The sequence below is a fragment of the Pinus tabuliformis genome, chromosome 6, assembly GCF_031772625.1.
Source record: "Pinus tabuliformis cultivar Carrire ecotype Pingquan chromosome 6, CPIR1, whole genome shotgun sequence".
Taxonomy (NCBI): Eukaryota; Viridiplantae; Streptophyta; class Pinopsida; order Pinales; family Pinaceae; genus Pinus; species Pinus tabuliformis.
Window position 1 is genome coordinate 1,614,601,342 of NC_142292.1, and position 576,716 is coordinate 1,615,178,057.

The 576,716-nt window shown below is 39.1% G+C and overlaps 2 protein-coding genes and 1 pseudogene across 5 annotated transcripts; 1 reads left to right on the forward strand and 2 right to left on the reverse strand.

Annotated features, from left to right (window-relative positions):
• The first annotated feature begins 57,354 nt into the window (after nucleotides 1–57,354).
• On the forward strand, nucleotides 57,355–412,256 carry LOC149265076 (vacuolar protein sorting-associated protein 52 A-like). 3 transcript variants are annotated; one of them, XM_089429125.1, is made up of 21 exons: nucleotides 57,355–58,586; nucleotides 107,470–107,533; nucleotides 120,472–120,566; nucleotides 139,644–139,701; nucleotides 140,818–140,913; nucleotides 165,549–165,650; nucleotides 226,250–226,333; nucleotides 235,652–235,732; nucleotides 236,056–236,199; nucleotides 236,432–236,523; nucleotides 263,134–263,215; nucleotides 263,569–263,751; nucleotides 264,471–264,586; nucleotides 264,706–264,764; nucleotides 286,703–286,803; nucleotides 310,393–310,443; nucleotides 310,642–310,821; nucleotides 361,261–361,395; nucleotides 361,599–361,673; nucleotides 411,714–411,771; nucleotides 411,862–412,256. In XM_089429125.1, exons 2-21 carry the CDS (start codon nucleotides 107,531–107,533, stop codon nucleotides 412,164–412,166), a joined length of 2,100 nt encoding a protein of 699 aa, XP_089285251.1. In that variant the 5' UTR covers nucleotides 57,355–58,586; nucleotides 107,470–107,530; the 3' UTR covers nucleotides 412,167–412,256. The 3 variants fall into 3 exon arrangements, with proteins under 3 accessions (XP_089285251.1, XP_089285256.1, XP_089285259.1); XM_089429130.1 differs by lacking the exon at nucleotides 120,472–120,566; XM_089429133.1 differs by lacking the exon at nucleotides 120,472–120,566 and having other exon boundaries at nucleotides 57,355–58,563.
• Nucleotides 412,257–428,129: 15,873 nt separating this feature from the next.
• LOC149265077 (uncharacterized) lies at nucleotides 428,130–428,777 on the reverse strand (annotated as a pseudogene).
• A 131,367-nt stretch (nucleotides 428,778–560,144) lies between these two features.
• LOC149265078 (alpha carbonic anhydrase 7-like) lies at nucleotides 560,145–562,866 on the reverse strand. Of its 2 annotated transcripts, none has more exons than XM_089391418.1 (7): nucleotides 562,676–562,866; nucleotides 561,977–562,188; nucleotides 561,768–561,874; nucleotides 560,870–560,972; nucleotides 560,593–560,766; nucleotides 560,452–560,514; nucleotides 560,145–560,356 (listed from the first exon to the last, which is right to left on the reverse strand). In XM_089391418.1, exons 1-7 carry the CDS (start codon nucleotides 562,857–562,859, stop codon nucleotides 560,267–560,269), a joined length of 933 nt encoding a protein of 310 aa, XP_089247544.1. In that variant the 5' UTR covers nucleotides 562,860–562,866; the 3' UTR covers nucleotides 560,145–560,266. The 2 variants fall into 2 exon arrangements, with proteins under 2 accessions (XP_089247544.1, XP_089247553.1); XM_089391427.1 differs by having other exon boundaries at nucleotides 560,461–560,514; nucleotides 562,676–562,863.
• Nucleotides 562,867–576,716: the final 13,850 nt, after the last annotated feature.

Sequence of the window (576,716 nt, forward strand, 5' to 3'; positions counted from 1 at the left end):
TCGACATACTTCTTCTAGTTTAACCAGAGCTTTCTCCTTGCCCACTCTCGTTTAATTTCCATGCCCAAAATATAGTTTGCAGCACCAAGATATTTCATGTCGAATTTGGAGGACAATTGGATCTTCAAATACTGGATAATTTCTTTTTCATTTCCATCCAACAACATATCATCCACATATAAGACCAGATAAATAACAAGGTCACCAATTAATTTAAAATACACACAGTGATTTTCTTTGCTTCTGGTGAAGCCAAGTCCTTGTATAAATGTATAAAATTTCTGATACCACTTCCTTGGTGATTTTTTTAACCCATACAGAAACTTTTTTAACTTGCATACCAGTTCTTTCTTACCCTTCACCGCAAAGCCTTCAAGTTTCTTCACTTATATCTCTTCTTCCAGATCCACGTGAAGAAATGTTGTCTTCACATCCATCTGTTCTACCTCAGAATCAAAAGCAGCGACAACAAATAAAAGTAATCTAATATAAGCTACCTTGGCAATAGGAGAAAAAATATCACCAAAATCAATTCCCAGCACCTGGGAATAACCTTTTGTTACCAATCAAGCTTTCTATTTCTCCACCTTGACTTTTGCATTCATCTTCATCTTAAACACCCATTTTCTTCCAATATGTTTCCTCCAGCTGGCAACTCCACTAGATCCCAAGCCTCATTTTTGTGCAAATATGCCATTTCATCAACCATGACCTCTTTCCAGAGTTTGCCATCCTCTGAATCTACTACTTCCCTCACAGTTTTGGGATCATCATCAATAATAGATAAAGCAAAATTTGAATAGAAAGCAAATGGACTATACCTTTCTAGTTGCCTTCTTTCTCAAACTAATATTCTCACAGTTGGAGTTTGTGGCTCTTCATCTTCTGATTCTAGAGTCTGATTCTTTCTCCTTTAGCTCAAACTCTATCTTCTCAAGTTCCTTCGGTAGGAATTCATGTTTAATAACATCTTTCACCTCCCTAAAAACCACATCTTGGTTGTACACAACCTTCCTTGTTTATGGTTTCCAAAGCTTATAACCTTTTAAACCATCCTTATACCCAATAAAGATGCACCTTTCAGATTTACTATCAAACTTTGTTCTTTTCTCCTTTAGAACATGTACATATGCATCACATCCAAATACCGTCAAATGTGAAACAAAAGGTTACTTACCAATCCATACCTCTTGTGAAGTCTTATCCTCCAACACTGATGAAGGTGATATCTTAACCAGGTAACATGCAGTCTCCACCGCCTCTGCCCAGAAATCTTATCCTAACCCAGCACCACTGAGCATGCTTCTTACCTTTTCCATCAACGTCCTGTTCATTCTTTCAACAACTCCATTTTTCTGAGGTGTGTAAGGAGTAGCCTTCTGTCATGCTATACCACACTTCTTACAGAACTCTTTAAATTCCTTCTTGCAAAACTCTCCACTGTTATCTGTCTTCAACACCTTTATCTTCTTCTCTGTCTGATTTTCCACGTGAGCCTTAAATTCTTTAAACCTCACAAAGAATTTAGATTTATTCCTAAGGAAATATATCCATGTATTCCTTGAGAAGTCATCTATAAATGATACATATTACACAGACTTACCCAGTGATGGAATCGACACAGGTCCAAACACATCACTATGCACAAGCTCTAATATTTGTTTCACCCTCTTAGCACCAGAGGGGAAACTCACCCGATTCTTCTTCCCATATACACAATTTTCACAGAAATCAAAATCCAGAGAGAAATTAGACATACCTTCTACCATACCATTACCATGAAGTATTTGAAGGCCCTTATCTCCAATATGTCCAAGCCTTTGATGCCATAGCATGGTCTTTTCTCCAAAGACCACTAGATTTTATTCTCCACGTTCAGGAACCACAGAACTGTTGCACCCATCAATAACAGTGCTATCGTGAAGCTTGTATAGATTTCCAATATGAACTCCCTGCATCAATACCAGTGCTCCCCGAACCATCTTGCAGGTATCTTTCTCAAACATTGTTTTTAAACCCTGCATCATCCAGCTTGCTTACAAAAATCAGATTTTTGGCCAATGCAGGAATATGAAGAATAGCTGGAAGTGTTCTAATCCTTCTACCTTGCAACTTCAACTTGACTCTTCTGTGACCGATGATTATAGCCTTCCTATCATCCCCTAAGAAGACATCACCACCATCATATTTCTCATACTCGTAGAACCACTCCCTATGGTGAGTGAAGTGAAAGGATGCACCTGATTCAATCAACCATGCCTCGTGATCTACATGTCTACTTGAAGAAGAAGCCAAGTACACATCCCCACCTTCATCTGAGGTGGTTTTTGCCTCTATAGAAGGAGCATCATCAGATCCCTTTCCTTTCTCAAGAGCTTTAGATTTACAGTCCCTTTTGAAGTGTCTTTCATTTCCACATTTCTAGCACACCTTTACAGGTTTTCCTGGATATTTAGATCTCCCTCTAGATTTAGATCTCCCACTTAAGGACTTATTTTTGTTTCTATTCTAGGACCATCCTGGTACAAACAAGACATCACGATTTTAGCCCTCCATCTTTTTTTTCTCATCTCCTCTGACAGTAAGGATGAGAATATTTCATCAAACTGTAAAGCAGTTGCATTGCTACCTATTGCAACAACCAGACTATCCCACGAATCTAGTAGAGAACACAATAAACTGATGCACTTATCTTCATCTAAAATTTTAATATCAACAGATAATAACTAGCTTACCACAGTATTAAAGGCATTCAAATGCTCTGTCACCGAGTATCCATCTTTCATCCTTAGGTTATACAGCTTTTCTGTAGGAACAGTTTATTCACCAAAGACTTAGATTGGTACAAAGTCCCTAACTTGTCCCACAAAGCCTTCACCGAAGCCTCCCCTGATACATTCAGCAATACTGAATCTGAGACACACAATCGTATTGTGCTCTTTGCCTTCTAATCCAACTTCACCTAGTCTTCAGCTGACATTGTTGTTGGTTTAGTACCCGGATCTACCATGATCCACTGAAATTTATCCAACAGCAAATCCTCCATCTTGAGTTTCCACAACTCAAAACTCTGACTATTAGATTTTTCTATCTCTATCTTTCCACTACTTGTCACATTCTTTCACCACAAGAATTGATCCCGTATATCTCACATTGAACAGGGTCTACCACAGGCCCGAGCAAAACCCCTCAGCAGCAAAGGCATCCCCTTGAAGCCAAAAGCAACTTCGATAGAAAATGTACGTTTTAACCCCATACAGAAATTACCTGCATATGAATTCTAAAAGAAAAAAACTTAAAATAAACAATGGCGAGAGCATAAAACATAAAACATATATACACAAAGATTTTCCCTTGGATTCCAAAATCGGGACTACTAGATTGTTTTTTTATTATATTTCTTTCAATGTTACAATACATATATATACATGTTGAAGCATCCATAAACCCCAATCCATTAACCCTGGATTAGAACATAATTGTATTTCCCTTGACCGGATCTACAAAATATTATGGACAGAAAACCAGCATGCCCAAAACCATGTGCGAAATCCATGCACAAAAACATAGGTAGGTTTGCCCACCTAATATAGGGTCCAAAAAAAAGATTTCCCAGGGCGCTACCCCAGACCCTGTGCAGGGGGGCTTCTGCCCCTCGGCAACGCCCTGTGACCCCACTACACATGGGGTAGTCGTGGAAAGAATATAACACAACCCAACAATATATTCGTGGATTAGGTTGATCTCTGACTACAAAGGCATACACACTTATCCACGTAGGTTTTCTAGCTAGAATAACAATCATGTGGGAAACACATGGGATGTCATGTTGGAACCACATGGAAAGTCAGAAAGCATGGCATGACCTAATATGATTTTTTTTAATAGACCATATATTTTGATCTTGAATTTAGAATGGGGAAAATTGTATGTCGTTGGAAAGGTACTGACGAGACAAACACAAGGATATCACCCATTCAAATTTTTAAGAAAGTTGAAAAAAGGGTTCAAAAATTAGACCTAATTTCCATAAAGAGACATTAGAGATCGATTCATCCAGGTAACGACTTCCTTCTACCCCTAGTAGGGACTAGGGATAGGATGGGGTGTGTTATAGAGTGGTCTCAAAGCTTCCGGGTTCAATACTTGAACTGGATGGGCTCTATCACAGTGGAAATGAAGGCATGGGGTTTGTGACTCTATTGGAGAATCAAGTGATTGATAATTACTTGTTGTATGGGCTAGTTATATCACTATGGTCATGACTTGTATAGTAATTACTTACATGTGAAATCAATGTTGGGTGTAATACTGTAATAAATGATTATATGTTAACTTGGGATCACATGCAGGTCTTATGAGGTATTTTGTAAATCTAAAAAATTATGAATATGATAGATGCATGTGGTTTCCTAACTGACCCCCTTGAGATTGTAGATACCATGATTGTTTTCCTTGGAAAAAAATTCTTACCTTGATTATTATTTCTCACCTTAGTAAGAAGGTTGATCTCTAAAATTGGTAATGATGGTTAAAATTTTAAAAGGGTTTATTTTTCTTCAAGATTTTAGAAATGGTGGTCTTAGTAAAGAGGTTGATTTTAATTAATGTCTATGATCTTGTTAAAGAGATGATTTTGAAATTATATGATGCAATGATAGTAAAATTATTGATATATACATGTGTGTATATTTTTATTTTTGAAACCATGTTGATGTATATGTTTAAATTGTATCCTGGTTGAGATATGTGTCCGATAAAAAGTTTGTACATGTGTTAACAACCACAAGGTAATGTGCTTGGAATAGCTTGGAAATGGGATAGTTGGTATATTATTTATTATATTTCATTAATTCATCAACATCGAGGTGTGTGTGACAACACAACTCAAGATTGAATGGCAATAAAAGGAAGCATGTATTGTGGCATGGTGTAGTAGGATATGGAGCAAGCCCATCAAGAATGAGAAAGAAGGAAATCCAACTAGAGGAATCTCACTAGGAAATAGGAATCTCACTAGGAAATAACAAGAAATGGCCAAGTGGAATTCTTAACTGCAAAAGTAATTGCAAGAATTTCCATCTCAAAATAAATTCCCCAAATATGGAAAAGCATATTATCAGGAAGAGGCCTTGTGAGGTTGAAAAGGAAAAGAAGATATTTTCCTATTGGCATTGTAAAGGGGAACATATAAGAAAGGATTGTTCCCACAAAAATAAAAAGGAGGTGGACAACCCCTACAAACCAGAGGGACATGTAACAGTAATGCAAGATGCCAAGAAAGAGAAGGTCGCATTATCTCAAGCTCCTTAAAATATGCAAACATACATTGGAAAAGATTCCCCTACATAGAATTTTAGGTAATGTAAGACTGCATGGTTGTTGTAAGCCTTATAAATAAGTCTTGAATTTATTTTGGTATATAAATATACATATACATACATGCATGCATACATACATATCCACACTTAGTGGGGTCTCAGACAAGGTTTCCCATTATCCCCGCTTCTGTTTTTATTGGTAGTAGAAGCACTCATAAAATTACTTTTGGAAACAAAAATAAGGGGGGAGTTTAGGGGAATTGAGGTTGTTGATTACCAAGTGTCGTATTATTCTATTTACTAATGATTCAAGGGAGGATCTAGTAGTCATCAAAGAAGCCCAATCTCTTTCGCATAAGGCTACAAGAATGTTAATAAAGGTGTCAAAGTCTACCCTTTACTATTATGGGTTGTCTCATGGAGAAGTTCATAGGGTGCGAGCTCAATTTCCTTTTCAAGTTAAAAACCTTAAAGATGGCCTAAAATATCTCAGTTTTCATCTCAATTTAAATGCATATCTAAAAGAAGATTCTATCTAGTTGTTGGCTAAGATGGAAAATGGACTAAAACTATTTAGTTTCAAGTGGCTTTCTAATGCAGGGAGGATGGTACTTGTAAAATCAATACTAGAAGTGATTCCAGTGTGTTAAATGGCTCTTACCTGGGTGCCCAAAGCAATTACCAAATAAATCAAGAAGTTGTGTTGTCGGTTCTTATGGGCTAGATCCAAGGAGTATTTATTCCTCCCATGGGTGAAGTGGGTAAGGATTGTCTTACCAAAATCTTGGGGAAGCTAGGGCATTAAATACTTTCCTACTTTTGCAAAAGCACTAGCAGCCAATGTTGGTTGGAGGTTATTGTCAACAAAAACTTTTAGACCTTGATAGCCTACCGAAAATATATCTTCTCTCTTTCTTTTGAGGAATGGGTTAGGCCACGAAACAAAAAGTTTGTAAACTCCTAAGTTAGTTGGAAGGTTGCCTTATCATCTTTCTCAGTGGTAGAAGGCGGTTTTGCTTGGAAGATTGGAAATGGTGAGAAGATGAGGATAGGCATTAACCCATGGATTGGATGTGGGGATAATTTTATACTCCCTTGAGATTTAGTTTCCTTCCTAAATGAGCATGGAAAGACTTTTTTGAATTAGATTGTCAACGAATCTCACTCCTCGATTGGGAACAAGGATGGGAAAATGTTGATCAACTTAATCTGCTAGAGTTCTTAGACACTTGGGAAAATTACACAAATGAGTATAAATCCTCACATGTCAGAATTAGAGAAAGAGAGGGGACCCTCTATTGGGTTCACTCTCTATTTTGGGTGTACACACCAAAGATAGAATATCCATGTCATATTTCAACCAGAAGACATGTTGACCCTGGCTAGTGGTGGAAGAAGATCTAGAAGCTTAACTACCTAGCTAAGGCTAGGGTCTTTCTTTAGTGTTTAATTGAAAATCAAGTCCCAAATTATCACAATCTACAAAATTTACATAAAGAGGGTCCCAACTAGTGTATTTTATGTAAGAATTCTAGGGAGTCTATGATACATTTTTTCCTCCACTGTCTTTTCACTTTATTATTTTGGACCAAATTAAAAAAAACTTGTGTTGTAACTTGGTGTATAGGGGAAAATCATTTTATGATTCCTAGAAGATGCAGTGGGACTCGTCCAAATATGTTTCTCTTAGAAATTTTCCACCTCTCATATGTTGGGGGGTGTGGTTGTCAAGGGATAAGGTAGCCCTTTAGGACCTAACCTTTGTTTCCAATATTGTTGCTGCACAAATATGTGCAAACTTTGTTCCTTTTTAATCTTCAGATACTTCTCAGGCTCCATGGTTTATCATTGAAGAGACTATTAATCCACTAGTTCCCTGGCCATAATTTTATGGCCCTTCCAATGAAAATCATTTCTTCAAATCTCAAATTGGTTTAGGCAAGGTCACTAACAAATATGCAAAGTTGTTATCTCGTAAAATTCTTCTTTCTTTGGCTATTTAAAAAGGATGTCGTACCCTTCAGGTTTTCAGTTATTCAATGAATGTTATAAACTATTTCAATGTTTCTCAAAGATGCCACAACCACACACTACTTCTGATCTTAGAGGAGATCTTACAATTAAAGCAATTTTTTAATACTATAACTTCCTACCATATTTACATGGAAAGGAACACAGTTGCAGATAGTTTGTCTAAGGTAGCCATTCAATAGGCCAAGGGAATTTGGAAGATCTCAAAGCATCTAGGAGAAGATATTCAAGAATACTATCATCAACCCTTCACAAAAGGATAGGCAGCTTATACAGGATCTTCAACTGCTCTTTTTGTTATTTATACAGTGATATCTATAGTGCTATTTTTGTCCGGACTTCAACACTTTTAGTGCACACTTTCTATGTTTTTATCATAGGGCCAATTTTTGTTGGGCCTTTGACTCTAGTTTGTTTTTGGATAGCCTTTGAGAATGCATGAAATGCATCTACAACATGTAACTTTTTTCATTTTAATGAAATTTTACAATTTTCTTTGAGGAAAAACAATATATCTAAATATATACTTTCATCATTGTGTAAGGAAAATTTCATAGTTTTATCCTCTTTAAAAAATTATGATTATGATTTATAATTAATTAATACATATTTATTACTTTTAATATTTTTTCAACAAAACCGTTATGATTTGTATTTATTGAAAGTTGGTTTCAAGGCCAGAGCCTTTTACATATTCAACTGATTCTTGCCTTTTACATATTCAACTGATTCTTGCCTTTTACATATTCAATTGATTCTTCGTATTCTAGCTTTTGTTCAATCCAAAAAAGACCATAGCTTCTGCTACACTTCCTGCCTACTTGTTTCCTGAGTTGACTACACTTTTAAAGCTTCATAAATACTCCTAAAACTATTACATACTTGCAAAACATATTCAAACAAATAAAGGAGAAATTAACTAGCCTACAAGGGTCAACTTGTCTTTATCATTTTTTCCTACAACTTCTTCTTCTGTGCATTCCAATTGGACAAGAAAAATGAGCTTAGGATAGCCCACTTATTCTCAATGTTCCAAGTCCACCTTATCCTCCTTAGATCATGTTTGAGCTACAGCTTCAAGTTTTTCCAAATGAAGGTCTAGCATGTCCACCTTTGCCAAGAAACAGTTTATCTTGACCTATAAAATTCAAATATTTTTATTGATAAGAATCATATGATCTTGATTGACAGAGGCCAACATTTCTCCTTGGTTGTTCAATAATGATAAAATATTCTCCATGGTGGTTGTAATATATTTGAGTTAGGTTGATATGTCAATGTTCTCCTAAACGACCAGATTCTGCATCGTAATATCCATCTTCACTACTTCCTATCATCGAGGAGGAAAACTAGAAGAATGGTTAATGTAGACATGAACCACAACCCCAAGCAAAGAAACACGACATGCCTTAGGAGGTTTGCTTCCTATAAGAGCCTCTTCAATCACCCTTTTCTTCCTCTCACAATCATTGATAAACGTGCATTGTGAAGTCATTGTATACAATTAGGTCATCGTGATGATATTGGTCTGTTATGATGGTGATATGTTGGCTAAGATAGAGTAGGAGACGCAAATCATTAAATTGAAGTTGCAGCATTGGACCTTGAGGTAAGAGCATGTCGTCATACAGGTTTTTATGTTGGGCATGCAGGTATGTAGGTTAAGGATTGTTATGTACATTGTGGTTATGTGTATGTCTTTCATTCTATTGATGTTATGGTTACATACATGATATATGCTAGTTGATTAGTATAGTCACATGCATATGTGTCGAATAGTCATAAATGACAGGAACATGTGGTTGTATGCATTGCTATTGTTGTTTCATGTTACATAACTTGATGATTATGTTATATGTTGTTGATGAGTTTGTTATAGGTTAACTTGTTGTTGTTATATGATAGTTAGCTTGATGCTTAGGTTGTATGTTGTTGATGAGCATGATATATAACTTGTTGTCATTATATGATAGCTTGATGATTGGGTTATTACATTAAGATCTTGATGTTATATGTATCATACTAAGTTGGATTGGTCTATGTGAATGGTTAGGGTTATGACATTCAGGTATGAGTTAATATGTTGTGATATTATGTCATACTAATCTAGACTGACTGTGCAAATGTGATTATTATGTATGAATGATAAATGTTTATGAGTTTATGATGTGGACATGTTATCTAGTGATTATTATGGATATCATGACTTATTTGTGGTTGAGTTGATATGTTATGAAGTTATATCGTGCTAATCTGGATTGGTTGTGCAGACAAGATTGCCTCCCATGAGATACATCAAGGTATGAACTTTCTTATGTCATCTACTTTGTGCTTCACTATTTGATTATGACGTCTATTTGGTGTTTGAGTGTTTGGTGTCTATTATGTCGTCTAGTTGATTTATTTAACATGGTATGTTTTCAAGTTGGTTGAATGTTTGATGAATTTCATAATATGAGTATGTGTTCCAATGATCTTGTTTTAAGATGATTGTACTAATACATTCGTTGAGACAGTTGATATGTACTTGAGTGTAATAGGTGACAGTTGTAGCATTATGTCTAATGAATATGAGTTCACTATGGATTATGACATGGTTGTTAGACTTGGTAAAGGTTTTCAAATTGATAGATATGTTTGTCTTTATATTTGGAACATGTGGTTGACATGTGTGAGCAGCTGCAAGGAAACATGCTAGATACTAGCTTGACAAGGTAATAATTGATGTGTTTATATAACTAATAGTTGGGTGATGTGACAATGCATATTAAGACTCAATTGCAACAAATTAAAAAGGTAGAAGAAATGAGTTGGGAAAGAATTCCTTTGGCTATGTTTGGGAACCTAATTCCAAACGAATGAGTGTTTTGCATACAGGAAATCTTCTTAACCTTGATTTTGTCTGACATTATGTGGATATGTGTTATAGTCATGAACATGTATTTGACAGGTATATCAACTAGTTTCTAGTTAAGGATGGATTCGTCAAGGGAATTGTAGTCCTTGAGAGATGGCATGGATGTATTTAGTTACAAGGCAATGTGCTTGGCACAACAAGGTAAGGTAACTAGTATGTTGTTATGTTTATTTATGCACTGAAAGTTATGCGTTCATGGATATATGATGCATGAGATTGCATGGCAAAGAGACTGCCATGAAATATTGAAGAAGGCTTAGGTTGAGTTTTCCTCTGGAAGCACTAGGAATCATGGGGATTCAATCATGGTGTCTGTTGATAGTCTTGTGTTGTTGGTCTTTTGTAATTTTCTTGTGCTTGAATTGCAGTTTTGTTATGTCTAGTGCATCATCATGCCACTTTTTTTGTGGTGTCGTATTTTATTGGTTTTCATGCTTTTCTTCTTGTTTGTTTCTTGGGCTTGCATTTTAAGTTTTGAGTCCTGCGAATCGGTTGGGAAAGAGGAAAGTTAGTGGAGATCGGAGAGAGCTGAATAAAATCCAATAGGCAATGTAAGACTTAGATGAAGTCGGTGCATGTATAAACGAAGTTGAAGGAAAGAGTATGACAACCAATTGGATTGGTCGGGTCCATTGGTGTAAATAGATGATGACGGGATAGTCATGGGAAAGGTAATCAAGAAAGGTAAGGTGAATGGATTTTAGGCATCATATGCCTTGGCTATGTTGAGAATTGATGTTCTCAATGTTGCGCATGTATTCCGCGCATAAAGGGAGTTCTCTTAACCTTGACCTTATGATATCTAGTAATTATGTTGTGATCATGATTATGTTGATGTCTATATGTGTATACATGTATGTATGTATGTATGTATGTCATGTCTAACAAAGTCATCATGGATCATGATTATTTTATGCTAATGTTTTATTTATCTATGTATGTATGTCATTGAATGACTAGATCATTATTATTTTTTGTTGATGTTTATATGTATGTATGTGTATGTATGCATATCATTGTCTGACAGGAACATGATTTTTTATGTTAATGTTTATGTATATGTAAATATGTTTGCATGTATATATGTCACTGTCAGACAGGGTCATGAGGGATCATTCTTGTGGAAGAATGATTGCTTATGTAGGTGAATGGCATGAAGAGGTTCCTGGTCTTACAAGGAATCAATTTGGAGGAGTAGCCCTGACAAATCTATGAGTTCAGTATCATGTGGTTATGAGTTGATATTATATGATTATATTATGTCTATGTTATGGACAGGCTATACCGAGGGATACATCAATGAAATGAAAGCATTGTGGCTTGCGGCATGCTGGGATAAGGATGGATGGCGGAGAGACACTAGAAGAAAGGTTGCTTGGTAGAGATAGTGTGGTTTTGGATGTGTGGTACTATTGTTGTGCATATGTTGTATATGTTTTACATGTTTCATATGTGATGTTGTGCACATGCGGTGTCATGTATATATAGTGTGTGTACATGTTGTTTATGCAATGTTATGTACTGGGTGGTACAGATAGTGTTGTGTGAATATTTCATATGTAGTGCTATGTACATGTTGGATATGTGGTGTTGTGTACATATTGTATTGTGTGCATGATGGATATGCGTTGTTGTGTGCATGTTGGATATGCAGTATTGTGTACATAGGGTGTTATGTACATGTTGTATATGTAGTGCTATGTATATGTGGTGTTGTGTGCATGTTGTACATTTGGTACTATGTACATATGGCGTGGTGTACATGTTGTGCATATGGTGTTGTGTACATGTGGCGTCGTGTACATGTCATTCATGTGGTGTTGTGTACGTTTGGTGTTGTGTACACGTTGTGCAAGTGGTACAATGTACATGTGGTGTTGTGTACAAGTTGTGCAGGTGGTGTCGTGTACATGTGATGATGTGCACACGTTGTGCAAGTGGTGCTTTGTACAGGTGGTACTTTGTACATATTGTACATATGGTATTGTTATACATGTGGTATTGTGTGCATGTCGTACATGTGTTGCAGGCATGCGGTACTATGTATGTGCATTGTGTGGTTGTGGTATCGTGACATGTGTACTCATTGTGTCGTACTCTTTGTAGTACAAGTATTGCGTTGTGTTGTACGCTAGGTGTAGGTACATGTATTGTGTGGTGTTGTACATCAGGTGTAGGTGTACATATGTGTTGTGTTGTACCCTGGGTATAGGTGTATGTATGCATTGTGTTGTACCCTAGGTGTAAGCGTATGAGTTGTAGGTCAGGTGTAGGTGCTTGTATTTCATGGTGTTGTGTGTTGTGTGTGGTTGTTTGTGTGTGATTCACACTATGTATATATGCACATGGTTGAAGAGAAAGCATTGGGTGTTTGTCAGGTGTGGCAACCGACCCGGAGTGCATACGGAATAAGGACAATGGTAGAAGCCAAGGATTGATTAAAGGATAAGTATCAGTATTTTATTTCAGTTTTATTATGCATGTGATCTATGATTCCAGTCTATGATGATTACATGTGATCTATGATTCTGGTTTATGATGGTTACATGTGATTTATGATTTTGATTTATGATGGTTGTGTTTTGAGCTAACATGATGTGATGTGTTTATACATGATGATTCGGTCAAAGATGTTAGTTTGACTTGTTGTGACAGGAAATGAATAGGATTGTCAGTGTACCTTATTGACGAGATACCAATGAGGTATGGTTTGAAGTTATTTCAATTTATTTTGAATCTAATGGCAGTTATGTGCTTGGTACAAGAAAGCATGAAATGCCTAGTTGGGTGGTTGAAATTGACTGCAAGAATTAGCAACGTCAGTGAAAAGAATTGAAACAGGTAGTAGTATGCTAGTAAAGTATTCAGGAGCAGGGCCATTGTGGGACATTGGTACCCAATAGGTCCATTTATTGTCATGAGCATGCTATGACAGGTATGATGATTTTAAGGTAGGGATATGCCTTAGTTGTTGTATCTTCTGATGCGAGGAAGTCTTTGCCAAGGGATGGACTGCCCAAGATGGGGGTTCCAGCGGAACTTGGAAGGTGAGTGACTGCACGGAAGGGGATGACCGGATTGCTCGAGGGACTATGTAGCAGAGAAGGGAAGGTCGGGGATGGATTTGTTTTGGTCATTAGCATTGCAAAATGGAAGCAAATGCACATTGGGAGTATGCCCTGGAACAATGAGTTGGTAATTATTCACTGAGAGGACAAGTGGTGCATGATTATAGCACTAGACATTGGATGTAGGTTTGACTTTGACAGTGGATTCTAAACTTCCTAGGAAGGAGGTGAATCTTGGCATTACATTGAGGGTGGAGGTGTGAGCCTCTGGATTCCTTTGTTGTGGATGCAGGCATTATATCCTTTTATTTTTTGGTTGAGCAAATGTGTATGTGTATATGTGGTTATTCTAAATACCATAATGCATTATGTTATAAAGCTCCCGTAAACAGTATGATTGTTATGTTTCAGCAATGGTCATTGTAAATACTACAACGAGCTTTATTATAAAGCTCCATGGGTAGTATGTTTTATTTTCGGCAATCTTGTTGGTTATAGGTGTCATTTAACACTTAGGACGGTGTTCCCCCAAGGGGGAGGGTTTTGTAATAGCCCTAGTTAAAAACTCATGTAAAATATATATAAGGTCGCGGTCACGGGACATGTATTCCAAGTTGAATGGTGGTCAAAACATCCTAGTGGGTGTTCATTTTGGTTATTATAGCTAAGAAAATTGGAAAAGGAAATGGAAAAGGCTTTGGAAAGGCATGAGGCATTATTTGGCATGTATTTATGAAAAAGATGGAAATTAGGAGAAAAGGGAGGTTGCATGTGAGGAGGAAAATGAAGGAAAATAATGGAAATTGAAGAAAATAGAGGCTTCATTAATAAAAAGTCTTATGAGGATCAGTGGGTAGGCTTGGTCAGTGTAAAGTTGGTCAGTTCAGTTTTGGAGCTCTCTTTTATTCTCTCTCTCATACCCTTGGATACTTAGAGCTCCCTTGGAGCACACTTGGAGAGTATGGCATACTTGCAGTTTTGGAGCAAGAAGGCAAAGGAAGAGCAAGAAAGTGAAAGAGGACATCGGGACCAATAGCTACAGTGGGTTTTGACTGCAGATACCGAGTTGCATGTATGTTTTCCTCACTATTTTTGGCATGCATGGCACATGCATGCAGTTTCTTGGTCATGATTTGTCATTGGCATGGAGGATTGCCTGGATTGATAGTGGAATTGCATAGCCTTGCCATTTCCTAGATAGCCATGGTGTTGTGGGTTCATTTCTTTGTTATTCTAGTTGGTTCTCATGTTTCCTTTAGATTGGGTTGAGTTATTAGTTCCTGGAGCCTTGGTTGGACAACACTTTGGAAGCTTTGTAATAGCTTGGGTTGAGTTACTAGTCCTGGAATCCTTGGTTGGACAAACACTCTGAAAGCCTAGTAACAGTTTGGGATGAGTTACTAGTCCTGGAAGAATTGGTTAGAAAAACACTCTAGAAGCCCTTGGTGGGTTGAGTTACCAATCCTGGAAGCCTTGGTTGGACAAATTCTTTGGAAGCCTAGCAGCAGTTGTGGGTTGAGTTACTAGTCCTAGAAACCTTCGTTGGAAAAACGCTTTGGAAGATCGATGGCAGTTGTGGGTTGAGTTACTAGTCCTGGAATTCGGGTTGGAACAAGCGCTCTTGAGCCCTAGAAGGCTTGGGTAGAGACCAATTTGATGATGGTTTTGTGATGTCCGACTATGAGGTGGACCATTGTTTGATGGGTTTAGGTGGTTTGGCCTCTAGAAGCCCTGGATGGTTTTGATTGATGTGTTTTATGAGATCCCACATTCATGCTTGGAATATGGCACGGGGGTGAATGGTTGAAGAGAGATTGGCTCAGCCATTCTATGGTCGAGAACGTGGTAGTCCCATACTAGGTTGCCTTTTGCATCATTAATATGAGGTCATTTCTCCTTTTTATCACATGAGTATTATATTGGTTTATATGTGGATTCTATGGCTATAGTATCCTTAGTATTTCTGTTATTATTATGTTGGTTATGAATATGTATCATGACAATGGCTATGTATGGAGCCCATCATGTTTTCACTTGTATATGAATTAACAATGTATATGTGGCCTAATGGATGAACTGTACCTAAAGGGATAAGGAAACAATGCCTCCTAGTGAATCTCAGATAAATATGAGGTCCCTATGCTTAGATATGTTATTTAAACCTATAGATTTCATTCATGCCAAGTGTTTAACAGAATGTCAGTTCCAGTTGGGGAAGGTCAGGCCTAGTCCTAGAGTTAGTTTTTGGTTTACTAGTTTTGTCATCATGTGTTTAATGGATTCCGGAAGCTACAACAAGTTCTTGGTAGTGGCCGGAATTATAGGCTTGAAAAGTGCCTTAAATTCCATAGACTCTCACACGGGTCTACTAGAAATAGTCCCTAGACGAAGCCATGCAGGCTTGTGGGAGCGTCCAGAGTTCTCTGGACACTTACATGGCCATAGCATGGGAGAGTCCAGAGATTTAATATTTTAAAGACTCAGTGGGACCTAGGGGTTGGTTAGCAGAAAGGTTGGGATGGTTCCTAGGGATCTTATTGTTGATATTGAAGGTTTGTATGGTGTGTTCCCATCGGTTCCACTTCCTTAACGTGAATTAGGATGTTGAATCATATAATAGTAACTTCACGTCACATGTTTACCCCGGTTGGTTGGTTGCTTAGGTAGATGTGCAAGGAAGGTGTTACACACCCCATAGTTGCTCCCTATCTAGAAGATTCTTTCTGCCACTCATTGTGTCTTAGAAGTTGTCCCACTATTTGTGAAGCAATAATAGTGCAAGGTTCGCCAAATATATTTTGGGTACTGTCTTCTCCACACTGGCTAATTCGTCCTTCACCTAAGTGAATTTGGTGAGATAAGAAATTATGGCCTCATACTTGTCCATTGGGATGTTTCTCAACTTGTCCTTGAGCACGAATTTTTTGGCTTCACTTGTGCCTTGGTAAAGGTTCATAATTTTTTGTTCACATTTCCTTAGCATTCTTCTTGCCAGAAATATTTGGAACTATGTGGTCATTGACTCCCTCAAGTATGAGCCTTCTTGCTTTGGCATCATTCTTGTTGCCTTGAGCCAATTGTTGGGGGTTAGTTGGTGTAGTTGGTGGGTTCTCAGCAAAATAATTCACACCTTGCTCCTTAATCGCCAAAAAAATTATCTCCTTCCTCGAGCAAAAATTGTTGCTCCCTCCACACGGTGCTCTTGTCTCAAACCCTGCTATGACATCCTACTGGTCAAACTTGTCCATAAACCTAGCACACTGATTTACTACCAAAAATTTCACTTTGTGGGTTAAAACTCGTAGCCACACTGTTATAAACCCTAGTGCAACCCTCCAGCTTTGCTATGCCTTCACTTTGCGCCTTAACTTGTTCTTGAGGTTGAAAACATTGTGTTGGACTTAGACACAAGGATTGGATACCATGTTAGTTTTCTAAAACCTAGCTAACTAATCTATGAATTTTAACCAAGAAAAGAATGAAAAATCTAAACTTTCACTTTTAGCTCACAAATATGTTGAGTTTTCTAACTTTAATGTAGCAAAAAACAAAAGGAATAGATGAAGACAAGCACACCATAAAAACAATACACAATAAATTTACCCAAGAAAACCCGACTGAGAAAAACTTGTAAACTATGTGTTCTCCTTATTTTCTTCAGCAACAATGAATTACATGAGGGATAAAACTTCCTATCACTCAAAAAATGCCTAGCAACCTTTTACGAACTAGCCAAACTCTGTCAATATAAATCAGTCTCCCTCTTCTACGTGATGTGAGCTCCATATGGTCTCATACAACCTTCTTTGCAGCTGCTCTACACAAGCCTACTTGCTCAGCTGGTGGAAACACAAATTCAAAGATGATGACGATTATGTGGCTTGTTTTCTCTTGTTGGAGTGCATTGAGTAGAAAATCCTAGTGTTGGAATTTTCTTTGCTCTTTGTTGAAGTGAGAACACACTGATCTAATGCTCAAATGACCAATTCTACACCTCTTTTCCTCCTAGAATTCGACCCTCGCCCACCAGTCCCTCGAAGGTCTGAGATTAAGTCTCCTGGGATGGCTGAGATCGCTCCATCTCTTGACTATAGGAAAAAATCATTTTTAAGTCAAGGAATAATAAAAAAATGATTTATGTGCCTTGGCCCCACTTGTGGGCTCCTCTGCCAAATATGGTTGAACCTTTCCTCCTCTAATTTTACTTAATATTTTTTCATTCTACTTTCATCTTTGAGGCTATTTTGGGGGTCAACATAATGACTTGTCGACCTTGTATCATGGATTTGATGATTTTTGCAATATTTAGCCTAATTTAGGGTAAAATGCTTTGTTTGCCTAGTATAAAGAGGGAAGCATTCACCTCACTTTGGATCATTGCACACTTGAGATATATCACTTATCTCATACTTGTATTTTCACTCTAAATTCACTATAGAACACTAGTTGACTGACTTTTCTCTTGGGAGATATTGTGATGTAGATTGTTCTCTTTTCATGAATGATTATTGGTGAACTTTGATGATATGTGTTACATAATGTGAGTTATCTTCTTCCAATCGTGTTATTGTTGATGGATAAGGTTTAGTAAATATTCACCATAGCTTTGATGGTGTTTTTATCTCTTAATTCTCCTAGAACAAGGTTTTTCATTAAGTTTTCTCGAGGTGACCTAGGTTTATCTCCCTGCCTTATTTGTTCAAGAAAATAGGACACTAGGGTTAGAGGATTATGGGACACAAGTTAGTCTGCCTTAGTATTTTTGAACCCACACTCATATTTTTTCTTCCCATGATTGTTTCTCCTAGACTCTATTAGCCCTAGATTGAGAAAGGCACTAGTCTTATCTCTTGTGTCAATGATTTAACTCTCTAAAAACTCACTTTTTCTTTAGTTATAGGGTAAATGAAAGATTAATCACAACAAAATCATATTTTTCAGCATTTATTTCTTTAGATGTTACTATCCTAGGGTTACAAGTTGTTTGACATATATTGGAAAACCAAAAAGTGTCAATTTAAGTGTAGTTTTCAGTCCTAAATTAGGGTTGACGTCTAAGGTTTTGATTTTTATTATATGCCTTTTAACCCTGAAAATTGTTGTAATTAATTCTCTTATTTAGTCTTATATTTAGACCTCATTTTTCATTTTATTATCATGGTTCTTGAGGCTAGATTTTCATTGCTTTTATAAACTAGTAGATTGCTGCAATTTCTTATTTTATATGTTAGTTTACTTTAGCTAAAGGTGATGTTATAGGTCATTTTTTCACATCTGCTCAAATGGCCTGCATAAATCATCATCATTGACACCTTGTGATCATCCCTTTGCAAAGCCTTAAGCATTATCTCTCCAAAAAGTCCAAGAATTATGGGTTAATCAACTTATAAACCTAGTTTTGGTCCCAGTGCACCCTGCCTTCTAGCCACTTGCACTGGTTGCATGTTGCATAAGCGAGCACCTGCTCTGACTAACACATGTTTCCTTTGCTGCAGGCGCAATAGTTCTAGAATTCTGGGGAAAATAAAAAAAAATACGAATCTTCTCTTTTCTATTTCCAGAAGCTTCTAAGGTGGTTTTAACCATTTACTATTGATTGAGACCTCAAATTCCTATCCTAGGGGTCTTATCTCTTATACCTAGAGCTTATCCTCCCTCATATGTGGATATAAGTCCTAGATTGGCAAAACCCAAATTACCCTATTTACCCTATAAATTCATTGTTTGCCATAGAGTCTAGGTTGGCTTTTGGACATTCTTAGCTATGCATTAATGTTGTTGGTTTTTGCCTAAGTATCCATTATCATCCTTGAGTTGTGATTGAAGATTCTTTGTGGCTAAGGAAGGACAAGTTAGGTGGGCGAACTCTACATGGTCAATATCTGTAAAAGGGTTGTAATCTTCTCCTACCTTTCATTAATACAAAATGCTTTGTTTTCCTATACTTGTGTCTATTTGATGCATATATATTTCAATATCTTCTTGACCCATTGATTATACATATTAATCTATAATATTTGTATCTTGCAGTTCTCATGCTTGTTATAATTGTTTAGTGGGTTCCATTTATAGCTTTTGGAGCTAGAGCTAAAGTTTACAAGCAAGGAGAAAAGGATAACTTACGTTGGACTCAAGGTAAGTCTTTCCTCCATATTCTAACCTCTCTAAGGAAAGAACAAGCCTTTTGTTTCTATTGTTTCTAGATCAACGCACTAGATCTAGGGAGTTCACTTATATTCGCAGAAGAAAATTTTCCATCAAATAACTTGGCGACCATACTCGGGAATGAGATGTTCCTATAGTGGTTTCCTTTGCCTATTCATTTTAGACCTTTAAATCCAACTTAAATTGACTTGTTTACAGAGTAATTAGTCTTGGGAAAACATAATTTTGAGCTTGGTAGGGTTTTTGTTTCACTTTTTGAACAAAATCAGCCCTAACGCACTTTCTAGTCTGAGACAGAGCGACCCAACACTTGTCTCGCTCTGTTTGTGCGATGCATTGCACTGGTTTCTTCACCCAAATTGCGATGGTTCTTGTAGGATGCAAAAACTGCATTTTTATGCATTGCTCTAAGTTTTGATTTGATCCATTGAATTTTCCCGAGTCTCTAAACTACTCATTGTCTCTGTAAAGCCATCAATGTGTTTACATTTGAGTTTGTTTGCCTTTTGATGAGAGTTTATTAGATTTTTCTCTCTTCTTGTCAATTAGAGTTTGTGAACACTTGGTTTGATTATTGATTGAATAAACATAATTTTTTGTGTGATTTATTTTGATCAATAATCTAGCTTCATTTTTCATTTTCATTGCATTTGAAAAGAAAAAATAAAAATCTCCCTTTTTGCATTGCATATAGGGTTTTTCGAATTGCATTGGAACAATACATTGAAAGATCTGCTTAGGAAGCTCTTATTTGTTGCATTTTTTACTATTGCATCATTGTTTCTTTCTTTCTTTCCGTAGAGAGATCTTCATCGAAACAAAAGAGTTATTTTCATCATGGTAGTTGCATCATAGGAAGTTCAGGTGAATTCGTACCGTGAGCCTTAAAATTGAAACTTAATTGAATATCAACGTTAAAATGTATTCAATTAACCTAAGGAGAATTTGGAACATTAATGACACACATAGAGGTCAGAAGACGTGTTCTGACGTCATTAAACGTATGAGTTGTCATTATTTGTTTGTGTTACATTCTTGGGGTAGTTGATATTCCACGTATGTAAGTATATTCGATCTTTCTCCACATACCTTCGGGTATATCGGATGGCGCTCCCCATATGAAAAGTACGGAATGCTTCCTATCGTATAGGAAGCATTAGACAACAATACGAGGGACTACACTTCCATCTGCCTCCAGGTATATTTTAGGAATCCCCATTAGGTTGTTATCCTACCATAAGTAACTAAGTCGGTCACCTTGTTTACTATGATACATTGAACACAACATTTGGGGAGATTGTCTGCACGTATTGGAAATGGTATATTCCAGTTCACAATAAGTCGGTAAACCCTTTTGCCTAGTTACCCCTTGTTGTTTTATTTGTGTTGTTAATTTCTAAAATTGATTAATCCATCATGGAAGAACATCTCCAACAACCTCTTCGTTTGCATAGAATGCAAAGATTGCCTCCTTTACCTCCAGAGGAAACACCTCGTTGTTGTGATAATAAGAAAACACAAACTACCAAACCTGGTGCTTCGAAAGCTACCCCTTCTGGAACCACACATGAAATTAATCAGCCAAAATCATCAATTCCCATAAGTACTGAACCCGAAATTACATCTTTACCAACTGGTGACTCTGACGCAATCGAAACTGAAGCCCTTGAAACATTAGAACCTGAGGTCATTGAACCTGAATTTCTAGATTCATAAAATTTACAACTTGAGGTTATACAGTCTCGGGAACCTCAGATACCTAAATCGAATACTTATGAGACTTCTTCTTCTCCTCCTCTACCTTTATCTCAACCACAATCGGTATATTTCGGTCATGAAGGAGGAAAAATTCCACCCAGTATTTTGAGTATTGAGGAAATTACTGAAAAAGAGTCTTGACCTTCATCTCTCAGCCATTTAAGAGGGACTCCTCTTTATCAAACTCATCATTTTCTTACTAATCCAGTGCTCAAAATATGCTCAAAAAAATGAAAGTTATTAGATTGGATCAGAACCTAAACAACTGTGTAGATCTCGTCTTCCTGAATCCGGCGCAACTCGTTTCACGGAAGACAGACGTCGTATGCTCCTAAAAATGAGTTCTCATCGATTTGGCAAACAGGTAAAATTTTGTGCAGGACTGCCCAGTCAGCAATATGTACTGCTGACTGCGCCTGCTGATTTGGCAAAATGACTAGGTTCAAAGGGCCAATGACATCACACCACTCGTTAGTTTGTTGTTGGTGATGTAGACCAACAGGAGGTCGCCAATGAACCCACCAGAGGCAGTCATGTGGCACCTCCATGGCCACTAAAAATTTGTCTGCATGTCAGATTAGCCTTCGTGGGATTTGATTGCAAAACCTACCTCGAACTAATCTCCACCATAACCAGCGTGTTATGGGTGGGCCTTGTTAAAAGGACCCACTGAATATGTATTTAAAACATTAATGTGGGCGGAGGTTTGGTTAAGGGTCGAGGGCTAACCCTAGCCCTTGTCACTGCGCCCATATGGACCAGGGGTGGGATGAGGGTCCAAGGATTAGCCCCGACCCCCCCAACCTTAAACATTGGCCATGCGACCATAGTGTTGAGACCAAGGGCCGATACGGAGCGGAGTTAGACCGCGGGGGCCAGCCCCAGGTCACGCGGAGCACCCATGTGACCATCGACGCGCATAGGAGTTAATGAAGAAATTAGCGGTCCCACAATTTCCGTAGTTTGCCAATTTGTCACCCCAGTTAGCAGAAAAAGGGGCAGATTTGTAGGATGGTTAGCTAGACTTAGCAAATTTGTAGGTCAACTAGCAACAAAACTTGGGGAGCTCATAATTTTCTTAGTTCTTGGTCTTTTTGGGAGTAGAAAGAGGCTAGACAAGAGTTTTTGATAGCTCTGAAGCCATTGGAACTATTATTGAATCCATTTGAGCAATGTAAATTGTTGTAATCACTATTTTTATGAGCATAATGATATAGGCCCAAGCATTGGAAGCTGGACCAAGAGACGTAGCCTAGGAGGGGTGAACTCCTTCATCACTTGTTGTTTTGTGTTTACTATTATGGTGGTATTGTCTACAATATTCTGCAATTTCTGAAGTTTAAATTCATGTTTATGTGTTTATGAATTTGACATAAGAGCCTTAAAAACTCAAATTTAATCACTTGCAATTTTACATAAACCTCAAGCAGTTTCATATACAGATCAAGTTTGGTATCAGAGCATAGGTTTTCTTTGTTGCTGTGAGGATTTAATTGTTTGCAAGTGTTTCTAATGCTTACAAGGTTGAAGCTCAAGAGAGGAGAATGAAAGCTTGTGGGCACAGGTTCTCAATTTTGGACAAGGACAAGGAGAGCACATTTGCCACAAGTTTCACCTCAAGTTGTTCCTGAAGCTTCAGTAAGAATGTATAGGAGATGATAATATGTCAAAGGATGAGAAGGCTTTCAGAAAAGCATTCTTTGACATGACTGAGATGGTGAAAGTTCTCTATGAAGAGAGAAATTCAAGATTGCAGGGTGAGAGTTCCAAGCCTTCAAAAAGAGAGGGTTCTTCTGGAGGAAAAGGAGGAGATGATGACATACCTTCAAAAGGAGATGTTTACAAGCCTTCAAAAGGAGAGGGTTCTTCTGGAGGAAAAGGAGGAGATGATGACAAACCTTCAAAAGGAGATTTTGACAAGCCTTCAAAAGGAAATGGTGACAAACCACCATCATCCTCACCTCCCTCCTCGCCTTCATCTTCTTCCTCTTCCACAACAGCCTTTATTCAAACACCTCCACATACACCAAAGGGACATGGTAAAACTCCCTTATTGAAACTTGATATTAAATTTTATTTGCCTATGTATGATGGTGAAGTGAATGCTAAAAGACTTGATAATTGGGTTCATCAATTTGAAGTATATTGTAGGATTCAAAACATCAAGGATGATGGAACAAAGATTCAGTTGGCTTCATTAAGGTTGGAAAGTGCTACTTTGATTTGGTGGGAAGCCAAAACACAAGAGGATATGAAAAATTATGGTAAGGTCTCAACCTCTTAGATATATTTTATTGTTGCACTTAGAAGACAATTTTATCCATTAGCTTATACGCAGAAAGTAATTATGGACTGGAAGAATTTTAGGCAAGGAAAAGGACAAAGTGTTCAAAATTATACTCAAGAGTTTAGAAGAAGAGCACTAGTATTGGGTGTAAATTTGTCATCTCAAGACACTTTGTTAAAATATATTGGAGGTTTACATAGCTATCTTAGGCACACTATTCTCATGTTCAATCCCACAAACTTAGATGAGGTTTGTGTTCAAGCCACACATCTACAAGTAAGAGGGAAACACAGTTTAGATGAGAAAAGTGAAAGTTCCCTTGAGTATGGAGAAAAAGGAAAGGGTAAGTTTGATGGAAAAGGGAAGAAGATTGCTTCTATTAAAATGGAAAAAGAAAAACTCACATGCAAACACTATTTGAAAAATGGCCATGATGAAGATCACTGCTGGAAACTCCATCCAAAAATGAGACCCAAAAAACTTAAAAACAAAGAGAAGGAGAAAACAAGTGCAATTGTAGAACATGACTTACGTTCTGATTCAGGAGATGAAAACAAGATTATAGTGATGGGTTTGAAAGGTAAGAACATAGCAAGCACTAGTTCTTCAAGTTGTTCTAATGATACTTAAGATGATGAAACAAGAATTGAACTTTTCCATATTAGAGTTGTTTCAAAGCATACCAAAACTGACACACTATTTGATAGTAGGTCACAAGCAAATCTGATTTCTGAGGACTTAGTCAAGAAGTTAAATCTAGAAACCATTCCACATCCAATACCTTATCCTTTAGGATGGATATGTAAGAATGCGAATTTGCTAGTGACAAGGAAGTGCATCATTAGATTTGCAATCACTCCAAACTTTCTTGTTGAAGTTGAACTTGATGTAGTTCCGCTTGAGATTTCTGGTATTGTTTTGGGAAGCCCATAGTTTTATGGCAGGAGAGCAATCTTTCATCTCCATGTAAATAAGTATCACTTGTTCAAGAATGGAATTGAGTACATAGTTAGAGCGCATAGTAAGAAGATGAGTTTGTCTCTTATGCATGTTGGACAAATGAAGAGAATTGTGAATGCAAGTCAAAATTTTGCTTTGTTAATGTTCAAGCATAAAGATATTGTGAATGAGGCCTTTCAAGGAAATGCATCAAATGAAAAATATGATTTCATTAAGGTTGTTAATGGTTGTAATAAGTTGTTTCAGGGTTCTAACATGTTGCCTCCTAAAAGAGGTAAACAAGATGAGGAAAAATTGCAGCAGCATACATCATTGTTGAATAGTGATGGGAACAAGATGTCGGTGCTAAAGAGTAAAAAGGTCAAAGAGCAAGTTCAAAAGAAATTTAACAAAGAAGGCATATGTTCCACAAGTTCTTCTTGGGGTTTCAAAATGGTGCATGGTGATAGTGAAAACACTTGGTCAAGACTCGAGCCAAGTACAAGGCAAGACAAGCTAAACATCGTCATGTCAACATTGTTTGAGGTGAGAAATATTTCAAGTTGATTACGTTTCCTTTGATTGACAACCAAGGATGGAATATGTTTGTTCCTTCAAGGACAATTTCTTATTCTGCAAATTCTGGGAAATTTCTGCAAGATGGTATCTACAACAGGAAGACAAGGTCTCCAAAATCAAGGAAAAAGATCAATTTTCATGAAAAGCTGAACTTATTGAATTCAGGAAAATTCCAGTGGATTGAGACTTGAAGGTGAGGGGTTTGTACCCTCATCTAATTGTTCAGTAATGAAATAGATTTTGGGGTCCAAAAGCTTCTAGTGGGGAGGAGTGATCTGGTGCTCAAAACTGAAAGTTGTCGGATTGGAGTGAAACTTGAATGAACGCTTAGATATCGTCTTCCTGAATCCGTTGCAATTCATTTCACGAAAAATGGATGTTGTATGCTCCTGGAAATGAGTTCTGATCGATTTGGAAAACAGGGAAAATTTTGTGCACGACTACCTAGTCAGCAATTTGTACTGCTGACGTGGCATGATGATTGGGCCTGCTGATTTGGCAAAATGACTGGGTTCAAAGGGCCAATGACATCACGTTACTTGTCAAAATCTTATTGGTGTTGAGTTGGTGATTTCTTATTGGTCAGTTTGTTGTTGGTGATGTGGACCAACGGGAGGCTGCCATGTGGCCCAGCCAGAGGCTGCCACGTGGCACCTCTGTGGCCACTAAAAATTTGTGTGTAGGTCGGATTAGCCTCCATGGGATTCGAACATAGAACCTGCCTACAACTAATCTCCACCATAACCAACATGTTATGGGTGGGCCTTGTTAAAAGGACCCACTAAATATGTATTTAAACATTAATGTGGGCAGAGGTTTGGTTAAGGGTCGAGGCCTAGCCCCAGCCCTAGTCACCATGCCCCTACAGACCAGGGGCGGTATCAGGGGCCAGGGCTTAGCCCCGACCCCCCAACATTGGTCATGCAACCATAGTGCCGAGACCAAGGGTTGATACGAAGGGGAGCTCGACCATGAGGGCCATCCCTAGGTCACGTGGAGCACCCATGTGACAACCGATGCGCACATGAGTTACTGGAGAAATTAACAGCCCACAATTTGTGCTGCCGGTTTGCCAATTTTTTGCCCAATTAGTAGAAAGGGGGTGGATTTGTAGGGTGATTAGCCAAACTTAACAAATTTCTAGGTCGACTAGCAGAAAAACTTGGGGAGCTCATAACTTTCTCAATTTTTGGCCTTTTTTGGAGAAGAAAGAGGCTAGACAGGGTTTTGATAGCTATGAAGCCATTGGAGTTGTTACTGAAGCCATTTTAGCACTGTAACTTGATGTAATCACTATTTTCATGAGCATAATGATATAGGCCCAAGCATTGGAAGCTGGACCAGGAGACATAGCCCAAGAGGGGTGAACTCCTTCATCACTTGTTGTTTTATGTTTACTGTTATGGTGGTATTGTCTGCAATATTCTACAATTTCTGAAGTTTAATTTCATGTTTTTGTGTTTATGAATTTGACATAAGAGCCTTAAAAACTCAAATTTAATCACTTGCAATTTTACATAAACCTCAAGCAGTTTCATATACATATCACTTACCCCTCATACTCAAATACAAGATCCTTCACTTAGGATTCCTCATTTTAATTCACCTTTGAATTTACCTTGACAATCTTTTGATAAGTTTAACCATGACTAAATCAACGACGGTCTCTCAACCCGTGTCTATTATCATGAGCAAGTCAACTGAGTTGTAGCAACTTCTATGTTTGTAACTTCACCAGAAACTCATTTGTATGGTGGTCCATTAGTACCACATAGCTACTAATCATTGTTTGGAACCTTTTTTGGTGCATTGAATAGTCCATGGACTTCTCCTTTATCATCTTCATCTGGAATACCATCTGGTCCCTCTTTGACAAGTACCTCACAATCTATTCCACCTATTGCGCCCCAACCTCCTTTGGAGCAACAATATGGTCCATTTATCAGTGGATTGGGACACCTACAACATCCTACTCCATCCTACACTAGGTACCCTCTTCCTGGGGGAGAATTTCTTCCATACACTCCTTATCCTCCAGTTGGGGTGGGGGGGTGGGGGGGGGAGAACTTGTCACTTGAAGGTTCCCATCTGTCGACCAAATGTTACAAGTTGGTTCTCCACCCTATTTGAGTCCTCTTCCTACGGGTCCTCCATTTCTAGGAATGGGTGCTAGTCCTTGGCATCTTACGTTGCCTGTTTAGCCTAGTCTGGCTACCCCTTAGGTTCTTACTTGTCAATTTGTTCAAACTATATTTCAACCTGCCCAAGTTACACCTCAAATGAGTCAACTTGTTCAGGTTGTGTCTCAAATACAAACTACTTCAACGGTATCTAGTTTCTCAAATCCCATCTACCCAGCCTCTTCAAGGCACATTACAAACTCCACCTCTTCGTCAGTTCATACCTTAGGTGCAAGTAAGCCAACCTGTGCATGGAATGCCACAGGTGCCAACCAATCAACCCAATATTGGAATGATACAAAATCCATCTGGTAAACCATTCCAAGGCATTCCGCAAATTCTTGTTGGTCAAACTACTATACCACAAATGCCTTATCAAGGCCAACAAATAAAAACTCAGACATTCCAACCTTACCAAGGTTTTCATGGAACTGGACAACTTGGTTATGGTTATCCTAGTTATCGAAATCCTCCTTATCCTGGAATGCAAATATTGATTGCTCAACCCATTTCGTCATACCTAGGATATCCTCCACCCCCGGTTAACCTTTATCCACAAGGTAAACCTCCGCGGATAGACTTTAATAGTCAGTTGTCATTTGTTGCAACACTTGAATTACCAGATTTATCTCGGCTAACAAATGATCCAATTTGTCAATCTCCTTGGTGGTAAGTTATTCCTACCAAATTACCGAGAGACATTCTGAAATTTAACGAAACTCCTAGAGAAGATTTTACCACTCATTTTATGACCTATCATTTATGGTGTTCCTCTAACTCCTTAAATGATGACTCAATTCGCTTACAACTTTTCCAAATAACTCTTACTAGTACGACAACTAACTGGTATATTGAATTACTAGGAACTTCATTCAACAACTTTAATGCCTTGGCAACCACGTTTCTTACCCATTTTCAATTTCCTATTCGTTATGAAACTGAATCTAGGCTTTTGACCTCATTGAAATAGTCTGACTCCACCCACATATTAAATCATATACATGAATGGAGGCATTGATGTCAATTGGTCAAAGCTTACATTCCTGATTAGTTATTGGTAGAATGGTTTATCAAATCTTTGTTGCCATCTATAACTGAGGATGTTTCTAAAGGCGGGGTTGTTACTGAAGATCAATTCATTGCTCGTGCTCAATATCTAGATTTGATTTATACCCAATCTGGCATGCTCTATAACAATATACCCAATGTTCTGTGACCCCTACATACTATTCCACCTGCTCTTTCGAAGGAATCACATGATGCTGATGGCATGATTAGCTATGTTGGTCAACAGTCAGTGATCAAACATTATAATCAAACTAATTCGATTTTTTCTCCCACTGTGACCAATCAAAACCCTCCCAATCTTACTCCTGTGAGTACTTCCACGATAAAAATTGTTCAATCCAATAATAGCAAATTGCAACAACCTAGAGATAAGAAAAAGGGTAAAGGAAAAAATAAGCAAGAGAACCCTCCATAAGAAAAGCAAAAGACTTAGTCTCCTGACGAGAAGCGAAAGCTTCGCTAAACATGTCTTATTTGTAATGACGAACATTTCAAGAAAGATTGTCCACTTCATGTAGAGATCAATAGGCTTTTGAAAGTTACATCCACTACACTTGCTGTTTTGACAAACCCTTTCCCAAACTAGGAGACAAATACAGTTGCATAAAATCCATCTTCCTCTTCCCAGGTGATGATGTTAACTATTATTAGCAATAAGAATGGTGTCTTGGTGGCTACAATGAATAAGGACTATGGAAATTTGAATCCTTCGGATGGAAATAATGATGAACAACCTGCCATCTCTACTCAACCAACCTTTGGTCCTCTCTAGATAGAGAAACCGATTTTTGAATTGATTATCAAACCTCCTAAAGGGATTAGTCATAAGTCAGCTTTTAACCCTCATGCAATAGTTACAAAAAATTACAACATATTTGGGGATTTAGATCATACTCCTTCTGCCATGTCAGCTCTCGACGTGTTGCAGAGTTTTCTTGCCCAAAAGAAATCTTTACTAGCAACGTTAGAGGAGTAGATCCTTCAGATTTGAATATTGTTGTATTTAACCATTAGAACCATACTCCTAAACTTTCGCCCCAGTGATATTTCATGATTCAAGTTGTCGTTATAAGTAAAACTACTTGTAATAACCCTGGTTAAAAATCCATGTAAAAATATATAAGGCCATGGTCATAGGACATGTATTCCAAGTTGAATGGTGGGAAAAACATCATAGTGGGGTGGCAATTCAGTTTATTATGGCTAAGGAAATTGGCAAAGGCAATGGCAAAGGATTTGAAAAGGCAACAAGCATTTATTTGGCATTTTATTTATGAAAATAATGAAATTAGGAGAAAAGGAAGGTGAAAGGTCACAGGTTGCATGTGAGGAGGAGATTGAAGGAAAATAATGTAAATTGAAGAAAATAGAGGATTAGTTGTAAAGCTTTGACGAGTTTTGGTTAAGCTCTCTTCTATTCTCTCTCTCTCATACTCTTGGGCACTTAGAGTTTCTTGGAGCACTCTTGGAGGAGTGTGGCATACATGGAGCTTTTTAGAAAGAAGGCAAATGAAGAGCAGGAAAACAAAAGAGGACATCAGGATCAATTTCTACAACGAGTTTGGCTTGCAAGTACCGAGTTGCATGTATGTTTTCCTCACAAGTTTTGGCATGCATGTGGTTTATTGGTCATGATCTGCCATTGGAATGAAGGAATGCCTAGATTGACAGTGGATTTGCCTAGCCTTTCGATTTCCTAGATAGACATGGTATTGTGGGTTTAATTCTTTATTTTTTTGGTTGGTTCTCATGTTTCCTTTAGCTTGGGTTGAGTTACTAGTTCCTGGAGCCTTGGTTGGACAAATGCTCTAGAGCCCAACGGTAGTTGTTGGTTGAGTTACTAGACCTGGAGCCTTGGTTGGAACAAACACTCTCGAGCCCTGAAAGGCTTGGAATCATTGTTTGATGGATTGAGGTGGTTGGCCTCTGGAAGCCCTGGATGGTTTTGATTAACGTGTTTTATGAGATCCCACATTCATGCTTGGAATATGGCACAAATATGACTGGCTAAAGAGAGATTTAGCTCATCCATGTCTACGGTTGGGTGGAACATGGTAGTCCCATACCAGGTTGGCTTTTGCATCATTATTAGAAGTTTATTTCTCCTTGTTATCTCCTGAATATTATATTGGTTTATATGTGGATTATATGGTTGTTGTTTCCTTGGTATTTCTGTTGTTATTATGCTAGTTATTAATATGTATTATAACAATGGCTATGTATGGGTCTCATCATGTTTCTACTTGTAAATGAATGAACAATGTGTCAATGGCCTAATGGATGAAACTGCAGCTAATGTGTTGAGGCATCAATTCTTCTCAGTGATTCTCAGATAAGTATGAGACCCATATGCTTAGATTTGTTGTCTACACCTATAGATTACATATTTGTGATATGTTTGATGAAATGCCTGCCATGGCTAGTAGGGGTCCAATCAAGGGATTGTTTAAGTAATTTCATTCGTATCATCATTCCCTTGTTATCTTTATGTTTTGAAGGTGTCATTCAATTATGGGAAATGACCTGGGCTCTAGGCCTAAAAAAGTGGCTCAAATCTCAGGGATGTTGGCAACACACTGAGCAAAATGGTCCTTGGATGCTAACATGCAATGTTGTGGGAGCGTGCAGAGCCCTTTGGACACTAGCATACCCATATCATGGGAAAGTCTGTGGGTTAATTGGTCAAAAAACTCAGTGGGACTCAGGGACTAGTTACCTGAGAGGTAGGGATGGTTCCTGAGAGTCTTGTTGTTGTTGTGGAAGGTTTGTATGGTGTATTTTTGTCGTTTCCACTTCCTTAACGTGACTTGGGAGGTCGAATCATATCATAGTAACTTCTCGTCACATGTTTACCCCGGTTGGTCGGTTACTTGGGTAGATGAGGGAGGAGGTTGTTACACTATCCATCGCACCATCATGGACGAAGGTGCTTCAACTTGCATCATGTCGCTTCCATGTTGGAAAGCCATTGGTTCTCCATAACTTAATCAATCACCATACACCCTCGAAGCTTTTGATGGGAGAGGATTTAAACCTTACTGGATCCTTAATTTATTACAGGTATAATTAGTTGGAAAACAGTCTCAGTAGAGGTCGAAGTCATTGACTGACCTTTAGATTATAACCTCTTGTTGGGATTAATATGGGTTTATATCATGGAAGTCGTGGTCTCAACCTATTTTAGGATGACTGATTTCCCTAACCAGGGGGTCATTATGGCCATAGATAAGCTTGCCTTTTTCGCCACTAATTCCCAAATCACTAGGAGAATCCCACTTGTAGGTGAATCTCCACACCCTTATTAGCATGTTGGGATAGGATTTCTCAAAGATTCATCCTTAATGTGAACTTTCATGCTCCCTCCTCCTGACATTCCCAATCCAATTGCCTCTATTAATATGATTTCGTCTTTTACTATTCCATTTGATCCCTGGATAGTACATGACAACTCTAACATTGACTTGTTTGGCGACCATATGTCGCTTAGACCCATTGAGCTAGAATATGAATCCATTTACTCGACATGTTCGAAAAATCCTAATATTGATGCCTTAGTAAATTGGGTTGATCATTCCCAAGATTCAGGTTTGCATTTTGACCCTTTCGACCGGCGAAAGCATCATGGAGATCATGATACCAGATGAAACTCCATGGGACGATAATCATCATCGATCCTCTTTGCCTGAAATCCTTGAGAATAATATTGAATATTTTTATTCACCCAATGTTACTGAGTCACTTCGGGGTTCTATCTCTATTCATGAGGTAAATTTCGAGAAGAATTTGGCAAATATTAAGGAGACCATACCCCTCGATATTTCTATCAAACCTAGAGTTGTTGAAAATGTCCATATTGTTACATCTTGTTCTCCCGATGAGATTAAGATTTATAAGGACATTTTTCAAGAATTTTGTGATGTATTTGCTTGGACATATGAAGAGATGTCAAGCATAGATCCAAATATTGTGATGCACGAGATTAAAACCTGTGAGGATGTTAATACTTGTTCGACAATGTTTACGTTTGGTTCACCAAAAGAAATTTGTTGCCATAAAAGTAGAATTTGGAAAACTTTTGCGTGATAGTTTTATCTATGTTGTTCCTCTAATTGATTAGTTTTTGAATATTGTTCTTGTTATGAAGAAATAGTGTACAATTCGAGTATGCATCGAATATAAGGATATTAACCATGCTTGTCCCAAGGACAACGACCCAACACCTTTCATCGACCAAATAGTTGACGATTGTGTCGAAAGTGAAAGTTTTTCATTTATGGATGGCTTCTCGAGTTACAACCAGATCAACATACTACCGTTGAACCAACATAATACTGCCTTAATTTGCACATGGGATATGTTTTCCTGTCGTAAACTTCCTTTTGGTTTGAAGAACGTTGGCGTAACTTTCCAGAGGGCAGTGAACTATGCTTTTCATGATATCAAGCATATAGTGCAACCTTATTTCGATGAATTTCCTGCCCATTCTAAACATCATGAAGATCATTTGATGCATCTCAGAGTCATCTTCTTGTGCTCCCAACATTATAACATAAGGTTAAATCCACACAAATGTGTGTTTTGTGTCCAATCTGGTCGACTTCTAGGATTCATAGTTTCCAAACATGGGATCCATGTCAACCCTATGAAAGTCCAGGCAATTGTTGATTTGCCTACTCCCTTATCGCTCATTCAATTACAATGCCTTCAAGGGAAGCCTAACTTTCTACAAAGATTCATTCCTAACTACACAGAAATTACAAAAGGATTTACTCACTTACTGAAAAAGGGGTTCCCTTCAATTGGGATCACATTGCTCAAAAAGATTTTGATGTTTTAAAAGAAGTATTAGTGTGCACATCTTTGTTATATCCCTCTAAATATCAATGATACTATTTCCTTTATTTAGTTGCGACAGTTACCCAAATCACAATGGTTTTGGTACAAGAAGATGGCATAGGAGACGAACACCCCATATATTACTTGAGCCAAAACTTGACTGAGATTGAAGACAAGTATTCACACGTCAAAAAGTTAGCTTTGGCATCTATATAATTTGTTCAAAGATTTCACCATTATAACCTACTTCGAAAGACTATTGTACGTTTTTATTGCAACCCGATGACTTACATTCTATTGCGTCAATTACTGGGGGGAAAGTACTCGAAAGGGATAGTTATCCTCCATGAATTCAATTTATTCATCAAGTCCAAATCAAAGAAATTTTTAGTCTTCGTTTAACTGATTTGGGACCTTCCCTTCTCTAAGTTAAAACCAATAGTTGATGATTCTATTCCAGATAAAACGTTGTTTCTGATTGATTCTTCTTATCCTTGGTATGGATATATCATCATTTATCTCCAGATCCAGACTTTTTGGCATGATACTACTCATTTTGATCATCCTTGAATCTAATACCAAGCACACCAATACATCATAATTGGTGACACCCTTTACCGCCGAGGTGTTGATTCAATTTCTTGACATTGTTTTACTCCTGACGAGGACGAGAAAGCTTTGAATGATTGTCATGTTGGAGCATGCGGTGGACACATGTCTGGCTATGCGATCACCCAAAATATTTTACATGTTGGTTATGTATGGTTGACCATGTTTCAAGATTGTATTCTAGAAATCCAGAAATGTCATGCATGTTAGATTTTTAATAAAAAAAGCTCGTGCTCCACTTGTTCCTATGCATCTAGTTATTGTCGTTTAACCTTTTTCCAAATGGGGTATTGAATTCATGACCTGTAACCCTCGTTCAACTAGGGGGCATGGCTACATTATCATTATTGTAGATTATTTTACCAAATGGGTCGAAGTGATGCCTACCTTTGACAACAACATAAAAAAAATTGCATTATTCCTTTTCAACCATGTTATTGCTAGATTTGGTGTGCCCCAAGCCATCGTTACAGACCCTGGCAAACATTTTCGAAATTACATAATGTCTGAACTTACTGCCAAGTTGGGTTTTCAACATGATCGCTCAACTCCATATTATCCACAAGCTAATGAGCAAGTATAAGCCATTAATAAGATTTTGAAAACGATGCTCCAATGCATGGTAGGGATTCACAAGCTGAATTGGCCCACCATTATTTTTTCTTCTTTATGGGCATACTGAACATTTGTCCAAACAAAAACTGGATTCACACCCTTTTAGTTGGTGTATGGTCTAGAAGCAGTTCTCTCAATCAAATTTGAGATTCCATCCTTAAAACTATCCATAAAGCTTCTTCTCACAACTTCCGCAAAATAAGAATGTTTTGTGCAACTAGCTTGCCTAGATGAGACCCAACACGATGCGACAATGGCCAATGAGGCTCACAAAAAACATGTCAGAGCATAATTTGACTAGAATGTTAAATATCATGCCTTCTCGGAAGGTGACCTAATCCTTTTATATGATCAAGAAGTTGATAAATTAGGAGCTAGGAGATTCGAACCATTATGGTTAGGTTTGTATATACTTAAGTGTGTGCTAGAAAAAGGGGCCTATGAACTGGTTGACTTTGATGGAATTCCCTTAGTGCAACCCCAAAATGGGTTGTATCTAAAAAATACTATGCTTAGATTTCTTCTGCATAGTTACTACGTACATACTGTACAAGTTTGTTAGTGTGTTTACATTGTGGCTTTCTAGAGTTTTCTACTGCCTCTACTCATCTTGAATTTCATTTGATTTGTAGATGTCAGTGTTCCCTCAATTATTTGTTGGTTATGTTGATGGTGTTAGTCATAGTACTCAAAACCTTTCTTCTGCAACATGGGAAATCTATGCTCCTGATGATGAGTTAGTGAGTCTACAAGGGATTCGTATCGGTCGCAAGGCTAATAACATTATTCGAACTAAGACTTTTATGATCCATATTGTAGAATGAATGTCTTTCGGATTACTCACATCATTAGTATTTGGTGAGTATTCCGAAAGACATCCATTCTACTAATAACATTGTTGAATATAGCATGATTATTGAATTTATATTTGATGTTATTTCACATGGAATTCACCATTTAGTTGTCATAATTGGTTCACAACTTGTAGTATAACATTTAAATAATGTTTATTGAGTACGAAGTCCAACTTTGCTACATATGTTTTTAAGGGTTCGCCTCTTAGTATGACATTTTGATTACATCCAATATCAACATGTGTTGAGAAAGGGCAACAAGAAATTCCAGTTTAATTTGTCCTTGAATTACACTGAGAGTTAAAATTGAATTATATTCTCATAGCAACTTATAAATAGTTAATTAAGTTTAATTAACTTAATTAGCTTAGGAATTTCGAGTTGGAAGTATTTCTAAAATCATGTATATGTTCTCCCTAAGTTTTAGGGGTCCAGGATGAGTTTAACTGTGAGTTGTAATTAGATAACTCAATTTACTAAGTTATGTTCAATTAAATTAGTTCCAAACTGTTTGTGGAGCTAATAAAGTGTTATTAGTCAGTTGGTGCACTAGTGCATCCACAAGTGTCACTCTAGTTAACTGAAGATTCCCTCATCAGAAACTCATGCATGTCGATTCTGAGAAAGACCCAGTTGAGACTAGAGTGCAGGGACAGTGTACTATCAGTTGTGTGATTTACTGAGTTGTAAATATCATGCATGCAATCATAGAAGAACCTATGTTTGGATTGTGCAGTTTTGGAAGCATGAATTCCCTTTAAATACAGGTTATTCATCCTAGGAATTACGCAAGAGATTAGGGGCTTGGAGAGTTGCTGAATAGGCTAAGGATTTGGCTTGAGCTAGCTTGTGAGCTAAGAGAGTTGAGCATACTTGTGCGGAATTGTTCTAGTGATAACAATCTTTGTATCTTCACTAATATTTTGATACATGCAATATAGATAGCAGGGTTTTGAGTAGTGGATTTCCCTATATACATCTTGTGTTATGTGCCATTGATTTATCTTCTTCTTGTTCATATTATTTTCATTGATTGATTGCCTTCCGTTGGTTGAAAGTAGAAGTAGATTCTTGTCTTGTGCTTCAGTACATTACATGAGCTTGTGAATCTACAAGATTTTCTACAACATGTTCCTAAGAGTCTTAATACATTAACATAGGTGTTAACCAATTATTTGTTGGATAGAAATTTGTATCACATGTAAATACACAAACCATCATCATATATTATGCAAGAGAGTAGAATAAAAACATGTGGAAAAACAAATATGAGAAAAATCAGGTTAAAGCTACTATTTAAAAGGAAGAACACAACAAGGGCATAGATTATCTTGTAGAGGCAACACAGCAGGAAGCATCAGGGTCAGGCACAAGATTCACAATAGAGGTCAGAAGATCCAAGAGGAAGAAACAAGCATGAGGACATGCTTGTGAATTAGCAAGAGGGAGATGTTGACCCTCATTTTTGGTCCAGTTTTGCTTAAGAAAACATACTTAATTTCTATATTTTCCATCCATTACCATCACATCCACCTCATTTTGATGTATTTATGCATATTCAAGTATTTAAATTTAATTTTTCAATTTTTAGAAGTTTTTATGAAAATTGAATTTCAAGTGCATTTTTGGACAAAATCAAAAATTCCCATAATAGCTATATGGATGTCATATTTGCAGGACACTTGGGCACGAGATGGATACATTTATGGAAATCTTGGGAACTAGGACTGAACTAACTCCTATTGGTTTGGTCAAACCAAGCTTAATCAGGCTCGGTCAAAGCTGGTCAAACAGGACCAGTCATTCAGAAAATCCCTAGGAAATAGGGCAGTTTTATGATTTCATGGGATTTTCCATATTTTTAGTGATAGGTTGGATGAGTTCGACTTGGATAGGTGGATATGGATAGATATAGTTGTTAGAGATACTTTAGATCAGTTTGTTTCATAATCTTCTATTTAAGCCAAAACTTTGAAGGCTTATGTATGTAGAATTTGTATAATTTTATGTTGAGACATCTGAATATTTGAAGTTAATTTGAGGAACATGTTCTACCTTCATTTTTTTGTTCAATGGTGTGGATGATTGACTGAAGTTGCAGTAGTTGATAATCTCTTCAAGTGTGCAAAGCAAGGGTGGAGGGCCCCCACTCCAAGCTAAGTACACTTCATTGTTAAACTAGCTTTATTTTCATAAACTAGTTGCTTCAGATTTGTTTACTTGTTTTGCTTCAGATTTTCTTACTTGATTTGATGTATGATGATTTATGTTTGCTGATGAATCTTGGTTTATTTATCATCTTTATATGAAGGGACAATCCAGTGTTCAAGTTGAACCCTCCTTCTATTGGATTAATGAATAAAAACTAGAGTTCATCTTTCTTGCTTTCAAGTAGTTTTATGCAATTCCAATTTTCTAACAATAGCATTATGATGAATGAATTTGTGATGAGGAATATCAAGGATCTCCTAAGTTAGGAGCCTCTTTCATTATTTATTTGTGCATCTTAAGTTGTTGTCAATTAATGGTTTTTTATTTCTATTCATCAAGTAATATTGTAGAAGAAGGACACAAATGGATCTCCTAAGTTAGGAGCCACTTCATCTCACATATATTGCATCAGTGAATTAGAAATTATTTAATTAGATTTATATTTATAAAATGTATTTCCTTAGTTCATTATATTTTATTTTCTAATCTTGACTACATCTGATATCCATATTTTGGACATGCCTCCAAGTTTTACAAACATGGATTGATAATGAAATACTTGTGTTAATTTGTGGTAATAAATTAGCCCAATAGTCTCTATGGAAATCAACTCCAGCATATGTGTAGTCCTCGATCATAATTAGTTCCTTTTGCAGTTGTATGAAGAAAGTAGGGTTAAAACTCATCGTAGATATTCCCCCACGACGAGACATCAGATATACCCATTGCCTCATACGAGGCACTCTAAGTCCTGGAAACTCATAAGATATCCGCTAAGGATAAAGTAATGGTATCCTCTCTAAGGAAAAGGATATAATGATAGAACCATATCTTAAGTTCTTTAGTCATCCTGTCTTTGCCTGATTGAATTTTTCATTTAGGTTGAATAGAACCCCTTCACACTAGTTAAATACAGTGGGCTCCAAGCACTCTAAGGCATACTACATATGGGTCTTGGTGGCTAAGTATAAAGCAGCACTGTCAGCCAGCCGAGTAATAGTGAAAAGTATTGTCCTAAGGGGAATCCGTACAACATCCTTGATCTCAAGTTTCCAATCCTTAGTTATTTCTCCACAAGGTTGACAATGAAAAACAATGTAATCCTTCACTGTCTCCCCACCTCTCCTAAATCTAGATAGCAAAATGGGAGCTACTCTCCATGATAACCTTGTCATGAAGTAGATGTCCTCAACATCTATTGTTACAATATGTACCCCAAACCTGAAGTATTGTCCCTGTGTGTCCCAGCATCTGACTAAATACTCCAGTAACTCTAACTAGGCCCTCGTGCCCGGAATCATGAAAAACTTGAGAAGCCCACAATTTCTTAAATCCTAAATTGTTGTTAGGTCATTGGCAGCAACCATGTCTTAGGCCTCATGCTCTCTTTCTCTCCAGGTCAAAGCCATTTCTCTCTAGTGAATATCTACAAAATAACATGAAAATACACATAAGATCAACAATTTGAAATTTTTGGGAGAAAATTCATTCAAAAATCAAATATTTTAAAACCCTTTGCGCCCATCGCACTGTCACTTCTTAGACAAAGCGATCCATTGCACTCACCCTTTGGTGAGTGCGTTGGGTCGCCTTTCCCAGTCTTATTTTTATTTACCCATCACACCTTGCGATATAGGAGGGGTGTGATGGGCTGAGGGTGATTTTCTAAACCTAAAAACTCAAAAATTCTCTTAAAAAATGTATGAAATGAGAATTGGAAACCGTAAAATGAAGAGAAAAGATAGATCTCTTACTTGGTATTGACGATATTGAAAATGGTCCATCAGATTAACCACAATCAACTATTGAATATTGAAGGTAAATACCCACTCATACCTCACTCAACTTGGTACAAATGAAAATGGTAAGAAATGAATTAAATTTTCACTTTTTATGGTCAAATTGGTTATTATTTTAATATATTTTAATATTTTGACCTATTTTTTACCATGTATCATGTATTTTTAATCTTTTTGTGGTATTTTGGGCGGGTTAAATGGTAATTGGAGAATGTAATGCATATTATAAATTAATACAAGTCATTTTGATGAATGAGTACACTTTTATCACTTTTCCGGGCTTGTTAAATCTATGAAAAATGAACCCCCTCAAGTCCTCTTTCAGCTCTTTTTAGACTCCCAAAACATGAAAAGATTATCAAGCACTTGTCTCTCCAAACTCGTTAAAGTAAATGAAATAATGTCTACCCAATATAAGTTTAACCTTTTTCCAAAATGGGATAGACTATTTATGAAAAAGGAATACTCTAGTTGAACATGACTAGAAGGTTCTCCTAGGTGTTGTTTTATGCCTTTTCAAGCCCAAAGGACTAAATTTGCGAAAAGGAACATCTTGGAGTTTTCTTTTTCGCCTCTTTTTCAAACTCCCTAAATATGAAAAAGGAGTCGAGTTATGCCTTCTTTAGACTTGTAAAATTACTAAACAACGATGGACTCTTTAAGCATGATGAGACTGAAGCACTCCTTCTCAGGGTTAGTTAAAAGTACTCAGAAGGATTCATCCAAAATATGAACTTATAAATCAAGCATATGTTATCCTCCTAAATATTGTCAAAAATAAAGAGGTATTGGCCAGGCTTGGGAAATTGGGAAAGCAAGTTATTTTACCTATTAATGGAAGTGAGTCACTCTTGAACATGACACTCTTTCACTTCATCTCCATGATTGCTTTGGGTTGGGGAATCTGCTTGTCTCTTTATTGATTACACCTTAATGAAAACCTTCATCATGGGACTTTGAGTCAATGTTGCTGAATCCATTCAGTGTTGCTAATATGCTCATGAGAAAATCCACCTTAGTTGGCATCTGCTACAATACGTTAAGCCTTATTTCATCTCTTCCTCTCCTGATCCAGTTTGACATCACTACATTTTGTCTCAAATTTTGATACCCATTTCTTGTCGTTGATGGGGCATACATCAAGACCCTCTTGCAACGAGTCGCTTCCTATTGACATCAACACATTATCCATGAAGTTTACTTAGAAACTCCCTTAATAACCTTAGAAATTGCATACCTCAATGGAAAGTTTCCTCGCTTTCAGCGATAGGCTCCCATCATTGGTCTTTGAGCGGAAGATTATGTATGGTCTTTGACTTCAACTCATATATTCACACTACATAAATTGTATTGTAATACCTTGAGGGCCTTTATCATTATCAGTGGTTCCTCTCACATATGTTAATGGCTTACATCATTGGCTGATAATCAGATGGTTTCTACCATGTTCGACTCCAACTCATTTATTCACATGGCTAGACTCGTACTATCAAGTGACAAGGTAGAAGACCCTAGATCTAGTTTCATCCATCTGGGCTATGATCATTCAAAAAGTCATCCAAGCATGGATCCACCATTCTTCATCAGTGGATGAGATTTTTTTATCATTGTGCATGTAATATTAGCTTATAGGCTGAGTATGGGTATGATTGCCTCAACAATGATATCATGATGATTATGTATTGTAACAAATGATGATCTCAACCAACCTTTTCTTGATCCAGACTTGTCACAAAGTAAAGCACTTTAGTCCTCAGCCACTGCTTCTGACTTTGTACTTTAGGGGGAAATATGTTACAGGTCATTTTGTCACATCTGCTCAAATGCCCTTGAAACCAAATCAATCAACACCCTTGACACCTTGTGATCATCTTCTTGCAAAGCCTTAAGCATTATCTCTTTAATCAAATTAAAAAACTAGTTTTGGCCCCAACACACCCTGCCCTCTAGCCACCTGCACTAGTTACATGTAACTAGGCACTTGCACTAACTAGTGCATGTTGTCCGTGTTGTAGGTGCGATGGTTATAGAATTTCGGGAAAATTAAAAAATGATTACAAATCTTCTCTTTCTGAATCATCTCTTTCCAAAAGCTTATAAGGTGGTTTTAACCATTTGATATTGATTAAGATATCGAATTCCTATCCTAGAGGTCTTATCTCTTATCCCTGGAGCTTATCCTCCCTCATATGTGGATCTAGGTCCTAGATTGGTAAAACCTAAACTACCCTATTTACCCTATAAATTCACTACCTCCTATAGAGTTTGGGTTGGCTTTTGGAGACTCTTAGATATGCCCTAATGCTTCTACTTTTACCTAAGGATCCATTACCATCCTTGAGTTGTGATTGAAGGCTTGCTTTGTGGCTAAGGAAGGACATGTTAGGTGGGATACATATAGCTGCTCAAGATTTGTAAAAGGGTTGTAATCTTCTCCTACATTTCATTAATACAAAATGATTTGTTTTCATATACTTGTATCTATTGATGGATATGTATTTCGATGCCTTCTTGACCCATTGATTAGATATATTAATCTATGTTATTTGTATCTTGTAGTTCTCATGCTTCTTATAATTGTTTTGCGGGTTCCATTTATAGCGTTTGGTGCTAGAGCTAAAGTTCACAAGCAGCGCGAAGAGGAGAAATTTCGTTGGACTCAAGGTAAGTCTTTCCTCCCTATTCTAATTTATCTAAGGAAAGCATAAGTATTTTGTTTATGTTGTTTCTAGATCAAGCCACCAGATCTAGGAGTTCACTTCTATCCGCAAAAGAGAATTTTTCGTCAAACATGTGATTTCTTGATTATGTGTATTTGGGGACCTTCTCTTAGCCTTTATTGGTTGGCCTAAACCTCTAGAAGAGTCATAGGACCCTTTGAACTAAAATATGTAAATTACTTGTAAATCCACCTTGAATCTTAATATTGACTTTATTTGTTGGTGGTGAACCATTATAGAACCCTTAGGGGGCGATTGGCTTAATTTGATTGGGTTATTTGATCATCGAGATCTACCTGGGAATCCTCGCTTACATTGGATTGTTTCCATCACTAAGATGAGGGTAGTATTTGCTAAGGTGACAGTGGTGACACTCCCATTGTTGCACATTGTTTAGATCACCTAGTGAGGCTTTGCACTAGTGTGCTAGATTTGTTGTAATAAGAACTTTGGGTTCCATAACGATTTCCACCACAAAATTGGTTCAATTACTCTTTCAGTTGAATGGATCATTTTATACTCTAATCTTGGTGTATATAGACCTCTACCAGTTTTTTTGACTGAATCAATTCATTTTCTATATCCTTTAGACATGCATGACTAGATTTTAGTATTCTAAAATCTCTTTTAACTTATTAGTGTCCCTTCTAGATCCATCACAAAATAACAAAATGTCATGAACAAACTAAGTGTTAAAGATTCAAAGTATCCCCCATCCTGATACCTTTAATATTTCCTGAAACTTTTGCCTTAGTCATTGCCCTACCTAGCCCTTTGCCACAATGAGAAAAAACAAGGGTGACAAAGGGCACTCCCGCCTCAAATCTCATTGTGGGTTGAAGATTCTTGTAATAACACCATTAATTAGGAGAGAAAAAGATATAATAATGACACAACTAATCACCCAATTGACAAAGGGCAACCAAAATCCCAAATGGTTTGTGTCCATCACTAAGATGAGGGTAGTAGTTGCTAAGGTGACAATGATGACACTCCCATTGTTGCAATTATTTAGGTCACCTAGTGATGCTTTGCACTAGTGTGCTAGATTTTGTTGTAATAGGCACTTCGTGTTCCACAACAATTTCCACTACCAAATTGGTTCAATTACTCTATCAATTGAATGGATCATTTTGTACTCTAATCTTGGTGTATATATACCCATACGAGTTTTTTTGACTGAATCAACTCATCTTCTATATCCTTTAAACATACAAAGTAAGTGTGAAAGATTCAAAGTATCCCACATCCTAATACCTTTAATATTTCTTGAAACTTTTGCCTTAGTCATTGCCCTACTTAGCCCTTTGCCAAATGAGAAAAATCAAGGGTGAAAAGGGCACTTCTGCCTCAATTCTCATCATGGGCTGAATATTCTTATAGCAACACCATTAATTAGGAGAGAAAAATATACAATAGTGATACAACTGATCACCCAAGTGATAAAGAGAAAACAAAAGCCCAAATGGATTGTATCCATCACTAAGATGAGGGTAGTAGTTGCTAAGGTGACAATGGTAACACTCCCATTGTTGCCCATTGTTTAGGTCACCTAGTGAGGCTTTGCACTAGTGTGCTAGATTTTGTTGTAATAGAAACTTTGGGTTCGACAACAATTTCCACCGTCAAACTGGTTTAGTTACTCTATCATCTGAATTGATCATTTTATACTATAATCTTGGTGTATATAGACATCTATCAATTATTTTAACAGAAATAACTCATCTGTTATATCCTTCAAACATACATGGATAACTTTTAATCTTCTAAAATACTCACCCCAAATATCAGACTTACTACCTACAACCCTAGCTATGCAACAATTTTCCATTCTCAACTTTAAATGCATGAAAAAATTGGATCAACAACCCTAGAAAAATAGAAATAACCTCTCCCGCTCAATAACATTACCAATGTTTTTGGAACTCTATGACCTCTTGACTCTCAACCCAAGAGTATTCCCCCAATATGACAATGTGATCATCCCCTACCTTCCAAACAAGCCACCTACAAATAATTAGAAGGGCTAATACTTTAACATTCCATATAATAGTTGCATTCCTATGAGATATTTGGCTAGATCACAAATCCATTCCTCCATTGCAGGATGCTTCATATATTTATGCTTTATTACTTCACTCCAAACATTTTTGGTTGGCATAGATCTAGCAAAATGATGAAGGTTTTTCAATCCCCAACGTCATACCTTCTTTGGAACAACATGTCTATCTCATCTCACTTGAGGAGTACCTTCTCATTCCTAATGCCAAACTACAAAATTTTGAAGCTTATTTTTGTAGGCTTGTCTAAAAATCTGTTTGGGATGAATGTTATGAACAACCAACACACTAGGATTGCTCCTAACATACTATTTACCATTGCAAGTATGGCCCCCATGGATATCCAACCAAACCACCAAATAGAAAATGTATTTTCAAGTTTTGTAGTGAGCCCAATCCAAATCCCTCTTCCCATAATCATTTGGATTAATAAAAAGGCCAAGATACTTCAACCACTTTGAGGATCAACATCTTATAAAGGAAACAACTGAGAATATGTCTCTTCTCTACCTCAAATATGCCCTAGAAAGAAGTAGTTTACTTGGTAGAATTTATCATCAAACTAGTAGCTAAGCAATGTAGCTCCATAATCGATTTTAACTTACAAGTACCCCTTCTAGAACCATCATAAAATAACAAAATGTCATCAACAAACTAAGTGTAAAATATTCACACTATCCCCCATCCAAATACCTTAATATTTCTTGAAACTTTTACCTCGATCATTTCCCTACTTAACACGTTGCCACAATGAGAACAAGCAAGGGTGACAAAGGGAAATTCTGCCTCAAATCTCATCGTGGATTGAAGATTTTTATAGCAATGCCATTAATTATGAGAGCAAAAGATACAATAGTGACACAACTGATCACTTAATTGACAAAGGGAAAATAAAAACCCAAATGGATCAACATCAACTAAATATACAACTAATTAGTCATATCATAAGCCTTGGAGAGGTCAATTCTAACAACCATGGTTGAAAACCTCTCATACTTAATAGAATGAAGAACTTCTCAAGCCACTCAAATACCCTCATGTATTTTTTTATATGATAAGAAGCCAAAATATTCTTGGGAGATGGTCTTATACAACAGAACCTTTACCCTCCTAGAAATTATCTTAGCAATTATTTTATGGATACAAGTGCATAAAGAAATAGGCTTGAACTCCTTAAGAGAACCTAGAGTTGTAGTTTTTGGGATGAATGCAATGAAAGTTTAGTTAAAGGCTGCAAGGATTCTACCATGAACTTTGGGACCTTCAATGACTCTAAGTAATCTATCCATAATCATATCATAAAATCCCAAGGAAATTTCTACACACTAATCATTTGGCCTTGGGATTTTATATTTTTGTAATGTGGAGAACTTCTTCTATCTCATCCATAGAGAATTATTCGATCAAACTCTCATTTTCCCTTTCATTAACAATGCTAAGGAAAAATGATGTCATTTTAACCACCTCAACAATAATATCCCTTATTTCCTGCTTGTACACTCTCCAAAAGTGTTCCAACCCCATCTTTCCTATATCTTCAAAGCTTGTGACTTCTTCACCATCCTTGTTTTGCATCTTCCATTTAATATTGACATTTTTAAGTGATTGTCCTACTTCTATGTCTCTTGCAAGAAGTGTGCAATCGAAGGTTGATTTGGGAGCATACACCTTGGAATAAGATGAATGTTATGTTGGATGAACATCATATGAGGAAGCTGTTAGTGTACTTCAAATATATATGTGGATCCATCTTTATACTTTTCATTTGGTTTAGGTGGAAGATAGGTGCAAAGTTGTTCTTCTACCTAGTGAATGATATAATGCAATTTTGTTTAGTTCCATTATCCAATTTGAGAGAAAAGTTGCATAAGAATAGGCAGGTGGAATATGTTAATTGTATGTTTTGTTGGCCTTGTGCAACCTATAGGTGTTCTTGAACCCATCATTGATATCTCTTCGTATGTTGATAAGGGCAACCTGAAAGATGGTTGCATACAATGTTATCAAAACCCGACTAGAACTGGTGGAACCAGCTAGTATGACCGGTTTAGGGATCAAACTAGTTTGGTTTGAGGTCTAGAATCGGAAATGGTCAGTTCAGTGCCAAACTGGCCCTTTTTCATTGAATCGACCGGTTCCGTATAAATTGATCAAATATGTTTGAAGCAATTTTTTTTAAGAAAAAACAATAATTTTTCAGTTGGGAAACCTAATATTCAAGCCTATGTCCCTCGTATTGTTATGCAATTCATGGTAATGTTAAATTCTAAAAGTACTTAATTTTTTAACATTACCATGAAATGAATCAAGATGTTTGAGAATGGTTCCGACCTCATTAGATTTCATACAGAGAAACTAGAATTTTATAACTCACTCAAAATCCAGTAGACTTAATAAATTTTAAGGATTTTAGGATTGGGGGGATTGTAACGTTTCCACCGAATTTGGTCATGTATGAGGGCATGGATATTTGATCAAGGGCACTAAAATCTCTATGTACACTGATGTTAGTGGCATTGGTTATTGAACTCCTCTATCATGACCCTACTAAAAATGTACCCATTGCTCAAACAGAATCTTTACTTGACATGTTACATTTTTTTCTATATTATTTTAATGCTTAGAGGGTGATATTGATGACGAAAATAACCAATATAGACAATGATTTTGATGATAGGTAGATATTTTTTGTAGCGTGATATTTTTAGGACGTTAGAGGCCATCTAGAGCCTCTTTGTTGATGTATTTTCGGTTAAGAGACGTATTGCACTTGATGCTATTTTGGTCATTTGCACCCTTACATGCTATGTAAATGAGAACTTTTGTTTATTTGTGCATGAATGACTTGGATTCATATGGATGCCCATGAATATATATGTTTTTCTTTAAAATTTGAATATTGTATGTCAGGTCCCTATAATACTAGTTTATCCCCTTATTGTTATTGTTCGTGTAGCTCCATTATTGTTATTGTTATGCCCATGTATTCCCCGTATTTTTATTGTTGCACCCCATATAAGCCCACTATTTTTATGGTTGTGCCCCTACATTTTTATTGTTTTTGTAGGCTCTCATTATACTGTGACCCCCTATACTCCTATATATAGAAAGGAGGCCTTGTCATTTGTATCATCCAAGAATAGTTCATTTATGTGATGTAATGGAGGTTGCTCCCTTGAAAAGACTAATTCTCAAGTCATTTCTTTATCTTTTCTTCTATTTTATGAGTTGGTTGCATAACATTTGGTATTAGAGCTTTGGATTTTAGGGTTTTACTACTTCAAACAGGTCATCTTGGTGTTTTCACTATAATTTTTTTCTGCAAAGATTTAGAAGCTGAAATTTCGACCACGTGGAGCTGAAATCATGGTTAAATTTCTATAAAAATTTCAAAGTTTGGTTGGCTATATTTTTGGAGATATGATCTGAGGAAGTTAGGGTTTTTGTAGGCTTCAGAATTCAATCTCAAAGAGATGACCTAGGGAAAATCGTCATAACTTTCTCTCTGAGCATCATATTTGAATTTCATAAAAAATTACTGGAAGTGCACGAACTCTAGTTTCTTTTGTATCATTTTCAAGGCTGAAGGTCGAAATAGTGACAATTGACACTCCATACAAGTTCTCTTTACTGGACTAGTCTATAATCAGGTTATCATGGGAGATCGGGAATAACACTTTCTTGAAGAATCCAATCTCGGTCTGACTTGTTAGGTTGGAAAGAAGACTCACAGGGTTACTACGTGACAAAATTTCAAACCTTGGAGATATGAAATTACAAATATACAACAACTTCAATATCGAGCTCCTAAAATGTAAGAAAAGGGTGTGTATTTTTTAAAATTTTACATAAATTTTGTTTGAAAATTCAGTTTGAAGTGATTCCAATGGCATAATGAAGCATAGATATCAATATTAGGCTCTAAAATTCCTCCCAAACAAAATAAATCTACACCCATTAAGTCCTCAGAAAGTTATACTATGACGCATGAAGAGGAAGAATTGCAACATGATATATCAAAATTATGGGACCAAGTGCAACAAATTTCACTCTCACAAAGAGCAACCAAAGATGAACTAAAAGGGGACATGGATGGCTTAAAAGGGGACATGGAGGGTTTAAAATCAGACATGGAAGGTTTGAAGGATGGATTAAAAACATACATGAAAGTTTTGAAGGATGGATTAAAAGCATACATGGATGATAATAGGAAGGTTTGAAGAAAGGTTTGACAAAGTTGCTACAATAAATGCTTCCTAATGGTGAAAAGGTATTTGATGAAACTCATGATGAGAAAAAAATGAATGTTAATCATGATTTCAGAGAATCTAACTTTGGATTGAAGACCCGCCATATTCCAAATATTGGTATGAGGAATTTTGATGACAAGGATCATGGAAATGGATAATACAGATGGAGAAATATTTTGATCTCCATAATGTGCAACACACACAAAAGGTATGCATTTCATCTTTATATTTAGAACCCAATAAATTTGTATGGTATCGATTAATTTTTTCTCATAAAACACTTGTCACTTGGTCAATTTTTACAAAGGAAATGACAACACATTATGAGGAAACAAAGATCAACACCTTCTTTAGCCAATTGATAAATCTCAAACAAAAGGGTTCAATGGCAGAGCACATTAAGGAATTCCAAAAATTGAATATAAAGGTAAATGATATTCCAGAGGAGCATATGATTGATGTCTTCATAGGGAATTTAAAGGATAACATCCAACATGAGGTTCGCCTTTGGGAACCTGATTCATTAGATAAGGCATTCAAGGTGGCAAGAAAAGTTGAAAACAAAATTATGGCAACAAGGAATTCTACCACTCACAAATACAAAGATGAAAGTGTTGTTGCTCCTAGCCTTCCACAACCTACAAGGTTGACACCGCAACAATTGGAAGAAAAAAGAGCAAAAGGGATTTGTTACAGTTGTTATAGAAAATAAACTAAAGGTCATAAGTGTGCTGAGAAGAAATGATTTTACATAGATTGTGAAGAGGAGCAAGAAAAGGAACAAGAAACATCAAAAGAAGAGGATATACACCGAGAACTAACCCCAAAGAAAGAAGAAATGAATCCGACCATATCTTGTAATGCATTAGCAGGAATTACCACTCCTTAGACTCTAAAGATAGAAGGATGTATCAAAAAGAAAAAGGTAATAGTGTTGGCTGATTCGGCTAGTACCCATAATTTTATTCATTGTAAGATAGCCAAGGAATTGAATTGCTTTCTATATCCAACATCAGAGTGTCAAGTGATGGTTGCAAATGGAGGAACTATAAATTGATCTAGAAAGTGCCATAATATCAAGCTAACCATGGGGGAATATGTATTGAATAGTCCAATGATTTCCATTCCAATGGGTGGTGTTGATGTTGTACTAGGAGTCCAATGGTTACAATCTTTGGGTACGATAGCTTTTAATTTCAAGAACTTTTCTTGAATTTTGTTTTTGTGAAGGAAAGGAAGTTGAAATAAGGGGTATCACAGGGAACCCAGGAAAGATAATCAACTCTACTAGCATGAAAAAGCTTCAAACAAAAGAACAATGAGGAGTAATTGCATAATTATGCTCACTACAGGTTAAAACATCAAAATCATCTATTTATCTAGATCTCCAAAAGGTCTTGGACAATCATTCCAAGGTATTTGAGACTCCCAAAGGCCTCCCACCTATTCGTGGTCATGATCACGCTATTCATTTGATTCCAGGAAGTGTTCCTCCAAACATCAGGCCTTACAGATATCCCTATGCCCAAAACAGTGAGTGAACGTATGGTTGCATAAATGCTAGAGACCGATATAATTCAATCTAGACAAAGTTCTTTCTCTGCTCCAGTAGTATTGGTGCATGAGAAGGATGGATCATGGCACATGTGTCCAGATTTTAGGGAGATCAACAAACTCACTATTAAATACAAAGGCCTTACAGATAAATTTCTGAAAACAACATTTAGAACTCATGAGGATCATTATGATTTTTTGGTCATGCCTTTTGGCCTTACCAATGCACCTTCCACATTTCAAGGTTTGATGAAGTCCATTTTCAAACCCTTCCTTAGAAAATTTGTGTTAGTATTTTTTGATGATATACTAATCTATACCAAGTCTTGAAAGCATCATGTTCAACATGTTGATAGGGTGCTCAAACTATTGGAGGAGAAACAATTATATGCAAAAACCTCCAAATGTTTCTTTGGAGTACAAGAGGTGGTATATCTGGGTCAGATTGTATCTCATGAGGGTGTTAAGGTAGACCCTAATAAAATTAAAGTTATCAAGGAATGGAAAATCCCCACAACCATAAAGCATCTTCGAGGATTTATTAGGTTGACAGGGTATTATCACAAGTTTGTTAAGAATTATGGGAGAATAGCAATGTGCCAATGTTCCAAGCACCGGTCTTAGCTATGTGAGATTTCATAAAAAAAATTATTGTGGAATGTGATGCCCCAGGAAATGGAATTAGTGTTGTTTTAAGCAGGAAGGAAGACCCCTTGCTTTTGAAAGTACTTACACAAACCTATTTATGAGAAGAAAATGTTGGCAATACTACATGCACTGACCTTACCTAATGGGAAGACACTTCAAGGTAAAAACAAATCACAATAGCCTTAAATACTTTTTGGAACAAATATTTTCTTCAAAAGAGTAACAAAAGTGGGTCAAAAAGATGTTGGGTTATGACTTTGAAATCATCTACAAAAAAGGGAAGCAAAATGTTATTGCAAATGCACTCTCAAGAAAGGATGAGGATGTGGAAGCATTGCTTTGTGTCATTTCTATTATCCAACCAGATTGGATAACTGAAGTAAGGGATGAATGGAAGAATGACGAAGAAGTGTGGACACTCATTCAAAAGTTGCAACAATATCCTATTACATCTTATACATTTAGCTGGAAAAATGATTCGTTATGGTACAAAGATCGCTTATATCTTTGTAAGAATTCCCAAATCAAACAAAATATTCTTCCGAAATTGCACACCTCTCCCTTAGGAGGACACTCAGGATTTTTAAAAACTTACCACAGGGTCAAGAAGGAATTTTTGTGGGATGGCCTTAAATCTAATATTCAAAAGTTTGTGGCGGAATGTTTGGTTTGCCAACAAAATAGAGTTGAGACAATTAAGACCCCGGGTCTATTACAACCTTTAGCCATTCCAAGTCAACGTTAGGAGGTCTCAATGGATTTTATCATAGGTTTACCCAAGTTCGAAGGAAAGAGTTTCATCATGGTGGTAGTTGATAGACTTAACAAGTATGCACACTTTTGTGCATTATCTCATCCATTTAAAGCCAATACTATTGCTATTGAATTTATGTAAACAATTCAAAAGCTACATGGAAACCCGAAGATTACTGTAAAAGACAAAGATCCCATTTTAATTGGAAAATTTTGGACAAAATTATTTCTTGTTTGGGTACTCAATTAGCTCATAGCTCATCTTATCATCCTCAATTTGATGGGCAAACTGAGATAGTGAACAAATGTTTGGAAGGATATTTTTGTTGCTTTGTATCTGATAAACAAACACAATAGGTCAAGTGGTTACTTCTCGCTGAATGGTGGTATAACACTTCCTTCCATACTGCAACAAAAATGACCCCATTTATGGCACTTTATGGATATCATCCACCGTCCATCACATCATCTTTAAGAGAAAATTCTAAGGTTCAAGCACTAGAAGATCACATTGAGCATCAACAACAAGTTCTCCAAATCTTAAAGGATAACCTCACTTTGGCGCATAATCGAATGAAACAACAGGTAGATCAGCATCACAGTGAAATAAGATTTGATGTAGGCAACTGGGTATTTTTATGGCTACAACCATACAAACACATGTCCCTCAAGCAAGTTAAGAAGGATAATAAATTATCAATAAAGTATTATCGTCCTTACAAATTAGAGTTTCCTGCACCTTCCTGAGTGCACCCAATTTTCCATGTTTCATGCTTAAATAAGGTTATAGGTGACAAGCTCCCAGTTCAAACAATATTTCTAGAACTTGACGAGGAAGGAAAAATCATATTGGAACCTAAAGCAGTCACGGAAACTAGAACCCGATAGCTACAAAATCGATCAATTGCAGAGTATCTCATCACAAAATCGATCAATCGCAGAGTATCTCATCAAGTGGAGGAACTTACCCGTGAAGGTTCCACATGGGAGGATGAGAATTTTATACAGAAGCATCTAGAACTACTCAAGCATTGATGACAACACTTTTTTGAAGGGGAGGGGCATGTTAGGTCCCTATAATACTATTGTAGCCCCTTATTGTTATTGTTAGTGTATCCCTCTTATTGCTATTGTTGTGCCCATGTAGTCCCCATATTGTTATTATTATGCCCCATAGAAGCCCACTATTGTTATTGTTATGCCCTTACATTATTATTATTATTGTAGGCTTTGATTATATTGTGACCCCTTATACTCTTATATATAGAAAGGAGGCCTTGTCAATTGTATCATCCAAGGATTGTTCATTTATGTGATGTAAAGGTGGTTTCCCCCTCGAAGAGGCTAATTCTCAAGTCATTGATCTATCTTTACTTCTATTTTATGAGCTGGTTGGATAAATTTGTATGTGTTTTTGGTCGACCAATTTTTTTACTCGTTATGGTCTGGTTCCAACGGTTCTCAATTTAAAGGGTTTTTCGATTCAGTCACCGATTCAGTTTTGATAACATTGGTTGTAACATCCTGTGGGTGTAATATCACTAACACCATTGTGAAAAAAATGTTCAATGGGAAATATGATGTTGTAAGCACGCTCTACTTGATTGGGAAACTTGTTAAAGACATGTCCCAAGTTGTAGTTTTGCAGCTATGGTTGAGTGGGAAAATTCAATGTTTTAACTAGGGTTTGTAAGACCAATTTTTTCACAGTGCTAATAGCGATTATTATTTAAACCAGTAGATCCATGACTTGATAATTTTGTGTAAATGGAGATTCTTTATTTGTTGCAAAATATTTAGTATTCTTTAAGACCAAGAGTGAGCTTGTAGATTGTCAACTTCAATAGTGTGAGCGTTGTCATTGTTATGTTGTTTTCCATGAATGCTTGAGCCATGAGCTCTCTCCATTTAAAACATTATTCATTTTGGAGTAGGTGTATGTTTTGTAATGAATGGTATATTTGTGGGGATTTTTCCCATCATTGTCATGGATCTCTTTTGGAGGATGTTAACATAATGACAATAGCGCTAGTTTAAGTTCAACTTGGTATAATGTGCTTTTAAGTCATGTGTGATTTTAACATGTTTCATTACTAAGCTTTTGTAATTTATTAATTCAAGAGTTATAATAATGTCTTACATGAGTGCTTTGATGGTTCAAGTTCTCCTTAATATTAATGATACTTGATTCATGATTTCTATTTAAAGAGAGAATATAGGATCATTTGTCGATGACATATTTGAGAGATGTTCATGTAAAATTTTCTTTGCATTAATAAATTCCCTTTAGTGCCATGCACTTTTTCCCCTCTTCGAGGATTTTTAACCATGTAAATTGGCATTACTATCTTTGATCTATGTATGATTCGTATTTCTTCTTTTATGAATCAATTTTATTTTTGTAATGATGACAATGAGGTTAAAAAACTCAACACCACCTCCTCCTCTAGATGGTCTATTGAAATTGAACTTGAACTAGCTCCAAATCTTCGTAGGCAGGTCCACACAATCATGGAACCAACTAATCTTTTAGTTAGTGATCCTTCTATTTGGTGTAGAGCACATTCATAATTTGAGCAAGCCTATTCCCTTTTTGGTTCATGTTCTTGAGAATCATGAGCTAGAAACATCATAGAAACACCTAACCAACCAAAGTGGTATAAAGCATGAAAGAAGATTTTTGTTCTTGATTGGTGCACAATACTTCAAATACTTGGGATTTAGTGTAACTTATCGAAGGAGGATTTTTTTTAGATGTAAATGGGTTTATAGATTAAGTATGCAACAAAAGGTAGTGTTTGCAAACACAAATCCTAGTTTGTTGATGATTGTTTTTCATTGGTAGAAGGCATTGACTATATAGAAATCTTCCCCTTGTTGCCATAAATAAACTGTATTTTCCAAGTTCTTTCCCTTGCAACTTCATATTGATGGGAGGTCGATTGAGTGGATGGAAAATTCACCTTCTTGCATGGGGATATACAAGAAGAAATTTACTTGGAATGACATGGGTTTGTTTAGGGTGACTCCAATCTAGTCTGTCTACTTAAGAAATCATTGTTTGGCTTTAAGAAGCTCCTCATGCTTTATACGAAAAAAATGACCAATTTTCGCTTGACTCCAAGTTTTATAGATGCCAATTTGACTTGAATGTCTATACCAAAAGAGTAGATAACCAACTTCTCATGCTTGTATTTTATGTAGTGATCCCAAATTTCTCAACGATGCGAAGTCCAATTTTAGGAAGCAATTTGAAATGATATACTCACAAGTGAGGACCCGCATTTTTTTCATCTCTTCCTTTTGCAAACAAGGAAAGGAGTCAACGAATTTATCATTCTCAACCTAAGTATCCTCATTATTTACTTTATCACTTTCATGTGGATAAATGTAAACTATCCCATCCCCCTTTTGATCTAGATTTAGATTTATACCTCCTAAACTTCACCCAAATTGGATACAACTTTAGCCTCTTGTATCTAACTCCCAGGTTCCTTGACGTTTCCTTTGCTATTGGTCTTGTTGCTTGATGTATGCAAACCCTACATGAAATCCATTGGAAAGCAACAAAGATGATGCTTTCATATACCCAGGGTACAATTAAGTTTTGTAGACAATATTATTCGAGGGGATTTCCTATTTTGGTTGCTTTTAATAATTCAAACTAGGTTGATGACTTTGATGATTGAAAATCTACTTAGGTTATGTTTTCAACCTTGGTCCAAAATCCCTTTTTCATAAGACAAATCCTTTTTGAGTTTATATTCCAAAAGTTGCATTTGACCACCTTATGATGCAATAGTTAAAGTGCCATTCTTCTTGCTTAACATCTAGTTTAACATTGATGCAACAAACACATTGAGCTACACATGCACTTCATTTAAAAACCTCTTTGTGATCAAATCCTTGAGGTTCTATTATGTTGAATAGAAGATCAAGTTGTTGAAATTTTCACAAAGTCCCTAACAGAGTCAAGTTCTTAAAGCTTTGATCTACCTTAAGAGTTAAGGGAGTTGTCATAAAGTGGGGATAGGCTTTGTTGCATCATTCCTTATCCTTTTGTCACTTTTGTGAATCTTACGATCCTTCCAAGTTGTTCTAAAGGGGAGATGTTAGCATATTTTGATACTAAGATCTAGTTTATGTTCAAGTTGGCCCAATGTGCTTTGATGTTAAATGTGCTTTTATACTTTATTGATCCAGTTCTCTTAATTATGTCTTACACATGAGTAATCTGCTGGTTCAACATCTCCTTAATATTAATGATATTTGATTCATGACTTAACACTTGTTTGATCCATGATCTCTATCTGAAGAGCACGAAGGATCATTTCTTGATAGTTGATCTGATAGAGGTTCATATAAATTATTCCTTGCATCAATAATTGCCTTTAGAGTTATGGACTATTTTCCCTCTTTGAGGATTTTAAGGATGTAAATACCAGTGTCACTATCTTTGATTTGTCTATGAGTAAATGTCTTCAAGGTGTTCAACCTTATGTGACTAAACTTGTTTTTCTAACAATAGGGATGTAGTGGGTCGTGGTACTCCACGCGAGGAGTTATGTACTCGAAGCCATGGAGACGATGTTTATATTATAGTTTGTACTTGTGGATTCTATTTGAAAGCTATTTGAAAATCCGGTTTAAGGTAGGGAATATGAAACAATTCCATTTCCATTTAGTTACGACAAGAAAGGTGTCATTTTCCTTTTTTGGTTTCCCTTATGGCATGGTCAGGATGGACTTTTGGGATTGGAGGCAACTAGGTCACAGGAGCAGGGTTACTCTATCAATAGGCCTAGGGGCTTCTAGAGGGGCTTATGGAGTTTTGATGAGGTTCTTTGGGATCTGATGGAATTTTCTTGGTATATTCCGTCATCCACACAATTTGCCTTTTGTTCCATTGCATTCCAACAACTTTCGGAAAATGAGGTTATTATTGAGCCTAACTCAATTAATTATGCTTTAGGTGGTATTCCAAGAGGAGTAATTGATGAAACACCTTAGTGTAATAACTCATCGGAACCGGAACGAGAAGATCTATAAGATGATATGGTGGGAAGTGACTTTCAGTGGACTAATGAGGGATCGTGCCCAATTTTCCATTTTCTTGAATTAAAAGGATATTTTAAATAAAATAAAATGAGTATTTTTTTTGTAAGCTTGGCAAGACTACATCTTCATTATGTCCAATATATCACCCCGATCAGGGCAGAGAATTGAACCAATGACTTCACATCAAGGAGTGCCTTAACAGAGCACCCGATCACCATATATCAAAGACCTTGTGGACAAAATAAAAACAATATCTTAAATAAAATAAAAAGAGTATTTTAATTAAAATAAAAAGAGGAAAAAAGGTACTAAGTGATTAAAATAATAATAAAATAAGACTTCTAGAGGGGTCCATGATATCTCTAAAAAAGGAGGAGGAGACCATTTGAGGACATCTTGGATTTGAACATTTGTCTTTGTTGTTGAGTATGTTGGACTAAAACCCAATGCTCCTTCAAGAGACTTCATCTAGGAGATTCATAGAGCTTCAATGATATTGGGGTGAGGACCACTCAGATCCTTAGCTTGAGCATCATCTTCAATTATTTTTGTCGAGGCTAGGTTCAACTATGCAGAAAACTATTTTGTAGCCATCTTATCGCCGTTAACTCTAGCTATTGCACTGACATATTATATATTTATTAATAAAACTGAGTTTGCAGTGTTTCTTATGAGTTTCCAGCATTTATAGGTTCCATAATGTAAATTTGTTTCTCTACTCGTAAATTCATGGTGCATGTTTTGCTATTGTTTGGAGAAATTTAAGGTAAGCAATTTTGCAAATTTTAAAATTTGGAACATTACACTGGTTTCAGACCTGTGCATTTTGTTAACATATTGTTAAAATTCAGAAAAATCGAAAATTTAAGAAAAAACCATCATGCCAACCATTTTGCATGAAAAATATCCTTTTGTTAAAGATGGCAATTAAGCCAAATTGTTTCCCCAAAAAAACTACATTTTTATAAAAAGGGCTAACTTCGCCTAATTATTTTGATTAAAAGGCCGATATTAAAAGACTGTGAGCATATGTGAAGATTGCTGTGCATAATTTTTTTTAATCAAAATCGAAGGGATTAAAAGGCCGATTTTTATATTAAAAGACTGTGAGCATATGTGAAGATTGCTGTGCATAATTTTTTTTAATCAAAATCGAAGGGTGGCATATTATTTTGGGGTGTGAATATATTTGAAAAGGCCCGATCTAAAAGAGTCATTCATTTTTCTGGGTTTAGTTGACGAAGATCATTGAAGGCCGAATATGTTTCTGAAGCGCGTGAGCTTGTTAGTTTCTTAATTTGGTTGCTCGATTATTGCAGAAGCCGATTAACTAAACTGTAGGGATCGAAAGCATTATTTAATGAAGGCAGATTTCTATTGTGTTGCAATAATCACTACCTCAACACAATAATCACTACCTGAAGTCGAAATTGTGCCAGAAGCCAGACGTATTGTACATAAATTCGTATGAGCTGATATCGAATCATCCAAGTTTGTTAGCAGCCAAGGGTCGAGCTTCTAAGAAAAAATTGCAGAGATCGAATCATAGTTGGTGCCAAGATCAGACTGAGAAAATCGTTCTGCTCCAGGAGGATCGAATTATTGCACGGGGCCGACTTGCTTGCATTTTCTTGAAGGCGAGCAGATCTGTGGCAGGGTTTATCTCTGTCATTTTTTCTTAAGAGGCCGAATTTTGCAAGGATCGAATTCATTTGAATAACTGGCAAACTCGCTCCAAAAATCGCATCTCTTGGCTGCTTGGTATTGCTGTAGCAGAATCATCGCTTCAAGGGTACATCGAGCCACTTATTCCTATCACTGTCTACAAGGAAGGACTGTATAATCAGAGTTCTGGGCCTCTAATGACCGATTTTCTCTGCTGGAAGAGGGGTGAAATAGCATTCTTATACCCTGGACGAGTTCTGTTGGCAAGAGAGACGGGTTTGCTTTGGTTGGTGGGCCGAAATCACTCATAAAAATTGCTCGGCGTGCACTCTGTGGATAGCTGTGTTAATAGGCTGAAATGTTCGAGCTCCTTAGCTTCATATAGGCCGTGACTTACCCCTGCACTTGCTGGACACAATACTCGTTGGTGATTGAAGATACAAGCTGAATAGGGCCGAGTTTGCAAGTTCAGAAATCCGGGTACTTTCTCTGGGGGTGTTGACTGATATAAACAAGGAAGGGTTCGAGTTCTTTGACTTCAGTGTGGCTGAGCATAGATCTTGAGCACAAAACAAATTGTGGGCACTGCTCTGGACGTGGAAAGACTGTCTTGCATCAGCTAAGTCGACCTATCAGTCCAGGTTCTACGGTGTATCTATTCATGAGTTTTATTTCTGCTATCTACCATATGATGTACTGAATGTATAGGAAATCTATATTTATGGGTTGTTGTTGAATAGCAGGAATACAATTTATGCTCAGATTTGTGTTATTCATCATTGTGAAACTATCTTCTGAAGTTATAAATTACATTGGAGACGATAATCCATTGAAAATTACAGTTGAGAAATTTAAACTACCCAGAAACACCTACAGCAGTGTATCCATGAAATGTTTGACAGAATACCACACAGAAAAATGCATTAAACTTAGAAAACTTCTTGGAAAATAAGGAAGGGTATGTCACCAATGTACATTATCATAATGAGACTATGTGCTGTGTTTTTGTTGAGTCAGAGTATTTTTGTATACTGTTCGTGAATTTGATAGTCGGAGTATGTGTGGCTGAGTTGGGTTAAGTTTATTTGGGGTCCATAGAATGTAGTATGTATGTATTGTCATAAGAGATTTACAGGAAGAATGGGTATTGAAAAGACCTTAGAAGACCTCAAAAATGCCCTTAATAACTTAGAGAGAAGATGGGAGCAACAATAGTTTAAGACATTACTTGGTTCTTCTTTGGACCAAGAAATAAAGCAAAACAACAGACCTTTTTCCAGAAAGGTCCATAATATGCTAATGCAGAAGCAACAGAGGGATTTACAGAAGGAAAAAGAAGTGGGAAATTGGCTTTATGCACTTGGGATGGACTTAAAGACTGGAAGATCAGAAAATGACCTTCTCACATTGGAAAAGCTGGAATCCTGTCTTTCCAAGGTGGAGCAATCTGATTGGAGTTTAAATTGGGCTCTGGAGCCAGCTATGCTTGCATTGGTACAAACCAGATTCTTGGAGCATCCGGGTGAGAGAGTCAAGCTTATAATTGCCTCCTGTTTTAGCGATATTTTGAGGATAGTAGCACCCTTTCCTCCCTACAATGATGACATCATGAAGAGGATCTTTCAATTGATTTTAGAGTGCTAGTTAGGGCTGCATGACACCCAGGGCTCAAACTTTGATAGAAAGCTTGTGATCCTAGAGACCATGGCCAAAATCATATCCTACGAAGTCATGCTTGATCTAGAGCAGGATCACCTGATCTTTTAGATTTGTCAATTCCTCTTCACCAACATCAGAGAGTATCACCCTGAGGAGGTAAAAGCCAACATGCAAGATATCTTATCTTCATTACTAGTTGAAGGTGATGTCATTCACAAACAACTGCAGACAAAATTGTTAGCCATTTGGAGGAAGACACAGGTTGCCTCACCAGCTGCCTATGAGCTAGCCAAAGGGGTGGTTGAGCAAAACATGAGATTTTTCAGAAGGCAACTAACACAGGAGGAGTTGACGACGATGCAGGATACAAAGATCCAAACATGTAGCAAGAATGAGATGAGAAGGAAGGGTCTTTGCTTCATTTGCAAGGAAACTTGGGGGCCTAACCACTCATGCTTGAGTAGCACAGAGGAGATGACAAAGGGAGATCAGGTGGAGATTCCTTCTGACTTTCTAGATGAGGATTCTCCATCTATAGTAGAGTCCATGGGTTTTTACGAGGATATCTCTAAGGGGTAGGAGCAGACATGTGGTGGTGTTGGTAGCAACCCAGATGTGCAATCATGTTTGACAGAGTTGTATGATGAGCAGTCGATAGACCCATGGGAGACATTCAGGGAGATAAGTCACCGTGGTGATTCAACATGGACAACGTATGGTGGGGTATGAGTTAGATGAGGAGGATGATGTGCACAATTTGTGTGATGGGCTTAGCTAGTGGCTCATGTTGAGCCCATGATGGAGGAGGATGAGCAGCCGTTGTTTGGGCCACAACCATTGGCAAGGAGCAAACATATTTACAGGCAACTAGCGGGGTTGTCGACACTTGTCATTGTTGAGAAATCTAGGGCATCAATATTAGGTGATTTCTCTTCTTTAGATAATTGCTTGTGAATGCTTTTTACTTTCTTAGTTTAGGATCTTCCTTTACTTAGATTATTATTGTTCTTTTTCATCAAACAACTACCAATGCATAAACCATAAAGAGACAAGAGACACAAAATAGAGGCTATTAGCCAGGGATAAAACCTCTTCTTCTTGAGAGGAAAACCCAAACAAATTCTTCTTCTTATAGAGATTCCAATTGACGAATACCAAGACCAAGACCCTAGACCTTTTTGCCACTCCAAGACCAAGTCACAAACCTTCCTTGATGAAATCCTTCTTGAAACAAACTTGGTGCTCTTTCCTTCTCCTATGGTCAATGTAAGTCAAACTGCCTACACTACTGCAATTTCGGTTTCACCCACAGATCTACAACCTCGACTTATCTTATACCCTTGCAATTCTCATGTGTGAGTTGTTTGGAGGTATCTTCCTTCTTCGCTTGACCTCGGTTGTGATATATGCTGATATAAAGATCTTCTTCTAGGCTTCTTCGCTAACTGAGAAACCCTATTGTAGAACCCTTAAAATATGCCACACATGCGAGGAAAAGGTAATCAAAATAGTGCTTAAATAGCTCGGATTCTCCTCCTTTTTCTTGCGCTGAATGAGAGGCTTCCATTTCTCTTTTTCGCACTTTCTGTTGTACTTTAGATGCATGACCGAATTCTGTGTCTAGAATGAAAGTTGAGCTGCCTATAAATAGTAGTTTTCCCATGCTAATAAGTCGACATGATTTGAAGACAAGACCGACATGCCTTTTGGAGATTATCTTACTCTCATCTTGAGCCGACTTGAAGGAGAGGTCTTGTGGTTGTCTTGGAGGGCTTTCATATTTATTTTAATACTCATGCAAAATGTAACATGCCCAAGAAGGGTCCTTCATACATGACATTGACTCAATTTAACTCTTATGACTATATGACAAAACCTAAAGCTCGCAATGGGAGCCATTACTAAAAATAAAATTCCTTGTTCATGAAACCCATGAGACAAGCATTATAGTAATTAATTTATTTTTCTTCTTTTCATCAATTACACATGTCATTATGAAGAACGAACCTAGTTACACTTTTCAACAGTCATCAGGAGGTGTTAGAGCCTAATAGGGTAGCTTTATAGGAGATTGGTAGATTGGAGGGGCACAAAGTTTCCAATCAAATGGGTGGGGATATTCTAGAGATGGTGGTGCATCCATCTATGGGTCTACCTATTGATGAGGTGCAAATAAGTGTAGCGACAACTAGCAAGGTTGCGGTATTTATTGTAGGCTGCCCTCTCGAGGAGTACATAGATAGGGCTTGCAACACCATTTGCCCACCTTTATCCTTCCGAGAGAGAGGGGTAAAGTTTTCCTTGTTGGTTGATCGGTCGGAGCGACAGGAGTTGAGCATGGACCAACATCTGCCTAGTAGACTTGTTCTATACACAGGTGTCCATGCATTAGATTCTTTCCATGAGCTGGATTGGCGGGAGATCATGAGTTGGTACCCTATTGATGGAGCGATATTTTTAGTCAGGGACATAGTGCAGCAGGAGCCCTTAGATGTGAGGGATATTGCATGTTTTAGTTGGTAGTGGGATGTAGGTCGGCAACTCTTCAACATTCCAGCCCAACATCAACAGAGTAGGATTGGCATTGGTTTGTGTCAGGGGTTGGATTGGAGAGAAGTGATGAGTTGGTATTCAATTGATGGAGCAACATCTAAAGCCGAAGACGGAGCGTAGTTAGAGAAATGGGATACGGGTGTTGATGGTTGGCCATGGTGGCATTGGGATCCAGGGGGATTTGTTGATGGCGGGACCAGTCAGAGTTTAGTCTAGGATCTGGGCATTAAGGGATTGGTTCTTGGTTGGGTAGCACACAGGCATGGTATCACCCATCGGTTTGTATGGGATCTAGGTATTGGTTCTTAGTTGCACAAGACCACCAGATTGGTCGACAGATATGGATTGCTTGAGGGCAAACAATTTTGGGGTGGGAGGATTTGTCATGTTCCTTTTTCTGGTTTCCCTTATGGCGTGGTTAGGATGGACTTCCAGGATTAGAGGCAACTAGGTCATAGGAGCAGGGTTACTCCATCAACAGGCCCAGGGGCTTTTGGAGGGGCTTTATGGGGTTTTGAGGAGTTTCTTTGGGATCCAATGGCATTCGCTTGGTATATTCCATCATCAACACAACTTGCCTTTTGTTCTGTTGCATTTCGACAACTTTAGGAAAACAGGGTTATTATTGAGCCTAACTCGATTAATTACGCTTAAGGTGACATTCTGGGAGGAATACTTAATGGAACACGTTAGTGTAATAGCTCGTTGGAACCGAACGAGAAGATCTATAGGATGAGATGGTGGGAAGTGACTTTCAGTGGCTTGAGGAAGGATGGTGGTTGATGTTGGAAATTGTCGCTAGGTTTGGTCTTCATTAATATATTTGAGTCATCATGAAATGTGCTTGTCAAAATAATAAAGAAAAGAATTTTTATTATTGTATAAATGACTTATTAAAGCATGGGTTTCATGCTTGGGTTATCATTATATTAGTCAAAGTCCCCATTGTGGATTCTTAGGATTAATATTGAGTATATAGAGTCATTGTACATTTAAAGAGACCCTTCTTGGGCTTTTGAATCATGTAAAAAGGTTTACTATTGAGTCAAATATAATTTATCTAACCTCCACACCAAGTTGGCTTAAGGACACCAATTCGACCTCACTTGGAGCCTATAAATAGAAGGAAGTCGAATTCATTTGGAACATCTCTTCTCAAACTAGTTTGATGTCTCTAAGGAAGTTGGACAAGTGCAAAGTGGGTAAAAGGAAGCAAAAGGAAGTGCGAGTTGGGTCAAGTCTAAGGAGAAGAAGAAAATCGAAATTTTGGAGCTACTCTCTCTCTGTTTCGTGCCCTAGTTTGGGAGATCGAAGTCTTCCAAGTATTGCTGTTGCCAGTTGTTGCCTGATGTCGTAAGTTGTTGCATAGTCGAAGTTGCTGGGAAGGAAGTGCTACTGCAAAGGGGTCGAAGATTTGGAAGGCTGACTTGGTGTGGAGGGAAGGTTTGGTCTTTGTCTAGGTTGAAGAGTCTCAAAGAATACTATTGAAGGAAGAGAATTTTTGACTGGGTTTTCCCCTCGAGGGGGGTTTTGCCCTGGCATAGTGCCTACATCTTGTGTCTCTTGTTTTGTGATCTTCATACACACATAATATGGTAATTGCTTGATGAAAGATAAGATAATAAATAAGTAAAAGAAACTAACATAACTCACAAGTAATTATCCAGAAAGAGGAATCAAAGCCTAATCTACTTGCATTGATTTCTCAACATGGTTTCAGAGCTAAGGTTAGGAAAAGTTGAAAATCAATTTGTTGGCATGGATTCTCCCTCTTTGATAAACTACATGAAGATGGGTATCAACAATGCAGGAAGTTGGATCAAGAAGGTCATCCACTACTTATTCAACAAAGTCAAAAGTCAAGGATTCTTCGCTGCTCTTATAGGTTCTCTTAGTGATGACAATGCGTGGATCATTGGTAGTGGAGCATCAAGACACATGACAAGAGAAAGTAAACAACTCCATACACTATCAAAGGAGCCATCTTCTCGTGCAATGGCATTGGGTGACAACAAAAGCTATGCTGTTAGAGTCTTGGGATCAACACCGTTGAAGTTGGAAAATGGATCGAAGCTGCACCTCAACAACATTCTATATGTTCGAGGTTTGAAAAATAATTTGCTTTCTATTTCTTGTTTAGAAGATAAACGGGATAGAGTTTCTTTTGTTGATGGAAAAGTATTGATTTGGGGAAAGGCTCTAGCATTGATAAAGCTAGGGTTATTGGAGTTCGTGAAGGAAGCCTTTATGGGGTTATTACACCACCTCCTCAAGCTTTGGTTCACATGGAAATCAATCCCATTGAGCTATGACATAGGAGGTATGGTCACCTACATTATAAGGTCATCCCTACTCTTAATCAATTGGTTCATGGCATCCTCAATATGAAGTTAGATCATGAAGGTGTGTGCAAGGGATGCTCTTTGGGAAAACATATAAGAAAGCCATTTCCGAATAATGAAACTATGTCCAAAGAGATATTAGACCTCATCCATTCTGATGTATGTGGGCCCATGTCTGACAAATCATTTGGAGGGCATCTCTACTATGTAACATTCATTGATGACCATTCTAGAAAGACATGGATCTACCTTCTCAAAACAAAAGATGAAGTATTTGAAAAGTTCAAGGAGTTTAGGTCCAAATTGGAAACCCTAACCGAAAGAAAGATAAAAACTCTAAGGTCTGACAATGGTGGGGAATATACTTCTAAGGAATGGATTGCATATTGTAAAGAAGCAGGAATTAAGAGGGAGCTCATTTTTCCCTATTATCGCGAACAAAATGGAGTGGCTGAAAGAAAGAATAGGTCAATTGAAGAAGGTATTCGAACAATGCTCCTTGATTAAGACCTACCAAAATTCTTATGGGGAGAAGAAGCAATGACAACTGTGTACATTCAAAATAGAAGTCCTCATAGAAAACTTAATAATATAACACCCGAAGAAGTATTCACAAGAAAGAAGCCAAGTGTGGATCACCTTCGAATCTTTGGAAATCCAGCATACATCCATGTTCCAAAGGATAAGCGAAAGAAGTTGGATTCTACAAGTATCAAAGGAATATTTGTTGGATATAATCTTTCCTCAAAAGCATATAGAATCTACATTAAGGAAGGAAGACATATCGAAGTAAGCAGGGATGTCATATTCGATGAAAATCAAGCCTACAAGAAATCAAAAGATATTCCTATTGATTCTAATGACAAAGAAATTCCAATATTTGAAGAAGAAGAAGAAGATCATCATGAAAACCCTACTACAAATCAAAAAGAAGAAGAAGGACCAAGTGAGCCTATTCAATCGGTGGTCATCCCAACCACAAGGAAAAGGTCAAATTGGTTAAAAGCTACATTAGAAGATGCTGAAGGACATGAAGTTGCGAAAGGAACCTTCAGGGAAAGTAAGAGACCGAAAATATATTCTAGTTATGCTGCATACATGACAAAGTTAATTGAAGCCGAACCATCTACATTCAAGGAAGTTGCTCATCAAGAGGTTTGGAAGAAAGCGATGCAGGAAGAATATCAATCCATCATGAAGAATGGGGTTTGGGAAATCATCCCTAGACCTAGTGACAAATTGGTTGTCCCCTGCAAATGGATCTATAAGATCAAACATGCTGTTGATGGATGTATAGTCAAGTACAAAGCTAGATTCGTTGCAAGGGGTTTCTTTCAAAAGGAAGGCATTGATTATGAAGAAACCTTTGCATCCACAACAAGGTACACTACCATTAGATCTTTGGTTTCATTGGCTGCTATCATGGGTTGGAATATCCATCAAATGGATGTGAAGACCACATTTCTGAATGGGACCATTGATGAGGAAGTTTATATTGAACAACCCGAAGGCTTTGAAGTTAATAGCAGGGACTCTCATGTTTGCAAACTTAAGAAGACCCTCTATGGTTTGAAGCAAGCACCTAGGGCATGGTATGCAAGGATGGATGCATATCTACTTAGAATTGGGTTCGTAAAGAGTTTTGCTGATCCGAATCTCTACATCAAGGTTTTAAATAATGAGCCCATCATTATTCTACTATATGTGGATGATCTATTCATCACAGGTGTGGAGCGAAGAATTGAAGAAGATGTTGGCAGTTGAATTTGAAATGAAGGATCTAACACTGATGCACTATTACGTGGGTCTAGAAGTATGGCAGAGAACTGAGGAGATATATTTGCGGGAAGGAAAGTACATCATCAAGTTGTTGCAGAAATTCGAGATGATGGATTCTAAGCCAGTGACTACTCCTATGATCACCACTCTCAAGAAGTTGAGGGGCTCTAACTCTAGTCTCGTGGATCCTACGGTCTACCTCCTATCGACAGTTGGTTGGTTCCCTAATGTATCTGGTAAATACTAGGCCAGATATATGTTTTGAAGTAAACATTCTAAGTCAGTTTCAGTTGGAGCCTCTTCATGATCACCGGGTAGTTGCCAAACACATATTGAGGTATCTTCGTGGAACCATACATCATTGCCTAAAGTATGATAGTGAGGAAGTCAAGCTAATTGGCTTCATAGATTTTGATTGGGGTGGCAGTGAGACCGATGGAAGGAGCACTACTGGAGGATGTTTTAGTCTGGGAGCTGCTATGATCTCATGGATGAGCAGGAAGCAAGATCTCGTTGCTTGAAGTAGTGCTAAGGCAGAATATGTGGCTGCATGTGAAGTAGGAAAAGAGGCTGTTTGGTTAAGGAAACTTTTGACAGATTTGTTTGAGAAGTCTTTGGATCCTACTGTGATTAATTGTGACAATCAAAGTTGTATCAAGATGTCTAGAGATCTCGTGTTTCATGCTAGAACGAAGCATATCAACAATAAGTTCCACTTTATTAGGAACCTGGTGCAAGATGGGATCATGAAGTTGGAGTATGTCTCGACAGATGAACAGGTACCAAACATGCTTACAAAGGCTCTTCCTAATAAGAAGTTTGAATATCTAAGAAACATGCTTGGTTTAGTAGATATTGCTGATTGTATTGATGATAAGAGATTGGAAGAGATTTGTTGAGGCTTTGCGAGTGAAGCATTGCCTGGGAGGACATATGGCCGACACTTTGTGTTGATGTCTAGGTCCCAAAGTAGGGAGGGTGGCGTGGGTCGTAGAGCTCTGACCATGGATACGCACCTAGGTCCCTGGGTTGGTGGTTAGCAAGTAAGCCTAATGGTACCTAGAGAGGCTGAAAGCTTGAGTCCACCTTATTCCCATTTGGATAGATTGCCTTGATCAGGAATCTTGTTCGTGGCATTGTGGTGCCTAAATTGATGAGAGACCAATGGATAGATTGCCCTGGTCAGGAATCTAGTCCATGGCATTGCGGTGCCTAAACTCTTCATTGTTCATATAGTTTGAGATCTTCCATTGTATTTGTATATTATGAATACCTCCCTAGTTAAGAGGGAGTGTTGGAAAATGTAACTAGGTTCAGTCTTCATTAATGTATTTGAGTCATCATGAAATGTACTTGTCAAAAGAATAAAGAAAAGAATTTTTATTATTATATCAATGACTTATTAAAGCATGGGTTTCATGCTTGGGTCATCATTATATTAGTCAAAGTCCCCATTTTGGACTCCTAGGATTAATATTGAGTCTATAGAGTCATTGTACATTTAAAGAGACCCTTCTTGGGCTTTTGAATAATGTAAAACAATTTATTATTGAGTCAAATATAATTTATGTAACCTCCACACCAAGTTAGCCTAGAAGAGATCAAGTTAACCTAAGGACACGAATTCGACCTCACTTGGATCCTATAAATAGAAGTAAGTTGAATTCATTTGGAGCATCTCATCTCAAGCTAGTTCGATATCTCTAAGGAAGCTGAAGAAGTGTGAAGTGGGTAAAAGGAAGCAAAAGGAAGTGCGAGTTGGGTCAAGTCTAAGGAGAAGAAGAAAATTGAAATTTTGGAGCTACTCTCTCTCTTTTTCGTGCCCGAGTTTGGGAGATCGAAGTCTTCCAAGTATTGCTGCTACCAGTTGTTGTCTGATACCGTAAGTTGTTGCATAGTTGAAGTTGCTGGAAAGGAAGTGCTGCTGCAAAAGGGTTGAAGATTTGGAAGGCTGATTTGGTGTGGAGGGAAGGTTTGGTCTTTGTCTAGGTTGAAGAGTCTCAAAGAATACTATTGAAGGAAGATAATTTTTGACTGGGTTTTCCCCTTGAGGGGGGTTTTTCCCTGGCATAGTGCCTACATCTTGTATCTCTTGTTTTGTGATCTTCATACACACATAATATGGTAATTGCTTGATGAAAGAGAAGGAGGCATAGCGAAGGCAAAGGAAGATAGATCTCTCCATTATCTTCTCTCTCATGTGATCTAGGGTTTCTAAAGCTAGGGCCGAAAAGTTGCAGAAATTGCAGGTAAGCCGAAGTTGCAGTAAGGAAGGACGATGTTGCAGTAAGAGTGTTGTTGAGGTCGAAGTTGAAGTCAAGGAAGAAGCTGCTTTGACTTAAGGATTGACTTGGTCTTGGAGGATTCTTGGTCAAGGGTCTAGGTCTTGGAATTCGTCAATTGAAGATTCTATAAGAAGAAGAATTCGTTTGGGTTTTCCTCTCAAGATTGGAGAGGTTTTGGCCCTGGCTGATCGCCTACATCTTGTGTCCTTTGTCTCATTGTTCTTTATGATTTTGGTAGCTGTTTGATGAAGAAGAACACATAATAATAATCAAGTTAAGAAGAACATAATTAAGAAAAGTAAAAAGACTTCACAAGCACTCATTACTAGAGAAATCACCTCTTGTCTATACCCTAGATTTCTCAACATGGTATCAGAGCTAAGGTGACAAGTTAAGGAAGGGTAGCTCCATAAGGGACAGTCAAGCATCAAGGACTGAAGTTCTATGAGGGCATCAAGGCATCTGAAAGATCATCTCATCCTCAAGGCATTTTGAATTCAAGGTCTACATCATCTTCTTGAAGGAAGTGTCAAAACCCTAGATCGATCAAAGAAGAAGTTTGCACTTGAAGCATTCTTGGGATCCTCGCTCAAGCTCTGAAACCAGATTTGTCGAAAATAGGCCACGTGTTCGAATCCCACGAATCTGACACGATTCGATGGGAATTCGAATCCAAAAATGGGACACGATGTGTCCTAATGGGACATGATTGAACCCTGGTCATGTCCCGATTTTGGGATTTGAATCCCAAAAAAGTGAAACCCGCGGCATAAAAACAACGCTGTTCTTTTCATTATTTACCATTTCTCTCATTCGTTTTTGCAAATAGTGAGCTGTGGGCAAGGAGCTAAGGGTTTGGAGTGTTCGGCAAGGAGATTCAAGCACCAGGTAAGTGCATTTCATCTCTATTTTTTTGCATTTCTATTACAACAGTTTGTATATGAATTTTTTTTACAAATTTGTGCATGTTTTGTTTATTTTTTTTTACAGTATTCATGGCTCAATCAAGGGCAGCAAGTAGGGGGCAAAGGAAGGGGAAGAATGTCTCCATTGGAGATGCCCCTCCTCCCCCAATATCATCAGAGTCTGCTGCAAGTAATGTTGAGGGAAGACTTCCTCCTAAAGACAACATTGAGAAATATCCCTTGTGGAAATATGTCACAAGAGAGGATGGGACAAGCACCAAGGGGAAGGGAGGAGGCAATGTGAATTGGAGATGCAACTTTTGCCACAATTCTTTCAAAAGTACATATTACTGTGTGAAAGGGCATTTATTAGCTTTACCAGGTTGTGGAGTTGGAGCTTGTAAAGCTGTTCCTTTACAAAAGAGGAAAGAAATGGAAAAAGAGTTCACTGTTGGTATGGCAAATGTGGCTGCAAAATCAAGAAAAACCAAGAATGAAGACCCCCTTCCATTTTTGAGGAAAGGCACCACCAAATTTCCATTTGAGAGTTCTATTGGGGACAAGCAGCAAAAAGAAAAGCAATTTCACTTGGTTCAATGGACAAGATTTTTCAAAAAGAGAAACGGGAAGAGCTTGATCTCACCATTGCTTTATTTTTCTATCAAAACTTCATATCATTTAATGTTGCACACTCACCTCTATTATTGAGATGTTTCGAGCTCTAACTCACGGGTCTCCATCATGGTATGTGCCTCCTGGTTTAGAGAAGCTTAGAACCACATTGTTGACGAAGGCAAAAAAAGAGGTGCAAAAAATGCTTGAACCTATTAAAGCATCATGGCCAACATCTGGGGTTAACATTGTTTCTAATGGATGGACAGATCCAACACGACACCCACTCATCAACTTCATGGTGTCTTCCTTGAATGGTTCAGTTTTCTTGAAAGCAGTGGATACACTTGGAGAATACAAGGATGCACAATTTATGGGTGAGTTATTTATTAAAGTTATTGAAGATGTAGGTGTTGATTCTTGTGTATCATTAATGAGAATTTGTGTAAGAAATATCTAATTTTTAATATATATATATATATATATATATATATATATATATATATTTTAATAAAATAATTTATAACGAATCCTACGTGTCCTGTTCCGGGGGGTCGACATGTCCGAATCCGACACTCGAATCCCTGTATCCTACGAATCCTGAATCCATGTGTCAGGTTACTTAGCGCTCAAGTCATCATGAAGGAAAGTGTTAAAATTGGCAACTAGGTCGAAACTCCATTTTGAACAGCTCATATGATGAAGATGATATTTTTATTGGAATCCTCTTTCCGAGAGGTGCAGGATTGATCTAAAGATCATCTCATTTTGATAAGTAGAAATGGAATTATGAATCTATTTCTTTTATGGAAAAATGGTCAAGGTCGGCCATAAGTCTAATGTAGGCTCATGAAGCCCAACTTACGTGTCTCTTCACCCTCAATGTTGTGTATAAATAGAAGAGGCCTTTTCCTCATTTGAACATTCACAACTCAACATTCCATTCTCTCTCTTCATTTGATTGGGTCATACAAATCACAGGTAGCCTGTTTTTCTCCACACATGCGAAGGTTTGATTGGGCATTTCTGTTCTCTGCATTGACTGAGTTGCAGCTAGCTTTGACCAGCGTTGACTGGGCTTTGTTTGACTTCTTTTTACTGTGATTTTTGCGGAAGAATCTCTGTTTGGGCAGGCAACATATTCTAGCATAGATATTGAGATTTTTTGGGTAGGTTGACCAACATTGATTGCAACAACTTTGACCACAGCGTTGACTGAGAATTTCAGGACTGTTTTGGGTTGATTTGGACTGTCTTTGGAGGTCGAGTTGACTGGGTTTGACTGAGCTGATTTGGAGGAGTCTTTCTATTGGTTTGACCAACGTTGACTTTCTGGTTAGGGCATCTTGTTGACTGCAATTTGACTGCACTGTTTTAGAGTGATTGGGAAAGTAAATTTTGTATATTGTACTCTCTCTCTTTGTTGAACTTTTGAAGAATAAAAAGAAGATTTGATCAAAGGGTTTTCCCCACATTGGGGTTTTTCCCTGGCATCCGCCAAATATTGTGTCCTCTTGTCTTGGCTTGTTTGCTGCTTATTGTTTATGTTCTATCTGCGTTTACTATCAATGTTTATGTGATTGCTAATATGGAAAAATTGAAGTAAATTGCTCTAAAGCATAGAACATACCATTGTTATTTAAAATTAACATGGTATCAAAGCTGAGGTGAAGACAAAGCCCAAGCAAGAGTGAGAAAAGCAGTAACTGAGATTTGTTGGACAAGGACAAGATTCAATGGCCTCCTCTTCTTACTTCAAATCTAATGACAAACTCAATGATAAGTTTGATTATCATGCATGGAAGATGTCTCTTGACTTGACTTTGGAAGAGCATGATGCTATGGACTATGTGTAGGGAAAGATTACTGAACCTCCTTCAAATGCACTGGCTGTTGCTAAGACAAAGTACAAGAAAGGTGAAGTCAAAGCTAAGAAGATCATCAGGGATTCTATTCATAAGCATTTAGTTGCTTACATCTCTGATTTGGGCACATCTAAGGAGATGTATGACAAGTTGGTTAGCATGTTTAAAGCTAGCAATGCAAACCAAGTCCTCTTTCTCAAGAACAAGTTGAAGGACATAAAGAAGGGAAGAGGAGAAGATATCCAATCCTACTTCATGAGGATCACCGAAATCAAAAATGATCTTCTATCAATTGGAGAAGTTATAGTTGACAGGGAGCTCACTCTCATTGCCCTTGGAGGTCTCCCTCGTGAATGGGATGTGTTCAACACTACTATCCTCAACAATGATTGGATTCCAGGTTTTGATGAATTGTTGACTAGATGTACTCAAGAAGAAACAAGGATGATAGAGAGAGACATGCCTTCAAATAGGAATGATCTTACTACATTCTCCGCTCATGCTAAAAAGAAGAACAATGCAGGTTCAAAGAAGCAATGTCAAGGAAGACCGAGATTCAAAGATGGAAGAAAGGGTAGATGCTTCATTTGTAACAGGTTTGGCCACTATGTTAGGGAGTGTCCTAATAAAAGGGATACACCTCGGGATGATGACAACAACAACCACAACAATTTTAGGGGCAACAACAATCAAAGGAATGGCAGGTTCAAAGGAAAAAGGAATGCTCCCGCTACTCATCATGGAAATGGTCGACCTCCTAAAAGATCAAGAAACTCTAGGTATGATGAATCTAATGTTGTAGATAACAAGCAAAAATAATTTCATCTTATATCTGCCCTCTCTACTGCCTCTTCTCCGGATACCTTGGGAAATTGGTTGATTGATAGTGGTGCCTCAAGGCACTTCATTGGGTATAAGGAAGCTCTCTCAAATTTGGTAGAAAATGATTCAAATTTGGAAATCATTCTTGGAGACAATGCCACCTATCCCGTGAAAGGAGTTGGGAATGTTACTCTTCAATTGAATCAAGGTAACACCATTCATCTACAAGAAGTACTCTATGTACTCAATCTAAAGAAGAAACTGGTATCTATCTCGGCGATGGAGGACAAAGGATTCAAGGTGGCATTCATTGATGGAAAGGTACGTGTTTGGAAAAGAAATTTCAAAGAAGCATTTACTCTTGGATTCAGGGTTGATAGCCTATATCAAGTTGGAGGAAGTCCATTGGGAGCTATGTCTTGCGACACATCTCTTCAATCCGAATTATGGCACCGGAGGTTTGCTCATCTACATTATAAGGCTCTACTCGATGCAAGGAAGATGGTGACAGGTATGCCTGAATTTAAAGTAGAACATGAAGGTGTTTTTTAGGGATGTGCCGAAGGAAAACATACAAGGGGACCATTCCCCTCAAGTGATAGCAAGACTACCGACATTTTGCAATTGGTTCATTCTGATCTATCTGGTATGTTGCCTGTGACATCTTTGGGAGGATATTATATTATGCTATCTTTGTGGATGACTTCTCTCACAAAACTTGGATTTATTTCTTGAAGAAGAAGGATGAAGTGTTTTCATGTTTCCGCTCTTTCAAAGCCTTGGTCGAAAATCAAACAGGGAAGAAGATCAAAATATTGAGGATCGATAATGGAACCGAATATGAATCAAATGAGTTCAATGACTATTGTAGAGAAGCTGACATTAAGAGGGAGACTACTACCACATATACTCCTGAGAAAAATGGTGTTGTTGAAAGGAAGAATCGTTCTATTATAGAAGCCACTCGTGCCATGCTTCATGATCAAGGCCTTTCAAAGTTCCTATGGGGAGAAGCTGCCAACATTGCCGTGTATGTTCAAAATAGATGCCCACATCAAGCATTGGACTCCAAAACTCCCGAAGAAGTTTTCACTGGTAAGAAGCAAATTGGATGCATCTGGGAAGAAAGGAATATTTGTGGGCTACAGTGAAACTTCAAAGGCATATAGAATCTATGTGCTTGGTCAAAGAGAAGTGGAGATAAGTCATGATGTCACTTTCGATGAAGACGCTGCCCTTGGGAAAATTAGGAACCTTCCTATTCCAAGGAAGGACAAAGACGCTGATATAGGAAAGTAGGGAGAAATGTAGGATGAGATGATGCCCGATGCTAAAGGATTGATGGATCCCATTGATCCACCTCCCCATGAACCCTCCTCCTAAAAAAGGAGACCCTCATGGCTTAGGGACACTCTCGAAGATGCCGAGAGACATATTGCACCAAGGGGGACATTTTGTGAAAGTAAGAAGCCGAATAGGTACCAAGGGTACTTAGCTACCATGAGCACCATTGTTCAAACTAAGCCTTGCACATTCGAAGAAGCTGTGAAGCACAAAGTTTGGAAGGATTCTATGAACGAAGAGTATGAGTTGATTATGAAGAATGATGTCCGGGATGTGGAACCTAGACCCAAGGACAAATTTGTTGTCACCTCGAAATGGCTCTACAAGATCAGGCATGGCGCTGATGGAAGTGCAAAAAAGTTCAAGGTCAGGTTTGTTGCTCGAGGCTTCTCTTAAAAGGAAGGTGTGGACTACGATGAGATATTTGTACTAGTTGCCTGATATACCATCATCCATTCGATCATTGCCCTTGCTGCCTCTCAAGGATGGAATTTACATCAAATGGATGTCAAGACCGCCTTCTTGCATGGTTCACTTAAGGAGGAAGTCTATGTAGAACAACCCGAGGGGTTCGAAGTTCAAGATCGAAAGACACATGTATGCAGGTTGAAGAAAGCCCTCTATGGGTTGAAGCAAGCTCCTCGGGCTTGGTATGAGAGGATCGACAACTATCTGATGAAGCTAGGATTTACAAGAAGTGAAGCTAATACGAACCTTTACTTTAAGGTTGAAAATGATAGACCTCTCATCTTGGTACTTTATGTGGACGATCTCTTTTTGACAGGTGCAAACCCTCTTATTTATCAATGCAAGAGGGAGTTGGCTTCCGAATTCGAGATGAAGGACCTAGGATTGATGCACTACTTCTTAGGCTTGGAGGTTTGGCAAAAGCCAGGTGAGATTTTCCTTTCCCAAGGAAAATACATTGTGAAGCTACTTGAAAGATTTGGGATGGTGGATTGTAAGTCTGTGACTACTCCGATGGAACTTAACTTCAAGAAGTTATGCAGAAGTGCTGCTGGGCCCGATTTGGGAAATCATTTTGAGTATTGTCAACTCGTGGGGGCCCTGATGTTCTTGGTGAACTCCCGTCTGGACATATGCTCTGCAGTGAATACATTAAGTCAATTTATGGTCGAGCCTCATCACATACATTGGATTGCTGCCAAGAATCTCTTGAGATATCTCCGGGGCACAATCACCTATGGATTGAGATACACTGCCGGGAATTTGAGGCTCCATGGTTATTCTGATGCTGACTGGGCTGGCAGTGTGGTGGATCGTAAGAGCACATCTGGATGTTGCTTCTCACTAGGTTCTGCTTCGATATCCTGGATGAGTAGGAAGCAGAAATCGGTTGCTTTGAGCACCGCTGAGGCCAAATATATTGTTGCTAGTATGGCCTCTTGTGAAGCTATTTGGTTGAGGAAGCTCTTTAGTGAGCTGTTTGGGCATGTGCTGGATACCATCGTGATCTATTGCGACAACTAAAGTGGGATTCGTCTTTCTGAGAATCCCATGTTTCATGATCGCTCCAAGCATATTGATATCAGGTACCACTTTATCCGGGATATGGTACAACGGGGAGCAATAAGGCTCCATCACATTGGGACTGATGAACAGGTCACAGATATTCTTACGAAGCCCTTGGGGAAGGTCAAATTCTTAACCTTCCGTGAACGACTTGGAGTCGTGGAGAGACCCTCTTATGAGGGTCACGTTTGAGTTGGATATTGAGCTCTACGAGCTCCGGGGGGCTTGGGGTACTTCATGGAGCTATGAGCGACCATAGGGTCAGTGGTTCACCTTCCCCTAGTGGTACACTGTGTACAGGGTGAGTGGTTAACCTTCCCTTGTGATATCGCATGATGGTTGATATATGCATAGGATGAGTGATTCACCTTCTCCTATGGCATATGAGTAGGATGAGTGGTTCACCTTCTCCTGCCGATACATCCTACCCATGCAGTGTGAGACTCATGGGAAGTACCTCTCATCTGGCCAATGAGTTAAGAACTGAGGATAGGGACCATAGTACTACCGATGGTCGCATCGTGTACTACCATACTCCCTATATGCTAAGATGTTTGATATTGATTTGGGATCAATGGAGATTGACTTCGGGTGAGTGGAGAGTGGTATGATACACTCTCGATCATTTCTTCTTCATTATCTCTTCATGGTTCAGCAAAGTAGAGCAGAACAGGGATGACAGAGATGGTACAGATTGACAGATGGTCCGGTAGGTGGAGTTCTCCCTAGTTGAGAGGGAGTGTTAAAATTGGAAACTAGGGGCAAACTCTATCTTGGACAACTCATATGATGGCGATGATATTTTTATTGGATTCCTCTTTCCGAGAGGTGCAGAATTGATCTAAAGATCATCTCATTTTGACAAGTAGAAATGGAATTATGAATTTAGTTCTTCATGAAGCCCAACTGACGTGTCTCTTCACCCTCAACGTTGTGTATAAATAGAAGAGGCCTTTTCCTCATTTGGACATTCACAACTCAACATTCCATTCTCTCTCTTCATCTGATTGGGTTGTACAAATCACAGGTAACTTGTTCTTCTCCACACGTGCGAAGGTTTGACTGGGCATTTCTGTTCTTTGCGTTGACCGAGTTGCAGCCAGCTTTGACCAACGTTGACTAGGCATTGTTTGACTTCATTTGACTGTGATTTTTGTGGGAGAATCTCTGTTTGGGCAGGCCACATATTCTGGCACAGATACCGAGATTTTTTGGGCAGGTTGACCAATGTTGACTGCAACAACTTTGATCGACTTTGACTGAGAATTTCAGGATTGTTTTGGGCTGATTTGGACTGTCTTTGGAGGCCGAGTTGACTGGGTTTGACCAAGCTGATTTGGAGGAGACTTTCTGCTGGTTTGACCAGCGTTGACTTTCTGGTTAGGGCATCCTGTTGACTGCAGTTTGACTGGACTGTTTTACAGTGATTGGGCAAGTAAATTTTGTATATTGTACTCTCTCTCTTTGCTGAACTTTTGAAGAATAATAAGAAGATTTGATCAAAGGGTTTTCCCCACATTGGGGTTTTTCCTTGGCATTCGCCAAATATTGTGTCCTCTTGTCTTGGCTTGTCTTCTGCTTATTGTTTATGTTCTATCTGCATTTACTATCAATGTTTATGTGATTGCTAATCTGGAAATTGATATTGGGCTAATAAGAAAAATTGAAGTAAATTGCTCTAAAGAACATACCATTGTTATCTAAAATTAACAGGAAGAGACCACAAAACCCTACCTCTACTCAAGTTGAAGAGTCTCGAAGTCTACTCGTCCAAGAGAAGCAAGATCAAGAAGGTTGTCATCTTCATCAAAAGATCTAAGGTGATTTCTCTCTCTTTGGAGTCAAGGATCACTTTTGAAGAAAAAGCATCTTCATCAAGAAGAAGTTTTTCTATTACCTATATCATCATCATCTTCGAGAAGGTAGTAGGTCGAAGTTGCATCTTCACAAGTAAGTACATTTTTGTCTACATCTGAATTTGTCAAAACGTCTTTTTGCAAGGAAAGCAACAAGCTGGTTGGGGCTTCAAACTTTCTAGCATGGAAGAAGAGGACAAATCTGAACCTCATAGAAAATGAGGTCATGGAACATGTTAAGGGCTCAATCACCAAACCTCCAAAAGAAGATGCTCAAGCACTTGCAAGATATATGAAAGGGGAAGTAAGGGCTCAAAGGATTCTCATAGAATCCATCAAGGATCCCCTCATTCCCTATGTATCTAAACTTGAAACTTCAAAAGAAATATATGACAAACTTGTAGAGTTGTTTTCTGTAAGCACTACAGGAGAAGTTATCTCATTAAGGAAAGAACTCTACAAGCTAAGGATATCAAAATAAGAAGGAATAGCCTCATACTTTATGAGGATATCTGAAATAAGGGATCAACTTCAAGATCTGGGAGAAATAATGTCTGACAAAGAGATGACTACCATAGTACTAAATGCACTACTAGAGGAATGGGGTAACTTTACATCAAGCATTTATGGGAAGAAGGAAGCTACTCCATTCAAAGATCTATGGTCACTATGCAAAATTGAAGAAACCAGGTTAAAAGCAAAATTTGATGTAGGATCAAATGAGCAAACTCAAGCATATGTTGCTATGGCAAAGAGAAAAGGGAAGTTTGGGAAATTTGGTCCTCAGAAAAGAAAGAAGAATATGGCAAAGGTTCAATGCTATGGATGTCAAGAATATGGGCACTACAAGAGAGATTGTCCTAAGCTCAAGAAGGACAACAACAAAAGAGGAAGAGAAGAAGCCCATATCACTGAAGAAGTGGAGGAAGCTGAAAAGAAGAAATCCAAGAAAGAGGAAGTAAAAGATCTCTACTATGATTGAGATAGTCTTCCTCACCTAGTTCTTTTCAAGTTTTCTATTGTATAGCTATCATGGTAGGAATCACTAAGAAGCATGATAGGATGCATCATGGCATCATAGAAGCATATGATTGAAAGCAAGAGCTCGTGACATCATCATAGAGAAGCATGAAAGATAGCTGAAATAGAAGTCTATGGCAGTCACCTATAGAAGGATGTAGCTCTTGGTAACCTCATTAGAAGCATAAGTAGTACTTATGAGAAGAAGAAAGTCATCTAGTATAAAACTCATCATACATCATTCAAGAGGAGCATTTGTTGGATAAGGATGTTCAAGATCCTTTGTTGGAATATTCATTGAAAGGTTCACCTACTGGAAGAAGCAAGTGTTTTGCCGATAATTCCACCTTTTATGGGATTCATGGGATGAAGGTATGATGTCATAAGAAGTAAAGCAAGTCAAGGTGATTGAAGTTCTTTCAATCAAGGAAGCTGCTGAAGGAAGTCTAGATGACCTAAAGGAAGAGATGAGGTATGTATGCATATATTTAATTGAGTCATGTCATATGGTTGCAGATATCATGGATGAATGCTCTACCTCAAGAGCATGATCAAAAGAAAGGATCTCCTCCTTTGAAAGGATACATGAAGGCAGATGAAATCAACATAATATGTCCTCATATGAAATATGAGTTGGTTGATAAAATTGAAGGAACTATGATTGGAAGTTCTTGGGAGGAAATGTGTGAATAAAGAAAAGAAGAGATAATGAAAAATGCAACTATGGAGAAGGCAATCAACATCCAAGGACTAAAAGATTTGACTATGATATCTCCATGGGAAAGATATGAAGATCCTGATAAAGTCTGAAAAAGAAAGAGACCCTTGACGTTGTATATCTTTTTGGAGATGTGTCAATATATATGCAGGATGTTGATGCAAACAAGGAGATGTCATGATGAAAGACCATCACAAAGGTATTTTTGATTTAATGTTCATTTTCTATTTTTGAACAATATCTGGATGGGCTAATGTAGGGCTACCAAAGGAAGAGCTGTAGATGTCATCTACAACTGACACTCATGTGGTAGGATGAAAGATCTTGAAGGAAACATGATGCGAAGAAGGTAGCAAGGTATGAAGGAAAGGCCAAATATGGACTAATGGATCACTTTCCAATGAAAAGAAAGGATGACATGACTGACATGATTCATGAATGAAAGTGATGGATGGTCGATGCCCTACGAAGAAGTCTCAAAAGCATGAAGACTCCTGAATAAAGAAAAAAAGTTCAAGACATCGAAAGGAGGAGCTCTTCAAGCAGTTGGTTGCCCCATGATCTCCACCTAAAGAGCTGCTGGAAGCAAGTCCTTGGTCAAGAGGGAGCTTGGGTACATTCCTTTTTATGGAATGGGTTGGTTATCCTTGGTTAAGAGGGACTGACAAATATGGTTCTCTACTTCATGTGTCATGCAATAGACCAGGACTAACAACCGTAAGTCTGTTAAATTTTGGTATGTTCTATGCTTAGAGCAATTTACTTCAATTTTCTTATTAGCTCAATATCAATATCCAAATTAGCAATCACATCAACATGATAGTAAAATGCAAATAGAACATAAATATAAACAATAGAAGACAAGCCAAGACAAGAGGACACAAGATGTGGCACTAGCCAGGGACAAACCCCAATGTGGGGAAACCCTTGATCAAATCTTCTTTAGTCTTCAATAATTCAACAGAGAGATAGATATAGAGTGCAATGAATTAAAGTCATTACTGACTTGCCAAATAGGAGATCTAACATCAAAGACCTTCACCATGAAGATGATACAAGGAAGTTGCAAATCTGATACCAAGGACTGTAGTTCTGAACTCAGGTGAGGGCATACTTATTAGTCCTTATTCTTCAACTGGTTCTCCAAGATGATTACACCACCATGCTGCTCCTTACTAGCTGACTAATCCTCAACGCAATACTAATAACCCTTGACAATGGCTCTGTCCATCTCTTATTACAACATCATACAACCCTCCAACAATCATTAAAATAGCCTTTGATTTCAGCAGTATTATCTCGCAAGACAACTCCTAGATTATGCTGATGATCTAGGCATATATAAGCCCTCAAACAACCATACGAAATACTTCACTGTGGTGTTATGGCTTGTGGCCTAACACACAGTTTTCTTGTAGCTTCCAGGCAGCATAAACATTATTCTTTGTTACCCCAACAGATTTGTTCCACTGCTCCTTTAACTTGGCCTTCTTACAAGAAGAAACCAGCCTCACACAGTCACAAAAGGGATGCCCAAACAGTCCCTTAATTTGTGCCTTTTTCACGCTGTTAGCAGGATTCCTTTATGCTACGGCTAGGGCTCTTTTCTTGCTGCATCTAGGGCCTCATTAGACCCCCGGCTAAGGCTTCTTCACTGCTGATTTAGGCCTCGTAGAACAACGGATTAAGGCTCCTCTTCACAGCGAGTTGGACCACCGAATTGGAGCCTCCTTTGACTGTGAATAGCAGCCTCTTTGACTGTGGCTAGCTACAGATAGGAGCCTATATGAACAGTGGATCAGGGCTCCTCTTTGGACTGCAGCTAGGGCTTCTCCTTCAGCTGCGTAATAGACCTCCTTTACTGCGGCTAGGGCAGCATTAGACCTTCCTTGACTGCGTATGGGAGCCTTCTCTTTGACTGCGTCTAGGGCTAGGGTCAGATCTCCTTTAGGACATCGTATAGGGCATCTCCTCTAGACCTCTCTTTCCACCAAAAGCCAAACAAGTGGAGAGAGATCACAAGAGATGAGTGTGTCAAATGACTTGAAGACCTCTTCTATTTATAATGCAATGTTGAGGATAAGTTGGGGTAATTTGCTTGTTGGCCGACCTTGACAAATTGTCAAATAATACAAATAAATTCATATCTCCATAAATACATGTCGGAATCGGATGATCTTTAGATCAATCCTACACCTCTCGAAGAGAGGAATCCAAGAAAAATATTAGCTGCCATAAATAAGATGACCCACATGGAGTTTGGCCCTAGTTGCCAATTTTAACACTCCCTCTCAACTAGGGAGAACTCCATCTGCTAATCCATTTGCCAGTTCGTACTATCTCTGCCATCAATGCAGTGCCCTACACTGCTCTGCTGAACTATGAAGAAGAAGAAGTGATCGAGAATGTATCATACCATTCTCTACTGACCCAAAGTCAGTCCCATATAAAGAGAGTGTCTCATACCACTCTTACTGATCCGAAATCAGTTCCAAATAAAGAGAGTGTCTCATACCACTCTTACTGACCTAAAGTCAGTTCCAATTGATCCCAGATCAATATCATCCTAGCATAGGGAGTACGGTAGTACACGATGCGTCCATCAGTAGTACTATGGTCCCTATCCTCATTTCCCTACTCATTGGCCAGATGAGAGGTACTTCCCATGAGTCCCAGACTGCATGGGTAGGATGTCTCAGCAGGAGAAGGATGAACCACTCATCCTGTCTACATGTCGCCATGGGTATCCCAGGGGAAGGCTGAACCACTTACCTTGTACACAACAAATCACTAGGGAAGGCTGGACCACTCACCCTATGATTGTGTCTCAGCAAGAGAAGGATGAACCACTCATCCTGCCTACATAGCAAACCACTAGGGGAAGGCTGAACCACTCACCCTATGGTTGCTCATCGCTCCAAGAAGTACCCCAAGCCCCCCAGAGCTCCCAGAGCTCAATATCCATATCATACAAGACCCTCAGGAGAGGGTCTCTCCACGACTCCTAGTCGTTCTCGGAAAGTCAAGAATTTGACCTTTCCCAGGGGCTTCGTCAGAATATTGGCGACCTGCTCATCAGTCCTAATGTGATGGAGCCTTATTGCTCCTCGCTGTACCATATCCCGGATAAGTGGGTACCTGATGTCTATAAGCTTGGAGCGATCATGAAACATGAGATTCTCCGACAATCGAATCCCAACTCTGGTTGTCACAGAGGATCACGGTTGTATCCAACATGTGACCAAACAACGCACTGAAGAGCTTCCCCAACCAGACAGCTTCACACGAGGCCATACTTGCAGCTATGTATTCAGCCTCAGCGGTGCTCAAAGCAACCGACTTCTGCTTCCTGCTCATCCAGGATATCGAAGCAGAACTTAAAGAGAAACAACACCCAGAAGTGCTTTTGCGATCCACGACAATGTCTGCCCAATCAGCATCAGAATAACCATGCAGCCTCACTTCTCCGGTAGTGAATCTCAATCCATTAGAGATTGTGCCCCGAAGACATCTCAGAAGATTCCTGACACCAATCCAATGTGCGTGATGACGCTCAGCCATATGTTGGCTTAACATGTTAACTGCAAAACATATATTTGGACGGGAGTTCACCAAGAACATCAATGCTACTATGAGTTGACGAAACTCAGAGGCATTTCCTAATTCAGGTCTGGCAGCACTACCACATAACTTCTTAAAGTTAAGCTCCATCGGGGTAGTCTCAGTTTTGCAGTCCACCATTTCAAATTCGGAATCCAACTCCCTCTTAATTTTGTAAATGAGAGGGTCTGTACTTGTCAGAAAGAGGTCATCCAGATAAAGTAACAGTATGAGAGGTCTATCATCCACAACCTTAAAGCAAAGGTTTGGATTGACTTCATTCCTAGTGAATCTCAACTTCCTCAGATAGCTATCAATCCTCTCATACCAAGCCTGGGGTGCTTGCTTTAAATCATAGAGAGCTTTCTTCAACCTGCATACATGAGATTCCCGATCATGAATCTCAAACCCCTCGGGTTGTTCCACATCTGTGGTCTTGCTATTACATGAGGGGAATGTTCCCTTTGTAAGTTTTCCTTCCGTACATCTCGGACATGTACCTTCATGCTCTTTTTTGAATTTAGGCATCCCTGTCATCATCTGTCTCACATAGGGTAGGGCCTTACAATGAAGATGGGCAAACCTCCGGTGCCATTGAAGAGATGTGTCACATGACATGGTCCCCAATGGACTTCCTGCAACTTGATACAAAGTGCCAACCCTAAACCCAAGTGTAAAAGCATTTTCAAAATTCCTTTTCCAAGCACGTACTTTTCCATTGATGAATGCCACCTTGTAACCTTTGTCTTCTATTGCCAAAATGGACACTAGGTTCTTCTTGAGATCGGTACATAAAGAACTTCGTGTAAATGAATCGAGTTATCTTGATCTAATTGAAGGGTAACATTCCCTACACCCTTTACGGGATAGGTGGCATCATCTCCAAGAATAATCTCCAAGTTTGTTTCCTTCTCTATCAAATTAGAGAGAGCTTCCTTGTATACGGTGAAGTGCCTTGAAGCACCACTATCAAAGAGCCAATTTGCCAAAGTGTCCGGAGGAGAGGAAGTGGAGAGGGCTAATACAAGATAATACTCCTTTTGCTTATCAGAAACAACATTTGATTCTTCATAGTTGGAGTTCCTCGCTTTCTTGGAGGGTCGACCATTTCCTGGATGTCCTGCATTTCTTTTTCCTTTGCCAATGTACTTGTCATTCCTTCGATCATTGTTGTTGAAGTTGCCCTTGGAATGATTTTGATCATCATCATTTGATGTGTCCCTTCTATTTGGACACTCCCTCGCATAATGGCCAAACTTATTGCAAGCAAAGCATCTGCCCTTCCTTCCACCCTTAGATCTGGGATTTCCATTGAAATGACCTTTAGACCCTACATGATTTCTCCTTTTGGCATGAGTGGAGAAAGCAGTACGGTTGCCTCTATTAGAAGGCATTTCTTGCTCCACCATCTGGTTTCTTCTTGAATGCATCTCGACATCATTTCTTCAAACCCTGGAATTCGATCATTATTGAGAATAATGGTTCTAAATATATACCACCCAGGGGGGAGTCCTCCAAGGGTAGTGATAGTAAGTTCCCTGTCAGATATGATTTCTCTAATCGATAGAAGATCATTCTTGATCTCGGTGATCCTAAAGAAGTAGGATTGAATACCCTCGTCCTTGCCCTTCTTAATATCCTTCAACTTATTCTTGAGGAACAAAATTTGATTTGTATCACTAACCTTGAACATGCTTACCAATCTGTTGTAGATCTCCTTGGAGGTGTTTAGATCGAAGATGTAAGCCACCAAACGCTTGTTAATGGAATCTCTAATAATCTTCTTCGCTTTGACTTCAACCTTGGTGTATTTGTTCTTTGTAGCAGCTGATGCATTTAATGGAGGCTCAAGGATTTTACCCTTTACGAAATCCAACACTTCTTGTTCTTCCAATGTTAGATCAAGAGACATCTTCCATCCGTGATAGTCAGACTTTTCACGGAGCTTATCTTCAGCCGGGAAGTGGGATGAGGAACCCATTGAGCTTTTGACCTTGTCCAACTATCTTCGGTGATTGCTCTTTCACTCTTGCTTGGGCTTTGTCTTCACCTCAACTCTGATACCATGTTAAATTTTGGTATGTTCTATGCTTAGAGCAATTTACTTCAATTTTATTATTAGCTCAATATCAATATCCAGATTAGCAATCACATCAGCATGATAGTAAAAGGTAGATAGAACATAAACATAAATAGTAGAAGACAAGCCAAGACAAGAGGACACAAGATGTGGCACCAACCAAGGACAAACCCCAATGTGGGGAAACCCTTGATCAAATATTCGTTAGTCTTCAATAGTTCAACAGAGAGATAGAGATAGAATACAATAAATTAAAGTCAATATTGACTTGCCAAATAGGAGATCTAACATCAAAGATCTTCACCATAAAGATGATACAATGAAGTTGCAAATCCAATACCAAGGATTACAGTTCTGAACTCAGGTGAGGGCATACTTATCAGTCCTCTTTCTTCAACTAGTTTTCCAAGGTGATTACTCCACCATGCTGCTTCTTGCTAGCTGACTAATCCTCGACGCAATACTACTAACCCTTGACAATGGCTCTGTCCATCTCTTATTACAGCAACATCATACAACCCTCCAATTATCATTAAAATATCCTTTGATTTCAGCAATATTATCTCGCAAGACAACTAGATTATGATGATGATCTGGGCATATATAAGCCCTCAAACAACCATACGAAATACTTGACTGTGGTGTTATGGCCTGCGGCCTAACACACAGTTTTCTTGTAGCTTCCAGGCAGCATAAACATTATTCTTTGTTACCCCAACAGATCTGTTCCACTGCTCCTTTAACTCGGCCTTCTTACAAGAAGAAACCAGCCTCACACAGTCACAAAAGGGATGCCCAAACAGTCCCTTAATTTGTGCCTCTTTCACGCTGTTAGCAGGGTTCCTTTATGCTGTGGCTAGGGCTCTTTTCTTGCTGCAGCTAGGGTCTCCTTAGACCTGCGGCTAGGGCTTCTTGACTACGGATTTAGACCTCTTAGAACAACGGATTAAGGCTCCTCTTGACAGCGAGTTGGAACACCGAATTGGAGCCTCCTTTGACTGTGAATAGCAGCCTCTCTTTGACTGCGGCTAGCTGCAGATAGGAGCCTATTTGAACAGTGGATCAGGGCTCCTCTTTACCAACGAAATAGGGCCTCCTTATTACTGCATATAGGGCTTCTAAAGCACCTTCACAACTGCGACTAAGACTTCTTTTAGACCTGCGGCTAAAGCACCTTTGGATTGTAGCTAGGGCTTCTCCTTCAGTTGCGTAATAGACCTCCTTTACTGTGGCTATGTCTCCTTCCTTTAGGACTGCGACTAGGGCAGCATTAGACCTTCCTTGACTGCGTATGGGAGCCTTCTCTTTGACTGCATCTAGGGCTAGGGTTAGATCTCCTTTAGGACAGCGTATAGGGCATCTCCTCTAGACCTCTCTTTCCACCAAAAGCCAAACAAGTGGAGAGAGATCACAAGAGATGAGTGTGTCAAATGACTTGAAGACCTCTTCTATTTATAATGCAACGTTGACGATAAGTTGGGGTAATTTGCTTGTTGGCCGACCTTGACAAATTGTCAAATAATACAAATAAACTCATATCTCCATAAATACATGTCAGAATCGGATGATGTTTAGATCAATCCTACACCTCTTGAAGAGTGGAATCCAAGAAAAATATCTGTTGCGATAAATAAGATGACCCACATGGAGTTTGGCCCTAGTTGCCAATTTTAACAAAGTCTTAGTGTAGGCTATGAGGAGAGATAAACACATCATTTTTGTCTTTAGCCGGGAAGATAGAATGGAGGATTGGGTAAGCATTTGGCATTCGATACTCTTTGAGGATGTGGTAGGGCATCATATATAAGAGTAGTCATAGAGGACCGATATTCTTTGAGGACTGAGAATCCAAGATAAGAATAGTCCTGGTGGAACATACTCTAAGAGAACTTGGGTGGGGTATGTTCCGAGAGAGACAATGATGAGGGTGTCTATAAATCATTGGTCTCGCCAACATTGTGCTCTGATCTTGTGGAGAGATAGAGTTGTTAGTCAAGGCCTTGCTATGTGACAATGTTGGATGATATGATGCTATACAAATGGGTTACCAATCCGACTCTTCTTATGAGAATTCTTCAGATTGAGAATGTCCAAGTACCTTGTATGGATTATGAATACCTCCCTAGTTAAGAGGGAGTGTTGAAATATGTAACTAGGTTCGGTCTTCATAATGACATGTGTAATCATGATTTTATGTAATTAATGAAAAGAAGAAAAATAAAATTATTTTGTTATGCTTGAGGCATGGGTTTCATGCTCAAGGAATTTTATTTTGTAGATCAAGCTCCCATTGTGAGCTATTAGGTTTTAAGTCATAAAGTCAAATGAGTCAATGTCATGTATTAAAGACCATTTGGGCATGTTACATATGTATTTGAGTCATTGTAAAAAGTCTAAAGATCCTCCAAGACCAAGCCAAAGCACCTCCAACAAGTCGGCCTTCAATAAAGCAATCAACCATCACTAAGAACAAGTCGGCCTAGAAGCAATATCAAGTCAGCCTTAAGTCATGGTCAAGAAGCCTATATAAGGAGGCACTCGGCCTCTCTCAAGGACACAATTAGTCACTTGTCATTCGATCACAAGTAAGAGGAAAAGGTGCGAGATAAAGGAGGATGAAAGAAGACAAGAAGATCGAAGTTTTGGGATCAGTTTTGGGTTACTTCTCTCCACACGTGCAAAGAGATCTAGGGTTTCAATTTGCTGCAGAAAGGTTGAGTTGCAGTCACATCAAAGTGTCAAAGATTGGTGTCAACAAGGTCTAGTTTGAAGGCCGAATTCACTAGGAAAGAGAAGGAGGCATAGCGAAGGCAAAGGAAGATAGATCTCTCCATTATCTTCTCTCTCATGTGATCTAGGGTTTCTGAAGCTAGGGTCGAAAAGTTGCAGAAATTGCAGGTAAGCCGAAGTTGCAGTAAGGAAGGACGAAGTTGCAGTAAGAGTGTTGCTGAGGTTGAAGTTGAAGTCAAGGAAGAAGCTGCTTTGACTTAAGGATTGACTTGGTCTTGGAGGATTCTTGGTGAAGGGTCTAGGTCTTGGAATTTGTCAGTTGAAGATTCTTAAGAAGAAGATTTCGTTTGGGTTTTGCTCAGAGGATTGGAGAGGTTTTGGCCTTGGCTGATTGCCTACATCTTGTCCTTTGTCTCATTGTTCTTTATGATTTTGGTAGCTGTTTAATGAAGAAGAACACATAATAATAATCAATTTAAGAACATAATTAAGAAAAGTAAAAAGACTTCACAAGTAGTTATCATTACTAGAGAAATTACCTCTTGTCTCTGCCCTAGATTTCTCAACAGGAGTTTCATAGAGCTTTAGTGATATTGGAGTGAGGACCACTCAGATCCTCAGCTTGGGCATCATCTTTAGTTATTTTTGTGGAGGCTAGGTTCAGCGTGCAGAAAACTATTTTGTGGCCATCTTATCTCAGCTAACTATAGCTATTGTATTGGCATACTATATTTTTAATAAAGCCAAGTTTCCGGTATTTTTTGAGTTTGCAACATTTCTGTGTTCCATAATGTAAATCTGTTTTTGTTGCTGTAATCTCATGGTGCATGTTCTACTACTGTTTGGAGAAATTTAGGGTAAAATCTTGGTTAAGCAATTTTTTGGCAAATTTTTAATTTTGGAACATTACAAAAGGCCACCCACGAATTTGGTTTTCGAGACTTCATTTAATTCATTCACTTCCATTTGGATTGATTATTTATAAAACTAATTGATACATTGTTGGACTATTTGCACAAATGTTTCACAAAGTTAAGGGTACTTGTTTAGAATGTCTCCATAATCCTTGAAAATGGAAAAGTTACTGTGAAAAGTTGCCTTAACTTGGTCCCATCTTTAGATAAGAGCTTGCTCTCTATTCACAAGGGTGCGTGTGAGTACTTGGGACCATGTGAGGGCTTGACCTTTTAGTTGTACATCCATGACTGGGATTTTTTGAGCATTCATAAGTGAATTTAGTGATTGGAAATATGCTTGGAAATTGTAGAGCCATGCAGCTAATTTGTTTGTGTTCATGGTGTTGTCAAAAGGTGTAGTGCTAATCTTAGTGTCCAACTTGAATATGGGCTAAGAAATAGAATTGCTTTGTGGAAGGGTTGACTTTGCTTGAGATGAAATGCCATCATGATGTTTTTTTAATGAAATCGATAATGATTTGTATTAAAAGCATAGTCTGGTTTCAAAATCAGTACCTTTACATAGTTCAACTATTTATGTTTCTTCATAGAGCTTACATATCCACAAAAATTATTTCTTGTGCCTATGCTTCCTATTGACTACAATTCTAGATTGATATCTGCTATATATCTTCCAAAAAAATCCTAGTAACAAAATGTATTTGCAGCATTAACAAAAAACATGGTATCTAGCTTGAGACTGATGGGCCAACTTCAGATGCTTCCTTGACTTTTTTTGACTTTTTGCCCTATTCCATTCGTGCTTTCTCTACTGCGCCACGCTGGTCTTTTCCTAGCAGATTCCCGCTGCAATCCATGCCTTCATGGGATCCTTTTACACCAATGTGCCAACCTTGCTTTTTCGCTCCCCCCTTTTGAAGCTGCCATTTAATGGAGTTCAAATCTTGTCCTGCCTTATTCATGACATCGCTAGAACATTCCACCTCTAAAAAAATCCTTGAAATCGATCAAGATTTTTGCCATTAAGTCGTCCTAGTGCTTGCGTGCAATCTCTGTCAAAACAACGACATTTATATTCTGGATTTTCCAGTCATCTTCTTGAGATGGATTAACAAACCTCTAGGTGCCCTTCTTGGAGGTGTCGTGTAATATTCCAGGACAATTGCCGCTTGTTTTGAGGTACTCTGATCCATTAATCCCTTTAATGGAGGGCCTCCACTTCGCTCACTCATTAATAGAGTGATTGAATGTCATTGTTAAATGGGTGTGAAAGGGAGTTTTGAGGTGCTTACCATCTATTCGGCGAGATCTCACACTGTCTTTAACGCCATTGTGCTCAAATTGATTTACCTGTGGATTGATACCACTTATCATGGCAGGGGTTTGTAGATTGTTGAACCTTGACCTTGATCCATATTAGCTCCGTTATTGGCCAACACGTCCGTCATAGTACTTAGATGCTGTTTAACATGATAGAACTCAATTACCTCAAAGTGCCTCAGTTGCAAATATTATTGAAGAATCTAGGGAAATTAGGTTTAGTATGATTCTTCTTGACTTGATAACAATTTGTGAAGTCTTTTTACAATTTGTCTTGTTAGCTTAATCTTCTTGTTCTTCTTATTAATGCATGTGTGTGTGCTTCATCAAACTGCTACCAAAACATAAGAACAAGAACACAAGATGTTGGCTCTCTGCCAGGGCCAAAACCTCTCTTCTCTTGAGAGGAAAACCCTTCGGTAAGTTTTCTCTTATTGAAGCTTCTTATTGATCAATGCCAAACCCTAGACCCTTGACTAGAATATCCTCCAAGCACAAGTCAAGTCCTTCCTCCTCTCTGCACTTGGTTTCCCTGGCACTTTGTCTTCCTCCTTCCGACACTTCATTCCCCAACACTTCGTCCTCCTTCTTCCAGCACTTTGTTCTTCCTTCAACTATTGATGTACCTTGTTGCACTTGCTCTAGAAGAGACACTTGTGATGAGTCCCTTCCCTTGTGATGATCCCTACCTCCTCCTTGACCAAATGAGCTCTTCCTTGAGGTGTAGATGCAGACTTGGTAGGACTGTTCTACAGCCCTAATTCTTGCACGTGTGGGAGGTTTGCTTGATGTAATATGGTTCCTCTCTCCTTTGCTTGAGGACCCTCCTTCTTCGCTTGGATAGGAGGCCTTGTAGGCCTAGATTCAAGCCCAAACAATGAGATATGCTTGACTATAAGTTGCTGCTGTCATAACCGCAGGCAGCCCTCTTTTTCCTTCGCATGTGTGACTGGTATTGGCCCTAGAACAATCCCAAAACCTTCGCTGTCCCTTCTATCTTCTTCGCTGCACTTGGAGGCTCCTTCTTTGTCCTTTGCTCACCTTTTCTCGGCTTCTTTACTTGCTGATTTCAGAGGTAGATGAATGGGACATTGGAGGATTGGACGACCTCTATATATAGAGGACTGTCCCTCCTTTAGGCCTACTTGTAGGCCACTGGCTGACTTGTCTTCTTTGCTTCAATTTACTTCATTTAATGGTGCCATTACTAGGAGGAGGCTTGACTTTGCTTTGAGGTGTATTCTTTGACTCTCATACATAAATATACATGGTGTAACATCCCTTAAGGTCTTTAACATCATTCTTTTGACTCTTTGACTCACCTATAACACTTTAACATGTGCTAGACCTACTTCAATGAGCAAGAAACTCATTGAAATATATTATAAAATAATATTTCTTTTCTTGAATAAATATAAATATCAAAAGTACATTTATGAAGACCGAACCTAGTTACATTTCCTTCAACAGTCCCTCTTAACTAGGAGGTTATTCATTCAACATTACAAGGTGTTTGACTATTATCAATCTTGAAGAATTCACATAAGAGAAACCAGAATGGCAATCCATTTGTTATAGCATCATAGTAACCAACATTGTTTCCACAACAAGGCCTTGACTAACAGCGCTATCTCTCAATAGATTAGAGCACAATGTTGGCGAGACCAATGACTTATAGACACCTTAGTCATTGTCTCTCAAGGTACATACCTACCCGGGAATTCACTGAGTATGACCTTGTAGGACTATTTTTATCTTGGGTTCCCAGCCCTCAAAGAATATCGGTCCTCTTGCCTACTCTTGTCTTGGATGCCCTACACATCCTCAAAGAGTGTTGGATGCCAGATGATTACTCAATCCTCCCATTCTTTCTTCCCAAGTGAAGACAATAATGTTGTGTCTTTCACTTCCTCTTAATTGAGGAAGACATGTCCAAGTATCCTCTGACAAGGTACTTGTCCAAGTTCCTTTGTAATTCGGAACTTGTTATAACTACCTCTTAGCTAGGGACTTGTCCATTCGTCAACAACTTCTTCTACGTGCATCCTTCAGCTGCTTGATTTCCTTCCTTTGATGTCATGAAGTCTTTGTTTGAACTTCTTCTTGGTAGGGCACCATCCATCGATCACTTTCCTTCCTAGTTAGTCATGTCATTGCTTCCTTCGTGGAAAGTGGCCTTCTTGTCATATATCAGGTTCTCTTGTCATCTTGTTATTCCTTGTCATCTTGTCTATGCTTCGGACTATTCCTCACATGGATACTTGCTTGTTCCCATGCTTTGATCTAATAGCCCTTCATGACTTCATCTTGATATTGCTTTAACATTAAATGGTGCTTTTGTTGGGGATGTCTTTAATGGATTTTTGTCAGATAGTGATTCTTTGTGATCATGGTGTTCTTCACATGTTTGATCTCTTTCTTCATTTGCTTCTTTATTGTTAAATTTTGGTATGTTCTATGCTTAGAGCAATTTACTTCAATTTTCTTATTAGCTCTATATCAATATCCATATTAGCAATCACATCAGCATGATAGTAAAATACAGATAGAATATAAACATAAATAGTAGAAGACAAGCCAAGACAAGAGGACACAAGATGTGGCACCAGCTAGGGAAAAACCCCAATGTGGGGAAACCCTTGATCAATTCTTCTTATATTCTTCAATAGTTCAGCAGATAGAGAGATAGTACAAATATACAAATATGAGATTTTATGACAGTAGTAGAAAGTTCATCATTCTGCTAATGATGACAGTTCAAAGATGCAAGCCTGAATTCTCATGACGGTCTTCAATCAATCATTAAGAGTGTAGTAGCATATCCTTTGAGTTTATCAATCTAGTAGCCCTTGCTGCAACATGTTAGCACTGAGGTTCATTGCATTATAGGTTATGGCAAGTCCTGTAGCAGTAGTTCCACCACACAGTCAAGAGACAAGTCCTTTTAGGACTGGGTTGAAGATCCTTCTCTCATGCTACACTGCCTTCTAAAGGTGTTGTCGACCCTTGACAGCCCTTAACTCAACCTCTAGCTATGTGCTATGGCCTGTGGCCTAGCACAACAACTAGCTGTAGCTTTCTCCCTGCCCAAATGATATTCAGATGGCAACATTTTCTTCTTGAAGATCTTAGCCTAGTTGTCTACTCTTAACAACACCCAAACACATGACCTATTCTTCCCTATGCTGACTTGAAGGCAAACTTCTCCAATGCAATGCCTCTCCGTATGACTGTGCTTCCAGCCTTGCTAACAACCCTTTAATTCAAGCCTTAAGGCTACCTTATTTGCCACACTATCACCTACAAAACACAAAGATTTCCACGCTATCCATCTAGTCCTCCTCACGCTGTCAACATGCTTCAATTAGCTGCGTTAGGGTCTCTCCTTGGCTGCGGATTAAATGTTTCCCTTGACTACGTATTAGGCCTTCTTAACTACAGTTAAGGCCTTCTTTAGTCAGCAGATTAGGGCCACCTTTGTACAGTAGATTAAGGGCTTCTTCATACTGCGTATTGGTGCTCCTCTTGACAGCTACAAGTCTCCTTTTTAACTGCGGGCAAACCTTCTCACAAGACATGACTGCGGCTAGGCTTCATTGACTGCGTCTAGGGCTTCATGACTGTGCCTAGGCTTCATTGATTGTGTCTAGGGCTTCATGACTGCGGCTAGGCTTCATTATGACAGTGGCTAGGTCCTTAGATGATTGCGGCTAGATCCTTCCCTTGGACTGCGTATAAGTCTCCTCCATGACTGTGGCTTGATCTCCTTTAAGACAGCGGCTAGGGCACCTTCTTCAACTGCAGCTAGGTCTCCCACTTGACCTCTCTTGCCACCAAACCCAAATGAGTGGAGAGAGATCATGAGAGATGTAATGTAACAAATGACTTGAGGTCACCTCTATTTATAATGCAACGTTGAGGATAAGTTGGGGTAATTTGCTTGCTGGCCGACCTTGACAAATTGTCAATAATATGAATAAATTCATATCTCCATATATACATGTTAGAATCGGATGATCTTTAGATCAATCCTAGACCTCTCGGAGAGAGGAATCTAAGAAAAATATCAGCAACCATAAATAAAATGACCCACATGGAGTTTGGCCCTAGTTTCCAATTTCAACACTCCCTCTCAACTAGGGAGAACTCCATCTGTTAATCCATCTGCGAATCTGTACTATCTTTGCCATCAATGCACTGTTTTGCACTGCTTTGCTGAACTATGAAGAAGAAGAAGAGATCGAGAATGTATCATACCATTCTCCACTGACTCGAAGTCAGTCCCAAAAGGAGAGTGTCTCATACCACTCTCACTGATTCGAAATCAGTTCCAAATAAAGAGAGTGCCTCATACCACTCTTACTAATCCGAAATCAGTTCCAAATAAAGAGTGCCTCATACCATTCTTACTGATCCGAAATCAATTCCAAATAAAGAGATTGTCTCATAACACTCTTACTGATCCGAAATTAGTTCCAAATAAAGAGAGTGTCTCATACCACTCTTACTGACCCGAAGTTAGTTCCAATTGATCCCAGATCAATATCATCCTAGCATAGGGAGTACGGTAGTACACGATGCGTCCATCAGTAGTACTATGGTCCCTATCCTCATTTCCCTACTCATTGGCCAAATGAGAGGTACTTCCCATGAGTCCCAGACTGCATGGGTAGGATGTCTCAGCAGGAGAAGGATGAACCACTCATCCTGCCTACATGTCGCCATGGGGTATCCCAAGGGAAGGCTGAACCACTCACCCTGTACACAACAAATCACTAGGGGAAGGCTGGACCACTCACCCTATGATTGTGTCTTAGTAGGAGAAGGATGAACCACTCATCCTGCCTACATAGCAAACCACTAGGGGAAGGCTGAACCACTCACCCTATGTTTTCTCATCGCTCCAGGAAGTACCCCAAGCCCCCCGAAGCTCCCAAAGCTCAAAGTCTATCTCATACAGGACCCTCAGGAGAGGGTCTCTCCACGACTCCTAGTTGTTCTCGGAAAGTCAAGAATTTGACCTTTCCCAGGGGCTTCGTCAGAATGTCGACGACCTGCACATCACTCCCAATGTGATGGAGCCTTATTGCTCCTCGTTGTACCAAATCCCGGATAAAGTAGTACCTGATGTCTATGTTTTGGAGTGATCATGAAATACGAGATTCTCCAACAATCGAATCCCACTCTGGTTGTCGCAGAGGATCACGGTTGTATCTAGCACGTGTCCAAACAGCTCATTGAAGGGCTTCTCCAACCAGTCAGCTTCACACGAGGCTATACTCGCAGATATGAATCCAACCTCAGTGGTACTCAAAGTAACCGACTTCTGCTTCCTGCTCATCTAGGATATCGAACCAGAACCCAAAGAGAACCAACACTCAGAAGTGGTTTTGCGATCCACCATACTGCCTGCCCAATCAGTATCAGAATAACCATGCACCTTCACAACTATGACAATGTATCTCAGTCCATGAGTGATTGTGCCTCGAAGATGTCTCAGAAGATTCTTGGCACCAATCCAATTTGAGTATGTTGGCTCAACATGCTAACTGCAAAACATTTATCTGGATGGGAGTTCACCAAGAACATCAATGCTACTATAAGCTGACGAAACTCAGAGGCATTTCCCAATTCAGGTTCGACAGCACTACCGCATAACTTCTTAAAGTTAAGCTCCATCGGGGTAGTCACAGGCTTGCAATCCACCATTCCAAATTCGGAATCCAACTCCCTCTTACGTTTGTAAATGAGAGGGTCTGCACCTATCAGAAAGAGGTCATCCATATAAAGCACTAGTATGAGAGATCTATCACCTTCAACCTTAAAGTAAAGGTTCGGATCGACTTCACTCCTAGTGAATCCCAACTTCATCAGATAGCTATCGATCCTCTCATACCAAGTCCGAGGTGCTTGCTTCAAACTATAGAGAGCTTTCTTCATCCTACTTATATGAGATTCCTGATCATGAACCTCAAGCCCCTTGGGTTGTTCCACATCTGTGGTCTTGCTATTACTTGTAAGTTTTCCCTCGGTACATCCCAAACATATACCTTCATGCTCTTCTTTGAACTCAGGCATCCCTGTCACCATCTGTCTCACATCAGGTAGGGCCTTACAATGAAGATGGGCGGACCTTCGGTGCCATTGACTAGATGAGTCACACGACATGGTCCCTAATGGACTTCCTGCAACTTGATTCAAAGTGCCAACCCTGAACCCAAGAGTAAAAGCATCTTTAAAATTCCTTTTCCAAGCACATACCTTTCCATTGATGAATGCCACCTTGTAACCTTTGTCTTCCATTGCCGAAATGGACACCAGGTTCTTCTTGAGATCAGGTACATAAAGAACTTCTTGTAAATGAATCGATTTACCCTGATCCAGTTGAAGCGTAACATTCCTTGCACCCTTTACAGGATAGGTGGCATCGTCTCGAAGAATAATCTCCAAGTTTGTCTCCTTCTCTATCAAATTAGAGAGAGGTTCCTTGTATCTAGTGAAGTGCCTTGAAGCACCACTATCAATAAGCCAATTTCCAAAAGTGTCTGGAGGAGAGGTAGTAGAGAGGGCCGATATAAGATAATACTCCTTTTGCTTATCAGAAACAACATTTGATTCTTCGTACCTGGAGTTCCTGGCTTTCTTGGAGGGTCGAACATTTCCCTTGGTGTCCTGCATTCCTTTTTCCTTTGCCATTGTACCGGTCATTCCTTCGATCATTGTTGAGAATAGTGGTTCTAAATATATACCACTCGGGTGGGAGCCCTCCAAGGGTAGTAATAGTAAGTTCCCTGTCATAAATGACTTCTCCAATATAGAAGATCATTCTTGATCTCAATGATCTTTAAGAAGTAGGATTGAATATCCTCGACTTTGCCCTTCTTAATATCCTTCAACTTATTTTTGAGGAACAAAATTTGATTTGCATCACTAGACTTGAACATGCATACCAATCTGTTGTAGATTTCCTTGGAGGTGTTTAGATCGGAGATGTAGACCACCAGACGCTCATTTGATGGAGGCTCAGGGATTTTACCCTTCACATAATCCAACACTTCTTGTTCTTCCAATGTTAGATCAAGAGACATCTTCCATCCGTGATAGTCAGACTTTTCACGGAGCTTGTCTTCAGCCGAGAAGAGGGATGAGGAACCATTGAACTTTTGACCTTGTTCAACTGTCTTCGGTGATTGATCTTTCACTCTTGCTTGGGCTTTGTCTTCACCTCAAGAGGACACAAGATGTGGCACGAGCCAGGGACAAACCCTAATGTGGGGAAACCCTTGATCAATTTTTCTTATATTCTTCAATAGTTCAGCAGATAGAGAGATAGTACAAATATACAAATCTGAGATTTTATGACAATAGTAGAAAGTCCATCATTCTGCTAATGATGACAGTTCAAAGATGCAGCCCTGAATTCTCATGACAATCTTCAATCAGTCATTAAGAGTGCTGTAGCATATCCTTTGAGTTCATCAATCTAGTAGCCCTTGCTGCAACATGTTAGCACTGAGGTTTGCTGCATTATAGGTTATGGCAAGTCCTGTAGCAGTAGTTCCACCACACAGTCAAGAGACAAGTCCTTTTAGGACTGTAGTATACCTTGAAGATCCTTCTCTCATGCTACACTGCCTTCTAAAGGTGTTGTCCACCCTTGACAGCCCTTAACTCAACCTCTAGCTGTGTGCTATGGCCTGTGGCCTAGCACAATAGCTAGCTGTAGCTTTCTGCCTGCCCAAATGATATTCAAATGGCAGCATTTTCCTCCTGAAGATCTCAGCCTAGCTATCTACGTTTAGCAGCACCTGAACACATGACCTATTCTTCCCTATGCTGGCTTGAAGGCAGACTTCTCCAATGCAATGCTTCTCCTTATGATTGTAACTTCCAGCCTTGCTAACAACCCTTTAATTCAAGCCTTAAGGCTGCCTTATTTGCCACGCTGTTAGCTACAACACAAAGATTTCCACGCTGTCCATCTAGTCTTCCTCACGCTGTCCATCTAGTCTTCTTCACGTTGTCAACAGGTTTCAATTAGATGCGTTAGGGTCTCTCCTTGGCTGCGGATTAGATGTCTCCCTTGATTGCATATTAGGCCTTTCTTAACTGCAGTTAAGGCCTCCTTTAGTCAGCGGATTAGGGCCACCTTTGGACAGTAGATTAAGGGCTTCTTCATACTGCGTATTGGTGCTTCTCTTGATAGCTACAGGTCTCCTTTTTAACTGCGGCCAAACCTCCTCACAAGACATGACTACGGCTAGGCTTCATTGACTGCGTCTAGGGCTTCATGACTGTGGCTAAGGCTTCATGACTGCGGCTAGGCTTCATTATGACAGCCGCTAGGTCCTTAGATGACTGCGGCTAGATCCTTAGATGACTGCGGCTAGATCCTTCCCTTGGGACAACAGATTAAGGGCTTCTTCATACTGCGTATTGGTGCTTCTCTTGATAGCTACAGGTCTCCTTTTTAACTGTGGCCAAACCTCCTCACAAGGCATGACTGCGGCTAGGCTTCATTGACTACGTCTAGGGCTTCATGACTACGGCTAGGCTTCATTATGACTGCGGCTAGATCTTTAGATGACTGCTGCTAGATCCTTAGATGACTGCGGCTAGATCCTTCCCTTAGACTGCGTATAAGTCTCCTCCATGATTGTGGCTTGATCTCCTTTAGGACAGCGGCTAGGGCACCTTCTTCAACTGCAGCTAGGTCTCCCACTTGACCTCTCTTGCCACCAAACCCAAACGAGTGGAGAGAGATCATGAGAGATGTGTGTAACAAATGACTTGAGGTCACCGCTATTTATGCAACGTTGAGGATACGTTGGGGTAATTTGCTTGTTGGCCGACCTTGACAAATTGTCAATAATATGAATAAATTCATATCTCCATAAATACATGCCGGAATCGGATGATCTTTAGATCAATCCTACACCTCTTGGAGAGAGGAATCCAAGAAAATTATCAGCTGCCATAAATAAGATGACCCGCATGGAGTTTGGCCCTAGTTTCCAATTTCAACATTCATGGATAAATTGATCAATCACCTTATGCTCCTTGTGGGAGCACTTCTTCATTGCTTGCTTTTAGGACTAGTCAACATTCCTTCTTCACTTGCTTTTTAGTAAGCAATCTTATACTCCTTATGTGAGTATTTCCTTTTGTTGACCTTCATTGCATTGTAGTACATGCCTTTGAGCATGTTATTGGTGAAAGAGATTCTTTCCTACTTGATCATGTCATAGAACTATTCCCCTGACTCAATAATATACATATAATAACATGACTAAACTTTGATGCATACATGCCTCATCTTGATTCTCCTTTGATCATCTTCATTTGGTTCTCCTTGGTGTGGCTCTTCTTGCTTCATGTTAGCTTGCCTGTATATTATCCTTTTCTTGAATCCCATGAATGGGATTCCCAATGAGATATCTGCCTTTGTTTATGAATCTTCTTTTGAAGATTCCTTTATAGGATCTTAAAAACCCTTACCCTGCAAATGTTTCTTTCTTTTTGGTGATGGAGGTCTTCCAAGATTCTTAATCACGATCAATTTTCTTTCATTGTGGATGATTTCCTATTCTAGGTATGCTCTTTCTACCTGAATATCTTGAGCTATATCTACCATGCTCCTATATTCTAGAAGATATTTCTTACCATGCATTTTGTTCTATTTATAAATGCTCTTTCTACATGAGTATTTAGAACTCTATGCACATCATGCTTCTAGATTCTAGATGTTTCTAGCCATGCAATTTTATTCTATTCCTACATGCTCCTATACTACTCAAAACTTTGAAAGATAACTTTAAGTAAAGAAGTAGACTTACTCATAGTAGAGATCCGGAGGATCTTCCTTCTTTTGCTTCTTTTCTTCTTCTTTCACCTCTTGAGTCATGTGAGATTCTTCCCTTTTTTGTTGTTGTCCTTCTTCAATTTAGGACAATTCCTTTTGTAGTGTCCATATTCTTGGCTTCCATAGCATTGGATTTTGGACATATCTTTGTTGTTTGTTCTTCGTGGACCAAATTTGCCAAATTTTTCCCTTCTCTTGGCCTTGGTAGCAAATGCTTGGTCCTTTGATCCCACATCTTCCTTTGCTTTAAGTCTTGTTTCCTCTATCTTGCATAGAGACCATATTTCACTTAGTGGGGTGGCTTCCTTCTTGGCATATATGCTTGGGGTGGCTTCCTACTTGAATGAGCAAGAAACTCATTGACATATATTATAAAAATAATATTTATTTTCTTGAATAAATACAAATATTAAAAGTACATTTATGAAGACTGAAACTAGTTACATTTCCTTTAACAGATATAGCCTTTGTAAGATGGAGGAGATGGGGGGCTACAATTTTCTTTGGTTTTCTCCACTTGTTTAATTGAGTCCAAAAAACCATCAACCGCCATATTCTTCCAGTAATCGCTAATTCCAGCACCTGCCATAGGGCCAAATATTTAACTTGGTTATTGGTAGAAATTCCCAATCCGTAGGTGAATTGAAGCTCTCTTTGATCACTTGAGCGAAAGATAGCCCCTCCCGTTCCTCCCAACCCGTGAAATGCCATCACAACGTTAATAACTAGATGTTGCTGGAATTATTAGCTCTACTTTTTCAACACCCATGATTTTGGGCCAAGAGGTGGATCATGTTAGGGTTTCTATGATGGGGGTGTGTTAGTAGGTTGCATTTAAAGATGAATTATCTTCATGGGCTATTTCCACTTCGTTTTCATTTTTTTTTGTTTTGTTCAACACGAGGTTGTTTTTATGGGTCCTATAAGAACTTGTGCAAGGTGTGAAAACATTGTGTTCTTGAAGCAAAATGATCATCATTTGAGGGTAGTCTTGATGTTGATAATCACGAAGGAGGACTCTTGGTGGGTGGTGAGGCTGAAAGAAAACCAAAATTTGGATATTTGACATTGTTTGATTTTGAGTGCAGTTAATGCGAAAAGTTAGGGGGGAATAATTCTATAGTAGGGTTGATCATCAGGCTTTGGTATCAACTTATATGAAAATATTGAAGGACAAGATTGCAAAGAAGATCAAGACAAATATCAGGAACAAGTGATCACTTGTTTTACATCCTTGTATCACGTGGGACTTGATGTGCATTTTTATATAAAAGGTTTGGTCATCTCAACTATAAACGAAATATTAAGATAATAACAAGATCGTTCTTATTGACTTTGTGTGGCCTCAAATATTAATTACTTCAAACTGAAATCCCATAGAGTGCCAAATTTATGTTACATTTAATGTTACACATATTAGAGTGTTTTTGGGTCTTGAGGAAAGGTATGATTGAAGCCTCCCTCCTTAAAACTAGAGTCTCTTGGAAACACTAGTAAGCATGTTATATAAGCTTTATCCATTGCTAAATTTCTTCATCCACATTTGTAGTCCACCTCTTACATTGAAGGTTAGCACCTTCTTTGTTGAGTCTCCTCCTAATTGGTTTGCTTCTATCTCTCTTTTGCTTTCTTTGCCTTCCATCGATTATAAAGCATTGTAGCAATTTCTCCCATAGGGTTTGATTCTCAACCCCTCAAACCCCTTAAAAAAGATTCTATATTGGCTCATTGCTTTGTTGAAAAAATAATTCTAACCTTCGTTAATATAAAGAGAGCCATGGGGATGAGATATTTTGTCTCTCTTTGTCAGGGAAGATAATCCTCTACACCCCTTCTTATTGATCTGCTACCTCTTCTAATCAATGCCCTACTAGAGTGATCCCATCCATCCTTTCCTTGTGTGTTTAAGTCGTATTGGAGTCATGTGTGTAACCAACTTTTTTAATGATGGCTATATGTTTTCAGTGGATATTTTGTTGATGCCTTGTCTCATATATCTCTTTGCTTTTTTCTTCCAACACCTTTCTTTTCATATTCATTCATTAGCTTTGTCATCATTATTTATATCCTTGGAGATCAAAGACATCATATGGATCGTTAATACTTGAGGCCACATAACCATGTTGGCCATGGGATATTTGGTTGGTGCGCTGCAATTGTTAAGTAAACTTAAATTCTTCGCTGGAATTTCTAAGTCTGACACATTAGAAACCCTTCATGTACTTTACTGATTTATTCCTACCTACTTGTTCTGTTAATTAACAAGTTATTTACCATGTAAATACTGGAAATAAATACAAGTACATGCTCAACACATTACAGATCAACTGAAGGAAATAGAAACAAGCACACAAGTGACACCGTTGTTTTTGGACTAATGTCCCCGGAAAAACCCAATGCGGGAAAACCGATGTAGCGATCTGAGGGTTTGATTTATTAAGCAGTTTCAAAATACAATCTGGGTGCCAAATCTGGCTCACCCAACAGAGAAAAATCTCGGCAGTAGTACCTCTCTACTCGGAAGCAAATATTCTGGCTGAAACCCCGGATAAACACTCCGACAGCTCCACAACTCTAATCTGCCCCACGAAACCCCAGCATCAGCCTCTAGGGACTGCGTCAGCCTCTCTCTGGCCCAGCGTTAGCCCATCGTCACTCTAGCTTGGCATGCGTCAGCCTCTAGAGGCACTCTGTCAGTGCTCTGGCCCTCTGCGTCACCCACACTGGCCCTCTGAGGCACTGCGTCAGTCCTCTGGTCCTTTGCGTCACCCACGCTGGCCCTCTTAGGCACTGTGCAGCTCCTGGTTGGCTCTGCGTGAACCTTGGCTGGCTCTGCGTGAACCCTTGGCTGCTTCTGCATCCCTCTCTCCGGCTACTATGCCGATCCTCTCGGTGCTATCTCTGCCTCTTTGCTTTTGTATTCACTGCCCCTCAGCTGCAGCTCTGATCACTCTCTCAACTTTCTCAGCAAACCCAACCCCGAAAAGTCGAAATCTTGATCTCTTGGTGTGTTCTCCAAGTGACCCTCAAGCCTCCTCTTATACTTTTCTCGTTGACAAATCAACGGCTGAGATTAAGTCCCTAATCAACGACTAAGATTAGATCTGGCTTGATCCATGACTTTTGGACCATTTTAACACAGTTTTATATTAATTCACATTAATATTTTATTTTCCCTAAGTTTAGACTTAGGGACTCCATTAAAAATATTAATTATTTTAATATCTCCCAAACTGTTTAGAATTTGCCCAAACCCTTTCTGGGTATTGGAGATCTCATGTGCCTTAGCCTCTCCACCAATTTTCGTGGCTAGAGCACATCCGATGCTACCTCAAATCAACACTCCCTCTTAGCGAGGACTGTGCTCTAGTAATACTCCTCATTGAGTGTGACCCTGATCATCCGGCATCGGTCCCTGTGCTGATGCCAAGCCTGTTGCCTATCATCTGCACTGCTGCATCTTGTATTGCTACCCATGGCCTTGCCACTGCCACTGCTGCATCCGTACTACAACTCCCCATGCATCCGTGTTGCTGCTCATGGCCCTGCCATTGCCACTGCTGCATCTGCACTACAACCCCTCTCATTATGCTGCATCGTGCTGCCCATAGCACTACCATTGCTAACTACTGCACTGCAACTCAGTTATTGAGAAGTAAGTAACTGATCTCCCAACTCTGACATCTTTGTCAGGCTAGAGACACCCTCGATGCTGAAACTCCCTCTGTCGCTGACAAGTGCTCCCTTTCTGACCTCTGCGCTGCTGCAACAACTCCCTGCATCTCGCACCGTTGCACACCTCTCTGTGCCATCCTGCACTGGTGCAACACTCCCGTGCCTCTCGCACTGTTGCAGCCTGCTAGCCTCGTGCTGTCTCGGGAATCCTGCACTGTAGCTCCCTCTGTTGCTCCATCCGCATCCGTCTCTACTGACATTGCCAGTACTGCTACTCCTCTTCGGGGCTCCCGTAGCAAGGTATAATCCAAGAGGCTGGGTACCTCGAGGATCCTGCCCCTCATTGCCTGTAGTCCGCCTGACTACAACTCGATGTCTCCCCACTTCCGCTCAAGTGGTGTGTGTGCACTCATGGCACAATCATCGTCTGTCTCCACTTCCTTCTCTGCCCTTGTTGGCGTTGCTTGGTCTCGGAGGCCTCTCCCTTACTCTTCTTCCTTGGACACTGGGTCGCATAATGACCCAACTCCCCACAGTGGAAGCATTTGACCTTGGAGAGGTCCTTCTTCTTCTGTTTCTCCTGCTTTCCCTCAGATGCTAGGGCAGCATCCTCCTCCTCCTCCTTGATTCTGATCCCCTTGCCGCTGCTTCCCGCCTTGCTCAACCTTCTGATCTCTTCTTGGCGAAGAGCAGCCCACATTTCCTCCCAATCTGGAAGGGTCACCTTGCCCAGTATGCTCTGGACAAACACCTCTCAGTCTTCTGAGACTGCGTTCAGGGCTGTTCTCACCATAATTTTTGGATCTGGCGTTGCCCCTATGGAAGTTAGCTGATCCCAGATCTCCTTCGATCAATTGAGGAATGGGTCAATCTGTTCTCCCTTCTCCATCTGGTATGATCACAGCTGATTTTCTAGTAGCATCTTCCTCTTCTCGGAAGTATGTTGATACAACTTGGTCAGGGCCTCCCACATCTCCTATGGCGTGTTCTTCTCGACAATATGTGGTAGTATATGATCCTTTACCCCGTCAAGGATGATACTCTTACCCCTCACCATTGCATCCTCGTACCTGTTGTTATCATCCGAGTCAACTGGGATAGATATCGTCCTTAAGGCGAAGTGCTTGAAACGATTCCTGTCTAGTACGGATAAGATTCTGGCCTTCCAGACTACGAAGTTTGAGGCTCCGTCCAGTCTATCCTGGTCTCTTACTCCGTGTAGTGCCATTTTGCTGCTCCTCTAGTTCCCTCTTGGAAGTTCTCGGTGTGACTCTCTCTGAGCCTCAATTTCCATCCTGGAAACCCTTTTGCCAATGTTGAGATGCCCCCACTCTGATCGTTTGTGCAGCTGCACCACTAACCTGGATTTCTTGGCTAGAAACCCTTGGTAGCAACTCCCTCCTCCGCCTTGCCTTGTTAGGTACTGTTCTGACTACAATACCCCACCAGCGCCACTCCGCAACTTATCCACAACCTCCTAAACCCAACAAACTGAAGGTTAGAGCTCCTAGGCTCTGCGCAATCCCGACACCAGCAAATCAGCTTACTCAGCCAACTGCGTCAGCCCTCCTGGCCTCTGCGTGGCTCTACGTGAGCTTGTCTTTGCCTCCCTCAGCCTCTGCGCAATCCCGGCACCAGCAAATCAGCTTACTCAGCCAACTGCGTTAGCCCTCCTGGCCTCTGCGTGGCTCTACATGAGCCTGTCTTTGCCTCCCTCAGCCTTTGCGCAACCTCTTTTTGGCCCAATCTTGACGACACAGGCACTGCGTCACCCCTTCCTTGTTGCTACTCTGTTAGGAACAACTTCTGTCACTCGGGACAATTGTTTTCTGCTGTTACTGCTTTGCTCGGCTGATGTCCTCAATTCTCCTGTGATCTGCAACCACGCTCTGATACCATGTTGGAATTTCTAAGTCTGACATGTTAGAAACCCTTCATGTACTTTACTGATTTATTCCTACCTACTTGTTTTGTTAATTAACAAGTTATTTACCATGTAAATACTGGAAATAAATACAAGTACATGCTCAACACATTACAGATCATCAACTGAAGGAAATAGAAACAAGCACACAAGTGACACTGTTGTTTTTGGACTAATGTCTCTGGAAAATCCCAATGCGGGAAAACCGGTGCAACTATTTGAGGGTTTGATTTATTAAGCAGTTTCAGAATATAATATGGGTTCCAAATCTGGCTCGCCCAACAGAGAAAAATATCGGCAGTAGTACCTCTCTACTCGGAAGCAGATATTCTGGCTGAAAACCTGGATAAGCACTCCGGCAGCTCCACAGCTCCAATCTGCCCCACAAAATGCCAACGTGAGCCTCTAGGGACTGCGTCAGCCTCTCTTTGGCCCAGCGTTAGCCCAACGTCACTCCGGATTGGCATGCGTCAACCTCTGGAGGCACTGCGTCACCCACGTTGGCCCTTTGAGGCACTGCTCTTGGCTGACTCTGCGTGAGCCCTGGCTAGCTCTGTGTGAACCCTTGGCTGCTTCTGCGTCCCTCTCTCCGGCTACTGCGCTGATCCTCCCGGTGCTATCTTTGCCTCTCTGCTTCTGTATTCACTACCCCTCAGCTGCAACTTTGATCACTCTCTCAACTTTCTTAGCGAACCCAGCCCCAGAAAGTCGAAATCTTGATCTCTTGGTATGTTCTCCAAGTGACCCTCAAGCTGCCTCTTATACTTTTCTCGTTGACAAATCAACGGCTGAGATTAAGTCCCTAATCAACGGCTAAGTTTTGATCTGGCTGGATCCATGACTTTTGGACCATTTTAACATAGTTTTATATTAATTCACATTAATATTTTATTTTCCCTAAGTTTAGACTTAGGGACTCCATTAAAAATATTAATTATTTTAATATCTTCCAAACTGTTTAGAATTTGGCCAAACCCTTTCTGGGTATTGGCGATCTCATGCGCCTTAGCCTCTCCACCAATTTTCGTGGCTAGAGCACATCCGATGCTACCCCAAATCAACATTCTTAAACCAACTTAGAGTGATAGATGTGTAATAAGTCGACGTGGTTAAAGGAATAACCTCATATGAACAAGTGAGTAAACATGTAATCTCATGTTTTAGGTAGAATGAACATCAAGGGAGGAGAGCTCGTAGATATAGTAATCAAAAGCACTTAGATGGCATGCACTTCTGAAAGTTGGTGTTGTTGTATATGTCAAGTTACTCTTAGAAATTATTGTTCATATTAGGTCACTCTTCTATTCCTTTATATATATTAAATTTGGAGGAACTTTGACCTTAAGGGTGACCTTATTATATAGCATTTGCAAGGATAACTTGGTGTAGGCATCAATAAAGGGAGCAACTTTGGACCTGCTGTTTTTGTTCTTAAGTTCCGTGTTAACTCTATCAAAGGAGTTACGTAGTGTCTTGAACATGCCATTTCTCTATTTACTAGCATAATGGGTCCATGAATCCTCAGAGCATCTGATCGTGTTTAAGTGGTGCTATAGTCCAATTGAAAAATTTCCGCTTCCTTGAAGGGATTCTTCTTTTCTTTTGTGCTATAACATTTTATGGTTATCTTTAGTTAATTGGACTAGTTATTTGGCTTTGGATCCAGTTATTTCGTATGGTAGCAATCATTGTAGAAGTCAACCCATTGATTTTGTATGCCTTAGTTGATCCCCTACGCTTGGTTACAATGCAAACACTAAGTAGCGATTATTGTATGGTTCTCAATTGTTCTTTTAGAGCAACGATGATCATATAGTGTCATGAACCTTGCTTAGTGTAGATATTATGATTCCTTAGATTAAGTTTTCTGTGCGTTAAGGTTTCACATGTTACGACTACCTGTTTTGCAAATATATGTCTTTAGTTTATAGTTGAAGTATTGAGTCGTTGATTCTACTTAGTAAAGGTCGGTATCATCATTTAACCAAACAAGTTGAATTCTATTTAATGATGACAGTGCATCATTTTGTCATTTGGTTATTTATGATAGCATAAGAGTTATGCACTGTAGGTGTTGCTAATGGGACTGTTTATTAACTTGGTTGTAATTGAATTGAAAACAGGAAACACGTATAGTGTGCGAAGGTAACGCACTGCAAGTGGATCAATAACCTTCAATTTGCAATGGTAGGCATTTCTTATTTTGTATTCCTTTTTCCCAAAAAATTAAATTTTAATTGCTGTATGAGTCCAATTTATTTTTTCTTAGTTTAACTAATGCTCAATAAAATGTATTATGATGTCTCATACTAATGTGTAAAGGTGAAATGTTATAGAGGGTTTCCATCGATTTTGTAAGAGTTGATATGCTTATAGAATTATCAAATATGAATGAGATAAGAGTTTAGGGTGTAAACTTCTTGTATTTCAATACACAATTGAAATGCATATAAATTTTACCTTTATTGAGTTTGGAATATGAATTGCGTTTGGGAATTACTTAGCAATCAGTTTGCCTAGAACCTTATATGAATATTTAGGATATTCCTAGTTAGAAGTAAGACTATATAAAGTCAAAATTTCTTCCAAAGTACTAGCTTAGGACATTATCATGCATATAGGTTTTATGCTATACTCAAACTAGAACCTTATATGAATATTTAGGATATTCCTAGTTGGAAGTAAGACTATATAAAGTCAAATTTTTTTCCAAAGTACTAGCTTAGGACATTATCATGCATATAGGTTTTATGCTATACTCAAAATATCATTTCATAGGATGGCGATAGAAACATGTATATAGATGTTTTTTATAGAAATGTATGAAACATAAAGCTTATTTGGGTGAAATAATATATTTTGACTCTAAGAGAATGTCAGTATGCTTAGTAGATGTTATTTGATCATTGGAAGGTTTAGTTAAGGCACCCGTTATCTGTAATTAGTTATTTATGTTTAAAATATTCCTAGAGTGATGGCTACAAAACAAGGTATAATGGTTATATATCCTTTTTAATGAAATAATAATGTAGAAACAAAACGTAATGCAAAAATCCTACATAGAGGCATTGGAAATAAAATATTGGTAACACAATATACTTGCTAAGGTTTGGATTAACAAGTACAAATGAGGGTTTGTGGACATGCATTGACTCTTCCCTTTCTCTTTTTCAAGAATTGTGTGTAGTCCCATGCAATCCTAAAGTGGCCCCTAATGTGAAGAGTCCTCTATGTGATAGGGAAAAAAGTTGAACAACCGCCAAGATGGATTAATACTTTCCTTGAATAAAGAATCACAATTTCTTTTTCTACTTGATTTTTTAATTGCTAGTTTGTGAAATATATGTAGAAAGTGCAAGAACACACTAGATATGCTAGAACACTTGTCATGATGAGAGAACGTGGACAACCGATTTGAAACAAATGTATTTGCTACTTTTATAGCCTTAGATTACAGGATCGTGCTTTGTTTTTTTTTTTTTTTTAATTATATTATAAATGCAACATATGTTACATAATAGATTAATACGTGTGTACATCAGATTGTCTCATCTAGGAGCCAAAGAGTGGTCATATGATATCCCCTTTCTAACATATGCGTCATACTTGTTGCTTGCTAGTACTTGTTACAGATGTAATGCCTATTTTTAGCTGGGTGCCCCACACTGCGAAAATGTTAAGGTAAGGTCAACTTTAGAGGGTCACAAATTTAGATGTGGAAATCCAATTTTGCTTTGGGCTCTTCTTGGTTGGACAATAATTCTTATCCTCAGTTATCGAACTTTGTGACAAATTTTGTACTATAAATATGTGTACATATGCAATACGAATTGAGCAAGTTTTGGTGTGGAATTTCTTTTGTTTTCTTTTAAACATTCTATAGGATTGGCTGCGAGCATGTGGGATGAAAATTTGGGTGAGAGAGGGTGCAGTCTGTTGTAGAATGTAACTAGGTTCGGTCTTCATAATGACATGATCTTTGTAAAGGATGTAATAAAGAGAACAAAATTATTTTTGTATACCTTGCTGCATGGGTTTCATAAGCAAGAGGTTATCAGTGGCTCCCATTGAGAACCTTAGGATTTATTGATATGTCAAAGAGTCAAGTCATGTATGAAGCAGCTCTTCTTGAGCATAAGAAAAATATATGTGTGTCATAAACAATGTCAAGTAGCCCTCCAAATGACAAGCACCATCCTCTCTGTCATGTCGGCTTGGAAATTGAATTAAAAGGCAGCCATGTCGACTCAAATAATAGACACATCGGTTCAGCAATACAAGTTGGCTTATTTATGGAGACAGAACCACTATATATACCCCATTAGGGTCTGCGCAGAAGCAGAGACAGAACTCAGATACATCTGAGATTTTCGGATAAGATTACAGGGTTTCAGAACTTCGCATAAACCTCTGCTACTTCGGATATATCTGAAATTTTGCTAATAATCTCAGTGATATCTCAGACAAGTAATGGAACAGAAATCTTGGATGAAGACTATATTGCAGTGTTACAGTTGAAGGAGGAGACTATAAGTTTTTGGATGGATATGATAGTCTCGGCATAATGAGAAGGAGCAGTGATGACAGTGACAAAGACAATCACGGTTTCAACTATTATAGTCTTGGCATAATGAGAAGGAGCAGTGACGGCAGTGACAAGGATGATCACAGTCTCAACCTAATGATGATGGAAGGATCTCATAGTGACACACTTTATCTCGACTTATATTAAGAGTCATGATCCTATCATAGTCATGATCTTGTTCTTGAAGGTTATGATCTCGATGAAGGTGCAAAGATAATCTTAGTGGTGATCTCAAGGAGCAGTCATGGTGCAGCAATGATGATCTCGGTGAAGCAGTAATGATGATGATGATCTCAGTAGTAAGAAGAGGATTGGTGTCTTGGTCTTGGAGTGGCCTGATAGGTCAAGGGTCATGGTCTTGGTATTCGTCAATTGGAATCTCTATAAGAAGAATTTTGAATGGGTTTTCCTCTCCAAGAAGGAGAGGTTTTGGCCCTGGCAGAAAGCCAACATCGTGTGTTCTTGTCTCTTTTGTTTTGGTAGCTATTTGATGAACTAAGAAGACACATTCTAATAATAACAAGTGAAGACTATGCTAAGAAGAAAAGTTAAAACTCCTCACAAATAGTTATCAAGCTAAGAAGAATCACATTAACTATAAGTGCCCTAGATTCTTCAACATGGTATCAGAGCTAAGGTGCTAAAGTCAAGGAAAGGGCAGCAAAAAGAGACACTTAAGGATCAGATTCAAGAAGGGCATCAAAACAAGTTGAAGGAATTGAAAGATCAGTCTTCAACAAGCAGTATACAACAACAAGACAATTCAAGATCAAGTAATCTCAGATAAAGTGAAGTCCCAATACCATTGCTCAGAATTCGGATCACAGTCAAAAGAAGTACCTCTCACAGTTTCAGTGCTAGCCCCAAATTGGGTGTCATTACAATCTATGTCATACCACAGAGATATCAATAACTTAAGTCTGAAGCAGTTTCGATGCTTGGTATTGAACAATGCTCAAAGGCCTCAAAAATCTTTGCTCATGCTAGTCAACTCAAGCAAGGTTCTACTCCAGCAAGGAGCACTACAACAAGGTTACAAGGACATACAATCACATCATACATTACAACAATAACACTTCAGCAGAATAACACAATGCCACATCTCGGATGGGCATCATGACAGTGCTCTAAAATTCTTGATTTCGATTTCATACCCTCACAAGGAATCAAGTAATCTCAACATTTTATAAAAGAAGTAGTGCTTGGTGCTAAACAAGGCAAGGAAGTCTCAAGAAAAGTCTTGGAACTCAATTGTACCAGGCAGCTCAAGAAAGAATCTCGTTGAAGGAGATCATTCAAGAAAGCATCAAGGTGAACATTTCATCTTCACATGACAAGTAAGTATCTTTTCATTCTATATTCAAGTTTGGTTAAAATGACTTCATGATTGCAAGGACATCAATGAATTGGATGGGTTATCAAGATTCCTTGCATGAAGGAGGATAGTCATAGTCCTCTAAGAAGCTGAAGTCATTAAACATATCAATATGTCTCCTCTGAATTTATGGAAAGGGATACTTATGAGAGATCCCCTCACATAGAAATATTGGAGACATCAAAGTGATGTAGATGATAAACTCATTCTCTAAAGATGCAATGAAGAAGGTCACATGAAATCTGATCTACATGAAAGTAAAGGGTATCAAAGGATGTAGGATATCTTCCATCTACAAGACCTAGAAAGGAAGATAACCATAATGCACTAACAAATAATCAAGGTAACAAATATCCATGGGATAAGAAGGTTACCTCATTCGACAACTTATGGTCTCTATGCTAAATAGAGAAAGACAAGTGGATGACAAAAGTATTGAAGGGTAAAGGACTAAATCATGTGCAGAAATAAAAGGGAAGTTTGATCCTCAAACAAGGCAGAATAGGTATAGCTAAAATTATGGAAGCTCATATCACTAGATAAATGGAGGAAGCTAAAGAAAAGGGCCAAGGAAAGAGGGAGTAACAGATCTCTATGATTGGGATAATATCCCTCACAAAAGGGTCCTATCATAAGCTTCTATAAGATATGACAATGATGATAAGATGCATCGTAGCATCATGGAACCAATAGAAGCAAGGGCTCGTGACATCACCATGGGAATCATGAAGGACAAAAATCCATGATAGACAAAACACTAAGTCACCTGACACGGGGATTCGGGACATGTAGGATTCGAGATTCATGGTGTCGGATTCAGACACGTTGACCCCCCGGAACAGGACACGTAGGATTCGTTATATATATATATATATATATATATATATATATATTAGAAATTAGATATTTCTTACACAAATTTTAATTAATGATACAAATTTATTGATTTCAAATATAGATCTTCATCTATAGCTATTAGCATGCATAGTACATACAAAATTCAAATACATGTCAATCTATTATCTATTTCTTATGCTTGGCCCTCTTGCCACCACAAGAAATGTCTAATTTTTTAGTCTTGTTGGAAAATCAGGATCTTTGTCATTAATATCACCCTCTAAGCATTAATATCCTGAGGTATCTTTGTCATTACCTCTGTATATGTATAGGGATCTTTGTCATTAATATCACCCTTTAAGCATTAACATAAGATAGAACAAGCATAACATGTCAAGTCAAGATTTTGTTTGAGTGATGCGTACATTTTTAGGAGGGTCATGATACAGGAGTTCGACAACCAATGTCACTAACATCAAGGTACATAGAGGGATTGGTGCTCTTGATTAAATACGAGTTCCATACCCTAATACATGACAAAATTCAATGGAAACATTGCAATCCCCCAATCCTAAAATCCTAAAAAACTGACAAGTCTGCTGGATTTTGAATGAAATCTAAAATTCTACTTTCTCCATATGAAATCCAATGAGGCCGGAAGTTGGAACCACTCTCAAACATCCTGAGTCATTTCATGGTAATGTTAAAAATTTAACATTACCATGAATAGCATATCAATACTAGGGCCTAGACTTGATCATTAAGCTGCCAAAACGCTTGCCAAATGAAAATATGCGTGGCTGTAATGACCAAATGCGGCCTTTTCATACCCGTGCAGGTCACTTTTGCCGCCTAACGAGTCCTGGAAAACAGGACACGCTGCCAAAATTGTGACACGACCTCGGATTCGACGAGTCAGGAAAGGACACGACGTGTCATGGTTTTTGGACACGAATCAGGGCAGAATCGCGTCGGACATGCTGGATTCGGGATTCGTGGGGCCTATAGGACGAATCCAGTTATCTAGACAAAACATGAAGGATATAGATCTTGGGAACCTCGGTGGACATTGAAGGAAAGGAAGAAGTCATCTAGGACAAGGCACATCATACATCAAGTCAAAAAGGAAACATCTACCAGTTGGGGATATACAAGATCCTCAAAATTCTCTAATGGAATCCTCATCGTAGGGTTCACTAATCTAGAGAGGAAGTAAGTGTTTCAACAAGAACTCCAACTTATGGAATCCATGAGATGATGATGTGATGACTTGAAGCATATCAAGGGATTGAAGAACTTTTCAATCAAGGAAGCTGCTGGAAGAAGCCTCGATGACTTGAAGGTAAAATAAGGTATGTATGCTTGAGTTTAATATTATAATATCATGTCATATGGTTGCAGGTAACATGGATCATTGCTTTTATCTTAAGAAGCATGATCAAAAGAAAAATGATCTCCTCCTCTGAAAGGATGCAGGAAGGCATAAGTCACACTAGATGAAATCAACATAATATGTCCTCATATGAAGTATGAGGTGATTGACTACAATAAAGAAACTCTGATTGAAAGCTACTGGGAATGGAATGTGTGAGGAAGAAAGAGATCGTGGGATATGCAACCATGATGAAGGCAATCAACATCCAAAACACTAAGAAGATTTGACTAGGAAATCTCCTGGAAAGATATGAAGACTTTGATGAAAGTCTGAAAAGGATGAGACCCTTGACAATGGATATCTTTGGGAGATGTGTGTCAATATGTGTGCAGGATGTTGATACCTACAAGAAGATGTCATGATGAAGAGCCATCTCGTAAGGTATGATTTAATTTAATATGATGTTTTGATCTATTGAATAATATCTGGATAATGCAGGGCTACTTAAACAAGAGTTGTAAGTACAAGTACAATTAGCATTCGTGTGATGGATGGAAGAAGCATGATGAGAAAGTAGTCATATAACGAAGGTTCCAGATATGAAGAAGGCCACTTTCGATGAATAAAGGAAGGACATGACAAACTAAGGAGGAAAGTGATCAATGGCTGTTGCCCTACGAGGAGGAAGCACAACTAAATTTCATGACATCAAGAAGAGAAGTTGATCAAGCAGTTGAAGGACACACAAAGAAGAAGTTGTTGATGTATAGAAGAGTCCCTAGCTTAGAGGGAGCTCTGAGAAGTTCCTAATTAAAAGGAGCTTGGGCAGGTTCTTGATTAGAGGGAACTTGGGCATATCTGATCTGATGAGAGATAGTGCTGTCAGTGAAGGCCTTGCTGTGGAAACAATGTTGGTTACTATGATGCTATACAGATGGGTTACCAATCCGATTCTTCTTATGAGAAATTCTTCAGATTGAGAATGACCAAGTACCATTATGAATACCTCCCTAGTTAAGAGGGAGTGTTGTAGAATGTAACTAGGTTCGGTCTTCATAATGACTTGATCTTTATAAAGGATGTAATAAAGAGAACAAAATTATTTTTGTATACCTTGCTGCATGGGTTTCATGAGCAAGAGGTTTATTTATTTATTAGTGGCTCCCATTGAGAGCCTTAGGATTTATTGATATGTCAAAGAGTCAAGTCATGTATGAAGCAACTCTTCTTGAGCATAAGAAAAATATATTTGTGTCATAAACAATGTCAAGTAGCCCTCCAAATGACAAGCACCATCCTCTCTGTCACGTCGGCTTGGAAATCGAATTAAAAGGCAGTCAAGTCGGCTCAAATAATAGACACATCGGTTCAACAATACAAGTCGGCTTATTTATGGAGACAAAACCACTATATATACCCCATTAGGGTCTGCGCAGAAGGAGAGACAAAACTGAGATACATCTGAGATTTTCGAATAAGATTACAGGGTTTCAGAATTTTGTATAAACCTCTGCTACTTCAGATATATCTGAAATTTCCGTAATAATCTCAGTGATATCTCAGACAAGTAATGGAACAAGAATCTCGGATGAAGACTATGTTGCAGTGTTACAGTTGAAGGAGTCTATAAGTTTTTGGTTAGATATTACAGTCTTGACATAATGAGAAGGAGCGGTGATGACAATGACAAAGATAATCACGGTCTCAACTATTACAGTCTCGGCATAATGAGGAGCAGTGACGACAATGACAAGGATGATCATAGTCTCAACCCAATGATGATGGAAGGATCTCATAGTGACGCAATCTATATGGACTTACATTAAGGTGCAGTCATGATCCTATCATGGTCATGATCTTGTTCTTGAAGGTTATGATCTCAATGAAGGTGCAGAGATAATCTCAGTGGTGATCTCAAGGAGCAGTCATGGTGCAACAATGATGATCTCGGTGAAGCAGTAATGATGATGATGATCTCAACAGCAAGAAGAAGATTGGTGTCTTGGTCTTGGAGTGGCTTCATAGGTCAAGGGTCATGGTCTTGGTATTCGTCAATTGGAATCTCTATACGAAGAATTTTGAGCGGGTTTTCCTCTCCAAGAGGGAGAGGTTTTGGCCTTGGCAGAAAGCCAACATTGTGTGTTCTTATTTCTTTTGTTTTAGTAGCTATTTGATGAACTAAGAAGACACACTCTAATAATAACAAGTGAAGACTATGCTAAGAAGAAAAGTTAAAACTCCTCACAAATAGTTATCAAGCTAAGAAGAATCACAGTAACTATAAGTGTCCTAGATTCTTCAACACAATCAACTTGTGGAGAGTATCACACCTCGAAAGTTTGTTTTCAGCTCTTAGTTATTAGAGGTTTGTGGCAGAGAAGAAAATAGCTTAAATTCATGCCTTGGAAATTGTAGCTATCTACACCAATTATCATTGTAAAGGAAAACTTCTAAGAATTGAGAGAAAATGTTTGATGTTAATTTTAGGCAACAATGGTATGTTCTATGCTTTAGAGCAATTTTACTTCAATTTCTTTATTAGCCCAGTATCAATATTCAGATTAGCAATCACATCAACATGATAGTAAAATGCAGATAGAACATAAACACAAATAGTAGAAAACAAGCCAAGACAAGAGGACACAAGATGGGGCATCACCCAGGGACAAACCCCAATGTGAGGAAACCCTTGATCAAATCCTCTTTTAGTCTTCAATTGTTCAACAGAGAGAGATAGTACACTTTACAAATCTGATAATTTATAACAACAACAAAAGAGCCCTAACCAGAAAAGTCAACAATGGTCAACAAGGAAGATTTGACCCTCAACAAATCGGTCAACTTCAGTCAACTTCGGCCTCCAAACAACAAGATAAAATAGCCCTCAAAACAATCAAATTCAACTCAGTCAAATCTGGTCAACAACCCACTTGTGGTTAGCCCTAGTTGCAGTCAATGCTAATCAATAGTCAACGTTTAGCCTCGATTTCTGTGCCAGAAATGCGGCCTGCCCAAATAGAGATAACCCTCACAGAACGTAGTCAAAGGAGGTCAACGCATGTTGGTCAACGCTTGGTCAAATTGTCCAGAAATTCGGTCTCCTGAAATTTCGCTCTCCTGAAATTTTGGCCTCCTGAAATTTTGGCCTCCTGAAATTTTGTTCTCCTGAAATTTCGAACATTTGGAGAAAGGGAGGCCTAGAAATCCGTACCCAATCAATGAGAAGAGAGAGAGAGAGAAGTGTGAAGATGAGTGTGTCCAAATGAGGCTAAGTCACCTTCTATTTATATGCAACATTGAGGATGAATAAACATCACTGTTGGGCTTTTGAGCCTACATAAGTTTGCTGGCTGACCTTGACAATTTGACCATAATCAAAATAAATTCATAACTTCATTTGTACATGTCAGAATCAGATGATCTTTAGATCAATCCTACACCTCTCGGAGAGAGGAATCCAAGAAAAATATCAGCTGTCATAAATAAGATGACCCATGTGGAGTTTGGCCCTAGTTGCCAATTTTAACATTTGAGGACATAAATTGATAAAATTTTGGCATTGTTGTAGTAGGGTTTGAGGTTCGAATTGTTTTCATGAGAAACATCATTAAAACAGAAGAAAGGTCATTGAGGTAGGATCATTGGTAAGTGAAGCTTGTAGCTCCCGAAGAATCATTGTACATAAAATGCTACTGCTGAATTGTGTGATAGACAGTTCAAACTAGAGATGCTATTGGTCAAATGTTCTTGGAGAGATGGTTTTGTTGTCAGCCATTGCATTAAAAATGAATTAAAAAATTCTTTTACTGTGCACAACTGACCAAGATGGGTTTTATGGGATAAGAAAATAAAGCAAGCCACAATAGCTATGTGGGAGTGCCAAAGGCAACTCTTAGGTTCATAAACAAATACAAAATCAAAGTGGAATGTAAAGGGGTCAACTTAGAACACGAATCTTGAAATAGATACACATTATTATGCTAAGAGAAGAAGAAAAGGAGATAGCCACTATTTGGCACGAACAATAGAAGTTGATGAGGAGCTATCTTTGTTATCACTAATCACCATGATGGTACCAATGTGTAATGATCATAAATATGCATTATATTCTAATACATAATAGTAATAATAATAATACAAATTATTGCTTTATAGTGTGATGAGAGATCTTGTAAACCAGTCACTCATACTATTCAAATACAAATATATTTTATTTATCTTGAATGGATTTCCTTCCCCTCTCCTCTTTGGATTTGATTTTTTCATAGTTATTGAACAAGTTTGTTCGTAACATAAGACAAAGTAATATGATATCCTTTGGGGCATTGAACCTTAGTGGATTGGTCTAGGTAATCTTCGGTGGACCTTGGGCGCTCCCTTTAGGAGCTCTCTCAACATTCATGGGCTGCTTGGGAACGAAAGTGGTAAGCGGGAGTAGGAGTGACAATTTTCAGAAGCTTTTAGGTCGAGAGCGTTTTTTTATATAATATATATTTTTATATATTTTGATTCAGATATGTCAACAAAAGCCCGTAGAATGATGAATTAGTTATAAAAAGCATAAAAACATGGATCAAACCATACAACATCAATCATCTAGTAGTTATAATTTTCATCAATCACTAGTCCACAAGTTACAACATCTTGATTCTCATCTTGTTGGGTGTGGACCCTGATTATCTTCCTAATTTTGAGGTCTTGTTTCAGTCGCGTTTGGATCACAGTCCCTGAAGAGGGGGTGTGGGGGGCTTGCGCCCCCTACCACTGTTGCAGGAGGGTCCAGGGGGGGCAACAACAACCTTTGAGCCCCCCTTGGCGGGGGTTCGGGGGCAACACCCCCAAAATGAAAATTTTGAGAAAATTGCCTCGTAAATATTGTAATTTTGTAGTCAATCTAGACTGTTCATTAGGCGGAAGATTTGATAGTAGAAGTTATGTTAATTTAGGGCTTTTTGCCCTAGAAGGCAACCCTTGGTTTGTATGAAGGAATTGTATTGCTGCTTGGTATTATTCTGTATCTATTCTTATCTTTTGCTAGCACTTGATCATAGGTTTTGAGTCATACAGTGTTTTTCATCACATGGCATAATCTTGTAGAGATGCTTTCTTACACAATATATGAACTATTGTAGGTTGTTTTACAATAGGAGCACGTAAAATTTGTTGTTCCAACCCTTTTCCTTCTCACCAGCTTTGTCACATACTTTTACAAGGGTGTTGAATAGTAGAGTGAATTTTTTTTTTGTGAAGAAAAGAAAAGAAATCTACCAGGGAGCGATTTTTTTTTGTGGAAGTGCGCACCTTGGGTCAAATGAGTTGGAGGCATACAAACCCTTCAAAACATGGGCAAAATAACCATTCGTGGTTCACATTTTTGTCCTTGTATGAACAACTGAAGTATCAAGGAACTTGTGGAAATTCCAAAATTGGGAGGAGAGCGGTTCGCACTATGAGGAGCAATGCCTTGAGAGGAGTGAGCAGGATCCCTATATTGGCATTACCGAGCGTTCAACCTGCCATTGGTTTGTGAGGTTGAAACTTGGGGTTGTGAAGCCAGAGTTTCTATGCTGTCTAAGCATTATTGGCTTATAGATTCTTCCTCACTACGTGGGTCCATGATCTTGGAGGAGTTCTAGAGTTCACTATATTCATGACAGTTGGAATCAAGCTCAGGAGATGTTTGATCAAAACCCAAGTATGGCCAGTTAGAATTGGTCCCTATTTTAGAAGTGTGGAATTGTGCAGAAGAACTAGCATGGACCACACATTGAGTGAGCAATCCACTGTGCAGTTGAAAGTGGCAGACAACACTGTTGTAGATGTGCTAATATACAACTTAGTGTTTTACAGTACTGCGACCAGGCCACTCATAATGAAGTTTGATTACATTCATTTTTGGTCGTGCAGTGTAGTGCTCTGATCTCATCACAGATGCTACAACAAAACAATGTGGAGTATGCTGGTGTAGATGGAAAACTGAGGAGGACGGTGCCCATAATTCCAATGGTCATGATGGACCAACTCTATTACAGTACTGCGACCAGGTCACACATAATGAAGTTTGGTTACATTAACATTTTGTCATGCAGTGTAGTGCTCTGATCTCATCACAGACGCTACAACAAAACAATGTGGAGTATGTTGGTGCAGATGGAAAACTCAGGAGGATGGTGCCCATAATTAGAATGACCATTGTGGATCAACTCCATAACCCTAAATGTGATAACAAAACAATGTAGAGTGTGCTGGCATAGTTGAATAAGTTGAATAACTCAACAAAATGGTGTATGGAATTTAATAGTCACTTCAGTCCTTGATGCAACCTACTTATACTATTGATAATCTAGTTTTTCATGAGCAAACTTTTTTCCACACTAACAATTTATAATCTTGGATTGAGTTCCCATCTTAAGCTTTACTTATCATCGAAATACTTGTTCAAACCATCGTTTTCTTGTGGATCCTTTTCTTTTTGTTGTACATCAAACCATTCTTAGTTATGTGAGCTGTAATACACTTGAAAGTTGAATTTGTACATTACTGGTCTTCACCTACTAATTGACAGTGTTGATCTCTCTATCTTTGTGGTGTTTTATTCATTTTCACTATGTTACACATGATCTTATAGTATTCACTTCTATTTTGCAATACAAATGACTATTTTCAAGATGATCATATATAAAGAGATCTTCTGATCCAAATCCTGGAAAAATATTTTGAATACACGTGTCCAATATTATCAGAAACTGCTAAATTTTACTTTACACATTAGCAATACCGAATGATGTTCACATAATTTGGTATATCCTTTTTGGGCAAATTAATAAGTTTACTTGGCATTCATTTCCAATTTTCTTGCATATATTTATGTGTTTGCTTACTTTTCCTGTTAATTGGTTTACAAGCATGAGTTGTTCTGCTGCGATTATCTTACTCTTTCTTTAATTGGACAGACTGAGTTAAGAAGTGGAACAGAAGAAGTGCAAAAAGGAGCAATTCAAAAAACTGTCTCAGCCGGAGATCTCACTTTTGGGGATAATGTTGACGGGTAATCATCCCCTTCTCATATAATTGTTAATTTTCTTGGCTTTCTTCACTCACAAGCATCTTGTTGTTTAGCAATTTTATTTTAAATCCTGTACGAAACTCTTCTGTTCAAATCTTGTTTGTTGACATTTTGCATTCTCCTCCTAAGTTGGCTTTGTAGGGAGATTGCTGATGTTACCAAGGATCACCAATATTCCCCAGGTGTCTATTATCTCTCCCCAGGTGATCCTAGCTGCCATATGAGCAGTTGAATAACTTGAATGTTCTACTGTCTCTCACATATCTTTGAATGCTTGTTGTAGGATTAGATAATTTTATTAATTTCCAACAAATGACCAAAAAAGTAGGGTCAATGGGACTGCTGAGTACAAATGTATTAATACAAAGTGGGAGTGCAGACACAGCTCCTAAATAAAGCAAGAAGCAGGAAGTAAGAGAAATAAAGTGAGGTAATGCCTTAATCTAAGATCTAAATAAAACTCTCATGTCTGAATACAAAGACTGGGGAGAGATGAACACAAAAACTGGAATACAAGGAATGAGTGGGACTCAAGGTCTGCTAGCAACTGCTCTCCTACCATCTGAGGCCAAATTGTGGAAACTCTGAATAGAATACCGTCTGGAAGAAGAGGAATTTGAAGATAATCTGGACCATGTACTCTGCTGCTGTCTCAACAATGTTGCCTGCCATTGAGGCTTGGGTGTCCTCTCCTGGTTGTGAGGGGTCTGGAATGGCCACGGCTTGAGAATCACTGAGAAGTGGTGAAAGCCCCACAGTCTCGCATTGATCGAGAGCCAAGCTTCATATTACAAATCATGTGTCTATTGGTACCTTTGGTAGGTAGGAGCATTGGGAAGGAGGAGGTGGTCCTCTAGTAGGATGCTGGTCTAGGAGGTGGCCAGAGAGTATTGGACCGGACTTTGAGGGCCTCATGCATGTAAAGAACTAAGCAACTTTGCTCATGGTACCTGGAGAAATTGGAAAGTGACCATGACTTCCAAAATAGATAGTGAAACTACCCTTGAACCTCATAGTAGAGGGAGCAGCGAAAGATGAAAATGTTCCTTAGTTTCAATGCCTTGAAGATGGCACAATTGATAGATCTTGTTTGACTATTTGCTGTGGTCATTTGTCTCCACCTAAAGCCTATGGGAACACACTTTGGATTGGCCCAGGGGGATTTGGAGGGCATGCATCCAATGATGATGGGTGTACGAAGGTTGGGAAATAAGTTCACCTTTCAGCTCCATGAGATGCTCTACATGAACGACCATCATTCAGGCCAACTCGCTTGATGACTCTATCCAATTGCTCTGTCTGTAGTACTTATATATTTCATTGTGGGTTATCTTATTCAGTACCTGTGTAGTAGGTAGGAGGCAACCAGACACTTCAAGTGGGTATTTGAATTGAGGGAGGTGGTTCGTTCAATAACTCATAAATGCCAAAAGATTTGAAAACCTTGCAAACTAGTTGTGAACCCATCCCAGGGGGTAGGCTAGCCAATGCAATGGCTTTTGAGGAACAATCGACTAGGTATGGTTAGTGGTTTCTGTCCATAGTTGAGTCTGCATAGCCCCAAAGACAGTGGAGGAGATAGGGTTGAAAAGGGTCTTGATGTGAAAGGGTGGGGGGGGCACCAAACCTAATAAAGGGTGATAGGTGTGGGCATTGTATATTTGTATTTAATGAAATGCCGCAAGAGAAGGGTTTGCACCCTCTCAACAGTGGCCCGTGTTGACTCTTTCAAACTAGGCTCCTAGACCTCTAAGTTGTAGAGAATTGTGGCTTGAATAATGGAATCCATGTGAACCATCTTGGATGAAATGTCCTGGAAGTGATGATGGAAGATCTATCTCTTGAGTGGAGCTAAGGTTCCATAGTAGTTATGTCTCAAACTAAAATGAGGCCCTAAGAACTAAATCCCTAAGTATGCCTTGGAACCTGTGATCTTGGTTTCCTCCCCTTTACAGAATGGTAATCTAAGAAGACCTTTTCAACCCATTGAAGATTGTAACCTTGGTTTGACCTAGATTAACCGTCAATTGTCTAAGGTCACAGAAGAGGGCCATAGAGTCCAACTATCTCTGTAGTTCCTTTAGGGAAGAGGCTAGGATGGCCATGTCATCAACCAAATGAAGAATACGAATTAAAAAAAGAGGCACTTTTCACCATCTTAGATGTGCTCATCGAGGAATGATTCCAACTCATTGATGTAAATCTCAAACAGAAGGGAGAAAGCAAGCACCCTTGCTTGATCCTAAGAGTACTCATGATGAAATCTAGCACTTTGTGCGCTGTGCAGACCTGACCCAAAACAAGCTTGTAAGGGTGCATAATGGCTGCCATGAGAATATTATAAATTCTAATATCTTCAAGCCTCTAGAATAAAGGCACTTGTGGGATCAAGCCAAAAGGATTTTCAAAAGCCTACAAAGCAACAACAGACTTGCAAAGAGTGATGCCATGTCTCCTAAATGATGGCTTGGAGCGTGATTATGTGATCAATTGTTTTGTAGGTGGGTTGAAAACCCACTTGCCCTTTTTTCTAATGAGCCTTTTTCAATATTTGTAGCACCCTTGGCTCATTGGAACCTTTGATAAGGGTTTGTAGCATATATCTTCAAGAATGTATGATCAACCATAACCATCATGTAGTTGTTAGGATTTGCATTGGAGCTCAATTTGTGAATTGGGTGGATGGTATGGTGGGTCTAAGTTGGTGGGAAACATATGCTAACAACATGGTTAAACGAGTCAATAATGTAAGAATCAAGGGGGTGAAGCCATGTCTGAAGAATTCGACTTGAAAACCCTCCTCTTTCATTGCTATTCTGGTGGTCATAACTCTTGCTGTCTCTTTGATATCTTTATAAGAGAATAAGTAGCAAGGTTATGGGGGGCGAGGTAACCTTGGTTCTGTGTTGCCTAATTATATTATATAGAGTAGAAGTATGGTTGAACATGGAGCTAACATTGAGGTTTGAGGGGAGGGGGCAGTGGTGAGGTAAAATGGTGTGCTAGAAGGTTTTGGGGAAGTGACGAAGTGGAGCACACAATTCATGTCTCTTATGTTAGATATAGAGGCGTTCCTTGTGGTGAAGGAGGTAGTGTAAAAGTATTAGAGATTGAGGTAAGAAGAGTGATTATGAGGAAAGAAAAGTTGAAGTTGGTTATGGAGAGCTTTACAGTGCTTGTTATACCACTAGTTCATGGGTAATACCTAATTTTGGGAGAGTGGGTTGTTGGAAATACTGAGAGGGGGGTGAATCAGTATTTTCTTTCAATTGTTATTGTTATTATAATAAAGAAATGTATAAGTATAATTTTATTGAGTAAAATAATAAATATAGTATAAATGTGTTCCAAGCTCCAACTTGGTTTTGATGAGGCTCCGACCTCTAGGGCTTTGACCATATCTTGTCAAGGCACCAACCTTGGATTTAGGGGCACCAACCTTGGATTTAGGAGCACCAACTCCAAGGACACCAATCCTTCCAATTCTGAGGCACCAACCCTATCTTTCAAGATGAACAGGTCAAGAGATTGTCCTCTCGCACTGTCTTCAGCTTCCTTCTTCGCTCAGCCTTCGGCTTCTACTGTACCTTCTGCGTTTGCCAGACCTTAGGCTTCTACTGCACCTTCTGCGTCTGCCAGACCTTTGGCTTCTACTGCACTGTCTGCATCTGCTAGACCTTCGACTTCCTCTGTTTCTTCAAGTTCACGAGTTGTGAACTTTCCTTGTTCTCTGTGATAGATGCCTAATACGCCTGAATCATATAAAGCGTTTCAACTTGTATATGTATATATGTATGAGTTTTGCCAATGAATCGAAACGACACGTTCAAAGGTGGAGGAGCCGACTTGTGATGTCGCATATTAAAATTATATCAGAGAGGCCCTTTTTTTTAATATTCATCCAATAGACTTGATTATTCACGGAAACCATATAAGAGCTGCTATACCCACATGGAGGTCCCACATGCCACGTCATCACCTTTAATCCCGCAATTGCAATTTCATGAGAATCAGAGTCATTCCTTTAATCCTATAATCGCAACTTCATAAAAATCGGAGGTTTTACAAGTGTGCACATGCTCTGTCTTCTGATGGAGTGGATGCGATATTCAATGAACTGTTTTTAATGAATCCATCGGGTCCACAATATTATCGCAATCGGCAGTTTGACATTCCTTTGAACTTTGCGATTACTGCGGATGCGATATTTAATTAAGCCATGCTATAATGGTGCAACGGGTCCGCAATGCTATCGCAATCGGTGGTTCGGGGTGACAACCCTTTATGATTTGTGTAACTTTCGATACCCGGACGCAATACTACATAAAGGTGTATTTTAATGGAGTTGTCGGGTCTGTAGTAATATCGCAATCAGTGTTTTAACGTGACATCCTTTAAGACTTATGGTACATAACTTCCGACACGGTGGACGCGATATAACATAACGGTGTATTCTAATAGAGCGGTTGGGTCCGCATATATATCGCAATCGGCGATTTGAACATAACATCCCTTTATGGCTTGCGATTATGCGACGAATGCGATATTGTATGGGGTTGTTACCATAACCTGTTTCGGGTCCGTAGTACATATCGCATTGGGGGTTTTGGGTAGTGGCACATAATAGACCGTTGGTAAAGTCACTGATATTATATATTGTCGAAAGGGTTCCCATGGTTTATTACTTCCTCCGATATGGCTCCTCCGACGTTTTCTTCTTTGCTCCTCCGATATCATTGTTTCTCTTTGTTCTGTCGACGACACTTACCCTTGGGCATATGCGATAACCTGCTTCCTTGATGGCTTCTGATGAACTCTTCCTCTTACTCTTTGGCTTCATGGCTTCTCCTTTTTACTCTTTCTCCTCTTCTGATGGCATCTGATATCTTTCCTCCTCGGTTCCACTGTTTCTATTATGTTTGTATTCAATCCTTGGATCCTCCATGAGTAGTATTATGATCAATGGGCAACCACACATGTCACAAGAATTTCCCGTCACAAACACTACCATATTGACATCAATGAAAACCTAGATTAACAATCTCCCCCTTTGTCATTGATGGCAATATTCTTCTTCTCTCCCCCTTTGACATCAATGGCAAAAAGGTGCACAAGAACTACCCCTGTCGAACTGCTCCCCCTATCATGCAACATCTTTATGAATCAACTTAATGTGATGCTAGAGAAATAACCCTCTTCTTTTGGCGAAGATGTTCAAATGCTTCTCGAGGAAGAGGTTTTGTGAAAATATCAACGATTTGCTCCTTAGTATTGATATATTCCAAGTTGATGTTTTGTTCAACTACTTGTTCACGAAGGAAATGATACTTGATTGGTATATGTTTGGTCTTTGAGTGCATCACTAGATTTTTGCTGAGACTGATAGTTCTTGTGTTATCACAATAGATGGTGATTAGTTGATTGGTACCTATGTTGACATCTTTCAGAGCTTCCTTCATCCATAATATTTGAGTACAACAATCTGCAGCAGCTATATACTCGGCTTCAGCTGTAGATAGTGATATGGATGTTTGTTTTTTGCTGAGCCAAGATACTAGACAATCTCCCAGGAAGAATGCATTTCCACTAGTACTTTTTCGATCATCGACACTTCCGGCCCAATCAGCATCGGTGTATGCAGTCACAGTAAGAGTTGAGCTCTTAGGGTACCAAAGACCAAAATCAAGACTTCCTTTCAAGTATCTGAGAATTCTTTTTACAGCGAACAAATGGGATTGTTTAGGAGCTGATTGAAATCTTCTGACCATTCCTACTGCTTGCGTAATGTCAGGTCTCGTAGCAATTAAGTATAGGAGGGCTCCAATTATTGACCTGTAATGAGTTGCATCTACCGGAGGAGAGTCATCATCTTTGCTAATTTGCAATCTGTGGTCACAGGTGTGCTCATGGGTGCACAGTCTTCCATTCCATATCTTTTAAGCATGTCCTTAAGATATTTTGCTTGAGATATGAACATGCCTGCCGTGGTTTGAGATACTTGTAGTCCAAGGAAGTAAGATAACTCTCCTATCATCGACATTTCGAACTTTTTGGACATATTGTGAGCAAACTCATGGCTCATCTCATCATTATTACTAGCAAAAATCAGATCATCAACATAGACAAGAGTGACTAGTAACTTATCCTCATCGATCTTTATGTAGAGATTACTTCTTGCCACCCCCTTCTTGAAGCCTTCTTGTTGTAGAAAGTGATCCAATCTTGCGTACCAAGCTTTAGGAGCTTGTTTCAACCCATATAATGCCTTTTTCAACTTACAAACAAAGTCTTTTCCTTCTGCTAGATTAAACCCTTCTGGTTGCTCCATGTAGACTTCTTCCTTGAGTTCCCCATTCAAAAATGCTGATTTTATGTCCATTTGATAGATTTTGAATCCTTTTGAGCAAGAAAATGCCAAGAACATCCGTATAGCTTCCGTACAAGCTACTGGTGCAAAGGTTTCTTCAAAGTCGATTCCTTCAATTTGTGAATAGCCTTTACAAACAAGCCTTGCTTTATTTCTGATGATTTGTCCATCTTCATTCATTTTGTTTTTGAACACCCACTTGGTTCCAATTATATTTTTATCCTCTGGATGAGGTACTAGCTCCCATGTCTCATTCTGCTCGATTTGAGACATTTCTTCTTCCATGGCTTTTACCCAATGAGGATCCTTACTTGCTTGAGTAAATGTTTCTGGTTCTATCATAGATAGGAGAGCAACATCATTTTTCTTTGGTGTACTTGTCATTCTTCTTCGAGTTTGCATCCCTTCATCTATATTGCCAATAATCTGCTCTTCTGGGTGATGTTTTTGGAGAAAATTCACCTTTGAAGGGGTTTGAGATGGTTCTTTTTCCTTGTGTTTTTCTTGATCTTTTTCCTCTTTTTCAGGTTTTTCTTCGTTTTCTTCAACGAGAAGGTCAACTTCATGATCTTCAATTTCTTTTTCTGGAAGGTCTTCATCAATCTTCACATCAATGCTTTCCACTATTTTCCGTAGTCGATTATTGTAGCACTTGTAGGCTTTGCTCCTTGTAGAATATCCAAGGAATATTCCTTCGTCAACCCGAGAATCAAATTTTCCTGGTGAGTCATCATTGATTTTTATGAAGCACTTGCTTCCAAAAATCTTGAAGTATTTTACTGAAGCAGGTCTTCCTTTCCATAATTCATAAGGAGTCTTCTCATTATTTGGTCTTAGTTGAGTTCGATTCAAGGTATAAACAGCTGTCCCGACTGCTTCTCTCCAAAATTTTGGCTGCAAGTCAACTGCTATTAACATTGTTCTTGCCATTTCTTGAACAGTTCGGTTTCTTCTTTCAACTACCCCATTTTGCTTGGGTGTTCTGGCAGAAGAGAGTTCTCTTTCGATTCCATGTACTTTACAGAATTCATCAAATTCTTTTGATGTGAATTCTCCCACTCTATCCATTATAAGACATTTAATCTTAGAATCCTTTTCATTTTCTACAAGAGCTTTAAGATTCTTAAAACATTCAAATGCTTTAGATTTATATTTTATGAAATATACCCACACATCAACAAATAAAGCAAAGTACCTTTCTCCTTGGAGTGCTAGAGTTTTAGTTGGTCCACATAAATCAGCATGGATGATCTCCAAAGGTTTTGATGTAGAAAACTCCTTGGTCTTGTGGCTGGTTCTAGTTTGCTTTCCATGTTGACATGGACCACATACTCCTTGATTTGGCTTGAATAACTTTGGGATGTCTCGTACTGCATTAATCTTGCTGATATTGATCAAGTTATCGAAACTTGTATGTCCAAGTCGCTTGTGCCACAACCAACTTTCAGAATGTAGACGTTATCTGATGTTCTAACTGCTTTCGCCACAAGTTCCCTCGAGGAAGAGTTCGTTATTTCACAATCTTTAGTGCTAAAGACAACATTATGTCCTTGATCATAGATTTGGCTAACACTCAAGAGATTGTGTTTGAGCCCGTTTACTAGCAAAGCATTTTGAGCCTTTCCTTTTCCATTAATAAGGGTAATAGTTCCTTTTCCAGCAATTTTGGCAGATCCACTTCCAAAGTATACCTTTCCTTCCTTTTTGTTCAATGAGACAAACTTCCTTTTGTCACCTGTCATATGTTTGGAGCACCCACTATCGACAAACCAATGATTTTCATCACTGTGAGTACATAGAGCTAGGCCACATTTATCCATGTTGGGATTCTCATTTTTTGCTTCTCTTCTTTTGAGGGGGCAATTTTGTTCATTATGTCCACTATCATTACATAATGAGCAAATTGGATCAAGTTTGGCCAAGGGATCAAAAGAGTTGTAGGTCTTCATTTGTTCTTGTCCTTTGAGACCATATGGTTTGTTTGTTTGATCCTTAAATTTTGGTGTTTCATTCTTATGAGCCATGCAATGTTTAGCTTGATGACCAAAATTTTTACAATAAAAACAATGCCCAAAAAAGATAGTTTTGTACCTATTGTAATAGCGATGATTTGAATCAAAATTCTTCCTTGGAGTTACTCTCTCTTCATTCTTTGGATTTGAGATGGGTCTTTGATGAGATAATCTTTCTTCTTTTGGGTTGCTGGAAAGTATGTCAGCGTAGCTTTTTGCATTATTCTTAGTACTTGATGATTCTCCCTTAAAACCTATCCCAGATTTGTCATGTTGAGGTTTTTGATCATTTAGGATAATGTCAAGTATTTGAGAGCTTTCCCAACCCTTTTTGACTTGCTCCAATTCCTTCCTCAGAGATACTATTTCGGCTTCATGTTCTTCACAAATTTCTTCTTTTTCTTTTAGCTTATTTTTCAAGAGGTCTTCCCTTCTTTTTGCTTCCTCCTTTTCTACCTTGAGAGAAATGATTTTATTTCGTAATTTCTCATTTTCTTCAGTGGCATTCATTAACAATTCGTCTACATTTCCTACTAGACCTGAATCATCATCATTTGTGAATGCCATGAATAATACTTCTTGGCTTCCAGCATAGTCATTTTCTTCATCAGATTCATCATTACCTCCTTTGCGATGAGGGAAATGATTAGTTGATTTCTTTTTGATGACTACAAATTCATCTTCATCAGACTCATCTTGCTTAGAGAAGAAATTCTTCTTATTGAACCCTCTTTTTTTGTATACCATCCTTTTAGAATTTTCCTCATCATCACTATCATGCTTAAGAGGACATTTTGCAGCATAATGACCTATTCTTCCACATTTGAAACAAATAAGAGGGTACTTACCTTTTAGCTTAGATCCTTTCTTTAGTCTTCGTACAAATTATGCCAATTCGGATTCAACATCGGAGTCATCACTACTGGTATTCCATTCTTTCCCCTTTTTTGATTTTGAGGCCTTGAATGCTGCATCTTTGGAACTTGGGCTTCCTTTTCTCATCTCATAGGCAATGAGGATTCCATGAAGTTCATCCATCTTGAGAGTATCTAGGTCCTTCATTTCTTCTATAGCACTTACTTTGGAGTCAAATCTATCTGGGAGAGATCTTAAGACCTTTTGAACAATAGTGCTTTCTTCAATGTTTTCTCCCAATCCTTTAAGAGAGTTGACCACTTCAGCTACTCGGAGAAAGTATGATGCAATATCTTCTTCATCATCCATTTTCAGACTTTCAAATTGTCTTCTATGAGTTTGAAGCTTTGCCTTCTTAACTTTGGAGTCCCCATCGTATAAGCTAACTAGCTTATCCCATACTTCTTTGGCCGAGTCACAATTCATGACTTTTGTAAATTCAGAATCAGTGATTCCACTAGTGATGGAATTTAAGGCTTTTGCATTTGCAATGTAAGCTTTCCTTTCGTCTTGATCTGTTGGAAGAGTGGAAGGAGCTGTGTACCCATTTAAAACCGAATGCCAAACTTCAGGTCCAAGGGACATTAAGTAGTAGGACATTCTTTTTTTCCAAAAACCAAAATTTGTGCCATCGAACAGAGGAAGTCTTCCTGACACTTCTTGATTTCTCATTGTGACTAAGAAGCCTTCTTCTAGCTGTTGGAAATACTGGGGGGGGGTTCAATCAATATTTTCTTTCAATTGTTATTATTACTAGTTTAATTCTTCACAATTTAAATAGAGAAATGTATAAGTATAATTTTATCGAGTAAAATAATAAATACAGTATAATTGTGTTCCAAGCTCCAACTTGGTTTTGATGAGGCTCTGACCTCTAGGGCTTCGACCCTATCTTGTCAAGGCACCAACCTTGGATTTAGGAGCACCAACTCCAAGGACACCAATCCTTCCAATTTTGAGGCACCAACCCCAAGGGCTCCAACCCTATCTTTCAAGATGAATCAGGTCAAAAGATTGTCCTCCCGCTCTGTCTTCAGCTTCCTTCTTCGCTCGGCCTTCGACTTCTATTGTACCTTCTACGTCTACCAGACCTTCGACTTCTACTGCACCTTCTCTGTCTGCCAGACCTTCGGCTTCTACTGCACCTTCTGCATCTGCCAGACCTTCGGCTTCCTCTGTTTCTTCAAGTTCACGAGTTGTGAACTTTCCTTGTTCTTTGTGATAGATGCCTGATACGCTTGAATCATATGAAGCGTTTCAACTTGTATATGTATATATGTATGAGTTTTTCCAATGAATCGAAACGACACGTTCAAAGGTGGAGGGGCCGACTTGTGATGTCGCATATTAAAATTATATTAGAGAGGCCCTTTTTTCTTAATATTCATCCAATAGACTTGATTATTCACGGAAACCATATAAGAGCTGCTATACCCACATGGAGGTCCCACATGCCACGCCATCACCTTTAATCCCGCAATCGCAATTTCATGAGAATCAGAGTCATTCCTTTAATCCCGCAATCGCAACTTCATAAAAATCGGAGGTTTTACAAGTGTGCACATGCTTTGTCTTCCGATGGAGCGGATGCGATATTCAATGAATTGTTTTTAATGAATCCATTGGGTCCACAATATTATCGCAATCGGCAATTTGACATTCCTTTGAACTTTGTGATTACTGCGGATGCGATATTTAATAAAGCCATGCTATAATGGTGCAGTGGATCCGCAATGCTATCGCAATCGATGGTTCGGGGTGACAACCCTTTATGATTTGTGTAACTTCCGATACCCGGACGCGATACTACATAAAGGTGTATTTTAATGGAGCTGTCGGGTCCGCAGTAATATCACAATCAGTGTTTTAACATGACATCCTTTAAGACTTACGGTACATAACTTCTGATGTGGCGGACGCGATATAACTGTTAGCTCTGCTACATACTTCAGCATTTGGAAGACCAGATATCAGCTTGGTCGTGTGTTTGTGCTCAGAAGGCAGATCACAGCAGTCTTTTCCTCCCTTCTCCTTCATTTCCCTTATACTTCTCCATTCCCCGAATAAACCCTTTGAAATCCGACAAAGCCCTTTTTAGCCCCTTTTCCTTAAGCCCTGAGCGCTTAACCCACGAAACCGTGCCCATATAATCCTCCGTTGCAATCGTAGCCGTCGATCGCACATCGCCCGATCCAACGGTCCCCGCCGCGAGTAACCTGCACAGCTGCTTCCGCACCGTCCGATCTACTCCGCCGCGATCGGACGGCGTTCGCACCTCCCGATCCTGCGAGCTGCCCACTCGTTAACTTGCGGGGAAAGCGGTTTTTGCCCCGTCACATCCGCCACGTGTCGAGCGCTGATTGTGATCATGCGCTTGCGTACGATTACCGCCCGACCCCCGTAAGCGGTGCGGGCAATACCGCTTACCGCCTACTCGCTTGTCCCCGTGCGTTAACCCCCCATGCATGTCTTCCGCCCGATCACTGTCGGATCTGTCCGCCCGAGATCCGATGGCTCACGACTGTCCGACCGAGATCCGACGGCTCACGACTGTCCGCCTCCCGTTTCCGTCCATTACTCCCGGCCGTTAAGTCCCCGCGCAGCTTCTGCCCCGATCACCGTTGGATCTTCCCGTGTTTAATCCAATGGCCCTCGTCCATCCCGATCCCATATCTCCCCATACCTTCTGCAAAACAATCCCCGCCATCGATCACTGCGATCCAACGGTTGATGTTCGTCCTCCGCCCACTCGTACATCCTCCATGAAGTCAACACACCCTGGTCATGCCATGCACCTGAAGGACGATAGTGATCATCTACCAAGTACCTGGTGCATTTCCTCTCCAACAACCGCATTCAAGAAACAGAGTGGCCGAAGAACGAGAAGGACAAGCCTTGAGCAGTTAAACGCATTTATCAGTTATGGAATGTCTTCCATATTGCACTCCACCTGCTCAAGAAGGACAACAGAATATCAAAGAAGATCAAGTCCGTTCACCAAAGCAAGCAGATTGCAGCAGAGACCCATACTGGATAGTTAAAGCGGTTGGTGGTCAATTATGACCCCTCCACGCATAGAACAATAGAATATTTTTGTAATCAAACTCTATATATACCCTGAACACAGATGTAATCATGGTTGATGGTTGTTGTTTTGATGTAAGGTTCAACTTCTGGAGACTGTAACTACTTTGATACTTGCAGCGTCTGGTCTTCATTTTCAGCTAATACAAGCTTCTTTTGCTGTTAATTGCTTACTTTCCATTTCTATTCTGTTTTAGGCTGTGCCTGTTATGCATTTGTTCATGTGCTCTTGATATTTAGCATTAGAGGGGCTGTCATTCCACCTCTGTGTTGAAGTCTAGTATGTATCATTGAATGTGTTATGCAGGTTTCTGTTTACTTAGTGCCAGAGAGCTGTCAGCCTGTCTGTGCATTAGGAAATAGATTTGCAGACTTCTTTACTGGTTGGAGCCAGCCATCACATGGTCTTGTGCATCCGCTGCTGTGGTTAGTATTCTCCATGTTCGCCTAATCCTCAAACTGTGAGTAATTGGTGGTCTAAAGCCTTGTAGTCTGGGGGTGTTCACCCATGTCTGGAGTTAAGCATAGTAGAAGTGGTTATCTGGCTTGGACAAGCATCATTCCTTCCATTCATCCATTTCAAACATTTTGTTGAGTTTGTAATGTTCCCGAGCATCTCCGAGATACAACCTAGGAGAGTTTCTTGGGGTGATAACAATAACATAACAGTGTATTCTAATAGAGCAGTTGGGTCCGCATATATATCGCAATCGGCGATTTGAACAGAACATCCCTTTATGGCTTGGGATTATGTGACGAATGCGATATTGTATGGGGCTGTTACCATAACCTGTTTCGGGTCTGTAGTAGGTATCGCATCGGGGGTTTTGGGTAGTGGCACACAATAGACCGCTGGTAAAGTCACCGATATTATATATTGTCAAAAGGGTTCCCATGGTTTATTACTTCCTCCGATATGGCTCCTCCGACGTTTTCTTCTTTGCTCCTCTAATATCATTGTTTCTCTTTGTTTTGTCGACGAAACTTACCCTTGGGCTTATGCGATAACCTGCTTCCTTGATGGCTTTTGATGAACTCTTCCTCTTACTCTTTGGCTTCATGGCTTCTCCTCTTTTGATGGCATCTGATATCTTTCCTCCTCGGTTCCACTGTTTCTGTTATGTCTGTATTCAATCCTTGGATCCTCCTTGAGTAGTATTATGATCAATGGGCATCAATGGGCAACCACACGTCACAAGAATTTTCCATCACAAACACTGCCATATTGACATCAATGACAACCTAGATTAACATGGGTGCAGGATTGAGTGAGGTGGGGGTATGTCTTGAGGTCTGCCTCCCAAATTATCAAGGAGAGTTTATCATATTTGGTGGAGGTTGACTCAAGTGATGAAAGCTAGGAGTTGATGGGGACTATTAGGGATAGGTGGTTGGAGAAGATGAGAGGCTCACCCTTGTAAAAGAGGATAGTGGTCCAATTTGGGGTTGATTAGGGAGAGGTGGGTGAACATCGGGGATTGGACTGAAGGGAAAATTAAAGTATGGCCTGGTTGGCTAAAGGGATAATGTATACCAAGGGATGTCATTTAAATGGGAGGAGGCTATGGTTGGCCATGATGTAATCCACTATGCTAGAATGACCACCATGGGGAAGGCATGTGAAGTTGCTAGAGCTCATGAAATAGGGAGATTGTTTAGGACTAGAGATCATGAGATTACTTAGCAGTAGAAGGTGTCTAGCTTATGTCGTAGGAGGCCCCAAAGCATCGTCATAAGTTTGATGAAGCCCAATTGGGTTTGAATTAATATTCTGGATGCATAGTGCATCCTCACATTGATCATGGAGATAACTTTGGTGGGCATAGGTCCAAGCATGAAATCACCCAGGAGAATGACTTCACTCACCTTAGGGTATAACATGACGTTGGCATACAAATCCATGTAAAGATCCCCTTCTAAATCCCTATGAGTGGCAAAGTGTGAGGATGTACAGGGATGCCCCAAACTTTAATGAAAATGTCGCTAAGCCACTCACATAAATCCACATGAATCTAGGAAACTTTTTGAACTTTGAAGCCATGAGAAAAACCCTGCCTTGGAGTGAGCCCTTGGTCAAACATGCTACGCCTAATACTCTAACACCAACATAACTTTGGGTTTCCTCTCTGCAAGTTGAAAACCAATGGTAACCAGGTATACCTAGAAACACTTAAAATGGCTTGCGTGAGTCTCAATAACAAAGAAGATTTCCAATGAACCAAGAGTGTCAAATATCATGCTTGGTCCTGACCAAAATGTCCCATTATCATTTCAATAACCTATTGAAACCTTCAACCCTTGTTGCCTCTCACGATAGGTCCATCCAATGTTGCACGAAGCGGGGACATTTTTTGGAAGCGGGGACGCGGAAGCGTCATTTTCCAAAAATCTAGGAAGCAAAGCGTCTGCTATATATATATATTTATATTTTTTTGCATTTATACTCAAAACAAACATCCCAAATACCAAATTAGTTGTAGAAGACATGAAAACATGCATATTTTTGCATAAATCAAGATAGATATAACATCCATTGTACATTAATGATTAATTATTCGAGCATCAACCATTTAGATGCATCAACCATCTAGAATCTAGATTCTTCTCCTCTTGTCTAGCCTTTGCCCCTACCTCGATTGTCTAGGGATATTAGTCAACATTGCCCAATTTTGATCAAACTACCTAATTCAAGACTTAAAATATGGTAGAAAAAGCTTAACATGCTTGATCGATGATTTTGACTTGATTGAAAGGTAATTTTTTGCTAAGGGCGTGCCGTGTGACAAAGGAGTTCAACAATTAACACCACCAACACTAGGGTACATATAGGGCTTGGTGCTCTTGATTAAATGCTAATCACATACCTTCATACTTGATATAATCTAATGAAATTCCACAATCCCATTGATCCTGAATTCCTGAAAACTGTTAAGTCTGCTGAATTTTGAATAGGATATGAAATTCTATTTTCTCCATATGAAGTCCAATGAGGCTGGAACCACTCTCAAACATCCTGAGTCATTTCATGGTAATGTTAAAAATTTAAGTAAAAGGATGAAAATGAAAAATAAAGGAGAATGCCACTTTTACTTTAAGAATTTAACATTACCATGAGGGAGCATCTGCTATATTTATATTTTTTTTTGCTTTCATTCCTCACCTTAACCCAAGGTGGACCCACCCCCAACAAGCAAACTCACCTAAAATTTTAAAAAAAATTGAAAAAAAGCAATTTTTAAACGCTTTTCCGGAATCGTACGGAAGCGTATGCTTCACCCTCCGAAGCGCCACACTTCGTACTGCCGAAGCGCCGTACGAAGCGCGCTTTAGAGGAAAGCTTCCGAAATTTCCAGGAAGCGTCCAAAACAAGTGGAAGCGTGCTTCCGAATTTCGGAAGCGCGCTTCCGCTGAAGCTTCCTAGACGCTTCATGGGACGCGCTTCCGGGCTTGGAACCGGGGTGGGGGGGGGCGCTTCGTGCAACATTGGGTCCATCATTTGGAGTATTCAAGATATGTCCACCTTGGAAGAGAGGAGTCCCAAATGACCACCCTTAGGCCTTTGATGATTACCCATTTCTCCCATGGATGTGTTGCGACAACTTGCTCTATGGAGCCTTTGAGCTCTATGACTTATGATTTGGTAAAGTCCTTATTGCGTCGAGAGGCGCTCTACAACCCAGTATGTGGTAGATGTGTAGGCGTTAGATGTTAGATGTGTATGTGTTGGATGTGTACACATTAGATGTGAGGTGTATAGGAGTTAAATATGTGAATATTTTTTAAATGTCATGCTGATAGATATACATAGGTTATGTTATATTATGTTATGTAAACATTTTTACTTTGTAAGATTACATTAAAAAAAATAATAATAGAAAAAAATTGAGATAAAATAGTAAATTTATGAGAGGTTTGTGGGCTCTAGTTTTTTGCAACCCATGGTTTTTCCCATGGTATTCTTCTCTAATGGTCAAATTACATAAAAATAAAATTGAAATTAAAATAAAAGTTATTTTTTTTTTTCTTAAATAAAATAAAATAAATAATTAATAATTTTATTAAAATTGAGATAAAATAGTAAATTAATGGATGGAGGTTTTTGGACTCCAAGTTTTCACAACACATGGTTTTACCCATGGTATTCTTCTCTAATGGTCAAATTACATAAAAAAATAAAAATAAAAAAGTAATTAAAATAAAAAAATTAATAGTTAATAAATTGAGATAAAATAGTAAATTTATGGATGGAGGTTTTTGGGCTCCAAGTTCTATCAACCTATGGTTTTGCCTGTGGTATTATTCTCTAATGTTGCCTATTTAAAGGTATTCTTGGCTAATGTGAGACATTCATTGCAATAAAAGCTTTTAGCTAGATCAAAATAAATTCTAATTTCCACAACAAATATCATAAGCATGAGCAATTTTCATATCCAATTTGACAAAGAAAACCACTCAATAAAGGACACTACACAAAGACTTTATAGCTCTATCGATGCATGTCTTCAAAAGTTCAATGTAAAACTTGGGAAAAAAACCTTTCTCGCTTTGTTACATAGCTTTCAAGGACTAGATTTTTCTAGGTTGTTCTATATGTTATTCATTTTATTTTATATGTTTGAAATTTTGCTAGAGTGTGAATAGAAACATGCGCACGAAAAAATTAAAATCTGGTACACGCAGTCCTATGTTTTGTTTTTATTTTTTTGTCCGTATTAAAATTTAATGGAGTTGCTCAATTTAGAATAGGTCAACCATTAGTTTTAACCTCTGCATGAAAACTCACTGGAATATGTCTCAAATTTTCATAACAACTCAGATTGACCTAGTAGTTGCCCTTTTAGGATCCCCTCCTTGGACCCCTGCTAGTCTGAGCAGTAACAAGCCACTAATAGTTGATGATTATGTGGCATTCATATCTCTGCCACTTGCATTGATCATATGTTTTCTCGCCCATTTGGCGTGAGTGCATGTTGGAAGGTGGGCTTCCAATCAAAAGGTACTTTATTCATTTTGTAATTGGGTGCTTATGCTTGTTTGTATTTTGGGAATTTGACATGGATCATGGGGTAACCTGGAAGGAAGAGGGCTTTTGACCGTCATTTTGTTCCCTCACCTTAAATGGGGGGTTAATATTTCATCCTAGTCTAGTGGGACCTCCCCTAATCGTCCAATGGGTATAAGAGGGGTGGTACTTGGGAAACCCGATTGAGATAGCGTAGTCCCATCTCTCCCTATTTTGTACTTACCACTTTCCATCTTACATTTAGTCCCATATTCTCTAATTTCAACCCCTTCAAGGCCAAGTGAGCTATCTAAGGCTTGGTGCGAATCCCTAAGCAAGGAGAATTTGTGGGATTGGAGAGCTTAAACATCAAGGGGATTGCATTTGCCGCAAAATCTATCCTTTTGGGGAGCATCCACTTCAATCTTGTCCATAAATTTCCTTGATCTAGTTGTTTGCTCTAAGGGGAAACCGTAGTCTAGTTTTGCTTCAACTTAGGGGCATCTTTGAAGATTTCATGAGTTGTGGACCTGCTGATATACATTGTTGTAAACCTTTTCTCCAAGCCTTGACCTTTGGTTACACCAACACTCAACTCATCAATCAAACCCTAGGTCTTGGGGCCCATTAAATAGGCCTCTTTTAAGAAATCAAATAGTCCTCCAATTGGAGCTTTGAACCTAAATTGTGCCTTTTTTGTTGAAATCCTTATCGTGTCACCTTGTACCCTAACCTTAGAATATCCATTAGGTGATCTTCTCGCATACCGGGACTCCTCCCATTTGAGAAAATCTATAAAGAGCAGCGGGTTTTGGTTGTGGTGATAATGGGCCATCACCCCATTGTTGTGACTTGGTCTAGTGTTAGTTTTGTAGGGTGCCTATCGCCAAGGCCTGCTAGATTTTATGGCAACAATGCCATTTTGTTATATTCACCTTTGCAATACCATAATCATGAGAAAACTTTGCATTCCTAGACAACAGTTCCTGGTAGAAAGGCATGATTATTTGGGTTGCATATTGAGGTTAAGTTGACTTGGATGACATTCTAGAATGTCTCCAAGCACTGCTCATAAGTCACGGCTTACTAAATTACTCGAACAACAGAGTTTATCTAAAGCTAACCATAAAATGGTAAAATTATGTATCTTTTAAATATTTTAATTTTAACTTGATTTGTGCTCCAACAATTCCATCTTCTGTTTGGTTTTGCTTTCTTTAGGCATGGGAGTACAACTATGACATACTGTCTCAGATAGAAGACATAGTACCTTCTTCCAGAACCTTCAAATTATTCCAGTGCTTCAGTTTATAGTCGGTTTTGGTCTGAGTTTTTCATGTTGAAAATATAGAGGGGTTCATGTCAACCTATTGTTTCCTTGTTTTTGTATTATGGGGAATTATATGGAATTATATATACCGTGCCAAATTTTCTCCTATTTTAGTGATAGAATGTGCAGTAGTTTCGCCTATTCTAGCAAATCATTTTATTTTCTTTATATTGGTAGATGTATAGGCCTCTACCAGCTGGTCTAATTGAAGTAGACGATAGTACACCTTTTTCTTCCTGAATTGGAAAGGTTTGTTGCATGCCAACATAAGTTAATGATGGAAACTTAATCGATTTGAGTTGATGCATTTTGTGACAATTGTTTCTTTTTTTCTTGTGATTTGTTGCAGTGAGGATATATGCTTGGAAGGTCTGCAACAAGAATTGGAGGACTGCCAAGGCGATGAGGTACTATTATAATCTCAATGACTTCTTACAGGTGACACTTTTAATGTTATTAAATGCATTTTTCTTGTATGGATATTGCGACCTCACTTTAAGAGGGAGCAAGGATCATAATTTAGCTCTTATATAACATTTGTAATTGTACACACATTTATCTTACAGTTGACTGCTAGCAATTGAGTTGCTGATTCCGAGAACAATGTCAAGGCTTCAAAAGAAACATTGAAGACAGGGTTTAAGTTTAATTACAGAAAACAAAAATGTTCTCAGATTATGTGCCATTCTGTTCAATAATTGTTAATCAAGATGAACTTGACTCATAATACTCAATCCATTTATGAATAATGGATTTAAAACAAGTAGCCCCCAGGGGGCAGTTCAATAGGCGATTGCCATGAAAATGAATTGTTATGTACCAGGAGATTCGAGGTCAAATCCCCTGATTTATCTGTGTCTGCAGAAGGGGCATACATAGGCAGCTAGATGTTATAGTGGTAGCGGTTAGAATCAATCCCATGTCATGTGAGTACAAAATTGACCCAGTTGTGGATTCCTCTAGTTACAAAAGAAAGGATTTAAAATAAAAGTCAAAATGGATGCATTTCCTTATGTTTTGATCTTGGTAGGCATTGTCAATGTTTAGTTTGCAGAGGGTGAAGGATAGAATGCATTTAATTGCACATGCATTTATCATACAGATCACTCCTAGCAATTGAGTGCACTGATTCAAAGAAAGATGGGTTTTAAGTTTAATTTCAGAAAACCAAAAGGTGCTCAGATTATGTGTCCGCCTGTTCAATAATTATTAATCAAGGTGAACTTTATTAATAATACTAAATCCATTTGTGAGTAATCGACTCAAAATAAGTTAAAATGGATGCATTTCCTCATGTTCTGATCCTAGTATGCATTGTCAATGTTCATGTTACAGAGGGTGGAGGGTAGAATGCCTTTTTATATGCTAGATCTCAAATTATGGGAATGCTTCTATGTAGTCAAGCTGGGGCATTTAATATTTAATATTGTCTCCTGGAGCTTTGAATAGGATTTGATTTTCCTCAATGTATTTTGGATTAACACCAGGTTCTTTTTCTTCATCTTTCTTTCTATTTGTCCTAGGTTGTTGCAAACATACTGGCAAAAGGCACTGAGCTACGAGAATACACCAAGGGTGTTGAAGAGAATTTACGAAAAGTGGAGTTGGAATCAATTCAGGTGTCCCATTCTCATCTTGGCTTATATGTTTACTTGTTTATGGTTTTAATTTTTGCCTATAGAACTTAATATCTGAATAAGTGGTGATTGCTCAGTTGACTTATTCAGAACATGCTTGCTAAACAAAGTCTTAAAACTACTGTTGCCTCTGCTCCCTTGAAAATTCTCTTTTGTGATTCGAACACAAATACTTAACTGTTTCTGAGAGCTTAGTATTAGTCTACGGTTGACACACTAAAATTTAAAACTATCACTAGCTCTATATTTATATCCCTACCCAGTTGGCTAGAAGAACAGTAACACTTACACCTGTAAAGTATTTCAAGCTCAGGTGACGGCTGTCATATTGTTCTCACACTAAATAACTCAAACAGAATTTGTTTAACAGAAAAAATTAAATTCTTGAACATTGCATCAATCACAAACTTGCTGAAAAAATGAACATCAGAAGAAGAAATAAAACACATGCAAAGGTATTTCTCCTTCAAATTAGCTTTTCACTCCTTTGATCAAAGCTTACAAGGTGACCTCTGCAGCTTGGTTAAACCAGCAGCTGTACAGTCATTAAAATCACCTCAAACAAAGTGTATAGCCAGATCTGAGGGTGTATGACTAGCTCTGAGAGTGTAAGGCTTGTGGATGAAGATGCTGATTTTGACTTTTTTACAATATATACAGTAGAAGCTAATCTTCTGATGATAATACTAGCTTTTCATTCCTTTGATCAAAGCTTACAAGGTGACCTCTGCAGCTTGGTTAAACCAACAGCTGTACAGTCATTAAAATCACCTCAAAGAAAGTGTATAGCCAGATCTGAGGGTGTATGACTAGCTCTGAGAGTGTAAGGCTTGTGCATGGAGATGTTGATTTTGATTTTTTCTACAATATATACAGTAGAAACTAATCTTCTGATATGATAATTACTACCTAATAATCTTCATATAGTTTATCTTATACCACTGATATTATTGAGCAATTATATGTGGAGGATTTCAACAGTAATGCAATGAAAACAGTAAGACCATAAAGAGACAGCCATGCACAATAGAGACAACCAAATTCTACCTGGGAAACCCAAACTTGGGAGAAAACCCAACAACTTTTCTTCTAGGAGAAATTATTCTTCAACAAGGTTTACAATTCAAAATTGTCTAGAAATCTGTGCCAAAAACCAAGTCCAAACTTCAGTCACTTCATCCTTTTTCTGCTCCCACGAGTGTCTTTTATAGAAGAGAGATGATGATGAGTGAGTGATCAAATGAAGTGTCACATCATGTATATATATATACAAGTTGAATGGGTGCATTTACCCCAAGGGACACACCCTTTCATGGTGGGGCCGACTTGTTCCTTTTGAGCCTACATGAAACCCAAAAATAAAATTTATTTTATTTTAATTTCCATAATTTTTCTAGGCCGACTTAGGAGGCCTCTTGGCATGCGGGAATACCTCTTGATGCTACACAAAAATCAACACTCCCTCTTAGCGAGGGAGGTATTCTCCTTGGTTGCAACAAATTTTCCTTTAGCTGAAATTTCTCCTTCCTTAAGAAAAGTTCATGAGCTTGTCATGTTGATGCATGTCTATAGATAACTCCATCCTGGAGTGGGCAATGTAACTCCTCATATGCACATGAGTATCCGGTGCTTTTGGCCAAAGTCCTTTATGACCTATCCAAGTCCTTCTGGGTTCTTAGGAGAGAATTTGCCTTTGGACCATTCACCTTTCTGGTCAAAGTCCTTTATGACGTAGCCAAGTCCTTCTGGTAGAAGTCCTTTTGGCTTCTTAGGAGAAGATCTTTCCAATCCGATACTTTCCCTGAGTCATTCGCCTCTGGTCAAGTCCTTTATGAACCAGCCAAGTCTTTTTGGCTTCTAAGGTGAGTGTATCCTGTAATTACCCCTGTAATTGCCATGGGCCATTCACCTTTCTGGTCAAAGTTCTTTATGACCTAGCCAAGACCTTCTAGCTTCAAAGGCGAGTGTATCCATCTCTCTTGGTCAAAGTCCTTTATGACCTGATCTAAGTCATTTATGGCTTCAGGAGATGGTTTGCCCATTCTTGCAAAGACCTCATCATTCCCTTCCAATGAGGGAGCCATTCAGCGTCATACTAAGCTTGTCTTTGAAGTATGTCCACAATATGCTCATCTGTGGATATGTTCTAAGCTCTCATGCTCCTCTCTGCATATGTACTGGAGCTCTCCTGCTCTTGTGGTATTCCCGACTGCTCCCTCTGTCACGGAATCAAGTCCTCCTGCCATTGTTGCTCCCTCTATCACTTGAGCAAGTCCTGCCACTATTGCTCCCTCTGTCACGGAATCAAGTCCTCCTGCCATTGTTGCTCCCTCTATCGCTTGAGCAAGTCCTTCTGCCACTGTTGCTCCCTCTATCACTTGAGCAAGTCCTTCTGCCACTACTGTTCCCTCTTATGAGGAGAACCCTCTTATCATGAGTCTTGCTTTGTTCTTCCTGATGCTTCCATCTGCTTCCAGAATCATTGCCTTGGCAACCTTCACGATGTACCTGCAAACCTCATTTAGGAGGCCATGGAAGAAACAGTGATAGCCAAGCAAAAAATACAAAGACAAGAGGCTCACCACGAAAAAATAACAATAATCAAGGGAGAAAGATATGGAGTACTTATCTCTTGATTAAGGAAGAAATTGCAGAGGGTTGTAGGACTTTCTAACTCTTGTACTAGGCTGTCCTTTGCCTCAATTTCTCACACAAAGATCAACTCCTTTAGACCATAATCAACTGCCCACTTGGCAGAGTTCCTTGATCAACTTCTCAAGTCTGGGCTTATCCCTTCAGCCCACACACTACCTGCTGTTAATAGATGACTCCTAAATCAACCCTTTGTCTTGCTGTTCTATCCCTTCTTTGGATCTCAGTCAGTTGTTATAGCTACTGTTAACAATCACTGCACTACCTTTGTTGTCTTAACACATACAACAACATGTCAACAGACTCTCTATATCAACAACTAGCCACTCTCTCTGCTCATCAAAATTCAAATACATCAAATACTAACCACAATATATTCTCTCTTAGCCATACTCTCTAGACTCATTAGCATGCCATGGCCTCAATAGAACTCTATGACAACTGCAATATATTGAAGCAATACAATACATAAATTGCACAATATATGAGTGTCAATACTCTGTCCAACAATATGCTACTCAAGACTTCAACAAGAATGATCCTCAACATGAATACACTCTTGCTAACTCAACTATACAAAGTTCTTGGTCAACATCCATACAATAGACAACAACATACATACAACGATATCAAACAAACACTTTGCTTCTGACATTAAGAATGCATCTCAACTTGGCTACTCGGTGAGACTTAAGGGACTGACTTTTTGCAATTGATTTAATGTGTTAGAGTTTACTTTAAGCGGGTTGAGGATGTGGACTATTAGAGAATCTAGGGCAAAGTAGTGTTGTGATGATTCTCTGAGACTTGATAACAAGTTGTGAAGTTTTTTTACTTTTTCTTAGTTAGCTTATACTTCTTCCTCTTATTATTAGTGCATATGTGTGTGCTTCATCAAACTGCTACCAAAACAAAATAACAAGAACACAAATTTGGCTCTCTGCCAGGGACAAGCCCTCTCCACTCTTGAGAGGGAAATCCTTTGTAAGTTTTCTCTTATTGAAGCTTCTTATTTGAACAATTGCTAAACCCTAGACCCTTGACTAGAATGTCCTCCAAGCACGAGTCAAATCCTTCCTCTTTCTGCGCTGTCACTTCCGGTACATCTTCCGATTCTTCTTCGAGCACTTTGTCTTCCAGTACTTTTGTCTTCTAGGTTAGTAAACCCTAGAATATTAGGGCTTCTCTTCTTCGCTATAAAGAGATCCTTCTTTGCTGTCCTTAGGAGACCTTGTAGATCCAACTGCTCATCCGAATTAGGTCTCTTATGCTGCTGCCCTAAACTGCTATACTTCTGTCCCTGGTTAGGGCAAGTGCATGCTGCAACAACTCTTCATAAACCCACAAAAACACCCTTCAAAAAACTGCGGCTTAGTCAAGGTAAGGTGCTGCTTCTATAGGCTACTGTTCTGGGCATATAACAACCTCTCAAGCCTCCACACAACCCTGTTTTGGTGTGGCTAGGCCTGCGGCCTACCACAAGTCTCTGCGGCACCCTAGCAACCCTCCAAAATAGTTATAGCTCACCTCTTTTCTGCCCTCAAACAGTCCGCATACACCCCCTGAAGCTTCGACCCTCTAGCAAGGGAACTCAACCCTCCTTCGAGCTCTCAGATTCCTGAACTAGGCCCGAATTAGCCCTCTCCTTGCTACGCTGCCCTTTCAGACCCTTTATCTTCTCTTTTCTTCGTCCTTATAACCCTTTCATGTATGCGGATTTCAGAGCTGAGATGGTGTATCCAAATGAGGAGTGGACAACCTCTATTTATAGAGGTCTGTCCCTCCTCCTTCAAGTCGACATGACTGTCCTTAAAGCCGATTTCACGGTTCATCTTTCAAATTCATTTTTCTTCATTATTTGCTGCTTGTAGTCTTCGTTGCTGCTAGGAGAGGATTTGACTTGCCTTGGAGGTGTTCCCATGACCTTGTATGACATCATACATGATGTATCATGCCCTAAAAGGGTCTCATCATAATTACATTTTGACTTTGACTCCCTAGAAGCACTTCAAAATGTGCTTGACCTATTTTCAATCAGCAAGAAAATCATTGACAAATAATATCAAAATAAATTCTCTTTTCTTGAATAAGTACAAATATCAAAATTACATATATGAAGACCGAACCTAGTTACATCTTCTCCAACACTCCTGTCGAAGTTTCTAAGTTTACTTAGTTTAGAAACCCTTCATGCAGTTTTTCTGATTTATTCCTACCTACTTGTTATTTTTCTTTAACAAGTTATTTACAAAGTAAATACTGAAAACAAACACTAGTGCATGCTCAACATATTATAGATCAGCGACTAAAAGAAACAAAAACAAACACACCACATGACACCATTATTTTTGGATCAATGTCCTCGGAAGAACCCAATGCGGGAAAACCGGTGCAACTATCTGAGGGTTTTCTTATTAAGCAATATCAGAGTACAATCTGGGTGCCGAAACTGGCCTACCCAACAAAGAATTTCCTTAGCATCGATACCTCACAGTTTGAGAGAAATCTCCTGGCTGAAACTCCGGAAAATCCTTCCGGCAGCTCTACAGCACAAAACTGCTCGTGCAACCCCAGCGTCTGCCCAATTTGGACTGCGTCAGCCCCTCTTTGTCTCATGCTGGCCCTGTGTCAGCCTTTCTAGGCCTACGTCAGCCCCAGGAGGCCCTGTGTCAGCTCTGGGAGCCTCTGCGTCAGCTGCGCTGGCCCCTCTGGTGCTCTGCGCAACACTTGGCTGCCTCTGCGTGGCCCTGCGTGAGCCCTTGCTGGCTCTGCATCACCCTCCTTGGCTGCTGCGCTGCTCTCCCGACACAATCTCTGCCTTCTCTGTTTCTCTGTACTCAATGCCCCTTAGCGGCTCTCCCGACCACTGATTCTATCTCTCTTAACAAACCCAGCTCTTGAGAATAGAATGACTGATCATCTGGTGTGCTCTCCAAGTGACCCTCAAGCCTCCTCTTATACTTTTCCTGTTGACATCTCAACGATTGAGATTAAGTCCCTAATCAACGGCTAAGATTAGATTTGGCTTGATCCATGTCCTTTGGACCATTCTAACACAGATTCATATTAATACACATTAATATTTTATTTTCCCTAAGTTTAGACTTAGGGACTCCATTAAAAATATCAATTATTTTAATATCTCCTGATTTGTTTAGAATCTGCCCAAACCCTTTTTGGGTATTGGAAATCTCATGTGCCCCAACCTCTCCACCAAATTTCGTGGCTAGAGTTCATCCGATGCTACAACAAATCAACACTTCCTCTTAGCGAGGACAGTGCTCTAGCAATACCTCTCACTGAGTATTACTCTGATCATCCAGCATCGGTCCCTGTGTTGATGCTAGGCCTTCCTGCCCACCATCCTCTGCATTGCTGCCTCCTGTACTGCTGCCCATGGTTCTGCCACTGCCACTGTTGCATTTGTATGACAACTCCCTCTGCATCCGTGTTGCTATTGGTCCTTCCTTCCAGCACTGCATCTGCACTGCAACCCCCTCTGCATCTGTGTTGCTGCTGGTCCTTCCTCCCAACATTGCATCTGCACTGCACCTCCTCTCATCATGTTGCATCGTGTTGCCCATTGCTGCACTGCAACTCAGTTACTGAGAAGTAAGTAACTGATCTGCCAACTGACCTCCCTGTTGGGCTAGAGACACCCACTGATGCTGAAGCTCCCTTTGCTGCTGACAAGTGCTCCCTCTCTGACCTCTGCGCTGCTGCAACAACTCCTTGCATCTCGCACCGTTGCACACCTCTCTGTGCCATCCTGCACTGGTGCAACACTCCTGTGCATCTCGCACTGCTGCAATATGCTAGCCTCGCGCTGTCTCGGGACTCCTGCACTATAGCTCTCTCTGCCGCTCCATCCGCATCCATCTCTACCTACATCAGCCAGTCGTACTACTCCTCGTCGAGGCTCCCGTAGTAAGGTCTAATCCAAGAGGCTGGGTACCTCAAGGATCCTGCCCTTCATCGCCTATAGTCCACCTAACTACAGCTCGATGTCTCCCCACTTCCACTCAAGTGGTGCGTGTGCACTCATGGCACAGTCATTGTCTGTCAAAGCTTCCTTCTCTGCCCATGCTGGCGCTGCCTTAGTCTCGGAAGACTCTCCCTTCTTCTTCCTTGGGCACTGGGTTGCATAATGACCCATCTTTCTTATTCCGCTTCTCCTGCTTTCCCTCAGATGCTAGGGCCACATCCTCCTCCTCCTCCTTGACCTTGATCCCTTTGCTGCTGCTACCTGTCTTTCACTGCCGTCTGATCTCTTCCTGGCGAAGAGTTGCCCACATCTCATCCCAAGGTAGGAGAGTCCCTCTGCCTAGGATGCTTTGGACAAACACTTCCCACTCTTTTGAGACAACATTCAGGGTTGTCCTCACCATAAGCTCCTGATCCGGTGTCGCTCCTATAGCAGTCAACTGATCTCGGATCTCATTCAGTCCTCTGAGGAAGGAGTCAATCGTTTGACCCTTCTTCATTTGATACGACCTCATCTGGTTCTCGAGCAACATTCTTCTCTGCACAGAAGTATGCTGGTACAGGTTCTTGAGAGCCTCCCACATCTCAACTGCCGTTTCCTTCTCGGCTATATGTAGTACCACATGATCCTTGACCCCGTCAATGATAATGCACTTGGCCCTCGCCATTGCCTCTTCGTACTCGTCTTTATCATTGGGGTCGACTGAGATAGCTATAACCTTCAAGGTAAAGTTCTTGACGTGATTCCTGTTAAACACTGATAAGATTCTGGCCTTCCAGACTGCGAAGTTCGATGCTCCGTCCAGTCTATCCTGGTCTCTTACCCTGTGTAGTGCCATGACGCTCCTCTACTTTCCTCCTGGAAGTTCTTTGTTCGACTCCTCTGAGTCTCTACTTCCCGTTTGGAAGTTCTCTTCTGGACTCCCTCTGAGTCTTGATTTCCCTCCTGGAAATCCTTCTGCCACTTGTCGAGATGCCCCCTACTCTGATTGTCTTGTGCAACTGCACTGCTGATCTAGGTTCCTATGCTAGAAACCCTTGGTAACAACTCCTCTCGCCTTGTTTTGTTAGGTACTGTTCTGACTACAGTACCTCAGCAGCTCCACTCTGCAATATTTCTGCAGCCTTCTAGACTCCAACAACTGCCTCTCTGTGAACTGCGTCAACCCCTCTCTGACCCACGCTGGCTTTGCGTCACCCCAGATGGGTCTGCGTCAGCCCTGGGATGCCAAGGGTCAACCCTCTGGTCGTCTGCGTCAGCAACGCTGGCCTCTCTGAGGCTCTGCGCAACTCTCAACTTCTTTTGCGTGGCTGTGGCTGGCTTTGCGTCTCACTTCCTTGGCCTCTGCACTGCTAGAAAAAACTTCTATCATCTTGGGAAAACTGTTTTCTGCTGCTATTGCTCCGCTCAGTTGATGTCTTTTAGTCCTCCTGTGATCTGCAGCCACGCTCTGATACCATGTTGAAGTTTCTAAGTTTGCTTAGTTTAGAAACCCTTCATGCACTTTTTTCTGATTTATTCCTACCTACTTGTTATTTTTCTTTAACAAGTTATTTACAAAGTAAATACTGAAAATAAACACCAGCGCATGCTCAACATATTACAGATCAACAACTAAAAGAAACAAGAACAAACACACCACATGACACCATTATTTTTGGACCAATGTCCCTGGAAAAACCAATGTGGGAAAACCGGTGCAGCTATCTGAGGGTTTTCTTATTAAGCAATATCAGAGTACAATCTGGGTGCCAAAACTGGCCTACCCAACGGAGAATTTCCTTAGCAGATATACCTCACAGTTTGAGAGAAATCTCCTAGCTGAAACCCCGGAAAATCCTTCCGGCAGCTCTAGAGCACAAAACTGCTCCTGCAACCCCAACGTCTGCCCAATCTAGACTGCGTCAGCCCCTCTTTGTCTCACGCTGGCCCTGTGTTAGCCTTTCTAGGCCTGCGTCAGCTCTGGGAGCCTCTGCGTCAGCTGCGCTGGCCCCTTTGGTACTCTGCGTAGCACTTGGCTGGCCCTACGTGAGCACTTGCTAGGTCTGCGTCACCCTCCTTGGCCGTTGCGCTGCTCTCCTGACACAATCTCTTCCTTCTCTGTTTCTCTGTACTCAATGCCCCTTAGCAGCTTTCCCGATCACTGATTCTATCTCTCTTAGCAAACCCCGCTCTAGAGAATAGAATGACTAATCATCTAGTGTGCTCTCCAAGCGACCCTCAAGCCTCCTTTTATACTTTTCCTGTTGACATCTCAATGGTCGAGATTAAGTCCCTAATCAACGGCTAAGATTAGATCTGGCTTTATCCATGTCTTTTGGACCATTCTAACACATATTCATATTAATACACATTAATATTTTATTTTCCTTGAGTTTAGACTTAGGGACTGCATTAAAATTATTAATTATTTTAATATCTCCTGATCTGTTTAGAATCTGGCTAAACCCTTTCTAGGTATTGGAAATCTCATGTGCTCCAACCTTTCCCCCAAATTTCGTGGCTAGAGCACATCCGATGCTACCCCAAATCAACAACTCCCTCTAAACTAGGGAGTTATTCATACAACATTACAAGGTGTTTGGCAATTTTCAATCTTGAAGAATTCACATAAGAGAAACCGGATTAGCAATCCATCTGTTATAGCATCATATTCATCAACATTGTCATAGTGCAAGGCCTTGACTAACAACTCCATCTCTTTATGAGACCATGAGCCACAATGCTGGCGAGACCAATGATTTATAGACACCTTCATCATTGTCTCTCAAGGTACATACCCACCCGGGTGTTCTCGAGTATGACCTTCTAGGACTATTCTTATCTTGGGTTCCCAACCCTCAAAGAATATCGGTCCTCTTGCCTACTCTTGTCTTGGATGCCCTACACATCCTCAAAGAGTATCAGATGCCAGATGATTACCTAATCCTCCCATTCTTTCTTCCCAAGTGAAGACAAGAATGTTGTGTCTATCTTGTGTCTACATTTCCATTCATGGCCTTCATCTAGACTTACGACTGTTAGTCCTGCATGACCCATGACATGGAAAACACAATAGTCACTCCTTTGTAATCAAGGGTGATTCAAAACTCTCTCTTGATCAGGGATTTGTTAGAGCTCCCTCTTAACTGGGGACTCTTTCCTTCATCAACAACTTCTTCTTCGTGGGTCCTTTAGCTGCATGATCTCCTTCCTTTCTTGATGTCATGAAGTCTTCGATCGAACTTCTTCTTGGTAGGGCACCATCCATCCATCACTTTCCTTCTTGGTTAGTCATGTCATTGCTTCATGGAAAGTGACTATCATGTTCTTCTAGTCATCTTGGCTGCTCCTTTGTCAACATGTCCATGTTTCAGAATGCTCTCCTCATGGATGCTCCATCATACTTTCTAGGTTACATGCTTTGACCTGGTAGCCCATCATGACTTCATCCTGATATTGCTTCAACATTGTTTTTCCTTTTGTTGGATGGCTTCTTCATCACGACATCTTCATAGAGTAGAATCAGTTATTTGAACCTTTTATATCTCCAAGGCCTTCATAGGTGTCAAGGGTACTTTCTTCCTTCATCAGAGTTATCCTGCCTTATTTCGGGAGATATCTTTCAAGGCATTTTGTCAGATAGTGATTCTCGGTGATCATGGTGTTCTTCAGATGTTTGGTGTCTTTCTTCATTTGCTTCTTCTCAGATAGATCGATCAACCACCTAATGCTTCTTATGGAAGCATTCCTTCATCCTTTGCTTTCTGGACTTGTTAGCATTTTTTCTTGCTTTTTAGTCAACAATTTTATGCTCCTTATGTGAGCATGTTCTTTTGTTGACCCTCATTGCATCGTGGTACATGCCTTCGAGCATGTTCTTGGTGAAAGAGATCCTTTGATGCTTGATCATGTTATAGAACTATACCCATGACTCAATAATATACAAATGATGACATGACTTAAACTTTGATGCATACATACCCCATCTTGATCCTCCTTGACCATTCTTTGGTGTAGCCCTTCTTGCTTCATCTTAGCTTGCCTGCATATCATCCCTTTTCTTGAATCCCATGAGTGGGATTCCGAATGAGACATCTGCCTTGGTTCATGAACCTTCTCTTGAAGATTCCATTATAGGATCTTAAAGATCCTCGCCTTGAAAATGTTTCCTACCTTTGATGATTTAGGTCTTCTAAGATTCTTGTCATGATCAAGTTTTCTTCCATCATATATGAGGTCCTATTCTAGGTATGCTCCTTCTACATGAATATCTTTGAGCTATATTTGCCATGCTCTTATATTCTAGGAGATATTTCTACTTATGCATTTTTGTTCTTATAAATGTGTAGAAATCCATGTACATCACACTGCTAGATTCTAGAGGGTAATTCTAGCCAAGCAATTTAATTTATTCCTACATGCTCCTATTCTACTCAAAACTTTGAAAGAAGTCTAGAAGGAAAGAGTTTGACCTAGTCATAGTAGAGATCCAGAGGATCTTCCTTCTTTTGCTTCTTTCCTTCTTCTTCCACCTCTTGAGTTATATGAGCTTCTTCTCTCTTTCTCTTGTTGTTGTTGTCCTTCATAAGCTTGGGACAATTCCTTTTGTAGTGTCCATATTTTTGGCATCCAAAACATTGGATCTTGGACATGTCTTTGTTGTTTTTTCTTCGTGGACCAAACTTGCCAAATTTACCCTTTCTTTTGACCATGGTAGCAAATGCTTGCTCCTTTGATCCCACATCTTCTTTCGCCTTAAGTCTAGTCTCCTCTGTTCTACATAGAGACCATATATCACTGAGAGTGGTTGCTTCCTTCTTGGCATAAATGCTTGATGTGAAGTTTCCCCACTCCTCAGGTAGAGCATTGAGTACAACAATTGTCATCTCTCTGTCAGACATGACTTCCCCAAGCTCTTGATGTTGATCTCTCATCCCAGAGATTTTCATGAAGTAAGAAGCTATTCCTTCCTTTGTTATCTTCATCTTGTATAATTCATTCCTCAAAGATAATACTTCTCCGGTGGTGGATACCGCGAATAGCTCTACTAGCTTATCATAAATTTCTTTTGATGTCAAACTTGGAGACATAGGGAATGAGAGAGTCCTTGATTGATTCTATCAAAATCCTTTGAGCTCTTGTCTCATCCTTATTGTACTTGTCTAAGGCTTGAGTCTATTCCTTAGCAGGGACAGTGATGTTCCCCTTGACATATTCTAGGAGTTCATTCTCCTTGAGAAGTAGATCAGTGCTCTTATTCCATGCAAGAAATTTATTGGTGCCTACCAATTTATTGCTTTCTTTGCAAAAAGACATTGATGTATATTCAGAATGGAACATGTACTTACTTGATAGTACATGTCTTCCAGTACTTTTGTCTTCTAGGTTAGTAAACCCTAGAATATTAGGGTTTCTCTTCTTCGCTATAAAGAGATCCTTCTTTGCTGTCCTTAGGGGACCTTGTAGACCCAATTGCTCATCCGAATTAGGTCTCTTATGCTGCTGCCCTAAACTACTATACTGTTGTCTCTGGTTAGGGCAAGTGCATGCTGCAACAACCCTTCATAAACCCACAAAAACACCCTTCAAATAGTTGCGGCTTAGTCAAGGTAAGGTGTTGCTTCTATGTGCTGCTGTTCTGGGCATATAATGACCTCTCATGCCTCCATGTAGCCCTGTTTTGGTGTGGCTAGGCCTGCGGCCTACCACAGGTCTTTGTGGCACCCTAACAACCCTCCAAAATAGTCATACCTCACCTCTTTTCTGCCCTCAAACAGTCCGCAAACAACCCTTGAAGCTTCGGCCCTCTAGCAAGGGAACTCGACCCTCCTTCTAGCTCTTGGATTCCTGAACTAGGCCTGAATTAGCCCTCTCCTCCTTCGCTGTTTGGTCTCCTTGCTACGCTGCCCTTTCAGACCCTTTATCTCCTCTTTTCTTCGTCCTTATAACCCTTTCATGTATGTGGATTTCAGAGCTGAGATGGTGTATCCAAATGAGGAGTGGACAACCTCTATTTATAGAGGTCTGTCCCTCCTCCTCCACGCCGACATGATTGTCCCTAAAGCCGACTTGACAATTTAGTTTTTAAATTCATTTTTCTTCATTATTTGCTGCTTGTAGTCTTCGTTACTACTAGGAGAGGATTTGACTTGCCTTGGAGGTGTTCCCATAACCTTGTATGCCATCATACATGATGTAACATGCCCTCAAAGGGTCTCATCATAATTACATTTTGACTTTGACTCCCTAGAAGCTCTTCAAAATGTGCTTGACCTATTTTCAATGAGCAAGAAACTCATTGACAAATAATATCAAAATAAATTATCTTTTCTTGAATAAGTACAGATATCAAACTTACATATATGAAGACCGAACCTAGTTACATCTTCTCCAACATGGACAATGCTCGTCAGTCCATTGTGTAAGTTAGAGTTTCAGTTAATTCGACATGTCATAATTTGATGTGTTATTCATCCCTCTGACTCATACACTATGTCTATGAAGCTAAAACGACGATTGATCCACGATTGATCCTGAGCTGTAGTGCCACGAAGCTCCTATGTGTCGGTTACACGACCAATCAAATTTTGTTTGCAATGTGTCTCAAATAGTCTGTATTACTAGCCCTCACTTATGTGGCATCGAACTATGACCATATCAAAACAAAACTTAATATTTGAAACCCCAAAACATATAATTGAAATTCTTCCGTCGACTAGAACACTCGGTTAAAATCTCAAACATAAACGTCGAGTTATGCCATAACCATAATCAAACAACCAAATTAGGGCTATATTGTTGCAACCAGATTCGGCAATGTTTCAAGAAATTGGATCAATGAACTCGGATCGAAACTGAGACTATTTAGAATAAGCCGTCGTTCCCTGGTCAAGAAATTTAAATGACCACCAAGAAATCAAGTCATGAAGACCTTGAATTATAACTGATGAACTCAGATCAAATCATAATGATGTCTGGCTTTGCTCGACCTTCTCTACTCAAAATCTACTATCAGGATTTTTGTAGTGGCATTATGACCAGAATCAACCAACGCATTTGTGACCAAAACTGATGCTCCAAACTCAGAAACACAATCAATATTTTTGCCATAGAACTTTCTGTGTTCTCCGCAATATGTGTCCTTGCTCTTGCTCTTGTATGGAAACCAATCATTGAATAGATGGCTCATTTCAACGTTTTGATCCATGTTACACAATACATGCAATGTGATGGCATACACATTTGACAATGGTGAGGCTCAGCTGTGGATCATAAATAAAACCTCGTCTAGATATTGTTATATCTATGTATATAGATTACCCGTATTCATGTTTTGCCACTTCGCTAGAACTAAAGTTTGCTTCTGTGGAGTTGAGCTTGGACTCTTGCCGAGATTGGACTTTGCCTCTTACCTTCAGACACTAACTCTACTACCTACAATCGACCTCTGCTATGTCTGATCTAATCTTTAATCCTTTGTGAAACAACGACCTTTGTCATAGATGGCCGCCCTTTGCAAAGGTCTTGTTATCACAACTTCACAAGACTTATGTCAATACAATGTTACAGTGTACAAACTATTTCCATTTCAAGCCACGACGCATTTCAACATTATGTCTTTATTCGAAGCATATCTTGTAAACAATTCATGGTATGCAACCCATGTCATATGAATCCAACCATGTTTCAGTTATAACTTGGTTGAGAACCCTCTAAAACTCTGTAATAGGCTAATCACCGTATTGTGACCAGATCATTTCGAAACCCTGCAATAAGTCAATCACTATACTATAACCAAATCAAACGAAGTCTCTGCTTAGGTCAAGTTCCAACAAAATGTTAGAATTTTGGGTAGCTCGGAAGGTATTTCCGAGAAGGATACTGTTGAGCTTTGTAGCTCAGAAGGTACTTCTAGTATTTTGTCATGACTATAAGGACCTTGATTTACCTTGTTAGGAGCTTGCAGAGTGTGCAAGTGAGTTGCATGCATGTTGATGTGTTGTGTGTGACATGCATGAGATTTGCATGTAAGGCACACTAGATTTATGACTTGTACTTGAGTTAATGTAGAGAAAGCTAAAGATAGGATAGTTAATTAAACTAATGTCACTTATCTTCAATTAACTTGACGAGCTAGTTTTGGCTGTCAATCTTAGCTTAAGAAAGTTATGAATTGAGCCTAATGTGAGGTGCTAAGACACAAAACAATAGAAACACAAGATTCTCAGTGAGCGTGTGCTAGGTCCAAGAGAGTGCAGTGAGGTTGGTGATCAATATTGTATTTTCCTAGTTGGGCCATTATCCCTGGTACGAGAGCCCAAGCAAGTTTTGTGACTAATTTATTAATGAAGCTCTGGTGATTGGGCAAAAATTTGTTTATGTGTGTGATTCAAATCAATAATTTTTTTTTTTTTGCTTCCACTATATTTTTTGTGTTAGGAATCTGGCCATGTATTTGTTCTATTAATAATTGCTAGGAATCGAATATCGGGTGTTGTGTTCGGAAAGTCTATCATGGTATCAGAGTTGAAACTTTGAATCGATCTCAAAATTACAGGGCAGGGTTTGTAACGGATCGTCGGAGCCAGGTTGGCTCAGATCATACAAACATACGAACATAAAGGTGGCGTTTTTCTTTTTACGGGCAGAGGAATTTTCTTACTGGCGTTTTTTTATTGGAGTCAAAACAAAAGAGATGATTGAGATTTTTTTATAAGGTAAAGAAGGGGGGGCATTTAAAAAAAATAAAATAAAAAAATAAAAATAAAATTAAAACAGTCTGTAGGGGGCCTGTGCGTGGCCGACAAGTGGGCCAGCCAGTTGCCAGCTGCAGTCGTGGGGGGCAGTCGACAGTGAGCCGTAGCACCCACAGCGAGAGGTGGCAAAGCCCAAACACCGACATCAACAACAACTCGTGCAATAGGTGAACTAGGGGCATAGGGCGTCGACCTTTGGAAGCATAGAGAGTAGCAGGGTAGCATAAGCATGAGGTACTAGCTGAACTGTAAGGCCGAGAGAGGAAACCACAATCAATGGTCACCACAGGCTAGTCGCCAAATTTGTAAATTGTGTGACAGTTGTTGCATAAGGGATGAGCCACTATGTAATTAGTCATGTAGTAGATTTGCGATAGGGCGAAGGAGCAAAGTGCATAGCCGCGATGGAGAAACAGAGCGACTGAGCACACGCACAATGCACACATAGAGTAGCAAAGTGCTGTCGAGACCCACTACTTGGGTGGACACATGAGAGTAGCAACATGATAAAGAGGCTGTGTGAGACAACCAACTGATAGATGGTGGTGATGTCAGAAAAGTGAGCAATGGAGAAAATCCACGAGGGAGATCGCTTAAGTTGCAATTGGAAGTTGCATTGATGTAGGGAAAGTTGAACAGTAGCAAATCAAGGCACTAGCTATCGAAAAGCAAGACGTAGGTGTTTGAATTGTCGTGAAGAGCCTATGAGAGTTCAACTGCCAAGTATGGAGGTTCTAGCCATTGAATTGACAAGCTAGGAACAAGGGCCAGTGCAAATGGTTTACAGAGTGTCGATGGGGTGTGCTGTGTCTAGTGGTTGGGGTCTGCAGTTAGGCCATGGTTATAGAAAGGCTTGTACTCGTGGCAGTGTGGAGAGGTGGCCTCATGAAGAGTGGAGCGTGAAGGGCCATAAGGCTCATGTAGGTAGCGTGGTGAGAAACCTCACGCCAACAACATGGCTCAAGCAGAGTGCTGAGAGGGCGTAGGAAAGGTTGTGGGAGTTTGAACATGATGTAGGCGTGCTATGGGTTGATAAAGAAGAGGCAGCAGGATTGTCGTCAAACAAAAGCCAGGGATGGTTGTAGGGGATCGTGTTGTGAGCAAGATGCTACACTGGGCATGATTAGAGAAACTGCGAGATGCAGTGGGCAACAAGAGTTGTTGGGCAGGGGATATGCCACGACAAACATGGGACAACAGTTGCTGGTAGCATCCAATGTAGGTACGAAGGATTGTACCAGCAATCGACAAGATTGGCGGAGGTGAGCCCTCATAGGGAGAGAGGGAGACCTTACTAATCAGGGGATTAGCAACAAAATTTGTGGGTGTTTGAAAGGACTGAGACAGACCCACAACCGTGCTAGAAGGACTTAGCATAGGATAGAGAATAGTGGACGGTAGAGCGTCCAGTCACATGATGGGGATGAGGTTAGTGTTCCGCAATATTTTAGAGAAAAGGTTAGACTGTAGTGTGTTTAGTGGGACTGGTATCATGCATGCAACAAAGGGGGTTGGATGTGTCAAATTCTAGCTGGAGTCAAGAGGATTTCTGGAAGTGACAGGGATGTTGTTTGTTCTAGGGTTGATGGTAACATGTTCTTAGTATCAACCTTGGAAGATGCTGGACATAGAGTTTTGTTCAGAGATGGATAGTTGCTTCTATTTTAAGAGGGAGTGTCCTTGGATGCAGCTATAATGCTTGGCATCAGATGAAGGCAGTCATACAGGTAGACCTAATTTAATTAATTTAATTATTTATCCTTAGAAGCTTGGCTTAATAGTCAACGTTAATTAATTAAGTTAATTGATGTACTTTTCCTAAGTTAAACTTAGGAAAGAAATCATAATAATCTCTTACTCCTCTTAGGTAAGCATCTAAAGAGACAATTTGACATCTTCTGCATGCGAGACAACGAGCCTATGCAAAAGCACCTATCCGAGCTGGTAACATTAACACTTTGAAATAAATATTTGTGGATCACCATAGGGATGCTGGCTGGGTGGTTGAGCAATAGGGAGAATTTTTTTCTCCTAGGGGTTACCCACTTTTGGTGTGTAACAATTACCTTTTGCAATCTAAACATGACTTCAATCGTGCAATTGGAAAGGACATTTATAGATGGTATATCTAGGATACATGGATCATTCTTTTTGAAGGGTGTTGGCTCAAAGATGGCCTTCTAATGTGAGCACTACTTGATATGAGGGATGACCTCATTGCCTAAGCTTTGTGCATATGTAGAGATTGGATGCATACTCTTAGAACCCCCCTTGGCCTGTTTTAGGTGGGTTTTCACAATGTTTGAATTGAGATAGATCACCACATTCTATAACTAGATAGGATTTTCCTATTATGCCATTTATAGGAGCTAGAAAGACCAATGCTCCTCATTTTTTGATGCTCCATCTACCTTGAGATCAGAGGGAGATACTCCTGGCTATTTTGGGACTCAAGGAGCTCCTTTCCTCTATGTGTCTCATCCTAGAGAAAGTCCTTTAGGAGGATCACATTCTTCTTCTTGATTGTTTAGTTTGGTTAGGGGATCAAGTGGTAGGAAAATATCCACGAAACTTCACATTTAGATTCTAGGAGCTTCTATTTTGGGACATAGGGCATTCACCACTTGGTGAGTGGATCGATTAATTTTGGGAAGCTTCATAGTTTGGCTACCCCTGTCCAATATACTACTCATGTTTTTTTCGAGCATACATGCTTCCATTTTGAGTTTCTTCCGCACAACCTTAGATTGGAGCTCTAGGCTTGTTCATTTAAGCTCTCTCTCCAAGTTCAAGCAACCAGACCCTCTTAGCCCTGATCACTTCGTAGAGGATATCATTCCTCATAGTAGATTGGTCTTTTCACAATTTTTGATCACTTTGATTGCTAGCTTGTATTTGGGTCCACTCACTTGTCCTCTGTTGCCAATGGGCCTTGAGATCCTCTCTTGTCTTCAACATTGAGACTTTGGAACGAACAAAGTTTGTTCTTCATGTTAAATACTCCAGAAGACTTGCAGTATAAATATCTCCATTGAGATACAAGAGTATATATTAAAATGTTTGAGTGAGAATGATGTTCAACGTTACAAATGAGGTCCGCTTATATACCTAAGAAGGTGCCTCTTCACAGAAGGTCATGTCCCATTAGACATGCCGTTTAGTACTAATTACTAATTAATTATCATTATTTATGATTATTATCATTTACATTATTTTCTATATATTTTATTCATAACATTGCCTTCCTCCTTAAAAAACTTTGTCCTCAAAGCTTGTTGATGAAAAGGGCTTGATCTCTTTTTCGGTTTTGAATGTCTTCCTGTCTTGGAACTGTCATCTTCATCGACACAAGTTGATATGATCCTCTAAGTGACAAACAAAACTGTCGCACTGAGAAGGGATCAGACAATCCTAGATCAATTTTCTGTGGAATCTTGCGGTGACTGGAAACTTGTGATGAACTGTCATCACTGGACTGAGTTGTGCACACTTCAGTATTTTTTGGAACATAAGTTTGTTGTTTATGTTCTAAGTGATACAGATTCGTAGATTGATTGAAATGTCTGTTTTTGTGATTCAGATGTAGATAAAGAGTTCTTTTGGTTTCCCTTATCATGTGTTTGGCAAGATTATGATTTACTTTAGGTTCTGATGTTGTCGAGTTGGTTACAAAAATCTTCACTTGGAATTGTCTTCATCTCAACATTTGAGTGTGTTTTTCTTTAACTAACGTGTCTTCTTCTTGAGTTGTGATAGTGTTAAAATTGGAAAATAGGGCCAAACTCCATGTGGATCACCTTATTTATGGCTTCTGATATTTTTCCTAGATTCTTCTCATCGAGAGGTGTAGGATTGATCTAAAGATCATCCGATTCCGATAAGTATTTATGGAGATATGAATTTATTTTGATTATGGACAAATTGTCAAGGTCGGCCAGCAAACCTATGTAGGCTTAGAAGCCCAACAGTCACGTTTATTCACCCTCAACGTTTGCATATAAATACAGGGAGCCTCCTCCTCATTTGAACAATTCATTCACTCATCTTCTCTCTCTCTCCTACGCATAAAAGGAGCCTCTCTCTCTCTCTCACACACGTGTGGCTGAAAGGAAGACGTCCTAGGGCAAGGAAGACGCAGAAAGGACGACGCTAGGGCTGCCTCTCCTAGGTAGGCCACAATTTTTGGCACGAAAACCGAGGTGATCTACCTCTGGTTTGATCAGTGTTAACTACCCTAGTTTAGGGCTGCAAGTTGACTTCAGAAATCTGCAAATTGACTGTACTTTTGGGGCTGTTCAAGGGCTGTTTTTTCAGGCTGTTCGAGGACAAGTTGACCGGAAATTGACCAAGCATTTTAGAGGTCAATTTCAACTAGTTTGACCAGGTTTGACTTTGCTGATTTAGGGTTTGCTGCTGCTGATATAAAATTACAGAATTCAGATTTTGTACTATTTCTTTCTGCTGAACTATTGAAGATAAAAGAAGATTTGATCAAAGGGTTTCCCCGCGTTGGGGTTTGTCCCTGGCTAGCCGCCACATCTTGTGTCTCTTGTCTTGGCCTGTTTTCTATTGATCATTTAATGTTCTATCTGCGCTTTACTTAATGTATATGTGATTGCTAATCTGTGGGTAATAAGAAGAAAAATAAGTAAACTGCTCTAAGCATAGAACATACCATAATTTAACATGGTATCAGAGCTGAGGTGAAGACAAAGCCCAAGTAAGAGCAAGAGCAAGAGCAATCACCGAAGAGAAGGTTGGCAAGGCTATCTTAAAGAAATCATGGGGTCCTCAACACACTTCCCTGTTGAAGACAAACTTCGTGAGAAGTCTGACTATCACGGATGGAAGATGTCTCTCGATCTAACATTAGAAGAACAGGAAGTGTTGGACCATGTGAGAGGCGGAATTGTTGAGCCTCCATCAAATGCATCCGCTGCTGCTAGGAACAAATGGACCAAGGGAGAAGTCAAAGCAAGGAAGATCATCTGGGACTCTATTGACAAGCGCTTGGTGGCCTATGTTTCTGAGCTGAACACCTCCAAGGAAATCTACGATAGACTGGTGAGTTTATTTAAAGTTAATGATGCAAATCAAGTCTTGTTTCTTAGAAATAAGCTGAAGGAAATTAAGAAGGGCAAAGATGAGAGTATGCAAGCATATTTCTTAAGGATCACTGGGATCAAGAACGATTTCCTATCTATTGGGGAAGTGATTCCTGACAGGGAAATGACACTCACAACTCTTGGAGGACTTCCATCTGAATGGTATATATTCAGGACTACTCTTCTCAACAGTAACATAATTCCTGGATTTGAGGAATTAATGGAAAGATGCATTCAAGAAGAAACAAAGATGGAAGAGCAAGAAATGTCCATACTTAAAGGTCATCCCTCTACCTTTTCTTCTCATACTAAAAGAAGAAACAATTCCGGGGCTAAATTCAAAGGAAAGGCTGGACCAAAGGGTGGAAGAAAAGGACGATGTTACAATTGCAATAAAACGGGTCACTATGCAAGGGAGTGCCCTGATAAAAGGGACTCACACCGGGACGATGATCAAAATCACTCTCAAGGCAATCAAAGGAATGGCAGGTCAAATGGCAGAGGTAAAAGAAGTGTTGGAAATCAAGGAAGAGGACAACCATTCAAGAAGGCAAAAAATTCCAGGTATGAATCTAACACTGTTAACAATAAGCAAGATGAATATTATCTACCAGCAGCTCTATCTACTACTGCTTCCCCGGACTCGCTGGGAAATTGACTTATTGATAGTGGTGCCTCAAGGCACTTCACTGGTTACAAAGAAGCTCTCTATAATCTGATAGAGAAGGAAACCAACCCGGAAATTGTTCTTGGAGATAATTCAAAATATCCCGTGAAAGGCATAGGAAATGTCACTCTTCAATTGAATCAGGGTAATACCATCCACTTACAAGATGTATTATATGTACCTGATCTAAAAAAAACCTGGTGTCCATTTCGGCAATGGAAGACAAAGGCTACAAGGTGGCCTTCAGCTTGAGTTGTGATATTCACTGTATTGATATTCAGTCCATTTTCTTCAACTGGTGCCTCTCATACGTGTCTTCTTCTTGAGTTGTGATATTCACTGGATTGATATTCATTCCATTTTTGTCAACTTGGACTGAAACGACTAAAGACTTAGATACTACATCTTGAAGTTGTTCTAACTTGTCTTTTAACGACTTTTTGTCCTTCTTAAGCTTTTATATTTGTGCTAGTAATTTTTCTCTATGATCCTTAAGTCGCAAGACTTCATTTCTATCAACGGTGATTTTGTCAATTTCATTTTGCATATTTTGTAATACTTTTTTACCTTCTTGAACGATTACCTTTGAAATATCTTGGATGTCTTCTGGTGTTACTAAATTTGGCTTCACGGTGACATCCTGTAGTGTTATTTTTTTTTTGGTAAGAAAACGTCAAAAACTTCTTTTTCGTATTCAGGATGAAGGAACCAAGGGTTTCCATCCAGGGTGACCTAAATTAATGTCACCTTGATTGCTCCATAGGGTTTGAACTGAGAATTGTGATACAAATGTATAATCTCCAACGTTAATTGTAAATTGGTTATGTCATATACTTTGTTGTTAAAACAGTCAAAATTTTCAATTATATTTGACTCGGGAATCACTAATTGGTTTGTGATTTTGGGTTTTATATAACTTTTATTTTCAACTAGCGATATAGCGATAGTAACATCTTTTCCTGCAATAGACCGTTCAATTCTAAATGGCACTGAGGCATAGTTATATTTAGGTTCTGAGAATCTTCCGGCCTTCATTGCTGAATTAGACTCCATTTTTTGTCTTCGAAAAAATATTCTAATATTTGTTTTTAATACCTTTTTATATATGTATTATAAAAACCTTCTTCAATTTTAATAATAGCTCAAATAAGACCCTTGGCACCTTTGTTTTTTTTTAAATAAAAAAAGCTTTTAATTTTTTTTTCCTCCTCAAAGAAAAACCACCTTTGTGTTTTTTTATTAAAAAAATAACTTAAAAAAATCTTTTATAAATCCCTTTTTAAAAATTATTATAACTCTAAAAAATACTTTATTAAGGGGCTCACTTCACATATGTATTGGATAATCTCTTTTTAAAAGACTTTAAAACTCTTTCAAAAGATATCTCCACGAATCGTGAATGCCTTCCACGATAATCGAAACCTTTGACTTTTAAACGTGACCCCACGAGACCTTCAAACGAATGCTGGTCAGATAGAGAAATGATAACGAGGGACACTACTTCGCGAAGGGACGTGATGATTGAGAATGGGTGTGGATGGTCGGGAATGGATGGATATGGACGTGTTAGTCGAGGGTTGGAACACAATGGTGCTGTGCAGGCACGAAACAGTAAATAGGTGGAGTACTCCGGTGTCATGTGGCAGTGCGGATGGTGGAATAAAAGTAAAGTGGTTGCAACAAGATGTTGGTGGAAAACAACAGCTGATGCTGGACAATGGCAATGTGTCAAATGTCATTGTTATAGCCGAAGTCAATAGGTGCTCCAACGATGACGTGTGAAGAGCCGACAACGACGGTGTGCATAGGGATAATGAAAGGGAATTGTGGTGGCTAGGCTGGGCATAGGCAACTGCGATGTGGCGCGGAAAGGTGTATGCAATTGTGAAATGATGTGTACTGTGATGGCAGGGGCGCTCTACATCAGAGGTGGTTGATTAGGTGACGTCTGGATGAGACCATGCGGATTTGAACTGGCCTGTTGGATTCTGAGCCGAGCAGTTACAACATCGAACGGCTAGAGCGACAACATATGAGGTGGCTGATTAGGCTAGGTTGTGGCTGTCTGTCTGTGGGCTGCAGCGGTTGTTTGTCAAGCTTCTTGTGGCTAAAAGCCTGAATTCCAATGACACAGGGCGAAGGGTTGATGGCCAAAGGCCTGGTGATCAGCCAACGTGGCTCTGATACCAAATGGAATGAACAAAGTTCGTTCTTCACATTAAATACTCCAGAATACTTGGAATATAAAGATCTCCATTGAGATACTAGAGTATATATTAAAATGTTTGAGTAAGAATGATGTTCAATGTTACAAATGAGGTCCGCTTATATACCTAAGTAGGTTCCTCTTCACGGAAGGTCATGTCCCATTAGACATGCCTTTAGTACTAATTACTAATTAATTATCATTATTTATGATTATTATCATTTACATTATTTTCTATATATTTTATTCATAACAGACTCATTGTTGTTTAATATCCATTTTGCAGTTGTGTTCTATTTTTTGTCGTCTCCTAGTTAGACATTTAGCTTTTAGATGGGCACTTGGATTTTTAAGCATGTCTACCTTTCAGGATTTCCCTAGGAGTTGCTTTTGAATTTGCGCTCACACTCTGTACCTATGCTGGATATACTCTTTTAGTCCTATTAACCTACTTTTGTGATCATTTGTTGTACATCAATAAAATTATCTTATCTCATCTCTGTGTTATGTTTTCTTGACCCCTGATGTTTAGTTGTGCTTGTAATCTTTGTGCAGTGATGTGATATTCTGCTTTGGGGCCAGGAGTGTGGCACCATGTTTCCATTTTTGCTTGATTGGAAGTTTTTATATGGCATAAGAGCATGTTACTGCCAAAAATAATATAGAAAAGCAAGATAGTGTGAAATCACAAGAGTAGAAAGCTGAGCTCATTTGACACAAAGATTAGAAAAGCGTCCTGTTGTGTTAGATTTGGTATTATTATTTGTCAGTATTTAGTTGTGTTGTTATTTTCAACAGCCAGGTAAGAGCTACAACAGTGGCGCATAAACTGGGATAGATCAATACTGGTTTTCTTCATGAATATTTAGCCGATAACTGCTGGAGTTCATTGATGTATTTTCAGCATCTTCTGGCTTCACTGAAAGATGTTTGCATTTACTAAGGGACCACAGCGATGGTCCTGTTGATTTTTTTCCTGGAACAAATAGCTGCTATAGTGTATTGCTAGACTTTTAGCAACTCCTGCCTCTCACTAGTTAGTTATACTGCAATGTTTCAGTTCATATATACATATATATAGGGCCTTGTATTGTGAGTTAGTTTTAATGTTTATTTTATGAAATCATGTTCCTTTAAAAATAAAAATCTATGTAACAGAGGTAAGAATGGAAGTTTCTTTCTAATATATATATTTTGAGAATGATATTAGCTTTTAGATTTCTGGTGGTATTCATGTTTCAATTGTTTTTTTCTTTTTGTCCAGGATTACATAAATGAAAGTGACAACCTGGTTTCCCTTCATTCTGAGATTCGTGAATGTGATTCCATTCTTACACAGATGGAGTCCCTCCTTGGTGGATTTCAGGTAAAAATCAGTGTTTTCATTTTTCATTCACCTACCTCTAATTTCCCTTTTATTAATAAAAAATGAAATAAAGTACTCAAGGATATGGCTGGCTGCCTAGACAGCTACCTGTGTCCTATCTATGCAGCGGGCTTGGGGACCCCATGTTTTGACACAGAAGACAGCATCACGTAGAACCTATGGAATCTAAATTTTAAGCGCTAAATAAAAGAGATGCCCATCTCTAATGTTTGCTCACAAAATAGCTATATTCGAAAATTGCTGCAAAGTTGAGTGTAAACTGCCATATAATATAGTGATATATGGCTGCAAGGCCATCAGAGAACTGCCTCAGGTATATTTTCAAGAAAGAGGAGCGTACTTCTTACTCCTGCATTCCAGGACTGTTACCATAACTTCCTGCCAAAGGCCTCTGTTGCTAGTTATCTCTTTGCCTAGCTGCCCTATGTTTGCCATGACTGACTAAGCAATAACATATTCTTGCACAATTTAGTTTGACACCTGGTTTCACTGCTACACTCCCAATAGATTCCTCTATTTACCCAGCCTTCTATAATTAGTATAAGATGCTCCCATCATAAAACATGGATTAATATTGCTCCCCCTAACCGGATAGGTTTCCATTGGAGAACTCCATGAAATAACTTATCATCAATATTTTGATCCTACTAATATTATTGATTACTATTTGCTGTCCTCTAACTTGGTTGACTGTTTTGCTCAATATCTCCCTCATTGATGGGCTGTAAGCCCCTCTAGAGGAGAGACGGGGTCACTAAAATTTGGAAGTTGGAGTTGAAAATATATTCTTAACACAGTTGTTACTGTTGAGATTATGGGTACTCTTCACTAGTGGTCATGTTCTGGTATTGATGGCTTTTTATTAGGCCTACATATGTGTAAATTAACCCACTTTATTGTATTTGCCTATGATTGGCCTGGTTAGCCTAGTCACCCTCTTGTGACTAGTGCCTTAAATCCTAATGGAGGTGTATAACTATAAATACATCACTCTCATTTGCAAATCATTCACTTATTATTTGATAAAAGCTCAGGAGCAATCTTTCTGTAGAGTGGTTTTCTTGTTTTGTGCCTGGGTATTACAGCAATCTCTCTTGTGATCATCATTTAATTTTTCACTGGACTGGGTTAGGGTTTATTGATAATTTCACTGTAGATCCACTTTGTTATGATTTCAATATGGTATCGGAGCTAGTGTGGACTTCTCTTTCTCTATCCAGCATTGTCTCAGGGCTGTTTCAGGTCTGAAACTATGATTTCCTGTGTTATTTTAGGGTTATTTAAGGTCTGAAACTAGGGTTTCAACACCCTTTTTCGAAAAACAAACAGTTTTTAGGGTTTTCTATCCTCTTTTTCACCAGTGTCCTTCCTTGGCTGTTGGTTGGCCCTTTTCAGTTGAATTAAGAGGTTATTTTGCAGATCTGTGCCCTCTCCTAGGGCAGCACACTCCTTTTTTTCTCTTGCAGCCAATATATTGCTGGTTTTAAGGGCAGCGTTGGTGTTATGGATGGAAGATGGTTGTTTCTCAACTCAACAACTCGGTCAAACAGCAGGAGAAGAGCCCAAGTAAAAGTTGGTCAACGCAGAGAAGAGAAAGTCAACTCACTATTCAAAACATTCTTCTTCCTCCTTCACATGTGTAAGCAGAGATCTTCAAGAACAGGTCTGAATTGTTGAGTTGTAAGATGCCAAATGAGGAGGGTCGAATAACCAATATATACATGTCCAACAGGAGGGGTTTTGACTAAGCTTCAATAGGTGGGGCTGACCAGAACAATGTTCCCAACCATAAACATGGTTTCTCAACAAACCCCAAGGAAGATTCATGATGCTATACGATCAATGCTTTCTTTCTCGAAGAGGAATTCTCAGCCACTCCAAGCTTCTCACGGAAGAAAACAAACTTCATCTGGGATAGTGACTTTGTCAAAACATCAACAACCTGCTTATCAATAGAAATGTAGTTGAGCCTCACAACTTCTTCTTTGGACAACATCCCGGATATAGTGACACTTGATCTGAATGTGCTTTGACCTATCATGAAAAAGCAAATTCTTACAAAGCTTCACACAACTTTGATTGTCTCATTATATCATGGTCAATTTCAGCACTCAATCAAACAATCCAACAAACAATTTTCGAAGCTAAATTGCTTCACAATAGGCTGAACAATGAACTATATGTTGAGAAATCAATACAAGTAGATTAGGGTTTGATTCCTCTTTCTTGATATTACTTGTGAGTTATGTTGGCTTCTTTTACTTCTTTATTGTCTTATCTTTCCTCAAGCAATTACCATATTATGTGTGTATGAAGATCACAAAAACACAAGACACAAGATGTAGGCACTATGCCAGGGCAAAACCCCTCTCGAGGGGATAACCTAGTAAAAAATTCTCTTTCTTCAATAGTATTCTTTGAGACTCTTCAACCTAGACAAAGACCAAACATTCCCTCCACACCAAGTCAACCTTCCTAGATCTTTGACCCCTTTGCAGCAAAACTTCCTTACCCAGCCTTTTATAATTAGTATAAGATGCTCCCATCATAAAACATGGATTAATATTGCTCCCCCTAACCGGATAGGTTTCCCTTGGAGAACTCCATAAAATAACTTATCATCAATATTTTGATCCTAATAATATTATTGATTAGTATTTGCTGTCCTCTAACTTGGTTGTCTGGTTTGCTCAATGTCTCCCACGTTGATGGGCTGTAATCCCCTGTAGAGGAGAGAAGGGGTCACTAAAATTTGGAAGTTGGAGTTGAAAATATATTCTTAACATGGTTGTTACTGTTGAGATTATGGGTACTGTTCACTAGTGGTCATGTTCTGGTATCGATGGCTTTTTATTAGGCCTACATATGTGTAAATTAACCCACTTTACTGTATTTGTCTATGATTGGCCTAGTTAGCCTAGTCACCCTCTTGTGACTAGTGCCCTAAACCCTAATGGAGGTGTATAACTATAAATAGATCACCCTCATTTGCAAATCATTCACTTATTATTTGATAAAAGCTCAGGAGCAATCTTTCTGTAGAGTGGTTTAATTTTTTTGTGCCTGGGTATTACAGCAATCTCTCTTGTGATCATCATTTAATTTTTCACTGGACTGGGTTAGGGTTTATTGATGATTTCACTGTAGATCCACTTTGTTATGATTTCAATATGGTATTGGAGCTAGTGTGGATTTCTCTTTCTCTATCCAGCATTGTCTCAGGGCTGTTTCAGGTCTGAAACTATGATTTCCTGTGTTATTTTAGGGTTATTTAAGGTCTGAAACTAGGGTTTCAACACCCTTTTTCGAAAACAAACAGTTTTTAGGGTTTTATATTCTCTTTTCCACCAGTGTCCTTCCTTGGCTGTTGGTTGGCCCTTTTCAGTTGAATTAAGAGGTTATTTTGCACATCTGTGCCCTCTCCTAGGGCAGCACACTCCTTTTTTCCTCTTGCAGCCAATATATTGCAGGTTTTAAGGGCAGTGTTGGTGTCATGGATGGAAGATGGTTGTTTTCTCAACTCAACAACTCGGTCAAACAGCAGGAGAAGAGCCCAATTAAAAGTTGGTCAACGCAGAGAAGAGAAAGTCAACTCGCTATTCAAAACATTCTTCTTCCTTCTTCACGTGTAAGCAGAGATCTTCAAGAACAGGTCCGAATTGTTGAGTTGTAAGATGCCAAATGAGGAGGGTCGAATAACCAATATATACATGTCCAATAGGAGGGGTTTTGAGTCTTGACTAAGCTTCAATAGGTGGGGCTGACCTGTCAAACTGAGGCCGACATGGACAGCTAGAAATCAAATAATTTTTCTTTTGACTTTGACAATGAAAATTCCGATCGCAGCTACAATTTTTCAACACTCCCTCTTAGCTAGGGAGGTACTTTTCATTGTCTCTCTTAAAATTAGTCTCCCCGACCAATTCACTGGTCTCTTGATAATCATCTAAGGGAGAGATCACAAAGTCAGATGTACAAGTCTCATCATAACGGATGATACATATCATCAAGCTCATCCCACAAGCTAAAACTAGTGGTATCAAGGTCAAAACCCAATTGACCATGGGATCAATCAATATGTTCATGGGGCCAAACTCTCCAACCATATGAAATGGTCTCCCAGTCAAGCACAATGACCTATGAGAGTAATCAAAGTTAATCTCTCCAACCATAAAAATCGTCTCTCGGTCAAACCCAATGATATAAGAGAGTACACAGGGTCCATCTCCACAACCATAAGCAAGGTCTCTTGCTCCATGCCTCAAGGGAGGAATCCCTATCTCGATATCAAACTCCTTGACTGTATAGTCTATTAGTCAAATACAATGACCCAAGGGAGAGTACTCAAACTTGGTGTCACCGACCAAGCCTATTAGTCTCTCGGTCAAACACAATGACCTAAGGGAGCACTCCAAGCCTTAGAACCAATCTCCCCAACCACAAGGTTTCTTGGTCAAACTCAATGACCTAAGTGAGTAACCAAAACAATGTTCCCAACCATAAACCGTGATTTCTCAACAAATCCCAAGGAAGATTCATGATGCTATACAATCAATGCTTTCTTTCTCGAAGAGGAATTCTCAACCAGTCCAAGCTTCTCACGGAAGCAAACAAACTTCATATGGGATAGTGGCTTTGTCAAAACATCAACAACCTGCTTATCAATAGAAATGTAGTCGAGCCTCACAACTTCTTTGGACAACATCCCAGATATAGTGACACTTGATCTGAATGTGCTTTAACCTATCATGAAAAAGCAAATCCTTAGAAAGCTTCACACAACTTTGATTGTCTCATTATATCATAGTTGATTTCAACACTCAATCAAACAATCCAACAAACAATTTTCGAAGCTAAATTGCTTCTCAATACGCTGAACAATCAACTATATGTTGAGAAATCAATGCAAGTTGAATAGGGTTTGATTCCTCTTTCTTGATAATTACTTATGCATTATGTTGGCTTCTTTTACTTCTTTATTATCTTATCTTTCATCAAGAAATTACCATATTATGTGTGTATGAAGATCACAAAAACACAAGACACAATATGTAGGCACTATGCCAGGGCAAAACCCCTCTCGAGGGGAAAACCTAGTAAAAAATCCTCTTCCTTCAATAGTATTCTTTGAGATTGTTCAACCTAGACAAAGACCAAACCTTCCCAACACACCAAGTCAACCTTCCTAGATCTTCAACCCCTTTGCAGTAGCACTTCCACCCCAACAACTTCGACTATGTAGCAACTTACGGCATCAGGAAGCAACGGGCAACAACAACACTTGGAAGACTTCGATCTCCCAAACTTGGGCATGAAACAGAGAGAGAGTAGCTCCAAAACTTCGATTTCTTCCTTCTCCTTAAACATGACCCAACAGAGAGAGAGTAGCTCCAAAACTTCAATTTCTTCCTTCTCCTTAGACTTGACCCAACTCAGGCTTCCTTTAGACTTCTTTGATCCACTTTGCACTTCTCCAACTTCCTTAGAGATATCGAACTTGCTTGAGATGAGATGCTCCAAATGAATTCGACTTCCTTCTATTTATAGGCTTCAAGAGAGGCCGAATTGGTGTCCTTAGGCCGACTTGATCTCCTTTAGGCTGACTTGGTGTGGAGGTTACATAAATTACATTTGACTCAATTTTAAACCTTTTTACATGATTCAAAAGCCCAAGAACGATCTCTTTAAATGTACAACGACTCTATTGACTCAATATTAATCCTATGACCCAAGCATGAAACCCATGCTTAAATAAGTCATTGATACAATACTAAAAATTCTTTTCTTTATTCTTTTGACAAGTACACTTTATGACGACTCAAATACATTAATGAAGACCGAACCTAGTTACATTTTCCAACACTCCCTCTTAACTAGGGAGGTATTCATAATATACAAATATAATGGAAGATCTCAAACTATATGAACAATAAAGAGTTTAGGCACCGCAATGCCATGGACTAGATTCTTGACCAGAGAAATCTATCCATTGGTCTCTCAACAATTTAGGCATTGCAATGCCACGAACTAGATTCCTGACCAGGGTAATCTATCCATTGGTCTCTCAACAGTTTAGGCACCGCAATGCCACGGACCGGATTCCTGACCAGGGCAATCTATCAAAGTGGGAATAAGGCGGACTCGAGCTTTCAACCTCTCTAGGTACCATCAAACATACTTTCTAACCACCAACCCAGGGACCTAGTTGTGTATCCATGGTCAGAGCTCCATGACCCACGCCACCCTCCCTACTTTGGGACCTAGACATCAACACAAAGTGCCAGCCAGATGTCCTCCCAAGCAATGCTTCACTCGCAAAGCCTCAACAAATCTCTTCCAATCTCTTATCATCAATACAATCAACAATATCTACTAAACCAAGCATGTTCCTTAGATATTCAAACTTCTTATTAGGAAGAGCCTTTGTTAGTATGTCTGCTACCTGTTCATCTGTCGAGACATACTCCAACTTCACGATCCCATCTTGCACTAGGTTCCTAATAAAGTGGAACTTATTGTTGATATGCTTCGTTCTAGCATGAAACACAGGATCTCCAGACAACTTGATAAAACTTTGATTGTCACAATTAATCATAGTAGGATCCAGAGACTTCTCAAACAAATATGTCAAAAGCTTCCTTAGCCAAACAACCTCCTTTCCTACTTCACATGCAACCACATATTCTGCTTAAGCACTACTTTAAGCAACGAGATCTTGTTTCCTACTCATCCATGAGATTATAGCAGCTCTCAGACTAAAACATCCTCCGATAGTGCTCCTTCCATCTGTCTCACTGCCACCTGAATCAGAATCTGTGAAGCCAATTAGCTTGACTTCCTTACTATCATACCTTAGGCAGTATTGTATAGTGCCTTGAAGATACCTCAATATGTGTTTGGCAGCTATCCAGTGATCATGACGAGGCTCCAATTGAAACTGACTAAGAATGTTTACTGCAAAACATATATCTGGCCTAGTATTTACTAGATACATTAGGGAACCCACTAACTGACGATAGGAGGTAGGATCCACGAGACTAGAGTTAGAGCCCCTCAACTTCTTGAGGTTGTTGATTATAGGAGTAGTCACCGGCTTGGAATCTATCATCCAAAATTTCTGCAACAACTTGATGATGTACTTTCCTTGCCCCAAATATATCTCTCCAGGTCTCTGCCATACTTCTAGACCCAGGTAATAGTGCATTAATCCTAGATTCTTCATTTCAAATTCAGCTAGCAACATCTTCTTGCATTCTTGAATTCTTCGCTCCAAACCTGTGATGAATAGATCATCCACATATAGTAGAATAATGACGTGCTCATTATTCACGACCTTGATTAAGAGATTTAGATCAACATAACTCTTTACGAACTCAATTCTAAGTATATATGCATCCTGTTGATTTGGGGTAGCATCGGATGTGCTCTAGCCATGAAAATTGGTGGAGAGGCTAAAGCACATGAGATCTCCAAGACCCAGAAATGGTTTGGGGAAATTCCACCCAGTTAGAGAGTTATTATAAACTGGAGTGGTCGTTGAAGACTCAACAAAAAAAGTATAAGAGGAGGCTTGAGGGTCAGTTGGAGCGGGGTTTGCTGAGAAAATTCGAACAAGTGATCTGAGTTGCAACGAGGGGTAGTGAGTACACAGCAGAGAGGCAAAGATAGTGCTAGAGGGTCAGCACAGTGATTGACGAGGCTACGCAGAGCCAACAGGAGCCACGCAGAGGCAGCTAGAGACTGCGCAGAGGCTAGTAGGGCCTGCGTGGGTGACGCAGAAAGCCAGAGAGTTGACACAGAGAGGCAGAGGGTTGACGCATGGGGTTCCAGAGCTACGCAGAGGCTAGCATGGCTACACAGAGCCTTGGAGAAGCACCAGAAGGATTTTCGTGCGGTAGACTAGCGCGGAGAAGCTGAATATCTGCTTTAGAGAAGAGGTATTATTGCTAGATAGAAATCTTTGTTGGGTGAGCCAGTTTGGCACCCTAGTTGTACTCAAGAAAGCTGCTTCATAATAAAACCCTCAGAACTGCTGCACTGGGTTTCCCAAGTTGCGTTTTTTCGAGGATGATTGTCCAAAAAATAACGGTGTCCCTTGTGTGTTTGTCTATTATTTCAATTGATGATCTGTAGATGAGTTGAGACTGCATTTGTGTTTATTTTTAGTATTTATATGGTTAAATAACTTGTTAAGCAATAAACAAATAGGTGAAATAAACCAGATAATGCAGAAAGAATTTCTGACGTGTTAGACTTAGAAATTTCAGCATGGTATTGGAGCATTGTAGATCACGGGAGAACTGAAGGCACCAACTGAAATCAGAAAATTTGCAGCAGAAACAACTGTCCCGAGAGACATAGCTGTTCCTAAGCAGAAGGCAACAGAGGAGTGACGCAGAGGCACTGCGTCATCATTTCGAGCCAAAGAGAAGGCCAACGTAGAGGCAATGAAAGGCAGAAGAGGCTCACGAAGAGCCATGTCATCCTACTCAACCAGGTAGGAGTGACGTAGTTGGCCAGAGGAGCGATTCAACCTTGCCAGGATTGCGTAGAGCTAAGAGGCTCAGTTTCTTTAGCTGCTGGGGCCTAGGGAGCTGTGGGCAGATTGTGGATTGGGAAGCTGGTGGGGTGCTGTTGTTGTCGAAGCAAAACAGTACCTAACGAGACAAAACCAAGGTAGAGGGAGTCGCTGCCTTGAGGGATTTCTAGCCAAGAAATACAGATTCAAGTTGTAGTTGCAAAGAGGATCGCAAAGGAGCGGGTCCACAGTTGGTGGGAATATTTCCAGCAGGGAAATCGAGACTTAGAGGGAGTCTAGGAAAGAAATTCCAGGAGGTAAGTTGAGACTCAGAGGGCGTCCAGAAGAAGAGCGGAGATGGCAATGAACGAACTGAGGGATCAGGATAGGTTGGACAAAGCCTCCAACTTTGTCATCTGGAAGGCCAGGATCTTGTCTGTTCTGGATAGACATCGCATCAAGGGCTTCACCATGAGAACTGTGACTATCCCAGTCGACCTAGCTAAGAATGAAAATAATGAGGATGCAATGGCGAAGGCTAAGTGCTTAATCCTTGATGGGGTCAAGGATCATGTAGTACACTGTACAACATATTGCAGAGAAGAACACGACAAAGGAGATGTGGGATACCTTGACGACATTGTATCAGGGCACTTCCATGCAGAGGAAGATGTTGTTGGAAACTCAGCTGTGGTCATATCAGATGAAGAAGGGGGAGCAGATAGATCTATACCTCAGCAGGTTGCGAGAGATTCGGGACCAACTTACTTCCATAGGGGCCACGCTGGATCAAGAGTTCATGGTGAGGACCACCCTGAACGCAGTCTTCGAGGATTGGGAGACATTTGTCCAAAGTATTTTGGGCAGAGCTACTCTTCCAGGATGGGATTAGATGTGGACAGTTCCTCTCCAAGAAGAGATCAGACAGCTGACCAAGGCAGGGAGTAGTAGCAAAGGAGGTCGAATCAAGAAAGAGGAGGAGGAGGATGCGACTCTGGCATCTGTGGGACAACAGGGGAAGAGGAAGAAGAAGAACATCTCCAAGGTGAAGTGCTTCCATTGTGGGGAGCTGGGTCATTATGCAACCCAGTGTCCCAGGAAGAAGAATAAGGGAGAGGCTTCTGACTCCAAGGCAGTGTCGGCTAAGGCAGAGAAAGAAGTCGAGACATATGACGACTGTGCCATGAGTGCTCATGCACCTCTAGAGAAGAGGTGGGGAGACATCGAGCTGTAGTCATGAGGACTACAGAAGATGAGGGGTAGGATTCTTGAGGCACCCAAACTCTTGGATCATATCTGGCTACGGGAGCCCCGAGTGATAGTAGTAGGATGACGGATGTCGGTAGAAGCAAGATGCGGATGGAGCGACGGGGCAGTGCTAGAGTGCAGGGGTCTGTGGCAGCATAGTGGGGGTTGCAGCAGTGTGAGAGGCACAAAGATGGTTGCAGCAGTGCAGAGAGACACAATGGAAGTTGCAGCGGTGTGAGAGGCACAAAGGTGTTTGCAGTAGCGCAGAGGCAACAAAGGGAGCACAGGATACCAACAGAGGTAGCTCCAGCATCAGGGGGCTTCCAGACTAACAAGGATGTCAGTAGTTGGGTCGATCAATTACTTACTTCTTGGTAACTGAGTTGTAGTGCAACAGTTAACAGTGGTAGTGCTATGGGTAGCACGATGCAGCATGTTGAGAGAGAACTGCAGTGCAGATGCAGCATGTTGAGAGAGAACTGCAGTGCAGATGCAGTGTTGGGAGGAAGGACCAGTAGCAGCACAGATGCAGAGGGAGCTGCAGTACAAATGTAGCAGTGGTAGTGGTAGTGGCAGAGCCATGGGCAACAGTACAAGAGGCAACAGTGCAGTTGATGTTGGGCAGCAGGCCAAGCATCAACACAGGTACCAGTGTCGGATGATCAGTGTGATGTTCAATGGTGGAACATTACTAGAGCACATTCCTCGCTAAGAGGGAGTGTTGATTTGGGGTAGCATCGAATGTTCTCTAGCCATGAAAATTGGTGGAGAGGCTAAAGCACATGAGATCTCCAAGACCCATAAATGGTTTGGGGAAATTCCACTTGGTTAGGGAGGTATTAAAATAATTAATATTTTAATGGAGTTCCTAAGTCTAAACTTAGGAAAATTAAAATATTAATGCGTATTAATATAAAATTGGGTGAGAATGTTCTAAATGACATGGATCAAGCCAAATCTAATCTTAGCCGTTGATTAGAGATTTAATCTTGACCGTTGAAGGCTCAACATAAAAAGTATAAGAGGAGGCTTGAGGGTTAGTTGGAGACACACCAAGATTGATGAGTGAGTTCGATTTTCTAGAGCAGGGTTTGTTGAGAAAATTCGAACAGGTGATCTAAGTTGCAGCGAGGGGCAGTGAGTACATAGCAGAGGCAGAGATAGTGCTAGAGGGCTAGTGCAGTGATTGAGGAGGCTACGCGGAGCCAGCAGAAGCCACGCAGAGGCAACTAGAGGCTGCGCAGAGGCTAGCAGGGCATGCGTGGGTGACACAGAAGCCCAGAGAGCTGACACAAAGAGGCAGAGGGATGATGCAGGGGATTCCAGAGCTACGTAGAGGCTAGTAGGGCTGATGCAGAGCCTTAGAGAAGCGCCAAAAGGATTTTCGTGGGGCAGACTAGTTCTGAGAAGATGAATATCTGCTTCCAAGAAGAGGTATTACTGTTAGATAGAAATCTCTGTTGGGTGAGCTAGTTTGGCACCCTAGTTGTACTCAAGAAAGCTGCTTAATAATAAAACCCTAAGAACCACTGCACGGTTTTCCCAAGTTGGGTTTTTCCGTGGACGATTGTCCAAAAAATAACGGTGTCCCTTGTGTGTTTGTCTATTATTTCAGTTGATGATCTGTAGATGAGTTGAGACTACATTTGTTTTTATTTTCAGTATTTATATGGTTAAATAACTTGTTAAGGAATAAACAAGTAGGTGACATAAACCAGATAACGCAGGTAGAATTTCTGACGTGTTAGACTTAGAAATTTCAACACATCCATCCTTGCATACCATGCCCTAGGTGCTTGCTTCAAACCATATAGGGCCTTCTTAAGTCTGCAAACATGAGAGTCCCTGCTATTAACTTCAAAGCCTTCGGGTTGTTCGATATACACTTCCTCATCAATGGTCCCATTCAGAAATGTGGGCTTCACATCCATTTGATGGATATTCCAACCCATTGTAGCAGCCAATGAAACTAAAGATCTAACGATAGTGTACGTTGCTGTGGGTGCAAAGGTTTCTTCATAATCATTGCCTTCTGTTTGAGAGAAACCCCTTGCAACGAATCTAGCTTTGTACTTGTCTATACTTACGTCAACAACATGTTTGATCTTATAGATCCATTTGGAGGTGACAACCGATTTGTCGCTAGGTCTAGGAACAATTTCCAAAACACCATCCTTCATGATGGATTGATAGTCTTCCTGCATCGCTTTCTTCCAAACCTCTTGATGAGCAGCTTCCTTGAATGTAGATGGTTCAACTTCAATTAATTTCATCATATATGTAGTATAACTAGAGTATCTCTTCGGTCTTTTACTTTCCCTGAAGGTTCCTTTCGCAGCTTCATGTCCTTCAACATATTCTAATGTAGATTTTAACGAATTTGGGCTTTTTCTTGTGGTTGGGATGACCACAGATTGAATAGGCTCACTTGGTCCTTCTTCTTCTTCTTGACTTGTAGTAGGGTTTTCATGATGATCTTCTTCTTCGTCAAATATTGGAACTTCTTCGTCATTGGAGTCAATAGGAATATCCTTTGATTTCTTGTAGGCTTGATTTTCATTGAATATGACATCCCTGCTTACTTCAATATGTCTTCCTTCCTTAATGTAGATTCTATATGCTTTTGAGGTTACTTCAATATGTCTTCCTTCCTTAATGTAGATTCTATATGCTTTTGAGGAGAGACTATATCCAACGAATATTCCCTTGATACTTGTAGAATCCAACTTCTTTCGCTTGTCCTTTGGAACATGGATGTATGCTAGACTTCCAAAGATTTAGAGGTGATCCATACTTGGCTTCTTTCCTGTGAATACTGTTTCAGTTGTTATATTATTAAGACTTCTATGAGGACTTCTATTTTTAATGTACACGGTTGTCATTGCTACTTCTCCCCATAAGAATTTTGGTAGGTCTTGATGAAGGAGCATAGTTCGAATGCTTTCTTCAATTGACCTATTCTTCCTTTCAGCCACTCCATTTTGTTCGGGATAATAGGGAATAATGAACTCCCTCTTAATTCTTGCTTCCTTACAATATGTAATCAATTCCTTAGAAGTGTATTCCCCACCATTGTCGGACCTTAGAGTTTTTATCTTTCTTTCAGTCAGGGTTTCCACTTTAGACCTAAACTCTTTGAACTTTTCAAATATTTCATATTTTGTTTTGAGAAGGTAAAACTATGTTTTTCTAGAATGGCCATCAATGAATGTTACATAGTATAGATGACCTCCGAGTGATTTTTCAGACATGGGCCCACACACATCAGAATGGATGAGGTCTAATATCTCTTTAGACCTAGTTTCACTATTCGGAAATGGCTTTCTTTTATGTTTTCCCAAAGAGCATCCCTTGCACACACCTTCATGGTCTAACTTCATATTGGGGATGCCATGAACCAATTGACTAAGAGTAGGGATGACCTTATAATGTACATAACCATGCCTTCTATCCCATAGCTCAATGATGTTGATTTCCATATGAACCAAAGCTTGAGGAGGTGGTGTAATAACTCTATAAAGGCTTCCTTCACGAACTCCAATAACCCTAGGTTTATTAATGCTAGATTCTTTTCGCCAAACCAATACTTTTCCATCAACAAAAGCAACTCTATCCCCTTTATCTTCTAAACAAGAAATTGAAAGCAAATCCTTTTTCAAACTTGGAACATATAGTATGTTGTTGAGGTGCAACTTCGATCCATTTTCTAGCTTCAATGATGTTGATCCTAGGCCTCTAACAACATAGCTTTTGTTGTCACCCAATTCCACTGCATGAGAAGATGGCTCCTTTGATAGTGTATGGAGTTATTTACTTTCTCCTATCATGTGCCTTGATGCTCCATTATCAATGATCCATGCATTGTCATCACTAAGAGAACCTGTAAGAGCAGCCAAGAGCCCTTGACATTTGACCTTGTTGAATAAGTAGTAGATGACCTTCTTGATCCAACTTCTAGTAGTGTTGATACCCATTCTCATGTAGTTTATCAAAGAGGGAGAATCCATGCCAATAAAAAGATCTTCAACTTTTCCTGATCTTTTCTCTAATACCATGTTTAGAAATCATTAGAAGTAGATTAGGGTTTGATTCCTCTTTTTTGATAATTACTTGTGAGTTAAGTTGGCTTCTTTTACTTCTTTATTATCTTATCTTTCATCTAGCAATTACCATATTATGTGTGTATGAAGATCACAAAAACAAAAGACTCAAGATGTAGGCACCATACCAGGGCAAAACCCCTTTCGAGGGGAAAACCTAGTCAAAAATTCTCTTCCTTCAATAGTATTCTTTGAGACTCTTCAACCTAGACAAAAACCAAACCTTCCCTCCACACCAAGTCAACCTTCCCAGATATTCGACCCCTTTGCAGCAGTACTTCCACCCTAGCAACTTTGACTATGCAACAACTTATGGCATCAGGCTGCAACTGGCAGCAACAACACTTGGAAGAATTCGATCTAGGGCACGAAATAGAGAGAGTAGCTCCAAAACTTCGATTTATTCCTTCTCGTTAGACTTGACCCAACTCACCCTTCCTTTAGAACTTCTTTGACACACATCACACTTCTCCAACTTCCTTAGAGATATCCAACTTGCTTGAGATGAGATGCTCCAAATGAATTCGATTTCCTTCTATTTATAGGCTTTAAGAGAGGTCGAATTGGTGTCCTTAGGACGAATTGGTGTGGAAGTTACATAAATTACATTTGACTCAATAATAAACCTTTTTACATGATTCAAAAGCCCAAGAAGGGTCTCTTTAAATATACAATGACTCTATTGACTCAGTATTAATCCTACGAGTCCACAATGGGGACTTTGACTAATATAATGATGACCCAAGCATGAAACCCATCCTTTAATAAGTCATTGATACAATAATAAAAATTCTTTTCTTTATTCTTTTGTCAAGTACACTTTATGATGACTGAAATATATTAATGAAGACTGAACCTAATTACATTTTCCATACCTATCCATGATATCTAAGCCAATAACAACATCCAGAAGTGCTCTTTGGTGCATCCAACCTAATTAGAATCCATGTAGCTGCAATTCACCATTCAATCCATAATCAATGATGCCAAGTAAATATCTTAATATATGTTTCATTGTAATCCAATGCTCATGCCAGGGCATAGCAAATATCAGGTTTCAGATAGTTCAAAAGTCAATCAGTTGACGAGACATAGAAGGATTAGAATCTGAGTCTCACAGTTTCTTCAAATTTGTCATTATGGAGGTGTCCATGGTCTCACAGTTCATCACACCAAATTTTGAGGGATCTTAACCAAGATTTTAACAAGCTTATGTCATACTTTCAATCTGAGGTATTAATGCATTAGACTAAGATCCTTCAATCAACTCTCTCTTACATTGGACAAAGAGCTTCTCAACCCTTGTCAGAAACATATCATAAAATCAAGGGCTTATCTTCAACAACTTTGTAGTAATATTTGGATCAACATCGTTGTTTAATAAATATCAATTCAAGCTCGAGGTGCCTGACTTCAAAGTCTTCTCCCTCTTACTAAGGTAATCCTTTATTTTGTACTTTCTAGTCATCTTCATCTTGGAAGTAACAATTGACGTAAAAAAAACTTCAATTTGGCCGATCTGTTTGCTCCCTTTGAGTCCACAACTCATCCAATACAATATCTCTCAACACGAGTCTTCTTGTGTTAAAGTTTGATCAACATGTTCTTTGCTTAGGACAATTACTTCAATATTCCATATGAGCCCATTTATCAATTCACATTATTTCCATTAGCAATCATATAAGATATTATCATATTGATAGTAAGTGAAGAAAGAACATGAAGGATAAATGCTGAAGACAAGCCAAGACAAGAGAACACAAGAATATGGCTCAAGCCAGGGAAAAACCCCAAGATGGGGAAAACCCTTGATCAATTCTTCTTATTATCATAATCAAAAACTTTAGCAGAGCAAGAGAGAGAGAGTACAATAATTAAAAGGTCGAGATTGACTTGCCAATATGAACATTCAGTAGCACAACCCTTAGATAAATGGATGGCCCAATCACAATTGAGATTCTGGAGTAGTCAAGACGATATTGTTGTCAAACAACTGAGGCTTGGTATAGTTGGAGTTGCATGCTAGTTCTCTCCAATCACATCAGCTCTGCACATGCCTAAGTTACTCCTGGTCTGGGCTCGTGTCATATAGCAACAACCCTCACAAACTCAACCAAATCATCCTTCTACTGCTACGGACTTTCTTCAAGATGATCTGACTTTACTTTGATACAAGGTTGCACTTAATTCAACCCTCAAACAAACCTACCCACCAACCAACCTTTATTCAGATGAGTTTGCGGTCAACCTGGGTAGATGATATTCCTCTCGTTCTATTGATAATGGTTGCGGCTAGCATGAGGAAGGATGCTTGAAGATACAACCCACCAAGGAGAGGATTTTTACACCAAAAACTTATATCCAAACCCTCCTTATGCCTACATTCAACCTTCATGATAACTCGGACCTATAGTAGGAGATAGGAGGACCCAAAACAGTCCTTGAACAAACCCAAACTAGCCTTTAGTAGGCTTGACCTTTTTTCTGAGGAACTCGGTTCATCAAGCAGCCCAATCAAGATATCCATTTATCTTTTCCTTCTTTGTTAGATCTAACCTTCCTTCTGCGGCCATTTCAGAGAGAGAAGTGTGTGATCGGATGTGTAAAAATGAGGATGAAGGCACCTCTATATATACAACTTGATAGGGGTCAAGAGACGTGACCATTGAGGTAGATGACCCGATATATGGGCGAGGCCGACCTTGATAATTGCTTGTGAGAAAACAAAAATTCAAAATCCCACTTTCGCTTATCCAAAAGAGATAATCTTTATATCGATTTTGGTCCTCTCGAAAAGAGGAATTTAATGGAATGATTATCTCCATCAACTGAGCTGTCCAAAGTGGAATTTGGCCCTAGTTGCCAATTTTAGCACTCCCTCTCAAGTTCAGCCTCTTTCTGAGAAAACTTGATCAAGAGGTCTTGAGAGGATGTAGGTAACCTGTACATCCATCCTGCAATGTTGGAGCTTGATTGCTGTAACTTATCCCGAATGAATTGATACCGGGTGCGAATATGATTTTCTGAAAAGTCAAGAGTCAAGAGTAGATCGATGGGAGCCTCATAGCTCTATTCAGTAGCAAACATATTGATACTTGACAGTAGTTAGCAATCCTCGACTTCTTGCATATCTCATCAATAGTGATAAAGCTTGGAGGTTCTCCAATGTATGATATTGATTTATAGCAGAGGTCTGGGTAGCACTTAGCAAACCTCTGCTTCTAGTATTCCTTGGTGAGGAAAATATTTGACTGTTCTTACTCCCTCTTTCTCAGGGAGAACACAAGCCTAAGCTTGTCTTTCCAGAGTGTAAAGTGTCCATCAAGCAACCTGCTCATCATGAGATTTATCCACTCAAACATGCCATAAAACAGGAATGTCCTTTGCTGTACCATATAAAGTGGTATTTGGTGACAACATGTGAAACACTGGATTCTCTGAATCCTATTCTACAATATACAACAATATGTGCATAAATGACTGCTGAAGGGATTCCTTAAATTTATACATTTGGCTTCAATAGTGCTTTTAGAGTACCAGACTTCAAACTTTGATTTATTCACGGTTATAGCACCTGGATGTGTACTTTTCTTTTATTATATTGTCAGACCAGCAAGTTTTGACAATGTACTTCAGACCTTAGAATCACAGAAAGATCTCAATAAGCAGCTATCTTTTAAGGGATCCACTCAGAGTCTTTATAGCGAGGCATATGATGGGTGTTTATCAAGAACACCAGGAATCCTATATATCAGCAGCTTCTCCATCTCATCAGATTATTAAGCTGAAGAAGAAATCAACTACCTCTCACATTGATAAGAGAGAGGATCATCATCTTTGGACAATCATCATTAATAACTGAATCATAGCTCCCTCTGAATATCGGGAAAGAAACCTTGCCCATCAAGCTGTCTGCAGCCTGCTATTAATCCTTTGGTCCAAGAACCAAAGTCGTCCAATCCTCGTCATGTGGCTTTTCAGATAGCAAAGATGTATCGTATCATTATTAGAGTCATTATGTCATAATTAACTGTCTTGTCTTATCTAATGATCTTGGATATGGACACCCTTTTTGTAATAATCATTTCAGCTTGAAGAGGAGCTGACAAACTTCAACTCCCTTTGAATTCCCTGTAGGAGATTTCGATGATTAGGCCAGAGAAAGTATGTCATCAGCTTACAGAAAGGACAGGAGCACTGCAACCATCTCCTAAGCCCATCTATTTTCATGGAGATCAAAATAATGGTGATAGCTCAGACAGTAGCTGCTGAAGCCACATCGTCATCAGAGACTCAGATAGATGGTAAGGTTCCTCCTTGCTATCATCAGTGATCAAAATGCATATCCCCATCTGTGTCGAGAAAACCTCACATCTGCCTCTGTACCGATCAAATAGGGTGTCAAGATCTCATAAATGTTCTTTTAGAGTGAAGATTTCCAACTTCATTCCTTATCCATAATGCCAAAGACAAAGGTGCTGTAATATTTAAGAACCCTGTATACAGGTGCACACATACTTTCTATTATCCTTTATTCTATTCTTACAGCCAACAGATATGCAGGGTATATGATTGAACCCATTGTATCATGACAGTTGATACACCTGTTGATACTTGGAGAATCCTTGACAATGATTCTGAGGAGTCAAGATAATTCACTTCCAATCATGCCTATTGTTGTCTGGAGATGCCTTGCATTTTACGACAATGATTCTTTCCTGAACAACTCATAGTGACAAACTGGAGATTCCTTTCAGAATTTGAAATATCTTCAATTGTCATCACAACTGGGCATACCAACAAACCTTCTACAAGATGATAGATAGGGCAACGATACAGTTTTGTCTTTTCAGGCAGTAATCCATGAGCTCACACAAATACTATAGTAGTACAGTAAGAATGCCAAGACTATAATTTAAAATATGCTGACCACTGTCCATCATTTTACCATCGTTGTCAATATACTCAGGGTCATTTAATAATATAAACTTGTCCTCTCTGTACTCATGAACAAATGAAGGATTTCATATTAATTACTGATAGGCTGCTACAGTGACCACCATTAGGCTATACCAACAATGCTGCAGGAGAGATATACAGAGTTACCTAAACTTTCAGTCTCGATGTGAAACTCATAATCTGATTCGAATTACAACTCTGAATTTGTAATATAATTGATGCAGGCTTGTTGAAGACAGAGACATTCTTTCATTCTTTAAGACACGACGGAGGTTTATGATGGCCCTTCAGTCATATGGATAAATTTACAACTATAAGGAGACTCGGCTCCATCTCAACTTATTTGGTTCCAACAGAACTCGAGATTTTGGGCAGAGCTGTACCCAACTGATTCTGAATGAATGTATATGATTCAGAAATGCTCAAAGACATACATTGCCATAATGCTTCTGCTCCTTACTATGTGATGAGATCATGTCAGTACATGGCTATAGAAACTTGATGCCACACATGCTGAGATGACAATCAGTACAATCATAACTATGAGCAATCATGCTATATTGCTGTTATAATAATGCCGAGACATGTGAATACTGATTTCATACATGGCATAGTGATGTGATCAATATAAGAGAGCTGAATGTCAATGCTAAACCAAGGTCTTGCATTTGTGCAAGTGCGAGATAGTCATAAGGATACTATAGTGCGAGTCATAGTCTTGTAGAGTGTGTGAGGTCCTGAGGTAAACGAGTCCATTAGTAAACTTCTTATATCAGATCCGCTTCCTTTGATAAGATATACAACTTTGCATGGCAATTTATCTATTTTTGAACACAGAGATCATGGGAATTTGACCTGAAATTTTAGTCACTGATAAGGGCTTCCAAAGAGGTTTCTCCCTCTGCTTCTATTCTATATATTTTGAAGATTTCGAAACCCTTTTTACAGCAAATGTGCATCCATAGTCTTCTTCATATTGACTTATTTTCAGATGGCAGAGGTAGGAGACTTATCAATAAACTCCTCCTAGTGATTGCTTTCTCTTTTACTCTTTCTTGGGCTTGTCCTCTCCTGTGCTCTGATACCATGTTAAATTTTGATCAACATGTTTTTTGCTTAGGACAGTTACTTCAATATTCCATATGAGCCCATTTATCAATTCACATTATTTCCATTAGCAATCACATAAGATATTATCATATTGACAGTAAGTGAAGAAAGAACATGAAAGATAAATGCTGAAGACAAGACAAGACAAGAGAACACAAGAATATGGCTCAAGCCAAGGAAAAACCCCAAGATGGGGAAAACCCTTGATCAATTCTTCTTATTCTTATAATCAAAAGCTTCAGCAGAGCGAGAGAGAGAGTACAATAATTAAAAGGTCGAGATTGACTTGCCAACATGAAAATTCAGTAGCACAACCCTTAGATAAATGAATGGCCCGATCACAATTGAGATTCTGGAGCAGTCAAGATGATCCTGTTGTCAAACAGCTAAGGAGGCTTGGCCTAGTTGGAGTTGCATGCTAATTCTCTCCAATCACATCAGCTCTGCACATGCCTAAGTTACTCCTGGTTGGGGCCCGTGTCATATAGCAACAGCCCTCACAAACTCAACCAATCATCCTTCTACTGCTGCGGGCTTTCTTCAAGATGATCTGACTTTACTTTGATACATGGCTGCACTTAATTCAGCCCTCAAGCAGACCTACCCACCAACCAGCCTTTATTCAGATGAGTTTGTGGTCAACCTGGGCAGATGATATTTCTCTTGTTCTATTTATAATGCCTGCGGCTAGCACGAGGAAGGATACTTGAAGATACGGCCCACCAAGGAGAGGATTTTTTCACCAAAAACTTATATCCAAACCCTCCTTATACCTGCGTTCAGCCTTCATGATAACTCGGACCTGTAGTAGGAGATAGTAGAGCCCAAAACAGTCCTTGAACAAACCCAAACTAGCCTTTAATAGGTTCGGCCTTCTTTCTGAGGAACTCGGTTCATCAAGCAGCCCAATCAAGATATCCATCTATCTCTTCCTTCTTCGCTAGATCTAACCTTCCTTCTGCGGCCATTTCAGAGAGAGAAATGTGTGATCGGATGTGTCCAAATGAGGATGAAGGCACCTCTATATATACAACTTGATAGGGGTCAAGAGACGTGACCATTGAGGTAGGTGAGCCGACATATGGGAGAGGCCGACCTTGATAATTGCTTGTGAGAAAACAAAAATTCAAAATACCACTTTCACTTATCCAAAAGAGACGATCTTTATACCGATTTTGGTCCTCTTGAAAAGAGGAATTTAATGGAATGATTAACTCCATCAACTGAGCTGTCCAAAGTGGAATTTGGCCCTAGTTGCCAATTTTAACATCTTGTCACAAACTTTACTTTGTTCTTCCATCCTTTTCATCTATTGCCACAACCTTGACAACTTTCAGTATGTACTTGAATCCTTAAAGGTGGCCAAGGAAAAACAAACACAACCAAGCAATATATACAAAGACAAGAGACTAATAATAGTAATGATAACAACAATAGTAATAATCATGAAATATATAAAATACTTGTCTTTTGAGAACATGTCAACTCCCTCTTGATCTTAGCCTTCATGCATCCTATTTGCAAATCAACCTTGTCCACATCATCATTATGGTGTCATTCCTTCCTTGTAGGAGCTAAGGTTTCTTCTTTCAGTGGAATTGTTCAAACTTAGGGTTTTGTACATAAACCCTAGGTCTTTCTTATCCAAGTCTAGTTGCTTGCTAGGGTTTACAAAACCTAGATATCCAAATGTCTAATACTTCATAGCCAAGACTCAGTCTTCCTAGATTCCCAATGATCTTGATGATGATTCTTAATCATTCCAAATTCGGTTTCCCAAACTCATTGTAGCAACAACTTCTTTTAATAGATTCTATCATCTAGGTCTGAGCATAGCATCCAATATATCCATTGACCAATTATATTTGATCAATTTATCCTTTCAACCCAAGTATCCTAAATACATCAAGCTCATCATCAAGAGGATTTTGATTCTCAGATTTGAAGATGGGTTCAACCTCTTTTTCCTTGTAGACATCAACATTCTATAGCATATTGGATTCTTCCACAAAAGCACACATGACATCAGTTTTCTAAGAATTTGGTAACAACAGGTTCATCCAATATCTCTGGAGTGCTAGAATATCAGATCTACAAATGATTTTGATCTTGAAGAGGGACTCGACCTCTTTTCCATTGTAATCAGGATTTCTTCAAAGGTATAATTAGTGGCAGAGTTACCTTTCTTCCTTCTTAAAAACAGAGTATCCATAGTTTATGAAATAGATACCTTTTTTCTAACAATGCAGAGATTTTCTAATTAGTGGCAGAGTTACCTTTCTTCCTTCTTAAAAACAGAGTATCCATAGTTTATGAAATAGATACCTTTTTCCTAACAATGCAGAGATTTTCTAGTTTGTGAACATACTTCAACATCATAACACTTCAACGATAAATGAGAAAGGCTAATATCATTTCTCCTGTCATAGATTTTCATGATACCCACAAACAATATTTCCTTGAAGATTATGCATCAATAATGAAGAGACTTCATCAAGTTCAACACTTGACTTCAATCTTGATTCTTGAATGGCAACAAGTGATTGTCATCTTTGTAGTTTCAACTTCAGGCTTAGTAACTTCAGCACATTATATTTAGACTTATTGAAATCAACCCATATTATACTTGAATACATCATACCACTTATGCAAGCACAGCTGTCTTCATGTAATGCATATAATTTTGTAATGGTGTTGACACAGTCTTCAGGTTGTGGCATATTAGTTCCAAAGAATATTATGATGCAAGATTCAGACCCATATTTCGTCCTTTCTAACAAAGCTCCTCTAATGATGATAAGAGATCAAATAAAACAGACAAGGGTTATACATACCTCACATCCAAAGAGTTTAAAGAGGCATCAAACTTCAAATTAGCTCTAAGATAACTATCATCAAGCAATATGCTTCAATTTTTAATAATTTGTTAATGCTACTTACAATAGAAATATGTTCAGTGCTTTTCTGAACTCCAGAGTACTTGTATTCAGTCTCATCACAGAAATTTAAAAAATGTAGCCAAGTGAAACGTGATCTTGAGCAAAAGAATTTTGTTAGCAGATACATACCTTGACTTCAAGGGTGTTGAAATTCCAGTAATGCAATGACTAGAATAGTTTTTGACAATTGATAACTACTTTTATTGATACAAGAGTAGTAAATATTCAACCATTAATTATTCAACAAGAGTAGTAAATAGAGATCTTAGTAGACAATGAACAATAGACAATAAGCAAGACACGAGACACCAAGATTAGGCTCACAGCCAGGGCAAAACCCAAGAGGGGAAATCCAAAAATTCTTTCCTTACGAGAAAGAGATTTTGTCCATCAATAGTACATCAGAATGTTCCAACAAATCCAAAATAGTCAACAATGAAATACCAATCAAAGTCTGCTCATAGAAGGAGAGAAATTCCTCTTCTGTCCAATGAATAAGGTCTGCACAAAGAGGCTGAAACGTAGGTCTGTAGTCTCTGTTATATAAGGCCGAAATTCTCACTGTAGTCACCACAAAAGATGCCAACAAACTGTCCAAAAGTTTGGCCCAAGATTCCTATCAAGATTCAAAACCCTCGGTCAACTTCAGGTGAATGTCACATCAAAGGAGCGAGCTACCAATCAGATTCTTTTGTAGATTTCAACCTCAAAAGATGAACAGAACGGATGCCGAGGGATGATTTTGCAGCTTCAGCAGATGTGGATGGTTTTGCGGCTATGTTTGATTCAGAGTGTGCTTTGGTGGTGAGTTTAGCCACTCATGTCACATCTTCCCGTGCTTGGTTCATAGATAGTGGAGCATCTTGTCATATGACCGGAGTTAGAGAGCACTTCACGAGCCTTTTGGAGGATGATATTGACTTGGAGGTTGTGCTTGGTGACAACTCCATAGTCAAAGTGACAGGTTTGGGGACAATTTCATTTCAGAGGGAGTCATCACCTCGTCTGAAGGTGACAAATGTTCTTTATGTTCTAGGGTGGAAGAAGAGTTTGATATGAATATCTAGCTTGGAGGACATGGGGAATGAGGTATTGTTTCAGAAGGGACAATTGTGGATATATCCCGGGGGATCCAGTATCGAGTATGCTCATGTGATTGGAACTCACAGTGGGAGACTATACAAACTTATATTCCAACCTCTTAGAGCTATGGTAGCGCAAACCAATGACAGTGAGTTATGTGAGCTATGGCACAGGAGGATGGCCCACTTGCACCATGGAGCTTTCAGGATGTTGAGGGAGATGGTTACAGGGTTGTCTGACTTCAACACAAAGTATCATGATGTGTGTAGGGGGTGTGCTTTGGGAAAGTACACCAAGACACCTTTCCAAAGCAGTGACAACAGAGTTGTAGGTATCCTTGATTTGATTCATTCTGATGTATGTGGTCCTATGTCCCATGTTTCATTGAGTGGATATGAGTACTATGTGACATTCATTGATGACCACTCCAGGAGGACTTGGATTTACTTCCTGAAGACCAAGGATGAGGTCTTTCAGAGATTCCAAGAGTTTAAGGCTCTTGTGGAGAACCAGACAGGGAAGCAAAACATGGTGCTAAGATCAGACAATGGGGGAAAGTACACTTCTGCTGAGATGAAGGATTTTTGTGGGAGTGTTAGCATCAAGAGGGAGCTCATTATGCCTTATAACCCTCAATAGAATGGGGTGGTAGAGAGGAAGAACAAGACCATTGTGGGTGCAGCTATTGCGATATTGCATGATCAAAATTTACCTTTCTTATTGTGGGCCGAGGCGTGTAACACTGTTGTTTATTTACAAAACAGGAGCCCACACAGAGTCTTAGGGAGCAAGACTCCTGAGGAGGTGTATACCGACAAGAAGCCAGAAGTTGGGCACATCAGGATATTTGGGTGCCTTGCATATTCACATGTCCCTGAGGAGAAGAGGACGAAGTTGGAACCCACTGCAAAGAGGGGTATCCTAGTGGGTTACAGTGAGACCAGCATAGCCTATTGTATATATCTTCCTGCATAGAGGAAGATTGTCCTAAGGAGGGATGTGACATTTGAGGAGGAGAGGGCTTTGAGGAGGTCTCGGGAGGTTGATTAGGTAGAGCAGCAGGGTCCTTAGCAGGGGGCTACATTACAGGTTTTAGGAGCATCAGGTGGTACATTAGGATCAGGAGGTTCACCTTCTTCAGGGGTGATAGGTTCACAGAGTACAGGATCACCTGGTGCAGGTTCATCAGGCACAACATCTCAAAGTTCAGGATCTCCATTGGTTATTTCAGAGCCTTCCTCGCCAGGAGGAGAGGCATCAATTGAGGATTTTCCCATACCACCACAGGGGACTACTGCAAAGAAGAGGAGGCCAAGATGGCTTCGGGAAGCCCCGAAGTGTGAAAATTCCTTAAACCCTGGAATTCCAATTGCAGCAACTGATGATATTTCTCCTACTTGTTAGATTTACATGAACAAGTTATTTGCAGTTTCCTACGACAAACATCGAAATACATACACTGTAGCCTACACCATAAATAATAAGTCGAAATAGGAAACTGAACAATAGAGAAAGATACAACACAAATGACAGTTGTTTTGGACAAACATCCCTGAAAAAACCCCATGCGAGAAAACCGGTGCAGCAGATCTGAGGGTTTTTATTATTAAGCTAAAGTTATTTCTGAATACAACCTCTGGTTGCCTTGCTGGCAATTCAGTACAAAGAATATCACTCGGCAGAAGAAGTTAGTGAGATTACCTCACTCTACATTGCAAGTCCTGGTTGATCTGGCAGCTGAACCAACGAGTTCCTTGGCTACTTCTGCGTTGCCCCTGTGTGGGCCTGCGTCAACCTCTAAGGCATTGCATCACCTCTGTTGGTAATTGATTTTACTTATGGAGCAGATTCGAGCCCTCCCGTGTCCCGGCTTAGAAACGTCAACCTACTCAACAAATTCGGACTTCTGCATGAAGGCTTCTGCGCTGCTCTGCGTAGGGCTCGCGTGAGCCCTTCCTGGCTCTGTGTCGCCCTCTATGGCCTCCGCGCTGCCTTCTTTATGTGTCTCTCTGCCTCTCTGTTGAGTATTCTTGGCTCTTGAGAAGATTCTCCAGCCAAAACTCCCTATGCCCCTCTTTGTGTGATCACTACAAATCACTGTGATGCCTGTAGCTTCAGTAATTCGATTTGACTGATCAACTCTCTGTGTGTTTTCCAAATGACCCTCAAGCCTCTTTAAATAATCTCCTCGTTGACATTCAACGACCTAGATTAGAAGCTAATCAATGGCTAAGATCATTTTTGCTTGGTCCATGTCTTCTTCTAGAAGTTACACCCACAGTTAGATTAACACCCATTAATTATTTTAATTTCCTAAGTTTAGACTTAGGGTCCCATTAAAAATACTTTATTATTTTAATAAAATTGTCTGCAGGTGGAATTTCCCAAAACACTTTCTCGGTTCTTTGGAATACATGTGCCCAAGTCTCCCTGCAAAATTTGAGACTTAGAGCGCATCTGATGCTCCCAGAAATCAACACTCCTTCTTAGCGAGGAATGTGCTCTACTAATGCCTCCCACTGAAGCATCACACTGACTTCATAACATCGTCCTCTGCACTGCTGATGTCTGACATGCTGTCCACCAACTACTGCGCTGTTGCTGCAACTGTACTATTGTTGACACTGCCACTGTCAACACTGCATCCGTACTACAACTCCCTCTGAATTTCTGCATCCGTGCTGCTGCTGGCACTGCCACTGCCAATTGCCCCTGCACTGCAAACTGCTGCTGCTACTGCATTAGCAACAGAAAACTGTCAACATAGATGCGTCTTGATGCTGAAGATCTGACTGCTACTAGTCCTACATTGTCCCTCTTAAGCCACTGCGTTGTCGCTGTTGCTGTTGCTACTGCTCTGTGCCTCCCTGCACTACTGTAACTCTGCACTACGCTGCTTAGACTTGGCATTTTGGCCACTGCATCTGTCGCTCCAACACTCCCCTGCACTAAATGACACTGATCCATCCTGCTACTTCTGATTTGGGCTCCCGTAGCTAGGAATTGATTCAAGAGGTGGGATCCTCAAGGATCCTGTCCATCTGTAGCTCTTTTGAACTACAACTCCAAATCAGCCCACCTCCCTCTTGGAGGTATCTCGACTGTCATGGCAAACTCCTTGATCTTCGCGGGTGCAGCCTTCGGATCATGCTTCTCATCTTTGTCCTTCTTCCTGAGAGGACACTGTGTTGCGTAGTGACCCATTTCACCACACCTGAAGCATTTTATCTTCGAGACATCCTTCTTCCGCCTCCACTGCTCCTGCTGCCCCTTGGATGCAAGGGCTGCATTCTCATCCTCCTCCTTGGGCTTCGACCCACTGCTGCTACTTCCGTCAAGCTTACACTTGACTAGATCTCTCCTTAGCTCCTCTTGCTTAAGAGTTGCCCTCATCTCATCCCAATTTGTCCTAGTTGCCCTGACCAGGATGCTCTGGACCAGTGATAACATTGGCGAGATATTGCCGATAATCGAAAATATTGCGATATTTTTGGCGAGACGAAATATCGCCGAGACAGAATATCGTCGAGAAAATATCGCGATATTTTGGCTCTCGAAAATATTGTGATATTTCCAAGATATCACTAATATCTTGGCAAATTATCACGCGACGATAAAAAATATTGCCGGGCAGGATAGGCCGCAGCAAGAGAAAGAGAAATTTGTGTTTTTTTCTTCATTTCTGTTTCTGAGTGTTGGAGAAGGAAGGGGAAGAGTTTTGTGGTGGTTGTCAAGGAGGGATTGAGGATCAAACAACGATTATCACCACCAACTAAGATTTTTTGTGGATCAAAGATTAAAGAACAGTGAGACAAACTTCATTTCTTCCATTAACAGGTATGTTCTTAAAAACCCCTATGTTAATGATTTCTTCATAGATTTAGGGTTATGCTTGCTTGCCTATTTTCCTACCAACATTTTGTTTCTTTGTTTTTTTTCCATTTGCTATGATTTTCATGCCCATGAGCCAATGCAAGGGTTTTCTCCATATTTGGACAGCAAGCTTAATTTTTTTTCTCAACTTTCTTATGCACCCTCTTATTGCCATTTTTCATTCACATTGCAAAATGCAAATAATGTAGTATTTTTTTTAAATGAGGTGGTTATTACTTATTATTTTTTGTGTTGTCGGTTTAATGCCAATTTTTTATTTTTTTTTGTTTGCCCTAGGTTTGAATTACTTCACTACAAATGTCAAATATGCCAAAAGCCTTGGACCCATTTTGAGAGTATGGGGAGCCTGTTGATGGGGCAAATCGGGTATATATATCATGCAAATTGTGTGGGACCAAGATTTCAGGAGGGGTTACGCGATTGAAATACCATATGGCTAGACTCTCCGCACATGATGCAGATGCAATGCCTTGTATGGTTTCTAGTGCGGAGGTTATACAAAAAGCTCTTGAAGCAATTGCTGAACAAGAGAAAGATAGCTGCTAGGGAGAGGGCACTGGTCTCAGATAGATCACTGCTAGTTTTATTTGTTTTGCTACATATAAGTTTATAACTCATGATGATGAAATACTTTTAAATATGTGATGTTATTTTGTTTGAGTCCTTGATTGGATAATTATCAGGGATCAACAGGATATGTGATATTATTTTGTTTGAGTCCTTGATGGGACAATTATTTGGACAGCAAGCTTAATTTTTTTTCTCAACTTTCTTATGCACCCTCTTATTGCCATTTTTCATTCACATTGCAAAATGCAAATAATGTAGTATTTTTTTTAAATGAGGTGGTTATTACTTATTATTTTTTGTGTTGTCGGTTTAATGCCAATTTTTTGTTTTTTTTTGTTTGCCCTAGGTTTGAATTACTTCACTACAAATGTCAAATATGCCAAAAGCCTTGGACCCATTTTGAGAGTATGGGGAGCCTGTTGATGGGGCAAATCGGGTATATATATCATGCAAATTGTGTGGGACCAAGATTTCAGGAGGGGTTACGCGATTGAAATACCATATGGCTAGACTCTCCGCACATGATGCAGATGCAATGCCTTGTATGGTTTCTAGTGCGGAGGTTATACAAAAAGCTCTTGAAGCAATTGCTGAACAAGAGAAAGATAGCTGCTAGGGAGAGGGCACTGGTCTCAGATAGATCACTGCTAGTTTTATTTGTTTTGCTACATATAAGTTTATAACTCATGATGATGAAATACTTTTAAATATGTGATGTTATTTTGTTTGAGTCCTTGATTGGATAATTATCAGGGATCAACAGGATATGTGATATTATTTTGTTTGAGTCCTTGATTGGACAATTATCAAGGGATCAACAGGATTTGGTATCGCCTTTGAAGTTTGATGTATCATTTCTATTTGACATAATATATATCAGTGCTTTCTTCATATCTCTGTGCCAATGTGTTTAGTTCATGTTGTTATTTCTTTATATGTTTAAAAATCTGAAAAAAGGAATATATTATGCATTTTTTATGCATGCCAAAATTTGCCGATATTTTCCCGATATTTTTGCTGATATTGCTTATAAGATGTTTTCTGGACTCTCGCTGATATTTTGTCGATACCGATATTGTTAAATAATGAATCCATACAGGTGATGATGGTTTTAGATAGAGAGGAGGAATGACCTGTTATAGAGTTTTGTGAACCCAACGTTTCGGACTGCCAATACGGATATTATCAACAGTGCGGTGGGAAAAGACTTAGCACTCATTTGAGACTGAATTGAGGGACAGTCTAACCAACTTGGACCCATGAGGTGTAGACCCCATGTGAAAATTCGAGAATCCCACCCGAATCAACTACTGTAGCAACTGATTAAACTTCTATATGTTAATTACCGAAACAAATTATCTATTGCTTCCTACAACAAATATCGAAGCTAATACAACTACAACAAGAACAAAATAATAGAGAAGGATACACACAAGCGACACAATATTTTTTGGACAAATGTTCCCGGAAAAAACCAATGCGGGAAAACCGATGCAACAAATCTGAGGGTTTTATATTATTAAGCAGTAGTTTCTGAATACAACTCTAGATGCCCTTCCGACAATCTAGTTACAGAGAAAATAAACTGGCATAAAAACTTAGTGAGATTACCTCACTCTACCCGGTAAGTCCCGACTGTTCCGGCAGCTAAACCAACTATCATCGGCTATCTTTGCGCTAGCCCTGTGTCAGCCTCAAAAGGCTCTGCGTTAGCTCAACTAGAAAACGTCTTGCCTTCTGGAGAAATTTCCAGCCTTCCCGGCTCAGAAATGTCAGCTCCTCTGCAAAACTCAGACTTCTGCTCTGGATGACTGCATTGTCTCTGTGTGAGCCCTTCTGGCTCAACGTCAAGCTCTGCCCCTCCTGGGTCTGCGCTGCCTCCTCCTGGTGTCTCTCTACCTCTCTGCTGCGTATCCTGGGTCCCGGAGAAGATACTCCAACCCAACTATCCCTGCCCCTCACTACAATAGCCCACTATCTAAAATCTCCCGGCAGCTGCTTTGCTTTAGAAAATCTGTGTCTTTCCAAGTGACCCTCAAGCCTCCTTAAATATCTCCTTGTTGACATTCAACAACCCAGATTAGAAGCCAATCAATGGCTAAGATCATTTCTGCTTGATCCTCGTCTTCTTGAAGAAGTTACACCCACAATTTATATTAATACCCATTAATTATTTTATTTTCCTAAGTTTAGACTTAGGGTCCCATTAAAAATAATTAATTATTATAATAAAACCGTTTTTGGGTGGAATTTCCCAAAATGCTTTCTGGGTTCCTTGGAATACATGTATCTAAACCTCCCTGCAAATTTTGAGACTTAGAGCACATCCGATGCTACCAGAAATCAACACTCACTCTTAGCGAGGAATGTGCTTTAACAATGCACCTTGCTGGAGCATTACTCTGTTCTGTAACATCTCCCTTTGCGCTGCTGATGTTTGACATGCTGTCCACCAACCACTGCGCAAATGCTGCAACTTTACCGCTGCTGACCCTGCCTTTGTCAACACTGCATCCGTACTGCAACTTCCTCTGAAATTTTGCATCCGTGCTACCTCTGGCACTGCTAATGCCAACTGCCACTGCCAACTTCCACTGCACCACAAACTGTTGCTGCTACTCCATCAACAACGGTAAAAATCCCAAATTACTGAACTAACTATGTTCAGTATGATACCATGTGAATGCTGGAACCTGACTGCTGCTGGTCTTTGCGCTGACCCTCTGAATCTACTGCGCTGCTGCTGACTACTGCTTTGTGCCATCTGCACTGCTGCCAACTCTGCTTTGCGCTGCTTAGTCTTTGACGCTCCTAGCCACTCCAAGTGTCTCTATGACACTCCTCGGCACCATCCAAAGCTAGTCCATCCTGCTACTTCTGTTTTGGGCTCCCGTAGCAAGGAATTGATTTGAGAGGTGGGTTCCTCAATGATTCTGCCCATTTGTAGCTCTTTCGAACTATAACTCCAAATCAACCCACCTCCCTCTTGGAGGTATCTTGGCTGTCATTGCGAACTCCTCTTCCTCGATCTTCGCGGGTGCAACCTTCAGATCGTGCTTCTCATCCTTGTCCTTCTTCCTGAGAGGACATTGAGTAGTGTAGTGACCCATCTCACCACATCTGAAGCACTTTATCTTCGAGATGTCCTTCTTACATCTCCGTTGCTCCTGCTGCCCCTTCGATGCGGGCGTTGTTGATTTGGGGTAGCATCGGATGTGCTCTAGCCACGAAATTTGGTGGAGAGGTTGAGGAACATAAGATCTCCAATACCCAGAAAGGGTTTGGGCAGATTCTAAACAGATTAGGAGATATTAAAATAATTAATATTTTTAATGGAGTCCCTAAGTCTAAACTTAGGGAAAATAAAATATTATTGTGTATTAATATGAATCTGTGTTAGACTGGTCCAAAAGACATGGATCAAGCCAGATCTAATCTTAGTTGTTGATTAGGGACTTAATCTTGGCCGTTGAGATGTCAACAGGAAAAGTATAAGAGGAGGCTTGAGGGGCACTTGGAGAACACACCAGATGATCAATGATTCTATTCTTTAGAGCGGGGTTTGTTAAGAGAGGTAGAATCAATGATTGGGAGAGCAGCTGAGGGGCATTGAGTACAGAGAAATAGAGAAGGCAGAGATTCTGTCGGGAGAGCAGCGCAACAGGCAAGGAGGGTGACACAGAGCTAGTAAGGGCTCACGTAGGGCCACGCAGATGCAGCCAAGTGCTGCGCAGAGCACCAGAGGGGCCAGCGTAGCTAACGCAGAGGCTCCTAGAGCTGACGCAAGGCCTCCTGGGGCTGACACGAGCCTAGAAAGGTTGACGCAGGGCCAACGCGGGACAGACAGGGGTTGACGCAGTCTAGTTTGGGCAGATGCTAGGGTTGCAGAGCAGGTTTGTGCTGAGGAGTTGCCGGAAGGGTTTTTCGGGGTTTCAACGAAGAGATTTCTCTCAAATTGTGAGTTATAACTGCTAAGGAAATTCTTTGTTGGGTAGGAAAATTTCGGCAGCAAGATTGTACTCTGATATTGCTTAATAAGAAACCCTCAGATAGCTGCATTGGTTTTCCCACATTGGGTTTTTCCAGGGACATTGGTTCAAAAATAATGGTGTCATATGGTGTGTTTATTCTTGTTTCTTTTAGTTGCTGATCTGTAATATGTTGAGCATGCATTGGTGTTTATTTTCAGTGTTTACTTTGTAAATAATTTGTTAAAGAAAAATAACAAGTAGGTAGGAATAAATCAGAAAAAGTGCATGAAGGGTTTCTAAATTAAGTAAACTTAGAAACTTCAACATGGTATCAGAGCGAGGTTGTAGATCACAGGAGGACTAAAAGACATCAGCCGAGCGGGGCAATAGCAACAGAAAACAGTTGTCCCAAGGTGACAGAAGCTGTTTCTAGCAGCGTAGAAGCCGAGGAAGTGTGACGCAGAGACAGCCAAAGCCACACAAAAGAAGCCGAGAACTGCGCAGAGCCTCAGAGAGGCAAGCGTTGCTGACGCAGAGGGCCAGAGGGCTGACGCAGGGCATCCCAGGGCTGACGCAGACCCATCTGGGGTGACGCAGAGCCAGTTTGGGGTAGAGAGGGGCTGACGCAGTTTACAGAGAGGCAGTTGCTGTTGTCTAGAAGGTTGCAGAAATATTGCAGAGTGAAGCTGGTGATGTACTGTAGTCAGGACAGTACTTGACAGAGCAGGGCTAGAGGAGTTGTTACCATGGGTTTCTAGTCGAGGAACATGGATTAGTAGTGCAGTTGCACAAGACGATCAGAGTAGGGGACATCTCGACAAGCGGCAAAAGGATTTCTAGGAGGGAAATCAGGACTCAGATGGAGTCCAGAATAGAACTTCCAAACGGGAAGTAGAGACTCAGAGGAGTCGAACAGAGAACTTCCAGGAGGGAAGTAGAGGAGCGTCATGGCACTACACGGGGTAAGAGACCAGGATAGGCTGGACGGAGCATCGAACTTCGAAGTCTGAAAGGCCAGAATCTTATCAGTGCTTGACAGGAATTGTGTCAAGAACTTTGCCTTGAAGGTTATAGCTATCCCAGTTGACTCTAATGATAACGACAAGTACGAGGAGGCGATGGCGAGGGTGAAGTGCATTATTCTTTACGAGGTCAAGGATCATGTGGTACCACATATAGTCGAGAAGGAAATGACAACTGAGATGTGGGAGGCTCTCAAGAACCTGTACCAGCATACTTGTGTGCAGAGAAGAATGCTACTTGAGAATCAGTTGAGGTCCTATCAGATGAAGAAGGGTCAATCGATTGACACCTTCCTCAGAGGACTGAATGAGTTCCGAGACCAGTTGACTGCTATAGGAGCGACACCGGATCAGGAGCTTATGGTGAGGACATCCTTGAATGCTTTCTTAGAAGAGTGGGAAGTGTTTGTCTAGAGCATCCTGGGTAGAGGGACTCTCCTACTACCTTGGGATGATATGTGGGCAGCTCTTCGCCAGGAGGAGATCAGACGATAGTCAAAGACAGGTAGCAGCAACAAAGGGATCAAGGTCAAGGAGGAGGAGGAGGATGTGGCCCTAGCATCTGAGGGAAAGCAGGAGAAGAAGAAGAAGAAAAATCTCTCCAAGATCAAGTGCCTCCACTGTGGGGAGATGGGTCATTATGCAACCCAGTGCCGAAGAAAGAAGAGAAAGGGAGAGTCTTCTGAGACTAAGGCAACGCCAACATGGGCAAAGAAGGAAGTTTTGACAAACAATGACTGTGCCATGAGTGCACACGCACCACTTGAGCGGAAGTGGGGAGACATCGAGCTGTAGTCAGGCGGACTACAGGCGATGAGGGGCAGGATCCTTGAGGTACCCAGCCTCTTGGATTAGACCTTGCTACGGGAGCCCCGACGAGGAGTAGCAGGACTGGCTGAGTGGGTAGAGACGGATGCGGATGGAGCAGCAGAGAGAGCTACAGTGCAGGAGTCCCGAGACAACACAGAGCTAGCAGGCTGCAGCAGTGCGAGAGGCACAGGAGTGTTGCACCAGTGCAGGAAGGCACAGAGAGGTGTGCAACAGTGCGAGATGCAAGGAGTTGTTGCAGCAGCGCAGAGGTCAGAGAGGGAGCACTTGTCAATGACAGAGGGAGCTTCAGCATCAGTGGGTGTCTCTTGCCCAACAGAGAGGTCAGTTGGGAGATCAGTTACTTACTTCTTAGTAACTGAGTTTTAGTGCAGCAGTGGGCAACACGATGCAACATGATGAGAGGAGGTGCAGTTTAGATGCAGTGTTGGGAGGAAGGATCAACAACAGCACAGATGCAGAGGGAGTTGCAGTGCAGATGCAGTGCTGGGAGGAAGGACCAGCAGCAGCATGGATGCAGAGGGAGCTGTCGTACAAATGCAACAATGGTAGTGGCAGAACCATGGGCAAAAGTACAGGAGGCAACAATGCAGAGGATGTTGGGCAGGAAGGCCTAGAATCAACACAGGTACCGATGCCAGATGATCAGAGTAATACTTAGTGAGGAGTATTGATAGAGCACAATGCTTGCTAAGAGGGAGTGTTGATTTGGGGTGGCGTCGGATGTGCTTTGGCCACGAAATTTGGTGGAGAGGTTGGGGCACATAAGATCTTTAATACCCAGAAAGGGTTTGGGCAGATTCTAAACAGATCAAGAGATATTAAAATAATTAATATTTTTAATGGAGTCCCTAAGTCTAAACTTAAGGAAAATAAATATTAATGTGAATTAATATAAAACTGTGTTAGAAGGGTCCAAAAGACATGGATCAAACCAGATCTAATTTAGTCGTTGATTAGGGAATTAATCTCGGCCGTTGAGATGTCAACAGAAAAAGTATAAGAGGAGGCTTGAGGGGCACTTGGAGAACACACCAGATGATCAGTCATTCTATTCTGTAGAGCGGGGTTTGCTAAGAGAGGTAGAATCAGTGATCGGGAGAGCAGCTGAGGGGCATTGAGTACATAGAAACAGAGAAGGCAGAGATTGTGCTGGGAGAGCAGCGCAACACGCAAGGAGGGTGACGCAGAGCCAACAAGGGCTTACGTAGGCCCACATAGAGGTAGCCAAGTGCTGTGCAGAGCACCAGAGGGGCCAGCGCTGCTAACACAAAGGCTCCTAGAGCTGACGCAGGGCCTCCTGGGGCTGACGCAGGCCTAGAAAGGTTGATGCAGGGCCAGCGTGGGACAGACAAGGGCTGACGCAGTCCAGTTTGGGCAGACACTGGGGTTGCAGAGCAGTTTTGTGCTGAGGAGCTGTTGGAAGGGTTTTCCGGGGTTTCAGCCAAGAGATTTCTCTCAAATTGTCAGGTATAGCTACTAAGGAAATTCTCTGTTGGGTAGGCCAGTTTCGGCACCCAGATTGTACTCTGATATTGCTTAATAAGAAAATCCTCAGATAGTTGCACCGGTTTTCCCACATTGGATTTTTCCGGGGACATTGGTCCAAAAATAATGGTGTCATGTGGTGTGTTTGTTCTTGTTTCTTTTAGTTGCTAATCTGTAATATGTTGAGCATTCACTGGTGTTTTACTTTGTAAATAACTTGTTAAAGAAAAATAACAAGTAGGTAGGAATAAATCAGAAAAAGTGCATGAAGGGTTTCTAAATTAAGTAAACTTAGAAACTTCAACAGGGGCTGCATTATCCTCCTCCTTGGGCTTCGACCCACTGTTGTTGCTTTCGTCAAGCTTGCACTTGACCAAGTCTCTCCTCAGCTCCTCTTGTTTGAGAGTTGCCCACATTTCTTCCTAATTTGGCAAAGCCACCCTTCCTACGATACTCTAGACAAAGACTTGGCACTCATATGAGACAAAATTGAGGGCTAGTCTTACCAACTTTGAGCCTTGAGGTGTAGACCCCACAACAAATAACTCATCACAGGTCTCTTGAAGCTTCGTGAGGAATGGATCCACACGCTCTCCCTTCTGCATCTGAGCAGATCTCAGCTTCTGCTCCAAGTACATCTTCCGCTGCTCGGAAGATCCCTGATACAATGTAGACAATGTGTCCCACATCTCCTTAGCAGTCCCTCTACTAGCGATGTGACAAACCACATGATCCTTCACTCCGTCGAGGATCATTCTTTTCGCCTTCGCCATCTCAGCTTGATACTTCTTCAACGAATCTACATCTGTAGGCACAACCACCACGTTTTTGACGTATATCTTGAGGGCATGCTCATTTAGAAGGAATTTCATTCTAGCCTTCCAGATGACATAGTTGGATGCTCCGTCCAACCTCTCTTGATCCCTCAATCCACTGGTTGCCATCTCTGCCACAAATGTCGAAAATCTCCTCTCTGATTCTTACTGCTGTTGCTCAGCCAATAAGAAAAAGAACTTCTTGGCGGAAAGTCTTATTGAGGAAGAAATTCCCTCAACCATGCTTCTTCCTTCTCTTCTGACATCTTTTTTCCCAACAAAACGGTCTACAGAAAAGACTGCGTCCCACCAGCTTCTCCTCACGCTGAGGCTTTAGCGCTGCTCCCTCTGCCCTAGCGAACTTTCGAACTGTTAATCCTTCCTCTTTGTCGACTCACTGAGAGAGAGACTGCCTCGAAAATCAGCCCTCCAACTAGGACTGTGCAAACCCTTTGGGGTTTCGAACTGCTGTCTCCTGCAACTTTTCCGATCTCCCTCTTCTGCTCAACGCTGGGTTCTCTGGCGCTATTCTTCTTGCTTCACCTGCAATGCTTTGATACCATGTGAAAATTCAAGAATCCCACCCGAATTAACTAATGCAACAACTGATTAAACTTCTCATATCTGTTAATTGCTGAAACAAATTGTCTATTGGTTCCTACAACAAATATCGAAGCTAATACAACTGCAACCTTCACTTAATTAATTAATTTGCCCAAAACAAGAACAAAACAATAGAGAAAGATACACATAAGTGATAGAATTTTTTGGACAAATGTCCCCCAAAAAAGCCAATGCAGGAAAATCGGTGCAACAACTCTAAGGGTTTTATATTATTAAGCAGTAGTTTCTGAATACAACTCTGGATGCCCTTCCGGCAATCCAGTGATAGAGAAAATAAATTCGCAGAAAAACTTAGTGAGTTTAGCTCACTCTACTCAGCAAGTCCCGACTATTTCGGCAACTAAACCAATTGTCCTTGACTATCTCCGCGCTGGCCTTGCGTCAACCTCAAAAGGTTCTGCATCAGCTTAATTGGAAAACGTCTTGCCTTATGGAGCAATTTCCAGCCTTCCCGGCTGAGAAATGTCAGCTCCTCTACAAAACACGGACTTCTGCTCTGGATGACTGTGTTGTCTCTGCGTGAGTCCTTCTAGTTTAGCATCAAGCTCTGCGTGGGCCCTTCTAGCCCAACGTCAACCCCTTCTGGGTCTGCGCTGCCTCCTCCTGGTGTCTCTCTACATCTTTGCTACGTATCCTGGGTCGTGGAGAAGATACTCCAACCCAACTATCCTTGCCCCTCACTGCAACAGCCCACTATCAAAAATCTCCCGACAACTGCTCTGCTTCAGAAAATCGATTCTCTGAACTCTCTATGTGTCTTTCCAAGTGACCATCAAGCCTCCTTAAATCATCTCCTCGTTGACATTCAACGGCCCAGATTAGAAGCTAATCAATGGCTAAGATCATTTTCGCTTGATCATCATTTTCTTTAGAAGTTACACCCACAGTTTATATTAATACCCATTAATTATTTTATTTTCCTAAGTTTAGACTTAAGGTCTCATTAAAAATAATTATTTATTTTAATAAAACAGTTTCTGGGTGGAATTTCCCAAAACGCTTTCTGGGTTCTTTGGAATACATGTGTCTAAGCCTCCCTGAAAATTTTGAGACTTAGAGCACATCCGATGGTTCAACATCATGCTTTGCGTGGGCCCTTCTAGCCCAACATCAACCCCTCCTGGGTTTGCGCTGCCTCCCCCTGGTGTCTCTTTGCCTCTCTGTTGCATATCCTGGGTCCTAGAGAAGATACTCCAACCCAACTATCCCTGTCTCTCATTTCAATAGCCCACTATCAAAAATCCCCTGGGAGCTTCTGTGCTTCAGAAATTCGATTCTCTGAACTCTGTGTGTCTTTCCAAGTGACCCTCAAGCCTCCTTAAATAATCTCCTCGTTGACATTCAACGGCCCAGATTATAAGCTAATCAATGGCTAAGATCATTTCTGCCTGATCCTCGTCTTCTTCTAGAAGTTACACCTACAGTTTATAATAATACCCATTAATATTATTATTTTCCTAGGTTTAGACTTAGGGTCCCATTAAAAATAATTAACTATTTTAATAAAACAGTTTCTGGGTTCTTTTAAATACATGTGTCTAAGCCTCCCTGAAAATTTTGAGACTTAGAGCACATCTGATGCTACCAGTAATCAACAACCTACAACTGTTAACTCGTCCTGGGTCTCCTGAAGCTTCGTGAGGAACATATATATATGCTCCCCCTTCTGCATCTGTGCAAATCTTAGTTTATGCTCTAAGTACACCTTTCGCTGCTTGGAAGATCCTTGATACAACGTTGCCAAGGCATCCCACATCTCCTTAGCAGTCCCTCTGCTAGCGATGTGACAGACTACATGATCCTTTACTCCATCAAGGATCATCCTCTTGGCCTTCGCCATTTCTGCTCAGTACTTCTTCAGCAGATCTTGATTTACAGGCACAACCACCACATTGTCGACATAGGTCTTGAGAGAATGCTCATCTAAAAGGAATGACATCCTTGCCTTCCAGATGACATAGTTGGATGCTCCATCCCAGTGTTGCGGGGGAGCGCCCCCCTCCCCCCTCGATGTTGTTCCCAATCCGCGCTTCGGGCGAGAGCAATTTCGGGAGCGCCCTCACTAAATTTTTTTTCGCTCCTTGCCTTTTCGGGAGCGTTTTGCCTTTTTTTTTGTAGTAATGTTCAAAATGCAAATTTTTTTGAAATAAACAAATAATTTTTGAGTGGGGCAGCTTAATGATCAAGTCTATGGCCCTAGTATTGATATGCTGTTCATGGTAATGTTAAATTCTTAAAGTAAAAGTGACATTCTCCTTAATCTTCATTTTCATCCTTTTACTTAAATTTTTGAGAGTGGTTCCGACCTCATTGGATTTCATATGGAGAAAGTAGAATTTTAGATTTCATTCAAAATCTAGCAGACTTATTAGTTTTTCAGGATTTCAGGATTGGGGGATTGCACTGTTTCCATTGAATTTTGTCATGTATTAGGGTATGGAATTTGTATTTAATCAAGAGCACCAATCCCTCTATGTACCTTGATGTTAGTGACATTGGTTGTCGAACTCTTTTATCATGACCCTCCTAAAAATGTACGCATCACTCAAACAAAATCTTGACTTGACATGTTATGCTTTTTCTATCTTATGTTAATGCTTAGAGGGTAATATTAATGACAAAGATCCCTATATAGATACAAAGGTAATGACAAAGATACCTCTGGATATTAATGCTTAGAGGGTGATATTAATGACAAAGATCGTGATTTTCCAACAAGACTAAAAAATTAGACATTTCTCCTGCTGGCAAGAGGTCGAAGCATAAGAAATAGATAATAGATTTACTTCTCTTTTCTAGTTTCTAGTAGTTTTTATAACTATTGACTCTTTCATATTTATTATGATATTTTTTTAAACAATATATGACAATTTAAGTTTGAAGTTGGCAATTATAACTCATTAGTAATGAATTATGAATATGATGCTTCATGAAAGTTGAAAATTGTTTCATTTCATTTCATTTTATAATATTTCATTTCATGTTAGATATTATTTGTTGTAATGGTTACAGTTAGCTTATAAGTACAACTTTGGTGATCAATGATGATAAATGTTATATATTGAATTTTGAAAGCTTGAAACTTTAAGATTGATGAATCATGAGACTCAATATGTTGTATGTTACTATGTTACTAACTTGTGGACGTGGTTGATGAAGATTATAACTTTTAGATGATTGTTGTTATATGGTTCAATCTATGTTTTTTTTATGTTTTTTATATCTAATTCATTATTCTACATGTTTTTGTTGACATATATGTATCAAAATATAAAAAATAAAAAATATATATATATTATATAAAAAACGCTCCGGGATTCGCTCCCAAACCGGGAGCTTCTGAAAATGTCGCTCTCGCTCCCCGCTTTCGCTCCCGCTCCCAAGTAACACTGCTCCATCCAAACCTGTCCTGATCTCTCAGCCCACTCGTTGCCATCTCTGTCACGAAAATGTCGAACTGCTCCTCTCTACTTCTTACTGCTGCTGCTTAGCCAATAAGAAAACAAACTTCTTGGCGGGAAGTCTACTGAGGAAAAATTCCCTCACTGTGCTTCTCTTCTCTCTTCTGACGTCTTTCTGCCCAACAAAACGGCCTGCAGAAAAACTGCGTCCCACCAGCTCTTCCTCACGCTGAGGCTCAGCGTTGCTCCCTTTGCCACGACAAGATTTCGACTGGAAGCCCTTCCTCTCTGTTGACTCACTCAGAGAGAGACTTCCTCGAAAATTCAGCCCTCCGGCTTGGACAGCGCAATCCCTCCGGGGATTTGAACTGTTGCCTCCTGCAACTATTTCGATATCCTTTTCTGCTTAATGCTGGGTTCTCTGGCACTATTCTTCTTTCTTCACCTCCACTGCTTTGATACCATGTGAGAAATCTGTAGCAACTGGATCTAATTTGCTGCTCTACAATGGATGGAATCCATACTACAACAACTGATGATATTTCTCCTACTTGTTAGATTTACATGAACAAGCTATTTGCATATTCCTACGACAAACATCGAAATACATACACTACAACTTACACCAATTAAATATGTCGAAACAAGAAACTGAACATTAGAGAAAGATACAACACAAATGACACAGTTGTTTCTTGGACAAACATCCCGAGAAAAAGCCAATGCGGGAAAACGGTGCAACAAATTTGAGGGTTTTTATTATTTAGCTGAAGTTATTTCTGAATACAATCTCTGGATGCCTTGCTAGTAATCCAGTACAGAGAATATCACTCAGTAGAAGAAATTAGTGAGATTACCTCACTCTACACTGCAAGTCCCGACTGATCTAGCAGCTAAACCAATGAGTTCCCTGAATACTTTTGCGTTGCCCTTGTGTGGGCCTGCGTCAACCTCTAAGGCATCGCGTCACCTCTACTGGGAATCAATTTGCTCCCAGGAGCTGATTCCGGATCTCTCGGCTCATAAACGTTTGCCTCCTCAACAAATTCACACTTTTGCGTAGGAGGCCCTTCCTAGCTCTGCGTTACCCTCTCTGACCTCTACGTTGCTCTGTGTTGGCCCTGCGTGGGCCTTTCCTGGCTCTGCGTCACCCTCTCTGACCTCTGCGCCGCCTCCTCTGTGTGTCTCTCTGCCTCTCTGCTGAGTATTCTTGGCTCTGGAGAAGATCTTCCAGCGAAAACTCCCTCTGCCCCCCTTTGCGTGATCACTACAAATCACTGCGCTGCCTCTAGCTTCAACAATTCGATCTGACTGATCAACTCTTTGTGTGTTTTCCAAATGACTCTCAAGCATGCTATATTAATCTTCTCGTTGACATTCAACAACCTAGATTAGAAGCTAATCAATGGCTAAGATCATTTCTGCTTGATCTTCATCTTCTTCTAGAAGTTGCATCCACAGTTAGATTAATACCCATTAATTATTTTAATTTCCTAAGTTTAGACTTAGGGTCCCTTTAAAAATAATTAATTATTTTAATAAAACTGTCTCTGGGTGGCATTTCCCAAAATGCTTTCTATGTTATTTGGAATACATGTGCCCAAGCCTCCCTACAAAATTTGAGACTTAGGGCACATCCGATGCTACCAGAAATCAACATGAAGGCTCAGGAGGTAGTGGGGAGACCCAAGTGGTCAGTGAGGGAGAGCAGACCACCAGAGGTGTCAGGTGGCTTTGTGGCAGATATTGTGGAGATAGAGCCAACTAGTTTTGAGGAGGCCGCTAGACAGTAGATCTGGAGGGATGCCATGGTGGAGTATGCCTCTATGATGAAGAATGATGTCTGGGAGGTTGTGCCACGTCCTGATGGGAAGTCATTTGTGACTTCCAGGTGTCTCTACAAGATAAAACACACTGCAGATGGTAGCATTGAGAAGTTCAAAGCTTGGTTTGTGGCGCAGGGGTTCTCACAGGTAGAGGGAGTTGACTATGAGGAGACCTTTGCACCAGTTGCTCGTTATACTTCCATTAGAGCAGTGATATCTATAACAACTGAGATGGGATGGAGGATTCACCAGATGGATGTGAAGACTGCCTTTCTCAATGGTGTTATATAGGAGGAGGTGTACATTGAGTAGCCTGAGGGCTTTGAGTTGCATGGGAGGGAGTCTCATGTGTGTAGGTTGAAGAAAGCCTTGTATGGACTGAAGCAAGCACTGAGGGCATGGTACGAGAGGATAGATGCCTACTTGCAGCAGATGGGTTTCCAGAAGAGTGATGCAAATCCAAACCTATACTTTGTCCTGGTAGGTGACGACCCACTCATTCTGGTCTGTATGTGGATGACTTGTTTATACAGAGGAGGATAGTCTCATCTAATACTACAAGAGAGATCTTGCTTTAGAGTTTGATATGACTGATATGGGGCTGATGCATTACTTTTTGGGAGTGGAGGTTTGGCAGGAGTATGGGCACATCTTTGTGGGCTAGGGCAGGTATATAGGAGATATCTTGAGGATATTCCGTATGGATGGTTGCATGATTATGGCGACTCCTATGGTCACCAACTAGAAGAAGCTTCATGATGTTGATTCCGAGTTGGTGGATCCCACTTCGTATCGTCAGCTAATCAGTTCATTGATGTATCTACTCAATAATAGACCAGATATTTGTTTTGCAGTCAACACATTGAGTCAGTTTATGATGGAGCCCAAGAGAGTACACTGGTTAGCTGCAAAACATGTTTTGAGGTACTTACAGGGCACAATGGATCATGGTTTGGACTATGTTAGATGTGACAGAGTTAGATTGATTGGTTGCATAGACTCAGATTGGGCTGGCAGTGTCAGTGATCGGAAGGGTACTTCTGGATGTTGTTTCTCATTGGGCTCGGCAGTTGTGTCATGGTTCAGCAGGAAACAAAAGTCAGTGGCATTGAGCAGCGCAAAGGTAGAGTATATGGCAGCTAGTTAGGTAGGGTGCGAGGCATTATGGCTTCGCAAGATGCTTCATGGTTTATTTGGTTAGATGTTGAGACCAACTACGATTTATTGTGATAATTAGAGTTGTATTAAACTCTTTGAGAATCCAGTATTTCACGATCGGTCAAAGCATATGAGATTAGATACCATTTCATTAGAGACTGGGTTCAGCGAGGGGCAGTGATGCTCGAGTATATATGCACTGATGAGTAGGTAGTAGACATTCTCACCAAGTTTATGCCAAGAGGCAAGCATGTGTTCTTCAGAGACAGGATGGGAGTGGTGAACAACACCTTCCTTGGTAAGAGGGAGTGTTGGAAATAGTACCAAGGAGACGTGTTACTAGGTGTTTATTCCTTTCAGCGTAGTGAGCACATTAATTACTGTTGTCTTAGTGATATTTATGAGTTATATTAATGTCATGGGTGGAAAAGGTACGTAAAAGTGTTGTACCATGTACTTTTTATAATATTAAAGTCACTTGTACTTTATAAAGTGACTTTATGTGTAAAGTACATAGTGTACTTTTCTAATATTAAAGTGAGTTGAAAAATCACTTTATGAGAAAAATAGAAAAGGTACACAACTTGAAAAAGGTACTAGGAGACTTTTAAGTGATGGGGCCAATGTGTGAGGGGGGTCATTTGGGAGAATTGATCTCAACCACACATCTTGAGATTTGGAGATTAAATCTCAACCATTGGATCCTAGGTTTAGGGATTCAATCTTTTCCAAGGAGACAAAAGAGGGAAAAGGGATCTCATTCTTCACTTCACACTTGAGAGAGCATGAGGAGAAGAGAGGAGAGGAGAAACTTCAAGGAGAGAAGGAGAGATTGTTGAGGAGAAATTGCAGCAAGGAAGGAGGCACAAATTTCTAGGAGGAGGGCATACAACAACATGAAAATTAAGGAAGGAGCAACACGAAATTCGAGGCAACTAACAACACATAAATCGAGGACAGTAACACAGAAATTGAGGCACTTGGGCATGAATTTCGAGGAGTGTTCAATGCAATCCTCGCCCGAAATTCGAGGGACAAATTTTGGGACAGCTGCTATAGGCAACACAAATTTCGGGACAACTGCTACATGCAGCACGAATTTTGAGGGAGGCTTCAACTGAGTTTTGGCATGATTTTCGAGGCATACTGTCTCTCCTACAATGCAAATTTCGAGGCACCTTCAGCACAATTTTTGAGGCAGAATTTTGGGCATGAATTTTGAGGAGTTAAGTTGGGAAAAATTGCAAAAATTCTGGGCATGTAAATTTGTGAAAATCTGAAGATTTCAGTGGGCACAAATTTCTAGAAATTGCAATTAATGCTACAACAGAAAAGGGAGATAAGTACAGTGAAAATTTGTTTACTTATTTTATAATTTCTTAAGCAATAAAATCCTCCTTTGAAGACCGATTTTCCCCAAGAGGCTGTGGGGTTTTTCCGGGGTCAACTTGACCAAAAATAAGTGTCTCATTGTGTGAATGCTTGCCAAAATTTTGTATTAATTACCCGCTGATAGGAAAGTGAAAAATAATAGAAGTACTCTTTTAATGTTTGCAATGAATGCATACTAAAATTTTTATCAGCATGACAAAACATGTGGGTTGGGCCGAAAAAAACTCATGCAAACTTGTAAACTGGGTTAAAGGTGTAGATCGTAAATTTTCTACAAGATTTACAATTCCTACAAACCCTAACAACACCTACTGTAAAGGAATTGCGAAACCCTACAAGCTTACTGCAAAACCCTAACCATACTATACACATACCTCGTATGCAAAGAGTACATACCTTTGCCTTCCATAATTACCGGGAGTTGCATCAAAGAGGTATCCAAACTTCATTTTGTTCGCAAAGCATTCTGTGCTTCATGCCTTCTTCAAAAACATGCTCCGCCACTTTCTCTTCTTTACAAGATCTGGTCCGTTGTCTTATCAAATCTCTTTGAGAAAAGATGCCTCACTTCTTCAACTATATGACCTTTGTTGAGCAACAAGTTTATGCATTAACTTCACCCAAGGCTGCTTTTTGTATTTGGAACACAGAGAAGAGTTCCATTGATCTTTATATATGCTAATTTTATTTTATAGCTTACATAGTCTTGGTTTTCTACATTACGGGCTATATGCCATGATAGGATAGCATTAAAATCCAAGCTTCAAGTTGTCTTTCATGCTAAAGTCTATCAAAGTCTCATACAATTGTTGCCACTGTACATAGTAGCCGTCGCCACTATATATAAGTGATGCTCATAGAATATAGGCGAGCCATAGATAACATATGTGGGATGTATAAGAGCCATGTGATCATAGATGTGACCAATTCAACTATCCTATAATTTTTTCTTAATAGTCCTTTCACATCCGTTATATTTCAATTGAGCGTGTATAATCTTTTGCCAGGCCATTGTATCATGTCTAATTGATACAACATGGCATGCACGTCCTAAGAGTCTCCTAAACACATCCAACAATACAATCTCGTATCAAATTTTAATTCAAAATTAATGAGTCAAATTTTTGTGGGCAATATGACTTGTATTAACAGTGAGATTTGCCAACTTGCCATATCGCTCAGGCCAATCACCATTCACGTGTGTGTGAAATTCACTGTTGAACCTTCACATTCACTAACTTCAGTCAATAATTGAGTTTCAAACTTTTAACGGAGGTTGAAACAATCTCATTAACATTTGGAACAAGATTCATGTGTTCAAATGACAACAACCCTCGCATGACTTGGAGAAGGTATTAACCTTTGCACAAATCTTGAATGAACTAGACCACTCATGGAACTTGGACCTTTAAATAGATTCGACCTTCATCAAACCGAATATGAACAATAATTGAATTTGAATAAAAGGATGATACTGTTGTTTCATTCTTTGTGAGGATATCTAGAATTAGAGATAGATGAAATTGTATCAGAGAACGAGCTAGTAATCACTGCACTATTGGAATTACCACCTGCTTGGAGTTCTTTTTCTTCAAGTCTCAATAGTTGGAAAGAAGTTCTACCTATGAACAATTGTGGAATCCTTGCACCCAAGAAGAAATGAGAATTTCATTAGTATACAACAACGAAGAGGAAAAGTTGTCAAATGCATACTCCGCTTCTCTCAAGAAAGGACACTCGAAGAAGTCAAGAGGGCTAAGAAGGAAAGTTGATATGTCTAAGATAGAATGCTACCAATGCCACAAGATGAGTAACTATAGAAGTGATTGTCCTGACAATGCGAAGAACAAGAAAAGAAGTAGAGATCAAGCCAATGTTGCTGAAGAAGGATCTCCAAAGAAGACTAAGCTTGAAGAACTGGATATAAGGGACTTACACTACTAAGTCCTTTGACCTAAGCTTTAGTTATTTTATTTTTGATTTCTAGTTTTTAGGTTTAACATATTTTGGAAAAACATTTTATTTGTTCTTAAGGTTATAAGTATCCCTCAAGCTTGGAGGGAGCCCTCATCAACCTCCAAAGATAAGTATCCTATTACCATTTTCATTTTGGGTTTTCCTTAATATCTAGTTTTGTTTGCATTAAATGCTAATCACATTTCTACTCTTATTTTCGTTGTTTAGGAAAACTTGTTGAAGACTCAAGAAAGAAGGCCTCACAAAAGCAAAGCATTGGAATTACAAGGTTTGTTAAGAAACAATAGGTATGTTTTGAATTACAAGTTTTGCTCTCTACATATTCATTTTTGACAAACTATTACTAACATCTTTTTGTCTAACTTTCTTGAATCTTAAAGATTCTTGATTGGGTGATTCATCATTAGATAAATCTATCCTCCTCATATCTTTGATTACTCTTGTGGAACCCTAGAAAGCTTCATTGTGAAAACCCTAACTTAAGGGTATGTCGATGATTATGTGTGAAACCCTAGCCTACCTAGGGTTGTTGTTGAAAGAAAATGTTTGATGTTTTGATAAAGTCATGTTTGGGGTTTTGGTTTGGTTATGGAAACCCTAACTTGTTAGGGTTTGTTGACCACTACGTGTCAACGACCCATAGCAGTACACCCTCTTTTTCACAAAAGGGATAGCGATTGATCGACGTGTTCCTGCGATCTAGCTATCCTTGTCAGCCTGAGGATCATCTTATAATGTAAACCCAGTCTGCATGTGTATAATGTAAATAATCTCAGCAGATTCGTGTCGTGTATGTAATCACCTAGGTAAACCTAGTTTTCTAGTAACAATCTACGAATGGATTTTGTCACTGAAATCTTAGAGGAGTCTTAATGTTCTAGATCGAGTCTATGTAAAAGTGATTTGGGAATATTCCTAACTATTTGGTTAGGTTATTTTATTACAAATTGCTTGATCTGTTAGATTATATTTGTGTCGCAGAACTGGGTAGTCTGTGAGGGTCTTTTTCAAATGGGTTTTTCCCCCTTGAGATGTAAAAAATGTAAAAATTACGATGTAAAGTGTCTTAAGGGTTAGAAAAATAATTTATCTCCTCATAGGTCCTAGGTCCTAGGTCCTAGGTAAATTTAAGTTTTCCAGAGGTAAAATTCGTGGATCCTTTAAAAAATTAAATCTTAATAGGTCTAGGAATTAAGGTTAATTGATTATTTTGCTAAATTTTATGCCTTGGGTCCCTGGAGTTAAGTCAAAGTCAAAATTTTGAGGAAATAAATGCAAAATTTTAATTTTTGAATTTATTAAAATGCATTTAATTGAAAAATTCGAAATTTCCTCGATATTTAAAATTTCGACGGATGAGATTAAAAGAAATTTTGATCCTTATCAACAGTCGAGATCACTTTGACAGGGATCACTCGAACTAGCCGTTGGAGGATTTATTTTTAAATAGGAGGTCATTTGTCAGTCAGTATCATCCAATCTTTTGATCGTGTACTAAGCGAAAAGCTCTCTTGTAATCTTTTTTATGAGCAATAAAGAAAGACTTTGGGGTTAATTTTTGCTGGTGTTACTCTTCATGGAAATGCTGTAAGATGTATTATTTTTGTGCGTAATTTCTTTTTTTCCATTAATAATAGCTTCTAAAGAGCGATTTGAGTACAGGTATCTTGCTCAGTTGCTGGGGTTTGAATAATAATTTAAGTTTTGAATATAATAGCAGGTATCTCTATTAGATCTGAATTTTATTATTGTTTTCTCGCTCTATGTTGATGACTGAATTGAGTTTTGCAGGAAAATCCTTGATTATTAGATCATCGGGCGTTTGGAGAAGTTCTCGGCTGAACCAGCCAACTCCTGATTCGTGTTTTTTGAAGAGCCCAATTTGAATTTGATCCCGGGCTAATCATAAGATATTTTTATGGGTGATGCATGAGGGTTTTGAGCTTAGTACCTCCTCTAAAATTCAAAATTTTTTAATTTTTCTGTGCTAAATCGTTAGATTTGGCTGTTAAGAGCCTCAGATCATCAGATCTGGGAGCGGAGTCGGACTCACACTCCCTAGATCTGATAGATCTGCCATTTATGTACATAGATCTGTAATTAATTTTAGTTTTCTGACTTTGGTTTTCAGGGTTTTAGTGTTTTTTGGGTCATTGTGTATATCTTCTGGGTGTTTTTTGTTGTATTGCAGCTGCAGATCTGAAGCTGAAAGCTGTACAGAGTCCAGATCTAGGCCCTGGAGGGTAAGATCTGGATCTCTGGAGGTCCATCAACATAATTCTGCAGGGAGATTATTTAATTAATTTTACAGTCTAAGGGTTTCAAGAGCTTCAAATCTGAAAATTTTTATAAGATCTGGGAATTTCGTAGCAGGTGAATTCAAAATTTTATTAAGTTTCCAGAAAGACTTCAAAGGGTTTCTGGGATTTGTTCCCTGGTTCTTTGGGCTTCATTGTGCAAATTCGATTTTTTTTTTTAAACCCTCTCAGCCATTGAACTCCTGTTTGCTGCCTGGGTTTTCAATTTTTTTGTTGCCTGAGGTCATTTTTTCTAGCAGAAAATTCTGATTTGTTTGTGTTGTCCTGGGGTTTTCTAGAAATTTTAGCTCCTCTCGCCCTGCTGCAAATCGAATCCCCTTCTCCCACAACTGTCCAAACCCTCAAACGCTAAACCCTCGGCCTCACTTCCATGCATTTCTATTGCTGCGTGTGACGTCACTCCCAAAATTTCTCAAATTTTTTCCCATCGAACTGTTCATCCAACCTACAGGCAGTCTTCTCCCGCAGCCTCTCACTCTGCCCTCATCGTGCTGCCTCCTCCTGGACCTGCATTATCTCCCTAACCCTCTAAACTGCTCCACGCATAGCAAATCCGTTGTCAGCTCATCCCACGCAGCTGCCTATTCCACGTTCCTCTACACGCAGCGTCCATCCTACCCTCATCTCTCCGTCTGCGTGATCTTCCGCCTTCTCCACAGTGCCGCCATCCCTTGCTGCCACATCCCTCTCTATCCGCAACTCGAACCCTGTCTTCCGTTGTCAATGCTGCTCAGCTCCTCCCTCATCCGCTGTCTGCTCCGTCTCCCCATGCTGCTGTCGAGCCTCCCGCAAACCTGCAAACCACAACAGCAACAACAAAACAACGAAAAAACACTTCGATATTTTATTTATGGGTTAGGGTTAGCATTCATTATTTTTTTATTTCATTTACATAGTCTTTAGTTAGATTATTTTTTTTATTCTGGACTTTTATTCTAATTTTGTAATTTGATTCGATTTTTCTCACTTTTTCATTTTTTATTTATTTATGATTTTCATTAAAAATTTCCAAATAAAAAATTCTAAAATCTAAAACAAATAAAAAAAATTGGGATTCGATTTTTGTGTCATTTTGTTTAGATTTTTTTTTTGTTTTATGTTGATTTTGATTTTTGATTTTTAGATTTAAAATTAAAGCATTTAAAAAACTTTTAAAAATTAAAAAGTTAGAAAATCCAAAAAGAACATTAAAAAAGGGTCCTAAAAATCTAATAAATTTAAAAAGAGTCTTAAAAACCTAAAAATTTTAAAATTTTCAAAATATAAAAATGAAAAAACTTTTAAAATTCTTAACATTTAAAAAATTTAAAATTCTAAAAATTTAAATTTGTGATTAAGGATTTAAAATAAAATAAATTAAGGGGTTTTTCACTTAAACGTTAAAAATTTTAATGTGGCCTATGGCCCATTAAAAATTTTGATTTTTGACCTGTTGATTTGTTTTACTTCATTAATGTTTAATCCCTGGTTTTAAATTCCTTGGTGTTTCTGATGTTAAACGCTAAATCTTAAATTCTCATATAGTCTAGTGCGATAAATATTTTAAGTTATATTGGCAATAAGAGAAAATCCTAGATCTGGGCAGTTGACGAAAATCACTTTAGATCTGGAATATCTTGTGTGATGCAGTGTTGGACATTTCTATGGATTATTGTCACTTTTCATCACATATTGAAAATCATTCTGGATAGCTTGTTTTATTGATGGTTAATTCAAATATCGAAGGCACTGGTCTATAATTGTTTCTATCTTGTGGTCGTGTCTTGTCTACGTTGGTGTTTAATCTATCAATCTGATTTAATCATTTAGATTCATCAAGTTGCCCATCATTAAAATCTCCTAGAGCATGTGATCCACAGCCTTTATCATCCATTTATCTTAGGGACTACCCCCCTTGACTTGCTTAGGAGAGAGTCTAAACGGAGTGAGTAAGGATTAAGAGTGACAGCCCTTACTCTGAGCGTTGTCGTGTTGCCTAGACACTTTGCACAACAACAGGGTTGAATGGTGATGTCTGAAATCTCGAACCTTTGAAGTATTGATAACTTAGGGTTTTCTATATTTTGTATTTAGACCCTAGATCATTAGGGTTTGTTAGGGTGTATAAGCAAGACCCTTATAATGTCATAGAAATGAAATCCTTGGCATGTATGTGTTTGTCTGATTGTTATATGTCTAACTCTTGTTGATATTTGTGTAGTTGGGTTTGACTAACACATGTTATGATATGCTTGTGCATGATGATGGAATCCTAGATATATGAGTTCATGAGTCCTAGGGTTTGGAACTAAGCCCCAGTCGAAGTTTGATTCTCTAGGATGATAATATTTGTGAATTCTAGGGTTTTGTAAACAAACCTTATTAAAATCCAAATCTTTGATATATGATGTCTGTGATAATTTTAGATTTGTGTAAGATTGTTGAAATTTGAGTTTTAGTTATGATTGATGTTTGATTGTTTGAGAAAATCTAGGGTTTGCAACAAACCCTAGTGGAAGCTAGTCATGTTGTTACTTTGAATTGAGTTGTGATTTGTTTTGATTGTTAAAAGCTCATGTATGAAATCTAGGATCTCACACTAAATCCTAGTGAGAAGTCTAACATGAATTTTGAAGTTGTTAGATACATCATAGATCTATATTTGTTTGAATTGTTTCTAGGGTTTGCAATATGATGTAGTAGGGTATATGTAATGAAAGTTGTTATGAAATGCTCAAAGTCTTGATGAAGTAGTCTAGGGTTTATGACAAAAACCCTAGTAAGAAGTTGGAGTGTATGTGTCTCTTGTGTGTAATTAAGTTTGAGTATTTTGATGTGTAAAGTTGAATGCTTCCATGATTTTGATATGGTTAACTTCATGCTTCTATAAATTTGGTTGTACTTGCTATCTAAGTTGTGCAGGTACATAATCTTCAAGAGGGTGAAGATGTTCGTAAAGTAAGTTAATATGATAAGCATGATGTGAATGATGATGGTCATGATAACTTTGATAAAAAGGATGGAAGCCATGAAAGATTCTTCGATATTGAAGAAAAGAAGTAGAACCCCCTAAGTTAAGAGCAATGTTGCACGACTCGTACTCGTATAAGACTCGTCACGCTATTGACTCGTCGACTCATATAAGACTCGGGAAGGACCCGTATAAGACTTGTCAAAATACAAAAAAAACGTTAAATTATGGTAAATTTTAAGCACAAAAAAGAAACTAATGACAATTCCAATCCTTATAAGTTATAAAAACCACAATATATGCAATAATTCATAACATCATCTCATATCTATAAAAGTACAACATAACATATTCGATTTTTGTAAGCAAAACATTTAGATACTGAATAAGAAAAGGACTCGTGATTCCATGATTAAAATAAAAAATGTTAGCAAGTTCAAAATTCAAATACATGTCATAAATGATAAATGATTGTCTCATACCAATCTTTCCAGCATTTAGGATCACTGGCCATCTAAAAACCAGCAAACAAATCAATGTGAAAAGTGCCCAAAATACTTTTGGAACACTCAAAATTGTTAGTATACAAAACCCAAAAAACACCAAGTGAAATGATAGAATGAAAGATATCAATTTCTACACTATGCAACTAAGGAAAAGCCAAGGTAACTTAACTTTTTCATAGCTGATTTTATTGCTGTTAGGACAACAACTAATTTAACCTTCAAATACTAGATTTAGCAATGAAAATCTTCAAAATCAAACCATGAGATATTGAAGAGAATTTTATGTGCAAGAAAAGAAGGAAATATCTTGGAGAAATCTTCGAAGGATTGGAGGTGAAACTTGGTGCAAGGTGGGAATGAGCTTCTTTTGTATTTGAAGATGGGTACTCCAACCGAGGAGGATCCCAAGTCTTCAAATTTTGAGGCACTTGCTATTCCTTAAGATCTTTGCCAAGAAAAATTATTAGTAGATAGGTGCCCCCTACACATGAAACCTTGAAAATAAGTCAGCCAACCGAGATGAACATATAATTTAGGATTTCAAAGTATAAGAAAAAGAAATAGACTAATCAAATAACCAAATTTGAAGAGTCTATTCTTATTGGGTGACAACACCCCTTCAAAGGCCTATTACAACAATAATAAAGCATTTTCTTCCCTCCAATTTCCCTTTCCCTCCACCTCATTTCCAAAAAAGAAAAGAAAAATAAAAATAAAAAAAAAAAATTGCCTTTTGAGGGTCAACAGGTCTTATAAGGGTCTGATGCAGGTCTTATGGCAAACCTGCGGGTCTTATACGGGTAGATGGGTTTAATAAAATACCCACCGAGTCTGGGTCTTAAGCATGGGTTCTATGCGAGTGACTTGGCTTGTTATAGAACCCGCCAAGACCCGCGGGTACTCGCGGGTCTTATACGGGTGGTGCTTCAGTAGTTAGGAGGGAGCCTGGATGAAATCTCGCGATCGGGATTAAATTGGCGAGGGTCCGAAATCGAAAAAAAATCGTCAAAATGGGGAAAAAATCGGTAAAAATCGGCAAATACAAAAATATTCATTTTTTTTTAAATTCTAAAGCATCCACAACATAAAATAAATGCATTGACACATAAATATGAAAAAAGAACTAATATATGAGATGTGTAATATCATGTCTAGTGCTACATCACACATAACAATGAATCATGTCCTAAATACTAAGTCCTGAGTCCTAACTCAGCCTCAAAATATCAACAAAAAATATAATAATGTATCTCATATCACGAGTCATAATGTCATATACAATGAAATGAACCAAATAACTAATACTACTAATTTCCTCTGCCCCTCTTGCGAGAAAATGTAACTATTTTCCCTCTAGATGAAGAAGGTGGTGGGGTTGGCAGTGGACTTTGCTATGCTCTAGAAGTTGAAGAACTAGGAACTATAGGAGGTAGACCACGTCCTCTACTGGTGACAGCGGTAGGTGGTGTCACCTCCTCTTCCTATTGCTCCTCCTCCTCCTCCTCTACCCCCTCCACTACCTCCTGCTCTAACCAATCAGGGGCTGACTCCATGATAGGCCTCTCAGCCTCAACCCTCCATGCAACAGTGATGTCAATCCCATCCAATGAGATGGCCTCCACATCAAGTGTCCTCTCAAGTTGCCTCACCCATAATCGAAGATTTTAGTAGACATAGACTGTGTCACTAAGTCGCTAGGACTCCAATTTGTACAAGGGTCATAAATTAATAAATTATAAATAATTAAATAATAATTATAAAAAAATATTATTTAATGAATTCAAAAAATTAATTGAAATTTTGGAATATTTTAACCTGTTGCGTTTCTTGGTGTGTTATTTTTCAAATACATTCTAGTTGCGCTCGCATCCCGAGGAGCTACATGTTTGGCTAAGCACTAGAATGGCAAGCCTTTGGAGATTGGGTACTCTGCCACCATAGCTTCTCCACCATGCATCTACAACAAATAAGATAAGAAAAAATATGAAATTTGAAAATTGAAGCAAAGTATGAACTTGAAGAGACAATGAAATTTGAAACATATTAAAGCTTACCTAGCATTTTAGTCTTCCTATCCACAACAACTATGTCAAAGCTAAATGTGCCACCTGCCATCCTGTATATCTCCATTTCTTTGGAGATTTCTGCATGTTCTGCTCTAGATGGCACCATCCTCTGAACACAAGTGAAGAATCCATCCATGACCTCAACATCAAATAAGAAACCACATGAATAATAAAAAGCGGGGTTCAGGGAGATCCCTGCAACATGAATGGGACGATGGAGTGTATTGTTCCATCGCTCATCAATCACTTCCCACAAGAGTTGTTGTTTCTCAAATCCCTCATCCCTCTTATCATCATAGTTCGTCCGAATGGATTCTTAGGCCCTATCAATGGCCTTATACAAGTAGTCCATTACGGGCTTGTCTCCATCAACTAATCGAAGAACCTTTACCAAAGGTTCGGTAATGCTACACACCTCTTGCACTCCGGCCCAGAAGCTTTCCTGGTATGAAACTAACCTGCATATGGCCTCTCCCTTTGGTTTGCGGCTAAATGCCAAAGCACACCACTCCTCTGAAAGAAACATTCTCTTCACATCCCACATAAAATTCAAGAAGGATTGAAGAGATATGAAACTGGTGGCAAATCGTGTAATGGCAGGGCGCACCAACTCCTTGTGGTTGGTGAATGTTCTTATCAAATGAAGCACAAATGCATGGTTATATATAAATTTTGTAATGCCTTTTGATGATTCAACTATATTCTTGACAAAAGGAATTTTTCCTATGTCTTCCAACATCAAATCAATGCGGTGTGCAGCATAAGATGTCCAAAATAAGCTAGGATGCCTCTCCATAAACATTTTGCCAGCAACAACACAATTTGCAGCATTGTCCGTTATGACTTTGACAACATGTTGTGGACCCACCTCCTGAATGAACACATCCAACAAATCACATAATAACTGTGCATCTTTGATATGTGCAGATGCATCAACAAATTTCGTAAACAGTGTCCCCTCAGGACAATTAACCAAGAAGTTAATAAGGTTTCTACCCTTTTGATCAGTCCAACCATTTGACATCACAGTGCATCCTGTGTGTGCCCATGATTCCCTAAACTCCTCCAATCTCTTAGTGCAGTCAACCTTTTCATTTTGAAGAATGCGCCCTCTAAAGTCATCATATGAAGGGACTTTGTACCCTGGGCCAACAATAGCAATAACATCAACCGTGGGCTGGAAAAATGGATTGTTCTTGGCAACGCTGAAAGGAATATCACTCCAAAGAAGAAACTTTCCCAACAACTTGTCAACTTCTTCCTTCTCCCTTTTTTTAATAACTGATGAGATAGATGGTTGTGCACCAGGTGTGGTTCTAGGAACAAAAAATGATGAGGTAGCTACAGGGTTGGGTGTAGATGCTGATGGTGAAGTAGAACCAGTACCAATCTCACGGTCACCTCTGAATCCCAACATTCTACTCCTTGTTATTTGACTCTACAAAGCTACCTTGGACAATTTGGTTGTCTTTATTTCTTCCAATGATTTGAGGGCTCTTCGGATGATTTCTGGATTTGTATTTGAGCAAGGCCCTACCTCATGTCCAAGAACTTGTGCAAGGTGATACTTCAATCTGTATACCCCTTGTCATATGATGCCCACATAACTGGCAAGTCAAATTTGATCTGTAATACCCCTCCATCAGGTTCACCAAATTCCCATTGAGGGCCCGATTTTCTTGGCATGTTTGTAACTTTGTTGAAACTTGAGTTTTGATGTAAGATTGAAGTTTGAACCTAGGGCACAAGAAGAATTGCAAGTTAAACAAATGAAATTAAAATTTACATGCAACATTTTGAATTTTTGACCAAAAAAAGACTCTCAACTCAATGCAACAATAATGGCAAAAATACACATTCAAACCCAAGCAAAAATGATGGAAAAAAATTAGGGCACAAGAAGAAATTAAACAAATAAAATTAACAATCAAAATTTTGCATTTTTGACAAAAAAACCCTCTCCACTAAATGCAACAAAAATGACAAAAAAACACACTCAAATCCAAACAAATATCATGGAAAATAAGTGGGTGATAGAAACCAAAGGAAAAACAAGAAAAAAACTAAAAAAAATGGCCACATTTGATGCCCATACCTGAAAACCATGCTTTGCTGAATAAACTTGGTCCAAGATTGATTTTGTTTTCTTGGGATGCTCAATTCCTTCACTTTTGTCCTCTCTTGCCCTTGTAGGTGAGTTATCCTCCTCCTTAGCTCTCACTCTTGCCCTCTGTCTGCAAAATGAGCAAAAAAAAAAACTAAATTTAACCTTTAAAAACGCGCTATTTTACGCCCCCACAATTTTTTTGGATTGACTCGTGATTTTTTCACAATTTTTTCAAGTTCAAAAAATTGCCGATATAAACGGATGATAAAATCGGTTGTAGGAAAAATTTGCGATTTTTTGAAAACATCGCGATCAACGCTCATCTCCCTAGGTTAAGAGGGAGCCTGAATGAAATAAATCCCCCTAAGTTGAAAGGGAGGTCATATCATAGTCATGATGGATACCTTGATAAAAGAAGTTGGAGAATGCTTGAACGATTGCTGAGATAAGAAAAGCCGTATCAATTTGTGGAATATGTTGCTGCATGAGAAGTAGGAAAGGAAGCTGTATGGTTGACGAATCTTCTATCAAGATTCATTGGCAAAACTCTAAGTCCTACTATGAAAGTTGAGAAGCAGCATCAAGTTGTCTGGAAAACCTCGGAGGTTTGTATCTATTTATGTACATTTGAAAGTTTGTTACTAATTGGGGTTGTGTTTGAATAGGTAAAATCTCTCGAAGGTTGGATAACATGTTTTACATGCTTAGAGTTGTCGATCAATTTGATTGGAGAGATTTGTTGCTGATTTGTTTAATCGGGAGGATTTGTTACCGATTGGAATAATCGGGAAGTTGAGGCTTTGTGTGTGAAACATTGCCTAGGAGGACATCTGACCGACACTATGTGTTGGTGTCTAGTTCTTGAAGTAGGGAGGGTGGCGTTGGTCATGGAGCTTTGACCTCGGATACGCACCTAGATCCTTGGGTTGATGGTTAGTAAGTAAGCCTGATGGTACCTAGAGAGGTTGAAAGCTTTAGTCCATATTAGTCCCACTTGGATAGATTGCCCTGGTCAGGAATCTAGTCCATGGCATTGCGGTGCCTAAAATTCTTCATGGTTCATGTGTTCTGAGATCTTCCTTGTACTTGCACTGATGAATACCTCCCTGGTTAAGAGGGAGTGTTGAAATATGTAACTAGGTTTGGTCTTCATAAATGTATTTGAGATGTACTTATCAAAAGAATGAAGAAAATATTATTATTATTATTATTATTATTATTACGACTTATTAAAGCATGAGTTTCATGCTTGGGTCATCATGTTTTAGGTCAAAGTCCCCATTGAGGACTTCTAGGATTTATTCTGAGTCATTAGAGTCATCGTACGTTAAAAGAGACCCTACTTGGGCTTTCGAATCATGTAAAAATAATTATTTTGAGTAAAAAATGAGTTTAGTATTCTCCACACCAAGTCGGCCTCAAGAGGATCAAGTCGGCCTTAAGACAAGTAATTCAACCTCCCTAGAAGGCTATAAATGCAAGGCAATTCGAATTCATTTGCAGCGTCTCACTCTCTCACATATAGTCGATTTCTGAAGTTGGAAGTTGGAAAAGTGCGAAGTTGGCAAAGGGATAGAAAAAGCGCTGGAAAGAAGTGCGAGTTTTTGGAAGGAGATAGAAGACCTCAAGATCGAAATTTTGGGATAAATCTCACTCAGTTCTGAGGTGTATCAAGGGAGATCGAAGTTTTTCTAGTTTGGTTGAAATTGTTGCTGCCATTGATGCTGGGTCGAAGCTGCAGCTGATGTTGCTAGGTTGAAGTTTCTTTGGAAGGACTATCATTTGCAAGAAGGATTGAGGGCTGACTTGGTGTGGAGGAAGTCTCTGTCTGGGTCTAGAGTCTTGGATTATCTCGAGAAACTATTGAAGGAAGAATTGTTGACTGGGTTTTCCCCTAGATAGGGGTTTTGCCCTGGCTGTTCGCCTACATCTGTTGTCCTTGTGTTATTGTTTTGGTAATTGCTTGATGAACTAAAAGATAAAAGAAGAACATAAAGATAAAAGAATCACAAGTAATTATCTATATAAGAAAATCTTTTTGCCTTTCTGATTTTCTAACACTGTTTGATCCGGTTCCTGATCAGAACCTGGTTTGATAGGTGGACTGGTTAAAACTTGGTTCCGGTTTTTAAAACTATGCATCCAATTGCCTACTATTTGAAGATTGTGTTCCTTATGAAGCTCAACTACAACACTTATTACAAGGAATTCTATAGATTGTTCCAACTTCCAAGCACTCAAGCAATGATGGCACTGCACCCTTGGTAAGGATACTATTCCCTATACAGATCACCTACAACAACATTTGGTTATTTATTATAAAAGGGACAGCTCCACCATGGAGGCTGATTTACTTAGAAGAGCCCTTGCGAAGGTCCTTCCCATCTTGGATGTGTGATATGTGCAATATATGAAGAATGGAAGGACATGTATTCCGCTAACCCATATTTTCCTTCCATCATGGAATTCATCATGCAGCTCACAGTGGTTAATTAGATCCCCTTCCTAGACTATACACTTTGGAATGGCTTGGTGTACAAGCTGAATCAGCTTTGTATTCCAATGCAGTCAGCATGCCTTGTTTTGAAGGAGGATCACTCTTCATCATATGGAGGGAACTTTGGTGTGCAAAAAAATCTTGCTGCATTTACAATGGTACTTCATTGGGCCTTCCATGAGGGAACACATGAAAGATTACATCAGAAGGTGTTCACAATGCAGCCAAGTGATGATTATATCAACATTTCAGGATCACTAGAAATTGAATCATTAAAAGTCCATCTTGTTCATAGGATGTCATGTAACTACAACTCAAAATATGTTCGAAGGATGAAAGTTATGGGCTTGATTAGTAATAAATTATATCAGCTAATGCAACAACAATAATAATAATGATAGATAGATATAAGAAAGGGTATAACCTTTTGTGGCAAGGTATGAAGGATTATATGTAATCCTCGAGTAAACATTATAAAAATCAGTTTGTTATGGAACAAAATATATTTTTGGTTTAGTCTGTCACATCCTTGTCTCTTGTTTTTTTAGTTTCACATTTCCTATGCTTATCACAACATAGAAGAGTAATGAATGAATGCCTTTTTGGTAGGCTTCTCAGTTTGACCCTCCTTTTGGCACCTACTGCACTGTAACTCCTTTTCTGATTCTCGTTTTGGTTGGAGTTGGAAGCCATACTTTTGAGCCCTGGCTTTGGATCCATGAAATGACTTAATACAGTTTAACTATGTTTGAACACCCAATCTGCACTTGAAGACTCTCTTACAAAAGTTATCTACGAGTTCTTTTATTTTGCTCATTGACACAAAAGGTAATAAAATAAACAAATCTCTGCATCTGATATTGCCAGTCCATACATTTGAATATATGATTTTATATGCCGATCCAATCATTATGCAATCTCTATGGACATGGATGTGCATGCTCCTATAATTTCCTCAATTTGTAAGCTGAATGATAAGTTCCTTATTGTTCAGGTTTACTGTTGCAAAAAGAACGAAGAGAATGTATTGCATTGTTTTCTGTGGACTTGAATGACAGCAAGACACAGGGCACGATAAAATTTAAATTTACACTCATAGGATGCTGTGCAGTATTGAACCACTGATACCCTATTCCCATTCTAGTCATTTTTTTGGATGCTCTTTCTTTAATATGGTTACCTAATGTTTGAAAGTGTGTTTGTTTGTGCAGGTTGAGATAGGATCAATTAGCTCAGAAATCAAGACACTTCAGGAGAAATCCATGGGCATGGGCTTGAAGCTGAAAAATCGGAGGGTATGCTATTTGTATTTGAGAAATTAACATACTTTGATCTTCATAACTAATTATTCAGTTGTCATTCTTTCTTATAATATTATAATCTTGTTCTTGTAATCTTGGTATTGTTGCAACCATACTGAATAACAGGGTGGAGGTATATAAACTTTGCTTTGGTTTTGGGCAAACCTTGATGGAAGAATTTTTTACAGAAAACTGACTGAGAACCTTGAGAATGGAAGAATGTTACACAAGTGGTGATTTTAAATGAATGTACTTTAAAAGTTTTCTCTTGATTTAGATGAACATACATGTAGAAATGTAACTAATCTACAACAGTCAATAAGCACCTTGGCAACAACCCTTTTATGATATTAATAATTAAGCTAACATTTCATCCTAGATGTGAACTACCTCCCATAGAGGTGTACATGGTTGATGTTTGTAGCTCGGGCAGGTACTTCTGCACTGGCCTAAGTGTCTAGGCATGTAGAAGTTGCCCAAAGTCTCCTTAGGACACTTGCTCAAGTGTGAGTAAGTTGCTAATGTAATATAGCCTAAGTTTAACTTAGGAAAAACACATAATTAATTATGTTGGCTAAATGAGGTAAAGAAACCTAGGAAAAGTCTCAGTCGTTGATCTTAAGTGAGGTGAGATATAATCTCGGTTGTCAATCACTTTGGAGATTAGGGTTAGGCATTTAGCTCAATGTAAAGTTATAAAGCAAGGCTAAGGAGGGGAGAAAGACGCGCCGTGCAATGACACTAGCCATTGACAAAGGGATTTCCTCAAGTGAGGAGTGTCATACTCAAGTGTGTTGGGTTTCAGGAAGTGTAGAAGTGCAGCATTGGAGATCCAAATCAGCCAAGGAGATCGGGGACAGATCTAAGGCATGATCTGTTGGATCAGATCTAGTGTATGTTGTAACTGTAATTTTCTTAGTTGGGTCATTATCCTATGACAGGGGCCCAAGTAGGTTTTGAGTTATCAATGAAGTAGCATTGATTGGGCAGAATTTGTTTGTGCCACTTGTGATTGAGATTGGTGTATTTTTTGCTTCTGCTGGAAGTGTTAAGAACTTAGTCATGCATTTATTTAGTAGATTTGCAATTTACTAGGTTAATAAATTGTTGAGTGACAGTTTCAGGGAAATTTAACATACATCAATGACTAAGTTGCTTGATAAGTGGAAACATGTTGAATGCTCGGGAACGTGACTCCACCAAAATGGGTATGTGGGGGAAACATGGAATATAGGAAACACAAAAAATAAAGATATATAGTTTTTTTGTTTGTTAAATAACACACTATCTTGCAGCAAAATAAGGAAGAAAATAAGAATGATACACATAAATGACAATTTAGAAGGAAGCCCATGTCTATATTAGCTCTTGTAGATGCTTACATGATGCAAGATCCTATAGCTTGGTGGTGTTGACCAATGCCAATCCCATGCCCTTACACATGATATAATCTGGTGGAAATGCTACAATTTTTCCAACCCTAAAATTTTGGAAACTATCAATGTGCCGAATTGTGAATGTGATATGAAATTCTACTTTTTACACATGAAGTTTGTTGAGGTTGGAACCACTCTCAAACATCCTAAAATGGGTACGTGGGGGAAACATGGAATATAGGAAACACAAAAAATAAAGATATATAGGTTTTTTTTGTTAAATAACACACTATCTTGCAGCAAAATAAGGAAGAAAATAAGAATGATACACATAAATGACAATTTAGAAGGAAACCCATGTCTATATTAGCTCTTGTAGATGCTTACATGATGAAAGATCCTATAGCTTAGTGGTGCTGACCAATGCCAATCCCATGCCCTTACACATGATATAATCTGGTGGAAATGCTACAATTTATCCAACCCTAAAATTTTGGAAACTATCGATGTGACGAATTGTGAATGTGATATAAAATTCTACTTTTTACACATGAAGTTTGTTGAGGTTGGAACCACTCTCAAACGTCCTAAAATAATTAATGGTAATGTTAAAAATTTAAGTAAACGTTGGCATTCTCCTTTAGCTTACATTTTTTTGGCATTCTCCTTTATCTTACGTTTTCTATCCCGTTAATAATTTAATATATTACCAGTAATTACCAAGGTGACAAACTCTTGACATCCCAATCCTCGATCTCTATTTTAATTTGAAGGGTCATTGGCGTAAACAGGGAGATACTTTCCTATGGGTCCATGCCCCTCTTGGTGTTAATTTTTCTGAGGGCTGAATTGTTCTTTGCTTTGATAATTTCATTTATATACCTTTCATCATTTACATATTCATTCTCCTCATAACATCATTAGCAACATATGCAATTATATAGAAAGAACAACATCATCCAGACAACGACTTAACTACTCTTCGCTGTTACAAGAAGAGGCTTAGAAGACGTCACATGCCTCAGGATGGTGGATTGTGTAAATTCGCTGCCATAAACAAAGCTCCAATGAACTCGCTGTCATAATAAACTTTTGTACAGTTACCTCACTGTCTCAGGGAGGATGTTCTAGAGAATTTCGTTGGCACAGAGTCATGCAATGCCAACTCGCTGCTTCCTTCAAGATGTTCCTGCTCTAGAATAGACCTTCACTGCTTCCAGAATTGTAATTCAAGCCTTAGAGAAATTCATTGCCACAGGAAGATAACCAATAGCCATAATTTATTGCCCAGACCAATAACCTTATGCCCAAGACAGAAAGAGAAAGAAAGAGCTGTCAACTACGGTGGAATCTTTCACCACTGAAATTGACAAAGAAAAAGGGGTCTTAAAACCCTTAGAGCAATGCTCAAAACATAATGATTTGATCCACCATGGTGATCCAAAATGAATGCAAGCCCCCTTTATTTATAGACTTTCTTGAGGGGTTTCATTTTCTTAATTGGTTGTTTGTCTTACTCAAAGCCCCAGATTTGGGTTTTTTTTGCCCAACTTACCCAAAACTTGCCCAAATACCCATGATGAAGGGTGCATCATACCCATACAGAGCCTTGAAGGGTGTCATTCTAATGGATAGGTGGTGGGGGATGTTGTAGCAATGCTCCCCATGATATAACCACTTGATCCATGCCTTCTGCTGACCTGTCACATAGTTGCGCAAATACCTTTAAATCCATTTATTCACAATTTCGTTGGGTCGTAAATTTGCGGGTGATAGTTGGTACTAGGGGTCAATTCAGTTCCAACTAGTTAGAAGCTCATGCCAGAATGCCCCCATAAATCTACTATCATGATTGCCCACCGTGTTCTTCGACAACCCTTGTAGTCTGAAGACTTCTTTGAAGAAGAGTTCTGCCACTTGTTTGGCCGAGTAATTTGCTGAGATATCAAAGAAATGTGTGAATTTAGTCAATCTGTCTACCATTGTGTAAATGCAATCCTTCCCGTCCGCCTTGGGTAATCCTTTGATAAATCCCATCGATATGCTTTCCCATTTTTGTTCTGGAATGGGTAGAGGTTGGAGAAGACCTGTTGGAGGTGTATGCTCAACCTTATTTTGCTGACATGTCATACATTCCTTGATGTACTTCATTACATCTTCCGTGAGTCCCTTCCATGAGAATTGCTCTCGGTTTTGTCGGTATGTCTTGAACAACCCTTGGTATCTGATTGAGGGAATATCACGTGTAACCTTCATAATTTTCTCCTTAAGTGTAGATTCGGGAACTAGATATATCCTATCTTTATAGTAGATGACGTCGTCGATTATTTTGTACCTATTATGTTGGATAATCCCATTGAAAAGTGTGCAAGCAAACTGGTTCTTAGCATATTCGGCGAAGAGGTGTGCCTTCCAATCTTCCGTGAGCTCCATGAGGGTGCACGCTGTGGGTTTCCTGGAGAGTGCATCGACCACCACGTTTTTCTTTCCTTTCACATATTCAATGTCGAAATCGTAAGCTTGAATTTTGCTTACCCCTTTCTGTTGTCGTTCATTCAGGTCCCTTTGTCCCAAGAAATGTCGCAGTCTCTTGTGGTCAGTCCAAACAACAACTTGATTACCCACCAGATACTGTCTGAACTTCGCCAATGTGGGCATGATGGTTAACTTCTCTTTGTCATATATAGAGTAAAGCTTTTCTGTATCTTTTAGCTTTTGACTTTTGAATGTGATTAATTGACCTTTTTGCATTATGACGACTCCTATTCTTTCTCTGGACATACCACACTCCAATACAAATGGTTGGCCAAAATTAGGAAGGGCTAGTATTGGGCATAAGCTCATTATTTCTTTGAGCTTGTTGAATGCCTGGTCAACTGCTTCTGTCCACCTGAATGCCCCCTTTTTTGTCAAATTTGTCAGGGGCGCACTTAACTGCGAGAATCCCTTAACGGATCATTAATAATAACTACAGAGCCCAAGAAATGCTCATAACTCTATGAGTGTCTTAGGTGTAGGCCAATCCACTATTGCTTGGATCTTCTCCTGGTGGACCTGTACCCTCTAAGCGTTGATCATATGCCCTAAATAAAGAATCTTTGTGAACCCAAACTCGTATTTTGATACCTTGGCATAAAGCGACTGTTCCTGCATGATACTCAAAATCTAATCCAAGTGTGCCAAGTGATCGTCCCACGTCTTACTGTAGATGAGGAGGTCATAAAAAAACACCAACAAAACCTTCCTTAACTACCTATTGAAAATGCCATTCATGCATGATTGAAACGTGGCGGGGGGGTTGATTGGCCCAAATGGCATGACCAGAAATTCAAAGTGTCCATAATAGCAGCGGAATGCTGTTTTGGGCATGTCTTCCTCCCAAACTCGAATTTGGTGATATCCGAGCCGTAGGTTGATCTTAGAGAAATATGCTGCTCCATGTAGCTCATCTAGTAATCCATCAATTCGAGGGATGGGGTACCTGTTTTTGATGGAATTCTTATTTAGTGCCCGGTAGTCAATGCACATTCTCCATGTGCCATCCTTTTTCTTTACCAAAACCACAGATGATGCGAATGGGCTTGAGCTGGGTCAGATATGTCCCATGGCCAACAATTCCTGGATTGTCTTTTCTATCTCATCCTTGAACTTCTTCGGATGGCGATAGGGCGTGGTTATCATAGGTTTAGTTCATTCCTCCAACTCAATTGTGTGCTCAAACCCTCTTTTGGGTGGAAATCCTAGGTGAATGTCGTCAAACACCTGGTTGTGTTTGTCCAAAACTTGCTGAATGTTTGTTGCATACTGCGGTTTGGTCTCACAAGGGGCCTTTTGACTTATGATTCTGTTGTTTGTTGCATAAGCTATATCACCATGCGTGAATATTGTTTCCATTCTTTTAGCTGAGACAACCTGGGGACTGCCATTCGCCATGCCCCTCAAGAGTACCTTGTTGCCATTTGGAGCTTTAAATTCCATTTCCAGAGCTTGGTAATCCATTGTATGTTTTCCCAACGAATATAGCTATTGAACCCCCAAAACCATATTGAGATTGACCAGGTCAATCACATAAAAATCACTAGTAAAAGTATAATTTCTGAGAGTCACACTCAAACCTAGAATCATTCAGGTGCATTCCAAGTTGTATCCATCCGCAACTATCACATCCAGACCCTCAAATTCTTCCATAGGGAGCCCTCTTCTGGCCACTAGTGCGACGTCGATAAAATTATGTGTGGTGCCTCCATTAATCAATGTTGTGATACACTACCCTTTGACAACTCCCTTTACTCTAAAAGTGTAATATTTGGGCGTGCCAGAAAGGGTTGCAATCTTAACCTATGGTCGGGGCTTCTTTCCTCTGCTAGTCTGCTCTTCTACTTTTGCTTTTTCTTGGGGTGGCTCTTCCTTCGGATTGCTAGGTTCTTCTTTAACTTCCTTCTACATTGGCCCTTCCTCAACTTGTGTAGTGGTTTCTTCCTCTTCTTCCTCATCATCAAATGCTACTTCTGTGTAGTGAATTTTTCCTTTTCCCATGCAACGATGCCCTGGTTCCCATGGGTTCTTGCAGGTGAAACAAAGCTTCTTCCGCCTGAGCTTGCTTCAGGTCTCATCATCTAACCTGTCTCTTTGGTTCCAATCTCGTTGGGGAGGCTTCCTTTCTTTATCCTTGAGAGGAATGGAATGTTTGGTTGGAACCTTAGATGTGGTTGATGCTTTATCCTTGAGAGGAATGGAATGTTTGGTTGGAACCTTAGATGTGGTTGATGCTTTGCTCATATCTCGAGCCTTCTTCACTGCTTCTTGGAAAGTAGTGGGGTTGAATGCTCCGACCCAACCTTGTAGAGGTTCAACGAATGCTTCTATGAAGAGCATGGTTAACCTCTCTTACGATTATCTATTACCATTACTACTATTCACTCAAATTATGGGTATGTGTTTAATCTAGGATCCAGTGCTGTCACCTGGACTAGTAAGAAACAGTAGGCAGTGGCTCTCTCCTCAACAGAAGCAGAGTATCGGGGAGCAGTTAAGGCATCTTGTGAGGCAGTTTGGCTTCGATGTATGCTTGCGGATATGCATGTTTTTCAGACAGGTCCTACTCCCTTGTTCTGTGATAATTAGGGAGTGCTCAAACTTGCCAAGAATCCAGTCTTTCATGAACGAACAAAGCATGTAGAAACCCATTGTCACTACATTCGCCAGCTTGTTGAAGACGGATCCGTTCAGTTGCGATATGTTCCCACAACGGAGTAGCCCGCCGACATCTTCACTAAGCCTCTTGGTCCTGATAAGTTTGTAAAATTCAGAGGGTCTATCGGTGTTGTAAATAGATTGAGCATTAAGGGAGGGTATTAGAATAATGCTATTTAGTGTTTAATGCTCATTCTCATTTGCTGTTTCTATTTTTATCTTTTTAGCAGTTTCTTAGAAGAAACTGGTTGTTTCTATTTCCTAATAGAAACTTGATGTTTCTATTTCTGTAAATATCTCTGTATTACTTATTGAGCTTCATTTGCTCATGTAAATCAATTCAATTCATTCATTGATTACTCCGGATCCCCGGAGGAGCACCAATAGTGCAATTAACAAATTAGTTCATGGATATCCTATAGTTAGGCTCATATTATATAGAGTATTGCTCATTAGTTTCTTCCTCACAACCTTAGATGCTATGAGCATTGTTGCAAATATTGTGTTAGCGAATATATTGTTGAGGGTCGATAATATAACTTATCAGGAGATATCAAGGACAATATAAAAAAATATCAACAAACTTAAGAAAAATAAAAAATCATTCATCAGAAAGTCTTTGAAAAATATTGTAATTTGAATATATCATGGTATAGTAAGGCAATATTATCATTGTTTTGGAAATCTCATGATATATTGTGAGATCGATGATAACACCACGATATTTGCGACACTTTTAGGAGAGATAGGCTCCCTCGCCCTTGTGCTATTCCTTGGATTGGGAAGCCAAGCTCCCTTGGCCTTTGATTACTCGAGATGATATTATTTGATAATACGTTGCCCCCTGTTATCATAATAAGCTTTGTTTTTAAAGGTTTTTTATTTTTTTTTTTTGTTTTTTTTTCTTGTCTTGTTTTGTTTGTTTTGTTTTGTTTTGTTTTGTTTTGTTTGTTTTGTTTTGTTTTGTTTGTTTGTTTGTTTGTGTCTTTTTTTTTTTAATTCAGAAAAGGGTGACAGTTTCAGTGCCAATGCTTTTGATGTAATAAACAGGGAAATTTCTGATAGTGGGGCTATCGGAGTTTTAGTGATTCGATAATGTTTTCTGAACAAATTTGCTGACACGGGCTTATCAGTGTTTTCGATAAAATTGGCCAGTTAAAACTTTGTTTTTCCTGTACAACATAGTAATTTCGGGCACGCTTTCCAGACAAATGAGAATGAATTTTATGAAAACAAAAGAGGTTTTTGTCCACAACGGACCCATTTAGAAAAACCTCTCTCGGTTTTCTAATAGGTGTTACGGTTTGAAATATTCGAAGGGATATTTGAAAGGTTGTTTTTTAGGATTTTGCAATCCTGTTTTAGTAATTGTTTTCAAAATCATATCCCAGACAAATGAAAACGAATTTTACGAAACTGAAAGAGGTTTTTGTCCACAATGGACCCATTTAGAAAAACCTCTCTCAGTTTTCTAACAATTATCACGGTTTTGGATTTTCGAAGGGATCACTGGACCTTATTTTTCAGGATTTCATGAGGAAAAAGCTCATGGACAGTTGTTGACTTGGATGCCACCTCACCAAATTCGACTTGCTGATCCTTATCTCCAGCCATGACTCCAACAACAACATGATCTTTAGATGCAAATAGGATTAAGAAGTTTTCTATATCCCTGTATTCGATAAAGTACGCTATTATTTTTAGATTTTGTAATTAAGCCTTGCTAGAAACTGGTTTTTAGTTAATTTGTCTTTTCTATAAAGACAAAGACTGTGTAATGAAGAAGGGTTGGCCTTTATTGTAAAAACATTAGCATTCTAGTGTATTTGAGCAGACCTTAAATATATTGCAGTTTTGATGAGCATTTGCAGAAAATTTATGTGTTGTAGTTCCCTGTCAGTTTTCTATGTTATAAAAGCTTTCTTTCATCTATGAAAATGTTAGTATCTGATACTGAGATTCATTGATGCTCCTTTCTCGTATTTATCAACCATTAGTATTTGTTACCTCAATCAACTATAAACTTTGTCTCACTTCAGTTCCTTTTTTTCCAAACTCTCAATTTGTCGAAGGATTTGCTGCTATCATGCTTTTTGTAGCTTGCTCATTATATTTGTAGCATTATTTGTTAGAATTGGACTCCATGCCCAATGGTGTGTTTTGTAAACAACCCAACCAAATTTATCCTATGAACTAAATTTGGCCATAGAACTCAATTGCGAAACTTACTACTACAGTGACCTAGAGTAGTTGAGTTTGAGGGAGAGATCCCTCTCTGGGTTGAAGGGCCAGCTTTCAACCTAAAACAGGTTCGAGGTTACCTTAGGGATTTTCCCGCAACCAGGGTTTTCGCTAAGTGATAGCACCCCCTTTGCAGTGATTGATGACTCTGAGGAGGAGGCTGCTTCTTGGCCACTTCACTTGGCTTTGGTTTCTAGCACCAACAGACCTTTACATCCTTCCTTTGGTACTGAGCATAGACTCATTTTATTTGAGCAATTACAGCATTTTCCTATTTCATCTTCCTTGTACATTTTATTTTAGCTAGCTTCTTAGATTTTATTTGTGTTGTTAATGTTACTTCAGAAGTTGCTTTCACACTACTATATATTTAAACTGAATGTACGTTTCAGTTCCATTGACCTACTTATTGTGGTCATCACTGGAGATTAACAAAATTATCTTGTCATACCTTATAGGATGGTATTAACAATATCAGTTCAATGCTGCATTCGTCTTGCAGGTAGCTGAGCTGAATCTGGCAAGATTTATAGAAGATCTTGTGGTTCCACCAAAGATGATCGACACAATTGTGGATGGAGAGGTAGTCTGTTTCTTTCAAACTGTGGTTGATTAATCTATCAGTGATGCCGTATATATCTATCTATCTTGGCATATTCATTGACTTGATGTTGTAGCACTACACAGTACTGCAGTGCATGGAATATCTGATTTGTGTTCTTTTTGCTTTCAACCAGTGCTGCAATTTCAAGTCAATCACTATGTCCTGACTGATGAGTGGTGTATGTTGTGTGTTGCGGAATGTATGAACAACTGGAGTTTTCATTTTTCCTCCCTGTTAACGAAGGAGCTATTTCAAGTAAGCTGCCATGAGTGATGTCTTCTAATGTTCTAATGTGATTTTAGGTAAATGAAGAATATGTGAGAACGTTGCAAATGCTAAGCAAGAAGTTGAAGTTTATCGAAGTGGATCCAATGGCAAAAACATCTGCAGCATTGAAGGATGTCCAACCTGAATTTGAGAGGCTTCGTCAAAAAGCTATTTCAAAGGTTCGTATATATTGTCAAGATATAATAATAAATATCAAGCATATTCAAACACTCGTTGGAATGATTTCTTCTTCTAAGGCAGGATGAAAAAGTTGACAAGGTTTATCCCATTCTGACATATTTCCACGTAGATTCTGTTTGAAGCTGGATTAGTCTAAGATTCAATGTTTTAACCTTGATTAGACTAAGAACAAGTTCTGAAAAGAACTTTTGTTCACTATGCAATTCACAGGGTTTTGATTTTATAGTCCAAAAGCTTCAAGCTTTGAAGAAGCCAAAAACAAACATCCAGATCTTGCAACAAAATGTTCTTCTTAAATACAAGTAAGTCACTTTGAAGGCCTGCTCTTCTCGTTTGATAGGTATTCACCATAGACATGGTTTTGGATTGTTACAACCTATATCTAATCTCTAAGACGTTAGATTTTAGACAGCTTTGTTGTTTGTGGATGCTACCTGGATTAATACTTTGTATTTTTGTTTGTCCTCAGCCATTTTCTAGGCTTGATGGTTGTGTATATTGCAAGTCACATTTCTATTTGCTAGAAATGATTGTGAAATGCTGTAGATATACTTCAACAATCCATACTTTTCTGTCTAAAATGCCTATGTGGTGTGTTTTTCCCTTCAAATGTTTAATGCAAATTCCTTCTATCCTGTGTTATTGTATTCATTATGTTTTCTCGAGATATGGTGATAAATATTAAAATGCTTTTGCATAGTGCACAAGATTATTTTTAGTATAAAAAAGTAGCCTGCAACAAGCAAAACAACACTATACCTGTTGAGATATTTGGCTAGTCTTCACTTGTGGTTACATGCCAGCCTTCTGCATGGATAGTTAATGCCATTTATATGCCAAATTGTGGGTAGTTATGGGTTGTTACACCCATTATTGGATTATTATCTTTTATTATATTTCAAGGTAGGGTCGGCCTAGTCTTCTCCTTGGTGCTAGCCCCCTAACCCTACTGGAGTGGTATAAATACACCACCTCCCTCATTTGTAATCTCATGTTATTCGTGTGTGTTTATTCATTATTTTGCCCAAGGGAACCTATACTTCCGTTGTGCACTGTCATGAAGTTTTATGTGTTCATCATTAAGGTGCTATTATATTTCAGGTTTATATTACTGGATTGGAATTTGTTGGAGAATTCACTTTAGATCCTCTAACTCGTGATTTATAACATGGTACCAGAGCTAGTGTGATTTTTTCTCTCTATTCAACACTCTTTAAAGACTTTTTCACCAGATCCAAAATTAGGGTTTCAACTTTGTTTCAAGGCAGTTACAGATCTGAAGTTCATGTTTTAAGCAGCCTATTTTTTGGCAGCACCCAGTTTTTAGTGTTTTTTTAACCCTTCTCTTCATCAGTGCACCCCTACTCAGTAGTTTTTTTTCTTGAATTTTTGGTGAATTTGAGATTTCTGCAGTTTGACAGGTAAACATCCTTTCTTTCTCTTTATTTCAAGCACAAATTGCTACAGATCTGCACTGATATTGTGACATCCTGTTGAAATAGAGTATGTGCAATAAAATACAATTTTCTGATATGATAATTACTTCCTAATGATTTTCAAACAATATTTCTTATGTTGAAAATGTAACTAGTTTCGGTCTTCATAATTTTTGTACTCATTTCAATATGTATCCTATGGAACAAACAAGAGAAGAAAAGAAAAGTTATTATTAAAGCATGGGTTTCATGCTCTTTATTGATGGTCTTTTAGGTAAAAGCATGTTCTTCGTGCTTCTAGGGTTTGTTAGGTCTTAGGATTTATTGTCATGAGTCAAAGGAGTCAACATCATGTTTATGAGACCCTTTTGGGAAAAATATAATTGTAAAATGAATTATTTTTGAGTCTAGAAGGTCCTGGAACAAGGTTACTTGGGAACGGGAGCGGAAGCGGGGAGCGTGAAAAAAAGCGGGGAGCGGAAATGGGAGCAGGGAGTGATATTTTCAAAAGATCCCGGGTCGGGAGTGAATTTTTATATAATATATATTTTTATATATTTTGATGCATATATGTCAACAAAAGCATGTAGAATGATGAAATAGATATAAAAAGTTTAAAAACATGGATTAAACCATATAACATCAATCATCTAGAAGTTATAATCTTCATCAACCATGTCCACAAGTTACAAATTCTCATTTATATAGCATGTAAGGGTGCACATAACCAAAATAGCATCGAGTGCAATCCATATCTGAACCGAAAATACATCAACAAATAGGCTCTAAATGGCCTCTAGCATCCAAAAAAATCATGCTACAACAAATAGCTACAGATCATCAAAATCATTGCCTATCTTGGGATCTTTGTCATTAATATCACCCTCTGAGCAATTAACATAAGATAGAAAAAATGTAGCATGTCATGTCAAGATTTTGTTTGAGTGATGGGTACATTTTTAGTAGGGTCATGATAGAGGAGTTCGACAACCAATGTCACTAACATGAAGGTACATAGAGGGCTTGGTGCTTTTGATTAAATACGAGTCCCATACACTAGTACATGAAAAAATTCAATGGAAACATTGCACTCCCACCAATCCTGAAATCCTGAAAAACTGATAACTCTGTTGGATTTTGAGTGAGATCTAAAATTCTACTTTCTCCATATGAAATCCAATGAGGTCGGAACAACCAAAAGAGATCAAGGAGACAAGAGACTAAGCCCACTCTTTCTGCCAAACCCCCCTATCAATCCATACCTAGAAGTATCCATGATAAATAAACCCAATACTCAATTATCAAATGACAAGACATAACTTTAGATTCGGGAGGCCCACCTTCAAACATACGATCAATACAGGTGGGTGAGGGACCACATGGCTGGTTTAGGTGGTAGAGTAATGGCACAAGGAGCTAGGAAGAGGTATCAAGGGGTTGCTGGCTGACGGCTGAGGCTCATCATGGTGAAAATTTTCTCATGGGGATATCACCCACAAAATTGTGGGTAACTTCTGGCTCCAACTGGGACGTGATCTCTCAAAGAAGTGGACTAGGCTGCTCGAACGAGAGGTCACGAGAACTCCAACAATCTCTTGGTCACTGTAGACCTATAATTGGCACATGTCAAAGATCAAAGCCACAGGGCAACATGTTTTTCTCAGTGTCTGATGATCACCCATGCTTAATGTTAGACCATAAACCAACATGCAATCTAATCTATCATGAGAAACATCATATGCGGTTAGTTCTAATGCAAAAATCATCATGCAATGCATCCTACCCTAACATGCACATAGTAATGTTTACTACTAAGTGTAACCATAAAGCCAAGACAACCAACATATCATCACATGAATATACATATGCCTGCCAATATAATTACTCATGTAGCAACCCTCAAATCGAATGTGGACATAGTCACATGGCGGACGAGGCGGGAAAATATGATCTCCATTTGAGGTAGAGGGAGGTCCTCGGAGAAAGAAAACTGGTCATTCTAGAGGTCCAGGGCTCCCCTTCTAGGTACAAAATGGAGGAATGAATGATTACTTTCGAGAACTCCTCATCACAATCACTGCTTGTAATATCATGCTTTGAGGATGTCACATGGTTGTGATGAGAGGGTAACAAAGGGTAAGAGAAAGAAGGAATGCAACAAACAAGTCTCTTAATGTGATGGTCACAACGGGGAGGGGAGGTCGCGGAGTGATCATAATCCCGAGGATGGGTCAAAGGGGATAAGGTATATTCAATGAAGGGTTCCTCCTTGACACCATATTCAGAAAAGGGAAAAGGGGCATGGTCACTCGAGGTGATACCAAAAGGGATGAGGGACTTACTTGAGGAAGACTCAAGGTGATGAACAAGAGGGGAAGGCAAAGGGGAGGGCGAAGTGTCATATTCGATGGGATTTGCTTCTCCGCCATTTAGAGGTTCAAGTGATTTGAATACATAGCCATGAGGTGGGTAGGTGGGAGCCTCATTGCTTTCCTTATTATAAGCATCAAAGATTGGGCCTTCATTAAAAGAAGAGTCAAAGATTTCCATCAAAGATTGTCCTTCTTTATGCAAGAGAAAATAATAATTCTCCTTCCCAAGGGTATCAATGGGTATGTCATCATAAATAACGCTTGAGGGGAAGGGAAGACCAATCTCATCCTCATCCTCCTTGTCGGTGTCATAAATGGGAGCACAATCAAATTTAGGACCAATGATTTCCCATTTCTCCTTTTCAATGTGGAAATAATCTTCAATGTCATTTTTCAAGGGGCTAATGGGATCATCTCTCTCAAGGTTTTCAAAAGAGGATTCATCGGGAGTAATATCCTTGAGAAAGGTAGGGTTGGTCTCAATTTCACTTTCCATAAATTCATCTTTCCCAGCACATGTATCCTCAAAATCATCTTGCCCGTCTTGCAGTCCCAACAAGGACTCATCTTCCTGCTCATCACCGAGGTCCTTGAGGTCATCTTCATCTTGTTTGGTTGACAAGCGGGACCTCTCTTCTTCTCTCTTCTCTTGAAGAACAATGGCTAAGGTATTTGTTACATGATTCTGGTAGTATGCTTCTAGGAGGAGAGCATTAGTAGGGTTCTTTTTATATTCACATTTCATCTTATGAAGCTTCACTTCTTCATCATATAAGCAGGAGAAAACTTCATTAGAATTATATTCCCTTACTACCTCCCTGTATGACCTGCTATATTCATCAATTATTTCTTGTGTGATTTGGAGGCTTTCAGGATCCAACTCTTCGTCATCTTTAGAGGATATGTCTTTCACTTCATTGTTATTCGCATCCAATTCCATAATTGGTATTTTCTCATCATCCTCATCTTCTTGGTCATCTTGGTCATCCAAATCCTCATCTGGTGATGAGCCATATTTCTCCATGATCTTGTGAGACAAGGAATTAATTGCACCAGTATAATAGGAAAGTTCCAAGAAGAGATAATTTGTGGGCCCTTCTTCATGCTCCTTCCTTATGCTGTCGAGGTTTGACCTGCTCTTGTCATAAAAAATGAGTATGAAGTCATCGTTCTTGTCTATTAGATGGTCACAAAACTCATACCACGAATTCAATCTTTCCCATAGGTCTTGTTCTTCTTCGGGGTTAATGTCGTGGATACTTTCTTCAACCATTTTTCATGATCTTGCATATAATGCGAAAATGGAGTCGCTAGGGTGAATTAAAATGCCTTCACAAATGCCTGCTTCACCCTACAAGCATTGACTTTGAAGTTCAATGAGGAACTAGAACTTCGTTCCTCCAATGGAGTGGCCAATAATGATATGTCAATATGTCGTACGGGGAATAAAACACACATCTCGTCCTCGACAACGGCACCAAAAATGTTACCACTCAAACCAGTAGGGGACCTAAAAGGGGTTCCTAAGAGGGCAACTGCTAGGTTAAGGGCAATGTTGGAGGCTTAGCCCACTGTCACCAATGCTAAGTCTCCCTGCTCTTTACGGACTTTCACTGATGGGAGGAGTCTTGGTAGTATAGGGATCACTTGTAAAGTATATGTCGATGGATAGGTGAGAATGTGACCCTGAAAGCCCTTCGCCATGGATGGAGTGAAGAATGGAACTTGCTTTCTCTTTAAGCAAGGGACTTGGTCCGCCAGAGGTAAGGGTTGAGGAAGAAGGAATAGGCCTATATACGAGGTTCTCAATCTCTATAATCCTTGGGAAAATTGGATTCCCAAATGGTCCTTAACAAATAATCTTTATTTAGAAGTGGGACCACACGGGGCCATGTGGACCTAGTCCAGTTTCGGGGATGGAATGTAGCAACCAATGATGTTCCTATCCTGGACAAGGTGAAGGGAAAGGACCAAACAAGAATATTTACTTCAAAAGGTTGATTTGATCCTATTGAGGTCTAGCCTTGGGGATGCCTAGGCAAAATTCAATCCTAGAGCTAGGGCTTGGGATTCCTGGAGATTCCACAGTTAGAATTGCCTCAAATTTGGAGGAGAGGGAGGGGACCCACCAGCGCAGTAGCCTGTAGGAGATCGAAGTTTTTCCTTGGGTCAATTACCAGGAGATTGATGCCCTAGGTGACCTTTGAGGGCTAGACATGGGAAAAAGTGATTAAAGGTGAAAAAAATGAAGGGGTTGACCATCCTTTTTAGGGATCAGTGCCTAATTCACTTGGGGATATGGAGTCAAGGATGATGATGAGTAAGAACTTGGTTTCTTGATCAAGGAGGCCCAAAAAGTCAGCTTCATCCAATGTTGAGAGAAAGAAAAGTAGAGTGACCTTCAAGCATTTATACTTCAAAGAAAATGATGCAATATTATCGAGACAAATAATCTCTGGGACATTTCATTCATATAACATTGACCCATACATTAAATTAGCTAAAACATGGTCAATTCCACATTTCAATCATGCATCAACTAGCCCTAGTTCTAGCTGTATGCAACAACAAGAATAATAACATCAAACTTTACTTACAATGTTATAGAGTATATCCAACCAACATTTCGTTTACAAGACAAAGCTCCAAGACAAGATAATAGCCCAAATCCATACATCAAAATTCATCCATCTCCAAAAAATATCCTCCAAGGAAAAAATGCGAAGTTCTCTATGATTAGAGAGATCCCAAGTCAAGTGATGATCCAAATGAATGTATCTAACATCAATATATAGCCTCCTAAGGAGTTTGAATTAGCCTGTGGGCCTACATTAGCCCCCAATGATAAAATAATGTGCAAATGATAACTCCTATTGGTGACAAACCCACCTAACTAGCTCACAAATGTAAAGATAAGCCTCACAAGGGGCCAAATAATAGTATGTGCATGTCGTAGGGCCCTCCAAAGGCTCAATAGTATCTTGAAGTACCATATTGAGGAATAAATTCCTTGGAAGATGATGGACAAGGGGGTGGCCCCTTGTTCTCCAAACAACATACCTGTGGTGCTCCCAGTGGGTCTGAGGGCACATCAATGACCCCATGAGGCTCCATATGAATCGGAGATGCTTGTAGATCCTCTATAATGGTCCAAATTGTGGAATGAATGTTGCCATGATATCGTACAAGTGCTGGGACACTTGCCAAGAGTGTGGGGCTCCTGTTGGGGCTTGCTAGGCATAGTGTACCAAGCATATTACCATCATCCCAAAAGTGGATCGCTAGTAGCCTCTGAACATCCATGAAGATCTGTGGAGTGCTGTTTGCTGCTGTGGAGGCCCATGGCTCTCTATGCACACCCTAAATGTCCCAATGTAGACCTCTGGGTGTCAGGATCCTGTATAGGGAAACCAAACCCAAATGGAAACCACTTGCAATCCCACATAAGATCCAATGTGTCCCCTAGTCTTCCAGTACAACCAGTGATTAAAATAATCGGGTAAAAGAGCTTACAAATCATGGATAGCAAAGTGGGCACTTCATAATGGCATGCCCTTCCATAGTGGGCTTTGGCATGTGCTAGTGTCGAAGCTCCAAAGGGGCTTAGCCAAATACCTTATTAGGTGGTTTCAGCCATTAGAGGGGATAGTATGTCCAAGGTACATCCCTCTAATGGCGGTTGTTGATTTGGGGTAGCATCGGATGTGCTCTAGCCATGAAAATTGGTGGAGAGGCTAAAGCACATGAGATCTCCAAGACCCAGAAATGGTTTGGGGAAATTCCACCCAGTTATAGAGATATTAAAATAATTAATATTTTTAATGGGTTCCTAAGTCTAAACTTAGGAAAATAAAAATATTAATGGGTATTAATATAAAACTGGGTGAGAAGGTTTTAAATGACATGGATCAAGCCAAATCTAATCTTAGTTGTTGATTAGAGATTTAATCTCGGTTGTTGAAGACTCAACAAAAAAAGTATAAGAGGAGGCTTGAGGGTCAGTTGGAGATACACCAAGATTGATTAGTTAGTTCGATTTTCTGGAGCAGGGTTTGCTGAGAGAAATCAAACAAGTGATTTGAGTTGCAGTGAGGGGCAGTGAGTGCATAGCAGAGAGGCAGAGATAGTGCCGAAGGACCAACACAGAGGTAGAGGAGGCTACGCATAGCCAACAAGAGCCATGTAGAGGGCCAGAGTGACTGCACAGAGGCTAGCAGGGCCTGCATGGGTGACGCAGAAGGCCAGAGAGCCAGCGGAGAGCAGCAGAACGCTGACGCAGGGGGTTTCAGAGTGATGCAGAGGCCAGGAGGGCTGATGTAGAGCCTCATATATGCGTTGGAGAGATTTTCATGTAGTAGACTTGCTGAATATCTACTTCCGAAGACAGGTATTACTGCCAGATAGATATCTCTGTTGGGTGAGCTAGTTTGGCACCCTAGTTGGACCCAAGAAAGCTGTTTAATAGTAAAACTCTCAGAACTGCTGCACCGGTTTTCCCAAGTTGGGTTTTTCCAAGGACGATTATCCAAAAATAACGGTGTCCCTTTTGTGCTTGTCTATTTCTTTCAGTTGATGATCTGTAGATGATTGACACTGCATTTGTGTTTATTTTCGGTATTTATATGGTTAAATAACTTGTTAAAGAATAAAACAAGTAGGTGAAATAAACAAGATAGTGCAGGAAAATTTCTAACGGGCTTAAAAATTTCAAGAGGGGTGGCAAGTGAGAAATAAGTGAGATGGAATAGGGAACGAGAGAGGCAGTGATGGGCCACAATATGGGGCATAGGAGTAGCTAGATAAGGGGAAAGCCCACACCTGGGTATGTAATGTATAGGAGGGAGCAGTGGTGGTACATAAGGTGCCTCGACCTTGATTTTTCCACCCTCCTTTATATGCCTTTTGCCTTTTATGAATTTTCTTTAATTAACTGATTGGGGCTCAAAGGAAAAGACCATGATGTGTAAGATATAGCAATGATTACCCCCTTCAAGGTAGGGTGGTTCATTGCCCTCGAGTTGTTGGGACAATCATGGGTTCCTGAATGATAAAGTAGGCTCATTTAGGGCCTATGGAACTAGGGCAATGGCCATGGATTAGGGTAGAGCTCATGTATTGGCTTTTTTGCACATGCTAATTATTTTTTCCTGACCATCTTTTGCATTTTGTGGTACAATTTCCTGTTAAATGTGGCCAATTATGGATTTTCTTCTTTTTTTAGCTGCTTCAACCTTCGGGGCATCATTCTAGGCCTGACCCAAGGTGGGGGAAAGGGGATAGAGAGGCTAGCCCTATGTGGACCCAGAATGGGAATGTGGGCCCAGGTGGGAGAAATGATGAATGGGGTATAATGAGTGGGAAGGGAGTAATGTATGCGGGTAAAGGAGCGGGACCATGCACCCAAGGTTGGGGTCTCCCATGTAGTACCACCCTATAACCAAATGGTCAATAAAGGAGATCCCACGGGACTAAGATTCAAGGGTAACAACCAAAAGAGATCAAGGAGACAAGAGTACAAACTAAGCCCACTCTTTCCGCCAAATCCCCCCATCAATCCATACCTAGAAGTATCCATCATAAATAAACCCAATACTCAATTATCAAATGACAAGACATACCTTTAGATTTGGGAGGCTCACCTTCAAATATACGATCAATACAGGTGGGTGAGGGATTACATGGCTGGCTTAAGTGATAGAGAAATGGCACAAGGAACTAGCAGGAGGCACCAAGGGGTTGTTGGTTGCCGGCTGAGCCTCATCATGGAGAAAATTTTCTCCTGGGGATGTCACCCACAAAATGGTGGGTAACAGGTACCTCTAGGGTTTTTGCCTGAGATAACGAGCATTTAGGGTTTGGTGCTGCTTATGACTAGAAGTTCCAGAGTTTGGATTACAAGTTGCTGTCTTGGTTTTTGAGATGCTGATGATGCATAAGTAGAGAATAATGTTCACAGTATTGAGGAGAGTTGTTGTTTCAAACAATTTTGTATTCAGTTGATGAGTAGATAATATTGTCGACAAAGAATAGAGATAAATCATAAGACAAAGTTGTTGAGGTTGTCCAATAGGGTTTGGTGTAGAAGTAGATTTGACTAATGCTATGGTTTGATGTACAAGCAGATTTGATTGACCAGATATTGTATTGCAGGTTTTTTTGTATTGATTTTTGAGAATAGGTGGATCTAATTTGAAAATTGTGAAACTTCGTCCGTTGTGGTGAGTTGAAGGTTGGAGCCTTTAGGGAAAGTAGTAGCTTATTGAACATGGTGGTAGGTGCAAGGCAGAAGAGAGCAGTCTCTTTCATGCTGGACCCTGAAAACACTTTAGGGTGGTAGAGTGGTGCTAGGATAGGTTGGATCCTGCACGGGGTGTTGGAGTGTCTTTCCAGTCGAAGCCAGTAAAATCTAGAGTGTTGGAGTGTCCTTCAGGTCGGAGCATGTAAACTAGGGCGTTGGATTGTCCTTCTAGTTGGAGCTAGTAAAATAGGGCGTTGAAGCTCTTTAAGGTTGGAGCCTATAAACTAGGGGGTTGGGGTCTCCTTTAGTTGATGTTGAAAACTTGGAAGTTGGAGCTTCCTATTGATGTAAATTATTGAAGACAAATATTTAGAAACGTTCAATGGTTTTTCTCCCACCTAAACAATCTGTTGTGTACTGTCGTGATGTTGTGCATTATTGAATGGTGTTGTTTATAGTTTATTTGATGTGATGTTGGTTTATGTCTTGATCTAATGCTAATGATAATTAATGCTCTAAGAAATTTATAAATTAACTTATTGAAGGAAACACTTATTCAACCCCCTCTTAGTATTTCCAACAATAAATGGGTGCAAGAGGGAGCTCACTTAAGAGTTCGAAATGAAGGATCTGGGTTTAATGCACTATTTCTTGGGATTAGAAGTGTGGCAGAGACCAGATGAGATCTTCCTTAGCCAAGGGAAGTATATAGTTGAGATCCTGCAAAGATTCGGGATGATGGATTACAAGTCCATGGCCACACCTATGGTTACAAATCTGAAGTTCTTGAGTGATTCTTCTTCAGATTTGGTTGATCCCACGACAAATATATGCTTTGCAGTGAACACATTGAGAGAGTGCATGGTTGATCCTAGACATGTACATTTGGTAGTAGGAAAGCATGTATTGAGGTACTTGCATGGTACGGTTGGATATGGACTCATATATGTCTCAGACAGAGAAGTAAAGCTGCAAGGTTATACAGACTCTGATTGGGCAGGGAGTGCAATAGACAGGAAAAGCACATTAGGATGTTGCTTTTATTTGGGATCAGGTATGATCTCATGGTTTACCAGAAAAAAGTTGTAAGTGGCAATTTGTAGAACAAAGGCAGAATAGAGAGTAGCCAATGATGCAAGCCGTGAAGCAACGTGCCTTCAAAAATTGATTGCAGGTTTATTTGATCTAGAGTTAGATCCAACTTTGATAATCAAAGTTGTGTGAAACTTTCAGAGAATCTAGTCTTTCACAACAAGTGAAATCATATAGAGATCAAATACCATTTCGTTTGAGACATGGTACAAAAACGAGCAGTGGAACTCTGATACATATCTTTAGATGAGCAGACAACAAACATTCTCACCAAGCCTTTGTCTAATGTGAAGTTTGAATACATCAGAGATAAGCTTAGCGGGATGCAAAATGTACACCCTTGTTGAGAGGGAGTTGTGGTGTTTCTGCTATAGTGGGTAGATACTCTCCCTTTGGCCAAGGGTTTCCGAGATCCATCATGTGAAGTGGCCGAGGGAGTAATGAGGAGCCTGGTACAAGTCTTGCCTACGCCATGTCAAGAGGCTAGGTGTGATTGGGACTACTAAGAGAGAAGAAACATCATAGGTACTTGTAGCATAGTCTTGAGACTATGTGGCAGTCTTGCCCATATCATCTGAAGTGGTTGGGTGTGATCAGGACTACTAGAGGAGAACATCATGGAAGAATACCTTCCTCGCTAAGAGGGAGTGTTGATGTTTTATAGAGCAATAGAAGGTATTCCCTTCGGTGTTGAATTTTCTAAGTTTATCCGTTAGAAAATTAATCTGTATTCTGTTGGTTTATTTCTTCTACTTGTAAATTCTGAACAAGTTATTTAAAACATTTAAATACGGAAATAAACACAATACAGTCATAACATCTACAGATCATCAGCTGAAAGAAAAACAATCACACAAGTGACACCGTTAGTTTTGGACAAATGTCCCCTGAAAAACCATATGCGGGAAAACCGGTGCAGCTATTATGAGGGTTTATTATTATGCAGTATTTCCTTGAGTACAACTGGGTGCTGAACCGGCTCACCCGACAGAGAAAAACACACTACAACAATACCTCTCTATTCGGAAACAGGTATTCATAAAACTTGTCCCACGAAACCCTCTCCGGTGACTCTGAAGCTTAGCGCTAGCCCTTTTGGCCTCTGCGTCAGCCTCTTGCTGCACTGCGTCAACCCCAGGACCCTCTGCGTCAGCCCTTTGAGGCACTGCGCAGCCTCTGGGACCCTCTACGTCACTCCCTCTGACTTCTGCGTGGATGACACGGTGCCTCTTGGCTTTGCGTTGTCTTTGCGTGGCCTGCTCTGGCTGCTGCTCTCGCTCTCTGCTTCTGCGCTGGTCTCTTGGCACTGTCTCTACCTCTCTGCCCAGTACTCACTGCCCCTCGCTACTGATCACTGATTCACTTTTTCTTAGCAACCCCGCTCTAGCAAAATGAATGACTGATCACTCTGGTGTGTCTTCCAATTGACCCCTCAAGCCTCTTCTTTTACTTTTCTCGTTGGTCTTTCAATGACCGAGATTAATCTCTAATCAACGACTAAGATTAGATTTGGCTTGGTCCATGACTTTTGGAACCTTTTAACCCAGTTTTATATTAATACCCATTAATATTTTATTTTTCCTAATTTTAGACTTAGGAACTCCGTTAAAATATTAATTATTTTAATATCTCCCAAACCGGGTACAATCTGTCCAAACCATTTATGGGTCTTGGAGATCTCATGTGCTTCAGCCTCTCCACTAATTTTCATGGCTAGAGCACATCCGATACTACCCCAAATCAACACTCCCTCTTAGCGAGGACTGTGCTCTAGTAATACTCCTCACTGAGCATTACTCTGATTATTCGGCACCGGTACCTATGCTGATGCTAGGCCTCCCCGCCCAACATCCTCTGCACTACTGCATCATGTACTATTGCCCATTGCCCTGCCACTGCCACTGTTGCATCGGCACGGCAGCTCCCTCTGCATTTGCGCTGTTGCTGGTCCATTCTCCCAACACTGCATCTGCACTGCATCCCCTCTCATCATGCTGCATCGTGCTACTACATACTGCTACTGCACTGCAACTCAGTTACTGAGAAGTAAGTAACTGATCCACCCAACATCTGACATCCTTGTCAGGCTAGAAACACTCCCGATGTTGAAGCTCCCTCTGCCGCTAACAAGTGCTCCCTCTACTGACCTCTGCGCTGTTGCAACAACTCCCTGCATCTCGCACCGTTGCACACCTCTCTGTGCCATCCTGCACTGGTGCAACACTCCCGTGCCTCTCGCACTGTTGCAACCTGCTAGCCTCGCGCTGCCCGGGGACTCTTGCACTGTAGCACTCTCTGCCGCTTCATCCGCATCTGTCTCTACCGACATCCGCCAGTCCTGCTACTCCTCTTCAGGGCTCCTGTAGCAAGGTATAATCTAAGAGGTTGGGTACCTCAAGGATCTTGCCCCTCATCGCCTGTAGTTCTCCTGACCAATGTTTTAAGACTCCGACTCCAACTCCGACTCGGCCGAGGATCGACTCCGACTCCGACTCCGAAACGGTAATGACTCGGCCGGCTCGATTTCAATGACTCGGTCGTTGTAAAAAATACATTAAATATTTATTTTTTTTATAAAAAAACATAATTTTAAAGATTTTAAACATAATTTTAAAGATTTTCATTCATGTTTCCAAACACAGCATTATAATATAGATGGAAGACAACATATGATCAAAGTAGGCTCATGAACCAATCCATTATATAAAAATAGTACCCAATGGCAATACATAGTCAACTGTCATACATGATCGAAGACTCAAAACAAAAAACACATAACCAAGGAGGCTAGAAATGGCCTCTACAACAAAAGTAAACTGTGACGGTGACCAGACTCCAGTACTAGTACTACAGTACTACTGGCTAGTAGCTACTGTCAGAGGAGCCAAGATCATGTCGATCAATCTCTGGATCATCATCATCAGAGTCAGACAGGGGGCCCCATGGCTCCTCATCATCATCATCCCCAACTGCAACTGTAGAAGTGGTACCACTAGCAGGCTGTGCAACTGCAGCAGATGCAAGCTGAGATAGAGTAGATATGCGGCTGCGCTTCTGTCGTGGCTGAGCAGAGGAAGCACCTACAACTGGAGTCCTTGCTGGCTGTGAGACTGAGGCTGGTGGATTGGGATCTGCATTCAACTGAACAGGCTGAAGTTGAACAACATGTTCAAGTTCAACTGATGTCTCCATATCTAAATCTATATCAAGATCCTCATCAGGATCAAACTCTGCTGGACAACTCTCCACTACCCAATCTGATGTTGGATCAATGTCTTCCAACACAATGGGATCTGAATCAGGTCTTTTGTTCAGCAAATGGTTTCGTCTGAGCCGAAGGTTGTATTGGACATAAACTAGATCATTTAACCGTTTTTGATCCAAACAGTTTCTCTTCTTTGTGTGAATCCTCTCAAAGACAGCCCAATTGCGCTCACACCCAGATGCACTGCAAGTTTGACTCAAAATACGAATTGAAAACCTTTGCAATTCATGACAATGGCCACCAAAGGCCTCCCACCATTGTGCTGCAAAAAACATAGGAGTGTAATGAGTTAGCTCAACAAAATTACAAATTATATCTAACTTTCAAATTATAAACGACTTAACAAACTTTAAAAAAAAAGTAAAACTATTAAGAATTTGAAAATTGAAATTTTTGTTTACCTGGCTCATTTGCTTCTCTTGCAATCTTTGCTAGGTTCTTCCCAAAGGTACCTGCTGCATTGCTGAAGATATTGGCCTGTCGGTGTATCATGCGTTCAATGCAATCAACTAGTCCATCTCTGACCTCCCCCCTCAAAGCTCCTGACTCCTTAGCTTTATAATGATACCGTGGGTTCAAAAAATACCCAGATGCATGTATAGGGCGATGGAGTTGATTGTTCCATCTTTCATCAATGATTGCCCAAATGGGCCCATACTTTGCCACTCTATCCTTGTATACCGTCTTTATTTGCTCCTTTGCTTGATCCATAGCCTCATAAATGAAGCCCGTAGCCAACCTTTCCCCATCCACCAACCGCAACACCTTAACTAGTGGCTCAGCAAGCTTCACAATCTTTGCTGCCTTTCTCCAAAAAGTTTCTTCATGGACTTTCCTTTTCAATTCTTTGCCTTCTGGTTTGTTAGACCAATTGCTTTGATTCCATTCATCACTGGAAAACATCTTTTGCAAGTTTCTATGTTGGGAAAGCATAGATTGCAATGTCAAAAAATGTGTAGCAAATCTAGTGATGGCAGGCCTAATAATATCCTTGCCCCCAGTGTGTTTCCTCATGAGGCTCAAAACCAATGTATGATTGTAGATAAATTTTGTTATGCTTTTGGCATGATCTATAGTGTTTTTGACCCAATCTAATTTTCCAATATCCTCAAGCATGAGGTCTATGCAATGTGCAGCGCATGGGGTCCAAAAGATGGTCTTGTGTTTTTCCTATAACAGTTTACCAGCAAGAACATAGTTAGAGGCATTATCTGTGATGATTTGAACAACATTAGCCACCCCCACCTCCTCAACAACCTGATCCAATAGCTGAAACAACAAGTGGCCATCTTTTATCTTATTAGATGCATCAACTGATTTTAAAAACATGGTTCCCTGTGGGCAGAAGACAAGAAAGTTTATGATGGTACGGTTTCTTTGATCAGTCCATCCATCTGACATGATGGTACACCCTGTTCTTGCCCATGAGTCCTTGAACTCTTGCAAATACTCATTAATGGATTGAATTTCTTTCTGCAAACGAACCCCCCTTAGCTCATGCATAGTAGGGCCTTTGAAGCCTTTTCCAGCAGCATGTATGGCATCAAACATAGGCTCATAATATGGTGAACGAGCAGCATTAAAGGGGATATCAGCATCATACCACCATCTAGCTATGTAATCACAAGCAGTCTCCCTCAATTCTTTCTTCCAATGGTCATCTAAAGTGGGCTGCATTTGTGTTTTACTAACTTCAGGACCATGTGCATCTGATGGAGAGGAGGGAGTGAAATAACTTTTGATAGTCACATCACCCTTTTTCATTGACATTCTACCCTTTCCCTTATCTTGAACAAAACCAAAAGAGGGAGGAACATATCGGAAAGGGTTGGATGTATCAGTTTGAGGGATAGAGGAAGAACCCTCAAAATCATAATGGGGGTTGGCAGCCATCATTTTTTGTATCTCCCTCTTCCTCCCAATTTCAGCCTGTATGTCTCTTTGCCTAGCCTTATCTTCTTTAAATTTCTCAAAGCTGGCCAACAAATTCTTCCTAATCTCCCCAATTTCTGGTGAGGTACATGGGGTAATTTGGCCTCTAATCCTTGCCAAGTGTTGTTTCAGCCTATTAATGCCCCCGGGACCTTCCTTAATTTTCCTATGGCAAAATTTGCATTGCATTTGACTATCAACCATTTCAACATATGCCCAAGCAGGATCTCTTGCTCTAGGTGCCATTTTTTGACTAGGAAATGAAAGCAAACAATCTAAAAATGAAAAAAAAAAACACTCTCTAAGATTTCTAGATATGCACCTAAAATTTACTAAGCAAAAACAGATTTATAGAGGTGAAAAAAAATACCTCCAGGCATAAACTGCCTCCTCAAGCTTGCTCCAAGAATCAGCTCCTCAATGCTGCTCCAAATGGCTGCCCAAGAAGCTCCTCACTCTAGCTACAATGCTCCTCCAAGACTCCTCACTGCTGCTCCAAAACAAGCTCAAGAACTGCTCACTAACTCTCAAAGAAGACTCTCACTCAAATGCATAAGATTGCTGTGAGTGAATGAGAGCACTTGGGTGTGTTAAATAGCGCTTGGGGGGGAATGGACCCCAAAAATCATTTAGCAAATTCATAGACCTATTTGGAGTCCAAAACAACCAAAAAACCATTTAAAAATCCATTAAAGTTTTACAAATCCGTTGTTTGACGTGTTGCTGGGTGGTTTCATGTGACTCGGCCGAGTCATATCGGAAACGACCGAGTTGAACTGTTTCCATGGCCGGGTCACAACTTGGGCCATCAACTCGGATCAACCCGACCGTTTCGGTTTCGAAACGACCGTTTCTTAAAACACTGCTCCTGACTATAGCTCGATGTCTCTCCACTTCTTCTCTAGTGGCACATGAGCACGCATGGCACAATCGTCATCGTTGTCGACTTCTTTCTCTGTCTTCGCTAGCACTGCCTTCGAGTCAGAAGCCTCTCCTTTGTTCTTCTTCCTCAGACATTGGTTCGCACAGTGACCCAATTCCCGATAGTGGAAGTACTTGACCTTGGAGAGGTCCTTCTTCTTCCTCTTCTCCTGCTTTCTTGCAGATGCCAGAGCTGCATCCTCTTCCTCTTCCTTCTTGATCCGGACTCCTTTGCTGCTACTTCCCATCTTGGTCAATCGTCTGATCTCTTCTTGGTGAAGAGCCGCCCACAATTCTTCCCAATCTGGAAGACTTGCCCTGCCCAGTATGCTCTGGACAAATGTCTCCCACTCCTCAGAGACTGCTTTTAGTGCAGTCCTCACCATCAACCTCTGATCTGGCGTGGCCCCTATGGAAGTCAGTTGGTCCTGGATCTCCTTCAACCGACCGAAGAAGAGATCTATCTGCTCTCCCTTATGCATCTGGTATGACCTTAGCTTATTCTCAAGTAACATCTTCCTCTGCATGGAAGTATGATGGTACAATGTCTTCCAGGTATACCATATCTCCTTTGCCGTTTCTTTCTCGGCAATATGTTGGACCACATGATTCTTGACCCTATCAAGAATGATGCATTTTGCCTTGGCCATTGGCTCCTCGTACCTCTCATTAGCTACTGGGTCAACTGGGATAGCCATTACTCTCAAGGTGAAGCCCTTGATGCGATGTCTGTCTAGAATGGACAGGATCCTGGCCTTCCAGATCACAAAGTTGGACGCTCCGTCAAGCCTATTCTGATCCCTCAGCCCATTCACAGCCATCTCTTTGCTCTTCTTTGTCGACTCCTCCGAATCTCTCTACTTCCCGCTTGGAAGTTCTCAGTTCGACTCCTCCGAGTCTCTTTACTTCCCGTTTGGAAGTTCTCTTCTGGACTCCCTTTGAGTCCCGATTTCCCTCCTGGAAATCCTTCTACCAACTGTCAAGTTGCCCCTCTCTGATCGTCTGTGCAACTGCAACACTGATCCAGATCCCTTGGCTAGAAATCCGCCTCGGCAACAACTCCCTCTACCTTGGTTTTGCTCTGTTAGGTACTGTTCTGACCAGAGTACCCCACCAACTTCGCTCTTGCAAACTGCCCACAACTTCCTATGCCCCAGCAATTGAAGGACTGAACCTCTAGGCTCTGCGCAATCCCGACACTGGCAAAAATAGCTCCCTCAGCCACTGCGTGAACTCTCCTGGTTGCTGCGTGGCTTTGCGTGAGTCTCTTTCTGCCCTCCTTACCCTCTGCGCTGGCCTCTCTCTGGCCCAGACTGATGAAGCAGTCCCTGTGCGTCAACCCTTCCTCTGTCGCTTTCTGCAAGGATCGGCTCTGTCACTCGGGACAACTGAATCTGCTGCAAATGCTCTGCTCAGCTGATGCCTTCAGCTTTCCTGTGATCTGCAACCACGCTCTGATACCATGTTGAATTTGCTAAGTGTTGAAGTTTCTAAGTTTACTTAGTTATAAACCCTCCATGCACTTTATCTGATTTATTCCTACCTACTTGTTATCTTCCTTAACAGGTTATTTACAATGTAAATACTAAAAATAAACACTAGTGCATGCTCAACATATTACAGATCAACAACTAAAAAGAAACAGAAACAAACACATTATATGACACCATTATTTTTGGACCAATGTCCCTGGAAAAACCTAATGTGGGAAAATTGGTGCAACTATCTGAGGGTTTTCTTATTAAGCAATATCATAGTACAATTTGGGTGCTAAAACTGGCCTACCCAACAAAGAATTTCCTTGGCAGTAATACCTCTCAGTTTCTGACAAATCTACTGGTTGAAACCCCGGATAATCCTTTCGGCAACTACTTAGCACCAATCTGCCCCAAAACCCAGCGTTTGCCCAATCTGGACTGCGTCAGCCTCTCTTAACTCAACGCTGGCCTAGCGTCAGCCTATCTTGGCCTGCGTTAGCCCCAGGAGGCCCTGTGTCAGCTCTCTGAGCCTCGGCGTCAGCTACACTGGCCCCTTTGGTGCTCTGCGCAACACTTAGCTGCCTCTGCATGGCCCTGCGTGAGCACTGGCTGCTCCTGCGTCTCTCTCTCTGGCTGCTTTGTTGCTATCCCGACACTATCTCTACCTCTGTCTCTCTGTACTTAATGTGTTGGAAATACTGAGAGGGGGGGGGGGTGAATCAATATTTCTTACTATTTATTTTTTAATTGTTCTAGTGATTGCCAACAACCTATATAGATATGTATATGTATACATAGAACACAGAAATCAACCATTGAATTTAATGCTTTTATTAAAACTCAAGACAGTGCAAAGAAATAAATACAATATCAGTATAAATCTGATTGTGAATAGTTGCCAAGCTCCAACTTGGACTTCAGTGAGGCTCCAACCTCCAGAGCACCAACTCTGTTTTGCAGTGGTTTTGCACTTAGGAGCACCTACCCCAATGACTTCAGTCTTGTTTAGTTCTGAGGCTCCAACCTCTTGGGCTCCAACCCAACCTTGGTATAAACAGGTATGCTGCTGCACTCTATTCAGCTGAGATTGTCTCACTCTTGCTCTCCTGCCTCTGCTGCTTCTGCTGCCTCTACAACCTCCACTGCTTTTTTTGCCTCTTTTGCCTCTGCTGCTTCTACTATCTCACCCTCGGGTTCTTCACCACCATAACAGCACCAACAGTTCTCTGTTTCTACTGTTTTATACATTCCCATGCCTTTGTCCATTCGTTTCCGCTTACACCGTCTCTTAGGCTTCCTCCTCAGTCGCTGTCGTTTCCTCTGACTCGCTTGATCTTTCAGCTTCCCTCCTCGATCGCTGTGACCTCCTTTGATCACCAGAACCCCACCTTGAACCACATTCGCTTTTCACAGGGAAACAAAGATTCATTTCTGCCAGATATTGAAGTCGAACAGGTAGAAGAAGTTGCAGGCATGTACATATTAAACAGAGTGCAAGCCATTTTTCACAGAACCAAGCCAGACCTTTAAATTGTACAAGTCTGACGAAACCAGAAAACCCGTCGCAAACGTTTACCTCTAAGATGTAAGTATTACCTCACAATCAAATGCAATGAGCTACAATTTCCTTTTGTTTCTGTTTTATTCCAAAAAAAAAACACGTAATCGTGCCCATATTAGCCTCTGCCGCATTCGCAATCGCAGCCGTTGATCACCCTCATCCAACGGTTCCCGCGTCGCTACGGCCTTTTGCTTGCACATTAAACCTCGTGCAGCTCCTCACCGTTGATTACATTCACCGCTTGATCTAACGGTGATCGCGCCTCCCGCCTTTGTTAAGTGCTCACGCGTTAACGCGCGATCGCGGCGGTTTCGCGCCCGTCACTTCAGCCACGTGTCGCGCATTAACTGGATCGCGCGGCCATATACGGAAACCGCCTTGGGCCCAAAGGCGGTGCGGGGAATACCGCCCGCCCGCGAAACCGCCTGTCCCCCGACCGTTAACCTCCGCGCGACTTTCCTGCGCGATAGCCGTTGGATTTGCCACGTGGAGATCTAACGGCTCACGACCTCCGCACATCTTTATCACCTGGTAGCCGTCGGATCCGCCCGTCGTGCTGTATCTGCCGTCCATCTCTACGTCCTCAAACGTCCAGCGATTGAAAAGCTTCACTTCGGGCTGTGGTAAAACGACCGCCATGGTTTCTCCTCCTACTCCTCTGCACACCATAGCTTCTGCGAGAGTAAAAACCGTGCAACACAGCCTCACCACGATAACAAAACCTCTGCGATAATAAAACCTCTGTGACAGACGCTCTCCATTTGCTCCGATGGCTCTGTTCTGCTGTTCCTCTTTGGCTTCGTCTGCTCCTCTTGACTCCGTTCCGTCTGCTCCTCGACTATTGCCCTATTGACATCAATGACAATCTGTGTCTAACATAATGCCCCTCAGCTGCTCTCCCGATCACTGATTCTATCTCTCTTAGCAAACCCCGCTCTAGAGAATAGAATGACTGATCACTTTGGTGTGTTCTCCAAGTGACCTTCAAGCTTCCTCTTATACTTTTCCTGTTGACATATCAACAGCCGAGATTAAGTTCCTAATCAATGGCTAAGATTAGATCTGGTTTGATCTATGTCTTTTGGAACATTCTAACACAGATTCATATTAATACACATTAATATTTTATTTTCCCTAAGTTTAGACTTAGGGACTCCATTAAAAATATTAATTATTTTAATATCTTCTGATTTGTTTAGAATCCGCCCAAACCCTTTCTTGGTATTGGAGATCTTATGTGCCCCAACCTCTCCACCAAATTTCGTCGTTAGAGCACATTTGATGCTACCCCAAATCAACACTCCCTCTTAGCGAGGACTGTGCTCTAGCAATACTCCTCACTGAGTATTACTTTGATCCTCTGGCATAGGTGCCTGTGCTGATGTTAGGCCTTCCTGCCCAACATCCTTTGCACTACTGCATCTTGTACTGCTGCGCATGGTTCTGCCACTGCCACTGCTGCATCTGTACGACAACTCCCTCTGCATCTGTGCTGTTGCTGGTCCATTCTCCCAACACTGCATCTGCACTGCACCTCCTCTCATCATGCTGCATCGTGCTGCCCACTGCTGCACTGCAACTTAGTTACTGAGAAGTAAGTAACTGATCTCCAAAGCTGACCTCCCCGTTGGTCTAGAGACACCCACTGATGCTGAAGCTCCCTTTGCTGCTGACAAGTGCTCCCTCTCTGATCTCTGCGCTGCTGCAACAACTCCCTGCATCTCGCACTGTTGCACACCTCTGTGCTATCCTGCACTGGTGCAACACTCCTGTGCCTCTCGCATCGCTGCAGCCTACTAGCCTCGCACTGTCTCGAGACTCCTGCACTGTAACTCTCTCTGCCGCTTCATCTGCATCCGTCTCTACACGAAAAAACCAGTCCTGCCACTCCTCTTCGGGGCTCCCGTAGCAAGGTCTAATCCAAGAGGCTGGGTACCTCAAGGATCCTGCCCCTCATCGCCTGTAGTCCGCTTGACTACAGCTCGATGTCTCCCCACTTCTTCTCAAGTGGTGCGTGTGCACTCATGGCACAATCATCGTCTGTCAAAACTTCTTTCTCTGCCCGTGCTGGTGCTGCCTTAGTCTCGGAAGACTCTCCCTTACTCTTCTTCCTTGGACACTGGGTCGCATAATGACCCAACTCCCCACAGTGGAAGCACTTGATCTTGGAGAGATCTTTCTTCTTTTGCTTTTCCTGCTTTCCCTCAGATGCTAGGGCCACATCCTCCTCCTCTTGCTTGACCTTGATCCCTTTGCTGCTGCTACCTATCTTCGACTGCCGTCTGATCTCCTCCTGGCGAAGAGCTGCCCACATCTCGTCCCAAGGTGGGAGAGTCCCTCTGCCCAGGATACTCTCAACAAATACTTCCCAATATTCTGAGACAACATTCAGATTTGTCCTCACCATAAGCTCCTGATCCGATGTCGTTTCTATAATAGTCAACTACTCTCGGATCTCATTCAGTCTTCTGAGGAAGGTGTCAATCGATTGACCCTTCTTCATTTGATACGACCTCATCTGATTCTCAAGCAACATTCTTCTCTGCACAGAAGTATGCTGATACAGCTTCTTGAGAGCCTCCCACATCTCAAATGCTGTTTCCTTCTCGGCTATATGTGGTACCACATGATCCTTGACCTCGTCAAGGATAATGCACTTGGCCCTCGCCATCGCCTCTTCATACCTGTCATTATCATTTGGGTCGACTGGGACAGCTATTACCTTCAAGGCGAAGTTCTTGACACGATTCCTGTTAAGCACTGATAAGATTCTGGCCTTCCAGACTGCGAAGTTCGATGCTCCGTCCAGTCTATCCTGGTCTCTTACCCCGTGTAGTGCCATGATGCTCCTCTACTTCCCTCCTGGAAGTTCTCTGTTTGACTCCTCTGAGTCTCTACTTCCCGTCTGGAAGTTCTCTTCTGGACTCCCTCTGAATCCTAATTTCTCTTTTGGAAATCCTTTTGCCGCTTGTCGAGATGCCCCCTACTTTGATCGACTTGAGCAGCTGCACCTTTGATCTAGGTTCCTTGGCTAGAATCCCTCGGTAACAACTCCTCTGGTCCTGCTTTGTCAGGTACTGTTCTGACTACAGTGCCTCACCAACTCCACTATGCAATATTCCTCCAGCCTTCTAGACCCCAGCAACTGCCTCTCTGTGAACTACGTCAACCCCTCTTTGCCTCACGCTGGCGCTGCGTCTCCCGAGATGGGTCTACGTCAGCCCTGGGATGCCCTTCGTCAGCCCTCTGGCCCTCTGCGTCAGCAACGCTGGCCTTTCTGGGGCTCTACGCAGCTCCCGACTTCATCTGCATGGTCGTGGCTGGCTCTGCGTCATACTCCTTGGCTTCTGCATTGCTAGAAACAACTTCTGTCACCTTGGGACATTTGTTTTATGCTACTATTGCTCCGCTCCACTGATGTCTTCTAGTCCTCCTGTGATCTGCAATCACGCTCTGATACCATGTTGAAGTTTCTAAGTTTACTTAGTTAGAAACCCTCCATGCACTTTATCTGATTTATTCCTACCTACTTGTTATCTTCCTTAACAAGTTATTTACAATGTAAATATTGAAAATAAACACTAGTGCATGCTCAACATATTACAGAGCAACAACTAAAAAGAAACAGAAACAAACACAACATATGACACCATTATTTTTGGACCAATGCCCCCAGAAAAACCCAGTGTGGGAAAACGGCTGTAGCTATCTGAGGGTTTTCTTATTAAGCAATATCAGAGTACAATCTGGGTGCCGAAATCGACCTACCCAACAAAGAATTTCCTTGGCAGTAATACCTCTTAGTTTCTAACAAATCTACTGGCTGGAACCCCAGATAATCCTTCCGACAGCTACTCAGCACCAATCTGCCCCAGAAACCCACCGTTTGCCCAATCTGGACTGCGTCAGGCTCTCCTAGTCCAGCGTTGGCCTAGCATTAGCCTATCTTGGCCCGTGTCAGCTCTCTGAGCCTCTGCGTTAGCTCTCTAAGCCTCCGCGTCAGCTCTCTGGGCCTCTACGTCAGCTACGCTGGCCCCTCCGGTGCTCTGCGCAGCACTTAGCTGCCTCTGCGTGAGAATTGGCTGCTCCTGCGTCTCTCTCTCTGGCTGCTTTGCTGCTATCTCGACACTATCTCTGCCTCTCTGTCTCTTTGTACTCAATGCCCCTCAGTTGTTCTCCCGATCACTGATTCTATCTCTCTTAGCAAACCCTGCTCTAGAGAATAGAATGACTGATCACTCTGGTCTGTTCTCCAAGTGACCCTCAAGCCTCCTCTTATACTTTTCTTGTTGACATGTCAACGGCCGAGATTAAGTCCCTAATCAACGACTAAGATTAGATCTGGCTTGATCCATGTCTTTTGGACCATTCTAATATAGATTCATATTAATACACATTAATATTTTATTTTCCCTAAGTTTAGACTTAGGGACTCCATTAACAATATTAATTATTTTAATATCTCCTTATTTGTTTAGAATCTGCCCAAACCCTTTCTGGGTATTGGAGATCTTATGTGCACCAACCTCTCCACCAAATTTCGTGGCTAGAGCACATCCGATGCTACCCCAAATCAACACTAAGTCTATCCGTTAGAAAATTAATCTGTATTCTGCTGGTTTATTTCTTCTACTTGTAAATTCTGAACAACTTATTTAAAACATTTAAATACCAAAATAAACACAATACAGTCACAACATCTACAGATCATCAGCTAAAAGAAAAACAAACACACAAGTGACACCATTATTTTTGGACAAATGTCCCTGGAAAAACGCAATGCGGGAAAACCGGTGCAGCGATTCTGAGGGTTTATTATTATGCAGTATTTCTTTGAGTAAAACTGGGTGCCTAACCGGCTCACCTGACAGAGAAAAACACACAGCAACAATACCTCTCTATTCGGAAACAGGTATTCAGAAAACCTGTCCCACGAAACCCTCTCCGATGACTTTGAAGCTCAACGCTGGCCCTTCTAGCCTCTGCGTCAGCCTCCTGCTGCATTGCGTCAGCCCCGTGAGGCACTACATAGCCTCTGGGACCCTTTGCATCACTCCTTCTGCCTTTTGCGTTGATGATGCAGTTCCTCTGGGCTCTACACCGTCTCTGCTGGGCTCTGTGTGGCCTGGTCTGGCTGCTACTCTTGCTCTCTGCTTCTGCGTTGGTCTCTTGGCACTGTCTCTGCCTCTCTGCCCAATACTCACTGCCCCTCGCTGTTGATCACTGATTCACTTTTTCTTAGCAACCCCGCTCTAGCAAAATGAATCATTGATCACTCTGGTGTGTCTTCCAACTGACCCTCAAGCCTCTTCTTATATTTTTCTCGTTGGTCCTTCAACGGTTGAGATTAAATTTCTAATCAACGGCTAAGATTAGATTTGGCTTGATCCATGACTTTTGGAACCTTCTAACCCAGTTTTATATTAATACCCATTAATATTTCATTTTTCCTAAGTTTAGACTTAGGAACTCCATTAAAATATTAATTATTTTAATATCTCCCAAACCGGGGACAATCTGTCCAAACCATTTCTGGGTCTTGGAGATCTCATGTGCTTTAGCCTCTCCTCTAATTTTCATGGCTAGAGCACATCCGATGCTACCCCAAATCAACATTCCCGACTACAATGTATAATATATATTATAGTATGTACAACAATATATATTTATAAATTATATATTTGTATTATATTATATATAATATATAAATATCAAGTATCAATAAATATCTCGTATATCTTATATCAATCCAGTAATGTTTACTCAGTCATAAAAATGAAATTAAGGTTGAGAGTTTTTCAAGTATGTTATTATTGATCAGAAGGCAATAATTACCAAGCTCTGAAAACAAGAAAGAATTCAACAAAATTCACTGATTCAACTTGTATATATATATACATGATGTGACACTTCATTTGATCAGTTGTTCATCATCATTATCTCTCTTCTATAGCAGCCACACGTGGGAGAAGATAGAGGACGAATTGTTTGAAGTTTGAACTTGGATTTTGGCACAGATTTCTAGACAATTTAGAATTGTAACCCTTGCTGCAGAATAAGTTCTCCTAGAAGAAAAGTCACTGGGTTTTCTCCCAACTTTGAGTTTCGCACGGAAAATTTGTTGTCTCTATTATGCATGGCTGTCCTTTTAAGATCTTTATTGTTTCTGCTGCATTTACTTTTGAAATCTTCTGTATATAATTTCTTAATGATATCATTAGTATTAGATAAACTGTTTGAAGATCATTAGGTAGTAATTATCAGATCAGAAGATTGGTTTCTACTATGTATCTTTATTAGATCAGAAGAAAAATCAACATTACCAAGAATTATAATGTATGTATCTTGAAGAAAAATCAACAATACCAAGAATTATAATTAGCGTAGTTGATGTATAACTATAGTAGAAAAGGTATTTTGGGTTTTTTAAAAGTGTGGAGTAAAACTAATCTTCTGGGGAAGGTAAGGGAGGGGCCATAATCCTATTATTTCTTGATTTTATATAGATGGGAGTTACCTTTAATGACCATAATTCATTGATAGTTTATATAGTTTCCCAAACTCCTATTTGTATATAATATCTATGAAATAATAAAAGACTTGAATTTGAACTGCAGATATGTTGCTGCATTTCTTAAGGAGCATGGAAAAGATGTCTACCATGATATATATTTAGCCTATATAGATACATTGAACAAGGTATGCATTATCTTTTAAACATTTCTTGTGGAAAATAATACATCTCTCTCGCATTAGTTAGTTTTGAGTAAGAAGGCCTTTTTTAAAAATCATTGTGTAGGTCAAGCCTGAATTCAAAATTCCATTGTGCCTATATCTGGGGACACAAATTGAATGGAAATATTTTAAATGTTGGTCATGATTATTAAATTGATGCTACTGTGTATTTCTTCACTGATTTGCAGAAGAATCATTCCTGTTAATTTTCAGACTATGAATCTGTTTTTTCCTTCGCGTGAACTCTTTGGAAAATTATCTTCTGATCTCTCTCTGTCCTTCTAATGTATCGTCGACCTTTACCAAAATTCACGCAGGTACTTAGTGCACATTTTCGTGCATATATACAAGCATTAGAGAAATTGCAGTTGGACATAGCATCTGCAAATGATTTGATTGGAATTGACACAAGAAGCACAAGTTTATTTTCTAGAGCAAGGGAGCCATTGAAGAATCGATCAGCTGTTTTTGCATTGGGTGACAGAATCAATATTCTGAAGGTGTGGTGGGTTTATTTTGATCAGATTATATTGTGTCTGCTCCAGTTAAAAACTTCAGTTTGTTTCCTCTTCTTTGAGATCAATAATTTTAACTGTAAGTTTTTATTAGATGTTATCTTTGAATCTAATTCTAATGATCAAGAAGCAATGTAGAAGTCATTGCCTCTTGATTTATTTGATTTCTTTCTGTTCTTTCTATTTTTGTCTCATGGATGCCTTTTCTCTTTTAGAAGTATTCCCTTCATTAATTGTGAGTGCCATAATCAACATTTTCCTGTGCATAAATTTTGGATCAGAACATATTTTTATTTGGGTTCATCAAGTAATTGGAATTCAAGTAAATTAAGAGGCAATGTACAAGTCATTGCCTCTTGATTTATTTTATTTCTTTCTGTTCTTTTTATTTTTGTCGCATGGATGTTTTTTCTCTTTTAAAAGTATTCACTTCATTAATTGTGAGTGCCATAATCAACATTTTGCCTGTGCATAAATTTTGGATCAGAACATGTTTTTATTTGGCTTCATCAAGTAATTGAAATTCATTCTCTGTTGAGCGACTGACATTTTGGGTCCAAATTTGGTCTATTATGATGCTAGTGATATGGAATTCTATAAAGTGTGCTTTTCATATATATTGTTTTCTTTTATCTCAATACTCTGTATGACCCTTGTGCAAAATAAATCTAAATGGTAACTCTTATGTACCTTATCGATGACAGGAAATTGATCAGCCTGCTTTGATCCCTCATATTGCTGAAGCAAGTGGTACAAAATACCCATATGAAGTCCTCTTCCGAAGCCTACACAAACTACTAATGGACACTGCTACTTCCGAGTATTAGATTCTATCTTTTACATTCTTAGATGAGCATAGAGGCAATAATCTTAAAGATTATTGTTTGAACTCCTTTGCAGATTCTTGGTTTAGATCTCATGCTTCTGAAATTTCCACAGGTATCTTTTCTGCATTGAATTTTTCGGGGAAGATTCAATTTTCTATGAAATATTTTCAGGTACAATTTGAAAGTTTCCCTACATCACTTAGTATGTACATGATTCGACAATTATGCCTAATAGTTATCAAAGAATCATGACTGGTCTTAGCACTTAGAAATGTTATTCTCTAGGTGGTACGTTTTTTACAAGGTAAGTGACAAATAGTTATTTATATTCTGTCTTGATAAATCGAGGAGATTAATATCTTATAAAGTCAATAATTGGAATGAGCCAGGCAGAGGTGGAAAGCTTTCAAGTTTTTAACCAAGCAATTGGAAGCCTGCTCGCGTATGTTCATTTTTGCATGGCTTTGTGAGTAGATATATTCTGACTTCAGTAAGACATTCCTGACGGCCATATCCGTTGTTATGGATATTTTCTACGGATAATGATTGGTATCCACGATGCATCCCCCTCCCCCTAAATTGGTAATTACATTTTGGGTCTCTTTAAACCAGCCTCATTTGGATCATGCTCCCTCTCACTCACCACAACCCCTTTACTATCCACTTTGTCCATTCCTTTGATGAGAAATATTCAGATAACCTTGACACTAATCTTCCTCTATCTACAAAACTTCATGATCCTATTGAGAGAGTTCATTACTTCTCCAAAGAAGGGGAAAAAAATGTATTGCACGTGCTAAGACACAAAGTATATGCTGAAGACCTTTCGAAGCTACCAGTCACTTCAACACTCCCTCCTAGCAAGGAAGGGATTCTCCACCACCCCTAGCTTATCTCGGTACTTCACAAACTTCCCTTTCACTAGAGGCTTAGTGAGAACATCTGCCACCTACTCCTCTGTAGAAATGTACTACAATCTCACAACACCCCTCTAGACCCTGTCTCTGATGAAGTGATATCTGATCTCGATGTGCTTGGACTGATCATGAAACATAGGATTCTCAGAGAGCTTAATGTAACTCTGATTATCACAGTGGATCACTGTTGGCCCCATTTGCAGATCAAATAACCTTGCAAGCATCTTGCAAAGCCACACTGCCTCACATCTCGCCATACTCACAACCATCTACTCTGCCTCTGCTGAACTGAGTGCCACTGATCACTGCTTCCTGCTGAACCATTAGATCATGGTTGATCTTGATCTGAAACTGTTGAAGAATGTAACTAGTGTCAATCTTCATAATTGTATTTGAGTCATAATGAAATGTATTTTTCAAAAGAAAGAAAAGAAAATTTAGGGGGCCGAAATTCTGTGTTGTAGCTGGTTAAAAAGAAGAGACTACTGAAGTTTGCATAATCATCTTAGAAGGCTGACTTAGTGGAGTGAGGAAAGTCTTTTGGTTTAGTCAAAGGTCTTGGTTTGTCTCAATTTGATTTTAACCTACGAGTGGAAGAGTTTCACTGGGTTTTCCCCTTCATAGAGGTTTTAACCCTCATTGAGTGCATACTTCTGGTGTCATTGATCTTCATGCTTTTGATTTGATCATTGCTTGATGAAAAGAAGATAAAGAAGAACATAAAGAAAGCTAATAAAGAATACAAGAATATCACAAGTAATTGTCAACATAACAAAATCTTTTTGCCTTTCTAATTTTCTAACATGGTATCATAGCTAAGGTGAAGGAGGAAATAAAAACGCAGCTTGAAGATCTGTTGAAATGGGAAAAGGAAAATCGTAAGGAGAAGGACCATATAAAGAAGAAGAAGACCTACTATCCATATCAAGTAAAGTAGACAATGTAAAATCTATGGCATCTTCAATGAAGTCAGAAAACAAGCTAGAAGGAGCCTCCAACTATAGAGCATGGAAGAAGATAATAGATCTCATCCTAGCAAAACATAAAGTATTTGATTTGGATTTTGTACTAGGAAAAGTCAAGGAACCAAAAGATGATGCGACAAGAGAAAATTACAAGGAAACTGACATCTTGGCCATGAATCAATGCATGTAGATATTAGGGTTTGATTCATTTTCTTGATAATTTTTTGTGATTTATGTTGGCCTCTTTTACTTCTTTATTATGTTATCTTTCATCAAGAAATTACCAAATTAATATGTGTGAAGATCACAAGAACAAGGAACACAAGATATAGGCACTCAACCAGGGCAAAACCCCTATATAGGGGAAAACCCAATCAGGCTCTTCCACTAATAGATTCAAATCAATATGAGACAATCCAAGACCCTTTTGACCTAGACAAAGACCTCCTCTAATCACCAAGTCAACCCTTCCTTCAATTTGATGTATTCTGCTAAAGTCTTCAAGTGTGAACTTCACAAATGCAACTTCAATCAAGAATTTAGGCCTTCCAAGTACAAAATTTCGGACCTACAACTACTTTGGAAATTTCGGCTCCCATCTACTTGTCCAAAAACCCTAAAATCTTCATACGTGTGAGAGAGATGCTCAAAAACTTTGGTTTTCCTTCTTCCTTGAATTATGTCTTCTTCTCCTGCACTTCACTCTCTTTTTTGTCCTCTTTCTCTTGTGGATCAAACTTGAGTGAGTGTATGTCCAAATGAGTTGAGCTGCCTCTATTTACACTGCTTCCAAAGGGTCGAATCTCCTCCAATAGGGCCGACTTCTCCAAGACAGGGTTGACTTGGTGAGGAGGGACAAAATGACTATTTTGACTCAAAAATAAATTTCTTTATATGATACAAAAGCCCAAGAAGGGTCTAATAAATATGACAATTACTCTCTTGGCTCTTGACAAAACCTAGAAGTCTTCAATGGAGGTTATGATCTAGAAAAGAAATGGAAGAGCATGAAACCCATGCTTCAAAATAATTTTCTTTTACAATAAAATTTATTTTTCTTTTCTTTTGACAAATACAATTATGAAGACCAACACTAGTGGACTTGCTGTCCACCACACTCGTTGTCCAATCAAAATCTGTGTACCCTTGTAGCTCCACTCCACCAGCGCTGATATATCTCAGTCCAAAGTCTATGGTACCACACAGTGCACACGTATCTCAACACATGCTTCACTATCGCCCGATGAACCTTTCTCAACTTCATCATGAACTGGCTGAGTGTGTTCACAACGAAACACATATTTGACCTAGTGTTGACTAGATACATCAAGGAACATATCAACTGCCTATACAGTGTGGGATCTACTAATTCACCTTCAAAAGCACTCATCTTTTTTTAGGTTAGTGATCATTGGTGTAGACATAGGCCTGCAATCCTCCATCTTGAATCTCCTCAAGATATCAACTGCATACTTGCCCTGTCCAAGGAAAATCTCTCTTGGCTGCTGCCACACCTCCAATCCCAGAAAGTAGTGAATCAAATTGATGTCCTTCATGTCGAATTCTGAAGAAAGATCCTCTTTGCACATCCCTATCAGCTTCTTCGATCGTGTCAAAAATAGATCGTCCACATACAATACCAAGATGAGTGGATCACCTTCAACAAGCACATAGTACAATTTGGGATCCACCTCACTCTTGGTGAAGCCCAAACCAAGAAGATATGAATCGATGCTGGCATACCATGCGTGCTGACCCTTTTTCAATGCATAAAGGGCCTTCTTCAACCTATATACATGGGAATCTCTCCCATGCACCTCAAAACCTTGAGGCTGCTCCATATACATCTCCTCAATCACCGGTTTAGGAAAGCAGTCTTCACATCCATTTGATGTATCCTCCATCCATCTTTGAAGCAATGGACATAACTGATCTAATGGATACATATCTGGTGACGGGTGCGAATGTTTCCTCATAATCCACTCCCTCCTCCTTGGAGAATGCTCTCACCAAGTGTTGAAGGAAAGATAACTAGGTTCGGTTTTAATTGTGACTTGTGTCCATAATATTATGAAGAAAACTGTTATTCCTTGTATCATGGGTTTCATGAGCAAGATATGTTTACCATAGGTCAAAGACGTCTTCTTTATGTTTGTAGGATTTTATATGTTTCATCATAAGTGTTATGAAATTCACAAGGACAAAGGCTAAGCTCCAAGATAATTGTCACTATGCAAAACTGCTCTACAATACGCAGTTCAACTCATTGATATGTCGGCACAGAACTAAGGCACTCCTGTCAGCGTGGTACATGATCGTTGACTCATATATATAAGTGTTAACGTAAGGTCAAAAGGATAATCTAAAAAACAGTCTACGCATCACATTCATCGATAAAAGGAACACATACATTGTGGTTATCTCGGAAGCATCTCGGTCTCGAAAGTCTGGTCTTGATATACAAACATGTCTTCAAAACCTTATTCGCATTACAATCATCGATCAAGGAACGATTACACAGTGGATATCTCGGAATATTGTCATCGATCAAGGAACGGTTACACAGTGGATATCTCGGAAGCATCATGGTCTCAGAAGTCTCGCAATACATAGATAGTGCTCCATACTTCGCAAGTCTGCAACAAAAACTCAATATTACTATCGTCACAAGCTTGTAAGAAACGATAGATGATATAATCCTCGCAAATTCGGAAGAAGAAGCTCGGTGATACTTCTCTCGGTAGTTAGCAAGAAGATCGATTACATACCTCTCTTGGAAGTCTGTAAGGAGCTCAGGAAACTTCGTAATCTCTCGGAAGGTCACTCACTGTAATATAAATATATATCAGAAACAATTAATGTACTGTGCATATATATATATATACATAGTGGCAGTACTAAGTACATCACTAAAGTGTGATGATCTCCCTCGTATCTATTGCATCCAACGAAGAATCAAATGACTGTGGCCAATCGATAGAAGAAGGTGTTGAAGACAGTGACAGAAAAAACATGAGCATAAGGAGTACAATGATATCAAGGCAGGAAGTTGTAGACCAAGCAGTGCAGAGAATAGTGACAAATATCTTGGAGGTAACCTTGTGTTTATTTTGTCAAGGGTCTTGGTATTCATCTAAATATCTATAAGAAGAGATTCAGTGGTTTTACTCTCAAGAGGAGAGGCTTTTCCATGGCTTGTAGAAAAGAACATAAAGGTAGAGTACATTGGAACAAAGGAGCAAAAAACTGACATCTTCCCCAAACCTTTACATTGTGAGACTTTTGAGTTGTCTTCGACAGAAGCTTGGGATTTTACTAGGTCCACTTTGATCTTCATCTCTTTTAGTTTAGCAGACAGGGGAAGTAAAGGCATGTCATAGGAACAGAAAAGTAGTTGGCTTGTTAGGGGTGTCACTCTTTTCCATTGATGTCAAAGGGGGAGAGAAAACAGGTCAGGAAGATCAGAGGCATGGAGTTAAGGGAAGCAGTGATCGCAGGGGGAGTACATGTTTTGCCATCAATAACAAAGGGGGACATTATTGAAATGTGGTTGCCATTGATGTCAACCTAAACAACACTAGAAGATGCCCCACCTTTGTTGACCAAAATGACATGGAAAATCATAGTTTCTTGAGTTCGGATCATCCTTGTTGAATTCTCTTCGTCAAGCCGATTCCAGTGGTATGTGGTCCGCCACAAGAGCCTTCACAGTTTGAGAAATATGCTTGTTCAAAGTTGAAGACCCACGTTGTGGCCAAAAATCCCAACAAATAGTTGATGTGGCTTCTTTTGATTTGGAAAACCCATCAAATCAAATAGGTCTTCTTATTAAGGATATATTATATATTTTTTGGCTAATATATCTTATTAAAAGCATCAAAAGTTGAATAAAAAATCAATATTAGTGTTGACCTAAGGGTATTAAGGGTTTTTGTTCCAATGCAACTTTTAAAATTTCAAATTTTGAAAATGGTTTTTCTTTCCTAATGGAAATCGGTTGACCTCAAACAATCTCATCTCAAAAAACTATATAAGTGGCTTATCTCGCTCATCGTGAATAGGGATCTAACGCAGATCAAATTGTGGTAGAGCTCAGAAATATTTTATTTTTCGGCCTTGAGGAAGATTGATTCATCTTAAGAGAGGCGCAATCTACTATAACCACGTTGGAGGATGGTTATGGGTTTTGCTTGGGCATAATACTTATCCTCTCTATCTTAGATATACGTCTTATTTTTGCAGGAGAACTCACATGAGGTCATGGGCTAAAACTCGCACTATGAACCATCTTATGCAGCGACTAAAGCTCTATTATGTTTGCGGTTAGCCCTTGACCTGATCTTGCTGTGCACACGTACTTAAGTTTTTTGTGGGATACTTCGGCCCTTGACTAGGGAAAAACTTTGTGCATTGAAATTAACAGTCTGATCTATTTTGAACAAAGACAACATCAATCCTTTTGTCACTTCTATGACTAGTTCTGAAGTTGTTATTATCTCTTTGCGACTAGACGTGTGATGTGATGAGGTTATGGACATGATTTTGTAATTAAATTAAAGTTAGTACCTCTTCAATCTAATCTTCACTGAATTTTCAGTATTTTTATAGACACATCTGAAGTGGCTCATTCAAGTAAACTAATCTCTTAACCTTGTAAAGTTTGACATCACTGATTCGATTGGAAGATTTTTTTTTTTGCTATGCATATTTGAATGTATAAGGGGTTTGCACATATATTAGAACAAGATTTGTGCAATGGAAGGTTCGATGATTCATTTCTTTTGTTAGGTTTCTTGGTAACATAACTAACATGATCTGAAGCCTACGTATGTGTAGATACCTTGTGCGACTTTGATAATAAATCTAAGGCATTTTTCTGAGGAGAAATAAGTGCATACTTACAGTCTTCACAACATTGTTTTTCGTTGTTCGTTGACCTGTTGCAACCTTGTCTATAAACCTTGTACAGATCTTGGTCATAGTTTGAGCAAGTTAGCAATCCTTGGTAGATATTTGGCTTGGAGACCTAAAGTTTACTCTCCAAAATACATATAATGGTGCTAATTTGTCCTTGCAGAATTTAGGGTATAAAGAATTAAGGGTGACTTCTTGTTGATACTGGCATCAACAAATACTGACGTATTTAATATCGGCATGTTAAAATTTGATCAGAATTTGTTAAAATTGGCAACTAGGGCCAAACTCCACGTAGGTCATCTTATTTATGACAACTGATATTTTTCTTGGATTCCTCTCTCCGAGAGGTGTAGGGTTGATCTAAAATCATCCGATTTTGACATGTACAAATGAAGTTATGAATTTATTTTGATTATGGTCAAATTGTCAAGGTCGGCCAACAAACTTATGTAGGCTCAGAAGCCCAATAGTCATGTCTATTCATCCTCAACATTGCATATAAATAGAAGGTGACTTAGCCTCATTTGGACACACTCATCTTCACACTTCTCTCCGTCTCTCTCCTCATTGATTGGGTACGGATTTTTGGGCCTCTATCTCTCCACACGTTCGAAATTTCTGGAGAGCGAAATTTCAGGAGGCTGAAATTTCAAGAGATTGAATTTCTGGACAGTTTGACCAAGTGTTGACCAACGTTGATTGCAGCTAGGGCTAACCGCAGGTGGGCTGTTTGACTAGACTTTGACCGGGCTGAATTTCACTGTTTGGAGGGTTGTTTTATCTTGTTGTTTAGAGGCTGAAGTTGACTGAAGTTGATCGATTTGCTAAGGGTCAAATTTGCCATGTTGACCAATGTTGACTTTTCTGGTTAGGGCTCTTTTGCTACTGTTATAAAGTATTAGATTTGTAAAGTGTACTATCTCTCTCTGTTGAACTGTTGACGACTAAAAGAAGATTTGATCAAGGGTTTCCCCACATTGGGGTTTGTCCCTGGCTGGTGCCACATCTTGTGTCGTCTTGTCTTGGCTTGTCTTCTACTGTTTATGTTTATGTTCTATTTGCATTTTACTATCATGTCGATGTGATTGCTAATCTGAATATTGATACTGGGCTAATAAAGAAATTGAAGTAAAATTGCTCTAAAGCATAGAACATACCATTGTTGCCTAAAATTAACAGAATTTTATCGTAAGAGTCCGGAAATTGAAGATGTCTGTCTTGAAGAAAGGGGTTTCATAGTCATATCCTTTTGTCAAAGGGAATCCCTATCATATCATTGAAGTCTGGCATCCTTTGATTAGTTGTCATAACAAACTCTGAGTAAATTTCTTGAGATCATACAAGGCGGCAAATGAAAGTAATTTGACAATAATCCTATGATAAGCTTACTAATACAAAAGATTTTACATTTTCAACCCTCAAAGGGGGAATACACATTTGGCTTAGACCCTCAGGGCACATAACCCATCTGCGAGTCTGCGACCCAATTAAGAAATGAATGACCACTGTGATTTAGCCAGAATAATCTTCAGTATGCAGTCTCAAAGGAGATATCACAGTCATAAAACAAGCCCAACAACTTATGCCCAAGTGGATAATGTGATCACTATTATGATGAACCTTAACACTGTTAAATTCAAACTTGAATGTAGAGGCGTCAGTGACAAAGCTTTACACATTTCAAAATACCACAATGAACTTATGAAATCTCAATGTCATGAGATAATAATAGTGCTATATATATATATATATATATATATATATATATATATATATATATATATATATATATATATATATATATATATATTGAGAGAGCAGAATGTTATGTGCTAGTAATGCGGAGTGATGACAGTCACCACTAGCTTCGTTCAAATTTTTTGCTAATTATGTGCCTATAGAAGTGAATAATAGGTAAGTGTAGTGAGAAAGGGGGAGAAACAAACCCCACAGGCCTATAGCCTTGTTGATGATCTGAGGACATGCTTTGTGTGCCCTCTTTCAAACTACAAAAATGACTTGAACTCCTCACACCTTTGCAAAATGAACTTGCAGCGCCCAAAATTTTCTGCTACCCTGAGATAGGTCTGAGATGATCTGCATTAGGACAACAAGAGGCCTTGGGGGAGAGAAGAGGAACAAAAGCACATGGATGAGGCTTGAAGGCAGTGAGATAGAAGGATAAGGGCTGCCGCAGATGAGGATGGAGGAAAAGGAGGGATGAGGAAGGGTAAAAGGCTCAGGGTGAAGGTTAAGAAAGGCTACGGGAGCCTTGGAGGGAAAAGACAAGGGCTGTCGTGAGAGGAAAGGTAAGGGAGAAAGGCAGCGGAAGGCAACAGGGAGGAGATGGGGATTAGGTGTGGGAAGAAGGGAGGAAACAGAGGGTAAGGAAAAGGTCTGTGGAGGAGAGGATGGCCTGCAGTTGATGGATAAGGACTGCTACAAGGGAATAAGGAGATAGGGAAGACAACGGAGAGCAGAGGGAGGCTGAGCGAAGGTAAGGAGGGAGAGCGGAAAAGGTTGTGGGGACAAAGGAGGGCTGCGAAGAGGGAATGAAAGAGAGCAGAGGTAGGGAAGAGGCCCTTGGGGCCACGACAAGCTTGAAGAAGAGATTCTTTGAGTGAGGGGAGAGTCCAGGAGGGCCAGTGGAGGGGATCAAGGCCAGATTAGGCCAACGCTTGACCAGGAGAAGGATAAGTCCACGACTAAGAGAGGAGAGAGGGCCACACTAGGCCTGCAGGGTTGAAAAATTTATTCAAACCCTTGCTGAAAAACTCAATTTCGCTTCAGATTTCTGAATATGCCAAATTTCACCGTGAAATTCCACAATAGGGCTCGTAGATTATTCTTGGACGTTGAATCTTAGCGGTGGATCTTGCTTTCCTAGGCCAAGAAGAATCTACGAGCAAGAAATTCAATAGAAAATTTAATTTGGACTCTATTAATTAATTTTCTGGCTTAGGATTTAATTTTATTTTGCCAGAAAAATTGATTAATTTACACGAGGGGATTTAATTATTTTTCCACCCTCTAATACAAAAGATTTTACATTTTCAACCATCAAAGGGGGAATACACATTTGACTTAGACCCTCAGGGCACATAATCCATCTGTGACTCTGTGACACAATACGATCTAGTAGACCAAGTGATTTGTAATAAAATAATTAAGCCAACTAGCTTAAATTATTCTCAAATCACTTTTACATCATATTCGACTAAAAACACTAGAACTCACCTAAGATTTGGACAATAAATTCCCCCCTAGGTTTGGGGTTTAAGCGGAAGGAAAAAAAACTCTTTTGATTACCCATGTCTAGAAACACAGGTAATCAACGACGTTAAAAAACCTCCTGGGATGAAATTCGTCACCAAAATCGTAGGCTTACCTAGGTTGTTACATATACTCAAGGTCTTACTAGGATCATTTACATCATATAACTTGTAGAATAGGGTGTCCATGACACATGGACTGCTGATAGGTGATCTGATCCGGTTGAAAAATTTGTGCTTCCGCTTCCCTGGAACTTTGACAATTTGAGTGCAACATGTGGCTCCATATGGGGACACGTTGCTTCCGTGAAGTAACATGAGAATCCCATAATCCTGCATCCAAGAAAACATAAGTCCATCAAATAGACATCCATTCAAAATCGAAATCATGATGCATATATAATAAGTCTCGCTGGAATAGAAAAATATGCTCTAACAAAACTAAAATATGAAAGACAATATAAATGAATGAAACAAAACTAGCTAATGACATAAATGAAAAGGAGTAGGGTTAGAGATACTATACAAAAGATGCCCCATGGCATCAGACGTTTTCAACATAGTGCATACTGAGCATCTGTCGGCTCTTTGGCAGGTCTGAAGGTGCTTCTCTGATGTGCCATGCCCGATCCTGCATATCGTGGGACTCTGTCTTATCCAAATATCCAACTTCTCTCAACCATCAGATGCATCAAACCTCTTCCTTCTCTTCCTTTGCCTTTTACTTTTGTTCCTAGTGGGTTGTGATGTCAATAACGAGACCCCTGTAGATTTCTTGTCTTGATCTTGAGTGTGTTCGAGCGAAAGATCTAAAGAGCCTGAAGTATGCCCAACCTTATTCTGAATATACTTTGCCAAAGGTGATACATAAGTTTGATCTTTTTTAATTTCTTTTCCAATCATGGCATTTTCAGTCAACCTATTTTCAATGGGACAAGGGACCTCTTTGCAGTGAGATGAGAATCGTTCTGGCAGACTGGGAGGCTTATGATTTGTTGAAATTTCTTTGTTTCTCTCATCATCTGATCTAAGCTGAAATTCCTGCACCTGCGACCTTCCCATCTTTTGTAAAAGTTCCATTTCTTCCAACCTCCTTTGTATGGAATTCATGTCCTTGGCATGTTTTATTATTAATTTTGCTTGATCGTTTTTTGTTTTCACAAATTTGTCTTGAAGAGTGAAATACTTAGCTTCCAAGGCTTTGATTTCCTGTGTTTGATTGCGCTCCATGGTCTTTATCTTGTCAGAGTAGTTAATGTTGATTTGGGGTAGCATCGATGTGCTCTAGCCATGAAAATTGGTGGAGAGGCTAAAGCACATGAGATCTCCAAGACCCAGAAATGGTTTAGGGAAATTCTGCTCGGTGAAGGAGATATTAAAATAATTAATATTTTTAATGGAGTTCCTAAGTCTAAATTTAGGAAAAATAAAATATTAATGGGTATTAATATAAAACTGGGTTAGAAGGTTCTAAATGACATGGATCAAGCCAAATATAATCTTAGCAGTTGATTAGAGACGTAATCTCGACCGTTGAAGACTCAACAGAAAAAGTATAAGAGAAGGCTTGAGGGTTAGTTGGAGACACACCAGAGTGATCAGTCATTCGATTTTCTAGAGCGAGGTTTGCTAAGAGAAATTGAATCCGTGATCAGTTTGGAGCGAGGGGCAATGCGTACGAGGCAGAGAAGCAGAGATAGTGCTAGAAGACCAGCGCAGTGGCAGAGAGGCAGACACTGAGGTAGAGGGAGCCACGCAGAGGCAGAAGGGACTGCGTAGAGGCCAAAAGGCCCTGCATCATCCACGCAGAGGTTGCAGGAGTGACGCAGAAGGCCATAGAGGCTGCGTAGAGCCTCAAAGGGCTGACACAGAGGGTTTCGAGCTGACGTAGAGGCCAGGAGGGCTGACACTGAGCTTCAGATTGTGCTAGAGAGGGTTTCGTGGGGAAAACTTTGAGAATATCTGCTTCCGAAGAGAGAGGTATTACTGCCAGATTATTTTCTCTGTCGGGTGAGCCAGTTTGGCACCTAGTTGTACTCAGAAAGACTACATAATAATATAACCCTCAGAATTGCTGCACCGGTTTTCCTAAGTTTGGGTTTTCCGGGGATGATTGTCCAAAAATAACGGTGTCCCTTGTGTGTTTGTTTATTTTTTTTAGCTGTTGATCTGTAGATGGTTGAGACTTTATTGTGTTTATTTCAGTGTTTATATGGTTAAATAACTTGTTAGTAATTAAACAGGTAGGCGAGAAAAACCAGAGAATACAGATAAAATTTCTAACAGGTAATACTTAGAAATTTCAATATGGTATCAGAGCGTTACAGATCACAGGAGAGCTGAAGGCTCCAGTTGAATCGAAGAATTTGCAGCAGAAACAACTGTCCCGAGTGACAAAAGCTGTTCCTAGGCTTAAAGCAGCAGAGAAAAGTTGACGCAAAGGGACTGTGTCATCCAGTTCGAGCTAGAGAAAGGCTAGTACAGAGGCTGAGGAGGGCAAAAGAGGCTCACGAAGAGCCACACAGAGACCAGGAGGGTTGACGCAGTTGGCTAGAGGAGCAATTCAGCCAGTGCTAGGATTACGTAGAGTCTAGAGGCTCAGTCCTTCAATTGTTGAGGCATAGGAAGTTGTGGGTAGATTGCGGGGAGTGAAGTTGGTGGGGTGCTGTTGTTGCTGAGACAGAACAATACCTAACAGGGCAAAACCAAGGTAGAGGCAGTCGCTACCTGGGCGGATTTCTAGCCAACGAATCCAGATCAGTGTTGCAGGTGCATAGGAGATCAGAGAGGTGCGATTCGACGGTTGGCAGACAGATTTCCAGGAGGGAAATCAAGACTCAGAGGGAGTCTAACAGAGAAATTCCAGGGGGAAAGTAGCGACTAAGAGGGAGTCGAAGAGAGAACTTCCAGAGGGAAGTAGAGACTCAGAGGAGTCGAAAGAAAGAGCAGAAAGATGGCCATGAACGAACTGAGGGATCAGGATAGGCTGGACATGGCATCCAACTTTGTGATCTGGAAGGCCAAGATCGTGTCCGTTCTGGATAGACATCGCATCAAGGCCTTCGCCTTGAGAACCATGGCTATCCCTGTCGACCTGGCTGATAATGAAAAGTATGAGGATGCGATGGCTAAGGCGAAATGCATAATCCTTGATGGGGTCAAGGATCTTGTGGTTCAGCATATTGCCGAGAAGGAGACGACAAAGGAAATGTGGGATACCTCGAAGACATTGTATCAAGGCACTTCCGTGCAGAGGAAGATACAGAAGGGGGAGCAGATAGATCACTTCCTTAGCAGGTTGCAGGAGATCCGGGACCAACTGACTTCTATAGGGGCTACGCTGGATTAGGAGTTGATGGTGAGGACCGCCCTAAATGTAGTTTGCGAGGAGTGGGAGACATTCGTCCAAAGCATTTTGGGCAGAGCGAATCTTCCAGGATGGGAAGAATTGTGGGCAGCTCTTTGCCAAGAAGAGATCAGACCAATGTTGCACGAAGCGGGGACGTTTTTTGGAAGCGGGGACGCGGAAGCGTCATTTTCCAAAAATCTAGGAAGCGAAGCGTCTGCTATATATATATATATTTTTTTTTTGCATTTATACTCAAAACAAACATCCCAAATACCAAATTAGTTGTAGAAGAGATGAAAACATGCATATTTTTGCATAAATCAAGATAGATATGGCATCCATGATTCCATTGTAGTTACTAGTATATGTACATCAACCATCTATATTCTAGGGATTACAAACATACATCAAATTTTTAAGCATATTATAAAACATAAAACATTTAAGCATATTATAAAACATAAAACATAGAGCATATTATGATTTATCTAGCAATTGAGCAATTGTCAACATTTGTCATGTCCAAAATTCAAATAATAATGTTTACAAAATACGTCACTTGGTCACCGCGAAGACAAAAAAGGTTCAAAATTCAAATTCACAAGCCTACAAGTCTAATGAGTAATCTATGACAAAAGTAGTAAGTTGTGAATATATCTACTAATCTCTCCTCCTTCCACCATGAAGAGAATGTGGCGGCCGACGTCCACGTGGTGGTGGGCCTCCAGGTGGTGGCAATGAAGAAGATGGTGCCTGTGGAAGTTGTGGCAGTGGCACTGTAACTGATGAAGAAGAACCCCCTGTTGTTGGTGTTGAACCATGGAACCTAGGAACCAAGGGACCAAATGGGGGTGGGGGTGGCATATCAACACGATCATCATCATCCTGGAATTGCTCAAAAAATTCATGCAAAAAAAAACACTAGTTAACAAAAAAATTAAAAACATGAATTAGAGAAATGCTTTATAAGGAAAATTCATACCACAATGGACATACCTGGATAAGAGCATCCTCTACTTGCTCTAATCGCAACACTCCATCCTCCAAATTGGGCTCCTGGATTCTTGTCCCAAATCAACAGGTCTTTATTAGACTTTGCATCTTCACATTAATGGGACAACAATCGCAAGTTGTAATGAACATAAACCAAGCTCTCTGCCCGGTCTAAACTCAACCTATTCCTTCTAACACTGTGGATGAAAGAATAAGAGCTCCAACACCTCTTTGCAGAAGAAGTGTTTACCAACTATGATAGCACTTGCAATGCCAAAGTCTGTAGAAGTGGAGTAGCCCCTCCATTCATGTTCCACCACTCAAGAGAAGAAAAAGTCTCTCGATCTCTAATTGCATGCATGCTCCCCAATGGACTAGTGTTAAGCATATAGTTGCTCAACTGTCTTCGTACCAATGCAACCTCCTCCTCATCAGGGATTAATTTACTCAATGCAGCCATATATTTTTTGTGAACCTCTTGATCTTGGTGTGTTTTCTCCGGCTTCCCCCCAGGTGCTAGTGTTGAAAGCCATGATGGATGATAGTATTTAGGTGTCAAAACATATGCTAATGCATGCAATGGAACATTTAGCATTTCCCATCGGTTTTCCACCTCTGCACGAATATAATTGTACAAGGTGATATCTCTAGGCTCAACAATGCCTTTGATTTGCCCCAACATGCTATCCATTTGCTCATACACCTCCCCAATTACTGGTCGATTTGAATCTCCAAACTTGATCATGTAATAAACTGGTTTGGTGAATTGCAAAACATATTTAACCTGTGACCAAAAGTAACTGTCAAGAACAGTGTCCTTGACTGCATTAGCATCATCTCTGTCAGTGTTAATTTCATCCCATGATTTAGCACACACCAGATTAGTTAAAGCTTGTCTCACCTTCACTAGCCGCCTAAAGGTGAGGTAATAATTGGCAAATCTTGTCTTTGCAAGCTTAAGCAACTGCAACTTGGAGTAAGTGCCATACAAGTAGTTTACCCTTGTATGCCCTGTGATGAATTTAATGAGTTGCTTCCCTCTCCTGTAAAGCTCAGTAATCCACCCTCATTCTTTGTGCTTCACAATATCATGCATCAAAAGGTTCAATGTGTGAACCAGGCACCCGGACCAAAAGATGTGTGGATGAGTACGCACAATAATTTTTCTTGCTGCGTTACAATTTGCTGCATTATCTGTGATCACTTGAACCACATTATTCGGACCAACATCTTTGATTGATTGCAATAGGAGATCTGTAATGTTTTGTGCAGATGCACTGATGGAGGAGGAGTCATGACATGTAATAAATACTGCACCACTAGAAGAAACACCAAGAACATTTATCAAATGTTGGTTTCTAATATTTGTCCACCCATCTGATACAATGGATACCCCAGAATCTACCCACTCATTTGTAAAATGTGTCAAAGCTCTTTGAACCTTAGCTTTTTCTCTTTCTAATAACACTGTTCTAGCTTTCTCATAGTTGGGGGCCTTGTATCCTTTTGGGGCTTCATTGATGGCTTTTACCATTTCATGCCAATAGGGAGAGCGAAGCACATTGAATGATACACGGCAAGCACAAAGAAAACAGACTATCTTTCCATCCACATCATCCCTCCCAGCAACGTTAAGGAAATCCGCTATTGTTCTTCTACCTCCAGAGATTGCAGAAGTATCATGAGGAGATGAGCTACCAAATTTAGAGGTTGCACTTGATTCAGAATGAGTTTTTTGTTTCTTGTTTTTTTGTTTTGCAGCGTCCTCTATTTGGATGTATTTTCTTCTTTGTTCAGATGAAATGTTTGGGCAAATTTGTACCCCCACAGGACCCTTTTTATCATCACTGTCTAGCACCCCACAAAGATGCCTCCTCACATGGGTATATGAACCACAATATGGTTTTCCTCCATGACAACCATGAGGGCACACAAATTTGTAAGTTCCACCACCCTTTCCCCCATCAAGTTTGGTCACATAGTTCCACAAGGGTGTTAATGCAGCTTTCCCATCTAGTGTTTCAATTTCCCCTTCAGGTTCATCCCCTTCCTCTTCAAACCCTTCCTCCTCATCATACATTGGGTCACTCATATTGGGACCACTGTCCTCTTGTGCTTCTTCCCTTCTATTCCTACTCCCCCTTGCCATCATTAAAACCAAGAGTGGAATGATACATAGAAGCCAAAAGAACACCATCTTGGAATATGGATATAGGTGGTGGACAACCTGCAAGTAAAGGAGCAAGTAGAAACAATAGGAAAGAGTAGGAGAGGGAGGAGAAAAATACAAAAAAAATGTCAAAAAAATAAGGGAGTTTGGGGTTTGAAACTTTGAACTTACCTCTTTAGCTCTTGTAGATGAAGTCCTCCAAGCTCTTGCTCCAAGCTCCTCCTCCTTCTCCTAGCTTCTCCTCCTTCACTCCTCCAAGCTCTCCTCTCTTCTCCTCTCCTTTCCTCTCTTTTTTTCTCCTCTCCTCTCTTCTCTTCTCTTCTCCAACTCTCATAAACTCAAAATGAGCAAATGAGGAATGAATGGCGGCTTTATTCCCTTCATTCCTCACCCTAACCCAAGGTGGACCCACCCCCTTTATGCCAAGTCAGCTAAAATTAAAAAAAAAAAGAAAAAAAATCTCATTTCTTCTCTTTTGCACGACGCTTTTTCGGAAGCGTACGCTTCGCCCTCCGAAGTACGAAGCGCGCTTCAGAGGAAAGCTTCGGAAATTTCCAGGAAGCGTCCAAAACGGGCGGAAGCGCACTTCCGAATTTTGGAATCGCGCTTTCCGGGACGCATCTGCACGGGACGCGCTTTGTGCCTTAGAACCGGGGTGGGGGATGCTTCCTGCAACATTGGATCAGACAACTGAACAAGACAGGAAGTAGCAACAAAGGAGCCCGGGTCAAGAAGGAGGAGGAAGAGGATGCAACTCTGACATCTGCAGGAGAACATGGGAAGAGGAAGAAAAAGGACCTCTCCAGGATAAAGTGCTTCAACTGTGGGGAACTGGGGCATTATGCGAACCAGTGTCCGAGGAAGAAGAATAAGGGAGAGGCGTTTGACTCCAAGGCAGCGCCAGCGAAGGCAGAAAAGGAGGTAGAGGAGGATGATGATTGTGCCATGAGTGCTCATGTACCTCTAGAGAAGAGGTGGGGAGACATCGAGCTATAATTAGGAAGACTACAGGTGATGAGGGGCAGGATCCTTGAGGTACCTAAACTCTTGGATTATACTTGGCTATGGGAGCCTCGAAGTGAGAGTAGCAGGATGGCGGATGTCAGTAGAAACGAATGCGGATGAAGCGGTAAAGAGTGCTAGAAATGCAAAAGTCCCTAGCAACGCAGAGGGGCTTGCAGCAGTGCGACAGGCACAAAGGAGGTTGCAACAATGCGGGATGGCATAGAGAGGTTTGCAACGGTGCGAGAGGCAAGGAGTTGTTGCAGCAGCGCAGAGGGAGCACATGATAGTGACAGAGAGAACTTCAACATTGAGAGTGTTTCTAGCTTGACAAGGATGTCAGTAGTTGGGTGGATCAGTTACTTACTTCTCAGTAACTGAGTTGCAGTGCAGTAGCAGTAGCAGTAACACGATGCAACATGATGAGAGAGAACTGCAGTGCAGATGTAGTGTTGGGAGAAAGGACCAACAACAACACGAATGGAGAGGGATTTATTGTACAAATGTAGCAGTGGCAGTGGCAAAGCCATGGGCAACAGTATAGGATGCAACAGTTCAAAGGATGTTGGGCGGGGAGGCCAAGCATCAGCATAGGTACCGCTGCAGTATAATCAGGCTGATGCTCAGTGGTGGAGTATTGCTAGAGCACAGTCCTTGCTAAGAGGGAGTGTTGATTTGGGGTAGCATCGAATGTGCTCTAGCCATGAAAATTGGTGGAGAGGCTAACACACATGAGATCTCCAAGACCCAGAAATGGTTTGGGGAAATTTTGCCCGGTGAAGGAGATATTAAATTAATTAATATTTTTAATGGAGTTCCTAGGTCTAAACTTAGGAAAAATAAAATATTAATGGGTATTAATATAAAACTGGATTAGAAGGTTCTAAATCACATGGATCAAGCCAAATCTAATCTTAGTCGTTGATTAGAGATGTAATCTCGGTTGTTGAAGACTCAACAAAAAAAGTATAAGAGGAGGCTTGAGGGTCAGTTGGAGACACACCAGAGTGATCAGTCATTCGATTTTCTAGAGCGGGGTTTGCTAAGAGAAATCGAATCAGTGATTAGTTTGCAGCGAGGGGTAGTGAGTACGAGGAAGAGAGGCAGATATAGTGCTGGAAGACCAGCGTAGAGGTAGAGAGGCAAACACTGAGCTAGAGGGAGCCACGTAGAGGTAGAAGAGACTGCGTAGAGGCTAGAAGGGCCTGTGTCATCCACGCAGAGGCTGCAAGAGTGATGTAGAGGGCCATAGAGGTTGCGCAGAGCCTCAGAGGGCTAACACAGAGGGTTTCAGGCTGACGTAGAGGCCAGGAGGGCTGACACTAAGCTTCAGATTGTGCTGGAGAGGGTTTCGTGGGGCAGACTTTCAGAATATTTGCTTCCGAAGAGAGAGGTATTACTGCCAGATTATTTTCTCTGTCGAGTGAGCCAATTTGGCACCCAGTTGTACTCAGAAAGATTGCATAATAATATAACCCTCAGAATTGCTGCACCGGTTTTCCCAAGTTGGGTTTTTCCTGGGACGATTGTCCAAAAATAATGGTGTCCTTTATGTGTTTGTCTATTTCTTTCAGCTGTTGATCTATAGATGGTTGAGACTGTATTGTGTTTATTTCAGTGTTTATATGGTTAAATAACCTGTTAGTAATTAAACAAGTAGGCGAAATAAACCAGAGAATACAGATAACATTTCTAACGGGTAATACTTAGAAATCTCAACAGTTAACCTCCATGGCACTGATTACCTGTAATTTCCTTTCTTCCTTTATTCTTATTTGTTGTTTGTGATCACCTCAACTCTCTAGCAACTCGACCTCCTCCAGATAAGATCAATCTCCCTTGGACAACTCGGATCTGCAATCTCCTCCTACTCCTTCTCTGCGCTCCTGGTCCACAAAGCCACTCACACTTAGAGAAAATCACTTTCTTTGAATGATGACTCGCTCACACAACTTGTGTCTTCACCTCCTTGCTAAGCTCCCTTTATAATATTCATGGAGTCCAAATCCCTAACCCCAGTCTCCCTTTTAGAACCTTCTTGGAGATTAATAGTTGAGATTTTTTCTAAGTGACCTAAATAATTAAATTATCTATCCTTAGAAAATAACTCAGTAGTCCAAAATAATTAGTTTACATAATTATTGTACTTTTTGTCAGTTAGACTTAGGAAAGAAGACATAAATCACTTACTCCACCAAGCAAGCACCTATAAGAGGCAAATAATGTCTTCCACATGTTACGGTACCAAGCCTATGCAGAAGACCTTCTGTAGCTACCGCTCCCTTCGACAAGAACCTCAACAACTAAGTGAAAAACTAAGTTAATAACCATCTGAGGTCAATCATGCTTTGAGCAAGCTATCTCAACTGTGCAAATCTATAATGAATACAAATATATAAATATAAATAATAATAAAAATAATTAATGAAGAGACACTTCAAATGATAAGACATGTGTCTTAGTGGAAAGGCACTCCCGCCTAGGCATTTATAATGAGGTTATCATTGTATTTTATCACACTATTCATTTTCAATCTAATACATTTTCATATATTATTATTGTCCTTATGGATTTGTTTATTTTGTTCCAATATTTTTGATATTTAATTGGTGACCAAATTGGTTGTCACATTTGCTATTAGAACAAAGTCAGATCCTTGCCTTTAGCCACTAGACCTTTAGTCAAAATTTCGTTTCCCTTGTCAATACATTTTTTGGCTTCTAGCAATACCCAAAATTTCAAGGTTTCTCTAATTTTTCAGGTCTTTGACCAGAATCATGGTTTTTGGCTAATTTATGTGCAAGAGTCCCTTGAAGAAGATTATCCACTACAAATTAAACACTATAGCTATAGAAGGGACATGAAGATGATCTATTGCTAGAGTATCTCCAGCTATAATTGGAATTCTTCACTAGTAGCAGTTCCTTGACCATTTTTATTAGGAGGTATTATTTAAAAAAAGAAAAGAAAAAACAACCAAAAAAATGACAGAAGGGTATTGTGCTTTTGTCACAACATTTGTGTCTCCTATTGTGAAGAGAAGTGTGAAGGAAATTGTTAGGAATATTTTCATCAAGATTTAGTCTATCGAGATTTGCTACCAACCATAAATTGTGGGGGGAACTATTCATTGAGTATCTAGAGGTTTGGAACATCAAAGCACCTTTGATTCATAGATTCGATAATCCTAGTGTTAACCACTAAATCCGTGAAGAATAGAAAGGGATAGAAGACGAATTGCAAAATCATCTTTTAGTTACAAGTGAGATTCATGGTGAAAATATGGTGAGCAGGTTGCTTAAGATTGTGTAGAGATTTATTGTTGAAGCAGATTTGATCATTGAGTAGAAGTTGGTGTTCATGCTGATGATCTTATGCTATTATTCCTAATCAATAAAGTCAATAGAGTATTTTGACATTATTTATTTTGGTATTGAACTCAGGTGGATCCAGTCTGAAATTTGTGAAACACGGTCCACTGTGATGAATTGAAGGTTAGAGCCTTCCTGGTAGGTGGCAACTTGCTTTGTAGGGTGGTAGGGTGGTGCAAGACAGGAGAGTGGGGTCTCCTTTAGGTTGAAGCCCGTGCAGGGTGTTGCAACATCCTTCGAGTCAAAGTTGGAAAACCAAGGAGTCAGAGCTTCCTTCAGGTTGGAGCCTGTAAACTTAGACGTTGGAGCTCCTTCCTATTGAAGTTGCAAATAGGGTGTTGGAGCATCCTTTAGGTTGGAGATTGCAAACCAGGGGATTGGAGCCTGCAAACCAGGGGGTCGGAGCCTCCTTTAGTTGCTGAAAAATTGGAAGTTGGAGCTTCTTATTGATGTCAATTTATTGAAGACAAATATTAAGAAGTGTTCGATGCTTTTTCTGCCGAAAGGGTTTCCACCTAAATATTCTTTGCTGTCCACTGTCTTTGATTCTATTCATCGTTGAATGGTGGATTCATGTTATGCTTTGATGGTAATGTTGATTAGTGCTCTATAAAGTAAAAATTAACTAATTGAAGAGAAATATTAACTCGCCCCCCTCTCAGTGTTTCCAACGAACTCTTGGACATGGAGTCAACTAGCAGTAATAGAGGATGGATTTCAATGAAGTTATTTGTGCTCTAATATTATACGTCTGAGAGATCTAGAGTGAGAATGAATTCACAAATATAATCTTTGAGCACAAGTAAATTTGTTGAAATCCATCTTGTATTACTAACAATTTCATTGTTCATTAGCTTATAGTTGTTTCATTCTTTGTCAAGTCTACAATACAATGTGTAAGGCCATTATTTCAATCTCATTTGCTTAACTACCATTTTTCTATATTTTTAGGTCCATCTTGATGGGATTTGATTGGGAGGTTTGCATTTTTTGGTGAAAGATTTTGAATGTTGATATGTTTTGAGAAAAAGGATTAAGGCATTTATGGTCTAGAAGTAGATTTAAGCTATCAGCAATTTATTTTTTCTTTTTTAATTTGGTAATGATTTTATTATCCTAACCACCTAGCTCATTTTCTCATGGAAAATTGTAGGGCCATTTACAGTGATTGATGAGCATTTTAACGCTATTCTTCCAAATTTCTTTGATGCCATTGGCCTAATGCTTATGATTCGCATAACACATCAACACCAGGTACTTCTTGGCATTGTTTGTCTCATAAATTGCTATATAGAATAATTAGAGGAGAAATTTTATTGGGAATATATGCTTGTTTTTATTTTATTTGAATTCATTATTTACACATTCAAATGATTTCCTTAAATGCATTGTATTACGATGATATGCCCTTAGTGTGAAAGCATGTATACATGTAATTACAAATGGCTGGAAGAACGACATCCCATTTTATTGTTAAATAACTTTGTTGTTTTAACTTTTTATATTTTGCATGTAAAACATGATATTTTTATCTTTATCTTTGTTAGCTGAGCTGCAAGCATTAGGACTCGGGAGCCATTTTATTTTTTCAATGAATTATAGAGATAGAATTGGAAACAAACAACAGTAAGAGAATAGTTTTTGAAGTAAACTGATTTCCTTGAAGTTATAAAGATCCTTAATTCCCTGCTATGTTAAGGATAACAATGTACATAACTAGAATAATATGTGATTTGTGAAAAACTTCCTAGAGTGAAGGCACACAAAACTTAGGTCATAATGAAGTAAATTGGAGCAATTTATTCATAGGAACTAAAATATTTTTGTAGAATAGAGATCGGTATTCATATAGTTAAATTGAATAGGTCTAGATCTCTACTAAAATTGTGCATCCTAGTTTCACATTACTAGGTTGCAAGATAGAGGAATGATTCTTGGAGCATAAATAATGCATGGTAATGAGCATGAAGAAAAGGACAGCTTTCCATATAGCTAGGACAAAGAAATGCTTGTTGTGGATTGAAGGTTAAAGAGGAAATGACAAGGGATCCAGATCAGTGATGTTAAAGACAAGTTTTTTGTTCCTATGATCACAACTTTTGGTAAAAAAGTCATACATAAACATATAATGCATGCCTATGTAGTCAGCTAGGTATATGCATTGCTTAATGTTGAAATTTGGGTAGTTTGGAAGGTATTTCCGAGTGGAGAAAACCCACAAAAAGGAGTTTGTTGGGAAAAGTATCCAAGTTTTAGGGTTTTGAACCCAAAGCTGTGGATTTGGGACCCAAGATAACTAATTTTATATTCTAATTAATCATTAAAAGGATGAGTGGGTAAAACCCTAAATGATCAAGGGTTCTCTGAAATAACCTATGGATGTGTGATATGTATAAATGGAGGCCAAAGGGGAGGCCTAGTCACAAGTTGAGATGTGACTTCACTTGAGCAAGAGGTATCCCTAGGAGAGCTGCAGATCATGAGAAGGATAGCCGCAACACGGAAGAAAGACTGGAGACCCGAGTTCAGTGGATGGAAGGGCTGGTTTGACCTAGCAGCCTGCCAGGAGGACTGAAGTCTGAAATAAAAGTCTCTATGTGAGGGCCGTTGCTGTCTGAGGTTGGGAGAGGGTCAAATCTGCCTCAGGAAGGTCCTGAGTGGTGGTTGCATGTCTGATAAGGCAGCCCAGAACCTAGGCTGAGAACAGATCAAGGTTAGAACAACCTATTTGAGAGCTTGAGGTAGTAGAAGGCTGGCTAAGTTGGGCCAGAGGTCTGTTAGGACAGATTGAGGAGCATCCAAAAGGGCAGAGGTTGATCAAGGTATCTGCAGGGCTAGGATAACCTGTCCAAGACTCAGACAAGTACATAGTGGTTCTAATCAAAGGGGACCAAGGGCCTGGAAAAGGTAAACAACCAGGCCTGGAAAGGGTAAACAACCAGGCTGAGGTGGAGAAATTTGTGGTAGAAAGGGTTATATGTAGGCTGAGGTTGAAAGATAGTTGGATAGGGAAAGGAATGCATGGTTAAGGCTGGCCGCAATTGTTCCAAGAGGAAGATGAGGCTACAGGAGGGCTGCTGTAGCAACACATCATAGAAAACAAGAGGTTACTATGTGTTAAAGGACCAACAACAGGTACAGCAAGTTGTTCATGGGCTGAAGGGATTGACCCAGACTCAAGAAGCTGATTGTGAAATCTGCCAGGTAGGCAGCAAGGGAGATAGTGGTCAAAAGGAGCTGATGATGTTTAAAGGAAGCCTGTAGCAGCAAAAGGAGTTGGGCTACAAAAAGTACAACATAATACTGAGGTCAGTGGCTAAAGAAATCAGCCCAAGTGAGTGGCTATTTTGTTGATTGTATTTTGTATTTTATTCATTGGCAGATAATGCCTAATGTCCTAGGCCTCATCTCTAGAATTTCAGTCAAAAGACTGTGTACTATAGCTTTGTATCAGGGTTTGTAAAGGGCTATGATCCCTGGTACAAGAGCTCTAGTGTTTTCTTATTGATGGACTAATAAGGAACACGATTTGGGCCATATTTCTTATGTACTGTTATTGATTTCACTGCTGATATATTTCGTTGTTCAAAGTTGTTTATTGTTGAGTACTGCTAGTGTGTTTATGTGCTTAGCTAAGTCATAGACCAGACCTTAAACACTTAAACACTTAATTTATCTAAGTCATAGTAAGGGAATTTAAACACTTAATTTATCCATTGGTTGCAAAAGGATAGTTCCCTGAATCCATGGGATAGATGGAAAGTAATATGTCCATCTCAAGATTTCAAATGAAGATCTATCATCCAAAGTTTAATGCCATCCAATCATCAATAATCCCAGGTCTTTGGAAGATAACATGTACAATATACAATACAAGACATCTTACCATAGTGTCTTGAAACAACTTACGAAGAAGGAAAGAATAGTAACATCCAAAGGTTAATGCTATGCAGTCATCAATAACCCTAGGTCTTTGAAGGATAACATGTTTACTATAATTTGTTAATTTTTCAGTGTTATATGCTTGACACAATCACTTATTACAATTCTTCTTCAATTAGCAATCAATTTCCAATATAATTTCAATCTTCTAGCAACAATAAGCAATTGTAGATAGAACAATAAACAAAATGCACAATAGAAGACAACCAAGAACAATAGAGACACAATAGTTTGGTCAAAGACCAGGGAAAAACCCCACCAGGGGGAAAGCCCTTTCAAAATTCTTCTTCTATTAGACTGTCATCAAATGTTTAGCAGAGAGACACAATGTTCAAGTTCATCAACAAAGAGTCAAACGTCAAAGTCTTGACTATCCCAAATACCAATCCAATCTCCAATCAAAGATGAGTCCAAAAAATCAACTCTGGTCAACAAGTCAAATTTGCAAATTCTGTCAAAGTCAATAGCAGCAAAAGAAGCCGTAACCAGTGAATGGTCAAATCTTTTGAAGAATGTAACTAGTGTCAGTCTTCATAATTGTATAGGTCATAGCACCCATTGTGTGCTCTAGGGTTTGTGTTTTGTGTCAAAAGTCAATATCATGTATAAAGACCCTTCTGGGGCTCATTGTCTTTAAGAAATTTATTTATTCTAGTCATGTTAACCCCTCCACCATCAAGTTGGCCTCAAATACATCAAGTTGGCTATCCAACTAGTCATGTCGACCTATTGAGGGAGCTTCCAATGACTATATATATAGCTGTGAGTTCGACCTATTCAAGTAAGTGAAGTCAATGGAGTTCGATCTGCAATCCTAGAAGTGGAAGATAGTGCGAAGAAGAGTCTACATAAGAAAAGAAGACCATGTGAAGGAGATTGGAAGTCGAATGATCTGCCATTCATGTAAAGTATGTAATTCAATAGGACCAAAGATACAGGGCTGTGGAGATGGGCTGAAAATTGCAAGAGTAAAAGAAAGAAAGCTGAAATTCTAAGATGTTCTCCTTGATATAACTTTGAAAGTTTGATTTGTCTTCATAAAGGCTGGCTTGATGGATGGAGGGGTAAAGTCATTGTCAAAGGTCTTGTTCATCTCAATCTGATTTACTAGTGGAAGAGTTTGATTGGGTTTTCCCCTTCATAGGGGTTTTAGCCCTGGCTGAGTGCCTACATTTTGTGTTCTCTTGTTGTCTTTGAAGTTTTGGAAATTATCTTGATGATGAAAATATAATGAAGAAGAACTAATAACTAATCACAAGGAGTTGTCAAGTAAAAGAGAAATATAATAAATAAGAAACCCTAATGCTGCCCTAATGGATTTCTCAACAAAATCAACCTCCGAAAGGCTCGGTCAAACAATCAAAGAACTCGACCTTCCTTCATTAGTTAAACCTTGTCAAAGTAGCCTCGAGAAACTCGATCAAAGGAGAGATAAAGCCTGTGGTCAAGCCTTAATAGATCTGCGGTCAAACCCAATCAAAGTCTATGGTTAAGGTTGGTCAACTTGCCCAGAAAAATTCAGTATCTTGCCCAATCAATTCAGCGTTCCAATATAGAGATAAATTCTGAATTTCCAAGTCAAAATGATCCAAGTCAAACCAAGTCAAAGGCTGGTCAAAGTTGTCCCATAGAAAGTCAACGAACCAAACAAAAGAGTCTTCCTTCCCTTCACACGTGCGAGCTTAGATCTCCTATTTCAGACCTGTACGAACTAATCAAATCAAGAGAGAGAAGATGATGTGATTTGTGATGATGCCTCCAAGTGATGTGACATTATTTGTAGAATTTCAAATCCATTGAGAATTCAACAAACTTAATAGTTTTTAGTATTTTATGGTTGGTAGAACTATAGAACTTAAATTGGATTCTATTATTTATGAAGTTATGGAATTGGCATTAGTAAGTACTAAGGATCACCAGGCTCTGGGATTTTCCATCATGTAATCATCTATGAGGGTTGATATAGACACGGATCTCCTTCTAAAATGTCATTTAGGGACATGGGGGATGCAATATTTCTCTCTCCCCTATGTACCTTTTTTTTTTTTGTTTTCTGTGGGGGTTGGGCGTTGTTGAAAAGTGGGGCAACTATGGGATGAATTTCCCCATAGAAACCCCAAGTCCTCGAGAGAAACCCTCGTGTCCCAAAGAGGATTTATATTGGTCAAAGAAGAATTTAAATGTGGATAAAGAAATATTATTATTATTTGAGCAAGGGAAAAATATTATTTGAATGGGAGTAAAATATGAATTCAACTGTTTCCCTGCAAAGATTGTAAGTCAGCTGGAGACATTCCATCGAAATTGTATATAAAAGAAACCCTTGTGACTAATTTGGGATATAGCAATGATCAAAATTAAAAGAGGCTCTCTGTGATTCACATAGGATCCCTGTGGCTCGGTGCTTTTAGTGTTTGCATTCTCTATGATATCTTATATTATATATCTCTGATGGTTTGTTGACTTCAATTTGAAGCTTGCATTATGTTATTGGTTTGCTCACTACAATCTGAAGGTCGAATTATATTATTGGTTTGTTGACATCAATATGGAGCACACGTTATCTAATTGGTTCGCTGACTTCAATCTAAAGGTCACATTATCTCATTGGTTTGTTAACGTCAATCTGAAGTTCGCATGTAGTCCTGTGGCTTGCATTTACTTCTATGACACATGGCTCAGATCAATTTTACAGAGGTATCGTAATTGCATCGCAAAGTGATATGATCTGTAGTGGTTCGCATTATTCTTCTCTGTGCTTGCATTAGAGTTTATGGTGTCTAGCATTTATGTGGCTCGTGGCTTGGCGTATCTCTCTCGCATACAAGTCTGTGGCACATTTCTTTGGATCGCTTTTATACGTGGCTTGTTATTTCCAGTGGCATTTCTCTCTGTGTAAACATTGCAATACAATAATCTTTACATCGTGGCATCACATTCAGTAGTAAAGTCGGGACTTTGTGAGACAACACTTCTCTACAACAATAACATTGTTTCTTTGTGGTCGTTCTATCGGTTTTCTGTGATAGTGGCTTAGTGGCTCATATTCAACTCAGAGGCATCGGTCTTACATTCTCAGTGGCATCACTGATTAGTAATTATAGTGACTCAGTGCCATCATAGTTTGTTGTAGTGGCATTGCGGTTCGAAATACTCTATGTTCATTGTATACTATGAGGTATGGCTTAATGGTATGTAATAAGCTCGCATATACTCTATAACGTAAGACTGCCATCTACACTACATCGAGACAATGGTACATGACTCAATTATGTTGTATGTAATACTTATGTTGACAGTATGATAGGATAATCTTATGAATGGCAATTTTATACATAATGATGATTTATGATATGCGTAGTGACTTAGTCAACAATGATTTATGGCAAGAATATGTATGTTGGAACTGCTACCCACCACCTATGGGTAGTATCCATAGGAGAAAATTTTTCTCCTAGATGGTCCTCAGATGGTAGCTAACATCCCCTTGCAGCCACCAAATAGCTCGATGTGCCACTATCTTCGCTACTTGAGCCAACCATGTGGTACCTTGCCCATCTATTATGATTGTATGTTTGAAGGTGGGCCTCTCGACCCCGAAGGTATGGCTTTTCATTGTGTAGTTGGGTAATTTTGTTTACTTATCATGTGTTGAAGAATGTAACTAGGTCCGGTCTTCATAAATTGTATTTGAGTCACAATGAAATGTATTTATCAAAGGAATGAAAAAGGAATTATTATTATTATTATGACTTATTAAAGCATGGGTTTCATGCTTGGTTCATCATGTTTTAGGTCAAAGTCCCCAGTGAGACTTCTAGGATTTATTCTGAGTCATTGTCCATTTAAAGAGACCCTTCTTGGGCTTTTGAATCATGTAAAAAAGATTTATTATTGAGTCAAATAAGTCATTTGTCACCTCCACACCAACTCGGCCTCAAACAGGGTAATTCGACCTCATTAGAAGCATATATATATATATATATATGTATGTATGTATGTATGTATGTATGTATGTATGTATATTGGAGCAGTTTGAATTCATTTGGAGCACTCTCTCTCACTCAAGTTTGATATCCAAGAAGAAGAGCAAAAGAAGTGTGAAGTTGTAAGAGGAGTAGATTTGCTGGAAGAAGGAAGATCGAAGTTTTTGGGTTTGTCTCTCTCACTCGTGTGGATTTGCTGGAAGGACGAAGTGCTGCTGTTGGGTCAAAGTATTTGCTGGGCTAATTGCTGGGTCAAAATTCTGTTGGGTCGAAGTTGTTGCTGCTAGGTCGAAGTTGCTGCTGCAAAGTCGAAGTTCTTATCATCTACAAAAGGAAGAAAGCATTGACTTGGTGTGGAGGAAGCCGTGTTTAGGTCAAGAGTCTTGGATTATCTCGTGAAGTTATTAAGGAAGAGTTGTTGACTGGGTTTTCCCTAGATAGGGTTTTGCTCTGGCTGTCCTCCTACATCTGGTGTGTGTGAACTTTGTGCTATTGTTTTGGTAATTGCTTGATGAACTATGATTAAAAGAGGAACATAAGAAAACATAAGAATATCACAAGTAGTTATCAATATAAAGAAAATCTTTCTGCCTTTCTGATTTTCTCACATCATCGATGCTTTGGGGCATGGACTGGTGGGGGCATTTGATGGAAAGAGTGGGCTTGGTCTGTACTCTTGCCTACTCTACCCGATTTGATGGTTAACCTTGTATCCTAGCCCGTGAGGTCTCCTTTACTGGCTACTAGCTTTAGGGATGGCACTACTTAGGAAACCCCGATTTTGGTTGCGTGGTCCCACTTCCAAATACCATATACTTCACCTCCCCTTCGCTTATTATAGCCCCATTCATCACTTTTCCCACCCAGGTCCACATTTTTCCACTGGGTCCACAAGGAGTTAGCTTCACCCTCCCCTTGTTCTTGGGTCGGGCCTGGAACGATGCCTCGGAGGTTGATTCAGCTAAAAAGAAAAGAAAAAGCATATTTTGGCCACTATCAACAAGAAACATACCATAAAATGTAAAAGATGGCTGAGACATACACATTTAGCACTTGGGAAAAGGCTAAACATTAGCACTACCCCTATCATTATGGCCCTCACCCTGGTTCCTAAGGTCCCTTACATTGACCCCTGTCATCATTAAGGAACCCATGATTGTCCCAACCCTTGGTGGGCGATGAGCTACCTCACCTTAACGGGGTAATCACTGTTGTATCCCACACATCATGCTCTCATCCCCAGAGCCCTGAACAATTATAAGAGAAAACCAATAAAAGGAAAAAGGCATATGAAGATGGGTTGAAAAACAAAGGTCAGGGTAATTCGTACCACGATTGCTCCACCTACATTCATACACCCAAGTGTGGGCTTCCCGTATTATGGCTACCCTTGTACTGTGGCATGTGGCTTGGGGCCTTCCCTTGATGCTCCATTCCGTTCTACCATTATATCACATGCCACCTACCGCTTGATGGATGTACCATGAACATGTCACGCCCTTTAGAGGTAGAAACCACTTAATAGGGTCCTTGGTTAACCACCTTATTGAGCTTGGAGACACCTGTACATGTTAGTGCCCACTATGGAAGGGCATGCCACTATGAAGTGTCCACTTGATTCCATGATTTGTGTGAAAATTCTATCACTGCAGCAACTGATTTACTTTTCCTACTTATTTCATCATAAGTTCTTCATGAAATTACTTCAACAAACATTAAAATAAATACTGTTGCAAATATCACATGTAATATAGAAATAAGCATATGCACGCATTGACACAGTTATTTTGGATTAATGTCCCCGGAAAAACCCAATGTGGGAAAACCAGTGCAACAAGGGAGGATTTTATTATTCAGCAATATTCTTGTACAATGGGGTGCCAAACTGGCTTACCCACAGATAGACAAACTTCTAGCACTTTTCTAAACCATGTGTAGGCCCTTCTGACCTCTGCTACAGCCGAAAACCCTTTATGTCAGCCTGAAACCCTCTGCGTCAGCCTACTGAAGCTCTGCGCAACCTCTCTAGGCTTCTGCGTCACTCCTGCAACCTTTGCATGGATGACGCAGGCCCTTCAGGCTCAACGCAGTCTCTCTGCCTCTGCGTGGTTTCCTCTGGCTCTGCATCTACCTCTTCTGCACTGATCTCCCGTTTCTCTGTTCCATACTTGCTGCCTCCTGACTGCTTTCCAGACCACTGGTTCAATTTTTCAGCAAACCCCACTCCAGAATTGAACTGACTCGTCTCCCATAGTGTTTTCTCCAAGTGCCCCTCAATCCTCCTCTTATACTTTTTCTGTTGACATCTCAATGGCCGAGATTAAGTCCCTAATCAACGACTAAGATTAGATTTGGCTTGACATGTCTTTTGGACCATTCTAACACAGATTCATATTAATACACATTAATATTTTATTTTCCCTAAGTTTAGACTTAGGGACTCCATCAAAACTATTAATTATTTTAATATCTCCTGATCTGTTTAGAATCTGCCCAAACCCTTTCTGGGTATTGGAGATCTTATGTGCCCCAACCTCTCCACCAAATTTCGTGGCTAGAGCACATCCGATGCTATCCCAAATCAACACTCCTTAGCGAGGACTGTGCTCTAGCAATACTCCTCACTGAGTATTACTTTGATCATCCAACATTGGTACCTATGCTGATGTTAGGCCTTCCTACCCAACATCCTCTGCACTGCTGCCTCTTGTACTGCTGCCCATGACTCTGTTACTGCCACTACTGCATCTGTACGACAGCTCCCTCTACATTCGTGCTGCTGCTGGTCCTTTCTCCCAGCACTGCATCTGCACTGCAACTCCCTCTGCATCTGTGCTGCTGTTGGTCCTTTCTCCCAACACTGCATCTGCACTGCAACTCCCTCTTCCTTTGTGCTGCTAACACAACACTTTTGAAAGGGGTTCTTTACCATCCCCATCTTTTCCCTGAAGTAGTCAAATTGACTTTCCGAGGGCCTTGGTGAGGATATTTGCCACTTGTTCCCTTGTAGGAGTGTAGCTCAACTGTATAGCTCCTTGTTGGACACAATCTCTGACAAAGTGACACCGAATATCAATATGCTTCGACCTATCATGAAATACTAGATTCTCAGAGAGTTTGATGTAACTCTGATTATCACACATGATATTGGTTGCCTCCATATTTCTTCGAAATAGGTTTACCAGCAGTTTTCTAAGCCATATGGCCTCACACGAAGCTGTGCTTACTGCCATATATTCTGCCTCAGATGAGCTCAAAGCCACGAACTTCTATTTCCTACTGCACCAGGAGGTTATTCTGGATCCAATGTTGAGATAGTACCCAGAGGTACTTTTCAGATCCACTGAACTTCCTGCCCAATCTGCATCAGTAAATCCACTCAAACTGATATCCTTCCCCTTTTCATACAAGAGACCATAATCAACTGTTCCCTGTAAATACCCGAGAACGTGCTTGGCTGTTGCCCAGTGAGCCCTCTTTGGTTGCACCATGAACTGACTAAGGGTGTTGAAAGCGTAGCTAATATCTGGCCTGGTATTGACTAGATACATCAGGGACCCTATGAGCTGTCGGTATAGGCTGGGATCGACATCCTTGTCTTCTGATGCATCAATCTTCTTCCAGTTGGTGATCATTGGCATAGCCATAGGTCTACAATCTCCCATCCCGAACCTTTTTAGGATTTCTGTACCATACCTTCCTTGCCCAAGGAAGATTTCTCCTTTCTGCTGCCAAACTTCCAACCTTAGGAAATAGGGCATTCATCCCAGATCATTCATATCGAACTCTGTGGCTAGATTCTTTTTGCAGTCTTCAATGAGTCTAGATGATCCTGTCAGGAAGAGATCATCCACATATAATACTAAGATAAGTGGCTCGCTCTCTACGACCAGATAGTAGAGATTCAGATCCACGTCACTCTTGACAAACCCCATCTTCTGCAAGTAGCCATCTATTCCACCATACCACGATCTTTGTGCCTGCTTTAGCCCATACAAGGCTTTTTTCAGTCTGCATACATGAGACTTCTTCTCATGCGTTTCAACGCTCTTTGGTTGTCCAATGTATACTTCTTCTATTACCCCATGCAGAAATTCTGTCTTGACATCCATCTGATGGACCTCCCATCCCATCTGGGCTGCAAGAGATATCACGGTCCTAATAGATGTATACCTGGCTACCGGGGGGAAGGTTTCCTCATAGTCAATCCCTTCCTTTTAAGCATAGCACTTAGCCACAAACCTGGCTTTGTATTTTTCAATATTGTCGTCCGCAGCATATTTGATCTTGTAGATCCATCTTGAACCTACCACAGATCTGTCTTGAGGTCTTGACACCACCTCCCAGACATCGTTTACCATTATGGAGTTATACTCCTCCACTATCGCATCTAGCCAGACTTGATGCTGAGCTGCCTCCTTGAAACTAGTAGGCTCTCCATCCTGAGCTACTAACGCCTGATACCTATTTGGCTATTTTCGCTCCCTTTTACTGTTCCTTGGCTCTCCGATGAAGTTCTCTACATCACGTAGAATCTGACGAAGTTCCCTGCTGGTTCTTCCTCTGCTAACAGGGGCTTCTGTTAGCTCCTCTTTCTCATCCTGAGAATCTTCCTGATCTGAGGAAGGATTCTTCACTTCCATTGGTTGAAGAGGTATGACCAACGGATCCTCTTTTGACTGCTCCTTGGAAGGAATTTCGCGAGATTTTCTGAAAGCTCTGTCCTCCATGAACTTTACATCTCGTCGTACTACTACCTTCCTGCTCCCTGGAAGATAGATCCTGTATGCCTTGGTGTTCTCGCTATATCCTGCCAGATACCCCTTTTCTATAGTCTGATCCAACTTCTTCCTCTTTTCTTCAGGTATGCGACAATATGACAAACTCCCAAATATCCTGAAATGACTGACTTCAGGTGTCTTCCCGGCAAAGACTTTCTTTGGAGTAATCTTGCCCAATGCCCGATGAGGAGTCCTGTTCTGAACGTAGACAACTATGTTGCATGCTTCTGCCTACAAGAATTTTGGCATATCCTGATCATACAACATGGCCCTAGCTGCTTCTACAATAGTCCTGGTTTTCCTTTCTGCCACTCCACTCTGCTATGGATTGTAGGGAGCTGTCCACTGTCTTTTGATGCCCTCCTTAGCGCAATAATCAGTGAAGTCCTTATCAACATATTTTCCACCATTATCTGAGCGCAAGACTTTTATTTTCTTACTTGTCAGATTCTCCACTAGAGCCTTGAACTACTTGAATCGACAGAAAACCTCATCCTTGGTTTTCAGAAAATAGATCCAAGTTTTCCTTGAGTGGTCATCAATGAAGGGAAGGAAATACTCGGCACCGCTGAGAGCCTTGACGAACATAGGTCTGCAGATATCTGAGTGTATCAATCCTAGTACACTCTTGGCCCTGTGGTTGCTCCTAGGAAATGTTGCCTTGGCATACTTTCCTAGAGCGCATCCCCTGCATACATCATCTCATTCCGTACTCAGGTCCAGAACTCCTGTTACTGTGCTCCTGAGAATTCTCAAAGCTCCATGGTGTAAGTGAGCCATCCTTCTGTGCCATAGTTCGTTCAAGTCTTTGTCCCCATGACTGCCTATTAGTGCCATTGGAGATTCTAGTTGTAATCTGTACAACTGATTACTTTTGATCCCAATCTGCACTTTCTTTTTCCAGCTCGGGTGTTTGACGTATACCTTTTCCTTGATGAAGTAGACGTCATAACCCTTGCCTTGTAGTTGTGACACAAAAAGTAAGTTCATCCCAATCCTGGCACATGCAACACATTTGTGGCATGAAATTGCTCTCCTGATTTTGTCTGAAAAATTATGGTACCCTTGCCTACTAGAGTACACTTTGCCTTGTTCCCCATGGTGATTTGAACGTTCATCTTCTCTTCTTGATATTCTGAGAAACACTCTCTGATTCCCATCATATGCCACGAGGCTCCACTGTCTATATACCATACTTCTGATGATGTAGCACTAGTCATGCATGCCACTTCTTCTTCCAACTTGGAAGCCAACATAGAGAAATCGAAATCTCTCTCTCATGTGCAATCTTCTGAAAGTCTGCATGAGTCCCCTGACGTGGATGCCTCTGCATCGTGGTCTCGACCCATAAATGATTTTCCCTTTCTATCTATGATTACTTGCTCTGATCCCATGTGAAAATTCTATCACTGCAGTAACTGATTTACTTTTCCTACTTATTTCATCATAAGTTATTAAAATAAATACTGCTGCAGATATCAGACCGTAATACAGAAACAAACATATGCACACATTGACATAGTTATTTTGGACTAATGTCCTCGGAAAAACCTAATGTGGGAAAACCGGTGCAACAAGGGAGGATTTTATTATTCAGCAATTTTCTTGTACAACGGGGTGCCGAACTGCCTTACCCACAGATAAACAAACTTCGAACACTTTTCTAAACCATGTGTAGGCCCTTCTGACCTCTGCTACAGCCGGAAACCCTCTGCGTCAGCCTGAAACCCTCTGCGTCAGCATATTGAAGCTCTGTGCAACATCTTTGGGCTTTTGCGTCACTCCTGCAGCCTCTGTGTGGATGATGTAGGTCCTTCTAGCTCAACACTGTCTCTCTGCCTTTGCGTGGCTTCCTTTGGCTCTGCGTCTGCCTCTTCTGTGCTGATCTCCCGTTTCTCTGTTCCATACTTGTTGCCTCCTGACTGCTCTCCAGACCATTGGTTCAATTTCTCAGCAAACCCCGCTCTAGAATTGAACTGTCTGGTCTCCCTCAGTGTTTTCTCCAAGTGCCCCTCAAGCCTCTTATACTTTTTCTGTTGACATCTCAACGGCTGAGATTACGTCCCTAATCAACAACTAAGATTTGATCTGGCTTGACATGTCTTTTGGACCATTCTAACACAGATTCATATTAATACACATTAATATTTTATTTTCCCTAAGTTTAGACTTAGGGACTCCATTAAAACTATTAATTATTTTAATATCTCCTGATCTGTTTAGAATCTGCCCAAACCCTTTCTGGGTATTGGAGATCTTATGTGCCCCAACCTCTCCACCAAATTTCGTGGCTAGAGCACATCCGATGCTATCCCAAATCAACACTCCTTCTTAGCGAGGACTGTGCTCTAGCAATACTCCTCACTGAGTATTACTCTGATCATCCAGCATCAGTACCTGTGCTGATGCTAGGCCTTCCTGCCCAACATCCTCTGCACTGCTGCCTCCTGTACTACTGCCCATGACTCTGTTACTGCCACTACTGCATTTGTATGACAACGTCCTTTGCATCCGTGCTACTGCTGGTCCTTTCTCCTCCCTTTGCATCTGTGCTGCTGTTGGTCCTTTCTACCAACACTGCATCTGCATTGCAACTCCCTCTTCCTTCGTGCTGCTAACACATTACTTCTGAAAGGGGTTCTTTACCATCCCCATCTTTTCCCTGAAGTAGTCAAATTTTGACTTTCCAAGGGCCTTGGTGAGGATATCTGCCACTTGTTCCCCTGTAGGAGTGTAGCTCAATTGTGTAGCTCCTTGTTGGACACAGTCTCTGACAAAGTGACACCGGATATCAATATGCTTCGACCTATCATGAAATACTAGATTCTCAGAGAGTTTGATGTAACTCTGATTATCACACATGATCCTGGTTGCCTCCATATTTCTTCGGAATAGGTTTACCAACAGTTTTCTAAGCCATATGGCCTCACACAAAGCTGTGCTTACTGCCATATATTCTGCCTCAGACAAGCTCAGAGCCACAAACTTCTGTTTCCTACTGCACCAGGAGGTTATTCCTGATCCAATGTTGAGACAGTACCCAGAGGTACTTTTCCAATCCACTAAACTTCCTGCCCAATCTGCATCAGTAAATCGACTCAAACTGATATCCTTCCCCTTTTTGTACAAGAGCCCATAATCAACCGTTCCCTGTAAATACCTGAGAACGTGCTTGGTTGCTGCCCAGTGAGCCCTCTTTGGTTCCACCATGAACTGATTGAGGGTGGTTAAAGCGTAGCAAATATCTGGCCTGGTATTGACTAGATACATCAGGGACCCTACGAGCTGTCGGTATAGGCTGGGATTGACATCCTTGTCTTCTGATGCATCAATCTTCTTCCAGTTGGTGATCATTGGCGTAGCCATAGGTCTACAATCTCCCATCTCGAATCTTTTCAAGATTTCTGTAGCATACCTTCCTTGCCCAAGGAAGATTTCTCCTTTCTCACTTCCAACCTTAGGAAATAGTGCATTCGTCCCATATCCTTCATATCGAACTCTGTGGCTAGATTCTTCTTGGAGTCTTCAATGAGTCTGGATGATCCTGTCAGGAAGAGATCATCCACATATAATACTAAGATAAGTGGCTCCCTCTCTACGACTAGATACTAGAGATTTAGATCCACGTCACTCTTGACAAACCCCATCTTCTGCAAGTAGCCATCTATTCGACCATACCACGCTCTTTGTGCCTGCTTTAGCCCATACAAGGCTTTTTTCAGTCTGCATACATGAGACTTCTTCTCATGAGTTTCAACGCCCTCTGGTTGTTCAATGTATACTTCTTCTATTACCCCATTCAGAAATGCTGTCTTGACATCCATCTGATGGATCTCCCATCCCATCTGGGCTGCAAGAGATATCACGGTCCTAATAGATGTATACCTGGCTACCGGGGCTAAGGTTTCCTCATAGTCAATCCCTTTCTTTTGAGCATAGCTCGTAGCCACAAACCTGGCCTTGTATTTTTCAATACTATCGTCCGCAGCATATTTGATCTTGTAGATCCATCGTGAACCTACCACAGATCTGTCTTGAGGTCTTGACACCACCTCCCAGACATCGTTTACCATTATGGAGTTGTACTCCTCCACCATCGCATCTAGCCAGACTTGATGCTAAGCTGCCTCCTTGAAGCTAGCAGGCTCTCCATCCTGAGCTACTAACGTCTGATACCTGTCTGGTTGTTTTCGCTCCCTTTTACTGTTCCTTGGCTCTCCGATGAAGTTCTCTGCATCACGTAGAATCTGACGAAGTTCCTTGCTGGTTCTTCTTTTGCCAACAGGTGCTTCTGTTAGCTCCTCTTCCTCATCCTGAGAATCTTCCTGATCTGAGAAAGGATTGTTCACTTCCGTTGGTTGAAGAGGTATGACCAATGGATCCTCTTTTGACTGCTCCTTGGAAGGCATTTCGCGAGATCTTCTGAAATCTCTGTCCTCCATGAACTTTACATCTCGTCGTACTACTACCTTCCTGCTCCCTGGAAGATAGATCCTGTATGCCTTGGCGTTCTCGCTATATCCTGCCAGATACCCCTTTTCTGCAGTCTGATCCAACTTCTTCCTCTTTTCTTTGGGTATGCGACAATATGCCAAACTCCCAAATATCCTGAAATGACTGTCTTCAGATGTCTTCCCAACGAAGAATTTCTCTGTAGTAATCTTGCCCAATGCCCAATGAGGAGTCCTGTTTTGAACGTAGACAGCTGTGTTGCATGGTTCTTCCCACAAGAATTTTGGCATATCCCGATCATACAACATGGCCCTAGCTGCTTCTACAATAGTCCTGTTTTTCCTTTCTGCCACCCCATTCTGCTCCAGATTGTAGATTGCAAGTGTTCTTATCTGCTGAAGGGCATGCCTTGTTATTGCTTGTACATCATGCCAAACACCAACTAAATGATATGTCATGCGTCCAAATACATAACGTTGCCTTGGGAATTGTGTGATGCATTGGAAAACGCTCCTCAAGGGAAGAATATGTATCAAAACATGTGGAAACAACCCCTTCGTCATGATACATATCTTGGGACCTCAAATTTTCTTGCCCACTATTGGTAACACATCCTTGATTTTAACTTGATCATGCTCCCTCTGCTCAATCTCTTGTACATTATGTGTACGTTGGATTCACATTGCTGGATTCATTAAGATTCAGTTAGAATCCAATTGTGAAGCAAATCTCAAGCGAAGATTGCTGAAAAAACTTTAAAATTCATATTGGACAACTTGAAAAAAACCTTGAAATTCATCTCTAAGACTTTTTTTTTTTACTTTTGTTTACTTGTATGGACTTCAGATTTATGGTCATGAGGGTTCTCCTATTGCATGCAGTTTTCTCTCGACTTTTCAGATTATGCAATGTGTGGGTCTTTGTAATGACCAAAAGTCGTATACGCAACGAAAATATTAGAATACTTCGTAGATAAAGACATCCATTGTAGGACAGTGTTTGTAAATTGTATATTGTATAAAGAATTGATGTAGGATGATTACAAATGATAATGAGGGCCCTCTTATATACCCTAGGCAGGTGCCCTTTCACGAATGGTCATGTCTCTAAAACATGCCTCTTCATTACTAACTAACTAATCATTAGTTAATTAATTATTGTTTATTATTATTATATTTATATTTACATTTATTATTTTATTATGAATTATATTCATAACATAGCCTTCCCCTTCAAAAAGCTTTGTCCTCAAAGCTTACTGATGAAAGACTTGATCTCTTTTTCTATTTCGAATGTCTTCTCGTCTCGGCATTGTCATCTTCGTTGATACTAGTTGATATGATCCTCTAAGTGACAAACAAAACTGTCACACTGAGAAGGGATCAGACCATCCTAGATTGATTTTCTGTGGAATCAAATTTTGTGATGAATAGTTATCACAGGATTGCATTCTGCAAACTTCAGTATCCTTGGGAACATAATTTTGTCATTTATTTTCTGGGTGATACTTGTACGTAGCTTGATTGGAAAGTCTGCTGTTGTGATTTGGATGTCGATACATAGCTCCTTTGGTTTGGCTTTCCTCTATCATATTAGTGGTTGATTCCTGATTTTCTTCAGGCGCTGTTGTTGTTAAGTTGGCGACTGAATCATCATTTGGAATGTCCATTGTTTGGATTGCAGCTTTTGCATATGTTTTAACTTCTCTAGATTCCTCTTCTTCCTTACTTGTGATATTGACTGGATCAATATTTATTCCCTTATCTTCAACTTGGACTAAAATGACTGACGACTTCAATACTTCACCTTGAAGTTGTTCTAGCTTGTCATTCAACGATTTCTTGTCATTTTAAAGTTTTTTTTATTTGCATAAGTAGGGTTTGGTTATGATTCCTTAAACGTACAAGTTCATCCTTTTCTGAATTGTTGACTTTATTCTTAGTAGCTTCATCATCTTTTAAACTTTTGATTTGTTCTAATAATGTCTGATTAAGGCTCTTAAAACGTAAATTTTCTTCTTCTTGTTCTAATAAACACTTCTTGAGTTCCTTCTTTGTGGCTTTGGCTTTCTTGACTTGTTCGAGTAGTTTTTCATTGTGATCTCTAAGGCGCGAAATTTCTTTGTCTTTACTACAGATGGCTTCTTCAAGCTCTTTTTGCTTTTTTTTTTTTGTTATCTTGAAACATCAAGTCTAATACATCCTTGAAGTCTTCTACTGAAGATGTTATTGATTTTGATTTACTTGTTATGTCTCGAAATGTAACCATCTTCCACTTATAAGGAAATGTCAAATCTTGTTTCTTAAAGCAAGGTTGATCGAGTATGATGTCAATATTCATCTTTACAACATGAAATTGAGATATGTACTCATAATGACCCATTGCCACTTGTAAATCACTAATGTTACACTGTTTTTGGTCAAAAATATTTTTCCTTACACCAATGCTTAGCTTTAGAATTAATCGCTGATTTGCCAAGTTAACGTTGATGTAATTTTTATCGTTGCTTGTGTTGATAGCGATATTAATTTCTATTCCTTGGATACTTCTTTTTAATGTAATTACTCTGTGATCCGTAATTGAAAAACCTTTATAGGAAAATCGTCCTTCATCAGTTTTGAATTAGGCTCCATTTTGTTTATTGATAATTTTCGTCAGCGACACTGATATGTTCTTCAAAAATGGACTTCTTTTGTGTTCGTCGAAGAGCTTAGGGTTTAATGATAACCCTTCTTTTTTCTTTGATTGTCTATCTTAATATACTTTTTTTTTTTAATTTAATTAATTAATAATTTTTTTTTAAATAATTTTTTTCTCTAATCTTTTTTTTTAATAAATAAATATTTACTTAACTTTTTTTTAATAATAATAATTTTTTATTTTTATTTTTAATATTATTATATATAACTAAATTAAATTTGTGTAATATGGTTTATATATAAATGAATTCAATTTAAACTATATTATAATACTTTAATATAGTTTAATAATTTCGAATGTAAATAAAACGTGATTTTTTTGTTGGTTTAACGAATGTGATTGAATGGGATCCGATGGATAGATGCGATGGGTCAGGGTTCCCCTGTTGAATGCACCAATTAAATGAGAATGTGTATCCACCGAACCACAGACAGTCAGGGTCAGCAACAACGTGGTAATGTAGAGGACGTGAGGGACATGACCAATGGACAGCGAGGGGTAACACAGAGGAACCACAAACGATAAGGTGGACGTAGGGTTGTTGGAGGGTTGGTGAGTATGACAGGGATGAGCAATGGATGGAAGGGGTCACGCAGCGGGGACAAACAGGTTGCAGCGGATGCGACACGATGGAGAGCAGCAGCGGTGGACGACGCTGTAGAAAAGGGTCGACTGTTGTACACAATCGGGAATTATGGAAGATAGGGACGAATTGAGGATATGGCGAGAGTGATTCGCTGGCGAATCGGGTGAGCACAATCTTTCAGGGACATCGGCCTGTCAGCACTGTGGCTGTGTCAAACATCGGCTGATGGTGGTTCAGACAGCTCGTTGGAGAGCCGTAGGTAAGGTTTTATATATATATATTTATTTATTTTTAATATTACTTCTTTTTATGATTTTTTAATAAATTTTATTTTTTCTTGTTTTTTTTTTCTTCTATATATTGATTTTTTTTAATGTATATAATTTCACCCTTTTTTTTGTATATATATATATATATATATATATATATATATATATATATATAATTTCACCCTTTTTTTTTGTAATATATATATATATATATAATTTCACCCTTTTTTTTGTAATATATATATATATATATATATATATATATATATATATATTTTTTTTTTTTTTTAATATATATAATTTCACCCTTTTTTTTGTAATATATAGATATAGAAGAAAAAAAAAACAAGGAAAAATAAAAGTTATTAAAAAATCATAAAAAAGGAGCTATATTAAATATATATATATATATATAATTTATAATTATTTTTCTTCTTAATATGTAATTTTTCTTTTCTTAAATGGTGAAAGGCCTGACAGCGAATCCAATAGAATGGAGAATCTCCAACTGTGCTTGAATTCTTTGATGACAACAAGGTTGACGAATGGTTGATGGCTAAAAGCCGGGATCAGACGTGGCTCTAATACCAATGTAATGACCAAAAGTCGTATACGCAATGGAAATATTAAAATACTTCGTAGACAAAGACATCTATTGTAGGACGGTAATTGTAAATTGTATATTGTATAAAGAATTGATGTAAGATGTTTACAAATGAGAATGAGGGCCCGCTTATATACCCTAGGCAGGTGCCCTTTCATGAATGGCCATGTCTCTAAGACGTGCCTCTTCATTGGTAATTAACTGATCATTAGTTAATTAATTATCGTTTATTATTATTATATTTATATTTACATTTATTATTTTATTATGAATTATATTCATAACAGTCTTGATTGGTTTGCCTTCGAGATAGTAGGTTTTGCCTCTGTGGTTTTTGCATACAAATTTATGCATAATCCTTCTCCATGATTGTTTGTTGTCCTCCTAGTGGCGGGTTATAAACTTATAAGTTTTTGACTTTGTGTGGGTGCTGGCTCATATGTTTTCCTCCATGTAGCCACAATCTTTGTGTTTTTCTCATTGAACCTCCATGTTTGGGCTGCATTGCAACAATTTGGTAAAATCTAAAAAAATGGTGATTAGGTCATGGGGCTTTATCCTTGTAATATAATCATATCATTACTATGCATTCGAATAGATAACATATGGTAGCCATTGACTTTTCATTAGGATTAATAAAATTCCAATTAATATTCATAAGGATGAATATGCTTTCCAAGGCGATACCTTTTAGTATTTTCTAAGTTGTAAGAAATGTGGGACCCCCCATTTACCAGTCTCATTTCAGTATGGAAACCCCAAATTACGGTTGAAATGCGCTTGAAACACGTTTCAGCCTGGCTGAAACACATTTCATCCAGTTGAAACACACTTCTGGCAACAAACCCCATGTTTCAGTGTATGTACATCATGTTTTAGTGTCATGCTTATGTGGCACATGTGGGCTGAACGCAAATTATTCTTGAAAAAACAATAATTTAAGAGTGGGGTAGCCTAATATTCAACAGTAAGGCCCTACTAATGCTATGTAATTAATGGTAATGTTAAATTATTAAAGTAAAAGGATTAAATTTTTACTTCAATTTTTAACGTTAATATTAATTAACTGAGGATGTTTGACAGTGGTTACAACCTCATTGGATTTCATATGGAGAAAGTAGAATTTAGATCCCTCTCAAAATCTAGCAGAGTTTTTAGGATTTCAGAATTGAAGGGATTGCAACATTTCCATTGGAATGTGTCAGGGGTATGGAACTGACATTTAATCAAGAGCACCAAGCCCTCTATCTACCTTAATGTTAGTAGCATTGCTTGTTGATGTCCTCTATCGTGACCCTAGTAAAAGTGTACTCATCACTCAAACAAAATCTAGATTTGGCATGTTAAGCTTTTTCTTTCTTAATGCTTAGAGGGTGATATTGATGATGAGGATATAGGCAGTGATTTCTATGATATGTAGGTATTTGTTATAGCATGATTTTCTTGGGCCTTGGTGTTTTTTTCATTTATTCGTGAATCTATATCTGTATTTTACATTATAATGCTAAAACTCAAGTGTTTCTGTCAGAGTTTCAGTGTAATATTTACATTTCCCTGTTTCCTTGTTGAAAATTGGCAGCTAAGGGATGGATTTCCTTGAACAAAAAATTCATTTCTTACTATTCTAGAGTGACTTTCTAAAAATAGAAAGTCATGTTTATCATTGCAACCATGACTTTCCAAAATTAGTAAGTCACGTTGTTTCAATTGGTAATGATATACATATGATGGAAAATCACTTATCTTATCCTTAATCAATCTCAATTGTTTAAGTTTTAATTTAATCACCAATATATATTTTTATTATTATCCTTATGATATTATAATATTATTAAAATGATATTCCGTGTCACCTCTCCTACTTGGCACTCAATCATGCCACTTCACATCTCTCTCTCCTTGATGGAAAATCGAACTCTCTCATTCAATGATACATTACTCTCACTTCGTCTCTCTCTTTAATGCTCTTACACACCTCTTACACTCTCTTACACACTTTAATGACTTGTCATATAAAGATTCCTCTTACACCTCTTCAATGCATATGTTACACTTGTCCTTAATGGCTCAAATTACTAAAGCATGTGTACTCCCTCTTGATGGCATGAGTTACTAAAGCAAGTGTACCTCCTTTATGGCATAAGTTACTCTCTTAGTTTGTCATATGTAACTCCTTCTCAAGGCATGGGAGTTACTCCCTCGTGATTCGACCTCCTTGCTCTTCCTATATATTTGTGCCTCTCATTCTCTCTATTACTCACTTTGTGCATTGTGAAGGGAGAGTACAAATTTGAGAAAGAGAGAGTTAGAGAGTCTAGAGAATATTTGAGAGAGAGAGAGAGAGAGAGAGAGAGAGAGAGAGAGAGTCTTGAAGAGTAATAGCATCTTGGTGAGCCAAAGTAATTTAGTGTTTGCATCAGCTATTGCTATCAGAGATCTTCTTCAGATTTGAGTGAACTTCTTCGTTCTCTTATTGTATTATGTATCTCTGCTGAACAAATGATTTTTAATAGAAGAAGAATCTGATTGGGTTTTCCCCTTGTGGGTTTTGCCCTGATCATTGGACCTAAATTCTGTCTATTTGTGTTCTTGGCTGTCTTCTATTTTGCATATGGTTTATATGGTGTATGTTCTATCTACAATTGCTCAATTAAAATTGCAGAAGAAAGAAGTTTTGGAATAAGTGATTGTTGCAGCATAGAACGTCAAAATTTCAACATTCTTGATTTTTGGGAGGTCAATTGTCGAGGACATTTCCATTTCAGATACGTGTTTCCGTTTCCCCGTACCATGCCACTTATATATTTTTAATAATTTGCAATTTACATTTTAATACTAATATTTTAATATAATGCTTAACAATAAGATGTTAATTTTGTATAGCAGTAAAACTGTAAAACTAATGACATCATTAATAAGTAACACTAATAGTAATATTATTTATAAGTAATATTCTTAATAATGTTAACTGGGAATTCATATTTGTGGATGTACCTTTTATTGGAACTGTATTAGTAACATATACTCTCCTGAACATTTTCCGTATTGGGTTTTTTGCATATGATTTGCTGTTTGTGTCTTTTATTAACTTGGGAATGCCTTGTAATCTGTTGAGAGCAGTCATTTATGAGATATAGGAATGGTAGCCATTAAATTAGTTATAGTATGGATTGCTAATAGTAATATCCCCGATAACTCTTTTTTGGTTATAACTGATAGTTCTAATATCATGATTCCTGAGTGGTATTGATTCTTAATTTTCAATTTCTTTCTTAAATAAAATACTTCTTGTACATTCCATTTCCCTGCCGTAGGGTTTTCAAAATTTGGGACATCTGTATCCATATCTAGATCTGGATCTGATCCATATCTTATCCTGGTAACTTAGCATTATGGAACTGGGTGGAACATGATCAATTTTATAGAGTACTTCTATAAAATCTTTATAGTGTCCTTTCCTTGGGATTTTTTTATCACTGATTTTACATGCTGACAATTATGCATTTGTTTTTTGTTTTTTCAGCTAATTATGTCAAGACGTCGTGTTCCATGCTTAGATTCATATTTGGACAAGGTCAACACTTTTCTTATGATCACAAAAGAATTTTCTCATATTCCTTTGTTCCGCAGGCATTAGATTTTGAAGACAACGTACATTTGTATGTTCAATGTAATGAGAAGACATTTACAGACAGGGCACAGAAATACTTCTTGTTCTTTTGCTTCACGTCTTTCAGCAATCTGTATCATAACTAGATGGTTTATAGTGCAGGTTAATATTGCTTTGTGGCCTCGTTTCAAAATGGTTTTTGACTTGCATCTCACTAGTTTGCGCAATGCGAATGTCCGAACATTATGGGAAGATGATGTTCATCCTCATTATGTGATGAGGCGCTATGCTGAATTTACCGCTTCACTTCTTCAGCTTAATGTCAACTATGGAGATGGACAGGTTAGTGCTATCACTACATGTTTACAATCAAATTCCTCCTTTATTTAGTGATTTTTTTATCGTACTTCTTGTTTCTAACCACATCAATGAAAATGTCCCTTTGTTTTTCTTAACCTGCTTTGGTACACCTAGGCCAGCTCTTGGATATTGATGAAGGCAATTAGGGATCTGATCTGGGGGAAATTCCCCCTGTAGAGACCCGACTATCTAAGGTTTCCTACTTAATACATCTTGGTTGGTTATTAGTGCAGTTTGATAGGTAAACCTGTGAATGTCCATTCCGTTGCCATTTTCATATGCTGGGGCCTAAAATGATACCTTTGGATTAAATAATGTGCCCCAAATATCTTATACTTGGCATAGATATATATATTTTTTTCCCTTGAAAAATTGAATTAGGCGATTAGGAGTCATTTCTTGATTGTTCTTAGTAAGAATTAAGATGTCTTCAGTAAACACAAAGAGAAGTAGTCGTCCAGAAAAGGTTTGAGAATATATTATTCACCTCAGAATAAATGAAAGAGCAATTAAAAGACCAATGTGTATTACAATGACTCAGTAACCATCTCTTTAATTAATCCATGTCTGTGCAGATTATCCTTGCTTATGTACATGAACTTGATACTAGATTATAAATTAATGTTTCAAATGACTATAACCATTTGGATACTCATCTGTTCATACCAACTTATTTAATACTTGGTAGTCAACAGGCATGCATTTGTTGCTACCCTTCTATCTTTTACTGAAATCTCTTATACAATATGGGATTCAGGTCACAAGATAAATACATTACATTAAGGACTCGTTAATATACTTGACTTGATTTTCATATGGCTTGATTTGAATGGAAAATGTAACTGGTTCTTATACATTTCAATTCACACTTTTCGCTGCACATTCTAAGTGCTTATTAATCTACATTACTTGCTTTTTGTACTAGGGAAATCAAGCAGACAATGAAAACAAGATAACTCAAAAGATTTCTTCATATTGTATATATAAATGATAAAGTGAAAGCCTTATTTTATATCGATACAATCAAATAGAGTCAATCCACTTTATGAATGTGGGATAAACTGATAAAGGGAAATAAGAGATGAAAGCATAGACTAAACTAAAGTAGAATTGATTTTATTCATGCCTAAGTCTAATATCTACTTGACCATTATAAACTACCATTTATTTTAACAACCTCCCTTACTTGTCAATCTACTAACTACACCAAGCTTATCCCACAACAGTACATATTTTCAGGGTCCAAAGCCTTGGTGAAAATGTTTGTAGTTTGATCCTTTGTTGGGTAGTACTGCAGCTCGATAGGACCATCTTTTACAAGTTGTCTGATAAAGTGGCAATGTACCTCAAGATGTTTGGTACACTCATGGAAGACTGGATTCTTGACAAGTTCCATTACCCCTTTTTTGTCACATATGTTAAAAATTGAGCACAAACAAGCACAACAAGAGAGTTGGTGGAAAAGGCTTATCTTAAGATATGGATGTATAGTACATGAATTTGACCATTCTAAATCTAGATCTCATTGACAACCTAAGTTACCTGAAACGCTGCCCCCAACTCCCAACAACGCCATCCAACATTTCAGATAAGGAAACACGTACGAAACGGCTTGGAAACGACATGGAAACATTTCTGCCACCTTTCACTTTTTTTTGGAAACGACCAACTTGAGATCGGAAATGTTTCAAAGGAGTTTCAAGAAAATTTGGATACGTTTCCGAAAAATATGGATACGTTTCCAAGTTTCTAGGTTTCCAGTTTTCCAAGTTTCCAATGTTGTAGGCACTTTATTGCAAGAATATATTCTAGGTTTGTTTGTCTAGAGCATGTAAATGCAGCTGAATTCTTTGCAGACCTTATATCCACTGATTACAACTCATCTAAAAGTGAACATTTATATTGAAAAAGGATTCATGACATGATAGAGGTATTTGCCAGCAAGTTTTCAACAATGCCAGATCTAAAGGATGTGTTGTTTCTGCCTTACACACACAGCTAAGTTAGTGAGAAAAGTGTTAAAATTGGCAACTAGGGCAAAACTCCATGTGGGTCATCTTATTTATGGCAACTGATATTTTTCTTGGATCCCTCTCATCGAGAGGTATAGGATTGATCTAAAGATCATCTGATTCCGATAAGTATTCATGGAGTTATGAATTTATTTGTGTTATAAGACAATAAATCAAAGTCGGCCAGCAACCAAATAAACCCCACATGTGCTCAACATTTTATTATAAAAGGAGATGACTTGAGAGTCATTTCACATACACTTCTATCTTGATTTCTCTTCACTTGTCTTGGTTTTTAGTGGAAGAGAAATCTAGGAGTGAAAGCCCTAGAAGTTGGAGGAAAAGAGGCTGCCCTAGCCGCAGTGAAGAAGGTAGGCCAGCGAAACTATGGAAGGGTTCTATGCGTTGACCTAAAGGAGCTCAAGGAAGAACCCTAACACAGTGCTAGAAGGCAGCGCTAACGCTATCCTAAACATACCTATGGTGCCCTAGCCGCAGGCATATGATGCCTAGATGCAAGACTAATGCGGCTGAAAAGGACTGTTTTAAGGCCTAAAACAAGGCACCGAGCTGCTGGAAGGAGGCCGAGGGTAGGCCGAGTTGAAGAAGGGTTGTTTGGGGCAGTGAAAAGGTGGGCTGTAGGTGACAGCGTGGGACTGTGGTAGGCCGCAGTCCTAACCACCTCAAAATAGGGACAACGTGGAGAGTTTGAGGGTTCAAACATGCCCTGAACAACAGCGTGCTAGGGGAGGTGTCTCATGAGAGTATACCGCAGTTTTCTTGAGGGTTGTTCGAGGATTGTAGGGTTGCCTAGTGCCCTAACCAGATCAGTCATGAACAATAAGGTATGGCAAGGCTATTGGGACAGCAACAAGGTATGACAAGGCTATTGGACAACAGCAAGGTATGGCAATGGCATAGTGCAATAATGGCACAATTGGGATAGCATGACTGTTAGGGACAACAACTACAACAATATAACTAGGCAGCAGCAAGCATGGAGCTACATGGGACAACTGCATAGTAAATGGGACAGCAAAGGAATGCTAAGGCAAACATGGGACAACAACAAGCATGTACAACATGGAAAACATAGCAAGCTTGGACAGCATGGCAAGCATGGACACATGACAAGCATGGACAACATGGCAAGCATAGCAAGCTTGGACAACATGGCAAGCATGGACAACATGGCAAGCATGGTGCTATAAACACATGAGACATGCTTTATGACAACAGGGTTCAACATACCACATGGGACAACAATGTGGCAACATGCAGCTATGGCACATGGGACAACTGTGGCAGCATGGTGCAACAATGACACATGGGACAATAGTGGCAGCATAAGGTGCGACAGTATGATGTGTGTAGCATGGTTATGAGGTCCAACATAGTGATGATGAGTGCACCACGGTGAGGTGCAACATGATGATGAGGAGCAACACAATGATAGGTGCAGCATGGTGATGGAGTCACTTGGGAGAATGAGTTGAAGCAACTTGTCTTCGACTGAGTTCAACTACCTCATGTATCATCTACTTAAAGATGATCTATGCTCTTATTTAGATAAGTCAAACTGTTGACTTATGTTGTAAATGTACTATCTCTCTCTCTCTCTATCTGTTGAACTATTGAAGAACATATAAGAAGAATTGATCAAGGGTTTCCCCACATTGGGGTTTGCCCCTAGCTAGCGCCACATCTTGTGTCCTCTTGTCTTGGCTTGTCTTCTATGATTTATGTTTATGTTCTATCTGCAGTTTACTTTAATGCTAATGTGATTTCTAATCTTGAAAAGATACTGAGCTAACTGTGAAAATTGAAATAAATTGCTCTAAGCACAGAACATACCAAAAATTAACATGGTATTAGAGCTGAGGTGAAGACAAATCCCAAGCAAGAGTGAAAGAGCAATTACCAAAGACAGTTGGGAAAGGGCAAAAGGATCAATGGATTCCTCATCCCTCTTTAAATTCGCCAAGGGTGAAGCCAAATAAGAGAACATTATCAGAATGGCGTAGCAAAAGCTTTTGATGGCCCACCTAAAGATCACTTCAATGGGAAGTCTGGATCTAAGGGTGGAGAGAAAGACAGATGCTTTGTTTGTAATAAGTTCGGCCATTATGCGAAGGAGTGTTCGAATGGCAGGGACACATCTCTTGATCAAGATAACAATCATTCTAGGGACATCTTCAGTGATCGGAGGAATGACAGGTAATGCAAGTCATCAAGGAAATGGCCGACTCTTCAAAGAAAGCAAGGAACCCTAGGTATGAAGAATCAAATGTTGTTTCTGATAAGATAAAGAAGCATTATCTTGTATTGGCCTTGTCCTTCAGATTCTGTGGGAATTTGGCTTATTGATTGTAGTGCTTCAAAGCACTTCATCGGATAGAAGGGTGATCTCTCTAATTTAGTAGAGATGGAAACAATCGTGGGATTATACTTGGAGCCGATGCCACCTATCCCGGAAAGGGTGTAGGGAATGTTACCCCTCAATTGAATGAGGGTAACTCGATTCATTTACGAGAATCTCTTTATGTACCTAATCGCAAGAAGAACCTGGTGTCCATTTCGGCAATGGAAATCAAAGGTTTTAGGGTGGCATTCATCGATGGAAAGGTACGTGTTTGAAAATGAAATTTTCAAAAGATGCTTTTACTCATGGATTCAGGGTTGGCAATTTGTATCAAGTTGCAGGAAGTCCATTGGGGACCATGTCAGTTGACACATCTCATCTACTTTATGGGGCCCTACCCGATATGAGTCAGATGGTGACAGGGATGCCTGAATTCAAAAAGAGCATGAAGGTACATGTCTGAGATGTACCGAAGGAAAATCTTACAAGGGGACCATTCCCCTCATGTAGCAGGTCCACAGATTTGGAACAACCCAAGGGGTTTGAGATTCATGATTGGGAATCTCACGTATGCAGGTAGAAGAAAGCCCTCTATGGCTTGAAGCAAAACACCCCGGATGTAGTATGAGAGGATTGATAGCTATCTGATGAAGCTGAGATTCACGAGGAGTGAAACCGTTCCAAACCATTGCTCGAAGGTTGTGAATGATAGACCTTTCATACCGGTAGCTTCTGAGGACGACCTATTTTTGACAGGCGCAGACCCTCTCATTTGCAGAAGTAAGAGGGAGTTGGATTCCGGGTTTGGAATGGTGAACTGCAAGCCCGCGAGCTCAACTTTCAGAAGTTATGTGGTAGGGATACCGGACCTGATTTGGGAAATGTCTTTGAGTTTCACAAACTCCTTCTAGCATTGATGTTCTTGGTGAACTCCTGTCTGGATATATGTTTTGCAGTTAGCATGATGGGCTCATATATGGTTGAGCCTCATTGGATTGGTGCCAAGAATCTTCTGAGATATCTTCAGGGCACTATCTTTCATGGATTGAGGTACATTGTCGGAAATGCAAAGCTGCATGATTATTCGAATGCTAACTGGGTAGGCAGTGTGGAGGATCACAAGAGCACTTCCGAGTGCTGGTTCTCTTTGGATTCTGCTTCGATATCATGGATGAGCAGGAAGCAGAAGTCGGTTGCTATAAGCATCACTGAGACCAAATGCATAGCTACGAGTATGATCTCGTCTGAAGTTGCTTGGTTGTGGAAGCTCTTCAGTGAGCTGTTTGTACACATGATGGATACCATCGTGATCCTCTGTGTCAACTAGAGGGGATTCGATTGTTGAGGAATCCAGTATTCTATGATTGCTCCAACATATAGATATCAGATACTACCTTCTCTGGGATATGGTACGTCGATGAGTGAGGAGGCTCCATCGCATTGAGACTGATGTATAGGTCGCAGACATTTTGTCGAAGCCCCAGGGAAAGGTCAAATTTGTGACTTTCCCGAACGACTTGGAGTCGTTGAGAGACCCTCTTATGAGGGTCCTGCATGATGAATGCATTGAGCTTTGGGAGCTTCGGGGGGCTTGGGGTATTTCTCGGAGCAACAAGCGGCCATAGGGCGACTCACCCTCCCCTAATGGTGTGCTGTGTACAGGGTGAATGGTTCAACCTTCCCCTGTGATACCCCGTGGCGACTTATTGACAGGGTGAGTGGTTCTCCTATCGAGGCATCCTACCCATGTTGTCTGGGACTCATGGGAAGTACCTCTCATTCGGCCAATGAGTAGGGAAATGGGGTTAGGGACCATATTAGTACTATCGATGGACGCATCATTGTATCTACTGTACTCCCTATGCTAGGATGACCTCCATTGATCTGGGATCAGTATGAGTGGTTTGAGACACTCTCTTGTGATATTGATCTGGGATCAATGAAACTGACTTCGGGTCAGTAAGAGTGACATAACTCACTCTCTTTTGGAACTGATCTGGGATCAGTAAGAGTGGTATGACACACTCTTCATATGGAACTGACTTCGGGTCAGTAGAGAATGGTATGAGACATTCTCGATCAATTCTTCTTCTTCATGGTTCAGCAGCGCAGAGAAGAGCAGAGCAGTGCAGGGCACTGATGGCAGAGATAGTACAGTGGGACAGATGGATCAGTGGATGGAGTTCTCCCTAGTTGAGAGGGAGTGTTAAAATTGGCAACTAGGGCCAAACTCCATGTGGGTCGTATTATTTATGGCAGCTGATATTTTTCATGGATCCCTCTCATCAAGAGGTATAGGATTGATCTAAAGCTCATTCGATTCCGATAAGTATTCATGGAGTTACGAATTTATTTGTGTTATAAGACAATTCGTCAAGGTCGGCCAACAACCAAATAAACCCCACATGTGCTCAACATTTTAGTATAAAAGGAGATGACTTGAGAGTCATTTCACACACACTTCTGTCTTGGTTTCTCTCCACTTGTCTTAGGTTTTAGTGGAAGGGAAATCTAGGAGTGGAAGCCCTAGACGTTGGATGAAAATAGGCTGCCCTAGCCGCGAGAAAGAAGGCAGACCAACGAAGCGATGGAAGGTTTCTATGTGTTGACCTAAAGGAGCTCAAGGAAGAACCCTAATGCAATCCTAGAAGGCAACCCCAATGCAGTCCTAGAAGGTAGCCCTAATGCTATCCTAAACATACCTATCGTGCCCTAGACGCAGGACTAATGCGACTGAAAAGGAGGATTGTTTTAAGGCCTAAAACAAGGCACCGAGCTGCTGGAAGGAGGCCGAGGGTAGGCCGAGTTGAAGAAGGGTTGTTTGGGGCAGCGAAAAGGTGGGCTGTAGGTGACAGTGTGGGACTGTGGTAGGCCGTAGTCCTAACCACCTCAAAACAGCGACAACGTGGAGAGTTTGAGGGTTCAAACATACCCTGAACAACAATGTGCTAGGGGAGGTGTCTCATGGGCTGTTCGAGGACTGTAGGGCTGCCTAGTGCCCTAACTAGATTAGTCATGAACAACAAGGTATGGCAAGGCTATTGGGACAACAACAAGGTATGACAAGGCTATTGGGCAACAGCAAGGTATGACAATGGCATAGTGCAATAATGGCACAATTGTTGATTTGGGGTAGCATTGGATGTGCTCTAGCCACAAAAATTGGTGGAGAGACTAAAGCACATGAGATCACCAATACCTAGAAATGGTTTGGGTAGATTCCAAACAGTTTGGGAGATATTAAAATAATTAATATTTTTAATTGAGTCCCTAAGTCTAAACTTAGGGAAAATAAAATATCAATGTGAATTAATATAAAACTATGTTAGAAGGGTCCAAATGTCATGGATCAAGCCAGAATCAATCTTAGCCGTTGATTAGGGAGTTAATCTCGGCCGTTGAATTGTCAACAAGAAATGTATAATAGGAGGCTTGAGGGTCGCTTGGAGAACACACCGAGTTGATCAAGATTTCGATTTTCTGGGGCAAGGTTTGCTGAGGAAGTCGAAAGAGTGATCAGAGTTGCAGCTGAGGGGCAATGAATATAGAAGCAGAGAGGTAGAGTTGGTATCAGGAGAATCAGCGTAGACGTCGAGAGAAAGGGACGCAGAGCCAGCGAGAGGCCACATCGAGCCAACTAAGGCCCATGTAGAGGTAACTAGGAGTTGCGGAGTGCCTTAGAGAGCCAACGTGGGTGATGCAGAGGCTCTAGAGGCTGACGCAGTGCCTCTAGAGGTTGACGCAGGGGTTATTGGGCTGATGCTAGCCCAAAAAGGGTTGCCGTAGTCCCTAGAGGCTGACACTGGGGTTTTCGTGGGGTAGATTGGAGCTAGGAGTTGTCGGAGTGTTTATCCGGGGTTTCAGCCGGAATATCTACTTTCGAGTAGAGGGGTACTACTGTCGAGATTATTCTCTGTTGGGTGAGCCGGTTTTGGCACCCAGATTGTATTCAGAAACTGCATAATAATAAAATCCTTAGATAGCTGCACCGATTTTCCCGCATTGGGTTTTTCCGGGGACATTGGTCCAAAAACAACGGTGTCACTTGTGTGCTTGTTTTTTTCCTTCAGTTGATGATCTGTAATGTGTTGAGCATGTACTTGTATTTATTTTCAGTATTTACATGGTAAATAACTTGTTATAACAAGTAGGCAGAAATAAATTAGAAAAGTACATTAAGGGTTTCTAACAGTTAGGCTTAGAAATTACAACATGGTATTACAGGGTGGTTGCAGATCATAGGAGAACTGAGGACATCAACCGAGCAGAGCAGCAACAATAGAAAACAGTTGTCTCGAGTGACAAAAGCTGTTCCTAGTAGAGAAGCAACAAAGAAGGGGTGGCGTAGTGCCTGTGTTATCAAGTTTGAGCCAGGAAGAGGATCAACGCAGTGGTAGAGGTGAGCAGACTCGACCTACGCAGTGCCCGATCATCTTTCTCAGTCAGGAAGGATTGATGCCTGTGGCCAGGAGGTGTGGATTTTGCTGGTGCTAGGGTTGCATAGAGCCTAGAAGCTCTAACCTTCAGTTTGCTGGGGCTTAGGAGGCTCTGGGTAAGTTGTAGAGTGAAGCTGGTGGGGTACTGTAGTCAGAACAATACCTAACGGGGCAAGACCGAGGAGGGAGTTGCTATTGAGGATTTCTAGCCAAGAAATCCGGATCAGTGGTGCAGCTGCACTAAGGATCGGATTAGGGGCATCTTGACATTGGTAGAGGGGTTTCCAGGTGGGAAACCAAGGCTCAGAGGGAGTCACGCTGAGAACTTCCAGAAAGGAAGTAGAGGTGCAGCGAGATCACAGTGAACGGGGTAAGAGACCAGGACAGACTGGATGAAGCCTCAAACTTCGTAGTCTGGAAGGCTAGAATCTTATTCATTCTAGATAGGAACCGTCTCAAGAAATTCGCCTTGAGGACAATAGTGGTCCCAGTTGACCCGGCTGATAACGATAAGTACGAGGATGCAATGGCGAGGGCCAAGAGCATCATCCTTGACGAGGTTAAGGACCATATAGTACCACACATTGCCGAGAAGAATACGACAAATGAGATGTGGGAGGCCCTAAAGAAGTTGTATCAACATACTTCTGTGTAGAGGAAGATGCTACTGGAAAATTAGCTGCAATCATACCAAATGCAGATTGGAGAACAGATCGACACCTTCCTCGGTAGATTGAAGGAGATCCGGGGTCAGCTAACTTCCATAGGGGTCACGCCGGATCAAGAATTGATGGTGAGAACAACCCTGAATGTAGTCTCAGAAGACTAGGAAGTGTTGGTCCAGAGCATACTGGGTAGGGTGACCCTTCCAGATTGGGAGGAAATGTGGGTGACTCTTCGCCAAGAAGAGATTAGAAGGCTAAGCAAGGTTGGTATCAAGGGGATCAGAGTCAAGGAGGAAGAGGAGGACGCTGCCCTAGCATTTGAGGGAAAGCAGGAGAAATGGAAGAAGGACCTCTCCAAGGTCAAATGCTTCAACTATGGGGAACTGGGTCACTATGCGAGCTAGTGTCCGAGGAAGTAGAGTAAAGGAGCGGCTTGCGAGACCAAGGCTATGCCAGTAAGGGCGGAGAAGGAATTGGAGACAGATGATGACTATGCCATGAGTGCTCACACGCCTCTTGAGCGGAAGTGGGGAGACATCGAGCTGTAGTCAGACAGACTACAGGTGATGAGGGGCAGGATCCTCGAGGTGCCCAACCTCTTGGATTATACCTTGCTACGGGAGCCTCGAAGAGGAGTAGCAGGACTGGCGGATGTCGGTAGAGACGGATGCAGATGAAGCGACAAAGAGGGCTACAGTGCAAGAGTCCCAGGACAACGTGAGGCAGCAATGCGAGATGGATGGAGTTGTTTCAGCAGCGCAGAGGTCAGAGAGGGAGCACTTGTTAGCGACAGAGGGAGTTTCAACATCGAGGGTGTCTCTAGCCTGACAGAGATGTCAGAGTTGGGAGATCAGTTACTTACTTCTCAGTAACTGAGTTGCAGTGCAGCAGTTAGCAGTGGCAGTGCTATGGGCAACACGATGCAACATGATGAGAGGGGTTGCCGTACGGATGCAGCAGTGGCAGTGGCAGGGCCATGGGCAGCAGTACATGATGCAGTAGTGCAGAGGATGTTGGGCAACAGGCCTAGCATTAGCACAGGGACCGATGCCAGATGATCAGGGTGATGCTCAGTGAGGAGTATTACTAGAGCACAGTCCTCGCTAAGAGGGAGTGTTGATTTGGGGTAGCATTGGATGTGCTCTAGCCACGAAAATTGGTGGAGAGGCTAAAGCACATGAGATCTCCAATACCCAGAAATGGTTTGGGCAGATTCTAAACAGTTTGGGAGATATTAAAATAATTAATATTTTTAATGGAGTCCCTAAGTCTAAACTTAGGGAAAATAAAATATTAATGTGAATTAATATAAAACTGTGTTAGAAGGGTCCAAAAGTCATGGATCAAGCTAGAATTAATCTTAGCCATTGATTAGGGACTTAATCTCGATCGTTGAATTGTCAACGAGAAAAGTATAAGAGGAGGCTTGAGGGTCACTTGGAGAACACACCGAGTTGATCAAGATTTCGATTTTCTGGGGCAGGGTTTGTTGAGGAAGTCGAAAGAGTGATCAGAGTTGCAGCTGAGGGGCAGTGAATACAGAAGCAGAGAGGCAGAGAGGGTACTGGGAGAATCAACGCAAAAGCTGGGAGAAAGGGACGCAGAGCCAGCTAGAGGCCACACAGAGCCAGCTAGGGCCCACGTAGAGGCATCTAGGAGCTGCGCAGTGCCTCAGAGAGCTAGCATGGGTGACGCAGAGGCTCTAGAGGCTGACACAGTGCCTCTAGAGGTTGACACAGGTGTTATTGGGCTAACGCTAGAAAGGGCTGACACAGTGCCTAAAGGCTGATGCTGGGCCAGAAAGGGCTGACACGATGCCTAGAGGCTGACGCTGGGGTTTTTGTGGGACAGATTGGAGTTGGGAGCTGTTGGAGTGTTTATCCGGGGTTTTAGCCGGAATATCTGCTTTTGAGTAGAGAGGTTCTACTATCGAGATTTTTCTTTGTTGTGTGAGCCGGTTTTGGCACCCAGATTGTATTCATAAACTGCATAATAATAAAACTTGCAGATAGCTGCACTGATTTTCCCACATTGTGTTTTTTCGGGGACATTGGTCCAAAAACAACGGTGTCACTTGTGTGCTTGTTTTTTTTCCTTTAGTTGATGATCTATAATGTGTTGAGTAGGTACTTGTATTTATTTCTAGTATTTACATGGTAAATAACTTGTTAATTAATTAGAACAAGTAGGCAGAAATAAATCAGAAAAGTACATGAAGGATTTCTAATAGTTAGACTTAGAAATTACAACATTGGGATAGCATGACTGTTAGGGACAACAACTACAACAATATAGCTAGGCAGCGGCAAGCATGGAGCTGCATGGGACAACTGCATAATAATTGGGACAACAAAGGAATGCTAAGGCAAACATGGGACAACAACAAGCATGGACAACATGGCAAGCATAGCAAGCTTAGACAGCATGGAAAGCATAGCAAGCTTAGACAGCATGGAAAGCATAGCAAGCTTAGACAACATGGCAAGCATGGACAACATGACAAGCATGGACATCATGGAAAGCATAGCAAGCTTGGACAACATGGCAAGCATAACAAGCATGGATAGCATGACAAGCATGGTGTTGTGAGCACATGAGGCATGTTGTATGACAACACGGTTCAGCATACCACATGGGACAGCGGTGTGGCAACATGATGCAACTATGGCACATGGGACAACTGTGGCAGCATGGTGCAACAATGACACATGGGACAACAGTGGCAGCATAAGGTGCAACAGTATGATGTGTGCAACATGGTTATGAGGTCCAACATAGTGATGATGAGTGCAACATGGTGCAACACGGTGAGGTGCAACATGATGATGAGGAGCAACACAATGATAGGTGCAACATGGTGATGGAGTCACCTGGGAGAATCAGTTGAAGCAACTTGTCTTCAACTGAGTTCAGCTACCTCATGTATCATCTACTTAGAAATGATCTATGCTCTTATTTAGATAAGTCAAAGTGTTGACTTCTGTTGTAAATGTACTATCTCTCTCTCTCTCTGCTGAACTATTGAAGAACATATAAGAAGAATTGATCAAGGGTTTCCCCACATTGGGGTTTGTCCCTGGCTAGCGCCACATCTGGTGTCCTCTTGTCTTGGCTTGTCTTCTATGATTTATGTTTATGTTCTATCTGCAGTTTACTTTAATAGTGCTGATGTGATTGCTAATTTGGAAAAGATACTGAGCTAACTGTGAAAATTGAAATAAATTGCTTTCAGCACAGAACATACCAAAAATTAACAAAAAGCCCTTAACCCCACAAGGTGTGGTTGGTGGAAAAATCAAGAGATGGGGTTGTCACCTATTCCCAACTCTCTCCGTTTAAGCTCTCTCTTAGGTAAGCTAAGGGGGGTGGTCCATAAATGAAAGCTAATTTAAAAGGTGATGTGAGGTTTCTAGGAGATGTTAAGGTCAATGGGATTACTTTGAGATTATGAGCAAGTTTCAACAAATATGATGAGCAATATGAAATGAAATATACTTCAATAACCATCAACACATAAATCAAAGATAAGCATATAAAACCAGTGCCTTCAATATTGCTTCAAAGTAAATAACACTTGCTCTAAAAATGAAATGTTTCAAAGTGAAACACAAGTAACCCTGTCAATCAAATAGATGTTAGAAAAGATGATATCACTTGCAAGATTTAAAATTTTCTTTCAAAGTATAACCATTCATGATTCTAAGCATGTAAAGAAGCAATATAAAATAACTTGCAAAATGAAAATAAGCTAAAACTTTACTTGCAAAATGAAAGATATGGTACTTGCCCAAATGAGATATTACAAAATAATCAATTCAAAACATTTTCATCATGACAAGTATATAAATAAATTGCAAGCTTGAAAAGTAAAGTGAATTAAGATGAAATGCACTTAACTAAGGTTAGATGCAATTATCTTGCTTAATTTTAAGCTAAATGCCTACTCTAAGTGAGAGATCTTCTTCATGAACTTTTTCCAAAGGGTAAAAACTGGGGTGACTATAAGAAAGAGGGGTTGAGGACACGATGGTGTCGTTAAAATGATACCCTTCCCCTCAATTTTACGAGCCAACATGTGCTTTCGTTCTTACAAGAAGACAAGCCACCTTCATAACTGTAGGGGCACACACTTTTTACCTTCGTACCAGTTGGAAGAATTTTACAAGAAATTCTTTTCCCTGTGATGTCTATCAACCAAGCTTATGCTTGGAGGTTAATTGATTTAAAATGCAAACTATGCTAAAAATGCCTAAGTGTAATGCAAGTAAATTTTCCCAAGAGATATTTGCAATGCTTCAAAATAATAGAAATGAGATAATGCTCAAAGTAAATTGCAAATGTAACTTCAATTGGAAAAGAAAATTAGCTTGAAGGTGAATTAAAGTGATGTAAGTAAATGTGTTGATGCTTTGCAAAAGGAAATTGTCTCAAATAGATGAAAGTGCTCACAATGATACAACTTGAAAAATTTCTCTCAAACTTGTAAAAGACATATAAACATAAGCTTCATAAATAAATAGAATTATAAATTGCTCCAAGTAAATGTCACAAATCATAAACTTAACAATTGGAAATGAGATGAAGCTAAAAAGTGAATGCTTGCTTGTAAAGTATGCTTGGAAAATAAGTGAGCAAGATAACAAATGAGCTTATAGTGAGACAATTGTATCCCAAAGAAAGAAATTTGTTAAGCAACTAAACTAAACTTGCCACATAACTCCAAGTAGTTGCATGTAAGACATTAGTTGCTCTAAAGCAAAATATCAACTGCTACTTCAAAGCAAGGATGAAATGCAAAGCATCAAATGAAACTTGTGATGGTGAGGTTGTGTTAATTTTAAAGCATGCAAAATGAGCTAAAAAGGAAAGTTAGAAAAGATGCAAAATTAATCCACCCACACAAAATCCTCCTTCTAAAAGAGGAGAAAGGATGCCTTGGGTAAAACCCAAGCTCCCACAAGAAAAATAGATCTTTTATTATGATATTACAATGGAGTTAAAGCCTCTTAGAGGGCTGCCCAAAAGATGAAGGGAAATAGTACAAGATTTGGAGCTAGAAATAGCTATAATATCCCTCCAACAATAGCAACCTCAAGGGCCAATGAAGACTTGCTAAAATCTGAAAATTACAATCTCCACAAAGGCCCACGACCTATCCTTATTTGCAACTCCTTCTAGTGTCCATGACCTCCTTGAAATAAATCTTGGATGCTTGAGAGGTCCTACAAGAAAACTAGTTAGAGTTCAATAGTCTTTCCTCAAGGCACTTGTGTCAAAACTCCAACTATGGGCTGCAAAACTAAGACAAAATTAGTGTAAAAGAGCATGTAAGTATGATACAAAATAATATACAAAACCAAATCAAGTGATGAGAGTGAACCCCATCACTTGCCTAGTTTGGGAAATGCTCTTAAATAGATAAATATATCATGGAAAGCACTCTTTTTTAAAGAGATTTAAATTATGAAGTATTTTCTTGTATACAAGCTATGTCAAAGAAAATCCCTACAAGAAAATAACTTCGTATGGTAAACTATGGAATTCAAAGAACCAATGAGAGCTCCTTGGAGAATGTGTTAAGAGTGGGTTGGTCTTGATAGTGATGCTGGAGAAGAACGAGTTCCTTTCCTATTTTTGTTGGTCCAATATTCCAATACAATGATTGAGTTTTTAAGGATGGAACAAGGACGAATTCTAAGAGCTTAGCAACATGAGCTTCACTGGTTCCAAGCTATGGTTCATTCACAGATGGTGGGTCAATTTACACAGACAAAATAAGGGCTGAGTTTCTGTCCTAAGTGTCTACTCTCATTGGTATCTAGCTATAAGTGTCAGTGGCTCGATTTCCATTGTGGTAGAGCAACTCGAGCCTCAAATCAAAGGCCAAATTCATATTCCTAGAGCCTAACCTCACTAAAAATGGGGCCGTGTTGCTATTTATTAGACGTGCCAACCATTCCTATTACCCTCTGTGCATGAATGTCATCTAGAACAACCTTTGCATGTCAACATGGAGAGAGGTGTCGGGTCAGTGTTTTAGGTGTGCATGTGAAAGCTAGAGTTCACATAGTGGAGCAATAAGGTGGTTGGGCAACAGAGGAACCGATCGAATATCATCAATCTTCACTAAGGGCTATCGTCGAGGCTGAGATAGACATCATATTAGCACATTAAATCAACACATACTAGATCGTTAGTCATGTGAGGAGATCCGATCACATGCACATTCCTTTGGATGCTGCGAGTTCCCTGTGGATTCACCAAGGCTGATGGCATCACCTAAACAACCAGGAAGACACTAAATCAAGGCGACAACTTCAATTCCAGTTTTGGAACCCATAAAAAGTTATCCTTGGCATGTATGAGTTCATTTTCCTGTTGTAATACAAATTAGGTTGAATCAATATCTTGTTTTTGTTATTTGTCTGTGAAGCTCAATTGTTGCATATATGTAAAATTGTGAGATAAACCATGAAACACAAAAAACAAAATTACAAACAAAAACAATTAGTCCATTGTCTAGAAAAATTATAATAATTGTAGCCACTACTAGTTATAGGATATGCTTGAAAAACTACTAATATGTAGAAATTTTAGGTCTTATAGCCCCACCTGGTTTCATTTTTTTTTTCTCATCAATTTTAATGCCTAAACCCCATGTTCATTTGCCAATTTAACCTCAATTATGAAATTGCAATTAAAACACTAAGGGCTACCACTAATTTTCACTTTTAGTTGATAAATTTCACAAACATACACACAAATTTGGACACTGATTTTTGAAGGGAAAACTAGTTGGAAGAGGATTTTATTTGCATATCTTAGAGAAACTTTTACAACATTAAATACTCAAGGAGTACTTATCTCCCTCCTTGAAACTGTGGCCAGCTTCCTAGAAACTCATGCTGTTGTGTGGAAATTCATGCCACAGTCAGACTTTGACCCCTGGAATTTCGTTCCATAGACCAGTAATAAATGCCCTTGAATTTCATGGTACAGTTAGACCTCTGTCCCTTGAAATTCATGTCATTGATCGACAGTAAATGCCCTTGAAAATTGCGTTGCTAGACTGAATGTTTGCTGTCAGTTTTTGTTCCATTGACAACACTTTCCTGCCTCGAAATCTGTGTTGTCAGACCACTGCCCTCTCTTCGATTTTTTGGGCCTGAACTTGCCTTGAAAATCCTACTGTAATAGCCTTGAAATATGCACTGTTTGAAGGAATGCACCTCCTTGATTTGCGTGCTACATCTCTGCCTTGGAATGTGTACCTATAGTTGCCTTCTCCTTGCTGCAAGTTAATCTCTCCTTCAAAAAAAGTCTGGTATCTCAGCCTTCTCCTCTTCTCCTTTTCACTTCTCCAACAATACAAATGATGAAATAGTTCTCCTCCTTCCTTTTTGCTCCCTTTTTAGTCTCTTTAATGATGAGAAGTCATATCCCTAAGATGAAGGGCTGAGATTAGATCTCAGCTTCTCTTGATCAAGGGTAGATATCTAATCTCATGTTGACCCACTCTCTTGTCTCCCCTTTCATTAATGAGCTCCTCTAGTCATTTTAATAACTTGTTGTACCATGTACCTTTTTGTCTCATAAAGCCACTTTAAAGACATAAAGTCACTTTAATAATATAAAGTAGAATGTACTATTCAAACTCATAAAGTGACTAAAAAGTCACATGACTTTAAGAATCACATAAAGTCACACTAGGAAACACCTCCTTGGTACCTTTTTCAACACTCCCTCTTACCGAGGAAGGTGTTTCTCACCACTCCCATCTTATCCCTGAAGTAGACATGCTTGTGAGAATGTCTGCAACCTAATCATCAGTGAGCATGTATTTTAGCTTCATTGCCCCTCTATGAACATAATCCTAGATGAAGTGGTATTTGATCTCGATATACTTTGACATATCATGAAATACTGGATTCTCCGCAAGTTTAATGCTGTTAAAATTGGCAACTAGGGCCAAACTCCATGCGGGTCACCTTATTTATGGAAACTGATATTTTTCCTAGATTCCTCTTGTCGAGAGGTGTAGGATTGATCTAAAGATCATCCGATTCCGACAAGTATTTATGGAGATATGAATTTATTTGTATTTACTTGACAAATTGTCAAGGTCAGCGAGTAGCTAAATGCGTGGTACACATGCCCAGCAAATCATATAAGTACAAGTGAGTTTGATTCATTATCAACTCATCTTCTCTCTCCTCATCTTATTGGGCAAGCAAAGGAGCAGCTAATCTCACACGTGCAAGAAAAAGGATGAATTAGGGCAGCTTTGACTGAATTAGGGCAGCATTGACTGATTTAGGGCAGCGTTGACTTTATGGATGGTGCTGACTTTTCTAGGGCTGCATTGACCAAGTGTTGGGCTGTTTTATGGAGCATTGACTGGTTAGGGCTGACCACAGATTGCTAAACTTTGACTACTGTTTGACTGAGTATTGTGGACTGTTTTGGGCTGTTGAAGATAGCGGTTGAAGACTGAGTTCTTCAAGTTGACTAGAAGTCAATCCGGGGCTGTTTTGACCAAGTTTGACTTTGCTGATTTAGGGTTTGCTGTGGCTGTTATAAAATTATAGATTTCTGATTTGTACTATTTCTCTCTGCTGAACTATTGAAGATTAAAGAAGAATTGATCAAAGGGGTTCCCCGCATTGGGGTTTGTCCCTGGCTAGCCGCCACATCTTGTGTCTCTTGTCTTGGCTTGTTTTCAGTCGATCGTTTAATGTTCTATCTGCACTTTACTTTATGTTTATTTGATTGCTAAACAATGGCTAATAAAAAGATTTGAAATAAACTACTCTAAGTATAAAACATACCATAATTTAACAAATGCAACTCTGATTATCATAGTAGATTGTAGTTGGTCTCAACCCCGATCAATTAAGCCACACAACATCTTGCGAAGCCAAATAACCTCGCAACTGGTTTGACTAGTTGCAATGTACTCAGTCTTCGCGGAGCTCAGTGCCACTGATCTTTGTTTCCTACTAAACCATGAGACCATTGCCAAAACCAACATGAAACAACATCCAGATGTACTCTTCCTATCACTAGCACTTCCCGCACAATCTGAGTCTGTATAATCTATCAAGTTGACTCCACCCCCCCGGATATAGTCCAGTCCATAATCCACTATACCTTCTAGGTACCGTAACAAATGTTTTGTAGCCACCCAATGCACTCTCTTGGGGTCCATCATAAATTGACACAACGTTTTGACTGCGAAATGGATATCTAGACTGGTGTTGACCAGATACGTCAATGACCCAGTCAATTGACGATATAAAGTGGGGTCTACCAACTCGGAATCATAAGCATGCAACTTCTTCCAGTTGGTAATCATCGGAGTGGCCATAGGCCTGTAGTCCTCCATATGAAATCTCCTCAATATGTCTCCTGCATACCCGACCTAGCCCAAGAAAATATGCCCATCGTCAAGCCCAAACCTGTAGCCCCAAAAATTAGTGCATCAATCCTATATCATTCATCTCAAACTCTAAAGTAAGATCTCTCTTGTAGTGCTCAATGAGTCTCTCCTCTCCTGTAATAAATAAATCATCCACATACAATACATGAATGAGTGGATCCTTGCCAACGACAACATAATATAAGTTTGAATCTGCATTACTCTTCTAGAAATCCTTATGCTGCAAGTATGAGTCAATCCTCTCATACCATGCTCTCGGTGCCTACTTCATACCATATAAGGCTTTCTTAAGCCTACACACATGAGACTCTCTCCCATGCACCTCAATTCCATGTGGCTGCTCAATATAAACCTCCTCCCATATGACTTCATTGGGAAAAGTAGTCTTCACATCCATCTGGTGAATCTTCCAACAATGGAGATCACTTCTCTAAGAGAAATGTATCAAGCCACTGGTGCGAAGGTCTCCTCATACTCAACTCCCTCTACTTGTGAGAACCCCTGTGCCATAAATCGAGCTTGTGAGAACCCCTGTGCCATAAATCCACGCTACCATCACAACATGCTTGATCTTGTAAAGCCACTTGGAAGTCACCATTGACTTCCCCTCAAGTCTCAACACAATCTCCCAAACATCATTCTTCATGATGGAAGCATACTCCTCCACCATAAAATCCTTCTAGATCTGCTTACTTGTAGCCTCCTCGTAGCTAGATGGCTCAGTCTCCACAACAATAGCCACATAGCTGCCTAATCACTCTGGTGGTTTTTTCTCCCTAACTGACCACTTGGATATCCCCATTGACTCCTGTGCTTCCTTCAAGGTCTCATAAAGCCATCTTAGCTTCCTCTTTCCTAAAGTAGCCTCCTGAACTGGTGCGCGATCCTACCCTGGAGCCTATAATCCTGATGATGATCCCCTTGTGGCCTACGATGAACCTATACTCTGTGAATTTGTGCCCGGTGATCCTAAAATCTGCGAACTTGTCACCCAGAAGTTGGTAATAATCCTGATCCCTGTGAACTTGAACTTGAAGATCCTAAAATCTATGGTATGCTCCCTTGCTGAGCTGCTTGCTGCTCTACATGATCATCCTCCCGTGACCTCCTCAAGGCCCTCTCCTCCTCAAGCATCACATCCTTTCTGAGGAAAACTTTCCTCTTGGAAGGAAAATATAGGCGATAGGCCTTGAAGGTCTCGTTTTAACCCACAAATATGCCCTTCTTTGTGGTGGGTTCCATCTTTGCCCTCTTCTCCTCAGGGACATGTGAATAAGTACGATACCCAAAAATCCTAAAGTCCCCAATCTCAAGCTTCTTTCCAGAAAAAGCCTCCTTAGGAGTCTTGCTCCCTAACACTCTGTTTGGACACCTATTTTGCAGATATGCTGCAGTGTTACAAACCTCAATCCATAAAAAGAAAGGTAGCCTCCGATCACCTAACATGGCTCTCATTGCCCCTACTATAGCCCTGTTCTTTCTCTTTGCCACCCTATTCTACTGGGTGTTATATGGCACTGTGAACTCTCTCCTGATGCTTGCGCTCATACAAAACTTGTTCATCTCATTGGAGGTATACTCACCCCCATTGTTTGTCCTCAAGACCTTGATCTTCTTCACTATTTGGTTCTCCATAATTGCTTGAACTCTTGGAACCTCTTGAAGCGCTGATCCCTGGTCTTCATAAGGAAAATGTATGTCCTCCTGGGGTAGTAATCAATGAAAGTGACATTATAAGAAAATCCACTCAAATTGAAGACATAGGACCACATACCTCAAAGTGAATCAAATCAAGGATACCTGCTACCCTACTATCACTGCTCGGGAAAGTAGTCTTGGTGTACTTTCCCAAAGCATACTTTACGTATGGTTCGCATCTATGGATCGTTGATAAAAAATGTGTGACTCACATTAATCCATTTTTGACTTGGTTAAATTCTGTGACTCGCATATCTTTTCTTGTGAATCATATGGCTCATACTTACCTTTGTGCATTGAGGGACTCTTTGTAGTGATAAAGGTCTAGGTCTATGGCAACGATTCATAATCGGATCACATTGGACAAAGGCACCTTTGACAGTATTACATGAATTTGGATGACAGTGTTGAAATTTGATGACTAAAATGTTTCCTGCAATCCCAACCCGGTTTTAATTTCACCTTATCACTCCCATTCAGTTAAATTCCCTTTCCCATAAACATACATTCAACATATAGAATTCTGGAAATGAAATTTTCAAATTAAAATACATGGGACTGTCAACACATGCTGAAAATAAATATGGACATAAACAAACCAACAACACACATAAAAAAGCACACAAATTTTTCGTCAACATAGACCTAGGGAAAACCCCTTCAATCTTCTCTGGGGAAACCCTGTTAGAGAACTCTTCAAATTTATTTATCTTTCAAGTTCAGGAAAAATACATTTGCAGACAAAACAAAACAACAAAATACAACTTATCTCTTCAGCCCAAAACTCCTTGAAAACCGTGCCCACTTTGCCTCGATTTCTGTGCCCACTTGAAGTTGAAAATATGTACTATATGGATACGTACTATACTGTATGGATTTTGTATGCACTGTATGGATTTCCATACCACTGTACGGACTATACATATTTTTTTTCAATTTATTTTTTTGCCCAAAAACTTCTCTCGAACGACGTGCAACTTACAACATTAAATGTTGTTCGTACTATAACTTTGCTGTCTTCTATGCCTTGATTCCAGTGCCCAACTTTGCCCAAAAATCACTCTTTTAGCTTGCTGCAACAAATTTCTCCTTCAAAACTTTTCTTCATCTCTCAGCCTCCTTTCTCCAATCCGCTTATGAAGAATGAATGCAGTTTCTCTTTTCTTTTCCCCCTTTTGTTTCCCTAAATGACTTTTGGGCAACTCTAAGACCTAATGGTTCAGATTCACTTAGATCAAGGGATGAGAATAAATGTGCATTTAATTCCCACTTTCTATTTTTTAACTCACCCATTAAATAAAGTACACACATTGTACTTTATGTCTAAAGTCACTTTTCACTTTATAATTTAACATTGACTTTACCACTTATAAAGTCAATTTCACTTTATAAAGTCACACTTAGGAAAATAATTATTTTGGACACTTTTCCCTAGGTAGAGACTAACCCAAGGGAAACCACTTGTCCAAGGTACATTAAAAATCAACACTCCCTCTTATCGAGGAAAGTGTTTCTCACCACACCCATCTTGTCCGTGATGAAATGATATTTGATGTTAATGTGTTTTGACCTGTCATGAAACGCTGGATTCTCCGTGAGTTTAATGCAACTCTGATTATCACAGTGAATAATTGTTGGTCTCAAGTCCTGATCAAATACGCCATACAACAACTTGCGAAACCAAATGGCCTCACAACTAGCCTGGCTAGCAAAACCATATACTTAGCCTTAGAAGAGCGCAAAGAAACTGACTTTTGCTTTCGACTGAATTCCGACATAACAGCCGAACCCAATCCGAAGCAACACCCTGAAGTGCTTTTCCTGTCAGAAGCACACCCTGCCCAATCTGAATCTGTGTAACCTGCCAACCTCACTCCATCTCCCTGCCTATAGTCCAGACCATAATCAACAGTCCCCTGCACGTAGCGAAGAATGTGCTTTGCAGCTACCTAGTGCACCCTCCTGGGCTCAACCATGAACTGGCTAAGTGTGTTCACTGCAAAGCATATATCTGGCCTAGTGTTGACCAGATACATCAAGGACCCAATAAGCTGCCTATACAATGTGGGATCCACCAAAATAGAATCTGAAGCATGAAGCTTCTTCCAGTTGGTGATCATAGGTGTAGACATCGGTCTACAGTCTGCCATGTGAAATCTGCTCAACACATCCATAGCATACTGCCCCTGCCCCAGAAAGATATGACCCTCCTCTTGCCATACCTTAGGCCCCAAAAAGTAATGCATCAGCCCAATGTCCATCTCGAACTCCATAGAAAGATCCTCCTTGCAACCACTAATTGGTCTCTTTGCCCCAATAATGAACAAGTAATCAACATATAACACAACAATGTAGTATAGGTTTAGATCTGCGTTACTCTTCGTGAAACCCATCTGCTGCAAGTAAGTATCAATCCTCGAATACCAAGCTCTTGGAGCTTGCTCAAGTTCGTAGAGTGCTCGCCTCAATCAGCATACATGGGTCTCTCGCCCAAGTACCTCAAAGCCCTGTGGCTGCTCAACATACACCTCCTCCTCTATAACTCCATTCAGAAATGCAGTCTTCACATCCATCTGATGGATCTGCCAACCCATTTCTGCAGCAATAGAAATAAGGGACCGGATAGAAGTGTACCGAGCTATGGGAGCGAAGGTCTCATCATAGTCAACTCCCTCTATCTGTGAGAACCTTCTAGCCACAAACCTCACCTTGAACTTCTCAATGCTGCCATCCGCAACATGGTTGATCTTGTAGAGCCACCTGTAAGTCACAACTGACTTTCCCTCAGGCCTAGGCACCACTTCCCAGACATTGTTCTTGATGATAGAGGCATACTCCTCCACCATAGCCTCTCTCCATATCTCCTGGCTGGCAGCCTCCTCATGGATAGTAGGCTCAGAGTCAACAATGCTGGTAGCCTTGGCTACATAACTACAAAAGTGCTTAGGTGGCACACTCTCCCTGTTCACCCTCTTTAGAGGACCAACGAACTTTGCTTCCTTCAAGGTGTCTTGAAGCCACTTGGGCCTCCTCTTCCCTGAAGAAGCTTCCCCATAGGGAACCTCATCCTCTGCCCCCCAGTCTGGTGAACCTGAAGGTCTGCCAGCTGACCCTGGTGTGCCTGTACTAGCACATGTCCTCGAAGAACCTGTACTGGCACCTGTGCCTGTGTCAGTTGAAGTGCCATGTGAACTCTATACCAGTGGACTCCCTAAAGAAGTGCTCGGTGAACTCGCCACTGGTGCCCCAGATGTCATTGACACTGAAGTACCTCCTATACCAGTTGATCCAGAACCCTGAGGTCCTGCTCCCTGTACTTGACCTCCTTGCTGAGGAGAAGTCTGTGACTCTCTCTCATCATACTCCCGTGATCTCCGATAGGCCCTCTCCTCCTCAAACTTCACATCCCTCCTAATCACCACTCTCCGTTTAGAAGGAATGAAGATTCGATAGGCCTTTGAAGTCTCGCTGTAACCCATAAAGATACCCTTCTCTGCCATGGGTTCCAGCTTCGTCCTCTACTCCTTGGGGATATAAGAATATGTGAGACATCCAAAGATATGAAGATGTCCCACATGAGGTTTCTCTCCAGTGAAACCCTCCTCCGGAGTCATATTCCCCAATACTTTGTGAGGACTCTTATTTTGAAGATAAACAATAGCATTGCAGGCCTCAACCCACAAAAACAAAGGTAATCCCTAATCATGAATCATCGCTCTAGCAGCCCCAACAATAGCTCTGTTCTTCCTTTCAAACAACCCATTCTTCTGGGGGTTGTATAGAACCGTGAACTCTCTCTTAATGCCCTCCTGTGCACAGAAGTCAGAAAACCCACCATCGGTGTACTCATCACCATTGTCTAACCTCAAGACCCAAATCTTCCTACCTGTCTGCTTTTCCACAAGAGCTTTGAACTCTTTAAAGTGACTGAAGACCTCACCCTTAGTCTTCAAGAAATATATCCAAGTCCTCCTAGATTAATCATCAATGAATATAACATAATACTCGTAACCACCCAAAGACACATGAGACATATGATCACTAACATCAGTATGAATCAAGTCTAGTATACCTGTAGATCTGTTGTCGCTCACTGGGAATGGTAACTTGGTGTACTTTCCCAAAGCACACCCTCTGCAGACCTCATAATGCTCGACACTGAAATCAGGAACTCCAGTAGTGATCTCCCTCAGTACTCTCAAAGCTCCATGATGCATATGCGCCATCCTCCGGTGCCATAACTCGCACAAGTCTCTACTGCTGGTGGTACTAGTGTGAGTGCTACCAGATGTGCTACTCACCAATGCTCCTGTCGACTGAAAACTGAACTTGTATAGTTTCCCAAAGCAGACTCCAATCACTTTGGCCGAAGTGATGGAAGCTCCCCTGGGATGCATCAATACCTGCCCTCCTGAGAAAGTGACGTCAAACCCCTTCTCCTCCATAGCAGACACTAAAATCAAGTTCTTCTTCATCCCCAGAACATATAAAACATCCATGACCTTTAAAGGAGGCAAAGACTCCCTCTCAAAGGTCACAGTCCCCACACCAACAACTCTCACAGTGCGGTCATCTCCTAGTACAATCTCAATATCAAGTGCCCTCTTTGCAAGCTCTGAAAAGAACTCCCGTGCACCTGCCATATGGCGGGAAGCCCCGCTGTCTATATATAGCACATCGGATGATGTACTCCTAGATTTAGAAGTAATAAATGTAAAGTCCTGGTCAAACTGTGAAGCAAACTTCTCCACCTCTGCTGAAGCTGTAGTACCCTTCTTCCTCTTGTTCTTCCTCTCAGGACACGTAGTAGCATAGTGTCCCATCTTCTAACATGCCCAACATTTGACTTTGGACATATACGTATCTTTCTTCTTCTTCTTCTCTTTTCCCTTAGCCCCATCTGATGAGGCCCCTTTCTTGGCCTTCCCTTTGTTCTTCCCCTGGCTGTCAAGGCTACATCCTCCTCATCTGCTATCTTCACCCCACCATTGCCAGTCTTCCGTATCTCATGCTGCAGACAATCATCCCAGAATCTGTCCCAATTGGGAAGATTCTCCCTAGAGGTAACAACGTCTCCAAAGACCTCTGAAGACTTTGGAAGTCCCGCTATAGCTATTTTGACTAACTTTGTGGGTGCAACTTCCTCACCAATAGCAGTGAAATCATCACTTACTTGTTTGACCTTGCTGGTGAGCACCGGTATTGCAGCAAGGATGCTGCAACTCCTAGGGCTATCGACTTTACTTCATCAACCCGGGGTTCATACAAACTTGGAGGTGACAATGTTGTATACACAAATAGATGTAATTGGTCTATTCTTTGTCATTGCTGAGCTGGGGTGATAGACCACTAGGGTTTCTCAAACCAACCTTCTATTGACTAAAAGAAGTTTGATTACCAATTTGGAGAAGGGAAATTTACCCTAATTAGAAGAAAAGATATGTTGTCTATTGCATAGAGGAAAGACTGAAAGAAATTCTTGCAAAACAACATGAAATCCTCTATCTACTTGCTAACATACTTTGCTTGCAAAAGAATCCTATTTTAACCCATGTGAGGTTTTAACTAATCTAAGCATGAAATCTGGTCTACAAAGTGCTAACTGCTGTGTGCAAGAATAAATATAAAAAAACTTTTTTCTTTTTATCTTTTTGCTTGGAAAATGTAAATGCTAATCTTGCTTGGTTCTTTAGCAGGGGAGAGAGGTGTGAAGGAAAAAGAGTATAATGGTTCAGATGACTTGTAGGGCAAGTAGGGAGTCGGGACCCAATCCAGGCTTTTAGTGATGATTTCTCTCATCTCGGGCTCAAAAAAGGCTACTACAAGTTTTCCTACAGGATGTCTACAGGAAGTATTAGTTCACCTACAGGATCCCCTATTTTACTACAGGAACAGGCCGAAAGCTTAGGGAGTGATCTAGAAGGTGGGATGGAGCTTGGAAAAGGTGAATAAGGGGGAAAAAGGCATGGAAGTGGTAGGCGCACTCTCTTAGAACTCAAACCAAAGCTTTGAGATGGTTGGATTTGCTCAATGGAGATGGCAAGATTTCCTCATAAGACAAGAATTCGAATTGAGACCTTAGTGACTTTTGACAATCATGGGTGGATATGGCTTGGCTGAGGCTGATGATATGAGGTCTCCTTGCAATTTAGAAACTTCTGCAACAACAAACATCATTCTTGGCATTCTTATATAAACTCATCAAAGACAAGAAGGGTTTATTCAAATAGAGGGAAAAAACAGAGTTTTCACCATTTACTTACTAAATTCATGCATGGAAGTGCTTGAAACCAATATGGAAGTGAGATGAGATCAATGCAGAACCTAAGAGATTAGAAAATACCAATTGCAACTTATATATGAAACTGAAGAAAATGACCTAATTAGTAAGAAAACCCTAGATTACACAAACAAGAATTTTGTCTTTTTGGGCTGTATGAGAAGTGTTCCTCAAACCATGATCCTTGAAACGAAGAAATGAGGTGAAAACCACTTGTCATTCTTTTTGGAATATATTCTTATCACTACAATGCTACTGTTAGAACTGCCCACAAATGGAAGCAAACTAATCAAATCTACTAATACTTGCAAATTAACAATACCAAAATCAGTTTAACAACTAACTATGAGATAACCTAAGCATACATATACAATAAGAGGAACCTTTGCTGCTAGGGTTGGGCCCTAACCCAAGAGCTTCAACCCTTTGAGTCAACTCAATGTTGGATCAAGGGAACGCTGTTCATTTTCATTAAAGAAATCATAAATACATAAAAAGTGCTTGGTTACAATGCTTCAACTCGAAAATTGCTTAGCTATCTTGAACAAAAAATCTGAATCCTAATGAATCCCTAGGCCTCTTGATTTATACAACTGAAGTTACCAACGACTTCCTTAAATTTAGGGAGGCTTGGCTCCAATCTCGAGATCAATTGGTCTTCAACTGTCACTGACTTGGCTGCCAATGAACTTCATGACTTGGTTGCTTGCAACTCTGAGCTGATGAGATTTGATTGAGGTGAGGAGTTAAGGAGGGAGATCCTATCTTCTAGAATCCCACTTGCTTGTCTCCATTTGAGTTCCAGCAATTTAATTAGCCAAAATTTGCTCCAAACCCTGCAATCAATGCACTAGACCACTAGACTTGACATCTCATCTTTACTCTCCTCATTAAGCAAAACATAATTAAAACATGTAAAGAATGATGAGAAAATTTGATTTTAGTAAGTTGGAGGTGCATTAAGGTGCATATAATTTACCCATTGATGAGCCTCATCACTTGCCAAGATAATGAACTACACTTTCAGCGTTTGTCATCCTAATGTTCTTCAATTGTTCTTTGAGTACCATCTTCCTGCTCATTGATACTCTAATAGAGAGTGGTTAGAGCTGTCCACATCTGATATGCATATGTGTTTACTCTCACCCGAGGAACGGCATGATCCTTTAGACTGTCCATCAAAATCCTTTTTGCCTCTGCATTATTTTTTGTGAATTCATCAAGTTCATCTGCAGCAGTAGGAGGTACAACCGCTTGCCGCACTATGTCCCAAACTATTGCCTCCTCAAACACTGTTTGAATTCTGTCCTAACAAACGACATAGTTGGATATCCCATCCAGTCTGTCCTCTATCCTTAAGAACATGGGCATGACTGCTGTCCAAAATTTACAAAACCAAGAAAATGGAGAAATGAACTTTCCAACACGCCTTGCTGTCCCAAAAGTTCAGTCTCTGTGAAATTTCACCTTGTCCCAAAATATCAGTTTGCTGTCCAAAAATTCAGTCTGTCGTCTAAACCAATGTTTTCTGTCCCAAACTACTGTCTATTGTTCAAACTGCAATTTTCAGCTTGTAGCTCTTATACCATGTTGAAATTTGATGACTGAAATGTTTCCTGCAATCCCAACCCGGTTTTAATTTAACCTTATCACTCCCATTCAGTTAAATGCCCTTTCCCATAAACATACATTCAACATATAGAATTCTGGAAATGAAAATTTCAAATTAAAACACATGGGGACTGCCAACACATGCTGAAAATAAATATGGACATAAACAATCGAGCAACACACTAAAAAAACACAGCTTTTTGGTCAACTTAGACCCAGGCAAAACCCCTTCAATCTTCTCCGGGGAAACCCTGTTAGATAACTCTTGAAATTTATTTATCTTTCAAGTTCAGGAAAAATACATTTGCAGACAAAACAAAACAGAAAAATACAACTTATCTCTTCAACTCAAAACTCCTTGAAAACCGTGTCCACTTTGCCTTGATTTCCGTGCCCACTTGAAGTTGAAAATATGTACTGTACAAATTCCGTACGGACTATATGGATTTCCGTACTGCTGCATAGACTATACAGATTTTTTTTCACTTATTTTTGCTCAAAAACTTCTTTCAAACGGCGTGCAACTCACAACATTAAATGCTATTCGTACTGTAACTTTTGCTATCTTCTATGCCTCAATTTTCGTGCCCAAATTTGCCTAGAAATCACTCTTTCAGCTTGCTGCAACAAATTTCTCCTTTAGAACTTTTCTCCAGCTCTCAACTTTCTTTCTCCAATCTGCTCATAAAGAATGAATGCAGTCTCTCTTCTCTTTCCCCCCTTTGTTTCCCTAAATGACTTTTGGGCAACCCTAAGATCTAATGGCTCAGATTCATTTAGATCAAGGGATGGGAATAAATGTGCATTTAATTCACTTTTTTTTTTTAACTTACCCATTAAATAAAGTACCCGCATTGTACTTTATGTTTAAAGTCACTTTTCACTTTATAATTTAACATTGACTTTACTACTTATAAAGTCACACTTAGGAAAATAATTATTTTGAACACTTTTCCCTAGGTAGAGACTAACCCATGGGAAACCAGTTTTCCAAGGTACATTAAAAATCAACAGACAGTGACTTGAATTCTCTCATATGGCAATATTCTTTGATATGGTTGTGAAGTTGATATTGCTGTAGCTTAGTATAGACAATAACTTGAGATAGTAAGACAAAGGCATATGTGACAACGAGACAATGACCCAAGTATAAGTGATACAATGACCTAAGGAATAGTGAGACGGTGATGGAAGTAAGATGAAGATCTATAGATAGTGACCTTATGTGACAATAATCTAAGGACAACAATGTTTGACAGTGACAATGACTTAGAGAGATGGCATTGAATTCAACATAGAGGGGACCTAGTATTTGGTGAATTTGATAGTAAACCTATATGATAGTGATTTTGACAATGACCTTATTGCAACAACCTTGACATGGCGGTAGACTTTGCTATTAGTAACAATGATTAGTGAAAGTATCTGACAGTGATATGATAACAACTCACTTGGAAACAAAGTTGTGTACTGACTTGGGTTGGCCCTAAGAGACCTGATATGATTGTTATATCTCATTCTCATTGTACTTTGTATCTCAACTGAATATTTGATGAATATCTAATAGAAGAATAATCTGGTTGCGTTTTCCCCCTTGTGGGGTTTTTACCTTGTCTCTAACCTAAATCTTGGTGTCTCTATTGTGTATAGTTCGCTTTTGTTGTTTACTATTTCTCTGCATTATTGTTCTGTCTACATAATTGCTAATGATGTTATAATGTTATGGGGTGAATATAATGTAGAGATGTTTATAAATGCAATTATCTATAACAGATAACAATATAGCCCTAAAAATTAACACCAGAATGAGGATCTATTCAACAACTAATGCTCAAATCTACTCCCCAAAGGCTAAGTGAATTGTTTCCAGAGCTAGAGGAAGGAAGGGCAACTCATCTGGAGGTGTTTCGAAGGCAGAACAAATTTTCTCTAGCAATCAGTGTGCATTTCCAGTCCAACAACTCAAATTAGCTAGGAAGTGCGAGAATGCTAGAGGCTAGATTGAATAGCTATGAGGCAAAATAATTTTCCCAGTATATTTCTAGTAGAGATAAATTGCCGGAGGATTGCCAGTTGGACATCCAGTTGTAATTCTCTACATTTGCTGCATAATAATAAAACCCTCATTTGCTGCATAATAATAAAACCCTCATTTGCTGCACTGGTTTCCCCTTAGGGGTTTTTCCCTCTACCTTCTTATCCTCCCTCTACCTTCTTATCCTACTCTTTCTACTTCTACTTTCAACAGAGGGAGGGTGTCGCTACGCTCCGGTTAGATGCGTCTTCTCCCTCTCCTTCGCCTCCTTATACTTATACTTTTGACAGAGGATCAATATGCTCGAACGCCTACATATGCCTACGCATTGCACTTTCCCTACTATTATATCGCCACACTTTACTTCACATTTGCTTCACGCTTATATGATATGTTGCTTATACACCATACCCTCCCATTCAGTTACCTTCCACCCGTACACGCTTTTCGTTACATACGCATGCTTCACGCAGCCTCGCATTCAATAGTCAATCCGAACCCAGACCTTTCGCTTTCATATGAAGAAGGAAGGAAGAAAGGAAGGAAGGAACCATCGGGAAGGACAATGCAAGGTGCAGGAGGACACAGAACTGGTGAAATCCACCTGGTTGAGTCTAGATACCGGATTTTGATAAGTAGGGTTCAGATAGAGCGCTTGCCTTGTTTCAGTGGTCGGATCCATATAGCCTGACCTTCGTTAGTCGCTCACTGTTACTTACTTGAATCTCAATATTTGACTCTATTTATTGAAATGCAACTAGAGTTGATCCCCAATTTGGAATGAATGAGGAATACGATGCCTGTCATGTCGAGTTTTAGCTTTTGCACTAGCTCTCTGCAACATCTCTTGTGCTTTTTTCTGAATCTCCCTTGTCTTTGGATGGCAACTAAACTAGATTTCAAAATAGATGGGGAATAGGTTGATGCTCAAAGAACCTATACCTTCAAACCGGTCGAAAGCCCCCTCCCTGTCTAACTATCCCTTCCAACCGGGTCGGTAATCCCCGAAGTGACCTTCTTGGGCATCGATCCCTTCTGAGTTGTTGGAATGTTCCTTCCTAAGAAGGCTGGTTCGACTTACCACAACGATCCTCAGAACGCTGGTTCCACTTCCCACAACGATCCTAAGAAGGCTGGTTCCACTTCCCACAACAATTCTAAGAAGGCTAGTTCCACTATGATGGATTTTTGTCCAAAAAATGGTGTCTATTTATATTGTGTGTGCACATCTATTTCTGAGTTTCGTAATTTTGTTTCCACAACGTAATTTTATTATGGAGAATTGCAGTGTGAATTATTCGCTTTGTCGTAATAATAATTACAGAAGACAAATAAATTGTTTAAGTTAGGAGAAAATTGTAATAATAATTACAAAAGACAAATAAACTGTTAAAGTTAGGAGAATAATATCCAGTTGTTGTAGTTCAAGGATTTTTCACAGTTTGTGTATAAATGGTTTGGATTCATATTCTTTAAAATTTGAATATTTTGCGTTTTTGGTTGACCAGTTTTTTGGTCTAGTGTTTTTACTGATTTCCATCTGGTTTTGATCGGTTCTCAGTCAGGGGGGTCTACTGGTTCGATGACCAGTCCAATTTTTATAATATTGTTGTCTATATATCAGACACCCTGTGAAGTTGATTTAGAAAGACAAGCAATCAATGCAAATTCTTGTTCTATCCTGTTGAAGAGCTCATTTGCATTTGTTGAAGCTGCGACTTGGTTCTTTCCCTTCTTCTTCCTCTGAGGACAATCACTGACATAGTGCCCAAACTTGTGATAGCCATAGCACTTGAACTTTGATAGATCCTTCTTCTCTGCTTTTGAGCAGGAGCCTTTGTTGGACCCCTTCATCGCCTTCATTTTTCTCTGCATACACCTCAGTCCAAACTCATCCAATAGGAATGACATTTTGGCTTTCCACATGCCAAAGTTGGAGGCTCCATCCAACTTGTCCTGATCTCTCAAACCTGCCGTGACCATCTCTGTAAAGATAGTGAAATCCAAATAAATTGGAGAAATAACTGAAGAAATCGAACTGGGTTAAAACCCTTTGTTTTTCTCTTCCTGTGCCTACGCATATCTTCCTTCTACCCTCAAATCCACTCTGATACCATGTGAAATTTCAATTACTATTGCGGTTATTGGTTATTATTCTCCTAGAAATTTAGATTTCCTTCTGCAAATGATTTGTGGCAAATACTGAAGAAAACACAACTGTAACTTCACTGAAAAATAAATAACCATAAGAACTGAGAAAATTATGTACGCATAAACAAATAATGAACGCCAATATTTTTGGACAAATGTCCCTGGAAAAACCCTGAAGGGAAAGCCAGTTATGCAGATGAGGATTTTGCTATTAATTCTTCAGCAAAATCTATGATTAAAATTACACCTGGCTTTCGTAATAGAAAATATCTGACAAAATATTTTCTTCACTTTTACAAGTCAATTTGACCTCCTAGAAGCAACTTGGTCCCTCAAATCATTTTCAACCTCCCTATGGCTATTCAATCTGACTAACACTTGCAGCTTGGTAGATAAACTCGACGCTCCTGGCAACTCGCACTAATTGAGAAATTTATTGGGCTTCCACTGGGAAATTTGATGTCTTTGGTAAATTGAATACCCTTAGGAATATTGACCTTCTTTCAGGAATTTCGTTCTTCCTCCAACAACTCTGCCTTCTTGATCAACTTAGACTCCTCCTGGGAAATTCAACCTCTCTATTGAAAATCAATCTCCCTCTGTCACTAAGAATCCGAAAATCACTATGATGATTTTCTCTCTGGAACTTTGATCTTCAATCAGTACTGAACCCCTGCCGTTGATGTCCCTGTGCTGCATGTGCACCTTTTCTCTAACTACAATGCTCTGTTTTGATCTCTCACTGATCTTTTGTGTCTTCTCCAAGTGCTCATCAATTTCCTCTTATAATCTCTAGTTGACAAATCAATGATCATGATCTAATCTCAATCAATGGCTAAGCTCATCTTGACTCCTTCAAGTGACTTTTCTGGAAGTCTCTAGAGAAAAATTGGTTTACCCCAATTAATACTGATTAATTAAGCCATTTCCCTATATTAGACTAATATTGATTAATTAAGCCATTTCCCTATATTAGACTAATACTGATGAATTAAGCCATTTCCCTATATTAGACTAATACTGATTAATTAAGCCATTTCCCTATATTAACTTAGGAAAATAAATTAACTGACTCATTAATTCTAATCAAGGCCTTTTCTAGTGAAACCTTTTTTGGGCATTGGAGAAAATGTGTTCCCTAGCTTCATAGAAACAATCTAAGACTAGAACACCGGTCCAACCTACATAAGCGAACAACAAGATGCTCCACTGTCCACAAACCACACCCCTCTCGTAATGTTCCAGAAATACAAGATACTAGAGAAAATTCCTTCTCAAATTTCTTTTGCCAAGTCATCGATTTGCGTAGATGCAATTGTTGCTAGCTTCCCCTTGCCTTTATTTTTGTTTGGATACGGTCTGACATAATAAACAAACTTATGACATGCAAAGCACTTGACTTTGCTCATGGTTTTCTTCCCTTGTGAAGGTGCTCTTTGACTCTGGTTCTGCTTGCCTTTACTATTGCCCTTGTTTGCTTGCCCAACAAGTGCAAGGTTTTCCTTATGTCCACCTTCGCGTCGTCCACCAGTTATGGATTCCTCCCAAATCTCCTTTTGGGTGAAATTTTCCCACTATTTGGTCCAATCAAGAAGCATATTTTTAGCTAACATATCCGTCACAAATGTATCCCATTTCTCGACACACCCTTTCACTGCTACTTTCATGAGCTCCGTCTCATCCATTTCTTCCCCAACAACTGAAGCATCATCACAAACTTGTTGAATCCTTTTGAATCATGATGCCACAGTCCTAGATATGTTCATCTTAATGCTATTTAGCTTCTCCCTTAGAACCATATTTTGGTTCTGGTTGTCACTCTGGTACAACTTTGTCAAGGCCATCCACATTTTATAGGCTAAATCCTTCTTTGTTATGTGAGGGATTATATGATCCTTCACACGATACAAAATGATGCCCTTGGTTTTTATATATTTTATCGTATGTTCAACTATGTTGGGTAGCATCTTGAGGAACTTGAATCTCTTGGCTTGCGATTTCCCACAAACCGTTTGCCACTAAAACAAGGGCTATCTACTCCTTCCATGGACTAAAATTTACAGCCCCCTCCAACTGGTCGTCATGCCTCAAACCTGATGATGCCATATTACCAAATCAACTTTCACCACATGACCCTTGCTGTAAAAAATAATTTGCTGCCATGAAACCCCTATGATATATGATCTCACCAACGGAGTTTCTATTGCTTTGATACCATGATAATTCCTTTATAGCAAATCTGATTTATTAAGTGTCCCATGGGGTCTCGTCCCCCCACCTGGGGGTTGAGTTTCCTAGCTCCCTCACGCTCCGGGGATTTGGGGACAAGAGGGGGTTGTTTCCCCACGCTCCCAAAAAACAAGGTACGCGAGGAAACTTGAAAGGGGTCGTTTCCTCCATTTTTGGGGTCCTTTCCTAGGTGAAAGGGGTCTTAAGGGGTCGTTTCCCTAGAAAAAATTCGCAATTTTTTTTTTGTTTTGAAACAAAAAATCGTAATTTTTAATATTTGTTGACCGACTGGGAAGGGTTTACGTTATGTTCATTTCACATTTCATTTTTTGTTTGCTCCTTCGTTGAACTGAACACTGCCGCCATCGCCAAGCAGCCTTCTGTCTGCTCCTTCGTTGAACGGAACGCTGCCGCCATTGCCAAGCAACCTTTTGTCTGCTCCTTCATTGAACGGATTACCTTGAGCAATTATGCTCATTTATCTTTTGATATGTTCTTATGTTATTTTGACTCTATAAATTAAAAATTTTGACTTTTGATGTATCATACTTGACTTTTATAATTTTATTTCAATCTTCAGTATTCAATGTTCATAGTTGGAAGTGGAACATCAATATGGTTTAAAGTTTAAAGTTTAAAAGGCTAAACATTTATAATCTTATAATTTATTTTCATTGCGCATTGTTAGTAAGTTAGTAGACTAGTAGTTACACTGTACAGTTACAAACTTACATGTATGATGTATGATTATAATTTATATGATAATGATATCAATGATCATGCTTTTCGTTTTAAATTTGTTTCAGTTATATGAGTCATTGATTTATATTTTATATTTATAAGGTCTTAAAACCCCGACCCCCCCCCCCACGTTTCCTAAAAATTGGTGGGGAGCTTTTGCATAGGCCGCTCCTGCGTATCCCTGCTCCCTCGCCTCCTCGTCCCAGAAACTTGGTGGAACATTGGATTTATTTTTCTTCAACAACTTGTGAAAAACCCATAAAATATTTATCTCAAATATTTGTAAAGTTGCCAATAAAATAATCACAATGGTATATTAGCTCAGAAAATAAAATGCGGTGGAAAGAAAATGGGAAATCAGTGACACTATAACAACAAACTTGTGCCCAACACAATCTTCATATTAAATTTCTTAGGAAAATTTGGGTCTAGACCCACGGAGAATACATAGAAAAATACAACTCCTGGGAACCTTAAACTTCGCCCCATTGGGAAAAATCAACCTCAAGGAAATCGACACCACTGAAGAAACTCCGTCTTTGGAAAATTTAGCCTCCCTCATCAACAATTCAACCCCTCTATTTTTTCTCGTACAGTTCTTGTGCACTGAAGAAATTCAGCCTTTGGATATTTCAGCCCTCCTCTTAAGCTGATTTGGCCTCTCTCTTTCCTAGCTACGACTTCCCTGAAATCTTCTTCCAAAATTTCTTGTTGCAATTCTTCCCACTTCTCTTCAGTCTAATCAAACCTCCTGCTCTTGAGAAAATTGCTTCCTCAATAATGATACATCTTCACCTCTCCCTTAGGCTTATTCTATAATTTCATTAAACCAAAATCCCTAACCCTAATCTCCTAAGTGATCAATGGCTAGGATTAAATCCTAAGCCTCACTTGAGAGTAATGGTTGAGATTATATCTAATTCAACTTAAATGATGTTATTATTTATCCTTAGAACTTTGGCCTAATAGTCCACAATAATCAACCAAATTAATTATTGTATTTATCCTAAGTTAATCTTATGAAGGAAATCATAAAATCACTTATTCCACCAAGCAGGTAGCTAAAGAGGCAATCAAATATCTTCTACATGCTAAGGTACCAAGCCAATGTAGAAGACCTTGTGAGGATACAAAATCGACACTACCTTGTCCATCAAACTTGTCTGGTCTTTAACCAACTCACAAAAAGATAGAAAAGATAGATCAATCACTAACATGCCCCTATCCTTCAAAAAGTGTGCACTCAACATTTGAGTAGTTCTGGATGCTTCTGTATAAAATTCTCATCCTCCCATGTGGAATCTTCAGCAGGTAAGTTCTTCCACTTGATGAGATACTCTAAAATTGATTGATTTCGTTGCTGTCGATTTATTGTTTTTGTGACTGCTTCCGGTTCCAATATGATTTTCCTTCCTCTTCAAGTTCTGGCAATATTGTTTGAACTGTGATCTTCTCACCTATAACCTTCTTTAAGCATGAAACATGAAAAACTGGGTGCACTCGGGAAGATGCAGGAAGCTCCAATTTGTATGCCATAGTACCAATCCTTTGTAACACCTTGTACGGACCATAATACTTTGGTGATAATTTATTATCCTTCTTAGCTTGCTTGAGGGACATTTGTTTGTACGCTTGTAGTTGTAGAAATACCCAATCACCTACATCAAAATTTCTTTCTTTGCGATGTTGATTTGCCTGTTGTTTCATTCTATTTTGCGCCAAAGTGAGGTTATCCTTTAAGAGTTTGAGAACTTCTTGTTGATGCTCGATGTGATCTTCCACTGCTTGAACCTTAGAATTTTCTTTTAAAGATGATGTGATGGACGGTGGATGATATCCATAAAGTGCCATAAATGGGGTCATTTTTGCTGCAGTATGGAAGGAAGTGTTATACCACCATTCAACCAGAGGCAACCACTTGACCCATTGTGTATGTTTATCAGATACAAAGCAACGAAGATATCCTTCCAAACATTTGTTCACTATCTCAGTTTGCCCATTAGATTGAGGATGATAAGATGAGCTATGAGCTAACTAAGTACCCAAATATTCCACCTCTTGTATTCCAAAGAAACATTTCGAGCTTTTTGCATATAATTGTTTTTCCTCCAGTAGTTTGAGCACTTTGTCGACATTTTGAACATGATCCTTTGAAGATTTGCTGTAGATTAGTATATTATCAAAAAATACTAATACAAATTGTCCAAGGGTTTGAAAATGGAATTCATCAAACTTTGAAATGTAGAAGGTGCATTGGTAAAGCCAAAAGGCATGACCAAAATTTCGTAATTACCCTCATGAGTTCTAAATTTTGTTTTTGGAATGTCTTTTGTCTTCATTCTGATTTGATGATATCCTAAATGAAGATCCAACTTGGTGAAGTAAATTGCTCCATGCAATTCATCAAATAATTCATCAATGATAGGAGTGAGAAATTTATCTTTAATAGTAAGTTTGTTGAGCTCCCTATAATTCGGACACATGCGCCATGATCCATTCTTCTTGCATACCAATACCATTGGAGCAGAGAAAGAACTTTGACTAGGTTGAATTATACCAACCTCTAGCATTTCTGCAACCATAAGTTCCATTTCACTCTTTTGGACATATGGATATCTGTAAGGCCTAATGTTTGGGGGAATACTTCTTGGAATGAAATGAATAGCATGATCATGATCACGAATAGGTGGGAGGCCTTTGGAAGTCTCAAATACCTTGTGGAATGATTGTCCAAAACTTTTTGGAGATCTAAAGAAATAGATGATTTCGATGTAGGAACCTCTAGTGAACATAATTGTGCAATTACGCCCCCTTGTTCTTTCTTTAGAAGATTTCTCATGTTGTTAGAGCTGATTATCTTTCCCGGTTCCCTGCGATACCCCTCAATTCAACTTCCTTTCCTTTCCAAAAAAATTTCAAGAAAAGTTCATGAAAATTAAAACCTATCATACCCAAAGATTGTAGCCATTAGACTCCTAGTACAACATCTGCACCACCCATTGGAATGGAAAGCATTGGACTATTCAAGACATATTCTCCCATGGATAATTTGATATTATGGCACTTTCCTATGCAATTTATGGTTCCTCCATTTGCAACCATTACTTGATGCTGTGGTGTTGGATATAGGAAGCAATTCAATTCCTTGGCTATTTTACAATGAATAAAATTATGGGTACTACTTGAATCAATCAAACACTATTACTTTTTTATTCTTGATATGCCCTTCTATATTGAAAGTTTGAGGAGTGGCAATTCCTGTCAATGCATTACAAAATATGGTCAGATTCATTTCTTCTTTCTCAGGGATTGGTTTCTGGTGTATATCCTCTTCTTTTGACGTTTCTTGTTCCTTTTCTTGCTCCTCTTCCCCATCTATGTAAATTAATTTCTTCTCAGCACACTTATGATCTTTAGTGTATTTTTATCACAATTGTAACAAAGTCCTTTTGCTCTTTTTTCTTTCAATTGTTGTGGTGTCAACCTTGTAGGTGGTGAAAGGCTAGGAGCAACAACACTTCCATTTTTATAATTGTGAGTGGTAGGCTTCCTTGTTGCCATAATTTTGCTTTCCATTTTTCTTGCCAACCTAAATGCCTTCTCTAATGAATCAGATTCCCAAAGGCGAATCTCAAGTTGGATGCTATCCTTTAAAGTCCCTATGAACACATCAATCCTATGCTCCTCTGGAATATCTTTTACCCTTATATTCAATTTTTGAAAGTCCTCAATGTGCTCCATCATTGAACCCTTTTGTTTGAGATTTATCAATTGGCTAAAAAAGGTGTTGCTTTTTGTATCCTCATAATGTGCTATCATTTCTTCAGTAAAAAATTGCCCAAGTGACAATTTGTTTACGAGAGAAAAACCATCAATACCATAGAAACTGATTTGGTTTCAAATATAAAGTTGCAATGCGTACCTTTTGTGTGTTTTGCACATTATGGAGATCGAAATATTGCTCCATTTGTAGTATCCATGTTATTGGATCCTTGCTATCAAACTTCCTCATATCGGTCTTTGAAACATGGTGGGTCTTCAATCCAACATTAGAGTCTATGAAATCATGATTAACATTTTTTTTTGTTGTCATCATGTGTTTTCTTTACTACCGTTTCGCCATTAATAAACATTTCTTGTAGCAACTCTGTCAAATTTGTCTTCAAATCTTCCATGTTTCCTTAAAGTTTTTCTTCTATACCATCCATCTTAGCTTCCACGCTTTTTTTTAAACCATCCATCTTAGCTTCTGTTATTTTTTGTGAGAGTGAATTTTGTTGCACCTGGTCTCGTAATTTTGATATATCATATTGCATTTCTTCCTCTTCTTCATGAGTCATGCTAGAGATTTCAGGTTGCTTACTAGGTGTTTCCATTTTCTTTCTTCGGGGCATCATTTAATGATAATAATGCTTCAGTATGCCCTGTGAATTCCTTCAAACTAATTTTTCAACCTAACTTATGCAAAAAAAAAAAAAAAAAAAAAAAAAAAAAAAAAAAAAAAAAAAAACTACACATTTTTTATCTTTGTAGGAGCTTGATATTGAATTTGTTGTATCCCTGTAATTTCTGATCTCCAAGGTTTGTAATTGCGTCTTGCGGTAGCCCTCTAAGAACTCTTTCCAACCCCTCAAGTCTGATCAAGATTGGATTCTCCAAAGAAGAGTTATGCCAAATCTCCCACAATGACCTGATTATAGACTGGTTCAGTAGAGCGAACTTGTATGAAGTGCCACGTGCCACTGTTTCGACCTTAGGACCTGAAGCCGATACACAACAAATTACATGCCATTCTCTTTCTGTAACGTTTTACGAAATTTCACTCTTATGCTTAGAGAGAAAGTTATGATGATTTTCCCCAGGTCACCTATTTGGGATGTAATTCGGGAGTTTGCAAAAACCCTAAATGTCTTGGACCATATCTTTGACAATATAGCGAAACAAGATCTGAAATTCGGGCTCGAGCTTTATCAAGATTTCGGCTCAAATGGGTTTTAATTTCAGAGTCTGAACCTTCGTAGAAAAATAATTATAGCGAAAATGCCACGATGACTTGTTTGCGATGGAATTCTGGAGCTTGCAAAAGCCCTAACTTCCTCAGATCATATCTCCGAAAATATAACGAGACAAGATCTGAAATTCAGACCCGAGGTTCAGAACGATTTCAGCTCAAATGGTTTTTCTTTTAGCTTCTGAAACTTCGTAGAGAAAAAGTTATAGAGAAAATTCCACGATGACCTGTTTGGAGGTAGCGAAACCCTAGAATCCAAAGCTCTAATACCAAATGTTATGAAATTAGCTCACAAAAAGATAAAAAAGATAGATCACGACTTAAAAATCAGCCTCTTCAAGGGGGCAACCTCCTTTACATTACACAAATGAACAATTCTTGGATGATACAAATGACAAGACCTTCTTTCTATATATAGGAGTCTAAGGGGTCCCAATATGATCAGAGGCTACATAAAAATAATATTGTAGGGGCACAACAATAATAATAATGGGCTTCTATGGGGCATAATAATAACAACGTGGGGACTATATGGCACAATAATACAATAAGGAGGTTGCACTAATAACAATAAGGGGTTACATAAGTAGTATAGGGATCTAACATTTACCCACAACAGTGGGTTGGGTATCCTTGGCGAGAATGATCTCTGACAAGCATTTGTGTTAAAAAATGGCCAACATACACTGCTTCGACGTATAGTAATTCTTCCCAAAAAACTTATGGTTTATTTTTACCATGATGTTGGACAACAAAGACAGAGATACAAGTCAAGAGTGGAGAAAAATACATGACACTTGTTACCTATCAAACTAGCAGGGGTCCTAAAAGGGGATCCTTGAAGGGCTACTATTAGGCTAAGGGAAACAATGGAGCGATATCCCATTGTCACCTCGACTAAGGCTCCCTACTCTTTACAGATTTTCACCAATGGGAGGAGACCCGTTATGATAAGGATCATGAAATGGATGGACCCATGATAAGGCTAGGGGTGATCCTGGAAGCCTATTCACAAGAGAGGCTCAAATATGTGGCTTGATTGCTTTGGAGGCAAGGTTGAAAGCTCTCAACGAAGGGCTTAGGAGAATTTGAAGGTTTAGGTCTAGAGTATGTATCTTATGATGGAGGTTCCTTGGCTCTAAAATTCTTGTGAAACCTTGGATTCCAAGGGATCCCTGAAGAATTCTCTTTAATAGTGTATGGGACCACACGGGACCAAGTGGACCTGAGGTTAGGTCAAGGGGGTAGGGTTTAGCAACCAATACTATGCTTGACCTATTCTGGAGGGAGAAAGGTACCAAAGAAAGAATTTTCAATGCAAGACAACATGAGGATCCTAATGAGGTTTCTAGGCTAAGGAAAGGCAGGACAAGATTCAATCTCAAGGCTAGGGTTTGAGATATCTCAAAATACCACTGTCAGAATTTCTTCAAAATTGGAGGGCACCTAGGAGACACATCAAAGCAGAGGATGCCAAGATTGGATTTTTTGAGTGGGTGGTTTGCGAGATAAATGATGCCCTAGGAGACCTAATGGGCTAGGCCTAGAAAAAAAGGGGGAGGAGAGGAAATAAGGTTTAAGGTGATCAGCTTATGGTGGATTAGTGCCTAATCCTTTGGGGAGATTGGATTTAGGTAGAATTATGACTATGGACTTTTGGATTTTCAAGGTCAAGGAGGCCTCAAAGACAATTTCCCTTAGCATTAGGGCAACAACAAAAACAACTTCAAAGACTTTATACTTCGTTTTGCAAAATAGATGGCTTATCAAGATGAATTTCAGTAATGAAACATCCCTAGGAACATTCATTCATTATACATGGCACATACATGAAGCATCACTATCAAGAAACAAAATTTCCATAACTTCGCATAGATGGATTGTTAATTTTAGGTATGTTCTATGCTTAGAGCAATTTATTTCAATTTTCACAGTTAGCTCAATATCTTTTCTAGATTAGCAATCACATCAGCGTTAAAGTAAATTGCAGATAGAACATAAACATAGATCACAGAAGACAAGCCAAGACAAGAGGACACAAGATGTGGCACTAGCCAGGGACAAACCCCAATGTGGGGAAACCCTTGATCAATTCTTCTTATATGTTCTTCAATAGTTCAGCACAAAGAGAGAGATAGTACATTTACAACAAAAGTCAACACTTTGACTTATCTAAATAGGAGCATAGATCATCTCTAAGTAGATGATACATGAGGTAGCTGAACTCAGTTGAAGACATGCTGCTTCAACTGATTCTCCCAGGTGACTCCATCACCATGCATTGTGCTACACCTCGTCATCATGCTGCACCTCACTGTGCTGCACCATGTTGCACCCATCATCACTATGCTGGACCTCATTACCACGCTGCACACATCATACCCCTGCACCTTCTGGTATTGCAACATCTTATTGTACCTTATCATCTTGTTGCACTTACTAGCACTGCCTCATCTTGTACCTTATTGTGCCCATCATGCTGCATCTCGTTGTAGCATTTACTATCATTGTACTATATTAGCAAGTGCTGCACACAACTTTGTCATGATGCCCATCTTTGTTTTCTAGCATTTCACATCATGCTGCCCCTTATCACAATGTTGTCACTGATCATACTGATGCACCATGATTGCTTGCTGTCCCATGCAAGCACCATGTCCTTGCTATCCCATCTTTGCTGCACCATGTGACCTTGCTGTCCCATCTTCCTTTGCTGCACCATATGACCTTGCTGTCCCATGTTCCTTGCTGCCGACACACCATACAAACGCTGCTTTTTGTCACTTTATCACTGTTGTAATTTTGGGACTGGTTAGGGCATAGAATAGTCCCTAACCGTCCTCAAATCTTGGCTCAGAATTTCCCTTATGAAATGCGGTCTATGCTAGTAAGGCTTCTCTCCACTCGTGCTGCTGTTCTAGGCACTGTATAGCCCCAAACACTTCCACACTGTCCCTGTTTTGAAGTGGTTAGGCCTGTGACTTACCACATTCCTTGCTGTCATCTAGAACCCTCTTCAAAATAGAGTTCCTTACCTTGTTTGCTGCCCAATAGACCTACGTTTAGCCCTGAACACACTCGGATTTCTTGTTGTAGCAACCAACCCTCAAAACTGATCCTAGAAGGCTCCATGCTGCCTTCTTTTCCTCGCTGGAATGCTGCCTTATCTGCGGCCTAGTCACAATGGCAAGGTCCCTTTACTCGGCCTGTTACAAGAGAGAACAGACCTCAAAGCATCCACGGCTCGGCCTCCTTAATCTCCTCTGCATCACGCTGTCCCAAAATCTCCTTTAGGACAACACTTAGGCCTCTCCTCCATCGCTGCGTTAGGCGTTAGGGCATCTTTTCTAGGTCATGCGTAGATCATCTAGGACTGCGGCTAGGTCATGCGTAGATCATGTTAGGGCTCCTTCCCTATTGCGTCTAGGGCTTCTAGAGACCAGGGCAGCAAGTAACCCTACGTGTAGGGCTCATACTAAGGCTCCTTACCTTCTGCGTTTAGGGCTTCCTCTCTTAGATTTCTCTTCCACTAAAACCCAGAACAAGTGGAGAGAAATCAAGAGTGAAGTGTGTGTAGAAATGACTATCAAGTCACCTCTTTTTATACTAAAACATGGAGCACATGTGTGGGTTATTTGGTTGCTAGTTGACCTTGACGAATTGTCTTATAACACAAATAAATTCATAACTCCATGAACTTATCAGAATCGGATGATCTTTAGATCAACCCTACACCTCTCGATGAGAGGAGTCCAAGAAAAATATCAGCTGCCATAAATAAGATGACCCACATGGAGCTTGGCTCTAGTTGCCAATTTGAACTGCAACAAATTAGCCCTAGTATAGTGAAATCCCAACAACAATGTATGTGACAAAAATAGAGAGAAAGAATAGCATTAAGTTGTACTTACATGTATAAGAATATATCCAACCATCCAAAATTTGCCATTCAAGAAGCTCCAAGACATGAGAAAATAATCCAAACATCAAAATTCATTCCAGGCCGCAAAAATTCATCCTCCAAGAAGGATAGCGAAAATATCTAAAGAGATACAAGTCCCAAATCGAGGTGTGATGCTAAAATGAAATCACATCACTTGTATTTATACACTTCTAATGAGTTCAATTTAGCTACTTAGTCCTAATTAACCCCTAAAATAAAATAATGTTCAAAATAACTAACTTTTGGTGAAAAGCCCAACAAACTAGCTCATAAACAAAAGAATAAGCCTCTCAAGAGGTCGAATGATCAATCATACATGTTGTTGGGCCTTATAACAGGCCTAGTGAAGTCTATAGGTGCCATAATGAGAAATAGGACTCCCAAAAGTAGTGGACAAGGGTTTGGCCCCTTGTTCTCCAAATAATAAACCTGTGGTGCTCCCAATGGGTATGTGGGCACACAAGTAACCTCATGGGTCTCCATATAGATCGAAAATGCTTGTAGACCATTTGCAAGGGCTCGGATGATGGTGTAAATGAGGCCACATCATCATACATGTCCTGGGTCATCTGCCAAGTGCATGGTACAACTGTGGGGCTAGCTAGACATGGTGAACTGGGTGCATCTTCCTTGTCCAATAGGTAAATCTCGAGTAATCTCTGAACGTCTTTGAGTATCCATGGAATGTTGTCTACTGCTGTGGAGGCCCATGGCTCTCTACACACACCCTACATGTGACAATGTAGCCCTATGGGGGGTTAGAACCCCGTATAGGGAGACCAAACCCAAAATGGAGACCATCTACAATCCTGCATAAGATCCAATGCGTCCCCTCGCCTTCTAGTACAACAAGTCATTTAAAGAAATCGAGTTAGAAAACTTACAAAGCATGGACAACAGATGGGCACTTCATAATGGCATGCCCTTCCATAGTGGGCTTTGACATGTGCTAATGTCTCCAAGCTCCAAAGGTGGTTAAACAAGTACCCTATTAGGTGGTTTCTACCTTTAAAGGGGACAATATGTCCAAGGTACATCCTTCAAATGGTGGTGGCATGTGATAAAGAGATGAATGGAATAGGGAATGAAAGGGGAAATCTTAGGCCACATGTCGGATTACAAGGGTAGCTAATAAAGGGAAGCCCACACTTGGGTATATAATGTATAGGAGGGAGCAATCATGGTGCATGAGATACCTCGACCTTGAGTTTTCCACGCTTTTTGATATGCTTTTTGCCTTTTATGATTTTTTTTTGATTAACTGCTCAAGGCTCAAGGGATAAAAGCATGATGTGTAAGGTGTAGTAGTGGATATCCCCTTTAAGGTAGGGCGTTCATTGCCCACCAGGGGTTGGGACAATCATGGGTTCCTGAATGATAAGGGAGGCTCACCTAGGGCCTATAGGAACCAGAGCGATGGCTATGGGAATGGAGTAGAGCTCATGCATTGGCTTTTGCCCACATGCTAAATGTGTTTGTCCTGGCCATCTTTGGCATTTTGTGGTACATTTTCCTGTTGAATGTTGCCAATTATGCTTTTACTTTTCTCTTCAACTGCATCAGCCTCCAAGGCATCGTTTCAGGCCCAACCCAAGGTGTGGGCAAGGTGAAGGGGAGGCTAACCCTATGTGGACGGGGACGCGTCCCCCAGGGTCGGGTGCACGCACCCCTCGCACCCCACGCACCCGGGACGGGGAGTCTCTTGGGGGTGCGTTTCCCCACGCACCCTTTTTGGGGAGTCTCGGGGAGACGCAAGGGGGTGCGTTTCCCCAGTGTGGGAGTCTAGACTCCCCACGACTCCCCGAAAAAGGTGCTTCTGGGCGTCCCCCTTCAGTATGGGAGTCTAGACTCCCCAAAAAGGGTGCCCCTGGGCGTCCCCCCTTTAGATTTGTCTAATAAGACTTCAAAATTAAAAATTAAAAAACAAAAATCAACACCATTAATTTTTTTTTTTTAAATTAAAATTAAAACTAAAAGCTAAACCTAAAAGTCATCTCATGAAAGGCAAAACGCATTGCTCCAGCGCCGACTTTGCCTGAACTCCGACTTTGCCTGAACTCCGACTTTGCCTGAACTCTGAAAGTTGAAACGCTGAACTGAGGGCTGAACTGAGTCATTGCTGTTCAGCGTTGAGAGAGCGTGTTCACTGTTGCGTCCCTTTGCAAGTTTGCAGTTGGAAATTGGCAGTTGCTCCAGCGGCTTTAAAAGTTCGACCACGGCTCCATCGTTTACTGTTTTGCGTCAAGTTTCAAGTTCAAACCTCTGCCCCGACTCCCTACGCTGTGCGGCTCCACCTCCAGGTAGACGTTCAAGCCTGCAAGGATATAAAATTTTAATTTCCGTTTTGCTGCTATCAGTCTCGTCCATCGTCGTTTATGTGGCTCTTTGCTTGGCAGAAACGGAAACCTTATCGAAATCTTGTATGTGTATTACTATTTACTATTCTACAGCATTGCTGTTGACCCTCATAATTCGTAAGAGCCAGTTCAATGAATAATTTGAGTATCCAAACGCTGTGAGAAAGAAAACCGAAACGTAACAATCAGTGTGTATGCATTCAATCATTAACGATAGATGTATCCTCGGCATTGATTTCTACCTCGAGTTCTTATTCGTAGACAGACTTCTACCATCGTAGGTGGGATTTCTACCTCGAGTTCTTAGTAGACAGACTTCTAAGTTCTCAGCATTAAAATTTAACTATTACTGGCAGCAGATACGGTTATCCATAAGCATTTGCTGCTTTGAACATAATTTTGAAATTTTCTGTTAATGATCGTTTTCCTTTGCAGCTGTAGACTTAAATGAAAATCATTAAGTGTCAAATTTCAATTCATAATTCGGATTCCTCGCATACTCTTTGTTAAAAAATTTAAAAAATTGACACCGAGAGTGATGCGGCTTGTCATCTGAATCTCTCTTTGGGTCATTTTAATTTTTAATTTCCCATGAGAACAACCTGTTTCATCACAGAACTCTGACCTTGGGAGTGGATATATTAATATATAAGTTTATAACCTGTCAGATATATGAAATTTCTTCAACTGTTTGTTAAAACTTAAAGTTTTAAACGCAGCAGACTTCTCAAGGTGCACAGCATGCCCTGCATCCTTAAACAAGACAAGCTCTGCTCCATCACCAGATGCCTGCCAGACTCGAACAGCGTTAAGATATTGACATTCCCATTGATGGTCCTGATGACTTCATGCAGCAGATAGAGTGACTCTGACTCGGACTCGGATATTGACATTCCCATTGATGGTCCTGATGACTTCATGCAGCAGATAGAGTGACTCTGACTCGGATATTGACATTCCCATTGATGGTCCTGATGACTTCATGCAGCAGATAGATGTAGAGGACCAATCATTGAGATTGAGTCCTTGATGCTGATTTATCATTTTATTTTCAGTGCTGACTATGCATTTTTCATTTTTGAGTTGCAACACTAGATATTGATGACTTGACTCTTCACTCTTAACTATTTAGTATTTTTGAGTTTGAACTTTGAAACTTTGAAGTTTGAGTTATATAAATTTAGTGTTCAAACTTTGAAAATATAGAATGATGAATGATGAATTTAGTTTTTAAATCAATGTAGATTACTAGATTGTAGAATGATGAACCATTGAATCAATGAATGATGAATGATATCGATCAATGTATTTCAGTATTTAAATATTTTATTACTGATTTTTTTTTTCAAATCTCAATGCTTGATGTGTCATGTATGTATCAAAATGAATGATGAGGATAGATCAATGATTCAAATTTCAATTGTCTATTTAATATTTTTATGCTTTCATTATTGAACAGTGAACAATGAATATGAACTTGAATATTATATATATATATATATATATATATATATATATATATTATTATATACCTCGACGACTCCCCGCACCCCCGAAATTTCCCTAAAATTTGAGGGTACTCCCACACGTCCCCCCTGAGCGTCTCCCCGCACCCGCGTCTCCCCGCACCGGAGTCTTGGTGGAACATTGGGAAAATGATGAATGAGGTTATAATGAATGAAAGGGGAGTGATGTATGTGGATGAGGAAGCGGGGCCACCCAACCAAAATCAGGGTTTCACATGTAATACCACCCTAAGACCCAAAGTTCAGTAAAGGAGCTCCCACAAGACTAGGATGCAAGGGTAACATCCAAAAGAGGTCTAGGGGACAAGAGCACAGACCTAGCCCATTCTTTTTCCACCGAATCCCCCCATTAATTCATGCTCAGAACTTTCCATGATAAGTAAACTACAACACTCAATTACCAAATGACAAGGCATGCCTGTAGATTTGGAATACCCACCTTCAAACATACGATCATGACAGATGGGTGAGAGACCACATGGATGGCTCAGGTGGCAGAGAAATGGCACAGCGAGCTAGTTGGTGGCTGCAAGGGGCTGCTGGCTGCCGGTTGAGGACCATCTTGGACAAATTTTTTCTCCTAGGGATATCACCCACAAAATCGTGGGTAACAACTGTAGCAGCCATGTACCACTGAGAAACAAGTAAGTTTGTGAGAATCTGCCCCAAATCAGTCCAAAAATACTCAGATCTGTGTATCAATAGTTGAAACTTCACAGATATAAATAGATCTGCCCTCGAACAACCCAAAAACAATGAAATCTGCTAATAGCCAGCATCAAAGGAATCAATTTCTTCTTGGATCTGCTGAAAAATAATAAATCACCATCTAAAACTTTCAGATCTGCAAATGTGGGCACTAATATAGGAAAAAAACGATGTCAATCTGCTTCCATTTCATTTATGTTGTCAAGAAACCTGAGAAATAAGATATTTTTGGGCCGTAAATCAAAATTTTCTGTACTTTTCCAAGCAATTCTGTACGATTCCAAATGGATTCCATATGACTGCATTGTTGTACGGTGTACCATATGATTGTTTTGTACAATATCTGGAAATGATGGCTGAAACCAGTGGTTGAAAAACATTGTATGGTGTCTGAAATTTTAAAAAATTGACCTTTCTTCATAAAGAAGAAACAATACCTGATTTCAATGAAATCCTTGTGGCTCTTCAATGTGTTACGCTAGCGATTCCTCAATCCATCTCTGTCAGCAGCGGTAGCTAATTCTTCACGCTCTCACAAACTCTGTGGCTCTAGCTTTGCTCTGACACCATATTACATAAATCGAGCATACAAAGCAACCAAGATAACTCAAAATAGTTCTCTGTACTGTATATGTAAATGAGAAAGCAAAGGCTTTCTTATATAGGGCTACAATCAAATAGAGTCAATCCACGTTATGAATATGGGATAAACCAATAAAGTGAAATAAGACATGAAAGTATATACTAACTTAAAGACGAATTGGGATTATTCTGATATCTAGTTGACCATCATAAACTGACATTTATCTTTGCATTTTGTATGCCTTTATTCTAATGGTAATCTGTAAGTGGGTTCCATGACGTGCAATCCATTTTATGATGTTCCAAAAGAGGCCTGCCTGCATCGAAACTAATTCTCTGACTTTGGCAGCAGTACATTTCAGGGGTTTGAGATATTGTAAGCCATATCATATCTTATATAAGTAATTTATGGAAGAAACAGGTTTCACTCTTTTCTTGTTTTTTGTAAAATGCAGCTTGTGGTACTCAGTTGTTTTCTGATGTTGTACCTATTTTCTTCTCTCTCAGTATCTTTTTTCATCAGTCATTGATGAAGCTTTGCCAACCCTTTCTGCTGGTTTATTTTTTCTGTATTTCATTGAATGGAAAGCCTTATATACTGAGTTTTTGCGATTGGTGATTTTGGTAACTTGTAGCTCGAATTGAATATGGAGCGTCTTAGGGTAGCTGTGGATGATTTATTGGTTAAGCTTGCTCGGATGTTCAGCAGGCCGAAGCAGCAAACTATATTCCTTATTAACAACTATGACATGATTTTAGCTGTGCTGAAGGTAGAATCTTTTTTATTGGCTTATTCTATTTTTGGGGTGTATGATATTGATTTACGTATTGAGCAGACAAAAATAGATAAGGCTATCATATACAGAACTATTTGTACTTCGTTATGTTCAATTGCAGGATTGTGAGTGCTCTTGTAACTGTGTTTAACTTTCCCCAGTTGCTCATTCATGAAAAATACAACTGTCTTCTGTAGGAAGCTGGTACAGAGGGAGGAAAGACGCACTTGCAATTTGAAGAGTTGCTCAAAAGCAACACAACTGTTTTTGTGGTGTGTTTTCTTTCTTTTATATTTCTTTCCCATCTTGTCTAGAGCTAAAACAGGAAAATTGTTCTGTTTGATGAAGCTTTACAATGTACTTCCTTTTGGTAAAAGAAAATGTCATCTTCTAAGGTTTAAAAATTCGAATATAAATATTGGATAGCTAATTGATTGCAAGACGGCAAGTTTTGGTGTTGGGAAGCTATAACAACACATGAAAGTACCATGGAAAACTGGTTGTAGACTTTATTTTCTTTTTTGGCATTTAAAACTAGTACCCTAAAACTGTATTGAAATATATACTGCAAATGGAATCCCCGTGTGTTATTTGTAAGGAGAAAATTCTGAGACAGCATACAGACATCAAATTAGACCCACGATACATGCAGGAATCTGTTGCAGACAGAGAAGACACTCTGGCTGCGAGAGATATGTTTGTCCAGACGTAAGGCACCCAGAACAGGAGAAAAATTCATGGCCTAGTTATGCAGTGTGATCTGGGAGGTAAATTTGTAAAATTGTTTTGGTAGTCAAATAAATTTAATAAAAAATATTACAGTTTTCAGTTTGAGAGCAAGGGGAGCAGATTTTAACAGTCTAGAAGAAGGTCTATGAGCAGCAGGTTGTATGAGAATTCACAAAGCAGCAAGATTGAGCTGGACAATGCAGAAAAAATTAGTTTGGCAGAACAAAGGTAACCTTAAAACCTAGTCTAAATACAGAAATTAAGATGTCAAGAGGGTTGTATAATCTTTTAGAATCCAGAAATTGAATAGTAAAAGGCGCACCTTATGGACAGTATTGATGAAGAAAATTTTGTTCTTTAAAAGTCTATGAGGGATAGTAAATGAGATGGAGATAATCCACAGAGGTAAATGGTATAACCAAATTTGAAAGTACAAATAATGAAGTCTGATTGGTTGTAATTGTCTCTAATAGGACCTATAATAAAGCACCTTAGAAATGTGAAGGGTGCAAATGTAGCATGGGAAAAGTTACAAAGTATTTTTGAACCAATAGTTGAATCTAGGATTTTATACATGGAAAACATGTTGTGTACTACCGAGATGAATGTAGCAAGTTTGAGGATTTAATTTCCAAAATTAGTTCTTCAAGGGATGAATTGGCTACTGCAGGAACAGATATATAGGATAGAATTGATGATGCTAATGTTTCAGGCATTACCAATGTCCTATAAACCATTTGAGATGTTTTTGAAACTGACAGCAAGAGTGGTGTAGATGTTGTTTGAGGAGCTGATTGGATTGCTATTGTGTTATCTTTCCAGATTACTCCAAAAGTGTTTACGCTATGTATGGGGGCTATGTCACATGGTTCGGGGGTTCAACAATAATAAATTTCAATTCAAGTTTGAATTTAGGAATGACATTCGGATAAGTTTCACCATTAAGTTTGTCCATACCCTCACAATTTTTTTATAAATAGAAGTTATATTCATTTATAATATATGTGAGATTAATAAAATTTATAATAACGTTAACCCTAATTCATTTAATTATATATAATTTAAAATATATTAGTTTATTTTATGATAACTTACACATTCTTGGTAACCCATAACCTGTCTATGCTTTTAGACCCATAATGTGTGATTTCAACCTTTCAAGGCCTGGTAGTCTACCCAATCACGAGTTTTCAAGGAAACGTGCACGGCACATCCCAGCAGATCTTATGCAACATGTTGTGGTTATCTGAACCTATGCAATGTTGAAATTGGGTAGCATCACGAGGTACTCTCACATGCCCTTGGTGCTAGGCTTGTGAGAGAGAAACACCCACAAAATGTGATGTGTGGTGTTGCCGCCTCGCTTGCACGCCTAGGTGAATGTGGGAAAAATCCTCAACCCCACAAGGTGTGATCTTGGTGGAAAACTAAGAGAAGGGGTTGTCACCGAATCCCAACTCTCTCCGTTAAAGCTCTTTACTAATTAAGCTAAGGGGGGTGGTCCCTAAGAAGGTTAATAATGTTGGAATTTCTAAATCTAATTGTTAGAAACCCTTCATGTACTTTTTTGATTTATTTCTGCCTACTTGTTCTGATTAATTAACAAGTTATTTACCATGTAAATACTGAAAATAAATACAAGTACATACTCAACACATTACAAGCACACAAGTGACACCATTGTTTTTGGACCAATGTCCCCGGAATAACCTAATGCAGGAAAGCCGGTGCAACTATCTGAGGGTTTTATTATTATGCAGTTTCTGAATACAATCTGGGTGCCAAAACCGACTCACCCAACAGAGAATACTCTTGGTAGTAGCACCTCTCAGTCGGAGACAGATGTTCCGGTTGAAACCCCGAATAAACACTCCGATAGATCCCAACTCCAATCTGCCCCACGAAAACCCCAGTGTCAGCCTCTAGGGACTGCGACAGCCCTTTCTGGCCCAGCGTCACCCTAGCTCGCCCTATGTCAGCCTCTGGAGCCACAATGTTAGCCCTTAGAGCCTCTGTGTCACCCACACTAGCTCTCTGAGGCACTGCACAGTTCCTGGCTGCCTCTGCGTGAGCTCTGGCTGGCTTTATGTCCCTCTTTCCCAGTTTCTGCGCTGATCCTCCTGGTATTATCTCTGCCTCTCTGCTTTTGTATTCACTGCCCGTTAAAGCTCTTTACTAAATAACTTAAGGGGGGTGGTCCCTAAGAAGGTTAATAATGTTGGAATTTCTAAATCTAATTGTTAGAAACCCTTCATGTACTTTTCTGATTTATTTCTGCCTACTTGTTCTGATTAATTAACAAGTTATTTACAATGTAAATACTGAAAATAAATACAAGTACATACTCAACACATTACAAGCACACAAGTGACACCATTGTTTTTGGACTAATGTCCTCGGAATAACCCAATGCAGGAAAGCCGGTGCAGCTATCTGAGGGTTTTATTACTATGCAGTTTCTGAATACAATCTGGGTGCCAAAACCGACTCACCCAACAGAGAATACTCTTGGTAGTAGCACCTCTCAGTCGGAGACAGATGTTTCGGCTGAAACCCCGAATAAACACTCCGATAGATCCCAACTCCAATCTGCCCCACGAAAACCCCTGTGTCAGCCTCTAGGGACTGCGACAACCCTTTCTGGCCCAGCATCTGCCTAGCGTCACCCTAGCTCGCCCTATGTCAGCCTCTGGAGGCACAGCGTTAGCCCTTAGAGCCTCTGTGTCACCCACACTAGCTCTCTGAGGCACTGCGCAGCTCCTGGCTGCCTCTGCGTGAGCCCTGGCTGGCTCTATGTCCATCTTTCCTAGTTTCTGCGCTGATCCTCCTGGTATTATCTCTGCCTCTCTCCTTTTGTATTCACTGCCCCTCAGCTGCAATTTTGATCACTCTTTCGACTTCCTCAGCAAACCCTGCCCTAGAAAATCGAAATCTTGATCAACTCGGTGTGTTCTCCAAGTGACCCTTAAGCCTGCTCTTATACTTTTCTCGTTGACAAATCAACGAGCGAGATTAAATCCCTAATCGACGGCTAAGATTAGATCCGGCTTGATCCTTGTCTTTTGGACCATTCTAACATGGTTTTATATTAATTCACATTAATATTTTAATTTCCCTAAGTTTAGACTTAGGAACTCCATTAAAAATATTAATTATTTTAATATCTCCCAAACTATTTAGAATCTGCCCAAACCCTTTCTGGGTATTGGAAATCTCATGTGCCCTAACCTCTCCACCAAATTTCATGGCTAGAGCACATCCGATGCTACCCGAAATCAACATTCCCTCTTAGCGAGGACTGTGCTCTAGCAATACTCCTTACTGAGTATCACCCTGATTATCTGGCATCGGTCCCTGTGCTGATGCTAGGCCTGTTGCCCATCATCCTCTGCACTGCTGCATCCTGTATTGTTGCCCATAGCTCTACCACTGCCATTGTTGCATCTGTACGACAGCTCCCTCTGCATCTGTGTTGTTGTCCATGCCCCTGCCACTGCCACTGCTACATCTGCACTGCATCTCCTCTCTTCATGCTGCATCGTGCTGCCCATAGCACTACCACTGCTAACTGCTGCACTACAACTCAGTTACTGAGAAGTAACTTATCTCCCAACTCTGACCTCTCTATCAGCCTAGAGTACTCTTGATGCTGAAGCTTCCTCTGCCGCTGACAAGTGCTCTCTCTCTGACCTCTGTGTTGCTGCAACAACTCCCTACATCTTGCACCGTTTCACACTTCTCTGTGCCATCCTGCACTGGTGCAACACTATCATGTCTCTTGCACTGTTGCAGCCTGCTAGCCTCACGCTGTCCTGGGACTCCTGCACTGTAGCTCTCTGCTGCTTCATCCGCATCCGTTTGTACCCACATCTGCCAGTCCTGCTACTCCTCTTCGGGGCGCCCGTAGTAAGGTATAATCCAAGAGGCTGGGTACCTCGAGGATCCTGCCCCTCATCGCTTGTAGTCTGCCTGACTACAGCTCGATGTCTCCCCACTTCCGCTCAAGTGGTGTGTGTGCACTCATGGAACACAAAACAAAAAGGATCCTGGCCTTCTAGATGCCAAAGTTGGATGCCTCATCCAACCTGTATTGATCCCTCAGCCCATTCATGGCCATCTCTTTGCTCTTCTTGTTGACTCCTCCGAGTCTCTCTACTTCCCGCCTGGGAGTTCTTTGTTCGACTCTTGTTGAGTCTACCTCCTGTCTGCAAGTTCTCTGTTCGACTCCTGCTGAGTCTACTTCCCATTTGGAAGTTCTCTGTTCGACTCCTGCTGAGTCTCTCTACTTCCTGCCTAGAAGTTCTCGATTCGACTCTTGCTAAGTCTCTCCACTTCCCGTCTGGAAGTTCTCGATTCGACTCTTGTTGAGTCTCTCTACTTCTTGTCTAGGAGATCTTGGTTCAACTCCTGCTGAGTCTCTCCACTTCCCGTCTGGAAGTTCTTGGTTCGACTCCTACTGAGTCTCTCTACTTCCCGTCTGGAAGTTCTCTTCTGGACTCCCTCTAAGTCCCGATTTCCCACCTGGAAATCCTTTTGCCAACGTCAAGTTGCCCCTCTCCGATCGTCTGTGCAACAATAACACTAATCCGGATTCCTTGGCTAGAAATCTGCCTCGGCAGCAACTCCCTCTATCTTGGTCTCGCCCTGTTAAGCACTGTTCTGACTACAGTACCCCACCAGCTCCACTCTGCAACTTACCCACAGCCTCCTAAACCCCAACAAACTGAAGGTTAGAGCTCCTAGGCTCTGCGCAATCTCGGCACCGGCAATTCAGCTTCCTCAACCAACTGCGTCAGCCGTCCTGGCCTCTGCGTGAGCTTGTCTTTGCCTCCTTTAGTCTTTGCGTGACGTCTTCTTGGCTCTAACTTGATGATGCAGGAATTGCGTCACCCCTTCCTTGCTGCTTCTCTGCTAGGAACAACTTCTGTCACTCGGGACAACTGTTTTCTGTTGCTGCTTCTCTGCTCGGTTGATGTCCTCAGTTCTCCTGTGATCTGCAACCACACTCTGATACCATGTTGGAATTTCTAAGTCTAATTGTTAGAAACCCTTTATGTACTTTTCTAATTTATTTCTGCCTACTTGTTCTGATTAATTAACAAGTTATTTACCATGTAAATACTGAAAATAAATACAAGTACATGCTCAACACATTACAAGCACACAAGTGACACTGTTGTTTTTGGACCAATGTCCCCGGAAAAACCCTATGCGGGAAAACTGGTGCAACTATCTAAGGGTTTTATTATTATGTAGTTTCTGAATACAATTTGGGTGCCAATACCGGCTCACCCAACAGAGAATAATCTCGGCGGTATTACCTCTTAGCCAGAGACAAATGTTTTGGTTGAAATCCCAGATAAAGACTCCGACAGCTCCCAGCTCCAATCTGTCCCCCGAAAACCCCAACGTCAGCCTCTAGGGACCGTGTCAACCCTTTCTAGCCTAGTGTCTTCCCAACGTCACCCTAGCTCGCCCTGCGTCAACCTCTGGAGGCACTGTGTCACCCATGCTGGCTCTCTGAGGCACTGCGCAACTCCTGGCTACCTTTGCGTGAGCCCTGGTTGGCTCTACGTCCCTCACTCTCGGCTTCTGCGCTGATCCTCCTGATACTATCTCTGCGTCTCTGCTTTTATATTTACTGCCCCTCAGCTGCAACTCTGATCACTCTTTTGACTTCCTTAGCAAACCCTGCCCTAGAAAATCGAAATCTTGATCAACTCGGTGTGTTCTCCAAGTGACCCTCAAACCTGCTCTTATACTTTTCTCGTTGACAAATCAACGGATGAGATTAAGTCCTTAATCGATGGCTAAGATTAGATCTGGCTTGATCCATGTCTTTTGGACTATTCTAACATAGTTTTATATTAATTCACTTTAATATTTTAATTTCCATAAGTTTAGACTTAGGGGATCCATTAAAATAATTAATTATTTTAATATCTCCCAAACTATTTAGAATCTGCCCAAACCCTTTCTGAAGGGGGGTAGACCCTACGGAAATAGAATGAAGGAAAACTAATTGGGAACCAACCAGTTCGGGAGACACAGTGAAACGACCAAGTACTTGATTAAGATTTAGTAAGACTTATAGGATTTGATTAGATTTAAACAATTGATACCAATGCCTTATGGAGTCAATAATCTTGCTAGGAAATTTAGGACCAAGTAATTTATTTGCAACTGCTGCTTGGATGAGTAACTATCTTATATGAAATGTAGATCCTAAAGTTAATGTGAGACACAGGAAACTTAGTTAATTTTAGTTAAATGGCTATCTAAGTTTCAACCCTTCAATTCTTTCTATATTGAGCCTGATTTCATAGTAATTGATAGAGAGAAGCTAAGGTAAAGCACACTAAGGTGTGATTAACAATACCTCTCTTGAAAATCTAACATACCCGGTGCCTCCGGCACTGCAGAGAGCTGTGGCTCTAACCACTGTAAGGTCACCGTTTTAAGTACTATTAAAAGAAGGCTTCTCAAGCAAAGATGGATGGGTACCTATTTCTCTATCGACCAAGCTTATGCTTGGAGGTAAATTTTAATTATGTAGAACTAACTTAATATGCAAATTCACAAGATGATTAGAAGATGAGGTGAAGTTAGATTCAAGGATTAGAAGCACTTATGCTATAATCTATCAAATCCCTTAATCACCAAAATGAAATGTTCACTTTACTAGACAAAGACTTAAAGATAAACTTCTTAGCAATATTACAATTAAACCACAAGCTTACTTCAAATCTTTTTTAATACAATAATAGCTCAAAGAGAACAAAAGCTTCTTCACAATTTAATATCAGATGCTCAAAAAATACTCAGCTTAGGAAACAAAAGATATGCAATTTATCACAATTCCATGACAAAGTACTTTAATAATTAGATATCATTTTGGATACTTTAATAATTACTTGAAATATTCGCAAAATATTTAAAATGCAATAAACATCAAATAATTCAAGTAATTAAATCACGCTAGAGCTAATTCAACGACGAACAATCTCAATGGATGTCAAGCATAAGTATTGGAAATACTGAGAGGGAGGGGGGGTTAAATCAATATTCCTTTCCAATTGTTCTTTTAACTAGTTAGATTCTTCACAAATATAATAAGAAAGAAATGAATAATAATATCTTTATTTAGAACAAGGGAGGATTGGAATCCTCTTTTTCAAATAGTACAATAATAATTTGAGGGCACCAACCCTGCAATTTTCCAGGCACCAACATGTTGCCAAGCACCAACTTGGACTTTGATGAGGCTCCGACCTCTGGGGCTTCGACCCTATCTTTTCCAAGGCACCAACCTTGCGTTTAGGAGCACCAACCCCAAGGACACCAATCCTTTTATCTTCTTTGATAGAGAACAAGAATAGTACTTACTTGAATGTCCTTGACAAATTCTTCACTGTTCAATTACTCCGCTTCATTGTGTTGTCCTTGGCTTGCACCTTCACCGTTCAATTCACTGTACTTTGAGGTTAACTTCAAACAACTCCACCATAGACTTCACACTTGAAACTGCTGTAGTCTTAGTTTATAGTCCAGTTATGTCACAAAAATCAGCCCACTGAACGCTACTATCCAAGCCACTGTCTGTTTCTATCAAAGGTGCTGTCTCATTCTCAATCCACTGTCATTGTCTAGCCTTTTTTATTTCTAGGCTCAGTCCTTGTCACAGTGCTTTTATCAAAGTGTTCCACGTTGTCCAAGGTATCTTCTCCTTAGTCCGAGTCCAACTGTGGTAATGAAACTACCCAAAACAGTTGTTGATGCATAAGCAAAAGGAGTACTAAAGAACGCTGCTCAGATCTAAGGTGTAAGGCAACAGTTTTGAGGTAAGACACTGCCACCAATCCGAGAAGCACTGAAGTCAATCTGCGTATTTTTTAATGAGATAGTGAATCCACAAAATCCAAGATAAGCAGTTCGAGAAAACCCCGTAATGAGGCAGTGAAAACAAGAACTTTTGTAACGAGACAATCAAACCGAGACAGTTAAGCTGAGAACCTATGTAACGAGACAGTTAATCCAAGTGTTTGTTCATCAATCTGGTTATCACTATGCAGAAGATCCGAGGTGCAGAAGTCTGAGGTTCCTTTAGGCTTCTTTCTTGGATGTCCACGAGTTGTGAACAAAAGTAATCCTACTCTGTATTTCCACCGAATGCTTGATGGTGAAAAGTGATGTCCGAGCACTCATATATATAATTATTTCAGTGCTAATGTGAAAAGACATGACTCCTATAGGCAGGCCGACATGAGAGACTAAGTACAGGTCGGCTCCATAACTGAATAATTACATTTTATCTTAAAAATTCGATTTCTCTCTAACCACCAGGTGTTTGGAGGCATGTGAGGGCTCGTTGGGAAGGGGAAACGATCCTCTTTCAGATGGTCTAGGGTTCAATTCGAGAGGATGCCTTCAAGGTGTCCAGGTTTAATTGTTTTGTTGACTGTGCATGAAATTTTTGTGCAGACATCCCTCATCATAGCGTGTCATCATCATGACTCCAAGTTCCTCATCATAATTTTCCTCATCGTGGTGTGCCATCTTAGTTTTCCATGTGATCATGGTGGCATTCATGTCATCAACCATGCATCATCCTTGGTGACTTCCAACCATGACATCATATGTCATCAAATCAATGTCCATCAAGAGAGTTATATTTCATCAATGACAATTATTGACCAACAGTCTCCCCCTTTGTCATTGATGGAAATATTTGGACATCCTCTCCCCCTTTGACATCAATGGCAAATGGGGTGGCCAAGTACTCCCCCTATCAAACTGATTTCTTTGTCATGCTGCTCCCCCTGACATGCTGCCCTACTCTTGTGAAGATGATTATTTAATGTGATGCAAGAGCAATAACCCCCATCTTTTGGCGAAGGTGTTCAAATGCTTCTCGTGGAAGAGGCTTTGTGAAGATATTTGCAATTTGTTCTTTTGTATTGATGTACTCCAACTTGATGTTTTTTTCAACAAACTGTTCACGGAGAAAGTGATATTTGATTGGAATATGTTTAGTCTTTGAGTGCATCACCAGATTCTTTGAGAGACTAATGGCACTAGTGTTGTCACAATCACTGTTTTACAAAACGGCCGAATCGACTCCGACTCGGCCGAGTCGAACCGAGTCAATGGCCTGGGGAGTGACTCGGCGAGCTAACCGGTCCGGTTGACCGAGTCAGTCATATGTGACTCGGTCAACCTGGCCGGGTCCGTTATGACTCGGCCGAGTCACTGTTGGGACGGTTGGGCAGCGTAAATGATAAAAAAATTTCACTTTTTTGGTAATTTTTGACAAAGTTAAATGCAGTTTATGGATTCCAAAGGGTAATAGTAATTTGTTAAATGCTTTTGGGGTCCATTTCCCCCTCCCAAACCCTATTTAAGACACCCAAATGCTCTCATTCACTCACAGTAGTCTTATGCATTTGAGTGAGAGTCTTCTTTGAGAATTAGTGAGCAGTTCTTGAGCTTGTTTTGGAGCAGCAGTGAGGAGTCTTGGAGGAGCATTGTAGCTGGAGTGAGGAGCTTCTTGGGCAGCCATTTGGAGCCAGCATTGAGGAGCTGATTCTTGGAGCAAGCTTGAGGAGGCAGTTTGTGCCTGGAGGTATTTTTTTCCACCTCTATAAATCTGTTTTTGCTTAGTAAATTTTAGGTGCATATCAAGAAAGCTTAGAGAGTGTTTTTTGTCAAATAAATGAACATTGAATCAATTTTTTTTTTTTTTTTCATTTTCAGATTGTTTTCCTAGTCAAAAAATGGCACCTAGAGCAAAAGATCCTGCTTGGGCATATGTTGAAATGGTTGATAGTCAGATGCATTGCAAATTTTGCCATAGGAAAATTAAGGAAGGTCCTGGGGGCATTAATAGGCTGAAACAACACTTGGCAGGGATTAGAGGCCAAATTACCCCATGTACCTCATCAGAACTTGGGGAGATTAGAAAGAATTTGTTGGCCAGCTTTGAGAAATTTAAAGAAGATAAGGCTAGGCAAAAAGAGATACAAGCTGAAATTGGGAGGAAGAGGGAGATACAAAAAATGATGGCTACCAACCCCTACTATGATTTTGAGGGTTCTTCCTCTATCCCTCAAACTGAGGCATCCAACCCTTTCCGTTATGTTCCTCCCTCTTTTGGTTCTGTTCAAGATAAGGGAAAGGGTAGAATGAATTTGACAAAGGGTGATGTGACTATCAAAAGTTATTTCACTCCCTCCTCTCCATCAGATGCACATGGTCCTGAAGTTAGTAAAGGTCAAATTCAGCCCACTTTAGATGACCATTGGAAGAAAGAATTGAGGGAGACTGCTTGTGACTACATAGCTAGATGGTGGTATGATGCTGATATCCCCTTTAATGCTGCTCGTTCACCATATTATGAGCCTATGTTTGATGCCATACATGCTGCTGGAAAAGGCTTCAAAGGACCTACTATGCAAGAGCTAAGGGGGTTTCGTTTGCAGAAAGAAATTCAATCCATTAATGAGTATTTGCAAGAGTTCAGAGACTCATGGGCAAGAACATGGTGTACCATCATGTCAGATGGATGGACTGATCAAAGAAACCGTACCATCATAAACTTTCTTGTCTTCTGCCCACAGGGAACCATGTTTTTAAAATCAGTTGATGCATCTGATAAGGTAAAAGATGGCCACTTGTTGTTTCAGCTATTGGATCAGGTTATTGAGGAGGTGGGGGTGGCTAATGTTGTTCAAATCATCACAGATAATGCCTCTAACTATGTTCTTGCTGATAAACTGTTAGAGGAAAAACACAAGACCATCTTTTGGACCCCATGCGCTGCACATTGCATAGACCTCATGCTTGAGGATATTAGAAAATTAGATTGGGTCAGAAACACTGTAGATCATGCCAAAAGCATAACAAAATTTATCTACAATCATAAACTGGTTTTGAGTCTCATGAGGAAACACACTGGAGGCAAGGATATTATTAGGCCTGCCATCACTAGATTTGCTACACATTTTTTGACATTGCAATCTATGCTTTCCCGACATAGAAACTCGCAAAAGATGTTTTCCAGTGATGAATGGAATCAAAGCAATTGGTCTAACAAACCAGAAGGCAAAGAATTGAAAAGGAAAGTCCATGAAGAAACTTTTTGGAGAAAGGCAGCAGAGATTGTGAAGCTTGCTGAGCCATTAGTTAAGGTGTTGCGGTTGGTGGATGGGGAAAGGTTGGCTATGGGCTTCATTTATGAGGCTATGGATCAAGTAAAGGAGCAAATAAAGACAGCATACAAGGATAGAGTGGCAAAGTATGGGCCCATTTGGGCAATCATTGATGAAAGATGGAACAATCAACTCCATCGCCCTATACATGCAGCTGGGTATTTTTTGAACCCACGGTATCATTATAAAACTAAGGAGTCAGGAGCTTTGAGGGGGGAGGTCAGAGATGGACTGGTTGATTGCATTGAACGCATGATCCCATCGGAGTCTGATCAGCTGGAGATACATCAACAGGTCACATCCTTCAGCAATGCAACAGGTACCTTTGGGAAGAACCTAGCAAAGATTGCAAGAGAAGCAGATGAGCCAGGTAATCAAAAATTTCAATTTTCAATTTCTTAATGGTTTTACAGTTTTACTTTTTTTATTAAAGTTTGTTAAATCATGTATAATTTGAAAGTTAGATATAATTTGTAATTTTGTTGAGCTTCAGCCTTCATCTAACTCATAATTCATTACACTCCTATGTTTTTTGCAGCACAATGGTGGGAGGCCTTTGGTGGCCAGTGCCCTCAATTGCAAAGGTTTGCAATTCGTATTTTGAGTCAAACTTGCAGTGCATCTGGGTGTGAGCGCAATTGGTCTGTCTTTGAGAGGATTCACACAAAGAAGAGAAACCGTTTGGATCAAAAACGGTTGAATGATCTAGTTTTTGTCCAATACAACGTTCGGCTCAGACGAAACCAATTGCTGAACAAAAGACCTGATTCAGATTCCATTGTGTTGGAAGACATTGATTCAACATCAGATTGGGTAGTGGAGAGTCGTCCACCAGAGTTTGATCTTGATGAGGATCTTGATGAACTTGAACATGTTGTTCAACTTCAGCCTGTTCAGTTGAATGCAAATTATTAGAATATTTCTATTTAGTATTTAATGCTCATTCTTTTAGCTGTTGCTATTTTTATTCTTTTAGCAGTTTCTTAGATGAAACTGATTGTTTCCATATTCTACATAGAAACCTGATGTTTCTATTATTGTAAATATCTCTGTATTATCATTGAGCTGTTTGCTCATTTTGAATAAATTCATTCGATATTCTTTTATGGTATCAGAGCATAGGGATTTTTTCGAAATAATTTTTCATAGTTTGAAAAATTCAGTAGTTCATTTCGAAACTGCTCTCAGGGTCTGTAGATTTCTTGATCAGCTATCCTCTTCGCATCTTAATCTCTTGAGTTCCTTCATTCCTTTCTAAGGTCGAGCCCTCTGTAAGCCAGGTAGCCTTCACTGAGTCTTAGCCTCGGCTTTGCTCATTGTGATAAAAGCTTACAGTCGTCAATCTTGATACAGAAAGGGATTCTTCTCCTGCATTATCATTTTATGAGGAATTAACTTTGTGGCGGTGCTCGGAATCATGAAATTGCCTTGAAATTAAAACCCGGCATTTCGAATCCGGGGGCAGCAGTCTATTTGTCGGTTGAACAATTTATTTGTTTGAAGCCTTGTTGTCTCATCGTGGCCCTTGAAGCCTAGCGACTGAGCATATCAGTGTTCGCTGCGAGGCGTGGCCTGACTTGGTCCCTCGTTTTGACGGTGAATCCTCATTTAACGTTTCAGCTGAGGATTTGCTTCGCCACACGGGAACGTGGCAACACAGTCTTCTCTCGTTTGTTTTTCCGGAGATAAAAGACCAGGAGGAAGAATACACGCAGGCCCCGGGAGTAAAGGCTGGGAGGAACGATACTGTGGCTCCGTCACGATACTTGGAATCGCACGCCCGGTATTTTTTTTGGCTCACGTATTTTGGCAGCGGAAGCGGTGGGACCCGAACACAGTCCAGTCACGGGGCACTCGCACAGGTCCAAAGACACAAGGTTAAACTGTGACAACGGAACAAGATCCTCCAATACATGTAGTCTATTATTCGACAGATCGAGATCCTCCAGAGATTTAAGCCCCGCTTGCACCACGTGACGACATTTTCCAGATTATAGTGACGGCATTGAAAATATCAAGCATTTTCACGTGACGGCATTTTCACGTGACGGCATTTTCCAGATCATAGCCAAGCATCTGATACATTATGGTCGATACACAGTAAAACTTGTTCAGGCTTCCGCAAGGGTCTTTCTGAGCTCCGTTTGGGTTGTGTTTGCTTAGCGATTTGATCAAAGTTTATTTTGATTTTCTTTGAAGCGGTGGGACCAGAACAACAAATATAATCGTGGACAGCTCACGATTTCAGTCTACGTATATATAATCGTGGACAGCTCACGATTTCAGTCTACGTATTTTTTTTCTCTTCAAATCAGCTTTAATTTTATGAAGATGCATGCGACCTCTTGTCATGTTTTTGGTCTGGTGTTTTGATCTGGTGCACTGATACAGATCTGAGTTATTTTTTTGTGCAAGCCTATTTCTTTCAAAGCAGAATTTGTTAAGGTTTGGTACAGTCATCTTGAAAGAGGAATTTTAAGCAGGCAGCTACATTTTTTTTGTGTGTCAGACTTCTGTATTGTCTTTGGGAAAATGGCCACGCTCACCAATCTGATGTTAGAAGGAAATCAACGCTTTAATGGCAGCAACTATAACATTTGGAAACAAAGAATGCTGACCATTTTTGAATACAGGCGTCTTGATCAGCTCATTTTGGGCAAAGAGCCTCGTCCCAGTACAGCTGGTACCGATCAAGATAAATTTGATGATCGAAATCGAGAGGCTGTTATGCTTCTCAAGCTCTCTGTCGCTGATGATCAGTTACCACAGATTCCTTCTGGCAAGACAGTTGCCGAAATCTGGCAACAGTTGAAAGAACTGCACGAGACATCTGACAAAAGCATAGCATTTTTTCTCAAAAATCAGTTGTTCTCCATCATGATGGATGAACATATGTCTTTACAGGAACATCTCAACAAAATTAAAGACATTCGAGATCAGCTCGAAGCCATTGGTCGGACCATGGAGGAAGAAGATATGGTAGTCATTACTCTGAAAAGTTTACCGAAATCTTATGAACACTTCATAGAAACACTCAACATTACGACCACAAATGTTGATCTGAAGTTTCCAGATTTATGTACCAAACTTCTGCAGCAGGATCGGTGGAAACAACAATTTGGTAGTGGTGCTTCATCAGTGCCCTCGAAAAATGCATTTGCTGCAAAATATCAGTCCTTTCAGCAGAAAGGCTCTTCTCAGCCTTTTGATCCTGCTAGGAAGAAAAGTGTGCAGTGTAATTACTGTCACAGGTTCGGTCACATGAAGAAAGATTGCCGACAGAGGATTGCTTCTGAACAGAAGAAACAGGGAGGGCCACATCAGACAGCAAATGTTGCAGAACATTTCGAGCAGACAGATTCTGCCTTTTACGCCTTTATGGCTAAATGGTCTTCAGACCATGTTCCTTCCTCTGCATGGTACATTGATTCTGGTGCATCACGCCACTTCTCTCACAGGCGTGACTGGTTTATTGACTTCTCACCTTTCAGTGATTCCGTGGTATTTGGTGGAGGTGAAAAGTACACTGTAGCTGGCAGGGGTACAGTTCAAATTCAGTCTGGTGGACGCACACTCATATTTCTGAATGTATACTATGTTCCTGGTATGGAAATTAATCTGCTATCTGTCAGCCAGATTATGAGGAATTCTCCTCAGCTTGATGTTGTGTTCAGTGCACACAAGTGCTCCATCATTGACAGGGAGACCAGTCTAACAGTTGCTGTTGGCCTAGAGGACCATGGTCTATACAGGCTACTTGACACCGGTGACTCTCCAGAAGTGGCTCTAGCAGCACGTGTCTCTCCCATCAGCACTCTATGGCATCAGCGATATGGGCATCTAAATATGCAGTATCTCTCTCAGCTCTCTCGGGAGGGACTTGTGTTAGGATTACCTGATATTCAGACTCAGCAGTTGGGGGTATGCAACGCCTATCAAGCGGGAAAGCAACATCGGTCTTCATTCAAACATGGAGAATCTTGGCACGCATCTAAGGTACTTCAGTTACTTCATGCTGATCTTTGTGGTCCTATGAATACAGCTTCTATCATTGCTTGCAAATATTTTTTACTTATTGTAGATGACTTCAGTAGAAAGATGTGGGTGTATTTTTTAAAAAATAAATCTGATGCTCTTAGTGCCTTTCAGAAGTTTAAAACCTTAGTTGAAAAGGAATCTGGTTGTAATATCATGACCCTTAGGACCGACAATGGGGGGGGAATTTTGTTCCTCAGCTTTTGCCAACTTCTGTGATATTCATGGCATCAAACGTCAATTAACCACACCTTACACTCCCCAGCAGAACAGTGTTGTCGAGCGTCGCAACCGCACGGTTGTTGAAATGGCTCGTTCCATGTTACAACACAGGAGTGTTCCAAACAAATTCTAGGCTGAAGCAGTATTTACTGCTGTTTACCTTCTTAATCGATCACCTACTCAGGCTGTTAAAGGGAAGACCCCTGAAGAAGTTTGGTCTGGTCGTAAGCCTAAGATCAGTCACCTCAAAATATTTGGCTTAGTTGCATATGTTTGGATTCCACCTGCTAAGCGCTCTAAGTTGGATTCCAAAAGCCAGAAACTCATGATGACAGGTTACAGTGATCATCACAAGGCCTATAGGCTGATAGATATAGCCACTGGTCGTCTTACCTTCAGTCGAGATGTAGTATTTGATGAAGACAGAGGATTCTTTCAGTCTTCTTCTTCTGAGCCGTGTTCTGAGGATCAGCCTCACAGTGTTCTTCTTTCGGTCGGTCCACCTGATGGGAGGGATGATGTAGCATCAGTATTTGATAATACTCTATCTGAGCTTCCTCCAGAAAATAACCCTCCCCTTGCTGCCCCTATTGCTCTTGAGTCTTCTCCACCTCCTCCTGATATTGGTTCTTCTACTCTTCGGCCTAAATGGTGGGCTAAAACCATTGGTGATCTCCGGGATGATGAGCTCCTTGAAGGTAGAACTTCTAGACATAAGAACAGACAACAGTCTACAGTCAATTTTGCTCTTATGGCTAACCTACACAGTATTTTTGAGCCTCAAACCTATTCAGAGGCTAAGGGTACATCTGAGTGGGAACAGGCTATGGAAGCCGAATTCCAGAGTCTTCAGAAGCATCACACCTGGACACTTTCTGATCTTCCTGTCGAAAAAAAGCCCATAGGCTGCAAATGGGTGTATAAAGTGAAATACAAAGCTGATGGAACCATAGACAAGTATAAAGCTCGTCTTGTGGCTCGAGGGTTCTCACAGAAGGAAGGCGTCGACTATGAGGAGACGTTTGCTCCTACAGCCAAGATGAGTACCATAAGGCTTGTCCTTGCCCTAGCAGCTCAGTTCAATTGGAAAGTTCATCAGATGGATGTAAAGAGTGCTTTCCTAAATGGTGATCTCCAAGAAGAAGTCTACATGACGCAGCCTCCAGGATTCAAGGTTGCTGGTCAAGAACAGAAAGTGTGTCGGTTAGCTAAAGCAATCTATGGATTGAAACAAGCTCCTCGGGCTTGGTACATAAAAATTGATCAGTACCTGACAGATCAGGGTTTTCAGCGGAGCCCATCTGATGCAAACCTGTATATCAAGCATACTGGTGATGATATCTTGTTTGTGGTTGTCTTTGTGGATGACCTTATCATTACTGGCAGCTCTGCACATTTGATCCATGGGATCAAACAAGATCTATGCAGAACGTTTGAGATGACAGACTTGGGACTTCTTCATTACTGTCTGGGGGTTGAAGTTTGGCAGACTGAAAATCAGATCTTTCTCTCTCAGTCCAAGTATGCCAAAAATCTTGTGGAAAGGTTCAGAATGCAGGATTGCAAACCGGCCACGACTCCTATGGAACCAGGGCTCAAACTTTCAGCTCAGTCACCCTCTCCCCTTGTGGATGAAACTTTATTCAGGTAATTAGTGGGTAGTCTCATCTATCTTACTGCTACCAGACCTGACATCAGTTTTGCAGTAAGCTACATTTCCCGCTTCATGTCAGCTCCTAAAGCTGATCATTGGATAGCAGCAAAGCGGGTGCTACGATATGTGCGTGGTACTTCTGATTATGGCCTCTTATATACTCGCAGTTCCAATCCTATTCTCAGTGGCTACACTGACTCTGACTGGGCAGGTTCGGTTGATGACCGTAAATCTACAGCTGGGTATGTGTTTAGTCTAGGATCTGGTGCTGTTACTTGGACTAGTAAGAAGCAACAGGCAGTGGCTCTCTCCTCAACAGAAGCAGAGTATCGGGGAGCAGTTAAGGCATCCTGTGAGGCAGTTTGGCTTCGACGTATGCTTGCAGATATGCATGTTTTCCAGACAGGGCCTACTTCTTTGTTTTGTGATAATCAGGGAGTGCTCAAACTTGCCAAGAATCCAGTCTTTCATGAACGAACAAAGCATGTGGAAACTCATTGCCACTACATTCGCCAGCTGGTTGAAGACGGCTCAGTTCAGTTGCAATATGTTCCCACAACAGAGCAGCCCGCCGACATTTTCACCAAGCCTCTTGGTCCTGATAAATTTGTAAAATTCCGAGGGTCTATTGGTGTTGTAAATAGATTGAGCATTAAGGGAGGGTATTAGAATATTTCTATTTAGTATTTAATGCTCATTCTTTTAGCTGTTGCTATTTTTATTCTTTTAGCAGTTTCTTAGATGAAACTGATTGTTTCCATATTCTACATAGAAACCTGATGTTTCTATTATTGTAAATATCTCTGTATTATCATTGAGCTGTTTGCTCATTCTGAATTAATTCATTCGATATTCTTTTATAGATCCCAATCCACCAGCCTCAGTCTCACAGCCAGCAAGGACTCCAGTTGTAGGTGCTTCCTCTGCTCAGCCACGACAGAAGCGCAGCCGCATATCTACTCTATCTCAGCTTGCATCTGCTGCACAGCCTGCTAGTGGTACTGGTACCACTTCTACAGTTGCAGTTGGAGACGATGATGATGATGAGGAGCCATGGGGCCCCTTGTCTGACTCTGATGATGATGATCCAGAGATTGGTCGAGATGATCTTGGCTCCTCTGGCAGTAGCTACTAGCCAGTAGAACTAGTATTGCAGTCTGGTCACCATCACAGTTTACTTTTGTTGTAGAGGCCATTTCTAGCCTCCTTGGTTATTTGTATTTTGTTTTGAGTCTTTGATCATGTATGACAGTTGACTATGTATTGCCATTGGGTACCATTTTGATATAGTGGATTGGTTCATGAGCCTACTTTGATCATATGTTGTCTTCCATCTATATTATAATGCTGTGTGTTTGGAAACATGAATAAAAATCTTTAAAATTATGTTTAAAATATTTAAAATTATGTTTTTTAATAAAAAAATAAATATTTAATGTATTTTTTACAACGACCGAGTCATTGAAATCGAGCCGGCCGAGTCATTACCGTTTCGGAGTCGGAGTCGGAGTCGATCCTCGGCCGAGTCGGAGTCGGAGTCGGAGTCTTAAAACATTGGTCACAATAGATGGTGATTTAGTGTTTAGTTTCTATGTTGACATCCTTCAAAGCTTCCCTCATCCATAGTATCTGTGTACAACAATTTGCAGCAACTATATATTCGACTTCAGCTATGGAAAGAGATATAGATGATTTCTTTTTGCTAAGCCAAGATACTAGACAATCTCCCATGAAGAATGCATTTCCGCTGGTACTTTTTCGATCATCCACGCTTCCAGCCCAATCAACATCGGTGTAAGTTGTCACTGTAAGAGTTGTGCTTTTAGGATACCAAAGACCAAAGTCAGGAGTTCCTTTCAAGTATCTGAGAATTCTTTTCACAGCCAACAAATGGGATTGCTTAGGAGCTGATTGAAATCTTCCCACCATTCCTACTGCTTGCATAATGTCGTGTCTTGTAGTAGTTAAGTATAGGAGAGCTCCAATTATTGACCTGTAAAGAGTTGCATCTACCGAGGGGGATTCATCATCTTTGCTCAATTTGCAGTCTATGGTCATCGGTGTGCTCATAGGTGCACATTCTTCCATCCCATATATTTTAAGCATGTCTTTAAGATATTTTGCTTGAGATATGAACATGCCTGCTGTGGTTTGAGATACTTGTAGTCCAAGGAAGTAAGATAACTCACCAATCATCAACATTTCAAACTCTTTTGACATATTTTGAGCAAACTCATGGCTCATCTCATCATTGCTAGCAAAAATCAGATCATCAACATATACAAGAGTGACTAGTAATTTATCCTTGTCCATCTTCATGTAGATATTACTTCCTGCCACCCCTTTTTGAAGCCTTGTTGTTGTAGATAATGATCTAATCTTGCATACCAAGCTCTAGGAGCTTGTTTCAACCCATATAATGCTTTTTTCAACTTACATACAAAGTCTTTTCCTTCTGCTAGATCAAACCCTTGTAGTTGCTCCATGTAGACTTCTTCCTTGAGTTCTCCATTCAAAAATGCTGATTTTACATCCATTTGATAGACTTTGAATCCTTTTGAGAAAGCAAATGCCAAAAACATCCTTATAGATTCCATACGAGCTACCGGTGCAAAGGTTTCAAAGTCTATCGAAGTCACAAAAATTAAATTCAAAATGTTTTATTTTAGTTTTCTTTCTAATTTAAACAAAAACTCAACAAAAAAATAAATGAAAGCAAGTAAAAGAAAATCGAATTAGTAATGTTATGAAAATCTAACCCTAAATAAATCAAAACAAAACAAAGTAAAATTAAAAAAAAGCAATAAGAAAGGGAAATCAAATTGTTTTTTGTGTGTAGGTTTGGACGGGGACAATGAAGGAAAGGTTGAAGGAGTTCGGGGAGCTTTGAAGGATGCAGGGACTGTGAGAGGGAAGAGCTGCAGGTTGAGGGAGGACACTGGCTGAGGAGGCAACGAGGAACACAAAGATGACATCGGTGGCAACGATGACAGCTGTGAGGAAGGAGCTTTGAGCAGCGATTAGGGATAGAGCTCGAAGGAAAGGAGAAGAGATCCACAAAAGAGCCTAGCAACGGAATAGAGGAGAGAGCAACAAATAGAAAAAACAGAGGTCGAAGGGGAGAGCTGCAAGGAGGGAAAAAGACTGCGGGAGAGAGGAGAGTTCGGGCAGCGCAACAAGGAGAATGCAAAGAGCCGCTGAGAGCTGCGTGAGGAGAAAAAGGGATAATGATTTTTTTTTATGCAAGTTGATGGAAAGAAATAAAAGAAATGCAGGTAGCAGAAGGGCGAAAACCTTCGAGATTTGAGTAGTGGCAAAGGAGAAAATGACAGGGAAAAAGAGGATGCAGATAGGAGCACACTATCAAGAAGAGAGGAGGAAAAAAACGCAGCAGACAAGAAGGCTCAACAGTGTAGCAGACAAGAGAAAAAATTGTAGGCCGAGAACCTAAAAATAAACCCAGAAATTTATATGTTAAACCAATATATTCCTACTTTAAAATCTGCGCAGAAAAAAAAAAAAGAAAAAAAAAAGAAAACCCTTCAGAAAATCCCCAGATCTAAATTTTGAAACCTTCAGACTGTGAAAAACTTTGAATAATGTCCTTGCAAAATGGTATTGAGGCCAAATCCTACCCTCTAGGGCCTGCATTTCGCTTCAAATAAAAATTTCTCTTTCAGATCTGCACCTGCAAAAACGAAAACAAAAATATCCAGAACCCAGATATACAAAAATAAATAAAACTCCAGAAACCCAAGTTAGAAAGCTAAAAAAATTACAGATCTATGCACAAAGATGGTAGATCTATCAGATTTGAGGAGTATGAGTCCAACTCCGCTCCCAGATCCGATAATCTAAGGCTCTCAATAGCCAGATCTATCAATTTTCCACAAAATATTTAAAAATAAATTTTGAAAATTTTGGAGAGGTACTAGCCCAGAAACACCGTGCAAGAAAATTTTTAATCTTAAGATAAGTCCTGGGGCTTATATGAAGTAGGCTCTTTAGAAAATATATGCTGAGAGTTGGCTGGTCCAACCGAGAACTATCCCCAAACGCTCAACAAGAAAAACTGAAAGATCTCCTGCAAACACTAGAGAAACCATTGGACCAAGTAGAGAAATAGAATAACAATGAAATTCTGAGGAAATAAAGATACCTATTACGTTGATCAAAATTAAGAATGTTGCCCTAGATTCAACAGATTGAGTAAGATACCTGTATTCAAATAATTCTAAAAGGGCTATTGATTGATAGTTTGCACATAACATTAAGCAGAAATTAAAACAATGTTACCATAAATTCATGAAGAAGAACACCACAACATGTTGAAACCGCAAAGACTTTTGCATTAATTTCGAAAAAGTATACAAGAGAGCTTGAGAGCTTAGTACATGATTCAAAGATCGGATGAAAAGACAGACTGACACTGACCTCTAATTTATAGGTAAAATCTCCAACAACTAATTGGCTTGATCCCTGTCAAATTAATCTCAGTGGTTCATAAAGATTTAATTAATCTTTAATCATCACCATCGAAATTATTTAATTTTTGAGGAAAAATCGAATTTATCATTTAATTGATTTTTAATTAACCCAAAATTAATTATTTTGAGTTAATTTCCTAAAAAAGTTGACTTTGACTTAACCACCAAGGCTCAAGGGTCCAAAATTTCTTGATTTCCTCAATATTCCCTTAGCTAGAGACCTCCAAAAATTAACTTCTTTAAAACCCACGAATTTCACCATTGGAGAAATTAATTTTACCTAGGACACAAAATTAATTAAATTTTTGGCTTATGATTTAATTTAATTTTGCCAGAAAATTTAATTAATTGATTGATGAGGGGATTAATAATTTTTCCAACCCTCTAATATTTAGCCATGGTGTCTAATTATGAGAGACCATGCACTAAATATTTTTTACATGAAGATTTTACAATTAAATACATGAAGGGGGAACACCCGTTTGTTATAGACCCTCAACATTTACCCATTTTTGCGACACAAAATATGATCTAGTAGACCAAGTAATATGTAATAAAATAATCTAGCCAATTAGCTAGGATTATTCCCAAATTATTTTTACAAAGACTCGATAAAAAACACTAGGACTCACTTAATATCTTGACGACAAAATCCACCCTAGCTTTGGGGTGAGGTTGGAGGGAAAAACTCTGCTGATCATTTGTGTCTAGAGACACGGATGAGTTAGTGAAACAAAAACTTCCTAAGGTAGAAATCGTCATCAAAATACTATGCTTACCTAGGTTGTTACATACATAATGGTCTTACTAAGATCATTTACATTATAACCATGCATAATGGGTTTACATCTTTAACAAAATTGTTGGCTGATGATGAAATCTGAAAGGCGCGAACACTCGAACATGATAGATCCCTTTTGCGAAAAAAGGGGTGTATTGCTATGGGGTCGTTGACACAGAGTGGTCAACATCTAGCTCTAGTTGGAGACACTCTGCTTCATTGAAAGAATGTGAGAATCCAGAATTTGCATCCAAGCAACACACAAGATTACATAAGTAGTGTCCATCCAAATGTCATCATATAACATTAAGCACATGAAATAAAAGTTCATCAATAATTTTATTAACATGAAAAGTAAATCTAATCCTTAAAGAAAAATGAAATGCTTAAATGACAAGGTGTAGTGTTAGAAATACAATACAAAGGATGCCCCATGACATCGGATATCATCTTTGAAGAATAGCTTGAGCATTTGGCCATTTGCAAGTAAGTCAAGTGGTTTGCCATCCAATCTGCTTAAGTGGAATGAATTTGGCCCAATAATGTCTCCGATAATATATGGTCCCAACCACAAACTATCAAACTTCTTATGTTTTCCTGGTTTTTCATTCTTGCAATCCCAAAGGAGTACCATATCTCCAACCTACAAAGATCTAGATCGAGATGATTTATCAAAGCTTTTGTTAATGTTAGACTAAATTTTACACATTATCAAAAGCTTTCCTACGAGTTTCATCCAACTCCACAATTTGATCGATTCTATCTTGAACAACATGTTTAGCAGTAGTAAAATGCTGAAGGAGTTGATAAGCTGGCAATTTAAGGTGCACAGAGAAAGTTACATCCAAGCCATAAACTAATTCAAAGGGACTTTTACCAGTAGCTTTCTTTTTAGTAATCCTATCTGCCCATAAAGCATACTTGATTTTACTGTCCCAAGATCGCTTATTATCTCCTACTATCTTCTTGATAATGGTTATAAGATTTTTATTACTTGATTCAACAAGGCCATTACCCTGAGGATAGTAATTAGATGAATGAGATAAGACAATGCCATACTTGAAACAAAAAGATGAAAATTCTGAAGAACTAAAAGCCTTGGCATTATCAGTGGTGATCTTGGCAGGGACACCAAATCTAGTAATGATATTATTTTCAATGAAGTCCATAATGGCCTTTTCAATGGCATTCTTAGAAAGGATGGCTTCCACCCATTTAGTGAAATAATCAGTAGCAGTCAAAATCCACGAGTAGCCATTGTTAGAATTTTCATGAAACTTCCCAATGAAGTCCAGACCCCAATGCTGAAAAGGTGCCTCCACAACCATAAGTTGCAAGGGCAGGGCAACAAGCTTCTGTTTCCTTGTGAACAATTGGCAGGCTTGACAACTTCTAACAAACTTACGCTCACCAGAAAAAATCGAAGGCCAATAATAACGAACTCTTAGAATTTTGTGGGCAGTTTTTCTAGCAACATAATGACCACCACAAAATCTCAAATGAAACTCAAAAATTAACTTCTTGGACTCAATTTCATCAACACACCTAAGTACTATGCCCTCAGTATATCTCCATCCAAGGCCATCGTTCATGAGGCAATACTTAGTGGCTTTTAATCTAAGAGCCCTTCTTTTATGAGCAACTAAATGGTTAGGACATGTAAGATTTAACAAGTAATAAATAATATCCTTGTACCATTCATGCTCTCCTAATCTTTGCAGCTCAAGCGAAGATGAATCATTAAGACAAATCAAACCAAGGGCTTTCTCATTACCTTCGGTCATCATTTCAGCCAAACCTTGACCTTTCACTAACTTGGTGGGTCTAATCTCTAAGTCATATTCTTGGATTTTAGTAACCCACCTAGCATGCGTCCCTAAGCAATCAGTTTGAGTTAATATATCTTTATCTGCAGAATGTGGGACAAAAGCAATGATTTTGGAATAACCCACATAAATTTTGAAATGCTTAAGAAATTTAATTAAGGCATAGACTTGCTTTTCCATGGTAGTGTAATTCAATTAAGAATTTTGAAGCGCTCTACTCATGAAAGCAATAGGTTGCTCATGACCATCCTTATTTTTTTGTAATAAGACACCAACAATGGTATCTTCAAAAGCCAAAGAGAAAATCATAAAATCCTTTGAATAATCAAGACTAACTAAAACAAGAGCTTTGGCAATAGCGCCCTTGATTTCTTGAAAAGCCTTTTTGCCATCTTCTTTCCATAAAAATTTTACTCTTTTTCCAAAAACTTTGAATAGGCTTATAGCTACTTCTGCATAATTTGGAATCAATCTTCTATGAAAATTTGTTTTTCCCAGAAAACACTGAAGGGATTTCAGATTATGAGGGAGAGGAATCTTTTGGATTGCCTCAAGTCTTTCAGGATCAATCTTGATTCCATCTTTAGAAATAATGTGACCAAGTAATTTCCCTTCAGTTACTCCAAAAACAGGCTTAGTCGGATTTATGGAAATCCCATACTCTCTACATTTATCAAAAACTTGCCTAAGATGACCTATATGACTAATACTATCTTTAGAAAAAACAGTAAGGTCATGTTGATAAATTTCAATAATTTTCCCGATTAAACCCTTAAAGGCATAATCCATAGCCCTTTGAAAAGTAGCCCCAACATTGGTTAATCCAAACAACATTCTAATATATTCGAAAATACCCCATGGTGTGGTGAATGTAGTTTTGTGACGATCCTCTTTCTTAACCCATCGTTGATTATATCTAGAAAAACCATCTAGCAATGACATCATTTCAGAACCAGTTACTCTTTGCAACATAGTCTCCATGTTTGGCAAAGGGTAATTATCCTTCTTACATGTTAGATTAAGGTTTTTGAAATCGACACAAAGTCTAATTGTTGTTGGAATTTCTAAGTCTGACACGTTAGAAACCCTTCATGCACTTTATTAATATATTCGTACCTACTTGTTCTGTTAATTAACAAGTTATTTACCATGTAACTATTGGAAATAAATACAAGTACATGCTCAACACATTACAGATCATCAACTGAAGGAAATAGAAACAAGCACACAAGTGACACCGTTGTTTTTGGACTAATGTCCCCGGAAAAACCCAATGCGAGAAAACCGGTGAAGCTATCTAAGGGTTTGATTTATTAAGCAGTTTCATAATACAATCTGGGTGCTAAATCCGGCTCACCCAACAGAAAAAAATCTCGGCAGTAGTACCTCTCTACTCGGAAGCAGATATTTTGGCTGAAGCCTCAGATAAACACTCCGGCAGCTCCACAGCTACAATCTGCCCCACGAAACTCGAGCGTCAGCCTCTAGGGACTGCGTCAGCCTCTCTCTGGCCTAGCGTTAGCCCAACGTCACTCTGGCTTGGCCTGCGTCAGCGTCTGGAGGCACTGCGTCAGTCCTTTGGCCCTCTGTGTCACCCACACTGGCCCTCTGAGGCACTGCGCAACTCCTGCTTGCCTCTGCGTGAGCCCTGGCTAGCTCTATGTGAACCCTTCGTTGCTTCTATGTCCCTCTCTTCCGGCTTCTGCGCTGATCCTTCTGGTGCTATCTATGCCTCTTTGCTTCTGTATTCACTGCCCCTCAACTGCAACTCTGATCACTCTCTCAACTTTCTTAGCAAACCCAGCCCCAGAAAGTCGAAATCTTGATCTCTTGGTGTATTCTTCAAGTGACCTTGAAGCCTCATCTTATACTTTTCTCGTTGACAAATCAACGACCGAGATTAAGTCCTTAATGAACGACTAAGATTAGATCTGGCTTGATCCATGACTTTTGGACCATTCTAACACAGTTTTATATTAATTCACATTAATATTTTATTTTTCCTAAGTTTAGACTTAGGGACTCCATTAAAAATATTAATTATTTTAATATCTCCCAAACTATTTAGAATCTCCCCAAACCCTTTTTGAGTATTGGAGATCTCATGTGCCTTAGCCTCTCCACCAATTTTCGTGGCTAGAGCACATCCGATACTACCCTAAATCAACACTCCCTCTTAGCGAGGACTATGCTCTAGTAATATTCCTCACTACGCATCACCCTGATCATCCGACATCAGTCCCCGTGCTGATGCTCGACTTGCTGCCCAACATCCTCTGCACTGCTGCATCCGTACTGGAACTCCCTCTGCATCCGCGCTGCTGCCCATGGCCCTGCCACTGACACTGCTGCATCTGCACTGCAACCCCCCTCATCATGCTGCATCGTGTTGCCCATAGCACTACCACTGCTAACTGCTGCACTGCAACTCAGTTATTGAGAATTAAGTAACTGATCTCCCAACTTTGACATCTCCGTCAAGTTAGAAACACTCCTGATGCTGAAGCTCCCTCTGTCACTGACAAGTGCTCCCTCTCTGACCTCTATGCTGGTGCAACAACTCTGTGCATCTCGCACTATTGCACACCTCTCTGTGCCATCCTTCACTGGTGCAACACTCCTTGCCTCTCGCACTGTTGCAGCCTGCTAGCCTCACGTTGTCCTGGGAATCCTGCACTCTAGCTCCCTCTGTTGCTCAATCCGCATCCATCTCTACTGACATCGCCAGTACTGCTACCCCTCTTCTAGGCTCCTGTAGCAAGGTCTAATCCAAGAGGCTGGGTACCTCGAGGATCCTGCCCCTCATCGCCTGTAGTCCGCCTGACTACAACTCGATGTCTCCCCACTTCCGCTCAAGTGGTGTGTGTGCACTCATGGCACAGTCATCGTCTGTCTCCACTTCCTTTTCTGCCCTTGCTGGCGCTGCCTTGGTCTCGGAGGCCTCTCCCTTGCTCTTCTTCCTTGGACACTAAATCACATAATGACCCAGCTCCCCACAGTGGAAGCACTTAACCTTGGAGAGGTCCTTCTTCTTCTGTTTCTCCTGCTTTCCCTCAGATGCTAGGGCAACATCCATCTCCTCCCTCTTGATTCTGATCCCCTTGCCACTGCTTCCCGCCTTGCTTAGCCTTCTGATCTCTTCTTGGGGAAGAGCAACCCACATTTCCTCCCAATCTGGAAGGGTCGCCCTGCCCAGTATGCTCTGGACAAACACCTCCCAGTCTTTTGAGACTACGTTTAGGGTTGTTCTCACCATTAATTCTGGATTCGGTGTTGCCCTTATGGAAGTCAGCTGATCCCAGATCTCCTTCAATCGACCAAGGAATGGGTCGATTTTTTCTCTCTTCTGCATCTGGTATGATCGCAGCTGATTTTCCAGTAACATCCTTCTCTGCACAGAAGTATGCTGGTACAATTTCTTTAGGGCTTCCCACATCTCATTTGTCATTTCCTTTTCGGCAATATGTGGTACTACATGGTCCTTGACCCTGTCAAGGATGATGCTCTTGGCCCTCGCCATTGCCTCCTCGTACTTGTCGTTATCAGCTGGGTCAACTGGGATAGCTATTGTCCTCAAGGCGAAGTTCTTGACACGATTCCTGTCTAGAACAAATAGGATTATGGCCTTCTAGACTACGAAGTTTGAGGCTCCATCCAGTCTGTCCTAGTCTCTTACCCCTTTCACTGCCATCTCGCTGCTCCTCTACTTCCCTCCTGGAATTTCTTGGTGTGACTCCCTCTGAGTTTTGATTTCCCTCCTGGAAACCCTTCTTCCAATGTCGAGATGCCCCCACTTCGATCGCTAGTGCAACTGAACCACTGATCTAGATTTCTCAGCTAGAAATCCTTGGTAGCAACTCCATCCTCCTTGGCCTTGCCCTGTTAGGTACTGTTTAGACTACAGTACCCCACCAGCTCCACTTTGCAACTTACCTACAGCCTCCTAAACCCAGCAAACTGAAGGTTAGAGCTCCTAGGCTCTGCGCAATCCCGGCACCGTAATTCAGCTTCCTCAACCAACTGCGGCAGCCCTCCTGGCCTCTACGTGGCTCTGCGTGAGCCTGTCTTTGCCTCCCTCAACCAATGCGTTGCCTCCTCTTGGCTCAATTTTGACGACGCAGGCACTACGACACTCCTTCCTTGCTGCTACTCTGCTAGGAACAACTTCTGTCACTCAGGACCACTGTTTTCTGCTGCTGCTGCTCTGCTCGGCTGATGTCCTATGTTACCTCGTGATCTACAACCACGCTCTGATACCATGTTGGAATTTCTAAGTCTGACACGTTAGAAACCCTTCATGCACTTTACTGATTTATTCCTACCTACTTGTTTTGTTAATTAACAAGTTATTTACCATGTAAATACTGGAAATAAATACAAGTACATGCTCAACACATTACAGATCATCAACCGAAGGAAATAGAAACAAGCACACAAGTGACACCATTGTTTTTGTACTATGTCCCCGGAAAAACCCAATGTGGGAAAACCGGTGCAATGATCTGAGGGTTTGATTTATTAAGTAGTTTCAGAATACAATTTGGGTGCCAAATCTGGCTCACCCAACAGAGAAAAATCTCGGCAGTAGTACCTCTCTACTCGGAAGCAGATATTCCGGCTGAAGCCCTGTAATAACACTTTGGCAGCTCCATAGCTCCAATCCGCCCCACGAAACCCCAGCGTCAGCCTCTCTCTAGCCAAGCGTTAGCCCAACGTCACTCTGGCTTACACTTCGCCAGCCTCTAGAGGCACTACGTCAGTCCTCTGGCCCTTTGCATCACCCACGCTGACCCTTTGAGGCACTGCGCAACTCCTGGCTAGCTCTGCGTGAGCCCTGGCTGGCTCTGCATGAACCCTTCGCTGCTTCTTTGTCCCTCTCTTCCGGCTTCTGCGTTGATCCTTCTGTTGCTATCTCTGCCTCTCTACTTCTGTATTCACTGCCCCTCAGCTGCAACTCTGATCACTCTCTCAACTTTTTTAGCAAACCCAGCTCTAGAAAGTCGAAATCTTGATCTCTTGATGTATTCTCCAAGTGTCCCTCAAGCCTCCTCTTATACTTTTCTCGTTGACAAATCAATGACCGAGATTAAGTCCTTAATCAATGGCTAAGATTAGATCTGGCTTGATCCATGACTTTTGGACCAGTCTAACACAGTTTTATATTAATTCACATTAATATTTTATTTTCCCTAAGTTTAGACTTAGGGACTCCGTTAAAAATATTAATTATTTTAATAACTCCCAAACTGTTTAGAATCTGCCCAAACCCTTTCTGGGTATTGGAGATCTCATGTGCCTTAGCCTCTCCACCAATTTCTGTGGCTAGAGCACATCCGATGCTATCCCAAATCAATAATTGTACCATTCTTTTTCCTAACAATCACCAGGTTGGAACACCATGTTGAATGCCTAGTTTGAGTAATAATTCTTGCTGCAAGCATGTTGAAAGCTCCTTTTGAACCAAAGGGGCTAACTTAGGATTTATTTGCCTAAGCTTTTGATGAAAGGGTTTAGCATTTTCATCTTTCAAAGGGATAGTGTGCTCCATGACATCTTCCCTATAACCTTTTAATTCATCATAAAAAAATGCTAAAACATCCCAATATTTACGAAGTAAATTGGTTAACTTTTTCCTTTCTTCGTCATTAGTACCCTTACCAATTTTGACAATCTTGGGATCACTAGAGGTACCAATGTTTACTTCGATGAATTCACTTGGATCCATTTTATTTTCCTCTTTCATCTTTGTGGCATCATGCCGATCAAAGTGTTGCTCCAAAGAAACAACATTCCTAGTAGGATTTATAATATCTTCCTGATAATCAGATCCATCCTCCTTAGAATCTATCTAAAAATTTCAAACTTATCCAAATTATCAAGAAAACGAATCACTTGTTTCTCATCATCAAAAACTTGCCAATGCTCAGAATTATCTAGAACAGAAGTTCTAAAAATAACTTCCATTTTTTTCTTTTCCTTGATCAATTCATCATATAATTGCAAAGTAGAAGCAACTATGGCAAACTCATCCGCCAAACTATTATGCTCTCTTGGGATAACTTCAAGGTCAAGGGCATCGAAGTATTCCATAGTATCACATACAACATTTCGACAATTCCTTAACCTTTGATTTTTACATGTAAATTTATTTTTAATCTGCATGATAACTAATTCAAAATCTCCCTTGATACTAATCAACTTAACTCTTAAATCCTTTGCCAACTCAAGACCCAACAACAAAAGTTCATATTCAACAATGTTGTTGGTTGCTTTAAATTCCAACCTATAGGCAAATTTTAAAACATGACCAAAGGGAGACTTTAAATCTATACCAACGCCTTTAGCATGCCTAGATGATGCACCGTCAAAATACATGTACCATATCCTTCAGATCCCCAATCTTTTCATCAACCTTATCATCGAGAAGCACTATGGAATTAGATATAATAGCATAATTCCCAATGTCAGATTGTTCTTTAATTATCTCATTATGGGGTCTCTTAGGATCTTCAACATGGAATCTTCTTTCAGGCTCTCTGTTAAGTCTTACAAACCCATCACCTCTAGGAGAAGGAATCGTAGCATATGACCAATTCATCTAAATACTTCCTCCTAGATCAGAGGCCCATTTTCTAGATAATAGCATACCCCAAGCATCAGGCACATCAACAACAACAATGTCCATAACAATCATAATGTCAAGGTAAATCGATAAATGAACTTGTAAATCCTTGATTAACCCATGAACTTCAATCTTCTTAGAATCCATGGCACATATATTGTAGTAAGGCCTAGAAACTCTTAAATTAAGTTGTTCCATGACCCTCTTGGTCATGACACAAGCTGATGCACCAGAATCCAACATACAATTATTTAATTTATATCCATTAACCATCAAAGTAATGAAGAATGGTTGATGATCCTTGTTATTTGAATCCAAACTTTGCAAATATATAGGGGCATCCTGATAGACAGTCTCAGGCGCCTTCTGTTGAGAAACATTCACTTGAGGAGCTTCAATAACTTTTAATAACTTAGCTCTTTGGGAAGGAATCTTCAAAATCTCGGTGACAGGAACCCAGATTTTTGCATTATTAAACCAACTTCCCAAATCAACATCCAATCCAGAGTTTGAACCAGGGTTAAAACTTCGAGGGGGAATTTGATTTCCACTTTGATCCTTATCCCTTCTTTGATAAGCTAAACCCTTGTCCTTAGCAATTTCTAAGACTTGCTCTGGAGAAGGCTTTTCACCAAATAATTTAATCATCACATCCTTCTCATGATCAAAATTATTTATACTAAAGGACGATGTGGAAAGCCTAGCATCTTGATTGTTTTCTTTAACCTCTGTTGGACACCTAATCCTAAAGGGTTAGTGTGGAAGCCGAAAAGACTAAGCAGTCCAAGAGACCTTGGGATCTGAAACCCAAGAGTCACAACATTGTATTATAAATGTACATCTCCTGTTAATAAAAAAAGGAACTCACTGATTTATCTTTCACATCTTTTGTGCTGTCCATGTGTGTTTAACATGGTATCAGAGCAGGCGAATTCTGGCCCTGCTCATATTTGAGCCACTTGTTTTGTGGTCTCTATGTATATGTCATTTGTGTAGACCTTCCAGTTCTGCCCATTACCTATAAAGCTCCATTAATTCATTGTTTTGCCAGAAATCAGCTGACTCTGGCTATTTTAAGCCTCTCTGTCTGACCCTTGAAATCATACCTGCGCTCTCTCTCTTCTGCGTTACTTGCGCCCTCTGTCCTTTGAATTATGCCTGCGCTCTTTACTGTTTATAAACGTTCTGTAAAAGAAGCGCTGTCCTGACAATTTAAAATTCTGTTGTGCTGACATTGAAACGCTCTCTGCCTCTGTCGTTCTGTCTCTGCGCTGTTCCTGACATAACGCTCTCTGGCTGCCTCTGTCCTGAGCGCCTCTGGAGACTGCGCCCTCAGATCATAAGTAATTAATGTGCGTTTGTCCATATTCCATAATGTTCTCTACGTGATTCCCTGTACCTCATTGAATCCTTGCACATCAATTTTTTATTTGCTGCCTCTCTGCGCATGAATACACCTCTCTGCACATGAATACCCATGCCTCATTCTGTCGCCCTTTCATCTCTTGCACTGGACTTATGCCGCTGAAAATCGTTTTAATATCCTGGTGCGTTTGAAATTTGCGTTTCCAGTTGCGTGAGATCCGACAGCGCACTCCCGGACCTGGGCAACGTATTCTTCTCTTAGCTTTCTCAAGAAGCTATGTTGACCATGTTGGCGCCCCAGAAGCCCTGTCATTGAACAAGTGATCCAGTCTTTGAGCGTGGACAAATCGAAGGAAAGTCCTCGGAAATCAGGTGGAAAAGGCGTTGGAAAGAAAAAGAGTGAGGCTGTTAAGCGCAAAGCAGCTTGTCTCGGTGGAAGAGCTGCTGGTCAAACGAAAAGGTTGAAGGTAATTGTGAGCGGTACAGGCTCGGAAATTCAAGAGTCATGGATGGAGGGCACCTGAAGGGACTCGACCTCATATGGAGAATGATGTGTAAAAGTTAAGCGTTATTGGAATTACATGACTTTTGCATGCCGCAGAGAAGAAAGTGAAGCGTGGTGCGTTTCCAGTTGCGAACTGCATATCAATCGTTGGCTACCTGCTATCTGGAAAGCGTAGTTTGGGTTGAACTCTGAAGTGGCGCAGTTTGATAAGGAGCCAAGCTATGCTACAGATTTGAGATTATCAGCTATTTGAGACGCAGTTTTGTGCAATTTGTATTTTGTGAGGTACAACATTCCTTTCTTTACTGTTTGATGGCCGATATTTTCACTGGTTATATAATTACCTGGACTCTTATGTATCCTTACTCAGATTTGTAAGTTTTACTCTCACGTGGATTGATAATTTGGGGGAGGTTTGCTTCTTTTTGGTGGCGGATTGCGTTTATTGTGTGAATCAGAGGGTGGAGACGGAGTTTGTTAGCTATTATTCGTTTCTATTAAAAATTGTTGTGAAACGAGACCGCCTTAAAGAAAGTTGGCTGTTAATTCTCGAAAATTTGTTTTGCTTCTCTCGCTGATTCAATGGAGATTTGTATCAAATATTCAGTGTTTCGAACTGCTCCATGTATTGTGCTTTTGAAAGTTTGAGACTTCGGCTTGGAAGCTGCATTCGTTTTATGGTGACAGTCGTATTATGAGCTGAAGGCCGCCTCAAAAGCTGCCATCAGACAGATGATAGTTGAACAGTTTGGGTTGGCAATAAGCGCTCCCTTCTTGTAACTAAGTTTTATGTGAGACATTGCCTCTGGATTCACCTCGGGAATCACAAGGGGTACACCATCGTCCATACGGAACGCAGAGCTGTTGTCTACTACAACTGTCCCCTGTTGTGTAGCTATGGGTCCGAACTTCTTGCTTATTGAGCCACCAGCACTGAACAGAGCAATGTCAATCCCGCGGAAACTATCTTCAGTGAGCTCCTCTACTACATAATCTCGTCCCTCAAATGTCATTTGCTTTCCAGCAGAGCGCTTGCTCGCCAGCAATCTGAGACTCCTGTAGAGACAGCGGAGTCAGCTCCCAAGTTTTGTGGAGTAAACTTCCAATTTTTTTTGAAATCTTAAGTGTTCTATGATTTGGATTTTCCAGCAATCATTATTGGAATTTGGTTATAGAAAAATTGTTGGCGAACTTTTATTGTATCTGGGTCGTGCAATCTCAACGATTAATATCTATGATTCCAGTTATTTTTCAAATTATTTAACCAAATTTTAGGCAAAAATGATCAGGACAAAAATGATTGGAGACGTTTCATTCTAAATTTTTAGTCAAATTTTGGAAAAAAAAAAATAACTGGAAAAGGTCCCAATTATAGCATGTTCCAAGTCAACTGCATAGGCTTGCTAAGTCCGGAGTCAACTGTTGACTGTCTTGCCACGCTGAGTTGATTGCTTTAAAGCCAAGTCTGGTAACTTTGGTTTCATTCAATTAGAAAGTTTTCAGAAATCAGTGAAAGGCATTGCCCTTTTTTCACTATGGTCACAGAAGGTTGTGCTGAAAGAAGTTGGTGAAATATATGTAAAACATAATGCAACAGAATGCAATGTATTCAGAGGTTCAGAGACCTGTTTGGCTGCACCAGATTACTCTAATTACATAAAGACCTGCAATTCTAAAAACAAACCTGTTGACTGTGCTTTCAAATCATTCATTACAAAAGGTTTTTTTGAAGGTCTATCATTAGTACCGCAACAATTGTTGGAAATAATACTGAGAGGGGGGGTGAATCAGTATTATCTAGCGATTTAATAAATCTTCCTTATTTGATCTTTGAATTATTTTTCCATGTCAGTACCATAAAATGATGAGCATACACAAAGAAAACAGATAGTCACACCAAAGAACACAAGATGTAAGGTGGAAACCCAATGTGGGTGAAAACCACCTGCTGCAATATGTCTCTATCTTCTTTCAAATTAGAAACTCCTTTTACAATGATTTTGTACTGGTGCAGTCCTTTACCAGTACGCAGGCTGCAACCTGCAGAGAGCTACAACTCTCTCTCTCTCTCTCGTTTTCCAGTCTCTCCTGGAAGGGAGCTACAACCCCCTACTTCTTTTCATAAAGCATCAAATGATCATCAAGTACATAACAGTTACTGTCTACTACAGTTATCAGATCAGCAATAACAGAATTAACCCAGAACACCTTATCAACAGAGAAATACAATCAACAGAACATCTTAAGACAGAGACGCAGTTTTCCCTTCTGTGGCCTGCGTATAGACGCAGTTCACCTTCTGCTTTCCTGCGACCACCCGCAGATATCCTTCTGCTGCGCTGCGTGCCCACGCACTGTTCCTTCAACTGCTCTGCGTCCTGTTGCTTCAGGGACGCACCCAAAAACACTATCGCGCCGCGTCCTGTTGCTTCAGGGACGCACCTGAACCTTGGTCGCCCTGCGTCCCCACGCAGATCTCCAGTTACTGAACTGCGTCCCGGACGCACCTGAACTTCGTCTACCCTGCGTCCCCACGCAGGTCTCCTCCTACTGCACTACGTCCCGGCGCACTTTCCTTTCACTGTACCTGCGTCCCTTCAGGTATGAATGATTTCAAGACTTTAAGTGTAACCCAACCAGTCAGATCTACAGATCTGATCTTGCGCCAAAGAGATCTCAGTCCTTCAGTAGATTCGCCTTTTAGATCTAGACCAGATCTCACCCAATAAGATATTCAACCAAAGACATCTTCAAGCCAAATGATCTCCTTTGCTTTATATAGGCAAGCTCCTCCTCAAATCATGGAACAATACCACGAGCCGACACCATAAAAACACAATACCGTCGGCTAGATACCAGGAGTAAAACACAAGAAACCCCCACGTGAGCTTTTCTCTGCCTTGAAATGTGTGCACTGGGTGGACGCACCTCCTGAACAACTGACCTGCGTCTCTGGACGCGGCTTATGCATGGTGTACCTGCGGGTACGCACCTTCTGAACTAAATTCCTTCGTCCTTCTTAATTTTAATAAATGGAGAGCCTTGACATGGGAGTTGCCATCAAGTACAACATCTGTAACATATAGCCATATCAGAAACATAATGCCAACAATCTCCCCCTTTGGACTTGATGGCAACCTCACAATCTTCAGTCTTCAGCTTCATTCTCCCCCTTTGACATCAAGGGCAAAGGGTATGCTCCCCCTAAGAACATGCTCCCCCTGAATATGAACCAGATCTGCAACAAAGGACCATAAACCACCATGAAAGAGATAGAGACATATTGCAGCTATTTCCAAGATCTCCTTCTGACCATCCTCCATAATGCCAACAATGCATTATATGCTCCCCCTGAACCTGTACCATCACTCAGAAAAGGTTCAACAATAAGATGATGCATCAACAACCCGCAACTTTTGCCTGAGGTATTCAAAAGTTTCCCTGGGCAATGGTTTGGTGAGAATATCAGCAACTTGTTCCTTAGAAGGAACATACTCCAACTTGACCTTCTGTTCAAGTACTTGTTCCCGGAGAAAATGGTACTTGATTGGTATGTGCTTGGTTTTTGAATGCATGATCGGATTCTTCGAGATGCTGATTGCACTTGTGTTATCACATAAGATGGGGATAGGTGGTGTACAAGTGATTTGAAAATCCTGCAAAGTCTGCATCATCCAAAGGAGTTGAGTGCAACAAGATGCAGCAGCAACATATTCCGCCTCAGCTGTAGACAAAGCAATCGAACTCTGTTTCTTGCTGAACCAGGATACCAGTCTGGAACCCATAAAGAACGCACCACCACTTGTGCTTTTCCTGTCATCCACGCTTCCGGCCCAATCTGCATCTGTATAAGCATGAAGTGTAAGATCTGTATCTCTAGGATACCATAGGCCATAATTTTGAGTCCCTTGAAGATATTTGAAAATTCTCTTTACTGCCTGAAGATGAGTCTCCTTCGGATTTGCCTGAAATCTTCCAACTATTCCAACTGCATGCATGATGTCCGGTCGGGTACCTGTCAAATAAAGTAAACTTCCAATCATAGATCTGTAGGTTGGTTGATGTATTGCTGCAGATTCATCATTTGCACTGAGACTACATCCTGTGACCATGGGTCTACATACTGGTTTTGCATCTTCCATGCCATATTTCTTCAAAATCTGTTTGAGATACTTGGTTTGAGATAAAAAGATTCCTCCTTCCTTTTGTTGGATTTGCAAACCAAGGAAATATGTCAGTTCTCCTAGCAAGGACATTTCAAATTCTTTCTGCATGACCGAGGCAAAGCTTTGACTCATAGCTTCTTCATTGCTGCCAAAAATAATGTCATCTACATACACAACAAGTATTAGCAATTTGTCATTTTCAACTTTTATATAAAGATTGCTATCTGCTGAACCTTTTGAAAAACCTTGTTGATGAAGATATTTGTCCAAACGGTAGTACCAAGCCCTTGGAGCTTGTTTGAGACCATAGAGAGCCTTTTTCAATCTGCATACAAGATTTGGATCATTTCCAAGAATGAACCCATCTGGCTGTTCAATGTACACTTCTTCTTCCAAATCTCCATTCAGAAAGGCTGATTTCACGTCCATTTGAAATACTTTGAAGTTTTGAAAACTTGAGAGAGCAAGAAACATTCGGATGGCCTCAAGTCTTGCAACAGGAGCAAAGGTTTCTTCAAAGTCTATTCCTTCTTGCTGCGCATACCCTTTACAAACAAGTCTGGCTTTGTTTCTAATTACTTCTCCATTTTCATTTAACTTGTTTTTGAAGACCCATTTTGTCCCGATAACATTCTTATCTTTTGGTCTAGGAACCAGCTCCCAAGTGTTGTTCTTTTCGATCTGCTCAAGTTCTTCATCCATTGCTTTCACCCAACATTCATCTTTGCATGCCTCTTTCACATTTTGTGGTTCAGTTGAGGAGAGTAATGCCAAATAGCTTGATGCTTCTGCAACTGTTCTTCGAGTTTGTACACCTGCTTCTTTCTGCCCCATAATCTGAGATTCTGGATGGTTCTTCTGAACATATCTGGATGGAGTCTTTTCTTCTATTCTTGTTTGCTCCTTTGGTTCTTCTTGAGATTCTTCTTGAGGTTCTTCTTGAAGTTCTTCTTCTTCATCATTCTGTCTTTGAGGGTAGCCTTCATCTTCTTCGATGTCTTCACGATGTACTTGCCTAGGAATGTATCCCTTCTCATCAACGACTACATCAATGCTGTCAACAATTCTGCCAAGTCTTTTATTGTAGCATTTGTATGCTTTGCTATATGGAGAGTAACCAAGAAGAATGCCTTCATCTGCTCTAGGTTCAAGTTTGCCAAGCTGCTCATCAATATTCTTGATATAGCATTTGCTCCCAAAGATTTTGAAGTGCTTTACCGAAGGAGTTTTACCACTCCAGAGCTCATGAGGAGTTTGAGTGTTGTTCACCCGGACATTTGTTTTGTTGAGAATAATAACCGCAGCATGTGCAGCTTCACCCCAGAAAGTTGCGGGAGTTCCTGATTCATCAAGCATAGCACGAGCCATTTGTTGGATTGTTCTGTTCATTCTTTCCACAACTCCATTTTGCTATGGAGTTCTTGCTGTAGAAAATTCTCTTCTTATCTCATGTTCTTCACAGAAATCGAAAAATTCATTTGAAGTAAATTCCCCACCTCTGTCGGATCTGAGGCACTTAATTTTGTGACCTGATTCATTTTCAACCAAGGCTTTGAAAGATTTGAATTTTTCGAATGCTTCATCTTTGTGCTTCATAAGTCCTAACCAGACAAACCTGGAGAAATCGTCAATGAATAATATCAAGTATTCTTCTCCTCGAGGTGTCCTTTTTCTGAAGGGACCGCATGTATCTGTATGTACTAGCTCAAGAGGCATGCTAGCTGATCCTTCTTTCTCTGGAAAGTTAGTTCTGGTTTGTTTTCCAAACTGACATGATTTGCATATGGTGTTGTCAGGAATTTTGATATATGGAAGATCGCGAACTGCCTGATATTTGCATGCTTTCCTTATTTGTGAGAAGCTAAGATGTCCCAACCTTCGATGCCATAACCAGTGCTCTTCATCCTTGCTCAGATAGCATTGTTGTTGTCCTTCTTCAAATATGTACAGATTATTTGGAGATCTTTTGCCTTTGAGCACTGTTTTGCCTGTATCAAGATCACGAACAAGACATCCATTCGATCTGAATATAACCTCGGTTCTTTGATCACACATTTGGCTGACACTTAGAAGATTATGCTTCAATCCATCAACATACAAAACATTTCCAGCCTTGACCTCTTCTTTTAACTGAGCAATACCTTTTCCTTTTATAGTTGCAGGAGTATCATTTCCAAAAGAGACTTTCTTTCCCTTTTCTAGAGCAGAATAAGATTCAAGTTTTTCTTTATCACCTGTCATATGCTTCGAACATCCACTGTCAATGTACCATAGATTTTCCTGTCCCTCTGCATAAAATGCTATCCCACATCTTTCTGTTTGAGGTTCCTTTATTCTCCATGTTTTGGTGCTTGAGGCTTGTTCCTTTTTCTGCTGAAACCTGCTCCTGCATTCAGAGTCTTCATGACCAAAATTATTGCAAATAGAACATTCAACTTCATTTTCAAGAACCGAAAAGTTGTTATAGGTCCTTTTTGTAATCCCTGTCACACTTCTTTGTTTTTGAGCTTCCCTAGTCATGATTGTTTTATATGCAACACATTGAGCTGCTTTGTGACCAAAGTTATGGCAAGAAAAGCATTGTCCATTGAAGAAACTTCTGCGGTTATTGAATCTACCAGCCAACTGATTGTAATTTCTATTTTCATCTATTCTTGAACCAAACTGAGAAGATTTTACCTGTGGCTGGTTGTAGCCTTTGTTCACCCTTAAGATGGATTGCCCCTAATAGTTTCTGTTTGTAATGCGTCCCTGCTTTACCTGATGATCTTCATTGTTCTTTTGCTCATTTCTTCTTGCCGCATCAAGATAACTTTTTGAGGTGGATGCTTGAGAGGTTTCTCCATTATAACCCAGACTTGTCTTGTTTAGAGGAGACCGCTGCACATTGATAATCTCATCCAAGGTTTCAGATCCTTTGACAAACTTAAGATTAATAGCTTTTGTTTTCTCAATCTCTTTTCTAAGACCAACAATTTCACCTTCTAGTTTTTCAAGATGTTTTTCCTTTTCATCAATTTGAAATTGTAAAGTATCAATGATCACATTCTTTTCTTCTATACACCTCTTGAGTCTAGTAATTTCATCATAAAGGTTATCCACATCTACAGCATCCATATAATCATCATCTTCAAATGCCATTAACAACTTATATTTATTACCTTGTTCATCTTCATCACTGTTCGATAGACCATCACTATCTTCATGGGTGTAGTAGCTTTTCTTATTTGCATTTTGTTTCTTGTTCCATCTAGCAGGTTCCTTTCCTTTATCCTTATAAGGACATTTTGCAGCATAATGACCTACTCTTCCACAAGCAAAGCATTTAAAAGGTAACTTACCTCTGAACCTTCCAGAACCTCTTTGAAGATTTCTGAGAAAATTTGATTCTTCTTCCTCTTCTTCTGGGACGTGGCTTGCTCCATAATAATCTTCTTTACCTGATGCCTTGAAAGCAACTTCTCTTCTATCTGAAGGACCTCCCTTTCTCATTTCATAAGCAGTTAGAATTCCATGTAGCTGAGACATAGTGAGAATTCGTAGATTTTCCTTTTCTTCTATAGCAGATACTTTAGATTCAAACTTGGGGGACAATGATCTTAGAACCTTTTCAACCACTATAGCCTCTTTTATTTCTTCACCCAAATTTTGCATACAATTAACAATCTCATCTACCCGGAGAAAATAATTAGCCACACTTTCATCATTATACATCTTGAGAGTCTCATACTGAATCCTGAGAGTTTGAAGTTTAGCACGCTTTACCTGTTCATCTCCTTCATAGCTCGTGACAATTTTGTCCCATATCTCTTTTGCGGATTTGTAGTGCATTACCTTCATGAATTCCGTTTGGGATATACAGCCTAATAGAGTACTGACTGCTTTCGCATTTGTTTCATACTTCTTCTTCTCAGCTGCATCTGTAGGAGTAGCTGAAGGAAAAGTGTAGCCTGTTTTTACAATGTCCCAAACTTCTGTACCAAGAGATTGAAGGTATGCAGTAACTCTTACCTTCCAATAATTGAAGTTTGTCCCATCAAAAACCGGTGGCCTGATTGATGCTTCTTTCTCGTAGTTGCTCATGATGAATGATCTACCTTCAAGCGATCAAGCTTCTCTGAAGGACCGGCTCTGATACCAATTGTTGGAAATAACACTGAGAGGGGGGGTGAATCAGTATTATCTAGCAATTTAATAAATCTTCCTTATTTGATCTTTGAATTATTTTTCCATGTCAGTACCATAAAATAATGAGCATACACAAAGAAAACAGATAGTCACACCAAAGAACACAAGATGTAAGGTGGAAACCCAATGTGGGTGAAAACCACCTGCTGCAATATGTCTCTATCTTCTTTCAAATTAGAAACTCCTTTTACAATGATTTTGTACTGGTGCAGTCCTTTACCAGTACGCAGGCTGCAACCTGCAGAGAGCTACAACTCTCTCTCTTTCTCTCGTTTTCCAGTCTCTCCTGGAAGGGAGCTACAACCCCCTACTTCTTTTCATAAAGCATCAAATGAACATCAAGTACATAACAGTTACTGTCTACTACAGTTATCAGATCAACAATAACAGAATTAACCCAGAACACCTTATCAACAGAGAAATACAATCAACAGAACATCTTAAGACAGAGACGCAGTTTTCCCTTCTGTGGACTGCGTATAGACGCAGTTCACCTTCTGCTTTCCTGCGACCACCCGCAGATATCCTTCTGCTGTGCTGCGTGCCCACGCACTATTCCTTCAATTGCTCTGCGTCCTGTTGCTTCAGGGACGCACCTGAACCTTGGTCGCCCTGCGCCCCCACGCAGATCTTCCAGTAACTGAACTGCGTCCCGGACGCACCTGAACTTTGTCTACCCTGCGTCCCCACGCAGGTCTCCTCCTACTGCACTGCGTCCCGGCGCACTTTCCTTTCACTGTACCTGCGTCCCTTCAGGTATGAATGATTTCAAGACTTTAAGTGTAACCCAACCAGTCAGATCTACAGATCTGATCTTGCGCCAAAGAGATAGAGATCTCAGTCCTTCAGTAGATTCGCCTTTTAGATCTAGACCAGATCTCACCCAATAAGATATTCAACCAAAGACATCTTCAAGCCAAATGATCTCCTTTGCTTTATATAGGCAAGCTCCTCCTCAAATCATGGAACAATACCACGAGCCGACACCATAAAAACACAATACCGTCGGCTAGATACCAGGAGTAAAACACAAGAAACCCCCACGTGAGCTTTTCTCTGCCTTGAAATGTGTGCACTGGGTGGACGCACCTCCTGAACGGCTGACCTGCGTCTCTGGACGCGGCTTATGCATGGTGTACCTGCGGGTACGCACCTTCTGAACTAAATTCCTGCGTCCTTCTTAATTTTAATAAATGGAGAGCCTTGACATGGGAGTTGCCATCAAGTACAACATCTGTAACATATAGCCATATCAGAAACATAATGCCAACAACAATATGTTGGAGCAGAAGTGATATCATCATAGCATCAAATTTAAGGTCTTCAACAGTAACGTAGCTTCATCATCTTATTTTATATGGATTGTAATTGGTGCTTGTTGATCGCACACTGATCATTTGTTGCACGGGATATTGCCAGTGGGTGTTACCTTTTTGCATTGAGTAGTAGTTGTGATCAGTGTTCGAGGTGTAATTGTGACATTAAAGAAAAATGGCCAGAACCAGTGAAGTATTACAGTTCCTTAAAACTTTGATATTATCTACTGTTGATGACACATTACAAATCAGCAAAGGATCTCTCTCAGAAATTCAGACATGTTTACAAAATGCACAAGAAAAGATCGATTTTTTGCAGCTTGAATCACAGCTACAACAAGAAGAGCTACATCAAAATAGACACCATTCTGAACCTGTTTCTGTTCAGAACAATGAAGCAGACTCCCATAAACAGCAAGTCAATAATGTTACTGCTCATTCAAGAAAAGCAACAATTGTACATGCAGATGCAGAAACTCAGTCTGCACTTCCCAAGCCCATCATCAGACCTTGGGAACAGCTTGTCCACAACAAGCACAGAACTGGTCTTGGATATGACAAGGACTTGTCCTTTCATATTCCAGACTATGCCAAGCCCATTCAGTTTCAGAGTGCTGGATTCATTTATGACAGTTCACCTGCTCCTCATGACAGTTCAGCTTCAGCTGTTCCAGACTCTGCCCCTCTTCCACAGCAACAACAACAACAACAACAACAGATCGTGAAATGCCAACACTGTGACCGAGTTGGCCATTTGAAAGATCACTGTTTTGATCTTCATCCATGTGAGCACTGTCATAAAACCAACCATTCTTCACACAAATGCTTCAAAAACAAAGGTCCTGCAAGAACAAAGATTCATCTTGGATGGATCGCTTCTTGGCAATGGGCATCAACAGCCAAGAAGATATTCCAAACACATGTCAGAACTTGTTCCAGAGTATTGAACAGTCTTGCAGTTGAGTTTTCTCCATCTTCTCACCTTGTATCTGACAGGGGGGGAAATGATGGTCATCTACAAGCTTCAAAGTCACATCAAGCGAGCCTGAGCCACAACCTGCCACACCAGTTTCAGAGTTGCAGCCAGAGACAAAGATGCCCGTGAACACAGATTGAGAACACTTCCTCTAGCAGAAGACTCCAGCTTCTTGCCAGTTTTGGAAGAGTTCCAGAGTTGTTGGTCATCCTTAAACCATCACAGATTGAGAACACTTCCTCTAGCAGAAGACTCCAGCTTCTTGCCAGTTTTGGAAGAGTTCCAGGAATTGCATTAAGCATTCCAGAGTTGTTGGTTATCCTTAAACCATCACAGGTTGAGACTTCCCTTTTCAGGTTGAAGTTTTACCTTTTATGCGGGGTGAGACCTCCCTTTTATGGTTGAAGGTTTCCCTCTTTAAAACAATAGGATCACTTCCTCTAGCAGAAAACTTCAGTTTCTTGCCAGTTTTGGAAGAGTTCCGGGAACTGCACTAAGCGTTCCAGTGTTGGTGGTCACCCTTAAACCACTGCCCTTTATACCAACATTTCATAAGAGCACATTCAGCCTAGTGCTGCCATGCATTTTTGCACATTTTGTATTACAGCTCTCTTCTTGGACTCATACATAACCCTTCGGATTAAGGGGGGGAATGTTGGACACCTAATCCTAAAGGGTTAGTGTGGAAGCCGAAAAGACTAAGCAGTCCAAGAGACGTTGGGATCTGAAACCCAAGAGTCACAACATTGTATTATAAATGTACATCTCCTGTTAATAAAAAAAGGAACTCACTGATTTATCTTTCACATCTTTTGTGCTGTCCATGTGTGTTTAACAACCTCCATCCAATCTTCCATAGACAAAGAAAATTCTTTACCAACAATATTTATTTGATCATTTACCCCAAACATTCCATTGTCCATAATTCTTTTAATCGTGGGGCAAGTAGCCTCCTCATGAAGAGCATCACAAGCCCTACAATAAGGCATAGCTTCGTCCACCAGATTAGTAGATTCAAGCAAATTAGGTGGTCTCTGCTCACTAGATTGGCCTTTTTTATGCCAAGTATTATTACTTCGATTATTATTATTATTCTTAGGCTGGAAATTTTGCGTTTGAGCCCTTTCCATTTGAACCAACCTAGACTGCAAAGTACTTATTTCCTTGGCATGGTTAGAGATTAATTTCACTTGGTTAAGCTCCATGGTTTAATTTTTTGCAATGATTTTTGAATAAGGTCGTCATCAGATTCTTTAACCTCTTTTCCTTTAGGTTCTTTCAATTTTGTTGAAGCCCTATCAAAACCTAGGATTTTAGACTTCCCAGATGCCTTCTTATCTTTTTCAAGCTCCACAGCTAAAGTTTGAGCAACTTTATAATCATGATTCTTAGCTCGTCTCAATTCATAAGATGTATCAGGATTAAAAGCATCGATGTAAAAATCCAAAAGAGATTTATCAGGAGGTTTATAATCTTGAGGTAATTCCTTAATAATATCATTAAACCTCTTATTAAATTCTTCTACGGTCTTATTTTCTCTCTTTTTTTTATGACACTGATAGCTTTTACGAGATGCTTCTCTTCTCTCTTATCTCCATACTTTTCCTTAAAGGCATTAATAATCAATTGCAAAGAATCAAATGAATTATTAGGCTTTTCCGTAAACCAGTCCAAAGCATCTCCCTCCAAGGTAAGAACAAAAGGGCTCATTTTTACATCTTCATGATTATAATCAACAACCCTCACATACTTACCTAGCCAAGAACCAAAAGCTTTCAGATGAGCATTAACACTAATTGCATTATTGCCCTGAAAAGAAGGCAATTTATCCATCCCATTGTCTGGAAGATCATTGGGATAACCTTGAATATTAGCGAAGTTACAAGGGGCGAACACGTCCATGATGTTGCTTTCAATCGGGTTAGGAAAAAGAAAATGGATATCAAAGAGAGCTTCTTGTCTGAGATTAACAAGAAGGGTACGAGAAGAGAGCTTGTGTAATCGTACTCTGAGAGCCCTTTCAGGATCAGGAGCAGGATTAACCAAGCTACTTGGATGTCTTCTAGTACACACTCTTGTAGAAGATGAAGGAAGTGGAGTCGCCACTCGGACAAAAATCTAACTTCAAATAACCCAAATGCAAGGAAGAAAGTCAATAAAATGAACCAAGGACAAGGAACTTATCTTGGTGAGAGACGAAAGGATGAGAAAAATAAATGAGATGAATGTCGAATGTCATAAAGCCAAAATCCAATAAATTGGTCCCCGGCAACGATGCCAAAAAATGTTGTCGCACAGAATGTCTAAGCACCGCGACAACAACTCAGATTGGGGGTTGTCACCTTGATCCCCAATCTCTCCGTTTAAGCTATCTCCCTACAATAGGCTAAGGAGGGTAGACACTACAAAAATGGCTTGAAGGAGAACTAGTAGGGAACCAACCAGTTCGGGAGACACAATGAAGCGACCAAGTACTTGATTAAGATTTAGCAAGACTTATAGGATTGTATTAGATTTAAACAGTTGATACCAGTGCCTTATGGAGTCAACAATCTTGCTAGGAAATTTAGGACCAAGTAATTGATTTGCAACTACTGCTTGGATGAGTGACTATCTTATATGAAATGCAGATCCTAAAGTTAATGTGAGATGCAGGAAACTTAGTTAATTTTAGTTAAATGCCTATCTAAGTTTAAACCCTTCAATCCCTTCTATATTGAGCCTGATTTTGTAGTAATTGGCAAAGACAAGATGAGGTGAAGCACACTAAGGTGTGATTAATGATACCTCTCCTAAAAATATAACATACCTGATGCCTCCGGCGCTGCAGAGAGATGTGGCTCTGACAATTGCAAGGTCACCGTTTTAAGTACTATTAAAAGCAGGCTTCTCAAGCAAAGATGGACGGGTACCTATTTCTCTATCGACCAAGCTTATGCTTAGAGTTAAATTTTAATTATGCAGAACTAACTTAATATTCAAATGCATGAGATGATTAGAAGATGAGATGATGTTAGATTCAAGGATTAGAAGCACTTATGCTAGAATCTATCAAAGCCCTTAATCACCAAAATGAAATGTTCATTTTATTAGACAAAGACTTAAAGATAAACTTCTTAGCAATATCACAATTAAACCATAAGCTTAATTCAAATCTTTTTTAATACAATAATAGCTCAAAGAGAACGAAAGCTTCTTCACAATTTAATATCAGATGCTCAAAAAATACTCAGCTTAGGAAACAAAAGATATGCAATTTATCACAATTCCATGACAGAGTACTTTAATAATTACTCGAAATATTCGCAAAATATTTAACATGCAATAAACATCAAATAATTCAAGTAATTAAATCACGCTTAGAGCTAATTCAACGACGAACAATCTCAATAGATGTCAAGCATAAGAAAATGCCCAAAACCTTAGCATGCAAAATACTCTAGCAATTAAATTTTGAAAAATTTAAATACCATGAAGAACCATGAAATTTAAATGCTAAGCAATTCAAACAATTCCAAAATTAAAATGATTTTTCTTATGTGACCCAAATCTAGAAAAATTTATCACTCTCCTATAGTCAATCTTTAGAGATGATTTAAAAATTTATTTAGACGTGTTTGACTATAGAGAAATTAAAAATTTTAATACCACAAAAGTTTCACTTTAAATTTTAAAGTCCAAAAACCCCTAACACAAAAAACCCGAAGAAGGAACCTTAGATTAAAACTTTAATTATTCCTTAGGCAAATTTTAATGTGCTAAGTTTTATGAAACAAATTTAATGTGGCAAATGATCATTTGAAAGGGTGTGTCTCCATATGTGAGCGGACTTGTCATTTGTATACATTCTGAGGCCAACATCAAGAAGAGGATGACTGTTCTTGTCTATTGGAGGGCTTCTAGTCAACTTGTAGACCTAGATACATTCTTTATATGCCCAAGAAGGGTCATACATGACATTGACTTTAAAAACAAAAATCCCTTGCTCATGAAACCCATGAAGCAAGGGAATAATAAATTATTTTCTTCATTACATCATTTACAAAAATCACAATTACATGTCATTATGAAGACCAAACCTAGTTACATTTTACAACAGGGCCTTGGTGAGAAAATAATTGTCTAAGTGTTGGCCAGAGCTTGTTCATTGAGCAGGAGAACAATTTTTCTTTTACAGGTGGAGCTCAGAGTTGGAGCTAGCAATTGTAATAGTTTCTCAATTCATTGATTAATGTAAAGAGACTTTGAGGGTTTTTTCCAGTTGGGTTTCCCTAGAAATCACTATGTATTTGTGTTTTTTCTTATTGCATGTTTGTGCATGTTGTTCTAAATTGTGAATTTCATTCTGCAGATCAATAGCATAGAATTGTGTCTCATGATTTTCAGTTAGAATTCTTAAGCCGTTACAATTTCTATCAAATTTCTATAGGAGGGAGATGTGAAGTGGCCTGCTCAGACGGTGGAATACATTATGTAGTATAAGCAATAAGTAGATTACAACAATAAAGCAACCCACGAATAATATGTTATTAATACGCTAGTCCTTTTAGCACTAGCGAGTACATACCCTTCAAATGGCATCTCTAGCATGCAATAATTATTATCGCAACACTGCTAAGTGTGCAACCTTCTAATCAGTGTGTCTAATATGTACTGGAGGAGTCAGTGTTGAGATCAAACCTATGTATCCGTTTGGTCCATTTTAGCTGAAAAATGGGGATAAGATCTAATACTAAGAAGATTAATATTATGTTGGTCACAAAATTGCTTTCCAATACAACTCTGGTAGCCTTTTGCATGCATACAAGAAAAGCTATCTTCTAAGGAGCAGCTCAATCTCCTTCACAGTTACTAGTTCTATTTCTAAAGCGGAAAATTAACACCAAATGTGCAAAAATGGTAGAGGCTGAGTTGAATTAAGACATGATGATGAATTGATTCATTGAATCCTCTTTTATATGTTTGATCTCTTGAAAATTATATCATTCTTAGCGTATAGTGGAAAATTAGCATTCGATGTGTTATAATGGCAAATTTATATAACTGGTAATGGTGAACTGAAGCATTGAAGCATCCCTTTTTATGCTAAGATGGATGCATCAAACATCCATCCAGTGTTATAAGGACCAAACTGGACCGAACGGTTCAGACTGGTCCGATCGTTTTGAGGCAAAAACTGGTTCAAACTAGTGACTTGAACCGTTTTTGTCCGGTTCGGTACGCTAAAACCATGTAGAACGCAACAAGTGGGGCCTGGTTTGCTTTTTTTCTTTTAATGTTTGTCTTAGCTGGGCACTAGCCCAAAATAGGTGCCTAATATTCAAGCATACGGCCCTACTGTTGCTGTGCATTTCATGGTAAAAGTAAAAGTAAAATTAACATTCTCCTTATCTTTAATTTTCATTGCATCTTTTTACTTAAATTTTTAACATTACCATGAAATGACTTAGGATGTTTGAGAGTGGTTTTGACCTCATTGGATTTCATATGGAAAAAGTAAAATTTTAGATCTCACTCAAAATCCATCAAACTTAACAGTTTTCCAGGATTGCAGGGATTGCAACGCTACATTGGATTTTCTCATGTACGGGGGTATGGAACTAGTATTTAATCAAGAGCACCAAACCCTCTATGTACCTTGATGTTAGTGGCATTGGTTGTTGAACTCCTCTATCATGAGACTACTAATAAAAAACCCATCACTCAAACAAAATCTTGACTTGACATGCTCTGAGTTTTCCTTCTTATTTTAATGCTTAGAGGGTGATATTGATGACAAAGATTCCAATATAGGCAATGATTTTTATGATATGTAGGTATTTGTTGTAGCGTAATTTTTTTTTGGATGTTAGAGGCCATGTGGAGCTTGTTTGCTGATGTAGTTTCGATTTAAAGATGGATTGCACTCAGTGCTATTTTGGTTGTGTGCACCCTTACATGCTATATAAATGAGAAATTTTGCTTATTTGCGTATAAATGGTTTGGATTCATATGAATGCACATGAATATATATGTTTTTCTTTAAAAATTGAATATTTTATGTATTTTTGGTCCGGTTTTTTTACCGGTTTCCGTACAGTTCTAACCGGTTCAATCACTGGTCCGGGGGGTCTACCAGTTCAATGACCAGTCTGGTTCTGATAACTATGCATCCATCCCTCATAGGCCAACTTGTACCCTTTGAACCTATGGCGAAGGCACTTCTGATTTCACTGTGTACTCGTTTACTGCAGGAAGAGCTCTTGCTAGAACACTTCAATGATCTGATCCGATTTGTAAAGACACGAGCTGGTATGTTTATGATGTAATCCTGAATGGTTGTCTGCAAATTCAACTGATGAGAGAAGAAACATATCCACTAACAGCCTTTGTTAATGGCAGGTGAAGAAACAAGTTCTAGTTCAGAAAGACCTGTTACAGTGAATGAAGTTGAACCTTTAGTGAAAGACTTTGCAAGCCGCTGGAAAGGAACAATTGAGGTTATGCATAAAGATGTAATTACATCTTTCAGCAATTTTCTTTGTGGTATGGAGATCTTGAAGGCTGCTCTCACGCAGCTGTTGCTATACTACACAAGGCTTTCAGAGTGCATAAAGCGAATAGAAGGTAGCTCAGCACTCAATAAAGAACTCGTGTCAATCTCCTCTATTATGTATGAAATAAAAAAGTATTCTAGAACATTTTAATTTGTTGAAGTCTTCTGTTCAAATTTGAGTATTTTCCACATTTACCTCCTAGTAATTCATGTCACTTCCACTAGTGACATTATTGTTGAATTTTCTTGAGCCTTCGTGATCTGGTTCCGTCAGTTATTCAATGTGATGCACTATGATTCAGTTGCTTGAGATAAGAAAGTTTTGTTTTTGATGTTTCATGATAATTCAAAGCTCCATTCTTTTCAAAGTTCATTTGTCATAAACTATGAATCACTCAATAATAATGGTGCAATGCATTCCTCCTCTGGCTACTGCCATAAGATTTTTGTTTTCATGAGATTCATGCAGTAAATGATGTTTAGCAACTTGTGTTATTTCATGCCTTACTTTGGGAAGGATGAATTTGGCGGCCTGGATGTTCTCATAGTTTTTTCTTTCAAACTAGAAATTTCCATAGATTATCAGTGCATCATTGCTGGATTGAATTTTATAAAGTTTACCTGGAAATTTATTGTGGTTGCTTTTCTGTTCTTCGAGCATCACATGGACTAAATGTGCCCCCACATAATCTTTGAATTCTTTCCATCTTGTTGAGGTTTTGTTATTTGGAGGTCAGTTCCCAAGTTGCAGGAAACAGCTTACCCACCCACGTACCAGCACCCAAAACTCATTGAAATAGAGACAAAATGCTTTGGAAATGCCCGGTGCCATACCTACACATTATGGCTCAGGGTGTTTTTGGGTGTTTCAGCATGAAACTACCATGTTTTGATGCATTTTTATCTAGGCCTCCCTGAATGCCCATAAGGGCTGTCAAACCCATAGGAAGTCTAAAAGCCCCCGATCTATAGAAATGAAGATAAATTGTTGTCTAATTTTTTAATAATCCTACGTACAAATTAACCTATCGTTCTGATTTTCTTATGAGAGAATGTTGTTAACTCAAAATTTAAAATTTATATATAATTCAAAATTTTATGTATGAGATAATGTTGTTAACTCAATTATATATATATATATATATATATATATATAAAACAATAATCTATCTTCATTTCTATAGTTCATTTCTATAGATCAGAGGCTTTTAGACTTCCTATGTGTCCCCATTGTACCCATTTGTACAGGGTGGGGAGGGTGGTCACGTTTCGGTGTTTCCAGGTTTCATGCAACTAAGTTGATTTTTTAAGAAAGATTTTAACATATTTTGTCTGATTTTGGGAAGGAAGAATTTGGCAATCTGGATGTTCCCAAAGCTTTTGCTATCCAATTTAGAATTCCCAGATATTGTAACTGAACGTCCCTCGGTACATCTTTGCTGGTTTTAATTTATTATGGTGGCCTGTGTTCTTTGAGCATCAAGGCTCAATATGCCTTCACAAATCTGAATTCTTTTCATCTTGTAGAGCAATTTTTGTCATTTGGAGTACACTTTGGTAGTTTTCTTAAGAAACATTTTTGACATATTTATTACCAAAGATAATTGGAACATCACGGTGTGTAATCCTGTTGATCCAGCGCAAAATTTTCACATATTGTTGGATATGCTTTTAGCACTTTTCAGTCTCTTGGTTCTGAACCAGGATCTGATTGTTTACGACTTTTTCTAAGTTTGTGATATACGTTATGGATTATTTGATGACATTTATCTCTTATTATATTCACTCTTGATTTTTTATTTATCATTGCCCCACTTAATGTGTGGGAAGTAACATTTAACCATTATTCCAGTTTAAAATAGTTAGCTTATTTCATAATAAAAGCTTAAAAACTTATGGCTCCATTCTGCCATTATATTTTTCTTCATGATCCATGTGCTCTCTTCCAAAATTTTTTCTTTGCAACATTGATATAAATGGAAACCTTGGTATAGGGGCTATATTCGAACTGTTGTTGTATAGTAACTAATTTTACATTCATAACATTCTATTAAGTATTTGTTACATACCAAAATAGGTAACCCTATAAGAGAAAACTTTTATACTATTCTTGACAGACAGTTGGCCAGCCAGCAGCGCTTGACAGACACCACTAGCTGATGACGTGTTGTTATATCTTCGCCATGTGCATCAACCATATACTTCTCACCCATCCAACAAGAGCACATGGACAAAGGTGGGCTTCCAATCAAAAGGTGCTTTAATAATTTTGCAATCAGGTGCTTATGCTTGTTTATATTTAGGCATTTGATATGGATTATGGGGTGACCTGGAAGGTGGAGGGGTTTTGACCGTGATCTTGCTCTCACCTTAAATGGGGGGTTAATCTTCGATCTTTGTCAAGTGGGACCTCCCCTAATGGCCCAATGGGTAGGAGGAGCACTATTTTGGAAGCCTTGATTGAGATAGCACAGTTCCATGTATCCCTATGTCATACTTAACACTTTCCATCACACATTACAAGCCCTTATCTGACATCCATTCATCGGGTTCCACTGACCACTAGTTCTCTAGGATTTGGCATCCATAGATCCACAAGCCTAGGTAGGGCCTGAAATCTACCTTGGGAGGGTGATGCAACTAAAAGAAACAAAAAAAACATACAATGACCACAAAACAAAATCAAAAGAAAGAATATCAAAACGCAAAAGATGGTCGGGGCATACAAATTAGCACGTGGGTAAAAGCCTAGCATGAGCTCTACTTTATTGCTTATGGCCATCACGTAGTCAGCTGACACAAGGACGCGTGTCACGCAGGACATGAAAATACGAGAGTTCGACATAGGACACAGAGACCCTCTTGAACAAAACATGTAGGATATATATATATATATATATATATATATATATATATATATATATATATATATATACACACACACACACACACACACATCATATTATGATATTACACAAATTCTCATGATGATACAAGTAACAAATTCAATCATAGATTCATACATTTGCATTATAAGTTTGTAACATTATGCATACAATCATGATTCATCGTTGATATAAGTTTACAACTAGAAATTAACCAAAAATACAATAAATTAACCATAAACTGCAACTTTCTCATCAAGTCATCAAAATCAAAATGTATTACATAAGTACTTAGTCCTGAGGACTCCTCACTAGGAATGTGTTAAATTTGGCAACTAGGGCCAAACTCCACCCTGGACAACTCATATGATGGAGATGATATTTTTGTTGGATTCCTCTTTCCGAGAAGTGTAGGGTTGATCTAAAGATCATCTCATTCTGACATGTATAAATGGAATTATGAATTTATTTCTTCTATGGACAAATTATCAAGGTTGACCAACAATCTAATGTAGGCCCAGAAACCCAAAAGTCACGTCTCTTCACCCTCAATGTTGCATATAAATAGAAGGAGCATTTGCCTCATTTGGACATTCATCATCTCACACATATCTCTCTCTCCTCATCTGATTGGGTCGTACAAATTGCAGGGAAACCTTCTTCTCCTCCACACATGCGAAAGTTTGACTACACTTTTGTAATTTTTGCGTTGACCAAGTTGCAACAGGTTTGACCAGCGTTGACTGGGTGGTGTTTGACTTTGTTTAATTGCAATTTTTGTGGGAATATTTCTGTTTGGGCAAGCCACATTCTGTGGCATAGAAACCAAGATGTTCTGTGTTGTTTGACCAACATTGATCACAGCAAGTTTGGCCGCAGGTTTGACTGTGCATTGACCAAATTTGACCAATTTCTTCAAGACTGTTTTGCGTTGTCTTTGGAGGTTGATTTGACTGGGTTTGACCGCGCTGATTTGGAGGAGTAATTCTGCTGATTTGACCAACGTTGATTTTCTAGTTAGGGCATCCTGTTGACTGTAGTTTGACTGAACATATTTGACTATGTTTGGGCAAGTGAATTTTGTATATAATAAGAAGACTTGAACAAGGGTTTCCCCACATTGGGGTTTTCCCCTAGCATCCGCCAAATTTCGTGTCTTGTCTTGGCTTGTCTTCTACTTTTTATTTATGTTCTATTTGCATTTACTATCATGTTAATGTGATTGCTAATCTAGAAATTGATATTGGGCTAATAAGAAAAATTGAAGTAAATTTCTCTTAAGCATAGAACATACCATTGTTATCCTAAAATTAACATGGTATTAGCGTTGAGGTGAAGACAAAGCCCAAGCAAGAGTGAAAGGAGCAATCACTAAGATTTGTTGGACAATGACAAGATTTAATGGCCTCTGCATCTTACTTCAAACCTGATGACAAGCTCAATGATAAGTTTGATTATCATGCATGGAAAATGTCTCTTGATTTGACTTTGGAAGAGCAGGATCTTATGGACTATGTGTAGGGAAAGATTACTGAACCTCCTACAAATGCACCGGTTGTTGCTAAGACAAAGTACAAGAAAGGTGAAGTCAAAGTTAAGAAGATCATCAGGGATTCTATTAACAAGCATTTGGTTGCATACATCTCTGATTTGAACACATCTAAGGAGATGTATGACTGGTTGGTTGGCATGTTCAAAGTTAGCAATGCAAACCAAGTCCTCTTTCTCAAAAACAAGTTGAAGTACATAAAGAAGGGGAGAGATGAAGATATCCAATCCTACTTCATGACGATTACCGAGATAAAAAAGGATCTTCTTTCAATTGGAGAAGTTATTGTTGATAAGGAGCTCACTCTCATTGCCCTTGGAGGTCTCCCACGTGAATGACGTGTTCAACACTACTATCCTCAACAATGACAAGATTCCAGGTTTTGATGAATTGTTGACTATATGTACTCAAGAAGAGACAAGGATGATGGAGAGAGACATGCCTTCAAATAGGAATGAACCTACTACATATTTTTCTCATGCTAAAAAGAGGAACAATGCGGTTCAAAGAAACAATGTCAAGGAAGACCAGGATTAAAAGATGGGAGGAAGGGAAGATGCTTCATTTGTAGCAGGGTTGGCGACTATGCTAGGTAGTGTCCTAATAGAAGGGATACACCTCGGGATGATGACAACAACAACCACAACAATTTCAGGGGCAACAACAATCAAAGGAATTGTACATTCAACAACAAAGGAAAAAGGAATGCTCCTGCTACTCAACATGGAAATGGTCGACCTCCCAAAAGATCAAGAAACTCCAGGTATGATGAATCTAATGTTGTAGATAACAGGCAGAAAGAATTTTATCTTATATCTGCCCTCTTTACTGCCTCTCCACCAGATACCTTGGGAAATTGGTTGATTGATAGTGGTGCCTCAAGGCACTTCATTAGCTATAAGGAAGCTCTTTCAAATTTGATAGAAAATGATACAAATTTGGAAATCATTCTTGGGGACAATGCCACCTATCCCATGAAGGGAGTTGGGAATGTTACTCTTCAATTGAATCAAGGTAACACCATTCATCTACAAGAAGTACTATATGTACTCGATCTAAATAAGACCTTGATATCTATCTCAACAATGGAAGACAAGATTCAAGGTGGGATTCATTGATGGAAAGGTACGTGTTTGGAAAACAAATTTTAAAGAAGCATTTACTCTTGGGTTCAGGGTTGATAGCCTATATCAAATTGGAGGAAGCCCATTAGGAGCTATGTCTTGCAACACATCTATTCAATTTGAATTATGGCACCAAAGGTTTGCTCATCTACATTATAAGGCTCTACCCAATGTGACAAAGATGGTGACAAGTATGCCCACATTTAATGTAGAACATGAAGGTGTTTGTCCGGGATGTGCCGAAGGAAAACATGCAAGGGGACCATTCCCCTCAAGTGATAGCAAGACTACCGACATTTTGCAATTGGTTCATTCTGATCTATCTGGTATGTTGCCCATAACATCTTTGGGAGAATATTTATATTATGCTATCTTTGTGGATGACTTCTCTCAGAAAACTTGGATTTATTTCTTGAAGAAAAAGAACGAAGTGTTCACATGGTTCTATTCTTTCAAAGCCTTGGTCGAAAATCAAACAGGGAAGAAGATCAAAATATTGAGGACCGATAATGGAACCAAATATGAATCAAATGAGTTGAATTACTATTGTAGAGAATGTGACATTAAGAGGGAGACTACTACCGCATATACTCCTGATGAAAATGGTGTTGTTGAAAGGAAGAATTGTTTTATTATAGAAGCCACTCGTGTCATGCTTCATGATCAAAACCTTCCAAAGTTCTTATGGGCAGAAGCTGCGAACACTGTTGTGTATGTTTAAAATCGATGCTCTCATCAAGCCTTGGACTCCAACACTCTCGAAGAAGTTTTCACCGGTAAGAAACCTGATGTTTCTCACTTCAGAATTTTTACTAGCCCTATGTATTTTCATGCACTGAAAGAAAAGAGAAGCAAATTGGATGCATCTGGGAAGAAAGGAACATTTGTGGGCTACAGTGAAACTTCTAAGGCATATATAATCTATGTGCTTGGTCAAAGAGAAGTGGAGATAAATCATGATGTCATCTTCGATGAAAATGTTGCCCTTGGGAAGATTAGTAAGCTTCATATTCCAAGGAAGGACAAAGAAGCAGATACAGGAAAGCAGGGAGAACTGTAGGATGAGCCGATGGTCGATGTTGAAGGACCAGTGGATCCCATTGATCCACCTCCTCATGATCCCTCCTAAAAAAGGAGACCCTCATGGCTTAGAGAAACTCTCCAAGATGCCGAGAATCATATTGCTCCAAAGGGAACTTTTCATGAAAGTAAGAAGCCGAATAGGTACCAAGGGTACTTAGCTGCCATGAGCCCCATTGTTCAATTTGAGCGTTGCACATTCGAAGAAGTTGTGAAGCACAAAGTTTGGAAGGATGTTATGAACGAAGAGTATGAGTCAATTATGAAGAATGATGTTTGGGATGTGGTCCCTTGACCCAAGGACAAATCCGTTGTCACCTCGAAATGGCTCTACAAGATCAAGCATGGAGTTGATGAAAGTGTTGAAAAGTTCAAGGCCAAGTTTGTTGCTCGAGGCTTTTCTCAAAAGGAAGGTGTGGACTATGATGAGATATTTGCACCAGTTGCCTGATATACCACCATCCATTTGATTCTATCCCTTGCTTCCTCGCAAGGATGGAATCTACACCAAATGGATGTCAAAACCACCACCTTACATGGTCCAATTAAGGAGGAAGGCTATGTAGAACAACCCGAGGGGTTCGAAGTTCAAGATCCTAAGACACATGTATGCAAGATGAAGAAAGCCCTCTATGGGTTGAAGTAAGCCCCCTGAGCTTGGTATGAGAGGATCGGCAACTATCTGATGAAGATGGGATTTACAAGAAGTGAAGCTGATCCGAACCTTACTTTAAGGTTGAGAATGATAAACCTCTCATCTTGGTACTTTATGTGGATGATCTCTTTCTAATAGGTGTAGACCCTTTCATTCATCAACGTAGGAGGGATTTGGCTTCCGAATTCGAGATGAAGGACCTAAGACTAATGCATTATTTCTTAGGATTGGAGGTCGGGCAAAAGCCAAGTTAGATTTTTCTTTCTCAAGGAAAATACATTGTGAAGTTACTTGAAAGATTTGTGATGGTGGATTATAAGTCCATAACTACTCTGATGGAGCTTAACTTCAAGAAGTTATGTGGAAGTGTTGTTGGGCCCGATTTGGGAAATCTTTCTGAGTATTGTTAACTCGTGGGGGCCTTGATGTTCTTGGTGAACTCTTGTCTGGACATATGCTTTGTAGTGAATACATTGAGTTAATTTATGGTCAAGCCTCATCACATACATTAAATTGCTGCCAAGAATCTTCTGAGATATCTTCGGGGCACAATCACTTATGGATTGAGATACATTGTCGGGTATGTGAGGCTCCATGGTTATTCTGATGTTGACTGGGCTGGAAATGTGGTGGATCGTAAGAGCACATCGGGATGTTGCTTCTCACTAGGTTTTTCTTCGATATCCTCGATGAGTAGGAAGCATAAATCAGTTGCTTTGAGCATCGTTGAGTCTGAATATATTGTTGCTAGTATGGCCCCTTGTGAAGCTGTTTGTTTGAGGAAGCTCTTTAGTGAGCTTTTTGGACATGTGTTGGATACCACTGTGATATTCTGCTACAACCAAAGTGGGATTCGTCTTTCTGAGAATCTCGTGTTTCATGACCACTCCAAGCATATTGATATCAGGTACCAATTTATCCGGGATATGGTACAACGGGGAGAAATAAGGCTACGTCACATTGGAACTGGTGATAAGGTCGCAGATATTCTTACGAAGTCCCTGGGGAAGGTCAAATTCTTAACCTTCCGTGAATGACTTGGAGTCATGGAGAGACCCTCTTATGAGGGTCCCGTTTGAGTTGGATATTGAGCTCTAGGAGCTCCGAGGGGCTTGGGGTATTTCTTGGAACAATGAGCGACCATAGGGTGAGTGTTGAATTTTCTAAGTCTATCCGTTAGAAAATTATTCTGTATTCTGTTGGTTTATTTCTTCTACTTGTTTAAATTTGAACAAGTTATTTAATACATTTAAATACCGAAATAAATACAATACAGTGACAACATCTACAGATCATCAACTGAAAGAAAACAAGCACACAAGTGACACCGTTGTTTTTGGACAATTTTCCTCGAAAAAGCCCAATGCGGGAAAACCAGTGCAGCTATTCAGAGGGTTATATTATTATGCAGTCTAGTTGAGTACAAGTGGGTGCCTAACCGGTTCACCCGACAGAGATATACACGACAACAATACCTCTATACTCGGAAACATGTATTCAGAAAACCTGTCCCATGAAACCCTCTCCAGCACAACTGAAGCTCAGCACTGGTCCTTCTGGCCTCTACATCATCCTTCTGCTGACCTACGTCAAACCCAAGACCCTTTGTGTCAGCCCTTTGAGGCACTGCGCAGCGTCTGGGATCCTCTGCGTACTCCAACAGCCTCTGTGTGGATGACGTAGTCCCTCTAGCCTCTACGCTGTTTGTGTTGGGCTCTGCGTAGCCTGGACTGGTTGTTGCTCTTGCTCTCTTTGCGTCTACACTGGTCTCTCAGTATTGTCTCTACCTCTCTACCTCGTACTCACTGCCCCTCGCTGTTGATCATTGATTCAACTTTGTTTAGCAACCCTGCTCTAGCAAAATGAATGAGTGATCACTCTGGTGTGTTCTCCAACTGACCCTTAAGCCTCCTCTTATACTTTTCTCGTTGGTCCATCAACAACCGAGATTAAATCTCTAATCAATGGCTAAGATTAGATTTGGCTTGATCCATGACTTTTGGACCATTCTAACCTAGTTTTATATTAATACCCATTAATATTTTATTTTTCCTAAGTTTAGACTTAGGAACTCCATTAAAAATATTAATTATTTTAATATATCCCAAACTGGTTAGAATCTGCCCAAACCCTTTCTGGGTCTTGGAGATCTCATGTGCTTTAGCCTCTCCACCAATTTTCATGGTTAGAGCACATTTGATGCTACCCCAAATCAACACTCACTCTTGGCGAGGACTGTGCTCTAGTAATACTCTTCACTGAGCATCACTCTGATTATCTAGCACCAGTACCTGTGCTGATGCTAGGCCTCCCCACCCACATCCTCTGCATTGCTACATCTTGTACTGCTGCCCATGGCCCTGCCATTGCCACTGCTGTGTCTGCACTGCATCCCCATCTCCTCACACTGCATTGGTTTGCCCATAGCACTGCCACTGCTAACTGTTGTACTGCAACCCAGTTACTGGGAAGGAAGTAACTGATTCACCCAACTTTGACATCCCTGTCAGGCTAGAGACTCTCCTGATGTTAAAGCTCCCTCTACTGCTAACAAGTGCTCCCTCTATTGACCTTTGCACTGCTGCAACAACTCCATGTATCACACTGTTGCACACCTCTCTGTGCCATCCTGCACTGGTGCAATACTCCTGTGATTCTCGCATGATTGCATCTTGCTAGCCTCAGCGCTGTTATGGGACTCCTGCATTGTAGCACTCTCTGCCGCTTCATCCGCATCCATCTCTACCGACATTTGCCAGTCCTGCTACTCCTCTTCGGGGCTCCCGTAGCAAAGGTATAATCCAAGAGGTTGGGTACCTCAAGGATGCTGCCCCTCATTGCTTGTAGTCTGTATGACTATAGCTCGATGTCTCCCCATTTCCTCTCAAGTGGCGCCTGAGCACTCATGGCACAGTCGTCATCCTCGACTTCTTTCTCCGCCTTTGTTGGCACTTCCTTTGAGTCAGAAGCCTCTCCCTTACTCTTCTTCCTCGAACACTGGTTCGCATAGTGACCCAGTTCCCCACAATGGAAGCACTTGACCTTGGAGAGGTCCTTCTTCTTTCTTTTCTCCTGCTTTCCCTTAGATGCGAGAGTCGCATCTTCTTCTTCCTCCTTGATTCTGACCCCTTTTCTGCTACTCCCCACCTTGGTCACCCGTCTGGTCTCTTCTTGACCAAGAGCTACCCATAGTTCCTCCCAATTTGGAAGGCTTGACCTACCCAGTATGCTCTAGACAAATACCTCCCAATCCTCTGAGACTGTGTTCAATGCGGTCCTCACCATCAGTTCTTGATCTGGCCTGGCCCTAATGGAAGTTAGCTGATCATGAATCTCCTTCAATCCACTGAGGAAGACATCTATCTGCTCTCCCTTCTACATATGGTATGACCACAGTTGATTTTCAAGTAACATCTTCCTTTGCACGGAAGTATGCTGGTACAATTTCTTCAAGGCCTCGCACATCTCATTTTCCATGTCCTTCTTAGCAATATGCGGCACCACATGATCCTTGACCCCATCAAGGATGATGCACTTTGCCCTGGCCATTGCCTCCTCGTACTTCTCATTTTCAGCTAGGTCAACCGGGATCACTATTGTTTTCAAGGCGAAGTGCTTGATGCGATACTGGTCTAGAATGGACAAGATCATGGCCTTCCAGATTACGAAGTTGGAAGCTCCGTCAAGTCTATCCTGATCTCTCAGCCTATTCACTGCCATCTTGGTGCTCTTCTTCCGACTCCTTTGAGTCTCTTTACTTCCCTCCTAGAATTCCTCGGTTCGACTCTTGCTGAGTCTCTCTACTTCCCGTCTGGAAGTTCTTGGTTCGACTCTGAGTCTCTCTACTTCCCGTCTAGAAGTTCTCTTCTGGACTCCCTCTGTGTCTCGATTTCCCTCCTGGAAATCCTTCTGCCAACCGATAAGTTTCTCCTCACCAATTGTCTGTGCAACTGCAACATTGGTCCAGATTCCTTGGCTAGAAATCAGCCTCAGTAGAAACTCCCTCTACCTTGGTCTTGCCTTGTTAGGTATTGTTCTAACCACAGTACCCCACCAGCTTTGCTCCATAAACTACCCACAGCCTCCTATGCCCCAACAATTGAAGGATTGAGCCTCTTGGCTTTGCGCAATCCCGACACCGGCAAAACAACTTCCTCAGCCAACTGCATCAGCCCACCTGGCCTCTGCCTGGCTCTGCGTGAGCTTGTTTCTACCCTCCTCAACCTCTGCGCTGCCTCACTCTAGCCTAGACTGATGACGCAGTCCCTTTGCGTCACTCCTTCCTCTATCGCTTTCTGCAAGGATCAACTTTGTTACTCGAGACAGTTGAATCTGCTACAAATGCTCTACTAAGCTGATGCCCTTAGTTTTCCTGTGATCTGCAATCACGCTTTGATACCATGTTGAATTTTTTAAATCTATCCATTAGAAAATTAATCTGTATTCTGCTGGTTTATTGCTTCTACTTGTTTAAATTCGAACAAGTTATTTAATACATTTAAATACTGAAATAAACACAATACAGTCACAACATCTACAGATCATAAACTGAAAGAAAACAAGCACACAAGTGACACCATTGTTTATGGACAAATGTCCCCGGAAAAATCCAATGCGGGAAAACCAGTGCAGCTATTCAGAGGGTTATATTATTATGCAGTCTAACTGAGTACAATTGGGTGCCTACCCAGCTCACTTGACAGAGAAATATACATGGTAGCAATACCTCTATATCCAGAAACAAGTATTCAGAAAACTTGTCCCACGAAACCCTCTCTGGCACCACTGAAGCTCGGCACTCGCTCTTCTGGCCTATGCGTCAGCCTTCTGCTGACCTTTGTCAACCCCATGACCCTTTGCATTAGCTCTCTGGGGCACTACGCAGACTCTAGGACCCTCTGCGTCACTCCAACAACCTTTGCGTGGATGACGCAGTCCGTCTGGCCTTTGCATTGTCTCTACTGGGCTCTGCGTAGCTTGGATTAGATATTACTCTTGCTCTCTTTGCTTCTGCACTGGTCTCTCAATATTGTCTTTGCCTCTCTGCCTCGTACTCACTGCCCGTCGCTGCTGATCACTGATTCAACATTGCTTAGCAACCCCGCTCTAGCAAAATGAATGAATGATCACTCTGGTGTGTTCTCCAACTGACCCTCAAGCCTCCTCTTATACTTTTCTCGTTGGTCCATGAACGGCTGAGATTAAATCTCTAATCAATGGCTAATATTAGATTTGGCTTGATCCATGACTTTTGGACCATTCTAATCTAGTTTTATATTAATACCCATTAATATTTTATGTTTCTTAAGTTTAGACTTAGGAACTCCATTAAAAATATTAATTATTTTAATATCTCCCAAACTGGTTAGAATCTGCCCTAACCCTTTCTGGGTCTTGGATATCTCATGTGCTTTAGCCTCTCCACCAATTTTCATGGCTAGAGCACATTTGATGCTACCCCAAATCAACAGTGAGTGGTTCACCTTCCCCTAGTGGTGCATTGTGTACAGTGTGAGTGGTTCACCTTCCCTTGTGATACCCCATGATCGTTGAGATATGCATAAGATGAGTGGTTCACCTTATCATATGGCATATGAGCAAGATGAGTGGTTCACCTTCTCCTGCCGATACATCCTACCCATCCGCTCCAAGCATATTGATATCAGGGACCACTTTATTCAGGATATGGTACAACTGGGAGCAATAAGGCTCCGTCATGTTGGGACTGATGACAAGGTCGCGGATATTCTTACGAAGCCCCTGGGGAAGTTCAAATTCTTAACCTTCCGTGAATGACTTAGAGTTGTGGAGAGACCCTCTTATGAGGGACCCATTTGAGTTGGATATTGAGCTCTAGGAGCTCGGGGGGCTTGGGGTACTTCTTGGAGCGACGAGCGACCATAGGGTGAGTGGTTCACCTTCCCCTAGTGGTGCATTGTGTACAGTGTGAGTGGTTCACCTTCCCTTGTGATACCCCATGATCGTTGAGATATGCATAGGATGAGTGGTTCACCTTCTCCTATGGCATATGAGCAAGATGAGTGGTTCACCTTCTCTGCCCGATACATCCTACCCATGTAGTTTGAGACTCATGGGAAGTACCTCTCATTTGGCCAATGAGTAGGGAAATGAGGATAGGGACCATAGTACTATCGATGGACACATTGTGTACTACCATACTCCCTATGCTAGGATGTTTGATATTGATATGGGATCAATGGAGACTGACTTCGGGTCAATGGAGAGTGGTATGATAGACTTGATCATTTCTTCATTATTTATTCATAATTCAGTAGAACAAAGATGACAAGGATAGTGCAGATTGTCAGATGGTTTGGCGAGTGAAGTTCTTCCTAGTTGAGAGGGAGTGTTAAATTTGGCAACTAGGGCCAAACTCCACCTTGGACAACTCATATGATGGAGATGATATTTTTGTTGGATTCCTCTTTCCGAGAGGTGTAGGATTGCTCTAAAGATCATCTCATTCTGACATGTATAAATGGAATTATGAATTTATTTCTTTTATGGACAAATTGTCAAGGTCGACGAACTATCTAATGTAGGTTCAGAAGCCCAAAAGTCACATCTCTTCACCCTCAACGTTGCATATAAATATAAGGAGAATCTCCCTGATTTGGACATTCATCATCTCATACATATCTCTCTCTCTCTCCCTCATCTGATTGGGTCTTACGAATTGCAGGGCAACCTTCTTCTCCTCCACACATGCGAAAGTTTGATTAGGGTTTTCTGATTTCTGTGTTGACCATTTTGCAGCAGGTTTGACCAGTGTTGGTCGGGAAATGTTTGACTTTGTTTAACTCCGATTTTTGTGGGAATATCTCTATTTGGGCAGGCCACATTCTTTGGCACAAAAACCGAGAATGTTTGTGCTGTTTGACCAACATTAACTATAGGTTTGACTGTGGGTTGACCAAGTTTGACCGATTTCTTCAGCATTGTTTTGGGTTGATTTGGATTGTCTTTGGAGGCCGATTTGACTAGGTTTGACTGAGTTGATTTGGAGGAGTAATTCCGCTGCTTTGACCAATGTTGACTTCCTGGTTAGGGCCTCCTATTGATTGCATTTTGACTGAACAAATTTGACTATGTTTGGGTAGGTGAATTTTGTATATTGTACTCTCCCTCAGTGCTGAACTTTTAAAGAATAATAAGAGGACTTGATCAAAGGGATTCCCCACTTTGGAGTTTTTCCCTGGCATTCACCAAATATTGTGTCCTCTTGTCTTGGCTTGTCTTCTGCTTTTTATTTATGTTCTATCTGCATTTACTATCATGTTAACATGATTGCTAATCTGGAAATTAATATTGGGCTAATAAGAGAAATTGAAGTAAATTGTTCTTAAGCATAGGATATACCATTGTTATCTAAAATTAACAGAATGCCAATGGAAAATAGAATATATAAACAAAGTAGACACTAAAACCCAAAACCGTAGAATAGGAAGGAAGAATTTCATAGGTTGCTGCCAATAGCACAAAGTCATCAACATCAAAGTCAATATCAATACCACCACTAGTCTCTTTTGCATCCTCCTCCTTTGTATCCAATATAATTTGAAGCAACAAACTCTATAGCTGTTTGTAGTTAGAATGTATTTGCGCACAAATTTTGTATTGTAAGTAATATATGTATTAATAGAATAGAATAAAATGAATAGTATGATTGTTACAAAATGATGGCCCACCTATATACCTAGGAAGGTGCCATTTCATGAATTGTTATGTCCTATGAGACATGCCTCTTCATTACTAATTATTAATTAATTGATCATTATTTATAACTATAATATTTATTTTTATTATTATTATTTCTATATATATTTTTATTCAAAACATTGCATCCATCTTCAAAACACTGTCCTCAAAGCTTATTGAACAAGATTCTCTCTTACTGTGCACATCACTTCGACATGTCTAATTCATCAGTCATATTATCTTGGAATCATTTTTTTATTGTGTATATATATAAATTAGTTAATTATTATTATTATTATTTTAAAGAAGTAACTTTATAAAAATATCAGAAGGTAACTTTATAAAATAACTTTATAATTTTATAAATTAACCTTAATAATTTTTATAAGTAAATTTTAAATTTAGTTTATTTATATTTATTTATACTTTATGACTAATGGCATATTCATATGGTCGTGTTCGTACAACATTTTGATAGGCTATCCAACTCTCTTTTTTCTATTTATGTGTTTATATCACCATCTGTGTTTTTGTTCACCCCTTCTTCCGTTTCCATTTTCGTCTCACCATTTGTGTCTCCCAACAAAATATTTGCACAAAATTTGTTGGTCTGCACCATTGTTTACCAATGATAGCTTTTCTTGAAGAACCCTAGTGCTATTTTATGGAATATCACTCTTTTCTTGTATTCCAACCAATATTCCAATAAATCTCTCATCGTGCAACCCAACATGCCACAACCTATTAATCATAGTCCTCTCCAGGTCTTTCAACAAACCGTGGAATTTTACAATTGATTTCTTTAAAGCATGGTTTTCCCTTTCTGTTGCTTCCTAACAATTTTTAATCATAACTAGATTTTGTTTTGCAGTTTTTGCTTGTTTGTGTAACTTGACCAAGGATTGTCTCATAAATCTAATCTCTCTCTGAGCAGCTAATGATCCCTTGAATTTAGGAGTGCTCCGCCTATCAGATTCCATGCTAGATGTGAATTTCTTGTGGTTGAAATCCAAAAATTGTCTTTGCAGAGGAGCAATATTGTCAAATCCCTTGTCTTGTGTTTCTATGACCTTTCAGTATTTGATTTCAACTATACTTTTAGTCATTCCACAAGAATTTCATCACTATCATCTTTAGATACACTATTGGCCTGTTTTGATAATCTACATTCCAATGTAACATTGCCATCTTCATAAAGCCCTTCTAAGGGTCTCGTAGGAAAGGAAAAGTCATCCTCAAGTAATGATACATTCTGCATGTACCGTCCAAATGCTTCATCTTCAACTTCGATCTTACTGTCAGAGTATTCTTTTAACTTCACAAACCTCCAATTTTTTATTACTGCAATTTCCTTCCTTGATCAAGGTCACTTCACTCTTTTGTGAGCCAGAGATCTTGAGATGTAAGGATGAGTATGATAGAAAACTAGGGTAGGATATGGCCTCAATGACCTTGACGGTGGAATTTTTTTTGACAAAGCACTCATTTGCTATTGATCAAACATGGGAGAGCTATGAAAAGCCACCTTTTCTGGATGGACAACGCTTTGCTTCAAAACATGTATATGGCATGCATTTCTGGCTTTCACACAACAACCCTTGCATGCTTAGAATGGATACCGAGAACGAGTGACATTGACACATTCTAAATATTTGGGCTTGTTGAGGCCTCTAAGACTCTTAGGTGCTTCCACCGAGGCACTGTTGTGTTTGTTTTGTGTAGTGTTGTTAGTGGTGGATGGGTTGGGCATTATGTCATTTGCGTCAATCAAGGGTGTGTTTGTTTGAGGAGACACGATGCCTTATGGCGGTAAACTTTGATGGTGGTGGTGGCTGCGACTTTGGGAGCACAGTCGTCGCAACGAAGGCCGAGGCAAAGGTTGTGCTTGTGTCATTCTGATAAGAATAATACAGAGGACCCTCTATATTCTCAAAATATTTAAAGTGACATGCATCTTGACAACTATTGCTAGACAAGCTATGCACTGTATTTTCCTCCCTTGTCTGCTACAAATTAACTGTATTAGATATCGTCTTAACAAAATCAGGATCCGCAATTTCTTGGCTCGCAACATCAATTCTATCATCTTCTTTAATAATTCTCCAATTAGTAGCCTCATCTTTATCGTTTTTTTCGACAATTTTCTCGCTGGCAGCCTCACCTTTAGCTTCTATTATATGTGTCGAACTCGGTGTTTCCAAAATTTGTATCATTTTTACAAGTATTTCTCTCATTTCCAATAATAATTCTCGAGTAGTTTTATGGTCATACGATAATGTTTGGGAAGATGTTCCAATGATATCAAAATCTAAGCTTAATGGACAGACTGTGCAGCGGTTAACGTCCAGAGAGTCAAATGGCTCTGATACTACTGAAGCAACAAATTTTGTAGCTATTTGTAATTAGAATGTATTTGTACACAAATATTGTATTGTAAGTAATATAAGTATTAATAGAATAGAATAGAATGAATAGTATGATTGTTACAAAATGAGGGCCCACTTATATACATAGGTAGGTGCCCTTTCACAAATAGTCATTTCCTATGAGACATGCCTCTTCATTACTAATTGTTAATTAATTGATCATTATTCATGTGATAGTAGAGAAATTAGAATCTCCTTAATTAATTTCTTTGGGAAAGATCATCTAGTTTAAAGGGAATGAGAAGATTGGGACCATATTGCATATTATTGTTCATCCAAGCATTTTCTAACATTGTGTTAGAGGTATATATTTCATCTAGTATGGAAACAATACTTCTAAAGGATGAAGGAATGTGGATGTTAAGTTGCAATATGAAGGGCATAATAAATGTCTTTCTACTCTTGCGAAAAGGAACCTATCTTCAATAGGTATAAGAAGTAGGCTCGTTCAAGAAAGTATGGCTAGATGATTGTATGGAAGCAAAGATATACATATTTTAAGTAACTTTTCTCTAGGGTAAGATTCATATCTACAAGAATCTTGCATAAAAGAGTTGGTTATAAAAGTGTTCTCAATAAGCCTTGCATAAGGTGACATGATGCTCAAAAGAAGAAATTTGACATGCTTTGGAATGTCTAAAGATCAAGACTCTCACACAAAATTGCATGACATAAATATAACAATGTTGATCAACATCAAGTATAGTCTCCGAAAGAAAGAAAGGGAGTGAACAATGACAACTCCAAGGAAGATATTGTAGCTTGGTAATCAAGCTTGATCCATGGGCATCCTGATTTAAAATAAATGCATGGAAAAGGATTATTGCACGATATGCAGATGGATCATGTGAAAGGATGTTGATCTCAAAGGGTACAAATAAGAAAATACCTTGATGAAGGGGCCATCATGATAAGGTAAGTATGATCTTTAATATTTTTTATTGGTTATCTGGTTAATATATTGTTTTGCTACATGAAAGAATGTTGCAAGAATACATAATGACAATTGGGGCAAGTTTAACTGTTGGTATTGTCGGTATTTTCCCTGACAGAGATGATACTTTCTTTAATAGTAGAGATCCTTGGGATCTTTTGCTTTCGACTTCTTTTCAAGTTCTCCCTTTTCTTCAACTATGTGAGCTTCACTTCTTTCCTTTCTTTTGATGTCCACCTTTTTAGGATAATCCCTCTTAAAGTGTCCGCACTCATTGCATCCAAAGCATTGAATCTTGGACATATCAGTCCTTTCCTTGGACTTTTCGAACTTCCCTTTCTTCAACTTCTTGGTCCTTGCAATAAAGGCTTGAGACCTTTCATTTGATTTAGTTTCATAATTTGCCTTGATCCTAGATTCATCCAAAATACATTGAGCCCATAATTCATCAAAAATAGTATCTTTCTTTGAATAGATACCATTTGCAAAACTGCTCCAATCGGGTGGCAAAGCATTTAATACACAAATTATCATTTTAGAGTTGGAAATAATTTCCCCAAGCCCTTGTAATTGATCCCTTATTTGTTAGATCTTCATAAGTGACCATGTCTTCGTCTTTTGATTGCCTTATTCTATATAGTTGATTCCTCAAGGAAATCTTTTGATCTGAAGTACTCATAGAGTACAACTTTACTAGCTTATCATACATAGCCTTCGCTGTCTTCAAATTTGCAATAAAAGGAACAAGATGGTCTTTAATGGATTCAACAATGATCCTTTATGCCCTCACATCTCCCTTCTTCTATTATTCCAACTCTTGAGTCTTCTCTTTGTCTAGTACAAATAATTCACCAAGGACATATTCCATGACTTCATTTTCTGTGAGTGCAAAGTCAATCCTCTTCTTCCATGCTAGGAAGTTTGATGATCCAACAAGCTTGTTGCTTTCAAGGCCTTCAAGGAGAATTCAATGATGCCCTAGAATGATGACATCTAGGATGGCTTCAATAATGATTTCTTTGAACAACTACAAAGAGTGAATGTGTTGAGATTAAGGCAGCATTGGGAGGAATTTTCCAAAAGAATCCCCTTCGCTCCAATCAGAAGTCCACCATGAGATAAAGAAAGGTAATTAAACTATGGTTTGGATCTATCATAGCCTTAGAAAATATCTAATGATATTTGAAATATGAGTCAACTATCTTCATTTAAGTCGACCTTGGAGGGAAAATCATTTTACTTTGAAATTTAAAATCATTTTTGAACACTGGCCTCAAGGGTTCATGTCAGCCTCCTCCAAGGGTCATGACCATTCATCAATATCAAACAACTATAAATATGTTATTGAGTTGGTCTACAAAATGGTATTCAATGGAAAACATATGTCTAAGGTTCTTCGATGGATCTGAGGGTTCTAGCATTAATCTATATAGTCATAGTATATTGGATCTCTCTGAAATTCGCTTGACATGGTCTCTCTAAAATTCGCTTGACATAGTCTCTCTAAAATTTGCTTGACACAGTCTCTCTGAAATTCGTTTGGCACAATCTCTCTGAAATTCGCTTGATTTTTGTTATGAAATTCACATGATCTCTGAGGCTATTTTCATATAAGGGTCTGAGGCATCTTCAGATAAAGATCCAAGGCAAATTTCACTCTTTTCATATTTGTATAAGCTTATAGTCTCTTGTATGAATACTCACTATGGCATCTTCGCATGATGTCTTGACATAATGGCATGGCCCTTTGAATTTCACCCTTGACAGAATGGCGTGGTTCTCTGGATTTCGCTCTTGGCACAATGGTGTGGCTCTTTAGATTTCACACTTGGCGCAATGGCACGACTCTCTAGATTTCAAACTTGGCACAATGATATGGCTCTCTGAATTTTTCACTTGGCACAATGTTATGATGCTCACACTTGGCTCAGTGGTATGTCATCTCTTGTTCTTGCACGACACAATTACATATGACATCTTAGAGATATGGCATCACTTTTGTGTGTGTGTGTGTGTATATATATGTCATTATGGTTACATATGGTATCTAGCATCGCGTTTGGATATATATGGCTCAATTATGTAGGGCATCAAAGAGCGTTATGGTCCTGACATCATTTATGGCTTCATTCCTTTGCATTTGTATGATGTATTTATGTATGACAGTATATGTATCTTGTTTTAGACTCACATATTTGCAAAAGCAATGTCACAAGTATGATCTCATTTGCAGCAGTGACGTCTATGTTTTGAAACCCTGTCAACCCTGTCTCCATGAGAAACCCAAATAATTGTATGTGCAAAAATGAGAATGGGTTGGTATGGTTCTCCATATTGGTTTGAATTTATGCAACACAATAACATGGTTGTCACTCATAGTTCCTATGCATTGGCATCACAATCTTTCACTGGTATATGTTTGGCATCATTGTCACCACAACTATATGTAGTATGACAAAGAAACATTGGTACGTGTTTAGTGGCGACATTTATACTAATAGTATGATGAGGTTATTAATGATAACAATTGTTTAATTGATGTAACTTGTTCACAAACGAAGTTGTGAACAAGTCTTGTATAGGCCTTGGGAAGCTTGATGATATTTTGTACCTTATACCTCTCTGTTTAACTTTCGATGACAATCTAATAGAAGAAGAATTTGGATGGGTTTTCTCCCTTGTGGGTTTTGCCTTGTTCTCTGACCAAAGTTCTCAATGTACTCTGTGCATTATTTTCTTCCCATGTTCCTTTATTGTTGTTGTGATGTTATTGTTCTTCTTGCATAATTGCTAATGATTTAATGATGTTATCGAGTGAATTCTATATGTGCATGATGTAATGTTATAAATGGAATTATCTAAAGCAAATAACATTATGGCCCTAGAAAAATTAACAGAATGATGATCCTAAGGTTCCTTGATGCTTCCTCTTCTTCAAGATGATGCACTGGGCAATCTTCAATAAGAACTTTTCCTTCCTTCAATGAGAGCTTGATGATGAGGCCATCTTCAACAAAATCTTGATGCAGTGACCTTCTCTCTAAATTAATAAGTTTGCTTCTTCTTTCCTTGTGTTCTTTTGCAAATGATTCCCCTTGACAAGCAAACCCTTCAACTAGATGATCTTTCAATTGCCTTCTCTTGTTCACCTTAACTCCGATACCATGTTGGAGAATACAAGAGGGAATTTATTAATTCAAATTCTCCTTAAACTTAATAATTGCTTGTGAACTTTATTTATCTTCTTATGTTTCTTTATTATATCTTTTCATCAAACAATTATCAAGATCAGAAATAGTAAAGACAATGGATATAGAAATTAGGGTCCAAGCCAAGGTAAAACCCCTCTAAGGGGAAAACCCAGAAAATATCTTCTTTTCTTATAGAATCTGCTTCAAATGAGAAAACCAAGACCTAAAACCCTAGACCAAGTCCTCCTCCAATCTCTAAGTTAGCCCTCCATGAAGCCCTTCCAATCAGGTCAGAGATCAACCAAATCAACAAGGATCAATTCTGAGCCAACCAGTTTCCAGCTTCAACTTTAGTCCCCTACTTCGACCTGCAACTTCAACCTGCAATTTCGACTTGCAACTTCAGCCTTGTAGTAGCTGGAGAAACCATGGATTTTTTGCACGTGTGAGAGAAAATGGCCCAAAAACATATTTTCTTGCTTCTTGATTTCTCATTGCTTCCAAGACTCTCGCTCTTGCTTTCTCCTTGTTTCTAGCTTCAAATCGAACTTCTTCTTGGGAGAGATCAAATTGGTGCTAAATGAGGTTGATGTTGCTTCTATTTATACACATTTGTGGTGTTCAAATACCCTCTTTTAGGCTGACTTCTCACTGCCAAGGCCGACTTGTGCTTGGACGCTTATAGAACTTTCTAGACTTAAAATCAATATCTTTTATATGTTACAACTTGCCCAATAGGGTCTTATATAATTGAGAAGGACTCTCGACTCAAGAAAAATATTCTTTTGACATGACACACCCTAGAAGCATGAAGAACATGCTTGACCTAGATGACCATCAAAATGGAGCATGAAACTCATCCTCAAAAATAATATTTTTCTTTCTTCTTTTTCTTGTAACATAAGATATACATAATGATTTGAGTATATTGACAATTATGAAGACCGGAACTACTTACATTTTCCAAAAGAGTCAATACCTCAATAAATTTAATGAACATCTCACCCATATATTGTGCATGCTTGTATTTTTCGAGAGCATCCACTGCTTTTAAGACAACAAGTCCATTCAAGGAGGACACCATGAAGTAGATGAGTGGATGGCATGCGACATCTGCCCATCCACCAGAAACAATACTAAACCCAGATGTTGGCCATGATGATTTAATAGGCTCAAACATTTTATCCGCCTCCGTCATTGCCTTACTCAACAATGTAGTTCTAAGTGCTTCTGACCTAGGAGGCACATACCCTGATGGAGCCCCTTGAATTAGAGCTCGACACATCTCATTAAATAAAGGTGATCGTGCAACATTAAATGATATGAAGTGTCAGGCCTGGGTAACTCCAGCTATTGATGAACGCAAGACAACTTGATATTTCACATTAGATAACAATTATTTATATACAAAAGAAACAGATCAGTTCATCTTCTAGATGACTGTCCGGCTTCACCTCATCCGTTTCGGATTAGGTGTCAACATTCCCCCCCTTAATCTGAAGGGATGTTGGTGAGTCCAAGCATCGTTCTGAATCTTTCAAGATTTTCTCTTCCAAGCGCTTTGGTGAAGATGTCTGCAATTTGTTCGTTTGTGGAACAATGACGGAGATGGATTGTTTTGGCCTCAACATGATGTCGGATCAGATGATATTTAGTATTGATGTGCTTAGTACGATCATGGAACTTTGGATTTTTGGCCAACTTTATTGCAGATGTGTTATCAATCATGAGTGGAGTAGATTGTATTTGTTTTACTTGCAAATCTTCAAGAATTTTCCTGAGCCACACAATTTCTTTCGTTGCTTCAGCTGCTGCCACGTATTCTGCTTCTGTTGTGGAATCCGCTGGTACTGATTGTTTGCGTGATCTCCAGGAGACAGCTCCTGATCCAAGACTCATAGCATATCCTGAAGTAGATACCCCAGTTTCTTTGTCTCCATCGAAGTCTGAATCAGAGTATCCAATCAAGCTGAAGTCGTCCACCTGTGTATACTTGATTCCAAGGTCTTGAGTTCCCTTCAAGTACCTTAGAACTCTTTTTGCAGCAGACCAATGTCCCTCACAAGGCTTTTGCATAAACCTGGAGAGGATTCCAACAGCAAATGAAATGTCTGGTCTGGTAGTAGTGAGGTAGATGAGACTTCCTACAAGCTGTCTATACCTTGTTGCATCCTCAAATTCCTTTTCTTCAGTAGATGTGAGCTTCAAGTTTTGTTCCATTGGAGTAGAAAGGGGATTGCACTCTGTCATGCCAAATCTGTATAACAAATCTCCAATGTATTTCTTTTGAGAAAGAAATATGGACTTTGGATGTTGGGTTACTTCAATGCCAAGATAGTAATGAACATAGCCCAAATCAGTCATTTCAAAAATTTTTCCTAATTCTTTCTTTATGGATGCAATATAGCTTTCATTGTTCCCTGTCATTAAAAGATCATCTACATATACCACAAGATATACAACTGTTTTGCCAACTTTCTTGACAAATAAAGTTGCATCATCAAGATCAAAATGTTTGAAGTTGAGTTTCAGAAGATGCTCAGTTAGTTTTTCATACCAGGCTCGTGGTGCTTGTTTGAGGCCATACAAGGACTTCACAAGTTTGCATACTTTGTGTTCATGTCCTTTCACAGCAAATCCTTCAGGCTGGGACATAAAAACATTCTCTTTTAGATCTCCATTCAAGAATGCAGTTTTTACATCCATTTGATGGACTTTCCAACCGTTCTGAGCAGCTAGTGCAAAGAGTGTCCGGATGGTGGCCCATTTTGCTGTGGGAGCAAAAGTTTCCTCATAATCGACCCCTTCCTTCTGTGCAAATCCTTTTGCCACAAGCCTAGCTTTGTGCTTGTCAAGTGAGCCATCAGCTTTGTACTTGTTCTTGTAGACCCACTTGCAGCCAATTGGTTTGGTTCCAAATGGAGGATCAACCAGCTTCCAAGTGCCATTCTTTATGAGGGCATCATACTCCTTCCGCATTGCTTCTTTCCATTCATCATGAGAAGCAGCTTCTTTGAAGGAAGTTGGTTCAAAATCTGTAGACAAGTTCAATTCACAATCATAAGTAACATCCATATCAACAGGTGAATTAGAGTTATCTACATCACCTCCATCTTGTCGGTTTGAATTTCTGGTTCCTGTTTTTCCAATTTCATCAGGATGAACACTTTCAAGTGTCTTTGTCAGCCACTTTGGAGGACCTTTCTGAGATGGTCCAGGCTGTTCTGTTGATGGAGTTGGGTCTGAATCAAGATTGAGTCTCCCAATTCTATCAATTACGTCACTTAAAGCATCATCCGTTGTTGGAGTGTCATGCAGGGGAGATTGTTCTTCAGAAGAAGATTCCACATGTTGATCTAGTATAGGAATCCCCCCTTCAAGATGTGGAATCTGATTATCAAACTCTTGAAATGATTTTGGTTTTGTGAATCTATCCAAGCGATCAAGTTGCCGCTCAACAACACTGTCAGATTTGGATGATTCAAGAAAAATGACATCTCTAGATAAAACAAACTTTTTATTTACTTCATCATAAAGGCGGTATGCTTTAGATGTGTTTGAATACCCCAGGAAGATACACTTACGACTTCTAGCACCAAGTTTGTTTCTATGTACCTTTGGTATTAAAGCATAACAGGTGGAACCAAATATCCTGAGATGTTTTACCGAAGGAACATGTCCATACCACAATTCATAAGGAGTCTTGTTTCTTATAGCACTAGATGGACATCTATTCTTTATATATGCAGCACATAGAACAACATCAGCCCAAAACATTGTCTTTACATTCTTGAAGAAAAGCATAGATCATACCATATTCAAAATTGTTCTGTTCATTCTTTCAGCTACACCATTCTGTTGAGGATTATAAGGCACAGTTGTTTGATGTTTAATCCCATGTTGGCGAAGATAGTGTTCAATTCATTTGATGTATATTCTTTTCCATTATCAGTGCGAATAGACCCAATATGAGATTGTGCATCATTTTCAATCCACTTATGAAAATTCTTAAATGTTTGAAAAGCATCAGATTTGTTCTTCAATAAGTAAACCCAACACATTCTGGTGTAATCATCAATAAATGTCATGATATATTTATTTCCATTTGCAGAAGGAACAGGCATTGGACCACATAAATCTGAATGAATAAGTTCAAGCTTCCTATGTGCTCTTGAATGTGAATCATGAAAAGACTGTTTGCTATGCTTTCCTAGAATGCAAGCATCACATTGTTTATGTTTTCTAGGAATTGTAGGCAAACCAACAACACCATTTTTCTTCAACAAGCGGAGACTATCATAGTTTAAATGCCCAAATCTAGCATGCCATAATAAACTTGATGGAAGTGTACATTCTTCATGATGAGAAATATATGAGAAATGTTGTGCATGAGCAGAGGTTCCTTGCAGTTTAAGGAGTCTTTCTTCTTCTATACCCCTCATGAAAAGTGAGTGGTCAGATGCCTTTCTTACCTCAAGCTTGCCATCAAACATGTGAATGGAGTGACCTTGCTGGCGGATGTGAACCAGGGACAGCAAGTTTCTCTTCAGCTGTGGGAGATATAGAACATGATCCAGAAGAAAGTCTGGAAGACCAGGCAGTTTAAGCCTGATTGTGCCAAGCCCTGATGGCTTGATTTTTGACTGATCTGCAAAGTATACTGCTCCATCAACATTGTTAGTGAAATCTTCAAAGAAATCTCTCCTATGAGTCATATGACAGGTTGCTCCTGAATCAAGCAACCAGTCATTTTTCGAAGAAGCAAGTGAAGCATTAAACAAATCTTCATTTACTCCAATATTACATTGTGCCTCAATATAGTGTGCAGATTCGGGTGCTTTACCTTTGTCTGAGTCATCAGTTTTACCTTTCTGCTGATTTCTTCTCTGCTCAACTTTGTCCCATGGTAGCTTGCATGTAGAAGCATCATGTGATCCATTTCGTTTGCAGCGAATGCAATGCAGATCTGCCTTTTCTGCTTGAGAATGTCTGCCCCCCCTGCCTCTGAAGTATCTTCCTCTTCCTCTTCGTCCACCTCTTCCTCTTGCAGAATCTTGAGCAGGATGCTTTTCTTTGTGAGCAAGGCAAACAGTCTCTTCAGAAGATTCAGGGACTGTTTTCTTTCCAAAGGCTTTCTCTCTTTCAGCAAACTTTTTCACAAGAGAGTCAAAGGTTATATCTTTAAGGTTTCCATTTGCTTGTAAAGACTCAAGATAATTGGAGTAGGTAGGATAGAGTGCTTTGAGAAAGGCAATAAGAGAGATATCCAGCTCAACCTTAGTGGATTTTATATCATGCATTATAGACTTTATTTCAGATGCAAGAGCAAGAGGATCATTATTTTTCAGTTCAAGAGTGAAGAGTTTAATCATGAGCTGAACAACTTCAAGTGCAGAATGTGTATCATAGAGTTCTTTCAGCTTTTGTATAGCTTCAAAAGCAGTGGAATAGCAGGAAATATGACGACTTACTTCCTCATTGACAGATGCTGCAATCAATGCAAAGGCTTTGCTGTTCTTGTTTTCCCAAATGGCGAGTTCTTTGTCTGATGTGGGCTGCACAGGGTCTCTGTCTTCTTCTCCGACACACACTCCTTTCCACAGCTCATTGTAGATGAGGGTGTGTTTCACCATCCGAGACCATTCAGAATAGTTCTCCTTGCCAGTGAGAACTATTCCGACCATTGAAATGATTGAATGCATTCTGTAAAAAAAAAATATCTCTGCCAAAAACACTTCTGTTGAGAGAGAAAAAAAAATTCTTATATGATAGCCTTATGTATTTTATTTTTCTCTTAACATTCCATCAGCATATATATCACTGCTCACATATATATCATGTATATCACTCTTTAAAAAGGGGCGCTCATATACATATCACTTGTCACATGTATATCACTGTTTTAAGAAAAGGGCGCTCATATACATATTACTTGTCACATGTATATCACTGTTTTAAGAAAAGGGCGCTCATATATGTCACATGTATATCACTGTTTTAAGAAAAGGGCGCTCATACATCAATGTATATCACTGTTTTATCACTGTTTTAAAAGGAGGGCGCTCATATACATATTACTTTACACATATATCAATGTATATCACTGTTCTAGCAATAAAAAGGGCGCTCACATATATATATATATTGCATGAAAACGCTTTGGTATCCGCTGCCCAGAGGTGGAACACAGTTCTCGGGCTTGTCTTGTTTCTTTGACTTCACTTCAACCTGATCACTTGCAGAAATCAACTTGGCCTTTAAAAACTCGAAATCGGAGAAAACGATCTGAGCTTATCCTTCCCCTTGCCTGTTATCAAAATAAATCCGCCACGGTGAGCAAAATACCCTTAATGTTTTGGCTGCCTCATACAGTACCCTTCATGTCAGATCTTACCACTGTTTCAAAAACTATGCCGCAGTTCTTACAGCGCAGGCAGGTATCACTGGTGGAGATGCGGGGTATGAAAGCACTGTATGGAAGCGGATTATCAAAGCAATGCCACTGTTTACATATATATCACAGGAGTCTTCAATAAAAAAAAACGCGGTTACCATTACACAGTCACCAACAAACAATACATTACAGGCTTTCATGTACCGGCTTCAACGTGCTCAAACAAAAAAAACGCAGTCTCAGCTTGCAACAATACAGCCATTAACAAGGCAGTCTTCTTGCATCATAAAAAACGCAGTCTCAATACCAAACAAAAGCTTTTGCGCCTTTCAAAAATCGTGTATAACCACCATACAATATCCGTCTTACCAGGAATGCAATATCGCTTCCCTCTAGCTTCTCTCCACGCGGGCTCCCTTGGATTCAGAGGAACAAACCACAGTCATTTCGGTGGGAGAACGTTACATGCCTCTCTGGGCAGCGACAGAGGCAGAGTAGTGTCTGGCCAACGCTCAGGCCAGGAAAACGTTCAGGCAATGCGCAGAGAATTAAACAGTCAGAGCAGAGCAGCGCTCAGGATGGCAGAGGAGTTACGCTATTTCTGGAACCTGGGGACCTGGGCTCTGATACCATGTCAGGCCTGGGTAACTCCAGCTATTGATGAACGCAAGACAACTTGATATTTCACATTAGATAACAATTATTTATATACAAAAGAAACGGATCAGTTCATCTTCTAGATGACTGTCCGGCTTCACCTCATCCGTTTCGGATTAGGTGTCAACATGAAGTTTTAATAGAAAAAGAAGGCAATGGTGATATCAATATCTTCTCACCTCTCTTGCTGAAATATAGTTTCCATTGGACCAAGTGCCCTCCTTTTTGTTGCTTGACCTGCACCCCCACCAGAGCTCCCAAATGGATTACTGGCACTGATTCTCCTCAAGAATGGAAGGGAATCCTCATTCTTGTTTTTCTTAGATGATGCAACCACCATTGCCACACCAACATTGGCCTCTCTTTCTAATTCTTTCCTTGTAGATGCAGTCACACTTAAACATGCTCCAATTCCACAAGATGGTAAGCCCAACAAATGTGCTTTCACACAGAAATATGTGCTCTTGAATTGAACGTTGCAAAAATTACATTTCCAAAGAACATTGCCTCCCTTTAACTTGTTGTGTGGCTCTTTATCTCTTGTAACATACTTTCACAAGGGATATTTACTTTCTTGAGCTTGTTGTCTTGCTAAATTGATGTTTCTCTCAACATTTGAAGTTGTTGTTGTAGCTCTACTTCCAACAAATGGAACACTTGCAGACCCTGATGAAATTGAAAGAGCGGGGGGGTGTACTACCAATGGGGATATTCCTCCCCCTTTTTTGCCCCTTCCCAGTTTCCCTTGATTCAACAATGGCTGCTATAAAAATAAAAAATAAATAATAAATGTAAACAAAATGGCAGACTCACTGTTATAGCAAAACTAGAAAAAAATGGAAGGGAAATCCACATACCTGTAGCTTGAATCGCCTCCAAAACGCACTTATATCCTTTGTTGGTCACACCCACAATCCCATAGCTCCAAAACAACAATTGAAAATGAGGAAAAACGACCCAATTCTAGTTTTTATTTAGCCCATGAGCCCCTTTTTGTCTTACTCGTGTCCGAAAATCGTCATTCACTATGGGAGCGAATCAGACTCCTGTGGGACATGAATCGTGATTTTGAGACACGATCTAGCCTCGAATCATACACGTGTCCCTTGAGAATCTTGTCCGACACATTCGATCCAGGACACGTGGGGGGATTGAATCCAGTGACTTAGGCCATCACCCAATTCCTGAGCACATGTTTCTCCATTACATCATAAAAAAGAACCATTGTTTCTCCTAACCAATAAGCAGTGAAGTGACTCATCTTTAAGAGGTAATACAACTACTATGTCATTCAAAGAAAGCTCTAACCCTTGAGCTATGAGTAGTAATACAAAGAAAAAATCAAGCAAAAGTAAAAGGCACACAAGAGGGGTGGGAAAACAAAGGCGAAATTGGCAACTCATGCATCCACAATTGTTCTTTCCTCACATCTATACGCTTAGGATGTGGATCCCCATCATGTTATTCCCTTTGACCATGACACTTGGCTATGGAGTCATCTCCCCTCTGTACCATCATTATTATTCACTAACACTTGTCAATTGAGGAGTGGACTAAGGAAATGTAACTTCCCCTTAAGGGTTGGAAACATCTAATAGGGTTGTCCTTTGGCCACTCCTACATATGGAGCAAACACCAATGTGAGTGCAAGGCCCTGATTTTGGAAAGGAATCCTTATTTGAAGTATTAAATAGCCCATTATATTTAATCTTGGTTCACTTATATGAAATAATGATTTTGTGTCCTTAATGACTAGTTGTTTTCACTAGAATCTATGTTGTAATTGTCAGGTGGTTTAGCATCCCAGGTCTTGGGCACCTTATCCATAGGTACCCAAGTCATCAAAGAATTATAGTGGCACTAATAGGTGAAGTATTGAGAGCCTTGGGTCTCCTAACAGCAACAACACATTACATTTGACCTTGGGCACCTCTTGCACCTAGGACGTTCTACCATTTTGCATTAGATTTGATGATTCTTTAGGATGATTCACATGGACCTAGCATGCCCTTAGGCCAACCTTAGCACCATATGAGTGAAGGAAGTTGATCCAATTCCCAAATGAGGATGGTCTAACCTTTGGCGACTTGAGAGGGCTAGTAGCACTTAAAAAGGCCTCAACGTTGGAACATAGATGGACACTTTCCATAGTTGGAGACCCAGGAGACCACTTTCTCATGCCCCAATTGGATTTTGGGACCATGGAGAGCGATTGATGAAAATTTGAGGGGGCAACCCTAAAATCATGATTTTAATGTGCTACTACATCACACTTGGCACCTTGTAGCACCAATTCTTGGAGTTTGGAGCTCATTTTATGGATGACACCAACCCTAGAGGCCTCATGGATCACACGTGGGATTTTCTTAGCATTTATGTTGAAAGCTAGCGGGTTGGCTTGAAACTAAAGGATTTTTTGTGATTTAATTTGTTATTGGGTGCTTGTAGGCTCATAATTAGAACTCATCCTCCTCATATAAATAGAGGAGAGGATCATTTTTATTCATCATCGTCACTTGAACTATTTCGACCCTTCTCATAGGAATTTTACCTCTTTGTATCTTGGAGAGATGTGATCTATGGAGTATTTCCCTTATTGGATCTATATTCTTATCTTTGGAGAAGTTTCCTTGGATCAATAATTGGATTGTTCATGCATATTTTCTTCTAAGTGAGCTTTATTATTGAAATTTTTTGATTTTATGTCTAATGTATGGAATATATTAATGATCTAGGGTTTTCTATTGTGTTATTGTTATTGAAGATAAATTGTATGGAGGCTAGGTCTCATTATTGCATGCATTAATCATGTATGATATGTGAATGACAATCTCCTTGGTGAATGTTGCATAGCTCTCCCAAGTGGATTTTGATCCCTCATAAAGGAAATAGTTAGGGTTTTGTTGCTAGTGCATCAATGCATCCTTACTCCTTTGCAATTTTTAGCCAATCTTAAGATCCCATAGACTCCATCGATCCAAGGACTAAGCACTGGCTTTGTCTAGCAGGTGATCAACCTTTTATTTGATTGTTGAAATCAAATTTTCTCTCCTTAATCTCTCTAATTTGACCCTCTTAAGGATAAATGACTCAATTAGGGCTTAGTGCAAATTGGCCAAGGAAGGAAAATTTTAGCTAAGGTAGAATTCAACACCGAGAGTAGAAGTGGTTTCCTCAAAATTAATCTTTTTGGTGGCCAATTTTCCATTTTTATCCATAATTTGTCTTGCCCTAGCTATTTTCCCTAGGAGAAACCCTAGCTTGGCTAAGCTTCAACTTGAGGGATTTTTGAAGGCTTCATGTGCCTTGTTTTGGCTAGTATTCCTTGTTGGAAACCTTTTCATTACACATTGACCTTGGGACATCCCATTTTTCATGCAATTACTCACACCCTCGGTCTAGTGTGCCCTAATTAGGCATCTTCAGGGGATGTGAATTGCCTAATTCTCATTGATTGAGCCTTGTTCCTAAGTAGAGCCATCCTTTGGGATCCTATTGTGTCACCTTAAGCATTTGAGATTAGAATATCCCTTAGGTGACCTATTTACTGGGACACCTCCCATTGGTGAAAATTCATAAGGAGCAGGAGGTAGTAGCTGTGGTGACAGTGGGATACTACCTTACTGTTGTCACTTTGTCTATTATTTCCTTATAAAGTATCCCTCTACAAGGCCTTCTAGATTTTGCAGCAACAATATCCACAAAAAATTTGGATGTAAATATTACCAATCAGGTTCTTGCAAATAGGAACCCTTCACAACAACATTCCCTTATACATTAATATGATACGTGTTGAGCATTCAAATACTTTGACTTTACATTGACTTCACATTACAGTGCTTTGGAAAGCGTCGGGTAAATTTCTATTTATGTGGTAATTAATGATGATGAATTTATAATTTCATATTTGTAATATAATATTAATTTTTTTGGCATTGATAAATCATTAGAGGAAATCCTTTGGCATTAGTAAATCATTGGAAGAATAAAATTATTGAAACTTTTTTTTTTGTAGTTAGGCATACTATAATGGTAGACCACCCTTAAATTGAATAAGGGGGTCTAAGGATGAATTGTGTGTTCTTGTGTGCATTAGTACATAATTCCTTGAAGGGGGCCAAGTCAAGTGAGTCACTCCTTGTTATTAAAATCCATGCCATTGTAACGATAGTCAAGTGAGTCATCAAATTCAAAATTTTAATTGAACTTCAACGTGCATGATCGGTAGTATTCGTCAACCATAAGTAACATATACATCAAGTGAACCTAAGATAAAAGTACAACCGAGCGAGTACAAGTGAGTGTGACAAGCGAATATGTCAAGGAAAAAATGGATAAAGGCGAAATACGTTTACACAATCCTTCTAAAAAAATTAAACAATTGCAAGAGTGCAACCATGAATTGCACAATAAAATCAAATTGTTTGAGTGAAAATTACAACAAAATCAAACCATAATTTTTCAAATGGTTGACACATTAGCAACAACAAAATATCTTTAAAATGAAATAGATATGGAAGAACAATTGTTTGATGTACTCTAAATAAAATTGAGGAAAAGGAAAGATCTACTTGATGATATCTTTGATGCAAGATCTAAAAGAAAGATTGATGCAATCTATGACACAAAAGACCTCATCCAAAATGTGAATGCAATTTGAGAACGTATGAACTCATTATTGATTTTTGGGGTAGTTGTGGTCGATATTCCCAGCTACTCCAAGTTGGCCCATAAAAGAAATAAAAAGAAGAAATTTTAAATTCACATTGCCTTTAAAGTCAAGTCAACCCACCAAAAGATCAGGTTGGCCCAAACATCAAGACACTCTAATTCAACACCATAATCCATTATATAAAGGCACTTGACCTTCTCCATTTGGCAACAATTTTGGATCATAAAATATCTTCTCAAGAAAGAGCTACAGATCATTAAATAGTATGAGTTAGAAGAATATTTGTTTCTTGAAAAAGGAGGTCGCGTATCCTCCTTAGGTTATGTTTGTTGACATGTGAAAGAGACAAGTTGTGAAGGGTTGTGTTCTAATTTTAGGAGGCCACAACCCTAGAAGAGGGTCAAACCTCAGTTTGTCATAGATGTAGTGTCCCTTCTTGGTGAGATGACTTTCATGACACTTGGAGAAGGTGGTTTTGATGCAGTGATATAAGGATTATGCATGTTAGACTTATGTATATGTTTGTATGCTATAGACCTAGTTTAGGTCACATAGTTGCTATGTGGTTATGCTAATATCTATGGTTGTGTGTATAAGAACTAATTTTGGTTAATAGCATATTATCGATGTTTTCTCTTTTGGTATCCTAGTTTGGACATAGGTGTATGACATGGATGGTGATCTAGGACTGAGACATATAAATCCATGGATGATCATGGTTATGTGGAACATATGGTTAATTACGATTTATGGATGATATATGATTTGTATGATTATATATGCTTAATCTTGTATGAACAAGATGTGGCAGGGGACATGGTTATTTGCAAACAAGGCTACTCAAATTATAAATGATTGTGGAAGTCATGATACATGATTTTTATGATTATATATGCTTAATATTGTATTGAGAAGGTTGTGACAGGGGATGTAGTTATTTGCAAACAACGATGTTCAAATTGTAAATAGCTGTGGAAGTCATTTCTCTAGAACCAAAATGACTGTGGAAGTCATGCACAATCATTGGTAAAATGTGAATAAATCAATTATGAAATTCATTTTATTCCTTTGATCTATGAGATTGCGATGTGTGTAGACTTTGGAACAAAGCCTTACCAACGAACCATCAGATGGGTATGAGCTCACAATCAATACCTTTTAAGGTGAAACGCAAAGTTTCAAAGAACAGTAGATGACAAGCCATGGAAATTAGGGGTACTAAATCCATGAAAGATAAAGACGTGGAGCCTTGGATCAATAATAAAAAGATTAGGATTCATAGTTCTAAATATTTAAAAGATCAAGTTGTGGAATTTTGGATCCTTGTGTTGACACCTAATCATAGGGATTGGGTGAATAATTGTAAATAGTGTAAATAATAAATAAGGGAAAACGAAGGGTCATCGGGACATGAAACTCAAGAGTCACTCCCTCATGTATATAACTATGAACAACCCAAATGAATAAACAAATTCTCATTTGAGGAGTTACCTCCTGGCCTGACATGGTATCAGAGCCAATGCCATATTTTGGCTTCCCTCTCTACCTTGTAACTCCCAGTTTGTCATATCTGCCACTATTCTATCTGTCCTCTGCCCAGATTACTTCTCTGCGTTGAATTAATTGGATGTTGTGTATTTATTATTATGGTTAGTGCACTCTAACATTCCTTCTCTTTCACTGCGGTCTGCCTCCTCCCACTGCGCATACCATTCCGCTGGCTATATGTTGGCGCCGACTCACTTGGCTTGGCCCTCTGCCTTCCCTTTACATACTTTCTTTCAAACTCGCCCTTCATTCTCGCAGAGACCTCCGAAATCTTCACCTTCGTGGGCTCATCACCTCACATTGTGTTGAATGCTATTGAACTGGTATTGACAGTGCTCATACCACTCCACAGATGATTCGGCGAGAGAAAAGTGATGGGGAGACTGTGTGTAGAATGACCGTTGTCATCTATTTATCCAAATCGCTCCTAGCGGCTATCACAGCTTATCAGTTCACTGTAGGAGGCGGAAATGGGTGGGTTCCTCCCTCCGGAACTCAGGAGTAGTATAACCAGTGGGACAACCGAAATCGCTTCCAAGTCGGGGATCTACTCGTGTTCAAGTACAACCCAAATGAGGACTCAGTGCTGCAAGTGAATTCGCAAGACTACGAAGCCTGCAAGACAACGAACTCTGTTGCCTCCTTCAAAGACGGGAACACGGTGTTCAAATTTCCTAAACACGTTGTTTGGCATTACTCCTCCTCCCATCGTTTTCGTGTTAATACATTGTTGCATTTTAATACATCGCTTTGTTTTTTAATACACCATTCCACCGCTTTTATGCTTCCAGGAATGTTGTGTCTTTAATACACAAGTGTTTTTAGTACTCCTCTCCCAATCCCATTTTTATACATCGATGTGTTTTTAAATACACCGCTTTTTAATACATGTTCCTCCTTGATACGACCTCTCCACATAAGAAAGCCCCTCCAGTTTGTGTGCAGTCATATAACACCTCCCCCATATACCACCTCCCCTTACTGCATTTTTTTTTAAATTACCAGAACTGCATTTTTTTTAAACCAACAGAAGTGCATTTTTTTTATATATATTGGTAGTAGAGTACATTTTTTTTTAAATGCACTCATTAATATCAATTGTGGGAGTGGTTCTCAATGGGAAGGAGAAATATCCTAAATGGTCTCGGAAAATCAAACACACTCATTTTTAATGAGTTTTGGAAAGGAGTGTGTGTTGGAGATGGAGAAAAAGAACCAGAACAACGTACCTTAGAGAAGGAATTCACCATTTGGGAAAATAAAAACAGCAAGGCGTATTCCTTGATTTATCATCAACAAATGAAGAGGCGAGTCGCCATATTTTTCCATTTTCAAATGCTTTCGAAGCCTTGTAAAAACTGAAGGAACTTTATGACTCACACTCTGAACTTGAAGTTGTTCAAGTCACGATTAAATTGTTCAGCCTTGAATTACAAAATGATGATCCTCTTGCTCTTGCATCAGAAGTAAAATATATTATGCATGATATCAAAGTCACTAATGTTGAACTGGACATTCCTCTGATAGCTTTTGTAAAGGCATTTGATCCCACTTACTCAAATTATCTTTAGTCATTGCAAGCAAATGGAAACCTCAAAGAAATTACCTTTGACTCCCTTGTGAATAAATTTGTTGAAAGAGAGAGATTTTGGGAAGAAGACAACTCCTCAGTCTTCTGAAGAGGTTGTGTGTCTTGCACATAGAGAGAATAATCTTGCTCAATATTCTTCCAGAGGAAGAGGTGGTCGAAGAGGAAGAGGAAGAAGAAATTTCAGAGGCAGGGGGGGAAAACACTCTCAAGGAGAAAAGTCAGATTTTCATTGCATACGTTGCAATAGAGATGGATCACATGATGCATCCACATGCAAGTTGCCTTGGGACAAAATTGGGCAGGAAAGAAATCAACCTAAAGGTAAAACTAATGACAAATAGAAAGGTGAAGAACCTGAATCCGCTCACTATGTTGTGGCACATTGTAATATTGGAGTAAATGAAGACTTGTTTAATGCTTCACTTGCTTCTTGGAAAAATGATTGGTTGCTTGACTCAGGAGAAACTTGCCACATGACTTTTAGAAGAGACTTTTTTGAAGAATTTACTGATAATTTTGATGGAGCAATTTACTTTGCATACAAACCAAAACTCAAGCCATCAGGGCTTGGCACAATCAGGCTCAAATTTCCCGGTCTTCCAGACTTTCTTCTGCATGATGTTTTATATCTCCCACAGTTGAGGTGAAACTTGTTGTCCTTGGTCCACATCCGCCAGCAAGGTCACTCCATTCATATGTTTGACGACAAGGTTGAGGTGATAAAAGCATCAGATCACTCACTTGTCATGACGGGGATAGAAGAAGAAAGGCTTCTCAAGATGCAAGGTACCTCGGCTTGTGCAGAAAATTTCTCATACAATTCTCATTATGATGAAGGTACATTTCCATCAAGTTTATTATGGCATGCTGGATTTGGACACTTGAACTATGTCAGCCTCCGCTTGTTGAAGAAAAATGGTGTTACTAGTTTACCTACAATTCCTAGGAAACTTAAGCAATGTGATGCTTGCATTCTAGGAAAGCATAGCAAATAGTCTTTTCATGATTCACATTCCAGAGCATATAGAAAACTTGAACTCATTCGTTCAAATTTATGTGGTCCAATGCATGTTCCTTTTGCAAATAGAAATAAATATATGATGACATTTATTGATGACTACACCAGAATGTGTTGGGTTTATTTATTGAAGAACAAATCTGATGCTTTTCAAACATTCAAGAACTTTCATACATGGATTGAAAATGATGCACAATCTCATATTGGCTCTATTCGCATTGATAATGGAAAATAATACACTTCAAATGAATTTGAAAACTATATTCACCAATATGGGATCAAACATCAAACAACTGTGCCTTATAATCCCCAATAGAACAGAGTAGATGAAAGAATGAATAGAACAATCTTAAATATGGTACGCTCCATGATGTTTTTCAAGAATGTAAAATTGATGTTTTGGGTTGATGTAGTTCTATGTGTTGTATATGTAAAGAATAGATGTCCATCTAATGCTATTAGAAACAAGGCTCCTTATGAAATGTGGTATGGGCATATTCTTTCGGTAAAGGATATCATGGTCTTTGGTTCCACCTGTTATGCCTTTATACCAAAGGTACATAGAAACAAACTTGGTGCAAGGAGTCGTAAGTGTATCTTTTTGGAGTATTCAAACACCTCCAAAGAATACTGTCTCTATGATGAAGTCAATAAAAAGTTTGTTGTATCTAAAGATGTAATCTTTCTTGAATCATCCAAAGTTGACAGTGTTATTGAGCGGCAACTTGATCGCTTGGATAGATTCGCAAATGTAAAATCATTTCAAGGATTTGATAATCAGATTCCACATCTTGAAGGGGGGATTCCTACACTAGATCAACCTGTGGAATATTCTTCTGAAGCACTCTCTCCCCCGCATGAAACTCCAACCACTGATGATACTTTGAGTGATGTGATTGACAGAATTGGGAAACTCAATCTTGATTCATTCCCAACTCAATCAACCGAGCAGCTGAGACCATCTCAGAAAGGTCCCCCAAAGTGGATGACAAAGACACTTGAAAGTGTTCATCCTGATGAGGTTGGAAAGACAGGAACAAGAAATTCAACCCGGAAAAATGGAGGTGATGTAGATCTGTATGATGAGCTTGTTAATTTAAGTCCATGATATGTTGAAGGAAAATGCGTACTGTTCAAAATGAACCTTGGTGAAAACACAATGCTTGCATGCTAACTAGTGTCACCTTCTCTAGTCGGTTGTTTTTGGGTTAACCCTTGTCAGCTCAGTCAAGTAGAGTAAGGTAAGAGGGAAAAACCTTAATAGGCACGTCAGAGATATAATAGACTACTTCTCTGCTGGAATAACCTTTTATGCTCTAAATAAGTCGGGATCCGTCTTCCACCTTTGAAATGAATAAGTGATATGCACAGTGAAAAATAAAAATAAAAATTAAAAGTCAAAAAATTCAAATTCAAATTAATAAGGAGAAATAAGAGAAAGGCTTCCTATGCAGGGAGGTGATGCAAGAAACTCTGCCAGAGTACTGACCAGGCTCGCTAGTAGCGGAGCCATGCTTGTGTTCCTATGTGACTCCACTGGGGTACTGTACCGGCATGCTGGCAATGGAGCAACACCAGAGATGAAACTTAGACTCTAATGACTATACTGCTTGTGAACTTATATACCCAACCCCAATCGAAACAACTGTGTTGCCTTGGCTTGGAATGTGTGTCAATCGACCAAGAATCTGGCAAATGCTACATCTTACAATCAGGCTAGTGTGAAGCCAACACGAGTTGAGAGTTGAGCAATACTTCCAGAGGTGTTAGACTTGCTTTTGACGAACAAGGTCCATTCAGAGAGCTGGACTTCTACCAATGTGTCACCAAGTGTTGTAACATCTACAACCACCCTCCAAAATTTTTCCTTAGTCTGTTTTGGAGCCTCCCTACAAACCTTCACAACAACTTGCCTTGCTTCATCAAGTCCTCAAACTTCAGTGTCTTTCTTGCTCAAAGGCAGCCTGTCAATCATAGTTTGATATTTTCCCTTCACAGAATGCTCACCCGGAGTTGGTCCAACTGCAGGTTGAGCAACTTCCCCTTGAAAATTGTGCATTTCAAGAGGGAAACTAGCCTTCCCTCCAGAAATTGCACAATCCTCTCTGCCATCCTGTTGGGCTCCAGGATCGTGCAATCCTGCCAGCCAAACCTCCCGGCAAGATTTGCGTAAATTTTTCGAGCAGCAGGCTGTTTAGCCTAGGATTTGCGCAAATCTGGGCAGCAATCAACTACTCAGCCCAGAAATTGTGCAAATCTCCTGGGCAGCTAGCCCAACTCCCAGCTAGAAATGTGCATTTTTCTCCAGCAGTCAAGAAGTCTCTTACATGTGCAGTTGAGTTGACCGGTTCCCTCTAGGACTGAGAAAAACAGACTTGCATGCATGGGTTGTTTCTCCCAAGGCAGCATACAAAGGTATCCCTCATTTCAGGGATCTATGTCTAGCAGTTGGAGGTTACATGCAAGGAACAATTCAGAAACCTCCCTCCAAGTGTCACTTCCCCTATATTTGTGGCATGCACGTCACAACCTCGATGTTATCAAAACACATCAACCGAATGATGCGTAGCTCATTCCTCACATCAAAATTGTAGCTTTGACATCCCACGTCACATCTAGGAGCAGTCGGCCCATTCAACTCAGTTGTTTTGGAGTAAGCTTGCTTCCCATGCCTTGTGCTGCATTTTTGTTGCTTTTTGTGTGTTCACCTGTGTGAGTATTGTTTGCTTGATTTCTTTGAACTCCTGCTATCATTTACATGTATTCTAGCTTGTCCTAGCTCTGTTTCAATTTTCGTTTCTATCTCACTATTGTCACATGCATGATACTATTTTTGCACGAACATTCGCCCAGCCAACGAACGACCTCTACCACATGCATGTTGATCTGTTTTTTGAATCTTCCATTCATGTTTTGCATGCACTCTTTATCACTTTTTCTATCACTTAGTGTCACCATGTATTCACTGACTTACCTGCTTTCAGTTGCCCGTCAGCAAGTTAGGCCGACCTTGGCCCAAGCTCTGCTTTCACCAAGGTTGCATTACGCAATCTGGGAAAGGAAGGCTCACCTTCCTCTCCAGATTTGCACATTCTTGCCCAACACTGGCCTCCAGGGCTGTTTTCCACATTTCTCGAGGATAGTGGTTGCTTGGCTCAAGAAATTGCGCAAGTCTGTCCCTGAGCTAGCAGTCCTTCCCAGCTAGAATTACATAATGTGAAATCCCAATAGTCAGCAGCCAGACTGGACTGTGCATTGCGCAGTTCCAGTAGTTATTCAATCTCTCAACAGCCCGGACTGTGCCTTGTGCAGTATTGGAAGTTGGTCTCCCGACCTCCTAGCGGAAATTGTGCAACCTTCATGATCATTCACCCATGTATGTTGCAAGTCAGTTCTTGTATTCATTCTAGTTTTTGACTGACAGATTGCTTGCTATGAGTGTTTCCATGTCTCCAAGTATCACAGGTGTTCATCTGCCTCTGTACAGGTACAATGGATTCCAGGAGATCGTAGATGAAGACACCATTCAAAGCACGCTTAGGGATGCAATCGATCAAGTGTCTATGAGCTTGCCTACTCACGAAGACATCAAGTTATTTGTGGACAAGGACATCAAGCAACAACATCACAATGAGCAACATCATGAATAACAGTTGAAGGCATCATACCGAACGAGTGATTGCAAGAAGAAGGTTGTTGACAACATAGAGGCAGAGCAAAGTTTCAAGATCAAGCAGATCCATTGATAATGAGATCAATTTTGGAGACTTAGTCTATGAAGTGACGACGCAACATGAAGATCGCGACAAGGAAAAAGATGGAGCAAAGAAGGAGTTATATGTGCTGAAGCAGCAACTCAGGAAGAACATGAAGCTACACAGACAATCCAATGAGTTGCAGCAAGAACATGAACAACAGTGGGTGCAACATGCACTCACAGATGAAACTACGCTAGCACAAGTTAAGGATCCATCCCAGCAGTTGACACAGAGCAAACATGGTGAGCAATTTTGTTGATCACATGCAAAGGATCCAAGAACATGCATGTCGTTGAATGCACACATGTAATCCAACCCATTCAACACACTAACCAAAGCAAAGACAAGAAGCAAGTCCATCTGGGGCTGAACATGCACTTCGGCAAGTTGATGTGCATGACCAACAACACACACTTGAAGATCAACATGGACACTATGCATCAGTGTGTTGCTGGTTCAACCGTACCCAATAATACCATGCGCATGTTAGTAGACGAGTTGGATGAAGAGGTTGAACTAATGCACTAGTTGCAATGCAGGCAAGATTTCGCTTCAGCAAGATGTCACCATGAGGTACATGCACACCATCACAGACGACAAAACTTGGCATCAACTCACCAGCTTCACATCACAAGCATGTCAAAGAGTTGGTCTCATCACAGTGGACCGAGTGTCAGTGATGTCTTGCAAGGCTTGCTCAAGCCATGTTGTCTCACATGGGTACATGTGCATTGTAATGTTGAGTCATGTCAAGTGTAAGTCGAGTGTCAACAGTTGGATGTAACAGTCATAGAGTAAGTGAAGAGTTATGAGGGTAGTTGAACTGTCATAAAGGGGAAAGTCAAGGGTGACTCTAGCCTTTGCTATAAATAAGCCCTCATAACTCATTGTAAAGGCTTTTGGTTAGCCAAGCTTCTACTAAGACTATTTTGAAGAAGGCTTGGACAATATTGTAACGCGCCTTGGCTTCTCCACTACACAGAGCTAGTACATCTCTTTTGAAGAGCAGGTAGATGTAGCTGTAACATTCCACTGTTGGGGCTAATGGGTTTACATGGATGTATAGTATGATTGTGACTAACACTTCTTTATATAATAAGAGCTAGCACATTTTCATGCATATGTTATTATTGTAGTTGGACTGCTCCGGTTGCTTTAATGATATGTGTTGTTTAACTTATGTACTTGTGTATGAACTGATTCACATGCAATTATATGAATCTTGTTGTTAATGTGTTGCATACATTGTTAATGGTGTCACTGTCCATGTCGACTGCTCTATCGGACATCAGACAAACCTTTCACTTGAACCTTGCCATAAAAATTGTCCCTCTTGTCTCAGACTAATCCATGATTGTCGTATGTGTTATCTTAACTTGTATGATGTGACTGCCGCATCCGAGTGGACTGCTCCACCGAAAGCTATTCATGTCCTTTCTGTTGTGTGTTCTTAGCCGAGTTGGGACTAATCTCTTTAAACCTAGAACTCACCTTCACCTCCTTCCCCTTTCAAAGTGTTGGAACCTCTCATACACCTTCCTTGACTCACTACATCAGTCACACCCTTGTTGCTGACAAACTTATTCTACTTGCCTCTGTGCGACATCGCGGTCAAGGGATTACCTTACAACCCACTGTTGGGACTTCTACACCAAATGGTCTAAGGTCTATTTGGGACTTCTTACTGGCGAGATTCCCTTGACATGTTGGTGGGTCCAACACTGTTAACACAACCTCAAGTGGCCTTAGAGCCATTTGACAAGTGGGGCATGCATTTCATTGGGCCAATTGATCCACCATCAGGATAGAAAAAGTACAACATTATGTGCATTGGTTACTTGACAAAGTGGGTTGAGACAAAGGCAGTCAAAGAAGCAACTATGCATAAAGTGACAAAATTTTTAATAGAAAACATATTCTACAAGTTTGGGTATCCAAGGGAGTTAGTCACTGATAAAATAGTTAATTCACATCCAATCTAATTGAATATCTCATGATGCATCACCATATCAAGCACAAGACATCCATTGCATATCACCCTCAAGCAAATGGGCAGGTAAAGGTCACAAATGGAGCATTGGAGAGCATCCTCATCAAGGTTGTTAGCAACAATAGGAAATATTGGGCAAAGAGACTAGTAGAGGCCACTTGGAAAAATACCACTAGATTCACTCCATATGACTTGTTTTGTGGGAAGAAATATTTTCTTTCTATTGAGTTTGAATATAACACTTTGAGAATGGAAACCTAGTTGGACTTAGATGTCACCACAACACAACAAGAAAGGTTGCTCCAACTAAATGTCTTAGATGAGTTCAAAATGCAATCTATCCTACACATTGAAGTCATACAACTGCAAAGGAAGGTATAGAATGACAAGCATATCAAGAAAAATACTTTTCAAGAAGGGGATTGGGTCCTGTTATATGATTCTAGGTTCAAATGTTTTGAAGGGGAGCTAATGAAAAGATGGTTGGTTCCATACCTAGTAGAGAATTCTCATGAAAATGGATTTTTCCATATCAGAACCATTGATGAGAAAGGCATTCCATTACTTTTAAATGGTTATAGGTTGAAGCTATATAAGAGACCTTTATCAAAGGAAGAATTTATCAGTTCAATCAACAAACAATTAAATGTGATTGGGAGTTTCATAGCTTCCAGTCCACATCATTCCTAGAAGTTTGAAAAAAAAGGGCTTGGATGAAAACCTCTATGATGCATCTAAGGTCAACTCCAGGGTTGAAAACCTCTCTGAGCTAGTCCAGGAGCAAAAAGAAAAAAAAGAAAAAAAAATAATAAAGATCCCTAGGTGAAAACCTCCTTGAGGCACCTAGGGTAGGAATGCAAGTTGAAAACCTCCTTTGAGGCAGCTTGTGTGTCTCAAGAAAACAAAAAAGAGAGGAAAAGAAGAACAAGGAAGAAGCTTATATCATGTCTGCTAACCTTTCTCTCGTTTTGAAGAATTGTACACAATGGCGTCTTTCATGGGTATAGGCCAAAACCTACAAGCTATCGTTGATCCCTCCATCGATACAACTCATGTCCATCCTCTCCATTTATATGACTATCTCTCTCAAGCATCCCATCATTAAGAAATTCGAATTTCACCTCCTCTCTATGATGCTATAAGTGTAGGTTTTAACCCGGTATAGAAATTACCTGAATACGAATTCTAAAACACAGAAAATAAACAATGCGATATCATAACACATAAAACACATATACACAGAGATTTTCCCCTGGATCCCAAAACTAGGACTACCAGCTTCATTTTTCATTATGTTCCTTTCAATGTTACAATACATATTTATACATTCCAAAACATCCAATACAATGGACCGAAAACCATCGCGTCCAATACCATGGACCGAAAACCATCGCGTCCAATACCATGGACCGAAAACCATCGCGTCCAAAAAAACATGTGCGAAAATCATGCACAAAACCATAGGTGGGTCCACCCAACCTAACATAAGATCCAAAACCAAAATTTTCCGGACCCCATAAAGTCGGGTTACAGGTGCCCTTCAAACCCCCTGTTAACTACGTGGAAAGAATATAACACAACCCAACATTCTCCCACTTGTTATTTTCTTTCCACAGGGGGCCACAAGAAAGCTTAGTCATTTTTCCAGCCCTGAAATGCCCATTGTCTCTCTACACCAAGAGAACTTCTCAGAGCTCACATATTTTGTCAATGCATCTGCAATATTCTTCAAAGTGTCCACCTTTACCAGCAACACCTTTTTGTCTTCTATCATATCGCTCACAAAGTGATACTGAACATCAATGTGCTTTGTCTTTGAATGATATGCGGGGTTCTTTGCCAATAAAATTGCACTTTGGCTGTCACAGTCTATCCTTATAGCTCCCTGTACTAACCCCATTGATGAGCCCCAAAAATGGGTAACTTTATGGGCCCATTTTGTCTATTATTCTTGATTAATCCACCATTATTCATAGTTTTATGCATGATTTTGAATATATTTATGTTAATTGATGAATAAGAATAGTCACTTGACCACAAAAGTCTAATACGTGCTTATCGCAGATTTTTGGACATCTTTTGGACCAAGGTCAAGCATTTATGAGCAAGTTGACAGCCAAATACGAAGGAACAAGGCTGAGGATTTGTAGGAAGGGTGTCTTCTGCACTAAATGATCCCTTCCTAGAGTTCTCCACCATCAACTCGGAGTTCAACAGCCCATCAAAGTTGATTTTAAGGGGCAACCGAGCAGGTTTTGTGAAGTGGCTGATTAACTGCAGTCTTGAGCAGCCAAGCTCCTAAAGTTAAGGAGGATTGTTGGGAGTCCTCGTGTTGCATAAGTAGGAAGGCTTCAAGCCTTGGTAGTTTAGCTATTGAACACTTATTTTTCGCACTTAAGTGCAGCTTTGCATTTCAGCTCATTTTCGAGCTCTTGCTGTAAACAGTTTTGTGACATGACTATTATTTTTTGAGTAATGGAGATAAATTTCACTTTGCACCATATCTGAGCTTTCTTAGGGGGCTTTAGCTCTTGGGGTTGGGCCCAACCCAAGTGCCAGTACCTCCTTTGTGTACTTTTATGTGTTTTCCTTGCATTCATAGGATAATTTCTGTTATCTAGATTAAGATCCTGCTTTGTTACTTAGGTTGCTTTTGATGATTGAAATAGCTTTTCATGTTTTAGGTTGATTTGACAGTTTGGTAACAGAAAATATCTACAAAAAGGCCATCAAACAATCCTTGATCTCATCTCTCCCTCCTCGGGACCATGAGCTGAGACCAAGGCATACTTGCTGCCACAAAAACACTGTTCTTGCCTTTCTATGCAATTACTAGTGTTAGATTTTTTAATTAGAAAAGTTGATACTAGTTGTATTTGCATGTTTAGATCTGTTCTTGCTTAGTTTCCATAACTATCTTTCATGATTTCTTGTCTATAAACTTCTGTTCATCATGTTTTTGGTTGTTAGGTCAGATTAGGTCAAAGTAGATAGATCTTTGGTTTTTTCTAGTCTTTGTTCGATCAGTTTTGGAAAATAATGTGTAAAGTACCTGTAATACATTCCTACCTACCCTTCCTCCATCATCCAACCTGTTCTAGCCCCTAATCCCAGATTCCTTCCCTCCATTCGCTACACTTTCCTAATTTTCCCTAATTTCTATATTTTTGTGCAACATTGCTTTCTCCATCCTTGAGCAAATCTAACTATCTTCATCAATCTTGAGCTTCATTTACCAGGTCCCACACCTCTTAACAACCTTATCCACCCTTCATTTCCACTTCCCCACCATCATTTCTCCATCAATCCTCTAAAATCCTCTTTCGGTCGTTCCTATAGAACTTTTTGTAGAACCCCTGCAGACTTCCTGTAGAAGTTCACGTGAGCAGTTTTTCGAGATTTGATCGCTGTGAAACTCTCTAGAAGGGTGCTAGAGACCCCTTAGGCCCTCTTCTCACCTTCCCAACCTCCTACAAGTGCCCACTCCATTTCCTTTCGCCAATCAACCTTTGCACAGTCAAAAAAAGTTAAAGCACATGCATAATAAATCTGCAAAGTTACTCAAAAATACAAAAAGATGCTTTTTCCATATTTTCCTTCAGAAGTAGCTTAGTTACATGCATTTTACCTTTCCAAGAGTCAATGGCATCCATTTCAACAACTTTGATCTCTTTTCTTGCACCAGTAGGGTTAATAAGTAAAACTAGGGTTTGCTAGGGTTTACATTTCCTTTCAGCTTTCATCTGCTTTCTGCCAGTAGACTAGCCTCCTTTGAGTTACCTTTCATCCATCACAATTAAAAGCTTCTTCTAAGAGCTCATAGAAGTTAGCTTAAGCTCCTAGCAGACTTGTGCCAGCTGATCAAGTGACAGCCTGCGGCAAGAGCTAGTACTTGTGCATACAGCACCGTCGCTTCCAACTTTGTTACGAACAACCAGGTTGATAAAAGTAAAGAAGGGAGTCCCAGGAGTTGCAGCATCATTGCTACAATACTGGAGCCCACCATATTTTTGGTGAAGTTGCCGGGGAAGCGTCAGAGTATTTGTGATTGCTGCTTTTCTTCTATCTTTTATTGCAACCATCTGCTAAGTAGTTTATTTTAGCAAGAGTAGAGTAGTTGTTTCTTTTCCATTCTGCGATTTCATATCCGCAAAAGTAGATTGAACATTTCCTGCTTTCCTAGACTAGCATTTCAATTCAGCAATTTCAATTCTGCAAGCGTAGATTAGCATTTCAATTCCACAATTTCAATTCTGCAAGCATAGATTAGCATTTCAATTCCGCAATGTCAATTTTGCAAGCGTAGATTAGTATTTCATTCCTGCAATTTCATTTTAGCAGCATAGATTAGTCATTTCCTGCTTTCATTTCAATTCTGCATTTTCATTTCAGCAAGATAGATTTTAGTTAGTTGTAGTTCAATCTATTTAAGTCTTGCAGGTACAAGCAGAAAAAAACACAAAGCAACCAAAAAGATTTCCTTTCATGCCTCGTAGGAACATAGACAATTCAGGAAAATTCTTACCCAACACCCCCACCACATCACTGAGTCACCCTTCTCTCTTCTTCAGTGGCAGTGATCCAAAAGAACCTATAAGTGAACCTCCAGAGATATACGAAGATCCTATAATAGAAGAAGAGCAAGAAAACATTCCTCCTGAGACCATGGCAGAACACATAAACGGTATAGGAAATGAGGAGAGAATAGAAGGTAACTTTCCCATCCGAGAGACCAATTGGGACACAAAAATGGAAAACATAAGTCCCTCGGCCTTACCTCACTTCCATGGATTAACCACTGAAGACCCTGATACCTTCTTGTTTGAGTTTGTTGTCCTTTGTCGAACTTATGACTATGCAGAAGATGAGCAAAAGTTGAAACTCTTTCCCTCTACCCTCAAGGATGCAGCACTACGTTGGTTCATGGGGTTACCTGGAAATAGTATCACAACTTGGGCTCAGATGCAGCAAGCCTTTAACAACAAATACCGGGATTACTGTAGGTCAAAGGAAACAAAGGGAGAAATCTTTCGGATGACCATGGGAAGTGATGAATCTTTAGAAGACTATGAAGAATAGTTCCAACTCAGTTATAAAAGGGCCAGGTGCACACTTGACCCAGAATCTCTGAAGCTGGTTTTGCTCCGAGGAGTCCCTGAAGACCTTCTAGATACCCTCCATTTGTTGGCTGGGGGAGACATCTACCAACTACCTTATGACGACATAAAGGCTGTGTTTAGAAACCATTTTAGGGTAGACCAGAAAAGAGGTAGGGGGAGTCAACTTTCATCCAACACCACCTTTTCCAAACATGAGTTTGCAAACCAGATGGAAGACCTTAAAAGTGAGGTGAGACAGACCATTGCCATGCAAATGGACACCCTCCGAATCCAACAGAAGCAAAAGGAAGCTGAAAGGGCTTTGGCCATCTTTTGTCCCAGATGTACAAGGAAGCATCCTAAGAACGAGTGTCCACTGCACTCCGTAGAGATATGCTTTGTTTGTGAGGCAGATCACCCTACAAACTAATACCCAACCTTACCCGGACTTAAAGCTATGTACCAAGGGGCTGATGGAGCCATTGAACCACTCTACTTCCTAAACCAAAGGAGGGCTCATGGACCCAGACCGTACCAATAGGGGATGCAAAGGAAATCCCAGACTTATTACAACCCCAACCAATCCATTCACCTACCTTCTTGGGGCCCCCCTGCTCATCTTTCCTAGTCCGCACCCCCTCCTTGGTCATACCCATCTCAATACCATACTCAACCCGTTGCTCATTCGTTCCATTCTAATGTTCAGCCACAACCTCCTTGGAATGCACCTCAACGGGGGTGGAGGCCCCAGTACAACTCTCTTCCTGCTATTTTGCCTCCACCACCTGCTCAACCACAACCATTACCTCATGCTTCTCTAAGACAACCCCAGATACCTGCTCAACCGAACCTGAACCCCAATAACAGACAGGCCCAACAGGTATATACTGGAGATACAACATGCCCTACCTATGCGGTGGAGATTCAAGAGATCAACCTACAATCTGGGAAGGTCCTCCCAGATAGCCAACCTCCTCCTAAGGAGGATGAGGAAGAAAAACAGGAAAGTGAACCCAAAGCCATTCCACCCTTTCCTGAGAGACTAACTGGAACCACGCAACCAAACCCAAAAGAGACTGAGCTCCTGGGAGAACTTAAACAATTATGCGTAAAAATACCACTTCTCTAAGCCATAAAATATGTATCAATCTACAACAAATTAATCAAAGAGAAGTGTTTCAGGCACCCAAGTAGGCGTAAAAGAGATTCCCCAACTATCAATGTTATAGGACAATTGTCCAACCTGATGTTGGGACAAGTAATTTGTCCAAAATATCTGGACCCTAGGAGTCCTGTAGTCGATGTCCACATCAATGGCACCATAATCCCCCACACCTTGATCAATCTAGGGGCTGCCATTAATGTGATGACTAGGGACACTATGCTCAAACTCAACCTTCAGAGTTCCCTAAGAAAGACCTCGACAGTACTGCAGTTAGCAGACCGCTCCACCATGACCCCCGAAGGGATTGTGGAAGATGTCATGGTCTCCGTTGATTCTTGGGAGTACCTTGTGGACTTCTTGGTCCTTCAGCCAAAGGAAAAACTCACTGGATACCCCCTCATTTTGGGAAGGCCTTGGTTAGCTACTGCAGATGCTTACATCAGTTGTCAAGCTGGGAGCATGACCATTAAGAATGGGCCTATGTCCAAACAGCTAGTCCTATATCCTCCTGCCCAACCTTTGCTAGAACATGACTTACCTCTCTGGTTGGAGGAGGAAGATGAGGATGAAGTCTACTCTGCACCATTGTGCACAGTGGAAGCCACCAGGGGAGGTCCTCAAACCGAGGATGACCTTATTGAAAATTTGATTCAAAATCCACCTCCCAGTGTGCTGCCATTAGAATAAATGGTAGGAGACACCCAAGCCAGTGCCTTAGTGGATCTCTGTGTGACTGATCTGACCTCTCCCTGAGTTAAGAATGTGGAATTTGGCCCCGAGAGAACCTTGAAGATCAACTCATCCCTATCCCCCTCTCAGGAGAAAGAGCTATGTAGCTTATTGAACAACCATTTGGATACTTTTGCTTAGAGCTATAAGGAGATGAAATGAGTCCATCCTTCAGTCTGTACCCATCACATTTACATTAAAGAGGATTGTAAACCAGTCAGGCAGCCTCAGAGGAGGATGAATCCAGCTCTCAAGGACATTGTCAAAGAAGAACTGCAAAAGTTGCTAGATGCAGGATTCATCTACCCCATCTCTGACAGCGAGTGGGTTTCTCCTTTAGTGCTTATGCCCAAGAAGAACGGGAAGTGGAGAATCTGTGTAGATTATTGAGACTTAACAAAGCTACCAAGAAGGACCATTTCCCTTTGCTTTTCATAGATCAAGTGTTAGGTGGCGTAGCAGCGAAGAAGTTCTTTTCCTTCTTAGATGGGTTTAGTAGGTATAATCAGATCCAAATCAGCCCGGAAGACCAAGAAAAGACCACTTTCACTTGTCCATGGGGTACCTTCGCCTACCGGGTTCTTCCCTTTGGGTTATGCAATGCTCCTACCACTTTCTAGAGAGCAATATTGAGCATCTTTGATGAGTTGGTTCATGATTCGGTGGAAATCTACATGGATGACTTTACTCCTTATGGGTCCAACTTCCAGTAAGCTAGCCTCTCCATTGTTTGGTCTTTTGGGGAAAGATGTTGAGTTTACATGCACTGACAACTGTCAAGAGGCTCTGGATGCGTTGAAACGTAAGCTAGTAACTGCCCCATCTTGAGAGGTCCAAACTGGGCCCTACCTTTCCACATTCACACAGATTGCTCGAACAAAGCCATAGGAGCAGCCTTAAGACAAGTTGAAGAAAAGCTACCATATGCCATATGTTTTGTTAGTAAAAACCTGTCCAAGGCAGAGTTAAACTATACTGTAACCGAGAAAGAGCTCCTAGCTGTAGTCCATTCCCTAGACAAGTTCAGACACTACATCATTGGTTATCAAACATTTGTACACACTGATCATGTTGCAATTAGGTATCTGATGAATAAACCTGATGTAAATGCTCGTATCATTAGATGGTTACTTTTATTGCAGCAATTTGATTTGACCATTGTTGATAAGCCAGGTAAGGAAAATGTTGTTGTTGATTTTCTGTCTAGACTAGATTTGCCTGCAGGTGAAGAAGGGATGGTGGATGATCAAATGCCAGATGACCACCTATTTGCTATTTCAATACTCTCTCCATGGTTTGCTGATATAGCAAATTACTTGGTTTCAGCACAATTCCCGCCACACCTATCCTCAAAAGAGAAGAGTAAGATTGTGAGGAAAAGCACCCAATTCACTTGGATTGGGGACAACTTATTTAAACTTGGCCCGATCATATTTTGAGGCGTTGTGTCAGGGGGGAGGAAGTTTTCGACATCCTCCTAACCTATCATGATGGGCCCTGTGGAGGCCACTTTGCAGCAAAAATAACCGCCTTCAAAATTCTACAGGCAGGCTACTATTGGCCCACTCTTCATCAAGATGTTAGGAGATACATCAGCCAATGTGACCGATGCCAAAGGATGGGGAAACCGACTCCAAGGGATGAGATGCCCCTCTAACCTTAAGTGACTTTTGAGCCATTTGAGAAGTGGGGCATGGACTTTGTGGGTCCTATCAACCCTCCTTCAAACCATAGGTCTTACATCATTGTGTGCACAAATTACCTGACAAAGTGGGCAGAAACAAGGGCAATCAAAGCAGCGACAGAAGAAAAGGTAGCTGAGTTTTTGAGGGAAAATATCTTCTACAAGTTTGGCTACCCAAGAGAATTAGTCACAGATCAAGGAAGTCAGTTTACCTCTAACCTGATTGAAGACCTGCTCGCTCATCACAAGATTAAGCACAGAACTTCCACCCCTTATCACCCGCAAGCAAATGGACAGGTGGAAGTCACTAACAGAGCTTTGGAAGAGATTTTGACTAAGGTAGTGAGCAGCAGTAGAAAATATTGGGCAGATCGCTTGGTTGAGGCCACCTGAGCCTATAACACTACTTGGAAAACTACAACAGGTTTCACACCCTATGAGCTGGTCTACGGGAAGAAGGCTTTGCTGTCCATAGAATTTGAATATAACACATTGAGGTTGGCAGCTCAGCTGGACCTAGATCTCAGCCATGCACAATAGGAAAGATTACTACAGCTGAATGGACTAGATGAATAGAGAATGCAGGCCCTTCTCCACTCAGAGGTGGTCCAACTTCAAAGAAAGATATGGCATGACCGGTACCTTAAAGAAAAGCAATTTCAGCCAGGGGATTGGGCGCTGTTATATGATTTAAGATACAAGGATTTCAAAGGAAAGCTGAGGACAAGATGGCTGGGACCATATACAATGGAGAAATGCAACAACAATGGTTCATTCCTTATCAGGACCATTGATGAAGAAGCCATCCCCATGCTCGTTAATGGGCATCGATTGAAAATCTACAAGAATCCCCTTTCTAAGCAAGAGTTCATTGAAACTCTGGATAAATCAGTGTTGGTGCTGGAGCAGGCCCCTGTCTCCACTCGACCCACATCTTGAGCACCAAAAAACCTCTGGGAGGCGCCCAGGGCAGACAGTGAGGGTGAAAACCTCCTGGAGGTGCCCTAGCTATCTCAGACAAAAAAAAAGGAAAAAAAAGGAAAATACACCTAATTTCTGTTGGATAAATTGCAAGTTGTAGGAAGGACATTGCAAGTTTGGAGGATCGCACAAGACAAAGGCAGAGGTCAGCACCAGGCTACAAGCATCCCTCACAATCCATTCCTCCATGACCACTGCCATTTCCTAAGATTTGGTCTCATTCGGGCTAAGATTTCACCTTCTACAGGAAAGTTCTGTGTCTTCTACAGGAAGATCCTGTAGAACCTACAGACAAGCCAAAATCGACCTCAGAAGAGGACTCGAAGATTGGGAATCTGCCCATGAGGCTTGTAAACCTCCCTGCTTCCATCCATCACCATATGTCGCCTTTTTTCCATCTCTGAACACCTTCATTGCACTCATTTTTTTCCTGCACAGTCACATATAGAAATCCTATTTTCTTCATACTGCCAGCAAAATTTTTTTAATAACAAATCAAGCAGCATTTTTTCACTCACCATACCCTCCATCTAGACTCCTCATTAGCCAAAACCCTCGTCAACAGTATAGCCCTGCTCATTCTAGCTTGCATTCCAGGAGGAGAAGCAGCTACAGGACATCCTACAAGAATCCTGTAGTAGCTGATCCCTCTGAAAGACATACTCCAGAGACAGGGACAACAAAGTATGGCAGAAGAAACATGCATGGAGCTCTACTTGAACGTATGAACATCAACAATAGCCAAGGCCAAGAATGCCGTGTGCATGCAGCAACAGCAAACAAAGGAATGGGTTCCAAAACTCGAAATCTGCATAACACGAACGCGACCACGCAGGTAAGTGCCTAAACTCGTTCTTCAATTGCATAAATTATATTTTAAAGCTACATGACTATGGGAATGGTTCGGATTGAGTGGAATCGATGGCCAGTCAACTGGCCACCCTTAGCCAATTACACATCCTCATGGAACCCTACGAGCTCCGTTAAATTCAAAACTGTCGATTAGATGTGCAGCCACCATGTGTGGAGTGTCCATTCAGGAAGAAATCGTCGGGACTGGTAGTGGTGGCGGCGGATAACGGGAGAAAGGAGGTGATGGCGGTCAGAAACATGTGGAAACATTATGGTTGTGACGTCGGATCAATGGTCCGGTCCAGCCACCTCATTCCCTCACCACGAATCACGCCGCAGTTAAAAGACGCTCAGTTGAATCATGCACCACCCTCTGTTCATTTTGCACTCACAGCGTTCTAGACTGGAGTACGTATCCACTACTTCTTGAACAGTTAACCAGTCGTCCTCCACCTGTTTTTCTACCTGTTTTCAAAAATTTCCTGCCTATCGGGCTCTGTCGGAAGCACAGTTTCATTCTATAGGAATCGGGAGCCTTCTACAGGAAGGGTTTTACAAGAAAGGCAGAGAATAGCTCTGCGGAAGAAAACCCGGAATTTTCATCGAATTTCAAGCTTCAAACAAGGTAGGCTCGAGAAAACTCCTCTGTGCATGATTTGTTTGAGAAAGGTGGTAAATTGAACACGGAAATAGATTGAAAAAAGAAAGTGGAAGTCTTCCTGTGCATTGGAAAAGTGAAAGTCTGCCTGCAAATTTCCCTGAGTCTAAACAGTCTCTTTTTCTCTCTACATTTGAAATCTCCCCATCCTTTTTCAAAATTCTCCTGTAAGAAAGATACATGCAGTAATACGGGCCAACCTATGTGAGTGTGTGAAAAAAACGACTGTGCCTATCTATCTATGTGCTAAGGAAAGAACCTGTGCCCCTATACTCTATTCTGTAAAAAAAAAAAAAAAAAATAAATAAATAAATAAAATTCATAGACAGACAGTCAAATTTTGGGTGAGATTAGTCTTAAAACAAAAGAATTATTGCTACTTAATATTGCAAGAAACACATGAGAAATTCCTTCTTGGGTTCAGAAGAAACTGGATTCAGCTATCCTCTGTTGCAGTGAATTGACTGTTTGTTTTCCTGAGCATTTTCCTTTCTGGTTAAAACGTAAAAAGAGCACTCAACACCATGCCAGGAGGATTCATAAGGAAAGAACCCTCAAACTCTAGCAAGTTGCACGAGCACCCTGAGGTGGTGGACCTTTTCACTCAGGCAAATTGGATCTCCTTCTTTGACAAAATTCAAGGTTATGATGAGGAAATAACTAAAGAGTTTTTAATGTCCCTGAGACCACATTCAAAGACACATGCCACAGTTAGTTTTAGGGGTTTGACCTTAGAACTTACCCCTGAGCTCATTAGTAGAATTACTGGTCTACCATTAGGACTCCCTTGGAGCAAAGAAGAGAGATCATTGGGCCAAGTTGCTAAGAAAACATTTTTTCTGCCTGAGGAGCATCCTGTAGAAGACAAAAACGGAGTTAGAAGGACAAGCTTGCCTCCTCTCTGGAGTGAAGTTAGTTATCAAATTATGAAGTATATCACATGTGAATGGAGGTTTAGCATCATCTATGGATATCATTTCAGGTCGTTACATGAATTAAGGCATGGGATGGACTTGCCTCCAGCCAAGAAACTGAGCATCCCATATTTCCTTCTTCAATCCTTAATTGAATGTGGTACAAAGCTAAATGAAGAGATCCCCGATCAGTTGGCCCACCATGGGCTCATCAAACTATTGGTGGAAGATGCTTTACACACCTATACTGTCCCCACAGCTTTGGAAACCTTCAGAAATATGTCCAAGGATGATAACATTGGAACCTTGGCTGAGAACATAACCCCATCCAGCAATGAGGAGGGGGAGCAAACTAAAGAAATTCAGAAGGACAGTGATGAGGGAGCACAAGACATTCAAGCAGAGAGCAAAACAGAGGAAGAATAGAAAGAAAAAGAAGAATTTGGCAAGACTACTGAACCCAAGACAACAAAGGAGAAAATAGAAAAAATAGAGAAAGGGAGAAAGACAAAGGTTGGGAAGAAAAAGGCCAAGAGAGCCCAAAAGAAGACTGCCACAGCCAAAGTAGGGACCCAGAAATACAAAGGAGAGACACACCCTGAGATATCAGCCCTACAAACAGAAATAGTGGACACAGAGGTTTCTACACGAAGTGAGGAAAAAGAACAGCAGGAAGAGAAATCCCTGAGACGTTGGCAAGGGAGGCAGCAATTGTGCTTGCTACGTTAAGCACCCCTACAAAGCAAAAAGGAAAGAGAAAAAGGACCTCCATGTACTTCAAAGCCAGAAAAAGCACAAGGATCAAAGTAGGCAAACCTCAGCCACCGTCCAAGGAACCGATTGTCATTGAGGACTCACCCACTAAACAGAAGGAAGAGTCTCCTTCCAAGATATCCATTACTTATGAAAGAGGAAGCCCAAAAACCTCTACATGGAAAGAGAAAATTAAGTCGATGGACTCAAAGGCAGCTCTACAGGAAGCTGCAACATCTCTACAGGAAACTCTAGCCAAGTTAAAAGAGACTAAGAAATTGGAGGAAAAGGTAGCTAAACAATCACAAGGGGAGAGCAAAACAGAAGAAATACCTGAACCTACCCCTCAACCTGACTTGGGCTCATATTACAATCTGTTAGAGGGTGGGAAAATCATCCCATGGAAATTTGTTGTATCGATATTTTTCAAATTAGAGAAAGAGAGGATCAGAACACACACATGGATGAAAATCGCCAAATCTAAGGGAGTTGAGAACATAGGCAACATGGAGGAGAAGTTAAAAGAATTAAGGGGAGAATTGGCCATGGTAAGGCATGTAGAAAGCTGCAAGATAGCCAAGTTGTAGGAGGAGAATGAGCTACTGAAAAAACAGTTGCAACTACAGGAAGTGCACAAGGAAGGTTAGGTTGTCCATTTTGGGAGGGCAATAGCAACAAGGAGGACCTCCAGCAGACAAGGACACAACTAAGAAACAACAAAAAGAGGAAGAGCTACAAGCTAATGTGGAACTGTTAACAAAACTGCTGCAAGAACAGGAATCTTAAGCAGCAAAAGAAATACAGGGTTTGAAACAGCAGTTGCAAGAGAAATAGGCCCAATTGGCCTGCATGGCCAGTTGAGCAATAGAAGCCTTACAATGTAGGCAACCTGCCAAATCTTATGCATTATACCTTAAAGACCAATGGTTGCAATTTCAAATTAACACACTAGCCCAAAGGGGCACTACTCCATTTCATAATTACAATCAGTTTATGTATTTGTGTGACAAACTCAGCTAAAAATAAGGCCAAGATAGCAGAATTCTATTTACACAACTTGGCATTTCCAAACATGAATCTATACGACCCTAATAGTGCATTGGGAGATGTGAAACTCATGGCCTTGGCTTCTTGGTTAAGCCATGAGGAAAAGAGGGCAACAGAAATTCGGAAAGTTATGGACAGGGAGCTAAGTGAGCCACTCATGATCAAGGCAGAACCAGAAGATCCCTCAGCTTTAGTATATGCCCATCAGCACCTTGCCAACAACCCTCAGGCTCTTCCAGACTACATTGAAAGGCAAGCTCAGGCCATTGCTCACTTTGAGGACATGGAAAGACTGTTGAGTGATAACTGCATCCATTCTTGCACAAGGAGATGGAACACCTTGTCCCATAGTTTGAAAATAAGAGAGTTCCACTCCCCAACAAGGATGAGGGAGGCTGTGGCAAGAGTTCCACTTTATAAACAGTCAGTGCAAAATATGAAGGCCAACTGGATTGGCCTAAAGTTCAGTCCTCCATTGCTTTTTGGACTAGTGGAAGGGGTCAAAGAAGAAGAAGAACACAGGCAATGGGAGGAAGTAGAGAGAAAGGTAGGGTTTCATGACCGAGAAGAGGACAGCACCTTGGAAGCTTGGGATGTCAGAGAGGCAGTCAAAAAAATCAAAGATGATGAGCTGGATTATTTGCTCAGAGGATGAGCAACACATTCAGCAGCGGGGTGATGATGAGCCCCAAAAATGGGTAAATTTATGGGCTCATTTTTCCTATCATTCTTGATTGATCCACCATTCTTCATAGTTTTATGCATGCTTTTGAATATATTTATGTTAATTGATGAATGAGAATAGTCACTTGACCACAAAAGTCTAATACGTGCTTATTGCAGATTTTTGGACATCTTTTGGACCAAGGTCAAGCATTTATGAGCAAGTTGACAGCCAAATACGAAGGAATAAGGCTGAGGATTTGTAGGAAGGGTGTCTCCTGCACTAAATGACCCCTTCCTCGAGTTCTCCACCATCAGCTCGGAGTTCAACAGCCCACCAAAGTTGATTTCAAGGGGCAACCGAGCAGGTTTTGTGAAGTGGCTGATTAACTACAGCCTTGAGCAGCCAAGCTCCTAAAGTTAAGGAGGACTGTTGGGAGTCCTCATGTTGCATAAGTAGGAAGGCTTCAAGCCTTGGTAGTTTAGCTATTGAACACTTCTTTTTCGCACTTAAGTGCAGCTCTGCATTTCAGCTCATTTTCAAGCTCTTGCTGTAAATAGTGTTGTGACATGACTATTATTTTTTTCATAATGGAGCTAAATTTCGATTTGCACCAGATCTTTAAGTTTCTTAGGGGGCTGTAACTCTTGGGGTTGGGCCCAACCCAAGTGCCAGTACCTCCTTTGTGTACTTTTATGTGTTTTCCTTGCATTCATAGGATAATTTTTGTTATCTAGATTAAGATCTTGGTTTGTTACTTATGTTGTTTTTGATGATTGAAATAGCTTTTCATGCTTCAGGTTGATTTGATAGTTTGGTAACAGCAAAGATCTGCAAAAATTCCATCAAGCAATCCTTGATCTCATCTCTCCCTCCTCGGGACCATGAGCTGAGACCAAGGCATACTTGCTGCCACAAAAACACTGTTCTTGCCTTTCTATGCAATTGCTAGTGTTAGATTTTTAGTTGGAAAAGTTGATACCAGTTGTACTTGCATGTTTAGATCTGTTCTTGCTTAGTTTCCATAGCTATCTTGCATGATTTCCTGTCTATAAACTTTTGTTCATCATGTTTCTGGTTGTTAGGTCAGATTAGGTCAAAGTAGATAGATCTTTGGTTTTTCTAGTCTTTGTTCGATCAGTTTTGGAAAATAGTGTGCAGAGTACCTGTAATACATTCCTACCTACCCTTCCTCCATCATCCAACCTGTTCCAGCCCCTAATCCAAGATTCCTTCCCTCCATTCGCTACACTTTCCCAATTTGCCCTAATTTCTATATTTTTGTGCAACATTGCTTTCTCCATCCTTGAGAAAATCCAACTATCTTCATCACTCTTGAGCTTCATTTACCAGGTCCCACACCTCTTAACAACCTTATCCACCCTTCATTTCCACTTCCCCACCATCTTTTCTCCATCAATCCTCTAAAATCCTCCTTCGACCATTCCTGTAGAACTTCCTGTAAAACATCCTGTAGAACCCCTGCAAACTTCCTGTAGAAGTTCACATGAGCAATTTTAAGAGATTTGATCGTTGTGAAACTCTCTGGAAGGGTGCTAGGGACCCCTTAGGCCCTCTTCTCACCTTCCCAACCTCCTACAAGTGCCCACTCCATTTCCTTTCGCCAATCAACCTCTGCACAGTCAAAAACAGTTATATCACATGCATAATAAATCTACAAAGTTACTCAAAAATACAAAAAGATGCTTTTTTCAGATTTTCCTTCATAAGTAGCTTAGTTACATGCATTTTACCTTTCCAAGAGTCAATGGCATCCATTTCAGAAACTTTCATCTCTTTTCTTGCACCAGTAGGGTTAGTTAGTAAAACTAGGGTTTGCTAGGGTTTGCATTTCCTTTCAGCTTCCATCTGCTTTCTGCCAGTAGACTAGCCTCCTTTGAGTTAGCTTTCGTCCATCATAATTAAAAGCTTCTTCTAAGAGCTCATAGAAGTTGGCTTAAGCTCCTAGTGAACTTGTGCCAGCTGATCAAGTGACAGCCTGCGGTAAGAGCTAGTACTTGTGCATACAGCACCGTCGCTTCCAACTTTGTTACGAACAACCGAGTTGATAAAAGTAAAGAAGAGAGTCCTAGGAGTTGCAGCATCATTGCTGCGATACTGGAGCCCACCACCCATACTTGAACACAATCTCTGCAACCAAACCGCTTCCTTGCTTGCATGAGTGGCTGCCATGTATTCTGCCTCTGTAGTTGATAGTGCCACTACAGATTGTTTCTTACTCATCCAACTGACTGCACCTCCAAATAGGTTAAACACATACCCACTTGTAGATCTTCTCTGATCCAGATCTCTAGCCCAGTCTACATCAACAAAGCCACGAATATCCAACACTCTGTCCAATACTGGTCTTCCTTGGTAGCACAAACCATAATCACTAGTGCCACACAAATACCTGAAAACCCGCTTCACTGCTGTCCAATGCTCTTTTACTAGTTTTGACATAAACCTGCTCAATAGTCCCACTGCATGTGCAATGTCTGGTCTAGTACAGACCATTGCATACATCAGGCTATCGACTGCACTTGCATATGGAACACGGGACATGTCCTCTTCCTCTTCTTGTGTCTTGGGACACTGTTCAGGAGATAACCTGACACCTACAGGAATAGGAACCTTCACCGGTTTACTATCCTGCATATTAAACCTCTGCAGTATTGTCTCGACATACTTCCTCTAGTTTAACCAGAGCTTCCTCTTTGCCTGATCTCTTTTAATTTCCATGCCCAAAATATAGTTTGTAGCACCAAGATATTTCATATCGAATTTGGAGGACAATTGGGTCTTCAAATCCTGGATAATTTCTTTGTCATTTCCAACCAGCAACATATCATCCACATACAGGACCAGATAAATAACACGGTCACCAATTAATTTAAAATACACACAATGATCTGCTTTGCTTCTAGTGAAGCCAAGTCCCCGTATAAACGTATCAAATTTCTGATACCACATCCTTGGTGACTGTTTTAACCCATACAGAGACTTCTTTAACATGCATACCAGTTCTTTCTTACCCTTCGCTGCAAATCCTTCAGGTTGCTTCAGGTAGATGTCCTCTTCCAGATCCCCGTGAATAAATGTTGTCTTCACATCCATCTGTTCTACCTCAAAATCAAAAGCATCGGCGATAGTTAAACGTAATATAATAGAAGTTACCTTCGCAACAAGAGAAAAAATATCACCAAAATCAATTCCCGGCACCTGGGAATAACCTTTTGCTACCAACCAAGCTTTGTATTTCTCCACTTTTCCTTTTGCATTTGTCTTCTTTTTGAACACCCATTTGCTGCCAATGGGTTTCCTTCCAGCCGGCAACTCCACCAGATCCCAAGCCTCATTTTTGTGCAAAGATGCCATTTCATCAACCATGGCCTCTTTCCAGAGTTTTCCATCCTCTGAATCTATTGCTTCCTTCACAGTTCTGGGATCATCGTCAGTAATAGATAAAGCAAAATTTGAACAGAAAGCAGATGGACTATACCTTTCAGGCTGCCTTCTTTCTTGAATTGATCTTCTCACAGCCAGAGTTTGTGGCTCTTCATCTTCTGATTCCTCCTCTGCTGTAGAGTCTGATTCTTCCTCCTTTAGCTCAAACTCTATCTTCTCAGGTTCCTTTTGTTGGACTTCATGTTTAATAACACCTTTCAACTCTCTAAACACCACATCTCGGCTGTACACAACCTTCCGTGTGACTGGGTTCCAAAGCTTATAACCCTTTAAACCATCCTTATACCCAATAAAGATGCACTTTTCAGATTTACTATCCAACTTGGTTCGTTTCTCCTTTGGAACATGTACATATGCATCACATCCAAATACCCTCAGATGTGAAAGAGAGGGTTTCTTACCAGTCCATACCTCTTGTGGAGTCTTATCCTCCAACGCTGATGAAGGTGACCTGTTGACCAGGTAACATGCAGTATCCACCGCCTCTGCCCAGAATTCCTGTCCTAACCCGACACCACTGAGCATGCTTCTTGCCCTTTCCATTAATGTCTTGTTCATTCTTTCTGCAACTCCATTTTGCTGAGGTGTATATGGAATAGTTTTCTGTCGTGATATACCACACTTCTTACAGAATTCTTCAAATTCCTTGCTGCAAAACTCTCCACCATTATCTGTCCTCAGCACCTTTATCTTCTTCTCTGTCTGATTTTCCACGAGAGCCTTAAATTCTTTAAACCTGTCAAAGACTTCATATTTCTTCTTAAGGAAATATATCCATGTATTCCTTGAGAATTCATCTATAAATGATACATAGTACACAGACTTACCCAGTGATGGAACCTTCACAGGTCCAAACACATCAATATGAAAAGGCTCTAATATCTGTTTCACCCTCTTACTACCAGAGGGGAAACTCACCCGATTCTGCTTCCCATATACACAATTTTCACAAAAATCAAAATCTAGAGAGCTATTACTCATACCTTCTACCATACGTTTACCATGAAGTATTCGAAGGCCATTCTCTCCAATATGTCCAAGCCTTTGATGCCACAGCATGGTCTTCTCTCCAGAGACCACTAGATTTTCTACTCCACTTTCAGGAACCAGAGAACTATTGCACCCATCAATAATAGTGCTACCTTGCAGCTTGTACAGAGTTCTAATCCGAACTCCCTGCATCAATACTAGTGCTCCCCAACCATCTTGCAGGTATCCTTCTCAAACACTATTTTTACACCTGCATCATCCAGCTTGCTATCAGATTTCTGACTAATGCCGGAATATGTAAAACACCTGGAAGCATTCTAACCCTTCCACCTTGCAATTTCAACTTTACTTTTCCGTGACCAATGATTCTAGCCTTCCTGTCATCCCCCAAGAAGACATCACCACCATCATATTTCTCATACTCACAGAACCACTCTCTATGGGGAGTGAAGTGAAAGGATGCACCTGAGTCAATCAACCATGGCTCGTGATCTACATGTGTACTCGAAGAAGCCAAGTACACATCCCCACCTTCATCTGAGGTGGTTTTCGCCTCTGCAGAAAGAGCCTCATCACATCCCTTTCCTTTGTCAGGAGCTTTAGATTTACAGTCCCTTTTGTAGTGCCCTTCCTTTCCACATTTCCAGCACACCACCTTTACAGGTTTTCCTGGAGATTTAGATCTCCCACTCGATGACTTATTTTTGTTTCTGTTCTGGGTCCGCCCTCATACAGACAAGACATCACCATTTTGGCTCTCCATATTTTTCCGTCTCATCCCCTCCGTCAGCAAGGATGAGACTATTTCATCAAAATGCAAGGCAGTTGCATTGCTACCTATTGCAATAACCAGACTATCCCACGAATCTGGTAGAGAACACAACAAACTGATGCACTTATCTTCATCTGAAATTTTAATATCAACATATGCTAACTGACTTACCACAGTATTAAATGCATTCAGAGTCACCGAGTCTCCATCTTTCATCCTCGGGTTATACAGTTTTTTCCGTAGGAATAGGTTATTCACCAGGGACTTAGATTGGTACAAAGTCCCTAACTTGTCCCACAAAGCCTTCACTGTAGCTTCCCCTGATACATTCAGCAATACTGAATCTAAGACACACAATCATATTGTGCTCTTTGCCTTCCGATCCAACTTCTTCCATTCTTCATCGGACACTCCTGTTGGTTTAGTACCCGGATCTACCACGATCCACTGATCTTTATCCACCAACAGATCCTCCATCTTGAGTTTCCACGACTCAAAACTTTGACCATTAAATTTCTCGATCTCTATCTCTCCATTGCTCGTCATCTTCTTTCACCACCAGAATCGATCTCGCAGATCTCCCACTGAACACGGTCTACCACAGGCCCGAGAAAAACCCCTCAGCAACAAAGGCGTCCCCTTGAAGCCAAAAAAACTCTGATACCAAACGTAGGTTTTAACCCTGTACAGAAATTACCTGCATATGAATTCTAAAACACAGAAAATAAACAATGCGAGATCATAACACATAAAACACATATACACAGAGATTTTCCCCTGGATCCCAAAACCGGGACTACCAGCTTGATTTTCATTATGTTTCTTTCAATATTACAATACATATTTATACATGCCAAAGCATCCAATACCATGGACCGAAAACCATCACGTCCAATACCATGGACTGAAAACCATCGCGTCCAAAAAAACATGTGTGAAAATCATGAACAAAACCATAGGTGGGTCCGCCCAACCTAACATAGGGTCCAAAACCAAATTTTTTCGGGGCACTGCCCTGGACCCCATAAAGTGGGGTTACAGGTGACCTTCAAACCCCCTGTTAACTACGTGGAAAGAATATAACACAACCCAACAATAGGAAGGACCTGTATTGCTACAAGGGGTCCTGTAATGCTATAGGAGGAACCTGTGAAGCTACAAGAGGGATATCAAAGGAGAAAAATAACCAAAAAGACCAATTTGACTCTAAGAAGTGATAAAGAAAGCCCTCCACTGATTTTTCGATCATCCATCCATCACCCATCCACTCCATTTCACCAAAAAATTTCTCAAATTATCCACTCTATCCTACCTTAAAAAAAAAACACAAAAGCCCCAATTTTCAATTTATAATGTCTACACTACTCCTTCATGACTATAACCCTATCTTCATGGCTTGTCATCATCTCCCTCATCTCCCTCATGCAAACTAAATACTTCAAGGGGGAATCAAAAGGATACTACAGGAAGAAACTACTCATGTAGCAACATGTGCAACCACAACAACAATCACTGATATTATTTTTTTCCACCACTAGAAGGGATGATGAAGCATTGTTTGCAGTTATGAAGAGACACATCATTCTAAAGCAGGCTTTCCACCAGCAACAACAGCTTGGATATCATAGATGCACCTGCACACACAACAAAAGCAATAGTCAAGGTATCATCAAGAATGAATACATGCACATAAAATAAGTTAAAGAGTCAACTCCCTTGATCATAATGCTATATGGTACAGCTTCACCATGCCAACCTATGCAGTAGTTCGATCCACAAGTAGGCTCATGTATGGAAACCATAATCTCCTCACTACACATAAAATGACTGAATTACGTTTTGAGCGAGAAAAGGTGTTTTAGTAGGCTAGAGGTGGCTAGAGAAATTGGCACCGTCTATTAGTAAACTCAAGTGTAAGTTAAGTCACCCATGCAACATGGAAATTTCAACTCAAAATGAAGTGGTGACCTCGAAGAGTGGGGTGATAATCACAAGGAGAGATAAATGATTACAGTTAGTGGAGACAATGGTCCAAAAGAGGAAACTCATGTTAATTCCAAGTCACTAGAGCGCTCCAAGATTTTAACCAAAAGAGGATATTATATGTTGGGCTCAACTTCATTTTCACCATCACTCATTCCAAAACATGTAGAGGAAGGACGAGCTAGTGCAATCGACAACCTAGGGTGCCATCGAGGAGTTTTGAACCCTGTTTGCAAGTGCTACAACAAAAAGCTACAGGTAGGCCTGCAAGTGCTATAGAAGGGATGAGAGGAGCTAGAGTAGGAGTTGGGAGAAGAAAAAGAAGTCATAGTGGCTCAATATTTTCTCAAAACCTTCATGCACACCCAAAATTTCTCTGATAAGAAGTGACACCCTCCTTCGCCGTTTCTACATCAAATTGCGTGAGAAGTCTACTTGAAACTAAGAGCCTATAATAGTCAATTTATCAGTAGGAGGTCTTTTTGAAGTTTGATGTGGTTAAGAGAAGATAAAATAGTTTGGTTGATATCAATTCAAGCACCCTTCTTCCTCACTACTACCAAGCACTTTACCACTATTTCACCATTGAGATTGTTTGAAAGTTTTTTGAATTGCACACCTACATAGCATCAAGGTGTAATAGAGGAGAAATGGAGGGAGGATTTAACATAAGGGAACCCTCAAACACCAAGAGAATTCACCAACACCCTCCTGTAGTTGACATCTTCAGAAGACACCAGTGGTTGGGTTTCTTTGAGTTGCTAAAGGGGTATGATGATGATCTTTCCCATGAATTTGTGTTAATTTTAGGTAACAATGGTATGTTCTATGCTTAAGAGAAATTTACTTCAATTTCTTTATTAGCTCAATATCAATATCCAGTTTAGAAATCACATCAGCATGATAGTAAAGTGCGAATAGAACATAAATATAAACAGTAGAAGACAAGCCAAGAAAAGAGGACACAAGATCTCACACTAGCCAGGGACAAACCCCAATGTGGGGAAATCCTTGACCAAGTATTCTTATATTCTTCAATAGCTCAATAGAGAGAGAGAGAGATAATACAAATTACAAATCTGATCATTTATGACAGCAACAAGAAAACCTTACCAGAAAAGTCAATGTTGGTCAAATAGGGCAGAATTCTTCCTCTAAACAGCTTGGTCAAACCCAATCAACTTCAGCCTCCAATAGCAAGTCGAATCAACCCAAAATAGTTTGAAAAAGTCCAGTCAAAAGCTGGTCAACAAATTCAAACTACGGCCAACCCTAGGGTAGCCAATTCTAGTCAAATGAGAGGTCAAATCACCTCGATTTCAGTGCCCAAATATGTAGCTTTATAGGAAGAAGATACCTCACCCAATCTGCAGTCAAAACAGGTCAACACTAGAGTTCAACACAATCAAACAACAATCCTGGAGTTCGGTCAGCGCTAGTCAACGCTGTCAATCTGTCAAACATAAAATCGTCTTCCTTCCTTCACTCGTGTGAGAGATAGCTGCCCAGATTTTCGTACCCAATCACAAGAGGAGACACAAAGAGATGCTGAGATGAGATGATGATAAAATGACTTGAGGTATCCTCCTTTTATATGCAATGTTGAGGATGAGATGGGGGTTTGAATGCTTGTTTTGCTTGTTGGCTGACCTTGACAATTTGTCTATAATATAAATATATTCATATCATCATTTGTACATGTTGGAATTGGATGATCTTTAGATCAATCCTACACCTCTCGAAGAGAGGAATCCAAGAAAAATATCAGCTGTCATAAATAAGATGACCCATGTGGAGTTTGACCCTAGTTGCCAATTTTAACACTCCCTCTCAACTAGGGAGTACTCCATCTGCTAATCCATCTTCCAGTCGGTATGATCTCCGCCATCAATGCACTGCTCCTCTCTACTAAACTATGAAGAAGAAGAAGTGATCGAGAATGTATCATACCATTCTCTACTAACCCGAAGTGAGTCCCAGATAAAAGAGAGTGTCTCATACCACTCTTACTGACCCGAAGTCAATTCCAATTGATCCCAGGTCAATATCAACCATCCTAACATAGGGAGTATGGTAGTACATGATGCTTCCATCGATAGTACTATGGTCCCTATCCTCATTTCCCTACTCATTGGCTAGATGAGAGGTACTTCCCATGAGTCCCAGAATGCATGGGTAGGATGTCTCAGTAGGAGAAGGATGAACCACTCATCTTGCCTACATGTCGCCATGGGGTATCATAGGGGAAGGCTGAACCACTCACCCTGTACTCAAAAAACCACTAGGTAAAGGCTGAATGACTCACCATATGGTTTCTCATCACTCCAAGAAGTACCCCAATCCCCCTGGAGCTCCAAGATCTTAATGTCCATATCATACAGGACCCTCAAAAGAGGGTCTCTCCACAACTCCAAGTCATTCTCAGAAGGCTAAGAACTTGACCTTCCCCAGGGGATTTGTCAGAATATCGATGACCTGCTCATCAGTCCCAATGTGATAGAGCCTTATTTCTCCTCGTTGTACCATATCCTGGATAAAGTGGTACCTGATATCTATATGCTTGGAGCAATCATGAAATTCAAGATTCTCTGATAATCTGATCCCACTCTAGTTGTCGCAGAGGATCACGGTGGTATCCAGCACATGTCCAAACAGCTCACTGAAGAGCTTCTTAAACCAGACAACTTCACAGGACTCCATACTAGGCTATGTATTTGGCCTCAGCTGTGTCAAGGCAACTGATTTCTACTTCCTGCTCATCCATGATATCGAAGTAGAACCCAAAGAAAAAAAACACCCAAAAGTGCTCTTATGATCCACCACACTGCCAGCCTAATGAGCATAAAAATAACCATGCAACCTCACATCTCCGGTAGTGTATCTCAGTCCATGGGTGATTGTGCCCCGAATATATCTTAGAATATTCTTGGTACCAATCCAATGTATATGATGAGGCTCAATCAAATATTGGCTCAATGTGTTAACTACAAAACATATGTCCAAACAAGAGTTCACCAAGAACATCAATGCTCCTATGAGTTGATAATACTCAGAAGCATTTCCAAATTCAAGTCTAGCAGCACTACCACATAACTTCTTAAAGTTAATTTCCATCTGTGTATTCACAAGATTGTAGTCCACCACCCCAAATATTTCGAATATCTACACAACAAATTTTCCTTGAGATATGAAAAATTATTCTGGCTTTTGCCAGACCTCCAACCCTAGGAAGTAGTGCATCAGTCCTAGGTCCATCTCAAATTCAGAAGCCATCTCCCTCTTACATTTGTGAATGAGAGGTTCTGCACCTATCAAAAAAGGTCGTCCACATAAAGTACCAGTATGAGAGGTTTATCATTTTCAACCTTAAAGTAAAGGTTCAGATCGACTTCACTTCTAGTGAATCTCAGCTTCATCAGATACCTATCAATCCTCTCATATCAAGCCTAGGTGATTGCTTCAAGACATAGAGAGCTTTCTTCAACCTGCATACATGAGATTCTTGGTCATGAACCTCAAACCCCTCAGGTTGTTCCACATAGACTTCCTCTTTAACCGAACCATGCAAGAAATTGGTCTTAACATCCATCTAATGTAGGTTCCATCCTTGCGAGGTAGCAAGGGCTATGATCGAGCGGATGGTAGTGTATCAGGAAACAGGTGCAAATATCTCATCGTAATATACACCTTCCTTTTGAGAGAAGCCTTGAGCAACAAAGCGAGCCTTAAACTTTTCTGTACTTCCATCAACTCCATGCTTGATTTTGTAGAGCCACTTAGAGGTGACAACTGATTTGTCATGGGGTCTAGGGACCACATCCCAGACATCATTCTTCATAATTGACTCGTATTCTTCTTTCATAACATCCTTCTATACTTGTTTCTTCACGGCTTCTTCAAATGATGAAGGCTCACTTTGAATGATAGTGCTCATGACGGTCAAGTATCCTTGATACCTGTTCGGCTTCTTGCTCTCACGAAAAGTCCCCCTTGGTGCAATATGTTTCTCGGCATCTTCGAGATTCTCCCTAAGCCATGAGGGCCTCCTCTTGGAGGAGGAGTATCTTAGGGAGGAGGATCAATAGGATCCATAGGTTCATCAACATCAGGGATCGTTTCGTCCTCTTTTCCACCCTATTTTCTAGTGTCAGCTTCTTTGTCCTTCCTTGGGATAGGAAGGTTGTTGATCTTGCTGAGGGCCATATATTCATCAAAGGTGACATCATGACTTACCTCAACTTCCCTTTGACCAGCCACATAAATTCTATAACCTTTATAATGTTCACTATAGCCCACAAAGGTTCCTTTTTTCCCTGATGTGCCCAATTTGCTTCTTTTCTCTTTCGGCACATGGAAATATATGGGACTTCCAAAAATTCTAAAATGAGAGACATCAAATTTCTTACCAGTGAACATTTCTTCGAGAGTCTTAGAGTCCAATGCTTAATGAGGGCATCACTTTTGAACATACACATCGATATTTGCAGCTTCATCCCTTATGAACTGCGGAATCCCTTCATCATGAAGCATGGCACGAACAACTTCTACAATAGTACAATTCTTCCTTTCAGCCACACCATTTTTCTTAGGAGTGTATGGTGTTGTAGTCTCCCTCTTAATGCCAGCTTCTCTGCAATAATCATGGAATTCATTTGATTCGTACTCAGACCCGTTATCAGTCATCAATATCTTTATTTTCTTCTCAGATTGGTTTTCGATCATGGCGTTGAAGTGATGGAACCAGGTGAACACTTCATCCTTATTTTTCAAGAAGTAGATCCAGGTATTACGAGAATAATCATCTCTAAAGGTGTGATAATATAAGTATCCTCCCAAAGAGTTTATGGGCATCATACTAGATATGTCAGAGTGCATCAATTGCAATATATCTATGGTCTTGCTATTACTAGAGGGGAATGGTCCCCTTGTAAGTTTTCCTTCGGCACATCCCGGACATACACCTTCATGCTCTAATTTGAAATCGAGCATACTTGTCACCATCTGTCTCACATTGGGTAGAGCCTTATAATAGAGATGGGCAAACCTCTGGTGCCATAGTTCAAATTGTAGAGATGTGTCGCAAGACATAGCTCCTAATGGACTTCCTCCAACTTGATACAAAGTGCCAACCCGGAACCCAAGAGTAAAAGTGTCTTTAAAATTTCTTTTCCAAACAAGTACCTTTCCATCAATTAATGCCACCTTGTATCCTTTGTCTTCCATTGCCGAAACAAACACTAGGTTCTTCTTGAGATCGAGTACATATAGTAATTCTTGCAAATGAATAGTGTTACCTTGATTCAATTGAAGGGTAACATTCCCTACTCCCTTTATGGGATAGGTGGCATCGTATCCGAGAATAAGCTCCAAGTTTGTCTCCTTCTCTATCAGATTAAAGAGAGCTTACTTGTATCAGGTGAAATGCCTTGAGGCACCACTATCAATTAGCGAATTCCCCAAAGTGTCCAGTGGAGAGGTAGTGGAGAGGGCCAATATAAGATAGTATTCCTTTTTCTTCTTGTTAGCAACATTTGATTCTTCATACCTAGAGTTCCTTGCTTTCTTGGAGGGTTGACCATTTCCTTGATGTCCCACATTCATTTTTCCTTTGCCATTGTACCTGCCATTCCTTTGATTGTTGTGGTTGAAGTTGCCCCTAGAATAATTGTGATCATCATCATGTGATGTTTCCCTTCTATTTGGACACTCCTTTGCATAGTGGCCAAACTTATTGCAAACAAAGCACCTACCCTTCCTTCCACCCTTAGATCCAGGCTTTCCATTGAAATGACCTTTAGACCCTGCATTATTTCTCCTTTTGGCACATTGGGCGGAGAAAGCAACGGGGTTTCTTCTATTAGAAGGCATTTCTTTCTCCACCATTTTTGGTTCTTCTTGAATGCATCTCAACATCAATTCTTCAAATCCTAGAATTCAATCATTATTGAGAATAGTGGTTCTAAATATATACCACTCGGGTGGGAATACTCCAAGGGTAGTGATAGTAAGTTCCCTATCAGGAATGACCTCCCCAATTGAAAGTAGATCATTGCTGATCTCAGTGAGCCTTAAGAAGTAGGATTGAATATCCTCATTCTTACCCTTCTTAATATCCTTCAACTTATTTTAGAGAAATAAAATTTGATTTGCATCACTAACCTTGAGTATGCTGACCAACCTGTCATAGATCTCCTTGGAGGTGTTCATATTGAATATGTAGGCCACCAGATGCTTGTAAATGGAATCTCTGATAATACTCTTTGCTTTGCCTTCAACCCTATTGTATTTGGTCTTTGCAGCAACCAGTGCATTTGAAGGACACTCAGGGATTTTTCGCTTCACATAATCCAACACTTCTTCATTCTTCCAAGGTCAAATCAAGATTTCCATCCATGATAGTCAGAATTTTCACGGAGCTTGTCTTCAGCCAGAAAGTGGGATGAAGAACCCATTGAGCCTTTTGTCCTTGTCCAACTGTCTTTAATGCTTTCTCTTTCACTCTTGCTTAGGCTTTGTCTTCACCTCAACTCTGATACCATGTTAATTTTAGGTAACAATGGTATGTTCTATGCTTAAGAGCAATTTACTTCAATTTCTTTAGTAGCCCAATATCAATATCCAATTTAGCATTCACATTAGCATGATAGGAAAATGTAGATAGAACATAAACATAAATAGTAGAAGACAAACCAAGACAAGAGGACACAAGATGTGACACCAGCCAGGGATAAACCCCTTGATCAATTCTTCTTATATTCTTCAATAGTTCAGCACAGAGAGAGATAGTATAAATTAAAAATATGATAATTTATGACAGCAACAAGAAGCCCTAACCAGAAAATTCAATGCTAGTCAAACAGGGAAAAATTCTTCCTCTAAATAGCTTAGTCAAACGCAGTCAACTTCGGCCTCCAACAGCAAGCCCAATCAGCCCAAAACAGTTCGAAAAAGTCTAGTCAAAAGCTGGTCAACAAAATTTAAATTGCAGCCAGCCCTAGGGCAGTCAACATTGGTCAAATGAGAGGTCAAATCACCTCGATTTCAATGCCCAGATCTGCGGACTGCTAGGAAGAAGATACCTCACCAAATCCACAATCAAAATAGGTCAACGCTAGAGGTCAATACAGTCAAGCAACAATCTTGCAGTTCAGTCAACACAGTCAATTTGTCAAACAGAAAATCGTCCTCCTTCCTTCGCACGTGTGAGAGACAACTGCCTAGATTTGCGTACCCAATCACAAGAGGAGAGACAGAGAGATGATGACATGAGATGATGATAAAATGAATTGAGGTCTCCTCCTTTTATATGCAACGTTGAGGATGACCTAGGGGTTTGAATGCTTGTTTTGCTTGTTGGCCAACCTTGACAATTTGTCCATAATATAAATAAATTCATATCTTAATTTGTACATGTTGGAATCAGATGATATTAAGATCAATCCTACACCTCTCAGAGAGAGGAATCCAAGAAAAATATCAGTTGTCATAAATAAGATGACCCATGTGGAGTTTGGCCCTAGTTTCCAATTTTAACAATTTACCATGGAATTATACTCTCAAGAGGAAGACAGTGCTACAACTGTTATTAAAGGGTTGGCATCTCTCTCAGTCTTGAAACCATAAGCAGAGTGACCACATCGCCTCTAGGAATTAGGTGGAGCAGGGAAGACAAACAAGTAAATGTCACAACTAGGAAAAACTTCTTTCTTTAAAAAAATAATCTTGTAGAAGAAAAGAATGGAGTGAGAAGAGAAAGTTTACCTTACCCTTGTGATGAGGTAGCTTTCCATATCCTTAAGTACATATCTTGTGAATGAAGATTGAGTATGGTTTATAACTACCACTTCAGGATGCTCCAGGAGCTCAGATTTAAGGCATAATTACCTCTTCCTAAAAGACTTAGTTTCCCCCAGTTCCTCCTACAGTCAATCATGGAGATCAGTCAAAATGTAAGGGAAGGAAATCACCACTATTTAGCTCACCATGGACTCATTAAGTTGATAGTGTTGGATGCTCTGAACCACTTGAGGATCCCTATCATATGGAACAAATTTGTGGACACAGATAGGGATACATTAATAGAAATCCAAGCCCTCACACTAGGAAAGACTACAACCGCTAGTATTGGAGGAAGAGAAGGATAAACATAGGAAGAATAAGGATAAAAGAGAGAGGAGGAAGAGGAAGAAAGAAAAATAGAGTAAAAAGAGGAAGTAGAGACAGAGGAAGGAGAAGAAGAGATGAAAGGAGAAGAGGGGGAGAAGAAAGGAGAAGAAAGAGTAAACCCTGAGGAGATTTCTCAGCCCCAAGGAGTAGAAGATACTAAAAATGAAGTAGCTACAACATTAGCTACGTTGGGCACTCATGTCAAGCCCAATAGGAATCAATCAAGACCAAGTCAAATGTATTTCAAAACCAGGAAGAGCACTAGAATTAGACAAGGGAAACTACAAACTCCTACAAATGTTCTTATAATTATTGATGAGTCACCAAACAAAAAGGGAGAAACAGGACCCAGTGAAGGAAATATTGTGGAGGTCACTCTTAAAACCAAAATCAAGTCACCTATAGCACCTATGAGTAGGCTTACCACTAGGTCAATTACCTTCAAGAATCCAAGGACACAATTCGTCTTTGAGAAAGAAGAAAAAGAGAAGCTACAAGAGGATCAAAGTTTTCTATAGGAGAGATAGGGTTTTCTATAAGAGGGGCAGAGTCTGCTACAAGAAAAATAGGGGAAGCTACAAGAGCACAAGAAAGAGTTACAAAAGGAAGCCACTACCTCAAATATAGTTGGAAAGGACCTACAAGAGCTCCAAGAGCCTAGCCCACAACCTATATTGGGTTCCTAATACAAATTTATTGAATGAGGAAGGATTATCCCTGAAACAATTTCAATCCCACTCATGTATGAGCTAGAGATAGAGAGAGGTAGAACCCACAAGTGGATGAAAATTGCTAAATCTAAGAATGTGGAGAATGTAGGCTTCATGGAAGATAAGGTCATTGAAATGGGAAAAGAGTTAAGTGACTTGAGAATGAGGGATTCAATGATGAAGGTGCAATTATTGGCAGAAAACACTAAGTTGAGAGAGAGGCTGCAGAAGAAAGAAACACAACTTGCAGTCATGGGAAGTCTCTCTATGAAATCCCTGCAATGCAAACACCATCAAAGTATTATGCTCTCTTTCTCAAATAACAATGGTTGGAGTTCCAAATCAAAACTCTAGCACAATATGGATATATGCCTTTTCAAGACTACAAGCAATTTATTGAGTTTTGCAACCAATATAACATGGAAGTGATGAGCCTCATAAATGGGTAATTATATGGGCTCATTTTACCTCCTAACCTAGTCAAATCAACCATTCTCTTAACTTATTGTATGATTTTCTGATTATATTTATGCTTATAGGGTGAGTTGAGTTAGTTATTATGCCATGTGGTCTAACATGTATTTAATGCAGATTATTGATGGATTTCAAGGTCAAAGTCAAGGATCTAGTGGTCAAACTGCAACAATAACTTGAATTAGACAGAGGAGAGGACTTATAGGAGGGAATCCCCCTCATTTATTGCTCCTCACTTTGAATTCCCCTTCATTCAGCTCGGAGTACAAGCAGCCGAATCATGCACTAGAAGGCAGCCAAGCAAGTGGAAGATGATTGATAGTTATCTCGAGTTTTGGAAGCCAAGCCTCCCTGATTTTAAGGAAGCTATTGGTAGCTTTAGATGTATAAGTAGAGAGGCCTAGGGCCTCACTAGGGTCGACTTTTTTTTGCTTGTGTAAACTCTACTCAAATTTCGAGCTTACTATTTTATGACAGTTTTATGTAATCTTGCTATTTTTTTATAATGAAGATGGAATCCTTTTTGAGCTAGCACTGAGTTACCTCAGAGGGCTGAAGCTCTTGGGTTAGGGCCCAATCCAAGCAACCAAGCTTCTCTTTACTTGTATTTGTATGCTTTACTTCAGTTTGTAGATTAGTTTGTTGTTAGATGTATTTCTCTTATGGTTAAGAATAGGTTGCTTTTGATGATTTAGTAGCTTGCTTCCATTTGTGCTTTCTGTAGCAGGTTAAGAAGTGATTAGAGAAGATTCAAAAGGCTAGCAATAGTGCCCTGGCATCTCTTCCTCCCTCTCGGACCATGATTTGAGGCAAAGACTCTCTTGCTAACCCAAAAACACAGATTTCCTCATTCCTAGGACTTCTAGTGTTTATAGCTCTCTAGTAGGTTGATAGTCCAGTTTTGCTTTGCTTTAAATCTTCTTTATCATGTTCACTTCCTGATTTGTAGTATTCCTTTTTCATGCTTGCCTTTCTTACAACATTTCCCAGCATTTCCTTCTATACATCATAGTTTAGGCCATTTTAATGCAAAACTCTATTTTTCCTAGGATGCAATCATTTCATTGGTTGCTTGATTTTCTTGGTTGATTGTCAGTTTACCAATAATCACACCCTCCATCTGATCCATGCCCTATAGGTCTCCCGAACCTCACCTCATTTCTGCCCTAGTTTTCTTCACCTTTCATAGAACTTCTTCCTCTCTCCTGGAGCAAACCCAATCATATTTCTCTCTCCTGGTGATTCAGGGTAGACCTTAGGCACCCTAACACCTCATTCCAACCTTTATCCACCTTTTCCACCCACTCCCACACCCTCAAAACAATGAAAATTTCTCTCGGCCTCCTCCTATAGGCCTCCTGTAGTTTCCTTGTTTTCCTCTTGTAGTTTTCCTATGTCCTCCTGTAGTTTTTCCTGTAGGCTTTTTTTTGAAGGCTGAGTGTGGGAAAAGCCTCCATAAGGCCACCTAAAACCTCCTAGGACTCATCCACACCATTCTACAACCTCCCAAGCTCCAAAACCGCCCTCTAACGCCACCTATTCACTGCCACACTCACACACAATAAATTAGATGCATGTTAAATTCACATAAAAATCCATAAACATGTTTTTTGCATATTTACTTCCAAAAATAGCATGGTTAGATGTTGTTTACTTCCTTGAGTAGGTAATGGCATTTATTTCATGGTTTTCATAGTGTTTTTGGCAAAAGTATAATTAGCTTGTTAATTAGGGTTTACTAGGTTTTTCTTTACATTCTAGTCTTTCTCCTTTATGCAGTTAGAATAGCATCTGTAGAGCAATCTTTCTTTCCTTTCATCACACATAGAGCTTTTTCTGAAATCTATAGAATTTGGCTTGAGCTTCTAGTGATCTCGCGTCGGCTGACCAAGTGACAACCTACAGTGAGAACTAGTACTTGTGCATATAGCGTCGACGCTTCCAAGTTTGTTACGAACTACTGGGTTGATAAAAGTAAAGTTGGTAGCCCAAGAGTTGCAGCATTCTTACTGCAATACTGGCTCCCACGACTTTTTGGTGTCGTTGCCGTAGAAGCGTCAGAGTATTCTATGATTACTGCTTTCTTCTATTTCCTATTGCAACATTCTGCTAATAGTTTATTTCGGAAAAAGTAGACTAGTCATTTCTTTTCTTTCAATTATGCATTTCCTTGCTTTTCTTTTCAATTCTGCAAATTTCCATTCAGCAAGTTCATTTCAGCTAGCTTCAATTTGTTTTGTTCAATCACAATTTTAGTTTCTGCAGGTACTTTCAGTGTGTGGAAAATAAACAAAAAACCAACCAAAAATATTTCCTTTCATGCTTCATAGGAGTAGAGATAACTTAGGAAAAATTTTGCCCAACACCCCCACTGCTTCACACAGCCAACCTTCTCTCTTCTTCGGTGAATGCAATCAAGAAGAACCCTTAGATGAACATCCAAACATATTTGAAGAACCTATAGGGGAAGAAGAAGAAGAAAAAATTCCTCTGGAGCCAATGGCTAAAAACAGAAATGCTAGGGGAAATGGAGAGAGAATAGAGGGTACCTTCCCATTCAGGAGACCAAAGGGGACACAAAAATGAATAATATAAGTCCTTCAGCCCTACTTCACTTCCATGGTCTAACTACAGAAGATCCTGACACCTTCTTGTTCGAGTTTGCGGTCATCTGTCAAAGTTATGACTATGCAGAAGACGAGCAAAAGTTGAAACTGTTCCCTTCTACTCTCAAGGACGCAACACTGCGCTGGTTCATGGGATTACCTGGTTCAGAAGAAGATCATTCTATAGATAAGTGCCCTTCCTTGCTCAAACTTAAAGCTGTATACTGAGGGGCCAAAGGAGTCACTAAAACGATCTATTACATAAACCAAAGGAGGTCGCATGGACCTAGACCATACCAGCAGAAGATGCAAGGTACATCTCAGGCATACTACAACTCCAACCAAGTCACCTCCATACCTTCTTGGGGCCCCCCTGCTCATCCTTCCTGGTCCACGCCTCCTCCTTGGTCCTTCAAATCTCAATATCATGCCCAACCAGCCACCCATTCATTTCAATCCTATGCTCAGCCGCAACCTCAGTGGAATGCATCTCATCAGGGGTGGAGGCCCCAATACAACTCTCTTCCTGCTCTTCTGCCTCCACCACCTGCCCAACCACAACTGTTACCTTTTGCTCCACCAAAGCAACCCCAAATGCCTGCCCAGCCAAATCCAAACCCAAACAATAAACAAGCTTAGCAAGTGTATAGTGGGGAACCATCATGCCCAACTTATGCTATGGAGATTCAAGAAATTAACTTGCAATCCAGGAAAGTTCTCCCAGATAGCCAACCTCCACCCAGGGAGGTTGAGGAAGATAAAGAGGAAAGCGAACCTAAAGCAAATCCACCCTTTCTTGAGAGACTATCCATGACAATCCAGCCTACCCCAGAAGAGACTGAACTCCTGGGAGAATTGAAACATTTATGTGTGAAGATACCACTTCTCCAAGCCATAAAAGATGTGCCTATCTATAATAGGTTGATCAAAGAGAAGTGCTTTAGGAATCCAGGAAGGCGGAAGAGACATGCCCCAACCATCAATGTCATAGGACAACTGTCCGACCTGATGTTGGGGAAGATAATCTGTCCAAAATATCTGGACCCTGGAAGCCCAGTAGTTGATGTCCACATCAATGGCACAATGGTCCCACATACCTTGATTGATCTGGGAGCTGCCATTAATGTGATGACAAAGGATACAATGCTCAAACTTAACCTCCAAGGCTCCTTGAGGAAGACCATGACAGTGTTGCAGCTAGCAGAATTCTCCACAGTGACCTCTGAGGGGATTGTGGAAGATCTGATGGTCTCCATTGATTCTTGAGAGTACCCTGCTGATTTCTTAGTTCTCCAGCCAAAGGCAAAGCTCACTGGGTATCCTCTCATTCTGGGAAGACCCTGGTTGGCTATAGCCAATGCCTACATCAGTTGCCAAGCTGGGAACATGACCATAAAGAACGAGCACATGTCCAAGTAGTTAATCCTATATCCTCTTGCCCAACCCTTGCTAGAACATGATCTACCTCTCTGGTTGGAGGAGGAGGATGAGGATGAAGTTTATTCTGCACCACTTTGTACATTAGAAATCACCATGGGGGGAAAACCACAAGATGAGGATGATATGATTGAAAATTTGATTCAGAATCCACCTCCCAGTGTATCACCATTAGAAGACATAGTAAGAGAAACCCAAAACAACCCCTCAACTAATCTCTGTGTGGCCAACCCCACTTCTCTCTGTGTTAAAAATATAGAGTTCGGCCCAGAAAGAACATTGAAAATCAATCCATCCCTATCTACTTCCCAGGAGAAGGAGCTATGCAGCATACTGAGAAAACATCTAGATGCCTTCGCCTGGAGTTATAAGGAGATGAAGGGAGTGCACCCTTCAGTATGTACTCATCATATATACATCAAGGAAGATTGCAAGCCAGTTAGGCAGCCTCAAAGGAGGATGAACCCAACACTTAAAGATATTGTTAAGGAATAATTGCAGAAATTGCTTGATGCAGGATTCATCTATCCCATCTTTGACAGTGAATGGGTCTCTCCTTTGGTGCTAGTGCCAAAGAAAAATGGTAAGTGAATAATTTATGTCGACTATCAGGAATTGAACAGAGCCACTAAAAAGGACCATTTTCCTTTACCTTTCATAGATCAAGTGTTAGATAGTCTGGCAGGGAAAAAAAATTTCTCCTTCCTAGATGGGTTTAGCGAGTACAATCAGGTTCAAATCAGCCCGGAAGACCAATATAAGATCACTTTCACTTGTCCTTGGGGTACCTTTGCATACTAGGTTCTTCCTTTTGGTTTGTGCAATGCTCCAGCCACTTTCCAAAGAGTGGTATTGAGTATATTTTCTGAACTGTTTCATGATACAGTAGAAATATACATGGATGATTTTAATCCTTATGGCTCTAACTTTTAGGAAGCTTTATCTAACCTAGGAAAAGTTCTAGATAAGTGTATTGAGATGAACCTGTCCCTCAATCTAGAAAAATGTGAATTTTTGATGACTGAAGGGACCATGCTAGGTCATGCAATATCTCAACAAGCATGCAGGTGGACCCCAACAAAATTTCCATCATCCAAAGGGTTCCACCTCCTCAAAAGGTGAGAGATGTCAAAAGTTTCCTAGGCTTAGCTGGATATTACAGGAGATTCATTAAAGTCTTCAGCAAGTTAGCCTCTCCTTTGTTTTGCCTCCTAGGCAAAGATGTTTAGTTCATATGGTCGGAAAACTGTCAAGAAGCCCTAGATACCTTGAAGAGAAAGCTAGTGACTGCCCCAATTCTCAAAGGTCCAAACTGGGCCCTACCCTTTCACATTCACACAAATGCCTCGAACAAAGCAATAGGAGAAACCTTAGGAAAAATTGATGAAAAGTTATCTTATTCCATATACTTTATAAGCAAAAACTTGTCAAAGGCAGAATTAAACTATACAGTGACCGAGAAGGAACTCCTAACTGGCATGCATTCCTTAAACAAATTCAGACATTATATCACAAGCTATCAAACCTTTGTGCACATTGATCATGCTGCAATTAGATATTCAATGAACAAACCAGATGTAAATGCTTGCATTATTAGATGGTTTCTTTTACTGCAGCAGTTTGATCTGACCATTATTGATAACCCTGGTAAAGATAATGTTGTTGCTGACTTTTTGTCTAGAGTAAATTTGCCTGTAGGTGAAGAAGGAATGGTGGATGACCAAATGCCAGATGAACACCTATTTTCTATATCAGTGCTCTCTCCATGGTTTAATGATATAGCAAACTACTTGGCTTCAACACAGTTCCCACCACACCTATCCTCAAAACAGAAGAGTAAGATAGTAAGGAAAAGTGCCCCTTTCACCTGGATTGGAGGCAATCTCTTCAAACTTGGCCCAGATCAGATCTTGAGAAGATATGTCAGGGAGAAGGAAGTCTTTGACATCCTCCTGACTTGTCATGACGGGCTTGTGGAGGTCATTTTTCAGCAAAAAGAACCGTCTTCAAGATATTGCAAGCAGGCTACTACTGGCCCACTCTTCATCGGGATGTGAGGAGATACACGAGCCAGTGTGATTGGTGTCAGAGGATGGGGAAACCCACTCCAAAGGATGAAATGCCCATGCAACCTCAAGTGACCTTTGAGCCATTTGAGAAGTGGGGCATGGACTTTGTGGGGCCTATCAACCCCCCTTCAAAGCAGAAGCAATACATCATTGTGTGCACCAACTACCTGACAAAGTGGGCGGAGACAAAAGCAATCAAAGCAGCAACAGAGGAAAAATTAGCTGAGTTTTTGAGGGAAAACATATTCTACAAGTTCGGGTATCTGAGAGAGTTGGTCACAGACCAAGGCAGTCAGTTCACTTCCAACCTGATTGAAGACCTGCTCACACATCATAAGATCAAGCATAGGACTTCCACCCCTTACCATCCACAAGCCAATGGGCAAGTGGAGGTCACTAATAGAGCATTGGAAGGGATCCTAACCAAGGTAGTGAGCAGCAGCAGAAAAGACTAGGCGGACAGATTAGTTGAGGCCACTTGGGCCTACAACACAACATGGAAGACCACCACCGAGTTCACACCCTATGAACTGGTCTATGGGAAGAAGGCTTTGCTGTCAATAGAGTTTGAATTCAATACCCTAAGGATGGCAGCTCAGTTGGACCTAGACCTCAGCCATGCACAGAAGGAGAGATTACTTCAGCTCAATGGATTGGATGAATACAGATTGCAAGCCCTTCTCCATACAGATGTATTTCAGCTTCAGAGAAAGATATGGCATGACAAAAATATTAGGGAGAAGTAATTCCAAGAGGGAGATTGGGCACTACTCTATGATTCAAGATACAAGGATTTCAAAGGCAAGCTGAGGACAATATGGTTGGGACCCTACACTGTGGAGAAATGCAATGACAATGGTTCAGTTCTGATCAGAACCATTGATGATGAAGCCATTCCCATGCTTGTCAATGGACATCGGTTGAAATTCTACAAAAAACCCCTCTCCAAGCGAGAGTTTATTGAATATTTGAATAAAAAAGTGATGGTAGTGGAGCATGTCTTATCTTCCACTTCACCCACTCACTGAAGAAAAAAGAGAAAAAATAAGGAATCAAGTGAAAACCTCCATGAGGCGCTTGAGTCCCATCATTGGGTTGAAAACCTCTTCTGAGGCGACCCAGTGATGTCAAAAAAAAAGGGGAAAAGAATAAGATCCCTGGGTGAAAACCTCCCTTGGAGGTGCCCAAGACAGGCAATTAAGGTGAAAACCTCTCTGAGGCGCCCTAGTTGTTTTCAAAAAAGAGAGAGAGAGAAAAATGAATTTTTATTGCATTGCAGGTTTGCAGGAGGACTACAGGGAGCAAAAGAAGGTGCTAAGGGGACCCTGACATTCATACCAGCATCCATCTCATCTTCTCCACACCTTCTTCCATCATTTTTGGCATCTCTTTCACCCCACTGTACCTCTTCTTCCAAAACTGTGTTTTCTATAGGAGGCTCTGTTTTTTCTACAGGAGGCTCCTGTAGGAATTACAGAGAGCCAAAAGTGTCTACAGGAGGCAGTTTGAGGGACAAGAAAAGCTTCATGAGGAACCTATAATCCCTCTTACCATATTCAAACCTCCTTGCCATCATTTCCAAGCCTGCATCAAACTTGAAGCATCATTATTTTTATTTTTTTTTCCTTTCCAAGAAAAAAAACAGAAAACAGTTTTTCAGTTTTGAAAAAAATAAAAAATAGGAGGAAAAGGCACCATTAACTTTACCTAAAGCTTACCTACTATCCCTCCATCATTCATCTCCACCTTTGGCATCATTCTTGAGCTCCAAGCACAGGGAAATAGCTAAAGTTTCAAGGGGAGAGGCAGCTACAGGAACTCCTGTAGGAATTCCTGTAGCAGCTGATCCCATAGAGGTCCATCACCAGCAGCAAGAGACAACACATCTAAAGGTTGAAAAGGCACATGCAGCTTAGCTCGAGCAAAAGAAGAACCTGCAAAAACACACAACAACACATCATCAAGTAGAGACAACGTGCATGAAGGAAAATGAAGGCATGCAACAGAGAAAGCCACAACACCTCACAGTGGATGGCAGTAAATATACTTGGATTACAGGTAAGTAGCTAAGTCACTCCTCTATCTACATTTGTGTAATTAGAAATCATACAAAGGCAACGAGATGGTTGAAATCGAAAGAGGAAAAGGTGGCCAGTTAACTTGGCCACCTTCATTTAGTTGACTCCACTTAACGAAGATATCACCCACACGTGCACACAGTCAACTCAAGCAAAAGATGCGAAGGACAGGTAGTGGGAGGAAGAGTTAACTCCAATGTATTAATTAGGGGATGATTACGAGGGGGGTCATGATGACCAAGCAGGTGGGACCAATGGTCCTAATCTGGGCAACGTACACCTTGCCAGCTCAGCACTCATAACCAAAAACAGCCATAAAAGGTAATGAGCACTCCTCCCCATGCATTCTCACCACCTTTTCTTAAATTTCTCCTCGTAACTCAACCACACAGTTGTATTATTATGCCCCCACGGCCTCGTATCCACCATCCTCCATCAATTTACTCCATATTTTTTCTCTCGACATCTTCTATAGGAGCCCTACAGGTTTTCTACAGGAGCACCTGCAGGAAATCTACAGGAGAGGCAGTGAGTCATTTTGAAGGGAGGAAACATGATTTTTGGCACGAATTTCAGTCTGAAGAGGTAGGGTTCATGAATGCCCTCTGTTGAATATCAAAATGTGAAAGAGTTGGTCTCAAATTGAAGATAAAATGAGTCTTTAAGAGGGTAGAAATACATTATATATATATATATATATATATATATATATATATATGTTTTAAAAAAAAAAACACAGTCCCCTATGTTTTTCTATTTCACTCAAAATTCTTTGTCTCCACCTCCATATCTGGTTTTTCAAAAGAACAAGCAATATGACAGGGGGGTTTATGAGAAAAGAGCCCACTAACTCCACTAGACTCCATGCACATCCTCAAGTGGTGGAAATATTTACAAGGGCAAACTGGATGAATTTCTTTGAGAAGTTTAGAGGGTTTGATGATGAAATTTCCCATGAATTTGCTCTCTCTTTGGTCCCTCACACAAGAACTCATGCTATTGTAACCATTAGAGGCCTCTCCATTGAAATAACCCCTGAATTCATCAGTAGGGTCACTACCCTTCCTCTTGGGCTGCCTTGGAGTAAAGATGAGAAAATAATTGGCCAGGCTGCCAAGAGGAAATTTTTCCAAGATAATGAAACCCCTGTTGAAGACAAAAATGGAATTAGGAGGGCTAGTGTACCATATCCCTGGGATGAGGTTAGCTACCAAGTGATCAAATACATTTCTTGTGAGGGGAGGCACAACATTGTTTATGGATATCATTTCAGAATCCTCCAAGAATTGAGATATGGCATGGATACCCCAGCACATCAAAAACTCAGTATCCCTTACTTTCTCCTTCAGTCCCTCATTGACTCTAGCACCAAGGTACAAGAAGGAAATTCACAGTAGCTAGCTCACCATGGCCTAATCAAGATCCTAGTAGAAGAAGCCCTCCATACCCTTACAATCCCTATAGCATGGGAAGTTTTCAGAAATATGATAGTTGAGGATGACATCAAGGCATTAACCTATGATGTCAGTCTTGCTGTCAGTGAGGAGGGAGAACAACAAGGAGGAGAAGATGAAGCCAGTGGTGACATAGCAGAGAAAGAGAGGAAGGAGGAAAGAAAAGAAATAGAGGAGGGGAGAGTTGAAGAGACAGAACAGGAGGTAGAAAAAGAGACAAAGCAAGAGGAGGAAAAAGAGACAGAAGAGGGAGAAAAGGAGGTAGAGAGGGAAGAGCAAAGAGAAGAATCCCCTGAAACTTTGGAAAGAGAAGCAACAGTTGCATGCACTACCTTCAGTACACCAGTCAAGCAGAAGCAGAAGAGGAAAAGAAAAACCTCCATGTATTTCAGGGCAAGGAAGAGTACCAGAATTAAAACAGGCAAACCTCAACCCTCATCAAAGACTCCCATTAACATTGAAGATTCACCATCTGCCAAGGTGAAAGAATCTCCTTCCAAGACACCCATAACCTATGAAAGGAGGACTACAAGATCTTCTACATGGAAGGGAAAGGAAATTCTACAGGACCCCAAACCAAACCTATAGGAGGCTAAAACAGTCCTACAGGAGACACTATCCAAACTACAGGAGACACAAAAACTTGAGGAAAATATAGGAGGACAGCCAGAGGTGAAAGAGGAAGCACAAGAGCTACAAGAACCTAACCCCCAACCTAATCTTGACTCCTATTACAGACTACTTGAGGGAGGCAAGATAATCCCACAGAAATTTGCAATTCCACTATTTTTCGAATTGGAAAAAGAGAGAGTGAGAACGCATAGGTGGATGCAGATAGCCAAGTCCAAAGGAGTTGAGGATATTGGCCACATGGAAGACAAACTTAGGGAAATGGGTAGGGAATTGAGTGCTCTCAGAGACAGAGAAGCCATTACAAGAAGCCACCTTGAGAATGAGAATGAATTACTAAGGAGGTAGCTGCAAGAGAAAGAGACTCATTTGGCATACATGGCCAGCTTATCCATAGAAGCATTACAATGCAGAACACCAGCCAAATCTTATGGCCTCTATCTGAAGGATCAATGGCTTCAATTCCAAATAAAAACTTTGGCACAAAGAGGCATAATGCCTTTCCAAGACTACAGGCAATTCATGGATTTGTGTGACCAAAGCACCTCCGAGGACAAAGCAAAGATGGCAGAGTTCTATCTACACAACATGGCCCTCATAGACCTGAATGTGTGGGACCCTAATGCCATGTTAGGGAATCTGCAATTAATGGCCATGGAATCATGGATGAACCATGAAGAATTGAGGGCAGCAGAAATGAAAAGATTGTTAATAAAAGAGTAGAATGAACCATTGATGATAAGAGCTGAGCCATCAGATCCTATGGCACTCATTAGCACACACAACCTGCTTGCCAATGACCCTCATATTTCCCCTAAATATCTAGCCAATCAGGAACAAGCCATTGCACACTTTGAAGATATGCTTAAGTTACTTGGGGATGATTGTGTGCATGCATGCATGAGAAGATGGAACACCTTACCCCACAACTTGTAGATAAGAGAATACCATTCCCCCATGAGGCTGAAGGAGGCATTGAAAAGAGTGCCAATGTACAAGCACTCTATGCAAAGGTTGAAGGTCAACTGGATTGGCCTCAAACTGAGTCCCCCACTCATATTAGCCATGCTATAAGGCAGAAGAGAAGAAGAAGAGAAGGAGTAGTGGAAGGACATAGACAGAAAGGCGGGATTTTATGGAGAACATGAGCATACCACATCAGAAGCCTGGAATGCTAGGGAGGCCACCAAGGCCATGAAAGACCAAGAGATTGACTAGGTTGCTCAGAGGATGAGAAACACCTTCAGTAGGGGGTGATGATGAGCCTCATAAATGGGTAATTATATGGGCTCATTTTACCTCCTAACCTAGTCAAATCAACCATTCTCTTAGCTTATTATATGATTTTCTGATTATATTTATGCTTATAGGGTGAATTGAGTTAGTTATTATGCCATGTGGTCTAACATGTATTTAATGCAGATTATTGATGGATTTTGAGGTCAAAGTTAAGGATCTAGTGGTCAAACTGTAGCAATAACTTGAATTAGACAGAGGAGAGGACTTATAGGAGGGAATCCCCCTCATTTATTGCTCCTCACTTCGAATTCCCCTTCATTCATCTTGGAATACAAGCAGTCGAATCATGCACTAGAAGGTAGCCGAGCAAGTGGAAGATGATTGATAGTTATCTTGAGTTTTAAGAGCCAAGCCTCCTTGATTTTAAGGAAGCTATTGATAGCTTCAGATGTATAAGTAGAGAGGCCTAGGGCCTCACTAGGGTCAACATTTTTTTGCTTGTGTAAACTCTACTCAAATTTCGAGCTTACTATTTTATGACAATTTTATGTAATGTTGCTATTTTTTGATAATGAAGATGGAATATTTTTTGAGCTAGCACTGAGTTACCTCAAAGGGCTGAAGTTCTTGGGTTAGGGCCCAATCCAACCAGCCAAGCTTCTCTTTACTTGTATTTGTATGCTTTACTTCATTTTGTAGATTAGTTTGTTGTTAGATGTATTTCTCTTATGGTTAAGAATAGGTTGCTTTTGATGATTTAGTAGCTTGCTTCCATTTGTGCTTTTTGTAGCAGGTTAAGCAGTGATCAAAGAAGATTCAAAAGGCTAGAAATAGTGCCTTGGCCTCTCTTCCTCCCTCTGGGACCATGATTTGAGGCAAAGACTCTCTTGCTACCCCAAAAACACAGATTTTCCTCATTCCTAGGACTTCTAGTGTTTGCAGCTCTCTAGTAGGTTGATAGTCCAATTTTTCTTTGCTTTAGATCTTCTTTATCATGTTCACTTCCTGATTTGCAATAGTCTTTTTTCATGCTTTCCTTTCTGACAACATTTCCCAACATTTCCTTCTATACATCATAGTTTAGGCCATTCTAATGCAAAACTCTGTTTTTCCTAGGATGCGCCCATTTCATTGGTTGCTTGATTTTCTTGGTTTACTGTCAGTTTCTATGCAGCAGATCTCTTCCAGCAGTAAGCCAGCTTACCAGTAATCACACCTTCCATCTCATCCATGCCCTATAGGTCTCCCAAACCTCACCTCAATTCTGCCCTAGTTTCCTTCATTTTTCATAGAACTTCTTCCTCTCTCCTTGAGCAAACCTAATCATATTTCTCTCTCCTGGTAATTCAGGGTAGACGTTAGGCACCCTAGCACCTCATTCCAACCTTCATCCACCTTTTCCACCCACTCTCACACTCTCAAAACAACGAAAATTTCTCTCGGCCTCCTCTTGTAGGCCTCTTGTAGTTTCCCTGTTTTCCTCTTGTAGTTTTCCTGCGTCCTCCTGTAGTTTTTCTTGTAGGCTTTCTTTTGAAAGTTGAGTGTGGGAAAAGCCTCGAGACAGCCACCTAAGACCTCCTAGGACCCATCCACACCATCCTACATCCTCCCAAGCTCCAAAAACGCCCTCTAACGCCACCTGTTCGCTGCCACATTCACACACAATAAATTAGATGCATGTTAAATTCACATAAAAACACATAAAAATCCAAAAATATGTTTTTTGCTTATTTAATTCCTGTTAGAAAATTATATATTACAGAGCAATGGAACACATAGAATATTGCATAAATATAAACACAGAAAACACATAAAACCAGAGAGACACAGATATATGTGGTTCACCTAGTTTGGGCTACGTCCACCCCGAATAGCCAGTTCTTCCTTTCTATTATCCAGCAAAATGAAGAGACACAACCTACAGCAGATCCGCTGTAATATACTCTGTTTTCTCTCACAGTCTCACCTCTCTGTTCCTCACTCGAAGAATACACATCTATTACATAGCCTCAATACAATGCCTTCATACAAAGAGAGGGGTTACCTTCTAGGGCAAAAAACCCTAAACTAAACATAAGTTCTACTGTCAGATCATCCGCCTAATGAACGACCAAGATTGACTAGAAATTACTATACTTTTACAAGGAAATTTTACATATGTTTTTAGCTTCGAGGGCGCTACCCTCGAAACCCCCACCGGGGGACCGCTGGCTCCGAACGCCCCAGCCAAGGGGGATGGGCCCCCCTGAACCCCCGCAGGGGGGACAATTCCCCCCCCCCCGCACTCCCCTACATGGAGGGGTGTAAAAACTTCGTAGGGTATACATCCAGCTGAAACAAAGACCTCTAAATAATCATGCTCCACACCCAACAATTCTTGGCATGGTTAGATGTTGTTTACTTCCTTGAGTAGGTAATGGCATTTCTTTCATGGTTTTCGTAGTGTTTTTGGAAAAATTAGAATTAGCTTGTTAATTAGGGTTTACTAGGTTTTGCTTTACATTCCAGTCTTTCTCCTTTCTGCAGTTAGAATAGCATCTATAGAGTAATCTTTCTTTCCTTTCATCACACATAGAGCTTTTTCTGAAATCTATATAATTTGGCTTGAGCTCCTAGTGATCTCGCGTCAGCTAACCAAGTGACACCCTTCAGTGAGAACTAGTACTTGTGCATATAGCATCGACACTTCCAAGTTTGTTAGGAAATACCGGTTGATAAAAGTAAAGTTGGTAGCCCAGGAGTTGCAACATTCTTGCTGCAATATTGGCTCCCACCAGGAAGACAAGGCAAAATTAGTTGAATTTTATATGCACAATATCACTTTGACGAATCTAAATTTTTGGATCCCAATTCAAGATTGGGAGACATGCATCTAATGGCTTTAACATCCTGGATGACTCATGAGGAGATAAGAGTTAAGGAGGTGAAAAAGGTAATGGAAAAAGAGGAGAAGGAACCATTATATATCATAGCAGAGCTAGTGAGCTCTAAGGCAGTCATTAGAAATCATAAACTCATCTCCAATGATGCTGCTTTAGAACTCAAGTACATTTCTACCTAGAAGTAAGCAATTCTACACTTTGAAGACACATTTAGAATGTTGGGAACAAAAATTCCGCAAGCTTTCCATAGGAGATGGCCCGCCTTAGCCCACAACCTACAGATCAAAGAATATAACTCTCCTGAAAGGCTAAGGAATGCCTTGTAGAGAACATCATTTTATAAGAAGATCATGCAGAGGATGAAAATCAGGTGGATAGGACTCAAACTCAGTCCACCCTTAATGCTAGGCTTACAAGAAGGAAGAGATGAAGAAGAAAATAATAAGGAGTGGAAAAAGATAAAGAGGGATGCAATTTTTTACCCACAAGAGGGGACACCATCTAAGGAGCCTTGGGATGTCAGGGAAGCCACCAGGTCCATGAAAGAGCTTCACACGGATGATTGAGTTTCTCAGAGGATGAGAAACACCTTCAGTATGGGGGTGATGATGAGTCCCATAAATAGGTATATTTTGAATATCATTACGCCATCCTCCAACCTTAAAACTATCTTTCTCTCACATTAATTCACATTTTTTGTTTTATTATGCTTAGTAAGAGGATTAAAAGGTGGTGGTTTTCATAGTATGTGGCCTAAAGTGTTTTAATTGCAGGAAAAATAACCATTATTTAGGTTATTACTATGCAAGGGCTTGATGGAGACAACTAGGAGAGAATATAGGGGGTTTTTCCACCTCCTTTACTCCCTAAACTTGGTTTGGGATCACAATATCCTCTCTCACTAGTTCGGTTTCATTGACAATCGAGTGAATCCTAGTCGAAGTGAAGCTCAAGGGGGACAAGATCCACCATTTTCGCAATCAAGGGAACCACTCCTACTTTCAAGGGAGATGCTTCAACTTCCCTTCTGTATAAATAAACAAGAAGAAGAGTTCATTAGGATTCAAAGTTTTTTTTCAGCTAGGTGTAGGTATTGAGCTTCAAGCTTGACATTGTTACTTTAAACTTTTAGGTGATGTATGAGACTTGCACTTTTTGATAATGAGAAGTTGGATTTTAAGGTGCATCTGAGTTATTTTCATAGGGCTAATACCCTTAGGTTTGGGCCCAACCCATAGGCTTTGGTCCCTCTTTTTTGTTGAAGGAAATGTAACTAGGTTCGATCTTCATAAATGTACTTTTGATATTTCTATCTATTCAAGAAAAGAAATATTATTTTTATAATATATGTCAATGAGTTTCTTGCTCATTGAAATAGGTCTAGCACATGTTAAAGTGTTATAGGTGAGTCAAAGAGTCAAAATAATTATGTTTGAGACCTTAAGGGCATGTTACACTAGGTATACTTATGTATTGGAGTCAAAGAAGACACCTCCAAGCAAAGTCAAGTCTCCTCCAAGCATTAGGGGACTTTTGAGGTCTAAAATGGGCCTCCTAAGAAAAATGTACAAACAAAATAAACTTTATAATAACCAATAGGATTCAAGATGATGATGTCAACCGTGGGGGACGATTCAGCATTTTTGGAATAAAAAAGAAAAAAGATGAAAAATTATAAAATAATAAAACTATTTTTTCAACTCATATTTTCAACTTATCTACCTAAGGTTTTGCTCAAATTTCAAGCAGTACTCAGTGTATGCAAAATGTAATTCCTCATTCAAGGAGTACCCATGTTGTATACTTTCGATGGACCCTGCTACACGCAAAATGAGAAATACATGAAAAAACGTGATTGCAATCATGTTCTCCATGTATTTCTCATTTCTCATGTAGTAGGGTCCATCAAAAGTATGCAACGTGGGTCCTCCTTGGATGAGGAATCAAATTTGGCATCCACTGAGTGTTTCTGTTAGAAACTTGAGTAAACCCATAGGGAGATAAGTTGAAACTACGAGTTGAAAAAATAGTTTTTTCTTTTTTCCCTCTAAAATTTTATGATGTAATCTAATCTTATTTTATTATTTACATTATTATTTTATTATTTCCTTATGAGCCCATTTTAGACCTCAAAATTCCCCTAATTCATGTGACACCACCAAAGAAGCAATCATATGTCAAGTCGGCCTTCAGTCTTCAAGTCGGCCTAAAGGAGGGAGAATCCTTTATATATAGAGGTTGTCCACTCCCTCAAAAGGCAATGTAATCACCTCTAAAATCAACAAATTTAAGGGACAAGAAAAGGGTTAAAAAGAGTGAAGGAAAGGAGCCTCTAGCATAACAAAGGAGGAAGAAATACCAAGCCTTGGAAGTTTGTTCTAGGGCTAGTTACAACCACATGTGTGAGGAAAGGAGAGTTGTCTCTGCGATTATGACAAAAACAACTTACAGTCAACCATCTCTCATTGTTTAGGGTTAAAACTAGGCCTACAAGGTCTCCTACTCAAGCGAAGAAGAAGGGTACAAAAGCAAAGGAGAAAAGGGCCTACAACATCAAGTAAAACCTCCCACACATGCAAGAAACTAGGGATGCAAGATAGTCATACCAAGTCTATACCTACACCTCAAGGAAGAATATCATTTGGTTAAGAGGAAGGAGGGGATCATCACGAGGAAGGAGTCTCATCATATAGTAAAAATAAGTGTCTCTTCTAGAGCTAGTGCAACAAGGTCTACCAACAGTAAAAAGAAGAACGAAGTGCCGAAAGAAGGAAGACAAAGTGGAAGGAAACCAAAGTGCAGAAAGGAGGAAGGACTTGACTTGTGCTTGGAGGACATTCTTGTCAAGGGTCTATGGTTTGGCATTGATAAATAGGAAACTTCAATAAGAGAAATTTAATGAAGGGTTTTCCTCTCAAGAGAAGATAGATTTTGGCCCTGGCAGAGAGCCAACATCTTTTGTTCTTATTCTTATGTTTTTTATAGCAATTTGATGAAGTACACACACATTCATTAATACTAAGAAGAAGAAGATTAAGCTAACAAGAAAAAGTAAAAATACTCCACAAATTGTTATCAAGTCAAGAAGAATCACACTACACCTAATTTCCCTTGATTCTTCAACATGGTATTAGAGCTAAGGTGACACATCAAGGAAAGGGCATCTTAGGAACACTCATCAAGGAAGGACATCTAAAAATTCAAAGCATCAATCCAAAAAGTCTGCCACATCAAGGACAAGAAGTTCTACCATCCATCACTCATCAAGGAAGACTGCAAAGCAAGAAGAAGAGCCTTATATAAAGACACCTAAAAGAAGAGAAAATCAAAGAAGGACCTACATCATCTACAAGCCATTAAGCACATCTCATCATCAAGCAAGTTCAATTGGAGAAAGCAACTTGAAGAACATCAAGATCTAAGGAAGGTAAGCCATCAAGCCTTCAAGGAGAAAGCAAGTCAACTACATCTTAAAATCTATCAAGTATATGTGCCCTTCTTAATATACATCAGTATTTTTTCAAGGAAAGCAACAAATTGGTAGGTACCAATAAATTTCTTGCATGGAAGAATAGGATTGGTTTACTTCTCAAGGAGAATGAACTCCTAGAACACATCAAGGGGAATGTCACTATTCCTGCTAAGGAAAAAACTCAAGCCTTAGCCAAGTATAATAAGAATGAGACAAGAGATCAAAGGATTCTAATAGAATCTATCAAAAACCCACTCATTCCTTATGTCTCCAAACTTGAAACATCAAAAGAAATCTATGACAAACTATTAGAGGTATTCTCAGTAACCACAACTGGAGAAGTGATATCTCTACGAAATGAATTGTACAATATGAACATATCAAAGGAAGGAATATATCCCTACTTCATGAAGATCTCTGAGATTAGGGATCAACTTCAGGAGCTAGGGGAAGTCATTTTTGATAGAGAAATGACAATTGTAGTACTCAATGCTCTACATGAGGATTGGGGAAACTTCACATCAATCATATATGCCAAGAAGGAAGCTACCCCACTAAGTGAAATGTGGTCTCTATGAAAGATAGAGGAAAAAATACTCAAAGAAAAGGAAGACGTGGGATCAAAGGAGAAAGATTTTGCTACCATGGCTAAGAGAAAGGAAAAATTTAGCAAATTTGGTCCATGAAAAACAAGCAACAAAGATATATCAAAAATCCAATGCTATCGATGCCAAGAATATGGAATCTACAAAAGAAATGTCCCAAAATGAAGAAGGACAACAACAACAAAAGAAAAAAGGAAGAAGCTCATGTGACTCAAGAAATGAAAGAAGAAGACAAGAAGCAAAAGAAGGAAGATCCTCCAGATCTCTACTGTGACTAAGTCTACTTCTTTACTTAAAGTATTCTTTCAAAATTTTAAGTAGTATAGAAGCATGTAGGAATAGAATAAATTTGCATGGCTAGAAACATCTTCTAGAATCTAGAAGCATGATGTACATAGAGCTAAAAAATACTCATGTAGAAGGAGCATTTATAAATAGAACAAACTGCATGGTTAGAAATATCTTCTAGAATATAGGAGCATAGTAGATATAGCTCAAGATATTCATGAAGAAGGAGCATACCTAGTATAAGACCTCGTCCACAATGAAAGAAAAATTGATCGTGATTAAGAATCTTAGAAGACCTCCATCATCAAAAGAAAGAAACATTTTTAGGGTAAGGGTCTACAAGATCCTTTGATGGAATCTTGAAAAGAATATTCATAAACAAAAGCAGATGTCTCATTGGGAGTCCCATTCATGGGATTCAAGAATAGGATGATATGCAGGTAAGATAAGATGAAGCGAGAAGGGCCACACCATGGACAATCAATTGAAGATAAGATAATCAAAGGAGAATCAAGATGAGGTATGTATGCATCAAGGTTTAGTCATGTAATCATATGTATATTATTGAGTCATGGGAATAGTTCTATGACACGATCAAGTAGGAAATAATCTCTTTCACCAATGACATGCTCGAAGGCATGTACTATAATGCAATGAAGGTCAATATAAAGGAATACTCACATAAGGAGTATAATATTGCTGACTAAGAAGCAAGTAAGGAAGGAATGTTGACTAGTCCTAGGAGCAAGCAATGAAGAAGTGCTCCCACAAGGAGCATAAGGTGGTTGAATAATCTATCCAAGAAGAAGCAAATGAAGAAAGAGACCAAGCTTTTGAAGAATATCATGATGACAAACAATCACTATCTGACAAGATACTTTGAGGACATCTCCCGAAAGAAGGCATGACAAATTTGATAAAGGAAGAAAAAGATAAAAGGACCCTTGACACTTGTGAAGGCCTTGGAGATATGAAAGGTGAAGATAATTGATTCTAATCTATGAAGATGCCATGATGAAGATGCCATCCAGTAAGAGAACCATTTAATGTTGAAGAAATATCAAGACGAAGTCATGAAGAGCTACTAGATCGAAGCATGTAAAAAAGAAAAGTACAACTAAGCATCCATGAGAAGAGTATTCCAAATGATGGACAGATGATAAAGGAGTAGCCATATGACAAGAGAACCTGATATATGACAAGAAGGCCACTTTCCACGAAGGAAGCAATGACATGTCAAACGAGGAAGGAAATTGATCGATGGATGGTGTCGTACCAAGAAGAAGTTCAAACAAAGAATTCATGACATCAAGGGAAAGAAGGAGATCAAGCAGCTGGAGGACCCACAAAGAAGAAGTTGCTAATGAATGGACAAGTCCCTAGCTAAGAGGGAGTTATAACAAGTTCCCAATTACAAAGGAACTTGGACAAGTACCTTGTCAGAGGATACTTGGGCATGTCTTCCTCAATTGAGAGGAAGAGATATACACAACAATCTTGTCTTCACTTGGGAAGAAAGAGTGGGAGGATTGGATAATCATATTGCATCTGATACTCTTTGAGGATGTGTAGGGCATCCAAGACAAGAGTAGGCAAGAGGACTGATATTCTTTGAGGGTTGGGAACCCAAGATAAGAATAGTCCTAGAAGGTCATACTCAGTGAACACCCGAGTGGGTATGTACCTTGAGAGACAATGACTAAGCTACCTATAAGTCATTGGTATCACCAACATTGTGCTCTAATCTATTGAGAGATAGAGCTTTCAGTCAAGGCCTTGTTGTGGAAACAATGTTGGTTACTATGATGCTATAACAGATGGATTTCCAATCCGGTTTCTCTTATGTGAATTCTTCAAGATTGAAACATAGCCAAACACCTTGTAATGTTGTATGAATACCTCCCTAGTTAAGAGGGATTGTTGAAGGAAATGTAACTAGGTTTGGTCTTCATAAATGTACTTTTGATATTTGTATTTATTCAAGAAAATAAATATTATTTTTATAATATATGTCAATGAGTTTCTTGTTGATTGAAATAGGTCTAGCACATGTTAAAGTGCTATAGGTGAGTCAAAGAGTCAAAAGAATTATGTTGAAGACCTTAAGGGCATGTTAAACTAGGTATACTTATGTATTAGAGTCAAAGAAGACACCTCCAAGAAAATTCAAGTCTCCTCCAAGCATGTGACACCACCAAAGAAGAAATCTGAGCTATAAATGTCAAGTTGGCCTACAGTCTTCTATTCGGCCTAAAGGAGGGAGAATCCTCTATATATAGAGGTTGTCCACTCTCTCAAAAGGAAAAATAATCACCTCTGAAAATCAACAAAGTGAAGGGAAAAGAAAAGGGTGAAAAAGAGCGAAGGAAAGGATCCTTTATTGCAGTGAAGGAGGAAGAAATATCGAGCCTTAGAAGTTTGTTCTATGGCTAGTTACAACCACATGTGCGAGGAAAGGAGAGTTGTCTTTGTAGTTATGACAACAACTTACAATCAACCATCTCTCATTGTTTAGGGTTGAAACTAGGCCTACAAGGCCTCCTACTCAAGCGAAGAATAAGGATATAAAAGAGACGGAGAAAAGGGCCTACAACATCAAGTAAAACCTCCCACACATGCGAGAAGCTAGGGTTGCAGGACATTCATACCAAGTATGTACCTACACCTCAAGGAAGAAGCTCATTTGGTTAAGAGAAAATAAAGGATCATCACAAGGAAGGAGTCTCATCATAGACGAAGAATAAGTGTCTCTTCTAGAGCTAGTGCAACAAGGTCTACCAACAGTTGAAAGAAGAATGAAGTGCTGAAAGAAGGAAGACAAAGTAATGAGAAACCAAAGTGCAAAAAGGTGTTATTCTTTCCACGACTAGTCCACGTAGTGAACCGGGGGGTTAGAGGGGGGGCGGAGCCCCCCCTTCATTGCGCCGATTGCGCAGCGAAGGCGTCACAAGGGGGGCGGCAGCCCCCCCCTATTCGAGGGGTTTGAGGGGGGCAGGTAACCCCCCTCTCCGGGGTAGCACCCCGGGAAATTTTTTTTCGAACCCTATATTAGGTTGGGTGGACCTACCTATGGTTTTGTGCATGATTTTCGCACATCGTTTTGGATGCAATGGTTTTCGGTCCATGGTTTTGGACATGATGGTTTTTCGGTCCATGGTATTGGATGCTTCAACATGTACAAGTATGTATTGTAACATTGAAAGGAACATAATGAAAAATCAAGCTAGTAGTCCTAGTTTTGGGATCCAGGAGAAAATATCTGTGTATATGTGTTTTATGTGTTATGCTCTCGCATTCTTTATTTTCTATGTTTTAGAATTCGTATGCAAGTAATTTCTGTACGAGGTTAAAACCTATAGGAAGGACTTGACTTGTGCTTGAAGGATATTCTTGTCAAGGGTCTAGGGTTTGGCATTGATCAATAAGAAGATTCAATAAAAGAAATTTACCGAAGGGTTTTCTCTCACGAGAAGAGAGGTTTTGGCCATGGCAGAGAGTCAACATCTTGTGTTCTTGTTCTTATTTTTTTATAGTAGTTTGATGAAGTACACACACATGCATTAATAATAAGAATAATAATATTAAGCTAACAAGAAAAATTAAAAAGACTCCACAAATTGTTATCAATTCAAGAATAATCATACTACACCTAATTTCCCTTGATTCTTCAACATTTTTGTACTTATGTTTCTTCTTTATTCTAAGAAGTTTATAGTTTCTTTCATTTCACTAGTGATTAATCTATAAAAACCTATGGTTGTAGCCTCTACATCACCTCTCTTGTGGGAGAATGACTGGAAGGATTCACAACCACATTCCAAAAATATTGTGTTTATGATTTATTGGAAGTATATTAGTGTTAGTTTTCATGTTTCACATTTGCTTTCTATAGCTTAGAAGTCATTTTAGTGATTACATCGATGTTATGGAATAAACTAAATGTGATTTAAATTCAACTCATATTTGTTATCATAATTTATCTCATTTTTTTAATGATAAATGGATAGATGCATGTGATTGATTGTAGTGATGTATTAATATACAGGGAAGGGCACTTTTACCACTTCCATCTTAAGCTCCTTCATATTCTCTTTCCACCTTCAAATCTTGTCCCAAAACTATGTTTCATAAGTCATTTTTCCTAGTATAATGAGAGCACTCATCCTAGTGCAAGACATGCCTCTGAGAGATCCTGAGCTTGGCTAGGGCTCAAACCAACCTCCCTCCATTTTCTTCAACTTCCATCCACCTCTCCATATCCTCAAGACATAATTTTCACCTTCAAAATCCACTTGGATGCCCTCCTATAGTACTACAGACCCTCCTATAGTATTACTGACCTCCAGTAGCAATCCTCTATAGTAAACCTGTAGCACCACTTTCCTTCATTAGTTTTGATCCCAACTACAACTTTAACTTAGTCTAGATGAATAATGACCCCCAGCTATGATTTGATGATCGAGGGAAGCTCCTAGGCCACTCCAACCATTCCTTTTCTTCACTGCAAAAACATAGTAGAGTTAGTTTTTTTATTACAAGTAGGTTCTTGATTTACAAGAAAGTGTGAACTACATAGATGGTACATGCGATTTGATTGGTAGTTTGATGAATTACGCAAGATAAAATAGTTTTGTTTCTACAAGTAGATTTGGTAGTTGATGGATTTTTCAAGATAAAATAACTCTATTTCTCCAAGTAGATTATCCTTTGTCATTTCATGAATTGATTATTTATCATTTACAAGTTGATTCAATGGAATTTTCACTTCCATAGCTAGAAGTAATTTCCAATTGTACCTTTATCATCAAGCTTTCATTGTAATTTAGTAGGAGGAATGGTCTCTGAGCACTTTTGATCTAATGTCATAACTGAGGGTGGCATGAGTGGAATCCTATCTATTGTGCATATAGCACTGTCACCTCGAAGTTTGTATGAACCCAAGTTGATAATTTGAGTTGAGGAGCCCTTGGGAGTTGCAACATTCTTGGTGCAATACCAGGGCTCACCAGTGATATGCATGGATACTCTCGCAGATGAGTGGCTATATAAGAGGGTGTAGAACTCAAGCTATAATATGGATTTTTCTTGATTTTTATTCCTTACCATTCTTTTGTATTTTGATATTTGGTGCATTTTTTTTGTTTTCTTACAACTGCATCAACCTCGAGTATATAAAACCCCTTTTTCTCATAGGATAAGGTTAATAGGGAACCAACATGAGCGACTGAAAACAACCAATCAAAAGTTTGAAGGTGGGGGATGATCAAAAGTGTTAAGTATGGGTAATATGGAATGCTACCATCATAAATATCTCCTATTTGTTCCCATCCTAGACAGTGGAAGATGTTGACAAATGTAACTAGTGTCGGTCTTCATAATTGTATTTGAGTCATGAAGTAATGTATTTGTCAAAAAAAGAAAAATATTTTTTATTGTAAAAGAAACTGACTTATTAAAGCATGGGTTTCGTTCTTGGCTCAATGGTTAATAGGTCAAAGCCTCCATTGCATGCTTCTAGGATTTATGTCAAGAGTCCTTGTGCTTGTCATCATGTAAAAGACCCTTCTTAGGCTTCTTATGTCAAGAAAGAAATTTATTTTTATGTAAATTATCTCTTCTAGGCCTCCTCCACCAGGTCAGCCTCATCAAGGGAATTCAACCTCACATATTCACTATATAAAGGAAACAACACAACCTCATTTGGAGACGAATTCAACAAGTTTGATCTACAATAGTTGTAAGAAGGAAAAGGGTGTGAAATTCAAGGTAGGAGGAGAACCCATCGAAGGAAAAGGAAGTATTTTTCAAGCAAAATAAGTCGAATTTTGTCTCTCCTTGTCTCACATGCGCGAATGAACTGAAGCTGTACGAGGGATGAAGTTGTAGACTTGAAGCTAGCCAAAATTTTGAAGAAGTAGGGCTGAAATTTTATCTTTGATGTAATATTGATGTAGTGTTGTTGTAGTCAATATTTGAAGTTTGGAAGGACAATTTGAGGGTTGACTTGGTGGAGGAGGAAGGTCATATGGTTTGGTCTAAGGTATTGGTCTATCTCAATTTGAATTTTCTAGTGGAACAGTTTGACTAGATTTTCCCCTCTAGAGGGGTTTTAGCTCTAGTTGAGTGCCTATATATGGTGTTCTTCATATTCATGTTTTGATTTGATAATTGCTTGATGAAAATAATATAAAATAATAACATAAAGAGAAGTTAATAAGACTAGAATAATATCACAAGTAATTATCAACATAAGAAAGTCTCTCTGTGTTTTTGATTTTCTAACATGGTACCAGAGCTAAGGTGAAGGAGGAATGAAAAAGGTATCTTGAAGGTCTATTAAAAGGATTGGGTTAAGAAGGAAGAAGATCATTGAGGAAATGACCATTTATATCAAGTGAAGGATATATTATAAAGTCTATGGAAACCTCAATGAAGACATAAAATAAGCTACAAGGAACCTCCAACTACAGGGCATGGAAGAATAAGATGCATCTTATTCTTGCAAAGCGTAAAGTTTTGGATTTTTGCTCAAGGAAAAGTTAAGAAACCTACAGATGATGTGGGAAAGGAAAAGTATAGGAAAAATAACATCATAACCATGAATCTAGTAGTATATGAAGTCGAGGACAATCTTATCTCATACATATCCAATATAGATTCTTCACAAAAAATGTATGAGACCCTCTCCAAGTTCTTTATCATAAAAAAAATTGGTCAGGTAACTAGTCTCAAGAATGAACTAAGAACAATAAAGATGACAAAAGATAATACTATTTCATCATATTTTGTAAGTATCTCTAGAATAAGAGATGAAATCCAAGCTATTGATGTTGTACTGGAGAAAGAACTCATGATTTCTACACTACTAGGTTAACCAAAATCTTGGAACTGTTTTGCATCAGGAATTAGTAGTTGGAAAGATACACCAACCTTTGAACAAATGTGGAATGCATGTTGTTAAGAAGAATCCCGCATCTCATTAGTAAGTGACAAAAAGGAGGATGAAGAAAACAAAATTCAAATTCCTACTCTGCTCATCACAAGAAGAAGGTTGATCTATCAAAGACTGAATGTTATAATTGTCATAAGATGGGACATTACAGAAGTCAATGTCCATGTCCTGAAAATATAAGGAATAAGAAGAGAGAAAGAGAACCTACAAATATTTTTTATGAAGCTCCACTAATAAAAACAAGATTGATGAATCTGAAGTCAAAGACTTATTTGCTAAAGTCCCTTGGGGATACTATCCCTTGCATATCCTTCTACTTTAAGTTTTGTAATGTTTTTCTTTTATGTTTCTAGTGTTCATAGATCTAATATATCCTTTTAGAACTGTTTGAATTGTTTTGATAAGTTGTAGGTATCCCTCAAAAAGGTCATATTAAGAGGTAGCCTTCACCATTTTACCAAAAGATAAGTATATTGTTCTTTGTTTCATCTTTCATGTTTGGTTTCCTCCTTACGTCAAGATTTGTAATTACTATTTATATGTTATATATTTTAATGTTAATTTTATCAATAAAAACAAAATTACAATATAAAAAAATTGAATTTAAAAAATGTTTACATATAATGTATAACATCTAACATCTAAGTCCTACACATCTCCCCTATCATTGGGTTGTAGAGCACCTCTCGGTGCAATTATATAAAACAAGTGAAAATAACAATAAAAATGTCAATTAAGTGTAGACCGAGTGGTTGAGGTGGGTTGTTAACTCCCTCACCACCCATGTCCAATTCCCTGAAATGACATGCTTAACATTTATTGATTAGGTTCAAGGAGTAGGCAACCCGAGGGATTTTTCACTTTGCCTGTGGTCAATACGGCACATCTCGGCTCTTACTTAGTCATTTGGTCATTACTGTGAAAAAAAACAACAACAAAAATATTATTGTTAAAATGTTTTATTAATGTGTTTCTCAAAATTAGCATAGATCCATCTTAACTCTATAGCTACCAAGAGCCAAGAGGAATCAAATTTTTTGAGGTGCAAACCTTTCATTAAGTTTTGTGCTCAAGAAGAGGTTTTCATCTTGAGAAATTTGATCCCTCTTGAAACTTGATAGATCTAGAATTAAGATATATCTAGGCTAAATAAACATCAAGACACTTTATAATAACCCTACCACCACTACAAAGTTAAAATTTATGCTGGAAAATACACTATTCGAAGTTGAATATATTTACGACATTACACTAATATTTAAACTACCTGAACTATATCATATTCCATTGGGATTTGAATAATCAATGATTAAGTTGGTGAACGGCATCAAAGACTCCAGATGATCGGCCACATTGTCCTCGAAATGCAAGCCCTATATCACTCGAATTCTAGAGGTGGCTAATTTATTTGGGAGAAGAGTTAAATTAACAAACGAAATGAAATAAAACAAGGGATATCAAGAAATAGTTAGAGAACCATTTGTATCTAGATCGCCCGATGGTCTAAGAAGAAGGGAAGTCTTAAGTGAAGACAATCAATATCAAGGAGAGAGTTCAAGTTTTATTCCTTCCTTCCATCATTTACTTATTTTATGTGCCTCTATTCGAAACATGGAAGCATGAATAATGAAGCCAAGAAATTTGTAGTCACCTTATGTTATCACCATTTATTCGTGCAGTGTCCCCTTACCATTTAGATATCCTTCGTGAGATAACTTTGGATGCCTCGACACTGGTGTGTTTGGAATACATTCGAGTGATGACAGGGTCAACATCTACGAGATATACATCTGCCACTGCGATAGCGATAGTTGTAGTTGGAGAGTTTGTTTACAACAATTACTCGTTGGTTGAATGCATGGATGTCGTAGAGACACCATCATCAACTTTGGCACGCAACGATGGAAAAGAATCATTGTATTGAAGCACATATCCATAGGAGTCGCAGTAAAATAATATGCCCATTAAAGGCGTTTTTAATTAGCACCCTCAGTGAATTCTAGTTATTAAAAAGATAAGTTATTTATCCATGAATTCTTGAAATGATTGCATGGCTAGATTAATTGTGTTAATTGCATGGTTTATGTGCAAAAAATGTTAAGTTAACCTTGTGAGATTTGGATGGATGGGCATGTGTCATAGCCTTATGCATGTATGGATAGATAGACATGTTGGTGAAATTATGTACTTCTAATTTACGCATGTGCAAGAAAGAGGAACATAAAATATGTTTGAAGCATAACTTGTGAAGATTTATTATTTGGGGTTTGATAAATATTTTATAATCATGATGTCAGAGTTTGTTGGCGGTATTAATTGCAGGAAATGATTGTGGCTTATGCAAAAGATGGATCATATTTAACATTATGGAAGACAATGAACTAATGGTCCATGTAGATTGAGGGTTGTCAAATGAAGGATAATCTATTGCAGGGAACAACCAAGCCACAAACACACAGTGTTCAAGGAATTGTGGGGTAAATGATATCATGATTAATGTAATAGCTTCTAGCTAGTTATGCTAAATTTAAGATGATATTTCTTTGTAAATTTTCTAACAATGGTCAAGGGATGGACTCATTTACAACCATTGAGTGAGGGGTAAACAACCTCATAAAATGTTTAATAAAATAAATGCTTGGTGGTTTTTCGCTTCGTGGATTCCATGGTATATCGGTGTCCATTGATATGTTTGCCTATTATTCCATTCTAATCATGTTGCTTCCTGCATGATGTTGATACTTACATCATCAAATATGTGATTAATTGACCTAATTAAATGAGCAATGATAATGATGTAAGGTTACAACAGGGAGCTTTATGTTAATATGAGGCAACAAGGGTTGTTATGTTAGTTGACTTGTTATTCCATTTCTAAAATTACTTTATGTAATGACGATGATTTTATCTAATGGTTAGTTAAGGAATATGGAATAAATAATTCAAAATATTACATGCGAGTAAATTTCGTACAATTTTTTTAATCCTATGTATTTTTACATGAGGTTTATCAAGGGATGTTACACACTTACTTCATAATACACCTTTTAAAAGAAATCATACAAATTAATTAAATTATAACATTATTTTAAATTATTATGATTATTATTAATTATAAAATGAATTAATATATGACTTAGACATATATCATTTAAAAAAACATGGTACAATATTAAAAACATAATAAAGAAATGATAAACTATATAATTCAAATATATATATATATATATATATATATATATTAAATTAAATTGAAAAGCAAAACAGACCTTAATATTTTTAAAATAAATTTAGTCTTTATTTCTATTACTAAAAATATTTTATAAAAATAAAATTCTTACCAATCACAATAATTAAATTAAAATTATTTACAATAATTTAAATAAAAATAACTTAACTATAGATAGCAATATATGATTAATTAGCACACATTTAGTTGAATAACCATGTATAAAAAAGTTATGGGTCAACTTTAACTTAAGAAAAGAAAGGAATTATAAATGAATGCTATAAATAATGATGAGGAACTTATTAGAAATGGAATAATCTCAAATCGCTAGGAAATTGGTCGGTGGAGAGTGGAGCTAGGTGGCACGAATCTAATTTTTAAATTTATTAAAATTACTAGACCATTTTGCTAAATAAAATTTTTCTTATATATAAAGGAATGGAGTTGTCTTTAATGTGACTTTTTTGGATTTTCCGGTGCCGGAATCCGGTGGAAAAATTTGAGGTGAAATCTTGATTTGTGTTATTTAAACTAGTTTTTTGATTGTATATATGGATTCAACACCCTCAAAAACTCCTAATGCACTTTGATTGTGCAGAGATTACCATCAAGTTTGTGATTTCAATAAATTCCTGCCTGATTTTAGAAAAATTAGATTGGAAAAGCCCACCTGAAAGGCTTCCAAAAAGTCGCACTAACGACAACTCATAAAGGAATTGAGGAACTTATTAGAATTGGAATAATTGGTGGGTGGAAAGCCACATGGCACAATTTTTTTTTTTTTTAATTTATTAAACTTACTGGACCATTTTGCTAAATAAATTTTACTTATATATAAACGAATGTTATAAATAATAATGAAGAACTTATCATGGAGGAACTTATTAGAATTGGAATAATTGGTGGGTAGGAAGCCACGAATCTAACTTTTTAAATTTATTAAAAATCAATGCAACCTAACAAACTCTTTAATACACTACAAAATTGATAAGCATTAAGATTAAGCATATGTTGAGCATATTCCCTTAAAATCAATCTAGGCCCTCAATTAAAAAATAAAAATAAAAAACAACAAATCCCCATCCACCTTAAGTTGAAATAAAAAACCTTTGACAATAAATCAAAATATAACTCTCATATAAAATGATTTATAATATAATATAATAATATTATATTATATTTTAAATCTCATTTCAAAATACACATAATCAAAAATACTACTTTCTGAAATATAATTAAATTATAATTAATTCCTATAATATTTTATATATAAATTTATTTATTTTAACATTATATTTTTTTTCAAAAAATAACTTTAATAATACTTATATTTTAAATATATAAATTTAGTAAATAAAAATATAAATTTCATTTATATGTAAATTTCATTTCTTCTTAATAATAATAATAATATTCTAAATCACATTCCAAAATACACACAATTAAAAATATTGCTTATTGAATTATAATTAATTATATATGTTTATTTATTTATTTTAATGTTATATTTTTTTCCAAATATAATTTTTTTATATATATTTATATTTTAAATATATAAATTTAATAAATCTTATTTAATTTAATTATTTATATATATAATTATAATTTTCATTTATATTTTTAATGATAAAAATATATCTCTAACTCTCATTTCTATTAATGTTAAATTATAATTAGTTATTATATATATATATATATATATATATATATATTATATAAATTTTTTTTATTTTTTTTTATGAAAATAAAAATATTAAAAATATTTTCAAATATAACTCTCATATATATAATTGCATTTATCTAATTATATTTATGTAATTACAATAATATATATAAAAATAAAATTAAAGCTTGTAGTACCTTTGTATTCATTTTCTTTTAAAATAGGGAAGTTACAACCATAATCAAAATGGTTAGGTGGCCTCAACCTACCCAAAAGGAAACCAAATCTGTTGGCCACCTAAAAGTCATCAAAAAACAAAATATTATAAGTCTTTCAAGCCATGCTAGATATGTTTGAGTGTCCTTATACTTCCTATACTCTAAATAATTGAAAATATATTGTAAAGTTTGTAACTGTTGCATATAATAAAAGACAAAACATAGATTAAACCATCATACTACTCATCATCAGATGAGTCCACGGGAGCAAGATCCTTTGCGTTAGAGCTTGGGAGCTTAGTTTACGTAATACAAGGAATATGTTGCTTAATGCGGCTGAGGCGACCATCCTGCATTTGAAGCTAAAACTGAATCTGTTGTAGATCCTTGCTGAAATCTAGGAACCCTTGAGAGGTCGAGGGTGAGCCAGAAGGGATGTGCTCCAACGTTTTATCTAGAAGGTTCTTCATCATCCAATACAAATGGATAATTTTATTGTATAGAGTAGACCGACCACAAGAGTGACCGAGGTTAGGCACCAGGGCCTGCCAGTCTCTTAGGTCAATTTTCGTTGCACCAGTTTATTGACTGAGTTCTGCTTCCCACCCGACTATATTCTGACGAACCTGAGCGGAGTTGCCCTCGTGATAAGCAGTGGCAGACACTTTTATGATGCGAGAGGCTGATTTTCGACCTCAAACTTTACCAATATGAGAATTGGCTTGATGACCCTCATGAGTTTCCATATGTTGCTTACCACGACCGCTGGAACCCCAAGCACGATTTCCCTTCCCTGAGGCAACACGGGCCATGGCACGAAAATTACTGAAAATTCGAGAAGTAATTGACTTAGACCTCGAGAGAAGTCCTTAAGTGAGCCTACACCTGTGAGATTTATGCTTCCCAGGACCACACTAGACCGAAGAACCTGTCAAATTATCAATGCATGAGGGCCAAAAACTATAAATATACCACCGACTTACCTTGCTGCAGACAAGGAAATGGGAATGAAGCCAATCCCAGAGCCCTAAACCATATTCCTAACCTTTTCATGATCATCTGAGGGTGGAGGTTTGAGATGAGAAACACACATTCCAGAACCATATAAGCCCAAAGCCATAACAACAGGTAGTTAGAAAAACACCATAGCCATTGTGCTAGAGATAGGAATAGAAAGAAAACCATGAATGGCATAGTTTCCCATGCACGAAATAAAAATACCATAGTACAAAGAGACAGGAGTACATAAGACAAAGAAACACTCATAAAAATCCTCAATTTCCATGCAAAAATCTCTGTGGTGCTTCTGCCAAACCTTCAACTTCAGAACATAGTTATTCCTCCAAGAAACAAGCAGTAATATGTAGCTGACCATGGGAGCAGGGTAACAAAGATTGAGACAAAGAACATACCCAAGAAGAGAGACCAAAGCAGACTAAAATTCGACCAACACCTAGTCGAGGACCACAAGGAGCGCCACCCCAGAGCTGCAACTTGTCACAGACCAAGCCGAAACTGAATTACCTTTGCAAACAAAAGACTTACCTCAATAGCAAAAAATTCAGAGAACCTCACCACTATAATCTCGCTTCCACCTTCCTCATTGAGATTAAATGGTTGCATGCGTGAGGCCACCACTCCATGTGCCTCGTGCATGTGGAGGGTGGTAGATTTCCACCTTTCAACCTTCATCATTATAGACTAGCATTTTTGAGTCTTGATCCTTCTATCTATATAATTAAAATTACTATTTACCTAATAATTAAATTAAAGTCAATTATTATAATATTTTTATTTTAATTCCATGATGGGGGTGATGAACGACGAGACAGGGGTTCGAGATGGGTAATTAATCCCCTCCCACACGACAATTGAATGAGGAAAAGTGTCGTAGAAGCTATGGCTAGAGAGCGGGATAAGAAGTTTCATGAATTTTCATAGGTTATTTGTGTTGCTTGGTTGGCCACGGGTCTTGAAGGTTGGTTTCTAGTAATGGGAAGTGAGTCATTGGAGGGGATTCTATTCCTTAGAGAGTATGGTGGCTATTTTTCACATTCATACCCTACCATTCATTCTGCAAGTTTTAAGATGGGTAGGAATTCAAGGAAAAATGGTGGTAATTTTGTCAATGAGGTGGTCCCGGGCATAATCATTTGGGACCTTGGTTTGCTTCAGGAGGTTTTGGCTATGGGTGAATTTATGGTGTCAGAGAAAATGGGTTACATAGTAGATAGTGCTACAATCATGTTAACCGTGGATATTTCCCCTTTCTCATTGGAGTAGGTACCAATTTCTTGTTTAATTTTCATTTCAGTTTAGCATTTTCTTAGTAAGGTCTCTATAGCAATGTTCGGAGTTTTTTTGGGTTTTTCCGAGGTGGCCATTGACGTTAGTGGAAACTCCAATGTGGCTCATGCCCTTTCTCTCTGTAGTTATTTATCTCTGGAGGTCAGTGCAAAGGTTGGCAAGAAGCTCTCAAAATTTCATTCTCAAAGGGAGGGGTCAGGGAGTCTCTTGCTAGGAAGAAGGGCATGTAGGAGTGTGGGTTGGTGGTGTCACAACTAGTAGACTAGTTTTTTCGAGAGGGATGATTGGCTCGACAGATATTGGAAGTCGAAAGGTGGTTGTCTTTACATCGGTGGAAATTTTATAGTTGGTTGTCCACATGGGGAGTACACTAGTCAGCCAGTGAGGTGTCTTGGGTCTTTTGGCATGTCATCTGTCCTACTAGCTGGGATGTTGGATTGAAATTTTTGTAGGGGCTAAGTGAGTTGACTAGCTTGAGCACCATGCAACACCACTTAGGACGATCCCTGCAAGGTGTTGGTCATTGCGGCCAAGGAGTAGCACATCCAGTGGACCAACACAATGACAGTGAGGAGGTAGAGAAACACCTTTCTATCTCTCTTTGAAAATTATACCTACCTTCGCCCTTTTATCCCTTTGATGCTTTAGAAGCGTAGATATGCTAGGTTTTAGCGGTGGTGAAGCAATTTCTTGGTGACTGTCATGATGATTGCAATGAGGTCATTTCCTTTATGAATGAGCTCCAACATAATCAATGGCGTATGATGGATCAATTGGTATACCTTCATTGAGGATAAAAACGAATTTAGGAGAGGTTGGACAACTTTGAAGGAAGGATGGATCATATGGAGGCACATGTCCATGAAGCCTTTTGTCAGCCACATGGCAATCATCTAGATGGCCCGACTCCGAGTAATATAGTTAGTTAATGATGATTGTGGGTTGTATTTTGATCCTTGGGGTTTTTTTTTACTTTGGAAAATCTTTCTATGGTCCTTAAGTTTCTTTTTGTTACTATCAATGTTTTTTTTCCATTACCATCCAAGCAACAAGTTCGGTAGGAATGAGGCCAATGGTGTTTTGAAGCTAAGATCCTCACGTTGTAATTTTTTTATAAATTAATAGAATATGTTTGTGTGTGTGTGTGTGTATATATATATATATATATATCAAGCATCAATAGGGAACAAATCTCTCAAGTTTTTCACTCAAAAAAGAGATTTATATGCCATAAATGAAAAACGACAATTTCTACCTTAATTTTACATCAACCTTAATATGGAGTTCACATATAACATTTTAAAAATTATTACTAATAAAAATTATATATATATAGCATGAAACATTTAAAAAAATATTTATAATAAAAATAATATAGATGTCAAAGGATAATAGCTTGAGTGGACGTAGCTAGTGAGTTCAACTCCCCTTCCAATCAGGTTATATTTTTTCTAGTCTTGAGGGTTAACTTAATTAGTCGAGTTCCCGTTGTTAAAGAAACTCGCTAATGAGAGGTCATGTGGTCAATTTTCTATGATGCCTTCGGGGCCAGGCTCTATTAATAAGCCAACAGGTTGTGATTCCTTCATGTATTGATCATAAATAATTTTTTAAATGTTACATACTTCTCTATCTAAGCATGTGTCTTAGAGAGAGATAATATCATTTTTTTTAGTGGTTCACGGACACTGAGTGGCCATTACATCCACGAGAAAATCTAGGTAGATCAACCTGAAGGGATCTAGCCATTGACCAAACTAGCAAGACTTAATCGCAAGGGCATCGAGAAGATTTAACCCTATGACCTCCCGATAAGCGAGGTACTTAGCAACAACAACTCAACCAATTGAACTATCCATTGTGGCGAGAGAGAGATACTATCCTATTGATATATGTTTCTAGTTTTGAATATGAAGAGATAAGCGAGGTACTTAGCAACAACAACTCGACCAATTGAACTATCCATTGTGGCTAGAGAGAGATACTATCCTATTGATATATGTTTTTTAATTTCGAATATGAAGAGTCATGTATCTACATTTTAATGTGTAGAATGTGAATCATAAATAAAATATTTCAATCTAAGCTATGTTTATATTATATAAAATAAGTGAAAATAAAATTAAAAATATGATAATTAAAACATTTTTACTCAAAATTAGCATAGATCCATCTTAACTCTATATCTACCAAGAGCCAAGAGGAATCAATTTTTTCAAGGTGAACTTTTTATTAAGTTTCTTGCTCAAAAATAAGTTTACATTTTGAAAAATTTGATCCCTCTTGACACTTGATAGATCCATAATTAAAATGGATTAAAAAATAAATAAATTACTTTTTAATATATCTTGCTATGAAAGATTTTAAAAAATCATAAAAATTAATAAAATTATAACTTTATTTTAAATTATTATTAATTATAAAATGAACTAAACATATATTATTTTTAAAAAACTAGAATAAAAATATTAATGAATTTAGGCTTTTGTGATCCATATCAATTTTGAAAAGAACTTTCCGTGAAAATCACATAGAGAAATTTTTGTCTACACGTTTCGAACCAACCAGTGTGTTCATCCTCAGGACAAGTTGAATGAGCAGATGTTGCTATGCACTATAAATAGATCCGGCAGAATAAACCATGCAAATTAATATATCCGGTGGAATAAAAGTCCCAAAATAATTATGCAATTTTTAAAGAATATTTTATTATTTTACTTATTTTATTAATTAATTTATTAATAACTAATTTTCAATCATTAGTTTTTTATTTTATTCTAAAGATAAATTACATTAGTTGGTTTGAAAAGTCCATTAAATTTTAATAATGTAATTAATCCAAAATATCTATCTATATTATAAATTAGAAAAATCTTAAATCTATAATCATATACCTTAGTTAAGGCATCAACCATATATAAATATCAACGATCAATCACCCCGAAATAGCTATGCAAATTTCATTAAGCATTCTTAAGCTGTGCAAATTATTAACGAATTTCATTAAGTTAACATCAAGATGCCTTCTTAACGATATTAACGGTATATGCTTATATCTCGACTCTTTATAGCTATCAGTTCTTCTGACTCCATAACAAATGGCCAGCGAGGAGTCACTACTAATACATATATCATAGTTCCGGAATTGGCTTATTCAGAACAAGTTGCGATCGATTAGTTACCATTTCTTCTGGTCATTTCCATAATTTTTACATATATCATAGTCCCGGAATTGGCTTATTCAGAACAAGTTGCGATTGATTAGTTACCAGTTCTTCTGGTCATTTCCATAATTTTTTTGGGCAATTCTTCAGTTTTGTTAGACTATGCGATTTGTTATATTGTCCACATTTCATTAGAAAGTCGAAAAAATATCGATTAATGAGGCAGAAAATGTTATTGATATGCTTAATTTGAAAACTAATTAGCCTCATCTATTCATTTCACATCTAACCATATTTACTGATCAACATGAGCAGTTCAACTGCACAACAGAACTACAAGCAACTGGCTAAGCATTTGGGTGGAACAAAGTATTTGTGGGAAAATTAAATTTAAAAAAGATTGTGTTGTATGGTAGTTATTAATCTGTTTTAAAGTGTAATCAACATTATCATTATCAAAAAAGAGTGTTTTATAGTGTACTTAATTTTATTATTAAAAAATATTTCAAAATTTTAATTTTAATTTTTTCATTTTAGAGGAATTGAAAAAATTTAGATTTATCAAAGAATGCTTCAAAACTCTTATTATTCTCTCCGCAACAAAGTAATAAGGTATTAAAAAAAAATTTGATGTTGACATTAAATTTAAATTGTCCAAAAATTTATGAAACTTTTCCGAAATTTAATTTTATAAATTAAAATTTATTATTTTTAAACCATATTTAAATTCATTTATCTAAAATATTATTGGTTCAATTCTTTAACTTTTTATTATGTAATGATGACAAATATATTTCACTATTAATTTGTATTGTACAATTTCCACTATAAAATAATTTCAAACCCTTTTGGTTCAATTCTTTAACTTTTTATTATATAATGATGACAAATATATTTCACTATTAATTTGTATTGTACAATTTCCACTATAAAATAATTTCAAACCCTTCTTATAAAAAAATTCAAAAAAATTTACGTCACAAAATCAAGGTTTTATAAATACTTTCAAACTGATCGCTGCAACCATACACATGCATTATACACACACATTTATTATCCCTGATTGCAAGCACCATATTATACGAAATTCAAGAAAGTTTACCCCTACAAAATAGGCTCTTATGAATATCTTCAAACTGATCGCTGTCATTTATTATGCTTCACGAAATAATCGCGGAACTAGTTCTCTTTTGCATTTACAGCTTCCGCAAATCAATACATGAATTCATTTTATTTTTTAAACAAAATTATTGATTTATTATCGTTTCTATGTTAATTAATCAAATATGTGATATTTCTGAAATTTTTTCGTAATTCGGCGTTTTAATATGTCTTATATTTTTAGTTTTTGTTGTATTTAATTATTTTATATCTTTAGATTTTTATTTAATTGTTGTGCATTTTAAAATTTATATTAAATTTCAATTTCTAAAATGATACAATTATAAAATTGTCATATATATTATCAAATAATATATTACATCCTATAAAATAACAAATTACATCATATAAAAAATAAATTATTAAATAATAAATAATACATTTCATTTTGAGAAATATAGAAATTATTAAAAAATGTAATAGTTAGCTGAATTATTATTTTACAGTACTTAGATTACATAACTTTTAATTTATTGGTTTTTGAAATACTTATTTTTGAACGAGAAAAAATTCAATCATATTTATTTTCAAAACCTTTGATATAATGGTTAGTTAAATTATAATTTTATATTGTTTAAATAGCATTTTTAATATCAATTTTACCAAATACTTTATTCATTTTGAAATGTCATAAGATAATTAATGCAAATGTAATCTTTTTATATTTTTTACAATATATTGGAATCTAGTTATGTAAGTCATGGTCAAATTGTGACTAATGAATTTTGTCTAAAATCAAATAAAAATTAATTGAAATATCTTTAAATTATTATGCATTCAAAAACACATTATTAAAAAATATATATCATAATTTTGTTAAAAATTATATCACCTAAAATTAATAAAGTAATTGTGCCTTTATTACATAAAACATTATAATGTCAATATTTTCTTAATTTATTAGTTCGCTTATTGTGCTTGATAAAAATCCCTATTTAATTTATTAGTTCGCTTATTGTGCTTGATAAAAATCCCTATTTCTCACTTGTGTAGAACATATACGTTTGGTTCATATTTAATATATTCATATATATATTTGTGATGTTTATCTTGACCATATTCATATGTATTTGAACAAATATAATGTGTACAAATAGAATTCGATGAGAAGTTATATATATATATATATATATATATATATATATATGTTAAAAGTTTTAGTTAGCAGATTTTTAATGCAAGATAACAATATTTTTTTTATTACTTTTGGTAGAAACATTTTTTGGTTTGGAAGTATGGTTCTAGAATTTTGGTTTCAACCAACAATGTAAACTTTGAAACCCGAACTCATACTGTTCCCTGTTTTGTAGAGATAGCAAAAAAGTGACTTGATCTTGAAAAGGGGTGTTGCAGAACACACGTGTTTTTTTTAGATCATAGTTTTTGGCACTATAAATTTTTTTATGTACATTGCTTTTTAGAATGGTAGTGTTTTTTACGCTGATTTTAAAAAGTGGTAATTCTACACCAGGGCCTTTTTTTAAAAGACTTTTATTTATTTATTTATTTTATTTCTAATGTATGAAATGTAAATAATTATTTTGTAAATTTAATAATTTTTGAAGTGGTTTTTTTTCATATTTTCTCGTTTTTATTTTAATTTCAATTTTTTTGTAGTGAGGTTTTTATTATTTTGCATATTTATTTTGAATTTTCGATATTCTACATATTTATATATCGTTAATTAATTTTTCAATCCACATGAAATAATTGTTTCTAAAAAACAATATTTTTTAACAATTGACATAAAAATAACAATTTTCAACATAAATATAATTACAAAATTATACGTTTTGATAATTTTTGGCTAAAAATGACATGTCAAAATCACAATTTTTATACGAAAATTTTAACTAAAAATAGTTAAATAATAGTTTTTTTATTAATTTCATGTAAAAATAATAATAATAATCATTTTTTTCAAAAAATATTGATTAACTTAAGAATTAATACTAAAATCATATATTACAAATATTAAACACATAACAACCTTAATTGAGTGTATATTCTTCTCGTAAAATGTCAAAGTCAAAACATTACAAGTATAACTACTTAATAGTTACAAAAAATGAGCTTGATTTCCAAACATAACTTAAATTTAATCAACAATGTCATGTAATCCAAACTCTTCGTCCTTTAGAGTTTCATCATTGTCTTCTTCCACAATATTTTCTGCTTCCTTTTGCTCATTTTCCTCTTCTAAAGGATCTTTGATGTCTGCGAATCTCCCAATGTATGTCTTTCCAAACATTCCATGTAATGGTGGTTGGGGTTCCTTTGCCTTTTTTGCCACACGTGATTCACTAAAGTCCCATTTTTTCAACCCAATTTCTTGCATTACATCTGGAAGAAATTGAAGAGCATTAATTCTTTGTTGAATGAAATTGCACTGTATTGGATCTTTTTCAATTGCAATGCAATTTCTTTCTTTTTCAAGACAACATGCTAGTGTTGTACCTAATTATCAAGCACAAAAGAAATAATGAAGTAAATTAATACAATGACATATTAATTAAAAAATATCATATTGAAATTCATTTCCATATAATAAAACTTACCTGAGCAAGAAAATAAATTCAGAACCCAATCTCCTTCATTTGAACATATGTCTATAAGATAGTTAATCAATAATTGTGGTTTTTGATAAATGTTAACTATCTCTCATTTTGCTTCTTTGTCTTCATATGTTAGTTTTCTCACAACAGCATCATAAGTAAGTATTTGGCTATGACTCTTTCCGTCTACCCGATTAAAAATCATAGACATATAACTATCATCTTTTGCCCAACTATCAATATAAATGAACTCACAATCATTTATAAATAGTTGATCTTCACGGTTAAGAAGATTTGACTTTTGTCTGTAACATGAAATAGTAATAGTTCAATTAACTTGTACATAAATGAATTTTTTAACATTAATCAAATATACATTTTAAATGTCTTACCATGTAAGCTACATCCTTGAATTTGTTTTCCCCTTGAAGCTTGATAATACCATTGCCAATTGTGTGTCTGAATGAAATGTCACAAATTTCCATAATGGTGATGACGTGACTTCTAGAAATCCCGCAACCACTTTACTAAGAGCTTGATAAGTATAAGAGTCACTATCATAGTCAATGTTTGGAATATTGAAACCATGAGGAATATCTACAATAACTAGAGCATAATCCCTTTTAGGTATGAGTTTAGCAATGTCTTCACAGTCGCCTTGTATTACTTGATATTGATTAGTGTCTAGCCCATTCCAAATGAAATGAGTAAGAGTTAGATCAAGTTCAACATTCTTAATATGTTGTTTCTTCAGTCTTTCGATCTTTATTTTTTCAATAAAGGTTCTGAAACTATCTGGTGGTCCATTATCATCATTCTTCATCTTTTATAAAATAAACAAATATACGTGTGCATTATAAATTAAAAATAGTACATATATGAATAAAAATGAATGTATAAATCAAGATACCTTTTTAAATGCAAGAGAAAAAACTTTTAATGTTGATGTAGAACTTGAATCTGGATAGTTGTGTACAACATCATCTCAACTATCTTCATTCAACAATTTAACCATTTGTTCTTGAATTTTCATGTAAACTTTGTGACTGCATAGATAAAGTAACAAAAAGTTAATATAATGATATGTATAACAAATACTACCAAGAACAATATGTTTTATTTAAAAGAAAATTATAATCTAGAAATAAATAAAAATTATTCAACAAACTTACTTTTAAAATTCCAAAGACATTTCCTCCAATGATAATTCTCCTGACCTCACACGAGATAATATTGTTTTGACAATTTTTTCATCTTTCACTCCTTGCATTGCTTTCCAAGGTGTGATAGTCATATCTTCTGGAAGCTACTTCATTTTAGGACCTAATTTACTGCTGCTACATATCAATGGCTTAGACTTTTTGACCTTCTAGTTTTTAATGCCAATGTTTTCCCACATGCTAAAAATATCATTAATCAACTCCCATACATCTCCAGTTCTAAATGCCAACTGGAAAATGTTATCAACACCTCTGAATAAATCACTAATTTTGCCGCCTTTTCCACCTTTTGAATTGATTTTCTCTTCAATTTGATAGCCTATTTCCATACAACATTCCTTTCGGAAATCTACAGTAACATTTATCCTATCCCCACCACATTTTTCTTGAAATTCACTATGAATAAATCTAACCCTTTGGATGAAAGTCATAGACATCCTATATTCATTATCTGAATTATGATCCCATGCCACTAACTTTGCTTATGTGTCTGATAAACCAGCATAAATGATACATTTCATTGTTTCAAAACGTGGGTTATTAGAATATTCTTCCATCAATTGTCTTTGAGCTTCTACAGATGGTTCCCCTCAAGCACATAATAATTATATTCAAAACATTTTGACTTATCAAATGCTTCTTTATTGGAAACTTGAACTGGATCAACAAGAAGCACATAACTAACCACATGAGCATATGGATTGTACCTCATTAATGTCTTCAAGTTGTGAACATGCAGATGATGTGGCTTTCTAACTTGATATTGATATTGTCATTCATTTGCCTTATAGGTTTGTGTGACATCAAGCTAAAATGTACAACCACCATCAATTAAGTTTCTCTTTGTCAAATTCTGGCGAATGGCATTTTGTTTTGTTTTGATAATTCCATCCTCTAAATCAGCTCCTGGTGTAATGATTTCTCTGCTTTCTTTTGAAGTTTCACTAGGTTCTTGACTGCTGGTAATGACTACTTCAAAATCTAGAACTTGAATTTTCTTCTTCATAACATTCTCATCATTAACTATAACAGATTTATTCTTGGGCATTGTTACTTTTGGTCTTTTACGGCTCTTCTCAGCTCCAATGTCATCTTCAGTAATGGCAACATATGCTTCATTGTCAGTTTCAACTTCATTGTCTTTAAAAGTAACTTGTCTACCCTTGTTAGATTTATCCACTAGAGGAATTTTTTTCTGATTCCTTGGATGTAGTTTTGTAGCATCATCAATTACTACATTTTTCTTGTTTTCCATATCTTCTTCTGACACTGAGTAAAAACTGCTGACAACTTTCATAATATCATACACTATGAAATGAATGCCTCCCAACCTAATTGAACAACTTTCAACAAAATTTTGTCAAACAAAATATCATATGTCAATAAAAACAAAGTTAAAAAAATATAGTGAGACAGTTACAAGAATGCAAAATACAAATATAAATAATAATACTTACAATATTTTGTTTCATCTCATTTACGATTTGTTTACACAACTTTATAGATACCTCTCTCGAGTTATATAATGAATATGATAGCCGGTATTTAATCCTTTCATGTGACTTGGGAGGTTTTGTAAGTATGTAAACAACTTCAGTGTCCGGTACTGAACACATATCTATGACTCTTCCCATCACCTCATAAATTCCATTATCATTCGGTATATCAATATATAGATATATATTCACATTTTGGCTTTCTCTTTCTTTCACATACCAGATTCTTGATGAAAATTTCACTTCTTTTGAATTCTTCCAGTATGAAATCATCTTCTTATCATTTGACGCACTTGAAAGATTGGTAGCCATGAGCTCAGGTGGAGTTCGTTCACCAATGTTTTTTAAAGATCCACCTTTAAGAGTCTTTGGTCCAGTAAGACTCACAGAAATCTTCTTTGATGCCATTTTCCTGAAAAAAAACACATAAATCAGTAAATAACAAAAACATATTAACTTAAATTAACAACGAAAATATATCATAAATTTTTAATTTATATAATCAGATCATTGAAATTAAAAAAATATTAATACTAAGAAAATCACCTGCCACCCTGTGGGTGGGCAGGCCGTCGGGGTGGCATGGGGAGAGGCTGTGGCAACAAATTCTACCATTTCTCGCCACATTGATCTCCTTCTCTGTCTTCAATCTACCCCTCAGGGGGGAGGCTGAGGGGTAGATTGAAGATGGAGAAGGAGATCAATGTGGCGAGAAATGGTAGAAGTTGTTGCCACAGCCTCCCCCCGTGCCACCTCGGTAGCCCGCCTGCCCGTGGGGTGGCCTCTAGGGTGGCGCGGGGGGCTGCCACAGCCTTCCCCCTACGCCACCCCGGTGGCCCACCAGGCGGGGTGGCACGAAGGGGGCTGCGGCAACAACTTCTACCATTTCTCTCCACATTGATCTCCTTCTCTGTCTTCAATCTACCCCTCAGCCTCCCCCTTGAGGGGTAGATTGAAGACGAAGAAGGAGATCAATATGGGGAGAAATGGTAGAAGCCCCCTGGCGCTAACCCATCGGCCCGCCCAATCCAAGACAAAGAATGAAAGGTATTACAAACTCATGTGCATGGATGTGCCTATGTTACTTTATGCAATGGATCGATAAGATTGCTAAAATACATAGGCACTGAGGAAGTTAGAGAAAACATAACAGGCAAACATGTAAACACAACAAGTTTAATAAGGAGTTCACTCAATGCTCCTGGGCTACGTCTACAACATTAAATTAGAGATATAATGTTGCATTGTAGATATAATCTAATGCCATCTACTAGTATTTTTTCAAAATCTATCAAATATTTGCTATTGGAACTTGAAACACCATCTTTGAAGATTAAAAGACAATCTATGTTGGACAGGTTAGTAATTTCTCTTTATCTTCTAGCTCTGAATGACATTTTGTTTACTAATTTTTATTTTCAATGATGTTTTATATGGTAGGATTCTTCTCGAATGTATGCCTTACAACGTTTCCATTGCAACATTTGGTGCAATTGCTAGTAATAATAATTTTAAATAAAATAATTTAGTTGATTTTTACATTTTTTTCTCAATTTTAGTAACCTGAGAGGTATCATGAAATAATAGTTTTGATGTTTATCATGGATTGATCCCTTCCCAAGTTTACCAAACATTTAATTTATATGGTTGCACTATTTATCTAGGGTTTATAATCTTAGTGCGTTTTTACAACAACATACTTCTTTTACAAGTAATATGCATACTTGACTATTGTTGTATATTACAATTTGCAAACCTATATGATTTTACATGTTACAAGACTACAAATATCTTGTAAACCCTAAATATTGTAAATTAGGATGATTTATGCCCACAATTTAGTAAAGAGTTCAAAGATACATGGGTTTGTAATTATAAAGAAAGCATTGGTTTCTAATTATAAAGAATGCATCTGTGTTATAGTTAACTACAAAATCATATATAGTTGACCTAGTATGCTAAGCTTATGCAATATTTGGATCACATTGCTTTAAAACAAAACTGAAGGTATTATGACTATGTTTGGTTTTATTTTTCAATCCTTAGTGAAATTGATTAAACGATGTTGCACAAATTCTTTGTGTATACCTCTTTGTTATGAAAACTATAGAATTTATTTCTACATAATAGCTAAACTAGCATACTTTTATACATAAGCATTGTAGGTAACAAAGAGTTACATCTATCATTGTATTCACCTTTAATAAAGGTTGTACCATAGCCTTCAGTTAGTTTCATTAAGGTTAAACCAATAAAACAAAAAATGGTAAGCATACCCTGAATCTAGGTCATAAGTAGTGTAACTAGATCATATATTAAAGTATGTTTACAATTTGTCATGCTTAGATTCAAGCTTATTATAATTCATTCCATACCATCATCATCATCTCACAATGCATTACCATTCTTTTTCACTGTTCCCATGAAGACCATTCATATGGGTAAGGAAGAATTAATTGGGGTTTTATGTCATTATAGATTTGCATATTTTGTTGAGGGTGTAGTGCAAGCATGCATTTATCCTTAGTAACGTGTGCATATTATTCCTTAACATGTACAAAAATTATTCCATACATTTAGCATGTATTTTTCCTTGACATTATTTTTCCCTAACAGGGTGTGTATTTTCTTCAATGCCCTATTTTCATGAAAATTCATAAGTATCGTTGAGTATATTTTACATAATTCATCTAAAGTTATGAATTTTTCAAATCAATCAATTAGCGCATGTTCAATATGGTTAGAAGGTTTTATATTGATGTGTTATGAGAAAAATCAAGGTTCACGACTTGTGACCAACCAATCATACACAAAAAATGTCATTAGACTTAACAACACATAAATAACCATATAAGAAAATATTTTAAAGAGACTAAATGATAAAAAAATATACAATTACATGCCTCCTACATTTCAACAATTCAAAATGATTCATAGTTTTCTTCGTCCAACTCCACATATGTATCATCCACTTCAAAATCAACATTGATAGGATTGGTGATAGCAACATCATCATCATTGTCATTTTCGATAATTTTATCATTGATATCATCATCAAGAACATCGCCATGTTCATCTCGCCCAACCTCTTTTACTTCTTGATCTACTTTCTCCTATGTATTGTTTTCTTCTGCTACATTTTACTTTACATGCTTTCCTTTTGGATCATATCTAACAATGTATGACCAACCCACTTTCCCTGGAACTTTTTAGTCAAATACATGCTCACATTGGTTTGGAAGAATTTACAGTCTTGTATCCAAGTCAACAATCATTGTATTTCCATGGTAAATCCATTAGCATGCCCAATAATAATTCTTTCAAAATCATGTTCATTCATTTGTAACCTATACCAATTGAACTTGAAGAGGACTAATTTAAAGTATTTAAAGTCATATTCAAATATATCATCCAAATACCAATAGTTTCTATTTTCAAATACCTCTAATTGCATATTACTTCTAGAGGAAACATTAGTGACCTAAAAGACTACAATGATCTCACAATTATAGGTTTTTTTCTTGTCATCCAAATTTTTGATACTAAATTTATAACCAATGCACCACATAGCCTTGTGGTATTTCAACAACATTATGTCCAACACTTGAAAAATGCATTGTTAATTAACAAATATATTTATACATGTAAATAGTTTAAGGAAAAAATAAGACACATACATTGATAATGGAAAATAACTAAAGTGGGGGAATATATTTTTTCTAGTTATATTTTAAACCATATGCAAGATTAATTACCCTCTATGTAGGATTGGTATCTTGATAATGATGATCCTATTCAACCAATGTAGCCACCCCTTCCCATGATAACCTACCATAACATTGTATACATTTTTCTATCCTTACCTTCATCCAATCAAATATTGTTTGCAATGTATAAATGTGATGCATCCCACTCTCAACCAATTGTATGAAAAAAAACTCATCAATAATTATATACCATGGTAAAGCTTAATAATTGATGGATGAATAAAAATAGTAGGGACAATATAAAAATCCCCAGGGATTACTCAATTGGTAGAGTACATGTTGCTAAAGCACCTTTCTAGTGAGAGGTCACTGGGTCAATTCTCCTCGATGCCCTTGAGGTTAGGCTCTGATTAGTTTGGTTGGTGGGATGAATTCCCTTGGGGTTAATCTACTCAGATTTTCCTTGGAAAAAATAAACTAAATAAAATAAAATAAAATAGGTACAATATAGATAAAAATCAAAAATCAAAAATATTATAGATCTCCACCATCTAATTACCTTTCACTTTCTTCATTCTACCTTTCCCCAACAAGACCTCCCATTCAAATTTGTTGATGGAGCTGATAACCCAAATGCAAGGCACATTCATATCTATTACTAATTTAGGAAGACATTGACTAACATACAACAAGGATTTATATAACATATATCCCTTCACCATAGAACCCTTAGGACATGCTCTTTGTCTAACACAAGCCTTCAGTGATTTCAAATGCCTCTCCACCATCCACATTGACCTTGTGTGTACAAGTTAACATATTTCAATCTCTTCAATTTGGTATATGACATAGTGTTCTTGCACATTAAAAAACCCTAAAGGTAGGTACTTTTGAATTTCACACATTAACCAATGAATTCCTCTCCTCAAATACTTTCTATCTTCTTTATGGATTTTTTTAGATGAAAACCACCTACACATGATGTACGAAAATCACAAGTTTCAATAGAGAAATGTATACATTCCAAGTAAAACACATGTCAACAAGTTTTAAAACTAGCATTTTACATAGAAATCATAACTTATCTCATGTATTTACCAAGATCATATATAACTTCTTTTATGTTGTTATAAAATCTATTTGAAACAGATAGAGGTAGATCACACTATAATAATAATAATAAAAATTATTATAAACATTAGAAGTAGATAATACTGAAATAAAATAATATTCAAAAAATTAAAAAAGCGTCACTAAAATATGTATACAAATGATCCAGATATTTTACTTCATGGATGCATACAAAATTTCATTTAAAATAACATGTAACCAAGTAACATAAACACATGAAAGAAGTGGAAATAAAAGCAGCCAAGAGATCAAAGGCACAATAAAATTTGATGGTGGATTTCACCCAATGTGGGCTACGTCTCGGGCCCTACTTAATGTGGGGAGGCCTCTTTCATTAAATGGCAGCAAAAATAATCTACAATCAGTTACATAAATTGCCCTTATACCTCCATTTTTCGGAATGGTCTGAAAATGCAAAGCTTAACTACAGAAATGGACATCACCATTGAATTTGTGGCATGAAATCATGTCAAACAACTACAAACTTGGCCCTTTTTAACACCATCAAAATATGGACCCTCGGGAATCTCGAAGATTCCCCTAAAGACTCCTTCATGGAGATGGGTGAAAATCCACTGCTTGGATGAAAATTCTGAGTACACCACTGCGCTCCTTGCGAAATTTTGAGGAAAATGAAGTCAGCATCATTCCGCCTCTATAAAAAATTAGCCTCCAAGGGAATATAAATATTCCTCAAGCATCAAAGAATATTCCTGCAAGATTGTCTCTCAAAAAACATGCCAGGTCATGGTTTCGCTTCGGCCATTGTGTCAAGGGTATGCCCTCTCGGTGCTCATGCTCGACCTCTGTTTGTTCTCTCTCTACCCCGATCAAATGGTAAACGAGGTTCATATATTGATTTGGCAGCTCTGTGATTGGGTCATTGACCTCGGCAGAGGTCACGGGTTCTAAACCCACCTGAACCATAACACATTTCAATTATTTTATTTTGGGCAAGCTCCATTGGTGGTTTTTTTGGCATGTTTTATTATTAGCTTCAGCAGTTAGTGGGTTGTGGAGCCGTCGTAACGGGCGGGCCGTCCACGTGGTCAACGCGGGTTCAAGCCCCATAAAATTCGTTATACATGGGTCATCATTACCATGGGAGGGGTCTCGGGTCAAAGACATTGGCCCTAACTCAACTTTAATAAACATAACCGTTGGCAGGGGTGGCAACCCACCACCCCTTTTTTAATAATTTTTTTGTCTCTTTTTAAAATAATTTAGTTAAAAAATTTTGACTGGATTTTTGGGTTTATTGGGAAAATTAAAGAGGTGACAAATTCACTCGTTCCAGCCATCGACATTCGTGCGCCAACAATTGTGAAAATGTTACCTCGTTAGTGACTGCCACTGGGCCTAGTTTGACCTAAACTTTGACTAACCACAGCTTTCACATATGAACTCGGATTGCGTGTCATTGGAAAGATTGCAATGAGATATTCAGTTTGTCCCTGGTTCCACTTCAATCCAGTGACTTTGAGTTTTGAGCTTTCCCAAAGCCACTTCTAAATTCTGAGCATTTCTGGAGCCACCTGGATCAACAAATATAGAAGTATAACAAAATATTTACCTTAATTAAGTATGTATGTTATGAGTTTTTCACCCACCAAAATCACCTTTCTTCATTAAGATATTATTTATGTCTGAAGAAAATCTTGTGGAAAATTTAATTTTTGAATGAGATCTTTTACAAAATTACTTGTTGTTTTTAAAATAACCATGGAAGTCTATCTCGATGCCCATCACTATTTGAATGAATCGTATTTTGCATAACATGATTGGCTTCCTAAATTTTAATAGAAATTTTGACAAATTTTCATTGTCACTCCTTCCACTTAGGATTCTCTATAATATTTCTATTAAATTCTTCCCAATATACATTATATCAAACAAATGAGCTGTTTGTGGATGCCCATAGTAGGGAAACCTACTGAGTTGTATAGGGTAGCTTTTCATTCCTCATGGAAGCCCATTAATGCCTTGACAACCTTTATGAAAAATCAATCAAAATTACAATGATGATTGTTAGAAAAAAATAGAATTCAATACAAATAAAATTTGTAAAACATTTTATATGATACATAAACTAATTATTTACCTTGATGATTTCTATTATATTCAAACTTGCATAGGTGAGGTGTCAATCTTCATGGTTTTATTCCAGTCTCTTCTTTCCCATTGAAAATATGTGTTTTAGTAGTTAAATACCTATGATTCTTAGGGAGGAAATGTCTCTACTCATAAAAAACCTCTTTTCCTAAACTTCTTGAACAATAAGATTTCATCCTAGGACCACAAACTAGACATGTAAATTTACCCTTTGTTTGAAGACCTACAAGATATGGATTAATGTTAATATTAATTATATTCCAAGGAATTATTTAAAACTAATGCATGATATTTTCATAAACTTATATACTATTAAAGTGAAATAGTACATTACATACCACAAAAATGTACTAGCACTAGGGAATTAGGAATTGTCCAGTGTTCCATGGACTTGAGATAGATTTTTTCCTATTTGTCTACAGATGTTGTACATATGGATTCCATCCCATAATTTTAGTAGCCCATCAATAATAGGATTAATTTTAGTACATTGTTGCTCAACATCAAGGAGTATATGGGAAGCCATCCATTTGTTCAAAGAATTTCATTCATAGAAATTTGGATTTAATCTGAAGAAAAAAAAAATCCAAGAAGTCAAGAGGAGGATTGCAAGTAGAGAGGTATTCCTAGATACTTGAAATTTCCCTAACCCTCTTGAAAGCGGAAATGAAGTATTCTAGAAATATCAACAAGCATTACCCTGCTAACATTCCAAGTGTCTAAATAAATCTTGGTATTATTAATTAGTCCTCCCAATTCTTGGATAAAAAGTTTCAAAACTCCCTTAAATTGAGTGGTAATGATAGTGGAAGCCCCATTAACCAAAAGAGTAAAATCAACAAATTTCGAGTGATTTGTACTTTTGACTCCTCTAAACAATCTTATTCCTGGTATAGTCCCAACTCTCTTTTCATATCCTATCTTGTTACTTGTGGATTCATCCATGATAATGTATGGGAGAGATGAGAGGGGAAAACCTTGTTTCAAGCCCTTGGTTGCTCTAAAGAAATCCATGGGTCTTCCATTCACTAAAGGAGCAATCTAGGGATGGTTAAAGCAAGATATTATCTTATGTATGAAGGTAGGATCAAAGAAAAACTTATGGAGCATTGCAAAAAGAAAAGTATGCCTTTCCCAATTAAAGGCATTTTACATATCTATCTTAATGATCATTTCCTTTTCTCCTTAAATTTTATTGGAAATGAATTGCTTCCTAGACTAATATTATATTATCTACAATTTTCCTCTTCATCGTAAAGTAACCTTGATTTTTTTATATGAGAAAATACTTTTTTAGTTGGTGAGCAACTATTTTAGACACGGTTTTATAAGAAGCATTGCATAGTGAAATCAATCAAAACCTTGAGAAAGATGAAAGATTTACCTCTCTAAGAACGATGGCTAGGAACATAGAATTCGAACCTACTTTAATTCGTGAATTCCACTATACATATTACAACATTTGGAAGACATCAAATTTGATTATGTGCCAACATCTCTTATAGAAGTGAATGGTGAATCCATCCATACCAATAACCTTCAAACACTAGATGATTAATTGCTTCTAGGACCTCCTCTTCATTAATAGCCTATGCCAATTTGGTATTATCTCTTAGCTAATTAATGTGGGAATTTTATTTAGTAGATGTTTTGTATCCCCTCTATTAGCCTCACATTTTTATAAGCACAAATATTAAAAATGCTTGAATTCTACTCGTTGATTTGTCAAAGGAGATAAGTGTCTCTCCACTTGTCTTCATTATTTCCTTGAAATTATTTTGTCGGAGGCTTGCTCTTTCTTGTGTATGAAAAAATTTGGTATTTTGGTCTCTTACTTGTAATGAAAAGCTTCCATATTTTAATCTACACGTTTTTTCCTTTATTCAAAGATATTTTTTATATTTATGAAAGATTTACTTTTCATTTTTAGTTAGATCCAAAGTGACTTATTCATTCCTTATTTATTTTTTGAATGAGAGATAATTTCATCGTTAAAAGATTTAATTCCTATTTTGGAGGTTAGAAATGAAACTTGGCCAAATCCTTCAAAATAACCTTAGTGATTTTAAGCTTTTTCCCTCAAATATGGACTAGGGAACCAACCACCCATTGCCTCCAAGTTTGTGAAACAAGGTAAAAGGAGTTAGGGTCATGAATCTAAAGAGGCTTGAAATGGAAGGGGAGACACCAAAATTTGAGGATGTCAATAAGAGATAAAGAAATGGAATGGTGACTAGAACTATCCTAGTAGAGGGTTTGGCATGTTAGAGAATAATCACTTTCAAGGAAGGTGCTTTGACTCCTGAGTTATTACTTGGCCATTGGTTTATCAATCATTCACCCTGGAGAATCATCCCTGGCTAATATTTTCTTCCCGACTTCAAGTTCTCAATTTTTTATGGTTCAGTATTAGACTTGCAAAATGATAATGGTCAAAGGCCATATCATTGTTTCTCCTTTAATAAATTGTATTGTCCCTAATATTGAAATTTAAATGTGGATTCGGCCCTTCAATAATGTATGTCCTATAAATACTCTTATAATTCCTATGTAAATACTTTTATAATTCCTTTGGTATATAATTTGTAATTAAAAAACCATAGTCTTAGGGAAGTTCAACATGCATATTCTAAATTTTTACTGTATAGAATGTAATTTTATATCTTTCTAGTATTTTATTGTGAATGGCTATGTAAAAGAAACATAATATCATTGTATGCAATTATAGACTATACATGTTTGGTCTGAGTCTAACACTTTTATGATATTCATAAAATATGTTTCTATTATTAATACTAATTATAATAATATAAATAAGCGCATTCATTAAGCTGCTACTATTGACCAACACAATAAACAAATCATCTAATCTATGGAGTATTATTCTACAATATAGTCGATATTCTTTGATTCTATATTTCTGTATAGGTTCTCAACAGTTCGTAACAAAGTCTCTCTTTCCTTTTATCAGTTCTTGCATAACATTCTCATCATTTAAATAAGTAAGGCATGGCTATACATACTTCATAAATTAAATATGTTATATAACCAAAATTATTTTCTCTTCTTGACAAATAAATAGATACAGAAGTTAGAAATACCGACTTGATATAATATTTTCTTCCTGTAAAATTAATAGTTAGGTACTTGGATCCTCCCAGCCATGACATTGCTAAACAAACAATTTCCCCCTTAGCAACCAGGCCTACAATTCTTTTTCTCTCCGTTTTCTACTACTTGCTTCCCTTCAGTCTCTTTTCTGCTCTCAGAATAATGAGACAAAGGAAAGGAGAAAATTATTTTTATTCCAACCCATCTACCACTCTTTTTGTGGTTAATAACTACCTTCACTTCACCAACAGGTGGCAAGCAGTTATTTTCTCATTAATGTACTCCTGTTTCCCACTCTTGAGGATAGCTCCATGTCTTCGAGGAAACAAATAACTGGACAACATCATATTTTTTCCTCAATTAAATCTAATCATTTAGATTAGATGCATGAGACTTCCTGATGGGTAATAACACTTCCATGATAAATTGCAGCATTTTTCTCTTTCATCCATTTGTACTCAACAATTAATTTCCCATATTTTTCTAAATTCACAAAATAAAAACATCTAATTACAACTTTAACATTAGTTATTATCAACATTGAATTTGCTGATAATTGAAGTTTTCCAATGTCTTTCAGTTTAACTTACTTAACCAGAAATAAACTTATGCACATTTAATTATAATAACATTAAGCCAAGGGACATCACATCCTCCCCCACTTAAATTTGACATTGTCCCTATGTCTCATTGGCTTCTTTCCCTGGAAACACGTTCCAATTTTCTTTATTAAATCAGAGAAGGATATTTTTATTTGAAAGCATCCTCCAACTCCCAAGTTGCTTCTTTTGGATTGAAATGTTTCCATTGAACCTTCAATTTCACTACATCTCCATTTCAAAGCATGAAAACCCTCTAGTCTAGAATACATAGTGGTTCTTCCAGGAACTCTCCCTCTAGTTCTGCCTGTAAAACATGCCAATCAGTTACATGAGATGAGTCATGGTAATACTTTTCAATAAAGATACGTGAAACACATTATCAATTTTAATGTTGGTTGGCAAAGCTAGTTGATAAGCTACATGTCTAATTTTTGCTAACACCTCAAAAGGTCCACAATATCTAGGTGACAACGTGGCATAACTGCCAAGTCTGGGTGTATTTTTATTGGGTTTAATCTTTAATACACATGTTCTCCCACATTAAACTCTTTATGCACTATTTTCAAGTCTGCATAGCTTTTCTAACAATATTGGGTTGTTTTCAAATTATGTTTAACATGCTTGACCACTTCTTCCATTTCCTTTAACATATATGGTCTTATTAATAATCTATCTTCAAGATGTTCCCATCTTAAGGGTACCTTGCATCTTCTTCCATGCATTACTTCGAAAGGGTCATTTTCAAGGAGGTTTGATATCCATTATTATAAGAAAATTATGCTAAGCCCAAATAATCCACCCCTTTAGTTTGTTTGTCTTTAACATACATCCTTAACATATCCTCCAATATATGATCGGTCCTCTCTATTTGGCCATTAGTTTCACGATGATAGCATGTACTAAAGTTTAAATTTGTTCCCATATTTTCAAACAACCCTTTCCAAAACTTAGATGTGAACTTTGCATCTCTATGTGAGATTACAACTTTAGGTATCCCATGAAGTCTGAAAATTTCCCTCATGGATATTTTTGTAATGTTTATGGATTTAAAAGTGGACTTTATAGGGATAAAGTGTGTTCTTTTACTAAGTTTATCAACCATGAGCATAATGTAGTCATTTTGTTTCCTAGTCTTTGGTAGTCTAGTGATGAAATCCATTGAAATTGTTTCCTATTTCCATTCTAGAATGGGTAGGGGTTGTAACAAACTAGCAGGGTGTTGATGAGATGTATAAATATTGACACTCAAGACATCTAGCCACATATTATGTTGTCTCATTTTTCATACTTGGCTGGTAAAAGTTATTTCTTAATATAGTAATCAGCTTTTTATAGTTAGGATGACTAGTTGTTAGCCTTTTCTGCAGCTCATCTAAGACAAAAAAAATAGATTTATGTCATTAGGTATATAAATTCTTCCTTTCAAAAACAATATTCCTTGGTTGTCTATTGAAAAATCACTCCCCTCCTCATCCAAAGTTTTTGTTTTTTGAACTTTTTCCTTGATTTTCACGTATTCTGAATTAGAAATTGTAGCCATTTTAATCTAATATATTAAGTTTGTTGACCATATTGTTGTTGATGTGGCACTAATTTGATTAATTTTTCTGCTCAAAGCATAAGCTATTATGTTTTATTTCCCTTTAATATGTGTAATCTCAAAATCATATTCACTAATAAATGCTAACCACCTTTCTTGTATAGCATTTAAATTAGGTTGATCAAATAGATATTTGAGACTAACATTATTTGTCCTCAACTGAAACTTTCTTCCTATAAGGTAATGTCTCCACATTTTGAATGCATGAATGATGGTTTCTAATTCTAGATCATGAGTAGCATAGTTTTTCTCATGTTCTTTCATTTTTCTGGACTCATAACAAATATCATGACCATCTTGCATCAAAACTCCCCTAAACTTGCCCTACATGCATTTGTACAGACCACAAAATCCTTGTTGGGATCAAGAAATTTTAAAATTGGAGTTATGGTCAAGAGTTGTTTTAACTTATCAAAGTTTTCTTGACACTTTTGACTCCATTCAAACTTGATTCCTTTCTTTTGTAAAGAAGTAATTGGATATGCAAGCGCAGAGAATCCTTCTATAAATCTCCTATAGTAACATGTGCTTCTGATAAAGGATCTGATTTCCTCTACATTTTTAGGTACAATCCACTCCATTATTGCCTTTATCTTTTCTGGATCAATAACAATTCCTTCCTATGATATTGCATGTCTTAGATAATGAATCTATTTCTGGTAAAATGAACATTTATTGAATTTAGCATATACTTCATTATCTCTAAGAGTTTGAAGGACCATCTACAAATGTTGGTCATGCTCTTCTTTACTCTTTGAGTATACCAAAATATCATCTATAAATATGATTACAAATTTATTTAGAAATGGTCTCAACACATTGTTAATAAAGCACATGAAAATAGTTGGTGCATTGGTAAGATCGAATGGAAGTACTACAAATTCATAATACCCATAACATGTACAAGATGATGTTTTGTGAATATCTGCATCCTTGATTCTGATCTAATAATATTCTGATCTCAGATCGATTTTAGAGAAAATAGAAGTTCCTTTAACTTGATCAAACAAGTCATCTATCCTGGTCAAAGGATAATTATTTTTTATGGTCATCTCATTAAGTTGTCTGAATCTATGCACAATCTAAGAGTACCTTCCTTCTTTTTGACAAACAGAATTGGTGCTTCCCAAGGAGACACACTTAGCCTTATATATTTGTTTTCCAAAAGTTCTTGTAATTGAATCTTCAAATCCATTAATTCAGGGATACTCATTTTGTATGGGACCTTTGACACTGAAATAGCTCCAAGTATAAAATCAATGGTAAAATCAATATCCCTCCTGGGAGGAAGTCTTAGTATTTCTTCTGGAAAAACATATTTATACTACTCCAATATATGATATTCTTCTAATGATGGTTTCTATTTATCATCAGAAATATTTTGCACTTGAATAGTGAACATTTGACATCCTTTTCTACCATACTTCTTCATTTGTATTGCAGAAATCTGCCTCACAAATATTTTTCTTGGAATTCCTTTAATCATGGAAGCTTCCCCTTTAACGTCAACACAAGTAAAATACTTTTCTAAGAAATTTAATACCACTCTATGTGCTTCCAACCAGTCCATACCTATGAGAATATCATAAGATCCCAAGGGTAATATGTTCAAATTTAGTGTGGTATGCATTCCATTGAGATTCATTGTGCATTATTTCCTATTCAGTGACTTTTCTTTTAGTTCATGTGGCCAACTACACTAACTAAGCCTTATTTTGTTCCTCTTTTGCACGTTTACACCTTTATATTATAGCGCGGAAAACGTAACTTAATGTACATCCTAGATCTATAAGTACAGATACATCTTTATCAAGAATTTTACCTTGAACTTCCACCATGATGGACCAATGATTTTATTACCTCCCATCGAGTGCAACACTAATTCTAGGGATGTTATAGGAAACATCATTTACAATAGATGCTTCTTGTACATTATTTAATGTTTCCCACTTGTTTAATGTATTGTGTGGACAATCTCTCCATAGGTGATTTTCATTACAACCCTAGCATTTTATTGGTGGTTTAACTAACTCACTAAATTTTTTGCTTCATGTACCCAATCGTGATTTCTGCCCCAAATTCTTTTGTTGATTAACATTTATGTTATAGTTCCCTGCTTTCACACTCTTATAAAAAGTAGGTTTCTTAAACCCATTTCTCTTTTAATGAATTTGGCAGGTTTCTTTGCCACCCATTCTTTGGAACTTTCTCCTTTTTGTTTACTCTGATTGAAACATGATGTGGAATTTCTTATGGTTTCATCTGTGGTCTTCGGTTGGTCAAATTCAATTCTTTATCTATATGAAAAGCTAGGTAGTTGATAAATCTTTGTATTTTTTCCTTCTCTTTCAAATAGGCAAGGAAAAATTTAAGGATGGAAGTTTATCCTAAAGTTTAGCAACCTTGGTGAATCCTACTAGCCCCTAATATCGAAATTTCAAAATGTTTGATGGTAAATTTGTAAAAATGTTTAGATTTATAATTATTTTATATTAGAAAATATATAATATTGGCAATTTTTAAGATAAAATAGTTTTATACTATAAAACTTGGGCGAATTCATTTTTAGAAAAATGGAAATTGGTGAATTTTTTTTTTTGAAAAAGCATGGAATATTAGCCCCTAAATTTTCCTAGCAAATAGGGTACATATCTTAATAGGCTCATGAATTTATTAACAAATGCATTCATGATATACCATCCCAATTTCATCTCATTAAACTCCCTATCATTTTCATCAAAGTACCTCTCAGTGAAATATTTCTTCTTAAATTCTTTCTTGAACAATTTCCAAGTTAAGTTCTTGCTTCTAATTCTCTTGACATCTTTGTTCTCTTCCCACCATAGGGTTTCCTTACTAGTCAACTAGTAAGTTTCCAATCTTGCTTTCAGATTACTTGGATAATTGTATACTTCAAAATATTTGAACATATTGAGGAGCCATGCCTCTGCTCCTTCCTAAGATTCGCCATAAAAATGGGGGCCAAATATTTTTAAACTCTTCGTCCAACTGAGAGGAAGATCTCATTTTCCTAGGCATAGAGATGCTGCTACTTGACTTATGTTCTCCTCGGTCACTAGACTCATTTGTTTGGTTTTCACTAGAAGTTATAGAGTTAATTCTACTAGTAGATTTGCTTCTAGATCTTTTCCTACGAGTCTTTTTGTTGACTCTTTCCTCTTTCAGTTTTCTTAAAAAATAGTCATTAATCTCTTCCTATTCTTCTTTGGCTTTGGCCAACCTTTCTTGGTTTGCCTTAATATCATCCAAGTATGTCTTAAAACTTCTTACTACTTATAGTAATTAAGATTTTTGTTTCTCTACATTGTTGGTTCCACTACCCATTATTCCTAGTTCAGTATCAAGTTCCTCACCACCCTTATTGGTCCTACAAAAGTCATTCCATTAAATTCTTCAGCCATACTTCAAACTCCTCAGTTATTTAAACAATTTGTTCATTACATGTATAGTTGTTTTAATTTCATGACCCATAAGAGACCCAATGTTGTAAACTACAGCTCTGATACCACTTGTAAAGACCCTCATAAACACCCAAAACAAATACTAATAAACAACTAATATTCTATCACCACAATATTTCCTTCTTTCAATCATTTCGTCACTCTATTAAAATACATCTAATCATTCTAGATCCCTCCAATATCATTATTATATTTTTTTATATATAAAATATACATTATTTGCAGTACCCTTTTTAACTCACATACCTCTCAAGTAAGTTATTCTTTTGTTAACCTAAATGTTTTTAAATGGGTTTATATCCTTTCTCAAAAGGCATGTCAATTATTATTTAATTACCTACTAGTCACAAATCTAAACATAAAAACTATTCATCCCATAGTTTATGAATCTCATTACAAATATGCTTCATTAATCAGATTTACTATTAAATTTTGAGAATATGTATTAACATTGATATCATTGATAAAATACGATTCAAGAACCATTTTCACAATGGTGAATACAAGTAATGTTTCTTTTCTATCCTTTTTACAACCTAATATATATACTTTACATGAGACTATGGAAATGTGTATGCAATATAATCCATATCGTTTACCAAACCACGAAGTATATTACATACATGTCTCTCTTTGGTTTTTATTTGGGTATCTACAACCTTATACATGGTTTACCATAAAAAATTATTTCTTGAATGTGGTATTAATTTGTTGATACATATGTGTATGTTCCATTTTTGTGATAGACTCTACGTAATTATTTAATGGGCTTCCTCCAGATGATTATTTCAAGCTATGCGACACTTTTCTGGAGTAAACAGGTGGTGTACCTTTGACCTATGAAATTAATACTCGGGATTGAATCTAACGCGATCAACGGTGGAAAGGTCTTTAGGGTTTCCTCAATTCTAGTGGACTATTATGAGCGTTTCGACTTCATTCATTTCACTGTGTTTCTTCCACTGCACTCTTCACCCTGCAACTAGGGTTTTGTGACTATTTCTTGTAGTTTTCTCCAACATTTTACTGATACAAGAAAAATGTGTATGAAAAATGTGATACCAATCTCTCTTTTGTTGTGTGGAATGGTTTTTATTTCTTCCTCTGGTTATGTGATGGTTTGCAATGAGGGTAACTAAATTTGAAACATTGTTTTTATGACACACTCCTATTGCTTGCATGAACTATATGTAGATTATTCCTTATTATAAATCAATTTGAATTTCCTATGTTATTTATTCAAAGGTTGATTTGGATTTAAATAGGAATGCAACATAAAAACAGAGATGCAGCAGAAATAATACTTCATTTCATTATTGTAAAATACTGAAATATGCTTACAAATAGAAATGGAAATAAACTAGCTAGGGCAATGGTAGTTGATCTCTGAGAAGAGATGTGGTGGCTACATGTCTCTGAACTGTCTTACAATGAAGCTCGAAAGCCTATTTATTGTTGAGAAACAATGGAAAACCCTAAATATCCAAAAACCTAACCCTAGGAGGTGAAGAGCCAAACTATGGGCCCCATTTTGGGTAAATTGGTACATCAACTTCCCGGGGTCGTAACTTTGGCATGTGATCTCAGTTTGATGCGCAAAATACCTCGTTAGAAAGATCTATCCGAGTACTACAACTTTGGGAAGAGAAACAGCGGTCCATGGACCCATGTTGCTCCCATTGTTCCCAAAAATCGTCGTTTAGGGCCTCAAAACAGCTCTAGAAGTTCAAGACCCGAAAAACTACTAAAAATAGTAAATTGCGCTACAATTAAGGAAACTAAAAAGATGAAAGAAACAATGGTGGGGGTCCAAGTGGAATTGGCGGGTGGCCACCAATATCCACCTGTATCAAAAATTGCATAGGTCTTTTTTTTTTCCTTTAATAGAATTCTTCTTAACAATTTATTATCAACATTGTTGTATAAGTTCTTTATCACGACAATGGTTTTTGGTCACTTGAGCTATTGCTTTCCCACTGATTTATTAGTGATTCACCCTAGAAAATCATCTTGGGTAAGTTTTTCGTCCTGGTTTCAAGTTCTCAATTTTTTATGATTCAGTCTTAGACTTGAAAATTGATAATGGTCGAAGGCCATATCATTGTTTCTCCTTTAATATATTGTATTGTTCCTAATATTAAAACTTAAATGGGGATTTGGCCCTTCAATAATGTATCTCATGTAAAAAATATCTTTAACTTATATAAAATGTTTTGCTCAATGACTTCATATTTTTCATTAATACTGAATTCTCAATTTCTTGTTTTTGTCTATAAATTCTTTTAATTTCTCTCAGCAGAGAGAGTCATTGTATCGATGCTTTTCAATGGTTATTCCATTATTTTTGTTGTTCAAAATTTGCGCCAGGGTTTATGCCATTTCTATTCTTTTACAGTCGTTGCTAAAAAAACCATGTCTTCAAACCCTTAATGAGTTCTCTTCTGTTTGATGTTTTGACTTATAGTTTGGCACATCCAGTGTTAACATAGTTTGAGGTTTATCTTCCTTTAGAACACTAATATTTTTGAATGAACAATATTCTTTAACATTGAGAATACTATTTCTTTGATTTCACATTTTTAATTTATTACCTGAGTTTCTCAGTCTCAATAGTTGATTTTAAGAGTCGTTATTCACGCTATTTTCAAGGGTTTTAATAACAATAGTTTATATTGATAGTGTGGTTAATCTATGTTCTTAATATCAGACTGTAAACTCTTTTTCCACTTGTCAGTAATTTTGTACAATTGCTCCCTTCTTATTTTCACATTCTAGTTCTAATTTACTTATACTTTTGATTAAACAGGACATAGATTGATTGTTTTGTTCACTATATAGATAAAGGGCTTGTGAGCACTTATATACAATTCTCGCTCAAGTAAATTATTCTATCGTCGCCCATTTCTACTCCAAAAACTTTAATAACCTTGATTTTCTTGTGCGTATATTACTAATGGTCACTAACTTATTTGGGGGTTCATTTCCTACAAGTGCAGGTACCATTTCATGACAGTGTATTACTATGGATGTTTTTAATTAGACATGGTTCTCGTTTCTGACTTACTTCTTCTGTTTAATAGGTCGGGGTTTCCAACTCTTGGTCCCTTCTCCTATTTGGATGAGCTTCTTCTCTGCTTGAAGACTAGAGTTTTGAATGGATTGAGTTTTGGATTATGTATTTTGAATATTTTATTTTAATGCCTTACATGACATATATTCTTCTTAATGGTTTTCAGATTTTAATGTTATTATCGAATTGTAAGCCATCTCATTATTGAACTTTTATACACTAGTGAACAAACATTTCTCTGTTTTTACCCTTTTTCATTTAAATATATGTTATTGTTTACATAGATCACGAGTACCTAATTTATAACTTATTTTTCTTGAGTTTTTATTGCCAAATTTTCTTCAAGAATTCTTTGATATTTTTTCGTTTGTTGGATAAACTATTACTCAAATGTTTAGTATGCAAATACTTTTATAATTCCTTTCTTGTATAATTTGTAATTCGAAAACCATAGTCCTAGGGGAGTTCAATAGGGATATTTTGAAGTTTTACTGTATAGAATGTAATTTTATATAAATAGGAGATCTCTCACTTGTGTGTATATATAGATACACATACACAAACACACACACTATGTTTTCTCCTAAAATAATTGTTTATCTCTTTCAAGTATTTTATTGTGAAATACTCTATAAAATAACATAATATCATTGTATGAAATTATAGACTGTAGATGTTTGGTGTGAGTCTAACACTTTTATGATATTCATAAATTATGTTTCTATTATTAATGCTAATTATAATAATACAAATAATCCCATTCATTAAGCTTTTATTGTTGACCAACACAATAAACAAAATGTCTAATCTGTGGGATTATTATTCTATAGTACAGTCGATATTCTTTGATTCTATATTTTTGTATACGTTCTGAATAGTTCATAATAGAGAATCTCTTTCTTTTTATCACTTCATGCATAACATTCCCATAATTTAAATAGGCATGGAAATACAAACTTCATAAAATAAATATGTTATATAACCAGAATTATTTTATCTTCTTAATAAATAAATAGATATAGAAGCTAGAAATATTGACTTTATACAAGATTTTCTTCCTAGAAAATTAGTAGTTAGGTACTTGGCTCCTCTCAACCTTGACACTGTTAAACAGCTAATGTCCCCCTCAGCAAAGGCCTACGATTCTTTTTCTCTTTGTTTTCTACTACTTGCTTATCATTAGTGTCTTTTCTGCTCTTAGAATAATGAGAAAAAAGCAAGGATAAAAAATATTTTTATTCCAATCCATCTACCACTCTTTTGATGGTTAATAACTTCCTCCACCTCATCGATAGGTGGCAGGTATTTATCTGCTCATTAATAAGCTCTTGTTTCCCACTCTTAAGGATAACTCCATGTCTTCTAGGAAGCAAATAATTAGCCAATATCATAATTTTCCTCAATTAAATCTGATGATTTAGATTAGATGCCTAGGACTTTTTGATGGGTAATAACACTTCCACAATAAATTGCAGTTTTTTTCTCTTTCAGCCATTTGTACACAACAATTAATTTCCCATATTTTTCTTTATTTGCAAAATTAAAACATCTAATTACAACTTTACCATTGGTTATTATCATCATTAAATTTGTTGATAATTAAAGTTTCCAATTCCTTTCAATTTAACTTACTTAACCAAAAATAAACTTATGCACATTTAATTACAATAACATTAAGCCAAGGGATATCACACTTCTCTTTATCAAGGCAATCTATTCTCCTTATTATTTGTGCAACTTCCTTCCAATTTTCCACATTAGCTTTCCTTTAGCTACTTGTTTTTCAATCTCTTCATCAAATCTCCTACTATTCACTCCTTGTTCAAGAAAGCATGGCACCTTAGAGGCATACAAAGCTTTTGTGGGGGAATGATCAGTCTCACCCTTAGGATTTGATGTGTTGCTTATGGGTGAGGGGAATGTTTTAGGGTTTTCTTCCAATAGAGGTGTTTCTAAGGATTTGTTAGTGGTTGTAATGGGATCATTAGATATTCCTATGAATTGAATGTTGTCTAATTGATATAGTACTTTATCCCTTTCTTATTGGGTTTGTGCTCTGGTCCCTTATTTCGATTTCTCAAGTCCCCTGTATTTTTTTTATTATTTTTTTTTCATCTTCTAATAATATACATAAAGGCTTGATCCTATCCTAAGGAAAGCCTTGTTCCTAATCAATTTAAGTGTGTTGCATTAAGATGAGCTAACATAGGATAAGAAGGAGCTCCTTATGTTTTTATGGTGCCTTTCTTCTTAGGTTGTTGCCACTGCTCATCCTTTTCTATCGGTCCTTGCTCAAATTTAGCAATTTTAGGGAAATTCTTCATGAAATGACCATATTCCTACGAAAATTTACATTTGAATGGAACTTGCTTGTATTCCACTAGCTAAATATGATTCCAGTTACCTAGGGTTAGCTAAATAGTTGCTAATACACCTTGCTCCTCCAAATCTACTTCAATGTAGATATGGGCACAAGAAAAAATTCCATCTTGTGGCCTAGACTAATCAAAGTATTTCCCAAAGCTATTATCGATATTTCTAACAATATCCTCATTCCAACAGTGTAGAGATAAATGTGGTAATCAAACCCATATGGGTATTACTAGTAATGGGGTAAAATATGCCCTGTTCCTAATCAATTTAAGTGTGTTGCATTAAGATGAGCTAACATAGGATATGAAGGAGCTCCTTATGTTTTTATGGTGCCTTTCTTCTTAGCTTGTTGCCACTGCTCATCCTTTTCTATCGATCCTTGTTCAAATTTAGCCATTTTAGGGAAATTCTTCATAAAATGACCATATTCCTACAAAACTTTACACAAACCCATGTTGGGTCCCTATAATACTAGTGATTACCCCATTACTATTATAGTTGTATCCCTTATTAATATTGTTGTGCCCCTATTGTCCCCATATTTTTATTATTGTGCCCCATAGAATCCCTCTATTGTTATTTTTGTGGCTTTATATTATTATTGTTAGGTCGGCTGGGTTATATTGTGACTCCTTAGACTCCTATATATAGAAAGGAGGTTTTGTCATTTGAATCATCCAAGAATTGTTCATTTATGTAATTTAAAGGAGGTTTTCCCCTCGAAGAGGCTGAATTATAAGGTGTGGATCTCTCTTTTCTATCTTTTTGTGAGCTGGTTTCATAACATTTGGTATCAGAGCTTTGGATTCTAGGGTTTCGCTGCTCCAAACAGGTCATCGTGGAATTTTTGCTATAACTTTTTTTCTGCAACGTTTCAGAAGCTAAAAAAAAAACCCATTTGAGAAGAAATCACGCTGAATCTCGGGTCCGAATTTCAGAGCTTTTTGCACTATATTTGCGGAGATATGATCTGAGGAAGTTGGTCTTTTTGCAGACTCCTGAATTACATTCCAAACAGGTGACCTGGGGAAAATCGTCATAACTTTCTCTCTGAGCATCGGATTGAAATTTTGTAAGAAGGTACAGAAAGAGGACGGATTGTAGTTTCTTGTATATATTTTTCAGATCCAAAGGTTGAAACAATGACTCGTGGCACGTCGTACAAGTTCGCTCTACTGAACTAGTCTATAATCAGGTCATCTTGGGAGATTGTGCATAACTCTTCCTTGGAGAATCCAATTTGGATCAGACTGGTGGCATTGGAAAGAGGACACAGAGGGATACTACAAGTCGCAATTTTAGAACTGGATGATCCGAAATTACAGAGATACATCAGATTCAATATCAAGCTTCTACAAAGTGAAAAAAGGTGTGTAGTTTTTTTAAATTTTTGCATAAGCTTGGTTTGAAAAATTAGTTTGAATCGGTAATTGATGCCCCGAGGAAAGAAAATGCAAACACCTAGTAAGCAACCTGAAAGCTCTAGCATGACTCATGAAGAAGAGGAAGAAATGCAACATGATATATCAAAATTACGAGACCAAGTGCAACAAGTGTCACTTGCACAAAAAGCAACAGAATCTAAGATGGATGGTTTAAGGAAAGATGTAGAAGCTAAGATGGATGGTTTAAAGAAAGGTGTAGAAGCTAAGATGGATTGTTTAAAGAAAGGTGTAGAAGCTAAGATGGATGGCATGGAAGCTAAGATGAATGGCATGGATGCTAAAATTGATGGCATGGATGATAAGATGGAAGAATTGAAGATAAATATGAATAAGTTGCTACAAGAAATGGTCACTAATGGTGAAAGGGTAGTAAAGGAAACTCATGATGAGAACAAAAGAAATGTTAATCATGATTCCATAGACTCTAATGTTGGATCGAAGACCCACCATATTCCAAAAATCGATATGAGGAAGTTTGATGGCAAGGATCCCGCAACATGGATATTACAGATGGAGCAATTTTTCGATCTCAATAATGTGCAAAACACACAAAAGGTACGTATTGCAACTTTATATTTGGAACCAAATCAGTTTGTATGGTATCAATGGCTTTTCTCTCGTAAACAAATTATCACTTGGGCAATTTTTACGGAAGAATTGATAGCACATTATGAGGATACAAAAAGCAACACTTTTTTTAGCCAATTGATAAGTCTCAAACAAAAGGGTTCAATAATGGAGCACATTGAGGAGTTCCAAAAATTGAACATAAGGGTAAAAAATATTCCAGAGGAGCATAGGATTGATGTGTTCATAGGGTCTTTAAAGGATAATATCCAACATGATGTTCGCCTTTGGGAACCTGATTCATTAGAGAAGGCATTCAGGTTAGCAAGAAAAATGGAAAGCAAAATTATGGCAACCAGGAAGCATACCACTCACAACTATAAAGATGGAAGTGTTGTTGCCCTAGTCTTCCACAACCTATAAGGTTGACACCACAACAATTGGAAGAAAAAAGAGCAAAAGGGCTTTGTTACAGTTGTGATAGCAAATACACTAAAGGTCATAAGTGTGCTGAGAAGAAATTATTCTACATAGATTGTGAAGAGGAAGAAGAAAAGGAGCAAGAAAGGTCAAAAGAAGAGGATATACTCCAGGAACAAAGCCTAGATAAAGAAGAAATGAATCCGACCATATCTTGTAATGCATTGGCGGGAATTACCACTCCTCAAACCATCAAGATAGAAGGACAAATCAAGAAGAAAAAGGTAATAGTGTTGATTGATTCAGGAAGTACCCACAATTTTATTCATTGTAAGGTAGCAAAAGAATTGAATTGCTTCCTATATCCAGCACCAGAGTGTCAAGTGATGGTTGCAAATGGAGGAACAATAAATTGCTCTGGAAAGTGCCATAATATCAAGCTATCCATGGGAGAATATGTATTGACTAGCCCAATGCTTTCCATTCCAATGGGAGGTGCTGATGTTGTACTAGGAGTCCAATGGCTACAATCCTTGGGTACAATAGCTTTTAATTTTCAAGAACTTTTCATGAAATTTTCTGTGGAAGGAAAGGAAGTTGAATTAAGGGGTATTGCAGGGAAACCAGGAAAGATAATCAGCTCTAATGGTATGACAAAGCTTCTAAAAAAGGAACAAAGAGGTGTAATTGCACAATTATGTTCGCTAGATGTTTCCACATTGGAATCATCTATTTCTCCAGATCTCCAAAAAGTCTTGGACAATCATTCCAAGGTATTTGAGACTCCCAAAGGTCTCCCACCTATTCGTGATCATGATCATGCTATTCATCTGATTCCAGGAAGTGTTCCTCCAAACATCAGGCCGTACAGATATCCCTATGCCCAAAAGAGTGAAATTGAACGTATGGTTGCAGAAATGCTAGAGGCTGGTATAATTCAACCGAGTCAAAGTTCTTTCTCTGCTCCAGTAGTATTGGTGCACAAGAAGGATGGATCATGGCGCATGTGTCCGGATTATAGGGAGCTCAACAAGCTCACTATTAAAGATAAGTTTCCCATTCCTGTCATTGATGAATTACTGGATGAATTGCATGGATCAATTTACTTCACCAAGTTGGATCTTCGTTCAGGATATCATCAAATCAGAATGAAGACTGAAGACATTCCGAAAACAACATTTAGAACTCATGAGGGTCATTATGAATTTTTGGTCATGCCTTTTGGCCTTACCAATGCACCTTCAACATTTCAAGGTTTGATGAATTCCATTTTCAAACCATTCCTTAGAAAATTTGTGTTAGTATTTTTTGATGATATACTAATCTACAGCAAGTCTTGGAAGGATCATGTTGAACATGTTGACAGGGTGCTACAACTATTGGAGGAGAAACAATTATATGCAAAAAGATCCAAATGTTTCTTTGGAGTACAGGAGGTGGAATATCTGGGTCATATTGTATCTCATGAAGGAGTTAAGGTAGACCCTAGCAAAATTAAAGCCATTAAGGAATGGAAAATCCCCACATCCATAAAGCATCTGCGAGGATTTCTCGGGTTGACAGGGTATTATCGCAAGTTTGTTAAGAATTATGGGAGAATAGCAGCACCTCTAACAACATTATTGAAGAAAGATGCATTTTCATGGACTCCAGAAGCAACAAAGGCCTTTGAACATCTTAAAGAGGCAATGTGCCAAGCACCGGTCTTAGCTACACCGGACTTCACAAAAACCTTTATTGTGGAATGTGATGCTTCAGGAAATGGAATTGGTGTTGTTTTAATGCAAGATGAAAGACCCATTGCTTTTGAAAGTCGTCCAATCAAGGGAAAGTTTTTACACAAAGCTATTTATGAGAAGGAAATGTTGGCAATACTCCATGCACTTAAGAAATGGCGACCCTACCTAATGGGAAGACACTTCAAGGTAAAAACGGATCATGATAGCCTTAAATACTTTTTAGAACAAAGATTATCCTCTGAAGAGCAACAAAAGTGGGTCACAAAGATGTTGGGTTATGACTTTGAAATCATCTACAAAAAAGGGAAGCAAAATGTGGTGGCAGATGCACTCTCAAGAAAGGATGAGGATGTGGAAGCATTGTTGTGTGCCATTTCTATTATCCAACCAGATTGGATAAACGAAGCAAGGGAGGAATGGAAGAATGACGAAGAAGTGTGGGCACTTATTCGAAAGTTACAACAAGATTCCAGTACGTCTGATACATTTAGCTGGCAAAATGATTCGTTATGGTACAAAGATCGCTTATACCTCTGTAAGAATTCCCAGCTAAAACAAAAGATTCTTATGGAATTGCACACTTCTCCCTTAGGAGGGCACTCAGGATTTTTAAAAACTTACCACAGGGTTAAGAAGGAATTTTTTGGGATGGCCTTAAATCAGATATTCAAAAGTTTGTGGCGGAATGTTTGGTTTGCCAACAAAATAAAGTTGAAACAATTAAGACACCGGGTCTATTACAACCTTTATCCATTCCAAGCCAACGTTGGGAGGAGGTTTCAATGGATTTTATCACAGGTTTACCCAAGTCTGAGGGAAAGAGTGTCATCATGGTGGTAGTTGACAGACTTACCAAGTATGCACACTTTTGTGCATTATCACATCCATTTAAAGCCAGTACAGTTTCTACTGCATTTATGGAAACAATTCAAAAGCTACATGGAAACCCAAAGATTATTGTAAGTGACAGAGATCCCATTTTCACTGGAAATTTTTGGACAGAATTATTTTCTTGTCTTGGTACTCAGTTAGCTCATAGCTCATCTTATCATCCTCAATCTGATGGGAAAACTGAGATAGTAAACAAATGTTTGGAAGGATATCTTCGTTGCTTTGTATCTGATAAACAGACACAATGGGTCAAATGGTTGCCTCTGGCTGAATGGTGGTATAACACTTCCTTCCATACAACAACAAAAATGACCCCATTTATGGCACTTTATGGATATCAGCCACCATCCATCACATCATATTTAAGAGAAAATTCTAAGGTTCAAGCAGTGGAACATCACATCGAACATCAACAACAAGTCCTCCAACTCTTAAAGGATAACCTCGTGTTGGCACATAATAGAATGAAACAACAGGCAGATCAACATCGCAGTCAAAGAAGTTTTGATGTAGGTGATTGGGTATTCCTACGGCTACAACCATATAAGCAAATGTCCCTCAAGCAAGCTAAGAAGGATAATAAATTATCACCAAAGTATTATGGTCCGTACAAGGTGTTGCAAAAGATTGGTACTATGGCATACAAATTGGAGCTTCCTGCAGCTTCTCGATTGCACCCAGTTTTCCATGTTTCATGTTTAAAGAAGGTTATAGGCGACAAGCTCCCAGTTCAAACAATATTGCCAGAACTTGACGAGGAAGGAAAAATTATATTGGAACCGGAAGCAGTCACAGAAACAAGAACTCGACAGCTACGAAATCGATCAATTTCAGAGTATCTTATCAAGTGGAAGAACTTATCCGCTGAAGATTCCACATGGGAGGATGAGAATTTTATACAGAAGCATCCAGAACTACTCAAGCGTTGAGGACAACACTTTTTTGAAGGAGAGGGGCATGTTGGGTCCCTATAATACTAGTGATTACCCCATTACTATTGTAGTTGTATCCCTTATTAATATTGTTGTGCCCCTATTGTCCCCATATTGTTATTACTGTGCCCCATAGAATCCCTTTATTGTTATTTTTGTGGCTTTATATTATTATTTTAGGTCGGCTGGGTTATATTGTGACTCCTTAGACTCCTATATATAGAAAGGAGGTTTTGTCATTTGAATCATCTAAGAATTTCTCATTTATGTAATGTAAAGGAGGTTGCCCCCTCGAAGAGGTTGAATTCTAAGGCGTGGATCTCTCTTTTCTATCTTTTTGGAGCTGGTTTCATAACAGTTTCCTTCCAATAGAGGTGTTTCTAAGGATTTGTTAGTGCTTGTAATGGGATCATTAGATATTCCTATGGATTGAATGTTGTCTAACTGATATAGTACTTTATCCCTTTTTTATTGGGTTTGTGCTCTGGTCCCTTATTTCGATTTCTCGAGTCCCTTGTATTTTTTTATTTTATTTTATCTTCTAATAATATACATAAAGGCTTGATCCTATCCTAAGGAAAGCCCTGTTCCTAATCAATTTAAGTGTGTTGCATTAAGATGAGCTAACATAGGATAAGAAGGAGCTCCTTACTTTTTTATGGTGCCTTTCTTCTTAGGTTGTTGCCACTGCTCATCCTTTTCTATCGATCCTTGCTCAAATTTAGCCATTTTAGGGAAATTCTTCATAAAATGACCATATTCCTACGAAACTTTACATTTGAATGGAACTTGCTTGTATTCCACTAGCTAAATATGATTCCAGTTACCTAAGGTTAGCTAAATAGTTGCTAAAACACCTTGCTCCTCCAAATCTACTTCAATGTAGATATGGGCACAAGAAAAAATTCTATCTTGTGGCCTAGACTAATAAAAGTATTTCCCAAAGCTATTATCGATATTTCTAACAATATCCTCATTCCAACAGTGCAGAGATAAATGTGGTAATCAAACCCATATGGGTATTACATACAGAATGTTAATTTTAGGATTGAAATTTAGTATCTATTTATTGGGATACACCTACGAGAATTGAAAAATAAAGACCTCTTCTAAAAATTAAATCTCAATCTTCTTTTTCTTCAAAAAGAAAAACATAAAACCCTCAATCATTAAGGAGAGGTGGAATTTTCCTTTGATTGGTGGTCTCCAACTTTTATCCACCTAGATCTCCATTACTCACTAAAGGAGAGGTGGACTTTTCCTTTGATTGGTGGTATCCAACTTTTATCCACCTAGATCGCCATTATCCAAGGTGATGACCAAATCATTCTAAACTATCCAATCATAACTTTATCTACAAGCTTCAAAGCCATGTTGCGAGAGTTTGAGGGATGCACCAATACCTATTTCATTTCTTCCTACTTCTTCATCAAGCATGACAACAAGGCTTTGGTCGGTTTTCCTATTGAGGTCACCATGGAATAGAAAACAATGATATCAGGGAGGGAGGGTCATTGTTCTGACCAACATTTGAAGCCATGATGAAATCCAAACCCCCAAACTAAGGTTTCAAAGGCAACTCAAAGAATGATAACCATAAATCTTCTAAATGGATGTGGCAAGAAATTAAAAAACATTATCCAAATTGAAGAATCCCACTAGGAAAAGCAATACATGGTAAAATCTAGGTGTCAATGCCTTAAAAGAGGTGTTTCTTTATATGAATGTTGAAATTTTTATTAAACTACTTTCATACTTGAATCTTGATGTAATTCGTTTTCAATCTTCTACATGTTTAAAAAACTTATTTATGTTTTATTAGGATATATAATTTAGATTTATAATTTATTTCTAACCTTATTTATTCATAATTGGTCCAGAATGTAAATTCCAAATAAATTTGAAAAACTATATTAAATTAGATCTTTAATAAATATTTATTTTTCTCATTTATAATCAATTATACGAGATAAATGTTAACTAAAATTCAAATAAAATAATAATGTTCACAACAATTCAAACACCACCGTTACAAAAACTATACCATATTATTGAATTATGTTTTATAAAAAAAAAATCAATACTAGTGATTTTATCTTTTTTAATCTTAAAAAACAATTTATCTTTATAAAGAATTTTTAATAGATTTTTTTAATGAAATAGAAATAATTAAAAGAATTATAAATACTATATCAATATCATTTCCATAACTTTAGATTTTTTAATGAAATAGAAATTAATTAAAAAAATTATAAATACTATATCAATATCATTTACACAACTTTAATTATATATATAAAAAAACTTCATACTTTTATTAAAAATAAAGGTTATACATTTTTTGAATAAATATATTACAACATTTTGATTCTTTGTATTTATAAAAAAAAGGCATCCATAAAAACTCGAAAATTAAAAGAATTTTCCTTTATAACTATGTATCTAATTTACCTCTCAGAGCTAAATCAACATAAAAGATTGTTTCTTCCATATTGTTTTCTAACACCAAAAAAGACAGATCTACTGGAAACTAAAATTTCTTTTGGGAGACAGAAAGAAAAACAAAAACTAGAATTTATTGAAAAAATTGTTGATAGAAACATTATCCGAGAAGATCTTCAAAAAAAAAAATAAGCATCCTAAATTGTAGAGAAAGTTGTTTCTCACAGATTGAGAAGTACATCTTTCTTCGCGGATCATAGCAACCCTTTTTAGACAAAATTTTTGCCTCTATATTATGTTGCCTGAAGACATGGTTGAGAGGCACTTTGCGAAAAGATCTCATCAAAGTTCTAATGCACTGCATCCAGAAAATGAGAAAGGGTTGTTTAAAAGAAGAAATGTCGTTGAAACCCACTCTATTAAGGAAACAGCCAAATATTCAATTGCCAACCAATTAGCATATAGGAGAGGGTTGTCTAAAAGAAAAAATGTTGGTGAATCTACTCTATTATTATTTTTGAGTCACCAAAAATAGCCAAATATTCCATTGCCAACCAATTAGCACATAAGAGTGTCTCCCAAAAATAGTTAAATATTTAATTTAGTTAAATATTTAATTTCTAATCCATTCGCATATAAGAATGTCCCCAAAAAATAATCAAATAATCAAATCCCCAAAAAATAATCAAATTTTTAATTTCTAATCAATTAGCACATAGGAGTGTCCCCCACAGTATTTCCAACCAATTAGCATATAAGAGTGCCCTCGAGAGTGCTAGAAGATTAGAGAGTTTTAAGAGAATTGAACCCCTAACCTCTCAATAGCAAAGGTGCTTTCACTACATGCACTCGATCAATTGAGATAACCATGGGACTTTCAAATGTGATATATTAGTTTAGTCATATAAATTAAATTGTTAGTAAATGTTGATAGGCATCAATCAATATTAGGCATCAAAACACATACTTCACTATATATCCCATATTGCAAAAAAAAAAAAAAAACTAACCTAATTATAACTTTATTTTAAAATATTAATATTATTTTTCTTAACCATGGAGATTTATTTCCATTTTATTTTGAAGATTATTAATTTGTAAATAGGCTTTGTCATAATATTATGGCTTATCAATATTATATACTCAAAAAAATGGTAATTCACTCTATATAGCACTTGTTTATATGACATTTTCTTTTAATTATTCAATTTTAATTAAAAGGGAAAAAAACATACTTATTTTGAAGATAAATCTGAATCATTGATTTGTGCATACTATTATGAATATTTTAAAATGATTTATGAAGATTAAATCTCTATCATCCATTTATAAACATTCTAAAATATTTAATAGAAATCAAATTTTTGCCACACATTCAATAGATAATTAAATTAAAATCCTAAAAACCATATTCCAAAACAAACATATATCAACAAAATAATATATAATGAAAATATTTCACCAGTAACTTACACAACCATGGCAAAAACCAGAAAATTCTCATTATATCTTTTATTTCAAATAACAGTACATCTTCAACGAGTGATATATAATGAGCCCCAGAGTCCTCATAACGAGGACAGCCTTTCTGTCTCAAGAAGCTCAGAGGTGCCTCGGAATGCTCCGCGGGGTGTACATTTCTATGCTTCGCCCGTTGGCAGGTTGTGTTGGTCTTGCATTCTTCCCATAACCCTGTCAGATCATACAGAGAAATTTAATATTCTGACCAATTTCTTTCAACACTTACTGGAGATGAATGAATGAGACTACTCAACAAAGTTAGCAACCTCACTTACATCATGAATGGCCCCTATTATTTCTCCGACTTCATCTCTTGATACAGTTCTCACCTGCACACAGTCATCATGTATCTTATTATCCCCAGTATTTGTAATTATTCAGAGTGAAAAAATTGCAGTGTGAAGTACCTTCTTCACAATGATCCAGATAACACCCTCTGTACATGGTGGGGTTGTGAGAGATCCAGTGTATCTGTAGTATTTTCTGCTTCCCAGCTTTATATGCTTGGGATCTATAACACCCAAAGCTTCTTCTGCCCCTGGTTCCATCTCATGACTGAGGGATGCCATTTTATTCATCAACTGGACATCAATATTAATGTAAAAACATTTAATCCAGTATCTTGGAACTCAAATCACTGTTTCCTAAGATTCCTAATACTGAACAAATTGATTATTCAAATACCTCTGCAAGGAAAGTATCATGTCTTCCATATTTGTATAATATCCCAATAACAACCGTCTGGTTGTCAACAGATTTATGTACCATATGTATCTCCAAAGGATATCTGCGTTATGTATCAACTTCAACCCAATATTCAGAGCCATTTGAAAACGGTACCAAGAATCTCTAATTTTATTTTTAATAAAAAAATTATTTATTTTGAAAATGGTATCAGGAATCTCTAATTTTATTTATAATAACAAATTTATTTATTTTTATAATAGTATAGTTACATATTATTGTTCATGAGACAAAGGATTTATCTCTATTTACTAAGGCATACATGTTCTTTATTTAATTTTGTGATTTTGAACAAATATATATTCCTCATCATTAAAGGATTATATATATTTTTTATTTAAATAATTAAAAATATATATAGTTTTTTTAACTACATGGTGAATCCGTAACTGTCAGGGTTAATCTATGGGAGAAGGAGGATGAAACCTCATAACTGCCACTATAACACCAAGAGCATAACCAACCACCTGCAAGTCGGGTATACTAAGTTCCTATAATTTTAGCAAGAGCAGACTTACTGGAAAGGGGAATCCGCCCCTCTAACCGCCATTACAGCAGGTCATTGTATTCAATGAGATTTAAATTTCGGTCTCCCCAGACTTCAAATCCAAAAAAATTAAGACATAAAATAACTAAACAAAAATAAATCCCTTATACCACATCAATTAGGCCTCTAGCTTTCACATGATGTTAAAATTATATTATTATTAACCACATTAAAGAGAAAAAAAGATTAGCGTGAAGAAAATATATTACCGTTTACCATTGATAGTTAAAATTATATTATTATTAACCACATTAAAGAGAAAAAAAGATTAGCGTGAAGAAAATATATTACCGTTTACCATTGATAGTGTGCTCAGCAGGAGAATGCCAATGGCATTGGACCAGAGTAAAGCTCGTACCGTCTATGCGTATTGTTCCTGCTCCCTCTGCCCATCTCACCTGCACTTTCAGTACTCTGCAAACATTAAGATTCCTCTATATAACATAACAGAGAGATTTGCCTTCAAACTATTTATATGAGCGGGGAAATAAAATTTATACCATAACGTCATGGCCTCTATTCTTGAGTGATGCATTGGCTGCTCGATAGCTTTTCTGCAACTTCCCTAAACTGGGAAATATTTCTATATTCTTCTTCACCAAATCGATGGGAGACTGCTCTTTGCCATTATCGCATGTTTTCCATTCCTCCTTAAGATCTCCCCAGTGTGAAGGACCTCTTGCACCTTCGTAGGCAAAGTCGAGCTCCGTGTCTGGATTATAACAAAATATAAGATATTATAACATTAATTTATAGGGCAGTTTAATTGGTAATGGATGTGTTATGAAGTATTATGTAAGTAGGAAAATGTGTTAAGAAATATTATCTAAATAAGAAATTTAAAAGTTTTTTACTAAAACCAACAAAAAAACATTTGTCATTCATGCATATGGCAGCTGAATTGGTAATGGATAAAGTTATGAAGTATTATGTAATAATAGATGACTTTATGAAATATTATGTAAAAAAAAAATATGTTATAAAGTATGGTCTAATCAAGAACTAAACCCAACCCAAAAACACACTCCCATTCATGCATATAACGCTGAACTTGCAGCAAAGGCTTAGGGTAAATAAATTACCTATTCCATGGGCTTTGACAACCATAATCAGATAAACCTAAGATGCTACAACATTACCATTCATGCATTGGAATAAAATGCTGAGCTTATAACAAAAGGTTAGAGTAAATAAATTACCTGCTCCATGGACTTTGACAACCATAATCAGCAGAATGGAGATGAGAATAATGAGCCCTGAGGATTTCTTCTCCATTTGATTGCAGAAGCAAAAGAATGGCTCTGATTGAACAGATGCTGAATGATGAGCTATTTTTAAAGATGCTGATAGAAGTGTTGTCTCAGCATGGTGAGAGAATCTCATGTATTTCTGTCCATTGGTTTGTCTATTTGTAAGTGTATTTCTGTCCATTGGTTTGTTTATTTGTAAGTGGGTATCTCCAAGTACAAAAGTCACAACTCTTTTGACCTATGCCATTTGTTTTAGATGGAGCATGCCTATCCCTTCCCTGCTTTTGGAATATGATATTACAGTTGAATTTTTGGCTCCACTATATGACACTGTAGTTAATTGAACTTTATAACATGCATTGTTTCAAAATTAAACAAATCCATTCAAATATAGACACACAGTCCAATGCACGTATTAATTTGCCTTCGTCGTCTCAAGGCATGATACCAGCAATTTTGGGCCACAAGTCAATGCCATTAACCCATGAGCTTAATTTTGAATTTGTCAGATAAAAGTTAAACATGGTAATGAAACCTAACTGTGGAAAGATGGATATAAATATTAAACAGTCAGCAAAATGAAGTCAAATTGAATCAGGAAAAATGTAAGGAAGGCCAAGATGGATATAAATATTACATAATCAGCAAAATGAAGTCAAATTGAATCATGAAAATGTAACAAGGCTCAGATGGATATAAATATTAAATAATCAGAGATGCATATAAATAGTAAATAGTTAGCAAAAAGAAGTCAAATTAAATCATGAAAATGTAGGGAAGGCCAACCTTTTGTCAGAAGAATCTTCAGAAAAGTGGGAGAAAACGACTTTCATGGTATCTATCTCACTTTTGAGATAATGCTTTCAACATGGCATCTACCTGCTTTTCCTGTGAAAGGTTCTTTTCAATGAACATGAAACTCCCACTCAGAATTTCAATGGGATAAGATGGTCCAATTACCTTTAACGTGGTTGACATTATGGAATTCCAATGGAATAGAATGTCTTCCGCTGCAATTTTATTGGGTTGACATTGATTACTGTGCAATTTTAATTTCAATGGGATAAGATGGTCCAATATCTTTAATGCGCTTGAGATAATGGAATTTCAGTAGAATGAGAATGTCTTCCAATGCAATTTTAATGGGTTTTGGGTTTTTCTTTTAATCGGTATTTTATGAGATTTGTAAATTTTAATATAAACCAATTTAAAAATGATGAATTGAATTTGATTATATATTTAGGAATATTTTGAAATTTTAATTAACAAAAGTAAAGTTAAATAATTGATTTCATTTTTATTTTAAAATATTCTATTCCAAATTTGTAAACCGAAATAACAATAATCATAAAAAATACATTTATTTTTGAATTTATATAAATTTTCAAAATTATTTTGTAACATTAGTGTAAAGTTTCATAATTACATGTATGCATTAGTTATGAAAATTGGAAAATTGTTAGTAAAGTAGTATGATTTTCATACTTTACTAGTTAGCATTAGGTGCAACGTTTGTTCATACATAAATTGTAATTTTATTTTTATTTTTATTTTATTTAAGTTCAGTATTTCATTAATCAGAAAAAGCATTATATAGGTGAGATATTTGTGCTATTGGTTTGTCCAAGAAACCATACCAGTAGCACAAGTTTATGATCTTGAGGTTACTAAGACCTCTCTTAACCAGTTTATGAAACAAAAAATAGAGATTCATAGAAAGAATACATTGTGTTGAAGGCCAGTGAGTGCAAATGTCTACCAAAGCCCACAAACTAAGTCGAAGAGGAATCATAGGCTATAAAAAAGGAGAGAGATTCTACTAAACTAAACTTAACTGAGAGTTTTGCCACCCGGCAGCCTGGTGGAGCATCACCCTCATCTAGCAGAGAATTGTCATGAGGTAGGACTCTGAAATGCTTGGCGTGGAAGTCACTCCCTCCCGAGCCATGAGTGTTGGAGCCGTCCACCCTCAAGCCATTGACCATGTGACTATAGTCGCTCTAAAGCCGGTTTCTAAAGCCATGAAGAACCAATACATTGTTGGTTGAGCCTTCAAAATTCACCTAAAATAAAGGAATTTATAAGGCATGCTCATGCCTATTATTGCTCCTTGCTTGAGGGAATGCTTGAGTGAGAACATTTATAGACCCACTTCACTGTAATTAGAGATTTCCACCCACCAACAATAGAATACCTTTGTGATACTTTTAACAACCCTGGTGAAAATTTCATGTAATAAAAGTTAATAAAGGAAAAATAATAACCATGGTTGATGGGATACTTATTCCAAGTAGAATGTTGGGAAAGACATCCTAGTGTGGGTGTTCATTTGGTTATTAATCGCTAAGGAAATTGGCAAAGGCAAAATGGAATTTTTGACACATTTATTTATGAAAATAATGGAAATTAGGAAAAAGGGGAGGTGAAAGGTCACAGGTTGCATGTGAGGAGGAAAATGAAGGAAAATAATGGAAAATGAAGAAAATAGAGGCCTCATTCATAAAAAGGCTTCTAAGGATCAGATGGTAACCTTTTGTCAGTTCAGTTTTGGATCTCTCTCATTATTCTCTCTCTCTCTCTCTCATATTCTTGGAGACTTAGAGTTTTCTTAGAGCACTCTTGGAGGGTGTGGCATACTTGGATTTTTGGAGCAAGAAGGCAAAGGAAGAGCAGGAAAGTGAAAGAGGACATTGGGATCAATAGCTATATCGGGATTTGTTGCAGGTATCGAGTTGCATGTATGTTTTCCTCACTAGTTTTGGCATGCATGGCATATGCATGTGGATTTTTGGTCATGATCTGCCACTGGCATGGAGGATTGCCTAGATTTGTAGTGGATTGCCTAGCCTTGCCATTTCGTGGATAGTTATGGAGATTATGGGTTTATTTTCATTGTTTTGTTTTGCATGGTTCTCATGTTTCCTTAGTTTGGGTTGAGTTATTAGTCTCGTAGCCTTGGTTGGAGAAACACTCTGGAGCCTTGTAACAACTTGGGTTGAATTACTAGCCTCGTATCCTTGGTTGGGCAAATGCTTTGGAGCCCTTGGTAGGTTGAATTACTAGTCCTGGAGCCTTGGTTAGAAAAATGATCTGGAGACCAATAAAAGCTATGGGTTGAGTTACTAGTCCTGGAGCCTTGGTTGGACAAACGTTCTAGAGCCCTAGAAGGCTTGGATAGAGACCAATCTGATGATGGTTTTTTGATATTCGACTGTGAGATGGAATCACTGTTTGATGGGTTGAGGTGGTTGGCCTCTGGAAGCTCTAGATGGTCTTGGATTGATGTGTGTTATGAGATCCCACATTCATGCTTGGAATATGGCATGGGGGTGAATGGATGAAGAGAGATTTGGTTCAGCCATTCTACAGTCGAGTGGAACATGGAAGCCCCATCTCGGGTTTGGATTTTGCATCATCAATATGAGGTTATTTCTCCTTGTATTTCTATAAGTATTATACTGGATTATATGTGGTTTATATGGTTGTGATTTCATTGGTATTTTTACTGCTATTATGTTCATTATTTATGTGTTTTATGATAAAATCTATGTATGGCTCTCATCATGTTTTTACTTATAAATGAATGAACAATGTATCTATGACCTAATGGATGAAATGACAGTTAATGTGTTGAGGCATCAATGCTACTTAACTATTCTCAGCTAAGTATGAGACCCATATGCTCAGATTTGTTATTTACACATGTAGATTACATATTTGTGATATGTTTAACGAAATTCCTGTCATGGATAGTAGAGTTCCAATCAAGGTCTCATTCAATTGATTGCATTTATATTGTCTTTTCCTTGTTATTTTATTGTTCTGAAGACATGATTCAATTTTGGGCAGTGACCTAGGCTATGGCCTGAAAAGTGGCTCAAATCCAGGAGATGATAACATAGCACTGACAAAAAGAGTCACTGGACGCTGGCTTGCAGGCATGTGAGAGCATCCAAAGGTCCTTAGACGTTGGCATGCCCATAGCATGAGAGCATCCAGAGTTCAAGTTGTCCAAAAACTCAGTGGGACCCAGGGGCTAGTTGGTAGAAAGGTTGGATTGGTTCCTGAGGATCCTAATGTTGATGTTGAATGTGTGTATGGTGTGTTTCCGTTAGTTCCACTTCCTTAACATGACTTAGGAGATCGCATCATATCATAGTGGCCTCTCATCGCATGTTTACCCCAACTAGTCAGTTGTTTGGGTAGATGTGGGAGGAGGGTGTTATAGAGTGGTATCAGAGCATGGTTCACCCCTCATACTGGATGGGTTATGTGTTGGTGATGCATGAATGTTAGTTTCATGTGTGTCTCTTACACTTGCATTCTTTGTGCTTGTTGCATTGCATATTGTTGATCGTGGTTGTAGTGATGTCGTCATGAGGAACTTGATGTTGTTATTGTGGGGTGCATCATCATGAGTGTATCACTGGTTGCATGTTGTTAATGTCACTTACATGTTGTTATAAGTCGTGTGGTTATATTCTGGTATGTTTGGTTGCATTCTTGTATGTTTGGTTACATGTACCATTCTAATTTCTTGTATATTTGGTTACAAGTATTGTTTGTTTATGCTTGATTACATTTGTTTATGCATGTGTATAGTTGGTTACACATTGCTTATGCATGTTAATGTTTGCATGTGGTCAAGTGTACTGTGATGTAGTGGTTTTTGTCATGAATGAGGTCATGGTATTTGTTGTTGTTAAGGTCATGCATTAATGACTGGACCCTAGCTAGAATGATGGTTGCATGGTCATTTTCTTATGTGTTATGTTTTTATATGTTGTCATGATCAACTTATACATGTATCACATTTATTTGTTGATCTTCCAAACAAGGTATCCTCCCCGAGTTATACTAAGGTCGTTGGTTTATTGTGATTTGGTTTAGCTGACATGATATACCTTGCAGCAGGAAATATCAAATGGATAACAAGATGGTAGATTACAAAGACTCTCCCTATGAATCAGAAGAGTAGTATGGTGTTGGAACTCTTCCGATTTGGTGGATACACTAAGAAAGTTAAAGGAAGAAATAAGGAGTTTTAAGGCAGATAATGACATAATCATGCAAGCACAAGAGAAGCTAGCATAGGTAAATGTAATGATACTTCATAGCTTGTCAGATTTGCAGCGATAGGGATCATTTTAGATCATCCATGAGCAGGAGGACAAAACTAATGGGGCATATGGTAGTAGTTCGCATGGTGGTCACAGGTCAGATAGTGATGACACGGTTAGAGATGGTATATTGTTGGACACTCCAGATAGGAGGAGAGATAGACACAAGTAACATTCTAGTTTTGGTTCTGACAAGCATGATGATCATTATCATTATCATTCTTATAGGATGAGTGATAGGGGATACTTGACAGATGAGTTTGAGAAAGAAAAACCACCTACTTTTGATGGAGAGATGAAGAAATCGTAGGATGCAGAGGCATGGTTGCTTGGTATGAAAAATTTCTTTAGGTTGCATGATTATTTGAATAAAATGAAAGCCAAAGTAGCTACATTTAGTCTCAAAGGTAAAGCAGAAATTTGGTGAGAAAATGTGAAGAATGTCAGAGGTATACATGAGGAAGATTTGACTTCGAGTGAGTTTAAGCGGCTATTCAAGAAGAAGTATTTGTTGCAGAGATACTTTGATGACAAGACAAAAGAATTCTATGAGCTAAAGATGGGATCTATGACAGATGATGAGCACACTAGCAAGTTCTTGGAGCTATTGAGGTATGTGCCTTACCTCAAGGAGGAGAAGGCCAAGATTAAGAGATTCACTAGTGGGTTACCAATGGCATTCAAATATAGGATTGAGTTTGATGAGCCTAGATCATTGGAGGAGGCCATCCAAAAACTAAATAATTTCTATGAACAATCGAAGTGCAAGACTGAGACTAAACCAGATTGGAAAGGTAATGCCAAGAACAAAGGAAAATGGGACAAGAAGTGAGTAAGACCACATGATTCAGGTAATAAAGAGTATTTTTCACCACCTAAGAGGTTCAATGCACCGGCTAGAGGATAGGTACATCAATCTAATGAGCAGAATAAGGAGCTTGTGCGATGTTGGACTTGTGGAGGAGATCATCACAAGAGGGATTTTCCACAGTACCAAGGTGGTAGGCCTAAGATATACAGTGCACAAGACGCACAGACTATTTGGGATGTTGGGCAGAGTATTCCTAGGATCTATGCAGCACTAGATAACAAACAGGCAGACCATCAAGAATCTATCATTGAGATAGATGCTAATATTTTTTATCAAGTTATTTATATTTTGATTGACCTTGGATCTAATTATAGCTATGTTAGTCCTGACTTGGTGGATATGTGTGGTTTGAGTAAGGAATTACTTGCAGAATCTTGGTTAGTGCAGCTAGCTACAAGTACAAAGAAACGAGTTCACCATTGGGTAAGATCTTGTGCAATTGATTTGAATATTCCTACCGCAACACATTTGAATTTATTACCATTGGGATCACCCACTATGTTTTTGGGCATGGATTCATTGTATCTTCATAGAACCAAGGTGGATTTTTATGACAAATCTATTGAGAACTTGGATGACAATGGGGAACCAAGAATCTTGCAAGGAAAGAAGAAAGCCACATCAGTTAGGATGGTGACAACCATGCAAGAAAAACATAACCGTAGGAAAGGGTGTAAGTTATTTGCAATGCACATTTCTAGTGATAAAGGTGAGGAAGTTGAGGATGCAGATGTGTTGAACAGGTACCCAGTTATACAACAGTTCAAGGATGCATTTCCTGAGGATATTATAGAGTTTCCACCTCATAGGGAGGTAGAATTTTCTATTAAGTTAGTGGCAGGGGAAGATCCAGCATCAAAATCACCTTACAGGATGAGCACACCTAAGTTGGTTGATTTGAAGCTACACTTGAAGGAAATGTTGGACAAGGGATACATTAGACCAAGTGTATCACCATGGTGCATATCAGCATTTTTTGTCAAGAAGAAATATGGAACTCTTAGATTATGCATTGATTATAGGTAGTTGAACAAAGTGACCATCAAAAACAGGTATTTGGTACTGAGGGTTGATGACTTGTTTGATTAGTTGAAGGGAGCAATAGTGTTCTCGAAGATTGATCTAAGATCCGAATATCATCAGGTATGCATCAAAGAGGAGGACATTTACAAGACAGCTTTCTGAACCAGGTATGGGCATCATGAGTTTGTTGTAGTTCCATTTGGCTTAACTAATGCTCCAACTAAATTTATGTGCTTAATGAATAGTGTGTTGTTTCCATACTTGGATAAATTTGTTATTGTGTTCATTGATCAAATATTGGTATATTTTAAAAATGAGGAAGAGCATGTCGAGCATTTAGACGTGGTGTTGAGCTTGTTGAGAGAGTGTCAGTTGTATGCTAAGGTCAGCAAGTGTAGTTAATTTCAGACTGAGGGACACTATTTAGGGCATGTTGTCTCCAAGGAGGGCATTATAGTAGATCCAGAAAGGATAAGGGCCATCATGGAGTGGGTAGCTCCCAGGAATGTAGATGAGGTGAGATATTTCATGGAGGTTATTATAGGAGGTTCATCAAGAACTTCTCACAGATTTCTTATCGTATCACATCATTGCAGAGGAAAGGTAAGAAGTTCGAATGGACAGAGTAGTGTGAGGCTAGTTTCGAACAACTCAAGTAGTTGTTGACATATGCACCAGTGATAAAGATTGCATATCCAGATAAAGAGTTTGTGGTATGCACAGATTCTTGCAAGAAAGGACTTGGCAGAGTCCTTATGTAGGATGGACAGGTGGTATGCTATGAGTCGCAAAAACTGAATGAGCATGAGCAGAACTATCCCATACATGATCTTGAGCTGGCAACAATCATAGATGCATTGAAGATGTGGAGACACTATCTTCTGGTTAGGAGGCTTACATTGACGAGTGATCTGATCATAGTGGTTTGTGGTATCTATTTGACCAACCAAATCTAAATGGTAGGCAGGTTCGGTGGTTGGCTACGATTAGTGAGTTTGATTTTGAGATCAGGTATATCAAAGGTAAACAGAACAAGGTGGCAGATTCTCTTAGCAGGTAGATACAAGTAAATCACTTAGCAGCTATGAGCTCCTATGGGATAGAATTACAGTATAGGATCTTGCAGGTAGGTCAACAAGATGTCAAGTATATGTAGATTATGCATAGGTTGCAGAAGGGTGCAGGTACAGGTACATGTGGTGGTACAAATACATGTACATGCACATGTAGTACTACAAGTATAGGTACAGGTAGTAGTACATGTATAGGTACAGGTAATAATACATGTACAGGTACATGTAGTGGTACAGGTACAGATACATGTGTAGGTGCACAAGATGTGAACTATTTCCTTACAATAGATGGATTGGTTAGATTCAGAGACAGGATATATGTGCCAGACAGTAGTGAGCTCAAGAAGGTGATCTTGAGGGATTTTCATGCAAAACCATATTCGAGTCACCCAGGTTATCAGAGATACTAACAACAGTGAAGAGATTTTATTATTGGCCAAACCTGAAGAAGGATGTAGCAAAGTTTGTGGCTAGGTGTTTTGATTGTCAACATGTGAAGGCAGAGTGTAAACATCCAAGTGGACTGCTACAACCGATTGTGATTCCATAGTGGAAATGGGAGGTAATTTCCATGGACTTCATCACAAGATTCCCAAGGAAAGTGAGACAGCATGATTCCATCATGGTTGTTATGGATAGGTTGAAAAATGTTGTGCACTTCATTCCAGTGAAGTCTACATTCTAAGCTAGCAATGTAGCATAGGTATTCATCATAGATGTGGTCAGATTGCATGGTGTTCTAAAGAAGATTGTGTCAAACAGGGATGTGAATTTCACTTCCAAGTTTTGGAAGGATTTATTTGCAAGTTTGGGCACAAAGTTGGCCTTCAGTACAACTTATCATCTACAGATAGATGGATAGATAGAGAACGTCAACAAGATATTGGAAGAGACGTTGAGGATGTATGTGATGCATCAACAATGAAAGTGGGAAGAGTACCTTCCACTGGTAGAGTTCACTTACAACAATGGGTATTAACAATATTTCAAGATGAGTCTGTTTAAGGCATTGTATGGGCAGAGTTGCAATACTCCTCTCAGTTGGAGTGGTCTAGTTAACAAGGTGTTGATTGGACCAAACATGTTGGCATACATAAAACGGGAAATGCAAGTTATAAAGAAGAATCTAAAGGCAGCACAAGATAGGCAGAAGAGCTATGCAGATCGGAACATGTTGTTCAAGGAGTTCCAGGTTGGGGAACAGGTGTACTTGCGCATTAAATTGAAGAATAGCTCCTTGCGGATTGGATCATGTGCCAAGATGGCACCACGGTTTTATGGACCCTTCAATTTCATTGAGAGGATTGGGCCAATAGCCTATCGACTTGCACTGCCTCCGACAGTGAAATTCCATGATGTTTTCCATGTGTCATTTCTTAAGAAGTATGTTAAATATGTTGATCATGTGATTGACTGGTATGTATTGCAGGTGGAACCAGATTGAGAATTCCAACCGGAACCTTAGTGTATATTGCAGAAAAATATGATCATGCTCCAAAACTGAGCAATCGAGCAACTTAAGGTGCAATGGAAGCACTTTAGGCCCAATGAAGCTACATGGGAGATGGTGGATCAGATGCGGGCTATGTATCCTTCCTTGTTTGTCGGTTGAGGCAAAGCAGTTTTGGTATGGTGTTTTGGTATATGTCTTGGTATATGTTTTGGTGATGTTGCTATATGTACATATATATATATATATATATATATATAGATATATATATAGATATATATATATGGATATAAATACCGCCATGAGTTATGATATAAAGCTCCAACAATCAGTATGGGTGTCATGTCATTTTGGTGTTATGTTGTTATGTTTTCATGTTGGTTTGCTTCTTAACAGGTTGATCATTGTAAATACTGCAACGAACTAAGTTATAAAGCTCTATCGACAAAATGTTTTTCTTACAACAATTTTGTGGTTATAGGTGATGTTGAACACCGAGGACAATGTTCCCCAAGGGGGAGGGTTATGTAACAACCCTGGTGAAAATTTAATGTAATAAAAGTTAATAAAGGCAAAATAATAACCACGGTTGATGGGGCACTTATTCCAAGCTGGATGTTGGGAAATACATCCTAGTGTGGGTGTTCATTTGGTTATTAATGGCTAAGGAAATTGGAAAAGGCAATGACAAAGGAAAAATTGCATTTTGGCACATTTATTTATGAAAATAATGGAAATTAGGAGAAAAGGGAGGTGAAATGTCACAGGTTGCATGTGAGGAGGAAAATGAAGGAAAATAATGGAAAATGGAGAAAATAGAGGCCTCATTGATAAAAAGACTTTTGAGGATTAGTTGGTAACCTTTTGTTAGTTCAATTTTGGAGCTCTCTCATTATTCTCTCTTCTCTCTCATATTCTTGGAAACTTATATTTTTTTTGGAGAACTCTTGGAAGGGGTGGCATACTTGGATTTTTTGAGAAAGAAGGTAAAAAAAGAGCAGGAAAGCGTAAGAGGACCTAGGGATTAGCAGCTACAGTGGGATTTGCTTACAGGTACTGAGTTGCATGTATGTTTTCCTCACTAGTTGAGTTGCATGTATGTTTTCCTCACTAGTTTTGGCATGCATGGCATATGCATGTGGATTTTTGGTCATGATTTGTCACCAGCATGGAGGATTTCCTAGATTGATAGTGGATTGCCTAGCCTTGCCATTTCCTAGATAGCCATGGAGATTGTGGGTTTATTTTCATTGTTTTGTTTTAGATGGTTCTCATGTTTCCTTAGCTTGGGTTGAGTTATTAGTCTCATAGCCTTGGTTGGACAAATGCTTTGGAGCCCTGTAACAGCGTGGGTTGTGTTACTAGTCCTGTAGCCTTGGTTAAACAAATGCTCTGAAGCCCTTGGTGGGTTGAGTTACTAGTCCTGGAGCCTTAGTTGGACAAATGCTCTGGAGATCGGTAAACGTTGTGGGTTGAGTTACTAGTCCTGGTGCCTTGGTTGGGAAAACGCTCTGGAGCCTTAGAAGGCTTGGATAGAGAGAAATTTGATGATGGTTTTGTGATGTTTGGCCATGAGGTGGAATCATTGTTTGATGGGTTGAGATGGTTTCCATGTGGAAGCCCAGGATGGTTTTGGATTGATGTGTTTTATGAGATACCACATTCATGCTTGGAATATGGCACGAGGGTGAATGACGAAGACATATTTGGCTCATCCGTCCTACGATTGGGTGGAATGTGGAAGTCCCATCCCAAGTTTGGATTTTTCATCATCAATATGAGTTTATTTCTCCTTATATTTCTATGAGTATTATAATGGATTATATGTGGTTTATATGGTTGTGATTTCATTGACATTTATGTTGCTATTATGCTGGTTATTGATGTGTTTTATGATAGAAGCTATGTATGGCTCTCATCATTTTTTACTTCTAAATGAATGAATAATGTATCTATGACCTAATGGATGAAATGGCAGTTGATGTGTTGAGGCATTGATGCTACTTGGTGATCCAGGTGGTTCCAGAGACACACACAGGACAAAGAGGACTCATAAAAGCTCAAAAATCAAAATGTTTGGATTATGCTTGAGATAGGACTAGAGCGTAGACTTCGTCGTCCTGATCACGGTGGTGCAAACGGTTTGTCAATCTGAGTCTAAATGAGGAAGTTAGAAGCAGTCAAAGTTGGGTTGACGTTTTGTTGACTAGGCAGGCTTCAGGAGGCCACAATTTGGACAGAACCCGGCCACCGGATTCCGTCCAACTCCAGCCAGATTCCAAGTGAAATTGTGACCTAGTTAAAATGACTCCTACAGTCTAGAACCGAATTTCCCAAAATGCATGGTTTGTTTTATATAATAAAAAAAATATAAAAAAAGGGTGGCAGGCCACCAACCCTGCCACTCCTTATGCATACCACATAAAAATATTATATTAGTGGAGGGGAGGGCCATGACCCCCGGCCCCTCCCACGGATCTGTCATCACAACAATGGAAATGGCGGTGGGTTGACCCTTGGGGCACAAACCCAACCACCCCACGCAAAAACCACGGATCCGCAACCTTCAACCAACGGCATATATCGTGGATGGTGGGCCAACAGCTATGACAGGAGGTGGGTACAGTGGGCGGGCCGACCCAACCGAAATTTTTAAATTTAAAATTTTTTTGTTAGTAATGTGTGAAAAAAGGAGGACGCGGGGTTTGACCACCCGACCTCCTCCATATGAACTAGGCTTCTCAACCATTTGCCAAGTTTAACCAATGCACCAAAATGATTTTCTTGTAAACTCCGCCAGAAAATTTACATAAACTAAGTTTCATTCAGTGCGCCCAGGTAGATGGAGGAACCAGGAGCATGCATGGATTTCGAGACAGGAGGAGGATGTGCACGCAGTTTGAGGCAACATTTTGCAGGAGGGCCGAATTTTCACTTTGTCAGATTTTGACAAATTTTATATGGTTTTAGCACCTCTCAACACCACGAACGCAATGAAATTGTCCATTTCTCCATAAGAGTTTTGAATTTTTCGGCCATTTTTCAGTATGCAGGTGGAACCATGACTGCTGCAAAAACAGGGAGCGGAACCATGATCCTTGAAATTTTCCCAAGGAGGTAATTTTTCTCCATGTCGGAATATAGTCAAGTTTACAGTCATTTTTCATGGTTTTCTGCAGGGATCACAATGGCAAGGTCAAATTCACCTTTGGAGTTGCAGATTTCCAGTCCACCCATGGAGCAAAATCTTTGAGGAATCTAAAAGATTCCTTGAGCCCCAGATTCTCAATTTCTCAGAATTCAAAAATTGGACAGTCGATTTTGCACTATTCGACGCCACAAATCTAATGGTGTGTTCAGATTTTTCATTTGCTCATTTTATTCTTCAGCCACTTTTCTAAGTGGAATGCAGTTGTCAGCATTCATGTGCGAGCAATCATTTTCATGTGATTGATGTCGTGAGATAAATCATCCGAACAGATTCAACAGTTTGACATCCGCTTCTTCAGATGGCCCTTGGTTGTGAGGTATATGTTGTGTTCATGTACTTCTTCTTTATGCATTTTGCCGCACAAATCCTTGTTGATGTTGATGAGGGATCTTGTTTATTACTTGTTTTCATGATTCCTGCTTGATGTGACACAGAATCGTCTATGTGATGTACTTGTTGTCATGATTCATCATGTTATGTTTTAAGGTCCCTTTGTCGTATGTTGATGGGATAATCATGTTGTCGTCATGTATGTTTTGCATTGAGATCCCTTTTATGCCATATTGGCGGGATACTCATCATGCATGAGTTTTATGTCATATTGATAGGAGTCTTTTGACTGAGAGTTCCTGTAGCGGAACATCTCTTTGAGCCACTCCTGCGTGGGGGCATTTTTCCTTGTATGATCACGACATCATCTCTTATGTACCTCACTATTAACAACACTTAATGTAGCGGCCTACACCTTCTTGACACCGGGGCCTGGAGACGTAGTCCCTCTTGGACGAACTCCGTTATCAACATCTTGTTATTTTATGTTGCTGATGATTGTCATGTTCCTCTTCTTTACACTATGCACATGTATTCATTTATTTCTTTTAAAAATGCAATCTAACACATCACGAAAGTAAAAGGTCTTGGAAGGGTCCTTTGTCACACCCGGACCCGGATCAAGTGGTATCAGAGTGGTCTTTGTGTTGATGTGAATTGCAGCGTGAACAATGGAATGTGCAGCGACAGAGGATGAAAAAGCAATGTACGAGACCATGCTCAACATTTCCAAAAGAGTGGAAATAATGTATGAAACTCTATAGAAGGAGACAAAGGAAAAGGAGCAATTACAGCTTCAGTTGCAAGCCATGGAAGAGGCCTTGGAAGAATTGAAGCATAACAAACATAATCTTCAAACAGAGAACGTTGAATTGAAGATGCGTCTACATGAAGAGAAAGAGGAAAAACAAA

What these genes read in the sequence shown, in the direction of transcription:
- LOC149265076 (XM_089429125.1), top strand. An exon ending in TCAACTATGGAGATGGACAG is followed by an intron (nt 310,822 to 361,260) that starts GTTAGTGCTATC and finishes GGTAACTTGTAG; the next exon opens with CTCGAATTGAATATGGAGCG. An exon ending in GCAACACAACTGTTTTTGTG is followed by an intron (nt 361,674 to 411,713) that starts GTGTGTTTTCTT and finishes CGTTTACTGCAG; the next exon opens with GAAGAGCTCTTGCTAGAACA.
- LOC149265078 (XM_089391418.1), bottom strand. Translation starts at nt 562,859, where the DNA reads ATGAGATTCTCTCACCATGCTGAGACAACACTTCTATCAGCATCTTTA. An exon ending in ATAGAGGCCATGACGTTATG is followed by an intron (nt 561,875 to 561,976) that starts GTATAAATTTTA and finishes CTGAAAGTGCAG; the next exon opens with GTGAGATGGGCAGAGGGAGC. An exon ending in CCATTCATGATGTAAGTGAG is followed by an intron (nt 560,357 to 560,451) that starts GTTGCTAACTTT and finishes ATGATCTGACAG; the next exon opens with GGTTATGGGAAGAATGCAAG.